The 576,716-nt window shown below is 42.8% G+C and overlaps 2 protein-coding genes, 1 long non-coding RNA gene and 2 pseudogenes across 9 annotated transcripts in view; 3 read left to right on the top strand and 2 right to left on the bottom strand.

Moving 5' to 3' along the window:
• The first annotated feature begins 73,100 nt into the window (after positions 1 to 73,100).
• Positions 73,101 to 311,202, top strand: REPS2 (RALBP1 associated Eps domain containing 2). Of its 5 annotated transcripts, none has more exons than XM_082609610.1 (18): positions 73,101 to 73,461; positions 142,763 to 142,886; positions 154,122 to 154,270; positions 156,862 to 156,988; positions 167,327 to 167,424; positions 184,836 to 184,974; positions 190,486 to 190,549; positions 192,162 to 192,304; positions 195,881 to 195,975; positions 201,164 to 201,233; positions 202,700 to 202,753; positions 207,163 to 207,208; positions 210,321 to 210,457; positions 241,840 to 241,901; positions 273,569 to 273,652; positions 274,712 to 274,857; positions 285,022 to 285,127; positions 305,698 to 311,202. In XM_082609610.1, the coding sequence occupies exons 1-18, from the start codon at positions 73,228 to 73,230 to the stop codon at positions 305,764 to 305,766; spliced, it is 1,947 nt and encodes a 648-aa protein (XP_082465736.1). In that variant the 5' UTR covers positions 73,101 to 73,227; the 3' UTR covers positions 305,767 to 311,202. The 5 variants fall into 5 exon arrangements, with proteins under 5 accessions (XP_082465736.1, XP_082465738.1, XP_082465737.1 ...); XM_082609612.1 differs by having other exon boundaries at positions 201,167 to 201,233; XM_082609611.1 differs by having other exon boundaries at positions 156,865 to 156,988.
• Positions 311,203 to 325,262: 14,060 nt separating this feature from the next.
• LOC309796132 (transcription initiation factor TFIID subunit 9-like) lies at positions 325,263 to 327,623 on the bottom strand (annotated as a pseudogene). Its single transcript has 2 exons — positions 326,724 to 327,623; positions 325,263 to 325,313 (listed from the first exon to the last, which is right to left on the bottom strand). The product of its transcript is annotated as a transcription initiation factor TFIID subunit 9-like (transcript).
• Positions 327,624 to 354,331: 26,708 nt separating this feature from the next.
• LOC309796035 lies at positions 354,332 to 499,018 on the top strand. Its single transcript, XR_014292408.1, has 3 exons — positions 354,332 to 354,472; positions 419,806 to 419,890; positions 498,936 to 499,018. It is a non-coding gene; the product is annotated as an uncharacterized lncRNA (long non-coding RNA).
• On the bottom strand, positions 466,970 to 489,576 carry LOC309796931 (poly(rC)-binding protein 2-like; annotated as a pseudogene). The gene is made up of 4 exons: positions 489,536 to 489,576; positions 484,174 to 484,369; positions 467,357 to 468,131; positions 466,970 to 467,321 (listed from the first exon to the last, which is right to left on the bottom strand). The product of its transcript is annotated as a poly(rC)-binding protein 2-like (transcript).
• A 6,813-nt stretch (positions 499,019 to 505,831) lies between the features above and the next one.
• NHS (NHS actin remodeling regulator) overlaps positions 505,832 to 576,716 on the top strand; it is a 348,600-nt gene continuing 277,715 nt past the window's right edge. Inside the window, exons 1-2 of the mRNA XM_082608892.1 lie at positions 505,832 to 506,115; positions 506,324 to 506,925. Coding sequence (XP_082465018.1) covers positions 506,397 to 506,925 — 529 coding nt within the window. The 5' untranslated portion in view covers positions 505,832 to 506,115; positions 506,324 to 506,396. The remainder of the gene's footprint in view (positions 506,116 to 506,323; positions 506,926 to 576,716) is intronic.

Here is a 576,716-nt window from a genome sequence, read left to right on the forward strand (position 1 = left end):
CCGTGTTCTAGAATAATTGTGTCGTATAGCTCTGCTTCAATGGGAACTTCCTCATGTGCACAGTAAGAGAAGGCTTGGCAGACGATTTCCAGTCTCCCATTAATATATTTTACTTATTTTCTGGTGGGTAGGCATGATTTCCAAAACCTATTAAATGTTTAAATGGTTGAAAGAAATCTTCCCAGACGATTTGACTTTAAAATCTTTATGCTGTCCACCTCACTGAGGGTCTGAGTAGAAAATACGGAGCAGATATTTTGGGAGTTTGTGAAAATACTCAGGCACTATCATGCACAATCCCAAAGTAACTGGTACAGCATATTTTGTTAGTTTGGGATTTTGTTGTTGTTAAATTGAATCTGTCATTTCTGTTTCTCTAAATTTTTTTGGTCTTTTTCTGGTCAGGTACTTTTTTGCGTCAAAAATGTAGTATCAGTTTTTCTCTCTTGAATTGCGAACTGTTCAGTTTTGGTTTTGCCTTTCACTCCACCTTCTTAGCTCTGGTCCTAATCTTCCACTTTCTCTGTGGTTGTCTTTTTGTCTCTCTTGCAGTCAGCTGAGTCCACTAATTGAATAAGGCACCAACAGGTGTGCGAACAAGGTGTGGGCTCTCTTAACCGAGAGATGCCCTGTTCAGGTACCTTTCTCTTAAGACTGCTTACCTCAAAGTTGCTATAGTGTTAACCACCACTTTCTTCATGCCGACCGTGTTTTACAGACTAGTACACTTGTATATAAACCAAAACAAGTTAGACCACACAGTGCTGGCCTTTAATATATGTGATGCACTCTGGTATTTTATTTAATTTTTAAAAGTATGCAGACGACCCCCTACATTGCTTTCACAATCACGCTAAGTCACAACTTGTGGTTTGAGACTGGACACTAGTATATTTTTTGAAGCCTCTAGCCAGGTCCTGACCACCTTTTACGTTTTTTTTAAATTTTATTGAAGTATAGTTGCTTTACAATGCTGTGTTAATTTCTGTTGTACACCAAAGTGACTCAGTTATACATATATATACATATTCTTTTTCATATTCTTTTCCATTATGGTTTATCACAGGATATTGAATATAGTTCCCTGTGCTATAGTAGGACCTTGTTTATCCATCCTGTGTACAATAGTTTGCATCTGCTAATCCCAACCTCCCAATACTTCCCTCCCCAGCCCCCGTCTTGGCCTCCACCTTGGCACCCACAAGTCTGTTCTCTATCTGACCACCCCTTATAAAATAGCAACACACCTCCTCCACAGGTAATCACTTTCTTTCCTCTTTCTTTTTTTTTTTTTCATAGCACTTATCACCACCTGACAAATGTTTGTTCATAGGCTTTTTCTCCTACACTAGAATATAAATCTATGGCAGGATCTTTGTTTTAGTGTAACACCAGCAACTGAACCAGAGCTTACCAGATGAGGAAGCTCAGGCAGACAGTGCCAAGGTCACATAGTGAGTGTTGGAGTTGGAATTTGAATTTAATCGATCTTCTATTAAGACAGCAAAAGTGTTTTGGAGAATGAATCACTTTGGACAAGAATGAATAGATGGAGAGAGACTAGTTAAGAGTTACTTGTGATAAACTAGGTAAAATAATTATGTTGTAAGGCTAATGGCACTGGGACTCTAAGGAAAATAAAAGAGGAGCTATGCTGCAAAGAAAAATCAACAAGACTTGATGAAGGGTGACTGGGAGGAAAGTGGCATCAAATACTTATTGACTACTTATTATATATTGGCCATTTTAAAGTTTCCAGCTGGCTGACCGGTGGAATTATTGACAAAGATATATGATACCATATACTATTAATTATAATAAATTATCTCATGATAAAACAAGACAGCAAAAGTGATCGTATCTGATAAAATGAACGAGAGAGGGAAATAATACCCGGACGTAGCTGTGGGTGATTCTGTGTTCATTAGCAACTGTGTCTCACTAGTTTTTGGCAAAAAGTCTTAGCCATTCAAAAAAAATGTTGCAGGACTCACTGTGTGCCAAGCGTTTTTCTGGGAACTGGAGATACCTGGGATGAACAAGACGTATACAGCTCTCCTGCCCTTTTATAAATCCCTTTATTGTTTGTTTTTCTTATTACAAAAGCAGAGCTCATTACAGAAAAACCTGAAAATTACACAAACAAAAGAAGAACATAAAGAATACCAATTTTGTTTCTGGCCAAATTGTTTTTATTCAAATCACTAGGAGTGGAAGAAAATACACGAAAACATTAATAGTCATTGGCCCTTGGTTACTGAAATTATGGATGATGGTTATTTTATTCTTTATATATTGCTCTACTTAAAATTTTTCTCCAGTGGACAGACATCAGTCTTATAAACAGAAAAAGAAACCCACACATTTTAGAAAAAATATAAAAAGCAATGGCAGATGAGTGATGCAAATGAAAAGTTGTCTTAGTGTGATAGAATTCTAAGTAATTTCTCTTAAAATATTTAATGCAACTGTGTGAGGGAGTTGGAGGAAAATTATAAAATTGAAAGCATGCTGTACTTGTTTGAACTTGTACTTTGTTTTCATTTACTATTGTGATATTAGGTAGAGTGAAGTAATTGTTTTATACTTATAAATGCGTTAATATTTAACCCTTGTGGAGCGTCCCTCTGGATTTCTGAAAGGCCACCTTTCCCCGCTGTGCTAGCCATTAACGTTAAGCTACACGAGCTCTGCATTGGTGACAGTGAATAAAGGAAATGACCTAGAGCAGAATCCCTGGGGCTTAGACTTAGAATCAATGGGACGAAGTAAATAAATATTTTTCAAATGAAAAATATTGAATAGGAAATTCCTCCTGGCCTTGGCCCAGTCCATAAGCAGAGATGAGAAGGCTTCACACATAGAACCTCCTTTTAGAAACCTTGCTCTAAGCATTTTACCCCAAGCACGTTGTTCTTTTTTTCTTTTTTTTGCGGTACGCAGGCCTCTCACTGCTGTGGCCTCTCCCGTTGCGGAGCACAGGCTCTGGACGCGCAGGCTCAGCAGCCATGGCTCACGGGCCCAGCCGCTCCGCGGCACATGGGATCCTCCCGGACCGGGGCACGAACCCGTGTCGCCTGCATCAGCAGGCAGACTCCCAACCGCTGCGCCACCAAGGAAGCCCACGTTGTTCTTCTATTCAAAATTTTAGTGTACTGTGCATTTTAATTTACAACTGAAGACCTCTTCTGAAGTTCACTGGAGTGAAAATTTGTAATTGCTGGCCATTGTCCATTCTTCCTTCTCCAGACTGAGCCCCTCTTCCTTCTTTAGACTTCTTGTAGTTTTGTAGGACTGTCCATCAGGATACTCTGCTCTCCACCAGCCAAAGTGTAGGTACTTAACCCCCGTTGGGCCCGTCAGCCATGCCCTTTCTGGAATGTGGATTCCCTAAACCCTTGCTGGTGAAGCACCCCAAGGTGCTGGCCACTGGTTCCTGCTTCCAAGATCTCTAGAATGGCTGCTTTTATTCTATGAGCTCCACATGCCCTACCATATATTCCCTTTTTGCTGAAGTTAGCCTGAGTCCATTTGTTGCTTACAACCAAAGAATGTCTGATGTTCACCTAACCCCTTCCCCCTCCAAGTCCTGAATTCAACCATAGATTCTCCTGAATAAGGACTATGGCCCTGTAGTTGGAGAGGAAATAGATAAGGTACTAAAAACTTTGCAAATGTGTATTTACAATTGTATGAAAGCTACAGGAAAACAGAAAGTTGTGCAAAGTGTTTCCAACAGCGGATTCAATACAGTGAATTGGGTACACAGCTGAAAGAAAGGACAAGATAACCTGGATATTTGTCACTGCTTCCTGTACCCCTAGAGCTGATATTAGTAACTGCAAGAAGCAGCTACCACACTTAGGGCTTGGGGAGCGAAAGGAAAGCAGTGGGGTTACCAGAACCTGGGAGCTTGGAGGAGAGGTCCTGCGCTGGCTGGTGCATGGGCCTCTGTTGGGGGCACTCCACACAGCCCCTGCTCAGACCCCCAAGAGGGCGTGGCTGGTGGGCACTGGTGCCTCTGTGGAGGCCTGGTATGGTGATGCTGGGAAGGCTGAAAGAAGCTGGAGGCTGGTGGTGGGGGGGTGAGTGGGGGCTGTTGATGGAAGCTGGCCACCAGAGGTCCCTTGTCCCTCCTTCCAATCTCCCATCAGAACCTCCCATTAACAGAACCTCATGGGAAGGCAACCAGCTTGGGAGTTTGGGAAAAACAGTTTGTAGAGTCCCCGCCCTGGTATCACAGGGCAGAGTTTAAAAGGGTCAGCTTATGGGGCTTCCCTGGTGGTCCAGCGGTTAAGACTGCGCTCCCAGTGCAGGGGGCCCGGGTTGGATCCCTGGTCAGGGAACTAGATCCCACATGCCACAAGAAAGATCCCGTGTGCCACACCAGAGACCCGGTGCAGCCAAATAAATAAATAAATATTAAAAAAGAAAAAAAAGGGTCAGCTTAGAGCTGAGACAGGTAAATAACCATGACAAAAGCATGCTTTGCCTTCAAAAGGATCTGTAGTGGTTTTTGAAAATAGAATTCCCTGGTAAATTGGAAATTTTCAGTATATCTGTGGCTGAATGTAAATTACATCATTATTGTACTTTATGCCGAAAGACCTAAAGGCACAAATTTAAAACCTGTAACATGTTCTCTGGCCCTTAGTGATGGCATATGGATGTATCAGTTGGAAACTTTGTCTCCTAATACATATTTATGAGGTGCAGAAGTTACAGCAAGATTGCTTCATTTGATTATTACAAATAGGAAACCAGCATTGATGTAAAGCTTTCTTAGTCATCAAGAGGTTCTGTAATTGTAAGGTAATTTACAAATTCCTTTTGAGACTTGCTTTTCAAAATATGTTAGAAGAAAAGCCAGAGAAATTCATTATATCGTTAAGAAAATGCTTCATAATCTCACTTAAGGGAAATTACTTATGCTTAAAACGTATAAATCAATTAACCTAACAGATTTTACTTGGAAAGTTTGCAAAATTACCAGTCTTCTAAGATTAATGAATAGGAGAAATTATTATACTGCTAGAAAACAAAATGTTAGATGAAAAATGCATCTGTGAATGTTCACAGCAGCTTTATTTGCAATAGCCAAGAACTGAAATCAGCCCAGATGTCCTTCCACTGGTGAATAGTTAAACAAGCTGTTCTACAATTCATACCACGGAATCATACTCAGCAATAAAAAGAAAGGAACTCTTCATACACACAACTTGGATGAATCTACAGGGAATTATGTTGAGCAAAAAAAGCCAATCCCAAAAGGTTACATACCTTATAATTCCAGTCACATAGCATTTTTGAAATGACAAAACTTTAGAAATCGAGGAGAGCTTAGTAGTGGCCAGAGGTTAGGGATTAGGGGTGAGGTTTAAGGAATGTGAGTGTGGTAATAAAACAGCAAAATGAGGAATCCTTGCGCTTGTGGTATTGGAATGGTTTAGTATCTTGACAGTGGTGGTGGATACATAAACCTATACAGGGATAAAATTGTGTAGCACAATGCACAAAGACACACACATACAAATGAGTACAGGTGTAACTGGGGAAATCTGACGATGAGTGGATTGTATCAGTAACAATATTCTGATTGTGATAATATACTATAGTTTTGCAAGATGTTACCTTTGGAGGAAACTGGGCACAGTGTATGAAGGCTGTCTCTATAATATTTCTTACAACTGCATGTGAATTCACAATTATCTCAAAATTTTTATTTACAAATTAAAATTAAAAATAGTGTGCAGCAACAATCAAAAAACCTTAGTGGTGGTTTCAGTCTTGTTCCACTTACTGAAATAATAGTTCCTGCACATGTGGGATTTTTCAAATTTTAAATTATAGACAATCTCAAACATACACAAAAGAAAATAGAATAGTGGAACGAACACCCATGTATACACCACCTAGCTTCAATAGTGATCAGCTCATGGTCAAATGTGTTTCATCTATCCCCCCGCCACTCCTACCATCCCTCATTTATTTTGATGGATATATCACATCTCATATGATTTCATTTGTAAATATTTCTATATGCATCTCTAAAATACAAGGGTTCCTTTTTATTATTTTTTTACATTGAGATTAACATTGGTTTATAACATATTTCATGTGTACAGAATTATATTTCTACTTCTCTACACCCTACAGCGTGCCCACCACCAAAAACTTAGTTTCCATCCGTCACCATACAGTTGACCCCCTTTACCTATTTTGTCCTTCCTCCCTTCCCCTCTGGTAACCACTACTCTGTTCTCTGTATCTACGTATTTGTTTTGGTTTGGTTTGTCCATTTATTTGTGTGTGTGTTTGTTTGTTTTTTATATTCCACATATGTGTGAAATCGTGGTATTTTTCTTTCTCAGTCTGACTTACTTCACTCAGCATGATACCTTCAAGGTCCATCCATGTCGCAAATGGCAAGATTTCACCTTTTTTATGGCTGATTAGTATTTCAGTGTGTGTGTGTGCACACACGTGTGTATATCTTTTTTCATTCATCCATTGATGGACACTTAGCTATTATAAATAATACTGAGATGAACATAGGGGTGCGTGTATCTTTTTGAATTAGTGTTTTCGTATTCTTTGGATAAATAGCCTGAAGTGGAATAGCTGGGGGAATTCCCTGGTGGCCTACTGGTTAGGATTCCAGGCTTTCACTACTGGGGCTCTGGTTCAATCCCTGGTCGGGGAGTTGAGATCCCATAAGCCAAACCACACGGCCAAAAAAAAAAAAAAAAAAAGCAGATTAGCTGTATTGTATCGTAGTTCTATTCTTAATTTTTGGGGTAACCTCCATGCTGTTTTCCATAGTGGCTACACCAGTTTACATTCTTTTTTTTTTTGAGTTTTTAAAAAATTTTTAATTTTTAAAAATTTTTGGCTGTGTTGGGTCTTCGTTGCTGTGCGTGGGCTTTCTCTAGTTGCGGTGAGCGGGGGCTACTCTTCGTTGCAGTGCGCGGGCTTCTCACTGTGGTGGCTTCTCTTGTTGCAGAGCATGGGCTCTAGGCATGTGGGCTTCAGTAGTTGTGGCACGCGGGCTCAGTAGTTGTGACTCACAAGCTTTTAGCGTGCAGGCTCAGTAGTTGTGGCGCACGGGCTTAGTTGCTCCGCAGCATGTGGGATCTGGCATGTGGGATCTTCTTGGACCAGGGCTCGAACCTGTGTCCCCTGCATTGGCAGGTGGATTCTTAACCACTGTGCCACCAGGGAAGCCCAGTTTACATTCTTATCAACAGTGTATGAAGATTCTAAGGGCTTCTTTTGCAAAAAATTCAAAATAACTGCAATACATTCTCACACGGAAAAAAGTTAGTTAACAATTCCTTGATATCAGTATCCAGATAGCATTTACATTTCCTGACTTGTTTCATAATGAGGTATAGTTTATGTACCATAAACTGCACCAATTTAAAGTATACAATTCATCAAGTTTTTACAGATGGTAACACCCATAAAAGCGCTACCACAATAAAAAAAAACAGAACATTTTAATTATCCCCCAAAGTTTCCCTGTGCCCCTTCCTCTGTCTCCGGCCACAGAAAAATCATTGATTTGCTTTCTGTCACTATAGATGAGTTTACAGAGAATGTGGTTTTGAAAAAACCCAACAAACCTAAATGGTACACGATTTTATAAAAATTAGAAAGAATTCTAGAGAATGAAGAAAAAATATGTGTGTATTCCTGTCTGATATATTTTGATGGTGAGTCCCTGAGACAGGAAGCAAGTTAAATTTAGAATACTGAATAATAACCGCTAACATTTATTGAGCTGTTAGTATGCAGTTAGTATGTGCCAGTTATTTTACCTCTATTATCTAATTTGTCTCATGATAACCCTCCGATTATTATCAATCCTATTATTATCAAACGCATTATACAATTGAGAAGACTGAGGCTCAGAGAGGTAACTTACCCATGATCTCACAGCTTGTAATTAAAGGAGCTTAGATTATAAATACTAGGTCCCTGACTCCAGTGCAATTCTCTTACCTTAAACACAGCTGTCATCAGTTTATCAGCAAAAAGAACTGACACGAGAAGAACACCTGGGTGTGTTGTGAAAAAGTCTTACCCTTTCTTTGACAAAGGAGCAAAGACAACTCAATGGACAAAGGATAGTCTGTTCAACAAATGCTGTGGGAAGAACAGGACAGCCACGTGCAAAAGACTGAATGGAAACACAGAACATACATCTTTTACAAAACTTAACCCAAAATGGAGAGTAGACCTAAATGTGAAACTATAAAATCCCTAGGGACTTTCCTGGTGGCACAGTGCTTGAGAATCCGCCTGCCGTTGCAGAGGACACGACTTTGAGCCCTGGTCCGGGAAGATCCCACATGCCTCAGAGCAACTAAGCCCGTGGGCCACAACTACTGAGCCTGCGCTCTAGAGCCTGCAAGCCACAACTACTGAAGCCCACATGCCTAGAGCCCATGCTCTGCAACAAGAGAAGCCACCGCAATGAGAAGCCTGTGCACCACACCAAGAGTAGTCCCCACTCGCCGCAACTAGATAAAGCCTGTGCGCAACAAAGACCCAACGCAGCCAAAAATAAATAAATAAATGAATATAAATTTATTTTTAAAAATCGCCAACTTAAAAATATATATATATATATTTAGATTGCTTAAAGTGGTGGCTTTAAAACTTTTCTTGGCTGCAATCCACAGCAACGTATACATCTTACATTATCTATCAATCTATCATCTTTCAGTCTATCATCTTTCCATCTTTCTATGATACTGAAACAAATTTCTCACAAAGTAGTACCTATCCTCACTGTGTGTAATGCACTCTGATGTGATCTATTCTGTTCTGTTCTCTTTCATTTTTAAAAAATGCTGATCATGATCCTCTAATTCGTTTCACTAATGGGCCAAGACCTATAGTTTAAAAAATGTGGCTTGGAAAGTTCCAGGTGAAATTTGCAGTGAATAGACCAAAGTGTCACATGTGATTATCAAAATGCATTAAAAGAGGGCTTTTACCACTTTACTTCTTAATACATATAAAAATTTTAAATTGACATACCACAGACTGTATTTCTGGAGATTGAGATTGATAGATCAAGCCTTTTTAAAAATATATTTATTTATTTGGCTGCACTGCATCTTAGATGCGGCATGGGGGATGTTCATTGCACGATCTTCATTGCAGCGGCATGCACTCTTAGCTGCGCCATGTGGACTCCTAGTTGCAGCATGCATGTGGGATCTAGTTCCCTGACAGGAATCGAACCTGGGCCCCCTGCGTTGGGAGCGTGGCCTCTTAACCACTGGACCACCAGGGAAGTCCCTAGATCAAGCCTTTTAATTTTACTTTTCAAATTGTTTGAAAGACTAGTTTTAACATGTGTAACTTTTATAGTAAAAAAGAACTCTAGCGTGATGTTAGCTATTTATCCTAAGGAGCCGATGTCATGTCATACTTCTAAAAGTTATGTTTTATAAAACATAGTGGAGGGACTTCCCTGGCGGTCCAGTGTTTAAGACTCCATGCTCCCAATGCAGGGGGCACAGGTTCGATTCCTGGTTGGGGAACTAAGATCCTGCATGCAGCACAGCACAGCAAATAAATAAATAAAAAAAATAAAATAAAATAAAAGTACTACTTAACAAAAAAGCAGTGGAAAATTGGACACAACAGGAACGTGCAATTACAGGGTATTAGTTCCATAAATTGTAGATTATCCATGTAGTGTACTACACAGCCATTAACAATGATGATTTAAGGTCTAGCTCAGTGGTTCTCAATCAGGGGCGATTTCGCCTCCCCGGGGACCTTTGGCAATGTCCAGAGACATTTTGGGTTGTTACACTGGGGGAGGGGAGGGCTCCTTGCATCTAGTGGGTAGAGGCCAGGGATGCTGCTGAACAGCCTACAGTGCACAGGACAGTCTCCACAGGAAAGAATGATCCCCAAATGGCAATAGTGCTAAGGGTGAGAAACCCTAGTTTAGCTAAATGATTATATTGTCATGGAAGCTTTACCTCCCTCATATCTGTAAATAATCTTTTTTAGTAGCATTTTATCTATCTCTCTCTCATACTTGGAATACAGTTATCTATGTTCATGTCTTATTTCCCTTCCTAGGTAGAAAGCTCCTTTTTACAGATAGGATACGTGCCTGATTCATCTCGGTATAACCAGCAACCAGACCACCTTGTGTCTTCTAACTGTTTAATAAATGTTTGTTGAGTTATTACATAAGAATACAGGGCTCCCTGGTGGCGCAGGGCTTCCCTGGTGGCGCAGTGGTTGAGAGTCCGCCTGCCGATGCAGGGGACGCGGGTTCGTGCGCTGGTCCGGGAGGATCCCATGTGCCGCGGAGCGGCTGGGCCCGTGAGCCATGGCCGCTGAGCCTGCACGTGTGGAGCCTGTGCTCCACAACGGGAGAGGTCACAACAGTGAGAGGCCCGCGTACCGCAAAAAAAAAAAAAAAAGAATACAGATCATGGCACTGTAAGTATTGAAATGGAATGATGTCCACAATATACTTTTTTTTTCTAATTTTATTGATTTGAGTACTCTCCCTGTTTTTCTTCATGAGTCTGGCTAATGGTTTATCAATTTTGTTTATCTTCTCAAAGAACCAGCTTTTAGTTTTGTTGACCTTTGCTATTGTTTTCTTTGCTTCGATTTCATTTACTTCTGCTCTGATCTTTATGATTTCTTTCCTTCTGCTAACTTTGGGTTTTGTTTGTTCTTTCTCTAGTTCCTTTAGGTGTAAGGTTAGATTGTTTATTTGAGATTTTTCTTGTTTCTTGAGGTAGGCTTGTATAGCTATAAGCTTCCCTCTTAGAACTGCTTTTGCTGCATCCCATGGGTTTTGGATCGCCGTGTTTTCATTGTCATTTGTCTCTAGGTATTTTTTGATTTCCTCTTTGATTTCCTCAGTGATCTCTTGGTTATTTAGTAACATATTGTTTAGCCTCCATGTGTTTTTGTTTTTTACGTTTTTTCCCTGTAGTTCATTTCTAATCTCATAGCACTGTGGTCAGAAAAGATGCTTGATATGATTTCAATTTTCTTAAATTTACTGAGGCTTGATTTGTGACCCAAGATGTGATCTATCCTGCAGAACGTTCTGTGTGCACTTGAGAAGAAAGTGTAATCTGCTGTTTTTGGATGGAATGCCCTATAAATATCAATTAAATCTATCTGGTCTATTGTGTCATTTAAAGCTTCTGTTTCCTTATTTATTTTCATTTTGGATGATCTGTCCATTGGTGTAAGTGAGGTGTTAAAGTCCCCCACTAATATTGTGTTACTGTCGATTTCCTCTTTTATAGCTGTTAGCAGTTGCCTTATGTATTGAGGTGCTCCTATGTTGGGTGCATATATATTTATAATTGTTGTATCTTCTTCTTGGATGGATCCCCTGGTCATTATGTAATGTCCTTCCCTGTATCTTGTAACATTCTTTATTTTAAAGTCTATTTTATCTGATATGAGTATTGCTACTCCTGCTTTCTTTTGATTTCCATTTGCATGGAATATCTTTTTCCATCCCCTCATTTTCAGAGTGAATGTGTCCCTAGCTCTGAAGTGGGTCTCTTGTAGACAGCATATATATGGGTCTTGTTTTCATATCCATTCAGCAAGCCTGTGTCTTTTTTTTTTTTTTTTTTGCAGTACGCGGGCCTCTCAATGTTGTGGCCTCTCCCGTTGCGGAGCACAGGCTCCGGATGCGCAGGCTCAGCAGCCATGGCTCACGGGCCCAGCCGCTCCGTGGCATATGGGATCCTCCCAGACCGGGGCACGAACCCGTATCCCCTGCATCAGCAGGCGGACTCTCAACCACTGCGCCACCAGGGAGGCCCAAGCCTGTGTCTTTTGGTTGTAGCATTTAATCCATTCACGTTTAGGGTAATTATTGATATGTATGTTCCTATGATCATTTTCTTAATTGTTTTGGGTTTGTTTTTGTAGGTCCTTTTCTTCTCTTGTGTTTCCCACTTAGAGAAGTTCCTTTAGCATTTGTTGTAAAGCTGGTTTGGTGGTGCTAAATTCACTTAGCTTTTGCTTGTCTGTAAAGCTTTTGATTTTTCCATCGAATCTGAATGAGACCCTTGCCGGGTAGAGTAATCTTGGTTGTAGGTTCTTTCCTTTCATCACTTTAAGTATATCATGCCACTTCCTTCTGCCTTGTAGAGTTTCTGCTGAGAGATCAGCTGTTAACCTTATGGGAGTTCCTTAGTATGTTATTTGTCGTTTTTCCTTTGCTGCTTTTAATAATTTTTCTTTGTCTTTAATTTTTGCCAATTTGATTACTATGTGTCTTGGCATGTTTCTCCTTGGGTTTATCCTGTATGGGACTCTCTGTGCTTCCTGGATTTGGGTGGCTATTTCCTTTCCCATATTAGGGAAGTTTTCGACTATAATCTCTTCAAGTATTTTCTCGGGTCCTTTTTCTCTCTCTTCTCCTTTTGGGACCCCTATAATGTGAATGTTGTTGCGTTTAATGTTGTCCCAGAGCTCTCTTAGGCTGTCTTCATTTCTTTTCATTCTTTTTTCTTTATTCTGTTCCACAGCAGTGAATTCCACCATTCTGTCTTCCAGGTCACTTATCTGTTCTTCTGCCTTAGTTATTCTGCTATTGATTCCTTCTAGTATAGTTTTCATTTCAGTTATTGTATTGTTCATCTCTGTTTGTTTGTTCTTTAATTCTTCTAGGTCTTTGTTAAACATTTCTTGCATCTTCTCGATCTTTGCCTCCATTCTTTTTCCGAGGTCCTGGATCATCTTCACTATCATTATTCTGAATTCTTTTTCTGGAAGGTTGCATATCTCCACTTCATTTAGTTGTTTTTCTGGGGGTTTTTCTTGTTCCTTCATCTGGTACATAGCCTTCTGCCTTTTCATCTTGTCTGTCTTTCTGCGAATGTGGTTTTTGATCCACAGGCTGCAGGATTGTAGTTTTTCTTGCTTCTGCTGTCTGCCCTCTGGTGGATGAGGCTATCTAAGAGGCTTCCACAATATACTTTACTGGAGAAAAAAAGCAGATTAGAAAACAATGTGAGTTATCTATAGATTCAGTGCAGTCCTTATTACAGTCCCAACTAACTTCTTTGCAGAAATTGATAAGCTGACCCTCAAATGCAGATGGAAGATCAAGGGGCCTGGAAAAGCCAAAACAGTCTTGAACAAAGGTGGAGGACTCACACTGTAGAACTCTTGGAAGAAAGGATAGGAGAAAATCTTTGAGACCGTGGGTTAGGCAGTGATTTCTGAGATATGACACCAAAAGAACAAGTGACCCAAAAAAAAAAAAAAAACCGCACAAAAAAACCCCTGATAAACTGGACTTCATCGAAATTGAAAACTTCTGGGGCTTCCCTGGTGGCGCAATGGTTAAGAATCCACCTGCCAATGCAGGGGACACCGGTTCAAGCCCTGTTCTGGGAAGATCCCACATGCTGCAGAGCAACTAAGCTTTTGCGCCACAACTACTGAGCCTGCACTCTAGAGCCCTCGAGCCACAACTACTGAGCCCGTGTGCCACAACTACTGAAGCCCATGCACCTAGAGCCCATGCTCCGCAAAAAGAGAAGCCACCGCAATGAGAAGCCCATGCACTGCAATGAAGAGTAGCCCCCGTTCGCTGCAACTAGAGAGAGCCTGCGCACAGCAACAAAGACCCACTGCAACCAAAAATAAATAAAATAAATAAATTTATTTTAAAAAGTATTTATTAAAGAATAATTTAAAACTTCTGTGCTGCTAATGATATATCAAGAAAGTGAAAGGACAACCCACAGAATGGGAGAAAATTTTTGGAACTCATATATCTCATAAGAGAATATATCCAGAATGCATAAAGAACTCTTACAACTCAATAATAAAAGATAACCAAATTTTAAAATGGGCTAAGGATATGAATAGACATTTTTCCAATGAAGATGTACAAATAGCCAATGCAAGGGAGGGAAAAAGATATTTTCTTCTACACTTCTAAGTTCTCAGCTTGGGCCCCTGTAACAAAAGATAGATTAACAAGAGAAAAGCATACAAATTTATTTAATATAAGTTCTATGTGACACAGGAGCTTTCATAAGGAAATGAAGACCTGAAGAAGTTGTTAAACCTGAATGCTTTTATGCTAGGTTTGATGAAGAGCAGAGAGTTGCAGAGAAATATAATAAGACAAAAAGGATATGAGCTAAGAATAGTAAACCGGGGTATTGCATGTCCTGAACCCTGCACCAATAAGTGCATGAAGAGGGAAATGTAAGTAAAATCACAGCAAGAAGCTGCTTTACACACACAATAATGGCTATAATGAAAAAGACAGACAATAACAAGTGTTGGTGAGGATGTGGAGAAACTGGAGCTCTCACACCTTGCTGGTGGGAATGTAAAATAAGGCAGCCGCTTTGGAAAACAGTTTGCAGTTCCTCAAAAAATTAAACATAGAGTCACCATATGACCCAGCAATTCTACCACTAGATATGTACCCAAGAGAAATGAAAACATATATTAACACAAAAAGTTGTACACAAACGTTCATTGCAGCATTATTCATAGTAGTCAAAAAGTAGGACTTACCTGGTGGTGCAGTGGTTAAGAATCTGCCTGCCAATGCAGGGGACACAGGTTTGAGCCCTGGGCGGGGAAGATCCCACATGCCGCAGAGCAACTAAGCCCATGCACCACAACTACTGAGCGTGCACTCTAGAGCCTACGAGCCACAACTACTGAAGCCTGTGCTCCACAACAAGAGAAGCCACCACAATGAGAAGCCTGCGCACCGCAATGAAGAGTAGCCCCCACTCACCACAACTAGAGAAAGCCCACGCGCAGCAACGAAGACCCAACACAGACAAAAATAAATAAAATAAATAAATTTATTTTTTTAAAAAGTAGAAACAACCCAAATGTCCATCAGCTGATGAATGGCTATATAAATGTGGTATATCCATTAAAATGGGATATTATTTGGCAATAAAGAGAAATGCAGTACAGATATATCCTACACCATGGATAAACCTTGAAAATATGCTAAGTGAAAGAAGCCAGGCATAAAATGCCATATATTGTAATAGTCTGTTTAAGTGAAATGTACAGAATAGGCAAATCCATTAGAGACACAAAGTAGGTTAGTGGTTGCCTAGGGTTGGGAAGTTTGGGGGGAAATGGGGAGTGACTGCTAATGGATCCAGGTTTCTTTTAGGGAGAATGTAAATGTTTTAAAAGTAGATTGTGGCAATAGTTGCACAAACCTGTAAATATACTAAAACCCAGTCATTTGTACACTTTAAATGGGTGAATTGTACAGTATGTGAATTTTGTCTCAATAAAGATATTTTTTTAAAAAAAGTAAAAGCACTATGTGTATTTGCTCCCTCAAATGTAGTTTGCTAAGATAAATGTGGAATGTTAGTGGGTCAGCTTGTACCTGGTTTCCAAAAACATTCATTGTGAAACCCCTGATTGATGAGTTGCAGCTGCACTAGGAAGGAGGTGATTTGGCACTTACTCTCAGAGACAAGGCACCGAGCGTACTGTACATGTAGATGCTGCATTGAAGGGGTGGCGGCCCTGAGTTGAAGTACTCAGCACCGGGTTCAACCCAATGCTTGCAACTGAGCATGCTCCGTGTGGTGGAGGGACCTGGAAGCCGTGCCTGACCACCCCAGAAAGGAGCTGCTTTTTGGCCACATGCATTGCATTGCTTATTGCATATCTTTTAAAGCTGTGTAAACTAGCGTGGGAGGGGGCGTTACCACAATGTGTAGTGCATTCTTCTATTTAGCTATGTTAGCTAGTGATTCTCTTTGGGTGACAAAATTCTGGGTGATCTTTATTTTCTTTATACTTATCTGTATTTTCTGATTTTTCTAATCTATAAGATTTTCTTTCTTTTTTAATAAAATGGTCTGAAAAACAGAAGTCTTTGCATTCGTGGACTAAGTCCTACTTGGTCATGTTGAATAATTCTGTTAACGTACTATTGAATTGTTTGCTATTATACTGTTTATAGTTTTTCATCTAGTGCTTTGGTCTTCTGTTTTTTTTCAAACTACAAGCATACCTCATTTTATTGCCCTTCACTTTATTGTGCTTCACGGATGTTGCATTTTCTACAAATTGAAGGTTTGTGGCAACCCTGCTTTGAGTAAGTCTATCGGCACCATTTTTTCCAACAACATTTGCTTACTTTGTGTGTCACATTTTGGTAATTCTGGCAATATTTTAACTTTTTAATTACTCTTGTTATATTTGTTATGGTGATTTGTGATCAGTGATTTTCTTAAAATAAATTTATTTATTTATTTATTTTTATTTTTGGCTGCATTGGGTCTTTGTTGCTGTGCGCAGGCTTTCTCTAGTTGCAGCAAGCTGGGGCTACTCTTTGTTGCAGAGCATGGGCTCTAGGTGTGCGGGCTTCAGTAGTTGTGGCACGTGAGCTCGCTCAGTAGTTGTGGCTTGTAGGCTCTAGTGCACAGGCTCAGTAGTTGTGGCGCATGGGCTTAGTTGCTCCGTGGCATGTGGGATCTTCTCTGACCAGGGCTCAAACCCGTGTCCCCTGCATTGGCAGGTGGATTCTTAACCACTGCACCACCAGGGAAGTCCCTGATCAGTGATCTTTGATATTAATATTACAAAAAGATTATGACTTGCTGAAGCCTCGGATGATGGTTAGCATTTTTTAGCAATAACATATTTTTAAATTAAGGTACGTACTTTTTTTTTTTAGACATAATGCTGTTGCACACTTAATAGACTACAGTATAGTGTAAACATAACTTTTATATGCACTGGGAAACCAAAAAAGTCACGTGACTCTCTTTACTGCGATATTCCCTTTATTGCAGTGGTTTGGAACTGAACCCGCAATATCTCCAAGATATGCCTGTAAACTCTTCAAGATTCAATTTCAGGGTTATACTGTCCTCATAAAATGAATTAGAGAGTTTGCATGCTGTTCTATAATCTGGAGCTTGTTAGTTGAGTAGTATAGGAATAATCTGTTATAGATTGCTGATTTATTATAAAAGGATATAACTCAGGAACAGCCAGATGGAAGAGATGCATAGGGCAAGGTATGGGAAGGGAATGGAGCTTCCACGCCCTCTCCAGGCACCACTGTCCCAGCACCTCCACCCAGAAGTTCTCTGATTTATTGTTGTTGTTGTTGGAAATGATATAGTAATGTTGTCTTAAGAAAAAAATAAACCTTTACGAAGAGTTTAGCTTTTTAGTTTTTTCCATACCAGGAGTGTCAGCGGTAAGGCTGGATGCTGGGCAGAAGAGTCAGTACCTGCCCAGGGCCCTCCCATTCTGTGTGCATCGGCTGGAGCATGTGCTCGGTTAGGGGCTGCTGAATTCTGGCACCAACTGATCCAGGAGAGGCCTCACCCCTCCACCCCTGGTCTCTGTTTTTACTGCGCAGGCGCATTGAACGGCCTGGCATAGCGAGTGGAGAGATGGGGAATAAATTTTTGGGATCAGACACCAAGCAGGCTGAGTTAAGGTGCCAGCTGCATAGGGGAGTGCCAGGAAGTGCCACGTGCCTGGCACCCAGAAACAGGCATCCCCTTCATCCAGTGGAAAGCTGGGTCTCAGGTTAGCTTCTCCACCCCCAATCCACAGTGGGGGAGTCATGGGTTCCAGCTTGGTTGTTGCCAGCTACCACTGAGAGTTCCTGGGATCATTCATCTAATAATCCCTGCTGTCTCTCCTCACTTTTAAGCAGTTACATAGTACTATCCTTTGTTTAAACGGGGAGTGTCTATCTCACAAGCCTAGGCTCATACTTTCTCAAATAGATTTTCCTTAGTAGTGTCGAGAGAATTCAAAATGCATATACTGTTTTATGTTACATTTCTTGCTAACGGTCAGATTACTAAAGATTTCTTTTAAAATGTTTATTTTATTTTATGGCCGCGCGGCCTGTGGGATCTTAGTTCCCCAACCAGAGATCGAACCCACATGCCCTGCATTGGAAGCGCGGAGTCTTAACCACTGGACCGCCACGGAAGTCCCTAAAAATTTTTTTAAATTGAAGTATAGTTGATTTACAATATTCTGTTAGAGATTACTAAAGATTTCTAAACTATCCCTTTTACAAATGTGCCGCTTCACCTCAGTAAAACACAGACTAGTTTCCATCTCTAGCCACAGGAGGGCGCACAAATACATCAATCAAGTGAAGTTTAGTATAAAACGTTTTGGGAAGATCCTTACTTGGGTTGAGAAAGAAAACAAAACACAACATGAGCAGTATAGTACTCTTGTTATTAGTGTAGACCAGCACTGTCCCATAGAACTTTCTGCGGTGATGTTAGTGTTCTGTATCTGTGCTGTCCAGTGGATCAACCACTAGCCACATGTGGATACTGAACTCCTCAAATGTGGCTAATGTGACTGAGGAAATGAATTTTTAATTTTAGTTAATTTAATTATAAATTTAAATAGCTACATGTGGCTAGTGGCTGCCATATTGGACCACACAAATCTAGAGGACTAAACTTTATAGGAATATGGTTTTTCTGAATGGCTTTGTGATTTTGGCATTTAAACAACTTTGACTCTAACAGCAATAACTTAAGAGGTAAAGGACACTAACAGTGATGTTCCCACCATTGGCCAGCTACTGTGCCAGGAACACTTATATACCCATCTCACTTGACCTTCACTAGGCACCTGAGAGATGGATATTAGTATGCCCATTTTATGAATGAAGAAGCAGACTCCAGAGAGAAGAATTAACTCGCCCAAAGTCATCGAGATAGTCATCAAGCCAGATATACCCATTTAATATTTTTTGAGAACCTGCAATGTGCCAATAAATATATCAGCTAGGCACTATTATAGACACTGGAAATCTATAATAGGAACCAATGCTTGATATGGGGGACTTTTTAGTAAATGCTATCATTCTGTCCTGTGTAGTGTTGACTTAAAAAAATGCACAACGTGAGAGTTGCGAGTTAAGTTTTGTTTTGTTTTTTAAACAAGTGCTATATTTTAATACATCCAACATAACTCTTCTGTGCACTTGCTTTATTTGTAATTCTAGTTTCAAAACAGAAATCTACTTTTAAAGCATAAATCAGAGTACAGAATTTAACATTTTTGCCCCCAATTTATTACAAATACATTGTATTCATTGTACGGTTATCACTTATTCATTTGTTTGTTCATTCATTTACATACTTATTCATTCATTTTACAAACATTTAGTCAGTTTTTTTTTTTTTTTTTGCGAGTTAAGTTTTATTTAGGGCAAAATGAGGACTGCAGCCCGGGAGAGAGACAGCGTTTCAGATAACTCTGAGAAACTGCTCCGAGGAGGTGAGGGGGGAGGCAGGATATACAGGAGTTTTGCAACAAAGTGCAGGTAGTCAGGAACGTCAAAAAATTATTGTTAATTAAAGAAAACCGGATATCTCACGTGAAGGAATTTAGTGCTTTTCTATGTATGGGAAGATGTAAGAGTCTGGGCTCACTGAAATCATTCCTTTGATATGCGCCTCAGCTCTCTGGGGCCGGTATCCTGTGCTTTCTCATCCCGAGTTCCCTCAGGGCTCACTGTGGGGAGTGGCTGCAGTCTGACGGCTGCTAGATGGCAGGTATTCTTTTCAGCCCCGAGTTTCCTCAGTGCTCACCGGCTCACGTTGGAGGGCTGCGATCGTTGATGACTGTGACATCCTTTGTTTACTGATTGGCAGGAAGTATTCCATTTATAAATATTCCATTTATCAGTAGCATTTTCTGATTTATCTGAGGATGATTTGTACATTTTTGCACATCATGTTCCTAGAGTTGGAAGACTAACCCTTAGTGCTATCTCGGATGTATGAAATTATCGCTGTGAGCTCTGATCTAGGCAGAGGGTAACTGGATTCCATTTCCAATTTTGTCACTAACTAGGCCTATGACCTTAAGTAGATGGTTTGCCCTTCCAGAGCTAGAATGTCTTCATTCCTTTTATTTATTTATTTATTAAATTGAAGTATGGTTGATTTACAATGTTGTGTTAACTTCTGGTGTACAGCAAAGTGACTGAGTTATACACACACACACACACACATATATATATATATATATATACATTCTTTTTTATATTCTTTTCCATTATGGTTTATCTCAGGATACTGAATATAGTTCCCTATGCTCTACAGTAGGACCTTGTTTAAATTTCCTCATTTCTTTTTTCTTTTTTTAAATAAATTTATTTATTTATACTTTTTACTTTTGGCTGTGTTGGGTCTTCGTTGCTGCACACGGGCTTTCTCCAGTTGTGGCGAGCGGGGGCTACTCTTTGTTGCGGTGCCCCCGCATTGGGCTTCTCATTGCAGTGGCTTCTCATTGCGGTGCTTCTCTTGTCGCAGAGCACAGGCTCTAGGCATGTGGGCTTCAGTAGTTGTGGCACGCAGGCTCAGTAGTTGTGGCTCGCGGGCTCTAGAGCACAGGCTCAGTAGTTGTGGTGCACAGACTTAGTTGCTCTGTGACATGTGGGATCAGGGCTCGAACCCATGTCCCCTGCATTGGCAGGAGGATTCTTAACCACTGCGCCACCAGGAAAGCCCTATTTTGTTCTTTTTTATGACTGAGTAGTATTCCATTGTATATATGTACCACATCTTCTTTATCCATTCACCTGTCAATGGACTTTTAGGTTGTTTCCATGTCCTGGCTATTGTGAATAGTTCTGCTATGAATATAGGGATGCATGTATCTTTTTGGATTATAGTTTTGTCTGGATGTTTGCCCAGGAGTGGTATTGCTGGATAATATGGTAATTCCATTTTTTCGTTAGTTTTCGAAGGAACCTTGTGGCTGTACCAACTTACATTCCCACCAGCAGTGTAGGAGGGTTCCCTTTTCTCCACACCCTCTCCAGCATTTGTTATTTGCAGAGCTTTTAATGATGACCATTCTGACCAGCATGAGGTGGTACCTCATTGTAGTTTTGATTTGCATTTCTCTAATAACTAGTGATGTTGAGCATCTTTTCATGCGCCTGTTGGCCATTTGTATTCTTTGTAGAAATGTCTATTTAGGTCTTCTTCCCATTTTTCGATTGGGTTGTTTGGTTTTTGTTGTTGTTGTTGAGTAATATGAGCTGTTTGCATATTTTGATAATTAAGCCCTTGGCGGTTGCATTGTTTGCAAATATTTTCTCCCATTCTGTAGGTCGTCTTTTCATTTTTTTATGGCTTCCTTTGCTGTGCAACAGCTTGTAAGTTTGACTAGGTCCCAGTTATTTATTTTTGTTTTTATTTCTATTGCCTTGGGAGACTTACCTAAGAAAACATTGGTATGATTTATGTCAGAGAATGTTTTGCCTATGATCTCTTGTAGGAGTTTTATGGTGTCATGTCTTATGTTTAAGTCTTTAAGCCATTTTGAGTTTATTTTTGTGTATGGTAAGAGGGTGTGTCCTAACTGCTTTGATGTACATGCGGCTGTAATACAAACTTAATAATACAACATTAGGTACAAAAGTGAATAATTCTTTGGAAGGAGAAAAGAAATCATAACAAAGTACAATTGTTAAAAAGCTGATAAATGCCAGAAACATCACAAAATCTGAAAAAAAATTATATAATATGATCGGAAGAACTTTCCACAGACTTGCTTCTGGCTTTATACATTTTAAACCATGTCCCTTGTCCACAGCCCACATACTTCTGGTGCCACGTGCCCTAAGACATGATCATATTGCCATATGCCCTCTGGCAGCAGACCGTAGGTGTGTTCCTGGGAGGCAATCCTATTAGGGGTGGCTATCAATGACCCACCCATTCATGGAAGTGATTGTAAACCATTGTACGTATACCTCTCTGAATCCTAGTGAAATGTGTCCACAACTCAGCTTCCCTTTAGCTGGCACCCCCAAATGCCTGTGGCCACCCCAGTGCCACTGAGCCCCAGGGGAAGTGTATCAGCCAAGGGTCATCAGAGAAGCAGAGCTGCCATGATTGACATAGAGTAAGGGACTCATAATAGGGTCTGATTATTGTGTGGGCTGCTGCCCCTGTGTCTGCTGTTGAGCCGGAAGTTGCTGTAGGTCAGCAGGACCAGCTGTGTGGAAGAAGGTCTAGCGGTGGAGTGTTACCTAGTGCCATCTAAGTGGGGATCAGATCAGTGACCTGAGTGCAAGCTGCCACACTGCCGGGCACCCTGAACTAACCTTCGGAGCTTCAAAAATCTGACAGCTGGTTCACATCTGCCTCCCACAAAATGTCTCTAGTGGCCAGTGCTAACCTGGAACCAGGCAGGGAAGGGAATGTGGTTGCAGCTTAGCTAAGCTGATGCGGGACAAAGCCACTACAGGAAGTATGAGGGAGGGGGCACTGAAGTGGAGAGAGCCGCTGTTTTGAACTAACTGAACCTTAAGCATTTTTCTTTTGCAAGTATCAACATATGGCCGTGTAAAAACGTTGTTAGGATCTTTCCTTAAGCTTTATTAGCTTCACAATAAACCCATCCTGTTAGTCAAGAGCATCAGTTCCAACTTACCTCTCAACCTTATATGTGGTCCTTTCCCTCTCTCTCTCTCTGTTTCTCTGACTCTGTCTGTCTCTCTCTCTCTCTCTCTCTCTCTCTCTCACACACACACACACACACACACAATTTGCTGAGCTCTTATGTACCAGGCATGTTCTAGGCACTGGGGATCCAAAATGAGCAAAACTGACAAACATGCCTACCCTATCTATTCCAGTGGGGGTGGAATAGATAAAACAAAGAAACACGTTTGTAAGTACGTGGTCCTAAGTGCTCTGGAGAAAAGTGAAGCAGAGGAGACAGGTGGGGTGTAGGGCTGAGTGGGCAGGAACTTTGGGTTTGCTCAGAGGAGGTCTCGCTGACCAGGTTGAGCAGAAATCTGCAGGAGGGGGGACTTCCCTGGTGGTCCAGCAGGTAAGACTCCGAGCTCCCAATGCAGGGGGCCAGGGTTCCATCCCTGGTCAGGGAACTAGATCCTGCATGCATGCCGCAAGTAAGAGTTTGCGTGGCATAACTAAGACCCAGTGCAGCCAAAAATAAATAAATAACAAATAAATATTAAAAAAATAATAAAGTAAGCTCTATCCTTGGTCTTTAAAAAAAAGAAAAAGAAAAAAGAAAGAAAGAAAATCTGCAGGAGGGGAGGGAGGGAGCCACATGGCTATCTGGGACACAATGTCCAGGCCCGGGAACTAGCACGAAGTCCCTGAGGCCAGAAAGGTGGAGGTGATGGCTTTGTCGTAGCAGAGCAGCTGAGCCGTGGCGGAGGCTGGGAGATGAGGTCAGAGAGATGAGTGGGGGCGGCTACTGCTCCGCCTGGTGAGCAATTAGCCTGTCACTCCTAGAGAGGAGGATCCACATGACGGCCCTTGGAGTTTTGAAGGCACGCCAGGTGTTTGTGTTAGGACAGATTCAGGGAGACCAACCCGGGGTCCCGCACAGTAATCCTGACCCACACGCTCTGCTCCCAGCACCAGTGACCTTTTCTCAACATCCCCTTTCCCACTTGCTTTTTTTTTTAAAATTATTTATTTATTTTTCGCTGCTTTGGGTCTTCATTGCTGCGTGCGGGCTTTCTCTAGTTGTGGCGAGCGGGGGCTACTCTTCCTTGCAGTGCGTGGCCTTCTTATTGTGGTGGCTTCTCCCGTTGCTGAGCACGGGCTCTAGGCACGCAGGCTTCAGTAGTTGTGGCACGTGGGCTCAGTAGTTGTGGCTCACGGGCTCTAGAGCACAGGCTCAGTAGTAGTGGTGCACAGGCTTAGTTGCTCTGCGGCATGTGGGATCTTCCTGGACCAGGGCTTGAACCCGTGTCCCCTGCATTGGCAGGTGGATTCTTAACCACTGCACCACCAGGGAAGTCCCTTCCCACTTGCTTTGCTTTTGCTGTTTTTATCCCTATCCACGTGGATTCCTCTTCTCATTGAGACTAAATTTGATGTCAGAATTTGGTTTCAGTTTTCTTTTTCAAATTTGATATCATAATTTTAAGTTTGCAGGATTGCCTGCTGAACCTCCCAAGGGATGACAGAGGACTTGCTTATGCAATTCAAAGGTGTTTTTTTAAATAAATTTATTTATTCATTTATTTTGGGCTACAATGGGTCTTCGTTGCTGTGCACAGGCTTTCTCTAGTTGCAGCAAGCAGGGGCTACTCTTCGTTGTGGTGCGCAGGCTTCTCATTGCAGTGGCTTCTCTTGTTGCGGAGCACAGGCTATAGGCGCATGGGCTTCAGTAGTTGTGGCATGCAGGCTCAGTAGTTGTGGCTCGGGAGCTCTAGAGCACAGGCTCAGTAGTTGTGGCACACAGGCTTAGTTGCTCCGCGGCATGTGGGATCTTCCCGGCCCAGGGTTCGAACCCGTGTCCCCTGAATTGGCAGGCGGATTCTTAACCACTGCGCCACCAGGGAAGTCCCTCAAAGGTGTTTTTGAAAAGCTACAGTCGGGGAATTCCCTGGTGGTCCAGTGGTTAGGACTCCAAGCTTTCACTGCAGAAAAGGGACAATTGGATCTCCCTATCAGGGGCTGGACCAGTGCTTTCATCCCCCTGAGAGTGAGTGTCTCCTTAACATTTTGTGCCCTAAGTGCCTCGCTCACCTCATCTTAGTCCCAGCCCTGCACGTCCCCCAAAATGACATTACAAGGGGGAAATTAGTAACTTGACAGTGGAGGAAATGGGCAGACACCAAGTGATCAAAGTTAACCTCACCAGTGATGGAACAAGCTGACTTCATGAGCCTCCTTATGTGGTACCCTGAGGGGGACACAGGATCTCTTACTTGGTGTCCCCACCTAAAACCACAAAACTCAGAGAGTTCCCTGGTGGCCTAGTGGTTAGTATCCTGGACTGTCACTACCATGGCCTGGGTTCAACCCCTGGTCGGGGAGCTGAGATCCTGCAAGCCTCGCAGCGTGGCCAAAAACAAAAACATGGAACTCAATTTAATCATGAGAAAACCGGACACAAACCCAGACTGAGGGATATTCCATAACACAAGTGGCCTGTATTCTTCACAGTTGTCAATGTCAAGAAAAGCAAAGGCGGCCATGGAACTATTTCAGATGAAAGGAGACAGGAGAGACATGACAACTAAAGGCCATGTGTAATACTCTTGGATTGGGTTTTGGAGCGGAAAAGAGTGTTAGAAAGGACATTATTGAGACAGTGGGAAAAATGTGATTATGAACTGTAGATTGGATAATAGTATTACATGGACATTAAATCCCCTGATTCTTGTGATTGATCTGTGGTTTTGTAAGAGAATGTTTATATTCTCTGGAAATACACTCTGAAGTATTTAGTGGGTAAAGGAACATGATAAATTTACTCTTATAAGCGTAAAAGCTATCCATCTATATCTATCTATTATCTATCTATCTATTCATCAAATGATAAAGCAAATGTGGCAAAATGTTAACAATTGATGAAATGGTATGAAGGGAATATATGGCATTTCTTTGTACTGTTTTTGCAACTTTTAGGTAAGATTGAAATTATTTCACAATAAAAGCTTTTTTTTTCATCTTAGGGTTCACTTTAATGAAGTGAATAGTGTTGCACATTCTATGGGTTTGGACAAAAGTATAATGACATATATCCATCATTATAATGTCATACAAAGAATTTTCACTACTCATAAAAACTTCTGTACTCTGTATTCATCTCCCCTCTCCCCCCAAATTCCTGGCAACCATTGATCTTTTTATTGTCTTCATAGTTTTGCTTTTCCAGAATGGCATATAGTTGGAATATATTTTTCTTTTTTTTCCTTGAAGAGAGAGGTTCAAAGCTTTTATGACTGTAAGACCACTCATGGCCCACACATGCGTGGACCAGACAGGCTCTAGGTGGCAAACTCCGCCACTAAATACCGTAGCTTTTCTTTCAAAATTGAGCCCTGTCCCACTGGTCCTGCCCAGCAGCCATGTGGAGGTACAGGGGGACGTGTTGGGTATTTGTTCATAGAAAGGCCACAAGCTTTGTGCCCCTTGTCACAATGAACCCAGATTCCTGCTGGGTGTGCTGTAAACAGAGGAGCCATTTCTTCAGGCCCCCTGCTCTGAGCACACCCCAAAAACTTTTTTAAAAAGGCAGCTACAGCCATAAAAAGAATGAAATTTGCCCCTTGCAGCAACATGGATGTACATACAGATTATAATACTGAGTGAAGTAAGTAAAAATGAGAAAGACAATATTATATGATGTAACTTATCTGTGGAATCTAAAAAAATACTAATGAATCTATATACAAAACAGAAAACAGACCCATAGACATAAAAAACAAACTTATGTTTACCAAAGAGGAAAAGGGGAAGGGGAGGGATAAACTAGGAGTTTGCGATTAGCAGCTACATACTACTATCTATAAAATAGATAAACAACAAGGTACTACTGTATAGCACAGGGAAGTACATTCAGTATCCTGTAAAAACCTATAATGGAAAATAATCTGAAAAAAATGTATATATATAACTGAATCACTTTGCTGTATACCTGAAACTAACACAATGTTGTAAATCAGCTATACTTCAATTTTTCAAAAAGGCAGCTACAATTCTAGACTTCTACATGGAGTCTAGAATGGAGATTGGGATCACTCTTTATAGCAGGCATCTCCTTTGCTTCCAAAATAAACATGAGGGCTATCAAATAGTCATCTTTCTGCAAAAACGGGGGGGGGGAGGATAAATCATTAACTTTTTCATGGCTTTGAATTTGCAGTTTCCATTTGCATCTTAAGTTCACTAGTTCCGTTAGAGTGGGCAATTAATAAGGTACAAATAGTTATGAGTTCAAATGGCTAACCTGCTTATCTTTAATTGCTTGAATGGACAGAAGTGCACAAGGAAAAATGATGTGACATAAGAATAGCATGTTATTAAAAAGTGAAGTGCCTCCATATACAGACATGTATTTTATGTTTTTTTTATAGCACTGCATAGAATTTGGCATAGGACTTTGGATACAGAAGTCATTTGGCAATTCTCAACCTTGGCTGCACAGTGGAATCATCTGGGGAATTTTTTTAAAATGCTTATGCTTGGGTCTTTCCCCCCAAATTTGGATTTAATTGGACTGTGGTGCAGCCTGAGAGCTTTAAAAGCACCTCAGGTGACTCTAATGTGTGACCAAGGAGAAGAACTGATCTAGAGTCCTTCTCTTTTTAAAGATAATCATAGTAACATCTTAAGAGAAGCCACAGAGCAGAGGTGACTCAGCTTGGGAAGGCGGCAACCTAGGAAGGCAACATGATCAGTAGAAGTCATCTCTCCCGTAGAATTTTCCTTTCATGCCACTTAATATTTTTATAGTGAATTATAGTTATTTATATTCATATTTTCTTCCTTGTTAGACTGTAGACTCGGGAAGCACAGGATTTTTTTAAACATGTTTATTGGAGTATAATTGCTTTACAATGGTGTGTTAGTTTCTGCTTTATAACAAAGTGAATCAGCTACACATATACATGTATCCCCATATCTCCTCCCTCTTGCATCTCCCTCCCTGCCACTCTCCCTATCCCACCTTCTAGGTGGTCACAAAGCACCGAGCTGATCTCCCTGTGCTATGCAGCTGCTTCCCACTATCTATCTATTTTACATTTGGTAGTGTGTATATATGTCGATGCCACTCTCTCACTTTGTCCCAGGTTACCCTTCCCCCACCCCGTGTCCTCAAGTTCATTCTCTAGTAGGTCTGCGTCTTTGTTCCCGTCTTGCCCCTAGGTTCTTCATGACCTTTTTTTTTTTTTTTTTTAGAGTCCATATATATGTGTTAGCATACGGTATTTGTCTTTCTCTTTCTGACTTACTTCACTCTGTATGACAGACTCTAGGTCCATCCACCTCACTACAAATAACTCAATTTTGTTTCTTTTTATGGCTGGGTAATATTCCATTGTATATATGTACCACATCTTCATTATCCATTCGTCTGTCGATGGACACTTAGGTTGCTTCCATGTCCTGGCTATTGTAAATAGAGCTGCCATGAACATTGTGGTACATGACTCTTTTTGCATTATGGTTTTCTCAGGGTATATGCCCAGTAGTGGGATTGCTGGATCGTATGGTGTTCTATTTCTAGTTTTTTAAGGAACCTCCATACTGTTCTCCATAGTGGCTGTATCAATTTACATTCCCACCAACAGTGCAAGAGGGTTCCCTTTTCTCCACACCCTCTCCAGCATTTATTGCTTGTAGATTTTTTGATGATGGCCATTCTGACTGGTGTGAGATGATATCTCATTGTAGTTTTGATTTGCATTTCTCTAATGATTAATGATGTTGAGCATCCTTTCATGTGTTTGTTCACAATCTGTATATCTTCTTTGGATAAATGTCTATTTAGGTCTTTGGCTCATTTTTGGATTGGGTTATTTGTTTTTTTGATATTGAGCTGCATGAGCTGCTTGTATATTTTGGAGATTAATCCTTTGTCAGTTGCTTCATTTGCAAATATTTTCTCCCATTCTGAGGGTTGTCTTTTGGTCTTGTTTATGGTTTCCCTGGCTGTGCAAAAGCTTTTAAGTTTCATTAGGTCCTATTTGTTTTTTTTCTTTTTATTTCCATTTCTCTAAGGGGTGGGTCAAAAAGGATCTTGCTGTGATTTATGTCATAGCGTGTTCTGCCTATGTTTTCCTCTAAGAGTTTGATAGTGTCTGGCCTTACATTTAGGTCTTTAATCCATTTTGAGTTTATATTTGTGTATGGTGTTATGAAGTCTTCTAGTTTCATTCTTTTACATGTAGCTGTCCAGTTTTCCCAGCACCACTTATCGAAGAGGCTGTCTTTTCTCCATTGTATATTCTTGCCTCCTTTATGAAAGATAAGGTGACCATATGTGCATGGGTTTATCTCTGGGCTTTCTGTCCTGTTCCATTGATCTATGTTTCTGTTTTTGTGCCAGTACTATACTGTCTTGATTACTGTAGCTTTGTAGTATAGTCTGGTGTCAGGGAGCCTGATTCCTCCAGCTCCGTTTTTCTTTCTCAAGATTGCTTTGGGGATTCGGGATCTTTTATGTTTCCATACAAATTGTGATATTTTTTGTTCTAGTTCTGTGAAAAATACCAGTGGTAGTTTGATAGAGATTGCATTGAATCTGTAGATTGCTTTGGGTAGTATAGTCATTTTCACAATATTGATTCTTACAATCCAAGAACATGGTATATCTCTCCGTCTATTTGTATCATCTTTAACTTCTTTCATCAGTGTCTTATAATTTTCTGCATACAGGTCTTTTGTCTCCTTAGGTAGGTTTATTCCTAGGTATTTTATTCTTTTTGTTGCAATGGTAAATGGGAGTGTTTTCTTAATTTCACTTTCAGACTTTTCATCATTAGTGTATAGGAATGCAAGAGATTTCTGTGCATTAATTTTGTATCCTGCTACTTTACCAAATTCATTGATTAGCTCTAGTAGTTTTCTGGTAGCATCTTTAGGATTCTCTATGTATAGTATCATGTCATCTGCAAACAGTGACAGCTTTACTTCTTCTTTTCCGATTTGGATTCCTTTTATTTATTTTTCTTCTCTGATTGCTGTGCCTAAAACTTCCAAAACTATGTTGAATAATAGTGGTGAGAGTGGGCAACCTTGTCTTGTTCCTGATCTTAGAGGAAATGGTTTCAGTTTTTCACCACTGAGGACGATGTTGGCTGTGGGTTTGTCATATATGGCCTTCGTTAGGTTGAGGTAAGTTCCCTCTATGCCTACTTTCTGGAGGGTTTTTATCATAAATGGGAGTTGAATATTGTTAAAACCTTTCTCTGCATCTATTGAAATGATCATATGGTGTTTCTCCTTCAATTTGTTAATACGGTGTATCACATTGATTGATTTGCATATATCAAAGAATCCTTGCATTCCTGGGATAAACCCAACTTGATCATGGTGTATGATCCTTTTTTTTTTCTGTTTGATCCTTTTAATGTGCTGTTGGATTCTGTTGGCTAGTATTTTGTTGAGGATTTTTGCATCGATGTTCATCAGTGATATTGGCCTGTAGTTTTCTTTCTTTGTGACATCTTTGTCTGGTTTTGGTGTCAGGGTGATGGTGGCCTCGTAGAATGAGTTTGGGAGTGTTCCTCCCTCTGCTATATTTTGGAAGAGTTTGAGAAGGATAGGTGTTAGCTCTTCTCTAAATGTTTGATAGAATTTGCCTGTGAAGCCATCTAGTCCTGGGCTTTTGTTTATTGGAAGATTTTTTTAAATTAATTAATTAATTAATTATTTTTGGCTGCGTTGGGTCTTTGTTGCTGCACGCGGGCTTTCTCTAGCTACGGTGACCAGGGGCTGCTCATCGTTGCGGTGCGTGGGCTTCTCATTGCCGTGGCTTCTCTTGTTGTGGAGCACGGGCTCTAGGCACCAAGGCTTCAGTAGTTGTGGCACACGGCCTTAGTAGTTGCGGCTCGCGGGCTCCAGAGTGGAGGCTCAGTAGTTGTGGCATACAGGCATAGTTGCTCCACAGCATGTGGGATCTTCCCGGACCAGGGCTCGAACCCGTGTGCCCTGCATTGGCAGGCAGATTCTTAACCACTGCGCCACCAGGGAAGCCCTATTGGAAGATTTTTAATCACACTTTCAATTTCATTACTTGTGATTGGTCTGTTCATATCTTCTATTTCTTCCTGGTTCAGTCTTGGAAGGTTATACCTTTCTAAGAATTTGTCCATTTCTTCCAGGTTGTCCATTTTATTGGCATATAGTTGCTTGTAGTAATCTCTTATAATCCTTTGTATTTGTGCAGTGTCAGTTGTTACTTCTCCTTTTTCATTTCTAATTCTATTGATTTGAGTCTTCTCCCTTTTTTTCTTGATGAGTCTGGCTAATGGTTTATCAATTTTGTTTATCTTCTCAAAGAACCAGCTTTTAGTTTTATTGATCTTTGCTATCGTTTCCTTCATTTCTTTTTCATTTATTTCTGATCTGATCTTTATGATTTCTTTCCTTCTGCTAACTTTGGGGGATTTTTTTTCTTCTTTCTCTAATTGTTTTAGGTGTAAGGTTAGGTTGTTTATTTGAGATGTTTCTTGTTTCTTAAGGTAGGATTGTATTGCTATAAACTTCCCTCTTAGAACTGCTTTTGCTACATCCCGTAGGTTGGGGGTGGTTGTGTTTTCATTGTCATTTGTCTCTAGTTATTTTTTGATTTCCTCTTTGATTTCTTCAGTGATCTCTTGGTTATTTAGTAGTGTATTGTTTAGCCTCCATGTGTTTGTATTTTTTAAAGATTTTTTCCTGTAATTGATATCTAGTCTCATAGTGTTGTGGTCCGAAAAGATACTTGATACAATTTCAGTTTTCTTAAATTTACCAAGGCTTGATTTGTGACCCAAGATATGATCTATCCTGGAGAATGTTCCATGAGCACTTGAGAAGAAAGTGTATTCTGTTGTTTTTGGATGGAATGTCCTATAAATATCAGTTAAGTCCATCTTGTTTAATGTATCATTTAAAGCTTGTGTTTCCTTATTTATTTTCATTTTGCATGATCTGTCCATTGGTGAAAGTGGGATGTTAAAGTCCCCTACTATGATTGTATTACTGTCTATTTCCCCTTTTATGGCTGTTAGTATTTGCCTTATGTATTGAGGTGCTCCTATGTTGGGTGCATAAATATTTACAATTGTTATATCTTTTTCTTGGATTGATCCCTTGATCACTATGTAGTGTCCTTCATTGTCTCTTGTAATAGTCTTTGTTTTAAAGTCTATTTTGTCTGATATGAGAATTGCTACTCCAGCTTTCTTTTGATTTCCATTTGCATGGAATATCTTTTTCCATCTCCTCACTTTCAGTCTGTATGTGTCCCTAGGTCTGAAGTGAGTCTCCTGTAGACAGCATATATATGGATCTTGTTTTTGTATCCATTCAGCCAGTCTATGTCTTTTGGTTGGAGCATTTAATCCATTTGCATTTAAGATAATTATCAATATGTATGTTCCTTTTACCATTTTCTTATTTGTTTTGGGTATGTTATTGTAGGTCTTTTCCTTCTCTTGTGTTTCCTGCCTAGAGAAGTTCCTTTAGCGTTTGTTGTAAAGCTGGTTTGGTGGTGCTGAATTCTCTTAGCTTTCGCTTGTCTGTAAAGGTTTTTATTTCTCCACTGAATCTGAATGAGATCCTTGCTGGGTAGAGTAATCTTGGTTGTAGGTTTTTCCCTTTCATCACTTTAAACATGTCCTGCCACTCCCTTCTGGCTTGCAGAGTTTCTGCTGAAAGGTCAGCTGTTAACCTTATGGGGATTCCCCTGTACGTTATTTGTTGTTTTTCCGTTACTGCTTTTAATATTTTTTCTTTGTATTTAATTCTTTTTTTAAATAAATTTATTTATTTATTTATTTATTTATGTTTGGCTGCTTTGGGTCTTCGTTGCTGCACGCAGGCTTTCGATAGTTGTGAAGAGCGCGGGCTACTCTTTGTTGTGGTGCACGGGCTTCTCATTGCAGTGGCTTCTCTTGTTGCAGAGCACAGGCTCTAGATGCACGGCCTTCAATAATTGTGGCACGTGGGCTCAGTAGGTGTGGCGCATGGGGTTAGTTGCTCCACGGCATGTGGGATCTTCCCTGACCAGGGCTTGAACCCGTGTCCCCTGCATTGGCAGGTGGATTCTTAACCACTGCACCACCAGGGAAGTCCCCTCTATTTAATTTTTGATAGTTTGATTAATATGTGTCTCGGCATGTTTCTCCTTCGATTTATCCTGTATGGAACTCTCTCTGCTTCCTGGACTTGATTAACTATTTCCTTTCCCATCTTGGGTAGTTTTCAACTATAATCTCTTCAAATATTTTCTCAGTCCCTTTCTTTTTCTCTTCTTCTTCTGGGACCCCTATAATTCGAATGTTGGTGCGTTTAATATTGTCCCAGAGGTCTCTGAGACTGTCCTCATTTCTTTTCATTCTTTTTTCTTTATTCTGCTCTGCAGTAGCTATTTCCACTATTTTATCTTCCAGGTCACTTATCCATTCTTCTACCTCAGTTATTCTGCTATTGATCCCTTCTAGAGAATTTTTAATTTCATTTATTGTGTTGTTCATCATTGTTTGTTTGCTCTTTAGTTCTTCTAGGTCCTTGTTAAAGTTTCTTGTATTTTCTCCATTCTATTTCCAAGATTTTGGATCATCTTTACTATCATTATTCTGAATTCTTTTTCAGGTAGACTGCCTATTTCCTCTTCATTTGTTAGGTCTGGTGGGTTTTTACCTTGCTCCTTCATCTGCTGTGTGTTTCTGTGTCTTCTCATTTTGCTTAACTTACTGTGTTTAGGGTCTCCTTTTCGCGGACTGCAGGTTCGTAGTTCCTGTTGTTTTTGGTGTCTGACCCATGTGGCTAAGGTTGGTTCAGTGGGCTGTGTAGGCTTCCTGGTGGAGGGGGCTTGTGCCTGTGCTGTGGTGGATGAGGCTGCATCTTGTCTTTCTGGTGGGCAGGTCCATGTCTGGTGGTGTGTTTTGGGGTGTCTGTGACCTTATTATGACTTTAGGCAGCCACTCTGCTAATGGGTGGGCTTGTGTTCCTGTTTTGCTAGTTGTTTTCATAGGGTGTCCAGCACTGTAGCTTGCTGGTCGTTGAGTGGAGCTGGGTCTTGGCATTGACATGGAGATCTCTGGGAGATTTTTGGTGTTTGATATTACGTGGAGCTGGGAGGTCTCTGGTGGACCAATGTCCTGAACTTGGCTCTCCCACCTCAGAGGCACAGCCCTGATGCCTGGCCAAGTGCCTGTTATCCACACGGCTCAGAATGAAAGTGAGAAGGAAAGAAAGAAAAAGATAAAATGAAATGAAATGAAATGAAATAAAATAAAAGTTATCAAAAAAATAAAAAATATTAAAACAAATTTTAAAAATAAAAAAAAAGAAAGAAGAGAGCAACGAAACCAAAAAACAAATCCACCGATGATAGCAAGTGCTAAAAACTATACTAAAAAAAAGAAAAAAACAAAACAAAACAGACAGACAGAACCCTAGGACAAATGGTAAAAGCAAAGCAATACAGGCAAAATCACACAGAAGCATACACATACACCCTCACAAAAAGAGAAAAAGGGGATAAAAAATATATATAGTTTCTCCCAAAGTCCACCTCCTCAATTTGGGATCATTTGTTGTCTATTCAGGTATTACAGAGATGCAGGGTACATCAAGTTGATTGTGGAGATTTAATCCGCTGCTCCTGAGGCTGCTGGGAGAGATTTCCTTTCTCCTCTTCGTTCGCACAGCTCCTGGGGTTCAGCTTTGGATTTGGCCCCACCTCTGCAGGTAGGTCGCCTGAGGGCGTCTGTTCTTCTCTCAGAGAGGACGGGGTTAAAGGAACAGCTGATTCTGTGGCTCTGGCTCACTCAGGCCGGGGGGAGGGAGGGGTGCGGATGCAGGGCGAGCCTGCAGCCGCACAGGCCGGCGTGACATTGCACCAGCCTGAGGTGCGCGATGTGTTCTCCCGGGTAAGTTGTCCCTGGATCCCGGGACCCTGGCAGTGGCGGGCTGCACAGGCTCCCGGGAGGGCAGGTGTGGAGAGTGACCTGTGCTCGCACACAGGCTTCTTGGAGGCAGCAGCAGCAGCCTTAGCATCTCATGCCCGTCTCTGGGGTCTGCGCTTATAGCTGCGACTCGTGCCCATCTCTGGAGCTCCTTTAAGCGGCACTCTTAATCCCCTCTCCTCGTGCACCAGGAAACAAAGAGGGAAGAAAAAGTCTCTTGTCTCTTCGGCAGGTCCAGACATTTTCCTGGACTCCCTCACGGCTAGCTGTGGTGCACTAGCCCCCTCCAGGCTGTGTTCACGCGGCCAACCCCAGTCCTCTCCCTGGGATCCTACTGAAGCCGGAGCCTCAGCTCCCAGCCCCCACCCACCCCGGCAGGTGAGCAGACAGGCCTCTCAGGCTGGTGAGTGCTGGTCGGCACCGAACCTCTGTGCGGGCATCTCTCCGCTGTGCCCTCCGCACCCCTGTTGCTGAGCTCTCCTCCGTGGCTCTGAACCTTCCCCCCTCCGCCACCCGCCGTCTCCGCCCGCAAATGGGCATCTAGTGTGTGGAAACCTTTCCTCCTTCACAGCTCCCTCCCACTGGTGCAGGTCCTGTCCCTATTCTTTGTCTCTGTTTTTTCTTTTTTCTTTTGCCCTGCCCAGGTACGTGGGGAGTTTCTTGCCTTTTGGGAGGTCTGAGGTCTTCTGCCAGCATTCAGTAGGTGTTCTGTAGGGGTTGTTCCACATGTAGATGTATCTCTGATATATCTGTGGGGAGTAAGGTGATCTCCACGTCTTACTCTTCTGCCGTCCTGAAGCCTTTGAAGCACAAGATTGATAATGACTGTGCAGTATAATGACTGTGTACAGTTGTCAAGATAAGATAACAGGACTGCTGCACTGAGCTCTTGGAAGGCCAGAGACTGGCCTTTAGCCCTTTCCCTATTGCTCACTAGCAATGGCAGTGTTCACATTTTTGCTGAAGAAATGCTGAAATATTTGGAATCTAGTACATTCTCACCCAATAAAACTATCAATATATGCGTAGAAATAAGACCAGAAGGAAACAAACCAAAATGTCAACAGAGGTTCATATGGTTATGAATGACTTTGATATATGCATATACGCATATGCATGCAAATGATTAGGGATGACTTTTTTCTGTATTTTACATCAATATGTATCAATTTGAAAATATTAAGAATAGAGCAACTTCCCTGGCGGTCCAGTGGTTAAGACTCTATACTTCCACTTCAGGGGGTGCCGGTTCGATCCCTGGTTGGGGAACTAAGATCCCGCATGCCATGTGGTATGGCCAAAACAAAAAAAAATTAAGAATAGAAACTAAACACATCAAATATTCATCAATCAATAAGCTCATCACAATTACTTGAAAGAAAAAGCAACACAAAAATTCATTGTTCATCTTTGGTGAACGTTAGAAAATCAAATGATTTTTTTTTTTTTTTTTTTTTTTTGCGGTATGCGGGCCTCTCACTGCCGTGGCCTCCCCCGTCGCGGAGCACAGGCTCCGGACGCGCGGGCCCAGCGGCCATGGCTCACGGGCCAAGCCGCTCCGCGGCATGTGGGATCTTCCCAGACCGGGCACGAACCTGTGTCCCCTGCATTGGCAGGCGGACTCTCAACCACTGCGCCACCAGGGAAACCCCAAATGATTATTTTTAAGGCTGGTAAATAAAAGGAAAGAACCAATCATTTATCCAGCTTTCTTCAGTGAACTGTACCTCAGAATACTGTATTTTGTCTCTTCATTCACCAGTTGGTGGACATTTGGGTTGTTTCCATGTTGGGCCTATTATGAATAATGCTGCTATGAACATTTGAATACAAGTCTGGGTATAGATGTGTTTTAATTCTTTCAGGTGCACACCAAGGAGTGGAATTGCTGGGTCATATGGTAAATTTATGTTTAACTTTAAATAAACTGCCAAACTATTTTCCAAAGTGGCTGCACCATTTTGCTTCCCCACCAGCAATCTATGAGGCAACCAGCTTCTCCATGTTCTCACCAACACTTATCGTTATCTATCTTTCTTTTCTCTTTTTTTTTTAAAGTATTTATTTATTCATTTATCCTGGCTGCCCCGGGTCTCAGCTGCGGCATGTGGGATCCTTCTTGTAGCATGCAGGATCTTTAGTTGCAGCATGAGAACTCTTAGTCACGGCATGCATGCAGGATCCAGTTCCCTGACCAGGGATCAAATCCAGGCCCCCTGCATTGGGAGCATGGAGTCCTACCCACTGGACCAGTAGAGAAGTCCCTCTATCTTTCTTTTTTAAATTTATTTATTTATTTATTTTTATTTTTGGCTGTGTTGGGTCTTCGTTTCTGTGCGAGGGCTTTCTCTAGTTGTGGCGAGCGGGGGCCTCTCTTCATCGCGGTGCGTGGGCTGCTCACTATCGTGGCCTCTCTTGTTGCAGAGCACAGGCTCCGGACGCGCAGGCTCAGTAGTTGTGGCTCACGGGCCCAGTTGCTCTGCGGAATGTGGGATCTTCCCAGACCAGGGCTCGAACCCGTGTTCCTGCATTGGCAGGCAGATTCTTAACCACTGTGCCACCAGGGAAGCCCTAGAATACTCTTTACATATGTTTTTTGCCATTTTGGTCTAAGGATATTTAATTTTTTTATTGTTAACAAAACAAATGAGTCTGTTGCTATTTGATAAAAGTGGATTTTTAAAAGCAATTTCCTTTGATTCTTTCTCTACAATGTATCTTTATTTTTATTTTTATTATTATTATTTTTTTTTTGCGGTACTCAGGCCTCTCACTGCTGTGGCCTCTCCTGTTGCAGAGCACAGGCTCCGGACGCGCAGGCCCAGAAGCCATAGCTCACAGGACCAGCTGCTCCGCAGCATGTCGGATCTTCCCGGACCGGGGCACGAACCCGTGTCCCCTGCATCGACAGGTGGACTCTCAACCACTGTGCCACCAGGGAAGCCCTACAGTGTATCTTTAGATCCATCTTTCATGGCCACCAGCCCAGTCTCAGCCACCATTATCTCTCACCTGACCTGAGCCACAGCCTCCTACTTGCTCTTCCACTGTCACCCTTAACCATTCCAATCTATTTCCCACAAACTATTAAGAAATATTTGATTATTTCTCTTCCCTACTTAACTCTTCAATATCTTCCCATTGTACCTGGAATAAAATCCAGACTCTTTACCGTAGTCTCTAAGGCCTTATCTAACTGGACTCCTGATAATCTCTCAAGCACATTTCATGCTCACTGTGCACCGAGACCATTCTGGTCTTCCTTCAGTCTGCTGAACTTGCCAATTCTTTGTTCCGCCTCAGAGCCTTTGAACTTATTGTTTCCTTTCTGTCTCTTCACACCTGAACCCCACCCTGCCTTTGGTCTCAACTTAAATGTCATTTTCCCAGGGAGACTTTTGCCAAGCACCCAATCTAAGTCGGCCCCCTCCCTACTTTTCTCTATTCTAACACCCTGTCTTCTTCCTAGTGCTTATCACGCTGTGTGAACTTTCTATGTATTTGTTTATTGACTTGGTTTGCCAGTATCCCTCCTTAGAATGTAAGCTCCAAAATACTGGGACCGTATGTGTCTGGTTCACCATCCTGTCCCTGGGAAATAGCATGGCACCTGTTCCATAGCAGATACTCAAGATGGGATGAAAACGGAAATGCAGCTTTTTTTCCCTCCATCTGGCAGACTGGGAATTGAGCAAAGAGAGTGAGGGAGGCTGTTTAAGGTGGCTGAGACAATGTCAGGATGCCTTGCCCATCCAGGCATCGGCAAGGCCCAGGACCTACAGGTGGGGAACAGGTCAGCTTGGGCTCATGTACTTTTAGTTCTTTTTTCCCTTGTGTGCTTGGGGGTGGGGTGAGGGTGCTGGACTAATGGGTTGTGAGAGGAGGTTGACCAGAATTATCTACGCATTCCCTTGTCTGCCAGATGAATCAAAGAAGCATGAAGATTGCTAAAATATTTGTGAGACATGTGGAACGTGGACTGTGGAGGAGCGTGGGTGGGGTCGGGGGACTGTGGTCGTCCCGCTGAGTGGCACTGTGGTTTGGACTGGGGTGGCGGCGGTAGAGATATGAGAAGAGATTGTATTTGAGATTGACAAGAAAGCTCTTGTAATGATGTACTATCCTTCTTGCTACTTCATTTGATTTTTCTTCTATGAACTAAGGAACCCCATCCACACTGCCCTGATATTCTATTTCCATTCTCTGATGTTTGCATATCCATGGGGCTCTAGAGCAAGTTTCTTAAAATCCCTAAGTCTTGGGATACTCATCTGTAAATAGGAACAATATTATGTGAATTCCCTGTTTATGGTGACGAAGATTCTTTGCTTGACCAAACTTTCGTCAGGCTCCTGAACCTTCTCCTAGGCCCATCTGTGCACTTCCTGGAAAATCCAGTTTTAGCAGAAACCCTGCTTTGTTAGTTTAACCAGAACCCCTCATCCTCTGTATCTGGTCCCCCTTGATATCTGATGGTTCCGCATCCCCCACCATCCCTCAGGTAATGTGTGATTATGCAGGCTTGTCTTCAGCAAAGAATCCTGTTAGGTGGGTTTAGCTAGAATTTCCCTTACCCCTGCTGTTTCCTCTTAGTCATTTTCTATCCACTGGCCCCCAGACTGCTCCTTGGCTATAGATTCCCAGTTGCCCATGCTGTATTCTGAATTAACCCCATTCTATACTGAGGTCTCTTTTCTCTATTGCAGTAGTCTATTTTTTAATAGAAATTTTATTTATTTATTTATTTATTTATTTATTTATGGCTGTGTTGGGTCTTCGTTGCTGCACGCAGGCTTTCTCTAGTTGCGGCGAGCGGAGTTTACTCTTCATTGTGGTGACTTCTCTTGTTGCAGAGTATGGGCTCTAGGCTCGCAGGCTTCAGTAGTTGTGGCACATGGGCTCAGTAGTTGTGGCTCACGGGCTCAGTAGTTGTGGCTCACGGGCTCAGTAGTTGTGGCTCACGGGCTCTAGAGCACAGGCTCAGTAGTTGTGGTGCACGGGCTTAGTTGCTCTGCGGCACGTGAGATCTTCCTGGACCAGGGCTCGAACCCGTGTCCTCTGAATTGGCAGGCAGATTCTTAACCACTGCGCCACCAGGGAAGTCCCCACTTACAGATTTCTAATTTTGCACCCACAAAACTTTAGTGTTTATTTGTAAACTTGCCTATTTCTTTTTGTAGACTCTTAAGATACCCAAATATAGAGACTATATCTTTCCTTTCTTTTCTTATTCTTTTTTTTTCTACTAAAGTACTGTTGATTTACAATGTCGTGTTAGTTTCAGGTGTACAGCACAGTGATTAGTTTTATATATATACATATATATTCTTTTTCAGATTCTTTTCCCTTATAGGTTATTACAAAATACTGAGTAGAGTTCCTGTGCTATACAGTAGGTCATTGTTGGTTATCTATTTTATAGAGACTATGTCTTTCTTGTATTTGTATCTCTAGAGTCTCTTAGCCAGCAATTATTGGATGGTGAATGTTTGGATAAGTTTTTTTAATGTACATTTTTAGAAGACATACAAGTAGATGAAAAGGTGCTCAACATCATTAATCATCTGGGAAATGCAAAGCAAAACCACTGTGAGTTGTCACCTCACACCTGTTAGAATGGCTATCATCAAAAAGACAAGAGATAACAAATGCGGGTGAGGAGGGACTTCCCTGGTGGCGCAGTGGTTAAGAATCCACCTGCCAGTGCAGGGGACATGGGTTTGAGCCCTGGTCCGGGAAGATCCCACGTGCCGCAGAGCAACTAACCCCGTGTGCCACAACTACTAAACCTGTGCTCTAGAGCTTGTGAGCCACATGTACTGAGCCCGCATGCCACAGCTACTGAAGCCCAAGCGCCTAGTGCCTGTGCTCTGCAACAACAGAAGCCACCGCAATGAGAAGCCTGTACACTGCAATGAAGAGCAGCTTCCACTTGCCGCAATTAGAGAAAGCCCGCATGCAGCAACGAAGGCCCAATGCAGCCAAAAATTAATTAATTAAAAAAAATGCTGGTGAGGACATGGAGAAAAGAGAACCCTTGTACACTGTTGGTGGGAATGGAAATTGGTGCAGCCGCTATGGAAAACAATATGGAGAAGGTTCCTCAAGAAATTAAAAATAGAACTACCGGGCTTTCCTGGTGGCACAGTGGTTGAGAGTCCGCCTGCTGATGCAGGGGACACAGGTTTGTGCCCCGGTCCGGGAAGATCCCACATGCCGCGGAGTGGCTGGGCCCGTGAGCCATGGCTGCTGAGCCTGTGCGTCCGGAGCCTGTGCTCTGCAATGGGAGAGGCCACAACAGTGAGAGGCCCACGTACCGCAAAAAAAAAAAAAAATAGAACTACCATGTGATCCAGCAATTCCACTCCTTAGTATATATCCAAAGAAAATGAAAACAGGTTATCAAAGAGATGTCTGCATTCCCATGTTCATTGCAGCATTATTCACAATAGTCAAGATGGAAACAATCTAAATTTCTGTCAATGAATGAATGAATAAAGAAGATGTGGTATATATACATAATGGAATAGTATTAAGCCAGGAGAAAGAAGAAATTCTGCCATGTGTGACAACATGGATGGATCTTGAGAGCATTATGCTAATGAAATAAGTGAGACAGAGAAAGACAAATACTGCATGGTAGCACATATGTGCAATCTAAAAAAAAGGTCAAACTCATAGAAACAGAGAGCAGAAAAGCAGTTGCCAGGGGCTTGGGGGTGAGGGAAATAGAGGTTGGTAAAAGGGTACAAAAAGAACAAAATGTACATCTTAAAATCACTCGTAAAGGGCTTCCCTGGTGGCGCAGTGGTTGAGAGTCCGCCTGCCAATGCAGGGGACACGGGTTCGTGCCCCGGTCTGGGAAGATCCCACATGCTGCGGAGCAGCTGGGCCCGTGAGCCATGGCCGCTGAGCCTGCGCATCTGGAGCCTGTGCTCCGCAACGGGAGAGGCCACAACAGTGAGAGGCCCACGTACCACAAAAAAAAAAAAAAAGAAAAAAAAGTCACTTGTAAAATCGGGCATTTTTTTCATGTATATAATTTACTACTTGCACATTTTTCTCATGTGATAATTTAATTACTAGTAAAATTAAGCATTTTTCATATATATATTTGCATTTTTTTCTCATGGGATAAAAGTTTATTTCAGTGAGTTATACACAATCATAGAATTCTGTGTATTGAGGCTAACTCAGGGTACCCTGGTGACTCAGTGGTTAAGAATCTGCCTGCCAATGCAGGGGACACGGGTTCGAGCCCTGGTCCGGGAAGATCCCACATGCCGTGGAGCAACTGAGCCCATACGCCACGGCTGTTGAGGCCCACATGCCTGGAGTCCGTGCTCTGCAGTGGGAGAAGCCACCGCAGTGAGGGGCCCCCGCTCGCTGCAGCTAGGGAGGGCCCGTGCACAGCAACGAAGACCCAATACAGCCACAGTAAATAAATAAAATAAATAAATTTATTAAAAAAACAAAGAGAGTAACTCAAACATGTTTTCAAATTGTATATATTTCATTTTATTTACTTCGTAAAATAACAAACTTGAAATTCTGAAAACTTCATAGCAAACTTTGTGGGGAAAAACCTGCTATTACTTATACTGAAAGCAAAAGTATATAGCTTTGTAGCCCTAACAGAGACAAAACTCAGCTTGATGTGACATATTAAATGTAAAAATAATTAGGTGGAAAACTTAAAACTTTGTCAACTTCCTTTAGAGTGGGTACCCACTAAGAGTTATAACAACACTTAAATTCGGAAAATCAGTCATCTCAAAAGGTTTTAACAGCTTAAATATTTTTCATACTTGTGTTCCTGAAAGAATGGAAATGAAGAGCCCAGGAAACAGTGTGATATTATTACTGGTTATAATGTCTATTTTTAATACTCTAAATTGCTTAGTTCTCATTTCTTTTTGCATTTCAGCTTGTGGTTGGCTTTGCAAGGCTAACATTTTCTTTGGTGACAGCCTTTAAAACAAACTAGAATTTGGTCACTAACTTCCTTATCCCATAGAACATTGAAGAATGTTTTTTAAAAGTCTTTTAAATTGAACTAAGGAGATAAAGCAATGCAATATTTTAGTAGGAGGTTGTGTTTTATTTTGTTATGTTGTTTCTTTGTTTATTTTTAACTTCTAGAACTACCTTAATGTTTTCCAGGATGCCCCCCAGCCCCCCCTCCACACACACGCGTGATGGTGGCTTTTTTTGTTTTTGGCCACGTGGCTTGCGGGATCCCAGTTCCCTGACTAGGGATTGAACCCGGGCCACAGCAGTGAAAGCGCCAAATCCTAACCACTAGACCACCAGGGAACTCCCAAAGGTGGCTCTTTTAACCATCCTTTTGTAACTGAGCAATTTATTGACACATTAATTAATTAATTAAAATTTAATTTTTATTTTATATTGAAGTATAGTTGCTTTACAATGTTGTGTTAGTTTCAGGTGTACAGCTAAGTGATTCAGTTATACATATACATATATCCGTTCTTTTTCAGACTCTTTTCCCATATAGATTATTACAGAATATTGAGTACCGTTCCCTGTGCTATCAGTGGGTCCTTGTTGATTATCTATATTATATAAAGTAGGGTGTATATGTTAATCCCAAACTCCCAATTTACCCCCCCTCCACGTTTCCCCTTTAATAACCGTAAGTTTGTTTTCGAAGTCTGTGAGTCTGTTTCTGTTTTGTAAATAAGTTCATTTGTATCATTTTTTTTAGATTCCACATATAAGTAATATCATATGATATTTGTCTTTGACTGACTTACTTCATTTAGTATGATAATCACTAGGTCCATCTGTGTTGCTGCAAATGGCATTATTTCATTGTTTTTTATCCATTCATCTGTTGATGGACATTTAGGCTGCTTCCATGTCTTGGTTATTATAAATAGAGTTGCAATGAACTTTGGGGTGCATGTATCTTTTCGAATTATGGTTTTCTTCTCCAGATAATTCCTATGCACATGAAAGTTTGAGAAGCATTGGTCTAGGTGACTCAGTATAATATGACAAAACTACTCAAGATAAAGAAAATTGCTTTTGTGAAACAGGAGCACATTGGCATCAGTACTCATAAGCACAGAAAATGACAAGCCCAAATGTAAGAGTAGCAGGCAAAAATCAGAAGTCTTTGATAGGTTGTAACGTTAGCATAGTGCAATAGATAGATAGGAAGAAAAGAGATTCTTTGGGGGGTCAGGTTGAAGTGGAATGAGACATAACTGATGACCGTTGTACCACACGCTACCATCACATTTATGATTACGGTTAGTAATATTAAGTTCCTTACAGCACATAAAAGTACCAGTTAATGAGCCTTCATTGGCAAAGATGGAATAATCAAGCATTCAAACTCATTAAGCCTTAAGATGAATATGGCGTTGCTAGTGATATCTAACATTAGATAAGTTAGATAAATTGGTGTAAACCTACCTCAGAAATCCAAAATTTCCTTTCTGTAAGATTTTGATCCTTATTGAAACACTTTGTAGTGGGTGAAAATAAAATTTTCTGTTCATTCTGTAATGAGAACCTACAGTTTATTTTATGCCAACCATTCTAAACCCTTTTTAAGACTCACTGATTTTGTATATATATATATTGCCTCAACCTCATTCTGAGGGAATAGAAATACTTATGATTTACAATATTCACCCAGCCAGTTATTTAAAAGCAAATAGATAGGTTTTTAAAAGCATAATTTATTTATAATAGGCCATGGCCTCCAGTTTTCGTGCTTGTGGTGGAACTGTTTATTTAGAGTACATACATAAACCCCAGAGTTGGAAATAAAATACTAGAGCCAGCATTTTACTTTAGGGAAGTCATACCAATTTATTATTTGAGCAAGGGTATTTGCTTTTTAGCAGTGAAATTGGACCAGTATAAAAAGCTATATTGGTGGGCTTCCCTGGTGGCGCAGTGGTTAAGAATCTGCCTGCCAATTCAGGGGACACGGGTTTGAGCCCTGGCCTGGGAAGATCCCACATGCCGCCGAGCAACTAAGCCCATGCGCCACAACTACTGAGCCTGCGCTCTAGAGCCCGTGAGCCACAACTACTGAAGCCCATGTGCCTAGAGCCTGTGCTCCGCAACAAGAGAAGCCACTGCAGTGAGAAGCCCGCACACCGCAACGAAGAGTAGCCCCCGCTCGCCACAACTAGAGAAAAGCCCACGCGCAGCAACAAAGACCCAATGCAGCCAAAAATAAGTAAATAGAATAAATAAATTTATTTTAAAAAAGCTATATTGGCTAAATCTACTGCTTGAATTGATCTGTTTCATCACAGAGCTCTTTCAGGCAGCAAACTGGATAATTGCTTCTTATTTGGGAAGGATAAAGCAGGCTGTAAAAAAGGCAGATCAAAGGCACTAAAAACAGACACTTCACAAAAGAAGATATAGAAATGTCCAATAAGCATATGAAAAGGTGCTTAACATCATTAGTCATCATGGAAATGGAATTAAAACCCAACTGAGATATCACTACAGTGTCTAAAATAAAGAAGACTGACAGCACCAACTGTTGGCAAGGATGTGGAGCAACTGGAATTTTCTTGAACTGCTGGTAGGAGTGTCAAATGGTATGACAACTTTGGAGAACTTTTTGTCAGTTCCTTATAAAGTTAAACATACATCTACTCTAGGACCCAAGAATCCCACTCTTAGGTATTTTCTCAAGATTGTTCAAAAAACTGTACAAAAATGTTCATAGCAAATTTATGTCTAGAGCCCCAAACTGGAAACAACTCAAATATCCATCAGCAGTAGAATGGATTATCAACTAACAGTATATTTATACAATGGAATACTACTGAGTAATAAAAAGGAAATAAATAAATAGGACACTTGCAACAACATGGACAGATCTCAAAACCATGTTGAATGAGGGGAATTCCCTGGCGGTCCAGTGGTTAGGACTCGGCACTTTCACTGCTGGGCCCGGGTTCAATTCCCTGATCAGGGAACTAAGATCCCTGAAGCTGCACAGCATGGCAAAAGAAAAAAGAAAAAAAAAAAGCAGTTGAATGAAAGAAGTTGTTCTATTGGATTCCATGTAAATAAAATTCTAGAACAAGCAAAACTAACCTAGGGTGATAAAAATTAGAAAGTGGTTGGAGGGGGATTGGGGATTGAATGGGGATTGACTAAAAAGAGGCAGAAGGAAATTTTCTGGGATGAAGGATATAGTCTATGTCTTCATTTGAGTGGTGGCTACATGGGTATGTAATTATCAAGACTGTGTACTTAAGATTGATATGTTTGGGAATTCCCTGGTGGTCCAGTGGTTAGGACACCATGTTTTCACTGCCAAGGGCCCAGGTTTGATCCCTGGTTGGGGAACTAAGATCCCACAAGCCGTGGGGTGCAGCAAAAAAAAAAAATTGACATGTTTTATTTTATGTCAATTAAAGTTCATTATGCTTCAACTTAAAACATAAAAGCCCTTCTCACTCTCATCCCATCCAAGAAAATGTCTGCCCAGACAACCTACAGTGCAAAAGTTTCTCCTTCAGGCTAAATCCTTCTAGGTGGTACTCACCAGCCCACACTGCAGCTCTAACTTGGTCCCTCTGTGTGGACTGATTACCTATCTGACCCTGATGATCCTGTAATTTAATTCCAATCTCACTCTGATATTTCAGTAAAGGCTGTCCTTCTTGCTTCAACTTTTATTTTTATTTCCTGTCTTAGCTTTTCCTTGATCCTTTGACTGTAAGCACTTGTTGGTAAGGCACAATATATGTGAAAAAAACATTGGTGTCTCTTTTGAGTCTTATTTCTTCTCTAATTGTTTTTTTAAGACAGCACAATGGTGTGTTTGGCTTTTCTAACTACCAAATCTGATGCAATGTAATTACTTAATTAGATCAGATTATTGTTTATATTAAAATATACTCAAAAATCTCCTGACAAGAGCTCACAGGTGAAATAAGCTGAAATCAACCAGTGCTTGTCTTAACTCATCCTTTGTGTATCCAGTCTCAATCACCAAGGCTGAGCTGACAGAGGAATGGCCCCTGTTAATGGAATAATCTAGGTCCCAGTTAAGCCCGAATATGAAGCCAAACATGAACAGCGGCACTTCCAAATCTCTCTTTCAACACTGCCATATGGCAGGAACACAGGTAGTGTCCTTAAGAGGTCTCTCTCAGTATACAACCCCCCTCCAGCTCCAGGGTCCAAAGCCTCTCCAAATGACAGGACTTTTCTTTCTTTTTTTTTGGCTGTGCCACGCGGCTTATGAGATCTTAGTTCCCCGACCAGGGATTGAACCCGGGCCCTCGGCAGTGAGAGCGTGGTGTCCTAACCACTGGACCGCCAGGGAATTCCCCAAATGACAGGACTTTTTAAAAACACTTTTTAAATTGAGGTATAACACATACACAGTTGTGTGATAACTAGTCTCATGCTCCTTTTCCAGTCAATACTACTCCCCAACCCAGAGGTAACCACTCTAGTGAGTTCTATAACCACCAGTTAGTTTTGCACATTCTTGAACTTCATTTAAATGGAATTAAACAGTATGTACTCCTCAGCATCTGGCTTCTTTCACTTATCATATTGTCTGTGAGATTTTGGTACATCAGGGACATTTAACTAAGGGACCCCCTGCTTACTTCTCTTTCTCCCCCCACTTGACTTAAATCTTCGTGGCAGCATGAATTGTGTCTATCGCCTTCATGTAGTATAGTGTCCACTATAATAGGGATATAGTATCTATTTGTTGGAAAAAAATAGAATAAATAAGAAGTCACAGTTTAACACTGAGAAACATACCCTTAAGAGTGGATTTTAGGTATTGGGTTGGCCAAAAATCTCGTTCGGATTTTTCGTAACAGCTTATGGAAAAACCCTAATGAACTTTTTGGCCAACCCAATACTGTGGTGAATCAGTGGAAGAGAAAAAGACTAATTTTTTCTGAAACTCCCCAAAGCATTATTTATAATCACTTGACTACAGCCATGTGGATAGAGATTTCATAAACTTTCTACTAGATTTTCAGTATTGTGTAGATAAGCTCAGAGTAAAGTGATAAAAGTCCTTACAGTAGGGCTCTTTAATCTGCGAGTTGTGAATGGGTTTTGTGAGGGCCTGAAACTGAGGAGAAAATTTTGTGTGCCATTAGATATATCACTCAGGACTCTTGGTTGCAAGTGACAGGAGCCCAAGTAGGACTAACTTAAATAACAAAGGGATTTTTTTTCTTTTGCGGTACGCGGGCCTCTCACTGTTGTGGCCTCTCCCGTTGTGGAGCACAGGCTCTGGATGCGCAGCCTCAGCGGCCATGGCTCACGGGCCCAGCCGCTCCGCGGCATGTGGGATCTTCCCAGACCGGGGCACGAACCCGTGTCCCCTGCATCGGCAGGTGGACTCTCAACCACTGCACCACCAGGGAAGCCCAACAAAGGGGATTTGATGACAGGGTCTTGGTTTGACTCATGGAGTCCAAGAGAGACATGCACAGCCATGCTCCAGAAGGGCAAAACCAGGGAAGCTCAGGGTCTGGGGCCACAATCCATGCCAGTACAGAGATACTTCATGCCCTCCTGGCTTGAAGGCATCTGACTGGCAGAACCCAAAGCACATCTGAAAGTCTAGCTTCAGGGGAATCTAGAAAATGTAGTTTTTAGCTTTCCAATTTCTACAGACCATTCCAATTCTACAGAACCCTAAAAGAATGTTGTAATAGATCATAGCATTTTTTTTCTTTAAGACCCCAGGCATGGCCTCAAAATCCTTCTCAACCTAGCACTGTGCTGACAATGGCACTGAGTTGGATCTACAGGTTGTCATCCATGTACCATAACATGTTGCTCCCAGACCTCTAATGCATAGCTCTTACTTCTGTTAAGGAAAAAATATGCAAAACTTAGGAATAGGCAAAACAATGGCTGCATCTCTTTTTAATGTTATATTGGAACACTGTTTATAGCATAATTTCCTATAATGGATAACATAACTGTCCGTCCCAGAAAAGCAGACCACAAACTTGCAACAAAAACTGCTTAAGCTCAAAGTGTTTTAACATCAACCCATTCAGATCCATGTGTTCCAAGGTTCAGCAACCTGTGTGGTTTACAAATTCTGACACATGTTTATTCCCTGCCTAGACCAGCCTTAGAACCATCTGATCCCAGCCCCAAAGCTCTATATGTATGTAGCTTCTCTAACTTCCTTCTTCTAAGTCACTACTAAGACTGTGAACTTGGGGCTCGCCCTTACTCAGCAAGTTTAATAAACTTGCTTCATCTGATCAAGGGGTGGCTTTAGTGGTCTTTGTGGGAGCTTTGACAAAGTCTGTACATGTCATATTGCTGTACAGTGTCAATGAGAAAGATAATACAATTTAGTAACAAGTTTGATGTCCTTTATTTATAGGAAAACAATCCAAGGATTGGGGGAGTACAGTGCCTCATGAGCAGTGGAGCACTGTTCCCAAGGGATTTGGGGCAAGAGTGGTTTTTATACAACATTAGAAGCAGCAGTGCAGAAACAGGGCATGGTTGGCTAGAAGGTCAGGGATTTCCTAATAAGGTTACCACATCCTGTTTTCTAGGATAAGATGAACTAGCTAAAGCTGAATTGGAGGATTGTGATTAGCGTATGTTAGGTTTCCTAGACAGTGAAGTGTTTTCCTCAAGTGTGGGCTGACTTAGGTTTAGATTTGTGATGTGTGCTGGGCCACTGGGGCAGCCTCCATTATGTGGGCCCTGATTCACATTTCCTTTATCAATAGAGAGCGAAGAGTGGGGGAAAAAGAAAAAACAAGAACATCCTCAAATACAACTTGAAGGTTCCAGTTAGCATAGACTTTGTGAAAATTAATAAAGGGAAACCTCACTTAAATGGAGTCAGGAGGCCAGAAGCGGGAGCTCTCATGCATGTATCAGTCGATATCAATACAGATGCCAACAGGAAGAGACATACTTTGCATCTCCAGCAATAAGTGACAGTACTTTACTACTATGCATAGGAGGAAGAAAGATTTTCTCCTTGCCTGGCAACAGCTCAGCCAATGAGAGACTGTCACAACTCAGTCAATGAAAACCCACTATACTTCAAACTTCCAGTTTCCTTTAATGGACTTGTTTATAACAGCCCCTCCCAATTTCCCCTTCCCTATCAAAGAGGTTTTTCTCCTTTGCCTTACCAGTCTTGCATGTGGTTCGCCATATTTGCATGTCCCAGACTGCAATTCTTTGCTGTTTCCAAATAAACCTAGTAAAATAACTGGCTGTTTTTTTGTTTTAGGTTAACAACTTCTTGGAATTAGTAATAAGTCAACAGGAGTATCCACCATCCTTGATTTGGGAACAGTCTGCTTACATTGGCAGTAGATCCAAACCATGGTTGGATGGTTGAAACTGCTATAGAAGGAAAACACTGGGGAAGTGTTGAATGCAATGTCTCTCCAAACAAACTGCCCTGTACCTGCCAAAAAGCATGGGGTGATTTTTCTGGTCCTATCTGTCTGCAGTATTTGATAATGTTGATCATTCCCTCCTTAAAATTCCTCTGTAGACTTCCATGACACTATGCTTTCTCAATTATCTTTCATCGTTTCTGATAATTCTTTCTCAGTCCTTGATGGGCAGGAAGATCAAGCAAGATAAGGACTAAGAAGTGACCATTGAGTTAGTAGTTATGATGTCATCCATAATTTTAACAAAAGCAGTGGAGTGGAGGAAACAAGACAGATTGCCAGGGACAGAGGAAAGAGAGTGACTTCGGGTCTCCATTTCAAAAAGCTTGGCGGTTTTGTTACGCTTTTGTTTGCTTATTGTTTTTGTTTGTTTGCTTGCTTCTTGCTCTCTCTTTTCTACTTTATTAATGCAGCTCTCTAAGCAGTTACTGTACATCTGCCACGCACGGGAGCTATTCCCAGTGCTGCTGAAATGCAGAGATGGCAAGAACCCTTCCTGTCTGCCAGGAACAGGTAGCTAAGCTTGATGAGAAGCGGAGCACAGTGGAAGTCACAGAAACTGTTGAATGCCCCAGGCATCCCTGGGTTGCCTGGAGAGGTTCCTTTTTAAAAATTTAAGAGGGGGCTTTCCTGGTGGTGCAGTGGTTGAGAGTCCGCCTGCCAATGCAGGGGACACGGATTCATGCCCCAGTCTGGGAAGATCCCACATGCCACAGAGCGGCTAGGCCCGTGAGCCATGGCTGCTGAGCCTGCGCGTCCGGAGCCTGTGCTCCACGACGGGAGAGGCCGCGACGGTGAGAGGCCCGCGTACCGCAAAAAAAAAAAAAAAAAAAAAAAAAAAAAAATTTAAGAGGCTTGAACATATTTACATAGGAAGATAAAAGCTAGAGATATGTTAATCTACTTTCAAGTTGGTACTTTATAAAACTGAACCTTACCACATTAAGCCAGAGGCATCCATTGTCTAGAAGACTTTAAAGATTATTACAGCAGGAATGCAAAGAGAAACTCATCTAGCTTTTAATCACCAAAATAGCCTCTGAAACCCAATTCAGAGATTGTGGTTCAGAATGAAACTGCGTATTCCTGTACAGTTTACTACCTATATTAACATGCCTTTACTATTCTAATGTCTTCATCAGCATGACTTAACTACCGCAGGAACTTTTGCCTAGGAAGATACAAATGTAAATACCTTAATTGTTCTATTCAGTAAAGGAAGTCAGACTAATCAACATCTCAATACATAGCATCAAACAACTCTTAGTTTTCTAAGACTTGATTGAAATACCTCGTTGTGTCCATCAATCCTAAAACTACTCTGTCATATCATACCAAGTTCTGATCCTTAATCCTCATCAAGCCCCCGGAACAAAACAGCAGCCTTAAACCAGAACTGCCAAAAAAACCTTGTAAATATCCCAGTTTTCCCTTCGTCCTTTGGAGATGCTATAAGACTGTCAAGGTAGTGATCTCCATGAATTCAGTAACCAATAAGCTCCGTTTTGCTCATCAGCAGTTTATTTTGGTGGTATCTGGGGAGAGCTGGTACTGGACACAGTGTAAAAGCCAATGCTTGTGATTTGCATGAGCCAAGGTTTTTGAGGAAAGATAAGGTGTTTGGAAATCAAAGGGTAGAAAACTTAAAGGAGTGAGTAATAAGGTTTATTCATAAACAGTGACTTTATTTTTTTAAAAAAATTTGTATTGGAGTATAGTTGATTCGCAATGTTGTGTTAGTTTCAGGTGCACAGCAAAGTGAATCAGTTACACATATACATATAGCCACTCTTTTTTAGATTCTTTTCCCATATGGGCAATTACAGAGTATTGAGTAGAGTTCCCTGTGCTATACAGTAGGTCCTTATTAGTAACCTATTTTATGTGTAATACTGTGTATATGCCAATCCCAATCTCCCAGTTTATCCCTCCCCCGCTTACCCCCTGGTAACCATAAATTTGTTTTCTACATCTGTGACTCTACTTCTGTTTTGTAGATAAGTTCATTTGCACCCTTTTTTCAGATTTCACACATAAGCGATATATAAACAGTGACTTTAAAAGAGAGAGGAGATAAGTCAGAAAGAGAAAGACAAATACCGTATGCTAACACATATATATGGAATTTAAGAAAAAAAAATGTCATGAAGAACCCAGGGGTAAGACAGGAATAAAGACACAGACCTACTAGAGAATGGACTTGAGGATATGGGGAGGGGGAAGGGTAAGCTGTGACAAAGCGAGAGAGTGGCATGGACATATAAACACTACCAAACGTAAAATAGATAGCTAGTGGGAAGCAGCCGCATGGCACAGGGAGATCAGCTCGGTGCTTTGTGACCACCTAGAGGGGTGGGATAGGGAGGGTGGGAAGGAGATGCAAGAGGGAGGAGATATGGGAACATATGTATATGTATAGCTGATTCACTTTGTTATACAGCAGAAACTAACACACCATTGTAAAGCAATTATACTCCAATAAAGGTGTTAAAAAAAAAAAAGAGAGAGAGAGAGGGGAGAAAGACATGAATGACCCCATATGAGGGTGGAATTAGGATTGCCCTGGTTTGGGAGATGGGCAGGCTGAGAGGTCTGACGAAGGAGAAAAAGGAAAGCCACAGTCTGAAGGGCCTAGGCAGAGCCAAGGAGCCTCAGGGGCACGCACGGTGGTTTTCTTGTTTGAGCGCCTTGACCCTGTCACAGCAGTGGCAAACCCATCTCTACTTTGTAACTGTCCACCTATTACATTTATGTACTAAGGCATGTTTTTGCACAATATGGTCAGAATCTCTGACGGGCCTGAATCTGCCTTTTTAAAAACCAGTGTCCTAAAAAAAAAATTTAAAAAAAGCCCAGTGTCCTGGGACTTCCCTGGTGGCACAGTGGTTAAGAATCCACCTGCCAATGAAGGGGACATGGGTTCGAGCCCTGGTCCGGGAAGATTCCACATGCCGCAGAACAACTAAGCCTGTGCGCCACAGTTACTGAGCCTGTGCTGTAGAGCCCGCGAGCCACGACTACTGAGCCCGCGTGCCACAACTACTGAAGCCCGCGTGCCTAGAGCCCGTGCTCCACAGCAAGAAAAGCCAACGCAATGAGAAGCCCACGCACCGCAACAAAGAGTAGCCCCCGCTCACCGCAACTAGAGAAAGCTCGCGCACAGCAACAAACCCCCAATGCAGCCAAAAAATAAACAAATAAATGAATAAAAATTAAAAAAAAAAAAACCCAGTGCCCTAAGGGAAAGGAGCTAGTACAGCAGAAAACGTTAAATACACACGTGAGATAATATTATTCATACTACTGTAATATGAAGAATGCTTGTAAGTATTCAAATTATGGCTTTTCAAAGAGATGTTTATTGCCTTATAAGAAAAATTACTGTAAACTTACATGTTAACTTTTTGTTCAGTAGAGATGTCCAGTAGAAATGAGAACCCCAAAGGTTATTGGTTTTATCGTCCTGTAGGATATTAATAGTTTTGTGGCTAAATAAACTTATTTCAGCATGTTTTTCCTGTTTGAGTATATAGATTTCAGTTTCTCAAATGATCTTTGAACCTGCTTTGCTATGCTGCAGGTTCCTTCATTAATAAATTAAGCAAATTTTTTACGCACATTTACTCTATATTTGGGAATGTGTAGGCATAGAATGACGATTTGGGCTCTGGCTGTTCCCCTGAAAGAATTCTCAGGATAAACAAGGTCCTACCGTAGAGCACAGGGAACTATATTCAGTATCCTGTGATAAACCATAATGGAAAAGAATATGAAAAAGAATATACAATATATATATGTCTAACTGAATCACTTTGCTCTACAGCAGAAATTAACACAACATTGTAAATCAACTATACTCCAATAAAATAAATTAAAAAAAATAAATTTCACCCATTCTGTTTTCGGCTCCACCCTGCATCCTACCTTGAGAAGGCCCTCACCCTCTAGTTCCTTAGCTTTACTGAGGATTCTGTGACATGGATAGTCATGCTTTTTACTGGTTTCCCACTTTTCAGGCACTTAGCTTTTTCTGCTTGATCATGTCATATGCCACTTGGCCATCCACTTTCCAGTTTTCAAAATTTTGTTATCATATCTTGTCTGCTGTCATCTTCTCTAGGGCTGTCTGTTTTTTTTTTCAAGCTTGTGCCTTCAAAAATTTCCTTTCAGTGTTTCTGGTGGCGTTTCAAGAGAGATCCAAGATATATGTATGAGGTCAATTTGCCTTGTTTAACTGGAAGTGCATGCAATTCTAAAATATACCCCAAAATACAGCAGTGATTTCTCCATTGTGGTGCTCCAAGGACAATGGTGCTTCAAGGACAAAGGATGACCCTGCCAGAAAAAGTGTCAGCGTTACACCCCCTACCGGACTCTTAATCCCCCTTCCTACCATGTTGCGATGGTTACAAAATTCCTGAGCCCACCTGGGCGACTCCCACAGGTCAACGGGACCTGTCCCAAATAAGGAAAGGCATATACCCTGTCCCACTCCCACCCTATAGAAGGAAGGTGTATGTGGCTCAACGAATCAGTACATGAAATTTTCACCTCGGACCATTCCTTTGTTTTCTGGCTATGAAAACTGATCAATTGCACATGTTCGGGCTCGACTCTCCCATACTACCAGGAATTCGGCCCGCTGTTCTGGCAGCGACCCTTCCCTCTAATAAATTCTATCTTCTTTACATTCTGCCTTGTGTCTGGAAATTAGCATATGTTCGGGCTTCTCCCAGACTACTAGGAAGTCGGCCCACTGTTCTGGCAGGGACCCTTCCCTCTAATAAATTCTATCTTCTTTACATTCTGCCTTGTGTCTGGAAATTCTTTTCCAACCTGCTTTCAGACTACGACATCCATCAAATGAAGAAACTCATCAAAGGTGGAGAGAGGGTGAAAGTCCTGGTGACTGAGCCATTTGTGCCTTAGTCTGATGTTTAAAAAGTCCAAAATTTTATACTGAACATTAGAAATCACAATATTTTGGATCTCGAGCGATAAGTTCAGACTATCCAATGTATTAAATGCATCACTGAATCGTGCTCTGGAAAGCAGCAAGCACTGGAATATTCAGAAATGTTATTTACTGGCATTATCCATTTCACGCTTATACGAGCACCTTTTTCTGGGTAGTTAACGCACTCTGGTATGAAAAAGTCATCTTATACATGTCACCTATTACTTTTCAGAGCACACTGAAAAAACCATGCCCTGAGTGGGAGCAGTTTAATTGGATTACTTCCACACTGAGTCAAGAGGTATATTGCTGACCTCTGACTGTCCTGAGTGAATAAAGGAGTGTGAAAAAACTGTCATTTTATTCACACACTGTAATTGGGGTCTATTATCACCTCCTTCTCTATCATCTATTCAATCTTTTCTTGGTCTGATTCCCTGATTTTCCTTTGGAAGATCAGCCCTTCTGGCATCTCAGACTCTTTGCCTTGGTGAGAGTGGAATTCATCCCCAGTTCCAGAGATGGATGGTGACTCAAGTGTGGCCAATCAAAGCATTGCATTCCTTTGACCAAAGACTGATTCATGGATGGGTATGTGACTCAGTTAGACCTAGTGAGATTCAAGTTGACGTTAGTTGGCGCTATTGGAAGACTGGCAACTTGAGACACTCTGTGGAGCCTGAGAATGAAGCTAATGGAGCAGAAGCCAGAGTGGAGAGATGGAGACAAAACAGCTTTTAATGATATCACTTGAGTGCCTGAATTAAGCTGTGTGAGTCATTAAATGCTCTCTGGTTTAAGGCACTTTTTTTCTTTCTTTTTCTTTTTCTTTTTTCTTTTAGCCTACACCCTTGGCAGTGAAGGCATGGAGTCCCAACCACTGAACCGCCAGGGGATTCCCTTAAGGCACTTTCAATTCTTTTTCTGTCACTTGCCACCAATCTGATTCACCTACCAAAGCCCTGTATCGCTGCTTGCATAGCTGGTGCTATCCCAGCACTGGTTCTCGCACTAATTTTTACCTAAATGAAGAATAGTTTTTATAACATGGGTATTCAGAAATAAACAAAAGAATATACTGAGCACTTCTCACTCATCTATGCTTGTTACATAGCCCAAGAGCAAGTTTACTGCGGCTGTAATGAGAAATATCTATTTACCTAAACATCATCATAAGTGCTTGATACAGAATGCCATTGAAGGACTTCCCTGGTGGCGCAATGGTTAAGAATCCGCCTGCCAATGCAGGGGACACGTGTTCAAGCCCTGGTCTGGGAAGATCCCACATGCTGCGGAGCAACTAAGCCCATGCACCACGACTACTGAGCCTGTGCTCTAGAAACCACGAACCACAACTACTGAGCCCGCATGCCACAACTATGAAGCCCATGTTCTCTAGAGCTCGTGCTCCGCAACAAGAGAAGCCACCACAGTGAGAAGCCTGTGCACCCGCAATGAAGAGTAGCCCCCGTACTAGTTTCTCTAGTAGCCGCAACTAGAGAAAGCCTGCGTGCAGCAAAGAAGACCCAACACAGCCAAAAATAAATAAATAAATAAATTTATTAACAACAACAAAAAAAGAATGCCATTGATATTAGGGGATACACAGCACCATCATTTGATCAGAGAATTTTGCCAACAGGCCATTCCTTTTTGCTTCCTAACATAACATTTCCATTAACATTGTGAGTGGTTTTACAAACTTCTTGGCAGTAGTACAACTTGAACCTTTAGCATCCTGGAAAGCACAATTTTTAGCTTATTCTGGAGAATCTCAGTTGGTTTACCAGAGAGGTCATTGTGCTCTGTTTATGAAAAGTATTCAAGGCTCTGGTGGCTTCCTGCCACTATTTGACAGTTTCAGAACAGGCAAAGTACAGGGAACTAGAGTCAAAACTTAATTTTCATAAAATTATTCTATTTCTTATTTCTGTTCTTGTTCTGTATGCCCATCACACTTAGAGATACTCTTGCCCCAGCAATACAGAGTCAGCTCTATATTAACAATTTCTTATGCACTATTTGCATTTACGAAGTTATTCTGCACTTCAGTATTTAGATAACTTTTTCTTAACTGCTTTTATGCTTCAGTAGACTGCTGATCAATTTTTCCAAATTGGGAATAAGATGAAGTACTACTGTTAAAACGAGACATGCAAATTGGACAAATGAAAGTAAGAATACGCAAGTGACATAAAAATCATTGTGTCTGGGCCTCCCTGGTGGCGCAGTGGTTGAGAGTCCGCCTGCCGATGCAGGGGATACGGGTTCGTGCCCCGGTCTGGGAGGATCCCATATGCCGCGGAGCGGCTGGGCCCGTGAGCCATGGCCGCTGGGCCTGCGCATCCGGAGCCTGTGCTCCGCAACGGGAGAGGCCACAACAGTGAGAGGCCCGCATACCGCAAAAAGAAAAAAAAAAAAAATCATTGTGTCTAAGATCAAATGCACCCTTAGCAAATGAATGTTAGCTGATTGATCGCGTGTTTATGGTGAATGCACAAACTTTAGGATTGTAATCATAATTGAAGTTTCTGTGAAAATCATATTTTATTTAAATTCAAATTTATTAAATGTATGTGGACACAGTTGTTTTATTTTTCCTCTGACTCTTGAACTGTGTGTGGATCCCTTTTGTGGACTCCGGGCATTACCAATAATCTGAGGACTGCACTCAGCTGACACTTCTCAGAGGATGCTTGTTAGAGGGTGACCAAGGAGTGGTTGAGGACAGGAATGCCTTGACAATAGGAGGGAGAACCATTAGCATCAACAGTATGATTTACCAAAGTATCAGCAGTCCACAGGTTGGGACTTTTAAGATCTACTCTCTTAGCAACTTTCAAGTACACAAGCACAATACAGTATTGCTTTTTGTTTTTTGGGTTTTTTAAAATTAATTTATTTGGCTGCGCCCGTCTTAGTTGCGGCATGCAGGCTCTAGTTCCCTGACCAAGGATCAAACCCTGGTCCCCTACATTGGGAGCGCAGAGTCTTTTTTTTTTTTTTTTTTTTTCTTTCCTTCCTTCTTTTTGCGGTATGCGGGCCTCTCACCGCCGCGGCCTCTCCCGTTGCGGAGCACAGGCTCCGGACGCGCAGGCCCAGCGGCCATGGCTCACGGGCCCAGCCGCTCCGCGGCACATGGGATCCTCCCAGACCGGGGCACGAACCCGCATCCCCTGCATCGGCAGGCGGACTCTCAACCACTGCGCCACCAGGGAGGCCCGGGAGCGCAGAGTCTTACCCACTGGATTGCTAGGGAAGTCCCCCCTTTTTTTGTTGTTTTTCTCAGCATTGTTAACTTTAGTCACCATGCTGTACATTACATCCCCAGAACTTATTCATCTGATAACTGAAAGCTTACCCTTTCACCAACATCTCCCCATTCCCCCCTCCCCTCAGCCCCTGGCAACCACCATTCTACTTTCTGTTTCTATGAGTTCAGTGTTTTTACATTCCATATATAAGTGAGATCATACAGTAATTGCCTTTCTCGGTCTGACTTATTTTATGGATGTCCTCAAGGTCCATCCATTTTGTAGCATATGTCAGGATTTCCTTCCTTTTTATGGCGGAATAATTTTCCATTGTATGCGTATATCACATTTTGTTTATCCATTCATCTGGTGGTGGAAATTTGGGTAAGATAATTACAGGCATACCTTGTTTTATTGTGCCTTGCAGATATTATGTTTTTTACAAATGGAAGGTTTGTGGCAACCCTGCATGGAGCAAGTCTATTGGCTCCATTGTCCAACAGCATTTGCTCACTTCGTGTCCCTGTGTCACATTTTGGTAATTCTGGCAATATTTTAAACTTTTTCATTATTATTATTGTATTTGTTATGGTGATCTGTGATCAGTGATCTTTGATGTTACTACTGTGACTCAGTGAAGGCTCAGATGATGGTTAGCATTTTTTAGCCATACAGTTATTGGTTTTTTGGGGGGTTTTCTGGCTGTTTGTCTTGCGGGATGGCAGTTCCCTGACCAAGGATCAAACCCAGGGCCATGGCAGTGAAAGCATTGAGTCCCAACCACTAGACCACGAGGGAACTCCCAGCAATACAGTTTTTAAAATTAAGGTATGTGCATTTTTTTAGACATAATGCTATTGCACACTTAATAGACTATAGTATAGTGTAAACATAACTTTTATATGCACTGGGAAATGAGAAAATTCATGTGACTTGCTTTTGATTTTTTGCAATATTCACTTTATTGTGGTGGTCTGGAACAGAACCTACATCTTGAAGGTATGCTTGTATTATTATTATTTTTTAATAAATTTATTTATTTAATTTATTTATTTTTGGCTGTGTTGGGTCTTTGTTTCTGTGCACAGGGTTTCTCTAGTTGCTGCGAGCGGGGACTACTCTTTGTTGAGATGCGCGGGCTTCTCATTTTGGTGGCTTCTCTTGTTGCAGAGCACGGGATCTAGGGACTCCGGCTTCAGTAGTTGGGGCACGCGGGCTCTAGAGCACAGGCTCAGTAGTTGTAGCACACGGTGCTTAGTTGCTCTGCAGCATGTAGGATCTTCCCGGACCGGGGATCGAACCCATGTCCCCTGCATTGGCAGACGGATTCTCAACCACTGAGCCACCAGGGAAGCCCTATTTTTTAAAATTTAGTTATTATCTTAAATATTTATACTCTGCCTCATTCTTATATAAATTAATCTGATGGAGAATTTTCACTTAGTTAAAAAAAGAAAGAAGAAAACAGCAAAACCTACTTAGAGTTAGCCTTACTAAGTACATTTTGGATGTATGGTCGCCAAAAAGAAAGTTTTTTGTTTGTTTTTTTTTTTTTTAAGAGTATCTGACCGTTGAAATTGGAACTCTTTTTTATTTTTATTTTTATTTATTTATGGCTGTGTTGGGTCTTCGTTTCTGTGCAAGGGCTTTCTCTAGTTGTGGCAAGCGGGGGCCACTCTTCATCGCGGTGCGCGAGCCTCTCACTATCGCAGCCTCTCTTGTTGCGGTGCACAGGCTCCAAATGCGCAGGCTCAGTAATTGTGGCTCACGGGCCTAGTTGCTCCGCGGCATGTGGGATCTTCCCAGACCAGGGATCGAACCCGTGTCCCCTGCATTAGCAGGCAGATTCTCAACCACTGCGCCACCAGGGAAGCCCAAAAAGAAAGTTTTGAATTAGCTTCACTACTTAAACCTGAACCTAACCATTTTCTGGGTTCAGGAAGCTCTTTTCTAATGAATTAGAGATATAAATATTCACTTATCTATAAATATATCTGTACTACAGAACCTTTATATGTCTCCTGTACTTTAAATAAACTAGATATATGAAAATTAGGGATGACCCAACAAAGAAATAGAGGTAATTTAATAAGATTATTCATAACAAGATTTATATATCTATATTTTTGGCCTTGCCCCGAGGCATGAGGAACTTCATGGCGTGAGGAACTTCCCCAACCAGGGATCAAACCCGTTTCCCCTGCATGTCCAATAAGATTTATTTTTAAGCCTCTCCTAAATTTGTTAAAATTTCACTTATCCTTATGGAAATCTGGTTTATATAGTTTTAGAAACATATCTGAAACATACCCACGGTGTCAGTGACACATGACTGAGTTATTAAACTGCTTTCCCCCACTGGGGACTTCTGTTGGGGCCTCTAAGCCAGGGTAAGAGGCAGGGAGAGGCAAGATTTAGATAGGGCACCACTTGAGACAGCTCAATTCCACTGTTCTCACCATTGACTTTTATTTTTTTAACATCTTTATTGGAGTATAATTGCTTTACAATGGTGTGTTAATTTCTGCTTTATAACAAAGTGAATCAGTTATACGTATACGTATATCCCCATATCCTCTCCCTCTTGCATCTCCCTCCCACCCCCCCCATCCCACCCCTCTAGGTGATCACAAAGTGCTGAGCTGATCTCCCTGTGCTATGCGGCTGACCACTGCCTCTTTACCTTTGCTTTTAACTGACATAGTCCAAAGTGATCATGGCATTTACACGATGTAATGAAGCAGCAAAAGAGTGGCAACACCCAGTGTGAAGTGTAGCCTGTTTGGGCCAGTGTGGATTGGTACAGGCTGGGGGTTAAATTCCAAGCATGATTTAGGCAAAGGCGAGGAACTAGATTGTTATCTTCCCCACTACACCCTGTTCTTCGTTTACCTCTACAAGGAAGTAATAGGCAATTGGTAGTAACATGCTACATATTTAAAAACATTTTTTTTATTGAGACATAATTCATGTGCCATAAAGCTCACCCTTTTAAAGTGTATAATTCAGTGGTTTTTAGTACATTCATAAGGTTGTGCAGACATCACTAGTAATTCCAGAACATTTTTATCCCACCAAAAGAAACCCATACCCACTAGCAGTAACTCCCCATTTCCCTCCAATGTCCTCCCACCCAGCCCTCGGCAGCCACTCCCGTCTCTGTAGATTTGCCTGTTCTGGACATTTTATATAAATAGAATGATACAGTATGTGGCTTTTGTGTCTGGCTTCTTTCATTTAGCATAATGTTTTCCAGGTTTATCCATGTTGTAGCGCGTGTCAGTACACTGTGTGCCTATACCACATTTTGTTTATCCATGCATCAGTTGGTAGACATTTGGGCTGTTTCTACTTTATGGATCTAATGAATCATGCTGCTATGAACATTTGTGTACAAGTTTGATGTGGATGTGTGTTTTTATTTCTCTTGGGTCTATACCTAGGTGTGGAATTGCTGGGTCACATGCTAACTCTATGTTTAATTTTTTGAGGAACTCCCAGACTGCTTTCCAAACTGGCTGTGCCATTTTACATTCCCACCAGTAGTGTACAAGGGTTCCAGGTTCTCTGCATCTTCACCAACAGTTGTTCTTGTCTCACTTTTTGATTATAGCCATCCTAGTGGGTCATGCTACATCTCTGATGAACTCGCATACACTTGGCTAAATATATATTTTAAGCCAATTGTTAAGGACAATCCCTGGCATTATAATAGGCTTGTAGAAGTTTTCTAATGGTGCTTTCCTAAAGGATCACACGTCTGTTGAGGCTTTGCTGGGGGGCATCTGGCTCTGGAAAGAATAGGTTTGTTGTTATTGTTGTTTTATTTTATTTATTTTAAAAATAAATTTATTTATTTATTTTTGGCTGTGTTGGGTCTTCGTTGCTGTGCGTGGGCTTTCTTCTAAGTTGCAGCGAGCGGGGGCCACTCTTCCTTGCGGTGCGCAGGCCTCTCATTGCGGTGGCTTCTCTTGTTGTGGAGCATGGGCTCTAGGTGCGCAGGCTTCAGTAGTTGTGGCACATGGGCTCAGTAGTTGTGGCTCGCAGGCTCTAGAGCACAGGCCCAGTAGTTGTGGCGCACGGGCTTAGTTGCTCCTCAGCATGTGGGATCTTCCCAGACCAGGGCTCCAACCTGTGTCCCCTGCATTGGCAGGCAGATTCTTAACCACTGAGCCACAGGGAAGCCCTATTTTGTTTTTTAAAGTATCCATTGGCTTGGGCTTCCCTGGTGGCGCAGTGGTTGAGAGTCTGCCTGCCAATGCAGGGAACACGGGTTCGTGCCGTGGTCTGGGAAGATCCCACATGCCGCGGAGCGGCTGGGCCCGTGAGCCATGGCCGCTGAGCCTGAGCGTCCGGAGCCTGTGCTCCACAACGGGAGAGGCCACAACAGTGAGAGGCCCGTGTACCGCAAAAAAAAAAAAAAATAAAAAAAAATAAAATATATATATATATACAGATATATATATATATATCTCCATTGGCTTAAATGAAACAGCTGGTTTAGGTCAAAATTGCGAATGAATTTCATGAACTCAAAAAAGTTTTCAATTTTTCTGTTGCACAAGGCCTCAGATGAAAGTCTCATTGTGAACTAAAGCCTTTTCTTATCAATGCAGGGACAGTACTCTGGTTCCAAAATGGAAATAATTACAGAGGTAATTATAAACTCTTTTATTTGTTTTAACCCATTCTTGTTATTTTCATCGTTACTGAGTTGGCACATTTAGTATTAATATGGAAATTTTTTGCAAACACATATTCCCCCAAGAGGTTCTGAAGCTAAAAAAAGAAAAAAAACCCCAGCTTATTAGTGGGTGCTCCTGTTCCTGGCTCCCATTTTAGTGAAGGGGTGGAATCTTGCGAAGATAATGCATCGCATTTGAAATAAACGTCCTCTTCAAAATGAACATACACTTCTATTTCTTTCAGTGCAAAAGGAAGGCAGGCATTGTTGGCCAGATGTGCTGAACTGTCTCATGCAGTCACATTCTAAAATAACAACAGCAAAAACATCTGAGCAGCTGACAGATACTTCACTATTTCCAGAGAGAAGGGCGTGACCTAATATTGTTATTTTGTTTAACATGTCTTTAATGTTAACGTTGGAAACCACTTAAATACAAGAGTCCAGGTGAGAGCTTACATATTGGAATGAAAATTGGGACTGCTAAGGGGTGCTGATAAGGGTTGATGTGTTTTTTAAAATATTTTATTTTGGAAAATTTCAAACTTAAAAAATTAGAGAGATTGATATAACCTCCCCATACCGATCATTCAGCTTAAACAGTTGTCAACATTTTCCAAGTTTTGTTTCAAACTAACCCCTCCCTGCTCTTTTCTTTCCTGCCAGAGTATTTTAATGCAAATTCAAAGTATCATGTCATTTCACCTGTAGATAATACAGAATGCATCTATAAGTGATAACGTTTTTTTTTCATAAACACTACGCCATTATGTCATCATCACACTTTAAAAGTAAACAATATCCTTTAATATCATCGAATACTCAGTCCATATTCAAATTTCCCTTATGGTTGACAGACTTTGTTTTTTTAATTTTTATTAAGGGAAATTTTAGACATACACAAACATAAAGAGAATAATAAAATGATCCACTTTCAGCAATTATCAACCCTAACTCAATTCATCTCTAATCACACATGCTCTCCCGCTTATAGTTTTATTTTTCTTTCAGATATATTTCTTTTTTTTAAAAAAATTGTGGTAACATTCATCTAACATAAAATTCACTATTTTCCACATTAAAAAAAATTATTTATTTGGCTGTGCCGGGTCTTAGTTGCGGCATGCGGGATCTTTAGCTGCGGCATGCAAACTCTTAGTTGCGGCATGTGGGATCTAGTTCCCTGACCAGGGATCCAACCCGGGCCCCTTACATTGGGAGCGTGGAGTCTTACCTGCTGGACCACCAGGGAAGTCCCCCACAATTTTAAATTGTACAGTTAAGTGGCATTTAGTAATTCACGATCTTGTGCAAACATCACCTCTACGTAATACCCCCAAAAAGGAAACTCCATACCCATTAAGCAGTCACTCCCCATTGCCCTCCCTCTTCCCAGTCCTGGTAAACACTCATCTGCTTTCAGTCTCTATGCATATGCCTATTTTGCAGACCTCATACAAATGGATACCCTTTATAATTTTGTGTGTGTGTGTGTGTGTAACATCTGTTTTACTCTGTGTCTAGTTTATCTGTCCTTATTGGTTGGTACTTGTTGTATGCACAAAGAGATATTCTCCTACATTATCTTTTAGGAGCTTTATTGTTTTCACTTTTTTTTTTTTTCTGCGGTATGTGGGCCTCTCACTGTTGTGGCCTCTCCCGATGCGGAGCACAGGCTCCGGACGCGCAGGCTCAGTGGCCATGGCTCATGGGCCCAGCCGCTCTGCGGCATGTGGGATCCTCCCGGACTGGGGCACGAACCCTTGTCCCCTGCAAAGGCAGGCGAACTCTCAACCACTGCGCCACCAGGGAAGCCCTACCCTTTATAATTTAGAAGTGTATCTAAAACATCATACAATTTCATCCCTAGATACTTCAGTATGTTTCTTTAAAAGGTAAGGACTTTTTCTTTCAATATAACCACATGACTATTATTAACACTTGAGAAAATTAGATAATAGGGACTTCCCTGGTGGTCCAGTGGTGAAGAGTCCACCTTACAATGCAGGGGACTCAGGTTTGACTCCTGGTTGTCGGGGAACTAGGATCCCATATGCCACGAGGCAACTGAGCCCGCGTGCCACAACTACTGAAGCCTGCGTGCCTAGAGCCTGTGCTCCGCAACAAGAGAAGCCACCACAGTGAGAAGCTCACGCACCTCAATGAAGAGTATCCCCCCGCTCGCCACAACTAGAGAAAGCCCGCGTGCAGCAACGAAGACCCAATGCAGCCAAAAAAAAAAAAAAAGACAGAAATTACTCTAATGAAAGGAGACTAAAGAGATGTGACAATTACATGCAATATGTGACCTTGGACTGGATCCTGGATGAGGAAAAAAGTTTTTTTCCCCTTTAAAGGACATTAGTGGGGAATTCCTTGGTGGTCCAGTGGTTAGCACTTGGCGCTTTCACTGCCAGGGGCCCAGGGTTCCATCCTGGTTGGGGAACAAAGATTCTGCATGTGGCATGGCCAAAAAGGAAAAAAAAAAAAAAAAAGGACGTTAGTGGGACAATTGGTGACTAGTGAATAAAGTTTATAGATTAGATGATATTTGATTTCCTGATTTTGGTAACTGTACATTGGTTATACAAGAGAGTACCATTGTTTTTAGTAAATGTACACTGAAGTATTCAGGGTAAAGGGACGTTATGTCTACAACTTATTCTGAAATGATTCAGAAAAATACATAGAAAAAGAGAGAAAGGGAATAAAGCAAATGTGGAAACATTTGGGGAATGTGGGTGAAATGTACACAGGAATTCTTTGTACTATTTTTGCAATTTTCTGTGAATCTGAAATTACTGCCACAAAAAGTTAAGAAAGTAAAATAATGCCTATGAATTTAAAAAATCCTGTCCTCGTTGTAAGATTATAAATAGATTGGCATCAATTTGAACTCAAAACCATATTAAAAAGCACTTTGCAAATTTGAGAGGGACTCTGAAGAACATGATAGTAGTTCAGAACCAGTACTGTGAAGAGTTGTGCATTCGGGGAGGCTTCCCTGGTAGCGCAGTGGTTACGAATCTGCCTGCCAATGCAGGGGACACGTGTTCGAGCCCTGATCCGGGAAGATCTCACATGCCGCAGAGCAACTAAGCCCGTGTGCCACAGCTACTGAGCCTGCGCTCCAGAGCCCGAGCCACAACTCCTGAAGCCCGGCACCTAGAGCCTGTGCTCTGCAACAAAGAGAAGCCACCGCAATGAGAAGCCCTCACACCGCAATGAAGAGTAGCCTCTGCTCACTGCAACTAGAGAAACCCCGCGCACAGCAACAAAGACCCAACACAGCCAAAAATAAATAAATAAATAAATAAATAACAATAAAAATTAAAAAAAAATTTATAAAAAAAGAGTTGTGCATTTGTTTAAAATGTGTCCATAAATTCTTTGACATACTTTCAAGAGCTGGACTTAGTGTCTTTTTTTTTTGGCAGCATTTGGGATCTTAGTTCCCTTAGTTCCCGACCAGGGATCAAACCTGTGTTCCCTGCAGTGAAAATGTCGAGTCCTAACCATTGGACCACCAGGGAATTCCCCAGTGACTTATTTCTAACAAATAGAATATGGCAGAAGTGGTGTGTCTCTTTTGATACTAGGTCATAAAAGACAGTGTGCCTGCAGAAGCACTTGGTCTTAGATCACTGGCTCTGGAGGAAGCCAGCTGCTGTGTCCAGAAGCCACTCAGACAGCCTTGTGGAGAGGCCCACATAAGAAGGAACTGAGACCTCTTGTCAACAGTCCTGTGAGTGTGCCATCTTGGAAATGGATCTTCCAGCCCCAGTCCAGCCTTCAGATGACTGCAGCCCTGGCTGATAGCTTCCTTGCAACCCCTGAGACACCCTGAGCCAGAACTACTCAGCTAAGTCACTCCTGAATTTCTGACTCTCAGAACTGTGAGATAATTAAATCTTTGTTGTTATACAGCAATAGATTATTAATACAATTCCGTATCTTAAGCACCTTGTAATCATGCTGCCTGTACAGCTGCGTAAATGTAAAATCAATACTTTCTACAAGATTCTGATGTAATTTGTAAATGAGAGGAGCATTTCCAAGACACAACAAAATCTACATTGTCATTTTGGAAACTATTATTGAGATTACGGTAATTGCTTAGAAGTCATCAGGAAACAGCTAAACTAAAATTTAAGTTTTTAGTGACTGGCTGGAACTCTTAAGACAAGAGAATGAAAAAAATGAGTAAAAATGTAAAAAGAGACATAAAGTTGAGAATGAAGTTATGTTGTGACGGTAGGTTTAAACTAGGAGGGGATTTAGTGGCAAAGGCAAACATAAGCTTCTGATAAGAGGAAATCTTGGAAGGATACATTGCCATTGTGTTCCTAGAACTTTCCAGGTAATTCTGACTCCTCTTGATTTAAATCAGTCATTTATTTGGCATGAGATGATTAAGATGTGCTCTTGGTCTTCAAAATACCATTTGGAAGCATCCTTGACTGTGAAAAAGGGTGTTTCAAGTTTATTGTCCATATTTAATTCCTTTGTTCCTATGGTTCTATATTTGAGAAGTAGTTTTTTTTTTTTTATCTTCAGAGAGAACTTATGCACCTGGAAGGGGAATCCTATGTACATGAAACTTATGGGTCACAGACGGATATCACTATGGACGTAAACAAGTTAACTGGAATCATGATTTATACCTGCACTCTCCTATGGGTTGTGATACCTCCAAAGGTGTAATAAACACATTTCTGGCCTGGCAAAGCTGATACTCAGATCCTAGATGCCCCAGTGGCCACAGGGACTTGGTCAAAGTAGAAAGGGTAGGAAACAAAAATGCAGAATGAGGCCACAATCTATATTCACCATAAAAGGATTCTGTTTGCAGTGCTGGGAAAGCAGTCTTTGTTTATTGAGTATAGGACTACATATACTCTACTGAGAGCACTTAAATATTTACAGATCGACTTGTGCTGCACATGCTTTTTCTATGAGATGTGAGTAGTATTACTTTCTGACGTAAAATCCCGGCTCAGGTTAGGTTCTCTGAGAGCAGAGACTGAAATGAGGATTCTTGTGTAAGTGCTTCACTGAGGGAGAAGGGGAGTGAAGGAAGGAGGAGGGTGGGGCTGAAGAAGGCTCTAAGCAAGGAAGTGGTCTCAGCTAGAGACTTACCTCTGCCTGATCCCACGGGGCTCTCTGGAGCATGATTTGTACCAGAGTTGGTCTCCCCTTGAGGCAAGTGACTGGCCTTTTATACTTCACAGTAGTCAGCCATTGGCTGTGGGCTGCTCAGTGCGGGGTGTGGAGGTGTAACTTCCCTGAAACAGCTCCACGTTGGGTGAGGACAAGTCTCCAAAGAAGGGAGCAGCTCTGAGCCATTAGCAGACAACACTCACGGATGGGTGCATTGCCTGGTGACAGGAATCTTGGCAGTGAACCTACAGTTTCTACAGTAGGTTTGAAATTTTTACATGACAATCGTGTCAGTCTGGCTAGATGTTCCCCAAACCTGTTTCTTCTTCCTGGGTACACAGCTTGACTACGTTTCCCAGACTCCCTTGCAGTTCGGTACAGCCACGTGACTCAGCTCTAACCAATAGAAAGCAGGGAGAAGGGATTTGTGCCACCTCTGGCCCTGGCCCCTAAGACCCCCTTGGCAAGCGGCCTTCCATGCTCTCTTTCTCTAGCTCTGCTGAGCTCCCCCTCCCTTTATTTTTATTTCTGCCAGATGCAGAGCATCTAGTGGCAGACTTTGAGTTCCCAGGGGATGGAGGAGCTACCAGATAGTGTCCCTGATGAACACGAAGTGATCCACACTGCCTCCACCGACCCTTGTTGGACTGTGGCACGAGCAAGAAACAAAACATGATTATGTTAACCCACTGAGATTTTCCAGGTTGTTTCAGTATTTAGCCTACCCTGACTCATCTAGTGAACCTTCCGTTTTCTTTTCTTTTTTTTTTTTTTTGGGCCACGCAGCATGCAGGATCTTAGTTTCCTGACCAGGGATTGAACTCGTGTTCCCTGAGTGGAAGCGCGGAGCCCTAACCACTAGACCGCCAGGGAATTCCCACAAACCCTTCATTAAAAAAAAAAAATTTATTTATTTGGGTGTGTCAGGTCTTAGTTGTGGTACACGGGATCTTTTTTTAGTTGCAGCATGCAGGATCTTTTAGTTGTAGCATGTGGGCTCTTAGTTGTGGCATGCAGGATCTAGTTCCCTTACCAGGGATCGAACCCGAGCCCCCTGCACTGGGAGCGCAGGGTCTTAACCACTGGACCACTGGGGAAGTCCTAAATCCTCCATTTTTAAGAAACATGAATAGCTTCTGAAAATTTGAATTTCAGAATTCTATCAATTTATTATCAGTAATAATCCTTGCTCAAATCTGTGTTGACTGAAGTGCTGGATAACTAAAGTAAGAATTTTTTTCTTATTCCTTTAAAACATAGAAGAAAGCTCTGACAGTCTGAGTATTATGGGTGATTAAAAAAAAAGCACCGTGAAAATATATGGCTAAGATAATTATCCAAAATCCTGTTCATGGAAACAAAGCAGGAAGCTGCTTTCCCAAGGTTAGACAGCTTGCTATTGTTAACCAGGAGTGAGAACTGTTGGCTCCAGTTTGTGTGACATAACTGTTGGACTTTCCCAGTGTGCACAGTTTTTTCACATTTCTGCTCAGCTATTCGGCCATTCCCAGGGCTACCAAAAGCTTCATTCCATGGAGAAAGGTGAACTGTCTGATGCCTTACATAAGAGGCCAGCCGGGCTGCTGAGAACAAGCTGTTTGTTGCTTGAGAAGAGCCACCTTCTCAATGTGTCAAGTTTTGTTTCAGAGGATGGAGTTGGTATAGGAAGGAAGCGGGCAAATTACCACACACAGACACACACACACAAACACACACATGGGTGTGTACAGGATATAATTTCACAGATATTCAAAATTGGTTTTTTGGGAGACAGTTACTTGTAAGATTCCATCATCATTAGTACTCAAACCCCTCTCTTTCTCTAGGATTGTAGAAAGAATTAGGTAAGGTTCATGTGGCCAACATCAGCTTCATTGTTGCTGGAGTTGGATTGGAGATTCCAATTGGGTTTGTGGCCACAATCAGGCTTCTTCTTACGCTCCCTACCCCCTTTCTTCCCTACGTCAGAGTGTCTACACAACAGACCATGTCCTTGAAAGTTGCAAGGAAGATGCTATCTTTTCCCATCAAGTCTTTCAAGTGAGAACAGTGAGTGGCCCCCAATAGGTGCACTTGCCATGTGGAATCAGGGGTAGAGTGGCGTCTCCTCTGAGGGCAGCACAATTCAGGGGTGGTGGTGGTGGAGAGAGCTTGAGAGAGAGCTTGAAAGAGCAAGAGAGATAGCAAGAGACAGACAGAGATACACACACACACACACACACACGGACAGAGACAGAAAAAGATAGAGACAGTGTTGGAATCGGGAATGATCAGTTTCTTCTCCCTCCATCACTCTTCCTTGGAGAAGAGTAAATGAGAGGAGTTGGGAGAAGCACCAGTGTTACTTCATCCATATTCCCTCCTGGGGAGTAGACAGGAAATTTTCTCACAATAAAATGAGGCCAGGGGAATAGGATTCCCTCTAACACTGTTAAAGATCTACCTTTCTACTCCAATAAAGATGTTAAAAAAAAAAGATCTACCTTTCTTCACTTCTAGAAAAAAGTTAAAATCAGCCGAACAAGTGATTGTTTAGTGTTTACATTGCTCAGTCCCTCAATAAGTACTTTCTAAAGTTCACCAATCTTTGAGATATAATCTAAGTATCTCAGTATCACTCATGACAATTCTGAAGCTCAGAGAAGCCAAATAGAATTCTCCCTACCAGGGATTGAACCCAGCCCCCTGCATTGGGAGCACGGAGTCTTACCCACTGGACCACCAGGGAAGTCCTAGTGTGTAGGTTTAGAACTGCAAAAAGGATAAAGAAATTCTCTTCTAAAATGTTGTTTACCTTCAGCCTTAAAGGGCTATGAGTGTTTCTAGTTTCTACATTCTTATCTGTGTTTATTTTGCAGTTTGATAACTATTTCTTCTATTCAGAAAACTGTTGTAGAAATAAAGAACAGTACTTGGCATTCCTTAGATACTAAAACATTTAAAAAATGCCATTTTTTCCTCCTGTGTCCTGGGTTAAAACATTGCTGCTGTTGAGTCACTTCTGGCTGTGCCTCTCATCCTTCATGGAGCAGCTTCCTTCTGGCTTCTCACAGCGCATCAGAGGCTGCCTCTCCCTCCTGGCCCCACCTGCATCCCTCACTCCTCACTTCCTGGGCGCCAAGTTTCTGGGACTCCTCCCTCTCCTGTCCTTTCACCTCCCCAACCCAGCCATTAGTCAACAACCATCTTGAGCCCCATCCGTCAAGCCTTCCTGGTTGAGCTCTGGCTCATAGATTTTCTCTTTTCTCTAAACTCCCACAGCAGTTAGCCTGGGGTACACAGTTTAGCACTTAATTATATATTGTCTTTTATTGTTTGTTTTTATTTGTTGTGTTAGTTTTGTCTTTTCCAGTGAGGCGGCAACACGTCTTTTTTTTTTTTTTTTTTTAAATCTCTCACAGTACTCCAGTAGGAACAGAGTTAATACTTCTTGGTCTACCCATAAGGGTTGACTGATGGATTGATAGGCACAGCTGTGAGACCTCCTACCCATCTCTGCAGTGCTTAATAAGTATCTGTCAAATTTATTAAACTGACTTGAGTAACAAAGATCAGCTCGGAATCTAGTATTCAGCTGGGCAAATCACACCATCTTTGCATCCATTTTCTCATCTGCAAAACGGAGATTAAAATGGGAAACCAGCCTACCTCAGAGAGGTACTATGAGGCTTAAATAGACATCGTAGTATGAACTATATGAATGTTAGGGACTGTTATATCTCACATTTCTTTTTGCAGGAGTCACAGGGAAAAGTGGGGTTTGGCGTTTATCACGGGGAATGGGTCCCTTTCTCACCTTTGTTAGAATGGTGGGCCATTCTCAGGGAAGTCTGACCACAAAGGGAAAGGTAGGGAAAGAATAAACATGATCTCTTGGCTTCCAGTTTTCCTGAGAAGGTTTTACAGTTGTGGAAAATACAGTGGTGGTGGGATTGTGAAGTGGAAATTCCCCAACTAAGTTAGTCTTTGCTGCTCCTTAACTTACCTATTCTTTTGGTACTCTTCTCTTCAAACCTACCGCTGTCTTAATTCTCTCCTGGCAGGTCTGAAGCAAAAAATGGTATAAGGAAATCTTAGTGATTTTGGGGATCCTCTTTCTCTATTTCATTTTTTTTCAGATTCCAAATGGGAAATATTACTCTGGCTATCATTTATGAATTGACATAATTTTTCTTTTTTCTTCTTATGTATCTCTCTTCACTTTTCCCCTTCCCCCCATCCTTACCTTCCTTTTTCTTTTCCTCTCTTCCTGTCCTTGGTCCTTATTTTAGTTGATCAAAATACCAAAGTATATTTGTTATCATCAGTGCTATTTCCTGAGATGGTTTTTGTTTTGTGTTTAATTAAAATAACACTATTTGGGGTGAAAGATATATCTCTATATCTCTATCTATCTAGTGTTCAGTGTTTAACCCTGGACTGATTTTTTTCGCTTGGGTTAGTGTTTCCCAGCCAGGCTTAATGCATATATACACGTGCAATTCTTCCCAGGGCCCTTTTCACTCCTATTACTCTAGTATTTAACACTAACCGATTTTATTCCTTTTTAAGGCTCAACTCCAGGTTTGAACCTTGCCTGAGAAAGTGACCTAACCCCGTCGCCACCTAGAACACTATAGGAGTCAATGGGACCCTGGTTCGTATGGAGATCTCTGCCCTCCAGCTTTTCAGGACATAAGGGGTACTGTCATGGAAAAAGCGAAGCCTAATTTCCCATGCCTCTTCCCTTTCTGGGAAGGGCAGGGCGTGTCGTGGGCACTACACTTGCTCCAGCGTCCTAGGGAGAAAACACCACAGCCTTTCCCGCCCCATGAAAAGCGCCATTCGCCAGGTGGGTCTAGATGTTCCCCTTCCCGGCCAGGGAGAAGGGCCAAAGATGCCCCTCTCGCGCAGGGTGGGCGCGGAACAGCGCTGGCTCCTGCCCTCTAGACTCTGCAGCGCGGGCTGAGCAAGTGACTGTCCGTGAGGCGGGCGGCCGGCGGAGTTACTCACCTGGCCCGGCGCGCACGGGGCGGGGCGGGGCGGGGCGGGGCCGGGGTGCGATCCTAGGCCGTGATTGGGCCGCGCCGCGCCTGTCTCCATGTGCCGCGCGGCGGAGGCACAACATTCAAGTCCGGGGGCGGGGCCGGCGCGCGCCGGGAGGAAGCGGCCGCGCGGCAGCTGCGGGGCGTCGGGGCGGCGGCGGCCAAGGCCGAGGCTGAAGCGGCGGAGGTTGTGGTGAAGGCGGCGGCGCCTCAACCGGGGACGGTGCTCCGCTAGGCTCCCTTTCAGGCTCCATGGAGGCGGCAGCAAGCGGGGGCTGCGGCTCTGGACCGCCGCTGCTGCTGAGCGAGGGCGAGCAGCAGTGCTACTCTGAGCTCTTCGCGCGCTGCGCCGGCGCCGCAGGCGGGGGCCCCGGGTCCGGGCCCCCTGAGGCCGCCAGGGCCGCCCCCGGCGCGGCCACCGCAGCCTCGGGCCCCGTGGCCGACCTGTTCCGGGCGTCGCAGCTGCCGGCCGAGACGCTGCACCAGGTAGGTCCCCGCGCCCCTGCCCCTGTGGGTCTATGGGGACCATTTCTACAGGGACAAGGGGGCGGGGTGGGGCGACAGGGCTGCCGACAGGCACCCGGAGGCCTTGGCCAGGTTGCGGAGAGGGGCTTCGCAGCCGGGAATGGCGGCGACGCCCTTGTCCCCCAGGGGACACCAGCCTCCTCCGCAGCTCAGCAGTGCTGGGTGCGCTCCTCATCTTCCTCCCCTGAGACTGACGGACACTCCCTCCCCTCCCCGGCCGTTTCTGGGGCTCTGCAGCCGCCCAGACCCAAAGTTTGCCTTGTTCTGGAAGTGGTGTTTGTTTTGGCTAGTGTCTGGTTTAACCTCTGCTCGAGGCTCCTGCCCTTCCCTCTCCTGGGTGGGTGGGCGCTTGCAGGATTGGAACTTGAAGGGTGTGTGTTTGTCTGTAGGGCCTGGGGCCCACCACTGAATGTTGTCTGCTTTATATACTACTTGTAATATATACATATCTACTATATATATTTGCCCACTAACATATTTCTGCATATTAGCATTAAACTGGAAAGCCTAACGACAAATTGCAGAACAGGGACACAGGGCTGCAAGAGGACGTCTGTCAAGGCAGAGACAAGCTCCCTATTTAGGGCTAGAGGTGGACCCCAGACGTCCACCGTGGGGGACAGTTGTAGTTTCCCATCTTATCATTATTTGGACTTGAAATAGAATTGCAAAGTAATTGTGTCATAGCTACATCCTTTTGGCTGCTCCATACCTGAAAAAGGAGGAGGCGGATGATGCGCAGTAGATGCTGTTCCTGTTTTGTGCTTTCCTTTTTTTTTTTTTTATAGAATTAATGACTATTAAAAAAAATTACTTTTGGCTGCGTTGGGTCTTCGTTGCTGCATGCGGGCTTTCTCTAGTTGCTGTGAGCGGGGGCTACTCTTCGTTGCAGAGCATCGGCTCTAGGCACTCGGGCTTCAGTAATTGTGGAGCATGGGCTTAGTTGTGGCTCACGGGCTCTAGAGCGCAGGCTCAGTAGTTGTGGCGCATGGGCTTAGTTGCTCCGCGGCATGTGGGATCTTCCCGGACCAGGGCTCGAACCTGTGTCCCCTGCATTGGCAGGCGGATTCTTTTTTTTTTTTTTTTTTTTTTTGTGGTACGCGGGCCTCTCACTGTTGTGGCCTCTCCCGTTGCGGAGCGCAGGCTCCGGACGCGCAGGCTCAGCGGCCATGGCTCACGGGCCCAGCCGCTCCGCAGCATGTGGGATCTTCTCGGACCGGGGCACGAACCCGTGTCCTCTGTATCGGCAGGCGGACTCTCAACCCCTGCGCCACCAGGGAATCCCCTGGTGATTCTTTTTTTTTTTTTCCCCCCTGGTGATTCTTAATATCAGGCCGCAAATGTGAAATGAACCTTTTCTTAAAAGCTGGAGTCAGTATGAACGTTAACATCAGTTGTATATTTCAAGTGGGGAGTGGTATTTTAAAATCCAGTTCCAAAGGAGTATTGAGGGTTTTATGGTTTACTTATAATATCATTGTGTGTGTAGACTTTTTTTTTTTAATCACTTAAGACTGCATTTTATACTTCTGGGGCATCCATACACTCTGTTTGTGAGCATAACTTTAGCCACCCTGTAATCTCTCACTTTTCAGAATTCAAGATTTTTGAAAATATAATTAGTATTCACAGACCTTAACATGGCTGTTTGTCCCTTAAGAAGTCCTTGCTATGGAGACAGTTCAGCCTCTAATGTTGAGCAGTTAAGCTAGACCAGGTAGAGGAAAAGTCAATATTTTAAAACACAAACCATAGCTATTACACGAGGCCCTCAGAATACTCCCAAGCATAATAAATTTATTAAATGCTGTTGCTATTTCTCAACTGAAAGAGGAGTAAGTGACTGAGGCCATACAGCAAGTAAGTGACAACTGGGCACCTGTTAAGGCTTATTTTGTTGTCAGTAATATATGGAGTGTGATAAGAGATGGTGGGCATATTAAATATGAACTATGTTGGTTGACTTCTCGTAAGGACTTGGGGAGGGGGCTTTCCTGGTGTTAGAACTCATGTTCCCTTGAGGTGTTTAAGATTTAAAAAGAACTCAAGGCGCAGTGCCATTGTATGGATGAGATTATATTCTTGATGTCTAGTCGAAACCTGCTTGCAAAAGATGCTGGCAAAAGGGGACATCCCTAGTATATTGCTTGTAGTAAATCTCTCAGAGCTTTAAAGCTCCCTTATTCAGCCCAGCAAAACAAAATATATTCTTCCCCATTAACTTAACACAATGCAGTAAACCAATATTCTTCGTACAGGTGAACATGAACATTAAAGGCATCCTGGACAGAGAAATGTAATCAGAAGAGATTCAAACAAAGCTGGCAGCCACCTAATTTTTACTGACCATTTTGGTGGTGTGTGGTGTGTGGTGTGGTGTGTGTGGGTGTGTGTACTCCCAGTACACATGTGCACTCCATTTATCCTGATTTGCACTACCCCATGAGTGTTTTAGCCTTTCTTTAAACAGATGTAGATGTTTTTAGCCTTTCTCTGTTAAACAGGAACCTGTAAATTTAATTAAGTGACCCAACAGGTAAAACTGCCCAAGTCATGGAGGCATTAACTAGCCCTGGTAGTTTCTATGGTAACAGATTTTTTTTCTTTTTAATAAGCATACAGTTAAGATTACCATAATGTTCCAGGAAGGTTGAAAATCTTACCTGAAGCAAATGTTCTATAAAAATACTTTACTTTATCTCCTCCTTGGAATAAAAATAAACCACTATACCTGTTACTTTGCTATGGAAGTGAGTTATCTTAGGGATTTTGTTTTCAGTTGAAATACATATATATATATTTTAATAGACTTTATCTTTTCAGAGCAGTTTTAGGTTCACAGCAAAATTGAGGGGAAGGTACACAGAGTTCCCATATACACCCTGCCCCACACATGCCCAGCCTCCCCCACTATCAACACCCCACCAGAGGGGTACATTTTTTACAATTGATGAACCTGCATTGGTATATCTTAATCCCCCAGAGTCCATAGTTTACATTATGGTTCATTCTTGGTGATGTACATTCTTTGGTTTTGGACAAATGTATAATGACATGTATCCACCATTGTAGTATCATACAGAGTAGTTTCACTGCCCTAAAAATCCTCTGTGCCCTACTTATTCATCCCTTGTTCTTACTCCCAAACCCTGGCAACTACTGATCTTTTTTACTGTTTGCAGAGTTTTGCCTTTTTCCAAAATGTATAGGTGGAATCACACAGTATGTAATCTTTTCAGATTGGCTTCTTTCATTTAGTAATATGCACTTAAGGTTCCTCCATGTCTTTTCATAGCTTGATGGCTTATTTCTTGTTAGTGCTGAATAATATTCCATTGTCTGGATGTACCACAGTTTATCCATTCACATACTGGAGGACATTTTGGTAGCTTTCAAGTTTTGGCATTTATGGATACAGTTGCTATAAGAATCTGTGTGCATTTAAGTTTTCAACCCCTTTGGGTAGATACCAGTAAGTGTGATTGTTGGATCATATGGTAGGAGTGAGTTTAGTTTTGTAAGAAACTGCCAAACTGTGTTCCAGAGTGGCTGTACCATTTGCAATCCCCCCAGGAATGAATGAGAGGCCGTCTTGCTCTATATCCTCATCAACATGTGGTGTTGTCAGTGTTCTAGATTTTCACCATTCTCATAGGTATATAGTGGTATCTCGTTGATGTAATTTGTAATTCCCTAGAGACATATGATATTTAGGATGTTTCCATATGCTTATTTTCTGTCTTGGATTATATTTTAGTGCATCATAATAGCTTATTTTGAAAGGCCTTTTGGTCTCTTTATAGAGAGGTGTTGATGTATTTTATTTTATTATTTTTTAATAAATTTTATTTATTTATTATTAATTAATTAATTTATGGCCGTGTTGGGTCTTCGTTGCTGCGCGTGGGCTTTCTGTAGTTGCGGCGAAGGGGAGCTACTCTTCGTTGTGGTGTGTGGGCTTTTCATCGTGCTGTCTTCTCCTGTTGCGGAGCATGGGCTCTAGGTGCACGGGCTCCACTAGTTGTGGCTCACGGGCTTAGTTGCTCCGCGGCATGTGCGATCTTCCCAGACCAGGGCTCGAACCCGTGTCCCCTCTGTTGGCAGGCAGATTCCCAACCACTGTGCCACCAGGGAAGTCGTGATTTATTTTAAAACAGGATTTTAGTACTAGCTAGAAAAATGTTAGAGTAAAACACTTAAATTAGAAAAAGTAAATATGGATGTCTGAGAAACAAGTAAATAGTTTTTGTTTAATACTTCAAGACAAAGAGCTATAAATGTTAGAGTGATTGGTTTCCCAGGTTGTGAAGTATTTCACTGGTATTGAAAGGCCAGCAGTTTACTAGAATGCATAGACTTGGGTTGGATGTGTATTTGAGGTATTTGAGTTTCTTTTGTGCATCAGGCACTGTTCTAGATGCTGAGGTTACCGCTGTGAATCAAACACAAATCCCTGTCCTCATAGAGCTTACATTCCAAAGCACATGTTTTATTTATTTATTTCTTTCTTGCTTGCTTGCCACGGGGCTTGTGGGATCTTAGTTCCCTGACCAGGGATCGAACCTGGGCCCTTGGCAGTGAAAGCGCTGAGTCCTAACCACTGGACCGCCAAGGAAGTCCCGCAGTGCAAATGTTTTTATTTTTTAGGGTTTGAGTAAGAAAATATAACAGCTAGAACAAAAGTATCTACCTTAAACTGGCAAGTTTTCTGCTTGATGTAATGAATTAACAAACTATATAGACTCCTTTATAATATCTGTCTTTCAGGATGGTGTCTTAGTCTTTGAGAATGCTGTGCATATTTCAAGTAGTCATTATAATTAGTTTTCATTTTTATATGGTTAACTGTTTTCAGATAATATTTTTTATTGAGATATAATTGACATATGATGTATTAGTTTCAGGTATATAACATAATGATTCGTTATTTGTATGTGTTGTGAAATGATCATCACAGTAAGTCTAGCTGATATCCATTAGCAAACATAGTTAACAAAAATTTCTTTCTTGTGATGAGAACTTTTATGATTTACTTTCAACATCTTTCAAATACATAATACAGTCTTACCAATTTTAGTCACCATGCTGTACATGACATCCCCAGGTCTTACTTATTTTATAACTGGAAGTTTTTTTTTTTTAATATTTATTTATTTTGGCTGTGCCAGGTCTTAGTTTCGGCATGCAGGATCCTTTGTTGCAGCATGCGGCATCTTCACCTGTGGCATGTGGACTTCTTATTTGGGGCATGCATGTGGGATCTAGTTCTCCGACCAGGGCCCCCTGCATTGGGAGGGTGGAGTCTTACCCACTGGACCACCAGGGAAGTCACATAACTGGAAGTTTGTGCCTTTTGACCACCTTCACCCATTTCACTCACCCCCACCTCTGGCAACTACCAATCTGTTCTCTGTATCTATGAGTTCCAGTTTTTTGTTGGTTTGTTTGTTTTTAGATTCCACATAAAAGTGAGATCGTACATACATTATTTGTCTTTCGCTGACTTGACAGTTAATTCTTAGACTTTAAGGGAAATAGTTATGAAACACTGTTGATTTCGTATTATCAGGGGAAATCATTGAATGGGAAAAAAGTCAGTAAGTAATGTCTGATTGTTTGAGTGGCTTTGATTGAGGAAAAGAAGTAAAACAAAGCTACGAGAAGTAGAGGATATTTTAAAAATTCCTGCGCACGGACTCACCTTTGGGAAGAAGTCATATTTAAGGGTTTTCTTGTAATTCTTTGAAGCAACTGTTTAATCGTTAAAAACAACTATAGGCAAAAGACAAAATTCTTGTGAGCTTTTTCCAGTTGTTGGATTATTAGCCAGAACTATTTTTTTTAATGCAAATGAAACAGTTTTCTGTTTTTACATCTTTATATCATATCCCTTTGTAGCATATGCTTTAGGGAGATAGAGGCCAGCATGCTAAAACGGTAATTTGGAATATGTGCTGTTTGAGATAAAGAGTGTTCTTTTTTTGTAAAAGAGAATGAATGCCAGCAGATAAAGGAAGTTCCAGAGCCATACCATTGTCTGGTTAAAAGGAGGACATTTGCATAATAGTACCTTGTTAACTCTTACAAAAAAAATTTCAGGTGTGTAAAACTAGAGGACTACCCAACAATAACTGTGTACCCACTACTCAGCATAAGAAGTAAAACAGCCCAGTTAGTGTGAAAGTTTCCTGTGACCCCTTCTCTGGTCCCATTCCCCTTCCTGCTCACCCCAGAGGTTACTACTGTCCTGAATTTGGTGTGCATGATTTGAAAAGTTTTTGTACTTTTATTATAGCTATATGTGTGTGTATATATATAGTGTGTACATACATGTATATATATATACACATGTGTCACTAAAATGATAAATTGTTTTGTATGGCTTTTCAACTCAGAAGGAGGAGTGTAGTACTCTGTAACCTTCCACAACTTGCTTTTCCTCTCATTGTTTTGTTTTTGAGGTTCGCCCTTGTTGACACAGGTAGCTGTAGTTCATTTATGTTTCTTTTAAAAAAATCTTCATTACCTACTCTTACAATGCCTCATTATTTATTTATTTATTAATAAATTTATTTTAATTTTAATTTTTTTTTGACTGCGTTGGGTCTTCGTTGCTGTGCGCGGGCATCTCGTTGCGCTGGCTTCTCTTTGTTGCGGAGCACGGGCTCTAGGCACACAGGCTTCAATAGTTGCAGCACGTGGGCTTCAGTAGTTGTGGCTCGCAGGTTCTAGAGCGCAGGGATCTTCCCAGATCAGGGCTTGAACCCGTGTCCCCTGCATTGGCAGGTAGATTCTTAACCACTGCGCCACCAGGGAAGTCCCAATGACTCATTATTTTATGGTGCTGTAGAGACCTTTATGCTTATGGAAAGTAGGTGGCATTTTTTTTTTATATATAGAATGTTACATGACTAGGGAACTGTTCTAAACATGTACAAACATTCAGAATGCCTTCATAGATAGAGAAAGCACACTGGTATTCTTGATAGTATTACAGGACAGTTAATTGATTAGGCTTTCATAGCCTTGCTTTTTTCTAATTTTTTTAAAAATGGAAACAAGCAAACAGATAGACTAATACATTAAACTCCTCTGCACTTGCCACCCCTGCTCAACAACCATCAATACTCCGTCACTTCCATTCCATCTGCATTCCTACCTTGTTCCTTGCCCCCTCTTTTATCCTGAAGCAAGTCTCAGACATCATATGATTCCATAGGGTTTATCTTTAAGGAGGGAACCTGGGGGTGGTCAGAGGGGATGGGAACATGCATGGGTTTAATACCTGTGGCCTATGGTTAAATGGCAAGAGTGAATGATGGTTTCATATCATTGAGCCGTTGCCAGTCTTTAAGGTAATGATGTTTGAGTACTGATTTAAAATAAATCAGCTGGGGAAACCAATAGGGAGATTGAAAAACAAAGTGAAGACTAGAAATACAAGATGGATTTGAACATTGTCCTAGTTTCCCACACATAACTGGGGAATGCTCTACTTTAAGTGTATAGAAAATTGGTTTTGAGGAAATCTAGAGGTTGTTTTTTTAAAGGCTGTGCCACATGGCTTACAAGATCTTAGTTCCCGATTGGGGACTGACACCCACCCCCTTCCCCGGCAGTGGAAGCATGGAGTCCTAACCACTGGACCGCCAGGGAATTCCCTTGAGTTGTTTTGCTAATTATTGGTAACTTTTAAAAGAGGGTTTGGTTCCTTTCCAGGTTTTTTCAAACTTTCTGTTTGTTTCCTATAGGCAAAGTGTCTAGTATTTTGTATTTATATTATTCTTTTCTTCAGTACACGTCTATTAGTGGGCAACTGTCTTAGTCCATTCTGGCTGCTATAACAACATACTACAGACTGGGTGGCTTATAGACAACAGACAATTATTTCTGACAGTTTTTGAGGCTGGAAGTCCAAGACTAAGGTGACAGCGTGGTTGCCTTCTGGTGAGGGTTCCCTTCTTGGTTCATAGCCCGTGACTTCTCACTGTGTCCTCACATGGTGGGAAAGGCTAGGGATCTCTCTGGAGCCTCTTTTATAAGGCACTAATCCCATTCATGAGGGCTCCACCCTCATGGCCTAAGCGCTTCCCAAAGGCCCCACTTTCTAATACTATCACACTGAGCATTAGGATTTCAACGTAGGAATTTTGGGAGGACATACATATTCAGACCATAGCAGCAACCAACCGACCTGGGTTGCTCAGAACTGAGTTGTTTCTTAGGGCATGGGACTTTCCATTTTCAAACCAAGATAGGCCTAGGCAAACTTGGATGGTAGGTCACCCCGTCTTTTGGTTACTGCACTAGTTATTTATTGCTCTGAAATGAATTTCCAGAAATGTAAATTGCAGCTTAATACAACACATATTTGTTACTAATTGTTTCTATGGCTTAACTGGGTCTTCAGCTCAGAGTTTCACAAAGCTGAAATCAAGGCATTGGCCAGGTGACATTCCTTTTTGCATCTGGGGACCTCTTCTAAGCTCACATGGTTGTTGGTAGAATTCAGTGCCTTGTGATTTTAGGACTGGAGCCCTCAGCTCCTAGAGGCCACCCGCAGTTCCCTGCCACATGGCCCTCTCCATAGGCAGTTCACAACATGACTGTTTGCTTCTTTAAGGCCAGCAGGAGATTCACTTTCTCCAGTCGCCTTAGATGAGCGACATCCCATCACCTTGCCATATATTCTATTGGTTCAAAGCAAGTCACAGGTTCTGCCTGCACTCGAGGGGAGAGGATTATAAAAAAGCACAGATACCAGGAAGTGAGAATTTTTGGAAGGGGGGTCACCTTAGGATCTTTCTACCACACTTGCCTTCCAGAGTTTTCTGAAGCAGAAAATTATTCTGGTTAGCTTTGGGGGTTCAGAATAGATAAGTTTTTGCTCAGCCACTCACGTCAAATTTCTTTATCTTTAAAAAAACATTTTCATGCATAATTCATTTTCTTATGCCAAGTAGGACTGGCAAATATCTTCTTAGGCATTATTTTCAATTTTATTCTTTAAACAATTTGTTTTTCCTCTTAACTAGTAGGAGGCGGGAAAAAAAGTGGAAAAGCAGATGTGAATGCTGTGCATGCTCACTCCTGCACAGAATAAAGCAGGCCTTTTTAACCTGGGTCCAGCTCTCAGGGGTCTTTGAATTTAGATGCGGGGAAAAAAATACAGCTTTCTTTTTACTGACCCCTAACTGATATTGAGCATTTCCTTCTATTATGCATTGTAGGCAACAAACCACAGTAGCATTAGCAATTCCTGTGACTTGATCACTTATAGAAATAGAACTTTTAAAATGATATTATAATTGTTGCAGGTATTTCAGTGATAATTTACAGTGGTTTAGACCAGTGGTCCCCAACCTTTTTGGCACCAGGGACTGTTTTTTTTGTTTTTTTGTTTTTTGTTTTTTGCAGTACACGGGCCTCTCACTGTTGTGGCCTCTCCCGTTGCGGAGCACAGGCTCCGGACGTGCAGGCTCAGCAGCCATGGATCACGGGCCCAGCCTCTCTGTGGCATGTGGGATCTTCCCAGACCGGGGCACAAACCCGTGTCCCCTGCATCGGTAGGCGGACTCTCAACCACTGCGCCACCAGGGAAGCCCCAGGGACTGGTTTTGTGGAAGACAATTTTTCCGGGGGTGGGGGGGGATGACTCAGGCAGAAATGCAAGTGACCGGGAGCAGCAGATGAAGTTTCACTTGCTTGCAGGCCACTCACGTGCTGTGTGGCCTGGTTCCTAATAGGAACCCGGGGGTTGGGGACCCCTGCTGTAGACACTGGCTAATCTTATCACTGTGTTAATAAACACATGTATTTCCACCACAAACTTGTTTTTTTAAATATTTGATAGCTGTAGTTCAGTATATTTTGTTTACAATCCTGTGTATTTTATTTTTGGTCGCGCCGCTCAGCTTGCAGCATCTTAGTTCCCCAACCAGGGATCGAACTTGGACCCTGTCAGTGAGAGTGCCGAGTCCTAACCACTGGACTGCCAGGCAATTCCCAATAATCCTATATATTTAAAAAAAAATTTTTGTTGGAGTATAGTTGCTTTACAATATTGTGTTAGTTTCTACTGTACAGCAAAGTGAATCAGCTCTACGTATACATATATCCCTTCTTTTTTGGATTTCCTTCCCATTTAGATCACCACAGAGCACTGAGTAGAGTTCCCTGTGCTATACAGTAATCCTGTGTATTTTAAGTGTTTACTTTTATGCATTTAAATTTATTCTGAGAAGAGGTCCATGCAGGCTGCCCAAGGGGGGTCCAAAGCACAAAAGTGGTTAAGAAGCCCTGCTTGGAAGAGTTGTGAGGTGTCTAGAAATTCCAGTTCTACGTAGCTAATTGCTTCCAAAGTCAGGATGGTAGCAGCAGTGTTGGCAAGTCTGGGTCAGGAATGAGATTCCATAAGGCTCTTGTTCCCCCCTCCTCCCCTGTCTGTCCTGTAAGGGGGAAGGAAGCCCAGATTGAATGGATGCTCAACTGCTTCCTCCAGAACCTCACCCTCAAGTCCCTGCCGCAGTTCCAGCTCTGAACCCTCTCTGCTGTTGACCTTTCTGTCTGGCCCTCTCAATCTCAATTCACTCCAGAGAGCCCCTCTGGAGCACGCGCCAGCTGGCTATTGGGCCTGTTTTATTTACCACTATTGTCTCTACTTCAGAGGCTGGCTAGAACATGGACTTATAGGAAAAAGTGATTTTTGCAGACTGGAGAAACTCAGCTATCCTCATAATTTAATTCAGGACCAGGAGAGGCTATTAATATTAGGCTAGTAGTAAACGTTTGCTTTGACTTAATTCATTTGTAACACTTTGCCCTCGGTTTACAGAAAAATATTTTTGTTCAGCCTCCTGGGGGTAATTAAGTGTTTCACCTGTGTTAATTTACTGACTAATTGAAGTAAATCCCATAAATGCCAGCAATTAAGAATTGTTTGTTTTTTTCAAAGCAGGCTTTCTTAAATGCATAATGTTTGCCCCTGATGCCTTCAAAAGAACATATTTAATACAGTGATCTCTTTGTTTCTCCCCTAGTTCAGGGTCAGCCTTGTGAAAAACAGATGATTATACATGAATAGCTTTTTGCCCCAGGAGATGTTTGATGTGCTTGCCTTTTGAGTTTGTTTTTTCTTTAGGCTCTCTTTTAAAATTATTTAAAAATGTTTTAACTCCTGTCCTTTGCATGTGCTCTGGTGGTTTTATGGTCTTATTACTGAGAGATGGCAATGGAAGTGAAGCAGTGAAATTAGCACGTGGATGTTTAGCTTCTTTTAACTTATTCTTTGTTCTAGATCAGGGTTTCTCCACCTCAGCACTATTGACACTTTGGGCCAGATCATACTTTACAGTGAAGCTGCCCTGTGCATTGTAGGATGTCTAGCAGCATCCCTGGGCTCTACTCACTAGATGCTAGTATCTGTCCCTTCCCCAGTTGTTACAACCAAAATGTTTCCAGGGACTTCCCTGGTGGTCCAGTGGCTAAGACTCCATGCTCCCGATGCAGGGGGCCTGGGTTCGATCCCTGGTCAGGGAACCAGATCCCACATGTTACGGGTAAGAGCCCGCATGCCACAACAAGAACAACAAAAAGATCCCGCATGCCGCAATGAAGATCCCATGTGCGCAATTAAGACCCGGCACAGCCAAATAAATAAATAAATAAATATTAAAAAAATAAAAAAAGAGAAGCAACCTTTAAAAAATAAACCACAAAAATGTTTTCAGACATTGCCAAATGTCCCTGGGGCAAAATCTACTCTGGTTGTAGATATATGGTGTCTACATATATACAATCATGGTAGCAGCTACCATTTATTAACTGATTACCATGTACTTGGACTTGTCCTGTAACTTGTAGAGTGCTCATGTCATTTAACTCTCACAACCAAGCCACGAGGTTAGGTATTATCATCCTCAGTTCGAAGAAAACAAAACAGAGGCGCAGAGGTTCAGTAACTTGCCCACAGTCACGTAGATAAGTGACTTCTGGTAGTCCTTTGAAGAATTATCTGGGTTGGAATTCAGTCTTTGTTTTTATTTTTAAATTAAAAAAAGTTTTAAAAATTCATTTTATTGAAATATAGTTAATTTACAGCGTCTTGTTATGGAATTCAGTCTTTGTTAAAGAGGCAAACTAAAAAAGAAAGGGGGGTTTCCTGATGACCTCTCAGTGGAGAGGCTGTTGCTTCCATGGCAGTTCTGCGTAAGTGTGGGAGTTCTCGCTTGAAGCGGTGATCCTGTGGGCACGTGTCTGAGTAGGGTTTGGACCATTTCTGAGGTGCTTCTGTGGTAGGGTGAAGCAGAACATGGGACAGTCTCGGGGCCAGGCCGATTCAACTTTGAGGCCAAGGAAGCCATCAGCAGTTGGGGTTCTCAGGGTCCCTCAGGCGTGGCGTGCCCAGAGGTTGACTGAGAGTGGGAGCGCGGAGGCATGGAGCGCAGCGGTGGCTGGCGGCCTCGGCCTCCCTGGTTCTGAGGGGCCAGGGGCGGGAATGTTGCTGTCAGGGCTGCGAAGGGTGCTTCGCCTGCAGGAACAGTGGTCTGGAAGGGCACGGTCATTGGCAGCCCCGTGGCCAGTAGGGGGTGGGGTGGGAGCTGAGGGACAAGTGACCGGCTCTGTCCCCTGCTGGCTGCCGTGCTGGAGGCCGGAGGTGTGGGAGCCTGCATGTGGAAGCTCACGGAGGCTGGCCTCCCACGCAGAGTGTGGGCCGAGGGGCTGGAGGGGCTCTGGGGGACGGATGGAGAAAGAGCCAGCTCAGGGTGCCAGCTGAGCTGGGACCCAGAGCCCTGGATCCTCGGGAGAAGGGGGCACAGCCGGTGTGGGGAGAGTGGGAGTCCGCTTGCGATGGGCTGGCCTGCTGCCCCGCCCTCCAGGAGGGCTGAGAGGGCTTCTTCTCACTTCTCCCGGGAGGCCTTGAGGCTATGGGGGTGTGTGCGAGTGGGTGCTTTTCGATCAGAGTGGGGCAGGCATTTCCACCGGTTGCAGTGTTTGTTCTTGTTCAGGGCACCGGGAAACATGCAGCCGTGGAGCCTCTGGGAGCTTCTGTGAGGACTGGCTGCACATGGTGGGAACGGCACCCTAGGGCTGGAGATGAGTTAGTTCAGGGGAGTGAAAGGTGTATTATAATATTTAGGGATATTAGTTTCGTGTTAGTTATTAGCCTCGTGTTAGTTTGGCTTTTTTCTTTCCCTGAAGGATAGGATTCCTGTAGGGATTCTTCCTCATCCCAAAATAGCTGTGTGTGTGTGTGTGTGTGTGTGTGTGTGTGTGCGTGTGTCTGTGTGCACGTGCGCTTGGACTCAGGATTTCTCTGTACATTGCTCAAACTCACCAAGGCCCTGTTGAGCAAACCAAGGCTGTTAAAAAACGTAGAATCCTCCTCATATACTGCAAAGTAAACTCAAATGCAAACAAATAGCTTGTTTTTTTTTTTTTTGCATTCTTCATGGGCTAGCATATCTTCTGGAAAACTTGTTGCCATGGCAATGGGATATTATCTATCTCAGTAGTGTACTACATAAAAATAGCCCTTTGTGTGGAGGATGATGTTGGTGACAGGTGGTTGGGTGAATGTTTAGCAGGGTGCTTTGTCAGCACTCCATTGTTTAAGGTTGTGAAATAGAAATGAGTATTGATTTGTTCTTCTCTCTCAAAATGCAGGTTAATCTGTAAAGGGCAGGTAGTGGTGCTCTGTATTGTGAATTATGTCTTTCTTTGCATGTCAGGTAAATATGATTGAAGCCACCTCTCATGGTGACAAGGAAATGGCTTCTCTTTTCTTTCTGTTGATGCTACACGGTGTGCAACACAGGATGGAGTGGGGGGCAAGTAGTATAATTCTCTCATTCTTCAACAAATGGTTCTTCCTAAGTGCCTTGTCCTTATAAATCCAAATGTAGCACGTGGTCAGGTGGACTAGATGAGTTCTGAGCTGTTGATCAAATACTCATTTCTTGCAGGTTCTTAAATGGAACAGATTCTTGATGAAAGTCAGTTTCCTCTGCTGGTTTTAGCATTGGTCTCATGTGTAGCCAAGGATGGACTCTTGACCCTAATCTTGAATTTTACTTTAAAAAAATCCTTTGGGCAATTTCTTAGTGGTAACTCTCAAACATTTGTCATCCTCTCACCTTCCTTCTAGAAATTTGTCTTATATGTAAATAACAGCTTCCTAGTGCTGAAATAAAGTTTACTCTAGTTTTGAGAATTTTAGACTCTCGAGAAATACCATGGCTTGGTGTTTTAGCCTTGAAAGTTATTGCTTTAATTCTGATATGCATTGTACTACTACAGAAATGGAATCATTACCTTTGTATTTTCTCTTGGAGTCAGTATGAATATGTTTTTGCTGATGATATCAGAAATAGTTGGTGAATGGCTTGCTGGGTACCCAGTACTATTCTTAGAACGTTTTTTGTGTATTAACTCACTTAATTCTCATAAACATTCTGAAAGGTTTTTGTCACTATTTTCCAGATGTGGCATACTTATTAGTATGCCTTTTGGTTTCTGGTGAGTAAGTACTGTGCTATGTAAGACTTGATTGCTCCTTCTTGCTTACCAGTGTGTTGAAGTGTTTCTGATACTGAAAGCATTCTTCTGCCAGGGGATGGCCAAACACAGCCCATGGGCCAAATCCATCCTGTTGCGTATATTTTTTTGTATGGCTTATGAGCTAAGAAGGGTTTGTAAATTTTTAAAGAGTTGGGAAAAAATAAAAATAATGTTTCATGACACATGCAAATTGCATGAAATTCAAATTTCAGTTTCTGTAAGCAAAGTTTCCTTGGCACACAGCCACACTCAGATGTTTATGTATTGTCCGTGGCCTGTACGCACTAGAATGGAGGGCTGAGTAGTTGTAACAGTGACTATATAGCCCATAGGACCTAGAGTATTTACCGAAGAAGTTTGCCAACCCCTACTGTTTATTCTTCTACATCTAAAATGGGAGATTGTATTGAATAATAAAAGCAGATGGGATTTATGTACAGGTTCTCTTTTGGTGTGTATTATACTTTCCCCTCTTCCACTTGTTACTGTTTTTACTAGCTTAGTTTCCTGTGCTATGGCATATCTCAAATATACTCGATTTCAGCTCTCTTTATATACCCATATTGGTTTTTATCATAACAGATATTCATAACCCTTCCCAAATCAGGGAGCGTAATGAATTTTATCATTTTACTAGTTAATATGTTTCCTTCGTTAGGTCAGTAATTGTAATTCCCCCAGCTCTATTTATTTCTAACTATATTGCTTTCTACTTTTGGGCTATCAGCCAACATAAACATTTGATACTTTAGTAATCCTGACTAAACCACCTGTGCTGATCGTGCTACTTCAATTTAGTAAATCCTCTGTATGATAAAGATTGTATCTTCTACATTCATCCTTTTGGATTTAACATACTCAACATAATCAACTTTGGAACTTTCGTGCAATTATTTTAAAGCAATATGTTTTCTCCTTTTTCTCTTGTTTCCCCAATTTTTAAATAACAGCTTTATTGAGATATAATTCACATACCATACAACTTACCCATTTAAAGTATACAATTCAGTTTTTAGAATATTCACTGTCTAGTTCCAGAATATTTTTTGTTGTTGTTGAAGTATAGTTGCTTTGCAATGGTGTGTTTCAGGTGTACAGCAGAGTGATTCAGTTATACGTATATTTATATACTTTTTCAAATTTTTTCCATTATAGACTATTAGAAGATACTGAATATAGTTCCCTGTGCTATACAGTAAATCCTTGTTATTTATCTATTTTATTTTATCTTTTATTTTTTGGCCGTGTCAGGCAGGTTGTGGGATCTTAGTTCCCCGACCAGAGATTAAACCTGGGCCCTTGGCAGCGAGAGCGTGGAGTCCTAACCACTGGACTGCCAGGGAATTCCCTATCTATTTTATATATAGTAGTGTGTATCTTTTAACTCCAAACTCCTAATTTATCCCTCCCTATCCCCTTTCCCCTTTGGTAACCATATGTTTGTTTTCTATGTCTGTGAATCTGTTTCTGTTTTGTAAATAAGTTCATTTGTATTATTTTTTAGATTCCACATATGTGATATCATAAATAAGTTCATTTATATTATTTTTTTAGATTCCACATATAAGTGATGTCATATGATATTTGTCTTTCTCTGACTGACTTATTTCACTTAGTATGATAATCTCTAGGTCCATCCATATTGCTGCAAATGGCATTATTTCATTCTTTTTTATGGTTGAGTAATATTCCATTGTATATATATACCACATCTTCTTTATCTATTCCTCTTTCTTTTTTTTTTTAAAGTTTTGTTTATTCCATTTCATTTGGTGGGAGGCTCTGTACCTCTGGATCTATACCTCATCTTACCAGGAGTCAGTGTTTTGTTATTTATTTATTTAGGCTGTGCTGGGTCTTAGTTGTGGCACGCAGACTTCTTAGTTGTGGCATGCGAACTCTTAGTCGCGGCATGCATGTGGGATCTAGTTCCCTGACCAGGGATTGAACCTGGGCCCCCTGCACTGGTAGTGTGGAGTCTTACCCTACTGGACCACTAGGGAAGTCCTCTATTCCTCTTTTGATGGACATCTAGGTTGCTTTCATGTATTGGCTATTGTAAATAGTGCTGCTATGAACATTGGGGTGCAGGTATCTTTTTGAATTAGAGTTTTCATCTTTTCTGTATATATGCCCAGGACTGGGATTGCTGGATCATATGGTAACTCTATTTTTCGTTTTTTAAGGAACCTCCATACTGTTTTCCATAGTGGCTGTACCAGTTTTTACATTACCACCAACAGTGTGGGAGGGTTCCCTTTTCTCCACACCCTGCTTCCAGGATGTTTTCACCATCCCAAAAAGAAACCCTGTACCCACTAACAGTCACCCCCAATCCCAATATATCTAGGCCACCAGTGTTTTCAATGTTCGTCTGTGTTGTAGCATGTACCAGTACTTATTATGGCCTGGTAATATTCTATTGTATGGACATACCACATTTTATTTATCCATTCATCAGTTGATGGACATTTGGGTTATTTCTCCTGTTTGGCTATTATGAATAATGCTGCTATGAACATTTTGGTACAAGTTTTTGTGTGGATGTATGCTTTCATTTCTCTTGGTTAATTACCTAGGAGTTGAATTGCTGGGTCACACAGTAACTCCATGTTCAGTCTTTTGAGAAACTGCCAGACTCTTTCCCAAAGTGCTGTACCATTTTACATTCCCACCAGCAATATACAGGGATTTCAATTTCTCTACATCCTTGCCAACATTTGTTATTGTCTGACTTTTTGATTATAGCCATCCTAGTGGATGAGAAATGGGATTTCATTGTGGTTTTAATTTGCATTCTACTGACGACTAATGATGTTGATGATACCAGGTGCTTATTGGCCATTTGTATATCTTCTTTAGAGAAATGTCTATTTAAGCCCTTTGCCCGTTTTTATTTATTTTTATTTTTATTTTTTTTCAAACCACCATTGTTTTGTTTATTTATTTATTTATGGCTATATGGGGTCTCCATTGCTGTGCACGGGCTTTCTCTAGTTGTGATGAGCGGGGGCTATTCCTCGTTGCGAAGTGCCGGTTCTCATTGCGGCGGCTTCTTGTTGCAGAGAACAGGCTCTAGGCGCATGGGCTTCAGTGGTTGTGGCACGCAGGCTCAGTGGCTCGTGGGCTCTATAGCACAGGCTCAGTAATTGGGGCTCACGGGCTTAGTTGCTCCGCGGCATGTGGGGTCTTCCCGGATCAGGGCTTGAACCTATGTCCCCCTGCAATGGCAGGCGGATTCTTAACCACTGCACCACCAGGGAAGTCCTCAGTTTTTAAGTTAGGTCATTTGTCTTTATAAAGAACTCTTACAACTCAGTATTTTATATATTCTAGATACAAGTCTCCTGTCAGATAAGTGACTTGCTAAACATTTCTCCCATTCTGTGGTTTATCTTTTTACTTTCTTGATGGTATCCTTTGAAGCATAAAATTTAAAAATTTTGATGAGGTTATTTACTTTTTGCTTTTGTTACTTCTGTTTTTGGTATCTTATTTAAGAAACCATTGCCTAATCCAAGATCATAAAGATTTTACCCCTATGTTTTCTTTTAAGAGTTTTATAGTTTTAGCTCTTTTACTTAGATCTTTGATCCCTTTTGAGTTAATTTTTGTATGTGGTGTGAGGTAGGGGTTCAACTCCCATTCTTTTTTTTTTTTTTTTTTTTTTTTTTTTTTTTTTTTTTTTTTTGCTGTACGCGGGCCTCTCACTGCCGTGGCCTCTCCCGTTGCGGAGCACAGGCTCCGGACACACAGGCTCCGCGGCCATGGCTCGCGGGCCCAGCCGCTCCGCGGCATGTGGGATCTTCCGGGACCGGGGCACGAACCCGTGTCCCCTGCATCGGCAGGCGGACTCCCAACCACTGCGCCACCAGGGAAGCCCTCAACTCCCATTCTTTTGGCTCTCCAGTTGTCCTAGTATCATTTGTTGCAAAGTTGTCCTAGCACCATTCTTTTCCCATGGAATGGTTTTGGAACCCTTGTCCAAAATCAATTGACCATAAGTATAAGGGTTTATGTTTGGACTGTCCATTCTATTCCATTGATCTGTATTTCTGTCATTATACCAGTACCACACTTTGTTGATTTGTTTTGTTTATTTATTTATTTATTTATTTATTTATTATTATTATTATGATTATTATTTTTTTTTGCGGTATGTGGGCCTCTCACTGTTGTGGCCTCTCCCGTTGTGGAGCACAGACTCCGGACGCGCAGGCTCAGCGGCCATGGCTCACGGGTCTAGCTGCTCCGCGGCATGTGGAATCTTCCCGCACCGGGGCACGAACCTGTGTCCCCTGCATCAGCAGGCGGCCTCTCAACCACTGCACCACCAGGGAAGCCCTGTTTTATTTATTTTTGAGGCACATGTTCCCGTTTCCCCCACCACTTAAACTTAGGACATTTCACAATTGGTGGTATCTTAAATTGCATCAAAACTTGCATACTGTGTGTTAGTGGCTTGGGAAAGGATACTAGAGTCTAGATTGGAGCACTGTTAACTCTTAGGAACTGAATGGGTAGGAGATGGGGATGGGGATAGTGAGAAAGGTGGTAAATTGGATGCTCCCTCAGTGTTTAGCAGCAAACTGAAAGCAAGAGTCAAAAATAGTCTAGCTTTGGACTTCCCTGGTGATGCAGTGGTTAAGAACCCACCTGCCAGTTCAGGGGACACAGGTTCAAGCCCTGGTCCGGGAAGATCCCACATGCTGCGGGGCAACTAAGCCCGTGTGCCCCAACTACTGAACCTGCGCTCTAGAGCCCGTGTGCCACAACTACTGAGCCCGTGCACCACAACTACTGAGCCCGCGTGCCACAACTACTGAAGCCTGCGCACCTAGAGCCTGTGCTCCGCAGCAAGAGAAGCCACCTCAATGAGAAGCCTGCGCACCACAACGAAGGGTAGCCCCTGCTCACCACAACTAGAGAAAGCCTGCGCACAGCAACGAACACCCAAAGCAGCCAAAAATAAATAAACAAACAAACAAATAAATAAATTTATTAAAAAAAATAGTCTAGCTTTACATAATTTCAAAGCCGAGTACTAATGGTTCCAGTTTCTTTTTGTGGATTCTTTTAAGAAATACTGCATCACTGAATGCTGTTGATGGCACAGAGGACAACACTGTGGAAAATAGGGACATTGACCACTCTTAGTCAAAGAGATTGACAAAAGTCCTATTCTGAATGTGAGGAAGTTTTAGGGAAACCTTGAACAATTAATTTTGCTTATTTTCCTTTTTGTGAATGTATGAGTAATAAATGAAAAATCTAAGTCTAAAATAACTCATTTAATAAGTCTAAGATAAATGCTAAGTGGTAAAGTATTGTATCATATCTTATTTGGCTGCGTTTTATTAGTGCTACCTGAAATATTGGTGTCTTAGGTTTGAAATACTGTTATATTCCTGCTTCTAGCTGTATTTACCACCTCAGAGGGAGTTGGGTCCTTTCCCAGAGTCAGTTCTATGAAATGACCTTTTTGTTTTCCGCTTCCTGCAGTCACTATATGTCCATCTGTTTTCTAGCCACTATGATTTTATTCTTCTTTCCCTTTCTCTTGGGCTTGTAGGTTTAAGCCTTTTTTTTTCTTTTTAAAAAAGTCTCGTATTATTATTCTAGTGGAGTTTTGAGTGAGAGTGGAAGTTAACATGTATGTTCAATCCAGTAGGAATATTCATTCAATCACCCAAGAGATGAGCTTACGGAAAATGACTTTTAGAAAAGTTGCAAAAAAATAGTACAGAGTTCCCTCTATTCCTCCCCCTGCTCCTTTAATGTTAACATCTTATATTTCATAGTACAATTATCAAGAGTAGGAAATTAACATTGCTACAGTATTATTAACCAAACTACAGACCTTAATTCAAATTTCATCAGTTTTTCCACTGGTGGTCTATTTCTATTCCAGGATACTATCGAGGATCCCATGTTGAATTTAATTGTTATTTCTCCTTAAGTCTCATCTAGTCTGTAACAGTTTCTTAATATTGTCTTTCATGACACTTTTGAAGAGTACTGATCAGTTATTTTGTAGAATGTCCCTCAGTCTTTTTGAATAAGATTGTACATTTCTGGCAAGGTTACTAGAAAAATGCTGATGCATCATTTTCATCCTTTCCATGATGAAGCATTGTATCATGGATTTCCTAATGTTAATATGCCTTATTACATGGTGACATTTAACAAGATCCCTTGTTTAAATTGGCGTCTTCACCAGTTTAGGGGAATATGTTTCCCCTTATACTTAAAGCATCTTGCGGGAGGTGTTTTGAGGCTGTGCACATATCTGATATCTCCTCAGACTTTTGCCCATTAATTTTTACCATTTATTGGTTGATCTATATCCATTAATTTCATATCATTTTCTAGAGTATTTGTGATAAACATTTGATTAAGTGAAAGTAGATCTGTGCCCTATAAGAAGGAAAGATCAGTTACAGAAAAGGCTATCATCTTGGTTAGTGTAACGCTAGCATCTGTGCACCCCAACTTTCAGGGGCTTAACACAACAGAAGCTTTCCTTCCTGGTGTCGCCATTTCTGGTTGTGGAGGTGGTTTTCTGCCATGCAGTGGCAAGGACCCCAGGCTAGACTTTTTATTTTGAAGTAATTTCAAATTGGCCGTAAAGATGTAAAAATAGTACCTAGAAATCTTGTACACTCTTTACCTAGATTTACTTAACATTTGCCACATGTGCCTTACTTTTTTCTGTCACGCCATATATGTATTTTATATCCATCCGTTCATCCATCCATCCATTTATCTATCATCTATCTATTCTAAACCATTTGCGTTTAGGTTGTATACATCATACTTTTATGCCTTAATAGTTTAAACTCATATATTTATCTATTTGTTTAGTTCTAGCATACACATAAAGAAGTTTCATAATGGCTAACTCACATTCCTGTGAGAAACACGTTCACTAACTAGATTATAGCGGACAGTTCTTTTTTTTTTTAGCCTTACTGTGAGTATCTAGTCAAGATATTGTTTTCAACAGTTTTCCCCTGAAGTATTAAATTCGAAAACTGTATACAAGGACATAAGTTATTCAAATTTAGGAAATTTAATTTTTTTAAGATTTTTTTGATGTGGACCATTTTTTTTAAAGTCTTTATTGAATTTGTTACAATACTGCTTCTGTTTTATGTTTTGGTTTTTTGGCCACGAGGCATGGGGGATCTTAGCTGCCCGACCAGGGATCGAACCTGCACCCCCTGCATTGGAAGGCGAAGTCTTAACCACTGGACCACCAGGGAAGTCCCAGGAAATTTAATATTGATACAGTACTTTTGTCTCAAGCCTATATTCCAATTTCATCACTTGTCCCCAAAATGTTATTTGTAGGCATCTTTCTGTTTTTTCCTGATACAGGATCCAACCCAGGATCACAAATTGAATTTATTCGTCATGGCTTTTTAGTCTCCTTTATCTGGAATAGTTCCTGTAAGCTTTTCTTTGTGACATTGACATTCTGAGCAGTGACATTTCATGACTTTGTCTTGTAGAATGTAGCACATTTGGGTTTGGCTGGTGGCTTCTCTTGTTTAGATGAAGATTGTGCATTTTTGTCTGGATACTGTACCAGTGACATGCCCTTCTCAGGTAATGAATGCATTGGGGACACATGATGTCTCATTGCCCTTCATCGGTGATTTAAATTTTAATCATTGTTTAAAGTATTGTCTAAGCCTGAATTGTTTTTAGGTATGAAGTATCTGAGTGATCAGAGTACTGTGAAGCCTCTCACAACAGTGTTTAGACTGAAAAATAATGATTGAAAAGTCTTTCAGGATCATTCAGATTGACATATACCTAACATGAAATCCAAACTGTTTTAACTTTTTTTGCTTGATTCATTTTCTACCACTGAAATGTTAATGCATGATTTAGCCATTCACAACTGTTGGATTTTCTCATATGCAGGCATTTTTTCCCTTAAAATTTTTGTACTGTAGTGAAATATATACAAAATATACCATTTAAACCATTTTAAGTGTCCATTTCAGTGCAAGAAGTATATTCGCAAAGTTGTGTAAACATCATTGCTATCCATTTCCAGAACTTTTTCATCATCCCAAACAGAAACTGTGTACTTAGTAAGCAATAACTCTCCATTGCCCCTCTCCCCCAGCTACTGGTAACCTTGTTTTATATGCCATAATAATGGTATTTTAGAGTAAACACCAGCTTCCCGTGTTACCTGGGGTAAGGTCACTTGACTTTTGCTCCCATACCAGAACTATGACAAAAATTTACTTGCCATGTAATGCAGGGCAATTTCTGAACTTTGCCATGAGTTACTATTTAGTAACTTCCAAAACCTGGTAAGGGAAGCAGTTTTATTGTGAAAGTTAACAGAAATAGTCATTAGTTTGATAATCTTTACGTCTGGGGTTGGGTATTTTAGATGGGATAAGGGCACGGAGAGGTAAAATTACTCCTCTAGGGTGGCAGACCAGAGTTTACATTGCCTCTTATGTTTTCCATCTTGACTGTCTACCAATTGGATATAGTCATTCTCATCATCCATGCTTTTGTACATGGCTTGGTATATATAGATACATATAAATTTGAATAAATTCTAGCAGTGTTAGACGCCCAGGGTTTATAAAGACACGTTCCCACTGTGGTCTTTGTGTGTCCCTATTCCCTGGTCTGTAAAGTGAATATAACAAAATTAACTTCTCTCCAAAGAGTGCTTTGGGACAAAACTGTAACACACTTTGCAGAGTAGAAAGGAGTACTTATTCTTCGTAACAGTCGTCAGTGTTCTTTGAGGGCTCACCCACTCCCAATCATTCTTCTAACCGTATTAGGAATATTTATAGAACTAATTTTAATAGCACCGTAGAATATAGGTAGCACAGCCAAGTGGCCTGGTTTCCTTGGCAAATTTGACAAGACCTTGCGACTGTTGGCAGATTCCTTGGTTCAGGTGGGCTGTAGATGGATGGGAGATTCCAGGGCTAGCCTGTGAATGTCCTGTTCTTGAGAGATTAGCACCTTGATCGGCTGCATAACCCATTATTAGTTAGGTGCCTGCCAAACAGTGCACAGGATTTTTCTGGGGGTTCACACAGAGAGGATTCCTAGAGGCAAGAGGTCATTCATGTGAAGAGTCGGCAGTTACTCTAGAGTGCGACTCCAGGCTTCCTGCTCTTGGGAGACCTTCACATTCACTTGAATGAGGTAGCCCCTCACCGTTAGTGCCCCTGGGCCTTAATGATTCCTATTGGGATGAATTGGCCAGAAGTCAGGTGACCCACTTGTGCTGAAACGAACTTTTGCCTGAGGATTGAGGATAAAGTGACTCTGCGCTCCTGAGCCAGCTACAAGGAAAGGAGCCTCGTTCACTTTCTACTAATCTGAAGAATGGTCAGGTGACCTCACCGTTACTTCTCTGCTGGTACCAAAACTCATGCAAGAAGTGATGACCATCTGTTGTGGTTCTGTGTTGCCACCTAAAAACCCACCCCAGAACTTAGTGGTTTACAGTGATAACCATTCTCACAGTTTTGTCGGTTGGGGATTTTGGAAGGTGTCAGCTGGGCAGATCGTTTCTGCTCTAGGTGGTGTTGGTTGGGTGGCTGGGACTGGGGGTTCCCCTCTCAACATGGCCTCTTTACTCTTAGGAATGGCCTCTCGGTGTCCGTGGCCAATCTCTTTCCCTGTGGTATTTCATCATCTGGGGATGAAATACCACACGACTTAGGCTTTTCACTCATAGTGGGCCCTGGATACTTGTGCTTCTTATAGGCGGTGATGAAGCAAAAGCCTCTATTTTTTTCTCTATTTTAAATTCAGTTAAATATTGGAAAACATATTTGGTACTGGGATTGTGATAGTTATCATTTTATTTTGTCATAACCCAATCAAGGTAGAAACCTGAAGGAAAGAAGGAACACTTCATTGCCTCTGCTCTTCCTGTGGATGATGGGTTGTCCAAATAGCAGGGGGTTCAACTTTTGCCTTGTTTTGGATTACTGAGCACCGTCCTTCAGAAGTGATTTCCTAATGTTCTCCTGGCCATCTGGCGTGAGCACAGAACCTTTTACTCAATAGAAGTAAGCTGATAATAATGACAAGTTGAAACATCTTGATAATAAATATATTTGTACAGCTTTTCTAATCCCAGGTTATTGAAATTCTGTCAGCCTTGGCTGGTATCCATGCTCTCTCTGTGCCCTTGTGTTTCCTTTTTTTCGTGAGTCACTCCTGCTGAGTGAGCACTGGAGCATGAGGAGGAAGAGCAGCGCCTCTGGGGTGTAGGATGGGTGACAGTAAAGCCTGGGTTCAGTCGCAGTCATCTCAGTTTTTGGTCAGAGGGGCACGGCGTCCTCGCCACCATTTTACGCATAAGGAAGATGAGGTATATAAAAAGATAAAATGGCTTTTCTTACTGGCAGCATCTGATTTTCTACCCTCTTCACACTAGTACCGATGGATAACACAAAACAGATGTGCCTTGGACAAGAGAAAAATAGTAGAGCTGGATCGTTTTATGATGCTATGTTTATTATTTGTAGCACTGGATCTTTAAAGTAGGAAAAGCAGTGTTGATGCTATCTAGAAATTTTGGACCTTTTAATAAATAACATGTGAGGGAAAATTGAAAGGTGAGAAACCCAGGGGTTCCCGGTTTCTGACTCCTTACCTTCTATGGCATAAGTTAATAAATGGTCAGTTTTTAATGCAATAAAAAAGGAAACTTCTGATAAGCTTCAGAGTGCTGTTTATATTGCATACAAAATGCTAAATTTACCAAGCGTTGTGAGCACATCCTAGTCGGGGTTTTGAGTGTCCATAAGCCATTCTCTAGAATTATTTTGAATGCACAGATTGCAGATTTCCCCCCATACCATATATGTATTACCTAGCACTGCCAGATTCTTTATAGGGTGTCAGATATGTGGGAGGATTTAAATGAATTCTCTTAAATGCTTCATGGGATAAGATGATCCAATGGGAACTGAATGTTTTCAATTAGGACGTTTCCATGGATACCATTAAGACTGCCAAAATTCATAGCCACAGGAGATTTTACTTGCTTCAATATTGATTAAGAAATCTGAGAACAATCTCAAGGAGTGTAGGAGGTAGGTGGAGGATAAATTCTGGGGGTAGTATATATAAAATTTGCTTTCTCTCCTGTGGTTAAGGGCTAGTCCAGATAAAATTCTAGGCATTCAGCCAAGTCTAACAACAGGATTTATGTCAAGAGAATGTCCAGAATAAAAGTGAACATGGCTGGCTTCTTTTATCCCAGGCGATACTATTTATTTATTTATTTATTTATTTATTTATTTATTTATGTATGTTCACTTTCTTGTGTGCTGGGTACAAGGCATTGGCAGTATTAAAAAAAATGACAAAAATCACAACCTTTGTTTCTATGTCATTTCTAAAGAAAACATTCTAAATGATGTTTCCAGACATCTTAAAATTTGCACCTGTCTGGGAAGAATTCACATCTTAGGTTATTATACGCATTTTAAAACATATATATATATATATATATATATATATATATATTTTTTTTTTTTTTTTTTTTTTGCGGTATGTGGGCCTCTCACTGCTGTGGCCCCTCCCGTCGCGGAGCACAGGCTCCGGACGCGCAGGCTCAGCGGCCATGGCTCACGGGCCCAGCCGCCCCGCGGCATGTGGGATCTTCCCGGACCGGGGCACGAACCCGCGTCCCCCGCATCGGCAGGCAGACTCTCAACCACTGCGCCAGCAGGGAAGCCCAAAACATAGATTCTTTACCTGGGTTCTCAGATCTCCAAGGGATCTGCGGATAGAATTCAAGGGGACCCTGACCTTGAATGGAGAAAAAGGAAAGTTTTATTTTGACTAACAATGGATATTTAGTATTTTCATGAATTAATGAATGCAGGCAACAAATCACAGTACTATTAGCCCCACCTGTGACTTTGTCATCAACAAATCAGTTCCATATTGCATCATAGCTGTTGCAGATATCTTGAAATATCATTTGTGCTGATCACTACTTCAAAATTTTGGCAGTTATTAGTTTCTGCTACTTCTTGATACTTGATGCCATAATAAAAGAGCATATATATTACCATATTACAAATTTCTATAATATTTTAATAACTGTCTTAATATAATTGGGTTCTTTTGTAGTCGTATATTTTATTTTTTGCATCTAAAAACATCATTCCTAAAATGGATCCAAAAGGCTTCACCAGACTGCCAAAAGGGTCCATGGCACAAAAAAATGAAGAACCTCTTTCTTAATAGAGTGTAGATTATATGAGTTATCATATCTTATTTTCTGACCATAATTTAAGAAAGCAGCTTCCTACTTAAGGGCTTTTCATCGAAAATCTTTTAAAACAAATGCAAGGTTAAAAGGGAATTGTTTTCTGTTGGCTCATATGTAGGCCCTGCAAACTACTTTGCAGTCACCTTTGACTTTCATTTGAGGATTTATCTTCGGGGGATAAGTTATTACCACGGACAGAAGTTTAAGAAGAAAAGGTTTTCTGGTCTTTGATGGGCTGCAGTGCAGTAGAACACTGTTAAATCCATGGGAGGGGAGAAAAGTTTCTGATTCAGTTTCAGAAACTTGTGGGTTGTATGACAAGTGCTGTCCTGTAAAAGAAAAAAAAATTTTTTTTTAATTAATTTATTTATTTTTGGCTGTGTTGGGTCTTTGTTGCTGCACGCGGGCTTTCTCTAGTTGCGACGAGCAGGGGCTACTCTTTGTTGTGGTGCATGGGCTTCTCATTGTGATGGCTTCTCTTGTTGCGGAGCATGGGCTCTAGGCACGTGGGCTTCAGTAGTTGTGGCACGTGGGCTCAGTAGTTGTGGCTCGCAGGCTCTAGAACTCAGGCTCAGTAGTTGTGGCGCATGGGCTTAGCTGCTCTGTGGCATGTTGGATCTTCTCGGACCAGGGCTCGAACCTGTGTCCCCTGTGTTGACAGGCCAATTCTCAACCACTGCACCACCAGAGAAGCCCAAAAGAAAATTTTTTTGTGTGTGAAATTTCAAATTCATTTTTATTCTCCATCAGGTTTGTGAATCTGGGTCCTCCACCTTTTGTGTCCAGATTACATTTTCTCCTTCTCCCTGTAGGGAAGCAGGTTTTCAGAGTGGGATCAAGCACTGTACCTGGGAACCTTGATTACCACCACCTGTCGGCAAAAATTGTATCATGTTTATTTTATAGTGATCTGGAAAAAAGAGATGGCAATGATAAAAAAAAAGTCAAACATTTCTATTCTGGCAAACTTGTTTTGGCTAATAATTTTATTACATATGAGTCACATACCACACAAATCACTCATTTAAAGTGTACAATACGGTGGTTTTTACTATATGCATAGGATTGTTCTACCATTACCACCATCAAATTTAAATAATTTTTATTACTCTCACTAAGAAACCCCATACCCTTTAGCAGCCCCCCACCCTAGACCTGGGCAACCACTAATCTACTTTCCGTCTATAGATTGTCCACTGTAGACATTTCATATAAATGGAATCATACAATATGTGGTCTTTTGTGTCTGGTTTCTTTGACTTCACAGAATGTTTTTAAGGTTCATCAATGTTTTAGCATGTATCAGTATTTCATTCCTTTTTCTGGCCAAGTAATATTCCACTTTGTGGATACACACACACACACACACACACACCACATTTTGTTTATCCATTCATCCATTGGTGAATACGGTGAGTCCTCTACATACGAACCTTCAAGTTGCGAACCTTCAAAGATTCGAACGTGTGTTCGCATGTCCAGTCACGTAAGTTAGTTCCCGTGTCTGGCATACATTGTTACATGCATGCATCCTCTAGAAATGGTTGTGCTTTCGTGCACTTTACTGTACAGTACTGTATAGAGTACAGTATCTTTATTTCAAGCCCAGGATGTCCAGAAGCAAGTGATTTTCTTATTTTGAGGAGGCATTGTTAGTTTTTGAGGCACAGGATCCGAACGTAGATCGGTACATGAAGGTTGCAGCAGCCGTTCAGAATGCAATCCAGTGCTACTGTGTCATCTATGATGAGAAAAAAAGAACTACTACCCAGACATCACTGGATCATTTTTTCAAGAGGGTAGATAGAATTGAATCCAGCAAGGAGCCAGAACCTGTGCCATCACAGTCAGGCATGAGTGAAATTGCAGGTTGCCCCCCGTCTCCTATTGCTGATGATCCTTCAGCTCTACCATCTCCCACCTCCTCTCCCTCCTCTAGTCAGTAACTCTTCTTGCCTGTTCACTCGATGCCAGCCCCTGTATGCCAGCTGTTGTACTGTACTACTGTACTTTTCAAGGTACTGTACTGTAAGATTTAAAATGTTTTCTTTATTATTTATTTATTTATTTATTTTTGCGATACGCGGGCCTCTCACTGTTGTGGCCTCTCCCATTGTGGAGCACAGGCTCCAGACGCACAGGCTCAGTGGCCATGGCTCATGGGCCCAGCCGCTCCGCGGCATGTGGGATCTTCCCGGACCGGGGCACGAACCCGTGTCCCCTGCATCGGCAGGCGGACTCTCAACCACTGCGCCACCAAGGAAGCCCTGTTTTCTTTATTTTTTGTGTTTGTTTTTTATGTATTATTTGTGTGAAAAGTATTATAAACCTGTTATGGTACAGTACTATTGATATACAGATGATTGTGTTAGTTGGGTACCTAGGCTAACTTTGTTGGATTTATGAATAAATTGGATTTACGAACATGCTCTTGGAATGGAACTTTTTCTTATGTAGGGGACTTACCATATTTGAGTTGTTTCCACTTTTTGGCTTTTAGGAATAATGCTGCTATGAACATTCATATATAGGTTTATATGTGGGCATTTGTCTTCAGTTCTTTTGGCTATATACTTAGGAGTAGAATCAAATATATTTTTAGGGCTTCCCCAGTGGCACAGTGGTTAAGAATCCACCTGCCAACGCAAGGGGCCCTGGATCAAGCCCTGGTCCACGAAGATCTCACATGCCGCGGAGCAACTGAGCCCATGCGCCACATCTACTGAGCCTGAGCTCTAGAGCCCGCAAGCCACAACTACTGAAGCCCGCACGCCTAGAGCGCATGCTCCACAACGAGAGAAGCCACTGCAGTGAGAGGCCTGTGCACCACAACGAAGAGTAGCCCCCACTCACCGCAACTAGAGAAAACCTGCACGCAGCAAGGAAGACCCAATGCGGTCAAAAATAAATAAAGTAATTAAAAAACATGTATTTAAAAAAATGAAAAACGAATTAGATATTACAGAATCTCTGAAGCACTTATAGAAAATGTTCACTTCCATAGAGAACAGTTTGAAAACCAGTGTTAAAGTGGAGAGAACGGGGCCTCCCTGGTGGCGCAGTGGTTGAGAGTCCGCCTGCCGATGCAGGGGATACGGGTTCGTGCCCCGGTCTGGGAGGATCCCATATGCCGCAGAGCGGCTGGGCCCGTGAGCCACGGCCACTGGGCCTGCGCATCCGGAGCCTGTGCTCCGCAACGGGAGAGGCCACAACAGTGAGAGGCCCGCATACCGCAAAAAGAAAAAAAAAAAAAAAGTGGAGAGAACGTTGATTTTTTTGTATGCGTGTTGAGTAAATATGGGTTGAATCTTGGTAGACTGTGGTGAGTTTTGTCAAGTTACCTGTGAATACCTTTCTTCGTGTATAAAATGTTAGTACCTCTGGATGTTTTAGGGGTCGATAGACTGCATAATTGCTTACAAAAGATCAGTGTCCCTTTCTTGATATCATCTTTGGCCATGAATTTGCTTTGGCCAGTGGCCTGTGAGGGGAGGTGATGTGTGCCTTCTTCCAGGCAGAAGCTTTAAGAGCTAGCATGTGGTTTGTCATGTCTCTTTTACCTTCTGCTATGACGACTGGTGATGTAGACACAGGATGACAATAACGTTGGGCAGAGAGAGTCCCAGTACTGAATAGACTTTGTAGCATGAGCAAGGAAAAAAATGTCAATTTAAGCCTTTAAGATTTGGTGACTGTTTGATACTTTAGCACACAGGTCCTCAAGTAAGAGGCATTTTTGCACTCCTCCCCCTGAGACATTTGGCAATGTCTGGCGATATTGGTTGGTTGTCAGAGCTGGGGAAGGTGCTGTTGGCATGTAGTGGGCAGATGCCGCCAAACACCCTTGAGTGCACAGGACAGCCCCCACAGCCAAGAATGATCTGGCCCACGATGTCAGTAGTGCCGAGGCTGAGAAACCTTGCTTTAGTGTAACCTAGTTTACCCAGATTAATGCAGGGGTGTTGAGAAAAGATTAAATGGATTAAATTATATAAAACACTCAGCACACAGGGTGGCCCCCTTGTTTTTGTAATTACGTGGTAGGCCCTGGCAATGGCTTCAAAGTCTTCCCTCGCATCCTTGGGAAAAGGGTTCTTTTCCAGCTTTCCTAGGGTTTAATAGTTTAGTTTAATTGAAGTTTTGTTCATAAATTGTCTCAATTTTAGCAGAATCATTTACCCCTTAAAATAGCGAGGGAACTAACATTAAATGCTTGTTTAGTACCAGGCTCTTTATATGTACAGTTGACCCTTGAGCAATGTGGGGTTCAGGGTGTTGGCCCTCCCCACAGTGGAAAATCACGTGTGAAGTCTGCCGAATCTGTAGTTCCCTTGTATCTGTGGTTACACATCCACAGATTTAGCCAACCACAGGTCATGCAGTACTGTAGTATTTACTATTAAAAAAGTCTTCGTTAAGTGGACCTGTGCAGTTCAAATGCATGTTGTTCAGGGAGCCACTGTATTTTGATTTTTTACAAATACTCTATGAAATTGATTTTCTCATCTCCATTTTGTTTTAGATGAAGAAATTGAGGTGTTGGAATTAAGTAATTTGACCAAGAATACACAGGTTGTAGGTGGTGGGCCTAAGAATTTGACCCAAATATGTTTGCCTGCAGAACCCTGTTCTTTCCACACTACCATACTACCTGTTTAGCATTGGCTTCAACCTAAAGAAAGGAAGGCGATTCCCAAGTGATAACAATTATGTGTTGTATTAGTTATCTCTTGCTGTGTAACAAATTACCTCAAATCTTAGCACTTTGAAACAATAGACATTTATTATCTCACACAGTTTCTGATAATCAGGAATCCAGGAGAAGCTAAGCTGTGTGTTTCTGGTTCAGGATCTCTCTTTTTGTAAAAAATTAATTAATTAATTAATTAATTATTTTTGGTTGCATTGGATCTTTGTTGCTGTGCGCGTGCTTTCTCTAGTTGCGGCGAGCAGGGGCTCCTCTTTGTTGTGGTGTGCGGGCTTCTCATTGTGGTGGCTTCTCTTATTGTGGAACACAGGCTCTAGGTGCACGGGCTTCAGTAGTTGTGGCACGTGGGCTCAGTAGTTGTGGCTTGCAGACTGTAGAGCGTAGGCTCAGTAGTTGTGGCTCACAGGCCCAGCCGCTCCGTTGCATGTGGGATCTTCCCGGACCAGGGCTCGAACCCGTGTCCCCTGCATTGGCAGGCGGATTCTTAACCACTGCACCACCAGGGAAGCCCCAGGATCTCTCTTGAGGTTGCAGTCAAGTGGTCACCCAGGGCTGCCATCATATGAAGGCCTGATTGGAGATGGAGCATCTGCTTCCATGATGGCTTATTCACATGGCTGTTGGCATGAGGCCTCAGTTCCTCACCACATGGGCCTCTCCTTAGGGCTGCCTGAGTGTATTTAGGACATGGCAGCTGGCTTCCCCTAGAGTGAGGGTCTGAGAGAGACAGCAAGAGAGAAGCCATAGCATCTTTTATGACCTTGTCTCAGAAGTCACATATCATCACTTGAGTTGGTCACACAGACAACCCTGATACAATGTGGGAAAGAGCTGTACAAAGGCATCATGAATACTAGTAGGTGGAGATTATTGGGGGCCATCTTGGAGGCTGGTTGCCACATATGTAGGATCCTTATATCCCATAGTTGCAAAATTATAAATTGCATTTCCTTTTCATATTCTAACATTTCAAACCAGAATCTCATACTTTAAAATACCCAAATCATTCACAACATAAATGAAAATATAAATTTGCCTTTATAAACATTTGTAAATGGGCAAAATCAAATACTTAATATAAAAGCTATGTTGCAAATACTTCATTTGGGAGATCTGTATTTCAGTGGGCTGAACTAGCAGAGGCCTCTTGAGTCCTGAGAAGTTTGGGCTGCTGGTGCTTTCTTTTCTTTCCTGGAAAATCACCCTCTACCAAACACTGAATTCTTCATTTTCTAAAGTCCTTCCAACATCCTTATGTTCTCATTGTTGGTTTGGTATACTTGAGTGACAGCCAAAGTATAAGATAAATGGTAGGTAAAAAGACTGGGCAGTTTCCATGGAGGCTTCTTGCAGGAGCTCTTCCTTTCTTCATCCAGCCATTGCTGGGAAGCATCCCTTTCCAGTTTATGTGTGGTGCCCATCAATTTGAGTGGCTCTTGGAAAGGGGGTTTGTTTAAACAGATTCAGAATTGAGTTTTTCTAGATATCTTTAAGGTTCAAATAGGTTTTCCTGAAACTTGAGGATGTTGATGGGTCCTTTTCCTGAAGCAGTTTAACTATACTTTTGTTTATTACACTTGGTTTGAGCTTTGGGAATTAAGGAAGGGCCTTGACTAGGTACAGAGCTATATGGATTTATTGTATTTAGCTGTGTGACCATGAAATCAAAAACATTTCCACCTCAGGAATCAACCCATTACTTTTAACCACTACTGATTGCATTGGCTTAGAGCTTCTTGCTTCCTTTAAGTATTTTCCTTTTTCTTTTAAAATTGTGTTCAGTTGGATGTGACCAGTTCTACATGGAGGCTGGCTAACTCACTTTTCGTTTTTGATTCCTACTGTCCCAGTGTCATGCTTCATTTATACAGTGATGCCTTTTCTAGACTTTATCTGTTGACTTGACATCCTATGCACCATATTTTCTTTTTTAGATATAGGAAGATTGAAAAAAAGATCAGTATTTGAAGAACACTTGAAAAAGTGAAGAGCGTTGTGAGAGACAGCTTTAATTTTAATTTTCACTGTAGCCAGAATAGGTGGCCACCTGATGGGCAGACCTGCCTTTCTTTGTACACTGCCCAGGATAGGTGCCCGGGTCAATCAAGGTTAGGCTGGTCTCCAATACTATTACTGACTCTTAGTGCCGGGGGCCTTACCATAATTAAAAGAGGTTATAATAAAAACGAGATATCAACAGTTGTCTGCATGGGTGGTAGCAGGGAGGTGGAGTAGTTGTCTAATATGTGAAAGTTGGAAAGCTGGAGGTTTCAGTAATTTAAGATATCCATTATTAATTTTAAGAATTTTCTGATTATTATAAATGCATGACAGGTACTATTTTCTGATCCTGAGGTTTTATGGGCAATCATTTTGAAAAGGGGCCAGAATGAGAATAAAAATTAATTATGAAAATCTATTTGAAAAACCGATTATGCTTTGATTCATCACAGACATTTTATGCAACTTATATGTTGGGACTAGCATTCTTTTTTTTGGGGGGGGGACTAGCATTCTTAAGAGCTGATTTTTACTTTGGCCTTTCTAAAGTGTGTCAGCTATATCAGTTCACAAGCATGTTTTCATCTGTGCATCACGTTATATTGGGACTTGGATGGAATGTAAATCTTTTATTGGCCTAAATCTGAGTCTAATCTTCTGCATGGCTTTGTTAGAAAATCAATTTCTTCTGCTCTGTCAAGATTTTTCAGGTCAGTGCTCTTTGGAAGTTTCCCAGTTCTCTTAGATTAAAATAGATTTTGTTTTTGTGCTACATATTGGTATTCTTTAGTAGGACGCTGGGATCTAGAAAGTGAGAAGTCAGAGCCTGACAAGATATCCATGAGTTCTTCTCTTTCAGTTAACTTGTTGACACACTGCACCTTTGAGGAGCCAAGGAGTTTGTGTTCTCTCAGAGACATCATTTGGGGAGCAATTGTAAGTGACACCTGTAAGTGAGGTGGTGTGCTTGACTTTAATGAGTTCCACTTGTTTACCTGCTCACTAGGCTACTAGAAGTGAATGGAAAAGAGAAGGACTAGTTCTGCCATGCTCAGTCCATTTCACTAGTGTGGGCCATTGGAGCTGGAAGGAGGGTGACTAACTCGGACTTTCTCAGTTTTAGCACTGAAAATCCTACATCCTGGGAACCCCTCAGGCCTAGGCAAACCAGGATGGTTGGTCTGGTCATCCTAGCAGTGAATAGCATGGCGATGGATGGTTTGGCACTGGTGAATACCGCTTGTAGATATTTTAAAGAGGGATTTATTATAGACACATAGCATCTTGCTGTTCAATGATGTTAGCAGGTGAGTGATTCTGCTTTGATTTGTCTGAAAAACAATAAAACGAGAGTAGATGGAGGTTCTTCTACCTTCTGAACCTAAGAGGATGTGTTTAGGGGATGTTATTAATACTTGTCTTTATCTTTTTTCCTGGACAATTCAAGGCTCTTTAACTCTACTTCTCCCACCTCCCAATGTATTTTTACCATATATTTTAGTATTATTTATGTATTTTTTAATTGAGGTAACACTGGTTTGTAACATCATATAAGCTTCAAGTATACAATATTATGTTTCTAATCATATACACTCTATAGCGTAGTCACACCAAAAGCTTAGTTTCCATCTGTCACCATACAGTTGACCCCTTTTACTCATTTAACTCCGCCCCTCCCTTCCCCTCTTGGAACCACTACTCTGTTCTCTGTACCTGTGTATTTGTTTTTGTTTGGTTTGGTTTGTTAATTTATTAGTTTTTTTTTAATATTTCACATATGAGTGAAATCATATGGTATTTGTCTTTCTCCATCTGACTTATTTCACTTACCATAATACCCTCAAGGTCCATCCATGTTGTTGCAGATGGCAAGATTTCATCATTTTTTATGGCTGAGTAGTATTCCATTGCATATATATACCACATCTTTATTCATCTGTTGATGGACACTTAGGTTGTTTCCATATCTTGGCTATTGTAATGATGTAAATAATGCTGTGATGAACATAGGGGTGCATGTATTTATATATATTGGATATTAACCCCTTATCTGATATCTGACATATCTTCTCCCATTCAGTAACTTGTCTTTTCATTTTGTTGATGGTTTCCTTTACTGTGCAGAAGCTTTTTAGTTTGATGTAGTCACATTTGTCTATTTTTGCTTTTGTTTCCCTTGCCTGCAGAGACATACCCAGAAAGATATTCCTAAGACTGAAGTCAAAGAGCATACTGCCTATGTTTTCTTCTAGGAGTTTTATGGTTTCAGGTCTTACATTCTTTAGTATTATATATTAAACTCTACAAGAGATTATTTTATGCAGGCATTGTTTGTTCAGCAATCTTTTTCTGTAGAGGGCCAGATGGTAATATTTTAGCTTCTGTGGGCCATATGGTCTCTGTTACAACTACCCAGCTCCACTGTTGTAGTGCCAAAGCAGCCATAGATAATATGTAATTGATTGTGCATGCCTATGTTCCAATAAGACTTTATTTACAGAAACAGGGAGTGGACCAGATTTGGCTTGCAGACCTTAGTTTGCCAACTACTAATTTATATTTATCTACATATTTACTACTTTATTTTTCTTCATTTCTTGTTACATCTCTGGAGGTTCTTTTGGGTTCATTTTCAAGGCAAGGATGTCTCCTCCTACCTCTGGTTTTCAACATTGCACTGGAAGTTCTAGCCAGTGCAGTTAGGCAAGAGAAGGAAATAAAAGGCATATGATCAGAAAGGAGGAAATAAAACTGCCCCTATTTGCAGAGGATGTTATTGTCTGTGTATAAGTCCCAAGGAATCTACAAAATAACTTCTAGAACTAATAAGTGGGTTCAGCAAGTTTGCACGATAAAGATAAAACATAAACAAATCAATTGTATTTCTATATATTAGCATTGAAATCACAATAACAGTTACAGTGGTACAGAAAATAAAGTGTAAGTCTAACAAAGCATGCACAGGACTTGTATCCTGAAACGTACACAGTGCTGATGATAGAAGTCAAAGAAGATCGAAATAAATAGACATGCCATGTTCATGGATTAGAAGACTCAATGTAGTAAGATGTAAGTTCTCCCCAAATTGATGTATAGGTTTAACATAATTCCTATAAAAATCCCAGCAAGTTTTTTTGTAGATACAGATATGGTTATTCTAAAATTTATATGGAATGGCAAAGGAATAGAATAGCTAAAACAATTTTGAAAAAGAAGAATAAAGTAGGAAGAATCAATCTGCCTGATATCAAGACTTATATAACTATAGTAGTCAAGACTGTGTGGTATTGGTGGCAGAATAGATACGTAGATCAGTGAACAGAACAAAGAACCTAGAAATAGGCCCTCAGAAATATACCCAATTGATTTTGACAAAAGTGTGAAAGTAATTAAATGGAGGAGGAAAGACTGCCTTTTCAACAAATGGTGCTGGATCAATTGAACATCAGTAGGCAAAAAAAAGAGAGAGAAAAAAAAGAAAAAAAAAGAACCTCTATCTAAATCTCACCTTATACAAAAAATAACTCAAAATGGATCACACGGTTAAATGTAAGACTTAAAGCTATAAATTTTTCAAAATAAATAGAAAATCTTCAGGACCTAGGACTAGGCAAAGAATTATTAGACTTGACACTGACAGTGTGATCCATAAAAGAAAAAAACATGATAAAATTGATACCATCAAATCCATTTTACGCTGGTAAAGATCTTGTCAAGAGACAAGCTGCAGGGGAGACCTTCAAGATGGTGGAGGACTAAGACATGGAGATCACCTTCCTCCCCACAAATACATCAGAAATACATCTACACGTGGAACAACTCGTACACAATACCTACTGAACGCTGGCAGAAGACCTCAGACCTCCCAAAAGGCGAGAAACTCCCCACGTACCTGGGTAGGGCAAAAGAAGAAAGAAAAAACAGAGACAAAAGGATAGGGACGGGACCTGCACCAGTGGGAGGGAGCCGTGAAGGAGGAAAGGTTTCTACACACAAGGAGCCCCTTCGCGGGTGGAGACTGCGGGTGGCGGAGGGGCGAAGCTTCGGAGCCGTGGAGGAGAGCGCAGCCACAGGGGTGCGGAGGGCAAAATGGAGAGATTCCTGCACAGAGGATCGGTGCCAACCAGCACTCACCAGCCCGAGAGGCTTGTCTGCTCACCCGCCGGGGTGGGCGGGGGCTGGGAGCTGAGGCTCGGGCTTCGGTCGGATCCCAGGGAGAGGACTGGGGTTGGCTGGGTGAACACAACCTGAAGGGGGCTAGTGCACCACGGCTAGCCAGGAGGGAGTCTGGGAAAATGTCTGGACCTGCCGAAGAGGCAAGAGATTTTTTCTTCCCTCTTTGTTTCCTGGTGCGCGAGGAGAGGGGATTCAGAGCACCGCGTAAAGGAGCTCCAGAGATGGGCGCGAGCCGCAGCTATCAGCGCGGACCCCAGAAATGGGCAGGAGACGCTAAGGCTGCTGCTGCTGCCGCCACCAAGAAGGCTGTGTGCAAGGCCAGGTCACTGTCCACACCTCCCCTCCTGGGAGCCTGTGCAGCCCGCCACTGCCAGGGTCCCGTGATCCAGGGACAACGTCCCCGGGAGAACGCATGGCGCGCCTCAGGCTGGTGCAACGTCATGCTGGCCTCTGCTGCTGCAGGCTCGCCCCGCACTCCGTACCCCTCCCTACCCCCGGCCTGAGTGAGCCAGAGTCCTCGAAGCAGCTGCTCCTTTAACCCTGTCCTGTTTCAGCGAGGAACAGACGCCCTCCGGCGACCTACACGCAGAGGCGGGGCCAAATCCAAAGCTAAGCCCCGGGAGCTGTGTGAATGAAGAAGAGAAAGGGAAATCTCTCCCAGCAGCCTCAGGAGCAGCAGATTAAATCTCCACGATCAACTTGATGTACCCTGCATCTGTGGAATACCTGAATAGACAACGAATCATCCCAAAACTGAGGCGGTGGACTTTGGGAGCAACTGTAGACTTGGGGTTTGCTTTCTGCACCTAATTTGTTTCTGGTTTTATGTTTATCTTAGTTTAGTATTTAGAGTTTATTATCATTGGTAGATTTGTTTACTGATTTAGTCGCTGTCTTTTATTTATATAGATTTTTTTTTCCTTTTTCTCTTTTTGTGAGTGTGTATGTGTATGCTTCTTTGTGTGATTTTGTCTGTATAACTTTGCTTTCAGCATTTGTCCTAGGGTTCTGTCTTTTTTTTTTCTTTTTTAAACTATAGTTTTTAGCAATTGTTACCATTGGTAGATTTATTTTTTAGCTTGGTTGCTCTCTTTCTTTTTTTTTTCTCTTTTTAAATTACTTTTTAATTTTGTATTTTTAATAATCTTTTTATTTTTTATTTTAATAACTTTCTTTTCTCTCCTTCCTTCCTTCCTTCCTTCCTTCCTTTCTTTCTTTCCTCCCCCCTTTCCTTCCTTCCTTCCTTCCTCCCTCACTCCATTCCTCCCTCACTCTCTCCCTCCCTCCCTCCCTTCCTTCCTTTCTCCCTTTTCTTCTGAGCCATGTGGCTGACAGGGTCTTGGTGCTCCGGCCAGGTGTCAGGCGTGTGCCTCTGAGGTGGGAGAGCTGAGTTCAGGACATTGGTCCACCAGAGACCTCCCAGCTCCATATAATATCAAACAGCGAATGCTCTCCCAGAGATCTCCATCTCAACACTAAGACCCAGCTCCACTCAGTGACCATCAAGCTACAGTGCTGGACACCCTATGCCAAACAACTAGCAAGACAGGAACACAACCCCACCCATTAGCAGAGAGGCTGCCTAAAATCATAATAAGGTCACAGGCACCCCAAAACACACCACCAGATGCGGTCCTGACCACCAGAAAGACAAGATCCAGCCTCATCCACCAGGACACAGGCACCAGTCCCCTCCACCAGGAAGTCTACACAACCCACTGAACCAACCTTAGCCACTGGGGGCAGACACCAAAAACAGTGGGAACTACGAACCTTCAGCCTGCAAAAAGGAGACCTCAAACACCGTAAGTTAAGCAAAATGAGAAGACAGAGAAACACACAGCAGATGAAGGAGCAAGGTAAAAACCCACCAGAGCAAACAAACAAAGAGGAAATAGGCAGTCTACCTGAAAAAGAATTCAGAGTAATGATAGTAAAGATGATCCAAAATCTTGGAAATAGAATGGAGAAAATACAAGAAACATTTAACAAGGACCTAGAAGAACTAAAGAGCAAACAAACACTGATGAACAACACAATAAATTAAATTAAAAATTTTCTAGAAGGAATCAATAGCAGAATAACTGAGGCAGAAGAACGGATAAGTGACCTGGAAGATAAAATAGTGGAAATAACTACCAGAAAGCAGGATAAGGAAAAAAAGAATGAAAAGAAATGAGGACAGTCTCAGAGACCTCTGGGACAATATTAAACGCACCAACATTCGAATTATAGGGGTCCCAGAAGAAGAAGAGAAAAAGAAAGGGACTGAGAAAATATTTGAAGAGATTATAGTTGAAAACTTCCCTAATATGAGAAAGGAAATAGTCAATCAGTCCAGGAAGCACAGAGAGTCCCATACAGGATAAATCCAAGGAGAAACACGCCAAGACACATACTAATCAAACTATCAAAAATTAAATACAAAGAAAAAGTATGAAAAGCAGGAACGAAAAGCAACAAATAACATACAGGGGAATCCCCACAAGGTTAACAGCGGATGTTTCAGCAGAAACTCTGCAAGCCAGAAGGGAGTGGCAGGACATATTTAAAGTGATGAAAGGGAAAAACCTACAACCAAGATTACTCTACCCAGCAAGGATCTCATTCAGAGTCCACGGAGAAATTAAAAACTTTACAGACAAGTGAAAGCTAAGAGAATTCAGCGCCACCAAATCAGCTTTACAAGAAATGCTAGAGGAACTTCTCTAGGAAGGAAACAAAAGAGAAGGAAAAGACCTACAATAACACACCCAAAACAATTAAGAAAATGGTAATAGGAACATACATATTGATAATTACCTTAAATGTAAATGGATTAAATGCTCCCACCAGAAGACATAGACTGGCTGAATGGATACAAAAATGAGATCCATATATATGCTGTCTACAAAAGACCCACTTCAGACCTAGGGACACATACAAACTGAAAGTGAGGGGATGGAAAAAGATATTCCCTGCAAATGAAAATCAAAAGAAAGCTGGAGTAGCACTGCTCATATCAGACAAAATAGACTTTAAAATAAAGACTGTTAAAAGAGACCAAGAAGGACACTACATAATGATCAAGGGATCAATCCAAGAAGAAGATATAACAATTGTAAATATTTATGCACCCAACACAGGAGCACCTCAATACATAAGGCAAATGCTAACAGCCATAACGGGAAATCGACAGTAACACATTCATAGTAGGGAACTTTAACACCCCACTTTCAGCAATGGGCAGACCATCCAAAATGAAAATAAATACGGCAATACAAACTTTAAATAATACATTAAACAAGATGGACTTAATTGATATTTATAGGACATTCCATCCAAAAACAACAGAATAAATTTTCTTCTCAAGTGCTAATGGAACATTCTCCAGAATGGATCATATCTGGGGTCACAAATCAAGCCTTGGTAAATTTAAGAAAATTGAAATCCTATCAAGTATCTTTTCTGACCACAGTGATATGAGACTAGATATCAATTACAGGAAAATATCTGTAAAAAACACAAACGCATGGAGGCTAAATAATACACTACTAAATAACCAAGAGATCACCGAAGAAATCAAAGTGGAAATTAAAAAATATGTAGAAACAATGACAATGAAAAGACATGAACCCAAAACCTATGGGATGCAGCAAAAGCAGTTCTAAGAGGGAAGTGTATAGCAATACAATCCTACCAAAAGAAACAAGAAACATCTCAAACAACCTAACCTTACACCTAAAACAATTAGAGAAAGAAGAATAAAAACCCCCAAAAGTTAGCAGAAGGAATGAAATCATAAAGATCAGATCAGAAATAAAAAGAAATGAAGAAAACAATAGCAAAGATGAATAAAACTAAAAGCTGGTTCTTTGAGAAGATAAACAAAACTGATAGACCATTAGCCAGACTCATCAAGAAGAAAAGGGAGAAGACTCAAATCAATAGAATTAGAAATGAAAAAGGAGAAGTTACAACAGATGCTGCAGAAATACAAAGCATCCTAAGAGACTACTACAAGCAACTCTATGCCAGTAAAGTGGACAACCTGGAAGAAGTGGACAAATTCTTAGAAAAGCACAACCTTCCGAGAGTGAACCAGGAAGCAATAGAAAATATAAACAGACCAGTCACAAGCACTGAAGTTGAAACTGTGATTAAAATCTTCCAACAAACAGAAGCCCACGACCAGATGGCTTCACAGGCGAGTTCTATCAAACATTTAGAGAAGATCTAACACCTGTCCTTCTCAAACTCTTCCAAAATATAGCAGAGGGAGGAACACTCCCGAACTCATTTTACGAGGCCACCATCAGCCTGATACCAAAACCAGACAAAGATGTCACAAAGAAAGAAAACTACAGGGCAATATCAGTGATGAACATAGATGCAAAAATCCTCAACAAAATACTAGCAAACAGAATCCAACAGAACATTAAAAGGATCGTACACCATGATCAAGTGGGGTTTATCCCAGGAATGCAGGGATTCTTCAGTATACGGAAATCAATCAATGTGATACACCATATTGACAAACTGAAGGAGAAAAAACATATGATCATCTCAATAGATGCAGAAAAAGCTTTTGACAAAATTCAACGTCTATTTACGATAAAAAACCCTCCAGACAGTAGGCATAGAGGGAATTTACCTCAACATAATAAAGGCCATATATGACAAACCCACCGCCAACATTGTTCTCAATGGTGAAAAACTGAAACCATTTCCTCTAAGATCAGGAACAAGACAAGGTTACCCACTCTCAGCAGTGTTATTCAACATAGTTTTGGAAGTTTTAGCCAGAGGAATCAGAGAAGAAAAAGAAATAAGAGGAATCCAATTCGGAAAAGAAGAAGTAAAGCTATCACTGTTTGCAAATGACATGATACTATACATAGAGAATCCTAAAGATGCTACCAGAAAACTACCAGAGCTAATCAATGAATTTGGTAAAGTAACAGGATACTAAATTAATGCACAGAAAACTCTTGCATTCCTATACACTAATGATGAAAAATCTGAAAGAGAAATTAAGGAAACACTCCCATTTACCATTGCAACAAAAAGAATAGAAAACCTAGGAATAAACCTACCTAAGTAGACAAAAGACCTGTATGCAGAAAACTGTAATAAGACACTGATGAAGGAAATTAAAGATGATACAAGCATATGGAAAGATATACCATGTTCTTGGACCTGAAGAATCAACATTGTGAAAATGACTATACTACCCAAAGCAATCTACAGATTCAGTGCAGTCCCTATCAAACTACCAATGGTATTTTTCACAGAACTAGAACAAAAAATTTCACAATTAGTATGGAAACAGAAAAGACCCTGAATAGCCAGAGCAATCTTGAGAACGAAAAATGGAGCTGGAGGAATCAGGATCCCAGTCTTCAGACTATACTACAAAGCTACAGTAATCAAGACAGTTTGGTACTGGCACAAAAACAGAAATATAGATCAATGGAACAGGAATGAAAGCCCAGAGATAAATGCATGCCCATATGGTCATCTTATTGTTGATAAAGGAGGCAAGAATATACAATGGAGAAAAGACAGCCTCTTCGGTAAGTGGTGCTGGGAAAACTGGACAGCTTCATGTAAAAGAATGAAATTAGAACACTCCCTAACACCATCCACAAAAATAAACTCAAAATGGATTAAAGACCTAAATGTAAGGCCAGAGTCTTAGAGGAACTCTTAGAGGAAAACACCGGCCAAACACTGTATGACATAAATCACAGCAAGATCCTTTTTGACCCACCTCCTAGAGAAATGGAAATAAAACCAAAAATAAACATATGGTACCTAATGAAACTTAAAAGCTTTTGCCCAGCGAAGGAAAACATAAGGAAGACGAAAAGACAACCCTCAGAATGGGAGAAAATATTTGCAAATGAAGCACCCGACAAAGGAGTAATCTCCAAAATTTACAAGCAGCTCATGTGGCTCAGTATCAAAAAAACAAACAACCCAATCCAAAAATGGGCAGAAGACCTAAATAGACATTCCTCCAAAGACGATATACAGAATGCCAACAAACATATGAAAGGATGCTCGACATCACTAATCATTAGGGAAATGCAAATCAAAGCTACAATGCGGTATCACCTCCCACTGGTCAGAATGGCCATCATCAAAAATCTACAAACAATAAATGCTGGAGAGGGTGTGGAGAAAGGGGAACCCTCTTGCACTGTTGGTGGGAATGTAAATTGATACAGCCACTATGGAGAACAGTATGGAGTTCCTTAAAAAACTACAAATAGAACTACCATATGACCCAGCAATCCCACTACTGGGCATATACCCTGAGAAAACCATAATTCAAAAAGAGTCATGTACCAAAATGTTCATTGCAGCTCTGTTTCCAATAGCCAGGACATGGAAGCAACCTAAGTGTCCATTGACAGATGAATGGATAAAGAAGATGTGGCACATATATACAATGGAATATTACTCAACCATAAAAAGAAATGAAATTGAGTTATTTGTAGTGAGTTGGAAGGACCTAGAGTCTGTCATACAGAGTGAAGTAAGTCAGAAAGAGAAAAACAAATACCGTATGCTAACACATATATTTGGAATCGTAAAAAAAATAAATGGTTATGAAGAACTTAGGGGCAGGACAGGAATAAAGATGCCGACATAGAGAATGGACTTGTGGACACGGGGAGTCTCAAGGGTAAGGTGAGATGAATGAGAGAGTGGCATGGACATATGTACAGTACCAAATGTACAAGAGATAGCTAGTGGGAAGCAGCCGCATAGCACAGAGAGGTCAGCTCGGTGCTTTGTGTCCACCTAGAGGGGTGGGATAGGGAGGGTGGGAGGGAGGGAGATGGAAGAAGGAAGCGATATGGGAACATATGTATATGTATAACTGATTCACTTTGTTATAAAGCAGAAACTAACACCATTGTAAAGCAATTATACTCCAATAAAGATGTTAAAAAAGAAAAGAGAGAAGCTGCAGAGTGGGAGAAAATATTTGCAAAGCAAATGTCTGGCAAAGTACTATCTGCAATATAGTAAAAATTCTCAAAACTCAACATTGAAAAAAGGAAACAGTCCAATTAGAAAATGGAAGAAAAATAAAAGGAAAATGGTCAAAAGACATGAAGAAATATATCAGTGAAGAGGATACACAAATGACAAATAAGCACAGGAAAAGTTGTTCAACATCATGAGCCATTGGAGAAGTGCAAATTAAAGCCAAATGTGATATCACTACATACCTATCACAGTAGGTGGATTAAAAAATAGTGACCTTACTAAATGCTGCAGAGAAATGGGATCCCTGATCCCTTGCTGATGGGAATGTACAATGATACAGCCCCTTTGGAAAATAGTTTGACAGTTTCTTAAAAACACTAAATATGTAACTACCATATGGGACCTAGTAATTATACTCCTGGGTATTTATCCCAGAGAAAGGAAGATTTATGTTCATACAAAAGCATGTACACAAATGTTTATAGCAGCTTCATTCCTAATAGCCCATAACTGGAAATGATACAGATGCCCTTCATTGGGTGAATGGTTAAAGAAACTGGTACATCCGTATCATGGAATACTACTCAGCAGTATAAAGGAATGAACTACTGATGTACACAACAACCTGTATGGATCTCCAGAGATTTATGCTGAGTGAACAAAGCCAGTCCTGAATGGTACATATTATTTGATTCCATTTATATAACTTATTTTAAATGACAAAATTATAGACATGGACAACAGATTAGTGGTTCTCAGGGGTTAAGGGGGCAGGGGTGGGAAGGAAATGATTGGCTGTAAAAGGGTAGCATGAAGGTCCTTGTGGTGATGGCAATGTTCTCTATCTTAACTGTGTCAAAGTCAGTGACCTGGTTGTGTTCTTTCATTATAGTTTTGTAAGATGTTACCGTTGTGGGGAACTGGGTAAAGGTTACACAGGGCCTCTGTGTATAATTTCTTACAACTGCATGTGAATCTATAATTATCCCAAAATAAAAAGTTTAATTTTAAAAAATGTATTTTAGGAAAAAAGGATCTGAAAGGATCAGAGTCAGAAGAATCATAAATACTAAATAATGTAGCACTTTTATATTTGGTGATGTTCTGAAGCCCTGGCCCAGTTTTGTTCTGAAATGGAGCCCTGGAGGGGTCCACGTGAGTCTCTGTACAAAGGTGTATGATTGACTTGTTTCCTGAAGTGCTGCTAATTTGAGATGCTATTCAGTGTATGCCCTTTGAGTACCTTTTGCCTCTGGTTTTCTGTTATACACAAACTGGTTTTTTTCATTTCAGTTCCAAGGTCATTTCCAATCACCATTAACTTTTATGATCTTGTTCCTGCAGTGGGTGCTCACCTAAGGACCAGAGTGTCTAGACACTGACTTGTTTTCCTGAGTAATTTTTCTCTTTGCCTGTGTGGTAGAGATTTTTTGCTGTTCCCTGATCCCTATCCCCTTCTTCTCTATGGTAGTAGAAACTCCATTTTTGAGCTGGGCACATGGCTGCCCAGAGTAGAGGTTGCACTGCTCAGATTTCATTGTAGCTCACTGTGGTTTTCTCACCAAGTACAAGCCTTCTGTTTTGATTAAGCTGTACATTAAATAGAGCTATCATTTTGCTGTAACAAACACTTAGTGAATAGGTGAAATCAAATACTTTATATAAAAGCTGTGTGTTGTGGGTGGAATTGTGTCCCCGTAGAAAGATACGTTGAGGTCCTAACCCCCAGTACCTTGGAATGTGACCTGATTTGGAAGTAGGTCTTTGCAGATGTAATGAAGTTAAGATGAGATCATACTGGAGAAGGGTGGACTCCTAATTCACCCAGGAGCAATGCCATGGGACGATGAAGATTGGAGTGATGTATTTACAAGCCAAGGAACCTCCTGGGGCTGCCAGAGGTTAGAAGAGAGGCATGGGACAGATTTTTCCTCAGAACCCTTGGAAGGAACGAACCCTGCTGATGCCTTGATTTTGGACTTCCAGCCTCCAGAATTGTAAGGCAACAAATTTCTGTTGTTTTAGGCCACCACTTTGTGGTATTTTGTCACAGCAGCCCTAGGGAAACCAGACACTGTTGTTTCAAAACTTCTTTTTGGTGTATTTAAGAAAAATGGGTTGGGGACTTCCCTGGCAGTCCAGTGGTTAGGACTCCGTGCTTTCACTGCGGAGGGCCTGTGTTCAATCCCAGGTCAGGGAACTAAGGTCCCACGTGCCGTGTGGCAAAGCCAAAAAAAAAGATAGCGTTGGGTATGCATAGGCTTCTTAATCTGAGTCCTGAGATGTTTGGACTGATTATGCCTTCTTTTTTCTGGAAAATCTCACTGTACCAAACACTGACATTGTTCATTGCTCCAAAGCCCTTCCATCTTCCTTACTTTTTTTTTTTTTTTTTGGCCGTGCTGCTCAGCATGTAGCATCTTACCCCCATCAGGGATTGAACTGCATGTCCGCTGCAGTGGGAGCGCAGGGTCTTAACCGCTGGACTGCCAGGGAACTCCCATCTCCCTTACATTTTTATTGCTGATTTGATGTGCTTGAATGTCAGCCAAAGTCTAAGGTAAATGGTTGATGCAAGGATTGCGTGGTTTCCATGGGGACTTCTTGCAGGAGCCCTCCCTTTCTCAGTTCAACAGTTGTCAGGGAAACATCTAATTTCAGTTTGTGGTTCTGCCAATTTGAGTGGCTCTTGGAAAAGGATATAGTTAAATCTTTTCAAATAAATTCAGAGCTTTTTAAGGTTCCCTTCAAGTTATAGTAAGTTTTTCTGTAACTTAGCATATTAACTAGTCCTCTGCCTGAAGTGATCAAAGTACCGATTTGTTCATATGCAGAAAATGTTGATTTTGAGCTTTGCCAGGGAGGAAAGCTGAGGTTCAGAGAAAGAAAGGCCCAGAGCCAGAGATCTGGTTGTCTGATGCCACATGATTCTAGTCCATAATCTTCAGCATGCCCTACAGTAAGAGAAATCCAAGGGGCCTGCCCTGTACAAAACTGTCCACAGGCTGCAGAGTTGGCAGGCTCAGCACTGTGTGTTTATTGCTTCTAGTTAGGTATTGTTGAATCAGTGGCTGGCATTGGTGGTGGTCAAAGGGAATGGTTGTGAGAGCACAGGTTCTAGATGTAAGCAGTTCTAATAAATCGGAATCCTTATTGTGACAGCTTCCCCATGGGGCTATGTATGAAACAGTCAGGTATGGTAGATTTCAAAATTCCCCCGATACTGTGCAGCTCCTTCCATCAAGAGCTGGAGCCTGTGTCTCCAGCCTTAGAGTCTTGCCTGGCCTTGTGACTTGGTTTGACCATAGTATACAGTGGAAGAGACCTTGGGTAAGTTCTGAACCTAGGCCTGAAGAAGGATTTCAGCTTCATTTCTTGCTCCTTTGGGAACTCTGCCACCATGTGAAAAAGCCCAGGCTCACCAGCTGGAGGGTGAGAGGCCATGTGGAGAATGGAGGCACCCAGTCAGCCCAAGGGTAACTGCGGAAGCATAAGCGAGTCCCACCTGAGTTCAGCAGAGTCTGGCTTAGATGAGTATCATTGCTCAGCTGAGCTCAGCCCACATTGCTGATCCCCAGAACTATGAACTAAATAAATGTTGTTTTAAAGTTTTGGGGTGGTTTGTTTTGCAGCAGTAAATGATCGATACAGCCAGGTGTGGATGCTCTGGACCAGTCAAGGCTTGCCTTTGACCTGTCCTCTGTAACACCCAGGATTCTTAGTAACACTGTCCCATTAGTAACAGAAATTACCTCTGGGTAATTTAGGCAGAAAGGGAGTTTATTGGCAAGATGTTGGGTAGCTCAGTCTTTCTTTCGGAAAACTGGAGAAACATCTTGAAATATGCACAGCTAAGGGGCAACAGTGCCAGAACAACAGGCACATTACAGCACAGAATTGGTCCGGTGAGGATGTTGGAACTGTAGCTGCTGAATATTGGATGCCTCCAGCCACAGCACACATTGCCTGCCCTGGACGTCGGGCATGAGGCTGGGCACCTTGCCGCCCCTGGGCACTGGGGTTGCTGCTGTTCCCAGAATACAATGATCTACTCTTCCTGCTGCCTCACATCACTCACTACTGATTCAAACACCTGTGTGTTGTATCTGGCCAAGCTTAAGTGCTGTGTCCATACCCTGATAGAGGAGAAATCACAAAAGTGGGTATCTGACATTTTTAGCTTATTGAGCTGGAGGCAGGTGGAAAATTTCATAAACATTGGCAAGGGGTTCTGATGCTGGGCAGCAAAAGAAAAGTGGCAAATGTTAATCAGTTTCTGTTCTGTACTCTGGTTAGCTTAGCTGGTTACAACACAGTTAGGATGGAATGTGCTTTGTGGTTCATTCCTTGGTTCATTTGAGAGAATATACTGAGTTCTGAGGCTGTACCCTTTACACCTGCTCCTTCTCTCACACGTGTGTCCATGGCCATTTGGAAGGCCAGGGAATCGTGGGACCTAATTTGTATTATCTGGCTGCCAAGGTGCAGATAGTGTGTATCTTTCAGTTGGTGAGCCCGATTCCATTCACTGCCATAGTGTGCTACCTAAGAGGACTGAATGGATGGTATCTTAGTGAACATAAGGGGTTGCCTATTCGCTCAGTGAATTTGGTTCACATGACATCTGTAATAGAAATTGTCGGGCGGCAAGATCTTTCAGTTCAGGTGGTTTCTCATTTTCCAGAATTTCTCTAATAACCTTTCTAAACCCTGAAGTACTTATCTGAAAAACCATTTATGTAGGATTAGTTTAAATGTTAGAAATGAAACATAAAAGAGAAAAGTATACTGCCTGGAGGGTGGGTAGTGGGTGTTTGAGGAATGTTCATCCTTTTTCCTCAGACTTCTTAGATACACACACCCCAATCTGATTATGTCTTACTTAGCTCAGGCTGCTGTAACAAAATACCACAAACTGAGTGGCTTATAAACAACAGAAATTTACTTCTCACATTTCTAGAGGCTGGAAGTCTGAGATCAGGGTGCTAACATGGCTGGGTTCTGGTGATGGCCCTCTTCTGGGTTGCAGACTGCTGACTGCTGGCTGTGTCTTCACATGGTGGGGAGCAGAGAGAGGAAGCAAGCTCTCTTGTGACTCTGTAAGGGCACAAGTTCCATTCTTGAGGGCTCCACCTTCATGACCTCATCTCATCCTAATCACCTTTCTTTTCTTGCTGCGTGGCTTGTGGGATCTTAGTTCCCTGACCAGGGACCAAACTTGTGCCGCCTGCAGTTCAAGAGTCTTGATCAGTGGACAGCCAGGGAAGTCCCCTTAATCACCTTTCAAAGGCCCCATCTCCTAATATCGTCACACTGGCGGGTAAGGTTTTAACATATGAATTTGGGGGGTTCACAGACATTCAGTCCATAACAGATTAGAAACCCTTTGAGGGCAGGGACTCTTCTTTCTGTGTCAAGTATCTCTAAGTTGTCAAATCTTTAGGCATGACTTGTGAAAGTGGAGCGGACTTGGGAAAGAATACCTTGGGAGGAATCAGGACCTAGGTCTCAGCTCATCCATTGTGGTGGGGGCACCTGTTTAGGGGGACGGGTGCATTGTATCAGGTCAGGCAATGCAGTCTGTCTGGGCTGATGAATTAGTGTCTCCATGTGATTGAAGGGAGGAGCTAGCAGATCCGCCTGGGTCATAGGGATTTCCCTCCTGGCAAGCACAGCTCATTGGCAGGAGATCTAAGAGCAGGGAAAGTTTGGGCATCAGGGAAGTGTCAGCAGGTAGCTGGGGGTGAGGTGCAGGACAAGGACAGACAGGTGAGAGCAAGGCCAGGCCTTCAGTGATGGGTGTCTGTCATGCTAGAGAGGGAAGAGGATGGACGTGTGTAGCTGGGGCATAGAAAGGGGATTTATTTGGTCATGGAAAGAGGTGGGTTTGGGCAATATAATGTAGCCACTGGGTCACAGTAGGAGCAATAGCAGGATAGGCTTGGGGCTGGGTTCCAGCTAGTTGGGCTGAAGCCCCTAAAAGCCATCTGGATTTGCCATGATGATGCAGGGGACTGAGTGTGCTGGTTGTCACAAGGCCATGCTGAGTGGAGGAGAACTGTCTTGAACAGGGAGGGGCCGTCTCCAGCTTTGATGCCCTGCAGTAGCCTGCTTTGACGGGGGTCAGCATCCTCAGAGGGGAGGTGAGTGGGGCGTTTGTTATTTTAACAGTTGGATAGGGTCTTCACTAGGAACTCGACAAAGAAACCCAATTAATGAAGTCAGGTTGCCTACCCCACCAGAAACTGCTGTTCTGGTGTAAGTTTAACTCTGCTGGAAGGTTCCAATCTGTGTGGGTTCATACTGGAGACTGAGAACTCTGGTGTGATCTGAGACTGAACTTGCACTTGTTCATTCCCTCTGAAGCATTTCAAGGATCTGTGTATAATAAATGGATGCTCCACTTACGTGAGATGTCCTGGCGTGCTCTGTTCATCTCGCTGAGGCACTAGTTTCTTTATTCCTTTCTCTCTCTCATTTTTTTGGCACTAGTTTCTTTAAAAAAGAAATGTGTGTATGAGTGTGTGTGTGCGCGTGTGTGTGCGCACAAGTATGTATAAAATAAAAGATACAAAATATAGAATGGACCGAAATCAACAAACTTATAAAAATACCAAATAACCTCAGCCTGTAACTTTATTTATGAAAAGCACTAAAAATGTCAGTTAACAAATTGAAAAGCGAACCCTTTGGCTGCTGAGGTAAGTCTGAGTTGCCAGAACCAGTAAAAGCTTTGTATGATCCTGGCAGCATGTGTGTTCACCTGAGATTTTCCTGCTTCCAGCAGTATGAAATACTGTGATGTGCAGAGGCTAGAAACCTAGGCCAGAATCCCCAAAGTTTCTTTTGTAATCTGACCTGTAATTGCATTTTAATTCAGTTCTAGTGTTAAGACTGCTTTTGTGTGTGTGTATGTTTCCTTCATCTCATCAATTACTGGCGTTTAAGAGAGTGCCTGGCGCACAGTCGGCCATCAGTGAAGATTAGTTCTTACTGGGGATTCTACTGTTCTCCTCCCCTAACCGTTCTCCTCCATCACAGTGACTCTCTTCTTGTGGTGTGGGGGGGTGTTTCCTTTGTACCTCCGTGGTTCACCCCCGGTGCGCTCTTCCCCTCTCCTCCGCCTTGAGCTGTTAGATCCCGGTTTCTCCCTGGGCAGGTGCCAGCCCCGAGGAACTCCTGACCCTGAGGAGCATGCCTGCATGTGTGCAGCTGGCTTGGGCAGCTTCCAGAGCTATGGCACTGGCTTGCCGAAGAAGGCCTAGATAACAAAAGTCATAATGAGAAATCATTGTTATCAAATCTCTTCACTACCAATAATCCTTCCTCATTCCAAAAGACGATCTAGGTGCATGATGAAAAAAATCTGTAGAATCACTCTGTCAAACCTATATATGCCAGTCCACCGTGCAAAAACCAAAGAAGCTAGCCTAAGTGTTGAATTTCTTTGAATTCCTGTCTTTAAGAGCCATATTAATATCATATTTGACTCCTTAGCATATTTTTGTCTTTTTTTTTTTTTGCGGTACGTGGGCCTCTCACTGTTGTGGCCTCTCCTGCTGCAGAGCACAGGCTCCGGTCGCGCAGGCCCAGCGGCCATGGCTCACGGGCCCAGCCGCTCCGTGGCGTGTGGGATCCTCCCAGACCCGGGAACGAACCCGCGTCCCCTGCATCGGCAGGCGGACTCTCAACCACTGCACCACCAGGGAAGCCCCATATTTTTGTCTTTTAATACAAAAATGTTCCTTCTCCGTCCCCTGTCCCCCCCCCGCCCCCGCCAACCAAACCAAACCAAACCAAAACAAAACAAACCGAACGAAAACAAAACAAGAGTACATTCAAAACCCTGGGAAGATATGTTGTACAGTTGGCCCTTGAACAACATGGAGATTAGGGGCGCTGATCCTCCAAAGTTGAAAATCCATATGTAGCTTGGAGTCTGCCCTCCATATACACGGTTCCTCCACATCTGTGGATTCAACCAGCTTCAGCTCTTGTAGTATTTACTATTGAAAAAAAAAATCCATGTTATAAGTGGACCTGTGCAGTTCAAACCTGTGTTCAAGGGTCAACTGTGTTTCTCTTTGCCTTTGCTTGCTTGAAATTTGGTGATTACAAAATGATTTACCTGAGCTCACGTCAGGTTCTTGCTATCCTTTAAAACTTAAAAATTTTGGGGGGGGATAGGTTGATATATTCACCTGTAAGTCACAATTCAGAGGTACAAAGCAACATGCATAGGGGTTCTATTAGTGAGTGAAGAGTTAAGTCAAAGTAGGCATATTTAATTCATTCCATAAGCCTTCCTAACGAGAAATCAATGGGATGTGTGCTGTGGGGAATACAAGGATGGTTTTTATAAAGAAATCCAGGACTTGCCCTCAAGAGACTTACAGCCTTGTTTTAGGGGGATGTAGCAGGTATCCTCAGAACCATAATACAAGTAGAAGTGGTAAGTGCCAGAGGGAGAGGTTCAAACCATAGTTTTAGCTTTCACCCATACAATTCCTTTTTTTAGAATTTTTGGATCTAGAGAAAGCTTTGTGTTCTATATAGTCTGACTGCTTCATTCCAGTAGATGACGCGGAAGACTGAGGGAGGTCAGGTGCCTTCTGCATGGTCACCCAGCTAGATAGAGCTACCTTTGACAAAGATGACTAGTTTTTATAAAGCAAGGTGGTATTAAAAAATACCTTGAGAGGGCTTCCCTGGTGGCACAGTGGTTGAGAGTCCGCCTGCCGATGCAGGGGACACAGGTTCGTGCCCCGGTCTGGGAAGATCCCACATGCCGCAGAGCGGCTGGGCCCGTGAGCCATGGCCGCTGGGCCTGTGTGTCCAGAGCCTGTGCTCCGCAACGGGAGAGGCCACAACTGTGAGAGGCCCGCGTACTGCAAAAAAAAAAAAAAAAAAAAACCTTGAGACAAATGACAATGGAAACACAACCGTACAAAATCTATGGGATGCAGCAAAAGCAGTCCTAAGAGGGAACTTCATAGCGACACAGACCTTCCTCAAAGAAACAAGAGAAATCTCAAATAAACAACCTAACCTACCACCTAGAAGAATTAGAAAAAGAACAACAAAAAACCCGTAAAGTCAGAAGGAGGGAAATAATAAGGATCAGAGAGGAAATAAATAAAATAGAGATCAAAAAAATGATAAAGCAAGCTGCTGCCTTGTCCTATGTTGACAACTTAGAGGAAAGAGCACTTTGTGTGTGTGAAATCTGTGCTTGTTGAGGGAGGACTTTTGTAGCTTTCTCCAGCTGGGCACATTGTTTTGAAATCGCCCTTCGAGCAGGTGACAGGTGAATGGTTTGGGGGTATGTCTATACTAGTTCTTGCTGACATGGATTTAGGCTTTGTCTCTTTTTTAAAAAAAATTATTTATTTTAATTTATTTTATTTTTGGCTGTGTTGGATCTTCGTTGCCGTACACAGGCTTTCTCTAGTTGTGGTGAGCAGGGGCTAATCTTTGTTGCTGTGCGTGGGCTTCTCACTGCAGTGGCTTCTCTTGTTGTGGAGCATGGGCTCCAGGTGCCCTGTCTCAGTAGTTGCAGCTCATGGGCTCAAGAGCGCAGGCTGAGTAGTTATGGCACATGGGCTTAGTTGCTCCGCAGCATGTGGGATCTTCCTGGACTAGGGCTGAAACCTGTGTCCGCTGCATTGGCAGGTGGATTCTTAACCACTGCACCACCAGGGAAGTCCAGGCTTTGTCTCTTTCTCTTTACAACTTTTCTGAATTCATTTTAAAAAATAGATCATACATTCACATGATTCAAAATTCAAAAGGTACAAAATGAAATACAGTAAACTCTTCCCTACCCCTGTACCCTAGCCAACCTATTCCCTTCCCTGGAAGCAGCTGCAGCTAAGCTTGTTGGCTTCAATTTCCAGAGATAGCATATGAATATATAAGTCAATGCATCTAGGTTCAACACCTCCCCCCCCCTTTTTTTTTTTGCAGTACGCGGGCCTCTCACTGCTGTGGCCTCTCCCGTTGCAGAGCACAGGCTCCGGACGCGCAGGCTCAGGGGCCATGGCTCACGGGCCCAGTCGCTCCGTGGCATGTGGGATCCTCCCGGACCGGGGCACGAACCCGTGTCCCCTGCATCGGCAGGCGGACTCTCAACCACTGCGCCACCAGGGAAGCCCTAGATTCAACCCCTTTTAAAAGAATACCTGCCATGCCCTACTGTGTGTCTTGCTTTTTTCTTTTCAGCAGTTTAACCTAATGATCTTTCCATATGAGTGCACAAAGAGCTTCCTCATTCTTTTTTAGTTGGTGGTTTTTGTGGCAAACAACTGAATCCACTCCACATGGTTAAGCCAAAAAGGTATTAGGATTTTTAGGTAACTTATGGAATCGTTTGGAGGGCTGGAAGAACAGGGGGCATCTAACTTTCCAGAAACAATGGCCAAGCCGTGCATAGTTCTAGTATTAGGTGGGAGCCCCCCGTGCTCCTGCCTGTACTGAGCAGCAGGTAGCAGGGATTTGACTGGACCGCAGTTGCTTCCACTGTCATCCTGAGCCAGGAAGGCAGCTTCCCCTGCAAAAGTAGAAGCTCTGAGCAGAGTCTCTTGTCTTACACTTCTTACTTCTCAAGCAAAGTCTTGTGTGGATATTGCCGTCATGGAGACCTGGTCACATGTTTGCAGTTTAGCCGCAGAGGAGCCTAGGAATTTGATTCTCAGCTTTCAAGCTGGGAGGTGAGATTTGTAATATGAGAAATTTCTCAGTGGAGAAAGCCTTTTTTTTTTTTTTGCAGTACGCGGGCCTCTCACTGCTGTGGCCTCTCCCGTTGCGGAGCACAGGCTCCGGACGCGCAGGCTCAGCGGCCATGGCTCACGGGCCCAGCTGCTTTGCGGCATGTGGGATCTTCCCGGACCGGGGCACGAACCCGTGTCCCCTGCATCGGCAGGCAGACTCTCAACCACTGTGCCCCCAGGGAAGCCCGAGAAAGCCTTTTTAAGACATGATGGGCAATCACAGATATGACAGATCTCTACTAGAGCTGCCTAGAATTCTATTGTGTGGATGAACCACGATTGATTAATATTTTAGATGATGGACCTCTGGTTGTTTTCAAATCTGTATCTTAGGTGATACATATTGAATGAACTTGTACGTATGTCATTTTGCTTGTATAAAGTGGAATGTAAATTCCTAGAGGTAGAATCGCTAGATCCAAAGTTTGATTATAATTATTTTTTTTATTGTAATTTTTATGGATGTTGCCAAATGGTCTCTATACTGTTCTGTGCTTCCATTGGCAGTGTATAAGTTCCTGGTTTTTCGCCCAGAGTCTTTTCCCTGTTCAGATTCCATCTGAGCCAGAGTGGCAGGTTGGGTCTTCCCTACTACTGGGGTGAGTTTTGACCTTGGGCCACAAATGTTGACAAGCTGGATCTGGGGTCATAACCTCTGCCATTCATTCATTCATTCATTCATTCATCTATCAATTAATTATCTTGGCTGGATTTGGTCTGCAATTTAGTATAGTCTCTCTGGTCCTAAATTAAATGGCATCTTGGGGGATCTGAAAGGTAATGGAGCTTCCAAAATTGATTTGCAACTTGGGAGTAGCTTACATGTTGGGAGATCTTGGATCATTATGTGTTCCAGATGCATAGGGATGTTTTCAAAGAATGGTTATGAAGATTTATAACACCTTCTCCTTTTAAAACTAAAAAGCAAATAAGTGAAATAAGACAGATGAAGACAAATACTGCATGGTATCATATATGGAATCTAAAAAAAGAAAAAAAAATGTTGACCTTATAGAAACAGAATGGAATGGTGGTTGCCAGGGGTTGTGGGGTGCAGGAAATAGGGAGAGTCACTGGTGAAAGGGTACAAACTTTCAGCCCTAAGATGAATAAGATACGAGGATCTACTGTATAACATGGTGACTGTAGTTGATAATGGTATTGTGTAAGTGAAATTTGTTTAGAGAGTAGAACTTAAGTGTTCTTACACACACAAAAAAGGTAAATATGAGAGGTGATGAATGTGTCAATTAACTCGATGGTAGGAGTCCTTTCACAGTCTATACGTACATTAAGTCATCACATTGTACACTTTACATATATGGCAATTTTATTTGTCAATTATACTACCTCAATAAGGGTGAAAAAAGCAAAATATCATTTTTAGCATGTGAATTATTGTATAGATTTTGCTGATATCTGAAAGTTGGCTCCAGTTGGTTGCTGTGGAAGTTTATAGTAATGTAGGAAGCCCTAGTTCAAAAGCTCCTGAAAATTTTAAACAAATGTATATAAATGGGTGGAAAATGCGGTGGGAGATACATGTGTGTTCTTTTCTTCTACTGGAACTGTTCACTGTTTAAGTTGGAATTTACTTAGTGTAGCTGATTAGTTTAGGAAAATACCTTTCTGCCTGGCTTTGAGCATATCTGCAGGATGTCGTGCATTGCTCTGGGAGGCAGTGTCTTATCAGGGCTTGCTAACCCTTTCTGTAAAGGGCCCGGTAGTAAATATTAGGCTTTGAGGGCCAAGAGGCAAAATTGAGGATATTGTATAGGTATTTATATGACAAGAGAGAAAGCAAACTTCCACAAAGTTTTTATTGACAGAATTCAAAATATGATAATTGAGTACAAGTTTTTTTTTTGCGGGGGGGATTAGTACAGATCTAGTAGTAAGAAGTATGGAATTTTTGTTTTGGGGATAACGTTTTACCTCACAGAGTTCAAAGTTAGTGTTCCGTGTCATCAAATTGACTGCAAATGTTCGTCTGTAAAAACCACTCTCAGCACATACAAGACCAGGCAGTGGGCCAGATTCGGCTCATGAGCATCAGTTTTCCAACCCCTGATGTAATGGAAAAACCTTTACATTTGGACCCAGGCACATGTAGGTCTGAGTACTGGCTCTGAACCTGTGACCTTGAACATCTCACTGAACTTTCTGAGTTGTGGCATTTATTTGTGCATAAACTGGAGGTAAGGACAGCCACCTCATGGAATAAATATCATCCCCATGTTTGTTACGATTTTTGTGTTAAGATTCCAGTTCTGTAGATGCTGATATAACTTAGCTAGACTTACTTGGAATTAGTATTGGGCAGAGTCAAAAGCTGATTTGTCAGGGGATAGAATTTTCAAATGGTCTCAATGTACTATGTGAAAATATGTTTTTGCAGTGGAGAGATCTAGCAGTCACCGTCTTAACCAAATGGCCAAACTTGGCAATTAGTGGTGGGATGTTTGGAAATTACGTACCCCTCACTGTTGTGTACCTCTTACTATATCACAGTACCACCTGTGTGGTGTTCTTGCCAGAAATGTTTGACTTGAATGTTATCCCAAGGAAACAGAAATCCAAAATGTGGAACATTCTGCAGGACAACTGGCCTGAACTCCTGAAAGGATTGAGTGTCAATGAAGAACGGAGGTGGCATTGTTTTAGATTAGGGAAAGACAGAGGAGACATAAGATAAAAATGTAATGCACGAACATTGATTAAATCCTGGATGGGAGAAGGGAAATTCAGTTCTATAGGCCATTTTTAAGACGATTGAGGACATGAGAGTGTGGACCATATGTTGTGTGATAATACTAATGGTGACTCCCTCAGATGTGGTGATGATGGGGGGATAGTGTAGGAGAATAGTCCTGTTTTGGTAGGTGAATAGTAAACTATTTAGAGGTGGGGGAGGGAGGAAAAAGAGGGAGGGAGGAAAAGGGAGTTGGGGGGGGATGAGAGAGAAAAGAGTAAGTCGTTTCATTCAGCACGGCTTACTTCCTGTCTTGGCACTGCGTGTGGTACTTTCAGTGGGGAGGTGCCCAGGATACTTTAATAAGTACTTTCAGGTATTAGTGGGCTTCCGTGTCTGAAATCACACGTGAGCCCTGAATGTCTGTCTTCTCTTTAACGGGATGAGGCTTTGGCTTAGGCATGTGCTGGGGCGCCTCATGTTGGGTGATCAGACCTGGGGGTTCATATTTTCTTGGGTGGCTCACCCAGGTCCCTCTGGACTGAAAGTCCCTCTTGATATTTAGAACGTTTACATGAGTGGGAAAGGAAAACCCAGGACAGTAGACCTGACTCTTCAGCTGTTTCCCGAGAGGCTGAGGTACAGCTTATACGCATGTACTTTAAATCCTCTTTATTTCTGGTTTCGAGGGGCCTCTGTGGAGGCTGGCGTCTCCTGGGGTATGCTAAGCAGAAGGAGGCTGGGGGCAGAAGGCCGTGATGAATCTTTAGCGCACTGAGTGGCTGGAGCACCACTGAGGGGTTCTAGATTGTGAGGCCAAGGGCCAGGGGTCGGGGGCGGAGGGCCAGGGGAAGGGGCCGAGGGCCAGGGGAAGGGGCCCAGGGCCAGGGGTAGGGGGCGGAGGGCCAGGGGAAGGGGGCCGAGGGCCAGGGGAAGGGGGCCGAGGGCCAGGGGAAGGGGCCGAGGGCCAGGGGTAGGGGGCGGAGGGCCAGGGGAAGGGGCCGAGGGCCAGGGGTAGGGGCCGAGGGCCAGGGGTAGGGGACGGAGGGCCAGGGGTAGGGGGCGGAGGGCCAGGGGTAGGGGCCGAGGGCCAGGGGAAGGGGCCGAGGGCCAGGGAAAGGGGGCGGAGGGCCAGGGGTAGGGGCCGAGGGCCAGGGGTAGGGGCCGAGGCCCAGGGGAAGGGGCCGAGGGCCAGGGAAAGGGGGCGGAGGGCCAGGGGTAGAGGCCGAGAGCCAGTGGTAGGGGACAGAGGGCCAGGGGTAGGGGGCGGAGGGCCAAGGGTAGAGGCCGAGGGCCAGGGGTAGGGGCCCAGGGCCAGGGGTAGGGGCCGAGGGCCAGGGGTAGGGGGCGGAGGGCCAGGGGTAGAGGCCGAGGGCCAGGGTTAGGGGCCGAGGGCCAGGGGTAGGGGGCGGAGGGCTCGGGGTACGGGGCGGAGGGCCAGGGGTAAGGGGCCGAGGGCCCGGGGAAGGGGGCCGAGGGCCAGGGGTAGGGGGCGGAGGGCTAGGGGTAGGGGGCCGAGGGCCAGGGCAGAGCGTGGTGCAGTCTGCTCCTCATTCTCTGACCCTGCCTGGTCCCTCCTAGCTGCGCAGGTAGGGGACAGAGCAGCTAATACTCTGTTATATTCCTGCAGGAGCTCTTCGGGCTCTGTGGTGTGAGATGACTAAAGCCCATTTAGCAGTCACTTGTAAAAGTAATTACAAGATGAGAGAAAGAAGAGCATTTTGGTACTATGGGCTGTGAAAGCCAATTAATTCAGCAAACATTCATTGAGCAACCGAATATGTAGTAAGCATTGTAAAGTATAAGTCCTGGGGGATACAAATGATAAAGATATACTCTTGCCTTGTGCTGGGCACTTGAGGGGTATGGGAAAGAGATGGGGTACACGGGAGACAATGACCAGAATAGTGATTTTGCTCTATTAAAAGGCTAGTGATGTGACAGAAAAGTAGTGAAAAGGACTATGGGAATACAGAATGGAATTGACTATGGTTTCAAAGATAAGGTTGGTCTTGAGGTGATTTGAAGAAAGAGTCTGGTGGGTAAAGACGTGGGGAGGGGGACTTTCCTGGTGGTCCAGTGGGTAAGACTGCGCTCCCAATGGAGGGGGCCTGGGTTTGATCCCTGGTCAGGGAACTAGATCCCACGTGCATGCCGCAACTAAGAGTCTGCATGCAGCAACTAAGAAGTCCGCATGCCACAACTCAGAAGTCCAAATGCCGCAACGAACATCTCATGTGCTGCAACTAAGACCCAGCGCAGCCAGAAGGAAGGAAGAAAGGGAGGGAGGAAAGAAAAGAAAGAAAGGAAAGAAACATTTAAAAACAAACAAACAAAAAAGAAGTGGGGAGACATCCAGCTTCCAGATGGGAGACATGCCAGGTGCCGAGAGGCCTGCATGGCTGTCCTGTGTTGAGAGGCCGGTTGGCATCTGGAGTGGCTGAAGCCTTGGATGCAGGAAGGGGAGGAGACAGGCTTGTTGGCAAGGTAGTTTGGGCTAGATGGGAGGGCCTGAAAACCATGGTCAGGGCTCTGGGTTTTACAAGAAAGGGCACGAGGAGCCCCGGAAGCCTGCTTGAGTTGGGGGGGGCGGTCTTGTTTTAATAAGATATCATGGAGGGAATGTGGAGGATGGTGTGTGAGGTCTCAGGAGTCTGGGGGCCGGACTTGAAGGAGTAGGTTTGTGAGCAGAGACTCTGAACTTGGGGAGCTGTGGTGGAGGGAGAGTAGAAAATAGGGGTCTGCTAATGTTCTTGGAGAATTCTTCCAACCCCTCACGCCAGAACTTTGAATTTTTAAATCTCTCTGAGGAAGTCTTTAAAAATACTTGAAGGAGGAAGCTTATTCAAACCTTCGAACAGTTTTGAAAATTTATTACATTTCAGCTCAGAAGGAAAGTATTATTTCAGGCAAACTGGAACGGGTGTGGACTGATTACTCAGCACAGCCACTTAATCTTTCAGAATTAGGTAGGAGGGAAGCTATTTTAGTGGCCTTCCATCTTCTTCCAGAACTTGGTCCAGGTTCCTCCCAAATGGTCAGTGAATTTTTCTGATGCGTGTCCAGCACCCCGACGGTTGAGCGTACATCTGTAGGCTGTGAGGAAGTTGATTTCATCCATTCCTTTTTTTTTCTTCCCATCTCTTGCCTTCCACCTGAGAAAACAAACATGAGTCCATAGGTTCTTGTTATGTGTTAGAACTTTGCACAATGTGTAACCTAAGATGGATCCAGCTGAGAGGGTTGCAGGTTTGCAGTTTAGACTAAAGAAGAGGAGTGGAGTCTTTTCATTTTTTCTTTATTTTGAGAAAATCTTGGCAACTGGGACTGTTTGAAGGAGCAGTTACATAAAATATCTCCTGCTAGTTGAGTATCTGGGATAAAGCACCACAATTTTTTCTTTAGATTGCATTAAAACATTTCTACCCACAATTTAGAACTTTTCCATGGAGAATTTAGACTTAGAACATTTTGAACCTCAATAAAGAAAAAAAAACTTACAGAATTAACCTGCATCTTGGACTGAGAAGTCTCAAGCTTACGAGATTCCATATGTAAGTTCCAAAGGCCTATAATTTATCATCCTTGCGGCTTGACTATTTCAGAAAGTTCTTGGCATGTCTCATGGAGATTTGGTGTACAAAGAGCAAGAAGAGTGGCCTATGGGCTTACCTCACTTATGTGTGTATATTCTACATTGGCTACAAAGCAGTGATTCTACCGGTATATGGGAGCAAAGGACAGATTCCAAGGTAAATGAGGCGGTTTACTAATGCCAGATCTGGGTGTTAGTCTTGAAGTATCATAGTGAATATTTTAGCAGCAATTTCAGTTACCTTTAGTTAAGAGCTTTTCTAGTTCTATGTGATAGTTATGGTAAAGGAAGTTTACCTTGATAATAAATTAACACTGACTGAAATATAGTTGTTAAATTGTTCATATCGCAAGGATTACAATTTCTTAATATTAAGGAATTACTCTGCAAGACTATATTGATGATGTTAGTTTTTTTTCATGTATAGGCAATCCTGTATCCAAAGATGTGTAATTTATTTATTCACAGTAAGGAATGTATTATAAAACTCAATTACTTGAGCTTCCCTGGTGGTGCAGTGGTTAAGTATCTGTCTGCCAATGCAGGGGACACAGCTTCGAGCCCTGGCTCGGGAAGATCCCACATGCCACGGAGCAACTAAGCCTGTGTGCCACAACTACTGAGCCTGCGCTCTAGAGCCCGCAGGCCACAACTACTGAAGCCTGCATGCCTAGAGCCTGTGCTGCGCAACAAGAGAAGCGATGACAGTGAGAACCCCGCGCACTGTAATGAAGAGTAGACCCCGCTTGCAGCTACTAGAGAAAGCGCGCACACAACAACGAAGACCCAATGCAGCCAGAAAAAAAAAAAAAACCTCACTTACTTTTTATTTGTGAGGGTTGCTTCATTCACTTGATGGAGAATTTTTTGGACTGTATCCTGTATGCCTATCCTTGCGCTAGGAGATAAATAGAAGTTACCCATTGCCCTTGGAGAGAAGACATTTTAATGGGAGCAGATAATTATAATATTTGATAAGTGCCGAAATAGACATTAAAAAGCTTGAATATGGAGAATTTCAAAATGTATACAAACATACACAGTAGGAGGATGAGCCCTCACAAACCTGTCACCCAACTTCAGGCATTTTCAACTCTTGGTAATGCTTGTTTCACCCATACTCTCCAGTTACTCCCTTTCCTCCTTTTATTTTGGAGCAAATCCAAGACAATAAGGTATCATGTGATAGACATTTATAGACATTTGAATAGTCAGAGAGTACACTGGGAAAAGAGACTATACCTGGTGACTTGAGAAGGAGCTACAGAGCAGTAACATTTGAGTTTAATCTAGTGGGGAATGAGGATGTTCTAGGTCGAGGTGAATGGGATGGAACCCAACAATTATTGAACACTGCTAAGCATCATATCAGGTTCATTTAGTACATTATTTAATTTTTTCCCTCATAGTCTTATGGGAGAGACAATATCTCTATTTTATCAATATATATGAGGAAACTAGATTTCAGCCTGACCAACCTTGACTTCAAGGCTGTTTAGTTTCCCATCTTCTGCGCCGTGTACCTTAGGCACAGAAATGTAAAAGGTCAGGATGTGCTTGGGAAAGCAGGAGAAGCTGAATGCAGCTACAGAATTGTGTGCATGTGTGTGTCCAGAGATGAAACTAGAGAAGCTGCTCAGGGCCAGGTTGTGAAGGAACTTTAATGCTGCGCTAAGAAGATAGGATTTTGTCCTGAGGTGGTGGGGATCCAGGCTGAGATGCCTTTAAGCATGAGAACAGTATTGTTAGCTTTTAAAAGGCAGGTATGCAGGCACTATGGAGGATGAACTGGAGTTGGAAGATGAGCTGAGGAGAGACTGGTTCGAGAAAATTATTTGTTCAACCACTATTTATTAAGCATAATCAACGTGGCAGGGAAAGGAACTGGTGAGTAAGACATACATCTCCCTGTTTCATGGAGCTTAGCCTAGTAGAGAATCAGTTACATGCAAATGGCCTATCGTGATGTGATTTTATAATAAGAAATATATATTTGGTCTTCAACCCAGTTCCTGGCACAGAGCTCCAAAAACCCTTGGGATTTCCTGTGATAAGAGCAATAAAGGTGTCTTGTTATGTTAACGAGGTGACTTTTGGAAAAGTCCCTAGGTAGCAAGGTTGGAGGCTGCTTCCAGGGGACCAGATGGTTAGAGGGTTGGAACTTTCAGTACTCCCCCCCAAGCCCCTCCCAAACTGGAAACCATACCGATGTCCAGTGGCAGGGGATAAATAATACTGAGTGACAACAAAAATGAGTGAACCGCAGTTTCACTCAACAGCTTGGAAGAATGTCACAAACAAGTTTAGAAACAAGCAAGACTAATCTGTAGTATTAGAAGTTAGGAAGATGACAGGTGGGTAGTGACTGAAAGGAGCTTCGAAGGGGGGCTTCTAGAGGCTTGTAAGTTTTGATTTCTTTCATTTTTTTGAAAAAATTATTTATTTATTTGGCTGCGCTGGGTCCTAGCTATGGCATGCGGGATCTTCATTTCGGCACGTGGGATCTAGTTCCCTGACCAGGGATTAAACCCAGGCCCGCTGCATTGGAGCGTGGAGTCTTAACCACTGGACCACCAGGGAAGTCCCTATTTCTTGATCTGGGTGCTCGTTATGTAGTTGTATTCAATTTGTGAAAACGCATCTAACTACATACCATACACTTATTTGTATGCTTTTCTGTTTGTATATTATGCTTTTCTATAGGGATATACTTCAATAAAAAGCTAAATATATAAATCATTGGAAAAAAGTTTAAGTTTCAAGAGCAACATTTCTTCTAGAAACAAATTCTGATAATAAGTATTGATGCCTCCTTGTACACCTTGAAAACTGACGCACTATTATATGAAAGTCACACTTTAAAAAAGAAACCTGTCCCTGTACAGTAATTTGTGTGAATTCTATTAAAAAATAAAATATGTCACGATGGCCAGGTGAGATATTAGGAAGGATTAAGGCATGGCAGAGGAGAAGATAGCCTTGATTTGGCAGATGGTTCTGTGATAGATGTGGATGTGGTTAGCGTCGAAGATAAGTTTCTGATTTGGGATATGGAATTGTTGATGCCAGCAACTGAGGCGAGGGCTGCTGGAAGATCTGCAGGTTCAAGGATATGTGGGGAGGGGCAAGTGAGTAGGGCTTATTTAATTTATGTTATGTCTAAGATGGCTTAGGGTGTCCACGTAGAGATGTCCAGTACGGTTTTGGAAAAGTGCATGAAGTATCTGAGTTCTTAGGTTTGGAGAGAGCGGTTTGGTGATCATTAGCATTTGGATGGTCACTGAAGCCTGGGGAAAGAATGAGATTACCAAAGAGCAGTGATTCTCAACCTTGGCTGCACATTAGAATTACCTTGAGAGCTTTACAAAAATACCCATGCCTGGGCCACACCACTGACCAATTAAAGCAGAATCTTTGGGGGTGGAGGCTAGGTCTCTTTATTTTTCAAAAGCTCCTCAGGTTATTCTAATTTGCAGCTAGAATGGGAACAAAATAAACAAGTAGACCAAAAAATTAGACAATGGCATGTTTATTGAATGGACACTATTGTGGGCACTACTACTTTAGCCTTCGTGAGGTAAGTACCTGTTTACACTTAAGGGGAGACTGAGGCACAAGAGATAAGCAACTTGCCTTAGGTTATACAGGTAGCCGGTTGGTGCTAGGGCCAGGATTCACACCTAAGTCATTTACTCCAAGAACTGTTCTCTTTACCATAACACCCTATTGCTTCTCCACTCAAGAATGAATCTGGGGCTTCCCTGGTGGCGCAGTGGTTGAGAGTCCGCTTGCCGATGCAGCGGACGCTGGTTCGTGCCCCGGTCCGGGAAGATCCCACATGCCGCGGAGCGGCTGGGCCCGTGAGCCATGGCCGCTGAGCCTGTGCGTCCGGAGCCTGTGCTCCGCAACGGGAGAGGCCACAACAGTAGAGGCCCGCGTACCGCCAAAAAAAAATTAAATAAATAAATAAGCTCTTAATAAATTATTAATATTATTTTTAAAATAAATATTGTCATACCATGTAGAACTGAAATTATACTCATAGGCTTATCTCTTAAAATAGCTGAAAAGAAGTTGAGAAAGATGGAAGGAACTGCAACATCTAGCTAGTCTTTGCTTAACAAACCTTCACTCTCCATCACCCACCAGCTCCGAACACTGATCAAAGAAATGGGTCCTTTTTCTGCCTACGGATCAGCTACATAATTTACATAGATGTGGATGTGAGGCACGAAGGGGTTAAGTAACTTGCCATAGATCACACATCTAGTAAAAGGCAGGGCCAACGTTCAGAGGGTGTTCTAAAGGTGCACGGTTCTTAGCATATGCTAAGCATTTGGTAACTGTTACGGGAGTGACTCAGCATATATAGCCACTGGATAAAGAGACATCAACATCTTTTTCTTACATGTTTTGTTACATGTGTTCAGTGGAGGGGGGGTTCCTTTGTTCTGTATTCTACTTTACTAATTCTCTCAAGTTGCCTTTCTTATAACCAGTGTTCAGAGTAAGGGAATGTGTGCCAGGACAGTGTAGTGGTTAAAAGTGTAGGTTCAGGGCTTCCCTGGTGGCGCAGTGGTTGAGAGTCCACCTGCCGATGCAGGGGATGCTGGTTCGTGCCCCGGTCCGGGAAGATCCCACATGCCGCGGAGCGGCTGGGCCCGTGAGCCGTGGCCGCTGAGCCTGCGCGTCCGGAGCCTGTGCTCTGCAACGGGAGAGGCCACAACAGTGAGAGGCCCACATACCGCAAAAAAAAAAAAAAAAAAAAAAAAAAAGAATGAATCTGGGAGGGTTGAGACTTTGGAATGGCAGTGTGAGAAACTCAGCAGATCCTCTTTCCAATGAAACAGCCTCTTAACTGGTAAAAACTGTAAAGGATAATCATTTAAAGTCTCTGGAAATTGACCTGAAGACATACAGCAAACGTAGAAACATTTATTCAAGAAAATCTCCTAAATCTTAGTAAGAACAGTGAGCCAGCAGCCTTTGAGCCACGACCTCTTCCTCTCCCCACCCCCACCAGTGCCACATGGTGGAGGCTCTGTTTTCGGTGCATCTAGCCGAGAAGACAGGACTCACTCCCCCCAACCCCAGCTCATAGTTTAGGGCTAGGAGAGGCGGACTGTGGGCTACTGAAGTACCAGAAGTACCACCAGGAGAAAGAGAGAGCGGGCCAGAAAAATATTTGAAGAAATAATAGCCAAAAACTACCCGAGTTTGATGACAAACACTAGTCTTCACATCCAAGGAGCCCAGCTCTGTCCTGACCCCTTCTGTGGCTGCCAGTCTCACTGTGACTGCAGGCTGGGGTTGCCTGCAGTACAGTGAAAATACCTGGAATGCGGGTGGGAGAGAATGGAAGTAAGGCCAGTTAAAATGCCACAAAGCTTGCTGTTCTTCCTGAGATTCAGCTGTTTTTCTTGAATAAACACTCCCCGGATTGCTGCAGACTTTTGGTTAATTTCCAGAGTTGTGTCCATTTTAGTTGGTTTCTCATTGCTCTGATGGAGGAGAGAATTTTTGGAGACCCTTATTCTGTTATTTTTTGTTGACATCCCAGTTGAATTTTAATAGGAATTTTCTTCAGATTACTTAGTGTCTGTTTATAGTTTGTTCTGAAAGTGTTTGTGAGGTTAATTATAGGAAATCTAAACTCTATCCATAAGACCAACTAAGAATAATAAAAAATGCACAGTGTATCTTTATAGCAGAATATTATGCAGTTGTTAAAGCGGTAATTTTAACTGTGCGCTAGAGAAAAATATTCAGGGGATGATGCTAAATGAAAAGCAAGTTGCGGGCCTCCCTGGTGGCGCAGTAGTTGAGAGTCCGCCTGCCGATGCAGGGGATACGGGTTCGTGCCCCGGTCTGGGAGGATCCCATATGCCGCAGAGCGGCTGGGCCCGTGAGCCATGGCCGCTGGGCCTGCGCATCCGGAGCCTGTGCTCCGCAACGGGAGAGGCCACAACGGTGAGAGGCCCGCATACCGCAAAAAGAAAAAAAAAAAAAAAAGCAAGTTGCAAAATAGTATGTGGTATTCTATTTTCATAAAGTTTGAATAAGCAACAAGAAAAACAGGTGTGTGCTATATATATATGCTGAGAACATTTCTAGAAGAAAGGTATAGTGTTTTCCTCTGGGGCACAGGGAGTGGGGGTGCTTCTTACTTCTTCACCCCCACTTACTATTATTTGAACTTTTGAGTATCTGTTACTTTGAAGTAACTTTAAAGAAGTCATTGAAGGGAATTCCCTGGTGGCGTGGTGGTTAAGAATCCGCCTGCCAATGCAGGGGACATGGGTTCGAGCCCTGGTCCCACATGCCGCGGAGCAACTAAGCCCATGCGCCACAACTACTGAGCCTGCGCTCTAGAGCCTGTGAGCCACAACTACTGAAGCCCACGCGCCTAGAGCTTGTGCTCCGCAGCAAGAGAAGCTACTGCGAGGAGAAGACTGCGCACTGCAACTAGAGAAAGCCCGAGCAAAGCAACAAAAACCCAGCGCAGCCCCCCCACAAAAAAAGTCATTGAATATTTAATTAAACTACCAATAGGGCATATCATGTTAGTTTAAGGTCTGCAAATGAAAGATTGCAATATCTTGATAATATTTGTGTGTATGTTACTTTTTTTCTCTGAAGTGTGCACTCAAGATGTAATTTTAATGTTTAGGAAATCATTTTGCTTGAGAACTTGAAAAATAATGAACTCAGGTTTCCCCGGTGGTGCAGTGGTTAAGAATCTGCCTACCAATGCAGGGGACATGGGTTCAATCCCTGGTCCGGGAAGATCCTATATGCCACGGAGCAACTAAGGCTGTGCACCACAACTACTGAGCCTGCTCTCGGGAGCCCGCAAGCCACAACTACTGAAGCTGCGTGCCTAGAGCCTGTGCTCTGCAACGAGAAGCCACCGCCAGGAGAAGACTACGCACCGCAACAAAGAGCAGCCCCCACTCACTGCAACTAGAGAAAGCCCATGTGTAGCAACGAAGACCCAACGCAGCCAAAAATAAATAAATTAAATAAATTAATTAATTTTAAAAATCATTAAAAAAATGAACTCACTTTTAATTTCGATCAACTAGGATAATCCACAAGTAGTGGTTATGACTAATCTGTTCTCTTTTCACCCCAGTGACTTCTAGACTTTAGACTTTGTATGTTACAATCCACCCCCTGAAAAAGTCACTGTTTTGTAAGAAGCTTAACAGCCATCTTTTTGTCACCTTTATTTTTATCTTTGAAAGAGGAGGAATAATCACCCAGTCCTGAAACATCATGCGTAGGTAGAATTGAATTATCCAAATTGAAAACCTCCCTGCAAACTGGAGGAAAAAGAATCCAACCAGCGTGTACCCGTAGGTTCTCCAGGGACTTTTTGATTAGTTACCCCATGAAATCCTTGAGATTTCATAATCTATTTTGTCTCATTTTGCTGTTATGAAATGGAGTTTTTAGCATCCCTTCTCTTGTCTGTTTTCAGATCACAGAACTCTGTGGTGTCAAGCGGGTTGGTTATTTTGGTCCAACACAGTTTTACGTTGCCCTGAAATTAATTGCTGCAGCACAGTCTGGCCTCCCCGTGCGGATAGAGAGTATTAAATGTGGTAAGTATCTCCCATTGATACATTTTATTATCCATGACAGGTTTCCTGTTTGTGAGAACTATTTTTAGTGGGTTTAAGGCCTGTTCTATAAGCATTTGTGGAATTTTTCCTTTCTTCTAACTCTTCTTTAAAGTAAAATAAAACTTACCAGGTATCTTAGTGTTTTTTTTTTTAATGAGAAAAAAATTCAGAGAGTGACCTGAGATTAGTTCCTTTTAACTCACTTGCAGTTAAAAATAGATTTCGTTCTTTAGCCGGCAGAAGTTGGGATGGGGATTCTAGAGCCTGTGGCAAAATAATAAGACCGTTTAATTTTCCACTCGAGGAATCTATAATGTCGTTTAAGGCTCTGTTAGGGCTGAGTAACTGGGAGAATTTGAGTGGAACTGCCCCTTCTGTCTCTCTTCTTTCCCTGCCAGGCACGTCAGGTATGATCATCTTTTAATCTCCCAATTCCCAAAGCACTATTTTCATGATTGTTAAGTACTCGGGGGCTACCAAAAGTTTTGCAGAATGAATTTATCTTCTCAAAGCTTTGATTTACCATTTTCTTACCTTGCTGTCCCTGCCCCCAACCCACAACATACTTGAGCACTTAAACCAAAAGTAAAGCCCCAAACTCTTAGCATCATTTGCACTGCTTCAGTACTGGTTTTACCAGGCTGTTTAAAGAAGGTGATTATTCAGTGGATGTGCTGAGGTCCTTTTTGAGTTCACTCTGATATGAATTACTTTCCTATGGCCACACAGCTATGCAGGAACTTTGTCCTTTTCCTCATTTTTTTTTTTTTTTTTTTTTTTTTGCGGTATGGACCCAGCTGCTCTGCGGCACGTGGGATCCTCCCGGACCGGGGCACGAACCCACGTCCCCTGCACCGGCAGGCGGACTCTCAACCACTGCGCCACCAGGGAAGCCCCTCCTTTTCCTCATTTTGAGATAAAAATCACTCAGCTGTTCCTACCTGTTCTCTGAAGTCCCTGGTGGACCTCGACGTGGGTTGAGGATTTATGGTTCGTCCATGACAACCTTGTAGGACAGCTGCAAATAGCAGAGAACATTCTGATCGCTTGACTATGGGAAATGAAGCCTTTTTACACTAACCATCAGGAGGCCGCAATCATCCTGCTAACATTTATTAAAGGCTTAGTGGGTGCCAGACACTGTCTCATTTAGTCCTCATGACATCTACCTAAATTAGATAATTGTGTCAGTTTCCATTGCCTTCGATAAGCTGTGATAACAAGTACCATTGAAATCTCAGTGCCTAATGGAATAAAGGCTCGCTTCCTGCTTTGCGGTGGGTCAGGTTGAGTAACTTGCCTAAGGATTGTAACGTTTTAACCAGGAGCTCAGCCTCCAGTTCCCATGCTCTTCATTGCTATGCAGAGTAGCCTCTTCTGGATGATTCTTTCTGTTTAGTAAGGTGCTGACTCTAATCTGTAATCCTGGATGTTTTCCGAATGGGAAAAAAAAATCTGACCCCCAAAGCATCCCTCAGTATTAGAAAATTTGGTTCCAAAATAGGTTTCATGATGAAGTATTATTTCAGTGGCTGGTTTGCTGTCTAACGGTCACTGCTATCATTCATTTGCTGTGATTAGTTCAAAGTTACAGCTCACTGAATTTCAATTTGTGGTAGGCAGTGATAGTTTCCATTCCATTGTAAACGGTCATTAAGCTTTATTGTAGTATCCCCCAACTTCATCTTCTGGAAGAGTTAAGAGCTGCTTTGTTGTATAAAAGAATAAACTTCTGACACCTTTGTTGCTTATATCTGGTTAGACTGAAGTCTTTTACCTGATTTGTGCTCAGATCTACAGCTTAATTTCCTGGAGGGAGGGGGTGGAAGGGATGGACTAAGTTATCACTTGTGTAAAGGATTAACCCTTTTCCCAAATACAAGGCTTTCTCCATTGTATTTTATAAATCCTGATGCTGCCTTTTACCTCTGAGGGTTTAAGTATACTCAGAGTTAATTCCGAATTTCCTTCCTTCATTTAAAGATTTATTAAATGATAGTTATTTGCAGTCAGCATATGTTGCATAAGGATGAGGGCAAGACTGGGCCAAACTTTGAGCTGCTACTTAGCATTTTCCGATTTGTTGCTTTAAATCCATTAGCTTAATGTTTGATGACACAAACCTTGAAGGCCAAAGAGAATGCTCTCTGAGAACCTAATCTGAAAGGCTACTACCTTTAAAAGGCCCTGTCACCCCCAAGCAGTTGTGAGTCTGCCCCTCCTTTTGTAAGAGTCATACCCTTATTTCATGAATGACATGTGCCTGTGTGTATGTGTGTGTTAACCTGTAACCCCTAGCCGTTCCCATTTTGCTGAATACCCCTACCATATGCAGTTGCTTAAGCCAGGAACTTAAAAGCCATTCTTTTTTTTTTTTGATATTTATTTTTTCTTATTTTTTGGCTGCACTGCACAGCATGTGGGTAGAAGCCCTTCTTTTTTTTTTTTTTTTTTTTTTTTTTTTTTTTTTTTTTTTTGCGGTACGTGGGCCTCTCACTGTTGTGGCCTCTCCCGTTGCGGAGCACAGGCTCCGGACGCGCAGGCTCAGCGGCCATGTCTCACGGGCCCAGTCGCTCCGCGGCATGTGGGATCTTCCCAGACCGGGGCACGAACCCGTGTCCCTTGCATCGGCAGGCGGACTCTCAACCACTGCGCCACCAGGGAAGCCCTAGCAGCCCTTCTTGATTCCCCCCTTTCCCTCATTCACAATATAATCCATCAAAATCCACTGCCCATTCCCTCCATGTCTCTGCCTCTGCTGGACCAGGCCACCTGCAGCCACACCTGAGCACCACGATGATTTTGTCATTGGTTTCTTGGCCTTCTCTCTTCTCTACTCCAGTCTCTTTTCCCACACAGCGGTAAGAGTGATCTTTTCAAAATAGCCACCAGATCATTTTATCCAGCTTCTTGAAACCCTCCCAGTGGTTGCTTGTTGTACATAGTGCTATGTTCGGAGTCCCTACACTGATCTCTAAGGCCCTGCATAACCTAGTCTCTGCCTACTTCTCCGTCCTCATCTCAAACCTCTTCTTCTTGCTTGCAGTCTGTCCCCCAGCCTCACTGGCCTTCTAGCCATTTCTGGGCCACCTCTTTTCCTGTTGTAGGAAAGACTATATGTTATGTCGACGTGTTGGGTTGCTAGCGGTCTGTTTTCCCCTCTCTCCTTCCCATGCTGGCTCCTCCTCCTTATTCTTCAGGATTCCGAGGCTGTCCCCACCATCCTATCTAAAGTATGTCCTGTCAGATTAATTCATCAACAAAGGAACCAGCATGTAGTAAAGCTGGTTCAAGAAAGTCAGAAGTATTTATAGTCATGGAAAGAAAGAATGCTGGAATAAGATTGCTAAATTACATATAAAATTGATTAATGCCCTACAGCACAATAAAACTGTAACTGGATTATTATACTGTTTTCTAAGATAAAATTCATTTGCATTGCTGTCAGACAAGAAGTATTTGTTAGCTAACAGTTTTCTGCAAGTTAATATCTACCCTTTCAGTATTGTAAAATGCCTAATCAAGAGTAAATAGTAACTTAAAAAGCACACATCCCTAGGGAATGAGGTACTCCTTGGATGGGCCCTAATGCTAGATAATGTGGCAGGCCCCTCCCTACTTTATTCTCTCTCACTGCCTGCTCCTTCATAGGACTTTTATCAGAGTTTGTAAATACTCCTTTACAGGTTTGACAAGTTTTTTGTCTGTCTTCCTCAGCAGTCTGCAAGTCCAAGGGGAAGGGAGGGGCATCTGGTAATCCCTGCACTGAGGGGCCTTGTGGGTACTCAGAGCATGTTTGTTTGAATGAATGAATGAATGACTGAATGATTGAATGAATGAAGACATAAATGCCTATGCATGGGGAGCGAGTCTTAATCAGCTGCCACTCTTTATTTTTTTTTTTTTTTTTTTTTTTTTTTTTTTTTTGCGGTATGCGGGCCTCTCACTGTTGTGGCCTCTCCCGTTGTGGAGCACAGGCTCTGGATGCGCAGGCCCAGCGGCCATGGCTCACGGGCCCAGCCGCTCCACGGCATATGGGATCCTCCCAGACCGGGGCACGAACCCGTATCCCCTGCATCGGCAGGCGGACTCTCAACCACTGCGCCACCAGGGAGGCCCCAGCTGCCACTCTTTAAACTCAAACATTTGGAATTCAGGTTCACCTGGAACTCCTGAGGGATGCCTACAGAAGTCATCTTTCTCAGGCTTTGATTCCCACCCTCGTCTGCACTTGAGAATCATCTAGGTAACTTTAAATGCAAAATAAAAAATACAAGTACCTGGGGCCACCTGCAGAAATTATCATTAAATTAGTCTCAGGGGTGTGGCCTGAGCGTGGGGGGTTTTCAGAGCTCCCCAGGTGATTCTTCTGTGGAGCCAGGGTTCAGAGTGACTTCTAAAGACAGCTGGGTGGAGTATTTTCAGGAGCTTTGCTTAAGCTCTGAGTACAGATTTGGTCACATCAGGGCCTGAACTGGGGGTAGGCAAGAGGCGCCCAGGGTGTATAACTAACTGTAGGGGATGCTCGCTCCCCGGGCCCTGCAAGTGCTGACACTGCCTTTCCAGGGCCCTGAGAGGGCTGGCCCCAGGCTTCTCTCTGGCCTCACCCTAGTGGGAGCTGGGGCAACACGTTTGGTGAAAGCTGACTTAGAAGGGCGGACGGCGGGTGTGAAGTTCAGGGCCAGCAGAGAATTCCTGCAGAGGAAACCACGTGTGAACATTTGCCCTGGGAGCTCCTGTACCTTCCTCCTTTCCGAAGACAGGCCAAGAGTGGGTGTGAGGACCGAGGGAAGGTGTAGCAGGGTCAAGAGTAGGATTTTGGGCCCCTTTGGCAGTGTGAAGCTTGTGGACCCCTTCTTGGGATAATGTTTTTTTTTTTTTTAATTTTTTATTGGAGTATAGTTGCTTTACAATGTTGTGTTAGTTCTGCTGTACAGCAAAGTGAATCAGGTATATGTATACATATATCCCCTCATTTTTGGATTTCCTTCCCATTTAGGTCACCACAGAGCAGTGAGTAGAGTTCCCTGTGCTATACAGCAGGTTCTCATTAGTTCTCTATTTTATACATAGTACTGTATCTATGTCAATCCCAATCCACCAATTCGTACCCCCCCCCACTTCCCCCCCTTGGTAGCCATACGTTTTTTTCTCTACATCTGTGTCTCTGTTTTGGAGTAATATTTTAAATGTGTACAACGATGTGGGATTATAAAGGAAACCAATTAAAACTGACCCTTGAACAACTGGAGGGTTAATCCATGTATAATTTATAGTCGGCCCTCCATATCCGCGGTTCCTCCACATCCATGGACCCAGCCAACCGCAGACCGTGTAGTTCTGTAGTATTTACTCTTGAAAAATATCTGCGTATAAGTGGACTCACAGTGTTCAAAGCTACGTTGTTCAAGGGTCAACTGTATTTTGAAATTAAAACTGAAATATTTAAAAAAGTTGTTATATAGCAATATACATGCTTCTTTATTAATGTATTAAATAAAAGATCTGTGATCCAAATAACTAGCATACTTTCAGAACAGTGATGAACATAAACAGTACTTCAGGATGTCCACAGCAACTGTAATGTGATATAAAAATATCTGATTTCGGCGGGTGACAAAGTTGCAAGCACTGCTAACGATATTACAGCAGTTAATTGCTTACATTCATAATTGAAAGAAATGCTAACTTATGGTTAGGGTAGGGAGAATAAAGATGTAATTTACTTTCTTATCCAACATGACAGACCCCTTGATTTTTTTCCACAGCCCCTTTAAAGGGGAGTCTCTGAACCCCAGTAGTGCAATAATGTGATTCATGTGGCTTCTAGGGCTGTGTTCCTCATTCCTGACCTGGTGGTAGTCTGGCACAGTCTATAGGTAAAGGAGAAAGAATTAGGACAAAGGAGTGAGTTATTTATAAAAGGAAATGTGTTCAATTTTAAGATAGTTTTTTTGGTTTCCTTTTGTTAAATGCTCTTTTATGAAATTGATAATGGATAATTGTAACTTACCATCACCCCTCCAAAAAAATTATAAGATCAGCCTTCCCACACCAGCCTTCACCTGCTCATCTAGCTATCTAGCTTCCCATTTCCAACTTAGCAACAAGTTTTTCCAAATTAACAGGTGGATAGTGCAGGTAGGCGATTATAAGGCTTTGATCAACCCAGGTTTGGGTTAGTAAGACCAACCTGATGTTTTTCCAAAGTAACTTAAGGAAAATGTGTGGGTTCGGCTTCACTTTGGAATTACTGAACATCGTTGTCATTAATTTTTGTTAACCTATAAGTAACTGGTATAAATGAATAGGCGACGAAAAGTAGTGGGAAGAGAAGGGAGCCCCAGGAGGCCAGGAGTGTTGTTAAGGCTGTAGCTCTGCCGCCATTTTGCTGCATGAGTAAGACAAGACCCACCCTCCCCTTCTTGGGCTCAGTTCCTCACCTGTAAGATGTGGATAATTCCAGTAGATTTTCTCTAGACCATTTCCCCCTCTGAAACGCCACAGTTTCAGCCTGAATGTTCAAACCTGCAATACAAAGACTATTTTAATTTTCAGGATGACAGTGTAGCCTAGTGGCTAAGAGTGTAGGCCCTAGCAGTAGACTACCTGATTTTGAATCCCTGCTCCATCACTCTTTATTTGTGTACCCTCAGGCAAGTTTCTTAATCTCTTTGAGCTGAAATGGCTCACGTGGAGAAAGGGGTGTACCAATAGTAGCTGCCTTGTAGTGTTTTTTGGCCAAGCATCTAAACTGTGCTGTCTCATATGGTAGTCACTAGCCACGTGCGGCTGGCTACTGAGCGTTAAAAATGTGTGTAGTGCGAGTGAGGAATTGAATTTTTAATTAAATTAATAATTAATTTAAATTATTTAAAATGTAAATTAAAAACTCAAGTAATGTAAAATATTTTTCTATTAAATGCAACTGTATTGTTTTAGTAAGACTACATTTTACTTGAACCACTGTATTGTGTAACACAGGGGTCAACAAACTTTCCCTGTAAAGGGCTAGGTAGTGGATATTTTAGGCTTTGTGAGCCATGTGGCCTTTGTTGCAAATATCCAACTCTGCTTCAGAACTGTGAAAGCAGAAGTGGACAATACGTAAACAAAAGAGTGTGGCTGTGTTCCAGTGAAACTATTTATGGACATTGAAATTTGTATTTCATAATTTTCATGTCCTGAAATATTTTTCTTTTGATGTTTTCCAAACATTCAAAAATGTAAAACCCATTCTTTTTTTTAATGGTAATACTATTTTTTAAAACTGAAGTATACCTTGATGTACAATATTATGTAAGTTACAGGTATACGGTATAGTGATTCACAATTTTTTAAGGTTATATTCCATTTATAGTTATTATAAAACATTGGCTATATTCCCTCTGTTGTACAATACATCCTTATAGCTTACTTTGTGCATAATAATAGGCAGCAGGTTGAATGTGGTCCATAGGTATATCCCCAAGATAAATGAATTCATGTCTGTCAAAAACCATCTATAAGAATGTTCACAGCAGCTATATTCCTAATGGCTCCAAACTGGAAACAACCCAAATGTTCATCACAGGAGACTGGATTTAAAAAATTTCAATATATTCATAAAAAATGGATTATTCCATAGCAATGAAAAAGAATGAATTATGTCTTTGGATGATTATGTGGTGCATTGGATGATTATCACAGACAAAGTGTTGGTCAGAGAAGGTGGTCACAAAGATTAATATTGTATGATACCATTTTGTGAAGTTCTATAATGGCAAAGGTAATCTGTGGATTTAGAAATTAGAGTAGGTTGCTAAGTGGGACAAGGCGAGGGGATTAACTAGAAAGGGATATGAAGGCAAATTCTATATGATGGAAATGTATCTTAATTTGAGTGTTTGCTGTGAGCTTACATATACATTTGTTAAAAGTCTTCAGGTGGTACACTTAAGCTTTATATAAATCATCCCTCCATACAAAATACTTACGTAATTTAAGAAGAAATCAGTTAGTTGTTAACATTTAACATTATAGTATTTCTTAGTCAAATCCAGATTTCTGGCCATAATGGTCCATATTCCTTCATAGCAACCATCAGCCAAACTGTGCTGTTCCAGTAGGGTAGCCAGTAGCCACTACTGTGGCGCCTGAGTGCCTGAAATGTGGTGTATCTGAATTGAGGTCTGTGGTACAGGTAAGTACACATGGGGTTTTGAAGCATTAGTCTGAAAAAAGAATGTAAACTATTATATTAATTATTATCTTGATCACATGCTGTAGTCTATAACATTGGGTTAAAATATACTAAATTAATTTCACCTGTATCTTTTGTGCTTTTTTCAACTTCAAAAATTTTAATTGTGACAAAATATATAGAACATAAAATTGACCATCTTCACCATTTTTAAGTGTACAGTTCAGTAGTGTTTAGTATATTCACGTTGTTGTGCGACCAATCTCCCCACCTTGCAAAATGGAAACTCCGCCCCCCCTTAAACAACTCCCCACTCCCCTTCACCCCGGGCCCCTGGCACCCACCATTCTACTTTCTGTTTCTATGAGTTTGACGATTGATCCCTCATGTAAGTGAAACGATGCAGTATTTGTAATTTTGTCACTGGCTTCTTTACTTAACATTTTTTTTGGTAATGTAGCTACTACACAATTTACAATAATATATGTGGCTGACATTATATTTCCAGTGGACAGCGTGGGAGGACACTGCACAGCAGCTGCCACTTTGTAATTTGCCATTTGTTACTGCATTTATGCTGCTTATGTTTCTTTTAATGGATTGAGGAGATTGAAGTATTTCTTATATTCATGGCTCCATCAAACATGGGAAAACAAAGGATTTTTTCCCTTAGAGGGTCACATGTATAAAAAAGGAGAGGCATAGTTTTCTTTGTGGAAGGGAAAAATAGTCATTTCTATTTAATATACAAAGCATTTCTGTGTTCAAAGAATACAACATAAGATGCCATTATGAAACAAATGATTGCTGTGCTCATTGTGTCCTTGGCCCCTATCAGTATTTCATTTGAACTCTTGATGTGTTTCCTGGTATTAATTCAGTTTGGGAGAAAAGATTCTAAACAACTACTACAAATAAATCTTCTCCTGTGATTACTTGACATAAATCACTGGATAGCAGGTACTTTACTGTTTAATTTTCTAATAAAGTTGCACTATTAAATTTGGTGTACACATGACTAGGAGACAACATTTAGGCTGAACATCGACAAACTAGAGTTTTACTTTTCACTTTTTAAAAGCTTGCAGCATTAAAAAAAAAAAAAGCTTGCAGCAGCTTAAGAAAAATAGCACCTTCATTAAACTTTTCAATGATAGGGATATCATTATATATGGTTACAATTCTGTTAAGTGAGAATTGTTTAAAACCTTGTAAACAAAGAAAGTACGAGAGAAATTCAGCTGTATTTTGTCTTTTGCTATCTGGGGGGAGGGAGGTTCTTTCCCAGGTGAACAGTTCTGGAGAAATGCCATAGCCAGGGAAGGAGAATGTGTGACGTGACGGTGTCCTAAAGGACAGCTGGGGGCTCTAGTGTAATAGTTGATATTCATCAGCTGGGTTTGTGTTCCATTGTTCCCAGAGTTATCTGTTGAACACCAGTGAAACGCTGGTCAGGGAGCTTACAAATGCCAAACATTTACTTCTTTTCTCCCTCAAATAGGGCTTGGAAGTAGCATCATCCTCTCATGGGCAGATTAGAGTGCAAGTTATTTTATGTGATCTCATTCCATGTTTTTTAGATCCTTTTTGCAGACTGAGCTGAAACAAATACCTTTCTGAGAAGAGAACCATAGGATTAGCTGATATTTGATTTACTAAGAATCTAGACTTTCTTTTTTCTTGCCTTTTTTCTTTTGAAGTCCATTCCTGCCTTGAGTGTTGGAGAGCTGCCATGGTTAGGGAAGAGTAAAATATTAAAAATGGTGGCCATCCTGTCTTTAGAGGAAAGTCTTGTTTTAATTTTCCAGATTGGTTATTCTATTTATGTCTCTTGGGCCCTTGACTGATTGATCACGCAGGGATTTGTCATATTGCCTACTTCTTTAAATCAAATGTGGACATAGCAACTAAAAATAAACATGATGTGGATATTAGAGAACCAGGGGCCTTCTTTGCCTGGGGAGCTGGGATACTGCTTGCTGTTGCTAAGAGGTTTTCTGGCTTTAGCACAGCTTCAATCATTGGAAGTGCAGCTGTGTTTTTGGAAGAGGGAGCTAAGGGAAGGCAGAGGCACACTGATGAGTATTACCCCGAACAATGGATCCAGATGCAAATCATTATGCCTAATCCAGAATATTATACCCATTTTTGGCATTCTTGTGCTGTGTTGTATGTGATTTGCTGTGCTGAGAACTCGAAGTGTGCCAAAGTATCATTTCTGTTTTCAGAATAGTTTTGTTAGAAATTTGAAAGCTAAGTAAATATACCAGACAGTTGGGTTTCAGCTCTTTGTGGCATAGAGTGTAGCTAATGGTTTTGACAGTAGAATCTGACTGAACGTTGGACTGATTGCTCTAACTTTATACCATTTTTCTTATTCCATTATGAAAAGACAACTGAAGATTGAGTGTGAAAATTCTTTAAGCAATGACATAAGGTGAGAAAGTGTTGTATGCAGTAAGTTTGTCCTGGGAATGAGGGGCCTTTCTGTAGGTCAGCAGCCCTGGCTGGTGAAGAGCCAGCTCTGCCACAGATGAGCTGTGTCTCCTTAGCTCCTTCTGGTCTGTTTCCACATCTATAAAAGGAGGCTAATGATCATCTTACTGTAGTGAGTTGTGAGGATTAAATGAGTTAATATCTGCAGGTCTTAATACAGTGTCTGGCATATAATAAGCACTATATACGTTCTGCCTGCTACTGTTTGTCACTTGATACTGATTTCTACGATGTCACATCCTTTATCTTGGTGCAGAACTGAAGGCTGAAGTGGGAGATCTGTCCAAAACCTGAATTTGTTCTGCGATGATTCAACAGCATTTAAAAATGTTGAGCCAGGATACCGTGTTAAACTGTAGCATTTTTCTATTATGACATTATTATAGGAGTCCTCATTGTGTTGAAATCAAATTTAATCTATATTTAGTGTTCTGGAATTTTTCCTCAAAAGTGACTCATCTTTTGGCCATTGAGTTCCGTTTTTTGCAGTTTTCAAATAAAGTCTCACTTGAGCTTCTCTGATTCTGCTCCTAAAGAACTGCCGCTGCCTCGCTTTATGATGTCAAAAACTGATGCTGAGATCCGGTTTGGGAACATGGCTGAGCTCCATGGAACTAAAGTTCAGATTCCATATTTAATCACAGAAAAAAATACCTTCAAAAGAATGGATGATGAGGATAAACAGGTAAATAGTCTGATCAGACATGTCTGTTTGCTTTTGACCATGAATCCTCTCACAGAGCAGTGCCTCTTAGCTGCTGTCAAGCTTCCAGTGAATTGCACCATCTGGGTTACAATTATAGACTTGGAAGTGAGCCAGTAAAGTTTCCTTGTAGCAAGAAGAGGCTGATGCATAGAAATTACCATGAGCCACCTATGGGCCGTTCAGAGCTTACTTTAATGTAGAATTGTGTCTCAAGTAAGGCTACTGATTTAACACACTTATTTGATGTCTCTAATCACCATTTCCAAATGGGTTCTTCGAAATGTAACTTCTAGGAGTTTTTAATAAGTCCTTTCTTCCAAAAAAACCTGGAGGAAAGGTTTCTCTGGTTAAATATGTTTGGAGAATGCTGCTTCATGGCCTATTCTTGGGGGAAAGGCTAAATACTCAGTCTTAGACGTTCACAGTGCACATTAGCACAGTAAAGGCCTTGAGAAGTCCTGCAATAAAGAGACCTGGAGATCGGCATGTATTAACTTCTTTCACCAGGGAATCCCTTCTTGGGGAGCATGTTTAGAGTGCCATGTTGGGAAATGCTGCCATTACATGTGTAGCCGGAACAAGAATAGGGTGGACGGACTTTTAAAATTAGACCACTATTTGCAATAGTCAGATAGTGACTGGTAGAGACCAAAGTGTAAATTCCAGATGAGTGAGCTTATCAAGAAGAGGTAAAATAGACTTACACATTAGTGAACCCTCAGGGCATCAAGGTACATCCCATACTTCCAATGAAGATAAGATACTGAATTATGCATAAAAGTCAAATTATATTCAATTATAGTATCTTCTATAAGGAAGAAAAATCTGTTATGTTTAGGAAGACCAATCAAAATTTTTTCAAATGCAAGACAATTAAAGGATTAAGTCGGAAAACTAATGTATATGGCTCACCCTGATAATGCTGGATATTTGAGGTATCGTTGCAGAAGTTTCATATTTAAGTTAGGTGTAGCATGTTCTGTTGCTTTCATAATTCTCATGTTTTAAACTCGTTCTTCAGGGATTGATTGATTGATTGATTTTATTTTATTTTTTTTAGGGATTTAGATATAAAGGTGTACAGGCGCATACCTTGGAGGTAGTGCGGGTTCGGTTCCAGACTGCCACAATAAAGCGAGTCACACGACTTTTTGGTTTCCCAGTACATACAGAAGTTACATTTACACTATACTGTAGTCTACTAAGTATGCAAGAGCATTAGGGCTAAAAAAAACCCCCAACGTATATACCTTAATTAAAATACTTTATTGCTAAAAACTGCTTTCATCTTAGCAAGTTACTACTGATCACAGATTACCTTAAAAATACAATAGTAATGAAAAAGTTTGAAATATTGTAAGAATTACCAAAATGTGACACAGAGACGTGAAGTGAGCAAATGCTATTGGAAAAATGGTGCCAATAGACTTGCTCGATGCAGTGTTGCCACAAACCTTCAATTTGTTAAAAAAAAAAAAGTAATACCTGTGAAGTGCAATAAAATGAGGTATGGCTGTATCAGAATCTTCAGCCAATACCCTTTGGCATGTTTTCCCACCAGCATTTGGAGAGGAATGAGGGTCCACTATCCCAGGATGGTTGGATGCCCTGGGAACTTTCCAGGCCCATCCCCTGGCTGCGCGATTGAGGACACATCCTTCCACTTCAGGCTGGGCTTATGCTAGGCCCACCCAGTCTGTGGGTGTGCGCTTACAATTCAAAGCAAATATTCTTTTCTTTTACTTGAAAAAGAGTACTTGATTATTATCTCAGATTGCATTATTATTATTTTTTGTGACTAAGAGCACCTATATAGTCTCTATATTGATGAAAAGTACTGTTTCCTTATTACTTGGGTGTTCCAAAGTTACCAGTCTATTGGTAGCATTAAAAGAAAAAAAAAAAGGAGGAAACCCAGTAGCCAAGTAAGAAGGTTGCTTGTCTTGCCTGGGGTCCTACATAAAGTTCACATTCGAGTTGAGATTTCAATTGTAGTTTATTAAAGCTCCATCCTAGTGTTTAGGAATAGGCTAGTTGGAGTGGTTTACCCATAATGAATTGTTTTGCAATTTCTCAGTATAAAAAAAAGCTGGCATTTTACTTTGGCCAGCCAGCTCCCAGAATATTTAGCATTAACCATTTAAAATATTAAAAAAATATCCACATTGTTGGAAGACTTGATAAGTGTAAATCCAGGAAATAGAAGCCTTTATTAATGAATGAAAATTGAATCTATTCACGAAGAGATCAAAATTGGGGAGTATGAATGTTATTTCATGTGATCAGTGTCTTTCGTTTCCCCAAGGAAAATATTATTGGAGTAACTGGAAGTGTTTCAGGCTTGTTTTAGTAATTTAGGTAACTGAGCTCCGGCGAGACTGTTCTCTGGGAGACTTTTGAATCCTCAGACACTGCTTTTTAACCAAGCTGCGTTTCTGAGAAAACATCTCCTCCATTTATTAAAGCAGCCTGCTTACTGGCAGTAGAGTTGAGTTATACTTCATAACTGCAGCTCAGAGCGCCAGGCTCCTTGAGTGATCGTCTCTGAACTCTGCTCTGGTTCTTTGAAGCAGGAAACGCAGTCTCCCACGATGTCACCCCTCGCCTCCCCTCCTTCTTCCCCGCCTCATTACCAGAGGGTGCCCTTGAGCCATGGCTACAGCAAACTGCGGAAAAGCACGGAGCAGATGCATCCAGGTAAGAGGCCAGCTGTCCCAGGCAGTGTCTTAGAGGCTCCTTCATCTATCGGGCAGCAACGCCACCAGCTGCTCAGTCTCCTGACTTAATTACCCTGGCTTTGGAGACAGGGCTCAATTTAATTTTATACTCTCAAGCAAGGTTCAAAAAAATATATAGGGGCCTCCCTGGTGGCGCAGTGGTTGAGAGTCCGCCTGCCGATGCAGGGGATACGGGTTCGTGCCCCGGTCTGGGAGGATCCCATATGCCGCGGAGCGGCTGGGCCCGTGAGCCATGGCCGCTGGGCCTGCGCGTCCGGAGCCTGTGCTCCGCAACGGGGGAGGCCACAACAGTGAGAGGCCCGCATACCGCAAAAAAAAAAAAAAAAAAAAAAAAAAAAATATATATATATATATATATATAAAATGAAATCTGTGTTAGTAATGCCTTGTTTTCTGTCCTACAAACTAGTTCATCTTTAGACTTGTAGATAATGATTCAATCCTTCATATACAAATTTTATTACACAGGAACATAGCACATGAAGGATTTGTATTATTTTGGAATTGTTATTCCTTTCTGCAAACCTACCAAACATATTTATATGATAACTGCTCTTATGAAACTACTTAAAAGATAGCACTCTGCAGAAGAGTTGATTCAACCTTTAAAGACTGAGCACATAAGTGAAAATATTTAGCTCTTGTGTTTGGGAATAAGAATAAGGGAAATGCCAGGGGAGGCATTGTGCTCAGGTGTGTGAAGTGCCCAGTTGTGGGGTTGCCTGCTTGCTCACATTTGCACTGTGCTGGCCATGTTGGTGATAGAATATGTTACTTGCTTCTGAGAATGACTTGCAGAGTTGACTCCCTAGGCTGCAATGCTTAAAGCTCCATAAATTCACTGCAGCATCTTGTCCTTGTGGGGCTCAGGTTCCTAGTTTAAGATATGACCAACTAAAGGTATTCTAGAATTGGATATCCGTAACTCCCCCCCTCCCCGCCTTTTTAAAAAATTCTGTGAGCTGTAACTGAAAGTGACCCAGTTTCTGTAGGTTTTTGCTGCATTGAAAATAGTGGTGACTTCTAGAGGGACACAGATAAAAAAAAAAACTGTGCTAGGCTGGACTAAAGAGAGACTATAATCTTGCCGAGAGAAGCAGGTGTAGCATGATGGAAAAATCTTTTGATTGGAATCAGAAGATGAGGGTTTATGTGACTAGCTATGTGACCTTGGGCAAGCCACTTACTGCTCTGAACCATGATTTTCCTCTCCTCTTTTAAAATGGAGTAATAGTATCCTATAGGGGTGTTGTGAGGATAAGCGAGAGCATGAGTATAAAATCTGATTGGAAATTGAATCCTATGCAAATGCAAGATAACGTTGTTGGGGGATAGGAAAGAAAAATCACTCCCCTGGAACCTGAGTGTCCCACTGATGTCTGAAACAAAACAGGGTTGCGAATTCTTCATTTTCCTTATAGTCTCTCCTGCCGAATTTCCCTATTTTTAGAAGTGGGTTTTTTTTCTTAATTTCATCTGGGTTTGGAAATTGGAGTCCTATGCCTAGCATGGTGCCTAGTTTTTGGATTTTAATTCACAGGTGAGTCGTATTTTGTTCTACCGAGTCACCAGGTTCTACTCTTTTTTCTGATATTCCTTAAAAAAACCTGTCTGTACCAGCTCTCTCTGCTTCATGCTCCATTTTCTCCTCATTCCATTCAAATTGGGCTTTCATTCCCCCAGTGGCAAGGAAATGACCTGCTTCTCTCCTTCGCTCTTTTAGCGGCGTTTGTCAAGGTTGTCCATGCTTTCATTCTTTCTTAGCCTTTTTTTAAAAAAAAAGTGAGGTAAAATTTACATATGATAAAATGCACACATTTAAAATCTTCAATTTGAGGGACTTCCCTGGCGGTCCGGTGGTTAAGACTTCGCCTTCCAGTGCAGGGGTGCGGGTTTGATCCCTGGTCAGGGAGCTAAGTTCCCATATGCCTTGGGGCCAAAACCAAAACCAAACAAAACAAAAAACCAAAAAAAACCACCCCAGAACATAAAACAGAAACAATATTGTAACAAATTCAATAAAGACTTTAAAAATGGTCCACATCAGGACTTCCCTGGTGGCGCAGTGGTTAAGAATCTGCCTGCCAATCCAGGGGACACGGGTTCGAGCCCTGGTCCGGGAAGATCCCACATGCTGCAGAGCAACTAAGCCCGGGTGCCACAACTACTGAGCCTGCGCTCTAGAGCCCGCGAGCCACAACTACTGAGCCTGTGGGCCACAGCTACTGAAACCCGTGTGCCTAGAGCCCATGCTCCGCAACAAGAGAAGCCACCGCAATGAGAAGCCTGCGCACTGCAACGAAGAGTAGCCCCCACTGGCCGCAACTAGAGAAAGCCCACGTATAGCAGGAAAAACCCAACACAGCCAAAAATTTTTTTAGAAAAAGGTCCATATCAAAAAAGTCTTTAAAATAAAATAAAATCTTCAATTTTAGTTTTAACAAATGGATATACTCATGTATCCACCACTTTGATCATGAATAAAATATTTCCCTACCATATGATCCAGCAATTCCACCCCTGAGTATATATCTGAAGAAAATGAAAGCACAAATTTGAAAAAATACATGGACCCCAGTGTTCATAGCAGCATTATTTACAATAGCCAAGGTATGGAAGCAACCTAAGTGTCCATCAACAGATGAATGAAGAAAGAAGATACACGTACATACATACACACAATAGAATATTACTCAGCCATAGAAAAGAATGAAATTCTGTCATTTGTAGCAACGTGGATGGACCTAAAAAGGGAATTACGCTTAGTGAAATAAGTCAGACAGAGAAAGACAAATACTATATGTCATCACTTATATGTGGTATCTAAAAAATAAAATCGATGAATAAATATAACAAAACAGAAACCTGGGCTTCCCTGGTGGCGCAGTGGTTGAGAGTCCGCCTGCTGATGCAGGGGACATGGGTTCGTGCCCCGGTCCAGGAAGATCCCACATGCCACGGAGCAGCTAGGCCCGTGAGCCATGGCTGCTGAGCCTGCATGTCTGGAGCCTGTGCTCCGCAACGGGAGAGGCCACAACAGTGAGAGGCCACAACAGTGAGAGGCCCGCGTACAGCAAAAATAAAACAAAACAAAACAGAAACCTACTCACAGATACAGAGAACAAACTAGTGGTTGCAGGGTGGGGGAGTAGGGGACTAAGAGGTACAAACTACTATGTAGGAAACACATAAGCTACAAGGATATATTGTACAGCACAGGGAAATACAGCTATTATTTTATAATAACTTTAAATGGAATATAATCTATAAAAATATTGAATCACTATGCTGAAATTAATACTGTAAATCAACTATACTTCAATAAAAAAAATAGTCTGCCTGACATTAAAACCAACATTTCCATCACCTCAGAGATGCCCCTTTCCAGTCACTCCCTCCCCGCCCGTGCCCCCGCAATGCAAGCATAGTTCTGATTTTTATCATCGTAGACTAGTTTTGCTTTTTCTAGAACCTCATATAATGGAATCATATTGAATGACCGTACTCTCGGGTATCTTTCCCTCAGCATAGTGGTTAAGATTCTCCATGGTGTAGTGTCTCAATAGTTTGTTCCTTTTTATTACCCAGTATTGTCCCATTGTATGAATGTATCATGGTGTGACGATCCATTCTTCTGTTGATGGACATTTAGGTTATTTCCAGGGTTTGGCTGTTATGAATAAGGATGCTATGAACATTCGTGTGTGTCTTTTTGTGACACTGTTGTCATTTTCCTGGCATCAAGAAGTGGAATTACTGCACCTTAGTGTGTAGGTGTATAAGAAACTGCCAAAGGGTTCACCAAGTGGCTGCACACTCCCACTGGCAACATATGAGAGTTCAGTGATTCTTGCCAGCAGTTGGTACTCTAGTTTCTTTCTTCAGTGTTTTTAATCTTAGCTATTCTATTACATGTGAAGTGACATCTCCTTGTGACATCTCTTTTCTTCTTGAAATATTGTTTTCTAAGTTTCTGTTGCCCCTTCTTACATCATAATCCTTAAACTTGGATTTATGCATTTTCAGAAAGCAGCTTTGCTGCTAGGACAATTTTCTAGGAATACATTTTTCTGGGGTTGTTCTCTGTCCAAGACTCTGCCATGATTCCTGGCTAATGGGGCGTATGTGTATGTTTTAAATCAGACTGAGCATCTTTGGACCGGTCTGTGATTCATAGCCTCTCTTCTGCCTCTCTTCTGGGCTCCTGCTAGCCTCCTTTGCTGGATGTATCTATAGCTTATGCTCACTGGGTAAGACTTACGTGTCAGGCATTGTTCAGAGTTCTTTATGTGCACTATTTTCTACTTACCACAACCCTCAGAGGCAGATACTGCCATCTGTATTTTATCTATATTTTAAAAGATGATGTTTAAATCGCAGTAATACTTCTCCTTCCCACTCAACCTGTTTCTGGTCTCCAGAGGCAACTACTTTCTTTCCTTTTCTAAAAAATGTTTATTTTTTTAACTGAAGTATAGTTGATTCACAATGTTTCAGTGTACAGCAAAGTGAATCAGTTATACATATTTATATATATTCTTTTTCGGATTCTTTTCCATTATAGGTTATCAAAAGATATTGAATATAGTTCCCTGTGCTATGCAGTGGGTCCTTGTTGTTTATCTGCTTTATATACAGTAGTGTGTATATGTTAATCCCAAATTCCAAATTTATTCCTCCCCTCCTTTCCCCTTTGGTAACCATAAGTTTGCTTTCTATGTCTGTGAGTCTATTTCTGTTTTGTAAACATTTATTTATTATTTATTTATTTTTTGGCCTCTCCACACAGCATGTGGCATCTTAATTCCTCAACCAGGGATTGAACTCATGCCCCCTTCAGTGGAAGTGCGGAGTGTTAACCACTGTACTCCCAGGGAAGTCCTATATCACTTTTTTAGATGCCACATATAAGTAATATATTTTTCTTTCTCTATCGACTTGCTTCACTTAATATGATAATCTCTAGGTCCATCCATGTTGCTGCAAATGGCATTATTTCATTCTTTTTTATGGGTAAATAATATTCCATTGTATGTATATGTGTGTATATATATATAGATATACACACCACATCTTTTTTTTATCCAGTCATCTGTTGATGGACATTTAGGTTGCTTCCATGTCTTGGCTGTTGTGAATAGTGCAGCTTTGAACATTGGGGTGCACATATCTTTTCAAATTAGACTTTTGTCCAGATATATGCCCAGTAGTGGGATTGCAGGAGCATATGGCAACTCTATTTTTAATTTTTTAAGGAACTTCCATACTGTTCTCCATAGTAGCTGTACCAATTTACATTCCCACCAACAGTGTAGGAGGGTTCCCTTTTCTCCACACCCTCTTCAGCATTTATTATTTGTAGACTTTCTGATGATGGCCATTCTGACCAGTGTGTGGTGATACCTCATTGTAGTTTTGACTTGAATTTCTCTAATAATTAGCGATATTGAGTATGTTTTCATGTGCCTGTTGGCCATCTGTTTGTCTTCTTTGGAAAAATGTCTATTTAGGTCTTCTGCCCATTTTTTTATTGGGTTGTTTGTTTTTTTGATATTGAGCTGTATGAGCTATTTGTATATTTTGGAAATTAAGCCCTTGTCAGTCACATTGTTTGCAGATATTTTCTCCCATTCCACAGGTTGTCTTTTCATTTTGTTTACGGTTTTGTTTGCTGTGCAAAAGCTTTTGAGTTTAATTAGGTCCCATTTTTTAATTTTTGTTTTTGTTTCCATTACTCTAGGAGACAGATCCAAAAATATATTGCTCTGATTTATGTCAAAGAGTGTCCTGCCTATGTTTTCCTTTAGGAGTTTTATAGTATCTGGTCTTATATTTAGGTCTTTAATCCATTTTGAGTTTATTTTTGTGTATGGTGTTAGAGAATGTTCTAATTTCATTCTTTTACAGGTAGCTGTCTACTTTCCCCAGCGCCACTTATTGAAGAGACTGTCTTTTCTCCACTGTATATTCTTGCCTCCTTTGTCATAGATTAATTGACCATAAGTGCATGGGTTTATTTCTGGGCTCTCTATCCTGTTCCATTGATCTATGTGTCTGTTTTTGTGCCAGTTCCATGCTGTTTTGATGAGTGTAGCTTTGTAGTATAGTCTGAAGTGAGGACATGTGATTCCTCTAGCTCCATTCTTTTTTTAAAAAATACATTTATTTGTTTATTTTTGGCTGCATTGGGTCTTCGTTGCTGCACGTGGGCTTTCTCTAGTTGCGGCGAGTGGGGGCTACTCTTCGTTGCGGTGCGTGGGCTTCTCATTGCGGTGGCTTCTCTTGTTGCAGAGCACAGGCTCTAGGTGCATGGGCTCAGTAGTTGCGGCACGAGGGCTCAGTAGCTGTGGCTTGCGGGCTCTAGAGCGCAAGCTCAGTAGTCGTGGCTCACGGGCTTAGTTGCTCCATGGCATACGGGATCTTCCCGGACCAGGGCTCGAATCCATGTCCCCTGCATTGGCAGGCAGATTCTTAACCACTGTGCCACCAGGAAAGCCCTTCAGCTCCATTCTTCTTTCTCAAGATTGTTTTGGCTGTTTGGGGTCTTTTGTGTTTCCATACAAATTAAAAAAAAATTTTGTTCTAGTTCTGTGAAAAATCCATTGGTAATTTGATAGGGATTGCATTGAATTTGTAGATTGCCTTGGGTAGTGTAGTCATTTTAACAGTATTGATTCTTTCAGTGCAAGAACATGGTATATATTTCCATTTGTTTGTGTCGTCTTCCGTTTTCTTTCATCGGTGTCTTATAGTTTTCTGAGTACAGGTCTTTTGCCTCCTTAGGTAGGTTTATTCCTAGGTATTTTATTCTTTTTGATGTGATAGTAAATGAGATTGTTTCCTTAATTTCTCTTTCTGATACTTCATTGTTAGTGTATAGATATGCAACAGATTTCTTCATATTAATTTTGTATCCTGCTACTTTACTGAATTCACTAATGTGCTCTTATAGTTTTCTGGTGGCAGCTTTAGGATTCTCTATGTATAGTATCAATTCATCTGCAAACAGTGGCAGTTTTACTTCTTCCTTTCCAATTTGGATTCCTTTTATTTCTTTTTGTTGTCTGATTGCTATGGCTAGGACTTCCAAAACTATGTTGAATAAAAGTGGTGAGAGTGGGCATCCTTGTCTTGTTCCTGATCTTAGAGGAAATGCTTTCATCTTTTCACCATTGAGTATGATGTTAGCTGTGCGTTTGTCTTATATGAGCTTTATTACGTTGAGGTATGTTCCTTCTAGGCAGAGGCAACTACTTTTGACTCTTTTTACCTGTTTCTTCTGATATCTAATGTCTTAAAATCAATGTCTGTTCTACTTTTTCTTACACATCTTATTCTGATGTGTAAATTCTAGGTATCTTCTCACTTAAGAGCATGGGCTGTGATGTCCGTCTCCTGGCCCTAAAGGTAGACTTAGTGGGCCTACATTTCTCATTTCTGTCCATTTCTAGCCTCTGTGACTATGGGTATTTTGCTTTTCTTAGCCTCAGTTTCCCTTATCTGTGACATGGAATAATCTCTGCCTCAGAGGTTTGTTCTGTGGATGAAACGAGGAATGTTATATAAACATCTCTTCCTAGCACAATTCATGGCACATTGTAGGTGCTCAGGTATTCCCTCGTATTTCCTTTTGTATTTCTAGAATCTGGCACCCGCTTTATTTTTATTATTTTATTTATTTATTTTTTTTGTGGTACGCGGGCCTCTCACTCTTGTGGCCTCTCCCGCTGCAGAGCACAGGCTCCGGACGCGCAGGCTCAGCGGCCATGGCTCACAGGCCTAGCCGCTCCACAGCATGTGGGATATTCCCGGACCGGGGCATGAACCCGTGTCCCCTGCATCGGCAGGAGGACTCTCAACCACTGTGCCAACAGGGAAGCCCCCGTTTTATTTTTGAAGCTCTTAAGCATTCTTGAAAGTCACCTTCTGGATATCATTCATTGGGTGACTGCAGATGGGGAGTCTTTATGGGGCAGTTAGTTGTGGTCTCTGTTTTAGTTTGACACTGAATCTCAGAGTGATGAAATCTTTAGGGTTCATTTTATACTCCTCCCCTTGGAGAAAGGGGGTACTTCTAGTTCCTTATTCAACCTCTTATAAGGGGATCTAAGAATTGTTTGTTTTGCATTGAGTTGCATGTTTCAGGCTTTATTTGGGAGGAAGGAGAGTAGAGGCAATGAGCCTTTTACCTTTTACCTTTTTACCTCCTGAGTTCAGCTTCAGTTGAGGAGCGAGGCAGGAGTCAGACTGATGGTGGCCTGAATATCAGCTTGGTACCACTAGAGCTGATTGGAGCACGTGTCTAAGATTTGTGACCAGAGGGCTTTAGACACTCATCTTTCCAGTCACAGGCGGGTGTGGACAACTCAGGCTTCCCACAGGAGTAGGAAGAGAAAATCTGCCATTGAGGCCAGGCTTCTCCAAAAATGACCCACCGTGCGGCTGAGTGTTCAAGCCTTATTGATAAGATGTGTTTGTCTCTTCCAAGGGAAGGAAGACCCTTGTCAGTGAGGGACTGGAGCCATGGGCCAGGCAGCCTCCCTCCACACGTGTCCCTCCTGAGCAGTAGAAGCTCCCTCCCTCTGAGGGGAGCCAGGGGCAGAGGTATGTGAGGTCAGCTTCCCAGGAGAAGCTCATGACCACTGGTATCCCAGCCGTGGTACAGTTTGCTGTGGTTCAAGCCTTCCGACAGGAGTTAAGTTTGATGTTCCATCAAAATGGGATGATTTTAAAAATCCTTCTTTGAGGGCAACACCTGCTTACCATGTGAGACTTATTTAAGATTTGGACTATGTACTCTCTGTGTATGTTTCTTTTGCAGGTTTTGTATTTTTAATACATTCTTAGCAGGGTCAGAAAATCCACGTCATGGTTTGCCAGGCAGTGATTTTGATGTTTTAATGTAATTTAATGTGTTATAATACTGTGTTCCAGTTCCTCGGAGGAAATACAAAGAACAGTTGTGAGCCAAGAGTGGTTTGTTGTTCTTAACGTGCTGTTATACCTTCTTTATTTTAAAAAGTTCAAAGTATGCTGAAGGTGTTGCCATAATAGGCTGCTCTGCTGTCTCTACCTAATTTTATTTATAAGAAGCTACAGAAAAAAGGCATTTTACTTGTTTATATACTTCCAAAAACCTGAACTGCTAACCCACAGAGATCAGAAATGGTTTCATCTTAAGTGATAATTTCTCCTTTCTGTTGGAGCTGAATGCTACCTGGTTACATTTAACTGTTTTCCTACCATATTGGCAAGGTCGTTATTAAGTGTTCTGGAAATAAAAGGAATGAAAAAATGCATTCATTTTGGTGGCTTAAAACCTTTTCTTAAAGGTAGCAAAATTATTTTTAGTTTGGTTATTAAGTGATAAAATAATAAATATAAAATGCATTTATTCCTTTTTGTAGTTTTCTCTACTTGGCTTTACATTCTTTACGTTAAGGAAAAGATGACAGTGGTATTTATTTTCAAAAATAAAACAAAATAGGGGCTTCCCTAGTGGCGCAGCGGTTAATAATCCGCCTGCCAATGCAGGGGACACGGGTTCGAGCCTTGGTCCGGGAAGATCCCACATGCCGCGGAGCAACTAAGCCCGTGTGCCACTACTACTGAGCCTGCACTCTAGGGCCTAGGAGCCACAACTAATGAGCCCACGTGCCTAGAGCCTGTGCTCCTCAACAAGAGAAGCCACCACAATGAGAAGCACACACACTGCCATGAAGAGTAGCCCCTGCTCGCCGCAACTAGAGAAAGCCCGCGCAAAGCAAGGAAGACCCAATGCAGTCAAATAAATAAATTAATAAAAAAGTATTTAAAAAAATAAAACAAAATAAATGACAATGTTGATTCTTAGTGTTCAAAATGCATATTTCTTTTCTTGCTTCTTTGGGGGTGTGGATGATGAATGAAGCCTTTTAAATAGCAGGGTATATATAGAATTTACCTTATATTTAGAATTTGAACACTTAAAACATGGCACTTTTCTAACTACTCTCATTATTTTTTATCCCAATTTAGGTTCACATCATTCCACCTTTCTAATTTATTCCTAATCTTAACCTGATATAAATATTTTCCTGCCTTATCATAAATTGGGTGACTGTCTTTCGATTGTTCAGTTAAATTGTACCCAGGGGCACCAAGGTTTGTTTGTCTTAGATTGCCCTGTCCCTGTAAACTCTAATTCTTTTGCTAATTCTTCCCTGAAAAGCAGACACTGTAGCAATTTGTGTGTGAAATCATAATTTTGGGGTGGAATCTTTGTCTACAATGCTAACTTTCCCTCCTGCTGTTTCAGCTCCTTATGAAGCTAGACAGCCCCTTGTCCAGCCTGAGGGACCCTCGTTGGGGGGCCCAGGAGCCAAACCCCTTCGGCATCAGGCTTCCCTTATCCGGGTAAGTGACGCCGCTGTGGGGTTATGCCAGTGGGAGACTTCGGGGGTATGGCTTTTTGATGGCCCTGTTTTTGTTTGTTTGTTTTGTTTTTGTAAGGAGGACATAAAACTGCCCCCTAATGCAAATATTGTACTTCTTGTTCTGTTGCTTGTGTATTTCCCTAAATCTTTTCTACTGTGTGTGTTTCTCCCCTTCTCAGTGTCTCTAGACTATCCAGGCTGGTTCTTAATCTTTGGTATGTCTAAAATGCCCTTCCGCCTTTATCTGCTTAATCAGTAGGCACCTCCTTCAGGAGGCCTCTACTTTTTCCAAAACAGCCTATCTTATCTCTGCCTTATTCTTTAATATTACTTATTCAGTGCATGGTTCGCTATTGCCCATTTTGTTTTGTGCCTCCAGTTACACTGCAAGCTTTGGAAGGCAGAGGTGGTTCTCCTGTATTTTCTCTCAGTGCCTAGTTCAATGCTGTTTGGAGAACAGTTATTTTACAAGTGGCAGCAACTAGTTTCCTGTTTGTAATCGATACAATATGGCAGAAGCACAAGTGATCTCCCAGTTTCTGCTGGCTACACCACAACTTAGCAAATTTCAGCTTCCCTTTCTCCAGTGTTTCCTTTGGATAAAGAGCTCTTATTTTTTTCCCCCATGTCTGCAACTGTTATCTTGTATAGTACCTCTGAGTCCTATGCTGGTGAAGTCATAGTCCCAAAAAAGGGTGTATGTGTATGTCAGCATGAGAAAAACCCTGAGAAAACTGGATTGGGTGTTTGATTCTAAAGACAAGAGGAAGTAGGGTGGTTTGTATAACATTTCAGTTGTCCAACTTAGGAAGAAGGATCATTTATGCTCAGAGAGTTCTCAAAATAGACGGGTGATGTCAGATAGTCCCATAAAGAAGTGGGTTGGTATTCTAGAAGAGAATAAACAAGGCAAAGGGAGGTTGAGGTGTTCACTTTATAGCCTCTGGGGATGGGTGGGGCTCTGTGTTAGGCGTGGTACAGAACTTAACTTCTGATGTAGAACTCTGTGTACAAAGAATTTTCTTAAAGGTGATAGATAAATATATATAGCCATATGCTGTGCATTGTGTATAATTCTTCCTCCAACTATCAGATCTAGGTATTGTTGTATCTCTTAGTGTAGATGAGGTAACTGGCCGAGAGAGGTCAAGTCATATGGGTCTAAGGTTTCATTCATAACTAGTAAGTGGCAGAGCCAGAATTCGAACCAGGCCTGCCCAATGTCAAAACCTGCTCTTTCAAATACTTTCCTATGTATGTTAGAGTCCCATGTTACAAGGAGACTAGGTTCTAGAGTTGCTGTATAAATAAACATAGGGTGTAGTAAAAATATTCCTGAACATCCCTTATTGGTACCACATTGGGGAGCCAAGATGCCATTCTCTCCTCGGTCCAGTAGAGCTCAGCTTTACCCCCAAGTTGGAACAGACAGTTGTTTCTTCAGCTGAGCTGCAGATGGAGTAGTTGGCTGCATTTAGAGGTCCTGTGGTACAAAAATACGTGTTTTTAAACATGAGAATCACACCCACTGTGGAGTGATGGTTACATTAGGAAAGGTATCGGAGGGACTGGGATTCATGTAAAAAATCTGTGAGGTGTGGCCATGCATGTTTCTGCAGAGTCTGTTCTAATGCTGTGGAGACCACATCCTGAACTGTTAGAATGACGGTCAAACAAGCAGTAAATCCCGAGCCTCGCCATGGTTGGATGGGGCTCACTGGGCCCTTTCTGCATAGCCACCTGGCTAAGATGGCCATGGGCTCTCACTTGGATTGGTGTCCTGGGACTTCTCTTCTAATCTCTAGGTCTGTTTTTCTGCTGGTAAACGTGCTTCTTGAGCGCTTCAAGCAACTAATGTTTATTAAATACCTATTAAGTGCCCGGTATTGTGTTGAGAATACAAAAATGAGGTATAACACATCCAGTCCCTGCCCTCATGGAGCTTATAGACTATTGGAGGAGATGGCCATTGATCAGACCATCACAAAGTAAATATATAATTATGATATGTGGTGAGTGGAAATTACAATGTGCTTTGAGGATGAAAAATGGCAGGAATTTAGGTCCTGGCCTTGGCAGCCAGGGACTGATCAACGAAGGCTTACAGAGGGGAGTCACTCTCGAGTTGAAAGGGAAAGGGTTGAACCATGTTAACCAGGTGGGGGGTGGGGCAGGGGAGAGCAGGCGAGAGGATAGAGGGAGCTGTGCATACAAAGATGTTTTCTATGAGCTTAGCACTTTATACACCTCTCTTGCAGTGCTCAGAGCTATCTTATGAGGTAATTCCTGTCATTATCCCATTTTTCAGATGACAAAACCTGAAGTATAAAGACCTTACTTAGTTTGCCTAAGGTCACAGCTAGGACCTGGTAGGGCTAGAGTTCAAACACTGGACATGATTTCCTGGCCTTTGTCTCAGGAACCGAATGGATGGTGATGTCATCTGTTAAGCCTAGAAGCCCTGAATGAAAAGCTCGTGTTGGGAGTATTGAGGCAAGATCATGAGATCAGTGTTGCATATTGGAATTTGAGCCTTAGAGACAGCCAAGAGGAGGTGTCGAGGAGTTGGTAGAATATATGGGGCTGGAGCTCTGGGGAGAGCTGGGGCTGGATAGAAGTATTTGGCAGCCATTGGCCATTAGAAGGACTCATGGGATTGTGCAGAAAAGCCAGACACGTTCTCACCCAGGTCCAGGCAGACTCTGCATGCCCTTGGGCAAGTTCCTTCTCTTTTCTGTAACACAAATGAGCTGGAATGGATTTAACAGACCATTGTAATACTCTGCAGCAGTCTGATTCCCTTAATGTTTGTTTGGTGTCAGTGGAGGTCCCCCCTCCTGTTTGGAGCATTGCCTTCTGTTTAAGATGAGAGCAAGGGGCCTTTTTTGGGACAGCAGTCTGTGGTTTTCATGGCTGATGTGTTTTTCTTTCTTCAGTTCTTAGGTTTCCTTCTTACTCCTTTCAACTTGGTTTGGCTGAACTCCATGTCCCAGACAGCAAAATGCCAACCTGAGTTAGCCATGTAGATGAGAGGATGTAAAGTGGAAGATTTTGGTGGTAGGGGATTAATAGGGATTGGGTGTGATGCTAGGCTGGGCCGGGCTCACTCATTCCCCATGTTGCCACGTGCATGGGCTGATGGCAGCCTCGCTCTCTCCTAGATTCCTCTGTGGCCTTGTATTCAAGTCCTTCCTGCCTGATTGGAAGAGGAGTGGCCTCTGGGAACGGGGGAAGGCTTTTAGGGACTCTGGGTCAGCAGTGTTGCAGCTCATGGGCTTGTCATTTCACAGGTGCTTATGTGGAATTCAGTCCCAGACATTGGAATGAACAGTCTTAATGTTTTCGGAATTTTGATTTTTTCGTTCAGGTTTTGGATGTTTTTCCCCTTGAAATTTCAGATACTGAGCACATCCTATGTTGGTGGGTGGTTGACAGTGGTGTGTAAAGAAATGGTAAATATTCTTTCCTGCTTCTCTGTCGTGGTGTGTTGATAGGTCATTTTGTGGTTTACTGTTCACAAGTGATCCTAACCATGTAGGTCACGTAGTCATTTGTGATATTGCTGGCGTGGGTTTAGAATTGACCCTCCTGCTCCCACTGTCCTCTCCTGGTTTGTCTCCTGCTTCTGTGACTGCCTCTTGCTAAGCTTTTTATTTCAGTTTCCCTCCTTCACCTGCCCCTTGTGTGTTGGGGATCCCTGGGTCTAGTTCTCACTCTGTTACTATTTAGCTACATGGAGCCTGATGGCCACATCGTATCACCTGCCAGATATCTTCACTCGAATGTCCCACTGTCACTTTTTTTTGTTTTTTAATATTTATTTATTTATTTATTTATTTATTTGGCTGCCCCAGGTCTTAGTTGCGGCACGTGGGATCTTTGTTGCCGCATGCAGAATCTTCGTTGTGGCATGTGGGATCCTTTTTTTTTTTTTTTTAAATGATAGTTGCGGCATGTGAACTCCTGGTTGCGGCATGCATGTGGGATCTAGTTCTCCGACCAGGGATTGAAATGGGCCCCCTGAATTGGGAGCACGGAGTCTCAGCCACTGGACCACCAGGGAAGTCCCCCCACTGTCACTTTAAACACGTCTTTTCCCACAAAAGCAGTTCTCACCCTCCCACCCCTGGCTCCACGCCCCTGGCACGTGGGCCAGCACACGGCTCGCTGTTTCTGATGCCCCTCCCATCCCGTCTGCCCATCGGCTACCGAGTACTAGCCATATCACTTTCTAAATACCTCTCTCCATTGTCCGTTTCTCTGCACTTCCTCAGGTCATGCTGCCCTCTGTCACCTAATCTACTCTGTCAGCCTCTGACTCTTTCTTCCTGCTTCCACCACTGGCCTCTTCAAATCCGTTATCCTCGTCTTGGACAAAAATCATCCTAAAAAACACGAATGTGATCCTCCTGCCCCCTTGATTGAAGCCTGTCCCTCTCTGCCCACTGCTCCCAGCAGATCACCCGCGGCTCTTGGGGTGCTGGTGTCGGGCCCCTGCGCACCCCAGTAGCCATAGCAGGCCCCGCAGAGCTGCCCAGTGTTTCCCGCACAGTCAGTGTTCTCTGCGTGGGAACCTTACTCTTCAGCCTTGGTCTTGCCTTCCGGGTTTCCTCCTTTGTCTCAATTCATCTATGCTTTTTTTCCATTGATAACAAGAAGTGTGAGAACTTTCTAATATTTCTTGTACCTGTGAGGTTTCCATTTTTTCATTCTTAAAAAGTAGTTCATTGCTCGTCCGCTCATTTATCTGTGAGGTTCAGCTGGAGGGATGGGCGTCTGATCTTTCTTGGTTTTCCATCCCAAAGGCAGCCAGTGTGGTCTGTTTGTTTTGTATTATCCCGGGAATGTTTTATGCGTATGTGAGCAAATACAAGTATTCTTATATATCTAATATATGCAGTATACCTTTACCTGGCTTTAGGGAGACTGGTTTGGGAAATGAAATATCCTTCCAGCCAGATCCCACTAAAAAATATCTTTTATTTTAAACCAAACACACTTACTTTTTAAACCCAAAACATACGTGCTGTGATTTTTTTTTCTCTTTATGGAAGGATGAACTTAACAGTCTTTTGGGGGCAAATTCTCAATACTTGCTGCTCTTCTTATTTCAAAGACAAAATAATGACAAACAGAATTTAGAGAACTTTATCACCGTGCCATTCTAATTGGGGGTTTGGCTATGTTTTCGGTGAAAGTTTTCTGATGAACAGGTATAGGAGGAGATGTTACACATTGGTAGCCAGCCACCATATAAATCTAAAAAGTCTGCAACTTGAAAAACATGTATTTAACTTAGTTGTATCCTTTTTCCCCTCATTCTCACTCAATCTCAATTTCTTGCCATGCCCCCCTACCCTGCCCCGTAGGTACTTATGGCCAGAGATGGGTACTGTCTGCTCCTTTGGTCCTTTTGGTGTGGTTCTAAATAGCAAAGACCGTGTCATGGGTGGTGAAAGAAATGAATACCCCCACGCTCTGTGTGTGGGTTGGTTTTTTTTTTTTCAGTAGGGCCTCAGGCCTTTCCCCCTTACTTTGGAATCTTTCCCCTCGCCCCTTTTCTGCGAGCTCTGACTTTGCCCCCTGTGAAGCTCCCCGCGTCTCCTCCAGCACCGGGCCACTTCCACTAGTCCTCAGGTTGCAGGCCGACTACGTGCCGTTCTCCCGAGTGGCTGGAGCCCAAATACCGCCTAGTGATGATCTCCCTCCTCACTAGGCGGCAGCCAAAGCGCTCGAAGATTTTGGTTGCTTGTTTCAGATTCTGCAGTAAACACCACGCTGTTATTTTATTGGATCATGGGCTGTGAGCTTTCAAACACTGTTGTTCTTTAGAGCAATTAAATTTTTTTTTAAAATGTAAAAAATTCAAAAGATACAAAAGGCTACAGAGAGAAAAGTATCCTTCCCACTCTTTCTCCCAGCCATCCAGTTCCCCATCCCAAGGCACTTGACATGACCCATTTCTTTTGTATCATTAGAGGATTATTTTATGCAAATACAAGTGAATATAGGTATTCTTATGTAATTATATATAATATATGCAAAATATATAGTTCCACTTTTTTTACATGTGTGGTAGCGTACTATACATCTGTTGTGCACTTTGCATTTTTTTCCTTATCAATAAGCTTTAATAACAGTCTGTAAGAGTACATAGAGTATGTCCTCATCTTTTCGGTTTTGTCGAATGCATAGTATTTCCTTGTGTACGTCTGCCAGAAACCATGTAACCAGTCCCCTCTGATCAATAGCTAGGACTTGCAATCACAGTGTTTGTATATATGTAGGAATAGTTCCTAGAAATGGAATAATAGGGTGAAATGGCTACACATTTTAAATTTTTGGTAGAGATTTTCAAATTGGAGGCGGTGCCCATTTACACACTTATTAACAAATGTATGAAAGTGTGTATTTTCTCATACCCATGCAAATGCAGTGTGCTAAGAAACTTAGGGATCTTGGCAAATCTGATAAGTGAAAAATGAAATCTTGGTGTAGTTTTAATTACCACTTCTTTTGTGTGGTCGAGAGGAGGTCCTGGGCCCCTGATGCCCTTAGAGGAGGTTAGGGACCCCACTTCTTTTTCGTTCTGGAGTGCCCCAGGCCCAGTGGCACTGATTTCTTGTTTCTACCTTTATGGCAGTAAAGTTGAAATAGCTTATGGCTAGAGATTAGGGCTGGGAAAATTTTCTGTTTTAGGGATGGTAAATGTCAACACAGAGTGTGTGTGTGTGTGTGTGTGTGTGTGTGTGTGTACCTCTCAGCATTGCTCAGACAACTAAATTCTCTTCCTCTGACTGAAATGGAAGGGTGAGGGGAAAGCTGGGAGGAGGAGGAGGGAGGGAGGGACACCAGGGAGGGAGGGAGAGGGTATATGTGTGTTTGTGTGTAACAGGAAGAACTGGTTGATAAAATTTGTTGGAATGCACGTGACTTGTTCTTGGTTTGACATCTTGTTTTACCAGATTCACTCCCTATTTGATTTGAAACCCTAGATGGAGTTTGGTCATCTCCTAAGGGGTGAAAGGTTGATGTGTTCTGCTTCCCCAAATCTACCTAGAACACACAGATATCCCAGTGGTCACTGTTATTACCACAAAGAGGTCCTATTTTTCATAGCATCCAGCCTCTTTTTCCTACTTATTTCCTTCATCTACTTATAATTCTTTTTCAGATTTTTTATCCCTTATTTTTGAAACGTTTTATTGAATGATACTGAAATTTACTTTTCTCAGTCTAAATCTTTTGTAGTTGTCGCTTATGGTATTCCCCAGGTGCTCCCCATGTACCTACACTTCTTAATGATTAAAGTGATGGCAGTCACCTGGTTTCTTCACTGGGAGACACTTCTACGTGAAAGGCAAAAATGTTCTGTGTTATGAGATGAGAATAGTGAAGAGATACTGGATCGTTGAAAGAAATGTGACTCTAGGATATAAGAGGAGGGTGTCTGGGATAGAGATTGAAGGATGTTTATGGGACAAAGATATTGATTGAGTAAATATCATGACTGATTGGGGTGCCGCCTTTAAGGCCTTTCAGAATCCATGCTTAGAGGCGGTGGGGAATGTAAGAATGGTAGGCTGGTACACATTAGGATTCTAGCATCCATGTGGTTAGACAGGTTGGTTAGATGATAGCAAATAAGCACATTTTATTTGTGGGGTCAGTGTTGCTTTTCCACCCCAGCTGTGAGCATTTCATTAAAGGCTTATGGTGTCCAGAACTTTCCTGCTAGTAGCTAGGGCCCACACTGATTTGGTAGACAGGGTGCCTCTGAATTAGCCTCTTGGATATAACTGAAAACACCCAGTTGAACTCCTGGTGTCAGAGAGTACTTTGTAAAGCTGGAAGGGAGTGTGGTGTTTGTTTCCTAGGACCCTTTGGTCTCATCAGATAGTGTGGTGTGAACAGGAAAGGCTCCCTTACAGGGGCACCATTTTACCCCTAAGCTCATCAGTATCCCCCGATCTCAGGGCAGCAGGCGGTGTCATGCTCCCGATCATGTGTCCCAGCAAGAGTCACTACCGACAGAGTGCTTCTCTGGACCCCGTGCTGTGCCGGCCTCTTCACTAGTCTGTGCCCTTTCGTCCTCCCAGCAGTCTTGATTGCAGGGTAGACTGCCTGCCAGATTGTGTTCTTGACTCATCCATTGGGAAGTACTTACTAAGTGGCCTCTGTGGGTCAGCCGCCATGCCAGCGTGCCCTGAGGATGACAAACATGGTCCCTGCTGTCGAGGAGCAGTCGAGCAGGGGAGATGGATGGGAATCACGTGATCCTGCCTCTGCATGTATAATGGAAAACTAACAATTGCCCTGAAGGCAAGAGAGCAGTTGGATAGCATATAACAGAGAAATCGGCCCTGGGGCTGGAAAGTGAAGGGAGGCTTCCCTGAAGAAGTGATGCTGGACTAAGCTGTGAAGGAGGACTTGGAGGGATGGTGCTGGGACGTGACGAGAGGGGTGTCTCACGCCCCAGGAAAAGTCTGGACAAAGGGCATGCTTCAGTGTTGAGACCAGAATCTACTCTGACTAGCTGAAGCAAATAGGGATTTATAATAAGGGGTGTGGAGAGCCTGCCAACTCTTTGGAAGGACTGAAAATTCAGACTGTGTTCTGAGATTGCAGGAGCAATTCCCAAACCCCACAGCAAAACTGGTGGCTAAGGAAGCCGCGCCTCTGCCGCGAGCAGAGCTGTGGAATGGGGCAACTGCTGCCCTAGCTTTCGCCCTGGTGCCCCACCTTCATGACTAAGGCTGGCAAAGTGAACGCTCTGTTCCCTGCCTCTTTCACCGTGCGACTCGGTTCTTCATCTGTTTTCTGTGGGCATGTTTAGTGGAACCTGACTCCAGTGTGGCATTCTAGCAGCAGAGGTGTTCAGAAGGTGTAGCCTTTATGTAGCCGTTGTCTGCAGTGCAGGGCGTTATGCTAAGAGGGGGTGGAGCCCGTGTCTAGTGAGCCCTTGTGCCCTGTGTAGCATGGAGTACTGGAAGAGGGCTGGTGTGGCTGGAGCCTGGAGTCGTGGGGAGGTGAGGCTGGAGAGGTAGGTGGGGAACTGTTGGCTCAGAAGTGAAGTAAGTGACCGTCCCAGATTTGAACCCAAACCTGTCTGCCTCCAGAACCTGCACTCTTTTTTTTTTTTTTTCTTTTTTCCGGTACGCGGGCCTCTCACTGTTGTGGCCTCTCCCGTTGCGGAGCACAGGCTCCGGATGTGCAGGCTCAGCGGCCATGGCTCATGGGCCCAGCCGCTCTGCGGCATGTGGGATCCTCCCGGTCCGGGGCACGAACCCCTGTCCCCTGCATCGGCAGGCAGACTCTCAACCACTGCGCCACCAGGGAAGCCCCAGAACCCGCACTCTTTTTTTTTTTTTTTGCGGTACGCGGGCCTCTCACTGTTGTGGCCTCTCTCATTGCAGAGCACAGGCTCCAGACGCGCAGGCTCAGCGGCCATGGCTCACGGGCCTAGCCGCTCCGCGGCATGTGGGATCTTCCCGGACCGGGGCACGAACCCGTGTCGCCTGCATCGGCAGACGGACTCTCAACCACTGCGCCACCAGGGAAGCCCCAGAACCCGCACTAATGTTGCGCCTCCAGTCTGTAGCCTCACTCTCTAAAGCATTCCGTGGATTCAGCCTGAGTTCTTGGTGCATCTGTTTCCCATCTGACCTCAGGCTGCCTTGAGTGTTAAGGGGAGGACAGTGGGGAAGAGACAGGCAGCTTTGACCTCATCAGCAAGGATGGGACTGGCACGTTAGTGTAATAGCACCGGAAGCCCGCAGCCTCATCCAATGCTCTTCTAACTGCTGATTTCTTGCTTTCTCCTGCTCTTCCCCTCTAAGCGGAGAGCAAAATCCTGACAATCGTAAAGGAAAAATGCCCTTCTGAGCAGGAGATCTTGGCTCCTGGTGGAAGAATTGGAGACAGTGATTACTCATAAGCATTTCTTTTGTTAATCAAAATAGTGTTAGTGCCACATACTAAAATAACAGCGCAGTGATTTAATATCTGTATTGTATGGCTCTCTACAGGATGCTTTCCTGATGCGAAAACATGCCAGATACTTATAAGCAAAAGTTATGTGAGAAATAAGATGGTGCTCTGTCTGTATGATTTAATAGTTCACTGGCCAAAATCTGCAACTAAACTAGATAATGGAGGGGGAAGTGGAAGTATGGGATATTTGTATCCTCAACTCAGATCCTCAGTCTGCAGAATTGCGACAGCGTTTTAGGCATTACAGTGAGGTTAGTTCTTAAAAGGAAATGGTGCTAAAGGGTGGATGGATGGTTAAGAGGGAGAACCACGGAGCTCGCTGAGTGAATATACACTCTGGACTCCGTTCGTGTTCTGACTCTACCATTTACTAGGTGTGTGGTCTTGGTTAAGTCACTTCCCTTCCCTAATCCTCAGTTTCCTGTTCTGCAAAATGGGACTAATGGGACCTACTTTGCAGGGTTGTTGTGAAGATGAAAGTAGATCCTGTGTATTAGGTGCTTACAGTGTCTGGCACGTAATGAATACATGTTATCTGACATTCTCTGATGTCTGTGGTGATCATCTAAAAAGTTGAGTTTATCATAATAAGCAGCAACTGTGCATTGCTCATTAGACTCAGAGATTCCTATAGTCTGGGCTTCAGCCTTCTAAGCTGTTGAGATTAGATCCCTAAGTAAGTTTGGCAGTATGTGATTAAAGGCATCTTTGTGAATTTATTTCCACGAAGAAACTGGTAAAGTTGAATTGCTTTGTTAGGATTTAATTGTAACTAACTTTGCTACAGGTAAAAACAGAAGTTATTTATTTCAACTTCCAGTGAATCTATAATATTTTAAAAGAAAAAGAAAAAAAAAGTTTTCTTCCCCGTCTGATTTTATAGGTAAGGGAGAGGGCCCAGCCTTTACACTGTTGGGTGACAGTTGTTTGGTAAGTGCATCTAAACTTCAGCTCCAGTCATTATAGGAGGGCTCAGGTTAACCATTCTGTCTATGAATCAGAATTGACAGCTTGTCCCATCATTTGTTTATTTTACTTGTTCACTTATTCGCCAAACGTCTTTTGAGTGTTTCCCATGTGATAGGCACTTTTCTAGGCTCTGGGGCATAGCTGTTATCAGAATAGACAAAATTTCCTGTCCTCATGGGCCTTAACGTTAGAATGAGAGTGAGGTGGGAAACAGTATAAATGAGGCTATAGAGTATGATACGGAACAGTCGAATGTGAAAAACAAAATCGCAGAGCTCCACCTCCTTCTTTAGCTCCTTTCTTCATTCCTCATTTCCCAGTTTTTCCCAGTTTTACCACAGCCCTCTTTTCTCTTTACTCTGTACTTCCTCCCTGAGAATCTCCTATCAAGCTCATATTAACCAAGCATAGAAAGACAGCTGTAAAGATGCATCCACATGCTGTCCCTGAAGATAGTCTTCGTGAGCAATCAAATTAGAAAGCTTTTTGGGCTCAGAGCGGTCTCAGGTCATTAGGTGGTCAGATTACAAAAGGAAGATGGCTTCATGCTTCGTCTTCAGTGCAGGAGTGGCTGCGCTGTTGGCTCTAGGCAGGTGTGCCTTTCCTTTGGGCCTTGCTTGAAGGGTAGGTTGGTTGGAGTAACAGCCGCTCTAACAAATACGCCCGCATTTTAATGACTTCCCACAGCAGGTCTGCTTCTCACTCATCTCACAGATTGGCAGGCAGCTTTCCCCCACGTGGTGATTCAGGCGACAGGGCTGCTTCTGTCCTGTGGCTGTGCCGCCCCTTCTCAGTGGGCTGATGGGGACAAGCATAGAGGAGGACCATGGGGTGCTAGCCCTGCCTGGCAGTGGTGCAGGTCACTTGCGCTCCCACTGCATTGGCTGAAACTCAGTTGCATGGCTGTGGCTAATTGCAGGAAGGGCTGGAAAATGTCATTACTGGCTGGGCAGCCACTCGGTGACACCCGTACACCAGGCATGTAGGGCGTGAGTGGTCAGAGGACAACCACCATAAGCCCACATAGAAGCACGGCTACCATTTGCTTCCCTGACTCTTCTTTTTTCTCTGCCCCATGACGGATCAATCCCGGGATCTTTCTGTAGGCGGCTTAATTGTCACGTGGGCTATGGTCTAGTCTTAGCAGCCTGTGAGCCAGTCTTCCCCTTTAGGGTGGTTGAGTCTTCTCATATCTTTGCTCATGAGATCATGCTTTGATCAGTGGTCGCAGTATGGTGTTCTTATTTCTAAAAGGTCGTTGGCAGGGGAGGTATCCTCACAGAGTCACTGTGGGCTTGCTAGGAGGTTTTCCTCCCCCAGACAGTTTATTTGCTAAGCCACCAAAAGGATGTTGTTCTAACAAAGATCATCGCACCCTCAGGTGAAATGGCTGGACTCTAAGGCAGCATTGACAGGAGGCCTCCAGGGTGGGGTTATATTCTAAACAGAAATGTTCTGTGGTTGAAACAATACACACCCCCTTCTTAAGTTCTCCCTGACAATGCCTCCTTGCAATTCATATTTTTCATCTATGTTTGATTTTAAGATACTTCAGGGGTAAATGTCACCTTTTGGGATTTTATTAATAGTATTACTTTTTAATGAGTCTTTTGAAGTCTCTTTCATTATAAACAGCCTGTATTCCCCAGAGATAACAAGTTGCAGTGCCAGATATCTGCATTTCACTTGAAACAAAACCAAGGGTTTGAATGTTTTAAATATAAGCAAATCTAATTCTCCTGTGTCTAGAGAAACTGTATAATGAACCATATGTATGAGGTTTAAGCACACAGATGCGGACGATTCTCTCTCTGTCTCTCTTTTTCTCTCTCTCTCTCCCTCCTTTTATATTTTCTTAAAAACACTGGTAGAGCTCAAAATTGGCACCAAGTAGCAAAAATCTCCACCCAGCCAAGCAAACCACTACAGCTGGAGTGGAACTGGGGCGCCTCTTGGGTGCACGTGGAGGTGGGGCTCTTCCTGGTTCCGGCTTCTCCTCGGAAGCCCAAGGCTCCATCGTTCCCCCGCCCCCATCTCTCAGTGCCTCCAGTCTTTGCAATTAGACATTCTCTCTTAGATGACCGATTTCAGGTCTTTGTTACGGTTCCCTTTTGGGTTCATTTGGAGGAGATGTCCCCCTAGCTGCTGCCAGAGAGGTCTCAAGCCACCATCCCGCTGCTGGAATGGGCCTTCATCTGGCGGGGGCCCTATGGCTTTTTTCTCTTACTCCCCTCATAGCCCTCCCTACCTCTGGGCCACCTTGACCTCTGGCCGGGGTTGCCGATATGGCCTTAATTGGTCTTCCGACCTCTAGTCTTCCCTTCCACTCTCCTCACTGAAGTGATCTTTCTGCAGCTCACAACTGATTATTTCATTGGCCTGTGTCATACTTACCTGTGGCTCCCGATTGTCTTCTAGATACAGTTTAAAGCCCTTAACCTGCTGCACCTGAACCTTCATGGTCTGGACCAGGGGTCCCCAACCCTTGAGCTGTGGACCGGTAGCGGTCCGAGGCCTGTTAGGAACCGGGCCGCACAGCAGGGGGTAAGTGGCGGGCTCGGGAGCGAAGCTTCGTCTGCCGCTCCCCACCGCTCCCCATCGCTCGCATTACCGCCTGAACCATCCTCTTCCCGCCCCACGCCCCCGGTCCGTGGAAAAAGTGTCTTCCACGAAACTGGTCCCTGTGCCAAAAAGGTTGAGGACCGCTGGTCTGGACCGTCTTGAGGCAACTCCACTCGCATCTCCTCTGCCCTGGCAGCCCATTCTATCTGTATGTAGCTCAACCAAGCTACTTTCAGGAGATGGCTATTTTCTGGCATTTTAAGGTGTCTTTGCAAATGCTGTTCCTTTTGCTTGCCTTGCCCTGCATGTTTTGTAGCATTGCTTCTCAGACTTGAGTGTGCTTTGTATCATCTAGAGGGCTTGTTAAATCCCAGATGCCTGAGCCTCACTCCCAGACTTGATGATTCACTAGGTGTGGGGTAGGGCCTGGGCTTCTGTATTTCTGACGAGTCCCCAGGTGGTGCGGATGCGGGCGGTCGGTGGACCGACTCCCAGCCGCGGAGCTCCGGGGTTCCCTGTCTCACCACAGCTCACACCTCACTGTTTTGCAATTGCCCGTCTTTCTCCCTCACTGGACTCTAGGCTTCCTGGGAAAAAGAATGTGTTTGACCATCAGAGTATCCCTAGTGACTAGTGTCTGGGATGTTGGTGGTGTTGAATAAGTGTCTGTGAATGAATGAATGAATGAATGAGCAGGTCAGTGTTTCTGCTGCAAAGTTCACATCGTTTGGCTTCTTGTAGTATAGATCAGCTTTCTTTTGGAATATTTCGGCTTCAGGGAATGTGGAATGTGATCCGCCCCTTCCACCTGTCTCTGAAATCACGCACTTAATGAATAAGGACCTTGAAACCTCTCCGTAGAGATCAGACCATGGGACCGACAGGGACGTCTGTTGATAGATCTCAAACTTTAAAATATGAAATGGGGACTTCCCTGGTGGTGCAGTCGATAAGACTCTGCGCTCCCAGTGCAGGGGGCCTGGGTTCCATCCCCGGTCAGGGAACTGGATCCCACATGCATGCTGCAACTAAGGAGCCTGCCTGCCGCAACTAAGACCTGGTGCAACCAAATAAATAAATATTTAAAAAAATCAAGTTAGTCTTTAAAAAAATAAAATAAAATATGAAATGGACTCATAGGCTTTCTTTCATTACGCGCAGCATAGAGTAGTGTTTTTGCATCTCTTTCAACATAAGACATACCCCTGAAGTTGTTAGAGCCCGTCAGTAAGTGGCCCCCAGCTGACTTTTGTAGTGTCTTTGCTGAGCCTGCTAGGGGCAGCGTGCAGAATGAAGGCTTAGATGATATGGTTCTCGCCCTCCAGATCGAAACCTGAATGAAGATATTTAACAAACAGCACTTTAAATGTTCAAACTGTGTGATACTTAGCATACTTATAATAAGGATTCATATTTTCTAAGATGCTCAAATCACTTGGTTTATCAAATCAATTCAAAACATGCAGTGAGAAGCAAGGGGAAAGAGACGGGGGTAGGTTAAGATTGTTTCGTGCAGGCTGGTAGAAGGGCCACGCCAGGTACGGGTTGCCTGGTGTTCACATGCCCTCTGTCATTGTTGGAAGGCACTTTAAAAAAATTTTTATTTATTTTTGACAGCATTGGGTCTTTGTCGCTGCGTGTGGGCTTTCTCTAGTTGTGGCGAGTGGGAGCTAGTCTGTTGTGGTGCGCGGGCTTCTCACTGCAGTGGCTTCTCGTGTTGCGGAGCTCGGGCTCTAGGTGTGCGGGCTTCAGTAGTTGTGGCACGTGGGCTCAGTAGTTGTGGCTTGCAGGCTCTAGAGCGCAGGCTCAGTAGTTGTGGCACACGGGCTTAGTTGCTCCGCGGCATATGGGATCTTCCCGGACCAGGGCTCGAACCCACGTCCCCTGCATTGGCAGGCGTATTCTCAACCACTGTGCCACCAGGGGAGCCCAGATGGGTAGGATTTGAGTGGGCTGGGATCAGAGGAAGGGTGGTCTGGGGAGAAGACGCAAACTTGACCCATGAGGAGAGAGCATGTGGGCTATCAGAAGCCTGCTATGAGTGACCAAGGAGGAGCCTGGATTATAAGGGCCCTAAAAGACAGGTGGAGGAGTGGGGTTTGTTTTATTGGGCAATAGGTCATCCTGAAAGCTTTTAAGCAGTGGAATCAGTCACTTTCTCCTGTCCATTTCCGATTCCTGCTGTCAGATTAGACTTGAGACCTGCTAAGAGACCACTCATGCCACTCAGGGGTCAAGTAATGTGGGAGAGGAAATAGGGTGAGCAGATGGTTATGAGATGACACTACCAGCAACGACTGGGTATGGCAGCTTCGGTTCCAGGTGGGAAGGAGAGTGCATTTTAGGGGAGTAGAAGCTTCCGTGTCAGCGCCAGGGAATGCAGCAGCCAATACCTAGCATGGAGATTTTGGCAACAGATTAAAAAAAAGTGGGCACTTATTTGCTGACTGCAGGGGTTCAGTGAAGGATATGGGCATGTCCCTTCAGCTCTCTGAGCCTCGGTTTCCTCATCTGGGAAAAGGATACTAATACCTGCTGTGTCTACCTCTCAAATGTTTGAGGTGCTCGGGTGAGATAGGGGTGTATGAAATGCTTTGTAAATTTCAAAACACTATGAATTTAAGGCATGAACTACTGGATAGTGACTTTCAGGGCATTTAAAAATGGTTTGATTTAGATTCAGTGGAAACTCATCTAGTATGCAAACTTCAAAGATGGCATCTCAAGGTCATATCACAGCTCAAACTTTTTACAGAGTTGTTTCTTCTCTGAATGGCATCAGAGGAGAGCCAAGTGTTCCTGGGAAGAGTTACTTCCAGAATGTGGTGTGTGTTTGTTGGGGAGGTTGAGGCAGGGGCAGAGATGGTCTGTTGTCTTTTCTGGGGATAGTGAGTAGAATACCCTCCTAATGATTAATTCCTTGGTAGTGTGTTCATTCAGAAGCAGGCACCTTGATGGGTATTAGTAGTAATACCTCTCCCCTTCTTTCCTAGTCTCCTTTTGTCTCAGACTCACCCTCCTTGTGTTCACCTTTTAGTTCCATGAAGGTGGCCCCTGGCAAGTAGCACCTTAGCCTTAGGGTAGATGGGAGGGATGCAACAAAGCCCTGTGCTGCTCCTTCCAGAATCACCATTTTTGCTTCTTTCCCCATTGCTTAGCAGAGCTCTTTTCTCCTGCACTACTACTCCGGTTCTCTGTATCCTTAAATTCTCAAATTTGGCTTGCATGCCCCCTAGTGGCAGGTCGGATGCACCCCTTGTTACCCTGTTTGTTGTGGTACCATGACAGCCCATCTTTGCGCTCAGCTCTATTACTAAGTAGAACCCCCAGTTCACAAATGTGGAAGGAGAGGTTTGGTGATCCTGACTTGCCACTCAGGTGGGACCTGGGGACGTGGGACTTGATTCGGAGCTTTTGATTCCCAGATTTATACAACGGGAATGCCTCAGAAAGAAAGATGGTGTGGTTATAGCTGTTCTAGATTTTTAAAAAATGGTTTAAAAAGAATCTAGATTATCTTACTATCTACTCAACTAATTTAAAAGGGTCAAAATGTGGTGAGTATTTGAAGAAAAGAGCGATTGTATTTTTTTCCCCTTCATCACATTGGAAAATCTTTCATCACTCACCCAAGTGTTCAATATTTCATGCTCAGTCCTGTTAACAACTTTGGGAAATACAAAAGAAAGGTATAAAGCATGATGTCTGACCTTCAGAAGTTTACATTCCCATTAAATTCTACTCACAAGGTGTTTAAATTCACCCCCTTGAGGAAAAAAATAATTATAATGCTTGGGTTTAATATTTCTACTTGGTTTCACAAAAGACAGATTCTGTGAGCATCTGCTTATTGATTTCTTTTTAAAGTCCTTTTCAGTGGAGAGAGAACTGCAGGATAACAACAGCAGTTACCCAGATGAACCCTGGAGGATAACGGAAGAGCAGCGAGAGTATTATGTCAACCAGTTCCGGTCCCTTCAGCCTGATCCGAGTTCCTTCATTTCAGGTAACAAAGTCTGGTGGGTGAGAACACGGGTCCCAGCTCACTGTCTCACATAAATAACAGCACCCATCTTGAGAAATAGTCCACACAAAATGAGTACAACAACCTTCTATGATTTTAGTTTGTTTTTCTCTGAGGTTGAATGTCTCATCAACTATAAACCATGCAGAAAAACACTTGGCAATGATATTGGGAAAGTTATGTTTCCATTTCAAAGGGGGGTTAAATGGGAATTTGGAGCATCCTGGTTCAGATCCTGTGCCTTATTAGCTGGAGCAGTTCCTGAAATGAGTGTCGCACCTTTAACTGCATACTCATTATGTCGATGTTACAGCAAGGACGTAGTGTAGCATCCCAAAGAGTTGCTGTCACAGGTCTCCTTATGTTATATACACCTTAGAGTTCAAGTTCATGTTTGTTTTCTTTGGCTGCAGTCTTTCTCCTCTGGTTTTTCTGAGAGAAAATATGGGAGGAAAATTGGCCAGCATTTTTATGTCCACATGTTAGTTCTTCTGAGTTATCTTCAGAAATACATATTCCTATTGAGTTCTCATGCAAAATTCAAGCTGAGAGGAACTGATTTAATTCCCATGTGCCTACATTTCACCCGGCTGAAGACTAAACAAACAGTGAAATAGTAGAGTCTGGAAGATAAATTCATAAAACTTTCTTTTTATACTTCAATTGTGAAGAATAACAATATGTCCTTGATAATTGTAACCTGACATATCACAGTGTGGACTAAGATTAATGTTCTCTAGTGAAATAAGGTACGTAGTTGAAATATACCTGTATAAACGCAGATATTTTCTGGTTGGTGGTAATGGCTTTGTTTGAAGGCGGAATATTGTAGATACAAAAAATTAACGTTGACAGCATGATTTTTAAAGAAAGCAGAAACCCAGATTGCATTTATTGACCACTTGCTATCTTTACCCACTGCTTAAGTGAGTTTTTTCACAATGTATGCAGATATTTAGCCAAATACAAGTAGGTAGCTGTTAGGAATGTTTTTATTTTCTTTTAACCTTTTCATTTTGCAGAATTTCAAATACAGACACAACTGAAGTGGCTAGTATAACAAACTCCTCTGTACCTGTCACTCATCTCTCACAATTTGGTTTTATTTATACCCTCTCTGAGCCTAGATGGTTTTGAAGCAATTACCAGACTATTTCATTTGAAAATATTTCAGGATGTATCTGTAAAGATAAGGCCTCTTTTAAAAACATAACCACAACTCATTAGCACATTTAAAAAAACCCCACAAATTACTTAATATCAAGTCTTGTTCAGATTTCCCCAATTGTCTCACAAATGCCTTTTTAAAAAGTTTAGTTTGATCAAGGTCAGGAGAGGTTCATACATTGCAATTAGTTGATGTCCCTTTATAGAAAGCATCTTTATTTAGATGTAATTTACATACTCTAAATTCACCCATTTAAAGTGTACAATTCAATGTTTTTAGTGTAGTATAGTCACAATCTAGATTTAGAGCACCTCCCCCCAATAAACTACCTACTTATTAGCATTTCTTCCCCATTCCTGCTCTCCCCACCCCCCAGCCCTAGGTTACCATTAAACTACTTTCTCTCTCTATAGAGTTGCCTGTTCTGGGCTGTTCATATAAATGAAATTGTATAATAAGTGTGTTTTGGTGTTTGACCTCTTTCACTTAGCATAATGTTTTTAAGGTTCATCCATGTTGCGGTATGTACCAGAGCTTCATTCCTTTTTATGGATGAATATCATTCCATTGTATGGATAGACCACATTTTATTTATCTGTTCATCAGTTAATTGACTTTTGGGTTGTTTTGGCTGTTAAGAATAATGCTGCTGTGAACATTTGTGTACAAGTTTTTGTGTAGATGTATGTTTTTATTTCTCTTGGATATATACCTAGGAGTGGAATTGCTGGATCATAGGATAACTCTGTATTTAACCATTTGAGGACTAGTCAGACTGTTTTCCAAAGTGGCTGCACCATTTTACATTGCCACCAGTAGTGTCTTACTCCACATCCTTGCCAACACTTGTTTTTATCTCTTGATTGTAGCCGTCCTAGTGGATGTGAAGTGGTATCTCTTTCTGGATGAAGAATGACATTGAGCATCTCTTCATGCTCTTACTGTCCATTTGTATATCTTCTTTGGAGAAATGCCTATTCAGATACTTTGCCATTTTTTTAAAAAAATCGTTGAGTGGAAAGAGTTCTCTGTGTATTCTAGACGCAGGTTCCTTATCAGACATATGATTTGTAAATATTTTTTTCCCAGTCTGTGGCTTGTCCTTTTATTTTCCTAATGGTATCTTGCAAAGCAAAAAAGTTTAATTTTGATGTTCAGTTTATTTTTTCTTTTGTTGCTTGTGCTTTTGGTGTCATATCTAAGAAACCATTGCTTAATCCAAGGTCATACTGGTTTTGTTTTATTATTATTATTATTGGCCGCGCGTGTGGCTTGTGGGATCTTAGTTCTCAGATCAGGGATTGAACCCGGGCCCTGGCAGTGAAAGCACAGAGTCCTAACCACTGGACTGCCAGGGAATTCCCTATGTTACAGTCTTATTTCTTACATTTAGTTATTTCGTCCATTTTGAGCTAATTTTTGCATATGATATGTGGTAGGGGTTCAAATTCATTCTTTTGCGTGTGAATATCTAGTTGTCCCAGCACCATTTGTTGAAAAAACTATTCTTTCCCCCATTTAATTGTTTTAGGTTCCTTGTCAGAATTCAACTGACTGTAAGTGTGAGGGTTTATTTCTTTACCAGTTCTATTTCACTGATTTCTATGTCTAGCCTAATGCCAATACCACACTGTCTTGATTTTTTTTTTTTTTTTTTTTTTTTTGTGGTACGCGGGCCTCTCACTGTTGTGGCCTCTCCCGTTGCGGAGCGCAGGCCCAGCGTCCATGGCTCACGGACCCAGCTGCTCTGCGGCATGTGGGATCTTCCCGGACCGGGTCACGAACCCGTGTCCCCTGCATTGGCAGGCGGACTCTCAACCACTGCGCCACCAGGGAAGCCCCTGTCTTGATTATTATAGTAAGTTTTTGAAATTGGATAGTGAGAGTTCTCCAGCTTTGTGCTTTTCAGTTTTATTTGTTTTGATTTCAATTTTTAGGGATTGTGTTCTTAAAATTTAATTTTTTACTTATATAAAATATTAACACAGTCCTAAAGTTGAGTCTACAAAACAAGCTACATTCAAAGAAGTCTAGTTCCTGCCCCTAGCTCCTCTACCCTGTTCCTTCCTTGTTCCTATAGGTAAACATCTTGTTTAATGGCTTATTTGTCTGTTTTTAAAAATAGAAGCAAATACGTGTATGCGCATATCTCTCTCTATGTGTGTGTGTGTTCTTATCTCCATATTGTCTTAGATAAGTGGTAGCATACTACTTATTCTTTCCTCCACCTTGCTTTTTTCATTTAACAATATATTCTGGTGATTACTCTAGTCGTATGTAGAGATATTTCTCGTTTCCCCTTATAGGTTGTGTGAATGTGCAATCATTTATTCAGCCAATTCTTTATTGGGATTACTTCTAGTCCTTTGCTATTACAAGTATTTCTCTTGTAAATAGCCTTCTGCATATGTCTTTTTATATTTTTGTTAGTGTATCCTTGGATAATTTGGAAGTGGGATTACTGGGTCAAATGTGATTTTGCAAAACACCCCTTCTTTGGGGTTGTGCCATTTTGTCACCCCACCAGCATTGTATGAGGTGCCTGTTTTCCCATAGTCTTGTTATCAAAACACATTTTTGAACTTTTGTATTTTTCCCATCTGATAGTCAAGAAATCATGTCTTTGTGTGGCCTTAACTTACAGATGTCTCACGAACAAGGTTGAACTTTTTTTTTTCAATATGATTAAGAGTCAGTTGCATCTATTTCTTTAAACTCTCATAGCTCAATCCATTTTTACAGTGGGTTACTGGTCTTTATTTTTTTTAAAAGAGCTGTATATATTGGGTGTATTAACATTCAGTCACTGATGGATCAATGCTGTGGGTAGCTGTAGTTTACTGGGCTGACAGACCCCTTGTAAGAAAACGTCTGGATTCATGGTTTTGATCTTTGACTGCTGACCGCTTTTAAGCCTCCCTTCTACCTCTTCTGCCCCACATGTGGCTCTCAGGTGGATCTGAAAATGGCTGGGCAGAGCAAGGAAAGGAGGCTTGTTTGGGGTTTCTTTGTTGCTTGGGGGTGGGGCTGGGGCGAGGGTTCCAGCTCCCCGTTTGACCTGTCAGCACCGAAGGAGGGAGCACTCGGGCTTGCTCAAGTGCTCCTTCTCTGACCTCGTTAGCCATCATCTTCCCTGTGGGCACCATCCAACCACTCTGGGACACCGTGGGCCGACAGTCTCTCTCTACTGTGTGAAGGCCAGGCCAGGTCTCTAGCTGTGGGTTTGAGCCTATTATACTTTGAAGAAAGGCGATCAGGAGGGAAAAAGAAGAATGAAATTAGGGGAGAATGCCTTTCTATGTATAAAATAGCTGGCAAATGGGCTTTCAAGACATTTCTGACAAATGTTTGACAAAGCAAGGAGGCTGCATGGATGGCCAACAGTCCTGTGTCAGCATTATTTCCAGGATGCTCTTGGGGAGAAGGCTCATTCGTTTATAGGGTACTTTGTCTTTGATCCTTCATCTATCAAAGGAAAATAAGTCTGCCTTAGGGTCTACTATAATCCTTTGTTTCAAGGCCAGTTAGAAGTCTCCTTATGGCTAAGGAAAGACTTTTGACTTTATCAGTTTAGAATAGAGTTTAGGGCTTTGATTTGAGTGTTCTTTGTATTAGACTTGAGGCTTTTGAATTGTGAAACTGTTTTGAGAGCAGAAAGCATAAAAATTTCAATCTCAATAAGGATTGGGTCTAAACATTTTAAGTGCAATTGGGACTTGAAGCTACATAACATGTAAAATTGAATGATTACCTGATTTCCATTGATATTGGTAAATTTGCAATGAATAAAGAAAGTAGCAAGAGGTTCCTGGATACGATTCTTGAAGAGCCACCAAGAGATCTTAAATCTCACTGAAACGCTTTCCCAAGATGTCTGTCTTATCTCTAGTATGATGAGATTAATGGTGTTAGTTTTTCTTCTTTTTGCTGTTTCCTACCATGATCCTGTATTACTTTTGCATCCGTTCATTAAAAGTGCTCGACAGATTTTTACTTTGATAATTTTGATAGTTATCTTTTGAGTTTTTAGTAAATTTTGCAGATTTTTGGAAATACGAAGAAGGAATTCATATAATTTTCATGTCATAATAAGTATTAGGTCGTTAGTTCTTTTGCCCTGTTCTAATTTACATACTCTTTTAAAAGCCGTTTGTATGTTGCTTTTTAGCCACACAATTCGTAGTTGCTTTGATGAATAATTGTTATATTTGTGGTTATATGGTAGGAATTGCTGAATGAAAGAAATGGTGATTCGTTTACATATAAATATAAAAGCTGCTCTAGATAAGTAATTCATGATTTATTTAAACAATGGCTCTTGACAGGTTCTGTGGCCAAGAACTTCTTCACCAAATCAAAGCTTTCCATTCCAGAACTCTCCTATATATGGTAAGTACAGTTAATGCCTCATAGTATCATACTGTTATCCATAGCCATCCCTTAGCTCCTACTTTTGCATTTTAAAAATCTAATCTTTTGAATTTTTTAAAATACAGACTAAGAGAATGAAAAGAACTTAGATTATTGTTGCTGTGAGGATTAAGTAAGTTATATGGAAAGCACAATGAATAGTGTCTGGCACATACTACGCACTGCTTTAGCTCTTACTTAAAAAGCAATTTCCTAATTATTATCCTCACCTAGATGCCTTTTCAGTCTAAGCAGTTGTGTGAGCATATGAGAATTTCCATCTTGTGTGTTTTATTTTCAGATTTTTCTACTTGATGTGGTGTAAGTGACCAGAGAACCTTGAAAAGCTATTCTTTATAATATTTTATGAGGCCGGGCGAACAGAAGTTCCACAGATATTTTGGAATTAAGTTAAATTTGACTCTTCTCGCTGCCTCTGAGCTTCGTAAATTTGGCTGGTGTTTATCAGCTGGGCCCTGGTTCAGACTTGCACATGTGGCGTGCCTGGTGCTCTGCTGCTGTGCCGGCTCCATCACCAGCTCCAGAAGGGCTGTGCTGGTTGGTCCAGATGGCTCTGTTTGCGTTTATGAAAATGCTCCGTACCTCTGTAAACTCCCAGCTGCGTGTGGGCTCTTCTTCCTCAAGACTGGGTGGGAGACCACCCTGTGATAAATATATAATTAAAGTATTGTATTTATGTAAAACTTTTTTTCATGAGGATTTACAAAAAAATTATAATAGAGTTTAAAATTGCTTGTCATGTTTTGTGCATCATATTGGAAAACTATTCCATTGGCACTTGTGAATGCCACTGTATCCTGAGCTGAATTTCGGTTTTTTGGCAATATATTCTAGCATTAAAAAAAAAAAAAAAGGCAAGCCCTATTAGGCTTTAAAGCTAGGAAAAAAGAGAAACTATCATTTTGTAAAGAATACAGTCTGTTTTGGCAGAATTCCCAGTCCTAACATTATCAGCATGAGGGTTTCTATCTTTTTGTTGAGACATATCCATGTAAGCTTTGTGGGATTCTCTCCACCCAGTGTTTGAAACAGTTCCCTGGCTCCTCACGTTGGGGAGCTGGTGCTTTCTGAATATTCAAGGGGGACAAGGATGTGAAGGGTCCAAAGGAAAGTTCCGGAGCTTACCTTCTGTGGTTTTTCTTTCAAATAGTAACCCCCTTTCTACTATGATTGTATATGCCTTCTCGCTCTGCATGTCCTAACACAAGCGTACTCGTCTCTGTACACCTAAGAGACTGGTTGAGCTTCTGGGGTCTTAGTTACTTTGGCAGACAGGCCTCTGCTTTTCAGTGGGAAACAAGGGCTGAAGCAAAGATAAGCCTTTTCAAGCCTCTCCCTTTCTTCTTTTCTATCTCATCTGATTCCAGCCTTCCCTAGTTGCTAGTTTTATCTGAAAACATAGTTCAACCAGTATTTACTGAGCTTACTTGTGTTTTCCCAGGAGGGAGTTCTCAAAGTTTTGATACAACATTCGCAGCTTGAAAAGTTCAAGGTTTTTCCTTAAAGCTGAGAAATGAAGTGCTTGTATCTGAGCCCTGTGTTAGGCGCTCATAACATCTGCTATCCTTAGGGAACTGAGCGATGCTGACTGCGATGGAGCCCTGAGCCTGCCGGAGTTCTGTGCTGCGTTTCATCTCATTGTGGCCCGGAAGAACGGCTACCCACTGCCTGAGGGCCTGCCTCCAACTCTGCAGCCGGAGTACCTGCAAGCAGGTAATGCCTCATCATAAATCCTAAACCTTAGGCGTTTCCTTCCAGACCTTGGAAGAGAGTTTTGTTCCTTAAGGTGTTGTCCAGACACTTTGAGGACTCCTTTGTATATACAGTTACTGTTCATTAACTGATATTAGACTCTCACAACTTATAATGTGAGTCATAGGGATGATCTAGCAAATGTGAGTCATCTTTTATCTCCATTCTAGTACTGTCTGGATGGATTTGAACCAAAGTCACTTAACCCTTTCATGAAAATTGTGGACCAGGCAACTACTGAATCCCCAGCTGATAAAAAATTAAGAGGAAGATCTTCCTGTAGAGCCAATGCTGACTTGCCATCTTTAGGCCCATCCTGGTATCCCCGAGTGGCCTTGGGCAACGGAATGGACTAGGAGTCTTGTACCTAATGAAAAAGTTTAAAAATTACATGCAGTGAAATGTATGAAAGGCTCCGATCTTAAATGTACACTCGATTTTTAAAATATGTATCCACCCATGTAACTGCAATCAGATATAGAACATTCTAGCATGCCAGAAAGTTAGAATAGAGCTCTCTTTGTCTTTCTCATTAATAAAACAGTTAATCCCCAAATCCTTTGGATAGGAAAGAGTCATGGTGAGTCCAACTTTTGTATTAACTTCTTTGGAAGATTGAAAAAATGAATAGTGTCTCTTGCCCTTTCAAAGGCAGTGGGCTGATTTCTGATGTGAATTCTGTTATTCACAGAAGTATAGCCTCCATCGAAGGGGTCCAGAAATAGCTGGTGCTTTCAACAGCCTTTCTCACTTTTTAGAGAGGGCCTCTAAAACATGAGAGCTTAGTCATTGATGATTATTGGCAGGAGGGAACCAGTGTCTAAAGAAAATGTGGTTAGTCCTGAACAGATCATAAATTTCGTGGTTAGATCTGGAAAGGACTTAGATTATCTTGTCTTGTCCCCTCCTCATAACGGCACTAGATTCAAAGTACCCAATGACTTATCTAAGTCCGTCTTCGGGTCTCTGACTCTTAAATAAAAAGTCTGTTGTTCTGTGTTCGGTAGTGATGGGGTGGAGGCTCAACCAAAAGGAAGAGACTAAGTATGTGGCTGGTGCCAGGGACCGGTGAACATGTTGGGGGAAGCATGACCCATTCTGGGATCTTGCCCAGAGGCCCTCAGAAAATGTACAAAGGGGGGGGTTCAGAGAGCAAAAGCTATTACTTGTTTCAGAGCTTGGTCTTTGCTAATAGCAGCTGCTTTCTGACTCCAGCGGGCCGTAACTCCAGCATGTTCCCCTTCCTTACAGGCTGGGGGAGACCCTCAGGGGTCCCTAGGAACTAGTTTGCAGTTGGGCAGCATGACACACTGCTGTGTTTCCTCTTTAGTGTGTCTCTCTGTGTCCCTGTCTCTGTCTCGCTCTCTCTCCTCCCTCTCTTTCCTGTTTGGGGTCTTGAGGAATGCTGTTTCTTTGTTCTTATGTGGTGTGGCTATGGAACCTAGGCTGGGTGTCATGACTCCTTATTTGAGGAGTCACTTTGTAGGTGTTCAGGTGTTTCACGGCCTGTTTCAAAAGTCACTGATGAAATTTTTAAAGGTCTGAAAGCCCTGAGCAAAAAGTGTATTGACAAAAGAGAAATAGCCTCTTGATTCCTTTACTGCTGCAAATGGCTGCTTTTACCTTGCTTACGCAGTACAGGGGAGTCTAAAAAATAGAGCCTCAGTCAAGAGCATCTCCCTTCATTTTGAATGAAGTCCCCTCTCATTTCTTAATGGCCTTTTATGGAGCATGCATTTATATAGAAACAACTGAAGAAGAATCCATCATATACCCTTCAATTAAACAAAAATTGCACATCATTTCCAGAGTTTGTGGGATTAATCTTAAATAATAATTAAATAGTTTTAACAGAAATCATGAGAGACCTCATAAAACCCCATCAAACTTAGTGATAGTATATTTTAGGCAAACCCTAAGGGTTTAGTAGTTAACTTTTAAATGGTTTATCACCCTTGTTTATTTTTGTATTTGGTTCAAGAAAATGGCCAGAACTCTTTGGGTCTTCTCTGTGCTTTTTCATTTTTTTTTTAGAAATTTATTTATTTTATTTATTTTATTTTTGGCTGTGTTGGGTCTTTGTTGCTGTGAGCGGGCTTTCTCTAGTTGAGGCGAACAGGCTTCTCATTGCGGTGGCTTCTCTTGTTGCGGAGCACGGGCTCTAGGCACGCGTGCTTCAGTAGTTGTGGCTCGCGGGCTCAGTAGTTGTGGCTTGCAGGCTCTAGCGTGCGGGCTCAGTAGTTGTGGTGCAAGGGCTTAGTTGCTCTGCGGCATGTGGGATCTTCCTGGACCAGGGCTCGAACCCATGTCCCCTGTGTTGGCAGGTGATTCTTAACCACTGTGCCACCAGGGAAGTCCCTGCCAATCCATTTTTAACATTTGATTCAAAAAAATGTTTTTAAACATGGCATTAAAATTTTGATTTCTTTTTTTTTTTTTTTTTTTGCACGGGCCTCTCACCATCGCGGCCTCTCCCGCTGAGGAGCACAGGCTCCAGACGCGCAGGCTCAGCAGCCGTGGCCCACGGGCCCAGCCGCTCCACGGCATGTGGGATCTTCCCGAACCGGGGCACGAACCTGTGTCTCCTGCATTGGCAGGCGGATTCCCAACCACTGTGCCACCAGGGAAGCCCTAAAATTTTGATTTCTTAATAGCTGGTCTTGACAAATTTGATTTGTAGCTTCTGTTTACTGTCTACCACAGTCTGCTTTTCCTCTTTGGAATATTGATAGTTTTCCTGGTTGTTGAGACATTTCTTTTTTACTTACTTTGTGACAAAAGTGGTGAAACAGAATCTGTTTCTAAGAAATAGTGTGAGTGTTCAGTGTTAGCTTACCAGGTAGCCTGGTTTTTCTTACGCTGATCCACTCAGCTACCCAGCTAACAGCTGCTGTCACTATACTATGTTGGAAGAAACCCATAATGTGATTATTTCATTGTTATAAATCAGGAAGAACTTGTGCTCTTATTTTTGTTATTCCTGCTAACCAAAAGAAATGAGTATTTCATAAAGCTTTCTTCGGCACATATCATTGTAAGATCTTGTCTATTTACTTCCAGTAGTAATAGCTAAAATGAAGTATTTCCTCAGTTAATGTTTATGGTATTCAAACTATCACCATAGTTACTGCCATTTTAAAATGCTGCTAGTAGCTTAGTTAAAACTGAAGTATTGTGATAGTGATGGTTAAGGTGGAAAATGACTTCTGTGTTACAACATGAAATGCTGACAGCATGGACCCTCCAGCAGGAGTGCTGGCAGTTCAAGTCCTTGCTCTTCATTTACTGGCTCTCTGACCTTGACTAAGGTGCTTACCTTCGCTGCTCCTTAGTTTTATTGCGTGTAAAGTGGGCATGGCAGAAGTACTAGCTTGTATATGTAAAGAACTTGAAATACTACCTCAGCGTGATTAGTGCCATCTCTAGTATATAGGAGCTGGCTGATTTTGTTGCTCTATTTACCAAGCACAGAAAAGCTGCTAGGAAACACCATGACTATAGTATATATTCTTATGCATTCTTTTTGTTTCTTCTTAGCCTTTCCTAAGCCCAAGTGGGAGTGTGCGTTATTTGATTCTTATTCTGAGTCAGTGCCAGCAAACCAACAACCCCGTGACTTGAATCGGATGGAGGTAAAAGATCTTCATGTGTTAATAAGTAAGGATGTGTGTACTATTAAATCCATTAGCTGATTGTTCTTTACAAACTCTGGAAAATTTGATTTCATAACGATTTCTCTTAATACTTAGTACTTACTTTGAAGCTCAGCATTTCAAATCTAGACACCAGATATATCTATAATTATCTTTTTTTCTCTTCTCCCTAAAACTAGATTTGGTGAAAAAGCAAAGTAGCCTCTTGACCTTTTAGAGGTGAAATTTAGGTATAGCCAAACTAAGCCAGAAAAATGTAAGCCAGGTTATTTACTTTAACCGAGCTTTAATTTTGAAGTAAGCATTGTAAAGTTCTATTTTTAGCAGCTGACTATTAACAAGGTGTAATGAATCAGAACAGTTTTGAGAGGAGGTTTGAGAACTGTATATGAGGGCCCCAGATCACATTGAAAGCTGCCTGATTTGGATGATCCTCAAGAGAAACCCGAAGAATTCCTATAACGTTGGGCCACTGATGCAGGGGCTTAACTGTGTGCTTTAGGCGTTCTTACGGTTATTGTTAATATCAGCACTTTCGTCACCATCACCACCATCATGATTGCTGTGATGACAACTTACGATATCTGCTGTTCCCACCCTGAAAAAAAGTCTGGAAATGTTTCATAAATGGAGGTTTGTTCATAGGCTCCTATTACAGTGCTCCGACGTTGCAAGATGATAGAAGTCAGAGGCAGGATACAGGGCCATTTAAAAAATTTCTTGTGATTGTGTGTGATTATTTATTCTTTCCCACAAGGCTCTCGTGCCTGTAGTGCATGTTGTGGATGCCATCCTCTGCTCCTCTCTGAGCGAATCAAGCCTGCTTCTGCTGCGCCCCCTCTGATAACGTCTCTCTTGGCCTCTCTACTGCGCTTTCTTTGAGTCGTAGTCTCCGTGTTCCTTTCCTCAGCAGATTTCTACTCGGAAGGAGATAAAGTGATTTCAGGTGGAGTGATAGATGTACATTCGAAGAGTTTTGGCTTTTTCAATTTCTTTTTCTGTAGAATGTGTATGATGGTGAAGCAAGTATGATTGTTAGTCACTTTTCCCGGCCCTCAGTGTACTCTGGGGTTGCTGACAGTGTACGGAGAAGTTTGTCTGTCAGGCCAGGACAGACATCTCTACAACTATCTTATGCAGTTGCCCTGTTTTATTTTTTGTTTGTTTGTTTTGTTTTGTCTTTTTGTTTTATTTAAAAAATTTTTTGCTATGGGTACCCCTGCTTGTGTAAAATTATGTTGTTGTTAGGTGATTTACTAAAAAAGTCATTATTCGCATTTTCTCTAGTTAAACATTTTGTTCCAACTTGCCATGGTATCAGATGGGCTTTGCTTTTCCAACAGAGATAAATAATGCTGTTTTTTTGGGGAGAAATTAATTCCTGACTCATGTTGCTGTTCTTCATGTACTCACTTATCATCTCTAAAAGGAAAGGAGCAAATATACAGGTGTCTGTGAAGCCTGGAAATGGAGATATTTTAAACACAGGAATGCATGCTTGGAGTTTATTTTATTTTATTATTATTTTTTTTGGCCATGCCATGTGGCTTGTGGGATCTTAGTTCCCCAACTAGCGATTGAACCTGGGCCCTCAGCAGTGAAAGCATGTAGTCCTAACCACTGGACTGCCAGGGAATTCCCCATGCTTGGGGTTTAGATAGATCTTGGTACCAGCCCTGTGAAGGATGACTCCATAAAGGTGTTTGTTGTGAATGGAGCTGTAGCTGAGTCAGGTCTTGAGAAGTTTGCTCAGCAGTACGTCTTTTTCTAAAGACAGCAGAGCTGTACCATGTACTTATTTCCATCAAGAATTAAAGATTATAATTTCAGGGACACTTGTCTTTAGCAGTGCTTCTTAGATTACTGGATTTGTTTCTTTTGTAAACAGGCTTATTGAGATATAATTCATATACCATATTCATCTAAAGTATACAATTTGTATAAAGTATACAGTGCTTTTTTGTATATTGACAGTTGTGCAACCATCACTATAGTCGAATTTTAGAACATCTTCATCACTCCAAAAAGAAAGCCTGTACCCATTAGCAGTCATCTACTGTTCCCCGCTTCCTCCAGCCTCTAGTAATCACTAACCTATTTTCTGTCTCTGAATTTGCCTATTCTGGACATTTCATATAAATAGAAATGTAAAATATGTGGTCTTTTGTGACAGGCTTCTTTCACTTAGTATAATGTTTGCTTTTGATCTTCCAGTTTTATTGAGATAGAGTTGACATACAGCACTGGATAAGTTTAAGGTGTACATACAGCAAAATGATTTGACTTACATACATCTTGAAATGATTACTGTGTTAAGTTTAGTGAACATCCATCATCTCACATAAATACGCGCCATTAAAGAATTAGGAAAAAAGTTTTTTTCTTGTGATGAGATCACTTTGTGTAATGTTTTAAAGTTCATTCACACTGTAGCATGTATCAGTGCTTCATTCCTTTTTATTGCTGAATAGTATTCCGTTGTATGGATACTAACACATTTTTTTGTTTGTCCATTCTTCAGCTGATGGACATTTGGGTTGTTTCCCCTTTTGGGCTGTTAGAAAAAATGCTGCTATGAATGTCCATGTACAAGTTTTTGTGTGCACACATGTTTTCAATTCTGTTGAGTATATATTGAGGAGTGGAATAATTGGATCATATTGTACCTTGTGTTTAACTTTTTGAGGAACTAACAAACTACTTTCCAGAGCAGCTGCACCATTTTACATTCCTCCACCAGCAGTGTATGTGGGTTCCAGTTTCCCCATACCCTTGTTAACATTGGTTATTATCTGTCTTTTTGATTTTAGCCACCCTAGTGGGAGTGAAGTGGTATCTCGTGGTTTTGATTTGAATTTCCTAATGACTACTGATATTGAGCATCTTTTTGCGTGCTAAGTAGCCATTTGTATGTCTTCTTTGGTGAAATATCTGTTCCTATCCCATGTCCATTTATAAACTGGGTTGTTTATTGAGTTGTAAGTGTTCTTTATATATTCTGGATATAAATCTCTTATTAAATGTATAATTTGCAAGTATTTTTCTTTGTTTTTCCCTCCCTTTCTTGATAGTATCCTTTGTAACACAAATGTTTTGTATTTTGATGAAGTTCAGTTTATCTAATTTTTTTCTTTTTTTGCTTGTGCTTTTGGTGTCATATCTAAGAAACCATTGCCTAATACAAGATCATGAAGGTTTATTCTTATGTTTTCTTCTAAGGGTTTTATAGTTTTAGGTCTTACATTTAGGTCTGTGATCCATTTTGAGTTAATTTTTATATATGCCGTGAAGAAGAGGTCCAACTTCATTCTTTATTTTTATATGGATATCGAGTTGTCCCAGCATCATTTATTGAATAGACAGTTTTCTCCCACTGAATTGTTTTGTACCCTTACTGAAAATCAGTTGACCACAAATTTAAGGGTTTATTTATGGATTCTCATTTCTATTCCATTGATCTATATGTCTGTCATTATGTGAGTACTACAGTGTTCTTGATTACTATAACTTTTTGTTAAGTTGTTCTCCTTTTTCAAGAATATTTTTGCTATTCTGGGTCCCTTACATTTTTTTTTTTTTTTTTTTTTTTTTTTTTTTTTTGCGGTACGCGGGCCTCTCACCGTTGTGACCTCTCCCCATTTGTGGCCTCTCCCGCTGCGGAGCACAGGCTCCAGACACACAGGCTCAGCGGCCATGGCTCACGGGCCCAGCCGCTGTGAGGCACGTGGGATCCTCCCGAACCGGGGCACGAACCCGCATCCCCTGCATCGGCAGACGGACTCGCAACCACTGCGCCACCAGGGAAGCCCCCTTACATTTTTATATGAAATTTACGACCAGCTGGTCAAATTCTGCAAAAAAGCAAGAAGGATTGCTTCAAATCTGTAGATGGATTTAGGGAATATTACCATCTTAACAATATTAAGTCCTCTGACCCATGAGCATGGGGTGTCTTTCCTTTTATTTAGATTTAAAAAATTTCTTTCAACAGTGTTCTTTTGGATTTCTTTTTATCTATATTTTCTACTCCTAAATTATTTTATTCTGCTATGGATCTGGATTACAATCCAGGTGGGACAAGAAAATGAAAGAAGGGCGCTGTTGAGATACATTCTCTGTTCTAAATTACATCTAGAAGCTTCATTGTAATGCCAAGAATGACTTGCCTGTGGATGGCTAAACCCTAGATCAGGTTACCACCAAGCAGTATTCTAACTCCATTCTTTGAAACAGTTTGAAAACAGAAGTACTGCTTATGTCTCTTGGGCTGTTCAGATTCTGAGAGGTAAACCAGTTAACCTTTTGGAGCACCGGCTAACTCCAGGAATTTACCCTACTTCTTTAAGTTTTAAAATTTATCTTTATTTGACTTTTTTAATATGTTTAAAATAAAAAGAATATCAAAAGGCATATAGTGACAAGTTCTCCTGTTATCCCTATCCCCACCTACCAATCACCCTTCAATTTTTATATATCTTTCTAGAATGTGTTTATATATATATCAACTATGAATATGTATTATCCTTTAATCTTATCAGAGGACAGAGTCCATGTTAATTGAGAGTGTAGAAGAAATTATAGTAAGTAGATTTTACATAGAATTTTAAGCTAATCAATACTTGATCAGTTTGGGTATTCATCTTCTTAGTGTAACTGAGGACTTCTCCCTTCAGTGAGTTAGCAGAAAATTTTGTTCTGCTCATCAGTAAAATTCTCTTATTCCATAACAAGGAGGCTGTTTGAATCAGGGTTGAACACCCTCTACATAAGAGATCCTGGCAAATACCCATGTGATGGGGCCACTTGTCAGAACCTCTCTCTGCTTGTGAGAAAGTACCTAGAGCACAGGTTTGTTTTTGACTGGTGTCGTGGGCAAATGCTCCACAACTCTGGCTGAGTCCCACACCAGATTGAGATATAATGTGTGGTCTATACATGTACCTCAATCTAAGTCATTATTTTTTCCCTCTGTGTATATAAATTTTTCAATACAAATTAACTTATACCTCACTAGAAACCTAAAAAGTAAAATAGTATTAAATGTCAGGGTTTATGGGAGGCAGAAATATTGACAAGACACATAGCTTTTAAAAACATTTGCATCAGATGTGCACATCACTTCATTTCTATTCCAACCCATATTATTAATTTACTTTTCTTTTCCAAGAAGCTATCTATTAAAGACATGGCCGACTTTCCTGTCCCTACCCAAGATGTGACTGGTGATGACAAACAAGGTATGAAAAGAATAAGTTTTCTCCCTTTAGGGACATTTTACCTATATATATTTTTAATCTACTTCTCTTGGAATGGCTGGCTTCTAGAGCATCTGAGGACTGTTCTCTGTATATGAACACATTTGGATGGATTAAGTAGTTCCAATTGCTGTCACAAAACTATAGTTCATAAAGTGGTAACAAGACCACGAGTGTCCAAAGCCCCTTCAGTTACGACCCCGTGCTCACTGCTGACCCTCAGGCTACCCCAACATCTTTTATTGGAATCTGATTGTACTAATTAGGAAATGACTAGAAGTGAACGGTTTGTGAGCATAACATCTTGTGTTGGCAGATGTGATCCCAGAATATCAATATACATGCACATTTGTACACGGGTCTAATCCTCGAGGAAGTTACCTTCTGGAGAGAGTTTCTACCCCTGGGCTTTATGCTCTGTGACCTTGTGGGTGTTGGGTTGTGATGATTTGCTTATCTAACTGGACGGGTGAGAGCAGTGCAGCACGGTGTTCCGTGTTACAGCTAGCATCAAGCACAGGGATGAGTTGGCCTGGGACTTATCTAGAAGAGCAGGAGGAACACCCCACCTCCTGCCATACTTCTATATAAGGCTTTATAATCTATCAGGTCCTTCCTCATGCACTGTATTATTCAGTCCTCACAAAGTGGAATGGAGGCTGGTATGTTTTATCACATAAAATATAGAGATGAGTAAACTAAAGTTCAGGCAGTATGAATTATTTGCTCAGTAAGAAAAAGAGCAGGGATAAGAACCAAGATTTTTGAATTCTCAAGCCAGTATTCCTTCTATTTTCTGATATTGATTCACTGCCCATGAATGAAAGGCTTATCAGAAGGGACTAAAAATCAGTGAAGCAATTTCAGGTTTTGTTATCATGACCTGCCATGGATGTAGCTTTGTATGGGAGTTAAACATGAAAAATGTTTCCCATTAGGAAACAGTAATTGCATGCTCTCTGTTTCAGTATTTGCTCAGGAGAGGCAGGCAGACCTAGATATTGTCTGTGGCAGCAAGTACTCTGATTACTGTCTTTACTAGTGGGTCTTAGCCTTGACTACCCATTGGAATAACCTGGCGAGCTCTAAAAATCCTGAATCCTGGCTCTCACTCTCAGAGAGATCCTTATGTCTTTGCTCTGGATGTCAGGAAAGAAACGGGGAAATTTGATACTTCCTGGTAATACTCCTCCCAGCCACTAGAGGCACTCTCTCTGGAACATTGAAAATACCTCTGTTCTTTGTAGGAGGAGAACCTGTTACCATAGTTTAGGAGACTTTTATTGTTTTAGTAAGTGCTATAGCAACTTATAGATGTTTGTAACACCGTTTTCATAAGTGATGACTAGGGATTCTTTGTTTTAATGTAATGTGTCTGAGACATAAAAATTTTTTTTTCTTTACTTTTCTCTCTCTTGTTCTTTGAAAACAAAACGAAACACTGCTAGCTTTGAAGAGTGCTACGGATGAAGCCTTACCAAAGGATATGTCCGAGGATTCAGGTAGGAGAAAACCAATTTAATATATTTTTAATGTAATTATTTCTTAAACAAACAAACCAAAACAACCCTGTAGTTTCAGTGAGAAAACTGGTACATCTGTGATAGTATATATATATATATATATATATATATATATACATATATATATATATATATATTTCTGTCCAAATATTTGTCTTGTGTTTTATTCTAAGGAAACCTTTTGGTTTCTTTTTTACTCCTCCCCTCTTCTCAGGTATGAGAAGAGGGTGATTTCTTTTTAAGTTCTGAATATAGGTTTTACTGAAAGGATTTCTCAGTTTGAATCGAGGGCCTCGTTGTCACTAAGTATAAAATTGAGAAGGCTTGGATTTGGGAAGATTTCAACAAGCCACTGTGATCTCTGTGTAGAGTAAGCTGATGGGGTGGATTAATGGGAGGCTCACAGGTGAAACTTTGCATTTCCAAAGCATAAATCTCAAACGCTTTCATTATGCTTCACCACCAGGAAGGCAGGTAAATGTGCTTACACATGGAGTGGATTCCAGGGAGAGAAATAAAAGTCATGTTTGCCCAGGTTCTTGGAGAGTCAGAACTGTGTCTGGGAACCATGGAGGTGGTCAGGCCTGTGGCCTCAGCTTTCTCGACAGAGCCATCACTGAACCAAGGTGGACCTAGCTGAGAACAAACTGGCTAGGGATGGCGTTACTGTTTGGAGCTCTGGTTATGAGCACGTGAAAGAAGTTGCTGCTTTCTCTTTTATTGTTATCTCTCTTAATATTTCATAAGTAAATCATGTTTGTTTTGTTTAACTAGCTATCATCCAGGCTTTATTTTTTTTTAAGTTGGAACAAAGGAATCAGTATACATCGAGGCTTATGCTACAGTACAGTATTTCCCAAACACTAAGTTCATTTAAGGTTTAAAAGAGAGAGGGGTAGAGGGAGAGAGAGGGATGGAGGGAGGGAGAATGAATATGAATGAGAATATATGATTGATTGCAGTGATGAGGCCTAAGAATCTGTATTTTTAGGCAGCCCCTCCCCCCCAGGGGGTTCTAATGTTCAGCCTGTTTTGGGAACCACTACCTCTAGAAAGCGACGTTAAGAAATAGAAAATTAAGATCATAGATCAACTATGACTCCAAAAGTGGTAGGAATTCTCAAGCCTAGTTTTGGCTTTTGGAACTGATTTTGGTTCCTTCATCATAGGCGGAAATGCTCTGTTTGCATAGGACAGATGCCTGAGGTAGATACTTTCCAACTCTAATTTCTGGAAATGAAGTGGATACATCCTAGTTTTTGTGAACTTCATGTTATGGTATCAGTAAAAGTTATTTAAATTTGGAGTGTTAAATTGTGCTTCTCCAACAGCCTTTTAGGCTGATAACTCTTCCTATTTTTTCCATGAGCATACGTGTTCTCTGGGGCATGAGCTTTAGATGTCATTTTCAACATTCCTTCATTGAATAGGGCATGGCGTCACCAGACATAACCTATCAGGGTGCGCGTGCCACAGTACGTGAAGTATATCTGAATTTGTTTCACATTCTGCCTGGGAGCATGCTATGTGGTTTCTGATTTGTTCTTCCCTTTGCTGCCCTTTCTGGAGTGGATATGAGGGAATCCCTCATCTGAAAACGTATTTAATACCCTCTTTTCCGGGGAATGTTTGGATTCCTAGCGGGAGACACAAGAGTTTCAAGGTGGTGGTTTCTAATTCTGGAAGGCTGTCCATGCCACGTGGGCAGTTCACCTCAGTTGAGTTGCCGCCTTCTGGAGAATTAAACTTTAGGCTTGCCCTCCTATCCTGTTTCTGTTTCCTGGAAAGATGACATGCCTGGAGTGTTCTAGGAAGTTCTGATTCTTCTTCCCTCTGCCCAGCTCAGTGAGAAGCTGTGATCCGCCTGTGGGCTTCTGCCTGGATTCTGACCCAACCTGCCCTTGCCATTTTTGTGGATATTCACATGCTCCAAATGCTGAGTCTGACTTTCAGGGGCTTGGAGGCTGATAGAAGACTTACCTAAAATCGTATTCTGCAGCTTTTTCTGATCTCGAACCTGTGGAAGCTTACCAGCCCTGCCTGGGATCTCATTTCCCTCTTTTGCTCTTCCTTCCACAGTGGGTGGTGATAACCATGATAGTAGTAATGGTGGTGAAGGAAATGTGGTGGCTTACAGATGGGATGGGACTGTGTCATCAGGGAACGCGGTATTCCTTGTTACATATTTTTCTCATAGACCCTTACCCTTTGAAGTGCTGAACATGTACATATTAGTGGAATCTGCTGGATTTCTTAGCTAACGGCACATTCTAGCCTAATTCAAAAGGCCATACTGCACCATGGCCATCTTTTTCTGTGTCTCCAGGTCCTGCCGAGGGCGTCGGGCCTGCTCGCCCTCACGCTGTAGTCTTCAGCCTGCTGTTGGTGATTCTCACAGCTGCCCAGTTGCTGGCTGCCACCGCTTGGTCTCTCCTTCCATTCCCTGCACCCACCTGCACCTCCTGTGCTATCCTAGAAGGAACTAAATTTCAAAACCAGATTTCTAAGCTTGAAAAATTAGGAACACCCTACAGCAGTAATATGTTGCAATTCTAGAATACATTTAGTCTTTAAAGCGCCTTCACTTTCTTATCTCTCTGAGTGAGAAAGGGGCCTCATTTTATTATCTTCATTCTGTAGGTGAGGAGACTGAGGCTCATGGAGGTCACAACTAGAGGCCAGGAGTAGCCCCTGGACCTCAGGACTCCTGGCCTGGTCTCCACGCCTCAGCCACACCCATCACGCCATCTGCCTGCCTGTCTATCTCTCACCAGCAGGGTTCCCCGCTCCTTCCACACCCATCCCTCCCCCTGGCACAAAGACAAAGATAGTGGCAGTGGACAAAGGAAGTAACGGTCACCGCGGTCTGGTTTGGGGAACAGTGTTTTAAAATGGCTGAGACTTCTGCCCACATATTTCTGGGAAGCAGTGGGGCCTGAGAGAAGCGGGCCGGAGCCAGCTGTGGGCGGCCTGCTTGGAAGGTGGCCCTCAGTCCCATGGTGAGTGGCCGTTGCACCGTCCGCCCAGCCCCCAGGTAGCCTGCTGTGCTGGAGGAGAGGCTTTCTCTTGGGCCGCCATCTTTTGCCGCCAGGGGGCTGGAGGAGGGGAGGTGGTTTTCCATCTTCGTGTGGGCGGACGAGACTGGGCAAGTCAGGCTCACACTGCTTGGGCTTCCCATGCTTCTCGGGGCTCCAGCAGCCTTTCAGTGGTTTGCAGTTAAAAGATGTCCGTGTCCGCACTCCAAGAAGCCAGAGCGCTTCAGTTGGGAGAAAAGCACGTCTTCTATAGCTGGCTGAAGCTAAGGGGAGGTGTGTTGCTAGTTTGCTCTGGGCCTTGTTAGCATTTCAGCTCCGCATTCTGCCCTGCTTATCCAACCCAAGGAGTTTAATGATCGTCAGAAATCCAGCATGCTTCATACCAAGGAGGGGTTTTATCTTTGGAGTAATGTAAAAGAGGATGGCATCATGCAGTGAGACATTTCCTTTCCGGAAAAATTTGTGCAAACAGTACACAAACTATATTCTCCTTGCTCCTAGTTAGTAGCACCTTTTCTTTGAATTTTTATGACATTTTATGATGAAAAATTTGCAATGTTTGCAAAACCTTAGCACAGCTAGTGGTTTCTAAAGTTGTCTTCCACAGAGGATTGAAAACGTAAAAAGAGGATTAATGTTTTTGTAAGTATTTCTCATTACTCCCAACAACTTATGATGGGAAAGTAGGCTCCGTGTGTTTGGTAGTGAGCAAGCTAGTTCATGATTTAAATTGGAGAAGGAAAAGTTGTATGGTTGACAAAATATTTTAATGATTTCACTTCATAATATTCTCTGTACGATTTGGGACACAAGAATATTTTCTTATAGGAAAAGCTGCATAGATCATTTCGACTTAACTGTGGGACTTTGATTTCTTGCGGTCATGCGGTCCTGGTGGTGTATTTTAAGAAAATCTTAAAATATGTAGCCCAATAGATTTCTTCCTAGCCTTCAGGGGAGACTGGTTCAAAATCTGTTATTACTAGGCTATCGTGATAGACCAAGAAACCCTCAAGTCTGAACCCATCATTGTATAAATAGATAACCTCTTGAGAGAGTTGTCTTTTAGGCCGGAATTGGTTCATTCATCATCTTCAATTTGAGAATGGCTTCATGGCTAATGCTCTGATGAAAGGAAAAATATGTTGGCTTTTCTTTCTTCTTAATTGTGCCTTTAGCTTTAGAAATAAAATTATGGAATCATGAAAATGTGGAAGTGGTCAAGTTTTCCACACGGATACCTGTACCTCCTGTTTACCTGTTGATGTGTTCTGTACTAGCCCAGGTGCTGCTTAAAACCTGTTTCACTGCAGACATGAAACCCAAGCAAACAACATCTAATCTTTATTTCAGCCACTCCTAAGGATTCCAACAGTCTCAAAGCAAGACCAAGATCCAGGTAGTGTTTGTTTAACTTCTGCTTGAATGCCCTTTGTGCCATGTCCCTGACTAGAAACAAACCTCCCAACCCAAAATCTTTTCCCTTCAATTTGAAGCTTAGGATGAGGGTGAGTTCACTCATCATGAGGGGCCTGACTGGAGCCCACAGTGCTGCTGGAGAGGCGCTTAGTTTCTGTGTTTGTTGGTGCTGGGAGAGGGGCTGCTGCTCTCCAGCCACCTGACACAAAGAAGGGGCAATGTGATGTGACCCGGTTGCTGCAGGATGATAACGAATAGGGGGAAAGTAGCTTTGGAAAGCAGGAAATACCGTTAAAAGGTAACTAACACTGAAATGTCCTATCATGACAAGGTGAACACCAAAAAATAGGAAGTCTGGGGGATAAAATCTAGAGTAGGGAACTACAGTGCTTCGGTGATTTCAGTGCGGCTCGAAACTTCAGGTAAGCAGTGTTTGTGGACTGTTTCATCCTCGTAGAGCCTCTTCTCAACTTCACAGTTTTTAAGTCAGTAGAGGTTAGTAGAAGAGGGAGAGCCAGTAAGGCAGTGCTGTGATTGACGTCAGACATCAGAAGGGAGGAACGAAGAGAAATACAGACTCTCATAGAAATACTAGAACCTCAAAGAGGGGAAATGGTGTTGAGACTGCTCTTTACCAGTAGACTGCAGTGGGAGACAGGATGCTACGTGTGTGTTTTCCAAGTTCTGCTTTGGCTCTTAGTGACTTTTTTCCTCCTTTGGCTGCTGGATGTATTCCTGAGAATGTGAATTTAAATCTGACCATATTTTGTATGCTTGCAATATTGCCAATTTAAGGAACTCTCGTCTCCTTGTAAGTCAAAGAGTTACCCCTTGTAGAAGGTACAGATATCTGTGTTCATATTTTTTAAAATAATAGGTACACTAATTCATTTTGGTAGGAAAGGAAGTTATAGTTCCTGTTTCTCTCTATGGCCACCACATTTACTCATCCTGATTTTGAAGGATGAATGGATCTTTTACAAGTTAGTCCATGCTGGCTTTAGGATGTAGGAATAGTAACATTTATCTGCCTTCATAGTAGGCAAACCCTTCTCTGAATGGCAGAAATTGAACCTCACAGTTTTTACTTCTTCTGGCTTCCTCTCAAAGCGAGTGAAATGACAAAATCTCAGTCACATATTCTATTATTAATATCTCTGCTAAATTTTATATACTATTCTTTTAGGGATTGGTCTCTTGGTGTAATTTGGATGTTTTTATTTTCACTACACCCAACTGGGTCCTTACTGAGACCGTGAGAATTAAATTATTTTAATCCTCCTTTTTAGAATACTAAAGCCATGTAGAAATGTAAGGGAAAAAAAAAAAGAAATGTAAGGGAAAGGGAAATCACCCTTCTAACACTGCTACATTCATCATTTTGTTGATTCCCTGCACATTTATGTTTTAATTGGTTGCAGTCATAGTTTTACTGTATCACTTATTGGATATTCATTTAACTTTCCATATAAAAATACAAATACACAGGTTATATATGGAAGTAAAATGGAATAAGATGTAGTATGAGATTGTGTGCTCAATTATATGTATGTGTGTATATATACACATGCACACACATGCCTTATACACGTACACATTATTTTCTCTTTCTTGAGTGAAAATGTCACTAGAGCTGTATCTGGCATAGAAAGTTCTTTCTAGCCAGGGTCTCTAATTTCCTTTTTTAATCAAGAGTTCCCATTTGAAAACTTTGTTGTCCTTTTCTTTGGATTCCCTTTTATTCTGGTTGAAAGGATCAGAGCACCCTTCCTGCTAGTTCCTGCCTGCCTTTGCCTTGCCTGTCTTGCCAGTTGTGTTACAGGGACCACCCCAGAGCATGTCACATGCCATTATGGTGGCTTTATTAAAGATTGCAACCTTGCATGACAAAAAACCTCTGGACTACCACAAAGAAACCTTGAGGAAGTTATTCAGGAAAATAAGAACTTGCTGTGTCAAAACCAGCTTTACCAAGAACTGAAGTTGCTTAATAGTAATGGATAGATTCTAATTTCCTAACTGCCACTGTAATAGCTAAATACCAAGACAGTTTTCTGAGTTTAATTTATCTGTAGGACACATCTCTGATCAAAGGTCATTTTCTTCTTTGACAGGAAGTTAGCTCAGAAGCTGAATAGAACAGACATAAGATGTACACATGAGCTTCTTAGAAAATCATATTGGGAATTCATCCACAAACTTATTCCTAAGCGATAGAGTAATGTACTGAGTTGAATTAATTTAGTAAATAAGTAGGGCTCTAATATATAGTCTAGCTGTGCCCCAAGTTTTCTTCCCTGGCTCATAGGCAGGCAGTCTCAGAACATTTTAAAGATATAATTTAGAAACTGAGACTGGAATGTGAATGAAACCTGTGTAACCTTCTAGCTATGTGACCTTTAGCAACTTACTTAGTTCCTTTTTCATTAAATGCCGTGAATTGGAGTTATAATCTCTGAAATTGCCTAGTTAGCTCCTACCTTGTTACAGATTGAGAGAGAAGGTTAAGAGGAGGCTTTTGCTTTGAAAATTTCCCCAAACCTGTATTTCTCATGGTAAGACAACCAAGGCCCCTCAACCTGACTGATGTGTGTTTTCCTCTCCTGAATTTCATTTGTGGCATATTCCGTTGAACATTTGATTCTTACTCTCAGCTTATCTGTCCCAGTTCCATATGTGCCTGTTATCACGTTTGCATGTAAACAGGAGAAGAGTTCTGCGGTCAGTTAATACCATGAAGCCCTTCTATTAAAGTATGGAAGTACCTAAGTGGAAGGGTTTACGTGTTATTCTTATTAACAATTCCAATCAAAATGGATTTGAATTTACAGAAAGCGTTCCCTCTGGGGTAAATTCAGGTCTAAGGTATAATAAGAGCAAAGAGGTTAAAAAAGGTTGTGACTCAGGGTTGGGGGTTGGGCGCTTGTTGCACCTGCTGTGATGTCCAGGGGGCAGCACCGTGCCTGGCTGCTCCGGGAACTCAGCAAGCCTTGGCAGTCGCTTTGTCTTTTGTGGGTATTTTCTGTTTCGGCCCAATTTCAGAGAGTAAAGTTTTGCTGTCTGCCTTCTGACTTTCCCTTATTTTGCTGCAGATCCTACTCTAGCACCTCCATAGAAGAGGCCATGAAGAGGGGCGAGGACCCTCCCACCCCACCACCGCGGCCACAGAAAACCCATTCCAGAGCCTCCTCCTTGGATCTGAATAAAGTCTTCCAGCCCAGTGTGCCAGGTGAAGTGCCCCTCTGCGCCCCAGCCCTTCCCTTTCCCGTTGGAGTCATTGGATGGGTGTCACTACAGAGGCCTCTGTGGGTCCAGAGAACGAGCAGACCTGGCCAAGACGGCCTTCACGTGGCTGGCACATAGATATCACATGTGTCTGGAGCCTTGCCCACACTTGCTATGGACCAGGAATTATGAAATTCTGTACCCAGAGGATGAAAATGCTTCCTCCCCAGACAGTGCACTGAGTGTGTGGCCAGGGTCTTGTTCTCTGCATCGTGGTAATTTGTGTCCAGGATTGCCATCTGTGATTTCTTCAGACGCTTATGCCGTTCTTCTGTGACAGGTCTCGGTGGTCAATGCCTGGCCAGAATTTTCTGCATTTTATCCTTCTGGTGAAGATCCTGTGTCCTCCAGGCTTAATGCTTAAGGGGGCTCTGCTTTCTAAATCTGACTGATGGTTAGGTGTTTAGTGTGGGCATCTGGGTCAAGGGCTCATTCAGTTGGGCTGCTCTGGGGCTTCTGGGGATGGGACTTGCTCAAGGCAGCTGCTGTACAGCTGGGCGGGAGGCGGGGAGTGTGGGGCGGCCTGTCTGCTCCCCTGGCTCCCTGTGAAGAGGAGCTGTCCTCCTGGGAGCCTGCGGAACTGCAGATGCGAGCCATGCCTTCACATGAGTGAAGGTGCTAGCGTACAGCTGCTGTCCCAAGTGTTATTTTGGGAGGCGCAAGGGCCTTTCCACTGACTAACGCAGGCAGGCTCTAAATACAATGATTTCCTGGAACTTTTTCTGTATGCCTGTGCATTTTAAATCAAGCCAACCTCAGATGCTAGTGATTTGCAGATGATTATCTTTTTTACTAAAGCAAGGAAAGAATCTCCTTGGCTCACACATGAGCATGACCCCTGTGTCCCGGCAGAGCTCAGCATGTTTTATTTGTTCTAATAAAGTACTCTCCTCATAGTAAAGTTATAGATTGTTTTTTAATATTACCAGAATCTGGAACTCTCTATGAAATTTGATTCTCTGCCATGAGTTCATCAGATAAAAATTTGTCTTGAATTTTCCCCCATACTTTGATCCAAATTCTGGCATAATTTCATAGTAACTGGTATTTGGGGTGGGAGTAGCCACGGATGATGATGCTATAAAAATTTCACGTGGCTGGTGGATGTTGACCTAGAAGATTTTTCTGTGGACACAAGAAGATTAAAACAATCTGGGCAACCATACGTTTTCCTTGCAAGGAGAGAGGCTGGAAACATGCCCCCCTCTCTCAGCCTGTATCTCTCTCCCCACGAGGAGCGCCAGCTATGCTGGAGAATGGACGGGCCGTGGCCTTTAACCACGTGGCACCCTAGAGTGGGAGAGAGAAGACTGAATGTGGAGTTCAGCTCAGCTGCTTATTAACTATCTGATTTTCAGCAAGTGGCTTAATCTTTTCTGCATCTCAGATTCCTAATCTCGAAAACAGGACCAACCCTCCAGAGAATTAGAGGGTGTTGATGAGGTAGTAGATGTCATTCTAGTAGTGCCATGTTTGGCCCCTAGGCACTCACTCCCACGGAAGACCGATGGGGAGAGGGGGGTCTGAGGAAAGCCCCTGACGCCCTGACCCCCAGTGGGACAGTTCTCTGCCTTGATCCTCGCAGTCCCCGGGACGGCTCGCAGAGGTCCCGAGCTGTGGCCACCTGTGGCAGTAGCCCCTCATTAACACACCTTGTCTGGGCCCGCTGCTCTCCTGCCCTGTCGTGCTCGCCTCACACCCAAATCAAATGCCTGCTCCCAAGTCCCAGCGGTAGGGGCTGCTTTCAGGAGAGCCTGAATTCAGCCGGTTTCTCTTTACATCTCCGATGTTGATAGGACTTCAAGGGAAAAGTATTTTCATTTGATAAATGCCAGGGAATAGCTAGGTGGGTGACATCTGTGTTCATAGCTTAATTCCATTGTCTTTCCAGTACAGGTTTACACAAATGAAATTTTAACGAACAGTTTAAATTGATCACATGAGAAACAGAGCATGTCTGCATTATGAAAAGCAGGTGGTACCATTTCATCTACTTAATTTGTTTGCCTGTGGGTTAATTCTCACACGAAAGTACAAGGGTCTGTGTGAAGTATGTAGAATTTTAGTGGATTGCATATTGCTAGAAATTACTTATTAAAATTCTGACAAGCTAGGAAAGCACGAGGTAGAGTCTAAACCAGTCACCATAGCACCCTCAGTGAGAACCGTGGTGGCCACGTAGTCACCCCTCTGCTACACCTGTCGTTATGTGTCACTCTAGCTAAGCTGGGTCACACTGTGCTTGCTGTCCTATATCCTGAGCTTCCTGATTAACCCTCTTTCATAATATGGAGCTGTGTCATTTCTTCGTGCCTGGGTGACGTGGTTGATTGCGCCCTGTGGGGCTTTCTGTGTCCTCGTCTCCCCCCATCTCCTCCTCCTGTCTCTTCCTCATAGTGTCCTCTCATGCTCACATGCTGCTCCCCTCTCCTCCCCTTCCCTCTCTGCTTCTCTCCTCTCCGCCCGCCCCCACGGAGGCATGGACCTCTCTTTCCCAGGCTCCGCCACCAACCTCTCTCTGCCCTCATGTCATAAACAAGGTAGAGGTTATTAATGACTTCGTATCTATATCTTTGTTTCCTTGTCTACTTATTTTCTTGGGCCGAAGTCGGAGATGCTGAGTCAGAGGCCATATACCTTTGAAGTGTAGACACAGGTTGCCAAACTGTGCTGTCAAAAACTTGTACCTTATGTACTTATCCCACTGGTAACGTCGCCTGAGAGTGTTTCCTCACACCCTCACCAGCACTGGGTAATGTTCATCTTTTTAATCGTTACATATCTGATAGACAAATGTTTGCATTTCCTTGATTCCTAGTGAGCCTGAACATCTTTTCCTGTGTCGTTATTGGACGTTAATATTTCTTCTTTTGTGAATTGCTCGTGTGGAGGTGCACTTAGCTTCCGGTGCTCCTGCTCTTTGCCCAACCACAGAAACCACTTGTCTCCTCTTCATTTTTCCTATGAGGGTCTGGACCTGTCTTATCTCAAGCCCTTGGGAATGTGAAGGTGGCCTGGGGGAAGCTAAGCTAACCTGCTCCTTCATGCGGTCCATGTTCTTCCAGCCCCCAGTACCCCATCTTTTAGCCAACTTTATCACTTAAGATAGACTCTACTACCTAGGCCATCCTGTTTATAACAATAGAAGAACGAGGAAAGGTAAAGAAAACAGGGAAAGATAATGTGCGATGAAATAAGATATGAACTGAGTTGAAAAGGAAAGATAAAGTGAAGCTAATGTTTTTAAAAATGAGAATCACAGGATTTTGAAAACGAGAGTGAATGAGGCTAAGTTGCTGAGTCAGAGTAGCCTAAAGTGGAGCGATAGTGTGGAGAAGAAGTAGGATGGAGAGAAGGTGCAAAGAAGCAAGAATGAAAGAGGAAAAGGTGAGATGGTTGTTATATAGAGGTGATGATGTTTATACAGAGGGAGAAGCAAATAGGATAAGAGCCCGAAGAGACCAAGCGGGGGAGAGCCCACAGACTCGATATAGGATTCAGACAGCATTCAAAGGACTCTTGGGAAGGAAGGAATAGCTCAGAAGTGGGTGGCATTAATGCCTTCAAATTTATGATAGGTAACATAATACGGGGAAGAATAATGAAGGATTGTTTTAGATTGTAAATCTATAAAAATGAACCAGGCCAACTCTGGCAGTGTGGGACAGTTGGCTTTAACCTTGATATCTGCAAAGAGGGTGTGAACATGTGATTTGCAGGAGTCTAGTCTATCCCAGGGCTCGAGATAGGTAGGTGCTGGCATTACACCTAAAGCGTGTGTTTTCATAGGGAGAAGTTGACATAATAGGATCTCTGTGTGGAAAAGGGAGCTCACCTTTGTCATAGCTGATTCAGGCCGTGGAGCCATCCTTTCACAGTCCCATATAGCTGCTCTGTTGGAGAGAAAAAAAGGTGCAAGAAGGTCTAAGGCAATGATGATGCAAGCATACAAAATGTAGAGGCAGTCAAACCTGGGACTTGCTCAGTGAGGTTTAGATTTTATAGCTCTATACTTACAGCCACGTAACATGTTTTATTACTGAAATTCCTGTAAGAAAAATCAGACAGTGAAGACGTTACTTTTTAGATCCTAACCTCTTTTTCCTCACTGAAACAGTTGTTTTCATAAGGCTTTTTTCCCTTCCTCGTAAAAGGGTTTCTTCTGTTTCACTGTGTGGGGTGGGAACTCCCTTCCTCCCACTCTTGACACTGCCTTGCCTCCTCCAAAGCCATGGGTTTGCAGCCTGAGGTTTCCATAGTGACAGTCAGCTGCCTCAGTGCTACACACAGCCCTGTCCAGCCACTGAGCCTCCGCCTGGCAGAAAGGGCAGAGATTACGGGGGGGAGACGTAGCCATCCCTTTAGAGATTCAAACCAAGAATCTTCATCATGTCCGCACAAATCTAACAGGGGCAACTTAGTCCCTTGGATAGAGCTAGCTGCCAGGCAGTGGGAAAGGAAGTCCCTGGCAGGACTGCCACTTCCCAGTGCCACCCTGCTTACTTTAAGAAAGGAGAGTGCATTTCGGTGGACAGCTCTTTCCACCACATCCCGTATGGCCGAGGACACTGAGAGCCACGTGTTAAAACCATTACGATGGCCAAACAAAACACATCCATGGGTAGTATCTGCCCATGGGTAGATAATGTCCTCTCTCTGCTTTAGACACACTGATAATAAAAGTTCACTCCATGGTTAAGAAATTATGGTACATCCATACCATGGAATCTTATGAAGCTGTTAAAAAGAATAAGGTACGTGTACTAAGTGGAGAGCTATCTGAGACGAGTGAGAAAGGCATTGGTGCATGATACGTATGTTCTTCATTGTATAGCCAGTTTTTCGGAAGGATACTTGAAAAAGTGGTAACAGTGGTTGCCTCTGGGGAAGAGAATAGGATGACTGGGGCCCAGGCATAAGAGAGAAACTTACTTTTCATCGAATATCCATTTGTATCTCTTCAGTTTTGCCTCATGTACAGATATTACCGACTACAAAAAATTTACTTTTCACTCTATAGTTGTAATGACCAGATGGCACCTGAGAGTACCAGAGGTGGCCTTCCCAGATGAGTTTATCTGTCTCAAACCTGCCTACCAATCTGTATCCAGGGTATTTTTACAACCGATCTGCTGCCACCTCCTAGAATGGAGCTGAAATGACAGAGCATTCCAGAGCATTCTTTAAGGATCCCTCCTCAGTGGCCCTCCGACACTGAGGAATAGTTTTGGAGGACGTCCCATAGCCTCCATTGTGAGATGTATGGATGGGCAGAGGGTTGTGATAAGGGCTCTGTCTTAATTTGGTGGTGGTGGGGGTGTGTTTATTGAGTGATGAGCTGAGAACAGTTTGTCCTGGGTTTTCTACAGATGAATATTTCTTTCTGCAACTTAATTAATTAATTAATTAATTAATTTGTTGGGCTTCTTTGGGTCTTTGTTGCTGCACGCAGGCTTTCTCTACTTGCGGCGAGCGGGAGCTACTCCTCCTTGTGGTGCGCGGGCTTCTCATTGCGGTGGCTTCTCTTGTTGCGGAGCACAGGCTCTAGGCGCGTGGGTTTCAGTAGTTGTGGTGCACGGGCTCAGTAGTTGTGGCTCACGGGCTCTAGAGTGCAGGCTCAGTAGTTGTGGCACATGGGCTTAGTTGCTCCGAGGCATGTGGGATCTTCCTGGACCAGGGCTAGAACCCGTGTCCCCTGCATTGGCAGGTGGATTCTTAACCACTGCGCCACCAGGGAAGCCCTGTTTCTGTAACCTTAGAAAAGGTAAACCTCTTGGGAATAAGAGATGGTCTCAGGACCATACTTGCCTTTCAGGTTTTTTAAAGGATGAATTTGGCCACACACACGGCTATGACCTTACAGATTTCCTTATTGTATCATTGCTGTGAGACCTACTTGTTCCCTTTTAAAATCTAGTAGGATTTTGAAATCTAGTGGAATTATGGGATTCCTGCCCCATGCCCAGACTTTGGGGTCCACAGTACATATAGCCAGCCAAGGGTTCAGTTTGTTCAGTTTTTTTTTTAAATGAAAGCTTTATTGAGGTATAATCCACATTCTATAAAATTCACCCTTTTAAAGTGTACAATTCAGTGGCTTTTAGTGTATTCACAGTGTTGTACAGCCGTCAGTATTGTCCAATTTCAGAACATTCTCACCACCCCCAAAAGACACCCCATACCTGTTAGCAGTCATTCTCCACACCACGCTCCTCTCCCCAGAGCCATGGGCAATCACTAACCTACTTTCTGTGTCTATAAATTTGTCTGTTCTGGACAAATATATATATATGTATATGTATATATATATATATATATATATATATATACATATACATATATATATAGTCTTTTGTGATGGGCTTCTTTCACTTAGCATCATGTTTGCAAGGTTTATCCATGTTGTAGAATGAACCAGCACTTCATTCCTTTTATGGATGAATAAATAACATTACATTTTATGGATGTGGCACATTTTATTCATCCATTTATCAGTTGATGGACATTTCGGTTGTTTCTACCTTTTGACTATTATGAATAATATGGCTGTGAACTTTCATGTACAAGTTTTTGTGTAAAAAAGCATATGTTTTCCTTTTTCTTGGGCATATACGGGAGTGGAATTTCTGGGTTATATGTTAACTCTTTGTTGAACATTTTGAGGAACTACTGAACTGTTTTCCAAAGCAGCTGTACCAGTTTGCCATCTCAGTAGCTATGTATGAGGATTGCAATTTCTTCATATCCTTGAAACCTTTGTTATCGTCTGTCCTTTTTATTTTAGCCATCCTAGTAGGTCTGAAGTGATATCTTATCATGGTTTTCATTTGCAATTTCTAATGACTAATGATATTGAACATCTTTTCCTGTGCTTATTGGCTACATTTATGTCATCTTTGGAGAAATGTCTATTTAGAATCTTTGCCCATTTTTAAATTGGGTTATTTGTCTTTTTTTGTTGAGTTGTGAGGGTTCCTTATATATTCTGGATACAAGTCCCTTTTCAGATAGATGATTTACAAATATTTTCTCTCATTTTGTGGGTTGTTCTTTCAAGCTTTTTGATGGTGTCCTTTTTAGTGCAAGAGTTCTTAATTTTGATGACATCCACTTTATCTATTTTTTCTTTTGTCATTTGTGCTTTTGGTGTCATATCTAAGAAACCATTGCCTAAGGCTTCCCTGGTGGTGCAGTGGTTAAGAACCCGCCTGCCAATGCAGTGGACATGGGTTCGAGCCCTGACGTGGAAGGATCCCACATGCCGCGGAGCACCTGGGCCCGTGTGCCACGACTACTGAGCCTGTGCTCTAGAGCCTGCGAGCCACAACAACTGAACCCGTGTGCCACAGCTACTGAAACCCGCACACCTAGAGCCTGTGCTCCACGGCAATGAGAAGCCTGTGCACTACAACGAAGAGTAGCCCCCGCCCGCCGCAACTAGAGAAAGCCCACGCACAGCAACAAAGGCCCAATGCAACCAAAAATAATAAATAAAATAAATAAATTAAACAAAAAAAGAAGATACCATTGCCTAACTCAAGGTCACAAAAATTTACTCCCCTTTTCTTTTTTTTTTTTTTTTTTTCTTTTTGCGGTACGCGGGCCTCTCACTGCTGTGGCCTCTCCCATCGCGGAGCACAGGCTCTGGACGCGCAGGCTCAGCGGCCATGGCTCACGGGCCCAGCCGCTCCGCGGCATGTGGGATCTTCCCGGACCGGGGCACGAACCCGTGTCCCCTGCATCAGCAGGCGGACTCTAAACCACTGCGCCACCAGGGAAGCCCAATTGAGGTTAATTGACAAATAAAAATCATATATATTTATGGTGTACACATGGTGTTTTTGATTTTAACAATATTAAGTCTTCCAGTCTTAATGGAAGAATGTATTTTCATTTGTTTAAGTATTTCAAGAATGTTTTGTAATTTTCGGCATACAAATGTGCACTTCTTCAAATTCTTACAGTCACCCCGACTCTGTATCCTCAGTTTCTGCATCCACCGATTCAACCAATTGTGGATTGAAAATATTAGGGAAAAAAATTCCAGAAAATTCCAAACAACAAAGTTTGTCTTTGTTGTGCACCAGCAACTGTTTGTATTAGGTAGTATACGTAATCTAGAGCTGATTTAAAGTATATGGGAGGATGTGCATAGGTTATATGCAAGTATTACATCATTTTATATCAGGGACTTGCGCATCCTTGGATTTTTGTATCCACAGGGGGTCCTGGACCCAATCCCCCAGGGATACTGAGGAACGACTATATTTTATTTATTTTGATTTTATTCTAAAGGAAATTGTTTTCTTAATTTCATTTTTGCAATCTTCATTGCTAGTGTATAGAAATATAATTGTTTTTTGTATATTGATCTTATATCCTGTGACTTTGTTGAACCTGTCTATTTGTTGTCTGGACACATCTTATCCTTAACTTAGATAATGAGGTAGGGAACATACTCATTATTGGACTTCTAACTGTTTATCTAATCCTGCATCTTTCCACAAGTCAGGGAGGAAATCCCTTTTCGTGTTTGGGAAACATGGAAAGAATCATTACTGAATGCTTGCAACCAGTTTTACTTGTTCTCTCATTTGTGAAACCAATTGATCTAGTCCCATTTATTGAATAGTATATTCTTTACCCATCAGTATGCAATGTCCACTCTGTCCTAAGCGAAGTTTCCCGATTTGCAAGTGTTGTTTCTGGGCTCTTTACTCCATTAACACCAAGTACTAGGTATCATAGTGATAACGGCTGATATGAATTCGAGACTTACTTTGTACAAAGGACACGTTTAAAGTACTTTATATGCATTATTTCTTATCCTTACAACAATCCTAATGAGGTAGATGCTGTTTTGTCCTTATTTTAGAGATGCAGAAACTGAGGTACAGAGGTTAATTTGGCCCAGGTCATGGAGCTAGTTGATGGTGGAGCTAACGCTTGAACTCATGCAGTCCAGTGCTGGAGCCTATGCTCTGCTGCCTCAAGAAGGGGCCAGTATTTCTCTTCTCTCTACCCTACTTGCCTCTCCCAACTTGCCTATTTGGCCAGATATTTACTAGGCACGTCTATCTCTGTTCAGGTGCCTCTGCTGCAGATTGAGTTCTTAAGAGAGGGTAGAAGGCAGAATGCTATTATTCCTCTTGGTTGCAGCCCTCACCCTGCTTCACCAGTCAGCTGAGGACTGGGATTCTTCTCCAGACCTGGGCAGTTGGCTGCTACTGCAGTCACTTGTCTGTGAACGGCCAGGGAATGCCTTCCAATTTTCTAGACCTAAATCCTTGCTTTCAGGCCTGGTCTTGTTTGTGGAGGGGTCTATCGTGAGAAGTAACACACTCAGAATTCATTAAGTTTTCCCCTTGGGCTTCTCAGTGGTTGATAGATAAAAGGTGTTGGCTTTTATAAAAGGTATATAGTGTCACTTTGTCATGAGATTTGAAGTCTGGAAGTTCATTGAAACATAGAGAAGTAGATGTGACTGGGCTCTTGGGCTCGGTGAACATTTTTGGAGGTAAAAATGCAGTCCAGGTGCTTCAGGTTTGTCTGTGCCAGTGTTCAGTGTGTTCATCCAGACTCAGGCCAGTCTCAGCTGTGGTTGCAGTGTACTGTCTGTCTTTGGCTTCTTTTTGCCTTTTCCTGTTCCTTTCTCTATTTTTAGAAGTTTCTTCTTTTCCAGTAAGTTATGTGAGAGTTTCTATAGTAGCACAGTGTATGCTTTGTATCTGTAAAAGACAAAAAGCTGGAGGTTTACAGAGGCCTACTGAGGTGAGGGTACAGCTGGTCCTGCCGTTGGGCAGGGTGCTTTCTCTTTTAGATCCACCGTCCAGTTTTACAGCCCTCCCTGCTGGCTGAGTGCTTTAACTAGGGCGTGTGGGGAGGAACAGGACTGGAATCTCTGGAGGATGGGGTGGGAAATATTAGTATAACCTTTATTTTTAAAATGTTTGTAAAACTCGTTTGAGTAATAGAAAAATACTTTCTCGTGTATAAAATTCATACATTACAGATGGGTCCCTTAACCTCATCCCCACCAAGCCCAGTGTCCTCCCCTGGGAATGTATTTCTCTGACATTTTCTAGTACACTTATTAATGTATATGTGTACCTATGACATCATTTTTGTTTTTTGTATTTAAAATAATTGGCGTCACGCTGTGCATGTTTTCCCCCAATGCTTTTTCATACTATATTATTTCTTGGAGATATATCCATATCAGTACTGGTAATTTTGTCATTCTTTTTATATGTGTTCTACACACTGGCTACTCTGTTAAGAACCGTATTGTGGAAAATTTCAAATGTGTGTAAAAGTAGAGAACCCCTATCCCCAGATTATTTTGAAGCAAATCCCAGATAGTGTATAGTTTTATACATAAATACTTCATATGTATCTCTAACAGATAAGGCCTTTTAAAAAAATGACTAAGCCTTTATCATATGTAACAAAATTAGCAAGAATCCCTCAGTATCATCTAATATCTAGCCAGCATTCAGATTCCCTGAATTGTCTCAAATATGTCTTTTTTTATAGTGGCTTGTTCCAGTCAGGATCCAAACAAGGGCAACATGCATATTGTACTTGTTTTGCCATCTGTTAAGTCTCTTTTTATTGATAGGGTCCTTTTTAAACCCCTCCCTTGCTATTCATTCATTCATAAGAAAATCATCCACCCCGTAGATGTTTCCACGTTCTGTATTTGACTTGTTCTCTGTTCTTCCATCCCTGTATTTCCTGTAAACGAGTAGATAGATCTAGACTTCATTAGAATCGGATTCTACTTTTGGCAAGAAGACGTCCAAGTGATAACTGTGTACTTTGTACTGCATCACGTTAGGAGGTTCTCAATGTCTAATGCCTCTGTTTTTGTCATGTTTGATTGATCGGTGGGTTCACGTAGTATTAGCCTGATTCATCCATTATGATAAAGATCCCCAGCAGCCTTTCAAATAATGGTTTTATCAGGTATTGATCACCATTGCCTGCATCTAGCGGCGTGTTAGTAAATGTTTAACAACTGGCCATTATCAGTTTTTATGGAGTAAACATTCCTGCCATGGCCAATTTCACTCTTACTGATGGGTCGCTGAATGTGGGGTTTGGACACATCTGCACAGTTGGCTCTCTAGGATGATCTGTGGATGTGTTGGGGAGGGGTGTGCAGACTGTTAAGCTAACCTCTGAAGGGTGGATATGATTTTTGGAGTCAAATTCTGTTCATTTTTCTTTGGTATCTGCCTTGGTTCCGTTTTTATTACCACTTGCCTGGGAGGCTACTTAAGTAGTCTCCAGTCTGGTTTGCTTGCTTCATTCTTTACTTCATAGAGCAACAGTATTAATTGTTTTGAGCACAACTATGATGTGTCACCTCCCTCCTCAAAACCCTTCAGGACCTTCTGTGTAAACACTAGATTCCTTTGTTTTGACAACTGGACCTGAAGCCATTAGAGTACATGAATTCAGTAAGGGACATAGTACCATGACCTGGCATACCCAGGGAGGAGTGTATTTCAGGAATAAGTGGAGACTGGAAGTCTAAAAGTCTGCTGACTGGCCAAGGAGAATGGAGACTAGGGGCGAAGGAGTTTGTAGGAAGTCAGAGCAGGCCATTGGCATGGTAGGGTTAATTCGGATTGCAAAAGGTTGTGGAGTGATTAAGAAACTTTGGTGTGAAGTAGTTATCACAAATTCATTTTGAAATGTTTAAGACTAAAAGTTGGTTTGACTATATGTCATATTTTAAAAATTCATCATGGAAAAGAGACAATTCCAATAGACTCTGTCTCCAGGTTGCCTGTCTGCCTGCCTTCCTTCTCGCCTACCTTCCTTCCTTCCAACACACACACCTGTGCGTGCGTGCACATGCTCGTGTGTGCACACACACAAGGCTGGTGATTTAAGGAGTTTACTAGTAAAATGATTAGGAGAAATATATTTATGTAAGTGTAATATGAGAAATGAAATTTGTCTTTCACTGAAGTTAAATCTTATGTGTTTTTGTCATTTAACTCTGTCTGTATCTCCATTTGAGAGCTAACTAACCCTTGTCACATATCCCATGGTGCAGGAACAAGGAGTTATTGGTAAACACTGGCAAATAAATTCTAGAATCATAGAAAGTCAGTGCTAAAAGAGAACTTGAGTTCTCTTGTCATCTTGGCCAACTCTCACATATTACAGGCTAGGAGACTGAGATCCAGAGAATGTAATTGTTTTGTTCTCCAGCAGAATCCTTTGAAGATGGGAAATCTTTGTTCAGATCTTTGTTGCAGCAGATTTGGTATCAGAGAAAGCAATCTATATTGATTTAATTTGGGGGGCATGCCTTACTATTTTTCTATGGGTAATAACACTAATTAATACCTAAAGTTAAATAATATATTAAAGAATAAATTTGTTGCCCTCTATATGCAAGAAACTAATATCATTTTCCTGTGTTTCCTTCTACGTGATGTACAGTGTTGGACAGATTTCCCTGAGGTACTTCAGGGAGACAGGAAAGGAAGTTTTGCCTTCATAAGTACTTGGAGATGTTAGGAATATATCTGTTCTTTTAATGATTAAAAAATTAAGTTATTATCAAAAACCTTATGCGTGTGTGTGTGAGAGAGAAAAGGAATAGAATGTTGAACCCGTAGCTTCAATAATTATCACTGTTTCACCCATCTTGTTTCACCTGTATTCACATATGATTAATTATACTTTTTCTCCATGTGTAGCTTTAAAAAAACATATTGAATAAACAACAAGATCCTACTGCATAGCACAGGGAACTATATTCAATATCTTGTAATAACCTATAATGGGAAAGAATCTGAAAAACAATATATATCTGTATCTTTATAAAAAAAAGTGAATCACTTTGCTGTACACTGGAAACTAACACAACATTGTAAACCAACTTCAATTTAAAGAAAACAACTATTGAGGTATGATTTGCAGACCATAAAGTTCATCCATTTTAAGTGAACAACTCAATGATCTCTAGTAAATATATGAAATTTTGCTAGTCACCATATTCCAGTTTTAGAACATTTTTAGCACCGCAGTAACATCCCTTCATGCCTTAGAGTTAATCTCAATGCCCAGCCGCAGACAACTACTAAACTACTTTCTGTTTCTGTAGATTTGCCTTTTCTGGACATTTCATAATAAATAGAATCATACAATATGGGATTTTTTGTGTCTGGCTTCCTTTACTTTGTATAATGTTTTTGAGGTTCATCCATGTTGTAGCATGTATCAGTATTTCATTTCTTTTTATTGCTGAATAGTATTTCATTGTATGGCTACACTATTTTGTCTATCCATTCTTCAGTTCAGTGGACATCTGAGTTGATTTTCCTTTTTGCCTATTATGAGTAATGATGTCAGGACTTAAATGCATGAAAATCTTTGTGTGAACATGTTGTCATTTCTTTTGGCAAGATACCTAGGAGTGGAATTGCTGGGTGTATGGTACATTTATATTTAACTTTTTTTTTTTTGGCCTCTCCGAGTAGCATGTGGGATCTTAGTTCCCCAACCAGGGATCGAACCCACTCCCCCTGCATTGGAAGCGCAGAGTCTTAACCACTGGACCGCCAAGGAAGTCCCTAAATTTAACTTTTAAAGAAACTGCCAAACTAGTTTCTAAAGTTCATGTACCATTTTACATTCCCACCAGCAGTGCTTACTATTTCTTAACATATTCACCAACACTTATTATCTTTTTTGTTATAGCTATCCTAGTAAGTATGACATAATATTTCATTGTGGTTTTTATTTGCATTTCCTTGATGACTAATGATATTGAGTATCTTTTCAGGTGCTTATTAGTGATTCCTGTATCTTCTTTGGTGAAATATCTACTCAAATCATTTGCTCACTTTTAAATTGGGTGTTTGTCTTCTTATTGTTGAGTTGTATATTCTGGAATTCTTTGTATATTCTGGATACAAGTCTTTTATCAGACATGTGACTTGCAAACATTTTCCCCCAGTCTGTGCCTTGTCTTTTCATTTTCTTAACCGTGTCTTTTGAAGCAGAAAAGTTTTGAATTTTGATGAAATGCAAGTTATGAATTCTTTCCTGATTGGATCGTGCTTTTGCTGTCACAGCTAAGAAATCTTTGCTCAACACAAGGTCTTGAAGATCTTTTCCTGTTTGCTTCTAAAGGTGTTATAATTTTAGCTCTTACATTCACATCTCTAATCCATTTTGATTTAATTTTTGTGTATAGTGTGAGGTAAGGGTCTAAGTTCCTCTGTTTATATGTGGTTATCCACTTGTCCCAGTGCTATTTGTTGAAAAAATACTCTCCTTTCCCTATTGAATTGCCTTGGCATCTTGGTCGAAAATCACTTGATTGTAAATATAAGGGTTTATTTCGCAACCCTCCATTCTGTTTCATTGATCTGTATGTCTGTATGCCATTAGTACACTGAATATTTTATAAAGCAGGGCAGTTACATGTAGGCTTGTGAAGAGGCATTCATATGAATCAGAAGGCTAAATATTTGCTGCAGTGGCACATTTTTAGGTAGTGTTTAGCATCTTACTTAAATGAGTTTGTGGTGTGTCGCATATGCAGAAGCATCCTTTAGTTTCAGTATTCTTGCTTTATAGCCTTCTGACATACTTATTCTCTGGGTATAAGAGAATAATGGGTATAACCCCTTTGCAGCTGCTTATTTCCCATCTCAGTGCCCTCTTCTGCTGTTTACCACTACTTGTCCTGTAGGTTCAAAATGTGATACTCATTGCTGCATCACAGTAGCCTTGTGACCTTGATGATGTCATTTTACTGCCCCAGGCTTTAATTTTCTCATCTGTAAAGTGAAAGAATGGAATTTGATTTCATTACTTTTCCAAACGCAGTCATCAGTATTTTCCTTCTTGAACAGTTCCAAGGCATATGTAAGTACATCTCTTTTAACTGGTGAAAAAATTATTCTGCTTAACAGAGAATTTAATGATCTTTTATTTTTTTAGGGTAAGTTGGTCATTATCAGGGGATCAAGGCAGGTATTGTTGGAAAGGTACTCCTGGCACACACTTCATCATATATATATATATAGGTGTATATGACATAGTGAACCCATCACTATGTGTAACTGGGTGATCAGGGGGCAGGCATAGGCTCACACATGCTTTTGTGATTAGAAAGGAGAGAAAGAAAGAACAATTTCTTTTACAAAGAAATAGCCATTTTTATAAACTTGCCAAGAAGAAGAATGATCCTTACTGATGAAATCCTTGAAGCTTTGCATATGGCCAACTCACTACTTGATTGATACTTAAAAGTGTAGTTCCCACAGGCAGACTTCTTTCAACATTTTCCATCCTTTAAGGGTTTTTTTTTTCCTTTGGCATTTGAATGCTTTTATTTTTTTCATAAAATATTCCTAGTTTGGGGGAATGGGAGCCCTTTTCCACAGCTGAAGTTATTCCAAGTTTTATTCCCCCAAAGATTCGGCTTTCTGTTCCTTGAAGCTTTCGGTTGCTACATCTGCTGCTTTATTTCCACTCAGTAAACTGGAACATGTTTTCATTTAGTCATTGATTTGGGGCTTTGTAAAAATCTGAAGGAAATTAGTAAATAGGCAGTAATATAAATGAATAATATTTTGTTGGGAAATTTCTAAGCATAATGAAGTAAGGGGATAAAAAATTTTAGAGGTTAGTGTTTTGGATAAAGATACTAAGAAGCTGAGATTCAGCAGATCAGTGTCAGAAGATGCATATCTTTCAATAAATTTAATAAACACTGGAAATTATTACTGTGTTTTTTGAATTTAGGATTAAATGGTAGTTTCTTTCATGAAGTTTTTAATCTATTTTTCAAGATATGGATATTTATTACCTTTTCCCTGATTACACTTATAAAAAATTTTAAAATCAGGTATAGTTGATTTACAATGTTGTATTACTTTCAGGTGTACAACATAGTGATTCGATATTTTTGTAGATTATACTCCACTTAAAGTTATTATAAAATATTGGTTGTATTCCCTGTGCTGTATATTACATCCTTGTATCTAATTTATTTTATACCTAGTAGTCTATATCTCTTAATCCCCTTCCCCTATCATGCCCTTCCCTTCAGCCCTCTCCCCACTGGTAACCACTAATTTGTTCTCTGTATCTATGATTCTGTTTCTGTTTTGTTATATTCATTCACTTATTTCATTTTTTAGGTTCCACATACAAGTGAAAACATGCAGTGCTGGCCTTTCTCTGACTTAACTGAGCATAGTACCCTCCAGGTTCATCCATGGTGCTGCAAATGGCAACATTTTGTTCTTTTTTATGGCTAAGTACTATTCCATTTTGTACATATACATACCACATCTTCTTTATCCGTTTATCTGTTGATAGACACTTATTTGACAAAGGCTTACTGATATCTGGTGTCCCATCTTATTAACTGTTAAGACTTTAGGAATAAACCTGTAATTGCTTCACAGGTATGGTTGCTTTTAATGTATGCAGAAAATGTGTTCTCCTCCCCTCTTTTCTCTCCTTCTCTTCCTTTATGGGAAAGCAGGTGGTACTATTAACAGGTACATTGTCATCTTTTGCATGTGTACACGAGATTATTCAGCTGAAGTACATTTCCAATTTCACTTTGCATGAGGGTGTACTTTTTTAAAAAATTGATTAAAGCATGCTGGATAAAATATTTGAATCTAATTTAAGGTCATGAATGGACTGAAAATATTATAAGAAAGATTTTTCACTAAATTAAATTCCAGTTATTCACCCACTGTGTGCTTACTAAACACAAGGTAGTGTGCTTAGGTGCCACGGGAGACCAAAAGATGAATTAGACATAATTCCATTTCCATTAAAGGAAATGAACACAGAATCATAAACACGTGGAAGAAATTGCTCAGCAACAACCAAACAAAGAGAGATGCATGAGCTAATGCCATTTTGGGGGGAAAGAGTAGCAGCTAAGGGAAAAACTGAGGCTTGGGGGTGCACTCTCGGCTCAGCCTACCTCCTTCCAGGAGCCGTGTGTATGAGTAGGCAGATCTTAAGATTTCTTTCTTTTTAAATATTTATTTATTTATTTAGCTGTGCCATGTCTTAGTTGCAGCATGGGGGACCTTTGTTGCCCTGTGTGGGATCTTCGTTGCAGCATGTGGGATCTTTTAGTCTTGAGATTTCTTACTGATGCTCCAAATCTGAAGTGAAGTGAAGTGGAATGAGTGGGAACTGTTAGTTTTCCCTTCTCTTGATTGAGGGTCAGTGGACATGACTTCTGGAAAGAGAGGGAAGAAGCTGCAAAAGTGAGTAATCGCAGCTGATATCCTGATACCATGGCATTGACGGCCAGGGCTCCATGGTGAACTGACGGGACGAACTGAAGTCTGGGAAGTTCCTCCGAGGCCATTGATTTACCTCAAGACTTGGGAGAATGCACTCTGCTACAGAGTTTTTAATGTTGCTTATTTTGGTATTTCCTTCATATTTCAAAATAAGATATTTGTATAACCTCTTGTTGACTTTACAATTTTAGTCATCATTTACTGTCTTCCCTCCCCTGTCACCTTTCCCCTCTTCCACCCCACCAATATAGTATTATTATCATTTTGGTTAGATTAATATTAAGTGTTTATATTATTACTATGGCTATGTAGTCATATAGAAAATTTTTCACTTTTCCTACTGCACAGATTTTTGTTTGCTTTGGAGTGAATAATCATCTTGTTTCTTTTTAGTGTACTTGCCCCTGAATCAACTGTAGACTCCCTCAGTTTTCTAAGGTTACTCTTATGAAATTCTGAAACATCAGGTATTAGTTTCATCTTTTTGAGGAAATCTAAAATGATTGTTTTCTATTCCTGGTATGTAGTTTTCATCATGGCTTCTCCTATACTGTCATCCAAGGATCCCCTTCCTATTTCTCCCATGTTGGATCTCCTTTATCCTGTACCTCATGTCTTACTCTTTCTTGGTTTACTCTTGTCTTGGTAGAGCACATCCTTGAGTAGCTTTCTTGGAAAGGGTACATGGTGCTCAATTTGAGACCTTGAATGTCTAAAAATATCTTTAATTGAACCATCATGCAGGCTGCTAGTTCGGGTATATAATCATAGGTTGGAAATCAGATTTCTTCAGAATTTTGATGGTATTGCTCCAATGAATTCTAGCTTCCAGTGGTATAATAAGAAATCTAAAACCATTTGGACATCTGATCCTTTGTATGTAGGCTTCCCTCCTCTCCCACCCCCTGGTGGAAAATAGTAGAATCTTCTAACTCCAGTTTTTTGAAATTTCATGTTGATGTGCCGTGCCATGGGTCTGTTTTCTTCCACCATCCTGGGTACTCAGTGGGCTCTTTTATTTTATTTTATTTTTTCAAAAACAGTGACTTTTTTAAAAAAATTAATTTATTTATTTTTGGCTGCATTTGGTCTTCGTTGCTGTGCACGGGCTTTCTCTAGTTGTGGCGAGTGGGGGCTACTCTTTGTTGTGGTGCGCGGGCTTCTCATTGCAGTGGCTTCTCTAGCAAGGGCTCTAGGCATGTGGGCTTCAGTCGTTGTGGCTCGTGGGCTCAGTAGTTGTGGCTCACAGGCTCTAGAGCGCAGGCTCAGTAGTTGTGGCGCACGGGCTTAGGTGCTCTGCAGCATGTGGGATCTTCCCAGACCAGGGCTTGAACCCATGTCCCCTGCATTGGCAGACAGGTTCTTAACTGCGCCACCTGAGAAGTCCTCCTGTGAGCTCTTTTAATTTAGAAACTCATATTCTTCATTTCTGGGAAATTTTCTTGAACTAGTTAATTGATTTATTACTATTTTCTCTATTTCTTTTTGTGGAACTTTTGTTTGGATATTTCCCTACTCTCTCTGAGATTTCCTTAGACTTTGAACCTTTCTATTAAGCTTTTCCTCTTCTGCTGTCATGTTTTTAATTTCCAAGCTCTCTTTTTAATTTTTTGAATATTCTATTTTCAGTAACATCCTATTATTTCATCTTTGCAAATAACATTTTTTATCTCTTATTGAGGCTTTCCCTGTTGACTGTATTAAAAATTTCATCCCTCACTCCTACCCCATTATCTGTCTTACCAATGAAATATAAGCTTCATGAGGCTAAGGCTTTTTTTCCTGTTTATTTTTTTCCCACTGATATTTTCCCAGCACCTTAAACAGTGCCTGGGACATAGTAAATGTCTAAATATTTCTGGATTAAACCGAATAATCATTCTGATGATATTAATAACATTAAAATTTTTTTCCTTGTATAGATCTAATCTATTTCTTTGAGGCCAATTGTTTTCTATTTTTATTGCTCTGTCTTAGGTTAGAAAATTTTCTGCAGATATCTGGTGGTAGTTCATCACCTGCTTATATTTAAGAATGGGGGCTAAAAAGCTGATTGGAATTCATGAGTAAATGGATGGGGCTTGCCATGTGTGGGCTTCATGGTAGAATGATCTGGCTGGACCATCTTCTTGGAGATCTCTTGATGTTGATATCTAGATCTTCCATCTTGGCTGGTCCAATTCCCTGGAGCACAGTCTTCTAGTCTCTGGGTAAAATAGTCTGGGAGCAGATAGGGAGAGGGCTGGAGGTGTCTCAGCATCCAGAGTCCTACATTTACTGTTTTCAGTGTGGCCCCTGTGCCTTCATCTGGGCCTTGTGCCCTCCCTGGAGAAGAAAATATTTCTAGCATTTTTCTGGAGTGGGAGAAAGGCTGAAACTGTGCAGAATGTGTGAGAAAAATCTCAGAATCTAACTGCTCCTGAACTCCTTCAATCAGCTTTTTAAAAATGTAGGAATGGAGCATAATAGTATAGTTCTTTCTTATGTTAGTTCAAATAAATATTTGTTGGTCACTTACTATATTCTGAGTTATCCAGGTGAATTAGAGGCAGAAGGGACCACAGGAGCAGGGATCCTGAAGCCCAAAACAGCATGAGGTGTAGCTGGAACCAGATCTTCAAGGGTCTTGCCGAGGTACACCCTTCTCCTGAAGGGTGGGAAATAGGATCCCCTATCAGTTAACTTTCTTTACTTTTCATTACTTTCCTCATTTTACCCCTACTTCTTGAAGAGTTTGGTGTCACCAGTTCTTGAGAACTGGGGGCTTCTCTGGTCCAAATTGGTTACTCTCTGCCTTCTCTACTGCTCATTCAGCTATCAGTCACTCATCCTTTTTCCCAATTCCAAATTTAAACAATTTAAACAAGAAAATTTTAACAGTTCTCATCACTGTTCTGTTGATGAGGTAAGAGTGAGATTAGTTGCAAACATTCAAACTACTATATTTACTCAAAAGTCGTATTTATAGGACATTTAACAAAATATCAGGACAGCAGAAACTAGGAATCCTACACATTATCAAACCAAGATTTTAGTTTAAAGTGGTCCCGGGTTGATAGTGCCTTTAGGTTTCTGGCAGAAGTAATAGAAGAAGAACCCACTTCCTCTTAGGCCCCGAAGTATTCCTGTAGGTAACATTTAGAATTAAAGGTTGCATTCAGAGTTAAAGGTTGCCAAGCACTCTAGGAAGTGGAACACAATGAGAGAGAGCCCACAGAAGCAACAAAACAGTAGGAAATACAAACCCCTCAGATTTTGGAATTATCAGACACAGACTGTTAGGTAATATGTTTAGTATATTGAAAGAAAAGCAGATGAAGCAAATGAATAAGTAGCCAATCAATTATAAAAATGAAAAAGCCATTTTGAAAAAAGACCAAATAGAACTCCTAGAAATGAAAAATTTAGTAATTGAAATAAAATGAAAGACTGGCTTAACAGGACATTAAGTATAGTTGAAGAGGGAACTGGTTAATTGGACAGCAGATAATAGAAAATTATCCAGGATACCTCGTGGTTAGACAAAGAGCTTCAGAAGGAGAGGTGAGAGAAAATGGTGGAAAGACTATTTGAGGAATCACAGTTTCCCAAAGTTAACGGGATGCCACATGGTTCAGAAATTCTGACAACGCTTAGCAGCTTATGAAAGAAAAAGTAGGTGAAGAAATACACATGCAGATGCAAGGTAAGATTGGTACTGCAGGGTACCAAAAACAAAGAATAGAAATTAAAAGCAACCAGAGAGAAGACAGACCACCTACCAAAAAACAATGATTCTATTGACATCTGACTTTTCAACAGCAATAATGGAAGCCAGAAGACAGTGAAATGTTATTTTCAATGTGCTGGGAGAAAATAGCTATCAGTCTAGAATTCTGTACTCAGTGAAATCACCTTTCAAGAATGAGGGCAAAATAAAGAGTTTTTAGTTAAAATAACTAAGCTTGCTACTAACAGGCTCTCAATAAAGGAAATTCTAAAGGATGAACTTCAGACACAAGGTATTATCATAAAAGAAATTGTAATGGAAATCAGGAAAATTTAAAAACTGAATGGTATCACATATCAAAACCTATGGGAGTATATTAAAGAGATACTTGGAAGAAAATTTATAACCCTAAATGTTTACGTTAGAAAAGAAGAAAAGCTGGAAGTTAATGAGCCAAGCAACCAATTTAAGCTAGAAAAAGAACAATAGGATAAGCCCAAAGAAAGTAAATGGAAGGAGATGAGCAGACACGAATTGAACAGAAGACAAGCATATAATTTAGAGGCTCAGAAAAGTTAAAAGTTGGCTTTCTGAAAAGAGTACTAAAACTTGACAAATGTCAGGTGAGATTGATGAAGGAAAACTAGAGTGATGAAAAACGGTATTAGGAATGGAAAAAGAAAATTACATATGCAGAGATTAAGATGATAAGGGGGGTTTGAACACCTTTATGGCATTTAATATGAAAATTTATTAGAGAAAATGAATAAATGTCTAGAAAAATATCATTTATCAAAACTGACTTAAGAATTAGAAAGTCCGAGTAATCCTGTAACAGTTAAAGAAGTGAAATCATTAAAAGTCTCGTTTCAAAGAAAACTGAGGCCCGGATGGCTCTGCTGTCATGTTTTACCTCACATTCAACAACAACAACAATTTTCGATCTCATACAACGTATTCCAGAGCGTAGACAGGGGGAACACTCTCCAGCTGAATCAAGCATATCAGAGGACCATATGAGAAAGGAAACTGACTTGTCAGTCGAACTCATGAATATAGTTGCAAAAATCCTAAACAAAGTATTAGCCAACTAAATCTAGCAGAAAGAAAAAAACCTGACCAAGTTGGGATTATCCTAGGTCTGCAAGAGTGTTTTAATATTAAGAAATTCATAGTGTAATTTACCATATTAATAAATCATAAGGAAAAAAATCATACCATCACCTCAACAGATGGAGATGTGGCTTTGGTTAAAATTTGACAATGAATTATCATGAAAAAAAGTCTCAAAATAAGTGGGAATTTTTGTAATCCATTAAGGGGTATCTACAACAAACCTACAGCAAATGCCATACTTAATGGTGAAATAGTGAAAGCCTTAGCTTTGAGATCAAGAGAAGACAAGAATGCTCATGTCACCATTATTTGACTCTATAGTAGGTGTTGTAGCCAGGTAAGGAAGAAATAGATAAAGGTACTGAAAAGAGGAAAGAAAACTGCTGTTAATATTTATGATGTAATTTTATCCCAACGTATATTCACAACATACCCTTACATCATCTTTTACAAAAATAGCCCATTTGTTTCAAAAATAATAGTAAAAATTAAATTAATCAGACGTGAATCTGGAGGCAGGTTCTGTTTCTAGTAACTTGCAGGGCTGTCAGCAGGGACAGTGAGTCACAGAGTTCACCTGGTTTGTTTTCTGTCTCTCAGGGATCACTGTCTTTTGTTGCCTGATTTTCTGGTGTCTTGAGAACTGTTTGTTTTATATAAAAAACATCTATATGTTTGTTTCTGGCTGTTAAAAAGGGGAGGGTGAATGTGGCCTCTGTTACTCCATCTTGGCTGGAATCAGAAGTTATTTAATTAAATGGCTTATTGCTTCTTAGTCCTCTTTTGTTAATGAAGGTTTTTTTTTTGTTTTTGTTTTGTTTTGTTTTGTTTTGCGGTACGCGGGCCTCTCACTGTTGTGGCCTCTCCCGTTGCGGAGCACAGGCTCCAGACGCACAGGCTCAGCGGCCATGGCTCACAGGCCCAGCCGCTCCGCGGCATGTGGGATCTTCCCGGACCGGGGCACGAACCCGTGTCCCCTGCATCGGCAGGCGGACTCTCAACCACTGTGCCACCAGGGAAGCCCCTGAAGGGTTGTTTTAACATACACTTCATTCTGGTGCAAGACCTCTCCTTTAAAAGCAAGCATAAATTTTGTGTTTTGTTGGTTTTTTCATTTTACTTTTGAAGTAACCCGTAATTTAAAGGCCCAATCCATGAGGACCTATAGAGTGGGGGCCCTGAGGTGGATAATTCCTGAGGCTTTTGTCATTCTCTGTTGCTACATGCTTTGTTACCGAAGGCTGTTCAAGGTCTCACCACCTCTGGAGTTTTGACTCACTGATGTGTTTCATAAATGTTAATGAAAGACAGATTGAGAGAAATCACTGATGGGCCCACATGGTTGTACCACATCCATGCACTGGCTCAGGAGGAAAATCTCTATGAAATTACTGAGTTACCTTTGTGGAAAGCCCCGAACTCCACCTTCTAGCTTGTCTGATCTAGCTGGGTCAAATCAAAAGTGATATGTAAAAATGTTTATGTTCTTGGCACATTGCTATGATTTATTTTATTTTTTTTAATCTGAATAATTATTTTCTTAACATCTTTATTGGAGAATAATTGCTTTACAATGCTGTGTTAGTTTCTGCTGTATAGCAATCAGCTACATGTATACATATATCCCCATCCCTCCCTCTTGCATCTCCCTCCCACCCTCCCTATCCCGCCCCTCTAGGTGGTCACAGAACACTGAGCTGATCTCCCTGTGTGATGCAGCTGCTTGCCACTAGCTATAAGTTTTACATTTGGTAGTGTATATATGTCCATGCCACTCTCTCACTTTGTCCCAGCTTACCCTTCCCCCTCCCTGTGTCCTCAAGTCCATTCCCTATGTCTGCATCTTTATTCCTGTCCTGCCCCTAGGTTCTTCAGAACCTTTTTGTTTTTTTAGATTCCATATATATGTGTTAGCATATGGTATTTGTTTTTCTCTTTCTGACTTACTTCACTCTGTATGACAGACTCTAGGTCCATCCACCTCACTACAAATAACTCAATTTCATTTCTTTTTATGGCTGAGTAATATTCCATTGTATATATGTGCCACATCTTCTTTATCCATTCGTCTGTTGATGGACGCTTAGGTAGCTTCCATGTCCTGGCTATTGTAAATAGAGCTGCAATGAACATTGTGGTACATGACTCTTTTTGAATTATGGTTTTCTCAGGGTATATGCCCAGTAGTGGGATAGCTGGGTCGTATGGTAGTTCTATTTTTAGTTTTCTAAGGAAGTTCCATACTGTTCTCCATAATGGCTGTATTAATTTACATTCTCACCAACAGTGCAAGAGGGTTCCCTTTTCTCCACGTCCTCTCCAGCATTTATTGTTTCTAGATTTTTTGATGATGGCCATTCTGACTGGTGTGAGGTGATATCTCATTGTAGTTTTGACTTGCATTTCTCTAATGATTAATGATGTTGAGCATTCTTTCACGTGTTTGTTGGTAATCTGTATATCTTCTTTAGAGACATGTCTATTTAGGTCTTCTGCCCATTTTTGGATTGGGTTGTTTGTTTTTTTGATATTGAGCTGCATGAGCTGCTTGTATATTTTGGAGATTAATGCTTTGTCAGTTGGTTCGTTTGCATATATTTTCTTCTATTCTGAGGGTTGTCTTTTCATCTTGTTTATGGTTTCCTTTGCTGTGCAAAAGCTTTTAAGTTTCATTAGGCCCCATTTGTTTATTTTTGTTTTTATTTCCATTTCTCTAGGAGGTGGGTCAAAAAGGACCTTGCTGTGATTTATGTGATGGAGTGTTCTGCCTATGTTTTCCTCTAAGAGTTTTATAGTGTCTGGGCTTACATTTAGGTCTTTAATCCATTTTGAGTTTATTTTTGTGTATGGTGTTAGGAAGTGTTCTAATTTCATTCTTCTACATATAGTTGTCCAGTTTTCCCAGCACCACTTATTGAAGAGGCTGTCTTTTCTCCACTGTATATTCTTGCCTCCTTTATCAAAGATAAGGTGACCATATGTGTGTGGGTTTATCTCTGGGCTTTCTATCCTGTTCCATTGATCTATATTTCTGTTTTTGTGCCAGTACCCTACTGTCCTGATTACTGTAGCTTTGTAGTATAGTCTGAAGTCTGGGAGCCTGATTCCTCCAGCTCCGTTTTTCTTTCTCAAGACTGCTTTGGCTATTTGGGGTCTTTTGTATTTCCATACAAATTGTGAAATTTTTTGTTCTAGTTCTGTGAAAAATGCCACTGGTAATTTGATAGGGACTGCATTGAATCTGTAGATTGCTTTGGGTAGTGTAGTCATTTTCACAATGTTGATTCTTCCAATCCGAGAACATGGTGTATCTCTCCATCTGTTTGTATCGTCTTTAATGTCTTTTCATCAGTGTCTTATAGTTTCCTGCATACGGATCTTTTGTCTCCTTAGGTAGGCTTATTCCTAGGTATTTTATTCTTTTTGTTGCACTGGTAAAGGGTGTGTTTCCTTAATTTCTCTTTCAGATTTTTCATCATTAGTGTATCGGAATGAAAGTGATTTCTGTGTATTAATTTTGTATCCTGTGACTTTAACAGATCCATTGATTAGCTCTAGTAGTTTTCTGGTAGCATCTTTAGGATTCTTTATGTGTAAGTGTCATGCCATCTGCAAACAGTGACAGTTTTACTTCTTCTTTTCCGATTTGGATTCCTTTTATTTCTTTTTCTTCTCTGACTGCTGTGGCTAAAACTTCCAAAACTATGTTGAATAATAGTGGTGACAGTGGGCAACCTTGTCTTGTTCCTCATCTTAGTGGAAATGGTTTCAGCTTCTCACCATTGAGAATTTTGTTGGCTGTGGGTTTGTCATATATGGCCTTTATGTTTTATTTTTTATTTTTTTGCGGTATGTGGGCCTCTCACTGTTGTGGCCCTTCCCGTTGCGGAGCACAGGCTCTGGATGCGCAGGCTCAGCGGCTGTGGCTCACGGGCCCAGCTGCTCCGCGGCATGTGGGATCTTCCCGGACCGGGGCACGAACCCGTGTCCCCCGGATCGGCAGGTGGACTCTCAACCACTGCGCCACCAGGGAAGCCCTGGCCTTTATTATGTTGAGGTAGGTTCCCTCTATGCCTACTTTCTGGAGCATTTTTATCGTAAATGGGTGTTGAATTTTGTCAAAAGTTTTTTCTGCATCTACTGAGATGATCATATGATTTTTATCCTTCTATTTGTTAATATGGTATATTATTGATTGATTTGCGTATATTGAAAAATCCTTGCATTCCTGGGATAAACCCCACTTGATCATGGTGTATGATCCTTTTAATGTTCTGTTGGATTCTGTTTGCTAGTATTTTGTTGAGGATTTTTGCATCTATGTTCATCAGTGGTTTTGGCCTGTAGTTTTCTTTCTTTGTGACATCTTTGTCTGGTTTTGGTGTCAGGGTGATGGTGACCTCATAGAATGAGTTTGGGATTTTTCCTCCCTCTGTTATATTTTGGAAGAGTTTGAGAAGGATAGGTGTGAGCTCTTCTCTAGATGTTTGATGGAATTCGCCTTTGAAGCCGTCTGGTCCTGGGCTTTTGTTTGCTGGAAGATTTTTTTTTTTTTTTTTTTTTTTTTTGCGGTATGCAGGCCTCTCACTGTTGTGGCCTCTCCCGTTGCGGAGCACAGGCTCCGGACGCGCAGGATCGGCGGCCATGGCTCACGGGCCAAGCCGCTCCGCGGCATGTGGGATCTTCCCAGACTAGGGCACGAACCCGTGTCCCCTGCATCAGCAGGCGGACTCTCAACCACTGCGCCACCAGGGAAGCCCCTGGAAGATTTTTAATCACAGTTTCAACTTCAGTGATTGTGATTAGTCTGTTTATATTTCCTCTTTCTTCCTGGTTCAGTCTCGGAAGATTGTGCTTTTCTAAGAAGTTGTCCATTTCTTCCTCGTTGTCCTTTTTATTGGCATATTGTTGCTTGTAGTAATCTCTCATGATTCTTTGTATTTTTGCAGTGTCAGTTGTTACTTCTCCTTTTTCATTTCTAACTCTGTTGATTTAAGTCTTCTCCCTTTTTGTCTTGATGAGTCTGGCTAATGGTTTATCAATTTTGTTTATCTTCTCAAAGAACCAGCTTTTAGTTTTATTGATCTTTGCTGTTTTCTTCATTTCTTTTTCATTTATTTCTGATCTGATCTTTATGATTTCTTTCCTTCTGCTAACTTTGGGGTTTTTTGTTCTTCTTTCTCTAATTGCTTTAGGTGTACGGTTAGGTTGTTTATTTGAGATGTTTCTTGTTTCTTGAGGTGGGATTGTATTACTCTAAACTTCCCTTTAGAACTGCTTTTGTTGCATCCCATAGGTTTTGGGTCATCATGTTATCACTGTCATTTTTTGTAGGTTTTTTTGATTTCCTCTTTGATTTCTTCAGTGATCTCTTGGTTATTTAGTAGTGTGTTGTTTAGCGTCCATGTGTTTGTGTTTTTTACAGATTTTTTTCCTGTAATTGATATCTAGTCTCATAGCATTGTGGTCTGAAAAGATATTTGATAGGATTTCAATTTTTTTAAATTTACCAAGGCTTGATTTGTGACCCAAGATGTGATCTATCGTGGAGAATGTTCCATGAGCACTTGAAAGTGTAGTCTGTTGTTTTTGGATGGAATGTCCTATAAATATCAATTAAATCTATGTTGTCTATTGTGTCATTTAAAGCTTGTGTTTCCTTATTTCTTTTCATTTTGCATGATCTGTCCATTGGTGAAAGTGGGGTGTTAAAGTCCCCTACTATGATTGTGTTACTGTCGATTTCCCCGTTTATGGCTGTTAGCATTTGCTTTGTGTATTGAGGTGCTCCTATGTTGGGTGCATGAACATTTACAGTTGTTATATCTTCTTCTTGGATTGATCTCTTGATCATTATGTAGTGTCCTTCTTTGTCTCTTGTAATAGTCTTTATTTTAAAGTCTATTTTGTCTGATATGAGTATTGGTACTCCAGGTTTCTTTTGTTTTCCATTTGCATGGAATATCTTTTTCCATTCCCTCACTTTCAGTCTGTATGTGTCCCTAGGTCTGAAGTGGGTGTCTTGTAGACAACATATATACAGGTCTTGTTTTTGTATCCATTCAGCCAGTCTTTGTCTTTTGGTTGGAGCATTGAATCCATTTACATTTAAGGTGATTATTGATATGTATGTTCCTATTACGATTTTCTTAATTGTTTTGGGTTTGTTATTGTAGGTCTTTTCCTTCTCTTGTGTTTCCTGCCTAGAGAAGTTCCTTTAGCATTTGTTGTATAGCTGGTTTGGTGGTGCTGAATTCTGTTAGCTGTTGCTTGTGTGTAAAGGTTTTAATTTCTCTGTCGAATCTGAATGAGATCCTTGCTGGGTAGAGTAATCTTGGTTGTAGGTTTTTCCCTTTCATCACTTTAAATATGTCCTGCCACTCCCTCCTGGCTTGCAGAGTTTCTGCTGAAAAATCAGCTGTTAACCTTAAGGGGATTCCCTTGTATTTTATTTGTTGTTTTTCCCTTGCTGTTTTTAATATTTTTTCTTTGTACTTAATAAAAATAAATGTATTTGCTTATTTATTTTTGGCTCTGTTGGGTCCTCGTTGCTGTTTTTGGGCTTCCTCTAGTTGTGGTGAGCAGGGGCTACTCTTCTTTTCGGTGCATGGGATTGTCATTGTCGTGGCTTCTCTTTTTGCAGAGCACGGGCTCTACGTACACAGTCTTCAGTAGTTGTGTACGGGCTTATTTGCTCCGCGGCATGTGGGATCTTCCTGGGCTAGGGCTTGAACCCGTGTTCCTTGCATTGGCAGGCAGATTCTTAACCACTGTGCCACCTGGGGAGCCCATGTATTTAATTTTTGATCATTTGATTAATATGTTTGTTGGCATGTTTCCTCTTGGATTTATCCTGTATGGGACTCTCTGTGCTTCCTGGATTTGATTGGCCATTTCCTTTCCCATATTAGGGATGTTTTCAAGTATAATCTCTTCAAATATTTTCTCAGTGCCTTTCCTTTTCTCTCCTTATTCTGGGACCCCTATAATTCGAACGTTGGTGCGTTTATTGTTGCCCCACAGGTCTCTGAGACTCTCCTCAATTCTTTTCATCCTTTTTTCTTTATTCTGCTCTGTGGTAGTTTTTTCCACTATTTTATCTTCCAGGTCACTTATCCGTTCTTCTGCCTCAATTATTCTGCTTTTGATTCCTTCTAGAGAATTTTTAATTTCATTTATTGTGTTGTTCATCAGTGTTTGTTTGCTCTTTAGTTCTTCTAGGTCCTTGTTAAATGTTTCTTGTATTTTCTTCATTTTGTTTCCAAGATTTTGGGTCATCTTTACTATCATTGCTCTGAATTCTTTGTCAGGTAGACTGCCTATTTCCTGTTCATTTGTTTGGTCTGATGGGTATTTACCTTGCTCCTTCATCTGCTGTGTGTTTCTCTGTCTTCTCATTTTGCTTAACTTTCTGTGTTTGGGGTCTCCTTTTCGCAGGCTGCACGTTCGTAGTTCCTATTGTTTTTGGTGTCTGCCCCCAGTGGTTGAGGTTGCTTCTGTGGGTTGTGTAGGCTTCCTGGTGGAGGAGACTAGTGCCTGTGTTCTGGTGGGTGGGGCTGGATCTTGTCTTTCTGTTGGGCAGGGCTGCATCTGGTGGTGTGTTTTGGGGTGTCTGTGAACTTAGTACGATTTTAGGCAGCCTCTCTGCTAATGGGTGGGGTTGTGTTCCTGTCTTGCTAGTTGTTTGGCATGGGGCATCCAGCAGTGGAGCTTGCTGGCCATTGGGTGGAGCTGGGTCTTAGCGTTGAGACAAAGATCTCTGGGAGAGCTCTTGCTGATTGATATTACATGGGGCTGGGAGGTCTGGTGGACCCGTGTCCTGAACTTGGCTCTCCTACCTTGGAGCCTCAAGCCTCACAGCAGGCTGGAGCACCAAGACCATGTCAGCCACATGGTGGATCGTTTAAGGAGCCCCGCCTGGGCACCTGGAGTGTAGTGGGTGTGCGGTGAACCGCAGCCCAAGATCTACACGGCCAGTGGAATCCCAATCCGCCTAGGAAACGCAGAGCTGAGCTCCTATCCTGGCAGCAGGAGAAAGGGTATGATTTATTTTTAAGGCATAGAAAGTTGTCCAAATATTAGCCCACATATTACAGATTTGGAGATAAACTGCATATAGTTATATAGAGCACGGTGTGCTTTTCTAAGGAGTTTGTAAGGGATGTGGTGTAACTTGGCCAGTGTGTGATGATAAACTTATTTCTTGCGTGTGATCATGAGCCTTATTTATAATTCGATAGCAGATGTTTGTTTTCATTGTAAAATTACAACTCAGACATTCTTGGCTTAACTCCAGCTTTCTCTGTCTGTCACAAAATTTTTTTTAAAAGTTAGAATGAAACTTTCTTTCAGAAGATGCTTCAGATGGGGCCAGATTATTTTAGAAACAGATTTAATTATCCCTGATAATAAGGATCAGAGGGCGAAAAGGAAATTGAGATCTTTGAAGAATCCCTAAATATCATTTTAGTCCATCATTTTCAGCCTCTCCTACTGCTATCAGACCCACTCACTTACAGGGCAGCAGTGCTGCCTTGTTGGGATTCTGGATTTCTGGCTCCCAACTCAAGCTAATGAGCAGTGTAATGGCTGAGAGCTTGGGAGAAATAGGAGAGGAGCCAAAGGGCCTAGAGTATTTGAAACTAAATAATTAACATCAGATTAATTGGGGATTGACTGTCCTTCCCGTGCTGGGTTCCAGTCTTTTGATCAAAGGGTGTCATTTCCGTACTGTTTTACACTGTCTTAATCACAACAGCCTATATAAGTATTTGGATCTTGGATAGGAGGAAAATGAAGAAGGGATTGGAAATAGCATGTACTCTTTTTTTTTTTTTTGTGGTACGCGGGCCTCTCACTGCTGTGGCCTCTCCCGTTCCAGAGCACAGGCTCCGGACGCGCAGGCTCAGCGGCCATAGCTCACGGGCCCAGCCGCTCCGTGGCATGTGGGATCTTCCCGGACTGGGACACGAACCCGTGTCCCCTGCATCAGCAGGCAGACTCTCAACCACTGTGCCACCAGGGAAGCCCCATGTACTCTTTTTTTTTAAGAAAAAAAAAAAACCTCAGATAGATTTTAAAAATTTAAACTTGTTAAATGCGATAGCCCTTCCCAGTTAACAAGTGGAAGAGTGCTGGGTGTTGTTTTCGGTGGTCCTTAACAGTGTGTATTTTTCTTTTCAGCTTCTAAGTCAGGATTGTTACCTCCACCACCCGCGCTTCCTCCGAGACCTTGTCCATCGCAGGTAGGAGATGACGTTGATTTCTGAGAACTGTCAGTAGGCAGTTGTCCTCCCACTGTGGTTCCTTTGCGAGGGTTGATCGATCACCACAGAACTGGCTGGTCAGGTTCCCAAGATGATGTCTGGACTGGACCGGGAGAGCAGAGTGGGGTTGAATTTCTTCCTATCCAGCCAGCCCCCAGCCTCATGTGGAAAAGGGACAGTTTCCTCAATAAGCAACCAAGCAAATGTGTGAAACAGTTCAGTCTTGGCTTTTGAGGGTTGCATGTGGTTTTCATTACAGAGAGAGGAGCAGAAGGGGTGCCTCTCCGATTGGTGCTGGGGAACGTGGCTTTTCTGTGTAGTATGTGCAGTCTGAGTGCCTATATTTTCCTCAGTGTTTTAGGAGCTGTGTTAATTCTGCATAAACTAAAAATAAATGGTCCTCAGCATGGAGTTAGTGCGCCCACATTGCTTTTTTTAGGATGGTATTTTCCTTTGGGATGAAAAGCTGAATCAGCAGCATTGGGAGACTGTATCACCCCAATCTGTTTCACCTGTGAATGAATTCTGCCTTACTGACATGTGCTACTATGGCCTTATACATGAACACTCTTTGTAGAGTTGAAAATGAGAAGCAAACAGCAAATCTGTGGAATGTGGTAAAGAGTGCTACAGATCCTTCCTTTCATTAATTGCTGCTGAAGAAGCTATCTTTAAAGACCCTCTCTGACTTTGGGCAGGAAATGTTGAGAAATTTCTCTATAAACAGACCCAGTTTCTACCTCATTGCTCTGGGTAGTTCAGAGCATATGTTTCCATATGGTGCATCTCAGGACTCGCTGAGTCACTGAAACCACTTTAAACATTGGCTTGTCCTTCTTTTAGAGAATTAGATGGTCTTTAGTGTCCACTCAACCTCGAGATGCAAATACCATGAGACATGGGCTTCCTTCTTCAGTTTGAAGGGTAATTAAAAGCCCTCTTCCTCCTGACCCACATATAAATAAGTGAGAACCGTTTTTTCAGTATTTCAGCGTTAGCTTTACGAGAGATTAATTAACCAGTCAACAAGTGTTTACTGAGTCCCTGTATTTACTACGGCCAAGCTTTAGTTCTATCCTTGCCCTTCCTTGGCTGTGATTTCTACTCATGTAAATCATTAGCTGTGTTTATTGAGCATCTATAATAGAGCACACATTTGTGCTAAGTGCTTTCAGTGCATTATTGAATCTTCACAAAAACCCTATGAAGTAGGTATAAATATTAACCTTAAAAAAACACAAAGAAAAACAGATGAGGAAGTTGAAGCATACAGGGGTTAAGCAAGTTACCCAAGGTGACATAGCTAGTAAACAGTAGAGCCAGGGTCCATCTCCTGAAGGTTCCTCCCCCTTCCCATTGTTTGAGTCAAAGTATCCGTGTGTACAGGAAGACAGGGCTCCATTGCGCTGGCAATTGAGGCATTCACCACGTCCCCCAGGAGGACCTAGATGAGCTGATGCTCCTGATTTACACCAACAGCAAGCCTGTCACAACAACATTAGTGGGCATTCCGGAGGTGCTTATCTACCAGCTGCTGGTTTCAGACCAGGACTTGGGAGCCACCTGGATGAATGCTTGGAACACTTGTCTGAAAGGGCTTTTGTGACCAACCTCCTTATGTTTCTCCTGCTGCACAAGTGACAGTAGTTAGTTCCTGGTTGTGAACCGTGCTGCCGCTATCAGCAGTCCTTATCTGAGCTGCTCTAGGTGGGCTTCCTGCCTGCTCTGGGGCTTGGTGACTGAGGAGCTGGTGGGGGCCTGGGAATTCTGAAGTCACTGTTAACGAAAGAGACTGCTTGTTTGTCTATCAGATTTCCCATCACAGCGTAAACAGTGCGCCTAGCACTCAGCCCAAGCTTCCAGCTCAGCTGCCTAACTATGGAGTTTTTAGACTATAGAAACAGGTGTGTACGAAAAGCAGGCAGAAGAGCCCTCCACCACTTCGCTCCCCTACACTCCTCCCCTCGCCCACTGTACGTGGGACACACACGGTCAACAGAGGAAGTCCTGGCTGATCCACACATGGTGGCGTTTAGTCTTTGTGGCATGTCAAATCCCTACTGTTGGCCCCAGGAGAAAGTCACCTAACCATCTGTATGGGGCACCTATATGTTTCAGTCTTTCCCAAACTACTTTGATGAAGCATTCTCCTGGGAGATATTAATAGGGCTGTGTGGTAAGACAGATTTGTTGCCTCTGTACCTGCTCTGGGAGATTTGCAGTGCACGCCAGCTCATTAAGGGCTTTGAAGTCCTACAGTAAAGCAACCTGGTCAATTTTTTTTTTTTTTTTTTTTTTTTTTTTTGTGGTACGCAGGCCTCTCACTGCTGTGGCCTCTCCCGCTGTGGAGCACAGGCTCCGGACGCGCAGGCTCAGCGGCCATGGCTCACGGGCCCAGCCACTCCGCGGCATGTGGGATCTTCCCAGACCGGGGCACAAACCCGTGTCCCCTGCATCGGCAGGCAGACTCTCAACCGCTGCGCCCCCAGGGAAGCCCCAACCTGGTCAATTTTGTTAAAGCTGGCAGCTTTCTAGCTTGTGACCACTCATCCCTTTATTTATAAAATACTGTTAATTTCCTGAGGGCGTAGCAGTTAGGACACATGATTATACACCAGCCTTAAGGTATTGGTAAGAACATTTCCAAACACCTTTAATTTGTCATCGCATCTGTATATTATGTGATTAAAGTTAAATTTTTATATCTTATGCCAATAGGTTTCCCTGGAAGAGATGAAAATGAAAAAGAAAGTTTACCACACAGTAGCTTGGGATTTCAAATTGTTGTGTTTTCGGTTTGTTGTGTTTTCTTCGTTGCTTCCTCATGAGAGAGGAAGAAGGAACAGAAAAGCAACAAATTTTATTATAGAGAACTTAAATACTCTGAGTTATTCTTTTGCTATGTTAAAATTTTTTGACTGTTTCTTGGTATATATGGACAATCAAGGTGACTTAGGAAAAAAATATATATATACTTAACTACAGAGACTTCTTTTGTAGGGCTTAAACTGTAGTACTTAGGGGAGAAACCAGGAAGCCTGGTATAATTAAAATCATTGTATTTATTAGTAGCTTTGAGAAGAGATTAAGATAAAAAGTTTTTGGATTTAACATTTTCATATTATATAACTTGATAAACGGGCAAGACTAGATTATATTAAAGCAAACATTTTATTCCCCCAAGAGGAACACTATTTAAAAACTATGTGGCCAATCAGTAATGCACTATCAGTTTTTAAGTATGTAAGAGAGTTTGTACATTTGCAGATACGTGCACAAAGATATATATATATATGTTTATATATATATACAGATAGATAGATAGATACATACATACATACACCAAAAGTCTGTCTCTACTTTTATCAAGTGAGAGGTGAGATTTAGGTTTTCAGCATAAAATGAAGCCTCACTGGCCCTTACTTAGACCAGGCACCACCATGATATGAACATCTGGATTAAGTTATACAAATGGGGCCCTGGAGTTAGGAAAAGGAATAAATTCAAAGAAACTGATCTTATTTTTCATGCTATATAGGTAAGATCAAGAAGGACCAAGTGAGTATATAAAGAATCAAATATTTTTGTCCCACATTTTCCTGTGGACAGGCCAGAGAGCAGGGTGTAGTATTTTGGCTCAGGCTAGAGGCCAGAGGTGACACTTTTTTTTTTTAAAAGACTGATTCATAGTGTAAATGATTAAAAAGCAATTAGAGGTAACTGTTTCATATGGAGCAGTGTTAAAAGGAGAGTTAGTTAAACTTATTAGCTCATTGTTTGTGTGCATATGAACTGAGTAAAATGCCACTCACAGGGTTGGTGCTTGTCCTGTAGGTCTGTTTTCTGCTCGGGGCCTGTGTGGTACTTCAATAGCCAAATCCCTTTAATAGTGTTGATCTCGGGCCAGATTTCTTATAGCAGTTGTGATAGAGCCACAGCTTCAGTGTAATTATCTTTAATAAAGAGAAGATTTTTTTTTGGTCCAAAGGATAATCTTTTCAGTTTTGTATTAGCACCACATGTGATGAATTGCGGCTCCCTGTAGACTCATGTGCTCCAAATTTTCCTACTTACACCCCTGATTTCTCACTTTATAACGGCAAGTCCTCTTCGCGAGCAATGCAGTGAGCACTACAGTAGCACTGTGGGATGAAAGTGCTATGGAGGAAGCATTTTAGCAATACTTCTAAGCTCAGAGAGACCAAGAGGGCTTCATGCAAGGGCCAAGGTTACCAGTGAAATGAGTTTTACAGAAACAAAAGAACTTTTCTTTTTAATGGCTGAGGGGTTCAGAACATTACTCCAGAGAAAAAGCAAATGCAAAGAAACAGGTGTACAAGAGATCCCTGTGTGTTGGAGGAGCTGCCCACCATTTGGAAAGCTAGGAGATTTTAGAGGAGAGATTTCATGTTTGGAGGTGGCAGTGAAGAGCAGCCAGACTGCTCACTTGAGTCCCGGTGGTACCAGAGCTGTGGGAGAGGAAAGGCCCCCTGATGAGAGAGTTCTGTCTGGGAAGCAGCTGCTGAGGGGACAGCACAGGGTGTCACTCAGCCCAGCAGCGCTCACCCTTGCAGACACCAGCATCGTTTGGGGGAGCTTGCAACCTACTGAGGCCTGGGCGCTGGGAGTTTTTAGAAGCTCCCCAGGTGATTCTGAAGTGCAGTCAGGATTGAGAAGCACTGGATTAAGGTGAGAGGAAGGAATGTTCAAAGAAGAAGTTGAGAATATAGGGGATCTGTTGATGCTCCACCCCGAGTTCTTAAAGGGCACAGTGGGAGGCTTTCTCAAGCTGGGGAGGGTGGGAGACGCGAAGTCCGATTAGAGGATATATCCAGACCCTGTGGGGACAGGGACCCCGATCACAATGAATGGCCTGGGGGTCCCGGGCTTCTGGTGATAACTGATTTCAGCAGGGTCAGGGGGCATGATGGGAAGGTCTTGCTGGAATGACTAGTCACTGTGTGCCTCCAGTCCTGTGTGTACTGTTGTGAAGGACTAGCCATGAACACAGATGGCCTTGAAAGGAATCCATAGTCCATTCAGCTAATGTGTCATCTGACTTTGCCATCTGGCTAGGATCAGGTCTCTAAGGCAATACTGAATCCAGTAGGAATATGCTGGGCATGCTGCTTTACTTCAAAGCCAGACTTCTTAGATACAACTTGATATAAAATACTCTCTTCATTTAATTTGCAAGGGAAGACTGAGGCTCACTTAAACTCAAATGGCAGCTTGTAGGCCCTGAAGTTCTGAAGTATTTGATACTCCATGCTTTTTTTAAAAAAAAGAATACATTGTCCTTGTAAATGAGTATCTTTTCATTTCAAGACTGTTTTCCTTAAGTTAATATAGTTGATGATACAAAATAGTAAATTCTCCTGGGAGAAATTAAAGAGTTTTAGAGCTCTCTCTCTTTTTTGGCATTACTAGTGATTATGTAAGTCTCTTACAGGGTTATGTAATATGTTTTTAAAATGTAAATTTGATTAAAGTATAACATGCATACTGAATCCATTTTAAATGCATACTAAATCCATTTTTAGAAGAGTAAAATGAAGTATTATCTCACTGGCAATTTTCAAATATCTATAAGAAAGCAGCAAGGAACATTTTTGAAATGTAAACAATATAGAAATGTTACCGCTTCTAAAACTTTGTGACTTTTTTCTTTATCAAATTAAAACCCAGTGGGCATATATCACATATCATGAGTTCTTTTGCTATAATGTATTCAGATGATCTCATGTAATGTACATTAGTTACTAAATCACCTTAATATATTGGTTATGTAGATGAAGCATATTTGTAAGCTTTCCAAGGTATATACGGCATCCTGATTTTCACTCATCAAAATATAAATTTAGTATATATCAAGAGGTAGTCTTCTATGTATTTATGTATTAGAAACTCAGTAATTATTTTGAAGAGAATTTACAAGCATATATCACCTAAGATGCCATCTTCATTTTCTTCCAAAGTGTTACTCTCTTCTGTCCTACAGTGCATGCTGAAGATTAGCTGAAAATCACAGTATGTTAGTGAGTGTTTCAGTGATTAAGGAAAGAAGATCTAGGTCCAGGATTTATCTTCATCTGCGACGATGAAAGAATGTAATGAAAGCTGTACAGCATTATAGAAATGTGTCTGTCTGTGGTCTTATTCTTAGCCTTACTATAATGAAGCTCTATGGCTTTATGGGAAGTAAGCAAATTCATCTGACGGACCTACTATCTCTTCTAGAAAATGAGAAGATTAGACTAGATAGATCGTTTTAGTGCTTAAAGTTTCTGATTATGTGTTGTATTCCTCTTTCCAAGAAAAATTTTGTTGCAAGTATAGATGAAACATCACAAAACACAATTGAGGACAAGATGGCTTAGACTAATTTCTCCCTGCTCTCCCACTGCTAAGTACAATTAAAAACCCTAGGCATAATATGGCAGAAAGAGGATTTCAAAAGATGTAAAGAGGAAAGCAGGCTGACTAGGGCCTCAGGACCTGAGGAATAGCATAGTAGTGAGTCCCCTGAGTTTTAACAAATCTTTCATATATCCTGGACTGGACACTGGAGGATCCTGCAACCCAGAACCACTGACAGATGCAAACAAAAAAATATACTCCCCAGCCAAAGCACTGGGAAGGCGGTAGCTAAGCTGGATATAAACCTTTTTAACAATACTTGCTGTACCCCAGGTAAACACCATGGATGCTCCCTCCTCTGATGTCAGCAGAGACCTACTGGAGAGGCTGGTATTTTGCTCCTCATGTGGTAGCAGTAGACAGCCCAGAGTGGTGCTTTCCTAGTCAGCAAACATGGCTTCAGCAGAGACCAAAGGGGGAATCTGGTCTCTCAAGTGTGACTGATGGCAGCAGATGGCCTGGGGAGGCACTTTACACCCCCACAGACAGTGTCACTGGAGACTGAAAGATTCCCAGATAAGCAAAACCTGAAGGAATTGGTCATTAGTAGACTTGCCCTATAAGAAATGCTAAAGGATGTCCTCCAGGCTGAAATGAAAGGATATTAGACAGTGTCTTGAGGCTCTAAAAAGAAATGAAGAAAGGTAAAGGTAGCTACATATATAAGTATAAAAGCCAGTAGTGTTGCATTGTTAATTTGTAACTCCTTTGTTTTTCTATATGATTTAAAAGGGAAAGGCTTAAAACAATCATTTAAAGTCTGTGTTAATGGGCACACATGCATAGAGATGTAATTTGTCACAATAGTAATATAAGGAGGCAGCAGGGCTATGTAGGAGCAGAGGTTTGTATACTATTGATATGAAGTTGGTATTAATTCAAACTTGTTATAAAGTTAAGATATTAACTAATTCCTAGGGTAACTACTAAGGAAAAAACAAGAAAAATATGGAAAAAATGAGAAGGTAATAAAAATGTTACACTAAAAAAAAATCAGTTAATCACAAAAGAAGATAGTGATGGAGTAATTGAGAAGAAAACAGGTATAAGACCTGGAAAACAAACAGCAAATGGCAAAAGTAAATCTTTCCTTATTAGTAATTACTTTAAATTATATGGATTAAAATCTCCAATTAAAAGGCAGAGACAGGACTTCCCTGGTGGTCCAGTGGTTAAGACTTCACCTTCCACTGCAGGGGGTGTGGGTTTGATCCCTGGTCAGGGAGCTAAGATCCCACATGCCTCATGGCCCAAAACCAAAACATAAAAAACAGAAGCAGTATTGTAACAAATTCAATAAAAATACATTAAAAGAAAATATATATATTAAAAAAAGGCAGGGACAGACAGAATGCATTAAAAACTATCCAAATATGTGCTGTCTACAATAGACTTCACTTTAGATCCAGTGATACAAATAGATTGAAAGTGGAAGGATGGAAAAAGATACTACATGCAAATAGGAACCAAAAGAGAGCTGGGGTGGCTATACTAATATCAGACCAAAATAAACTTAAAGACAAAAATTGTTACAGGAGACTTAGAGTGACATTATGTGTTGATAAATGGGTCAATCCATTAATGTGATAAAAAATTATAAACATATACACACATAACAACAGAGCCCCAAAATATATGAAGCAAAACCAGCAGAACTGAAGGGAATAATAGCCAGTTCTACAGTAATAGAGACTTTAATATATCACTTTCGTTAATGGATTGACAACTAGACAGAAGACCAATAAGGAAATAGATACCTAATAGACATCTATAGAACACTCTACTCAACAACAGCAGCCTACACATTTTGTCTCAAGTGCACATGGAACATTCTCCAGGATAGAAAATATGTTAGGCTACAAAACAAAACTCAGTACATTTAAAAAGACTGAAATCATACAAAGTATCTTCTCTGACCACAGTGGAATGAAACTAGAAATCAGTAACAGAAGTAAAACTGGAAGATTCAGTAATATGTGGAAATTAGATGACATACTCTTAAAAAACCAAGTGGCCTTAAGGGATACACAAAACAACTAGATGTACAAATGCAGAGTTGTTAAAATGCATTTGAAATTAAGAGATGGGCAACTTAAAGCAATCATATATATCATATGATATTTATAGCATATTTTATATATTGCTATATAAAAACTTCATGGTAACCACAAACCAAAAATCTATAATAGATGTACACACATAAAATAAAAAGGAATCCAAATATAACACTAAATATAGTCATCAAATCACAAGAGAACAAAAGAAGAAAGGAACAAAAAGACCTAAAAGAACACCAAACAACTAACAAAATAACAATAAGAATATACATATGAATAATTACCTTAAACGTGAATGAACTAAATGCTCCAATCAAAAGACATAGTGTACCTGATTGGATATAGAAACAAGACCCATGTACATGCTGTCTACAAGATACGCACTGTAGAGCTAAGGACACACACAGACTGAAACTGAGGGGATGGAAAAAGATATTTCATGCAAATGAAAATGACAAGAAAGCAGGGGTAGCAACACTCATATCAGCCAAAATAGACTTTAAAACAAAGGCTATGAAAAAAGACAAAGAAGGGCATTTTATATGACAAAGGGATCAATACAAGAGGAGGATATTATACTTGTTAATATATATGTACCCAATACAGGAGCACCTAAGTATATAAAGGAAATATTAACAGACATAAAGAGAGAGACTGACAATAATACAATAATAGTATGAGACCTTAACACCCCACGTATATCAATGGACAGATCAGATGGAAAATCATTAAGGCAACAGTGGTCTTAAATGACTTAATAGACCAGTTGGACTTAATAGTAAGGACATTGCATCGGAAAAGAGCAGAATACACATTCTTTTCAAGTGCACATGGAATGTTCTCCAGGATAGATCACAAGCTAGGGCACAAAGGAAGTTTCAACAAATTTAAGAGGATAGAAATTATATCAAGCATTTTTTCCAACCACAGTGGTATGAAACTAGAAATCAATTACAGGAAAAAACCAGGAAAAGCACAAACACGTGGAGAGTAAACAGCACACTCCTAAAAAACCAATGGGACAATGAGGAAATCAAAGAGGAAATGAGAAAATACCATGAGACAAATGAAAATAGAAACACAGCTTTCTACAATCTGTGGGATGCAGCAAAAGTAGTTCTAGAAGGGACGTTATAGGGATACATGCCTTCCTCAAGAAACAAGAAAAACTCAAACAACTTAACTTAAGCGTTCTAAAGGAATTAGAAAGAGAAGAACAAACAAAGCCCAAAATGAGCAGAAGGAAGGAAATAATAAGGATCAGAGAGGAAATAAATAGACCCCAAAAAAAAAGAAAATAGAAAAGATGAAACCAAGACCTGTTTTTTGAAATGATAAACAAAATTGATAAGCCTTTAGCCAGGCTCATCAAGAAGGAAAGAGAGGGCTTCCCTGGTGGCACAGTGGTTGAGAGTCCGCCTGCCGATGCAGGGGACGCGGATTTGTGCCCCGGTCCGGGAGGATCCCACATGCCGTGGAGCAGCTGGGCCCATGGGCCATGGCCGCTGAGCCTGTGCGTCCGGAGGCTGTGCTCTGCAATGGGAGAGGCCACAACAGTGAGAGGCCCGCGTACCGCCAAAAAAAAAAAAAAGAAGGAAAGAGAGAGGACCCAAATGAACAACATAAGAGATGAAAGAGGAGAAATAACAACCAATACTACAGAAATACAAAAAATCATAAGAGAATACTATAGACAGTTATATGCCAACAAATTGGACAACCTAGAAGAAATGAACAAATTTCTAGAAACATAAAACTTGCCAAAAATGAATCAAGAAGAGACAGACAATTTGAACAGGCCTGTTACTAGTAGTGAAATTGAATTTGTAATAAAAAAAGCTCCCAGCAAACAAAAGCCCAGGACCAGATGACTTCAAAGGAGAATTCTCCCAAACATAAGAAGAGCTACTACCTATCCTCAAACTATTCCAAAAAATTTAAGAGGACAGAACAACACTCCCAAATTCATTCTATGAGGCCACCATTACCCTGATACCAAAACCAGACAAAGACACTACAAAAAAGAAAATTACTGACCAACATCTTTGATAAATATAGATGCAAAAATTCTCAACAAAATATTAGCAAACTCAATCCAACAATACATAAAAAGGATCATACACCATGATCAACTGGTATTTATTCCAGGGATGCAAGGATGGTTCAGTATTCACAAATCAATGTAATATACACCATCTTAACAAAAGGAAGGATCACTATCATGTAATCATCTCGATAGATGCATAAAAAACCTTTGACAGAATTCAATATCCATTCATGATAAAAAAACTGTCATCATAGTTGGTATAGAGGGAACACATCTCAACATAATAAAGGCTCTTTATGACAAACCCACAGCTAATAACATCATACTCAGTGGTGAAAAGCTGAAAGCATTTCCTCTAAGATAAGGAACAAGACAAGGATGCCCACTCTCCACCACTTCTATTTAACAATGTATTGGAAGTTCTGACAGCAACAATCAGAGAAGAAAAAGAAATATCAATAAAAAGCATCCAAAGTAGAAGGGAAGAAGTAAAACTCACTATTTGAAGATGACATGATACTATACATAGAAAACCCTAAAGTCTCCACCTCAAAACTATTAGAACTAATTAATGAATTCAGTAAAGTTGCAGGATACAAGATTAATATACAGAAATCTGTTAATTTTCTATACACTAATAATGAACTATCGGAAAGCGAGAGCAAAGAAAAAAAACACCAAAAAACAAAACCAAAAAGCAGTTGCCCCAAAAAGAACAAAATACCTAGGAATCAATTTAACCTAGAAAGTGAAAGACCTATACTCTGAAAACTATAAAACATTGATGAAAGAAATTGAAGATGATACAAAGAAATGGAAAGATATCCTATATTCTTGTATTGTTAGAATTAATATTGTTAAAATGTCTATACTACCCAAAGCAATCTACAGATTTTTTAAAAATTTTTTATTTTATTTATTTATTTTTGGCTGCATTGGGTCTTCGTTGCTGTGCGCGGGCTTTCTCTAGTTGGGGCAAGTGGGGGCTACTCTTCGTTGCGGTGCCTGGGCTTCTCATTATAGTGGCTTCTCTTGTTGCAGAGTACAGGCTCTAGGCACATGGGCTTCAATAGTTGTGGCACGCGGGCTCAGTAGTTGTGGCTCACGGGCTGTAGAGCACAGGCTCAGTAGTTGTGGCACACGGGCTTAGTTGCTCTGCAGCATGTGGGATCTTCCTGGACCAGGGCTTGAACCCGTGTCCCCTGAATTGGCAGGAGGATTCTTATCCACTGCGCCACCAGGGAAGCCCCAATCTACAGATTTAATGCAATTCCTATTAAAATACCCATGACATTTTCCACAGTAGAACAAAGAATCCTAAAATTCATATGGAACCACAAAAGACCTCAAATTGCTAAAGCAATTTTGAGAAAAAGAGAACGAAGCTGGAGGTATCACTCTCCCTAACTTTAGACTATACTGCAAAGCTACAGTAAGCAGAACAGCATGGTACTGGCACACAAACAGACACGTAGATCAGTGGAACAGAACAGAGAACCCAGAAATAAACCCATGCACTTATGGCCAATTAATTTACATCAAAGGAGGCAAGAATATACAATGGAGAAAAGACAGTCTCTTCAATAAGTGGTGTTGGGAGAACTGGACAGTTACATGTAAAAGAATGAAATTAGAACATTTTCTCACACTATGTACAAAAATAAACTTAAAATGGATTAAAGACCTAACTGCAAGACCTGAAAGCGTAAAACTAGAACACTTTGACAAAAGTGGAAGCAATACATTTTTGGATCTGTCTACTAAGACAAAAGAAATAAAAGCAAACATAAACAAATGGGACCTAATTAAAGTTAAAAGCTCTTGTACAGCAAAGGAAGTCATCTGCAAAACAAAAAGACAACCTAATGAATGGGAGAAAATACTTTACAAATGATATGACCAACAAGGGACTAATATCCAAGATAAATAAACAGCTCATACAACTCAATATTTTTAAAAAAGCAACCTGGCTAAAAAAATGGATAGAAGACTTGAATAGATGTTTTTCCAAAGAAGACCTGCAGATGGCCAACAGGCACATGAAGAGATGGCCAGTGTTGCTAATTATTAGAGAAATGCAAATCAAAACCATGATGAGACATCACTTCACACCTGTCAGAATGGCTGTCATCAAAATGACCATAAATAACAAATGTTGGCTAGGATGTGGCGAAAAGGGGACTCTTGTACATTGTCAGTGGGCATGTAAATTGGTGCAGGTACTGTGAAAAACAGTATGGCGGTTCCTTAAGAAACTAAAAATAGAACTACCTTATGATCCAGCAATTCCACTCCTGGGTGTACATCCAAAAAAAAATGAGAACAGTGATTTGGAAAGATACATGCACCCAATGTTCATAGCAGCATTATTTATAATTTCCAAGGTGTGAAAGCAACCTAAGTATCTGTCAACAATGAATGGATAAAGAAGTGGTGTGTATATATAAAATGGAATATTACCCATCCATAAAAAGGAATGAAATTCTGCCATTTATAGCAATATGGATGGACTTAGAGAATATTATGCTTAGTGAAATAAGTCAGGCAGGCAAAGACAAATACTGAGTGTTACCACTTACGTGTCGAATCTGAAAGGTAAACAAATGTATATAGTAAAATAGAAATAGACTCACAGATAAAGAAAACAAATTAGTGGATACCAGTGGGGAGGGGCAAGATAGGCATATGAGATTAATAGGTACAAACTACTATGTATAAAATAGGTTAACAGGGCTTCCCTGGTGGCTCAGTGGTTGAGAGTCCGCCTGCCGATGCAGGGGACACGGGTTCGTGCCCCGGTCTGGGAAGATCCCACATGCCGCGGAGCGGCTGGGGCCGTGAGCCATGGCCGTTGAGTCTGCGCGTCCGGAGCCTGTGCTCCGCAACGGGAGAGGCCACAACAGTGAGAGGCCCACATACCGCAAAAAAATAAATAAATAAATAAAATAAAATAAAATAGGTTAACAACAAGGGTTAGGGTTAGGGTACAGCACAGGGAATTATAGCCATTATTTTATAATAACTTTAAATGGAGTATAGTCTGTAAAAATGCTGAATCACTGTGCTGTACACCTTAAACTAATATAATATTGTATATCAACTATACTTCAATTAAAAAAAATAGAGGAGGGCTTCCTTGGTGGCACAGTGGTTGAGAGTCCGCCTGCCAATGCAGGGAACACGGGTTCGAGCCCCGGTCCGGGAGGATCCCACATGCCGCGGAGCGGCTGGGCCCGTGAGCCACAATTACTGAGCCTGCGCATCTGGAGCCTGTGCTCCACAACAAGAGAGGCCACGATAGTGAGAGCTCCGTGCACAGCGATGAAGAGTGGCCCTCGCTTGCCACAACTGGGGAAGGCCCTCGCGCAGAAACAGAGACCCAACACAGCCAAAAATAAATAAATAAATTTTTTAAAAAAAGAGGAGGAGCTAGCTAAACCCAAAGCTAGCAGAAGGAAAGAAATAATAAAGAATAGAGTGGAGATAAATAGAGAATCGGAAAACAAGAGGGAAATCATTGAAACCCAAAGTTGGGTTTCTTAGATGATCAACAAAATTGACAAACCTGTAGCTTGACTGACACAACTCCTCTTGTGTTGTCCTCTAGTTAAAATAAAAGGCTGTGTTTTAAATTAAAATTAGATTCTGATAAATTTATCTCTCACTGTAGATAACATTGTTTTGAATTTATCAAGGCTGAAATTCAAGTAGATTATTCTGCTTTGTGTAAGACCTTTTTTCATATATTGATTTTGGCAGTACATTTTACTCTATGGTACCTAGTTGTAGAATTGTTTCATAGTTTACTCAAAAAGCTAATCATATTTCCAGGTTGGTGTAGCATGAAGAAACAGTTGTGGTTTAGACCAATCTGTTGATAGAATTTTGAGAGCTCTCCAAGTCCTCTTATAAGGATTTATTAAAGGAATTTGAAAAGTACTATTTTCATACAGCTGGCACTGAATGAGAAATTCAAAAGGCAAAGGAAATGGCCGTAGTGAGAAGTTCAAGGAGAAGAGAAAGTGATGAAATACTGGCATTGGAATAGAGGAGGAAAGATTAAGTATAAATCCCCTCCTTTTAAAAGGAGCACTCAAAGTTTGCCAGCTATCAACAAATGCCATTAGAATTTTCCCCAAGAACTTGTTCAAAAGAAAGGAAAAGTTCTATGATGACACTTATTTTAGTATTATTGATAAAAATTAAAACAATACAGACAACACAAATGTCCAAGAAGAAGGCTCTGGTTAAGAGTACTGTATGTGTATCCACCCAATAGAGTATTAGACATCCCATTAGAATGTTTACAGGGAAAATAGTAGAAAAGATCCAAATACAGAAATGTTTACTGATTGTACCACATAAAAGTATTCAGTAGGCCTTTGATAGTAAGATATTCTACTCTCTGAGAGTGATCTTGAAGGTCCATAGAACACACTGATTGGCCCCTTTGCTGTGGTCAGAGTTGAAATTCCTTTTCCTTTGTTGCTGGCCAGTGTTCGCTCCTCATTGGACCTTTGAACTTTGAAGTTAACTCCTCAGTGAATTTCCACTAACTCTTTTTAGGGGTCTAAAGGGGTCACTTAAGTAATTCATCTATAACTTAGCTATCTCATCTTATGATAAATTGTTTATATAAGTACATTCTCTATTTTGGGGAGACTCTTTGTGAGAGGTAGGTTTGTGAATTTGGGTATCCTTCAAGGTCTCTATACATTTTAATCATAAATGTCACATATCTACTGTTGAGCATTTGGAAGTGGACTGCAGTAACTGGTAGCAGTTTAAATAGCTGTTTTGGTGGGGAAATCAGGCAGTTTTTCTTTTAAAGATTTCCTCTTTCAATTAAAGATTGGGAGAAAGGGAAAAAATGCTCTCTATTATGACAACTAGAATAAAAAAAAGTCAAAGCTCTATCAGAATAAAATGGCCTTTGGAAGCTACTTTTAAGAGACCATGCTCTCAGAACTTGTGATGAGGCATATAATATTGCATAATCGTATAGTTAGGATAACTCCAGCAATTGTGAGGTTCACATAAACCTTTTACTGAAATACATAACGTAGTAGTTTTTTTTCATCCATGTTCTATGGATGGTAAACTTATTGCCCTTTCTCTTAAGTGGTAATTTTGCTGCATGTATGAATAGAATTCTAGGTTGAAGGTTATTTTCCCTCAGCATTTTGAATGTATTACATCCTTCTCTTCTGGCATTTATTTTTGTTGCTGCTGAGTATTCTGTGAATCTATTTCGGGTTCCTTTGGAGTGACTATCTTTTCTCTGTGGTGGCTTTTAAAACTTCATTTTTGATGTTCGGTTGCAATTTCACTGTGATGTGCCTAGGCATAGATTTAAATTTATTCTAGATGATGATTGGTATGCACTTTCCATCTGGGAAATCATGTCTTTAATTTTAGAACACTCTTAGTCATATCTCTGCAGGTTTTGATTCTCTACTTATTTCTTCTATTTTCTTCTCAAACTCATTAGCTATGCTTCTATGTCTGTCAACACATCTTTTATTTCTAGTAATGGCACTTTCATCTTTTTATGTCATGATCTCTCTGGGTTGGCTGTGGATGAAATCTTTGACTTCCAAATTTATAACTGTTTATGATTCCAGGTTTTATAGTCCATTCTTTTTTATGTCAACCTGTTCTTGTTTCACTTTTCCCAATTTCTGTTTCATAGTTCTCTGTTCTTTTTCAGGATGCATTCCCTACTTTTAACTTGGTGGGTTCTAAACAAAATTATTTTAAAGTTATTTTCAACTTGTTCTGTCTTCATTTTTGTCAGGAGTAAATTCATCTTATTTTTGGGAGGCTGTTCTTATTGCTGGCTTTTTTCCTTCCATGCTTTTTGGAAATTTGCTTAGCAGTCTTATTTGGCATCAGAGTTTCAATTTCATTCTCAGTTCTCCGAGCTTCTCTCTTCCTAGCAGTTCAGTGGTGTCCCTGCCAACCATACCCCACTGCCCTGCGCCCATGGGCCTCTAGTCTGGGGCCAATTCTTCTCCTTGAGGTTCAGCCCTTCCGTCTGGTACAGATGTAAGTGATCATGAAGATGTCACCAGATGGTGGCTGAGCCCAAGACCAGGCTAAAGTGCTGTATCTGTTTCTGCTTCCTTTACTTAGGAGGCAGCCCCGAGCACCTTCACAGGCTTCTTCGTGGCTTTGCAGGTTTATAGGTAGTGAAGTGTCACCTTAGCCTCTGGCTTTAGGGAATGAGCTTGATGTGGGACCCCTGCCTCATGTGGGGCATTTAAATCCCTGTTATTCTGCTGGGTATGAACTCTCAGCTGCCTCCACCTACTGCTGAACCCTCAGCCTGGTCTACCACTTGGCGTTTTTTTCGCTGTTTTGGATTTTATTGTTTTTATACAGCAGGTGCTTATTAGTTATCTATCTATTTTATGCATATGACTGCCACTTTGTGATTTGGCCCCACAGGGATCTTTGTCTTGCTGCTGAGTGTGTCTCAGTCTTTCGAATTTTAACACTTCTGTGCTCATGCTCTCCTTTGTCATTGCATAGCATTTTACAGAACAGGAAGTTGAAGTTCAGAAAGCGGAAGTGAACTACTTGGGACCTCTTCGGTAGTAAGTGACAGAACCAGCTTTTGTAGAACAGGAGAGCTGGGAAAGGTTTCTGGGCTGGTGCTAGAAATTTAATGATAAACCTTGAGACAGAGAGAGAGAGAAATCATTCATCGCACATCATAAAAATTAACTATAGATCTGCTAAGCACAAGTTAATACGGATTTTCAGTCTCTGTGCCCATTTTCTAAATATGAAGTATCGATATTTCCTAATATTAAGCTAAAACGTTTATTTTTTAAAGTGCCTTCCCCAGTGCAGACTTAACGTTCAGCTTTGCCAAAATAGGTTGCACAATTTGGTCACTGGGCCATATTTGGTATAGCAGAAGGCCAAGTGTAATCCATATCCTGCTTTCAAACAGGGAAAAAAAGGCAGAAGTTTAACATCATAAATAATTATTATTTATGAATTTCAAAATTGATTTTAAAAGTATACAAACCGTTGAGGCTTTGTGATTATTTATTTTATAAATTTATCATGTACTTAAGTATAGTGTTTATGTGCCAGATGCTCTTCTAAGTCCTTTATAAATATTAACTTATTTAATCCTAGCAACCATGTGGAGTAGGTTCTGTTGTTATCCTCACTTTGCAGGTAAGCAAACTGAGGCACAGAGAACTAGAAATTTGGCCAAAGTCACCCACAGCAAGTTAAAGCTGTGATTCTGATCCTGACTATCTAGGCTCAGAGTGCCGGCTCCACCTACCATGCTCTGCTCTGCTATGCAACCACGTCTCACAGTTATTTTCTTAACCTCTCTCTTCGTTTATTTATTTATTTATTTATTTATTTATGCACGCGTGGGCTTCAGTAGTTGTGGCACGCGGGCTCAGTAGTTGTGGCTCACGGGCTCTAGAGCGCAGGCTCAGTAGTTGTGGCGCACGGGCTTAGTTGCTCCACGGCATGTGGGATCTTCCTGGACCAGGGCACGAACCCTTGTCCCTTGCGTTGGCAGGCGGATTCTTAACCACTGTGCCACCAGGGAAACCCACCTCTTTTTTCTTAACAACGGAGTTGACACATTATCACCAATACATTTTATGTTCTGAAACCTCTTAATAAGTTAGCTTTATCCTACCACTGGTAACTTGTTTTCTTTCCTAGGTTTCCCCCTCCTTATTACATTTCGCTTGTAATGTTATTGTGTAAAGCTTACTGTGCTAGCATCACTCCTCTGGAAGACGCCTTAAGTTCATCTAATGAATTCATCAGGTGTTAATGAAATCTGCTTACGAGAGGCCCACACTTTGCTGACAGCTGTGGGAGCACAAAGGTTGTGATGTGCTCCTTCTCCTCCAGCTCCTTTCCCCTTCCCCACCCTCAGAAAGCGGCCACGCCTAACATCTTCCATCCTGTAGTCTCTCATGGTGTATGTATGTAACTGTGTCATTTTCCATGTGTCTCATCTAAACCCATTTTCTCATGCTCTCTGCTCAAGGATTGTAGGCAATAGCTGGACACCATATTTCCTATAACTAACAAGATAGCCCGGTGTTTCCCCTGGGAGTCAACTACGGCTGGTTTCTAGATTCCTGAACAGAGGAATCCTTATTTCTCTTCTCTGACACCCCCACACAGTGACAAAAAGCAGGAAGCGCCCCTAAGTGTCAGGGGAGAAGCAGGATGGGATGGGAGGGTGCCCCCCTGTGCCGTGGTGTCACTAGGAGAGGATGGTGGAGGATGTCCAGAGGGTGGGCCCAGGGAGGCAGCCTGACAGAGTAGTTAAGAACATGGGCTTGAGGTACAAATCCTCTCTCTGCCTCTTACTGGCTGTGTGTCTTTGGACACATTTACTTAGCCTCTCCGTGTCTCCGTTTCATCATCTGTGAATAAGGATAGTTGTAGTGTCTACTCTCATAGGGTTGTGATAATTAAGCAAGTTAATATCTGTAAAGCACTTAGGATGGTGCCTGGCATATGGTCAGCTCTCACCAACAATGAGCTATTATAATTATCAGTACAGGCCCAGCGAACCAGAGGTGGAGTCTAGTTGGCAAACAGAAGAACAGACTCAGGACAGTCAGAACTTCATGATCACGAGCCCAGAATGAGTGCCGGACTGGCTTACTAAACTCCTTGTGTTTGAACCACCTTCTTTCCCTTCTGTGACCTTTCACGGCTGGCCTTCTGCCTACATCAGGGGTCAAGAAACTACAGTCTATAGGCCAGATCCACATGTCACCTGTTTCTGTAAATAGTGGAAATGAAAAGAAAAAGAATCAACAGAAAGACAGTCCCCCCATCAGCCTTTTCACCCACCATCTCCTAACACAAGGATTGCAATGCCTGTGTCTATAGTTTGCGGCTTTGCCTTGAGGACCTTTTTCTGATCAAGATGCTCTGTCTTTCCGACTTTACTAGTAAAACCTCGAGCAAATATCATTTATTCACCTAGCAGCTTCCAAGGCTTGCTGTGGGTGGTCCTTCTCAACTCTGTGTTTCTCAAGCATAATTAGAAAAAACCAACTAAGGCCTTGCCTTTAAGGTGAGGAAGAGGGAAAGAAGCTTGTCCTGGGAAAACAGGATAAAGGAGTTGTTTCTTCCTGTCTCCCTCCTGAATACCCCGCTCTGCTCAGCAAGTTCTGTAGGTATCCCTTACTTGTGTGCTGGTAAATCTTCTCTCTGAAAAAAGAAAAAGTCCCTATTTGTAGCTGTTGCCAACCTCTGGTTGTAAATATTCCCACCATGGTTGATCGCAGGTGCAGTTGGGAAGGGATGTGCATCATCATTGGCTCATTGGTACCAGCGTGCCCTGTGGTAGACAGCTTTATTTTGTCACTGAATCTTTGTGTCAGTATTCTCTGTGCCAGGGGAAAGGTTTTTTGTTGTTTTGTGGGGTTTTTTTCATTTGTTTTTAAATCTAGGGCACTGTTCCAGCCCAGTCCTAAACTGTGCTGATAGAAATGGGGCCATGTTTTTCAAGTCAACTTGAAATGAATCTTCCTTCTTGTTTACATTTAACTTGTGCCACTAGGTGGCACTTTAAGGACATTACAGGAAATTGGCTTTACTAGGTTTATTTTTTAACTTTTTATTCAAGTATAATATGCGTATTGAAGAGTACACATTGAGTGTTCAACTCAGTGAATTATCACAAGCTCAATACACGTGTGTTATTGGCACTCAGATCAAGAAGCAGAATATTACTGGTGCCTAGAAAGCCCCTGTTATGCTATTTTTCAGTTCCTATCCCTTATTCTTAGGGTTCCCACTATTCTGACTCGCAGCAGCATAGGTGAGTTTTACTTGTTTCCTGCCTTACATTAAGTGGAACCATGTAGTATATACTCTTGTGTCTGGCCTCTTTTGCTTACACGCTGTTTGTGTGATCCATCCAGATTGTTGTATGCGGTTGTAGATCATTGCTGTATAGTATTCCATTGTGTATGCAAATATATCACTGTTTTCTTTCTTTTTTTTGTGGGGGGCTGTGTCGGGTCTTTGTTGCTGTGCCAGGCTTTCTCTAGTTGTGGCGAGTGGGGGCTTCTCTTCGTTAAGGTGCATGGGCTTCTCATTGTGGTGGCTTCTGTTGTTGTGGAGCCATGGGCTCAAGGCGTGTGGGCTTCAGTAGTTGTGGCGCGTGCAGGCTCAGTAGTTGTGGCGCACGGGCTTAGTTGCTCCAGTGCCTGTGGGATCTTCCCGGACCGGGGCTCGAACCTGTGTCCCCTGCATTGGCAGGTGGATTCTTAACCACTGAGCCACCAGGGAAGTTCTGTATCACTGTTTTCTACTGTTGATGGATATTTGGGTAGTTTTCAAATTTTGGCAGTTATAAATAATGCTGCTATGCATATTCATGTACGAGTTTCTGAGTGGATGTATGTTTTCATTTCTCTTGGGTCTACCCCTAGGAGTAGAATTTCTGGGTTATATGGTAAGCATATGTTCAGCTTTAGTGGATGCTGCCAAATGGTTTTATAAAGTGTACTGATTTATACTCCATCAACAGTGTCCTCATTTCACTTCCACATCCTCATCAATACTGAATTTATTTTATGGCTGGTTCCTAACTCTTACATAATTTTTACAGCTCCCTCTCTAGCCAGCTATGTCTAATTGAGTTTCTTCTAAAGCCACTTTTCTCTGATGGACCTTGCTCATGCAGGAAGGGCCGTGTCATCCCAAAAGGGGACATTTATCACAGTCTAAGTATGAGCTATCAGCAGTTAGAAGAAACGTTATTGAAACACTCCATCACTAATACAGAGCAATGGGAATGGGAAAGGAATTCAAAATTATAAGTGTGGTAAAACATCTAGTGAAGCTAGGACTTTGAGGCGCTTTGAAATTTTGATATTGTATTGTTGCCAGTCTGTGTATGTCAGGTGTGAGGGACCAGCAAAAGATTTTTAAAGGCCTCGTAACCAGATGGCTTTGAATTTTGATGGTGGTGGGTACCTGTTTTAGCAAGAGTCTGTTTGGTGTGGCAAGGGGCGTTCATATAGCATCTTTCTTCAACCCTACAGTGGGGAAAATGGGTCTCAAGAGAATCTTGCTGTATATCACCTTATCTGTGAGGCCTGTGTTGTTGACTCTTTGGGCCATGTTATAATATGGCTTTACATATGGGATGAATAGAAGGTGGGGCTCAGACTTGGTTCTATTACTAGAAAAGAACCAAAATCTAGTTATGGTCAAATATTTTTCTTTTAGACCAAACTGCAGTGCCCATAGTCCTCTAGTTGTAACAGCAAGTCTGTTTCATGGATGTTGTCCATAATCCAGTAGGTTCCAGGAATTCCTGAGTGATTATGCTTTGTGACTTGTGTATCCAGGGGCTAGTTGTCCATTATAGTTGCTGATTATCCACTTCCATTGAAATTGTCCCTGAGCTCCTCTGTCAGTGTTCCCCTGGGTGTCCCTGATGTTGGACTGGCCTGCTGTAAGGGACACCAGAGATACTCAGTGCAAGCTGCCTGAGATGTTTGTACTGAGGCAGCCACGAAATCTGCTTTTATTTGTAAAAATGTCTTCCCTCCAGTATTGGTAGCAGTAATATCCAGTGGCACAAATTTGGATTGTGGACAGCCTGCTCTATGGGATCTGCTTATTATCTAAACTAGAGTCAGCACTCTCCCAGTCAAGGTTTTCGTCTTTTGGCAAGAGGGGAAAAGTCCCTCATGTTGAGTTAGCTTCTACTTACAGAAATAGATCCTGTGTCTGGGAAACCGATTATGATAGTAGCTGCCATTAGTGAATAGCGACTGTTATTGTGCTTAGCACCCTAGACAGATGTTCCACTTAATCTTCACAATGCTAGGAGTTAGATGGATTATCCCCTCTTGCAGATGATGAAATTGTGGTCAGAGAGGTTAAGCCCATGCCCAAGCAAGTGCCAAGCCTGGATTTGACTCCAAAGCCTGTGCCCTGTACCTGCTGTGCTCTGTGGCCCCAGTTGCCATGGAATGAAGTTTTTGACTTGTCTACTGGAATATGAAACAGTGTTGGATTCATTACTAGTTCATTGTATACATTGATCAGAGGACCTGCTGTTTGCTGGTCTTTAGCTTCGGCACTGGGAAAGCGAGAGTGAAACAAGACCCAGCTCCTGCCCTCCAGGTGCTTATACTTTAGCTCCATTTCTGTCTCTCATAAGTGACTTGGGTCATGGATTTTGGTAATTGTTCTTACAGAGAACTCAGTCCTCTGGATTTTCTCTCTGAGACTGACTGTGGAATGATGGGGTTTGTTGTGGCCACTGTGCTGCTGGCTGTTGGTTCTGCATCTTCTATGCCTGGGTTTGACCACAGGGCTTTCTGGCGTGTCCTTAACCAGCAGAGATTGGGGTCAGGTTAAAGTCAAGCACCAAATGACACTGAGACTACCACTAAGATGCTGGAGATCCCCTAGATACAGTAGCAGGATTATCTGCTCATCTGCCTAGAAATTAGCCTTGACCTTTGTGATTCTGTCTTGGGATCTGCCTGGATTCTTGGGAGGTAAATGAAGCTTGAGTTTCTTTTTCTAATCTGTCAGTAGCATGAATATGTGATTCTTTGCTTGTTGCAAATTCGACTTTTATTTATTTTTTAAAAACACATTCATGTTTCTTTTTTTTAAAGTTTTTTTTGATGTTGACCATTTAAAAAAAATAAATTTATTTACTTTTGGCTGCATTGGGTCTTCGTTGCTGCACGCCGGCTTTCTCTAGTTGCGGCAAGTGGGGGCTACTTTCGTTGCAGTGTGCGGGCTTCTCATTGTGGTGGCTTCTCTTGTGGAGGAGCACGGGCTCTAGGCACGTGGGCTTCAGTAGTTGTGGCGCGTGCAGGCTCAGTAGTTGTGGCGCACGGGCTTGGTTGCTCTGCGGCCTGTGGGATCTTCCTGGACCAGGGCTCGAACCTGTGTCCCGTGCATTGGCAGGTGGATTCCTAACCACTGCACCACCAGGGAAGCCCAATGTTGACCATTTTTAAAGTCCTTATTGGATTTGTTACAGTATTGCTTCTGTTTTATGTTTTGTTTTTTTGGCTGTGAGGTGTGTCGGATCCCAGCTTCCCCGACCAGGGATTGAACCCACACCCCCTGCATTGGAAGGTGAAGTGCCAACCACTGGACTGCCAGGGAAGTCCCTTGACTTTTTTTTTTTTTTTTTTTCTTTTTGCGGTATGCGGGCCTCTCACTGTTGTGGCCTCTCCCGTTGCGGAGCGCAGGCTCCGGATGCGCAGGCCCAGCGGCCATGGCTCACGGGCCCAGCCGCTCCGCGGCATATGGGATCCTCCCAGACCGGGGCACGAACCCGTATCCCCTGCATTGGCAGGCGGACTCTCAACCACTGCGCCACCAGGGAGGCCCAGTCCCTTGACTTTTAAATAAAAGTCTTACTGGTAAAAATTTTGCACAGATTCCAATATGTATTTATTTATTTATGAAACCATATTGGATATACCACCTATTGCCTCCATGGTAAATGGAGAAGAAAACAATTAAGAAGCCTGGTTAGTTTTTGCTGGAGCACCTGTGGCCTTTTCCAGACTAGGACCTTGGAGACTTGGTCTTCTCATTTCTTAAATGAAGAGTTTGAGCCATCAGTGGTCCCTAGCTGGTCTGGGCTGGCTACATAAAAATCACTCAGGGAGCTTGTTAAAATAGAAGTTCTAATGTTCCAGCCCTAGGAGATTCTAATTAGAGAAGCCTGGGGTAGTATCTAAAAGTCTGTAATTTATAAAGATTCCCCAGATAATTCTCTTGTGAAGCTATATTTGGGAACCACTGGGCTAGAAGTTCTAGAATAAATAGAATTGAGTTGAGAAGAAACTTATGGTGTGTTTGAAGATTCAGGTAATACTTATGTGCCTGGAGTGGGTTCCCGATCGGCAAACTAACACAGTTATGATGCAGAGGTAAATTGGGGCCAAATGATGGAAGATCTCTTTTTTTTAAAATTTTTTTCCTATTTCTTTATTTTAATTAATTAATTAATTAATTTACTTTTTGCTGCGTTCGGTCTTTGTTGCTGCACGCGGGCTTTCTCTAGTTGCGGCGAGTGGGGGCCACTGTTCGTTGCGGTGCGTGGGCTTCTCATTGCAGTGCCTTCTCTTTGTTGCAGAGCATGGGCTCTAGGCACGTGGGCTTCAGTAGTTGTCACACACGGGCTCAGTAGTTGGGGCTCGCAGGCCCTAGAGCGCAGGCTCAGTAGTTGTGGCACATGGGCTTAGTTGCTGCACAGCATGTGGGATCTTCCCGGACCAGGGCTTGAACCCATGTCCCCTGCATTGGCAGGTGGGTTCTTAACCACTGAGCCACCAGGGAAGCCCGATGGAAGATCTTTAACTGGCTGAGGGATTGTGTTGTGTGCCACAGGCCTTAGGGACCCATCAAGGGGCCTTGAGAAAAAGTGTTTTGATGAGAAGGCGCTTTACAAGATGAGTTCCTCAGTGGTATGCAGGGTGGATTAGACCAGGGGAAAAACCGAAGGCTGGAGAAAGACGCATTGAAGTTTCTGCAGTGGCCCAGGTTGGGGGGGTGGGTGTGATGAGCACCTGGGCTCAGATGGGAGCCGCAGGGCCTTTGTGAGCTCACCTGCCTGGGTGGGACTGGAACCTGAGACGTGTTGTTTTTAAGCTACTTCAGAAAAAAATCCATAAGCTATCAGTGTTCTGTTCATGTGTTTTAACTACCATAAGGAATGATTTTTATTGTGTTTGTGTCCAGGGGGTTTTAGAGGAGTGCAGGAAATAAATTCTTGCAGAGAAGTAGTTGGCAGCAGCAGCGAGAGCTGCTACCGCAGGGAAGCGGAGAGGCAGGGAGGGAGCCCTTCTTGCCCAGCAACAACAACCCGTCCTCACCCTGCCTCACACGCTTGGCCAAGGCTAGAGGCAGAGGGATGTACGTTTGACTTGAATGGAGTTTGCCATTCAGATCAGATGGAATGGTTTTCCTTTATTCCTCTAGAACCCAGTCTGTAGGTCAGTGTTTCCCCAAGTGTGTTCCACAGAACATTAGTTTTGCTGGATGGTAATGTGAATTACATGAGAATAAGGAGTCGAAGCCAAATACGTTTGTGAACTGCTGGGTTAAACAAAGGCAGTGGCTTCCTTTACCTCACAGGAGTTCAGGGTGTGTGGCGTGCTGTGCGCTCTCTGGATTTCTAAGAGGGAGAGACTGCAGTGTTTCCTAAGCTTATGTGTAGAATCTTCTCCCCTCCAGGTCAGGGACTGGCAAACTATGACCCACACACCGAATCTATCCTGCCACCTGTTTGTGTAAATAAAGTTTATTGGGATGTAGCCACGCCCATTCCTTGTATTGTCTGTACCTGGTTTTGCACTCAGCAGCAGAGTTGCAGGTTGGCAGCAGAGACCTGGAGACCCAGACTGAATGACCGGGACAACTGAAAGTATTTACTGTCTGGCTCTTTTCAGAAAAAGTTTGCCAGTCCCTCCTCTAAGAAATTCGTGGAACTGGCGTTCCCTTGGAATCCTTATTGGGTGGGTTGTTCTAGCACTGGTTTGTGATGAGTCTGCTTAATTTTATTCAGCTACTGTGCTGCCATGTTTCTTTGCTCTTGCTTTAAACTATTTCCTGTCTCAACCATTTGCCCATTGTCTAAGATGGAAGCCAGGACTCCGTGTATCACTGTTCTTTCACTTCCCGCACTCCACCAATCTCCAAGGAGGTATCCAGTTTCCAGTCTAAATAGCTCTCATATCTGCCTAACCTCACTCTCACCAGACTGGTCTGAATGAGCATCGTCTCTTGTCTTGTTTTCTTCTTTAGCCTTCTAATTGAGTTCCCTTCCCCCAGTATGGGTCGCTTCCAATTTGTTTTACTCACTGGGTCCAGAATGATCCTTCTAAAACACAAATCTAGTCAGCTCACTTCCCTACCTGAAATCCTTCATTGGCCCCTTTAGCCCTGGGGATAAGCTCCAAATCCTCAGTATGGATGTACCAACCAAGGTGTAGTCAGGCAAACAGAAACTGCTCTAGGTGTTTCACACTGGAAGAGATTTCATTCACGGAATTAGGTGCTTACAGAAAGAATTAGATGTGCTAGAGGAGCAGAGGTGAGTGAAGGCTACCGCTGTCAGGTTTACCACAACTTACTGGAAATGCAGATATTCCAAGAACTGAAGGAAACAGCTGGAGATGCTCAGGCTGCCTGCAGCATGGAAGTCATGATTTGCAGGGAAATGCCCAAGGCCACAGCAAGATCTTCTGACTGCTGAAGCCCATGCTTTTCTGCCCACCGCTGCCAGAGGAGCAGTAATATGGCTTGTTTTCTCTCACCTCCTTGGTTTCATGTGAGTGACTGTCAGTGGCAGTAAGGAACTGTGTTGAAAGGAGATTCCATAAATGTAGTTCCCAGGTTCTGACCCACTGCAGTGTAGGGAAGAGCATAGACGTGGGGAATGGTACTGAGTGGCTGATAAATAGTCCAGGATGACAATCTGTAAGACCATGTGTGCTCCAATCCACTGCCCTTCTCCAACTTCAGCTCTCCCATTGTTCTCCACTGTTCACACTTATTCCACCCTACTAGACCCCAAGTTCCAGACTTACTAGAGTGTATTTTTTTAGAGGCCTAAAACTACGAACATTTATTATCTCATAGTTTCTGTGAGTTAGAGACTTAGGAGCAACTAATCTGGGTGGTTCTGGCTCAGGGTCTCTCATTAGGCCAGAGTCAAGATATCAAGTGGGACTGGTGTCATCTGAAGGCTGGATGGGGGCTGAAGGATCTGCTTCTAAGATGGTGCATTCACATGGCTGTTGGTAGGAGGCCTCAGTTCCTTCTTATGTAGGCCTCTCCACAAGGCTGTCTGAGTGGCTTCAGGACATGGCAGCTGGCTTCCTCCAGAACAAGTGATTCAAGAGACAGCCCAAGGAGAAACATACTAGAGTGCTTTAGCTCCCCTCTTCTGGGAGCACATTATCTGGTGCCTCAGGTCCGGTTGCCTAGAGGCAGAACCTGAGCTGAGGATTCTTGGAAAGTGACACATCAGATGTATAATATAATTATCTGTATAATTGAATAACTGAATGATCCCTTCTTCTGGTGGAGAACCCAAATGCTTAGCCTCCCTGGACCTATGTCCCTTTCTGGGAAGCCAACTGAGCAGAGCCCATGTTGTCCCATCAAAACCCCACAGCAGTTCTCAGCATCCTGAGTGGCAGCACCTTCCAAGTCCATGTGACCTGTCCAGGTTTTTTATTGCAAAATTAGAATGAAAATATGTTTCTCATTTCTGGATAGGAGAGTATTAAAATGACAGTTATATTTTTAAAAGGGACCTTAGCTCAAGTTTCAATGAGCTCTTGGCTAAAAGTGCCTTCTCCTGGCTTGTCACGTCCCGGCTAGGTATGTGTTGTTACACATGGAGCCATGAGGGAAGGACTGATATTCCAATATAATTGTAATCCACATATTTATTTCTGTCATAAAGTTCAGGCATTGGATTTCGCTTCAGACAACAAGAACTTTTGGACAAGGACATATTGTCCATATTGATAGCAGAGTTGTTCCCCCATTTCTCTAATACACAGAGAAGAAAGGGAGCCACTGAGGTCCCCCTGTTTTCATGGGTTTTCATTCTCCCAGAGTTGTTAACTTAGAAAAGTCTGAAGAAATAGCAATGAAATCTCCCAGTTTGTTCTGCTTGCCAGCTGCTAAGTCTTATGTGAGCTTCATACTGTTTTCATGAAGGGAAGTGGAATAGTTTATTGGGAAGAGGGGCTTTTGTGTGTCTAAGTCTCATCTTCAGGTTTTTTAAATTTCTTTTTTTTTTTTAAGCACAAAGCTAGTTTTCTTTTTCCATCTCTTTTCCTGGGATAAGTTCTGGCTGGGGTGAGGCTCTGCCTTTCCAGGTCCTTCCAGATTCTTGTGTTCTAGGCCCCTCCTGAGATTTGCTCTATTTGCTCTTTTGAATGTTAATAGGTGGACCCATTTAGAATGGATCCTGGAGCAGTAGAAAGTGGTGGGGAGGTCTTGAGTTTCCTCCTAAGGAGACTGATGGTTAGATCAGCCTGACTTAACACTGCAGAGTTGTTTGTTATTAGTCATAGAGCTAGAAAACCCAGGCCCTTGAATACAATTTCAGGAAGGTAAATTTTATTTTTTTTAATAAATTTATTTATTTATTTTTGGCTGCGTTGGGTGTCCGTTGCTGCGCTCGGGCTTTTCTCTAATTGAGGCGAGCGGGGGCTACTCTTCATTGCGGTGCGCAGTCTTCTCATTGCAGTGGCTTCTCATGTTGCAGAGCACGGGCTCTAGGCACGTGGGCTTTAGTAGTTGTGGCACGCAGGCTTCAGTAGTTGTGGCTCGTGGGCTCTAGAGCACAGGCTCAGTAGTTGTGGCGCATGGGCTTAGTTGCTCCGTGGCATGTGGGATCTTCCCAGACCAGGGCTCGAACCCTTGTCCCCTGCATTGGCAGGCAGATTCTTAACCACTGCACCACCAGGGAAGCCCAGGAAGGTACATTTTAAAATGGAAAACAGTTTTCAGGCCTCACAACTGCTCCTCATCCTTCCCAAGCCCCACCCCATTGTTGCTGGTGATTTAGAGATGTTTACAAGAAAAGGAAGTCAGTGATAAAGACACTCTCCTGCTTTTGTTGTGCTCAGAATCCTCATTTTTGTTGAAAAGAGGATGAAATTTATCATTTCCCTCAATATTTCCACAAGAAGGAGACTTCACTCATCTCCCCAGGAAAGGGAGCGTTAGGACCGACACTTATCTCCACCTGCCTGATGATACGGAGGGGAACTGACCAACTGAAAGGTGGGGTGACTGGTCTGTCACTTCTCTCCTCTCTGCCTGGCCGCTGGGCCATGTGGGCGCACACCTGTGGTCCCTGTGGAGACCGGGCGGGCCGTAGCAGGGCAGGCCGTGGATTGGCAGTGGAAGGCGAGTGCGGGCCTCAGGTCCAGGTCCTGTTCTTCAGCACAGGTCACGGGCAGCCCTGCACTAGGTGCTTGTCAGGTCCTTGCTCAGCCATTCAGAAAGCTGACATTGGACTAGCGCATCTTGGAGTGTGATGCCATCTGTCCGAACCCCTGAGAAGGTGGGGGAGCCTGACCGTGAATGGCTCTTGACCGACTTCACTTGGATGCTTCCGGGTAGTTCAAACTCAGTGTGTCCCAAAGCGGGCTCCCCTTCCCACCTGCCTCTCCCTCGGTTCCTGTTGCGGGGATTGGCCTCCGTGCTCTCATGGTAACCCAGCCTGCCCTCCTGGGTGTCAGAGCCTGGGAGGCCCCTCAATCCTCCTTTCTCGCCACCCCTGTGCAGGGCCCCTCTGCACCCAGCTTGCAGCCGGGATGTCACCTCTGCCTGAGTCTTGGTGACCCACAAGGCCGGCTGCTGTTGTAGCCCCCGCACACCCTCGCTGTAGTCCTTATTCCCCTGAAGCCTGTTTGCCCGCTTGTTCTCTGCCTTTCCCACTAGACTGCGAGGTCCACGGCTTGTTCATCCTTGAACACCGCTGCTACTACAGGGGCTGCCTGTCGTGGCTGTTGGATAGATATTTCTTGAGTGAATAACACTCAGGCCCAAGAGTGCTGGAGGCTGTATAGCATAGTGGTTACAGCCCAGCTTTGGAACCTGAGGCCTGGGTTTGGACTCTGCTCTTTGTGTGATCTTGGGTGAGTCCCTTACCTTCTGGGTCCTTAATTTCTTCCCAACTTCCTAAGACTGTGATGATGAAATGCAGTAATCCATGCAGAACACCTAGAGCAAATGTGACACATAGCAAGTGTTCGGTGGTTCGTAGTACACATCTATTAATAACAACAGCAGTAACAGTAATAATACAGTTACCCTTAATGGAAAGGAGAAGGCTATAAGAAAAACTCGGAACTAGAAAGCACGCATGTTGAGTGCCTGCAGCGTGGGTTTCAAAGAGGCGGGGAGTTGCTTGGGCACCAAGGATTCCAGCGCGGGCAGTGGAAGTGTAGGAGCCGCCGGGCTTACTGTGGGGAAGCGTGGACAGGGAGGGAAACGTGGAGCAGGAGAGCCGAAAACAGGACCTTGAAAAAGCGCACACATGAGGGACAAGAGGGGCCAGAGCAGGAAGAGAGGATGATTCCAAGTAGGAGACTGCGACTCATCAGGGGCCAGGGACAGGAGCTTTACAAACACAGCTGAGGGTGCTGAGCTGGGCTGCTGGTCTCTGAAGACTAGAGGCAGCTGGAACGTGCTGGGTGGGGCGGTGGGCGGGGAGGAGTAGGGTCAGAGTAAGGACGAAGCCAGGCCCCGCCAGGGTTTGGAGAGGGCTGCTTAGCTACGAGGTAGGTGCCCTCAGGCCTGAAGGTTGTATGCTGCAGCGTGTGTTTCTGTGATGCGGATTAGCTTGTGGGTCAGTAGAGGACTGATAATGTGGAGGTCACGTTGGGTCACATGTTAACATTTTGCATCGCTGGCTAATAGTGGCTGAAAGCCAAGGACTCAGCAGCGCTGAATGTAGCAAGCCCGCGAGATAGGAAGCTGAGCAGGGCACCCGCGCTCCCTGGGCTCTGCGCCGGGCTGTGTGGCCCCGCTGTCTTGCAGGCCTTTGGGGCCATTCCTCCCCCGTCTTTGTGCTTTCATTCACGGACTCCATACCACTCAGCCCCCAGAATCCCTCTGTTTACCCCTTCCATCATGCTTACCCCTCATCTTTTTTTAAGGTAAAGAGTCATATCTACTAGAGTGTTGATCAGAAATTTAATATTTAAAAAACTTTCAGTGCTTTTCATTGTAATTATTGTTTTTGTTAGTGCTCGGGTTGAAATTTTAACTTCTTTCCCCACCCTATTTTTCTCATACGCTTTGTTATTTTTAGTTTGTGCTTTCGAAGCATTAGTTTTTAGCAATACATACATCCAATTACAGAAGACATTCCTGTGACTTCTTCTCCTAAGATTGAACAGTGCTGGGAGGAGGGATGGGAGGGAACAGCAGGGTCTACAGAAGCTTTTCTCACGGTCGGCAGCCCCGACCGTCCCTGGCTCTATCTCCTTAGTAACTCTTTTCCGGAGCTCTCTTCATCACACATTTAGGTGGTTATGTTTTTGCATTTTTTTCCTTTCTGTGATCTTTTGCTACAGTCTGAACAAGCATCTGAGGCCGAGTTACACCCCCAGCTGAACAGAGCCCCCTCCCAAGCTGCGGAAAGTAGTCCAACAAAGAAGGTAAGGCCAGCGTGAGGGTGTTACTGTGATGGCCTTGAGACCCCTCCCTCCCCTGGGCTGCTTGCCTCTGTTAGCAGACATACCGTTTTAAAGTTTTCATGCCCTGACATGAATGTTTATGGTCCAGATTTCCTAGAATCTGTGTTCTTCGTGAAGATTAGGGTCCTGATGATTCCTGGGCTCCACCTTGATGTTTCTGACAGTTTGTACTTCCCTCTTCAACCTCCCAGCTAAATATGGTGGCCTTGCTTTTGGCAAGACCAAGAGGTGCAGTGGGGGGCCCTGTACCCTGCTAAGCCTCGAGGAGCACCCTGGGGGCTGGGGTGGTCTCTCCTTCCTAGTCTTTTTGCCACGGTCTCCCCTTGCCCACCCATGTCACCAGGTCTTGGGCCATTTGCTCGCTCACTCACCGTGCTCTCCCATTCGTCTTCTCCCACTCCTTTCTCCTTGCCCATTTTCTCAGGCCCTCCTCCCATCACAGAGCACGTGGGCCTGGGCTTGGGAGCACAGGTGAGGCAGGGCCTCCAAGGAAGCAGGCCAACTGTCTCCTTCCAAAAGACACAGTGGCTCGTCAGCTTGGCTTGACGTAGGAGCTGGGGGTAGGAGAATGATGAGCATATGACGAAGACCTCTACAAACTTTAAAACTTAGAACAGATTCAGAACAGATTCCCAAAAGCCCCAAAGTGAGGCAAGAGTGAATTTTGTCTTCAGTAAGGAAAGGCCCCGTGGTGTGAGATGCACACAGCATTTAAAAAAGAAAACAGGGGAGGGAGAGAGGGCATCTGAGTCCTGTGTCCTTCCAGGTGACAAAAGAGGTAATAGGCTGCAAGCATGAAAAAAAAAAAAAAAGAAAGAGAAAGAAGGAAAGGCCCCTGGAATCTGATGCCCGGGTCTCTCCAGGTCTTGCCAAGCCACGAATCAGCCACTTGTCCTGAGGTGTGGAGTTTGAATAGAGCACACGACTGACCTTGGGGATAGGCCGAGAGGAACATGGGGCATTGACATCATGGGTGGCATTTAATTGTTTAACTTTTGGGTTTTTTTTTTAAATCCACAGGACATACCGTATTCTCAGCCCCCATCAAAGCCCATCCGTAGAAAATTCCGACCTGAAAATCAAGCTACAGAAAGTCAAGAGCCTACTACTGCTGTAGGCGGGCCAGCTTCTGTAGCAACCGTGAAACCCCATCCAACAGTTCAAAAGTAAGTAGAACAGATAAATGAGCGAAAGGTCGGAAACTTTATTTTAAATCTGCATATACATATGTAAATGTAAACGTACATTTACACTCATCACCGTGGACAGGTGTGATTTTAATGGTTATAGTCTTACCTTACTCATTTCTATGATGGGATTATAGTCTCCCGGTCACATAGAAAGAGGCTTTCTAAGTGATAGGGCTTAGCTTGACCCCAGGGACCAGCAAGTCCCAGGCTGGGATGTGCTTTGGGTTGGTTTGATTTCCTTCCCCTCCTTCCCTCCTCTTCCTTTCCTTCCTACCGCTCTTCTTTGTTCTGGCCTGTGTTTTCCTGGGAAGAAGACAGTAATATAAATGGCAGTTTCCCTCTTTGCCTGTCTTATCTCATGTTCCCCGGTACACGTGGCCAGCTTCAAGACTCTCAGACCCGACTTTGAGTAGAAGTGGTGTGTGATTCCTTTCTATCCCCATGAAGAGGTTCTGTTGTTGAGCATCTCAGCACAGAATGGTCACATGCAGAGCTGCTAAGATATCTGTCTGTATGATCAGCTGGATGGAGGGTGGGGACACCTGTGGACATGGCCCGGGACTGAGAAGACCATCCTTCTCCAGGCTTTGGCTTTAAGAAGAGCCATCACTTGCCTCAGTGAAATTGAGCCAGGTGTCCAGGGCAGAAAACTGCTGCTGCATGTTACTTCAAGTGAGCCTGACTAGTCACTAACACAAATGCTTGGGATACGTCATGGCACCGCTCCAGGGGCCCTGTGGGTCTCAGGGGCTGCTTCAGAGTTACTCCTGCTTACACTGTTATGGGAAGAAAAGCAACAGGTTCTGTGGGTGCAGCTTGCCTTTGAAGCCAATCCCCATTCTGAATCTGTGCAGCACTCTTCTTCAGGTAATGGCTTTTGTTTTTTTCCAAATAGACAGTTCCCTGGTAGTATTAGTGCATAAAGGAAGTGTATTTTGTCCTTAATAGTCACTGAGAGCTTTGGCCATCTTCCAGCCACCTTCCAGCCTAGAGGACGGATCTCTATCAGGGACACAGACAGCTAAACTTGCTACCATGTTCTCCCCAGCTTTCCACTGTAATCTGCACTTCACATCAATGCTAGTCACTCAGTGGTGGCTACGACATCCTCCAAAGTGGATGGCAGGGCCGCTGGTGGGATTTACGCAGAGATCTTTTTTTTTCATCTTTTATTTTTAAATATATAAATGTATTTATTTAGTTTTGGCTGCGTTGGGTCTTCGTCGCTGCGCGCGGGCTTTCTCTAGTTGCGGCGAACGGGGGCTACTCTTTGTTGCAGTGCACGGGCTTCTCATTGCAGTGGCTTCTCTTGTTGTGGAGCACGGGCTCTAGGCATGCAGGCTTCAGTAGTTGTGGCACGCAGGCTCAGTAGTCGTGGTGCACGGGCTTAGTTGCTCCGCGGCATGTGGGATCTTCCTGGACCAGGGCTCGAGCCCGTGTCCCCTGCATTGGCAGGCGGATTCTTAACCACTGCGCCACCAGGGAAGTCCTCTTCATCTTTTTTAAAAGGCAACTTTATTTAGATACATTTCATATAGCATACAATTCACTCTTTTAAGTGTATACTTCAGTGGTTTTTAGCATATTTACGAAGTTGTGCAACCATCATAACAGTCTAATTTTAGAACATTTTCATCACCTCCAAAAGAGATTCCGTGCCCATTAGCAGTCACTTTCCATTCTCCCCTCCCTCACGCCCCAGGCAACCACTCTCTACTTTCCGTCTTCATAGATGTGCCTGCTCTGGCCATTTCATTTAAATGGAATCATACAACATGTGGTCTTTTGTGACTGGCTTCTTTCACCTAGCATCATGTTTTTAAGGTTCATCCATGTTGTATAGTAAGTCAGAACTTAATTTTTTTAAATTGCTGAATAATGTTCCATTATATGGATATACCACATTTTATTCATCCGTTCATCAGTTGATGGACATTTGGGTTGTTTCCACTTTTCAGCTAATAAGAATAATGATGCTGTGAATATTTGTGTACAAACTTTTGTGTGGACTTACCTTTTCATTTGTCTTAAGTATTTATGCCTAAGAGTAGAATTGCTGGGTCATATGGTAACTCTATGTTTAACAGTTTGGGGACCTGCCAAACTGTTTTCCACAGTGGCTAAAGCATTTTACAATCCTGCCAGTAAAGTATGAGGGTTCCAAATTTTCCTCCTCTTTGCCAACACTTGTTATTTGATTTTTAGGGTTTTTATCATAGCCATCTTAGTGGCTGTGAAGTGGTATCTCGTTGTGGTTTTGATTTTTATTTCCTTAATGAATAGTGATGTTGAGCATATTTTCATTTGCTTATTGGCCATGTGTATAACTTCTTTGGAGAAATGTCTTCTCAGGTTTTTGCCCATTTTTAGTTGGATTATTTATCTTTTTATTTTTAAGTTATGAGTTTTTTATATACTCTGGATACAAGTCCCTTGTCCGATGTATGATTTGCAAAACTTTTCTCCCATCCTGTGCATTGTCTTTTGACTTTCTTTTTTTTTTTTTTTTTTTTCTTTTTGCGGTACGCGGGCCTCTCATTGTTGTGGCCTCTCCCGTTGCGGAGCACAGGCTCCGGATGCGCAGGCCCAGCGGCCATGGCTCACGGGCCCAGCCGCTCCGCGGCATATGGGATCCTCCCAGACCGGGGCACGAACCCGTATCCCCTGCATCGGCAGGCGGACTCCCAACCACTGCGCCACCAGGGAGGCCCCTTTTGACTTTCTTGATCGTGCTATTTGCAGCACAATATTTTTAAGTTTGATCAAGTCCAATTTATCTAATTTTTTTTCTTTTGTTACTTGTGCTTTTGCTGTCGTACCTAAGAAACCATTGCCCAGTGGCATAGGGAGGGTGGGAGGGAGACGCAAGAGGGAGGGGATATGGGGTTATATGTATACATATAGCTGATTCACTTTGTCATACAGCAGAAACTAACGCAACACTGTAAAGCAATTATACTCCAATAAAGATGTTAAAAAATAATTTACCATAGAAACCACTGCCCAAATCAAGTTCATGAAGATTTGTTCCTGTGTTCGCATCTAAAAGCTTTATAGTTTTAGCTCTTACATTGAGCCCTGTGGTCTATTTTAACTTCATTTTTGTGTATTATGTGATGAAGGGGTCCAGCTTCATTCTTTCGCATATGGATTTCCGGTTGTCCCAGCAGCATGTGTTGAAAGGAGATATTTTCTTTTATCTGCCTGTTCAGTCACTGCCCCTCACCATGATACTCTTTCACTAGTTAGGCGACCATGTGGGGTCAGGCTGAGAGAGGCTAGCACCCACCAGCAACACAGGTAGTGCCGCAAATGACAGGGAACTTTATAAGACTTGCTTCAGGTCCCAGACCAGTTGACTTCGGAGTGATAAGGAGCACCTCAGCATTCATAATTGTTGAAAACCTGGAGGGAGGACAGCCAGACACATGATGGTTAGTCTGTGTGGCCCTTTCTCAACTAGGGTTCTGGGAGAGAATTAAGCTCTGATGCCCTTAGACATCCATTGTATGTAGTAAGTTAATCTCTTTCCAATGCATTTAGAGTGGTTGTTACTATATACCGTCTTTGGGAAAACCAAGAAAAGAGTCACAAATCAAGTTGCAAAATGGTCTTCAGCCTTTGGGGAAATTAACGTTAGAACTGATCTAGTAATAAGAAACAAATTCTGCTTCAGCTGTCATCATTGTCTGCTCCATTTAGGGGAGAGGAACTAATAAAATATTCTCTCCAAGTGAGCTCCTGAGTCCAGGTTACAAGTAATAAACAGCTCTCCCATTGTGTCGTCATTAATGAGCTACCCGTAAGGACAGAAGTGGGTTTTTCTTAGAAATAATTTAGCTTGATTTTTTCCCCCATATCTAATGTATCTGCTAAGGATGGATTTTGGGAAAATAGAATTGTTTGAACAGTTTAGAACTAGACGATGTTGTGTGGCAATACTGTCACGGAATCTGTGCCAGCCTCTGTGGCCTTTGCTCTTCTCTGGAACCCCAGGAATTGTCCTGGGCCGCCCCAGGGCATTGCAAGGAGCTTGTGTGGCAGTGTCTGCTTGTCTATATGACGTTCTCAGTGTGTCTGGGATTCTGTTTCCCTTCCCTCCTCATGTTTGGCAACACTGGAATATCTTTGGGGTTGATGATTGGCATCTCTAATGAAAACCTACCATTTCCAAGAAGAGAAGAGGCAGTATAAACTCACTTCTTAAAAGCTGTACTCAGAATTCCGTGGGAGAAATCAGGGCCCGGGGTGAAGGCTAAGAAGACTTTTCTCATCTAGAGACCCCAGTTTATATTCCTTCAAACATTGGTTCAGCTGCTTGAATATAAACCAGGTAACAGTCACTCACATAACATAGAAATGAACTACTTTCTTATGTAAAAGTCTGAGTTGGTGAGTGGTCCAGAAGAGTACCTGCCCAGAACCCAGGTACCTTCTGTCGTCTTGTTTTAGATCCCTGTGAGGGTTGCCTTTATCCATAGGGTCGGAGGTGGCTCACCTCTAACATGTTCGTGTTCCAGGTCCCAGGAAGGGGGAAGGAACAAATGGAGAGAAAACAGATTACTTTTAAGGGCATGACTCAGAAGTGGCATACATCACTTCTCTCGGATCCCTTTCACCCAGACTTAGGCATGTGGCCTCATCTACTTGCAAGGGAGACATGGAAATGCAACTAGTTTCTAGTTGCATGGCCATGTGCCTAGCTCAGCCTGAGGAGATGCTACTGAAAACAGGAAGGCATGAGAATAGGATTGGAGGACAGTCTGCCACAGAACCTTCAGTGGATGAGCCTCACAGTACACAGTTCTAAACTGAGAGATCGCCTGACGTACAACAGCAGGCGAAATAAACACCTTGCTGTTACTCCCTTATCTTCCTCCTTGGAAACCAGGCCACTTAGAGCCCACCTTGGAACAGTGAGTAATGAAGTTAGGAGAACCTGGAGAGACAAACTCTAGAAGCAAGTCTTAAGAGGTGAGGCAAGTTAGACATCTTTACTGAACCCTTGAGAGGTTTTTGGGGCCGGCTCCTGTCTGTGTGTTACTTAGGGCTCATTTGGTTGTAAAACATAAAGAGCAACTTGAGCTAGCAAAACCCTGTTCATTATTATAAGAATACAGGGGTGACTCATGGAAACCAGGGGCAGGGTTGGGTTGGAAGAGAGGACTGTATACCTGTTGGCTCTCCTCCTGATTCTTCTCTATTTTCTGTCATTTTTATCTGTGAAGACTTTTCAACCACCTTCAGCTCCAGATGTTACATTCTCACTGTGCAGGGCCCAGCCTAAACCAGACTCTTAACCAGGACCCATATATCCCTGGGAGAGAGAATCTGGTTAGCTTAGCACAGGCCAGCATCTGTTCAAGTGTGAAAACAGAGCTGAGCATTTCTTAAGACTAATAGGACTGTCTGCCTGGGGCCCATCCCTGTGGAGGGAGGGGGAAGGGGATGGAGACAGTTCCCAGAGGAGGGGAAACCGTTATAAGCTGGCACACTTAGCGTGGTATTTGTTTAAGTAGGGGCATCCAGTTCTGATCAACATGTATTTCCATAAAACTTTTGGACTTCCCTGGTGGTGCAGTGGTTAAGAATCCGCCTGCCAATGCAGGGGATACAGGTTCGAGACCTGGTCTGGGAAGATCCCACATGCCTCGGAGCAACTAAGCCCGTGTGCCGCAACTACTGAGCCTGCACTCTAGAGCCCGCGAGCCACAACTACTGAGCCCACGTGCCACAATACTGAAGCCTGCGCTCCTAGAGCCCGTGCTCTGCAACAAGAGAAGCCACCGCAATGAGAAGCCCGCACGCCACAACGAAGAGTAGCTCCCACTCGCCGCAACTAGGGAAAGCCAGCATGCAGCAATGAAGACCCAACGCAGCCAAAAATAAAATATAAATAAATAAATTTATAAAAAAAAACAAACCTTTTTGTTTTGTAATAATTATAGATTGATAGGAAATTCAAAAATAGTACAAAGAAGTCCTGTGTATCTTTCACCTAGTTTCTCTCAATGATTGCATTTAACCTAACTATAGTATAATATCAAAACTAGGAAATTGATGTTGGGACAGTGTATATGTATAGTTCTTTGCCATTTTATCACATGTGTGTGTCTTGTAACCACCACTGTAATCAAGGTACAGGAGTCACCCTTACCCCATCTTCTTCTTTACTCCTTACCCGTGGTGATCATTGATCAGTTTCCCATCTCTATAACTTTGTCATTTTCTGAATGTTATATTCATAGAATCACACAGCATGTGACCTTCTGAGTTTGGCTTGTTTTCACTCGGCATAATGCCCTTGACATCTGTCCAAGTTGTTGTATAAATCAATACTGCTAAGCAGTATTCTATGCTATGGGTGTACCACAGTTTGTTTAGCCATTCATCTATTGAGAGACATTTTGTTTGTGTCTAGTTGTCGAGTATTACAGATAAAGCTGCTGTGAGCATCTGTGTACGGGTTCTTGTGTATACGTAAGTTTTCATTTCTCTGGGCTAAATGTCCAAAAGTGTGATTGTTGGGTTGTGTGCTAAGTGTATATTTAGTTTTTAAAGAAACTGCCAAGTTGTTTTCCAAAATGGCTGTACCATTTTATCTTCCCACCAGCACTGTATGAGGTTCAGTGTCTCCACATCCTCACCAGCATTTGGTATTGTCACTGTTTTTTAAATTTAGCTGTTCTAATACGTGTGTAGTGGTATCCCACTGTGGTATTAATTTGCATTTCCCTAATGGCTAGAACATCTTTTCATGTGTGTATTTGCCATCATGTGTCCTCTTTGGTGACATGTCTCTTCATCTCCTTTGCCCATTTTCTAATTGAAATGTTTTTTAATGTTGAGTTTTGAGAGTTCTTTATATATTCTAAATACAAATCAGTGTGGTTTGCAGTGTTTTCTCTCAGTCTGGGGCTTGTTTTTTCATCCTCTTAAAAGAGTCTTTTGCAGAGCAGAAGTTTAAAAATTTTAAGGAAGTCCAACTTACTTATTTCTTTTCCTTTTATGGATTGTGCTTTTCTTGTCACCTCTAAAATCTCTTCACTAAGCTCTAGGTCCTGAAGATTTTTTCTCTTACGTTTTCTTCTAAAAGTTTTATAATTTTACACTTTACATTTAAGTTGGTGATCCATTTTGTGTTAATTTTTTTTTTAATTTTTTATTTATTTATTTTTGGCTGCATTGGGTCCTCGTTGCCGCGCGCGGGCTTTCTCTAGTTGCGGCGAGCGGGGACTACTCTGCGTTGCGGTGAGCGGGCTTCTCGTTGCAGAGCACGGGTTCTAGGCGCGTGGGCTTCAGTAGTTGTGGCTCGCGGACTCTAGAGCGCAGGCTCAGTAGTTGTGGGGCACGGGCCTAGCTGCTCCACGGCATGTGGGATCCTCCCGGACCAGGGCTCGAACCCGTGTCCCCTACATTGGCAGGCGGATTCCCAACCACTGCGCCACCAGGGAAGCCCCATTGTGTTAATTTTTATATAAGGTGTGAGATTTGGGTCAAGGTTCATTTTTTGGCCTATGGATATTGAATTGCTTCAGCACTTTTGTTGAAAAGGCTGTTCTTTCTCCATTGACTTGCTTTTGCACGTCTGTCAAAAATAAGTTGGTTGTACTAGTGTGAGTCTATTTCTGGGTTCTTTATTCTGTTCCATTGATCTATGTGTCTTTCCCTCTGCCAATACCACACAAGATAGTAACGAAGATTAGTATCTTCACTACTTCACCACTTGATACTATAGCTATATGTCTTCTGTTTTTCCCACTTATAATTATTTTTCAAAATTGTTTAGCTATTCTGATTCCTTTGAGTTTCCATTTGATTTTAGAATAATTTTGTCTTGAGCTACAAAAATCCTACTGGGATTTCTATAGGAATTATGTTAAACCTTTATGTCAATCTGGGGAGAGTTGACATCTTTTACTATGTTGAGTTTTCCAATCCATGAACATTTATTTCTCTATTTATTTAGATCTTATTTTATTTTTTTCATCAGTGTTGTATAGTTCTCAGCATGTAAATTACGTATATGTTGTGATATATCTAAGAATTTCAGCTTGAGTCTTTATAAATGAAGTTGTATTTTTGATTTTGAGTTTCAGGTGTTCATTGTTAGTATATCAAAATACTATTGATTTTTGTAGATTAATCTATCTTGCAAATTCACTTCTGTCCTTACGGAAATCACTTGTTAATTCTAGGAGTTTTTTTATAGATTCCTTGGAACTTTCTACATGGACCATCGTGTCATCTGCAAATAGGGACAGTTTCGTTTCTTTCTTTTCAATATGTGTACCTTTTGTTTCCTTTTCTTGTATAATTGGGCTGGCTAGGACTTCCAGCACTATGTTGAAAATAGTGATGAGAGTAGAAATTTTTGCCTTGTTCCTAAGCTTAGGGGGAACCATTCAGTTTTTCATTAAGTATGGTGTTAGCTATAGTTTTTTTGGTAGAGGTTCTTTATCAAGTTGAGGAAGTTCACCTCTATTAATAGCTTTCTGAGAGTTTTTATTATAAATTGGTGTTGCGTTTTATCAGGTGCTTTTTCTACATTAGTTGATATGATCATGTGATTTTTTTCTTTCACCTGTTAAGATGGTGAATTATATTGATTGTTCTTTGAGTATTGAATCAGTCTTGTATCCCTGGAATAAACTCCTCTTGGTCATGATATATAATTGTTTTTTATATTGCTGAATTCTGTTTGCTAATATTTTATTAAAGATTTTACATCTGTATTCAGGAGGGATATTGTGTCTAATTTTCTGTCTTGTTAGGCTGCCCCTTTCCAAGTCCTTTGGCTAGAGAGAGCAGAATTTGGGGGAGGCTTTATATTGTCTGCTCTCATTGGCATTGATGGGATGCATGAAGTGAAAAAGAAAACCCAGGGAATTCGTGGCTATTCTTTCCCTGGGTACTGAGTTTCCTAGCTGGTTTGCCTTCTTCACTCCACTTCACTTCACTTTGCAGAGTCATCTTATATTATTCTGTATATTATGTCCAGGGTTTTAACTGTATTTAGTGGAAGGAATAGAGAGAAGTGTGCCTACTCCGTCTCATCCTGAAACCAGAAATCCAATCTATATCTTGTAAAAAATAGATTTTGAAGCGTCTTCCCTGCCTATTTATGGGTAAAAAAAAATTAATCTTTCAACTTGTTGGGGAGGGAGCATGCCTTCTACAGGTGAGCAGAGTGGCTAGCATAGTGTATATTCATAGTGAACAGTCACCAGATCTCTCTAGTGGTCACAGTGCATTCTCGTTCAGTCGCTCTGGCCTAGAACCCTTCTCCCAGTGATTACAAATATGTTTGTTTTTCTAGGGGAACCTAGATTGCCCTTTTGCTCTGAGGATTCAGTATTTCTTGCTGTGGGATATAAGGATGTAGGTTCTACAACCACATTGACAGTTTTGAGGGGGAAAGAGGGTGTTAAGAAAAATTAGGGCCAGACAGGCAGTGTAAGCAGAGACTGTAATGGGCCGGGTGGGATGTGTGGTCCCCTTAGTTATACCTGTTCTGTGAATTTACTCTTGACTTAATTTGGAAAGACTGGTATTAAAACATTTTTGTGTTTTTCTCAAGTGCCACAGAATGTATGTTGGTGTATGCACATGCACACACGTGCTCACACACATACACACTCAGGCATTCATGCCAAATAATAAAGAAATAAAAGAGAGGTATGTAGGCTGGCTAAGTTAATGTAGGATTTTTTGCTAAAGGGAATATTCTTCTGTTCTTTTCCTTCACACTTGTCCACGGGGCCACTTGCAGTTCTTTTAAACACCATTAATGATTGCACAAAAAGGGCATTTCAGTTAATGTCATTTGTCAGGAAGAAATAGTTATTAAAATGTCTTTGGATAAATGGAACGAAGAGTGTTTGAAAAGGCCCAATTCACAGCTTTTCTTCAAGTTATAAAATGGAAATTACTTCAGGTGTAAATAATTCATGCCAACAAATTTGTTTCCTTTGGTGTGTGCCTGCCTGCCTGCCTGTGTGAATATCTGATTTTATTTTTGGAGCCCTGTGACATTAGCCCCTTGTTAGTTTAGCACTTACTGTGAATCGGAGAGTTCTGACCCACAAGGATCCAGACCTCTAGGTTTTATTTCAGTGAACTGTTTGTACTTTTTTGTAGACAGTCTTCCAAACAGAAGAAGGCTATTCAAACTGCTATCCGCAAAAATAAAGAGGCAAATGCAGTGCTGGCCCGGTTGAACAGTGAACTCCAGCAGCAGCTCAAGGTAAGGAGCTTCCTGAATTTGGATTACCAGGCTTTGTGTCTGTCTGTTGTGTTTTGTTTTGACAAACATTGGCTGAGCATCTGGTTCCATTCCTGTTGGTAAGACTTGCTCTTTGCTCTCAAACTCCTTTTGGAAGGCAGAGTTGCTGTATTTAAGTTTCATGGGTTGGTTCTTGTATGCTTAGAGGAAGACTCGTAGCTTTAATACGCAGGCTGCATATTGTGTGCTAGTTAAAAAGACAGAGAAGCTATTACAAAGGCTCTTTGGAGCATTCTTTATTATCCAAGCCTTCTGGGTAAACCCCTCATTTGTTTAGATCCTCCATGAATGATGCTATACGTATTTCAATGGAAGAGGGTGGCCCTGATCCTCTCGAAGGCTAACTCCTGCCCTGGGATCTTGGAAATGGTTCCATATCAGCTTCTCAAGGACATTACCCCATCCTCATCGGCTGTTTCTCTTCACCATTGATCTCCCCTATATTAGTTTCCCAGGGTTGTCCTAACAAAGCGCTACAAACTTGGTGGCTTAAAATACTAGCAACTTATTCTCTCCCAGCTCTGGAGGCTAGAAGTCTGAATCACGGTGTCAGCAGAGCTATGCTATCTCTGAAGGCTCTAGGGGGGAATTCTTCCTTTCTTCTTCCGGGTTCTGGTGGTGGCTGGCAGTCCTTGGCTGGTAGATGCATCACTCCAGTTTCTGCCTCTGCTGTCACATGGCGTTTTCTCTGTGTCTCTCTGTGTCTGTGTCCGAATTCCTCTTTTTATCATGCCCTCTCTTTATAAGGATACCGGTCATTGGGTTAGGGCTCACCCTAATCTAGCACAGTCTCATTTCTAACTAGATTATATCCACAAAGAGCCTATTTCCATAGAAGGTCACATTTACAGGTACGGGGGGTTGGGAGTTAAACATATATTTTCGGGGCAGCCACGACACCCCCTGATTCTCTACTGGATCATTGCCACCCACACATAAACATGCTCTGGTGTTCAGTGTAGTGACGCCACATTCTCCCTCAGCTGCTGCCCCGTCTCTCTGGTCTCCTTTTCACAGCCAAGTGTCTTAAGAGTTGTTTTCATTTATTGTCTCTCATTTCTCACCAACAGTTTTCTCTCCCTCCGCTTCGTTGTGGCTTTCATTCTCCTCCACTTACACCCCTCTTACAGCCAAATTCCTTGGGCCTGTTTTAACATTATTTGGATTTTCAGAAAAATCTATGCCATTGACCGTTGACCATTCCTTCCTCTGAAATGTCTTTTCTAACTGGTTTCTGGGATATCATACTTTCCTTGTCCTTTTACTTCACTGGTGATTCCTCTTTAGCAACCTCTGCTGTCCCTTCCTTTTTTATTTTCTCTTTCGTTACTACCCCGCTTCACCCTAATTTTTTTTTTTTTTTTTGGCTGTGCCATGTGGCTTGTGGGATCTCAGTTCCCAGATCAGGGATTGAACCCAGGCCATGACAGTCAAAGCCCGGAATCCTAACCACTAGGCCACCAGGGAGCTCCCCCTAATATTTTATTATGAACATTTTCAAGCATACTAGAAAGTTGAAAGAATCATACAGTGAATATTTTCATAGCCACCACTTCAGTTCTACCATTCACATCTCGTCATACTTGTTTTATCACATGTTTTTCTATCCCTCTTATCTATCCTTCAGTCCATCTTATTTTTAACATGTTTTCAAGTAAATTGCAGACATCTGTATGCGTCCCCTAAATATTTTAACATGCATGTCATTAACTAGAGTTCAATATTTTTACAAGTTTTTCTCATGTTGTAAATTTTACATACAATGAGTGTACAAATCTTAAGTGTACACTTGCTGACTTTTTAACAAATGCATCTACTTATGGATCTCAACCCCCTATCAAAGATATAGCACATTACCATCTCCCCAGAAAGCTCCCTCATGCTCCTTCCCAGTTAATTTCTGCCCCACTCACATAGAGGTAACCACTATTCTAAACTTCTTAGGCCATACTGTTGCCTATTCTATAACTTTATGTAAATGGTGTCCTCTGACATGCACTTTTATGGAAAGCTTCTTTCACTTAGTATTATGTTTTTGAGATTCATTTTCATTGTTGTATGTCTCAGTAATCTGTTCCTTTTTATTGCTGAGTGGAATTCTATTGAGTGAATATGCTGCAATTTGGTTATCAATTTTCCTATTAGTGGACACCAGAAATGGTTCTAGTTTTTGCTGTTTTGAATAAAACTACATTCTTGGATAAGTCTTCGTGTGGGAATATGTTCTCGTTTCTCTTGGGTAAATTTCTAGGATTAGGATTAGTAGGTAATATGGTGATTGTGTGTGATTAGTTTTAATAGAAACTGCTAGAGCTTTTCCCAAAGTGGTTGTAGCGTTTAGTACTCCCACCACTACTGTGCGAGAGTTCTGGTTGTTCCTTATCCTCGCCAACACTTGGTGTTATTGTTTTAATTTTTAGCAAGTCCTGTGGTGAGATAGTTTTTATTTTACATCTCCTTAGCGCTTTTCTATGTGATTATTTACTTTTCATATATTTTATTTTATGAAGTGTCTTTTCTAAATATTTGGCCATTTAAGCCTTTTTCGTGGAGTTGTAGGTAGATGCTTTTTATATATCTTGGTTACCAGTCCTTTGTCAAGGTATATATTTTATGAATGTTTTCTTCTAGGCTTTGTTTTGCCTATTAATTTTTTTAACTGAATCTTTTCATGAACAGAACTTTTTAATTTTGATAAAGTCTGATTTATCATTTTTTCCTCTTATGGTTTATTAACTTTCTTCCTATATAGGGAAACTTTGCCTACATCTGAATTATGAAGATATTCTCCTATGTTTTCTTCTAAAGACTTTATTGTTATAACTTTTACATTTAGATCTATGATAACATTTGTTTTTTTTAACCTACTTTATTGAGATACGATTGTACATACCTCAGTAAAGCTGTACATATTTAATGTATGCAACATGATGAGTTTGGAGATAATTATACATCCATGAGTCTGTCACAGTTTATGCCATAAAACTGCCCATCACCTCTAAAAATTCCCTCTCACCCTCATTATTATTATTTATTTTTATTGAAGTATTGTTGCTATAGTTGCTGTACAATATTATGTAAGTTGTAGGTGTACAATGTATTGATTCAGGATTTTTAAAGGTTATACTCCATTTATAGTCATTATAAAATATTGGCTATATTCCCTGTGTTGTACAATATATCCCTGTAGCTTATTTTATACCTATTAATTTGTACCTCTTAATCTCCTACCCCTATAATGCCCCTTTCCCCTTTTCTCTCCCCACTGGTAACCATTAGTTTGTTCTTTATATCTGTGAGTCTGCTTCCTTTTTGTTATATTCACAAGTTTGTTGACTTTTTTTTAGATTCCACATATAAGTGAGATCATACAGTATTTGTCTTTCTCTATCTGACTTATTTCACTTAGCATAATGCCCCAAGTCCATCCATGTTGCTGCAAATGGCAAAATTTCATTCTGTTTTATCACTCACATAATTATCATTTCTTTTATGTGGTGAGAACATTTAAGATTTACTTTCTTAGCAATTTTTAAGTACGTAATACAGTATTGTTAACTATAGTCACCATGCTATACATTAGATCCCCAGAACTTATTCATCTTATGATTGGAAGTATGTACCCTTGCCCAACATCTCCCCATTTCCTGCACGCCCCTCCCCCCAGCCTCTGGCAACCACCATTCTACTCTGTTTCTATGAATTTGGCCTTTTTTAGATTGCACCTATAAGTGATATCACATGGTATTTGCCTTTCTCTGTGTGACTTATTTCACTTAGCATAGTGCCCACAATGTCTATCCGTGTCACAATGGCAGAATTTCCTTCTTTCTTACAGCTGAATAATACCCTATTGTATGTATGTACCACATCTTCTTTATCCATTTGTCTGTAGATGGAAACTTAAGTTGTTTCCATATCTTAGCTATTGTATTAATGCATAATGCTGCAGTGAACATGGGAGTACACATATCCCTTTGAGGTCCTGATTTCATTTCCTTTGGATACTCAAAAGTGGGATTGGTAGATTATATGATGGTTCTTTTTTTTTTTAATTTTGAGAAACGTCCATACTATTTTCTGTAGTTGCTGGATCAATTTACATTCCAACCAACATTGCACAGGCATTTCCTTTTCTCCACATCCTTGCCAACACTTATATCTTATCTTTTTGATGATAGCCATTCTAACAGGTGTGAGGTGATATCTCATTGTGGTTTTGACTTGCATTTCCCTGATGATTAGTGATGTTGAGCACATTTTCATGTAGCTGTCGGCCATTTGTTTTAGAATGTTGTGTTTCCATTTTTATTTGTTTCAAGATATTTCTTTGATTCCCCTTTTGACTTCTTCTTTGACTCATTGGTTGTTCAGGAGTGTTTTGTTTAATTTCCACATATTTCTGAATTTTCTAGTTTTCTTCCTGTTACTGATTTCTAGTTTAATAACTTTGCAGTTGCAAAAGGTACTTGGTATGATTTTGATATTCTTAAGTCTGCTAAGACTTATCTTGTAACCTATCATATGATATATCCTTGAGAGTATTTCATGTGTGCTTGAGAAGAATATGTATTCTGCTTCTGTTGGCTGGAATGTTCTGTATATGTCTGTTAGGTCCATTTGATATAAAGTATAGTTCAAGTCTAACATTTCCTTGTTGATTTTCTGTCTGGATGATATACCCACTGTTGAAAGTAAGGTACTGAAGTCCCCTACTATTATTGTATTGTTGTCTATTTCTTCCTTCAGATCTTTTAGTATTTGATTAATATATTTAGGTGCTCTGATGTTGCCTGCATGTATATTTATGGTTGTTATATTTTCTTTATGAATTAATCCCTTTAACATTACATAATGACATTCTTTGTCTCTTGTTATAGTTTTTGGCCTAAAGTCTATTTTGTCTGGTAAAAGAATAGCTACCCTGTTCTCTTTTGGTATCTACTTGCATGGAATATCTTTTTCATCCCTTCATTCTTTCTTATGTGTGACTGTAAAACTGAAATGAGTCTCCTGTAGGCAGCATATAGTTCAGTCTTGTTTTTTAAATCCATCCAGCTGCTCTATGCCTTTGGATTGGAGAATTTAATTCACTTACATTTAAAGTGAATGTTGACAGGTAAGGATTTACGAATACCATGTTACTATTTTCTGGCTATTTTGTAGTTCTCTTGTTCTTTTCTTCCTCTCTTACTGCCTGCCTTTGTGAATTGATGATTTTCCATAATGGTATGCTTTGATTGTCTTCTCTTTATCTTCTGTGAATCTACTCTAGGTTTTTGAATTTGCTTTGTTGTTATCATGAGGCTTACGTAAAATATCTTGTAGATATAACAGTCCATTATATGCTGATAACAACTTAACTTGGACTGTGTATAAAAACTCTATCCTTTTACTTCCCCCTTTTTGTTTTTGATATCATCATTTACTTCTTTTCATATTTTGTATTCATTAACAAGTTATTGTAGCTATAGTTATTTTTAATATTCTTTTCCTTTAACCTTTATACTAGATTTAAGTGGTTAATGCACTACCATATTACAGTATTAGAGTATCCTGAATTTGACTATATACTTAACTTTACCCCAATATATTGTATGTTTTCATGTCACTAATTAGTGTCCTTTCATTTAGCTTGAAGAACTCCTTTCTACATTTCTTGTAAGGCATGTCTAGTGGTGATGAACTCCCTCAGCTTCTGTTTGCCTGGGAAAGTCTTTATCTCTCCTTCATTTCTGAAGTATAGCTTGGCTGAATAGCATCTTCTTTTTTTTTTTTTTTGCAGTACGCGGGCCTCTCACTGCTGTGGCCTCTCCCGCTGCGGAGCACAGGCCCCGGATGCGCAGGCTCAGCGGCCATGGCTCACGGGCCCAGCCGCTCCGCGGCATGCGGGATCCTCCCGGACTGGGGCACGAACCCGCGTCCCCTGCATCGGCAGGTGGACTCCCAACCACTGCGCCACCAGGGAAGCCCCTGAATAGCATATTCTTGATTGGCAGTTTTTTTCTTTTTCTTAGCACTTTGGATTATCATCGCACTCTCTCAAAAGGTGCCTGCTGAGAAATCCACTGATAGCCTTATGAGAGGTCCCTTTTAAGTTACAAGCTTCTTTTCTATTGCTGCTTTTAAGACTTTTCTCTTTGTCTTTGATTTTTGACAAATTTATTATAATGAGTCTTAAAGAGGAACTCTTTTTTAAAAAAAATAAATTTATTTATTTTATTTATTTATTTTTGGCTGCATTGGGTCTTTGTTGCTGCGCGGGCTTTCTCTAGTTTTGGCGAGCAGAGGCTACTCTTCGTTGCAGTGCCCACGGGCTTCTCATTGCGGTGGCTTCTCTTGTTGTGGGACACGGGCTCTAGAACACAGGCTCAGTAGTTGTGGCGCACGGGCTTAGCTGCTCCGCGGCATGTGGGATCTTCCCAGACCAGGGCTCGAACCTGTGTCCCCTGCATTGGCAGGTGGATTCTTAGCCACTGTGCCACCAGGAAAGCCCAAGAGGAACTCTTAAGTTGAGTTTGTTTAATGATCTGTGAGCTTCATGAACTTGGATATCCATATGTCTCCCGAGATTCGGGAAGTTCTCAGCCATTATTTCTTCAAATAAGCTTTCTGCCCTCTTCTCTCTCTCTTCAACTTCAGGAACTCTCATAATTCACAAACTGTTTCTTTTGATGACATCCCATAGATCACGTACCTTTCTTCATTCTTTTAAATTCTTTTTTCTTTGTTCTTCTCTGACTGGATAGTTTCAAAATCCCTGTCTTCTATCTCAGATTCTTTCTTCTGCTTGATCCATTCAGATGTCGATGTTCTGTATTATATTTTTAATTGCATTCATTGCATTCTTCAGCTCCAGAATTTCTGTATAGTTCTTTTTTATGATTTCTATCTCTTTGTTAAACTTCTCATTTTATTCGTGTAGTGTAGTTTTCCTGAATTAATTGACTTCTCTTTCTGTGTTTTCTTGCAGCACATTGAGTTTCCTTAAAATAGCCATTTAAAATTCTTTATTGGGAAAATCATAGATCTTCATGTCTTTGGGATTGGTTACTGGAAGATTATTTTAATTCTTTGGTGGCATCACGTTTCCTTGAAGTTTTGTGTTGCTGTCTTCACATTTGAAGTAGCAGTCACCTCGTCCAATCTTTACTAACTGCCTTCAGGAGAGAAATACTTTCTATCAGCCCTATTAGAGATTCTGAGAAGTTCTTGGATCTTCTGTGGGTACACTTGCTCAACATTTCTTGTTCCTTCTTGTGGCAGAATTCTTAAGCTTGTATGCCTTATTCTGATCCTGCACAACACGAGGCCAACTGCTAACAGCTTCCTTTTTGTTTCCCAAAGATGGCACTACCGCTCAAATTTGTGGTCTCTCATGGTCCACAGATTTGGGCCAGCAAGGCTTTCTGTATGTGCTCAGTCAGTCATGCTGCTGTCATCAGGAATGTGAACAGGAGGCTTGCCACAAGTTGGTGGTGTGTGTAAGTCCCATGGAGTGCTGAGAGTGCCCCATGGCCAGTTGGAGGATCCCCAGGGGCTTATGGGTGGGCTTCTTGATGGAGTCCTGGGACACATTTAGTAAGATCCATGTTCCTTTAATCCTCTTTTGAGAGTCCTGTTTGCCACTCTCCAGCCTCTTCCCCCTCCCCACCCCCCAGTCATGCAGTTCACAATTCAGTGCTCTGGATGGGGCGAGACAGGAATGAGCCTCTTTGACAGTGTCCCACACAGCCAGGGAAACTGGGTGCTCACGCATGCACTCTTCCTTCACCCATGAGAGAAATCATAGGCCAAGATCTTTTTTAGTCCTAAGCTGTGCTGCTTTGTGAGAAGGTGATGTGAGTAGTCAAACAATTCTTCTTACCCTCCCCAGTGCATCTAGACTTGTATTATTTTTCTCTAGCATTGTGCTGGAACTTCTCTGCTTGAAACTTGAACTTCCACAAAGGCTGTTTCATCTGTGGGTGATTTTCTAAAACAGTGTTTTCCAGGGTCTCCTGGACTGTGGCCGAGAGGGGCTAGAGCTGCTTCATGGGCCCCTGCTGGGTCCAGAGCCGGAACTGAGGTCTATGTGCCTATTACCCGATGCGTGGCTGGATGAGACTCCTCCTGGGTCCCTTGGTGTATGATGCTGGATCGCTTGGTGTATGGTGCTGGATCCCAAAGCTCCCAAAAAGGCACTTTGTCTGTGAATAGAGGCCAAATTGTTATTGGCGGGGGATATGGACGAAGGATGTCTTACTCAGCCGTGCTGCTGACATCACCCCTGGTAGTTCTATTTTTAATTTTTTAAATGAACTTCCATAGTGTTTTCCACAGTGGCTGCACCAATATCTATGATACTTTTTTTTTTTTTTTTTTTTTTTTGCGGTACCCAGGCTTCTCACTGTTGTGGCCTCTCCCGTTGCGGAGCCCAGGCTCCGGACGCGCAGGCTCAGCGGCCATGGCTCATGGGCCAAGCCACTCCGCAGCATGTGGGATCATCCCGGACCGTGGCACGAACCTGTGTCCCCTGCATCGGCAGGCGGACTCTCAACCACTGCACCACCAGGGAAGCCCTATGATACATTTTGAATTAAATTTTATATATGCTGTGAGATTAGGGTCAAGGTTCATTTTTTTCCATACCAGTATCTCATTAATCTAGAGCCATTTGAAGAAAAGGGTTTCTTTTCCTCCTTGGATTACTCTGGTGCCTTTGTCAAAAATCTAATGACTATATAAGTGTGATTTATTTATGGGTTCTTATTCCATTCTATTAACCTATTTGTTGATCTTTTTTTTTAACATCTTTATTGGAGTATAATTGCTTTACAATAGTGTGTCAGTTTCTGCTTTATAACAAAGTTAATCAGCTGTACATATACATATATCCCCATATCTCCTCCCTCTTGTGTCTCCCTCCCTCCTACCCTCCCTATCCCACCCCTCTAGGTGGTCACAAAGCCCCGAGCTGATCTCCCTGTGCTATGCAGCTGCTTCCCACTAGCTATCTATTTTACAGTTGGTAGTATATATAAGTCCATGGCACTCTCTCAGTTCGCCTCAGCTTACCCTTCCCGCTCCCCGCATCCTCAAGTCCATTCTCTAAGTCTGAGTCTTTATTCCTGTCCTGCCCCTAGGTTCTTCAGAACCATTTTGGGTTTTTTTAGATTTTATATATATGTGTTAGCAGACGGTATTTATTTTTCTCTTTCTGACGTACTTCACTCTGTATGACAGTCTCTCCGTCCATCCACTTCACTACAGCTAACTTAATTTGGTTTCTTTTTATGGCTGAGTACTATTCCATTGTATACATGTGCCACATCTTCTTTATCCATTCATCTGTTGATGGACACTTAGGTTGCTTCCATGTCCTGACTACTGTAAATAGAGTTGCAATGAACATTGTGGTACATGACTCCTTTTGAATTATGCTTTTCTCAGGGTATATGCCCAGTAGTGGGATTGCTGGGTCGCATGGTAGTTCTATTTTTAGTTTTATAAGGAACCTCCGTACTGTTCTCCATAGTGGCTGTATCAATTTACATTCCCACCAACAGTGCGGCAGGGTTCCCTTTTCTCCACACCCTCTCCAGCATTTATTGTTTGTAGATTTTTTGAAGATGGCCATTCTAACTGGTGTGAGGTGATACCTCCTTGTAGTTTTGATTTGCGTTTCTCTAATGATTAGTGATGTTGAGCATCCTTTCATTTGTTTGTTGGCAATCTGTATATCTTCTTTGGAGAAATGTCTATTTAGGTCTTCTGCCCATTTTTGGATTGGGTTGTTTGTTTTTTTCATATTGAGCTGCATGAGCTGCTTGTAAATTTTGGAGATTAATCCTTTGTCCGTTGCTTCATTTGCAAATATTTTCTCCCATTCTGAGGGTTGCCTTTTCCTCTTGTTTGTGGTTTCCTTTGCTGTGCAAAAGCTTTGAAGTTTCATTAGGTCCCATTTGTTTATTTTTGTCTTTATTTCCATTTCTCTAGGAGGTGAGTCAAAAAGGACCTTGCTGTGATTTATGTCATGGAGTGTTCTGCCTGTGTTTTCCTCTAAGAGTTTGATAGTGTCTGGCCTTACATTTAGGTCTTTAATCCATTTTGAGTTTATTTTTGGGTATGGTGTTAGGAAGTGTTCTAATTTCATTCTTCTACATGTAGCTGTTCAGTTTTCCCAGCACCACTTATTGAAGAGGCTGTCTTTTCTCCATTGTATATTCTTGCCTCCTTTATCAAAGGTAAGGTGACCATATGGGCGTGGGTTTATCTCTGGGCTTTCTGTCCTGTTCCATTGATCTATGTTTCTGTTTTTGTGCCAGTACCCTACTGTCTTGATTACTGTAGCTTTGTTGTATAGTCTGAAGTCCGGGAGCCTGATTCCTCCAGCTCCGTTTTTCTTTCTCAAGACTGCTTTGGCTCTTCGGGGTCTTTTGTTTCCATACAAATTGTGAAATTTTTTGTTCTAGTTCTGTGGAAAATGCCACTGGTAGTTTGATAGGGACTGCATTGAATCTGTAGATTGCTTTAGGTAGTAGAGTCATTTTCACAATGTTGATTCTTCCCATCTGAGAACATGGTATATCTCTCCATCTCTTTGTGTCTTCTTTAATGTCTTTTCATCAGTGTCTTACAGTTTTCTGCATACAGGTCTTTTGTGTCCTTAGGTAGGTTTATTCCTCGGTATTTTATTCTTTTTGTTGCACTGGTAAAGGGGAGTGTTTCCTTAATTTCTCTTTCAGATTTTTCATCATTAGTGTATAGGAATGAAAGAGATTTCTGTGTATTAATTTTGTATCCTGGGACTTTAACAGATTGATTGATTAGCTCTAGTAGTTTTCTGGTAGCATCTTTAGGATTCTTTATGTATAAGTGTCATGCCATCTGCAAACACTGACAGTTTTACTTCTTCTTTTCCGATTTGGATTCCTTTTATTTCTTTTTCTTCTCTGATTGCTGTAGCTAAAACTTCCAAAACTACGTTGAATAATAGTGGTGACAGTGGGCAACCTTGTCTTGTTCCTGATCTTAGAGGAAATGGTTTCAGTTTTTCACCATTGAGAACGATGTTGGCTGTGGGTTTGTCATATATGGCCTTTATTATGTTGAGGTAAGTTCCCTCTGTGCCTACTTTCTGGAGGGTTTTTATCATAAATGGGTGTTGAATTTTGTCAGAAGTTTTTCTGGCATCTATTCAGATTATCATATGGTTTTTATCCTTCAATTTGTTAATACGGTGTATCACATGGATTGATTTGTGTATATTGAAGAATCCTTGCATTCCTGGGATAAACCCCACTTGATCATGGTGTATGATCCTTTTAATGTTCTGTTGGATTCTGTTTGCTAGTATTTTGTTGAGGATTTTTGCATCTATGTTCATCAGTGATATTGGCCTGTAGTTTTCTTGCATTGTGACATCTTGTCTGGTTTTGGTATCAGGGTGATGGTGGCCTCATAGAGTGAGTTTGGGAGTGTTCCTCCCTCTGCTATACTTTGGAAGAGTTTGAGAAGGGTAGGTGTGAGCTCTTCTCTAAATGTTTGATAGAATTTGCCTGTGAAGCCATCTGGTCCTGGGCTTTTGTTTGCTGGAAGAGTTTTAATCACAGTTTCAACTTCAGTGCTTGTGATTGGTCTGTTTATATTTTCTATTTCTTCCTGGTTCAGTCTCCGAAGGTTGTGCTTTTCTAAGAATTTGTCCATTTCTTCCAGGTTGTCCATTTTATTGGCATAGAGGTGCTTGTAGTAGTCTCTCAGGATGCTTTGAATTTCTGCGGTGTCTGTTGTAACTTCTCCTTTTTCATTTCTAATTTTATTGTTTGAGTCCTCTCCTTCTTTTTCTTGATGAGTCTGGCTAATAGTTTATCAATTTTGTTTATCTTTTCAAAGAACCAGCTTTTACTTTTTTTGATCTTTGCAATTGTTTTCTTTATTTCTGATTCATTTATTTCTGCTCTGATCTTTATGATTTCTTTCCTTCTACTAACTTTGGGTTTTGTTTGTTCTTCTTTTTCTAGTTCTTTTAGGTGTAAAGTTAGATTGTTTATTTGAGATGTTTGTTGTTTCTTGAGGTAGGATTGTATTGCTATAAAGTTCCCTCTTAGAACTGCTTTAGCTGCATCCCATAGGTTTTAGATCATCGTGTTTCAACCGTCATTGGTCTCTAGATATTTTTTGATTTCCTCTTTGCTTTCTTCAGTGATCTCTTAGTTATTTAGCAGTGTATTGTTTAGCCTCCATGTGTTTGTATTTTTTACAGATTTATTCCCGTAATTGATATCTAGTCTCGTAGTGTTGTGGTCAGAAAAGATACTTGATAGGATTTCAATTTTCTTAAATTTACCAAGGCTTGATTTGTGACCCACGATATGATCTGTCCTAGAGAATGTTCCATGAGCAGTTGAGAAGAAAGTGTATTCTGTTGTTTTTGGATGGACTGTCCTATAAACATCAATTAAGTCCATCTTGTTTAATGTATCATTTAAAGCTTGTGTTGCCGTGTTTATTTTCATTTTGGATGATCTGTCCATTGGTGAAAGTGGGGTGTTAAAGTCCCCTACTATGATTGTGTTACTGTTGATTTCCCCTTTTATGGCTGTTAGCATTTGCTTTATATATTGAGGTGCTCCTATGCTGGGTGCATGAGTATTTACAATTGTTATATCTTCTTCTTGGATTGATCCCTTGCTCATTATGTAATGTCCTTCTTTGTGTCTTGTAATATTCTTTATTTTAAAGTCCGTTTTGTCTGATACAAGTATTGCTACTCCAGTTTTCTTTTGATTTCTATTTGCATGGAATATCTTTTTCCATCCCCTCACTTTCAGTCTGTATGTGTCCCTAGGTCTGAAGTGGGTCTCTTGTAGACAACATATATACAGGTCTTCTTTTTGTACCCATTGAGCCAGTCTATGTCTTTTCGTTGGAGCATTGAACCCGTTTACATTTAAGGTAATTATTGGTATGTATGTTCCTATTACCATTTTCTTAATTGTTTTGGGTTTGTTACTGTAGGTGTTTTCCTTCTCTTGTGTTTCCTGCCTAGAGAAGTTCCTTTAGCATTTGTTGTAAAGCTGGTTTGGTGGTGCTGAATTCTCTTAGCTTTTGCTTGTCTGTAAAGGTTTTAATTTCTCCATGGAATGTGAATGAGATCCTTGCTGGGTAGAGTAATCTTGGTTGTAGGTTTTTCCCTTTCATCACTTTAAATATGTCCTCCACTCCGTTCTGGCTTGCAGAGTTTCTGCTGAAAGATCAGCTGTTAACCTTATGGGGATTCCCTTGTATGTTATTTATTGTTTTTCCCTTGCTGCTTTTATTATTTTTTCTGTGTATTTAATTTTTGATAGTTTGATTAATATGTGTCTTGGCGTGTTTCTCCTTGGGTTTATCCTGTATGGGGCTCTCTGTGCTTCCTGGACTTGATTAACTATTTCCTTTCCCATCTTAGGGAAGTTTTCAACTATAATCTCTTCAAATATTTTCTCAGTCCCTTTCTTTTTCTCTTCGTCTTCTGGGACCCCTGTAATTCGAATGTTGGTGCGTTTAATGTTGTCCCAGAGGTCTCTGATACTGTCCTCAATTCTTTTCATTCTTTTTTCTTTATTCTCCTCTTTGGTAGTTATTTCCACTATTTTATGTTCTAGGTCACTTCTCCGTTCTTCTGCCTCAGTTATTCTGCTATTGATTCCTTCTAGAGAATTTTTAATTCCATTTATTGTGTTGTTCATCATTGTTTGTTTGCTCTTTAGTTCTTCTAGGTCCTTGTTAAACGTTTCTTGTATTTTCTCCATTCTGTTTCTAAGATTTTGGATCATCTTTACTCTCATTACTCTGAGTTCTTTTTCAGGTAAACTGCCTATTTCCTGTTCATTCATTTGGTCTGCTGGGTTTTTACCTTGCTCCTTCATCTGCTGTGTGTTTCTCTGTCTTCTCATTTTGATTAACTTACTGTATTTGGGGTCTCCTTTTTGCAGGCTGTAGATTTGTAGTTCCTGTTGTTTTTGGTGTCTGCCCCCTGTGGCTAAGGTTGGTTCAGTGGATTGTGTAGGCTTCCTGGTGGAGGCGACTAGTGCCTGTGTTGTGGTGGATGAGGCTGGATCTTTTCTTTCTGGTGGGCAGGACCGCATCGGTCGTGTGTTTTGGGGCGTCTGTGACCTTTCTATGATTTTAGGCAGCCTCTCTGCTAATGGGTGGGTTTGTGTTCCTCTCTTGCTAGTTGTTTGGCATAGGGTGTCCAACACTGTAGCTTGCTGGTCGTTGAGTGGAGCTGGGTCTTAGCATTGAGATGGAGATCTCTGGGAGAGCTTTTGCTGTTTGATATTACGTGGAGCCAGGAGGTCTCTGGTGGACCAGTGTCCTGAACTCGGCTCTCCCACCTCAGAGGCACAGGCCTGACACCTGGCCGGAGCACCAAGCCCCTATCAGCCACACAGCCTTTGCTTTCTTCTGCCAGTTTTCCCTAGGATCCTGCAGGCTCTGGAGCGAGTGGGATGTCGCAGCTGGTCTTATCCTGGCCACCAGAAGCTCATGAAGAGGTGGAAAAATAGTTTGCCATCTTCTTTTTTTAGTGAGTGCTTGGCCGAGAACCCTTTTTTTCCTAGGGCACCTTGTAAATGGAAAAGCTTATCCGGGTTAAAAGTTCTTGCTGTGGCTGCTGTAATTCACGATTATCTTGCATAAGGTTAACCCGCTTTTCGGCCTTAAAACAAAATTTATTCACCTGATGCCTCACACTGGGCCCAGTCCAGCTTCAGTCTGGCCCCTATTTGTTGATCTTTATATTGGTACTACACGGTCTTGATTTCTGTAAGTGTTGAAATCAGGTAGTATAAATTTTTGAAGATTCTCTCTCTAATTGTTCAGATTTTAGAAAACACTCCTCTCAGTGGTTCTGAGTGTGTAAGTATTACATGTCTTTTGTTAAATTTGTTCCCCTTTTTTTGGTGGCACTATTGCAAATTGAACTGTTCCTTAAAATTTCATTTTCTAATTGAGTTTATGAAGGCCACAGAATATAAGGTCATAGAGAAGGCAGTTATATTCCTATATACAAGCAATGAACAACTGATCACAGAAATTTGAAAAACAATAACATTCATAATAGCTCGCCCCCTCCCCCAAATGAAATACTTAAGTATAAATTCATCGTAAAACACAGGATCTGTATACTGAAAACTACAAAGTGGTGTTAAAAGAAATCCAAGAAGACCTAAATAAAGGGAGAGACATATGCTGTTTGTGGATTGAAAGGCTCAACATAGTAGTGATACTATTTTTCTCCAAAGTGATCTATAGATTCATTGCAACCAATCAGAATCCCAACAGGATGTTTTGTAGATATAGACCAGCCTATCCTGTAATTTATATGTAAGGGCCAAGGAACTAGAACAGCTAAAGCAAATTTGGAAAAGAAGAACAAAGGTAGAGGAATCACTTTTAGTATCAAGCTTCTGTAATCAAGACAGTGTGCAATTGATGATAGATCAGTGGAGAGGGATCAGGAGTCCTGAAGTAGACCACATGAATATAGGCATTTGATCTTTGACAAAGGTACAAAATCAATTCATTGAGGAAAGGATGGTCTTTTCAAGAAATTGTTTTGTAACAGTTGGTCATCCATCTGTAAAAAAATGAACCTTGATCGAAGACCTCACTCCTGATACAAAGATTAACTTGAAATGGATCATAGATACAAATGTAGAACATAAAGGTATAAAACCTGTAGAAGAAGACGTAGAAAAAAGTTATTGTGACCTGGGGTTGGAAATGATGCCAAAAGCATAATCTATAACAAAAAATCAATAAATTGGACTTTATCAAAACTGAAACTTTTACTCTCCTAAAAACACTGTCAAGAGAATTAAGAGACAAGCTACAGACTAGGAGAGAATATTTGCAACCCACGTATTTGACAAAGGACTAGTGTCCAGATTATATAAAGAAGTCAGTAATAAGAACTCTCAAAGTTCAACCAACTCAATTTAAAAATGGGCAAAGGACGTGAACAGACACTTCACCAAAGAGGATATAAGGATGGCAAGTAAACATGTGAGAAGATATTCAGCATTGTTAGCCATTAGGTAAATGCAAATTGAAACCATGATCACAGACCAGTATACACAGTGATAGAATTGCCAAAACAGAAAATCGTGACAACATCAAGTGCTGGCAACTGGAACCCTCGTGAATTGGTGGTGGGAATGCCAAATGATACCCCACTCTGAGTAACTGTTTGGCATTTTCTTATGAAGTTATATATACATTTAACCTTGTGACCCAGCAGTTCCACTCCTGGGTATCTACCTTAGTGAAATGAAAAATTTATGTTCACTCAAAAATCTGTACACAAATGTTCATAGAAGTTTTATATGATAGTGGAAACGTGAAAAAAACTCAAGTGTCCTTCAAAGGAAGAATGGATAAATGGAGTACGATGAAATAGTACTCATCAGGCAAAAGGAATGATACACGCAGCAATTTGAATGAAACTCAAAGGTGTTATGCTGCGTGAGACAAGCCAGTGTCAAAATGTTATGTACTGCATGACTCCTTTTATTTGACATTCTTGAAAAGGCAAAACTATAGTGCTGGAAAACAGACCACTGGTTGTCAAGGGTTATGCATGAGGTGAAGGTTTGTATATCATTGAGTAGTACCAGGGAGCTTTTTGGTTGTTGGAACTGTATTGTACCCTCTTTGTGGTGGTAGTTTCACAAATCTATATGTGTTAGCATTTGTAGAACTGTACAATAAAAGAAAAAAGTCAATTTTACCATATGATAATAAAAAAAATTTTGTAAAATGTCACACTTCATTCTGTTTTTTGGATCTTTGTATGTGACCTCATTTTTGTTTTGCATTTTGCTTTTGCCTCCCCCTGCCCCCACCTTTGCTTTGGCGTAGGTCACTATTATCCATTGGTCTCTATATTTGGTAGGCCCTTTTAATTGGGAAGCCCATATTCCTCAGTTCTGGGAGTTTTCTTGATTTTTATTGACCTCCCTCCCCCCATTTTCTCTGTTCTCCCTTCCTGATATTTTTCAGACACTGGACTTCTTAGTTTGGCTTTCTAATTTTTCTTTTCTAGTTTCTTTCTTTTCTCTTCTTCCTTTTGTCTATATGTGGAGACATACTTATTTTTAAACTCTAAATCTCCTGTGTTTAATAACCAAGAGTTCATTTTTTTTGTTGTTCTCTGATTCTTTTCAATGGCATCCTATTCTTGTTTCATTGTTGTAGTATCTTCTCTTAATGCTAGTTTTTCTTCTTCCTCAATACTTGCTTTTTTTGTTGTTGTATATACTTCTAATTAGATACTTTCCTTCAATAGCTGATGGTCCTTCTCTGCTTATATTTAGGAGGAGGATGAGAATGCATATTGCAAGTTCATAGCCTGTTGTGGGGCTTGTCAACTTTGAGCTTCATCCTCCCCCAGTTTGCCTGAGCTATAGAGTTGGGGAACCCCCAAAGACAGTGTCATTTGCTGTTTCCTCTTGGTCTGGTTGGAGTCCCCAGGGAGGAGACTCTTGTGGTCTCCTGCATGGAGGGAAGACCTGGTTCATTGGAGGAGAGGGCTCTGGTTCTCAGCATTCAGGGCATTCATTTAATCCCCCTATTTCCAGTCCAATTTCTAGTCCTTAATTGCATCTCTGTATTGCTAATCCAGAGGCCATCTATTTTACCTTTCAAAGAAATAAATCTTCAGTGTTCTACCATAGTGGCAGGAAGGATTCGGGGATCTAATTACTTCTGAAGCAGACTTTGAAGCAAAACTTATTTAAGCCAATCGTCTTCCCCTCTTTCACTCCCACTTTCATAGGTATCTGGTGCTGCCAATTTGAGTCTTTCAGGGAGTCTTATATGTAAAATCAGATTGGTTCTTGTTTTATCCCCATGCTTAGCTTGCAGTTCACTTTTCTTTACTTGATCTGTAGAAGTGAAAAAGTTCTAGGTCTAGTGAACAGAAGTCTGAAGAATCATCAAGCAGAGCTCTAGTCATGGCTTCTCAGTCAGTTCCCAGACTAAGTCAGTTTACAGGTACAGAACCCTTGAATAAAGGCGCCTCTGAGTCACCTTTAGGAAGGACCCTACTCTGCAGCCAGAAGTTTATATTGTTAATCTTTCTCTCAGCCTTTCCCAAAGTGTGTGACTGTGCAGTGGGGAAAAGGGACTCATCAGATTTTAGGGGGGATTACTGGACACAGGCTCTGAACTGATACTTATTCCAGGAGACCCAAAACATCACTATGATCCACCAGTTAGAGTAGGAGCTTATGGAGGTCAGGTGATCAGTGGAGTTGTAGCTCAGGTCCTTGTCACAGTGGGTTCAGTTTATCCCTGAATCCACCCTGTGGTTATCTTCTCCAGTTCCATGATGCGTAATTGGAAGAGACGTATTCAGCACCTAGGAGAATCCCCACATTTATTTTTCTTGGATTTGCTAATTCATTCAGCATTCATCAGTTTGCCTTCCAGCTTACCAATTTTATTGTTATCACCTCTTCCCTTTGGTCTTTCCTGTCCTTGTGTGTCTATGACCATGCACACTCCCCCCTCCCAGTTAAAGAAATTGTTTTAGTAGAGTTGCAGTAGGGAATGAGTTTGGGACGTATGTTCAGTTCTGTCTTTTCCTGCAGCCTCCATCTATTGTGTTGGCCAAAAAGTTTGGGTTTTTCTGAAAGATGCTGTGGAAAAACAGAACGAACTTTTTGGCCAACCCAATATATTATTTTGCTGCGTGATGTTACATAATCCTATGGCTTTGAAGGCCATCCAACCTCATAAATTTATGCCTCAAGCCCTACTTCTCTTTCTTCTAAGCTCTAGACATGTATTTACAATGGCTTATTCAACTTTTCTCCTAATATATCTGATACACATCTCAGATGCTTCATTCCCAACCCTCTCCTTGAAATGCCCATTTCTCATCCAATCTTCTTGTTCTCAATTAATACCACACTACCAGCCGCCCACTTGCTCAATCTCAAATTCCTTTCCTTCTTTCCTATATCACCTTCATCAACATCTCCTGTTAGTTCTAGATTTAAATTATGTCCAGAATCCATCTCCTTCTCTCTATCTTTATGGCTGCTATGTGATCTCAGCCATTTTCATTTCTCACCTGGTTCCATGTAGTAACCTCCCAACTGCTCCCTCCTTCCACTCTTGTCCTGCTACAATCCACTGTCTACGCAGTAGCCAGCGTGAAAATTCTGAATTCTAAGTTAGGCCGAATGCCTTTCCTGATTCAAAGTCCTCGTTGCAGTACACTTTGAATGGCACCCACACTCCTTATTCTGTCCACAAGGTACCTGCCTAACTCTGACTTTAGCTCCTGCCAAGGTCTTCATTGTCCCCTCTGCTCTGGTCACACAGGCCTTTTGGTTCATCAAACACACCAAGCTTGTTCCCTCCTTTGGGGCCTTAGCGGTTGCCGTTTTATCTCCCTGAATATCCTTTGCCTATATCTTCATGTGGCTCACCTCTCACTTCATTCAAGTCTCTGCTCAGTGGCATCCGCTTTGAGAAGCCTTCCTGGACCACCCTCTCCACCTTTCTCCCAGGTCCCCCACATTACTCTCTATTACATCATCTTATTTATTTCCTTCTGAAAGTATCTTGGGTTTTTTTTGTTGTTGTTTTTTTCTTCTGACTTTCTTGTCTTTCTCTAGCCATTTGAGTATGAGCCCTGTGAGGGCATTGGTTTGATCTATCTTGTTCCTTGGTGGTATCATCACACCCAGAGCAGAATCGGGCCCATAGTAGATAGATACTCAAAGACTGTTGGATGGTAGGTAGGAGGGTGGGTGAATAAATGTTTGTTGAGTTCCACGCTACTATTAGCATGTTGTTTCTTCTGGGATGTCTCAGAATTGAGCCTTTATACAGAATTCCTTCCCACCTTGACTGATGCTACTTCAGAGTGCCTTTACGTGTCCCCATCTCTCCCTGCCAGTAGGTCTGTTTTAGGGCTCAAACTTTGAATTCCCAAATAGCAGATTGTGGATCCTGTTTTCTACCTTTAGCCAAGAAGTCACACCTTCAGCCATATTTTATGCAGGAGCCTGGATGACACTTTGGTGGAAGCACGACCAGTGCCCTTTCTCATCCCTCAGTCCTGATCCAGTATGGCGCTGGAGTGGAAACAAGAGATTGCAACTAGAGATGTAGTCCTGATGGCTCGCCTCTCAGTATTAGGAGTCTGCTTTTGCTTTTGTGCTCCCTTCCAATCAGTTTTTAATTTTTAACATCATTCTGTGCCAGCCACTGTTAAAACTGAGGGTGAGATTTAGGCGTGGGGGGTGGGGAGGGTTGGTCAATCAGTTTCATTTCATCATCTTAAGAAAGGAGTCGAGAGACTGCAAATTGTGAAGCCTCCTGTGTCCGGTCACCAGCTTTAAACATGATGCTTCCCAGTCCACTTGTCTTTGAGTCATATGGCACCTAAATGCTTGTGCGTCCAGTCATAAGTTTCTTTTCAGTACCTGATGAAGTAGGGATGAACCCAGGAAATGACCCCTCTCTTCTCTTTGTTTTGTACAACTCAGGAGGTTCATCAAGAACGGATTGCATTGGAAAACCAGCTGGAACAACTTCGTCCAGTCACTGTGTTGTGACCCCCAAGATTCAAGTAACAATGGGTGACCTTTCCTGCCAAGATCTTTCCTTTGAACGTTTCAACGCAACTACTTGTCATAGATGTCTGAGACTGTGTCAAAAGCTCTTAGCGGCGGAATATAATCCATATCACCTTTTCTCTTGTGCTTCACGTGTACGTTTTACTGTGGTGGAAAAAATACAACTGATTATCACACTTGAAATTGTAACTATCAGTGGAATTTACCTCCCATTCTTAAGTACTTCCTCAAGGTGTTAGATGTTGCTCCTTACCCAAAACCAATCTTCTAGCAAATAAAAACAATTTAGAGCATTACTTATTTAAAGAATTTATGACTTGTACAAAACCTTGTAATCCAGTACCTTCAGGATGCTTGTTTTATTTTCGTATGTATATCATATACAGCAGATTGGTTTCCTGAATAATTGTGATTCCAACTGGATAGTCTTTGGCATGATGATAATAAAAACAAAAAGTAGAAGAAAACAAAAGCATTAGCTTTAGACTGGCGCTGTGCCCTCCACCACTATATGCCAAAAATTGCTTCTCTAGTGCCATCTTGATATTATATCTAGCTATAAATAATACATGACTATTGTTTTCTGTTGAATGGCAAAGACTTATTCAGTCTTTACACCTCTGTAAAGTAGTAGTTTTGTCCATGATCTATTTAACTTGGCCCAGCTAAGCCGTCAACCCAGACAACTCAGCCCTTTCATGTAGATTTTTGGGCAAGAGCAATCTGCCTGAACTGCCTTGCCCGATCAAATTAAATAAATAGTTGCCAGATCTCTACTTTTATCCTGCATGGGTTAACATATCTGTAAATGCATGAATTTGGAAACCACCCATCAAATGTGAACGGCTGATGAGACTGTTTGGACTGATAAATATTTGTTGTTTGAACCCAGGTATTCAAACTAGGGAAGAAGGGGCAATGGTTGTTACCAGTAATCCAACAATCTCTGGTAGTTATTTTTGTCTTTGTTATTTTAACCTGGATCGTGAGTGTATTGGGTATGAAGAAATAATGAAAGAAAGCCTATCCTCACACTGGATATATGACTATTTTGTTCTCTGTGAAGTGTACCCTTGGGAAGGGATTGGTTTATGTGCAGTTCAGAGGCGCCCAACCGACTCCAGTGTAAGTGATGTAAAACAGTAAGCTCAAATTGCAGAAGCCAGTACTCTATAGAAATTTACATAGCCTCTGCTTCTCCTGTAAGCTCAAGTTGAAAGTGGGAATTGATCGACCCTCCCAGGTATCCGGCCTCTCCAGCTTTATTTAACATCACTTCAGGAGATGGATGGCAAGACATGTGGTCTCTTGTGCATTTTGCTAATTTACCGATTTTTAGGATAGCGGGGTGGGGTGTGCTAGGGTCCTTTCTGAAGTGGTTTAGGATAGGTTTGCGGTACGCGGGACTAAGCCTTTGATTTCAATAGAGTTGACTGCTTTTAGAAGAAGTAGGCTTTTATTTTTAATGCTTTCTTACTCCATTAAGCTTTATCAGTAGCTTAATGGCAGAAGAGAAACGCTCAAACGATGATGTTTTTCCAAAAAAAAACCAAATTGTTGATTCTGTTCTGTGCATATTAAAGGATTCTGAATTGCTTGGATTTTGAAAATCGCAGGACTTGAACTATTTCTCTCGTCTCCCTTTCCTTCCCTTTTGGCTGCCTTTTTTGTCCCTGTGGGAGGGGTTTAGAGTCAGTTTAAACCCTTCCTAAGATTATGAATGGGTGAGTGCACATTTTTTAAGTAACCTCTTTTCACTTGTTCTGAGATCTGGGGGCTGCAACACATTTTGTCAACTGTGTCCTTGTCACAGACGTTTCATTATCATGTTTGCCTTTTGTTCCATTCAATCCAGGAAAGACTAGCATATGCACTTTATCTCATAGTCTTCCAGGACATATGCACACACTCCAGATAGCACTTCATATCCATTAAGCAGACATATAAACTAAAGAATGTTAGTCTATGTTATGCATTTTTAAAATATTGACATGTTTTTCTCCCATCAAGCCAAGGCCAGAGTGAGCCAAATTAGGAGGTTGGGGTTTTGTTTAGTTAGCTTGGTTTTCATTAAAGGAAAAAACTTGCATTGGACAATCGAAGCCTCATGCGTTGCACCGTCTAACCAGTAATTTAACGTAGGCATTGCATTAAAGCCCATACCAATAATATCTCCACCCCACCTTCTTGACTGGACTTAAGAGTGACCACAGTTTCTTAGTTGCCTAGAAGTGGATTTTTAAAAAAACAATTACACGCCCCCCCCACACACAACATGATATTACCTAACTAGTGCTCATCCTGCTTCTCTGTTTTCGTAGGATGTATACTTTTATTTAATTCAGGATTATAACTCCTGATAATGTTTCTGTGAGCGTTTAATATGATTTATAGGAAGGCTGGGCTATTGATATCACCATTATACCTCTTCTATAAAGCTACTCAAGCATAAGACCTTGTTGGGCAGAAATCTCTGGGCAGAGTGTTGATGTTGCCCCCATCCACGGGGGTTTACTAACCTTATTGTTAAGTGGTCTTCGTCCATGGGAGTCCCACAGTCCCAAGGGTGAAAACATGGTAGGAGTAGATCACCAGCTCATTGGGTACCTCCGTGTCTCTGGTATGTGGCTTATTGCTCTGGCCACCTCCCTATCCAGCAGCAGGAAGCAGACCCAAAAGGTAGATTTCTGGAATGGAGGAGTGTGTTGGAATCAAGGCAGACATTTGCCTTAGTTGGAGGGATCTGACTGCTTTATAAATATTAGAGAAGTGCTTTGGGTCTGGTTGGGAGAAGGAGGCAGCTTAGCTGGGAGCTGTGCCCAGTTTCTTCTCATTGCACGGTAGGATGTCAGAGATGAGAGGACCCCTTCCCATATCCTGCGTTTGCTTGTGGGGAGACCAAGGCCCTAAGAAACCACAGTTCCTAGTCCAAGAATCCATAGAAGGAGGGAGCTGGTGGCAGAGTTGGGATTTTATGGATTGTCAGTTGAGTCCTCTCGCCACTAGCATTACTAAAAATAGAACGGTTTTTTTCTGTGTACCATGTTGAATTTTATTTACTTAATTTTTCAGTCTTAAAATATGAAAACATGTCTTAGTGAGTTTTAGATCTAGATAATTCTCTTGGATTGAAGCAAAAAATAAAATCTGAAGAGAAAGAATATGATTGAAGTATTTGTTCTTCAGAACACCTCATCTTTCATGATGCAGTAAATTACCCTGAGTTTCTTGGCAGAACTTTTGACAGCTGTTGCTTTGAATGGATTCCATTCCTGTATTCCTTATGGGAGTTTGTTTTTAAAATAGACTACTGTGATTGAAATGAACTCAATATGTAGTAAGTTATAGTTTTCTTCAATATATCTTGGGTTACTTGGGTTGCAAATGTTCAGTTTCAGCACAGTTTAGGGTGAGTAATCAAAAACATGGATTTTTCTTTGATTTCCTAGTGTCTGAACTATCATGAAGCATTCTTCTCTTCACATGTGACTTGATTCTAGTCTGTTTCTAAATGATATTTGTCCATTTCTTAGATGAGCTCACAACCATGGTAATGATAGATGTGCTCTTAGAAGATCACTAAGAAAATAATCTGGAATGGATGTTTTTCTTGAAATTAAGACAGACATTTGCAAATGTAGTAGTTGGAAAGATCTCAGTTTCATTATAACACCTTAGAGCTAAAAACATTTGTTCAGCACAGGCTAGAATCACACCTCCTGACGAGATATCACTAAGGGAATTTGATTTTTTTAAATATTAAAAAAAAGAATTACAGATATCATAGCACCCAGATCTTCCCATATTGCTGAGAAGTAGGACTCAGTAGGTTGTGGTTTGAACATCATGAATGTGAACAGAATGAAATCTCTGTTGAGAGGTCTTTTTCTTCTCTAGTTAAAGAGAACATTCTAGTAACTTCGGTTTCTCTTTCCGACTGGTTTACTCTGTTTCAAGTGTACTCTTTTCAAACTGATTTCAAAGGATCACTTGAATTTACACTTTAGTTATGGGTGCTTTGTTACAGTTTTTTGACTCAGTGTGGTTCAAATTCCTAGTGAGAGGTGGGGGGATGTGGGCTTTTGCAGTCCTGAAGTGGCATATTCTGCTTCCCCTTCAGCCCAGGCTAAGGGAGGCTGCCCACCAACGCCCACAGATTAGTCATCGACGGCAGTTTATGAGAGTCTTACTCTAGGAGCCTCCCCACTTTGCTGTTTGCAGTGAGAAATGTAGCTGGTTATGTGACCCTCCCAAGAGCAACTGTAAGAACAGCAGACCAAGAGGGCCAGACATGAAGAGCAATACAAACTGATTCTCCCCAAAATAGACTTTCAGAGGTTGCCTTACTAAGTGTTCCCTGAAACAGCCAGTCTGTGAATGTGGGGAGACATCCCAGGCGCACGGTCACTTTTAGGCTTGTCTCGTTATTTTCTATATTTACTGACGCATATGATTGATAAAGGAACCTTTTCCCAAAGGCAGTACAGCGTTTCAATGGACAGGATTTGTTCTAGTGACAGAAGTCTTGCTCTGCTCTCAGCACTTGAGGAGTGTTTAGTTTTCGTGTTTTGGGGGTTCTACTGCCCTGCTCTAAGCTAAGTTCATGACTGTGGGAGGTTGGAGAAAGTGGTTTATGATTCTGAAGACCAGAGGACACTGGAACTTAAGCAGGCCAGAACTGGAATTTGAGGGCTGCAGTAGGGAAACTTCTGGTCCCAGTTCTGTTATAAAGCACTATGTCGGACATCAGGACTGGATCCTAAAGCTGCTTCAGGGAGCCCTGAACTGGGAATGGGACAGGTGGCGCAGGGGCCGCCTTGTATGGAGATTGGATCAACCGAGTTGTGTTGGTTTTATTTTGTTTTAAGGTAACTTGTGTGAGGGCTTCAGCTGCAGCCAGCCTGGGAGCTGGGGTGTACCCGTACCTTTAGCCATTCTTTTTGTCTTCAGTACAAATCCGATATTCAAGTGAGCCAGAGGTGGGAAGAGCCATTTTACTTACTCCTTGTAGCTGTGGGCCTGGAGAGATAATGAGTTGATGGTCTATTTTAACCTCGAAAGTAAAAATGTATATTTTTTCACTACAGTTACATTGAACAGTAAAATGAGGAACAGCAAAGTATATATTTGATGCCTTCTGTCTTTTCATGATAACGTGCTAACAAGTTGTGTTAGTATTTTACTCAGCCAGAGTCTCATTCATGCGCTAAGCATTGGGAACTGTATGTATATTGATCTTAAACATAAATAAATACAGGGTGTCCTATATTCGGATTGTGACTTGTCGACTCATGCTAACCTTACTGCCTCTCTTTCACACTTGTTGGAAAGTCTGTGGGGAACATAGTAGGTTGAGAATCTCCAACTCTGGAAAATGTACATGCTGTGAAACTGGGGTGCTATGTGAAAAAATAAATGTCTGATAGCCAAGTGTGGCTCTGGTGGAGTCTTGGTGTCAGTCAGTATATTGTGGTCTGCATTTGGTCTCGTGCATTTAATGCAAGTGACGTGAAAAGGATTTGGAGGTCTTCCCAGTTAAATCAAAGTCTGAGATCTGGCTATTTTCACCTCCTGGTGATCTGAGCTGGGTCCTTAAATATCTGTGCACAGTTGACACTCGGCATTCATGGGATATCATGGCCAGCTCACAGTGCATTTTAAAGATCCACCGAACTGAAAACTTGGATTAATCTAGGGTCAGGTTTTTTGCCTCATCTTCTTGGCACTCTTTTTTTTTTTTTTTTTTTTTTTTTGCGGTACGTGGGCCTCTCACTGTTGTGGCCTCTCCTGTTGCGGAGCACAGGCTCCGGACGCGCAGGCTCAGTGGCCATGGCTCATGGGCCCAGCTGCTCCGCGACATGTGGGATCCTCCCGGACCGGGGCACGAACCCGTGTCCCCTGCATTGGCAGGCGGACTCTCAACCACTGTACCACCAGGGAAGCCCTCTTCTTGGCATTCTTTGTGCTCAGAAATGTTTCCATCATAGTGTCCTTACCTAGCGTGCAAGGGAAGGGGAGGGATCAGGAAGGGTTGGCTTTAAATCCCCACCAGGTAACTTGGCACCCCAGTTGCAGTTTCTTATTTTTAACACTTGGGTAATTTTAGGAACCACCAGTCTCCTTTCAGGTGGGAGTTTTATTCCATACTGTGAATGCAAATTGGCCACACATAGGATATTTCCAATCTAGTTCCAAATGCCAAACTAACTCTGGAAGAATCGTCCATGATTTGGCTCATAAGCTTGGCCACTGGAGACCACCAGGCCCTGACCGTTCCCAGGGATCTGAGATCATCTAGGCAAGTGGTTCCCAAGTCTGGTCCCCAGACCATCATCAGGGAACTTAACTCAAAATGCAAATTCTTGGGACCCACCCCAGACCCACTGAATTAGGAACCCTGGGAATGAGCCCAGCAATCTTGCTGTTAACAAGCCCTCTAGGGGACAGTGATTGCTCACTAAAATTGAACTACTGATCTTGCTAACCACATTTTACAGTCAGGGACACTGGTGCAGAGAGGCAAAGGTGACTCATCTAGGGTCTCCGCTAATTCTGAGCCAAGGGTAAAAATGTTCCCAGGGCCGACTTTCTGCTGTGCTACAGTGTCCATTCATAAGTTTGTTCCCTCTCCTGACCTTCCTTCCACAGATATTTACTGTGGCCCTACTCTATCAAACACTATGTTAAGAGCTCGAGATGAGACCTATAGGACACAATCCCTTCCCTCAAGGAACTCACAGAGACCAGATGACTTGCAAGGCAGTGTGGGGCAGGCGCTATGATGTATTAGTCAGTGCCAGCTAACTGCTATCTATAACGAAGAGCCCTGAGAGTTCAGTGGCTTGACGCAATGAAAGTTTCTCACTCACTGTGTAGTCCAGAGTGGATGTTCATAGTTGTGACATTTTTCTTTGTGGTTATGTAGGGGCCCAGACCCCTTCTATGTGTGCTTCCGTCTTCCTCTAGGGCTAGAGAGTTTTCTCCTTTTAGCCAGTGTGTGGAAGAAACAGAGAACTGTAGAGAGGATACAATTTCTCTTCACACATCACTTCTATGCATATTTCATTTCCTGGAACTCGGTCGTGTGACAAGAGTTAACTGCAAGGGTGACTGGGACATGTAGTCTAGCTGTGAGCTCAGGAGAAGTAAGTTGCGGTGAACACAGCATCCGCCAGAAGGCACAAAGCCAGGTAGCTCTGAGAACACACAGGAGGGGCATCTAATTCAGACTGTGGCAATCCAGGAAGGCTTCATGGAAGTCTTAAAAGAGAGAGCGTTAAGCAAGAAAAAGAGGGTGTTCCAGGAAGAGGGAGCTGTGTGTGCTAAGGCAAGGCTGGAAAAGAGCATGCCGCCTTCTGGGAACTGCAGAAGAGTCTCCTCTGGATGGAATGAGGGGAGGAAGTGGTCAGAGTCAGGCACAAGGCCAGAAGAGAAGGCCTTGCATGTCCCAGGAAGGCATAAAGCACCCAGCCATTGCAGCCCCCTTTGAGATTTAAGCACAGTGAATGAAGTCACTTCACTGATATTCAAGGAGTGGTTTGTGTTCTCCCAATTTTTTTTTCGCAACCTCCTCCTGAAATGCTTCACTGGAAGATTGTAAACTAGTGTTTCTGGCATGAACCAAGCCTGCTAGTTTGATTTGTTACATTTCTGTCATGTGTTTGGACAAAGGGCCAAAGCCCAGAACACAAGGGCCTAAGCCCTGGTAGGCAGGAGTCCTACCGGATGACATGAGACTTTATCCATCCTCAACTCTTTCTTTGGGGGCAGGGGGAGATATCAGGGGCTCTGAGGTGACCGAGAGGTGCAAGGTCCCCCTCTCCCCATTTTCTTTGGCAAGAAGGCTTATCAAAGTACAGAAATGAAGAGTTTGGAAATGAAGCTGAAATATCCAATTCCATTTGAATAAGAATTCTCAGTTGAGTTTATTTAACAATTTTGAAAAATCCGTGAGCCTGGGGGGGAAATGCTCCAAGTATAGCATCTCAATGGCAAAATGCAACTTCAGAGAGCCCTGCCATATTGTTTTGTAAATATAAGGTGTTCTGGAAGAGCCAACTTTAGTGTTTGCAGGTATTGGAGTGGTTTTCCCCTCCCTGCATTTTTCTTTCAAACACTGAATAAAAAGTATCTTTGAGAATAAGATTGTAACCCAGATATACATTCCTCTATTTGCCCTGAAATCCTCTTAGCAGATTTGGTAGGAAAAAGGAATTGGCACAGAAGCTGTATAAAATTTTCAAGGTTCACCTGTGAGTATCCTGTAGCATTGTAAGCAAAAGCAACATCAGCAGAGGACATAAATATTGTATATGTGTGTGTGTGTGTGTAAAATATTTATGTTCTCTGCTGATGTTGCTTATGCTTATGATATATAAATATAAATATGTATATTAAAAAAGAATAACAACAGTAATCATTTAGAACATCAACCAAGAGAATCGGGGGCGGGGGGAGGGGTGTTTTATCACTGATAAATGTCTAAACAATTTTGGAAGTGCTGGTGCACGCTGATTAATAAAAGCAGGCTGTTAGTCAAATTTATTAATGTTTTTAAATTTTCTACCGAAAATGTACCCCTTATTCTTGTACCTGCGCTCCCATCCTTGGTACATCACTGGGGAACAGGGTACAGGCCTCCACCCCTGCATTAGACTTCATCAATGCTATGAGGCTGAAGGAAAGCCAAGGGGAAAAAAGATAATGCTTGGGGAATGAAGTAAAGGGACAGCAAAGCAAGTTAAAGACAGATACAGAGAATTGTGATGCAGGACCTTTGAAATGCAAATGAAATTGGCTTGAACCTCAACCCACGTGTGCTGAGAGCCTGCATCTTTATCTTTCTGGAGATTCTGAGAGGCAGAGGTAATGGTGGAGGAGCTGATGTTTTTATCCTAGTCACTCGGAATGGGAAAGGGGCAGAATTTATACACTGTTTAGAGAGATGGGAGCTTTTAAATAGTTTATATCTAGGGCCACACATTGCACAACTCTAGGGGACATTGTTCTTATATTTTACACAGAAGATGCCCCTTGGAGTTTGTGAAGCCGCTGTCCTGCTCACAGCTCTCCGTGGCACCATCCACTCTTTCTTTGTCAGTCTTCCTCTCCCTCTTTGTAGATCTCTTGTTCTGCTTGTTGAGGGAAGGTGGGTGGATGGGAACTGCGGGGGTCCTGCCTGTGTTCCTAACCCAGGGCCCGTACCCCCTACACATCTCCCTCCCTTTTTCCTGTTTGTGCTCTGGGTCTAGGCCAGCAGTTCTCAACTGGGTGCGATTCTGCCTCTGCTCCCAGGGAACGTTTGGCAACGTCTAGGAACGTTTTTGGTTGTCTCAACTTGGGAGACCATCTAGTGGGATCCAGGGATGCTGCTGAGCATCCTTCAGTGCCCAGGACAGCCCCACCACCAAGAATGATCTGGCCCGCAGTGTCAGTAGTGTCCATGTTGAGAAACCTGCTCTGGAGGAGCCCCTCGGCTCCATCTCCCCCAATTATCCAGAGCTATGCAGCCTTCTCACCATCACCAGGAACGCCTCTTCACATGGCCAGAGCTACGGCAACAGGCTCTGCTAAACTAGTCCATTCGTTCAAATAGCCCAGGATCCAAGCAGCAAGGTAAATGAGTGAAGCAAGTCCAGAGTAAGATGAGAGATGTCACTGGCCCATCTTCCTCAGTGGTGGGGAGCGGTAGGTGGGGCCTGTCACAGATTGGAGCTTGCACACCGTGTCTAGAAAGGCAGCTCTAGACTACTGCCATACAGGCTTCTGTGTTGCTAGATTTCTGATTCCTTGAGAGAGGCTCAATATCTCATCTCTCTTAACCCCCAGAAAGTCCCTTTTGTGTTATTTTTCATTGAGGCTTAACATTGATACATACATACATGCACCAATGTTAAGTGTCCATCCCAATGAACAGTCAAGATAATCTTGAAGAAGAACAGATTGGAAGACTTACAGTACTAGGTTTCAAGACTTACTAGAAAGTCACAGTAACTGAGAATGTGGCATTGTTGCACATGTTAGACAAATAGAGCAATGGTATGGAATAGAGAGGCCAGAAACATCCACACATATATGATCCCTTGATTTACAATAAAGACACCATCATAATCCAGTAGCGGGTGGTGGGGAAATGGTGTTTTCAGTAAATGGCGCTGGAGCAATTGGATATCCACATGGCAAAAAATGAACCTGGATCCCTACCATGCCCCCAAATTATTTCAGTATGGGTCTTAGATCTAAATGTGAAAGGTAAAACAATAAAGCTGTTAGAAGAAAGCATAGGATAATATCTTCATGAATTTCATAAAGAGTTTTTTTTTAAACAGGGCATACAAAGCACTCGCCATAAAGGAAAAGACTGATAAATTGGATTTCATTGAAATTAGGAACTTCTGTTTATCAAAATTCCCAACTAAGAGAGTTCTGGCACACTGCAGAACAGTAGAACTTATTTGCAATACATCTGTCAAAGGATTCTTGCCTATTTTTTTTAATGTGTTGGCCACTATTTCCAATTTAAAACACTGAGGGGGAAAAAATCCCCACTGTGCAGGCTAACATTCTGCAGGCCAAACAAAACATGTCTGCGAGCCAGCTCGGTCCCTGCGTGGCCAGTTTGCACCCTCACCTTTAGCAGCATAGGAGAATGGTAGAAGCTTTCACATTTCCGTATTTTCTGATTCTTTCCTTGCCAGCCTCTGTAAGGGGAAGAAACAATGAAGAGATCTATTTCTCAATAATAAGAATTTTTCCCTTGATGACAGAATGGCTGATAATGAATTTAGCTTCTAAGTAGCACTTCCCTCCCTCTGATAGACACAATAATTAAAAACAATATTTAAAATATGATTTGATCAAGTTTTTTAAAAAATTGAAGTATAGTTGACTTACAATGTTGTGTTAGTTTCAGGTGTACAGCAAAGTGATTCAGATATATATATATATATATATGTATATATATATATTTTTTTTCTGTCTCAGATTCTTTTCCATTATAGGTTATTACAAGGTATTGAACATAGTTCCCTGTGCTATACAGTAGGATCTTGTTGTTTGTCTATTTTATATATAGTAGTGTGTATCTGTTATTCTCAGACTTCTAATTTATCCCTCCTTCCCCTTCCCTTTGGTAGCCATAAGTTTGATCAAGTATTTTTAATTGGCCTCCACTGTGTGTTCAGCCTGCTGGGCTCTGTGAAGTCCACAGCTGATCCGTTTTTCACTCTGCTCTCTAACTCTAAATTTTCTCAGCATCCCTGGAAGTCAGCTTCAACCTGCAGTGAGGCAGAAGACGTGGAGAAATAGAGCTTAAACTTTTAATATTTTGAGCTCATTAATGTCCAACTTCCTTACTTTCGACCTCCTTCCCTAACTCTGGTTTCAGCCTCCTCCTTTTATTCTTCTCCCAAGCACCACTCTTCCTTAATTCTCTGATGGTCCAGTTGGAGACAGTGGCATCGGGTGGGAGGATAATTTCCTATTGTCACCTCTTCTGATCCCACTATTAGAATGAATAAGAAGAGGTAGCCTGAAGAATGGCATTCTGACAGCATAGCATACTGGTTAAAAGCATGAGATCGGGAGTTTGCCTGGACTCAGATCCTGGCTCCATCTCTTTTATTTATTCATTTACATTCTTTTTAAAAAAATATTGTTTTCCATTACAGTTAATCATAGGATATTTTCTTTAAATTTTTCTTTTATTTAAAAATTTTACTTATTTTTGGCTGCATTGGGTCTTCATTGCTGTGTGCGGGCTTTCTCTAGTTGTGGTGAGCGGGGGCTACTCTTTGTTTCAGTGTGCGGGCTTCTCATTGCAGTGGCTTCTATTTTGTTGTGGAGCACGGGCTCTAGGCACATGGGCTTCAGTAGTTGTGGCATACAGGTTCAGTAGTTGTGTCTCGCGGGCTCTAGAGCGCAGGCTCAGTAATTGTGGTGCACGGGCTTAGTTGCTCTGCGGCATGTGAGATCTTCCCGGACCAGGGCTCGAACCCGTGTCCCCTTGCACTGGCAGGTGGATTCTTAACTACTGCACCACCAGGGAAGTCCCTACCATAGGATACTGAATATAGTTCTCTGTGCTACATGGTAGGCCCTTGTTGTTTATCCCTTCTGTATATAAAAGCTTCCATCTGCTAACCCCAACCTCCCACTCCGTCCGTCCTCCAACCCCAACCCCCTCCCCCTTGGCAACCACAAGTCTGTCCTCTATGTCTGTGAGTCTGTTTCTGTTTCATAGATAGGTTCATTTGTGTCATACTTTAGATTCCACATATAAGTGATATCATATGGTATTTGTCTTTCTCTTTCTGACTTACTTCACTTAGTATGATAATCTCTAGGTCCATCCATGTTGCTGCAAATGGCATTATTTCATTCTTTTTATGGCTGAATAGTATTCCATTGTATGTACATACCACATCTTCTTTATCCATTCATCTGTCAATGGACATTTAGGTTATTTCCATGTCTTGGCTATTGGGAATAGTGCTGCTATGGACATAGGGGTGCATGTATCTTTTTGAATTATAGTTTATCTGGATATATGCCCAGGAGTGGGATTGCTGGATTGTATGGTAGTTCTATTTTTTGTTTTCTGAGGAACTTCCATACTGTTTTCCACAGTGGCTGCACCAATTTACGTTCCCACCAACAGGGCAAGAGAGTTCCCTTTTCTCCACACCCTCTCCAGCATTTGTTGTTTGTAGACTTTTTAATGATGACCATTCTGACTGGTGTGAGGTGGTACCTCATTGTAGTTTTATTATTTTTTTAAATATTTATTTATTTATTTATTTTTGGCTGCACTGGGTCTTCGTTGCTGTGCACGGGCTTTCTCTAGTTGTGGCGAGTGGGGGCTACTCTTCATTGCGGTGCTCAGGCTTCTCGTCACAGTGGCTTCTGTTGTTGTGGAGCACGGGCTTTAAGGTGCGAGGCTTCAGTAGTTGCAGCACTTTGGGCTCAATAGTTGTGGCTCGTGGGCTCTGGATCACAGGCTCAGTAGTTGTGGTGCACTCGGGTAGTGGCTCCGCGGCATGTGGGATCTTCCTGTACCAGGGCTCGAATCCGAGTCCCCTGCATTGGCAGGCAGATTCTTAACCACTGCGCCACCAGGGAAGCCCTCATTGTAGTTTTGCTGTGCATTTCTCTAATAATTAGCAGTGTTGAGCATCTTTTCATGTCTGGCTCTGTCTCTTAATAACTGTGATGTTAAGTAAGTTACTTGCTTCTCTGTGCCTCACTTCCTCATCCATAAGTTACCAATAATAGTGCCTATATGTTAATATAATTATAAAGCACTTAGAATAGTGCCTAGTAAGCATTAGACATGTGTTTGTTAAATTAAAAATTGACAGTTGGTGGTTGTCAGGCCTTGGCATTGTGTCCAGTGTTGGGAAGTAGAAGACACAGGAGCTCCTATCTCAGAGATCATCTCAGAGCCCCAAAGCCCTGGTTTCAAGATAGGCAAACAGCTTGGCCAAACTGCTCCCCCTTCTTCAAACTGGCCAAAATGTGACCACTGGGTCATTTGACGACATTCTTCTTGTGGAGCCTGGTAATGGCTGAAATCCAAAGCCAATTGGAAGATGATTAAGGTCATTCTGTGGAGTATTCTCTCTCCTAAAATTTAAAACTAGAATTATTATGCAGATGAGGAAGTTTTTAACCCTGAGAAGTGAAGTAACTTACTTAGGACATGGCAGCATGATAGAGAAAAGCCTAGATTTCCTTGAACAGACTGTTCATAGAAATACGGATATTAAAGGATGCTGGTGGAGCCTCAGAAGGATTAAGGACAATTACAGAGAAAGCCTAAATCACCTTAGAGAAAGCCTAAATACCATAGAGAAACTTAGTAGAAATCTGAACTGGGAGGCCATGAGGAATGGATGCATGTGGAATGGATGGGAGCCATGGGGACCACCAGAGGGTGGATTGTGCTAAGCAGAATTTTGGCCCCAAGGATCCTAGCCCTCTGGTATTACTCCTGTAGTTATGTTACATGGTAAAGGGGACTTTGCCGATGTAATTATGGTTGCTAATCAGCTGACTTTAAAGTAGGGGACTTATCCAACAGGCCCAATATGGTCACATAAGCTCTTAAATGCAGAAGAGGAAGGCAGCAGAGATGCAGCAGCAGAGGAGGACAGAGAGATGTGAAGCATGAGAAGGACTTGCAGGTGGAAGGGGCAATGTGATGAGGGACGCAGGCGGCCAAAGAAATTGAGAGAGGCTTCTAGCCTACAGCCAACAAGGAAACAAGGACATCAGCCCTGTAGTCACAAGGAACTGATTCTGCCAACACCTTGAATGTGCATGGAAGCAGATTCATCCCCAGAGCCTCCAGAAAGGAGTACAGCCCTGCCAATACCTTGATTTTGTTTTTGAGAAACTCTAAGCAGAAGACTCACTTGAGCCATGCTGTACCCAGATATCTGACTTCCAGAAGTGTAATATAATAAATTCATGTTGTTTGAAAACACTAAATTTGTCAGAATTTGTTACAGCAGTGGTAGGAAACTAATACTAAGTCCTTATTCTACCAAGAATTTCCTGGGTTTGGAGTAGGAAGGGATAGGGGAGAGGCCAAAACATAAAAAGCCCTTTCTGACCTCTCCCAGCACTCATAGTTTTTATGAGACTGTCTTGAAAAGTTTAGAAAAAGGTCATAGAGGTACAATGGGTTCTTCTAGTGAGTTTCTAGAGGAGATTCTGTTCCTATCTACATCAGTCCTGCAGGGTTATTATTTACTCCCCAGTTCATGAGCCTGGCCATGAAAGCAGCATTTCTTAGCACAGTTATAAATAGATGCTGTACCAATGACGTTAGGAAAGTGAGCTTCAGGTAGCTGGACTGTGTGGGGTGAGAGTTAGGAGTCCCTGGAGACTCCCACGTCTTCCAGAGGAGGACCCTAGGGCCAAGTACTGGCTCCTGGGCCCCAGATGTCCACAACACAGAACAGAAAGAGCAAGAGCAAGAGATCTGGGATCAGAAGGCCTGGGCCGGAGGTTTGATGATCACTTCCAGGCTGTGGCTGTGTGACATTCACTTCTCCTAACTTCTCCTTGGCTTCCTATCATAAAGTGGAGACGAGAAGACCCACCTTAAGGAACTGTAGCCCCAATTAAATAACATGATGCATGTGGAAGCATTTTGTGAGCTGTACAGCATCACATAAGTCACGGTTGGGATTTGTGACAACTGTGATACTGACACAAAACTTAAGTCAACAGACATCAGTTGAGTTCTTCATACACAATATCTTGGAGAGTACAGAAGAGACCCTGCCATGGCTCCTGCTGATGGCAGATGTGGCTGCCGACATGGGACCCTCCCACAGCCGTATCTCCAGTATCCCAGAGGATCGCTACCTTCTTCATGGCTCCAGTGTGGGGCAGAGGCAGGAAGTGGAAAGCTGCCTCCTACCTCTTTTCCACTTCCACCCAAGGTGGTTTTCTTGGGAGAGCTGGGGGAAGATGAGGTAATACTACGTTGAGGGATTCGTGGCATTTTGATTTCTGAGTGATTTTTCAGGTTAAAACCATTTCTCCAGGAGCATGGTATGAGGAGCTGTGCACCTGTGCATGCGTGTACACGTATAGTGGTGGGCCTGGGAAGAGGCCCCCACAGCATATACGGAAACACTGAAATTAATTGACGTGAGATTGGGACTAAAAAGAGAGAGATCCATTCTGTTGAAGGTCAGGTTCCTCCTGATTGGGGAATCTCAAGTGCCTGTGGACTGCAGATAGGATCTGGACGTGATGCACCTGGGTTCTGTCCTACCTTGGTCTCTGTTTCTGGGAGGGCTGGAATGGTTAGGTTCTGTAAGTGGTTACGTTCACAGGGCTTGACTTTTATAACAGCAGGAGTGGTACGTCTGGTTTCTGCAGGTAAATAGAAAAAGAATGTTTTCAAAAGCTGAGTTGCCGGAAAATGATTATGGGAGTATCTGGAATCATTCAGGGAAATTTCCAGAAGCCTGCCAGCTTCCAGGCAGCAAATATAAATAAAAGAGAAAAAAATGAAAGCATGTGGCAAATATCCCATCCCTAGGACGTCTTAATAGTGGAATTTATTATCTTACAAAATAAAAAGTCCTAAGCAAGAGTGGTTTTGTGGCAGATCAACTAAATGGTTTGACAACCTATCCAGAACTCAGGTTCCTTCCATCTTTTTGCTCTGCCGTCTTTAGAAGGTTGTAATTCCTCAGACTTGTCTCTTCCTGACCACAGGGTGGCTTTAGCAGTCCCAACCACTTTATTCTTAACAGTAAGGTGGGAAAAGCTATTTTCTCTCATGTGTCTATTATATTTTAGACTTTAAAAAATTGACATAAAGTTCACATAACATAAAATTCACCATTTTAAAGTGAAGAATTCAGTGGCAGTACATTCACAATGTTCTCCAACCACCACCTTTATCTAGTTACAAAACATTCTCGTCACCCAAAAAGGAAACTCCATACTCTATTTTATTTATTTATTTATTTATTTATTTTTTTGCGGTACGCGGGCCTCTCACTGTTGTGGCCTCTCCCGTTGCAGAGCACAGGCTCCAGATGCGCAGGCTCAGCGGCCACGGCTCACGGGCCTAGCCGCTCCGTGGCATGTGGAATCTTCCCAGACTGGGGCACGAACCCATGTCCCCTGTATCGGCAGGCGGACTCTCAACCACTGCACCAGCAGGGAAGCCCGAAACCCCATACTTTAAATGGGGTTTAATTGAGCAGTCATAGCCCATTCCCCCTCCCCCAACCCCAGGCAACCACTAAGCTGCTTTCTGCCTCCGTGGATTTGCCTATTCTGGACATTTCACGTAGATGGAATCATACAGTATGTGACCTTTCTTTCACTTAACACAGTGTTTTCAAGGTTCATCTGTACTGTAGCATGTATCAGGACTTCGTTCTTTTTTATGGCTGAGTAATATTCCATTGTATACCTGGTAGACCACAATTTGTTTATCTAGTCATTCATTAATGGGCATTTGGGTTGTTTCCATATTTTGCATATTATCAATACTGCTGATATGAATTATTTGTGAATGAGTTTTTGTGTGGACAAGTATTTGTATTTGGTGGCAGGGGGTACATGCTTAGGAGTAGAGTTGCTAGGTCCTGATAATTCTGTTTCCCTTTTGAGGGCCCGCCAAAGGGTTTTCCACAGCAACTGTACCATTTTCATTCCCTCCGGCAGTGTATGAGGGTTTCAGTTTGTCCACAACCTTACCAACACTTATTTAGCCTGTTTTTTGGGAAAGCCTAGTGCATATAAAGTGGTACCTCATTGTGGTTTTGATTTGCATCTCCCTAATAACTAATTATATTGAGCATCTTTTTTATGGGTTTGTTGGCCATTTCGTTTGCCTATTTTAAAGCTTCCCTCCAGAACTCACATGATGCTCACATTTTATTTCTCTGGGCCAAGAAGAGATTCTTCCCCCTTCCCTGTATGTTATTTGTGGAGCATTCATATCTGGTGCCCCTGATACAGTTGCAGGTGTAAAGTAAATGCCGGATGAATGGATAGGCACACAAAAAGCCACTGCCCGCCCGTCTCTCCTGTTGTTCTTTGCTGATAGAAACCCAGTTTGGTTCAGGTAATGGGTAGCCATGTGATTCATGGGAGGCTAAACCATTGAGACACTGGTTGGCTCAGTGTATACACACTCCAATGATGAACTCAGGGAGGAAGAATGAAGTCAATAACAGGGCTGGTTTAGCTTTATATTTTTAAAATAAAAAAGTACCGTCATACCTTTTGACCTAATAATTGTACTTTGAAGCATATGTCACAAGCAGGTAACCAAAATGAGAGAAAAAGTGGCATGGAGATAATCATAGTCTAAGAAGCAAACTTTTTATAATCCCATTCCCCTTGCCAATGATTGGTTTAGGGTGGACATATGGCCAGTCCGTCCCATGGGATGTCAAGACAGGTCTGCTAGGGAGACTTCTTGGAAAGGTTTCCTCACAAGCCAAAAACAGACACTTTTGAATGTTAGTGTGTGATGGTTGTAACTGCTGCAGACACCTTGCGACCATGAAGACACAAACCTGAGGACAAACCCAACATGCTAAGGATGGTGAACAAGAAGATGGGAAGGATGCTGATGGAATCATTGAGCCATTAATTGACCTTCTCTGAAACTACACTACCTTTGAACTTCTTATGTGAGACAAGAAGTCTCCCTACGTTTAAGCCAGTTTGACTCACTTGTAGTCAAAAGCTTCCTGAGACACACAGTATGAACTGGATGGCTCTTGTCTCTCTAGTTTTCATCCAGAAATTGAAAGCTTAGGTTATAATAGCTGGCCTCCTGATTTCCAGCCAAGTTTTCACTTGTTCAAATAAGTGTCAAGATGTGGTGGCTTTGTGATGTGTCGACTTGGCTAAAAGCTGGTACTACATTTCTCAGAGTTCCCTTCCTTGTATGTTTCTAGTTAGAGTTGGTCACAGGAGACATTTGCAGGAGGTTTGCAAAGGGGAAGTGAAGCAGTTGCCATGTTCGCTTTCAGAAGCTCAGCATGGGTCAGGCCCTGTTAACAGTGAGTGCACATTTTCCTGGATCTCCTGCTCTTGTTTCCAGAGCAGCAGTCAGGCTCACAATTCAGTTACCGCGGGATCTCTTTCCTCAGCTTCTCCAAATCCTGGGTCAGATGTCAGTGTGGCTTCATGGCAGGAGCATCAGCTTCTCTTGCTCGTCACCCAAAGCAGCGCGGCTGGAGGCTTGGAGATCAATGCAAGTCCCAGTTTGTTCCTTGCCAGTTCCAGTGGCCCCTATTCTCTCCTACCTCATGCCTACCTGACCCCGGGCTCTGTACCAGACACAAAAGAAGCAACCAAACCGAGACCGTTTCACCTCTTCCCATAATTGCTCAAGGTCAAATCTCTATAATAAATTCCTACTCTACGTTACTCCTCATGGTTCTGTTTCTCTGACTGAACCCTGTCTGATACACAGAGTCAAGTTTTCCTGATCCCAGGTTTTAGCTTTAGCATTTACATCCTATTCATAGCAGTGAAAGAAGTTTAAACGAATGGAGGTAAGCTCTCTAATATAGACTCAATTATTCCTGCTGGCTTAAAAGAAGACATGAAATCGTGGTTTCATCATGGCATAGGATCGCATCTCTAGATTGGATATGGATGGTGGGCCACCGGTTTGCACCAGCTGACCTGGGTGTTTTAGAATCCATCCATCACTTACCTAGGTATTTTTGAGTATTCAGATGACATGCTGAATTTCTCCATTTTATGTGAATTTTGGGGTTTATTGCCCAAGAAAGGCTATACTCCTCAGTCTCCATCCTTACTGTATTAATTATCTATCTCCATCAAAATGCTGTGTAACAAATCACTGTGAAACTCGGTGGCTTAACATATTAACTAAAATTTTAATGTGTCTGAGGGTTGGTGATTTAAGCTGGGCTCAGCTGGGCAGTATCTCTGGTCTTGCCTGGGCTCACTCACATCATCTGGCGATTAGCTGGCTGTCGGCTGGTCCGTGATGGCCTTGGCTAAAATGAGTGAGGTTACTCAGCTCTGTTCCACACGTCCCTTATCGACCAGCAGGCCATCCTGCGCATGTTCTCATGGTGTTGGCAGAAGGCAGGAGCGAGCCAGTCCAATCATGGAAGCTCTTTTCAAGCCTCTGCTTGTGTCTTGTTCATCTCTATCTGGGTGTCCTAAAGTAAGCCACATGGCTGAGCCCCAAGGCACAGCAGAACACTACAAAGTTACTTTGCAAAGAGAATATTGAAACAGGGAAGGGTAAAGAATCGGGGCAATTTTTGCAGTCTATCACAGTTACCGACATTCTCCCCTCAGAGGTGTTAAGTAACCACGTCAGCTGCTGCTATTTCCAGAACCATTTCATTTCCAGTATCTAGATTTCTCAAGGCTTGTAATTGCCACGTTAATGCGTGATGCAAATTGTTCACTGTCAAAACCACTGTGTTCAAGCCTTGAGCTCAGCACCCCCTCTCATTAGGATAAGTAATTGCCTTAAAAAGCTGCAGTTTTGTGCAATGAGCTTGCTTTCGTCTTTTCTTCTCAGGTATCTTATGAAAACAAATGAGTAAGGGATCACAAAAACAAAAACTCCAGGGGTGAAGGGTTGCTGACAAATAGACAAATATATACTGTTAGGCTGAGAATAAACTGAGTGATGGCCAACATTGCCTGAGTTCTCCATCAGAAATGGTGAGGAGCAAATCAACTCTAAGTCAGTTGCATATATTATTGCTTATTTTTAATAACACTGGTTTTATAGACAGTAATTATAAACATATTGTAGGCTGAAAAAACCACAAATATGGGGCTTCCCTGGTGGCGCAGTGGTTAAGAATCTGCCTGCCAATGCAGGGGGCACAGGTTCAAGTCCTGGTCCAGGAAGATCCCACATGCCGTGGAGCAACTAAGCCCGTGCGCCACAACTACTGAGGCTGTGCTCTAGAGCCTGCGAGCCACAACTACTGAGCCCGTGTGGCACAACTACTGAAGCCCGCGTGCCTAGAACCCATGCTCCGCAACAAGAGAAGCCACCTCAATGAGAAGCCTGAGCACCGCAATGAAGAGTAGATCCCCACATGCCGCAGCTAGAGAAAGCCCGCGCGCAGCAACGAAGACACAACACAGCCAAAAATAAAAATAAATAAAATAAATAAATTTTTTAAAAAAACCCACAAATTTTAGGTTCTTTTTTCTTTTTTTTCCCCAAACTGATGAATTACAACTTATTTTTTACACTTAAAAGCTGACGAAAAACCATTTCTAATCCTATTAAAGTCCAACACAACATCTCAGATGAAAAATATGGTAACCATATTTACTCATTAAATACTGTCTTTTTAAAACACAACTTGGAAACAGCCAGCACACATGTTTAATCTCAGTGCAATGGATTCAAAACCAAGTATACATATTACATGCATCAAGGGTAGATTGCAAATTATCATAGTCATGTCATAATCTTCTTCATATTTTCTTTTCAATGCGTTTGATGATTCGTTGGCAGTATTTGTGATGACACCATGTTAGTGGTAATGAAAATGATTTTGAACCTAATTTCATGAAGGAGTAATTAGAACATTCTGAACTACTGATGTTGCAGGAATTGATGTTTTTACAGCTGGAGATTTTGAAGTGGGCATCTGTACTGTAAACCTTTGAGGTTGACTGGAATCCCTACTTTAGTTGACATAGACATGGTTTGTTGGGTTGGTGGGCCAAGTGGGAAAGTACTTGGTCTGCTAGTAACTGAACCAATACTTAACTGTGGAACTGTTATTCTTCCCGTAGAAGTAGGTACTTTTTGTGGTAAAGACTTACTTAAATCTATAATTTGGAGCAGTCAAACAATATCTATCAGGTGGCAGTCTATGGCCTGAATATAGCTTCATCAATGGCAAAGGGATTTGATTTCTTTGCCTAACAATATCTAATAAAAAATCTATTGTGGGGAGGAGAGGTAAATGACTGGTCAGCACGACACTGGATTGTCAGTCGCACATCATCTGCATCAACAGTAGCTTTCTTAGCATGACTTGAATAAATTTTTGCATCGTATAGAATTGTGGTTACATAGCGGAAGGCAAACTCCAACATCTGATTTATAACTCTTGGCTCATATTCTGTAATCCCCATATCCTTTAGGATTTGTGCCGTCATCTGTGTATCTTTCGGCATGCTCTTGGGAGAAGCCATCTTGCCAGACTCCATGACATACGGTGATCAGACTTCTCAAACTAAATCACCCACAGTAACATATTTCAGCCCTGATCTTGATGGAAGTTCTTTGCCTAGTGTGGTTTTCCCAATCCCTGTTGTACTGGTGAGCAGGATGTTCCGAAGCAACATGGTCCTCACTGCGCTTGCTCAGGACGCCTCTGCACGTGCACCCTGCACGTGACAGGGAGGGGCCAAATTTTAGGCTCTTGAAGTTCTTGGTAGCTTTGCTATTTAAGAAGACTATGTTTGTTAGCAAGATTTCTAAGAGATGCTCATTATTCACTAAAGGTGCCCACTACATATTTGTCTTAGTTTGGGTACCCCCAGAAGCCAGTCCTGAGACAAGGATTCAAGTGCAAGTAGTTTATTTGGAAGTAAAGCAAATGCCAACAGGGAAGTGAGGAAGTGAGACAGGTATAGGAAGGTAGCCAATAAAGGATACATTATCAAGTCAGGTACTTCTGTAGGCAATTGGAGAGCATAATCTTGTTGTAGAACTCTGGAAAATGGTGTGGAACACGCATTTCAGTTACTCCACCCAAGGGATGAGGAAGCTGGGATATTTATATACCAATCAGTTCCCAGCAGTCACTGGTTGAAGGCAGTTCCTCTGGGGCCATTAATTTCCTGGCACTTCTGGCCTGACATATGGCAGGCAAACTAGGCTTCAGTAGCTAGAGAAATCCATCAGGCAAATGCAGTTGCTGGCTGTTGCAAGTGGGAAGTGGTAAGGGTGTGGGCATAAGGACAGACCACCAAAAGAGCCTGGATATGCTCTGGTACCTGAGCTATAGGTATTGGAACACTTCCTCTGCCTACAGAAGGTTACCTTCTCTAGTTGAGTGAAGCACCAAATTAACTTTTCACTGGAGAATAACATGCATTAGATTAATACATTTTCCAGTGATATTAAGGTATACTTGACATACAAGAAACTGCACATATGTAAAGTGTACAATTGGATGAATTTGACATATGCATACACATCAATGAATCTTGCCTGCAGCAGGTATTGCTGTGGTGTTCTAAGGGTGATTTTCTCTTTCTCTCGTTCTTTCTGCATATGCAATTAATTGAAATTCTTCTGTATGGAATATTTGCTTCTTCATCCCCATTTATTATTCAATCATTTTCTCCCTTTATTCATTTCTTAAAATTAACTTTTATTGGAGTATAGTTGCTTTACAATGTTGTGTTAAGACCCCGAATAGCCAAAGTAATCTTGAGAAAGAAAAACGGAGCAGGAGGAATCAGGCTCCCGGACTTCAGACTATACTACAAAGCTACAGTAATCAAGACAGTATGGTACTGGCACAAAAACAGAAATATAGATCAATGGAACAGGATAGAAAGCCCAGAGATAAACCCACGCACATATGGTCACCTTATCTTTGATAAAGGAGGCAAGAATATACAATGGAGAAAAGACAGCCTCTTCAATAAGTGGTGCTGGGAAAACTGGACAGCTACATATAAAAGAATGAAATTAGAACACTCCCTAACACCGTATACAAAAATAAACTCAAAATGGATTAAAGACCTACATGTAAGGTCAGACACTATAAAACTCTTAGAGGAAAGCATGGACAGAACACTCCTTGACATAAATCGCAGCAAGATCTTTTTTGACCCACCTCCTAGAGTAATGGAAATAAAAACAAAAATAAGCAAATGGGACCTAATGAAACTTAAAAGCTTTTGCACAGCAAAGGAAACCATACACAAGACAAAAAGACAACCCTCAGAATGGGAGAAAATATTTGCAAATGAAGCAACTGACAATGGCTTAATCTGAAAAATATACAAGCAGCTCATGCAGCTCAATATCAAAAAAACAAACAACCCAATCCAAAAATGGGCAGAAGACCTAAATAGACATTTCTCCAAAGAAGACATACAGGTGGCCAACAAACACATGAAAAGATGCTCAACATCACTAATTATTAGCGAAATGCAAATCAATCATTTATTTATTTCAGTATGGACTCATGGATATTATTTATTGGGTTAAAATCCAATGCTATCATTAGTTATTTTGTTGTTCAAATTGTTTTATCTTTGGCAATTGGAAGTTAAGATGTTAATTATAATCCCCAGGGCAGTCGCTAAGAAAATAGCTAAAAAATATAATAAAAGAAATAAAAAGAGAATTAAAATGGTACACTAAATATATGTATTTAACACAAGAGAAGGCAGTAATGGAGGAATATAGGAACAAAAAAACATAACTCATGTATTCGGAAAACAAATAACAAAATGGTAGATGTAGATCCTATATTATAAAATATAAGTGGATTAAACAATCAAAAGGCAGAGATTGGCAGAAAGGATATTTGAAAAATGATCCATGATATGCTGTCTACAACAGGCATACTTCATCTTTTTGAGGCAAATATTTTTATTAAACATTAATATTATTAGTAAACTAATAATAATTTTACTGCTGCTATAATTGATATCACTACTTTTCCCAATTTTAGCAACTTGTGCAAGATCACAGCTATTTATTGGAGACAACAGGACTTTGAATAGAGCAGAATATATTTTTGTGTGTGTGTCATGTTTATCTGAGTCAACTTTCAGTTGATTTAACAGCTGGTATTGCCTTCTATCACCTTATCAATCTGCAAAGCTGAGTTTTCCATTTCCATTTTTCTTTTTTTATTGAGGTATAGTTCATTTATAATATTATTTAAGTTTCAGGTGTACAACATAGTGGTTCACAATTTTTAGAGGGTATATTCCATTTATAGTTATTATAAAATATTGGCTATATTCCCTGTGCTGTACAATATATCCTTGTAACTTATTTATCTTATACTCCTTAGTAGTTTACACCTATTAATCCCCTACCCCTATCTTGTCCCTCCCCTCTTCCTTCTCCCCACTGGTAACCACTATTTGTTCTCTATATATGTGTCTGCCTCTTTTTTGTTAAGTTCACTAGTTCGTTTTATTTTTTTGGTTCCATATATATGTGATATTATATAGTATTTGTCTTTCTCTGTCTGACTTATTTCACTTAGCATAATATCCTCCAAGCCCATCCATGTTGTTGCAAATGGCAAAATTTCATGCTGTTTAATGGCTGAGTAGTATTCCATTGTATATATATACCACATCTTCTTTATTCATTCATCTCTTCCTTTTTTTAAACTTTAAAAAAATTTTTTTAACATATTTATTGGAGTATAATTGCTTTACGATGGTGTGTTCGTTTCTGCTGTATAACAAAGTGAATCAGCTATACATATACATATATCCCCATATTCCCTCCCTCTTGTGTCTCCCTCCCACCCTCCCTATCCCACCCCTTTGCTTTGTGGTCACAAAGCACCGAGCTGATCTTCCTGGGCTATGCGGCTGCTTCCCACTAGCTATCTGTTTTACATTTGGTAGTGTATATATCTCCATACCACTCTCTCACTTCGTCCCAGCTTACCCTTCCCCATCCCTGTGTCCTCAAGTCCATTCTATACGTCTGTGTCTTTATTCCTGTCCTGCCCCTAGGTTCTTCAGAACTTTTTTTTTCTTTAGATTTCATATATATGTGTTAACATACGGTATTTGTTTTTCTCTTTCTGACTTACTTCACTCTGTATGACAGACTCTAGGTCCATCCAGCTCACTACAAATAACTCAATTTCGTTTCTTTTTATGGCTGAGTAATATTCCATTGTATATATGTGCCACTTCTTTATCCATTCGTCTGTCGATGGACACTTAGGTTGCTTCCATGTCCTGGCTATTGTAAAAGGTGCTGCAATGAACATTGTGGTACATGATTCTTTTTGAATTTTGGTTTTCTCAGGGTACATGCCCAGTAGTGGGATTGCTGGGTCGTATGGTAGTTCTATTTTTCAGTTTTTTAAATAACCTCCATCGTGGTTGTATCAATTTACATTCCCACCAACAGTGCAAGAGGGTTCCCTTTTCTCCACACCCTCTCCAGCATTTATTGTTTGTAGATTTTTTGATGATGGCCATTCTGACTGGTGTGAGGTGATACCTCATTGTAGTTTTGATTTGCATTTCTCTAATGTTTACTGATGTTGAGCATCCTTTCATGTGTTTGTTGCCAATCTGTATATCTTCTTTGGGGAAATGTCTATTTAGGCCTTCTGCCCATTTTTGGATTGGGTTGTTTGTTTTTCTTGATATTGAGCTGCATGAGCTGCTTGTATATTTTGGAGATAAATCCTTTGTCAGTTGCTTCGTTTGCAAATACTTTCTCCCATCCTGAGGGTTCTCTTTTCCTCTTGTTTATGTTTTCCTTTGCTGTGCAAAAGCTTTTAAGTTTCATTAGGTCTCATTTGTTTATTTTTGTTTTTATTTCCATTTCTCTAGGAGGTGGGTCAAAAAGGATCTTGCTGTGATTTATGTCATAGAGTGTTATGTCTATGTTTTCCTCTAAGAGTTTTATAGTGTCTGGGCTTACGTATAGGTCTTTAATCCATTTTGATCTTATTTTTGTATCTGGTGTTAGGGAGTGTTCTAATTTCATTCTTTTACATGTAGCTGTCCAGTTTTCCCAGCACCACTTATTGAAGAGGCTGTCTTTTCTCCACTGTATATTCTTGCCTCCTTTATCAAAGATAAGGTGACCATATGCGTGTGGGTTTATCTCTGGGCTTTCTATCCTGTTCCATTGATCTATATTTCTGTTTTTGTGTCAGTACCATACTGTCTTGATTACTGTAGCTTTGTAGTATAGTCTGAAGTCCAGGAGCCTGATTCCTCCAGCTCCGTTTTTCTTTCTCAAGATTACTTTGGCTATTCAGGGTCTTTTGTGTTTCCATACAAATTGTGAAATTTTTTGTTCTAGTTCTGTGAAAAATGCCACTAGTAGTTTGATAGGGACTGCATTGAATCTGTAGATTGCTTTGGGTAGTATAGTCGTTTTCACAATGTTGATTCTTCCAATCCGAGAATATGGTATATCTCTCCATCTGTTTGTATTGTCTTTAATGTCAGTATATTATAGTTTTCTGCATACAGGTCTTTTGTCTACCTAGGTAGGTTTATTCCTAGGTATTTTATTCTTTTCGTTGCACTGGTAAAGGGGAGTGTTTCCGTAACTTCTCTTTCAGATTTTTATCATTAGTGTATAGGAATGCAAGAGATTTCTGTGCATTAATTTTGTATCCTGCGACTTTACCACATTAATTGATTAGCTCTAGTAGTTTTCTGGTAGCATCTTTAGGATTCTCTATGTCTAGTATCATGTCATCTGCAAAGAGTGACAGTTTTACTTCTTCTTTTCTGATTTGGATTCCTTTTATTTCATTTTCTTGTCTGATTGCTGTGGCTAATACTTCCAAAACTATGTTGAACAATAGTGGTGATAGTGGGCAGCCTTGTCTTGTTCCTGATCTTAGTGGCAATGGTTTCAGTTTCTCACCATTGAGAATTTTGTTGGCTGTGGTTTTGTCATATATGGCCTTTATTATGTTGAGGTAAGTTCCCTCCATGCCTAATTTCTGGAGGGTTTTTATCATAAATGGGTGTTGAATTTTCTCAAAAGCTTTTTCTGCATCTATTGAGATGATCATATGGTTTTTATCCTTCAATTTGTTAATATGGTTTTTCACATTGATTGATTTGTGTATATTAAAGAATCCTTGCATTCCTGAGATAAACCCCACTTGATCATGGTGTATGATCCTTTTAATGTTCTGTTGGATTCTGTTTGCTAGTATTTTGTTGAGGATTTTTGCATCTATGTTCATCAGTGATATTGGCCTGTAGTTTCTTTCTTTGTGACCTCTTTGTCTGCTTTTGGTATCATGGTGATGGTGGCCTCGTAGAGTGAGTTTGGGAGTGTTCCTCCCTCTGCTATACTTTGGAAGAGTTTGAGAAGGATAGGTGTTAGCTCTTCTCTAAATGTTGATAGAATTCGCCTGTGAAGCCATCTGGTCCTGGGCTTTTGTTTGCTGAAAGATTTTTAATCAGTTTCAACTTCAATGCTTGTGATTGGTCTGTTTATATTTTCTGTTTCTTCCTAGTTCAGTCTCAGAAGATGGTGCTTTTCTAAGAATGTGTCCATTTCTTCCAGGTTGTCCATTTTATTGGCATCTAGTTACTTGTAGTAATCTCTCATGATCCTTTGTATTTCTGCAGTGTCAGTTGTTAGTTCTCCTTTTTCATTTCTAATTCTGTTGACTTGAGTCTTCTCCCTGTTTTTCTTGATGAGTCTGGCTAATGGTTGATCAATTCTGTTTATCTTCTCAAAGAACCATCTTTTAGTTTTATTGATCTCTGCTATTGTTTCCTTCATTTCTTTTTCATTTATTTCTGATCTGATTTTTATGATTTCTTTCCTTCTGCTAACTTTGGGGTTTTATTGTTCTTCTTTCTCAAATTGCTTTAGGTGTAAGGTTAGGTTGTTTATTTGAGATGTTTCTTGTTTCTTGAGGTAGGATTGTATTGCTATAGAGTTACCTCGTAGAACCACTTATGCTGCATCCCATAGGTTTTGCGTTGTCATGTTTTCATTGTCATTTGTTTCTAGGTATTTTTTGACTTCCTCTTTGATTTCTTCCATGATCTCTTGGTTATTTAACAGTGTATTGTTTAGCCTCCATGTGTTTGCATTTTTTACAAATTTCTTCCTGTAATTGATATCTAGTCTCATAGCAGTGTGGTCCAAAAGGATACTTGATAGGATTTCAATTTTCTTAAATTTACCCAGGCTTGATTTGTGACACACGATATGATCTATCCTGGAGAATGTTCCATGAGCACTTGAGAAGAAAGTGTATTCTGTTGTTTTTGGATGGAATGTCCTATAAATATCAATTAAGTCCACCTTGTTTAATGTGTCATTTAAAGCTTGTGTTTCCTTATTTATTTGCATTTTGGATGATCTGTCCATTGGTGAAAGGGGGGGGGGTTAAAGTCCCCTACTGTGATTGTGTTACTGTCGATTTCCCCTTTTATGGCTGTTAGCATTTGCCTTATGTATTGAGGTGCTCCTATGTTGGGTGCATAAATATTTACAATTGCTGTATCTTCTTCTTGGATTGGTCCCTTGATCATTACGTAGTGTCCTTCTTGTGTCTGTAACATTCTTTATTTTAAAATCTATTTTGTCTGATATGAGTATTGCTACTCCAGGTTTCTTTTGATTTCCATTTGCATGGAATATCTTTTTCCATCCCCTCACTTTCAGTCTGTATGTGTCCCTAGGTCTGAAGTGGGTCTCTTGTAGACAACATATATACAGGTCTTGTTTTTGCATCCATTCAGCCAGTCTATGTCTTTTGGTTGGAGCATTTAATCGATTTACATTTAAGGTAATTATTGGTATGTATGTTCCTATTACCATTTTCTTAATTGTTTTGGGTTTGTTATTGTAGGTCTTTTCCTTCTCTTGTGTTTCCTGCCTAGAGAAGTTCCTTCAGCATTTGTTGTAAAGCTGGTTTGGTGGTACTGAATTCTCTTAGCTTTTGCTTGTCTGTAAAGGTTTTAATGTCTCCGTGGAATGTGAATGAGATCCTTGCTGGGTAGAGTAATCTTGGTTGTAAGTTTTTCCCTTTCATCACTTTAAATATGTCCTGCCATTCCCTTCTGGCTTGCAGAGTTTCTGCTGAAAGATCAGCTGTTAACCTTATGGGGATTCCCTTGTATGTTATTTGTTGCTTTTCCCTTGCTGCTTTTAATATATTTTCTTTGTATTTAATTTTTGATAGTTTGATCAATATGTGTCTTGGCGTGTTTCTCCTTGGGTTTATCCTGTATGGGACTCTCTGTGCTTCCTGGACTTGATTAACTATTTCCTTTCCCATCTTAGGGAAGTTTTCAACTATAATCTCTTCAAATATTTTCTCAGTCCCTTTTTTTTTTTCTCTTCTTCTTCTTGGACCCCTGTAATTCGAATGTTGGTGCCTTTAATGTTGTCCCAGATGTTTCTGAGAGTGTCCTCAATTCTTTTCATTCTTTTTTCTTTATTCTGCTCTGTGGTAGTTATTTCCAGTATTTTATCTTCCAGGTCACTTCTCCGTTCTTCTGCCTCAGTTATTCTGCTATTGATTCCTTCTAGAGAATCTTTAATTTCATTTATTGTGTTGTTCATCATTGTTTGTTTGCTCTTTAGTTCTTCTGTGTCCTTGTTAAATGTTTCTTGTATTTTCTCCATTCTATTTCCAAGATTTTGGATCATCTTTACTATCATTACTCTGAATTCTTTTTCAGGTAGACTGCCTATGTCTTTCTCATTTGTTTGGTGTGGTGGGTTTTTACTTTGCTCTTTCATCTGCTGTGTGTTTCTCTGTCTTCTCATTTTGTTTAACTTACTGTGTTTGGGGTCTCCTTTTCGCAGGCTGTAGGTTCATAGTTCCCATTGTTTTTGGTGTCTGCTGCCAGTGGGTAAGGTTGATTCAGTGGGTTGTGTTGACTTCCTGATGGAGTGGTCTGGTGCCTGTGTTCTGGTGGATGAGGCTGCATCTTGTCTTTTTGGTGGGCATGACTGCATCCGGTGGTGTGTTTTGGGGTGTCTGTGAGCTTATTATGATTTTAGGCAGCCTCTCTGCTAGTGGGTGGGGTTGTACTCCTGTCTTGCTAGTTGTTTGGCATGGAGCATCTAGCACTGGAGCTTGCTGGTCGTTGAGTGTAGCTGGGTCTTAGTGTTGAGACAGAGGTCTCTGGGAGACCTCTCACCGATTGATATTACTTGGGGCCAGGAGGTCTCTGGTGGTCCAGTGTCCTGAACTTGGCTCTCCCACGTCAGAGGATCATGTGTGACACCCGGCCGGAACAGCAAGACCCTGTCAGCCACACAGAGATCCCAGAGGGGAGTCACTGCATGCTATGCAGGGCCACAGAGGAAGGTCCAGGGTTTGGTCAGTTGGCAAAGACAGGAGTCAGAGGAAACTCTAGGCTAGAGCCTTAATGGGGTTTCTGAACTTGAGTTTACTGGGGAATAGCAGAGGAACTGCCATTCTGGAAGGCTCAGTGTTGCAAGTTTCAGGCCAGTCTGTGGAGAGTTCAGGATGAGCTGTATTTATGGGGAAGGAACACACCTATTCATTCATCTCTTGATGGACACTCACTGCTATGAACATTGGGGTGCATGTATCTTTTTGAATTATTATTTTTGTTTTTTTGGAAAAATACCCAGGAGTGGATTTGCTGGGATGTATGGTAGTTCTGTTTTTAGTTTTTTGAGAAATCTCCATACTGTTTTCCAGTGTGGATGCACCAATTTACATTCCCACCGACAGTGTAGGAGGGTTCCCTTTTCTCCACATCCTTGCCAACATTTGTAATTTGTGGTCTTTTTGATGATAGCCATTTTGACAGATGTGAGGTGATATCTCATTGCAGTTTTAATTTGCATTTCTGTGATGATGAACGGTGATGAGCCTCTTTTCTTGTGCCTGTTGGCCATCTGTATGTCTTCTTTCGAAGAACGTCTATTCAGGTGTTCTGCCCATTTTTTATTAGGGTTGTTTGTTTTCTTTTTTTTGATGTTGAGTTGTATGAGCTGTGTATATATTTTGCTTATTTTTTTTTTTTTTTTTTTTTTTTTTTTTTTTGCTGTACGCGGGCCTCTCACTGCTGTGGCCTCTCCCGTTGCGGAGCACAGGCTCCGGACACACAGGCTCCGCGGCCATGGCTCGCGGACCCAGCCGCTCCACGGCATGTGGGATCTTCCGGGATCGGGGCACGAACCCATGTCCCCTGCATCGGCAGGCGGACTCTCAACCACTGCGCCACCAGGGAAGCCCTATTTTGCTTATTGATCATATCCTTTGCAAATATTTTCTCCCATTCAGTAGGTTGTCTTTTTGTTTTGTTTATAGTTTCCTTTATTGTGCAAAAGCTTTTAAGTTTAATTAGGTCCCATTTGTTTATTTTTGCTTTTATTTCAAGAGGCACACTTTAGATCCAAAGACACAAATTGGCTGAAAGTAAAAGAAAAAGATAACATGAAAATGTAAGCTAAAAGCATTAGAGTGTCTATAGTAATATCAGACAAAATACACTTTATTACAAACATTGGTACTAGAGACAAAGAAGGATATTTTATAATGATAAAAGAGTCAATTCATCAGGAAAATAGAACAATTATAAATATATGTGCATGTAACAACAGACTCCCAAAAATCATGAAACAAAAGCTGACTGGATTGAAGGGAGAAATAGACAAAACTTCTGGAATGCAACTGAAGCAGTTCTTACAGAGAATTTTATAGGTATAAATGCCTATATTAAAAAACGAATGATCTCAAGTAAAGAACCTAATTTTCTACCTTAAGAAATTAGAAAAAGAAGAACTAACTAAACACAAAGCAAGCAGAAGGGAGGAAATGACAAAGATTAGAGTGGAAATTAATGAAATAGAAAATAGAAAAATAATAGAGAAATATCAATGAAACCAAAAGCTGGGTCTTTGAAAAGACCAACAAAATTGACCAACCTTTATCTAGATTGAGCAAGAAAAAAAGAGAAGACTCAAATTACTAAAGTGAGTAATGAATGTGAGGACATTACTACTGACCCTATGAAAATAACAAGGATTAGAAGGGAATAATATGAACAATTATATGCCAACAAATTGGATAACCTAGGTGACATGGGTAAATTCCCAGAAAGATACAAGTACTGAAACTGTTTCAAGCAGAAATAGAATATCTAAATATAAGTAAAGACATTGAATCAGTAATCAAAGAACTTCCCATGTAAGTCCCGTGACCAGATGACTTTGCTCATGAATTCTGCTAAGTGTTTAAGGAAGAAGTAACGCCAAGCTGTTGCAAACTCTTCCAAAAAATAGAAAGGAGGGAATTCTTAACAACTCATTCCATGTGGTCAGTATTACCCTCATACCAAAACCAAAGATGTTACAAGAAAAGAAACTATAGACCAGTATCCATTATGATTATAGATGCATAAATACTCTCCAAAACACTGGGAAACCAAATCCAAATATAAAAAGGACTTTACACTATGACCAAGTGATATTTATCCCATGTATGCAAGATGGTGTCAATGTATGAATATCAATCAATGTAATACATCATATTAATAAAGAACAAGAACCCCATAATCACTTCAATAGACAAAGAAAAAGCATTTGACAAAGTCCAAGACCTTTTCATTATATAAAAAAACACTCAACAAACTAGGAATAGAAGGGAACTTCCTTAACTTGGTATAGGGCATCTATGAAAAGCCCACAGCTAACACCGTACTTGTGACTGAAAGCTTTCTCCCTAAGGACAGGAACAAGATGGGTGTCCCCTTCTTGCTACTTCTATTCAACACTTAACTGGACGTTATTGCCAGGGCAGTCGGGCAAGTAAAAGAAATAAAAGGTATCTAGATTGGAAAAGAAGAAGTAAAACTATCTCTATTTGCAGATGACATGATCTTGTATATAGAAAATCCTGAGGAATTCTCACACACACAAACACACACACACACACACACAATTAGGGCTAATCAACAGGTCAGCAAAATTGCAGGACACAAGATCAATATTAAAAAATCAATTGTATTTCTATACACTAGCAATGAAGAATCCGAAAATAAAATGAAATAATTCCATTTACAAAAGAAATAAAAAGAATAAAATGCTTAGGAGTAAGCTGAACAAAAGATGTGTAAGACTTGTAGCCTAGGAAGTACAAAACATCACTGAAAGAAGTTAAAGAAGACAAATAAATGGAACGGCATCTCATGTTCATGGATTGAAAGACTTAATGTTGTTAAGGTTACAATATCGATCTATAGATTGAGCACAGTCCCTATAAAAATCTTAGCTGCTTTGTTTTTAAAGCTAAAATTGACAAGCTTCTCCTAAAATTCACATGGAAACTCAAAATACCCAGAACAGCTAAAACAATGTTGAAAAAGAAAAACAAAGTTGGAAGACTCACACTTTCCAGTTGCAAACTTATAATACTTCAGAGCAACAGTAATCAACATGGTGTGGTACTGGTATGAGAATAGACATATAGATCAATGGAGTAGAACTGAGATTCCAAAAATAAACCCTTACATTTATGATCCATTGATTTTCTGCAAGGATGCCAAGACAATTCAATAAGGTATGAATAGCCTTTCCAATAAATGGTGATGGGACAACTAGATATCCATATGCAAAAGAATGAAGTTGGACCACTACCTCACATCATATGCCAAATTTAACCTAAAAATGGACCAAAAACCTGAATGCAAAAGCTAAAACTATAAAACTCTTAGAAGAAAGTATACACATAAATAAATCTTCATATTCTTGAATTAGACAATAGTTTCTTAGCTATGATAGCAAAAACATAAGTGATGAAAGAAAAAAATAGATAATTTTGACTTCATCAAACTAAAAACTTTTGTGCTTCAAAGGACACTATCAAGAAAGTGAAAAGACAACTCACAAAATAGGACAAAATATTTACAAATCATTTATCTGATAATAGACCAGTAAACAGAATATGTAAAGAGCTCTTACAACTCAACAATAAAAATCAGGGCCTCCCTGGTGGCGCAGTGGTTGAGAGTCCGCCTGCCGATGCAGGGGATACGGGTTCGTGCCCCGGTCTGGGAGGATCCCATATGCCGCGGAGCGGCTGGGCCCGTGAGCCATGGCCGCTAAGCCTGTGCGTCCGGAGCCTGTGCTCCGCAACGGGAGAGGCCACAACAGTGAGAGGCCCACGTACAGCAAAAAAAAAAAAAAAAAAAAAAACAATAAAAATCAAATAACACAATTTTTAAATGGGTGAAGTCTTTGAATAGATTTTTCTCTAAATAGGATATACAAATGGCCAACAAACACGTGAAAAAATGTTCGACACCATTAGTCATTAGGGAAATACAAGTCAAAACCATAATGAGATACCACTTCATACACACTAGGTTGGTAATAGGAAAGAAAAAGCAAAAAATAACAAATTTTGCAGTAATGTGGAGAAATTAGAACCCTTATACAAAGCTGTTAAGATTGTAAAATGGTGCAGTTCCTTTGGAAAACAATTTGGCAGTTCCTCAACAAGTTAAACAGAGAGTTACCATGTGACCTAGCAATTCTACTTCTACACATATACCCGAGAGAACTGAAAATATATGTCCATGCAAAAACTTGTACACAAATGTTCATAGCAACATTATTTATAGTAGCCCCAAAGTGGAACCACCCCAAATATCCATCAATCAAAGAATAGATAAACAAAATATGGTGTGTCTATACATATCCATAAAAGGAATGAAGTATTGACAAACAGGCTACAACATGGATGAACCTTGCAACATTATGCTAAGTAAAAGGAGTCAGACACAAACTGCCACGTATTTTTTTAAATTGAAGTATAGTTGATTTACAGTGTTGTGTTAGTTTCTGGTATACAGCAAAGTGATTGAGTTATATATGTAAAAAGAATATATATATCCTTTTTCATATTCTTTTCCATTATGGTTTATTACAGGATATTAAATATAGTTCCCTGTGCTATACAGTAGGACCTTGTTGTTTATCTATTTTATATGTAATAGTTTGTATCTACTAATCCCAAACTCCTAATTTATCCCTCCCCACCCCCTTTTCACTTTGGTAACCATAAGTTTGTTCTCTATGTCTGAGTCTGCTTCTGTTTCGTAGATAAGTTCATTTGTGTCGTATTTTAGATTCCACATGTAAGTGATATCATATGGTATTTGTCTTTCCCTGTCTGACTTGCTTCATTTAGTATGATAATCTCTAGGGCCATCCATGTTGCTGCAAATCAAAATGCCACATATTGCATGAGTCTCTTTATATGAAAGGTACACAGTAGGCAAATCCATAGAGGCAGAATGTAGATTAGCGGTTGCCAGGGGTTGGAAGGAGAGGCAAATAGGGAGTGACTGTTAATGGGTATGGGGTTTCTCTTTGGGGTGATAAAATATTCTGGAATTAGATAGTAGTGATGGTTGCAGAACTTGGTGAACATTACTAAAAATCACTAAATCATACACTTTAAAAGGGTGAATTTTATGGTATGTGAGTTATATCTCAATAAAAATTAAATAATAAAAGTAACGTGCCTTTTATTCTCCACTTTAAACCTTCTCCTGGTCCCCCTTCTGTTAGCTTGATTGTGGATTCCTTATTTTGAATGACCACCAGGTGGACGGTTTGATAGATAGTACGAATTGCCCGCTCATTTCCATTCCAACCCTCTATAGCGTGCCTTACTGCATGCTGGGGATTTGAAAGCTAAAGTCATTTCTCATTTTCTTTTATAGCTTGGATTCCTTATGTGTCCTAGGTTTTGCCGTGAAGATAACCTCCCTGCGAGATTTGTTAAGTGGAAATGAGGTGGACACCATGCTTCTCATGGCACACACAGTTGTAGAGTTTTGTTTCTCTGCAGCAGCATTTACAGTGGTCCCTGTATGAAGCCCTGGGTGTTGAGGGACAGATCATGGGGCTTTTGTTTTGTTGAGGCTGTATGGTAATTGAGCAGGAGGTAACAAACTTTTTCCTTTTTAAAAATTTTTATTTTATATTAGAGTATAGTTGATTTACAGTGTTGTGTTAGTTTCAGGTGTACAGCAAAGTGATTCAGTTATACATGTACATATATCTATTCTTTTTCAAATTCTTTTCCCATTTAAGTTATTACAGAATACTGAGTAGAGTTCCCCACACTATATAGTAGGTCCCCGTTGACCATCTATTCTAAGTACAGCAATGTGTATATGTCAAGCCCAAACCCCCATTTTATCCCTCCCCACCACCTTTCCCCTTTGGTAACCATAAGTTTATTTTCTAAATCTGTGAGTCTGTTTCTGTTTTGTAAATAAGTTCGTTTTTATCATTTTTTTACATTCCACGTATAAGCAATATCATAAGATATTTGAATAAAATTTTTCTATAGAATGCCAGATAGTAAATATTTGTGGCTTTGAGGGCCATGTGGTCTCTGTTGCAACTATTCAACTCAGCCATTGTAGCATGAAAACCAGCATATACTATACATAAATGAATGAGCATGGCAGTTTTCCAATAAAACTTTATTTACAGAAATTTGGCCCATGGGCCATAGTTTGCTCACCCCCTGTCCTAGAGCAATAATTGTGGTGATGGTAGTTTTATGATATTTTATTAGCTTTTTTGTTGCAGCAGAGGTAGTATTTCCTTCATCAGGTCAGTGCTATGGTATGTTCTAAACAGTTGACTATCTTTTAGTAGTTGCTTTAGGGATTGCAAAATGCATGCTTAAGTTTTCACAGTTTATTTAGAATCAGTGTTTTCCTACTTCGACGAAAATGTAGAAACCTTATGACCATATGGATCCCTCTCTCCTTCCCCCTTATACTATAGTTTTTTTTTTTTTTTTTTTTTTTTTTTTTGCGGTACGCGGGCCTCTCACTGTTGTGGCCTCTCCCATTGCGGAGCACAGGCTCCGGACGCACAGGCTCAACGGCCATGGCTCACGGGTCCAGCCGCTCCGCGGCATGTGGGATCCTCCCGGACTGGGGCACGAACCCATGTCCCCTGCATCGGCAGGCGGATTCTCAACCACTGCGCCACCAGGGAAGCCCTATACTATAGTTTTATATATTACATCTACATATGTTGAGATCCCCATCATACAGTGTTATGTATTTTGCTTTCAACCTTCACGCATGCTTTAAAGAACTATGATTTGCCTATATTTTTACCATTTTTGTCTCCAGTTAACTTGTGCTCTTTCGTCTAGCTTCTTGAACGTATGGAATACAGTTATAATAACTGTTTTAATGAGTTTGTCTACTAATTCAATCATTTCTCCCTTCTCGGTCAGTTTCAATTGATTGATTTTCCTGCTTCTTTGCTTTCCTGATATTTTTTAAAAGTAGATTCCAGACATTGTGAATTTCACCTTGTTGGGGGTTGGATATTTTTTGCATTCTTCTAAATTGCTTTCCCTTTTTCTGGGATGTGGTTAAATTACTTAGAAACAGTTTGATTCTTTTGGGTCTAGCTTTTAAGATTTGCTAGGCAGGACTGGGTAGCCTTTAGTTTAAAGCTCATTATTTCCCACTTTTGAGTCAACAGACTTCTGAGTACTGTACCTGATGCCCCGTGAATTCTGAGACTTTCCACTCTGGTTGGTGGGAATGGCTGCTGTATCCTGCCTTGTATGAGTTCTAGGTCATCTTGTTCCTGATTTTCCCTCTACCTACTCTTCACTCTCTTGAAAATATCCTCAACTCCATGTCCTCATTGTCCTTTAATTGTACTCGCCTGACAGAACCCCACCCTGGGTCAGTCTGGCGCTCAGACTCATTCAGTCTGTAGCTGCGCCCATGGGAAAAAGTTCAGACAATGACATGTACAAAGTTAGATTGTCCAAGTTAACTGGAGCCTCAAAACTGTTATATAGTCATTCTCTGTGTCCTTAGATCTCTCTCCCATTTTCTGCCAGAGTTATTTTCAAACTTCTCCATTTTCTTGAGCACTGCCCTCCACCAAGACACACACACGCACATGCACACACCACCTGCATTGAATTTGCAGGAAATAAACTTGTCATCATTTTCCTAGAGAAAACAGAAGGCATCAGATGGGAACTTCCTCAGCTTCTGACCACCAAACTTACTAACAGCCCTGATTTACTCCACCCAAAGACAGATCCGGTGAGTCAGTCAGACTGTGGAGAAGCCTTTGGCAATGCCTTTTAAAAACAAACTCTGCACATTTAAGTGAGAGATGGACAAACCAGTGGGAGAAACTAAGGGAACCTGGACCTTTGCCCACTGCCACCAACAGAACCAGATTGGATCCCGGCTGCCTCGCCTGGGACGGGCTCAGCGATGAAGTGCCTATTTGTTTGCTGGTTAGAAATTGTTCTCAACGCCTGGGAATCTTGTTCTCCCCTTGTGCATTTAAAGTGAGCCCAACATTTTCATGTGGCTCTTTCTCTCCAAGTTCTGTTTCAAGGGATGTCGCTCTCTCTCGACCCCTGAGGGGATTCTGGTTCTGACCCAACCTGCACCCTTCTGAGTTGCTTGAGGGAGGAGTGGAGTGTGTTTTCGAACAGAGTCTGCTTTGGAAAGTTCCTTGCAGTCTGCCGTTTGCAATGCCCTGGCCTCGTGTCAGAAGGTCGTGCTAGGGAGATTGTTACTCATCACTCACCGACCTCCACGCTTGGGCAGGGGGCCGGTATGGAGGGAGGCGAGGTTGGGTGGAAGAGAGGAAAGAGAGCAGCCTGGGTGCCTGTTTGCTCATGGTGATGAGAAGGTTATGCCCTGGCCTTATTCTCCAAGAGAAATGATGCATTGCTTTATGCAGGTAACCTGATCCCTCCCCACTAAAGTGTGTTTAGACGCTGAGGTATAGGTGAACAAAAGAGATGTTCTTTTTTTTTTCTCCCATATGCTCCACTGATTCTTTTTTTGCATTTTAATTTTTTAAAAATTTTATTGGAGTACAGTTGATTTACAATATTGTGTTAGTTCCTGCTGTACAGCAAAGTGATTCCGTTATACGTATACATATATCCACTCCAGAAGAGGTGTTCTTGCATTTACTAAAAGAAAGACGGAGAGCAAGCAAGCTGTGACTTCGTCTAATGCTCTATTTCTAAAATTCCTTTAAGCCTTCCTGATTGTTATACATGTTGTTTTCCAAGACCGCACCGGCTTCCAGCGCAGGAGGAAGGTTAAATAATTGCCAAGCTCTCTGTTGCCGCTCTGATTCTCGCCCCTGGCATGGGTGATGATGGCAGTGGAGGATTTGGAAGTGGCTGGTGGGAAGAGAGGTGGGGAGGTGTTGTTTTCTTTGCCACCCACAGCGTCCCTGAATGTATTTCTCCTTTGATACCGGAGGGTTTGTGTCATCAGCAAAGCCCAGAAGAGAGATAACCAGAGTGGCTAAGACACAGAGAGCTCGGTCTTCTCTGTGAGTCCAGTGACCATGGGCTACTCCCCGGGAAGCGTATTTGTTTCCTGGCTACTAATCCACAGCCTGCTCTACTGGGGGAGAATAATAAATGAGCCCAGAATGTTCTTTCGGGTTTTAGCTCATTAACTTAAAAGGCTGAGGTATAATTTCCCTGAGAGTTTTACAGGCGTGAACATCTGCTCACAGGAGCCTGCAACATCTGCAGCCCTTGTAGGCATTCTTCGCAAAGGACCATGAAGTTTATAGAAAAATGAATCCACCCAGACACAGAGGGGACCTGGCAGAGCCACCTTTCTGGCTGAGAAGCTGGTTATTTTGTCCTGGGGCGTGGGCAGCAGAACGCTGCGAGCCCGTCCCCGAGGACGTGTGGAAGAAGACGGGGTCCCCCGGCCCCCACCCCGCCCCAGTCACGTGTCCACCCAGCCACACTTCCGGGGCCCCTGCTGCACGCGGGGCGCTTTCTCATTTGTGTTGTCGCCTTAACCTCTCACAGTGACTCTGTCGGCAGCCGTGATCTCTCTCCCCAGCAATGTTAACCTATGTAGACAGACAATTTTAGGAACACATACTGATCTGGGAAATCGCAAGCCCCGAACATAAGTTTCTTGTCTGTACTCACAATCATGTGGGGAGGAAGAAGAGTTAAATAGAGGCAGCAGCGTGAAGAAGGAGCCCTGGACTGGGAACGGGGGACCTCCCTTCTGGTCTCAAGCTCTAGGGCCTTCCTACGTCCCTTGATTTCTTTGGGCCTCCTGTTTCTCATTTCTTTCTTCTTCTTCTTTTTTTGGCCATGCATTTGACGGGATCTTAGTTCCCTGACTAGGGATCGAACCCGTGCTCCCTGCAGTGGAAGCGTGGAGTCTTAACCACTGGACAGCCAGGGAAGCCCCCTGTTTCTCATTTATATAGTGAAGAAGTTGAGCTCAATCTTCTCTGTCTCTTCTGGCTCTCATGCTAAATAAATCAGGAATGACTTCAGTCATGTAACATGAGCGTATAGGAGGAAGGTGAGAAGGAACTACATCAAAATGTTTTTAGCGGATACCTTTGGGTGGTAGGATTGTGAAGGGGTGGTAGCTCTATTCTTTGGGGTTTTTTTTGTTTTTGGCTCTTCTAACTCTTCTGTAATGTGCATGTATCATATTTATGGTCAGAAGTGTGTTGTAGAGATATTGAACAATTTGGTGAAAATGGCGCCTCCTTTTTTTTTTTTTTTTTTTTTTTGTGGTACGCGGGCCTCTCACTGCTGTGGCCTCTCCCGTTGCGGAGCACAGACTCCGGATGCGCAGGCTCAGCAGCCATGGCTCACGGGCCCAGCCGCTCCGCGGCATGTGAGATCTTCCCGGACCGGGGCACGAACCCGTGTCCCCCGCATCGGCAGGCGGACTCTCAACCACTGCGCCACCAGGGAAGCCCTGGCGCCTCCTTTTATTGCATCATCTCCTTCTTCAGCTCAGCCTCTGTTATGGCCTCCAGACCAATACACCGCCTCCATTGAGGCTTCCCTGCATAACCGTCGTCTCCCCAGATTACGCCCATGGCACTGCCTTAGACATGCTTACTTTTAGACTTTATGGTGTATGTGTGGTTTATGTACCCAATTAAATTTTTTTCAATATAGGGGACTGTGGATCTTCTGCTGGGTTTTGTTTTTTTTACAACCCTTGTAGCACTGCACATGGTAGGTACCTATGGTTACTTGTTGAAGGAGTGTGTCTGAGTGAAAGATGACAATGTCTTGGATCTAGGAAGTTTCTTCTCTTACTCAGCCAGCAAAACTGATAGGGCTTTGCGCTAGGGGCCAGCACAGGGGTCTAAAAAGTTCTATCCAATGTGGCCACTGTCCTTAGGAGCTTGTAGTCCAGCAGGAGAGATTATACACATATGTGAATGTCTGCAATTAAAAACAGTGTATAATTGGTGCCATAGGATGATGGGAATTTTAGAGCACAGGATCCCTGAGGAGGGAGAAATCCCATCCAAGCAGACATTAGAGAAATCATACCTAACCTCTTTGGTACCTCACAAAACACTCCCTGGTCTCTGATTTCAGACACAGCTGTAGTGGATTGTTCCAGGCAAGCTCAGGGTCTCAGGCTGAGAGCATCCCACTTGGAGCCTGCACGTGTATCTTTCTCCCTCGGGTCTTTCCTCTCCTGCTGTGGAGCTGGCTCAGTCCACATGCAAGAGCAGCCTGAAAGTGCAGAGAAGATACTGCTCCCCGGAATCACCCTCAACCAATAAAAATGGGAGCTGCTGGATAAAAGCTCCACCTCCACTTTGAAGGATGGACAGTTCTGAGAGGCATCCCGTAGCTGAGCGGATCCCTGTGGAATCAGCTCCCATGCCCATAGCAGTGATCTCAGTAAAGCATCCTTATATTGGCTTTTCCTGCATCTTTGTTCTACTCCTCACACTTCTTCACTCGATATCTGTACTCAAGCCCTTGTCTCAGACTGTTTGGGGGAGAGCCTAAACTAAGGCAGAAGCCACCGTGGAATAGGAGGCATTTGAGCTGGAATGGTCCACAGGCAAAGACAAAGAGGAGGGGGAGGTTTTAGGTAGATGGCACATTGTGTGGAAGGCATGGAGAGTACAGTACCTATCTGGTGGAGTCGTTTTGAAGTTTCTTCAATCGAGAGGTGGAATCTATTGTCCACTCTTTGAATCTGCACTGGCCTTGTGAATGGCTTTGTCCAATAAAGTGCTGCAAAAGTGAGTGACTTGGGAGTGTGGGCCTTAGGTGGCTCTGCCCAGTCTGCTCTCATTCTTCCAAGCCCGCCGCTGCTGTGTCTACAAGCCTGGACTAGGCTGCAGGAGGATGAGAGACCACATGAAGCAAAGGCAAGCCGGCTCAGCTGAGAAACCCTCTGGACCCAAAGTCCCAGCCAACCTGGCAGCTGACCACAGACACATGAGTGAGCATTGCTGGACCAGAAGAATCTCTCAGCTGAGCTCAACCCAAACAGTCAGTCTGAGGAATTGTGAGCTAAATAAATGGTGGTTGTTTTAAGCCACTAAGTTTTGAATGGTTTGCTTTGCAACACAAGCTAACCGATATGTCTGGCGGAAAATTGAGTCATCCTGATTGGCTAGAACATGGTCTTCATGAATTGAATTGGAGCCAAGTTGGGGTAGGCTTTTTAAAATTTTTTTAAACTTATTTTTGCCGTATTGGGTCTTTGTTGCTGAGTGCAAGCTTTCTCTAGTTGTGGCGAGTGGGGGCTACTCTTTGCTGAGATGTGCAGGCTTCTAGTTGTGGTGGTTTCTCTTGTTGCAGAGCACAGGCTCTAGGCGTGCAGGCTTCAATAGTTGTGGCACGCAGGCTTAGTTGCTCTGCAGCATGTGGGATCTTCCCAGACCAGGGAATCGAACCCGTGTCCCCCGCATTGGCAGGCGGATTCTCAACCACTGTGCCACCAGGGAAGTCCCTGGGGTAGGCTTTGAATGCCACCCTAAAGAGTTTGAAAGTAATTCACTGGGCAGAGAGGTGCTGTGGAATAGATGGTTGGCTGATGACCAAACATTTGTGTTCCACACTGCATAGTGTAGAGTTGTCGCTGGGAACAGACTGCCCAGCCAGGAACCATGTTTTCCCAGCTGTCTTTTCACATGACTAGTTCTCTCCAGTGGGATGTGAGTGGTAGGGGTATGTGTTACCTCCAGGCTGAGATGGCTAGGTATGAAGTATGAGATCCTCCATGCTCTCTCTATGCCCCACCTGGCAGCTGGTGATATCAGCTCAGCCTCGAACACACAGGATGGTAGAACCTCAACATGGATACAACCTGGATTCCTGAGTCTCCCTTTAGAGGAGAACCACTCAGCAGAGTGGACCTTGCATGAGCAAGAAATAAACTTTTATCATGTTCTACTTTACTTTATCACATTAAACTTTTAGGTCATTGAGATTTGAGGGTTGTTTGTTACAGCATCTGGCATTACTCACCCAGACTAATGTAGGCACCATTGCAAGCTTTTGAGTGGGGGTATTGGAACCCTCAAAGCAGTGATTTGGGGATGCTGGCTTTAGCAGCCAAATGCAGGGTAAAAAGGCTCCTGCAGTATTCTGGGTCTAAGGAGACAATTATCTGGATGTGGCCTTGGCCATAAGAGCAAAAAGGATAGCACCAAAGTAGATAGTCCTTTCAAGTTAGACAGCTTCCTTCCAGGGGAGGAAACTAGTTAAATCGTGGACATTCCCACATACACAGAAAAATACTTATGCCTAAATTGGTTTCCACCTGTTTGGTTGTGAATTAGAAAATGGGTCCTGGTATTTTAGGATTGGAATCTGAAAAGGCCAGTTTTTCAAAAATAAACACATCTGAAGTTTTTTTTAAAAGGATGATGATGATGATGATGATGATGATGATGATGATGATGATAAAGCTTGACCCACCGGAGAGGCACTATTCTTCCTCTAAGCCTGGGGATAAGTGGCACCTTCCTCCCCATGTGCTACTGAGCTCCTAATCTAAACAAGATGGATGCCACTGTTACACTGCTTAGTTCCTTGTGAGTGTGCAGACAGGTCCTCCTGAGGAAATGTGAGGATCCTTTAGGAGTTTTCCTGGGGAAGATTTAGATGGATTTCATTTTTTACCCTGTTCCCCCTGGGAATAGTTCCATGCCTGTCCCTGGAAGTGTTTTGGAGCCACATGCTTCTGAGGGAGACTCATCCCTTAGAATTGCTCCTTGGGACCACAAGCCATCCTTAGCATCTCCTAGCTGTGGCGCTGCTACCAGCAGCTTGGTTCCCTTGTGCTGTCAGTGGCTTGGCCTAGCCTCTGCCCACCAGTCTCTGCCAGACACCCAAGGCCAGGTCTGTCCCAGGCAATGAAAACTTTGTAGGACATCCCTGACTCCATCTGCCTGTCTGGCTGGCCATTTGCCTATTGCCTGTGGCCGCACAACCAGACACCTGGCCTGTAGGTCCGTGATGTTGGCCCCTCCCCTGCTCCAGCCTGTTTGTCAAGTCTCCTTGGCCTGGTCTGCCCCAGCCAACCCAGATTTTGACACTATCCCAAGGGCAGCTGTAGCTCTTCAGCTGTGCTTCAGGGTGGCCTTGGAGTGCTTCCACCTCCCACCTAGTGCCCAGAGGCCCCTGGAATGTTGAGAGAGAGCGTTGACCTAAAGTTGGCTCACCTCACACCATAACTAACCAGTTTAACGTAGCATGCAATCAACCTCAAACCAGTTTGACTCAGATTCTTAAAGGGCCAGTTCACCCCATGTCACCCAGCAGAACGTAACGCTAATTGTATTTAAGAACCTCTTTCTACCATTGAAGTGGTCAAAATGTGTCTTCAGCAACCCACAACATAACATCTACTTTAGGTCTTTCAAGGGTTGTGATATTCCTTTTAATATCGGAGTTAATATGCCATCATTATAATTCCTGTGTTTATCTTTTGCACTTGTTTTAAAAGCTGAACCTAAGAACAAGACGAGGACTGAAATATTGGCCACCCCTACAATGGCAGGTTGGTTAATAATAATAATGATGATGGTAAACACTAACAAACATTTATTGAGCACTTACTATATACCCGGCTCATTTAAAAATAAATTGTATACACTGACTTATAGAATCTCCATGATATCCTTACCTTATGAGGCAGACATTATTATTCTCTCATTTTACAGATGAGAGTAAAGAATTCGCCCAGCTTCAGAAAGCACAGCAATTGGGTAGTCAGGCCTGGCATCCAGGTCATGTGGTACTAGACTCAGTACTGTTAGCTCTAGGTTATCCTGCATCTCTCTGTGTGGCAGACAGACTCTCTGTGGCTAGTCTTCCTCTGTTAATTCAATCTGGAAGCACTGATGGTGGAATCTTTTTTCAATAACTGAAAAAAATAATTGGGAGTTATTTATTGACTGATATTTTGTTTAATTACCCCAAGAAATGTCAACTCTTCAAAGTAGAAAAATTAAAATAACTTTCTAGAATTCTGGAGTATAAAATTCAACCACAATTTTACCACCCTGACATAACCACTGTTAACACTCGGATATTTTATTCAGTATTTTTATTTTCAGTGTTTTCTAGTGTTATACTAATAATGCAAGTAACTTTAGAAGAAACAGAGAATCGAAAAGAAGGAAATAAAAGTCACCCCAAGTTCTACTATATTTGCTTTCCAGATTGTGTGTGTGTGTGTGAGGGTATTGGATCATATTGCTTTATAATCTGAGTTTATAATTTAGTTATATTTTGTAAATGTCTTTCATGTAAGAGAATGTTCTCCCATGACACCTCTATTAGTCTCTATTTCAGTGTAACAAATTACTACATATTGAGTGGCTTAAAATAACACACATTTATTATCTCACAGTTTCCATGGGTCAAGAGCCCAGGCCTGGCTTAGCTTGAGCCTCTGTTTGAGGTCTCACAAGGCTACAGTCATGGTGTAGGCCAGCCGTATTCTCATCTGGAGGCTTGGTGAGGAAGAATCCACATCCCAGCTCATTCAGGTTGGTGGCAGATTTCATTCTCTTGAGGCTGTATGTCTGAGGGCCCTGCTTCTTTCTGGCTATTGGCTAGGGGCTGCTCTTAGGTCCTAGAGGCCACCCGTGGTTCCCCACCATGTGGCTCTCTCCTTAGGCAGCTCACAGCATGGCAGTTGTTTCTTCCAGGCCAGCAAGAGAGTCTCTCCAGTGTGTGCTAACAAGATCAGTATTCTATCTATGTGTATATCCACATCTACATCTCTCTCTCTCTATCACTATTATAATCTAACCACACCAGTGACATCTCATCACCTTTGCCATTTTATTTATTAATTCATTGATTGGGCTGCATTGGGTCTTCCTTGCTGCGTGCAGGCTTTCTCTAGTTGAGGTGAGTGGGGGCAACTCTTCATTGCAGTGCACGGGCTTCTCATTGCCGTGGCTTCTCTTGTTGCTGAGCATGGGCTCTAGGCGCGTGGCCTTCAGTAGTTGCAGCACGTGGGCTCAGTAGTTGCAGCATGCTGGCCCTAGAGCGTGTGGGCTTCAGTAGTTGTGGCGTGCGGGCTCTAGGATGTGCAAACTTCAGTAGTTGTGGCATGCGGGCTCAGTAGTTGTGGCGCACGGGCTTAGTTTTTCCGCGGCGTGTGGGATCTTCCTGGACCAGGGATCGAACCCGTGTCCCCTGCGTTGGCAGGTGGATTCTCAACCTCTGCACCACCAGGGAAAGTCTACCTTTGCCATATTCTATTGGTTAGAATTTGCAGGTCCTGCCCACAGTCAAGGGGAGGGGATTATGCAGGGTGTGAACATGAAACTACCCTAGAATCTGTTTGCTGCACACCTTTTTTTTTTTTGGTTAAATTTTATTTTATTTTATTCTTGTTAAAGATTTTTTAACTCATTAATCAGTGAATATGGAATAACCAGGAATATGGTATAACCAGTTCAAAAGAAAATCCAAAGAACAGACATTTATAGATCAAGAATATTGGCATGAATGTGTCAATGGAGACAAAACCAGCCTCTTCCACAGTGGGGGAGGTCAGCCACTTGAACCTCTGTGGGACAGGACAGGGCAGGATTTGCATGTCTCTAAGCAAGAGATATTTCCCATCGCTATCAGTTATACAATTTAAAGAGTTGTAAAATAGCTCCTGTGGAATCAGAGTCAGATAACATGGAAGGGCGTGCCACACACCATTTAAAACTGAGCCATGCGAGTTCAGTTTTTTTGATGTGCTATCATTTATTTAATGAATCCATTATATTCGAACATTAGTGTTTCCATTTTGTCATTATAAAAACTGCAGTGATCACCCTTGTGGTTAAATTTTTTCAAAGACATCCTTAATTATTTCCTTTGCATGACTTACGAGACTTGCTTGGTCAAAAAGTTCACACATTTTAAAGGCAATTGCTAGGGCTGCTAAATTGCTCCCTAGAGCAATTCCCCTCAGGGGTGTAGGAAGGTACAGGAGGCTATTTTAGTGAACTTAGCCGAGTTCATATTATTTGTAAAGTGGTAGAATCGTGCTGGGCACAGCGGAAGGCCATATGTAGATATAAAGTAAAATAAATAAAGAAAATCGAGTTGTTTCATCCTCACAACAACCCTGTGAGGTAGGTTAATGATTTGTTCATTTTATAGAAGAGGAAGATGAGACCAGAAGGGTTGAAGAGAAAGATGACTGAATTAAATACCCAAAGGCCTGGGCCGTGTCCCAGCTCCTTCAGTTACCAAGCATATGACTTTAAGCAAATGATTTTTCCTGTCTGAGTTTATTGTCTGCTCTGTCAAATGGGGCCAACATCAAGGGAGCTAATGCCTGGGCGAGAACTTGGAGGCTGTAGCCCAGTGATTCTTGCCCTTGGCCGCTTAGTGGAATCACCTGGGGAGCTTAAAAAAACCCCAGCTGCCTGGGCCCCAGCCCCGGAAACGCTGGCGTCAGCAGCCTGCGCAGCGGGCGTTTTTTAAAGCTCCCAGGTGATTCCACTATGCAGGCAGGGCCGAGACCCACGACTAGAGCCGCCGCCACTTGCAAGGCATTATTTGTGTCTGCGGCCGAAGAAGCAACAGTCAGCTCCTGCTTGCTGCTCCGAGCTGTCAGGAAATGGCCCACTAGGGTCGGGCTGGAATCAAAACTCTGTCTTAAACTTCAGAGTCAACTCAGTCTGCTAAGTTAGTTTGGGAAGCCATCAATTACCTGCTGTTTTACCCTCCGGTGTGGGTCCCTGGGCAGCGGGGCGTCTGCATCAGCCATGCTGGCAGGGCTGCTTTCCGGTAGAGCCTGCTGCTGCTGCTGCTGTTTTTCTAGAAGCCAGAGCAGATCTTCAGCTCCCTGCTGCCTGTCACTCACAGCTGCCCGACTGAGGCCGAGGGACCAGACGCCTGGCTGTCCGCCACTGGAGCTGGGTAGCAGATTTGCTGAGGTGTCTTTGGGGCCAGGCCAGCCTTCCAGCTCACTGTGAGGACTGGGGATGAATTTCTCGGAGCAGCCAAACGCAGCTTGAAATGAACGTGATCCATCAGTGGAATGAAAGCCTTGGTCCGGTTGCCCCAGCATGACAGAGCAGACCAGTACCAGGCCCTGTCTTTCTCCTGCACCTGATAAATTGCAAGAGGTATGTGTTTCGGCGATTTCATCGAGGTCAGACACCACCCAGTGATTATGGGGAAAACTGGGAGTGTTGAGAAGTTTCCAGAGAAAGACAAGAGAATGGAAACTCATATTTAAGGGGGGCACTGTGTGGACAGTAGATGTGTCGTCTCATTCAATCTGAGCATTACAACCACCACAGAAACGGGATGTGGTTCTCTGTAGCTTACAGGTGAGGAGATTGTGCCTCAGAGGTGAAGTGTCCTTGCGAGGTCACACAACTAGCCAGTGACCAAGCCGGATTCATGTCTTGTCTTGTCAGCCTGCACAGCACTTGGTCTGTGTACACGATTTCTCAGACCGGGAAGGGGACTTTTGGATCCAGGTAGCTAGTTTTCTGTTGGTTTGTTTGCTTCTTGTGAGGATTATTGTCTGTGGGGCCCATCCTTGGCCCAGTTGTGAAACATCAAAGGTTGCTTTTCTCATGGTTCAGCTTCCCTGCTGAATTAATGGAGGTAATGTCAGCTGCTGTAACAAAGAAACCCGTCAATCTCAGGGGCTTAACGCAGGCGACATTGGTGTGTGGCTCACACAAAGCCCAGCTGGCCATGGGGGGAGGGAGTTCGGCTCCACGCGGTCATGCAGGGACCCAGATGCCTTCCACCTGTGGCTCTGCCCTCCCGGGCTTCGCTGTTGCCTGCGAAATCGTCTGCCTTTGGAAGGCAGGTTGGGGAGGGGAGCGCAGGGGCTCCTGGAGGAGGTTCTGTGGGCCAGACGAGGCCGAGTCGTCCATGTTTCTGTCCACATTCCGTTAGCCAGAACTCAGTCACTTGTCAATGCCTAATGCAAGGGAGGCTGGGAAATGTATCCTGCTGTGTGCCAGTGAAGACAGGAAAGGGATTTGGCGAACACGTCGCAGCCTTGCCCATAGCCCTACATGCCCCTGGGGATCTCTTCCTCCCTGAGCCCTCTCCCTCTTGAGCCTCCCTATGCCCTCTCCAGAACCCATCTTGTGCTTCGTGTCCGCTCTCCTCGGGTTGACAAGGACCTTCTCCCAAGTTTCTGCCTAGGATGCAGAGATTGGGGCAGGAGCGTCAAGGGTTCCTGGCCACGGCTTTGCTGAAGGTCTTCACGAGGCACCTGGGCCACAGTCCGTGGGCCTCTCACCAGGTACGTGGCTCGCCTTCCTGCCAGCCCTTCCGAGGAGGGAGCCAGTAACGTAGGTTGCCGACCCTTGGCTTAACTCTTCATTTGTCTAATGATGATGAATGTTGGCGTCTCTGAATCCGAAAATCCTGGCTGGTTTTCCTGCAGGGTCTCCTCCTCGATGTGTTTTCTTTTTCCTCAGCTCTGCTAGCTTTGGACCCCAGGGGGAAGATGAGTTTTGCAGTGATGGACGGTAAGGATTTTTCTCACCTGCCAGTTCTGACATCCCGAGTCAGCAGGGTCTGTGCAGCCAAGATACGTGATTTAGAGGCGCTCCATTCAGATGAGAAACATTCCCTTAGCGTGTTCATGATCCTCTGTGGTCAAGGACGCCTCTTAACAGAATTTCCTTCAGAACAAGCATGGGCAGGAAAGGCTCCATGTGGAGTGACAGTTCTTTGGTCGTCGCCCCTCCGCGGGAGAAGTGCTCCCACACCCTTTCCCGTTGTAACCCCAGGATGAGTGCTTAGCACTCAAACCTTTGTGCTGTCACCCTGACACCTGGCAGAACCACTCGGGCTAGCCCAAGCAAAGTTGACCAAGGAAGCTACTTTCCATGGCTTCTAGGAGACCTGTTAGCATTTGAGCAGAGAAGGTCTTGGCCCAGAAAGTTTGGTGAGCTTGCAATACCTGGCCAAGGTTGGGGAGACACAGGGCCGTTGGTGAGGGGAGCCAGGCCCTGTCACACTGTGGCTTGCAGCCTGGAGAAGGAACAGTGTTGGCCCGGGTGCCTGTCACCAGGTGGCGCGGACAAAGGTCAGAGGCTTTAAGCAGTCAGCTCCCCCTGCCCGGCCCTCACCGAAATCAAGCCCGTGGGAACGGCAGCCACCCCCAGTCATACTCGCCTTTTGTCTTAGGATGGGTTCCCTAAAGCACACCCTGGCCTGAGGCTTCATGGGACGGGCACTGTATTTAAAGACTGGGAGGGGAGGGGGAAGTGGGGCTGGGGAGGGAAGGGGGCCCGGCAAGGGCGAGGCAACTGGCAAAGCCCATGGGGGTAACTGACTCATGCCTGCAAAGGTGCTCTGGAGTTTGTGTCCGCGTTAAGGGACAAGAGGTGTTTACACCCTATACCCATCAGTACGTCACCAATACACTGTCTCTGGGCAGCTCATTGTCGATGATCAGAGCAGCCCGCCAAACGAGACACAGATACTGGTGATTGGGTGGGAAAGCGCACCAGGTGCCATGTGCCAAAATGGGGAATAGCTGTGAGGGTGTGTGGGTGGATGAGTGACATCACCGACTCTGTGCCCAGTTGGAGGCTGCTTTTCCCTCGTGGAACAGCCATTAATAGCAACTTTAGCCTAAGAGCACAGAGTGAGTTTGGCCTGGGTTGGGGAGATGCTTTGTTGTAGGTGTGGGGCTTTCCAAGCCCCTCTCTGTATAGGGCAGCGGCCCGGCATGTGGAGCCAGGCCATTAGAAACTTAGAAGCATTTTCAAAGGAAACTTCAACTTAATTCACATTCCTTTCCCTGTGGGAAAGGGACTGGAATCTCAGATCTGACACTTCACAGTCTTTTAAGCTGAGCTAGCACTCTGGGGGTGGGAATCTCTGTGTGTGTGTGTGTGTGCGTGCGTGCGTGCGCGCGCGCGTGCATCAGTAATCCACGTTGACGGTGTCTGGGCTGGCACTCCTCTCCACCCAGCCCCGTCTGCAGAGCCATTCGCCTCTTGGACCCAAGCCCTGCAGTGTCCCTCCTCAGAGCTCTCGTAATGATTTGCAAGCATTTCTGTCGTTGCCTGAACCACATTATTTTACAAAGATTTGTTTATATGTCTGTGTTTTTTTAAAATGAAGAATAGTTGATTTACAACGTCATGTTAATTTCTGCAGTACAGCAAAATGATTCAGTTATACATATATATATATATATATATATACATTCTCTTTTATATTCTTTCCCATCATGGTTGATCACAGGATATTGAATAGTTCCCTGTGCTCTGCAGTAGGACCTTGTTGTCTATCCATCCTGTACATAATAGTTTGCATCTGCTAATCCCAATCTCCCACTCCATCCCTCCCCCAATCCCCTCCCCCTTGGCAACCACAAGTCTGTCCTCTCTGTCTGCAAGACTGTTTCTGTTTCGTAAATAAGTTCATTTGTGTCATATTTTAGATTCCACATATAAGTGATGCCATATGGTATTTGTCTTTCTCTTTCTGACTTACTTCGGTTGGTATGAAAACCTCTAGGTCTGTCCATGTTGCTGAAGATGGTATTGTTTCGTTTTTACTTATGGCTGAGTAGTATTCCACTGTATATATGTACGATATCTTTATCCAGTCATCTGTCAATGGACATTTAGGTTGTTTCCACATCTTGGCTATTGTAAATAGTGCTGCTGTGAACATAAAAGTATATGTATCTTTTTGAGTTATAGTTTTGTCCAGATATATGCCCAGGAGTGGGATTGCTGGATCATATGGCAACTCTTACATGTCTCTTGTAATCAGTACACTGAGCACCTTGAGGGCAGAGTCTACATCTTATATTTGTCCAAGCTCTAGCCCCCAACTTGATGTCTGGATGTAGGGTAGGTGCTGAATGAATGAATTGTGTGGGAGAACTGAAGAGTTACCCAAGGAAAAAGCCAAGGTCATGAGGCCAGAACCATGACTGAAAGGGAGACAAAAGGATGGCGAGAACTGGAATCAGTAAATCCATGAGACCAGGATGTGGAACAATAGGAAGCCTCACCCACTGCTTGTGGGAGAATGGCTGAATCTAGACTTTAGTATTACCAAGTAGACCTGCCCATGTGCACGTCCTACAAAGCAGCAGTCCCGTTCCACAGCGTATGCCCTAGGGAAACTCTTGCACACATGCACTAGGAGGTGTGTGCAAGAACGTTCATGGACACACAACAGCTCCAAACTGGAAAAAACCCATGTGTCTGTCAACAACAGAATGGATGAATGAGTTGTGGTAGCATAGTGCATATAATGGCATACTATACAGCAGTGAAAATGAGGGAACTACAGCTACCTACATCAACATGGCTGAATCTCAAAAATTAGATGTTGCTGGGAAGAAGTAAGTCACAGAGGGAGTCATGCAGAATGATTCCATTTGCCTGAAGTTCAACAAAGGGGAAATGAAAAAATTAAGAATAACTGCACAGATGATTAAAAAATAGAAAGCAAACCAAGAGGGAGATTAGTACACAATTAAGGATAACAGTTACCTCTGGTGGGGGTGGACAGGATAGTTCAATTATAGATGGACATGGGGGTGCAGGGGCTTCTGGGGGAAGATAAAGTTTGAATTCTTGGCTGTGTGATGGTACATAGGTGATCAGTTCATTGCTCCTCTGTGGACTGTACATATGTTTTATACATTCTTTTGTACATGCACATTTTTATTGATACTTTATTTTAAAAAAAATAAAAGAGGGTTCTGAAGCATCTCTCCTCTCAAAAATTTCACACAAAAAGAAACACTTCCAAATTACGAATGGCGCCATGAAAAGCAAGGGATATTCTACAAGAGCGCTCAGCTGCTAAGAGGTCAAGCTACTCATTTCTCTAAGAGTTACTGGGAATTTCTCCCCTTTTAGAAGCTCAGTGTGGAAGCATGGGTGGGAGGGGAGATTGGGACAAAACAGTATTGTTTCCATGAGCGCGTTCACCTTTCCTTCTGGTAAACCATGGGTTGGCAAACTGGCCTGCAGGCCAAATCCTGCCAGCCATCTGTTCCTGTAGATAAAGTTTTATTGAAACACAGCCCTGCTCACCCATTTACACATGGTCTATGGCTGCTTTCATGCTGCAATGACAGTATTGAGTAGTTGCCACAGATACTGTACGTGGCCCACAAAGCTGAAAGTATTTACTGTCAGGCCATTGAGGAAGAACATTGCCCACAATGCAGGCAGCAGGTCCCTGAGTCCACGGTGTGTGAGGCAGCGGTGCTCAGGCATTACCGTATATAGGAATTACCAGGGGGCGGGGCCTGCGCTTCTGCATTTCTAACAAGCTCCCAGGTGATGATGATGATGCCCCTGGTCCAGGGACACACCTCCTGCCTGTCCTTCATTCCAGAAGCATTTGTTGAGTGTCTTCAATGTGCCAGGCCCTGGGGACACAGAACTGAGACCAAGGCAGCACCTGAGTTTGGAAATTTCGTTTAAAAGGGGAGGCAGAGGGGCTTCCCTGGTGGCACAATTGTTGGGAATCTGCCTGCCAATGCAGGGACACGGGTTCAAGCCCTGACCCGGGAGGATCCCATAGGCCCTGGAGCGGCTGCGCCCGTGCGCCAAAACTACTGAGTCTGTGTGCCACAGCTGCTGAAGCCTGTGCGCCTGGAGCCCGTGCTCCGCAGCAAGAGAAGCCACTGCAATGAGAAGCCCGCGCACCACAACGGGGAGTAACCCCTGCTCACCGCAACTAGAGAAAGCCTGCGCGCAGCAACAAAGACCCAACGCAGCCATACATACATACATACATACATACATAAGTAAGTAAGTAAATAAATAAATAAGTAAATAAATAAGTAAATAAATAAATAAGGCAGAAACCCTCGAAAGGAACTTAATTCTGTATTAGCAGCCAGGACAAAATGTAGCCCAGAGGAGGGAGGCATCTCTTCCTGGAGTTGTCAGGGATTGCTTCCTTGAGGAGGTGGCATTTGAGTGGGGCTTGAAGGAGAAACCATGCAGTTGAAGCAAAGCAGTCGAAGTGAAAGGAAAAGCAGGTGAGGCCATGATCATGGGGGCAGAACTGGCATGTTCTAGAATGTCGAGTTCAGTTGGTGTTGGTTGAGCCGCTGGAACTCACTGACCATCTCTGAACCTCATGGTAACCTCAGCGGGGTTCCTCGCCTTCCCTCCAGCAAACCTTTCCTGAGAACTACGAGAAGAGGCTCGCTCTCTGCCCTTTGCCCTCTCTCCGATGACAGAGGTGCTCTTGAGCCCTGAAAAGCACCAAGTTCCTGCTGCGGGGCGGGGGGAATAGTAGAGGAGCAGGACGAGCTGGAGGACCCGGGCCTGAGGCTGCAGCGGGGAAGCGAGGGCCCCCAGCTCCGCCCCAGAAGCCATGGAGAGCCAGGGTGGACCTCTTCTCCACGTGTTCTCCACTCCCGGGGCCTCCCGCTGCGGCAGGTCACGGTCCCAAAACGTCAAGGTCAGGAAGCACATGGAAGACCCTTTGGCCCACCCTCGTCATGGTGCACATGGCAGGATCAAACACCTGCGCAGGGGCTGTGTCGAAAAGTTATTATTTGATCCTTAATGAGTCTGCTAAGGCCCCACCTGCTTGTTGGTGGGGAAAAACGTACATGAAATGTCCAATCTGGTTTTGATGTAGTCAGTTGTGATCATGTAAATGGGTCTTTGAGGAGATATTCAGACTTTGAATTGGTGAAAACTTTGGCTCTCAGAGCGCTTTCCCAACTCCGGGAGGAAAGGGACTTGGGCAGGTTCCTTAGCCTCTTGTGGACACTAGACCGATGTCTTTTTTGCTGGTGCAACTTGGGCTCGGACCATTCTCTAGGGGTGGTCAAGGCCTGTGGCCCTCCTGGGATGACTAGGCCTCCCCGGGGCTCCTGCTGGCTGCAGCCCCCTGGGTACCTGTGGACGCCTCTGTGCAGCCCCCTGCAGGGTGACCTTGTCCTGCCAAGGTAGGCTTGTAGTGGGCCCTCTTGCTCTTAACTTAGGTGTCATACCCTCCTGGGAACGAAGGCAGCTTGGGGAGACCAGAGACCCCTGTGCTCAATGCCATTACCTCCCAGTTGACTTTAAGGTGACTGTTTGAGGTTGGTCTGAGCCCCTCTTGTTTCCCAGTGTGGCTACTGCACGTTCCAGAAAGGGGCGCTCAGGACACACCCCTGTGACTGCTTGCTCACCTCACACTCTCCTACTTTTCACAAATTCGTAGGCTGGGAAAGGGGTAGGCTTTTATTTCCGTTTTGTCATGTTTCCTTCTTCCTGACTCCAGCTATGCCTTCATAGCAGACAAAGGTCTCCCCTTTTCCACCGTACTAAAAACCCAGAATCAGAGTCATCCAAGTTCATTTGCTGACTGGCTCCAAGAGGTGACAAAGGATTCTGGAAAATCTTTCCTGAAGACCATCTCTTGGCTTGCAAGCCCCTTGCCTGCTGCATATTTCAATTTTGAATGTCAAAAGCCAAATATCTCTTTGGTCTTTCTCACCACATTCCCTCTATAGGAAAATAATCTCTCACCCTGCCCCACCCCATCTCCCAGTAGATAGAGGCCTTGGGCTGACCAGGGCAAGGTCATGTCCTTGAAGAGGCACAGGAAAAAATGTGCCCTAAAATTGTGGGGGAAAAAATTGTCCTGGTGGTCTATACGAGAGGCAGCTGAAGGTCATAAAGGTTATCTGTAGGACCCTCATTTCCCAGCTACTGGGAGCTTTGGCTGATAACTCATAGCTGCTCCTGTCTCTGCAAGCTCTGCCCCTCCCTTACTTAAACCTCTCCCCCAAACCCCCACGACCTTGATCAATCACTGACTGGCATGGGGGTAGAAAAGCCTTCTGGAATTCTGACCTACTTGGTGGTGCTATTTGTGATCCAGAGCTCCTCATAGGATCAGGCTGAAGGCAGTCTCCAGTAGAGACCACATTGTTGCTTAGCTTTCCTCCCCCGCATCCTATCCTGCTCCCCCCACCCAATCACTTGCACAGAAATCCTCATCTCAGGTTCTGCTTCTAGGGAACGTGACCTAAGACCCATTTTCTATTGCTGCCTTAAAAATTACCACAAACTTGGTGACTTAAGACAATTTTAGTAACTTACAGTTCTGTGGGTCAGAAGTCTGACATAAGTTTCCTTGGGCTAAAATCAAGGTGTTGGCAGGGCTGCATTCCTTTCTGAAAGCTCTAGGAAAAAATCAATTTCTTTGATTTTTCTTTCTTTTTTTTTTTTTTTTTTTTTTAGCTTCTAGAGGCTGCCACATTCCTTGACTTGGGGCCCTCTTCCATCACCTTCAGCATCACATCTCTCTGACCATTCTTCCATCCTCACATATCTGTCTCTCCATCGTTGGAAAAGATTTTCTACTTTAAGGGCTCATGTGATGCTGTCGGGCTCACTTGGACAATTCAGGATAATCTTCCCATCTCAAAATCCTTTGAGTAATCTTAATCACATCTGCAAAGTTCCTTTTGCCATGTAATGTAACATATTCATGGGTTCCAGGGATTAGTGCATAGACGTCTGTTGTGTGTTGAATTATGTCTCCCCCAAATAGGTTGAAGTCCTAACCCCAGTACCTGTGAATGTGACCTTATTTGGAGATAGGGTCTTTGCAGATGATCAAATTAAGATGAGGTCATTAGGGTGCGTGCTCATCTGATATGACTGTGTCCTTACGAAAAGGGGAAATTTGGACACAGACACATGCACACACACAGGGAGAACAACCATATGAACACGAAGGCAGAAATCAGGGTGATGCATCTACAAGCCAAGGAACATCAGAGATTGCAAGCAAATGTTTTCTCCCATTCAGTAGGTTGTCTTTTCATTATGTTTATGGTTTCCTTTGCTATGCAAAAGGTTATAAGTTTAATTTGTTTATTTTTGCTTTTACTTCCTTTACTTTAGGAAGTAGATCAAAAAAAGTATTGCTGCAATTTATGTCAAAGAGTGTTCTGCCTGTATTTTCCTCTAGGAGTTTTATAGTATCCAGTCTTACATTTAGATCTCGAATCAATTTTGAGTTCTTTTTTTATATGGTGTTAGAGAATGTTCTAATTTCATTCTTTTACATGTAGCTGTCCACTTTCCCCAGCACCACTTATTGAAGAGACTGCCTTTTCTCCATTGTGTATTCTTGCCTCCTTTGTTGTGCATTATTTGACCATAAGTACATGAGTTTACTTCTGGGCTCTCTATCCTGTTCCACTGATCTATGTGTTTATTTTTGTGCCAGTACCATACTGTTTTGATGACTGTAGCTTTGTAGTATAGTCTGAAGTCAGGGATTCTTCTTTCTCAGGATTGTTTTGGCTATTCAGGGTCTTTTGTATTTCCATACATATTTTAAAATTATTTGTTCTAGTTCTATGAAAAATGCCATTGGTATTTTGATAGAGTTTGCATTGAATCTGTAGATTGCCTTGGGTAGTATGGTCATTTTAACAATATTGAGTCTTCCAATCCAAGAACATGGTGTATCTTTCCATCTGTTTGTGTCATCTTCAATTTCTTTCATCAGTGTCTTACAGTTTTCTGAGTACAGCTCTTTTGCCTCCTTAGGTAGGTTTATTCCTAGGTATGTTATTCTTTTTTGTGCAGTGATAAATGGAATTATTTCTTTAATTTCTCTTTCTGCTAGTTCATTGTTTGTGTACATAAATGCAACATATTTCTGTATATTAATTTTGTATTCTGAAACTTTACCAAATTCATTGACGAGCTCTAGCAGCATTCTGGTAGCATCTTTAGGATTTTCTATGTATAGTACCATGTCATCTGCAAACAGTGACAATTTTACTTCTTCTTCTGTTTGGATTCCTTTTGGATTCCTTGTATTTATTTCTTTTTTAATGTTTTTTTAATAGAAGTATTTACAATGTTCTGTTAACTTCTGCTGTACAGCAAAGTGTCTCAGTTATACACATATATACATTCTTTTTTATATTGTTTTCCATTATGGTTTATCCCAGGACATTGGGTATAATCCCCTGTGCTATACAGTAGGACCTTGTCATTTATCCATTCTATATGTAATAGTTTGCATCTACTAAGCCCAAGCTCCCATTCCATTCCTCCCCCACCCCCACCCTGGCAACCACAAGTCCGTTCTCTACGTCTGTGAGTCTGTTTCTGATTCGTAGATAGGTTCATTTCTGACATATTTTAGACTCCACATATAAGTGATATTATATGATATTTGTCTTTCTCTTTCTGATGTACTTCACTTAGTATGATAATCTCTTGTTGCATCCATGTTGCTGCAAATGACATTATTCTTTTTTATGGCTGAGTAGTATTCCATTGTATATATGTATCACATCTTCTTTCTCCATTCATCTGTCGATGGATATTTAGGTTGTTTCCATGTCTGGGGTATTGCGAAGAGTGCTGCTATGAACATAGGTGTGCATGTATCTTTTAGAATTATAGTTTTGTCCAGATGTATGCCCAGGAGTGGGATCGCTGGATCATATGGTAATTCCATTTTTAGTTTTCTGAGGAACCTCCATACTGTTTTCCATAGTGGCTACACCAACTTACATTCCGACCAGCAGTGTAGGAGGGTTCCCTTTTCTCCACACCCTCTCCAACATTTGTTATTTGTAGACTAATTCAAAAAGATACGTGCACCCCAATGTTCATGGCAGCATTATATACAATTGCCAACATATATATATATGATGGAATATTAATCAGGCATAAAAAAGAAGGAAAATTTGCCATTTGCAGCAACATGGATGGACTCAGAGGGCATTATGCTAAGTGAAATAAGTCAGAGAAAGACAAATACTGTATGATATCACATGTGGAATCTAAAAAATACAACAAGATAGTGAATATAACAAAAAAGAATCAGACTCACAGTTGTAGAGAACAAGCTAGTGGTTACCAGTGGGGAGAGTGAGGGGAAAGACATTATAGGGGTGGCGGGGTGGTAGGTACAAACTGTTGGGTGTAAGGTAGGCTCAAAGATGTATTGGGCAGCACAGGGAATATAGCCAATATTTTGTTACAACTGTAAATGGAAAGTAAGCTTTAAAAAATGTATAGTTTTTTTTTAATTAAAAAAAGAAAGAAAAAAAGATTGACAGATAACCACCAGAGGCTAGGAGAGAGTCCTGGAACAGATTCTTCCTCACAGCCCTAGCAACCTAATGTATATTTGGGGTTGCTAATATCCTACCTGTGCTACCAGGCCCACGAATTTGGAAACAAGTAGAAGGCATCCTGGAATCAAGTAGTGTCCTACCTGCAGCTCACATGACTCTGAAAGGATATCATGAGTTGGGGAGAAGTTGCCATAGACGTTGGCCTAGAGTGTGTCTGCTGTCAGGGACTGGTCTCAATCCCACAAGCCTAATCCTCCTGAGTGAAGGAGGAACAGAGATTTGGAACTCCATTAAGGGGTTAGTGGCCAAGCTGTGGGGATGGGGTAGGAGGATGGAAGGTGAGGATGGGGATTGATGGTTCTTTGAGACAAATCGTTCATAGCTTAGTTAAATACTAACCCCCCCCCCAAAATAGATGAAGCCTCAGAACAAGGCTGTGGTTTATGTTTGGGGTAAATAAATGAGGCATCTAAGTGGAAGAAATAAAGAAGGTCAAAGACCCAAGGACAATTTTTTAAACATAATTTAATATTCTGAAATGCACTCATGCCTCACACTGCACAGTAACACACTTACCTCTCGGGCTTTGACTGTGTAACCATGTCCTTTTGTGTGGTAAGTAGCTTTTCCTGCTCCAGCTGACCTTTTGTTCTTTTCATCTCCTGGTCTGAACTGCTCCACTCTGTCCAAGCAAAAATGTAAAAAGAAGAAAAACAGAACAAAAAGCAGAACTGAGTTATTTTACTTTCTTGCTCAGGATAGTATGAATGTATTGAGGCTGAATGAAAGCTCCCTTCTGGGATAGGTGGTAAATGATGAATGGGAGCAGCAGTGCTAGACAGACATCCTCTGGAAGGCGCTTGGTTGCCAAAACCATTAGGAAGTCCCTGTGGCTCCTTAGCCACCATGTCTTAACCTTGTATGCTATAGGCAGAAAGGCATTTCACTGCAGACAGGGGCTTTTGAAGTCATTGGATGATCCTGGTAGGTTATTACCATAAGGTTTAGTGCACACTTGGCCCCTGTGTTCAGTCTTTCCTTGACTTGATTGCATACCCCAAATTTAACCCTCAGGAGATGGCTCCACCCAAATGCCACTAAAACACAGCATCACCTTATGAAATAAAAAACAGACCAAGGTTTTAGTCTTAGTTCCATTACTTATTAGCAGTGTGATCTTTGTCTGGTAGGACTGTATTTTCCAAAGATGCTGCAGCAATATCTTCCATCCCACATGCTCTTCCAAAACCTTGCCCCTCCATCACCACCATCAGAAGATCAGAAGGTGGAGTCTAATTCCCCTACACTTGGATCTGGGTGGACTTGTGACTATTTCCACAAGTAGAATGTGGTAAAAGTGATACTGCATGACTTCTGAGGTTAGGTTATAAAAAGGTAATGCAATTTCTGCCTGGTTCTTTTTGACACACTCATGCTTATAAGCCAGCCACCATGCTGTGAGGAAGCCCAAGTAGCCTGTGGAGTGGTGGTCCAAGTGGAGAGGAATTAAGGCCCCTGACCCATAGTCCTGACTGAGTTCCTAATCAACAGCTGACAACTGCTTACTAGTTTTGTGAATGAGCCATCTTGAAAGTAGATCTCCCAGCCCACAGTTGAACTGACCCAACTGATACCACTGAGAACAGAGGTGATCCATCCCTTCTGACTCCTTGCTGAATTGAAGATGATTTGAGGTCAAAAGGAAATTATTGTTATTTTTTAAGCCACTAAGTTTTGGGATGGTTTGTTGCACAGTAATAGGTAACTGCAACATTTGGGACCCAAAAGACCTACATTTCAGAATATATTCTATAGACACACAATCATCGGTATATAAGTAGATCTATAAAGATGTACTTGTGTCTTGCCTGTAGGGGAAAAAAACTCTTGAAGCAGCCAGAACACCAGTCAACAGAAAAATTGTTGCATAAATTGTGTATCCTATTCACAGTGTGTAGGCTGTGCAGTTTTTACAAAGAATTATTTAGATCTATGTTAGTTGCCTTAGAAGGATGTCTGTGATGTATTGGTTTTTTTCCTGTTTTAAAAAAATTTTTTATTGGAGTATAGTTGGTTTACAATGTTGTGTTAGTTTCAGGTATACAGCAAAGTGAATCAGTTATACATACATATATATATATATATATATATATATATATATATATATATATATATATATATATATATATATATATATATATATCTCCACACGTTTTTAGATTCTTTTCCCATATAGGTCATTACAGAGTATTGAGTAGAGTTCCCTGTGCTATACAGTAGGTCCTTATTATCTATTTTACATATAGTAGTATATATATGTCAACCCCAATCTTCCAATTTACCCCTCCCCCCCTCCCTCCCCGGGTAACCATAAGTGTGTTTTCTACATCTGTGACTCTATTTCTGTTTCATAAATAGTTCATTTGTAACTTTTTTTTAGATTTCACATATAAGTGATATCATATGATATTTGTCTTTCCCTGTCTGACTTCACTCAATATGACAATCTCTAGGTCCATCCATGTTGCTGCAAATGGCATTATTTCATTTTTTTAATGGCTGAGTAGTATTCCATTGTATATATGTACCACATCTTCTTTATCCACTCCTCTGTCAATAGACATTTAGGTTGCTTCCATGTCTTGGCTATTGTAAATAGAGCTGCAATGAACATTGTGGTACATGACTCTTTTTGAATTATGGTTTTCTCTGGATATACGCCCAGGAGTGGGAATGCTGGATCATATGGTAGCTCTATTTTTAGTTTTTAAGGAACCTCCATACTGTTCTCCATATGGTTATACCAATTTACATTCCCACCAACAGTGTAGGAGGGTTCCCTTTTCTCCACATCCTCTCCAGCATTTACTGTTTGTAGATTTTTTCATGATGGCCATTCTGATCGGTGGGAGGTGATACTTCATTGTAGTTTTGATTTGCATTCCTCTAATAATTAGTGATGTTGAGCATCTTTTCATGTGCTTTTTGTGTTTTTTTTTCGTTTTTACTAGTTTTTTTTTTATTAGTTTCTGCTTTATAACAAAGTGAATCAGTCATACATATACATCTGTTCCCACATCCCTTCCCTCATGCATCTCCCTCCCTCCCACCCTCCCCATCCCACCCCTCCAGGCGGTCACAAAGCACCGAGCTGATCTCCCTGTGCTCTGCGGCTGCTTCCCACTATCTATCTACCTTACGTTTGGTAGTGTATATATGTCCATGCCTCTCTTTCGCTTTGTCACAGCTTACCCTTCCCCCTCCCCATATCCTCAAGTCCATTCTCAAGTAGGTCTGTGTCTTTATTCCCGTTTTACCCCTAGGTTCTTCATGACATTTTTTTTTAATTCCATATATATGTGTTAGCATACGGTATTTGTCTTTCTCTTTCTGACTTACTTCACTCTGTATGACAGACTCTAGGTCTATCCACCTCATTACAAATAGCTCAGTTTCGTTTCTTTTTATGGCTGAGTAATATTCCATTGTATATATGTGCCACATCTTCTTTATCCATTCATCCGATGATGGACACTTAGGTTGTTTCCAGCTCCGGGCTATTGTGAATAGAGCTGCAATGAACATTTTGGTACATGTCTCTTTTTGAATTATGGTTTTCTCAGGGTATTTCATGTACTTTTTGGCCATCTGTATGTCTTTGGAGAAATGTTTATTTAGATATTCTGCCCATTTTTGGATTAGGTTGTTTGTTTTTTTGATATTGAGCTGCATGAGCTGTTTGTATATTTTGGAGATTAATCCCTTGTTGGTCGATTTGTTTGCATATATTTTCTCTCATTCTGTAGGTTGTCTTTTCGTTTTGTTTATGGTTTCCTTCACTGTGAAAAAGCCTTTAAATTTAATTAGGTTCCATTTGTTTATTTCTGTTTTTATTTTCATTACTCTAGGAGATGGCTCGAAAAAGATACTGCTGCGATTTATGTCAGAGAGTGTTCTGCCTATGTTTTCCTCTAAGAGTTTTATAGTGTCCGGTCTTACATTTAGGTCTCTAATCCATTTTGAGTTTATTTTTGTGTATGGTGTTAGGGAGTGTTCTAATTTCATTCTTTTACATGTAGCTGTCCAGTTTTCCCAGCACCACTTATTGAAGAGACTGCCTTTTCTCCATTGTATATTCTTGCCTCCTTTGTCAAAGATTAGTTGACCATAGGTGCGTGGGTTTATCTCTGGGCTTTCTATCCTCTTCCATTGATCTGTATTTCTGTTTTTGTGCCAGTACCATACTATTTTGATTACTTTAGTGTTGTAGTATAGTCTGAAGCCAGGGAGCCTGATTCCTGCAGCTCCATTTTTCTTTCTCAAGATTGCTTTGTGATGTATTGTTAAGAGAGGCAATTTGCAGAATACTTTATAATATGATCCATTTTTTGTAAAAGTTAATAGCAGTTAACATCCTCTATACATGTGTCTATATGTCTATAGGAGTATGGAGAAATGTGTAGAAAGATGCACACCATGTTGATAATGTTGGTTACTTCAGCAAGATGGAGGTGGGGCAGGCAGGGACCATGGTCATGATGGTGATCCTGAGGAGAAGAGGGTCTTGGGGTAAAAATATTAACTTTATACACCTTTGGATTACAGTGGGCCCATGTTGTCTTCGAAAGAAAAGAAATGCAATAAAGGAAAAGAAACTTCCTAGTAAGTTTAAGAAAGGAAAGAAGGAAGGGCATGGGCTTGAACTCTGATGGATCTAGTCTTGAATCCTGGATCTGCCGTGTATAAGTAACCTAGAGCCATCCATCTGACCTCCTTGGGTTTCTGTTTCTTTACCTGTAAAGGAAGAGTAGCACCTACCTTGCAGAGTGGTTGTGAGGATGAAATAAGAACATCATTTTCTGTGAATAATCCCAATGGAAACGCAGCTCCACATCTCCAGTCTTGGCTAACATCCCATTTGAAGAAAGACAGTCTGGCAGACACAAAAGAAATGAATACTTAAGGCTTTTGTCCTATCTTTCTCCAGGAAATATCAAAAGGGAATTGGCGGCAAGTGAAATGTTACAAAACTTCATCAAAATCCTCTGTCCTATCACTTCCCCTCTGTAACCTCCACACAGATGATGGTGACCGTGATGATTCATTGATCCTTGACGATGTGCCAGGAACAAGTGTTTTACATGTATTATCACATCCCAAGGTCAAAAATAGTTAAGCAGCAGTGCGCCAGAATTGTTATCCACGCAGTCTGGCTGCAGAACCATTCTCAGCCATGTTATCTCTCAGTGACGCACCAAAATTCACTCTTTCTCTACCTCTCAAGTCCTCATTACTGCCAAGTTTCCCCTCACTCTTCTCCCATTCATACTTCTTCCTTGTCTCAAAATATGCTGCTGTCATTCTAGGCTAGAGGTGGCCCCTGGATGTCTCTTTGTGCCCTTCTCTCACCGTGCTCCTCTTCTGTGAGAGATGATTGTGGAGTTGGTGAATGAAATTTGACTTCTCAGGCTGGGGTACGCTGCAAAAAATGGCTGAAAATTCTTCCCTTCCCTGCGTCCCCACTCCTGCAACGTTTGTGGAGCTTGTCTGGTCACGTGACTTGACTGGGGCCCCGGGATGATAGCAATCGTGATGTAAGAAGACACTTCAAAGGTGCCCGTGTACTGGGGATTGCGTCCATCATATGAACAGAGACCAGGTTGGGGAGAACCAAGGTGCCTCACCTATCAACTGGTTGATGATGTTGATGAGGCACCAGCCAGCCCAGCTCACAGCTGAGGCTGGTGTAGGGCAGAAAAGCTGGCCAGCTGAGTCTAATGCAAATTACCTTCCTGAAGAATCATGGACTGAGTTGTTGTTGATCCACAGTCAGCTTTGTGCGAAGCATTCCGGGCATAATAGGTGCTCAATAAATATGAGTGTCCTTCTTCCCCTTCTCCTTCCCCCATAATCACTCTTTCTCTTCATCTGATGAAAGTAGGGCCATTCAGGTAAAGCTACAAAGTACACTGGCTCAGGTGGACCTGGGACTTTTTGTTCATGGTGGGTATCATCTCCTGGGCCAGCACAGGTCATGCTTCAATTGACTGACTCTTGCCAACTGTGGCAGAGCATATTTTCCCCAAATGTCCATAAATTTCCAGTCCCACGTGTTCTTCCAGAACCTTCCCACTCCCCCATCCAGAGGTGGAGTCTAAGTTCCTTCCCCTTGAACATTTGGTGGGCCTTTCTGACAGCCTCAACTAGTAGACTACAGTATTCTTTGTGACAAGTATGTGACTTCCAAGGCTGGGTCATAAAAGGCAGTACAGTGTCTGCCTGGCACATGTGTGCTCTCTCTCCCTCCTTCCCTCCCTCCCCATGCCCCGCCTCCCCTGCTCCCCCTCTCCACCCCTCTACAGGCACTGTTGGCATCCTGAGCTACCATATAGGAAGTCTGACTACCCTGTGGCTGCCATGTTGCAGAAGCCACAAGGAGCCCCAGCTGGTCACATCCTCCCAACCCAGGCACTAGACATTTGACCTAATAAGCCTGCAAGATGGCCTCAGTCCCAGTCCCTTTCTAAGTGCAACCTCAGGACTAGCTCTCCATCCACCTCTTTTGGAGCAACAGGCAAATTTTCCACGACCGTGTCTGGCATAGTCAGCATGCAGTGTGCTGCTGATGTGGTTGCTCTTACCTACACAATCCACAATTGAGAACTCAATGCTGGTGCTTCCCTAGCGGACAGTGAGCATGAAAACCAGGCGTGAGTGGACAACCTATAGTCAGAACTCACAGACACAGAAAGTTAGGAAGCGAATGCTGGATTAGGGAAAATCTGAAATGTGATTTTTTGGGTTAATTTTTAAATGAAATGTTATTCTGCACCTTTCAAATAGTTATGCCAGCAAAGACATGTAGCTCTGTGACTGGCATCCTAAAGGCCCCTACTATGCACCAGAGCCTATTCTAAGCACTTTCTGTGTGTTAGATAATTTAAATAATTTAATCATCACATCACTACCATATGGGAAATGCTATTATTGCCTTATTGTTAAAAACATTCCAAAGATCACGCAAGTAATAAATAGCAGAGTTAGAATTTTGACTGGGCAGACTGGCTCCAGAGTCCTTGATTTTTTAATCACTGAACTATACTGTTTCTCAATAATTGTCAAACACATGTTTCCAAATTAACTTCTAAGAAAACTAACATTTTAAGGAAATAGTTTATAAGTGAATGTTGATATCTTGGGAGATGATAGTGGAGATTCTGGTTTAAAAGGTTCAGAATGATTTCTGAATAGAAAAAAAAAATTAATTCTGTTCACAAAATTGTGAATATAAGAATTATGAACCAAATACTCCATTCTGTGTACAACCAGATGTTGGATTTAGGTTTCATCCACTTTTAAGTATAGGGAAAACCTCATGCACCTATTAATAATTAACAATAAAAACTGGTATAAAATATGAGTAAATTAAACACTTATTAAAAACTCTTCAGTAAAATTTTTGGAGTAAGCATATGGAGAGTAAAGCAATACCAATGACCTAAAGTTTATTAGACATTTGGCTCAAATAACAAACTTTGGTTTCAAGCCAGCATATGTGCTGTAAGGATACTTTCCTTCCAAAATAGTTCGAGAATCTGACCCATCCTCTGACCACCACTGATAGCTCCCTCGTCTAAGCCAGCGTCTTGGCTCGCCTGGATTTTGCGGTAGCCTTCTGCTCTTGGCACCTTATGAGCCGTCCTCTACACCCACACTGCAGCCAGAGAGACCTTTCAAAGATGGGACTCAGATGGTGTCTCTCTTCTGTTTAAAACCCTCCCGTGGCTTGCTGCTGTGCTTTGCCCACCTTTCTGACTCCCCTTGGCCCTGTTCTCCCACTCTGCCTGGGCTCCAGCCACACTGGCCTTGGTTCCCTTTCTTGAAAACACACCTTCGAGGTTGTGCTGACAGCTTCATCTCCCCTCAGGTCTTTTTTTTTTTTTTTTTTGAGTTTTTGTCCATATTTTAAAATTGAAGTATAGTTGATTTACAATGTTGTGTTAATTACTGCTGTACAGCATAGTGATTCAGTTATACATATATATGCATCTTTTTAACATTCTTTTTCCATTATGTTTTATCACAGGATATTGAATATAGTTCTCCATGCTATACAGTAGGACCTTGTTGTTTATCCACTCTATATATAAAAGCTCATATCTGCTAACCCCAACCTCCCATTCCACCCCTCCCCCAACCCCCTCCCCCTTGGCAACCACCAATCTGTACTCTATGCCCGTGATTCTGTTTCTCTTTCATAGATATGTTCATTTGTGTCTTTTTTTTTTTTTTTTTTTTTCAGTACGCGGGCCTCTCACTGCTGTGGCCTCTCCCATTGCGGAGCACAGGCTCCGGACCCGCAGGCTCAGCAGCCATGGCTCACGGGCCCAGCCGCTCCGCGGCATGTGGGATCTTCCCGGACCAGGGCACGAACCCGTGTTCCCTGCATTGGCAGGCAGACCCTCAACCACTGCGCCACCAGGGAAGCCCTTTGTGTCATGTTTTAGATTCCACATATAAGTGATATCATATGGGATTTGTCTTTCTCTTTCTGATTTACTTCATTTTGTATGATAATCTCTAGTTCCATCCTTGTTGCTGCAAATGGCATTATTTTATTCTTTTTTATGGCGGAGTAGTATTCCATTGTATATATGTACCATATCTTCTTTATCCAATCAACTGTTGATGGATATTTAGGTTGTTTCCATGTCTTGGCTATTGGGAATAGTGCTGCTATGAAAATAGGGGTGCATGTATCTTTTAGAATTATAGCTCTGTCCAGATATATGCCCAGAAGTGGGATTGCTGGATCATATGATAATTCTGTTTTTTGTTTTCAGAGGAACCTCCATAGTGTTTTCCACAGTGGCTGCACCAGCTTACATTCACACCAACAGTGTAGGAGGGTTCCCTTTTCTCCACACCCTCTCCAGCATTTGTTATTTGTAGACTTTTTAATGATAGCCATTCTGACCAGTGTGCGGTGGTACCTCACTGTAGTTTTGATTTGCATTTCTCTAATAATTAGCGATGTTGAGCATCTTTTCATGTGCTTGTTGGCCATATGTCTGTCTTCTTTGGAGGAATGTCTATTTAGGTCTTCTGCCCATTTTTGGATAAGGTTGTTTGTTTTTTTGTTGTTGAGTTGTATGCTGTTAGTATATTTTGGAAATTAAGCCCTTGTCGGTTGCGTCATTTGCAAATATTTTCTCCCATTCCATAGGTTGTCTTTTCGTTTTGTTTATGGTTTCCTTTGCTGTGCAAAAGCTTGTAAGTTTGATTAGGTCCCATTTGTTTATTTTTGTGCCCTCAGATCTTCACCTCGCTCACTCCTTCCCCTCCTTTGGGTCTTAGCAAAAATGTCACCTCTTTAGAGAGGTCTTCCCTTGACTCACTTTCCAAATTTGTCACCCATGGTCCTTCTCCATCACACAACCCTGTTTGCTTCCTTTATTGTTCGTGTCACAATTTGTATTATATTGATCGTTTTAAAAATTTGTGTCCTTCCTGGCTTACTGTCTCCCCCTTTAGCAATATTATTATGGAACAAACTAGCCCAAAACTCAGTGACGTAAAGCATTGCTTATTTAATTGCTCATGAGTTTCTAAGCTGCCAATATGGTCTAAGCTCAGCTGGGTTGTTCTTCTGCTTGTGCTGGACTTGGCTGATCTGGGCCAGGCCTCTCATGCTTCTGCTGTCAGCTGCTGGGTCGGCAGGGACTGGTTGGTTTATAAGGTGGGAAGGCAGGGGCACTGGGCCTTTCTGCACATGCTCTCTCATCCTCCAGCAGGTTAGCGCAGGCTTGTTCACATGGCGGTCAGAGCATTCCAAGAGCTTGAGAGTGGAAGTTTCAAGGCTTCTTCAGGTCTAAGCCAGGCATTGACACGGTGTCACTTCTGTTCCATTCCACGGGTGAAACAAGTCACAAGGCCAGCCTGGATTCAAGGGGTGCGGAAATGGACCCCACCTCTTGATGAGGGGAGCTGCCAAGTATGGCAGCCTTTATTGCATGTGACCATGCCCCCACTGGCTCACAGTTCCTTGAGACTGGGGCCTTGGCCCTGCTCCATGGACTGGTGTTTGGAAAGTACTGCTCAACAGGACTGTGCTAGCTCCTGGTCAATCCCGTATTCAGCCCTCCCTTTGGTTTAAGTTATTCAAGATGTGGCCATTCTGCCTTTCACATTAACCCACTCCGGAATGCAACCACCAACTGAGAAACTGGCGCATTAGAGAAAAATTACCCCAGCCGGAATGACAGGAGGAGAGGGGGTAACATGAGAAACTTCAAATGAAAGAGTGAGGCCGAAAATCTGTCAAGTTCTGTAAGATAAAAATCTTCTCGAAAGGGCACATCTGCCAAGACTGCACTTTCACAGGCAACCTTGCTGCAAACGGGGTCAGCGCAGAGCTAGTGTCCTCCCTGGCATCCAGGCCTGGGGAGGGAGGGGAGGGATTTTGATGAGAACTCAGTTGCATCCCCCAAAGCCCCTGCTTTGTAGCCCATCTTAAAAAAATAATAAAAAAGAAAGAAAGGAAAGCAACCTCCTAAGTTGGCAAGTGATGCTGGCAAGGGCAGCCTGATCCCTGCTGTGGACTTGGAATTAGGCTCCATGGACTTTCCCCTGCTCTCACCTGCAAGGTTTCAAAGTAGACACCACTGAAATACATCCCGAGTTTCAGAAGTAAGTCATTTAATGAGTCAGCCCATCCGGAAGTATTTAGAGCTGACCTCGTATATTTGCAGCGCTGTGCTGCGTATCCTGGGGACACCAAGAAGTGGGAGGTTCTGCCTTCAGAGAACTTACTAGGGTCACACAGGCCCCGAAGGCACCGACAGTGGCCCGGTCTGCTGGTCGCACTCCCCACAGCTGGGGTCACGAGGCTGTTCTCCAGGGAGGATTTGGCATGCACAGCTCCACGTCTATCACAACTGTAATTTATTGAGTAATGCAGACGTGCAGGCATTCTGCCGAGTGCTTTGTGCGATCACGTGGTTGAATTTTGATGACCACCCTCTCTTGATGGGGATACTATTAGTATCACCATTTTATCAATGGAAACTGCAGCCCAAAGTTACATCACTAATTAGTGGCCAAACCAAGATTTCAACCCACGTTTGTCTAACTCCAAGCTGGAACACCATCTAGGCTGCCCCATCTCAGATTCTCAGTGGTAAACATAAACGGTAACATTTATTCCTGCCACGTGCCAGGCTTTAAATGTATTATTTTACTTAATCCCCACCATAGCCTTAGGAGATAGTTATTATTTCCATGTCACAGATCAGGAAACCGAGGCAGAGAGAGACAAAGCTCTTGCCCAGGGTCACAAGGCAGGTCAGGGTGGCCCTGGATTTCCTCATAATTTCATGAGCTGATGGTGACCCTCCTGTACGTTCTTGTTCTGGGTGCTGATCTGGTTCAGTGGTAGGGGAACTGCCACCCGTCCACCCACAAGTACCTTCAAGACTCACTCAAATGGGAATCCTGGCTCTTTCCAAGAAACCTTCCCACTGACCCTGATCCCATTCAGAGTGGGCCTGTTGTCAATTCCATTCCGCTTGCTGCCCTCAGTCCCCTCCCGGCTGGAATTCTTACAAGGCTTCCCCTTCGCTCCTTCCTTGTTGGAGGATGGCTCTGCGGAAACCCCTTTCTTCCCCTCCCCCATCCGTCATGGTCTCCCTTCCTAGGTGGGCCGCGGAGCCCAGGGCACACAGCCAGCGAGGGGGCAGGAGACTTTAGAATCTGGCCCTCCTTGGAAGCTCCTGAGCAACTGACGTCCTGTCGGCTTTATTTCAGGCAACGAAAGCAGACTGCAGAAGAAGGGGGCCAAAGTCACCCAGCCCGTCACACTTCTGCACATAACACCCAGCTTCTACCTAGACGATTCCTGCTGGAGAGGCTCCAGAAATGACTGCAACGGACCCTCTCATTCTAGGCAGGATGGGACCGACGCTCAGAGCTAGTACAAGGTCACAGAGCTCTTTAGTGACAGAGCCAGGCCTAGCGCACTGATCCCGAAGTCACTGTTCTTTCCAAGCACCATACAGCAGGGTTTCCAGCCTTCATCTTTCAGGATCATCTTCACTATTTTTGCCACGTCCGCGCGCCATCTGTGCCGTTGATTGCTTAAGATTTTCTTTAAATTGCCTAATGTTTTAAACAAATCAGATGAATTGAAAAGGGAAGCTTCAAATTCCTAGTTTGTTCTGTTTTTACATTTTGCTAATCAATATATCAAATATAAAATGAAATCATTTGGCACCCCGCTGGCAGTGTGCCTTTCATCTTTTGGAAAACAGGGCCTTCGAGGTAACCGCGAGGAGGAGCTCTTGAGTTCAAGTTTCTCCTGTGTCGCTTACAGTCTGCAACGCCACAGGCAAATCTCATCACCTTTCTGAGTCTCTGTTTCCTCATCTGTGAAATGAGAGTGACTGCATTCCTGGCAGAGTTGTTTCTGAGACTCAAACAGGAGAATATACCCCAAAGGGCTTTACTTGAGCAAACGAGCTAAATCCATGAATGTTTTCATTATCACTCTGCTTATGAGATTTATTATTTTCCCGTTTACAGTAGAAATATTTCTTTAGTTGCTCATCTTCAGGGAGCTGTGGAGGTCTCCACATGCCAGTTCCATCCTTTTCCTGAAAGAGTGCCTTTGGCCAAATCTCTTACTGTCCTGTGGGACTCTGCTCGTCCATGGTCCCCACAGACAGCCCCAGGCAGATGATGAACGAAGGTTTATTTCCACACAGCTTGGTGAAATGACTTTCCTAAATGGCGTTTAGGTCTCCACAGTCAGAGAGGAAAATCTAGGAAAGGCTGGGCTGGTCTAGCTCTGGACAGGGAAGGGAGAATGCTGACTTATAGCTGAGAAGTCTGGTCTGACTTGCTGGTTATGAGTGACAGGAGGAGCCCTGCTCAGTGCTTCCGGGTCAGGGGGGCAGGGAATGGGTGGCTTTGTCAGTTTGCAACCCTTACTCACTAGAACCAGGGGTAAATTTCACCACAGATAAGAAAAAAATAGGAAATTAGTTATCTAGTGTCTGCATTTAAAAATCTCACGGATTTAAAATTGGTTGGATGTGTATGTGTGTGTGTGTGTGTGTGTATGCACTTGCCCATCTATAGTACTTATGTGCCAGGCACTACTCTAGAATTTTACAAATATTAACTCATTTAATCCTCAACAACCTATGAAGCAGGCACTGTTAGTCTCCTCATTTTATATATGAGGAAACTGAGGCACAGAGATGTTAAGTGGCTTATCCAAGGTCACACAGCTAGTATTGGGCAGATCTGGCATTTGAACCTGAACAGTCTGTCTCCAGAACCCCTTCCCTTAATGATTATAGTATGTTATGAAATGTAAACATACTGAAGATCAGATTTCTAACATCTTACAAGGCTTAGTTTTAAAGATTCCTGCTGCTTGGAGCCTCACCTGGAGCCTCCCCTAAGCTCATACAAGAGAAACCTCTTAATTCCATGTGTACTTTCTCTGTACCACTCTAAAGGGGCATACCACTTTCTACCTTGCATTAGAATGATTTTTATATCTTATCTTTGTGTGTGTGTGTGTGTAAGTGTATGCCTTGACAGTCATTAGTGCTCTTCGCCAAATATTTCTGGCTCTCCACTTTTGGGCATATGGTAGAATGGCATTTCCTAGCCCCCTTCTAGTGGAGTGTGGTCATTTGACTTCTTCTGGTCAATGACTCGTGAGCAGAATGTATGAGTCACTTCTGGGCTGAATCTTCTGTGAACAAATTTCTGGAATTCTCCTTTGCTCTGGCACAGTCACAGATAACATTTAAGACAGTGGCTGGTCTATCTGCCTGGGTCCCTGAGAGGCCATGAAGGGCAGAGTCCTCCTGTCAACCAGGAATGGGTATATACTATGAGCAAGATTTTACAACTTTTCCATTGTAAGAGGTATTTGTTGTTGAGGCACCAGGGCTATTTTTTACTACAGCAAAACCTAACCTATCCTGACTGCTATAATTTAGTGGTCCCCATTTTTACTTATTAGTGTGCAATATGAGAGAGAGGCAACATCTTACGAACTGCGAAGTTTGGCTTTTGGAAGGGAAACATTTTAACCAGCCATGGGATTGACCTTAAAATGCATATGTAAAATGCTTCCAGGTTGGAAAGGAAGAAATAAACTTGTTTCTATTTACAGACAACATCATTATCTATGTAGAAAATCCCAAAGAATCTACCAAAAAAGCTCCTAGAACTAATGAGTAAGTTTAGCAAGGTCACAGAATACAAGGCAAATATACAATAAGCGATGGTATTAACAAAACAATTGGAATTCAAAAATTTTAAAAAGTGCTATTTACAACAGCAACAAAAAATGCGAAACATTTAAGTGTAAGTGTAACAAAGCACATAGGATGTATGCTGAAAGCTATAATGCACTGAAGAAGTAAGTCAAAGAAGATCTAGGGGCTTCCCTAGTGGTGCAGTGGTTAAGAATCCGCCTGCCAATGCAGGGGACATGCGTTCGGGCCCTGATCTGGGAAGATCCCACATGCCATGGAGCAACTAAGCCCATGTGCCGCAACTACTGAGCCTGCTCTCTAGAGCCTGCGAGCCACAACTACTGAAGCCTGCATGCCTAGAGCCCATGCTCTGCAACAAGAGAAGCCATTGCAATGAGAAGGCTGCGCACTGAAATGAAGAGTAGCCCCTGCTCACCGCAGCTAGAGAAAGCCCACACACAGCAACGAAGACCCAATGCAGCCAGAATTAAATAAATAAATAAATAAATAAAACAAGATGTAAATAAATGGGAAGAGATAGCATGTTCGTGGATTGGGAAACTCAATGTTGTTTAGATGTCAGTTCTCCATAAATTGATCTATCGATTCAATGCAATCCTAATCAAAACCCCAGCATGATTTTTTGGCGTAGATATTGATAAGCTGATTCTAAAATTTACATGGAAAAGCAAACAGACTGGATTAACCAAAGCAATTTTGAAAAAGAACAAAGTCAGTGGACTCTATGATTTCAAGACTTACTATAAAGCTACATTAATTAAGACAGTGTGGTATTAGTGAAAGGACAGAAACACAGAACTGTGGAATAAAACAAAGTCCAGAAGTTAACCAACTCAAATACAGTCAGCTGAGTTTCATCAGAGTTGCAGACACAAGTCAATGTAGAAAAAATCGTTTTCTCAATAAATAGTACTAGAACAATTGGACATATGTACGCAAAAAGATGAACCTCTATCCAACTTCACAACTTATACCAAAATTAACTCAAAATGGATCATATATACAAATATAAAACATAAAAATAAAGCTGTAAAGTTTCTAGGAACACATAGGAGGAAAACTTTTTGACCCAAGGAGTTCTTAGATATGACATGAAAATGATGATCCATAAAAGAAAAAATTGATAAATTAGACATTATCAAAATTAAAAACTTCTGCTCTTTGAAAGATACTCTTAACAGAATGAAAAGACAAGCCATAGACTAGGAGAAAATATTTGCAAATCACACTTCTGACAAAGCACTGGTGTCCAGAATATAGAAAGATTTCCCCAAATTCAGCATTATTGCAAATAAACATCCCATTTAAAAAATGGGCAAAGGATTTGAACAGACACATCACCAAGGAAGGTATGAGGATGGCAAATAAGCATATGGAAAAATGCTCACCTTCATTCGTCACTAAGGAAACGCAAGTTAAAACTGCAGTGTACTACTATTTCACACTTATTACAGTGGCTAACATTTTTTAAAGGTGAAAATACCAATAGCCAAAGCAGTCTTGAGGGAAAAAAATGGAGCTGGAGGAATCAGACTCCCTGACTTCAGACTATACTACAAAGCTACAGTAATCAAGGCAATATGCTACTGGCACAAAAACAGAAACATAGGTCAATGGAACAGGATAGAAAGCCCCAGATATAAACCCAGGCACCTATGGTCAACTAATCTATGACAAAGGAGGCAAGGATATACAATGGAGAAAAGGCAGTCTCTTCAATAAGTGGTGCTGGGAAAACTGGACAGCTACATGTAAAAGAATGAAATTAGAACACTTCCTAACACCATACACAAAAATAAACTCAAAATGGATTAAAGACCTAACTGTAATACCGGACACTATAAAACTCTTCGAGGAAAACATGGGAAGAACACTCTTTGATATAAATCACAGCAAGATCTTTTTTGATCCACCTCCTAGAGTAATGGAAATAAAAACAAAAATAAACAAGTGGGACCTAATGAAACTTAAAAGCTTTTGCAAAGCAAAGGAAACTACAAACAAGATGAAAAGACAACCTTCAGAATGGGAGAAAATATTTGCAAACTAATCAATGAACAAAGGATTAATCTCCAAAATATATAAACAGCTCATGCAGCTCAAAATTAAAGAAACAAACAACCCAATCCAAAGATGGGCAGAAGACCTAAATAGACATTTCTCCAAAGAAGACATACAGATGGCCAAGAAGCACATGAAAAGCTGCTCAACATCACTAATTATTAGAGAAATGCAAATCAAAACTACAATGAGGTATCACACCGGTTAGAATGGGCATCATCAGAAAATCTACAAACAACAAATGATGGAGAGGGTGTGGAGAAAAGGGAACCCTCTTGCACTGTTGGTGGGAATTTAAATTGATACAACCACTATGGAGAAAAGTATGGAGGTTCCTTAAAAAACTAAAAATAGAATTACCATATGACCCAGCAATCCCACTACTGGGCATATACCCAGAGAAAACAATAATTCAAAAAGACACATGCACCCCAATGTTCATTGCAGCACTATTTACAATAGCCAGGTCATGGAAGCAACCTAAATGCCCATGGACAGATGAATGGATAAGGAAGATGTGGTACATATATATAATGGAATATTACTCAGCCATAAAAAGGAACGAAATTGGGTCATTTGTAGAGACGTGGATGAATCTAGACTGTCATACAGAGTGAAGTAAGTCAGAAAGAGAAAAACAAATATCGTATATTAACGCATGTATGTGGAACCTACAAAAATGGTACAGGTGAACCGGTTTGCAGGGCAGAAATAGAGACACAGATATAGAGAACAAACGTATGGACACCAAGGGGGGAAAGTCGCGGGGGTAGTGGTTGTGGTGGGATGAATTGGGCAGTTGGGATTGACATGGATACACTAATATGTATAAAATGGATAACTAATAAGAACCTGCTCTCTAAAAAAATAAATAAAATTCAAAAGTTCAAAAAAAGTTAAAAAAAAGTGAAAATACCAAATGTTGGTGAGGATGTAGAACAAGTGGTACGCTCGTGCATTGCAAGTGAGAAAGCAAAATAGTACTAGCACTTCGGAATATAGTTTGTTGATGTCTTATCAAGTCAAACCTACACTTACCGGCAGTCCCGCTTGTAGGTATTTTCCCAAGAAATGAAAACACATGTTCACATTAAAACCTATATGTGAATGTTTGTAGCAGCTTTATTCATAATTGCCCAAAACTAAGAATAACCCAGGTGTCCTTTAGTGGGTGGTTAAACTGTATTCCATCCATACCATGGAATAATACTCAGTAATAAAACGGAATGAACTATTGATACACACAACAACATGGCTGATTCTCAGAGGCCTTATGCTGAGTGAAAGAAGTCAAACCCAAAGGCTCCATGGGACTTCCCTGGTGGTCCAGTGGTAAAGAATCTGCCTTCCAGTGCAGGGGACGTGTGTTTGATCCCTGGTCAGGGAACTAAGATCCCACGTGCTGTGGGACAACTAAGCCCGCACGCCACTACTACTGAGCTTGTGTGCCTTAACTAGAGAGCCCGTGTGCCACAAACTACAGAGCCCATGTGCTCTGGACCCCACACACCACAACTAGAGAAGAGAAATCCTGCACGCCACAACTAGAGAGAAGCCTGCGCGCTGCAACAAAGGGCACCCGCACCGCAATAGAAGATCCCGTATGCCACAATTAAGACCCGATGCAGCAATAAATAAATAAATAAATCTTTAAAAAAAAACAAAACAAAGAATTACCAAATATTTGAAAACAAAAACAAAAACAAAAGGCTCCGTACTGTATGATTCCATTTATGTGACATTGTGGAAAAGGTAAAACTGTAGGGACCATAGGGCTGGAGAAGGGATCAGCATTGCCAGTGTTGGGTGGGACAAGGGGTTGATTACAAAGAGGCACCTCGAGGGAATTTTTAGGTGTGATAGAACTGTTCTGTGTCTTAATAGTAGTGGTGGTTACACAACCATATGCATTTGTTGAAACGTATACAACTATATACTACAAAGAGTAAATTTTACTGCATGCCAATTAGATCAATAAAAAGAATAAATGCTTATATTGTGTGAGGTTGGCACACCCTGCTGATTTTTCTTAACTCTCTATCTCTCGTTTTGAATATTTAAATCCCTCTGGAATCAGTGCCTGTCAGAAGTAGATTACTCTGTGTGTGTGTGTGTGTGTGTGTGTGTGTGTGTGTGTGTGTGTGTCTGTCCCCAGCTCAAGTTTCCAAGGGAGCGGAAATCATCCATGCTCAAATAATTCCTCCATCTCCGCCTCAGCATGAGTCACCATTTTGTTCACTGGAGACAGGAAAAGACTCTGGAGGCATTTTAGCATGAAGTGCTTATCCTGCCTCCGACTGCTGTGCCAATCTCTCATCTGCTTTCCCACTAATTATACCCTACTGTTGTATCAGTTTGGCTTCCTCAAATAATCCACTGGGTGGAGTGGTCAACTGGCTCTGTGACACATCCCCATGTCCACCAGATCCATAGATGAGGAAGAGGAAGGCAGGAAAGAAGGGTGGCCTGGTCCAGTGTCCCCTGAGGTGAATGGGGAGCAACTCTCCCTTGTATTTTTTTTAACTTTAAAAATTTTGGCAATAATATTTATATAGGAAAGGGCAGATCTTGTGTTTTGCTTGATGAATTTTTACCTGTGTATATACTCAAGCAACCACCCCCCAGATCAAGATGAGGCACCCTATATGGCTCCCCATGCCCCTGTTCAGTCAGTAACCATCTCCCATTCCCTCTAGAGGTAACCACTCTTCTAACTTATGTCGGCATAGGTGAATTTTGCCTGTTCTTGAACTTCATGTAAATGGTATCACACAGTATGTACTCTTGAGTTCAGCCTCTGTAAGGTTCATCCCGGTTGTAAATCTCAGTAATTTTTTTTGCTCTTTAGTATTCTATTGCATGAACATTCAGTATTTATTTATCCATTGTCCAACTGATGGACATTTGTTTATTATGAATAAATCTGCCGTGAACATTTTGGTACATGTCTTTTGGTGGACTTGAGCATTCATTTCTCTTGAATTGATGCCTAGAAGTCGATTGCTGGGCTGTAAGAGATGCATATTATAGCTTTAGTAGACATTGCCAAACAGTTTTCCAAAGGAATCATCCCATTTGGTGTTCCTGTCAGCAGTGTATGAGAGCTCCTGTTGCCTTGCCCCTTGTCAGCACTTGGTATTGTCCGTGTTTTTAGTTTTAGCCATTGTGGTGGGTGTGTGGTGGTCTCTCACTGTGATTTTCACTTCCCCCTTGAAATGTACATATGCCCCCTGACTGTTGCCACAATTTCAGAACTTCTGATTGGTTTCAGGGGTATGGAGTGGGCATGGCAATTGTAGGCCATGGGCTGATGGGAGAAGCACTTTAAATAGGAGAGAGGGCTTAGGAATTGAAGTCCCAGCATTGAAGTCACAAAGGAGATAACATCCATGTGCCTATTTTCCCAAAGGCTGTCCCATCAGAGAGCTGGCTCATTATTGACAGGCATACTCATTCATCCAGGAGACTTGCTTCAGTTATGACAGGCACAGTGTGTCCCTCCCCTGGGCGGACGGGCTGCTCTGAGGCTTTTTCTGAAACTACGTGAGCTGGCATGGCATTTCCCAGTCGTTTTCAAAATAACAGTGTGTCAGCTTAACTACCACTCCCCTGATACCTTTGTCAATTGGCAGAGAAAGTGGGAAAAGAGCACAAGAAACAGTTGAATCTTGATCAAGATGGGGGAAACCAAATCTCACCTTCATCTTTTTATTTGGTTTGTTGATGAGCCCCTGAGCACAGGCTCCTCTAAAACAGAAATCCATCGAGCTGGTGAGATACCAGGCATTTCACTGCCCATTTCCCCAGGCCTGTTCTGATTTATGGTGGGAAAATAATGAAGAAACCTGGGGTTGCATAAACAGCCCTAAGTGCTCTCACTCTGAGCTCATTTTAGCCAGCCCGAGCCCCGATACCCAAGCTAGCCCAAGGGAAGAACCATCAAATCAACTGGCAAATAGCACTCATGGGCTTGGCACTTGAAGACCTGATTATGAATTCTGACTATGTCACTTACCATTAGTGTGACCTTGGCATGTTAATTGGCATAATGGAGCCTCAATTTCTTAATATATATTATAAATGCAGATACTAATATTTATTTCACAAGGGTTTTGGGGGTAAAAATTAGTTGGGACAGCAGATACAGAAGTGCCTAACATATATAGTAGGTGCTCAATAAATATTACTAATGTAATAACCCCAATTGGAAACAGCACAGGTTTCAACAGGTGAATGGTTAACTAAACCATGCTATGTCTATCCCCTGGAAAACCACTAAGCAGAAGAGAGGAAGGAACTACTGATAGACACAAAACTTAGATAAATCTGCAGAGTATTATGCTGAGAGAAAAAACCCCTAAAAGGTTACATAATGTGTGATTCCATTTATGTAACAGTTTTGAAATGACAACATTTTAGAAATGGTGAACAGATTAGTGGTTGCCAGGAGTTAGGGGTGGGGTTGGGAGGTGAGAGAGATGTGGGTGTGGTTATAAAAGGGCACCATGAAGGAATTTTGTGGTATCTTTTTTTTTAATTGAAGTATAGTTGTTTTACAAATTATGTTAGTTTCAGGTATACAGCAAGTAATTCAGTTTTATATATATGTGTATATATATACTATTTTTCATATTCTTTTCCATTATAGGTTATTACAAGATATAGAATATAGTTACTTGTGCTATATAGTAAATCCTTGTTGTTTATTTTATATACGGTAGTGTGTATTTGTTAATCCCATATTCCTAATTTATCCTTTCCCCCTTTCCCTTTGGTAACTATGAGTTTGTTTTCTATGTCTGTGAGTCTGTTTCTGTTTTGTCAGTAAGTTCATTTGTATTATTTGTTTTAGATTCTGCATTTAAGTGGTATTGTATAATATTTATCTTTGACTTACTTCACTTAGTATGATAATCTCTAGGTCCATCCATGTTGCTGCAAATGGCATTATTTCATTCTTTTTTATGACTGAGTACTATTCCATTGTGTGTGTGTGTGTGTGTGTGTGTGTGTATATATATATATATATATATATATATATATATACACCACATCTCCTTTATCCATTCCTCTGGTCATGGACACTTAGGTTGCTTCTATGTCTTGGCTGTTGTAAATAGTGCTGCTGTGAACGTTGGGGTACATGTATCTTTTCAAATTAGTGTTTTCATCTCTTCTGAATATATGCCCAGGAGTGGGATTGCTGGGTCATATGGTAGTTCTATTTGTAGTTTTTTTTTTTTTTTTTTTAAAGGGCCGCCCCTCCCCCCAGCCACACAGTTCTGCAGGCTTGTTTCAGGACTACAATTAGAAGGGGCTCTTAGGATTTTTTATTTATTTATTTATTTATTTATTTATTTATTTATTTATGGCTGTGTTGGGTCTTCGTTTCTGTGCGAGGGCTTTCTCTAGTTGTGGCAAGCGGGGGCCACTCTTCATCGCGGTGCGCAGGCCTCTCACTATCGTGGCCTCTCCTGTTGCGGAGCACAGGCTCCAGACGCGCAGGCTCAGTAATTGTGGCTCACGGGGCTAATTGCTCCGCGGCATGTGGGCTCCTCCCAGACCAGGGCTCAAACCCGTGTCCTCTGCATTGGCAGGCAGATTCTCAACCACTGCGCCACCAGGGAAGCCCCTATTTGTAGTTTTTTAAGGAACCTCCATACTGTTCTCCATAGTGGTTGCACCAATTTACGTTCTCACCAGCAGTGCAAGAGGGTTCCCTTTTCTCCACACCCTCTCCAGCATTTATTGTTTGTAGATTTTTTGATCATGGTTATTCTTTTTTTAATAATTAGTTTTTATTGGAGTACAGTTGCTTTACAATGTTGTGTTAGTTTCTACTGAGTAGCAAAGTGAATCAGCTGTAAGTTTACATATATCCCCTCATTTTTGGATTTCCTTCCCGTTTAGGTCACCACAGAGCACTGAGTAGAGTTACCTGAGCTATACCGTAGGTTCTCATTAGTTATCTATTTTATACATAGTATCAATAGTGTATATATCAATCCCAATTTCCCAATTCATCCCACCTCCCCTTCCCCCCTTGGTGTCCATATGTTTGTTCTCTACGTCTGTGTCTCTATTTCTGTTTTGCAGATAAGTTCATCTGCACCATTTTTCTAGATTCCACATATAAGAGGTATTATACAATATTTCTATATTTGTTTTTCTCTGACTTACTTCACTCTGTATGACAGTCTCTAGATCCATCCACATCTCTACAAATTACCCAATTTCATTCCTTTTTATGTCTGAGTAATATTCCATTGTATATATGTACCACATCTTCTTTATCCATTCCTCTGTTGATGGACATTTAGGTTGCTTCCATTTCCTGGCTATTGTAAATAGTGCTGCTATGAACATTGGGGTGCATGTGTCTTTTTGAATTATGGTTTTCTCTGGTTATATGCCCAGTAATGGGATTGCTGGATCATATGGTAGTTCTATTTTTAGTTTTTTAAGGAACCTCCATACTGTTCTCCATAGCGGCTGTATCAATTTACATTCCCACCAACAGTGCAAGAGGGTTCCCTTTTCTCCACACCCTCTCCAGCATTTGTTGTTTGTAGATTTTTTTTTTTTTCGGTACGTGGGCCTCTCACTGTTGTGGCCTCTCCCGTTGTGGAGCACAGGCTCCAGACGCTCAGGCTCAGCGGCCATGGCTCACGGGCCCAGCCGCTCCGCGGCATGTGGGATCTTCCCGGACTGGGGCAGGAACCCGTGTCCCCTGCATCGGCAGGCGGACTCTCAACCACTGCACCACCAGGGAAGCCCCGTTTGTAGATTTTCTGCTGATGGCCATTCTGTCTGGTGTGTGGTGATACCTCATTGTTTTGACTTGCATTTCTCTAATAATTAGTGATGTTGAGCATCTTTTCATGTGCCTGTTGGCCATCTGTGTATCTTCTTTGGAGAAATGTCTATTTAGGTCTTCTGCTCTTTTTCTTATTGGGTTGTTTGTCGGTTTTTTGAGATTGAGTTGTATAAGCTGTTTGTATATTGTGGTATCTTGACTGTGGTGGTGGATTCATGAGCCTGTACATGTGATAAAGTTGCATAGAACTAAACACACACACACACACACACACACACACACACACACAGAAGTGCTAGTAAAACTGGGGGAATCCAGTTAAGATTTGTGGATTGTATCAATGTTAATGTCCTGGTTGTGATATTATACTATAGTTTTATACGATGTTACCATTGGGGGAAACTGGATAAAGAGTTCACAGGATATCTCTGTATTTTACCTTATGACTTCATGTAAATCTACAATTATCTCAATTAAAATTTCACCTAAAATACTACTGATCTCTTAGTATTACCTGCCATGGATTATAAGAAGCACTATTTAATAACTTAAGAAGAAAGAAGAAATGCACTGCCTCATTAAATCTATATATAGATTGCAGGATAAATCCTGACTTGAGGAATTATTAAAATATGTGAGGGAGGGAGAAATGATAACTTAAATCAAGGAAATATGATAGTTTCTAGCAGCTTCTCTACCCTTCCCCCAACTTCCATCTTCTATTTCTCTTTCTTCTTCCTGTTCTCTCTTCAGATACCCAAAACTGTCATTAAGCCTAATTCCCAAAGGAAGGAAAACTTCTGGAAAAAGTCACACTAAGGTGTTGCTGACTTTTAATCAGTTTGTTGCTTCTCCCTCATCTCTGCCCACCCTCCATCCCAACTCGTCTTTAAGCCCTAGTATAGAGACTTGTATATAGTGCTCTTTAAATATTTGGTAAAGCTCATAAGAAAATTTTAAAGGAGGATTGCTGATTAGGGTAATTCCTAGGTTAGAGAAATAACTCTCTAATGGTGAAATGTTCCACACCTTGGCACCTGGTTGGGGAAGGCAGTTAGGGATGGGGACCTTTCCTGGTTCTGTTCAAATAGCCCAACAGAACCTCCTGCCCACTCTAATCTCATCCACACACAAAACTCATCTTTTCCCAAATGTATGTTTTCAGGTTTAAAAAAAAACTCCCCCCAAAAGTGTAAGGGTGTGTACACATTGAGAAATCAACTTGTCATTAACCCAAATGTGACTGCTGGTGGGTGTTCTAGATCTATCAGATGATGATTGCTGATGAGAACTTTGTCTTCTAAATTCATGATCTTGCTGCTTCTGTCCTGGGAAAACACTTTTCAAATGTTGTACCTGGTGTATTGGAGGTAATATTTAAAGATTTCTCCCTCTGGCTTCAAAATTCCTCCATGGATAATGATAATTAAGTTGAATTCAGATTTATGCAAAATGCAATAAAATAACTCAATGTTTTAATTATCAGCAAACCAATTTTCATTTTCTTAGAGTAGATATAATTTAAAATAAAAGCCAATATACCACAACTTTTCATGACGTTACTCTTCTACTTAGCTTAGATAGTAGGAGACTATTTTAAAATATTGTCCAAATGTGTTTTCCGTGTTTGGTAGGTAGGTTTTATTTAAAAAAAGAAAGAAAAGGGCTTCCCTGGTGGCACAGTGGTTGAGAATCCGCCTGCCGATGCAGGGGACACGGGTTCGTGCCCCGGTCCAGGAAGATCCCACATGCCGCGGAGCGGCTGGGCCCATGAGCCATGGCCGCCGAGCCTGCGTGTCCAGAGCCTGTGCTCTGCAACGGGAGAGGCCACAACAGTGAGAGGCCCGTGTACCGCAAAAAAAAAAAAAAAGAGAAAGAGAAAAAGAATCACTTGCTGTTTTGTCATGAAGATTATACCAAGAGATGGAGGCTTACTGTCCTGGGAAGAGGTGGGTATGGCATAGGGCACATGATCATTGCTTAGCTTGACATTTCAACTAGATTCTTAAAAGCCCTTCGTAGGACAATAATCTTGAAAGGCAGACTAACAAGGGAAAGCAAAGGCTTTTCTCAGGATTCCCAAAGTTGGGCTCTTATAAAATAGAAATCGGAGCTTAGAAGGTTGACCATGGAAAAGGCATAGAGTAGGAAGGATGAGGACCCAGTGTAAGGAAGGGGGGCCACCACATGCAGGAGAGGAAACACCCTTCCAGTTCTGAGAGGTGAAGCTGGAAGAAGCAAATGTCCCCCCACCCCTGCCATCTCCCCAACCTTCTCACCCTCCAAATCAGGCATGGAGGCTGAAGGAAGGGGTGGTAGAAACATCCACCTAAGCTTGGGAGAACCTGAAAGCACTGGGGTAAGTGACCACCTCACCAGGCACATCCTGAATTACTACGAGCATCTCAGGAACCTGCGACAGCATTGGATTGCATCCTCCTGGATGAGGAAGAAGTGAAGTGACATCAGCCTCACAGCCTTGTGTACTCGCACCCAGAAGGCAGGAGGGAGTTCCTGGCCTCCTGACTTGGGCATGGAAGCATTGAGAGGGCAGAGGTACTCGAGAAGGCCTGAGGAGACCTCGCAGAATTTGGGGACCTTCCAGTGGAGGCAGTGGCAAGGACCACCGTCATCAGCAGGGCAGGAGGTGCTGGCACAATGACCAAAGACCAGCCAGCCCTCAGTGGAGACCAGGGCAGGATGCCAAGTGATCAGGTGAGCCAAGCTACCCCACCCCCCTCAAGAAGAGCAGGAGGACCAGGCCATCTTTCCCCAACCATAAAAATGCACCTAGTCACCATATCAGAAAAAAAAGAGGAGGAGGAATCCTTGATAGGGAGGCAAAATTCTGAAGAACTAAGTAACTACCCGAAAGAAGCAATGAAAGCAAGAGGAAACTGAGATGTCTATAATCAGCTCCATCAATGGAGACAGGTTGCTCCAGAGCAAGAAATAAAGTTAGATTTCTGTACACCCCAGTTTGTGAGTTTCAAATATTGATAGCGGTACACTTTTAATAGTATAATTTATTCAAAGAAGAAGAGGCATACGAGTTGTGACAAACGCATGGGAGTGAAGAAGAGGGCTTCAGTTTGAGGGCTACTTCTCAGTTTCCTGTCTGGGTGGCCGGTTAGTGCTGCCAAAACAGGAAATGAGGACGAGTGCGGATTGGCAGAAGGAGATGGGGTGGCAGTGGGCTCGGGACCATGGTTAGAGATGCTGCTGGGATAACGAGTTGGAGACGCTGGGAGGCAGGGGGCCTTCTTGCACTCTGCCCGCCTGATACGACCACCCACTCTTTCTGGGGTGTGAGCTGGCCTCAGGAATGTTGACACACTGAGCCTGTTGTGCCTACAAATCTGTGCTTCACATTCCTCAGGTAGGCTCCCTTCCAGTGAAAGCTTTGCATTTCTTAAAAGAAACCAGTTCAGTTTCCCCCAGCTCTATTTATGAAGGCTTTCCCACTCCCCAGCCTGGTTGTCATGGTCATCTATTGATGCATAATAAATTACCCCCGAACTCAGTGACATCAAACAACCACTTATTATGCTCATGGGTTCTGTGGTTCGGTGGGTCAGGAATTTGGACTGGGCGCAGCAGGAATGGTTTATGTCTGTTACACAGTGGGGCCCCAGAGGGTGTTGATGACCTGACAGCTGGGGGCTAGAATCGTCTGCAGGCTTGTTCACTAACGTGTCTGGGACCTTAGCTGAGGTTCTTGGCCAGAACACCTACACATGACTTCTCTGGGTAGCTTGGGCTTCCTCACAGTATGGTAGCTCAGTTTCAAGGATGAGTATCCCAAGAAAGAGAGAAGCAGATAGAAGATATATTGCCTTTTCTAATCTAGTCTTGGAAGTCACACGTCACTTCTACTGCATTCTATTTGTTGAGGCAGTTACAAAGACCCACCCAGGTTGAAGGGGAGGGAGAATAGATTCCACCTCTGGAGGGGGGGAATGGCAAGTTTCTGGAAAAGCATATGGAACTGGAAATATGGTTAAGGCCATTTTTGGAAAATATCATCTGCCTCAGAGGTCTATTCCCTTTCTCAGTACAAGACTAGAAGCCATTAGACACCGTTCAACCCATTTCCTCTCCATCTCCTCGTTTTACTGGGGTCTTATTCCACATTCTTCCCCTTTCCATCCTCTTTCAAAATGAGTGTTCCTCTTAACCTTCAGGACTCACTTCCCCGTACATCCTCTTGATCCACCTCTCCTCACCCCAGCCTGCCCCAGTTACTCTCCTGTAATAAAACCCGCTTGCATATGCAGGTGTCACCTGGTCCTCTTCACACCCCTCTGTGGGAATTGGGGCTTGGGAAACTGATGGAAAAACTGCTGATGATCTGGCTACTATTATTGCTGTAAGAAACTGTCCTTCGTCTCTGATCCAGGAGTCTGTGTTTTCTACCGGCATCCAGAAAACTGTGGCAGGCTAGCTTGTTAGATTGCAAGCAGGGTAAGCTCTTACCCTTTACAGTTCTTGACACCTGCTTTGTGCCAAACACTCCACATACAATATGGCTAATCTTCACAATAACCCTGTGGTCTAGGTGTCAATAGCCCCCATTTTCTAGATGAGGAAACAGATTCTAAGAGGCTTAGAAACTCACTCAAGTAAGTGGCAGTGTTGGATTTGAACTCGGGACAGTCAGTTTCCAAAGCTGTGCTTCTCACAGTTCTGTAGGAATTCTGTGGCCATAGCTTCTCTTTGCTTCAGAGAAAGAGTGAATCTTGGTTACTTAATCACTGGCTAGTGTCCCAAACATTATTCACCTACTGTAGAGGTGAACAAAGCCATTCCAAGAATTGTCTTCTACTTGACTTGTGAAGTCTTTGGAAATTCAGGACTACTTGAAAGAAAAATCTGTCTTCACTATATTTTATTTCTTGTGGCTTTTAACATGTATTTTCTGTTATTACAAAGCTCCACGTGGAATTTGAGAATCTGGCAGTTGGTAACTTTCTCAAGGAAGAGAAACATTGAGACATTTGTTCTTGGAAAAAATAAATCCATGTATGTGACATGTATACCCACACATGTATACAATGGAGCAATCTATTCAGGATTTATTTTTATTCAGAGGACTGCTGTTATGCAAATACACACAGACCCACTCTATGCCTTAAAGACATTTGGTATATGGAGAACCAGGGGTGGCAGGAAGGAGGAGGGAACAGAAAGAAAGAGTCAGGATTGCGGAGACACATAGCAAATCTACCTTCCCTAGGCTCTTAGATGTCTTTGGAATAAATGTTATATGGAGATTCGAAAGCACATTGAATATTTTAACTCTCCCTTTCGAAGTAGAGCTCCAAATGCTGGGGAATGGCTGCTCTGCCTTCCTGAGGTCCACATGCCTGTAATTCCACAGTAGCATCCGAGCCCCTTTGTTTAAGAAATTGAGTCAAAATAACAACAACATCTGAAGTCCTCTAGATCACAAACCCAGTTTTAAAGCCCTTCTAGAATGATTTCCCCCCTGTCATTGGTGATGCCAGCTCAGGTTAACGGTGATGGCATATCTTGCTGTCTGCTACTCCACACTCTGGATGGACTATGGGCGGCTTCCACGGCCCAGGTGTCAGGAAAATAAAAGGAAGATCAGGGGCCTATTGGCCTCATACCTAAGCCTTGAATGCAGAAACAACTGCTGATGCCGCCATGTGCTTTCCCATCCCCCTCCAGCCCACTGACTCAGGTCTGACTTCACCGGGTTCACCAGAGCCCCCTGGTTTAATTAGCATAACTGTGGCTGTGAGAGCACATGGCAAAGATTAGGGTTTCCATGACCTCACTGATTCTGGAGAACACTGATATTTGAGAAAATATATGTATTCTTTCCTTCTGGGATTAAGAATAAATCTAGTAACACATACAGGACGCCCCCTCTGAGCCTTCTCTTACCATTCCCCCAGCGTCCAAGTACAGATCCTCTTATTCCCTTTTCCACAAGCAAGTTCAAGAATGCGTTTAAATGAATTGAGGGTTGAGAGGTACCGAGATAGGCTGCTTATCAACACTCTACCCACTAGGTGTGGTCCATTGTCTCCTGCATCCCCCTTTTTGGAAATGACTGTACGAGGCCTAGCCTATAGTGTGTAGGACGTACATCCCCTTTTCCCGACAACCACATTTGCACAAGTAGGTCATTTTTTCCCTGTATAATTCTCCTCTTGGTGAGCTGCTGTCATAGGAAGCAGCAAAAGGAGCTCCTTCCTAGCAGACTTTGGGGGTTCCCTATCCATAACCCTTGAACTCTGTCATTTCAGAGTGCTCCACCAATTTCCACGTGGCAGCATCTACATCTCTGTGCTGGATGGCTTTTTCTGGAACAGTGGGGGCCACCATGCTCCTGTGTGTGGCAGGCTTGAGGTGCCAAGGAATTAACACCCCTGAGAGCAGCCTTCAACCAATAACTCTTGGCTGTTGGGGTATAAATACCTCAGCTCCCTTTCCCCGCATGTGGGATAAATTTGAGACTTGTGTTTTATACCATTTCCCAAGCTTCTTCATGGGATTCATTTCTAATTATCTATTGTAGGTAGATGACTTGATAATGTACTCCTTATTGGATGCCTTCTCCTTTCTGAATCACTTTTCCACTCTCCTATTCGCTTTGCCCAAACCTCCCAAATAGACTATTTGCACTGAATTCTTTGGGGGAACCCAAACTAAGATACCCTCTAAACCTTATATAAGACCATTAAAGAAGCTTCCATTAACCCACTAGCTGTAAGGGTAAGGAAGCATGAGTCCATGAGTCCGATAGCCTTTAGAGGCTCTGACAGAGAGGGGAGACTTTGGCAAAGAAGTTCCATGTGAGCAAATGCATTCACTTGTAGCTTTCCACTGGTCCATTATCCTCAAAACAAGCCAAGCAGCCCTGGTTGAGTTTGGGAGTTTTTGAATGCTTGCTCATCGGTCAGTTTTCTTCACCCACTTTCATCTCTCCCAGTGGATAAGATCAAGATTATTTCTGTGATGAGAATAGTCCACTACCTTTATAGATAAGGGATATGGGTTTCAATCCCAACTCTCCCATTTGTGGCATAATTGGGATGTTTTAAAATTCTTTTGAACTTTAGTTTACTTATTTCTAACTTCAGGGCAAAAATACATATTAGGTAATTCATTCAACAAATATTTTTTGTGTTAGCTCCCTGAGGATACAGTCATGAATAGTTACAGTTTCTTCTCTCATGATACTCAGAGCATAGATATTGTGGGTTCTGGAATCAGGCAGCTTGCCTTCAAATTCTACTTCCAACTAGCTCCATGACCTCCCGAAACCTGTTTTTCTTTGTAAAGTGGGACCAATTTTCTCACAGAGTTGTGAGAAGTAATATCTATGATCCAGGTAAAGCACATAGCACATTATTCCCAGTAGGTAGAAAATGTTCAATTAGTGGGTAAGTCATAAGAAGATTACAATAGTTAATATTTACTACATGCCCGGCACTGCTTAAACATTTTAAATTCATACACTCATTTAGGTCACCCAAGAGCCCTTAGACTGCTTAAACATTTTAAATACATACACTCATTTAGGTCACCCAAGAACCCTTAGACTGCTTAAACATTTTAAATACATACACTCATTTAGGTCACCCAAGAACCCTTAGACACTATTCTTTGCCATTTTTACCATCCCCATTTTACAAATAAGGAAGTGCAGGAAGGCCAGGTGGTTTGTCAAAAGTCACACAGCTGATAGACGGAGCCAGGATTTGAACCCAGCTGGTCTGGATGCAGGACCCACACTCTTATCCTTCCACGTTCACTTCTCAGGGTATGGTTCTTGGAGGAGCTTGTTAGAAATGCAGAATCTTGGGCCACCCCAGACCTACTGAATCAGAATCTACAGTCTAACGAGATGCTCAGGCAACTCACATGCACGTTACCATTGGAGAAGGACTGCTTGACCCCATGCCAAGTGCACTTTGATGAGTTAAGGGCTTCTGTGGTGGAGCTATGTCTCAGATGCTAAAGTCCAGGAAGGCCAGAACTGAAGAAAATTAAGTGAAATGCAGTATGCCTTTTCTTAAAGTCTTTGGTATATACGTGCTCAATATACATACACACGTGTGCATACACCCCGCCCCCAAACATGCCGCCATTGTGAACATGAACATAAACATGTAGGAGTGACTCGTGAAGGTCTAGCTTTCTCCCTGACCACAGCTGCCACCACAGGTGCCACCAGCACTCTCTGTATGTTTCATGGGCCACTAGACGTTATTGCAGACAGACAGTCCCTTCTCTCTCACCTTGCCGGTTCAGGAAAGAATTTGCATAGGCATAATTAGTTTGTTTTGTTTCCTTCCCGTCTTCGTTGTCATGGTTGCTCAGTTCATTTGCATCTTCAAGCTTCTTTCCTATTAACCTGAGAACCACTCAGAGAGTCTCCTTCAAGGGGAAGGGGAATCATACGTGAAGGGTGAGGTAGAGTCCTAGTCCTCAGGGTCTGGGGGATGGTTTTAGATGAAGGCACCTCCAAAGTAGAAACGATTTCTAAGATCCAGCCTGCAACCACAGTTCATCTGGAGACCTCTTCTTCCAATCCGGGGTTGAAGCTCCGTGTCTTGTCTATGTGCAGAGTATAGATTCTGAGGCAGAAAAGAAGTCATCGTTGTACAGTAACTCAGCACAGAGACCCTAAGGTGAAGGGGCACTTCCCAAGGCAATTCCATTCTTCCAGTTGCTCAGGGGGAAAAAAGAGTTTAGCTCATTAAGCCTTTACCCCTGATGAGGTCAGTCACAAAAGAAACTCCAGGTTCCTCAGTCGTGCCTCACTTACTTACCCTAAGCCCCAGATGACTTTGTGTATCCCTGGTTCAGCCATCTACTGTACCCAAACCACTCAGAAATTTAATGGCTTAAAATACCAACCATTTTATTATTGTACACGATTTAATGGGTTGACTGGTCCAAGCTGGATGGCTCTTTTGTTGCAGAAGAAAGGGGAGCGAGAGAATGGTCACATCCCAGGTCTCATATGGGCTGCCAACTGAGGGTTCTTGGCTTCACTGAGGAAAGAATTCAAGAGGGAGCCAAAGTAGACTGAAAGCAGATTTATTCAGGGAGATACACACTCCATAGACAGAGTGTGGTCTGTCTTGGAAGGCGAGAGAGAGGCCTTGGGTCGCAGGGTGGTTAGTTTTTATGGGCTGGGTAATTTCATATGCTAACGAGTAGGAGGAATATTCTATTTGGGGGAAGGGGCGGCGAGGTGGGGTTTCTAGGAATTGGTCCACAGCCCACTTTTTGGCCTTTTATGATCAGCCTCGAACTGTCATGGCGCCTGTGTGTGTGTCATTTAGCATATGCTAATGTATTACAGTGAGCATATAATGAGGCCCAAGGTATACGGGATGTTGAATCTTCCACCATCTTGGGCCTAGTAGGTTCAAATCAGTTTTTTTTAATCAAATTTTATTTTTTTTAATTGAGGTATAATTAATTTATAATGTGTTAGTTTCAAGTGTACAGCAAAGTGATTCAGTTATATATATATACATATATATATTCTATTCTTTTCCATTATATTATAGATTATTACAAGATATTGAATATAGTTCCCTGTGCTATATTTGTGGAATCTAAAAAAATGATACAAATGAACTTATAGACAAGACAGAAATAGACTCACAGACATAGAAAACAAACTTATGGTTACCAAAGGGGATAGTGGGGCATGGAGGGAGATAAATTAGGAGTTTGGGGCTAAGCAGTTTTTGGCGTGTCCCGTTTTTCTCAATGGCTGTGTCATTCTTTTAATGGTTGTGCCCTGCCCTCTTTCTTCCTGTCTCACTTCTGCTCATGATGTCAGCTGGAGCAGCAGTCATCTGGGGGCTTGACTGGACTGGCATAGCCAATATGGCTTGCTCACATGGCTAGCAGTTGAGGTAGGCTTTGACAGAAAGCTCCAGTGGGCAGTTGACCAGAGTTCCTTGGCTCCCTTCCATGTAGCATCTCCATCTGGCTTGGACTTCTCACAGCACAGTAGCTGAGTCACAGAAGGGAGTAGTCCTAGGAAAGCAGTACTCTTTGGGCCAAGGGACAGCAATTCAAGGGGAGAGGAAATAGGCTCTCCACCTCTCGATGAGCAGAGGGGGAAGGCAGGACTCATTGGGGTATCCTTGTAGACTAGCTTACATACCCCACTTCCTGACCTTTTTGTCCACCCTTCCCCAACTCCTTAAACTTTTCTACTGTGCCATCTGGATTCTTGGTCAGTCGTCAGTAAAATTCCTTCTGTCCTAAACCTTTTCTCTGAATATTTCCTTTATCTTCTTGCTCACCCTGAAACCTGACTTTGTCTTGAGAACACAGCTTTTCCTGCCATCTTCTCAGTGGTGGCTGTTTTCTCTCACGTTCCTCATATCCCTGGACTGGAAGGCGGGATGGGTACCTTTCCTTGCTATTTATTTCTAGTTTCCCAGACCATTCTCTCTTCTTCCTCACTAATAGCACCTGTGTCTCCATCTTTGAATGTCAGGTTATCAGACTGTACCACCCACCTCTCCTCCTGGTTGCAGTCATTTGCCAACCCTGTGTCATTCTCCTTCTTTCTTCTAAGATTTTACATCCTCCTCTCTGTCACTTTCGCTGATACTGCTCCTGCCCTGATTCTTGGGGACTTCCATACCATGTCAATAACCTTTCCAATAGTCTGCCTCTCTGTACTTTGACTTTCCTTCTTGCAGTGATTTTGTTTCTCCCCTCCTCAGCCACACTCTCCCGTAGTCATACACTGGAATTATGTCCAATTCCTTCATCTCCCTCACAATCTCTGTTCTCCTAAGGCATCAGTCCAAGCAGCCGTTTTGATTCTATAAAAAGTAGAGCTGGGGCATTACAAAATTATACACAGTACCCTTAATGTGGGATGGCTTTAGCCAGTTTATTTAAGAGCTGCTGCATGGAGATGAGCAGTACCCACCAATATCATGTTCAGTACTGGAATGAAGAAACCTGCTAAATCCACAGGGACATAACATAGTGTGGGGCACGATGCAGTGGCACTCATGGGGGCATTTAGAGGCTCAAGGGCTGGGTTTGAGATCCAGATTTGTTTCTTGGGTGCTGTGGTTTATCGGGCAATTCACTTCATTCCTACGAGCATCAGTTTCCTTATATAAAATGACGATAAGACATTCCACTGAGTCTACCTCCTAGGATTGTTTTGAGGATTAACTAAAATATATATGTGATATTCTCGTAAATTGTAAGGGTGTGGAGAATGGACAGGAGGGGCTAGTAATTGAGGTGAACAAGGCTGATAGCTTGTAGTAGTGGAGAGGTGTGGAAGGGTGGGAGCGAGATGTAGGAGGGAGCTCAACAGGATGGAGGTAATGCTTGAGCCTTCAGTGAGAGGGAGGAGTGAAGGATGCCAAGAACAACTAACTGGCTTCAGCCCTGTATCCCTGGATGAATGATGGTGCAACTCACTGAGATAGGGAATAGATCAGCAACAAGGATGAGGTTTGTTTTGGACGCTTAGGAGTTTGATTTGGAAGTGCTTGGTTTGGGATGCCCTTGAGCACCCACGAGGAGGTGTCAAATAGGCCATTGGTAGAGGTCTGGGATGGAGAAGAAATGTGTGAGCCATCATCATACACATGTCTGAGGCATAGGCATGGATGAGACTTTTTAGGGAGAGTGGGAACAGGAGATGGTCAAGGGCCAAGGATTGAGGAACCCCAGAATCTAACAGCTTGGTGGAAGAGGACCAACCTTGCCAGCAGACAGAGAGCCCAGAAAAGAAGCAAGAAGACCAGCAGGGTGTTATTTCATTGAAGCCAAGAGAAGTGAAGGTTTTGAAAAGTAGTGAGTGGTCCATGGTGGCTACAGCTTTTGTGAGGTCAAGTCAGAGGAAAACAGAAAAATGTCTCCTGGATGTAATGACATTATCTAGTAAATTCCTCAGAAGTGTGGGACTGCCTATGCCCATGTATTTTTTTTCTTAGTTTTTGAAATGAAGAAACTGAGTTACAGTAGCAGAAAAAAACTGAACCAGGGTGAAATCACAGAAACCTGAACTGGGTAGGGCCAGTTCCTGGTTTGGAGCTTCACTGTCCTGGTACCTGTGACCGCAGGCTGAGTTCATGACCCTCCTCTTCTTTCTCAAGGTCCAAATGACTTACAGGAAGTGCAGGACTCTATACATAGTTGGCACCCAAGAAATATTTGTTGATTGATTACATGAACAATGCAGACATTTCTTCCTGACATGTATTCATCTTCCCCACAGGAATCAGCAGTTCTTACCCATGTACTGCCTCAAGGTCCTGAGTCATAATCAAACAAAACTTCTGTCCTGTTCACTGAAGTGTGCTTTTTAAAAAACCACAATAGCTCTTATGTTCTCACATGCCCGAGAGATTATTTTCCTATTGTGTGCTCTTGGTCATTTCCTTCTTATGTGCAGAAATGTTTGAGAATGGTTCTTTGCCTAGACAAAATGAAAAGTTTGTTTGTTTGTTTGTTTTTAATGGAAGAAGATGTTTTCGCTTTTTAATGGAAGAAGGTGGGAGACACAGTAAGCAGGGAACCGGATGTTTGAGCTCCCAGCCTGGCTATGAAAAATCATCATGAACTAGCTTCCTGCCAGTTGCCCTTTCTTTTTGAAAAATGGGCTCAGGGCAGTTGCTGCAACTGAAGGCAACAAAGAGAAGTTATGAAAAGAAAACGAAGCTCTGTGCGCATGCGTGTGCATGTATGTGTGTGTGTGTGAATAATTTGGTGCTTTAAGAATGAATGTGTGTGAATAATTTAGTACTTTAAGAATGAAGCACATCCACCAGCATTTTCACTCCTACACTCAACAGAACTGCGTACGCATGTGGACGGGTTGTGTACTAGAATGTTCATAGCATCACTATTGCCAAGAGCCCCAAACTGAATGCTTGTTCTGTCAGTTAGCTTCTGCTGTGTAACAAACAACTACAAAACTTAGCAGTTAAAACAACAACCCGTGATTCTGCAGGTCAGCAATTTGGACTGGGCCCTCCTGGGTGGTTTTTCTTATCTGGGCTAACCGGGATCAGCTGAGTCTGGCCCAGATCAGAGAACTGTCCCGAAGAATGTAAACTAAATACTGGTTGTTGTTATACGTCACTACATTTTGGGTGGTTTGCTAGACAGCAATAGATCAGTGATACAAAGCTACCTCAGTTCATAGTCTAAAAGGGCATAGGCAAGTTTCTCAAGTTCTTGGAATAAAAGATCTAGCAATGATTTCCCCCTAATTTTCCATTCTCCTTTGCTTAAAGATAGACTCATGTTCTTGGAAACAGAGCAGAGGCGGTAACTGCTGAAATTGTCCTTAGTGAATTTAGTTATAGGCTGCTCTAAAATCAAATTGTTTTCTTAAATGCAGTGCCCTGCCAATTTGAACAACCACCTGGAGCTTTATAAACTCCTTTAAATCAGGGTTTCTCAACCTCAGTACTGCTGGCATCTTGGACCAGATAATTCTTTGTTGTTCTTTGCATAAGATGATGTTGAGCAGCATCCCTGGTCTCTACTCACAAGACACCAGTAGTCTCCCTTTCTCCAGTTGTGACAACAGAATGTCTCCAGACACTACCAAGTGGCCCCTGGGGGCACAGTGGCTTCTGGTTGAAAACCACTGCTCTAGAAAAACTGTTCAGGGAACATCAACTCAGGAGTCACTCTGAAAACTGAGGAGGGTGATGATGAATGGGTGCCAGCGAAGCAAGTGAAGAGACAGACGAGGGATGCACGTTTACCCCGCCCCCACCTTGTGCGTTGCTTATGTAGCTCAAAGTCTCACAACAACCTGTGAAGAAGCTGCCATCACCTCTGTACAGATGAGGAGGTAACATCTGGCTATGAAGGTAAATCTCATGATCCAATCCAGGGCTGTCTGACTCCAGTACCCGTGAGCTTTCCACCAGGAATCCAGGGCCGCCTCCCACTGTGGCCAGGAAAAGGCAGAGATGCCGAGCAGCAGTGATGGCTGCCAGTCCCAAGGAGGGGACACTGGCTCTTCTCTTATGAGCTCAAAGCCAGTACCCGAGGTCCGTGGGGAGGACGAGGTGCAGGCAGGGTTGCAAAGCAGGGTGCCACTGACCATCAAAACTCTGGGTCACGGAATGTTCTCTAGGCCTGGGTGTACGATGTGGAAGACTTACCAGCGTAGGAGAGGAAGCGTGTGGGCAACTGAAACCCACCAATAACTCCCACACCTCATTTAACTCTCTAGTTCTCATTATAAGATTTTTTAGTCTTTAAAAAATTAACATATTTGGGGCTTCCCTGGTGGCGCAGTGTTTGAGAGTCCGCCTGCTGATGCAGGGGACACGGGTTCATGCCCCGGTCCGGGAAGATCCCACATGCCGTGGAGCGGCTGGGCCCGTGAGCCATGGCCACTGAGCCTGCGCGTCCGGAGCCTGTGCTCCGCAATGGGAGAGGCCACAACAGTGAGAGGCCCGCATACCGCAAAAAAAAAAAAAAAAATTAACATATTTTAACAGCAAGGCATGCACATAGTACAAAATTTAAAAGATGCCAAAAGTAAACAATAAAGGGTAAGTTTCCCTCTTATCTTTATCCTCCAGATCCTTATTTCCCATTCCGGAAGGCAACCACTGTTGCATTTTTGGTATATCCTTCCAGAGATACTCTATATGTAGTCAAGCATATATATGTATCTTTTCCATCATGGCAGCATGGTATATACATTATTGAGGACCACAACACATGCACTCTCTATCGATCTATATCTATCTATCTATCTTGGAGCACCTTTCATATTAGTACATGAAGATCTGCCTCGTTCTTTTTAATAGTTGCCTAGTATTCCATATTAGGAATATGGCACAATTTGGTAAATCAGTCTTTTAGGGATGGACATTTAGATTGTTTCCACTCTGTTGCTGTTACAAATAAAGCTGCGATGAACAGCTCTGTATACCCATTGTACCCCACATATGTAACTCTGTCTGTTCACTTGGTTTTATTTCATAACCTTTCATTTTCCCCTTCTGCCTGCAGTGTCAGTGTACTGAGATCAGTATAACTTCAGAAGCCAGGGAAGGAAATAGAGTATCTGAACAAAATATCAAGTATACAGTTAACCTTGATAAATCAAGCCTCAGAACTAAAAATAGAAAAGAGGTTGATCACAGGTGTAAGTTAAACGTTACGTCAGCTGGCTTCTCAGGCCCCAGATATCTCATCTAGAAACTGCTAGAGCAGGATGGGACCTCCGACATTCTTTAGTGCATCCCTCCCCCGTGTTTTTACATATAAGGACATTGGGATCCTGAGATGCTTGTAAATAGTCGAGCTTAGTTAGATTGAAATGTAGGTCTTCCAAGTTCCAATTCTGTGCTTCTTGAAACACACTATTACAATGTCTTTCCCAACCCCAACAGTTTTGAAACTGAGAATAAAATTATTATTTACAACCCAAACTGACTGTATCCAGCTCTGCCTTCTAAAGTGGTGGCATACATAATTCACAGCAATAAAGAATGGAATCTCTGCTCCCTTTCATCAGAGAGTCTGCGAAGTGAGGCACAGGCAAGGATGGATGGTTCACTACCTTTGCCAGTGGAGTGTTTGGCCCATTTTGTAGTAGAACATAGAACAATGATGTACGGAAGTGGCTGCCCACCCAGTAGAGGTGTCGAGAGCTCAATTACTTTGCATAATATTGTGAGAGGAATGGGGTTTTGGGGGCGACCCTGAGATGATGATCCCCAAACTGGGTAAGCAAGGAATTTTAGAAGACAAGCAGCCGGGCTAAATAACATGGAGAGGTGGCCTAAATATTTTAGAAAGACAAACCTGATAGTCAGTTCTATGTTGTTTCACGTTGTTGTGGCGTAGACGCAATGCTTAAGTAAAGTCAGCTTCACACATAAACGTGTCCGGTGAATGGGTCGAGGATCGTTTCTTCAGCTCTCTCAGGTCAGGGTGCTGGTTTAGCATTGTGTGATTCTCTTGTTGCTTTTCTTCCTCAAGTTCACATGAAGTTTGCCATAGCTCTAGTCAAATCAGTCTTTGAAATACTTTAAAATTCAGGGAAGGAAGACGGGGATGGGAGAAAAGTGTTCTCCTTGTAAAGTGGAGAAAAATCTTTCCCAGACCCCCATCCCCTCTACCCCCAGGAGACTTTCCCTCTCTTTGACCAGAACTTACTCTCATTTCCATCCTTAGCTGCGAGGTGGGCTAAGAAGTAAGTACCCTAGTCTCTCACTTTGCAACTTTCATTCATTCTTGAAAGCCCTGCCACTGAGTGGAAAGCTATTCATTTTTTAAAAAAATTCCATTAATTTCTGAGGGAAAAATGATAACCTGGTCTGTCCCAATCAAAGATACCCTGATAATTTTCACAGGTAAGAAAATATATTGAGTGAACAGTGAAAGCAAGTTTTCATAAGAAATGGAGAACAATTTGAAAGTAAATAACTGCAGTTTGTACACAAACTATAATGTAGAAAAAGTAGACTTGATAGGAATGGTGGTGGAGAGACTGGAGCAGTCATTCTTTGGAAGGTGGATTCTTTTGTCTCCACCATTGTCTCGCCATCTTTCCAGCTTTTAGAGAGGGAGTTCTTGGTTACTTTGTTCTCTCAGTGCTCTCGGTGCACTTCAATATAAAGTTACAGCCTAGAAATTACCTTTAGGACAAAATAAAAGGTAAACACGAGAGTGCTTTGAAGCTTGTGAAATTGCACACGCACGAAGACTGAAGAGATGGAGATGACACCTCTTCATCCCTCTCGTTTGGTATCCATACGCAAAGCAGAACATTTGGGGCTCATTCAAACATGAGGCTCAATCCAAATTCATTCCATATGATAGGCTCTGACAAGTAAATGCATGTTCAGTAAAATTGGTGAGTGGGACTCAGGCTGAGACCTCGATGATGTCATATCACTTCTTATAGCATATTTGTTTAGTGTGTTTTGAGGTGGAAAAAGTCAGTCTATTGGGGAAAAAAGGGAGTCATTGTTCACAAAGTGGTACAACTTTTCAAGAGCCGTTACGGCAAAAAGTCATAAAGTGAACAGTCGTTATGTGAGGTAGATCAGTACCTGGAAAGGGGGGGATGGAATTATCATGATTGGTTTCTCATTTATCATAGTCGCCCTTTAGGCCTGGGTATGTTGCCAACCCAAACCAAATTAGAGTGAGTGTCTTCTCACTGAGAAGGGTGGGGTGTGGCGGTGGGATAGGCCCCTAAGCATGTCTGCCACAAGATGTCCCTTCCACATTGCTTGGAAAATGGGCACTGTGCAAGGAGTTAACTGAGGTTGGTAATATGACTTACATATAATTTTAATCCCGGAGTTAATAGGTCATTATGGTTCTTAGAAATATTTCACTGGCGAGTAATTGATGGCCAGTTTCTGGTGCACAGTCCTCTGTATCTGAGAGACAGGCAATAGCCACCGTCCACGCTGCAGAAATGGAGCATTTGGCACTTGCACTGAAATCTGAAGATCTATTTGCAGCATTGCCCATTCTGCTTACCAGCCTTGGTGACGGCTTCAGCGACCATCTCTTGGTGTCATTTGTCATGGGTATGAAGCATATCCCAAACCACTTTCCACATGATCAAACTTGGAATTTTCTTTTCCTTTCTGACTTTGAAATTGAGTTATCGATTCAGTGGACCTTTACTGAACATCCATTGTGGGTTAGACACTTTTCTCAGTCCTGTGGAATATTTAGAGACAAATCAGAGATGACCCTTCTCTCAAAGAGCTTACAGTCTAGCAGGGTGATAAGACATGAATAATAATGGTAGAAGGTATAAAATATTATCTGTACCATAAAAGTGGGACAGATAGATGTTTCTGGGAAAAAATTAGGACTCTCTATCGTATCCTTAACTTTTTTCATCTCTTGACCTAGTAATTCAAATATATTTAACTTAGTGATCCTTGGACCCCTAGGAAATCCACATGTGAGGTTCAGATAAATTTCCAGAAAGTGTATGCAAAAGTGTGGTTATATGTTTGATTGTATTATTCTGGGAAGAGGATCCTTAATTTTGTCTAATTCTTAAATAAAAGCATTATTTAATTCACTACAATACTCCCACTTCTAGAAACACATCTTAAGGAAATAAACATGTAGACAAAGATTTATTATTAAGGATGTTTATCACAGCATTATGTATAGTAGTATAAAACTGGAAACTACACAAATACGGAACAACTGAGCATTAGTCAATTACAGTACATCTGCACAATAGAATTTATGTTCCTGTTGAAATGAGACATCAAAAAGTTAACGACATGAAAATATGTTCATGATAAAATGTTAGGTTAAAAAAAACTATATCCACGGTATGCTCTCAATTATGTTTTAAAAAAATCATTGAAAAGGCTAAAGGGATAACACAGGAAAATGTTAACAATGATTATCTCTGTGTGTTGTGGGATTGAGTGATTTTTTTTCTTTAATCTTTTCCATATTTCTCAACTCTTCTACGACAAGCATGAATCACTTCACAAATCAGAAAAAAAAACGAAAGTTGTATCAGAACTAGTAGAGATGAAGTATCATGGCAGTTCTGCAGTGAGGTCTCTTTTATTTGGGATATCAGAGATGCCTCTTAGAGGAGGTGGCCTTCAAGCATAGCTTCGAATCATGGCCACGGTCTTGACCTTCTGAGGGGCTGGGAGAGGGCAATGCAGGGGAGTGGTCGAAGAAGTCAAGAGTTGAAGGAGACAGCTCCATGTAAAAGTTGAGGTGTGGTGGTGACCTAATCACTCTCCCTAGAAGTCCTGGAGCAGGGAGGGCTGGCCCGCTTTCAGGCAAAGAGCAGTTCTGGAGTGTGGGCTGACTCCCAAGGCCTCTCAGGACCCCTGAGATATAGCCTGTAATGTCCAGGGACCCTTCCCATTCCATGATAGAGAGTTCAACATGGGGTTACACTGGATAAATGATGGAAGGATAGGAGTAATCAAAAATTTGACAGGGGGACTTTTTTGGAGAGATTAGCCAAAAATTCTGAGAGTCCGATTGTAAGCCTCAGGGAAGAATGGTGAGAAAGCCACACACACACACACACATACACACACACATCTGTGACTTAAATGGTTTTGAAGCCAGATGTCTTAGTGTGAAGCTATACTTTTTAATCCCTTGTATACCCAGAGGAAAATAAAAGCTAGTAACAGATTGATTAATGCCATACGGTGTAAGATTACACTGCATAATGTTTATTTATACAATTTACTATTCTACATTAGCTTTAACAAGACAGTATCTTTTAAGGAACTGATTATGCACTTTGACCCATTAATTCATTTGGGGAATGACACTTAAGAAATTAACTCAAAAAGAGGGAAAGTAGATATTTGTGTAAAGTAACTTGTTATAGCAGAGGAAAAAATATTAGAAATCCACTTGCGTAAGAACTCAAAGGTGCTTAAATATATTAAATAAAAGAAATATATTACTACCATGAAAATGATCAGTTTATGGGTTTTGAGAGTTATATGGCTACATCAGTAAAGTCAGGAAAAAAGAGCACAAAACTAGTATGTATAGACTGATTGCATTTTGTTACAATATATCCATACAATATGGGGTTGCAGTCTTCAGAACAGTGGATGTTGTAAGGTTAAGAGGACTTGGCAGTCTGTGCTGAATGGTTTTATTTTGACAAGTATTCATCCCCATTTCTTTATATGGTCTCCCTTCTACTGAAGGGCTAGAAGCCTAGTAGCTACATCTCCTAGAAACACTTGCCAGCCAGCTTTCAGAATAGAGTCCTCCAATGATAGGGACCTTTGCAAGATTTGGAAAGCAGAAGAGAAGCAGAAGTCATTAGAATTGCAATAGGAATTGTGTGGGCTTTGCCAGACAATAGATGTGAGGTTTTCCAGCAGCTTCTAGATATTCTCTTGTAAATTACCCATTTCAGTGTGCCTTGTCGCGGAGACCATGAATGGCAGCTTTCTACAATTTTTGCAAGTTCCTGATTTCTCTCTTTTTTTTAAAAAAATTATTTATTTATTTATGGCTGCGTTGGGTCTCTTGCTGCGCACGGGCTTTCTCTAGCTGCGGTGAGCTAGGGCTACTCTTCGTTGTAGTGTGCGGGCTTCTCATTGTGGTGGCTTCTCTTGTTGTGGAGCATGGGCTCTAGGGTGCACAGGCTTAGTTGCTCTGAGGCATGTGGGATCTTCCCGGACCAGGGCTGGAACCCGTGTCTCCTGCATTGGCAGGCGGATTCTTAACCACTGCGCCACCAGGGAAGTCCAAGTTCCTGATTTCTTGAAAGCTAGGGACAGCTTTTCCTTACTGTCATTTCCTGAGCCCTTCCAATGGTTTTGTAAGCATTTAATTATTTTTTAACTTTTTATCTTATATTGGAGTATAGCTGATTAACAATGTGATAGTTTCAGGTGTACAGCAAAGTGACTCAGCCATACATACACATGTATCCATTCTCTCCCAGCCTCCCCTCCCATCTAGGCTGCCACATAACATAGAGCAGAGTTCCCTGTGCTACACAGTAGGTCCTTGTTGGTTATCCTTTTTAAATATAGCAGTGTGTACATGTCAATCCCAAACTCCCTAACTATCCCTTCCCTCCACCCTTCCCCCCAGTAACCATACGTTCATTCTCTAAGTTTGTGAGTCCGTTTCTGTTTTGTAAATACATTCACTTGTATCATTTCTTTTTAGATTCTGCATATAAGCAATATCATACGATATTTCTCTTTCTCTGACTTACTTCACTCAGTCTGACAATCTCTAGGTCCATCCATGTTGCTGCAAATGTCATTATTTCATTCCTTTTTATGGCTGAGTAATATTCCATTGTATATATGTACCACATCTTCTTTATCCATTTCTCTGTCGATGGGCATTTAGTTTCCATGTCCTGGCTATTGTAAATAGTGCTGCAGTGAACATTGGGGTGCATGTATCCTCTTGGACCATGTTTTTCTCTGGATGTATGCCCAGGAATGGGATTGCAGGGTCATATGGTAGCTCTGTTTTTAGTTTTTTAAGGAACCTCCATACTGTTCTCCATAGTGGCTGTACCAATTTACATTCCCACCAACAGTGTAGGAGGGTTCCCTTCTCTTCACACCCTCTCCAGCATTTATTGTTTGTGGATTTTTTGATGATGGCCATTTTGTAAATTTTGGAGACTAATCCCTTGTTGGTCACATCATTTGCAAATATTTTCTTCCAGTCTGTGGGTTGTCTTTTCATTTTGTTTATGTTTTCCTTTGCTGTGCAAAAGCTTTTGAGTTTAATTAGGTCCCATTTGTTTATCTGAGTTTTTGTTTTCATTACTCTGGGAGAGAGGTCAGAAAAGATATTGCTGTGATTTATGTCAGAGTGTTCTGCCTATGTTTTCCTCTAGGAGTTTTATAGTGTCCGGTCTCACATTTAGGTCTTTAATCCATTTTGAGATTCTTTTTGTGTATGGTGTTAAAGAATGATCTAATTTCATTTTTTTACATGTAGCTGTCCAGTTTTCCCAGCACCATTGTTGAAGAGACTGTCTTTCCACCATTGTATAGTCTTGCCTCCTTTGTCATAGCTTGATTGACCGTAGGTGCATGTGTTTATTTCTGGGCTTTCTATCCTGTTCTATTGATCTACAGTTCTATTTTTGTTCCAGTACCATACTGTTTTGATGACTATAGCTTTGTGGTATAGTCTGAAGTCAGGGAGCCTGATTCCTCCAGCTCCACTTTTCTTTCTCAGGATTTGTAAGCATTTAATTTTATGCATTAAATCTTTTTCTTCTCAGAGTACCTAGAGTGGTTTCTGATTTCCTGACCAAACCCTGACCGATATATGATATAGGTTCTTTATAATCCCTCTGTTTGCTTTCTATGATGAAGTTGATTAAACAGTTGAAATATATGTTCAACCATTATGTTATTATGTCCTTGTAGGTTAAATATATTTAAAAAATATATATAGTATTCCTACCTAGATAAATTATACGATACCTCTTCCACTCACACCACCATTGTTTTTGTAACCTTTGGCATATGCTCCTTACACAGAATAACAGAGTGGATCGACATATGTTGTCATAAAAGGAAGAAAGTGAAAAGAAAACCTTATCATTTCTAAATACTTATTATTTAGCTTGAAAATATAATGTGTGTGTTTGTGTGTGCGTGTATTCTATAGGGGATTATATGGATCAGCTTACAGATTGATGTGAAAACTTTCTATTTCTCTCAGATGACTAAGTCAAGGTTGGGACTATTTATTTATTTGATAGACATTATCAACACTGCTTTCACATACAAAAAAAGAGGTGCCCAGACTCTGCACTAGCATGCGTAGTTATCACAAGAATGCAGTATGTATGTGTATATACATAATTTCTCTGTGTATATACATACATATCAGATATACATATGTGTGTGATTTTGTTCTTGTAGAGGTATGGAAATGTAATTGAAACAATACCCTCTGGCAACTTGAAGCACTTCACATCTTTTCCTTTGTCTCCTTCAAACCGTTTCATTTTTCCAGAGGAAAAACATGAAACACGGAGTCCAACCAAGCCTGTTACACTGCCAGCCAGAGACGAAAGAGATTCCTTGCATGGGCTGCTGTCTCAAACGGCAACAAGGCTCTGGGAGATGATTTGCAAAAGTGGCCACAGTAACTCTGTCCTCTCTTGCATGCATCCCCTCCCTTTGCAGTGTGACTTTGTAACAATTCCCATCCAGGTATGGAGCCTACTTTTCCACCCCTTGAATCTGGACTTGACCTTGTGACTTACTTTAACCCGTGGGGTATTCGAAAAACATGGTGGAAGAAGAAACTTGAGAAGTGCTTCTGCACTGGGCTCGTCTTCTCTTGATGCTCCTAGGAACCCTGAGAACTCTGTCATCTGAATAAACTGGGGCTGGCCTGCCGAAGATGTATGGCCCAGCTACCCAAGTGGTCCCAACCAACAGCCAGCACCAACCACCAGACATGTGAATAAGGCCACCCTAGACCGACCAGCCTCCAGTCAGTCCTCTAGCTGATGGCAGCTATATGCATAAGTCCAGATGAGACCACCAGGAGAACTGTCCAGCAAAACCCAGGCCAAATCACTGACCCACAGAATAGTAAGCTAATACGTGATTGTTATTTTAAGCTATCAACTTTGAGTGGTAAGAGTTAGGCCAGGTATAAAGTTGTGAGCCTGGGTCAGAACTGGAGACCTCATTTCCTGTCTTCCCTCTACCAAGTAAAATAAAAAACAAAACCAAAAAACCATGGTGAAGGTAGCCAACTGCAAAAATTTATGACCTCTGCCTTAGAGGAAGGCAAGGAGATAAGCCATGTTGAAGACTCCTTTTCTTTCCATGCTAATTAGAAAATTTTGACAAATGAGTAGTTCATCACCCGATTACCATCAAAACTCAATGAAGTGAAAATGATTTTGATTCATGGAGAAATTGAAGGAAATTAAAATGAACCAGAATCGGCATTCTCTCTTCATCCAGACCACCACAGTTTTGCCTGACAAGAGTCCATCAGTCGGCCTTGCCCTAGACTCTTGGGACTTGCCCTCCAACCTGACTCTCTTCAAGTTTAGCCATCCTTGGATCCATGATAGCCCAGGATCATGGTTTTGCTTTGTCCACCAAGTTCTGTTTCTCTGCCTGTGATAAGTAAACTAGAGACAGAAGAGAAAGGGAACACACTCCATGGTAATATTCCCTCCCCAAATAATATTCCTCCCCTCACCTATCATGTAGCTTTTTTCACCAGCCCATCTTGAGAGTTAAGCAGCCAAAGATTCAAACAGGTCTCACTTTTACAAGCCAGTGGTCACTTTCTTGGAATAAGCACAGTGGTCTTCCCAAATGATGGATCAGTCATCTGTGTCATTCAAAAAGGGGGAAGGGGAGCTTTCCTGGTGGCGCAGTGGTTAAGAATCCACCTGCCAATGCAGAGGACACAGGTTCAATCCCTGGTCCAGGAAGATCCCACATGCCGCGGAGCAGCTAAGCCCGTGCGCCACAACTACTGAACCTGTACTCTAGAGCCTGCGAGCCACAACTACTGAGCCCATGAGCCCATGTACCACAACTACTGAAGCCTGCATGCCTCGAGCCCGTGCTCCGCAACAAGAGAAGCCACCGCAATGAGAAGCCCGCTCACGGCAACGAAGAGTAGCCCCTGCTTGCTGCAACTAGAGAAAACCCGCGCGCGGCAATGAAGACCCAACACGGCCAAAAATAAATAAATGAATAAATTTATTTATTTTAAAAAAGGAGGGGGAGGGGGCCATGCCTGATGCCCAGTGAGAGGAAGGAGGCAGGGCTACCTTCCCCTGGGGCCTGACTCTGAGCCATTATCACCTGGTCATCAGCGTGAGATCCATGGTCAAGGTTGATGATCATATTCCAGTTTTTCTCTTCTCATAAGACCCACACGTTTTCCTGATCTTCTAGAAGGCAGGAAGCTGAGGTTTTATTTTGAATTCTGCAGGTTTGACTAGTACTGGTCCAACTCCAGAGGTGACAGTGAAGACACCATGGGGAGTTCCTAAAGGCTGAGAGCTGATTCAGGAACATAATTCAAAGCGGACCAGTCATTTATGATGCCCTCAAAGTAGCAGGTCTTAGAGACATATTTCTTCTCCCTCTACCCCTCCATCAGGTGGATTTGGAAGTTCACCTACAAGCAAATTTGTCTCTGGAGATATAAGTCAAGGGATGAATGCAACGTATACAGGCATTGGGTAGATTTCCTTCAAGATACCTCATTAAGGATTCCCCTCACAAAGGAACTTCAGAGTGTATTAAATAGCTGGAGACAAGCTTGGGGATGAGCTTGGGCAGGGATAAAGGGGGAAAATGGAAATATATTGCCTGTGACATTGCTTGTGTTCTTGCTTGGAATTCTAATCTAGCTCTTGTGTAAGTATTTAATTCTTACTGTGCCTATGCTCTCTTTCTTCCTCCTAAGAAAACTGTGGCTTCCTTGACGTTAGCAAACTCAGTCCTTTGCTTCTCTGAATCCTTCATATTACTGAGCACAGCATAAGCTAGATGGCAGGCTCTGTAAAGGCAGGTGATATATCTGTCTTGTTTACGGTCATATCTCATACCTAATAGAGTATCTGGCACATAGTAGGTGCTCAATAAATAATGAATGAATGCGTAATTGTAGCATCGGATACCTTATAACATCTGTTGAACGAAAGAGTGAACTGATGAATACATGTATGAGAATAAATAAAGTCTTGACATTTGCCGCTGGTACATTTGAAAAGCCTAGGGGTATGCATGTGATTGGAATACAGCCCCCAGGAGGAAGGGCTACTAAGAGCATACATGTGTTTGCATCTTCCATGTACAGAAGCCGATGATTTTCACTACCTTGATTTTCATTGATTCCTGAGACTTGAGTCACCTGGCTTTTAAAAATTGCTTCATTCATTTTCGATTCATTTCACTCCTTTGCTCAGCTTCTCTGCTTTAGGGTTTCATTTCCCACTAACGGGGCTTGCTGTCTCTCGGCTCCACGTGACACTACTCTGAAGACCTTGGAACAGTTTCCATGGTTACTTCTTCTGGAATTTTCCCTTTGGAAACCTTGTGTTCTTTCCTTACCTTTAACTTCCCTCTCAGAAATTTAAATACACACCTTAGGGTTCTTGGGAGTGTTCACACTCTCCCTAGAGACACCTCAAACCACAGAGGAGAGAATCAAGGCCTGCATACTGCCTTTCTTCTCTCCTGTGTGGAAAGGGGGTTGATGATTTGATGCTGAAATGCCCCGAAGCCCAGAGATCCAGAAATTTCCCACGAAAAACACACAGAAGACCCCCCAGGTTGCCAAAGCCACCATCTCCTTATTTCAGTTGGGTTCATATCCGTGAAATGATCATCGCCACCATCATGGAAGCCTTTTCTTTCTTCTTTTCTCTTTTCTTTTTTTAATGAGTGTTCCTGCTAAACTGATTGCTGGTGTGTCTCGCCTTGAAGCGCCTTATGCGTGTTTGTGACCAAGAAGAAACTCAGAAAAGAGTAAGGGCCAGTGGAGATGGGAGACAAAGGCGACTGATTTTCTTTTAGAGGAACTTCAAAAGCTAAACAGATTCTGAATTACATTTTGCTCTGTGGAATCTTCCAGCCTTTCTTCTCCTGGGATTATTATCTAAGATCTAGACAGTGGGAGACTGCTAGGGAATCAAGTTCTGAACCAGACTCGTGTTGGGTGCACCTGGGATACACCTGTGGCTCCCAGGGGACTTAAATGTACCAGTCATGCAATCAGTAATGTAAAAATGCCCCCGGGGGAGCAGCCTCCTCTTTTCCGGCTCCCCTCCCCTGCACCTGTCTCTCCCGTATCCTCTCTGTGCTCTCATCTCCATCCCCCCTCCCCCGGAGCCCCTCATTCTTTCCTCAAACAGCTTCCAGCAAAGTCTCTTTCCAGCTTCCAAAGGCCCAGACATCAAAATGAGAAGCCGCCATTCCTGGCTGTTTCCCACGAAGTGCAGTGCACGGGGCTGTCCTTCAGATCCCGCGCTGCGTGTGTTTCTATCTGGGAGGGATGCTTGGTTCTGGTTAGAGCACAAGGCAGCCAGGCCTTTCACTCAAAAATGAGGGGGGCTCTACTTGATCTCCTCGTGGAGTTCCTGCCTTCACAGATCTTTACACTGTGATCAGTCCTCATCTGAGGCCTGTCCCGGTACCGTGAGCCCATCCGCTGGGCCACTCAAAAGCCCCGAGAGTGGTGGCAGCCGCGGTGGGGTGGGAATCTGGTAGCGCACTGATAGGCATTACAGTGTAGTTGCTCCAAGTGCAGACTCTGAAGCCGGACTCCGTGGGTTCACAACCCGGCCTCACCACTTACGAGCTCAGTGATCTTGGGCGAGCTGCTTCACCTCTCTGTGTCTCTGTCTCCTCACCTGTGAACTGGGGATGATGGTAATCCTGGTGCCTGGCTGTTCTGAGTCTCAAACGAGTGAACCATGTAAAGCACTTAGAATAGTGTGTGGCACCTAGTAAGCACCCAAAAGTGTGGTCTGTTGTTATTATCCACGTCAAGTCTGCTTTTCCTTGTGGGCTGAGGACTGGCTCAAGTCCCGGTCCTGCCACTTTGGGGCACTATAGTCTTAGAGCAACTTACATGGCCTGTGTGAGCCTCAGTTTCCCCAGGACAGTTGGGAAGGTTAAGTGGCTTACTGGGCATGCAAACACCTGAACATAATAATCACGTTTTCTTTCGTGCTCTTTATGACTGAGTCTGGGTGATATTTGGCATCTTCTTTCTCTTCTGTTTTTTCTCTCACATTTTTTTCTTTCCTTTGTTTTTTGATTCCCTTTCTCCTTCTCTGACACTCAATTCCTGTTCTTCTCTCCTACTTAATCTAATATAATTCTCATTTTCTTAAATCGTGCCAAGCATGGGGGAAAAAATGGGCCTGAGTAACCCTTAAAAAGCACTTTCTAGCCTCACCTTTCCAGGCCTTCCTTTGGTGGGAGATAGAGTGACGGAAGGGAGGAGCCCGGTAGTTATTCTGGGGCCCAGATAATTCCAGCTAGGCCTAGGGCAGTGAGGACCCAGCGTACGGATCCTGTTTCCCATCTGCTCACTGGCCGCCCATCCTGCTCAGCCTGGCTTGCCGACCACCGCTTGTGGGGCTGTCACGGAGCCTCCCCGTGGTCTGGAACATGGTCTTACAGCAGGTCTGGTCTTCTTCCCTGCTGTGTCCACCATGCACGGCCACAAGGGATGCTGGTACCCGGGAAAAAGAGCCATTGTATTCCCTCCTGTATCAGTTGGCTTTTGCTGCATAACAAACCATCCCCAAACTTACTGCCTTAAAACAGTAAGCTATTTACTCAGCTTACAGGGTTGGTGGTTTGGGCTGGGCTCAGCGGGGTGGTACTACTGCTGTCTCGACAGGACTCACTCATGTGCCTGCAGTCAGCTGCCACCCAGATATGTGTTCTGCTTCTGAGGATTGACTGACTGTAGGCTGGGATGGTGGGGGTGACTGGATCGTGTGTTTCTCATCATCCATCAGGCTAACTCAGGCTATTTCATATGGAGGTGGTGGCAGGGACTCCAATAAGGGTGAAAAAGAAGGAAATTCCCAGTATTCGAGTATTTTTCAAGTCTCTGTTTCTGTCATAATTGCTATTGTTCCTTTGGCCAAGGCAAGTCACATGGCCAAATTCAAAGTTAGTATTGGAGATGACTACCCAAGGGGTGGATGGATATAGAGACATATAGAGAAAAAAAATGGGGGCCATTACTGTAATAGTCTCCCACATCTCCTGAGAATGCGAGGCATGGCAGCTAGCTCCAAAATCTCCTTCACATATTTTTTCCCATAGGGCCTAAGGGCCCTCATGAAAATAAGGACATCTGGTGTGACATCTGAGAATTCACAAATTGGATATGAACATTGGTTCCTCAAAATGCTACATTAGCCCTCTGTCAGATTGCCTTCAAATGCAAGTATATGCTTCTTTAAGAAAATCCAGGCTTTGAAAACACCTACATTAGCAGTGGCTCTTAACTCCTTTTTTTTTTTTTTGGAGTTAGGAGGGTAGTTATAAACTCCTTTCAGAATCTGCTGAAAGCTTAGTTATCTTCTCCTCAGAGAAATTCACATTTACACATAGACACAGAATGTTGCTTCTAATTTCATGGGATTCACGGATTCCCTGAAGCCAAACCCCAATTTAAGGAATCACTCATCACAGGGAGAATATATACTTTTAAAGGAGAATTCCTCTGAACCCAAAAGGATTTGCCATAGGCTTGCTTATTTAAAGGAAATCTTATTGTTGAAAGTGATTCATAAGCTACCACAACCTCAGGTTTATCGAGAACACTTCCAAAAACATTATCTAATTTAGTTCACCTGCTCTTCAACATAGGAAAAATTCAGTTTCCACCCGACTTTTTAGGAGTTATATTAACTAAAGGCCAGATGGGCTCATTTAGATGTGCTCCTGGTCTGTTCAGGCTGATTCTTACAGACATTACACGCATAATGACACTATGCTAGAGAACGTGGCCAAGCCCAGTGCAAATATATGGGCCATTAAGAACATTTGTGAGCAGATCATCTGTGTATTAAAATCATTCTCTCGTAAGTATTTTTTTAAAACTAACTTCTAAAGCCTAAGGACTTTATCATATCATTTCAGTGTGGTTTTGGTTGCAAGCAACAGATAACTCAACTGAAGTGGACTTACACAGTCCTATAGGATGTCTCTAGGGTTGGTGTCATCAGTGGCTCAACAATATGTTGGCCCTAGTTCACTTTTTTTATTTTCTCTTGTATTTTCTTCATGGTTCTGAGAGGATTGTGGCAATTCTGGGTGTTATGTACAGTTAACAATGTCCAGAAGCAGAAGAAAAAAGATCCCTTTTCACAAGCAAGGCAAACCTTGCCCTGGGCATTCCCCAGTTCTCCTTAGCCAGCATTGCTCAACTGGACAGTGTCTAAATCGGTCACTTGCAAGGGAAAGGCTAAGCCCTGATTGGCTTAGACCCAAAAGTACTTCTTTGGTCTTGACCTCTCTGAAGGACATGCCTTTTTCTGGAAGGTTAAAAAAATATATCAGTGTGTTCTTGGTAAGAAGAAGAGGATCAAATGGCCATTGGTCGAGCAATCCACGGTGTCTGCCTCAGTGCTCTTTTCCTTAATACTCATTTTGAATGGTAACCTGACCTTTCATGGGGCAAGAAAGATGGAGATACTTTTGCTAACGTAAGTCATGGGAGAAGGGACTTCTGAAATAGCACAAAGGCTGGTTTCTGAACAATTGGGAAAGAAGTTGATGGTCGCCAGAGAGCGGGAAACAAAGAATAAAGGCTCAAACATGAGGGAACTGAGCAAAAGACAGTGAGAAGAAGAGGGTAGTCATATAGGTTGGGGGGGGAGAGGAACGTAGTGCAGAAAAGAGATTAAGAATGATGCATCAGTGAATAAAATAGATAATCAACAAGGACCTACTGTACAGCATAGGGGACTCTACTCAATACTCTGTAATGACCTAAATGGGAAAAGGATCTAAAAAAGAATGGATGTATGTATTTGTATGACTGAGTCACTTCGCTGTACACCTAACACAACATTGTAAATCAACTATACTCCAATATAAAAATTAAATTAAAAAGAATGTTGCATCAGGATTAAAGCAGAACATGATGACAGAGGAGGAGGATGGCAAGCGCCTCGCACGTTGTATTCGGCAAAATGGCAGAAGAGAGTCTCTGAAGGGGGATGGGATGGCGAAGGGGCAGGGGAGCAGGGCCGTGCCTGGCACAGGCTGGCTGCTGAGAGCAGACGCTGTGACGCACTGCTTAGGGCCCACGGTCCCGTCGGGGCGCTCTGGCGCCCTTCCACCTGCCTGCGTCCGCATCTCCGTGCACGCATGGAGCGGCCCTCAACAAATGACTCTCAGGGATTGGTCCACAAACACACCAGTTCCCTCAGTCCTTGTTTGGGGTAATTGTGAGCTGAGGGTCTCACACTGTTTCCCAGGGCTTTCCTTCAGGATGAGGTCCCAGCAGGCCACCGTGGTAGCCAGCTTAGCAATGCGCCCTGTATTGGCCGCCCTCCCTTCCTGGCTTTACTTCCCCTGGTTCCCTGCCAGTCTTGTCTGCGCCTCCCAAATCAACTAGTGCCACCCAGAGCTTGGTATCGTGGACTACTTTATACACATGGTTTTGTCCAATCACCCCAGCAATCCTAAGGGTATAGTGTCAGCTCCCATTGACGGATGAGGTAACAGACTCAGGCAAGTCAAGTGATCCTCTCAAGTTTATTCAGCTGGGAAATGGCAGAGCTCAGACTGAAATCCCGGTCTGTCTGGTGAAAGCCCGTGCTCTTTTCCTGGTAACAGTTTGTATCTTGGTGCTACTGAACAAGAAAATGCAAAGATGGGAGAGTTTGTCAAAGGTGTCTCAAAGGATCCCCAGCAGAGTTGAGGCTCAGTTGCCCAGAGCTGTAACCCATTTGTTAATGAGCTCTTTTATTGCATTTTGTCCTTTCCCTGTGTCGCTATCGGAAGTTGCTTAATTTTCTTAAGCCTGTGAAATTAGGAGCACATCTTCATCGTACGGAGGTTATGAGGATTAAATCAGCTGCTATGTTTAGAGTGGTCTGTACATAATAAACGTTCATTAGGAACATGGTGGTTGTTAAATTACTGATTCCTTCTTTTCCGCCTTTAGGCTCCATCCCTGCAGTTCCAGTTCGTCCACTAGGTGGCAGAATATCAACATTCATCATCCATGGGAGGCCTGCCTCTTAGAAAGAGTAAGTAAAATACGTAAATTAGAGACCCCGAGGGACAATGGTCAGTGTGACTTGAGAAGGGCAATCCTATGATTAAAACCCAATCCAAATAAAGAAAGCAGTGCCCTGAAATTCCAGCCTCGGTCAGATCGGTGTCTGATTCAAAGCTTTGAAAGGTAGAGACTGTTGGATGAATTCCCAAAGCAACACGGGGAACCTGTATGAGAGAAGCAGGTGGAGTCTGTTTGCAAGAAATGACTGGGTGCTACTTTCCCATGCCTGGGGTAATCCTAAGTCATGGGAGATGGCTAGGAGGTGGAGGAATGGCAAGGAGCCAGGGAAAAAAACCAAACAATCACCTGAACAAAGTAGACCTTGATAAGAGTCAGCGTGATCCTCCAGTCAGCTTTGGGACAGAATCTTTCAGGATTATTTGGAATTCTTTTTGGTAAGATGTTTGCAGCATTGGACAGACCATACCAGCTGGGGGTTAATCAACTGTCTGGTTAAAGGATGGGGAGAGGGGACTTCCCCGGTGGTCCAGTGGTTAAGACTCTGCCCTTCCAATGCAGGGGGCATGGGTTCGATCCCTGGTTGGGGAACTAGGATCCCACATGCCGTGTGGCGCGGCCAAAAAGAAAAAATAAAATAAATACAAAAATTTTTTAAAGGGATGGGGAGAATGGGGTAATTATCCGCTGGCTTCAGTCCCTCATTGGTCGTGGGTTTACCCGGTGGCATCAACTACAGTAGGCTTGCAAGGAGTTAAGGTGCAGGCATTTGAGGCTATTGGCCTGTCGGAAACCGTCTACCACATCTGCTGATGAATTCAGGTGGACAAACGAGATACGGCATGAGGTCCTCCGCAATGACTGCCCCAGCGGTGCGTCTCAGATTTTAGTGGAGATACAAATCACCCGGGGTCGTGTTAAAACACAGATTCTGGGGCTTCCCTGGTGGTGCAGTGGTTGAGAGTCCGCCTGCCGATGCAGGGGACACGCGTTCGTGCCCCGGTCCGGGAGGATCCCACATGCCGCAGAGCGCCTGGGCCTGTGAGCCATGGCCGCTGGGCCTGCGCGTCCGGAGCCTGTGCTCCGCAACGGGAGAGGCCACAGCAGTGAGAGGCCCGCGTACTGGAAAAAAAACAAACAAACACAGATTCTGATTCTGTAGGTCTTAGGTGGAGCCTGAGATTCTGCATTTTTAACAAGCTCCCAGAGGACGCTGATGCTGCTTGTCCATAGATCACATTTTGAGAAGCAGAGGCTACACTGTCCTTTAAACAAGTCATGCCATTTCTTTCATCCTCCCACATCACTGTTAACCCCAAACCACACTGGAGGCCCCAAGATGCCTGAGCCTTGCTCTTCCCGTCTCTGGACCTCAGTGTCTTCATCTTCAAAATGGGGCACTTGGGTGAGATAAGCTAACTGGGGTGGTGGATGTTGGGGGCAGAGGGGAGGAGTTCTGAAAGAGCATTTCAATATTTAGAAAACTTTGAGATTTAAAAAAAAATAAAACTACCGAAAAAGCAAAGTAGGAACAGATCTTCTGGATGGGGCAAGATCCACAAAATCCAACTCCATGTTCCTAAAAGATTCATATCTTCTGGGAGTGGGGGACAGTATTGTAATTTCCTGAACGGTGGCCTAGAGAGTTTTGTTTTTATATAAAAGGGGGTATTGGGGGCTTCCCTGGTGGCGCAGTGGTTGAGAGTCCAACTGCCGATGCAGGGGACACGGGTTCGTGCCCCAGTCTGGGAAGATCCCACATGCCACGGAGCGGCTGGGCCTGTGAGCCATGGCCGCTGAGCCTGCGCGTCTGGAGCCTGTGCTCCGCAACGGGAGAGGCCACAACAGTGAAAGGCCTGTGTACCGCAAAAAAAAAAAAAAAAAAAGTGGGTATTGGTTCCAAAAGGCTGACAAACACTGGATTTGATGATCTGTGAGACCTCATCCAGGTCTACTATCTTTCAGCTGAATTTTACATTAATCTCTTCTATTATAATATCAATTTTCTGATTTGTGTCTGTCTTCCCTACTGGCCTAGAAGCTTCTCTAGCCAGGGACTCATCTCCATCTCTCTCAACCTCTCTAGTGCCTGGCACCCAGCTGATGCTTAGTAAATCCTTGAACGCATGGGTAAATCTGTAGATTCCTTCCAGGTCTAAAAAAACTGTGACAGCATGAGGTTGAACCACACACTGGCTTTTGGAAAGGGGTCTTTTAAGAGATTTTTTTGGGGGGCCTATATGGTACTATTTCCTTTGAAGCTTTATGGTAATAGAATTCTAGCCACAAACAACCCTTTGTCCAGTATTTAATAACTCTATTAATTAATGTGAGCTCCTCCAGAGAAAATACCATTTAGTGACATCCCAATGATGATCCTTTGGCTGGGGAATTGTTTGAACATGGTTCTTTGGAGTAAGAAACATCTGCCCTGGTTTGCCATGGAAGAGGAGTCTGTGTGGTACATTTGGATAGGCTCTGCCTGATTGAGCTTGCCAGGGACGGGGCGGAGGCACCAGTAATTACATGTCTTGCATTATGAGTTGGAAATAGATACACAGAGCAAATGTTCTGGCCCACAAAGCCTCAAAAAGCGAGGAAAGCAACATCAACTTGAAGTTCATTTTCAAAATTCCCAGCATTGCAGAGCAGGGGCAGACATACAAGTTTTCCTCTTTTTCACGTGGCACTTAAGACACAGAAGAGTGAACCGACAGAGGATCTGGAAATCTACTTGTAAATTAAAAAAAAAAAAACCCACAGTGGCAAAAAGGATATAGAAAGTGACAACGTTAACATGATTTTCACTGGAGGTATTAATTAGTAACTCCCTCGGGCCCTTGATATCCTTGAAACGGGTCAGCACCCTTGCTTGACTTATACAAATTTGATTGCACTCAGTTAGAAATTGTTTTTCTCTAGGTGGGTCTTAGTTATACAGTGCCCAAAGAGACCTTCCGAAAAGGGAGAAAAGTAGTAGAAGCAGCGAGCAGAAAGAGTGCCCCAAACGGGCAATGAGTGGGAGCCCTGTAGAGGAGCCCTGCCCCAGGTTCAAATGAGGAATTCTAGTGCTTATAGGACAGGGAGGCCACCTTAGCAGCCGCCCATTAAGATAAAATCTGGTAGCGTTTGGGCAACAGCAAGCTCAAGAAAAACCATCAGTGGGATGCAGGTGCCCAGTGGCTAAATATCTGGGGCAGAAATCGTTAGACTCCATTTCCCAGCCTCCCTTGCGGTTATGTGCGGCCATGTGACTGAGTCCTAGCTAACAGAATATGAGGCGCTCCGTTCCCTGGCCTATAAATGCTGCCCACACACAACCCTTTATGTCCTGTCCCCTTCTAGTTTGATACAGATAGAAAGGGTGACTTTAGATGCTGTGTGTTGACTATGACAGAGCCACAGGTTGGAAGGGGCATGGGTCACCACTGCTTGGAGGAGCACTGCCTGTCAACCAGGACTCCATGTGAGTGAGAAATAAACCTCTGTTGTGTAAAAAGGCATTGAGATATGGGGGTTTATCTGTTACAGTAGCTTTCATTACCTTAGTTACAATATCTAATCTTTGGCTGTATTAGTAGAGGGATTGTAGGAAAAACAAAGGAGGGTGTCACTTTGCTGCTCTTTCTGGGACATGACCGTGTAAGAGGGATTTCGTCAAACTGGAACATGTACATAAATGAGAGAGCAGAGAAGAGAGGTGGAAAGAACCTGTGCATCAAGCTGCTGATCACCCTATGCTGGAAAGCTCCTTAGCTCTGGATTTCACTTTTAGTTGGGGTTCTCTATCATGTATAGCTTAAAACATCTTAGTTGATACAGTGCTTCTGAGGAGGTTTGGGAATACAAGTTGAATACTGCCTTGTCATCAGGAATGTCAGAGGGGAATTCTAACCTGGGCAGCAGGTGGACCTCTCAGGGTAACATCCAACCCCAAGAGTTATAAACTCTGGTGAAGGAGGTACAGCCAGTCCATTTAAATTAAAATATAGGCTTCCTGACAAGGGTCTGGAAATACGTTTTGTAACAGACTTACGTTGGCTTTTGGCTGCCACACATCCTACCGTCTCCCTTTCTGTTGGCCCCCATCTCTCTTTGTGTGAGTTCTCCCATGATAGACACTTTTTTGTCCATAGAAGATTTGGACCTCCTTTTGCAGAGTGTAGAAGTGTTGATTGTAAGCATCAGCCTACCAGAAACTGCGTTTTCCATGCCTCCTTACATGTAGTTGAGGCCACAGGACTGGTTCTCACCAGTGGAATGGAAGCAGTAGTACTGTACGTGACGTCTGCTCAAGAAGCTGACCTTCATTGTTTCGATCTGTTCTCCAGCTGAATGCAAAGGACTCTGAGGCTCAAGAGGAGTGGGGAGCCACAACATGGAAGGAGAAGCCTGGGTCATGAATAATCCTGGGAAGGCTGACTGCCAACCAGGAATGTCTGTGTTGGACAGTTACATGCCTGGTGAATACACTTCTGTTGTGTTAAGCCATTAAACCCTGGGGTTTGTGACAGCTGTCAGTACTGCCCAACTAATATATCCCCATCGGGCATGGTTTTAGTAGGAGGGCAATAGCCATCTCATCCTTCTGCTGATGCTCCAATTATAGAAGGCAAAGGGGACAGCTCCTCCTTCTATCTGCCCCCGGTACACTAAGGTTTAAATAAACGGTTAGACACTTGATCCTGGGATACTGAATCTTAAACAAGGGGCACAAAGATGTAGGGAAAGTTCAGAATCACATACACAGCAGTGGGAGCAGAAACAAAGAAAACACCGTGCTTGTAGCACTTGGGCTTCAGCTATGGTTTCTGTTAACTTCACAAGCAACCTTGGGTCCTGCTGGTTGTCCCAAGCCTTCTCCTCCAGCTTCTCATGGGTTCTGTTAGCCCTTGACAGCCTGTGAGTTAATTCCTCCATTTGCCTAAGATAATCTGGGTTTCTTCTTTTGCTTGCAGTCACATGGTGGAGGGTTGTAATTTTTTTCCTAGAAGAGGCCCATCTCAAACTTATGCATTTTGTTTAGTTCTGCCTTTTGTAAGTGAAGTCTTTCCCTTACAAAATTCTGTATTTATCTCGGCATTTGCCTCTGCTTTACTCTCTTAGATTCACGATCTAATGGCAGTTGAGGCTGGCTCCACTCAGTTTCCTCCTTTTTGTTGACTGCCTGTCCAGATAATCAAGTAGTTAAGTATGTTTTCCTTTGTTTGAGGGTTCGGTCTCTCTCCTAGCTTTTAGCAATTATTTTCCTCACTTACAGATTGTCCTTACTGTTGCATTTTTGTGGTATTTCCACTTGTTAATGATTTCTAGCATTAAACCGTGCCATCCAATGAGCAATCTGTAACATTTTGTGGTGAGTGGCAGAGCTGGTGGAGACAGCACTGGATTTCTAGTCCCAAGACTCGTTTCTGTTTCTTACAAGGTATGCGACCTTGGGCAAATCATTGAACTTGTCTCTCCCTGAGACTTGTTTTTTCTAAGTGATGAGAATGAGAAGAATATGTGAAAATCTCAGGGTCAGTTACAATGACAGCAGTTAATTAAAGGCTACGTGGCTTAAGAAGTACAGTTGGAGGGAAGGTAGGAGAGTCCGAAGTCAGGAGGTCCACAGCCCTGCCTGGGAAGCCGGGCTGTGAGGGCGGTGAGTCAGGCAGGGGCTCTTCATTAGTGCTTGCAGGCCACCATGAGCTGATGGCAACCACCCAATTCCTTTTTCTTTTTCAGCCAGTTTTGTACTTTTGGTTTGTTCTCAAATACAGTCCTTGAAGAGAATCCAAACAGGGCAGTGGCCCAGCTTCAACATTTTATCCAATCCTCACACATCGTGAATGCAAGGCAGATTTGACACCCCACAGCGACTTTTTACATAATGGAGTGTAATTTCTCAATGAGCAATTCTTCTGCACCTCTGATCAAATATCTGTTTATATTTGCGACTTAACTTCATTAGGAACTTCACCTCCACCTCCCAAGGACTCTACTGGGGACCAAATTTGGTGACCCCCAATGCTGGGCCTCAGTTTCCTCACCTGTAAAATGGGGTGGCTCAACTGGTGCTCCCAGAGCCGCTCTCCAGTCCCAGCCCACGACGATGCTGGAAGATAGTCTTGTGACCCCTACCTCGAGTGTCTGCTTAGGTTCTTGATGGAGTTAGCTTTCCTTCCAAAAAGTAAAAGACCATGTCTGGCTGGAGTTTTTCCCTTGGTGAGAGCCTCCTCCTTCACCAGGGTGGAACTTGTTGTCATGGTAACCTGCAGCCAAAGGCTCTGAGGTCGGCACTAAATCCAGGTAAATGGTCTCACATCCGTGGCTACAGAAGGTCAGAACAAAGTATTTCTCCAAACCTGATGATTCACTAACTCGGAACAAAGTATTTAGCTGCTCTGATACCTTTTCACAAAAATTTCGCTTTTTTTCTTAGAGGTCACTTGACAAAATAAGAGAGGACTGGAGCCCATTTGGTTCAATTTGCTAATCTTTTCAAATATTCTTGCAGAGGGATGCATTTATCTTAGGCCATTTTTGACTTGGAAAAAATTATCTTCTAAAACATATTCTGTGAGTGCTTGAAGTTGAGCCAAGGAAAGAAGATGACAGGGAACACGAACTTAAGTAATCATATTCAGATAATAATAATCAAATCTTATTTGATAACACTCAAATCAATATTCTGTGCAATATCATCTCCTAGCACGCCTACATACACATAGCTGCACACACACACACCCCTTACCTACCTTCCCACATAATCAGATGAAACTTGAAGAAAAGAGTAACATCCCACACAGAGCTTGGAAAATGCTGGACTAAGTCCGCCTTTTTGATTACTGCACAGAAGTCCAAGGCCAAGTAGGGAAGCAGTTGGTTCAGGACGACGTGGTACCAGAGGGGAAGTGGAAGTGGAGGGTTATCGGAGTGCCTGAGCCAAACAAGTTCATTTCCCATGGAGCCTCTAAAAATAAGGAGGTTTAGAATGTAGGCATCCCAGCCCTTTAGGTGCCACTGGGGCCCCTGGGATGCAGGCAAGCTCTTCATCTGATGCTTGGAATAAAAGGCGTGTTGCCAACTGGGACAAAGCAAGAAGGATCCACGCACACAAGAGACGGTGGCTGGGCTGTCAGGCTGTATTTGCATCTGCCTCAGCTGTTCTGAAAAGATCCTCCGTTAGCGAATCACTAAGATCCCCCACACAATAGAGGGATGGAGTGGCGACGCGCACTGTGCTAAGCAACAGATTGGCCATGTGGGAGTGGGGCCTTTCATCTCGGCTCCGTTACCGATAACTACCCCTGAGTTCGCCCCTAATGGCCTCGGCTTCCTTGGCTCCTGGGGTGGGAGGATGAAGAGTCTGGGCCATCCCATCAAGCTGGTCTGAGACAATAAGTCACCCTGTGACTCATCCCCGCTCCGTGTCCCATCCGAGCCCCGGGCATCTCTCCCTGGGGTCTCAGCACTTGCCTTCCTCTCTTACCTCCCAAGAGCCGATTGCTCACCCTCACTCAAACCAGAGAGAGCCTCTCAAAATACAAGTGAAACTGAGTCACGCTTCTTCTCAAAACCCTCTGACGGCTTCCCAGTATTTTCATTATGACCTTCCAGGCCCTCCGCACTCTGCCTCGCACTCTGTTACTCCTCCAGCTTCCTCTCCTGTGCCTTCGCCCCTCTTGTACTTTGCTCCAGACATACTGGCCTCCTTGCTCAAGCATGTCATTTCTGTTTCCATCTCCGAGTTTCCGTCCGCACTTGCTGTTCCCTCTTCCTGGGACGACCTTTCACGAGTTCCCGGCATTATTTGTTGCTTCGCCTCATTCAGATCTTTTGTCACATGTCGTCTCCCCAGCGAGGCCTCCCCTGATCACCTTATTTGAAATTGTGACTGCTCTGTGCTAGTCAGCTGTTGCCGGGATTTGGCCACAGAGTAAGCCACACTTAAACTCAGTGGCTTGCAACGAGCTCTTATTTCCATACTCCTGGGTTCAACTGAGACGGGATTGCTCTGGGATGGGCTTGTCAGCTCTGCTGTAGGCTGCAGAGAGTGGGGTTCAGATCTGCTCTTTGTGTGCTTGTGTTGAGGCCCATAATGAAGGGGCAGTGGCTCCCAAGGCATGTTCTTCTCCTGATCTCTCGTCAGGGTCCAAGAGCCAATTCATGATCTCAGCTCGTTTCACACTCCACAAATATTCTATTGGTCAAAGGAAATCACATGACCAAGCCCAACATTAATAAGTTAGGGAAGTATACTCTGCCCACAGTGGGAGGGGGGAAAGAGAGAGAATATTTGCTGAACCATCATCCAAACCATCTCTCCCTCCCCACCCCCCCATACACACACACACACACACACACACACACACCAGCCCTGCCTGTACTCCTTATGTCATGTTCCCTGCTTTTTCTCTTTAGGGCTTATCATCACCCTATATATAACATATTTTATTTATCTATTTGGTTTATTGTTTCTCTCGTTGGCTAAAATACCAACTTTTTGAGAGCACAGAGTTTTGTTTGTTTTGTTTACTGCTGTATCATCAGCACCTTGAACAGTGCCTGGAACATAGTGGGTGCTGAATCAGTACTTTCTGAATGACACAATAAATCAGTCCACCTATTACTGGGAAGACTCAGTAAGAAAGTTCAGAAATGAATTCTAGGATCTTGCAGCCTTTGGAACAGGGACATAATCTCTGCAAAAGACTGGTCTTATATCTATATTTATCACACCACCACTGCTCCCATCAGGAACTCATTATATCACTACCACCATCATCACTGTTACCATCAACATCACCGTCACCATCATAATCTCCATTAACATCACCACCATCACTGTCACCATCATCTCCACTACCATTACTGTCACCACTTTTACCACATCAGCATCAACGTCACCACTGTCTCTACCACACTGTCACTGTCACACACCATCATCAGCTCTACTGTATCACCATTATCACCACCTCCTCCACACACCACCAGCCCACCGTCACCACACCGCCATCTCTGCTTCCATTACCATCCCATCCCTACCGCCTCATCACTCTCCTCTCCATCATCGCTGTCACTATCGCTGTGACTATCATCTCCATTAGATGAGGGTGACTGACTGTGATACTGGTTGCACACAGGTCTCAATAAACTAATGGCAGTACAGGGAGCAGAAGGAAAATGACTTCGTCCTGGTGGGCTAGCTGCCGTCACAACACCTCAATCTGAGAAGATTATTCAAGAACCCCAGAGGAAATCTAAAGCAGTTATACAACCAATATTTATGACAGCTTCAGAAGGGCTTCCCACTCTTTTGGAGGTCTGCAGAAACGATCAAACCTCAAATCTCACCTCCTAAGAGGCCCTGACATTGTCTCTAGCTCTTCTTCCTCTTTTCCTCTTGGAGGAAAAAAAGGTTTGTTTACAAAGTCATTTCTTTCACCACTTAATTATAAGTCGGTTACTTCTTGTTGCATAATAAAAGACTACGTGACTTCTTGATTGCTTGTTTCCATCCTGAAACAAAATCTTTTTCTGAATTGCTGCTGCTTCTCTAGTTCTTTGTAAACACTGAGTGACAAAAATGTGTGGGTGCGGGAAGGCCCCCAAATACCAGGGGTAAGATGAAAGTCCATCAAATCTCCACTCCAGATCAATTCTCTCTGCTTGCAGAGCAAGGCAGTGTAGTCTTTCTTCCACATCTACTTGTGTTCTTTTAAACATTCCTCTTTAAGGCCAGATTTCACCTTCATTTTATCTGGTCTGTGACTCTGAAATAATTTGCTAAAGCCTCCACTTTATTTATTTTTGCTGAAGGCATCAAATGCATTGATTTGAAATACGGAAATATTCAAGATATTCTACAAAAAGGTCTTCCTCCTAAAATAGTGTACCATGGGTTGGGGAAGGGTCTATTGAGGATGGTGTGAGGAAGGAAAATGTTGTTTAATTCTTTTTTTTTTTTTTTTTTTGCGGTACGCGGGCCTCTCACTGTTGTGGCCTCTCCTGCTGCGGAGCACAGGCTCCGGACGCGCAGGCTCAGCGGCCATGGCTCACGGGCCCAGCCGCTCCGTGGCATGTGGGATCTTCCCGGACCGGGGCACAAACCCGTGTCTCCCACATCGGCAGGCGGACTCCCAACCACCGCGCCACCAGGGAAGCCCTGTTTAATTCTTAAAAGCAATTTTTCTTTTTCTTTTTGTATCACCTTTGATTCTGTTTATATTGCTGAGTTTTATTATTATGTTGGTATTATGAATATGCATTTTGGAATAGACTGAATTTATTTATTTATTTATTTATTTATTTATTTATTTATTTTATTGGGGGTGTAGTTGGTTTAGAAAGCAATTTTTCTTTGAAGGGGAGAAATTGCCACTGTTTGGCTTTAGTCCCAAAGCTGCTATTATGATGAAACACCAAGAGTACAGTTTATCATATCCTGATGGCAACGCATCTGATTTTGATTCTATCAAATACAAAGAAAAAACTGTATTGCTGGGGAAGGGGATGGTTGAAAGAGGAATGTTAGAGCCTCCTGAGAAGGCTTTCTTTTTTTGTGTGGGCTTGAGAGAATGTTACACAGACAGAGGGAAAAATAGATGAAATGGCCTACATGACTAATAAGGAGACGTTTGCACAGTGATGCCCAGCCGATTGTGTGACTGACGTCCGGTGTCTGCCGCGGGCATTTGATGCGACAAGATGGTGGACCGGTCCAGGGTAGGGGTGAAGGGATTTAGCCGCCCTAGCGATCAAGTCAAAACCAGCAGGTCAAATCTGTGTTTGGTAGTTCCCATCATGTCCTTAGTCCTCTCAGTGATTCTCATCTCTAGTTGGATTGGGGCTGGACTAGTCTGGGAAGACTCCAGGCTGAGCTCTGCCCAGCGGGGGCCACCTCCTCCATAGGAATCCAAAAGCCATCCCCAGCTAAGAGGAGCTCCAGGTGGTGGAAAACCTGAGCTGCGGCAACTTTGTGCATGAAGCCAGGTGAGCAGCTGGTCTGTGCCGGGGTGCCTCTGCCAAGCTGTTTTGCTGTGTGAGGCTGGGATTTGAGCTTGGGATGTGCTCAGTTGTGAAAAGATATTGGAAGCAGTCGCTTCCCTTAAAGGGATTTGGTTTCAACTACACAGTGTTCAGCTTACAGTTACTTTGGACCCAAGGAGGGAATTTTCATCTGTTTGGATCATAACAGGATCTCCGAGTAGGGATGTGGAGGCGTTTGTAGCCGAGCGGGAAGGAGGGGGACCGGAGAACAGAGTAGTGTCTTGTGAGTGAGACTGGGGCACTCTCTCCTTATCCGCCAGGCCTCTTTAGTGAAGACTCAGCCCAGAAGTAGATCTGGGCTCCCACAGGTATTCAGTGTTTTATGGCTCAGGCCTGAGAAGGACACATCTGTAACAGAGGTTAGAGGGCATTGCCTGCCCTGTTCCCCGCGAAGCCGACTCTGACAGAGAAATCAGTCGGCAGAGTTTATTAAGGGTGCTCTTAGGATTAACACCTGGGAAAGAAGAGAAACTAGCTGGATGAGGCAGGGGATAACTTGAGCTACAGCACAGTCGCCACAAAGGCCTCTGTTGATCCTGTGGGGAGCTCTGGAGCGGGGATGACCTTTGCAGAGTTGTCTGGGGTTAGGGCAAGGGCCCAGGTCTTCATATCTCTGCATGGACCCCCGGTAAGGGGCGCATCGTTGTTGAGGCGGCTCTCTTCCATCAAGTGGCGATTGCTGGGTGGCCAGCACTCCAGTCAGCGCAGGGAGTGAGTACTTCAATCCTGAAGGGAGGGCTGGGAAGGCACAGCCTGGCCCCCACGGCGCTGACCTAGAAACAGAGCCAAAGAATTTTCTCTAGAAGTGAGCCAGCGACAGGTGACATACTAATCTACTGCTTCTTAGTATTGATTCTAGCCAATTAAAGAAAAATCTTCAGTGTTGACTGGGGTCCAGGCACTGTGTGGATACACAGATGAGCAAGACAAGATTCTTGCCTTTGAGGGACCCATGGTTTGGTAGAAAGACAGATGTATCAGAAATTAACCAGCACTCGACATGATTATACAGGCATTGAATAGGTAAAATCGGGTGCAGAGGGGGCTGTCAGCTTAATGAATGTGTGATAATGCAAGTTTTGCACAGTATTAGCCTACTGAGTGCACAGCATCAAAGAAACACGTTATAATTTAGAAAAACAACCATTTCATGAAGTTTCCTTTATCCCATTCATTATGCAGGAGAGGTTTTCTCCTACTGAGTGGCAATGCAGTTGTTGATAATGTCAGAGAAGCCAAACTATTTCCAAAAACATTTAGACTTTCTTTTGGATAAATAAATGTTTGTTGAGTGAAATCTTTAAAAAAGGAAGGAAGAAGGAAGATGGATGACAACAACAGGAGGAATAAAAACAGAACATGTCGGGACTTCTCTGGTGGTCCTGTGGTTAACACTCTGCGCTCCCACTGCAGGGGGTATGGGTTTGATCCCTGGTCAGGGAACTAAGATCCCACATGCCACACAGTGTGGCCAAAAAACAAAACAAAGCAAAAAAAAACCCAGAATACGTCATAGCCACTGTAGTGGAAATGGGACTAAAACTCATGTTTTCTGTCCTTTGTTCAGCATTCTTTTCCCCCCTTTTCCCAGCACTGAATATATCAATAGTTTTCCCCTACAGTAGCCTTCCTTACATTAATTGACGTTCTTTTTGCTGCAATACCTTCTCTATGCTTGATTAGACAAAGCCTCCTAATGATCATGGATTCGAGCCCCTCTAAGAGCCTGTCAGCCTTGCTTTGTTCTCTGGCTGCAGAGTGGCATTCTTTTTGAGGTAGGCTACTGGACCCACTGCAGAACAAGATGAGATAGGACGAATAGATCAGTACAGACAGATTAACAAGACTAAGGTGGGAATTATAAATATTTATCAGCTGTGCGTCATGGCAACCAGCCAGTCAGTCTGGGAACAATTGATACAGCCAAAGCTGTTGCAGACAGGCTGAATACTAGCCTGTTCAGGATTATTAAAAAATTGCAAGTGCTTAGCTTTTAAAAATAATTTCTGTTTATAAACAACATTGCAGTTGTTGTTGTTACCATTGAACCACTTGTTTTTCTACTTTATTGAGCCACTAAATTATAGCATTGACCAGAAATTTATTAAGAGTGAACCCCTAGAGCAAGGATTAATGTGTTTCAGCTATGGGCAAGAGGTCTGGAGAAGATGCTAAAATTATTGTTGGGACTTCCAATGAGCCTTCAAGAGCTGCAAATCTGAAGCCTGTGTTTATTTCCTTGTTCCTTTGTCTCTATAAAATGAAACCAACAGTGTTTCTTGATTATACCTTACATTCATCAAAATGACACTCCTATGGATTCACAAATAAGCTTATTTTTATTCTTTAAAAGATGTTATAAATTTAAAGAAATAGAGACAAACTTAAGAATAATGTAACAAATACCTGTGGTCTCACCTTCCACAATTACAAATCCTAACATTTAGTAATTTTTTCCTTCAGATTTGAAGTAAAGTTGGTTTCCTCTTGCTAATTCCATGCTTCTCCCTCCCTCCTCCAGGCAACCAACACAGATTTCTTATGTCTCCTTCAGGCCCGGGGGTTCTCAACCCTGGATGCACATTTGGGATCACCTGGGAATCTTTTAGGAACCCCTGGTGCCTGGATCTCATGCCAGACAGATAAAATCAGAAAAGGGGGGAAGGGTAAGAAGGGGAGAACTCAAGCATCAGTTAGTTTTTTTTCCCCAAGTCAGAGTGATTCTTATTTGCTACTTCAGTATGATTTTCCAGATTCCTAAGCATGTTATTGTATATATTTTGAAACCCCTATTTAATGTAGATATGGACAGGTCTTAGTTTTCTTTCTTCAAACTAGGGAGTGCTAGGTGACAAAGGGAAGGACTATAGCTTACCTTCTTTTAACATAGCCTGCATCAGTAGCTTTTAAAGCTCCCAAGTTGATTCCACTGTGCAGACACGACTGAGAACCAAACCACTGTCTAGCTCGCGTTTGTATGTTTTTTTGGTACATGTGTATCTATCTATGAACAATGCATTTTATTGCTTATATGTGTCTGTGTATTTTAGAAGATTATGTTAACAGACTCATAGTGTAACATTCTGAACTCTTGTTTAATTTAACATTAGGTGTTTAAAAAATTACATTGAAATCATTTTAGATTTAAGGCTGAACACTAGCCTGTTCAGGATTATCAAAAAATTGCATTATTTTTTTCAATAGAGAAATTGCAAAAATGGTGTGAATTTCCCATATACCCTCAACCCAGCTTCTCCTGCTGTTAACATCTTGCATAACCATAGTTGCAAATTCCATTGAAATCAGGAAATTGATATTGATATTGATAAATACTATTAATTAGTCTATAGGCTTTATTTGGATTTTGCCAGTTTTCCCACTGATGTCTTTTTCTGGTCTAGGATCCAATCCAGGATCCTACATAACATTTAGTTGTCTCTTTAATCTCCTGCAATCTGTGACAGTTCCTCAGTTTTTCCATGTCTTTCATGACTTTTGCATTTTTGAAGAGTGCTAGTCAGTTACTTTGTAGAATGTCCTTCAATTTGGATGTGTCTGATGTTTTTTCATTTTTTAAAAAATTGAGGTTATGCATTTTAGGCAAGAGTTCAACAGAAATGATGTGTCTGTTGTATCAGGGGTTCATGATGTCAGTGTCTCATTACTAGCGATGTTAACCTTGATCACTTGATTAAGGTGGGGTCTGCAGGGTTTCTCCACTGTAAAGTTACTGTTTTCACCCTTGTAGTTAAAAAGTGTCATGTGAGGAGAGACACTGAGATGATGTAAATATCTTGCTTCTCGTGATACTTCTGCACACTAATTTTATCATCCATATTAGTCTGCTAGGGCTGCCATAACAAAATACCACAGACTGAGGGGCTTAAACAACAGGAATTTATTTTCTCACAGTCCTAGAAGCTGGAAGTTCAAGATCAAGGTGACAGCAAGATGGGTTTCTCTCGAGGCCTCTCTCCCTGGCTTGCAGATGGCCGCCCTCTCACTGTGTCCTCACATGGCCTTTTCTCTCTGTGTGTGCATCCCACGTGTCTCTTTCTCTTCTTGTAAGGATACCAGTTATATTGGATTAGGGCGTCATTCTTATGACCTCATTTAACCTTAATTACCTCCTTAAAGGCCCTGCCTCCAAACACAGTCACATTGGGCTTAGGGCTTCAATATACGAATTTTGAGGGAACACAAGTCAGTCCATAATAGGATTCATCATCAATGATTCTTACCTGCAACAAGTATTACTGTGGTCTTTGCCAAGTAGTGTTTTTCAGTTTCCAACATGTCTTCTACATTTATTGATCGGAGTTCTACTGCAAGGCGGAGCTGCTATTTTACTTATTTATTTATGTATTTATTTATATCAGTATAGATATTTTTTCCTGTAGGTTATAATCCATTACTGTCATTATTTTATTGGTCAGATTGTCCCAGATTTGACCACTGGAAGTTCCTTTGAGTTGGTTCCATGTCCTTTCAACATGCCCCATCATTTTCTGAGCACTTCATTACTTTCTGGCACCACCAGGTATGCCAGGCTTACCTTATATTTTCCCTGCCCCAGCTCTGAAATCACCATTTCTCTAGGGAGCTCTGGTTCCTTTTATTGGAAAATGGTATTTAGAAACCAAGATGTGGGGCTTAGGTATGCTTGTTGCTTCTGGGGCGTCATTAATTCCTTGTGCTCTCAGTAAATGGGGGTAGGGAATATATGCACGCATGCCCACACGTGTACCACACGCCTATACATATTTCTCTGCATCTCATTATGTACGTGTATTAAAAAACATGTGTTCATATTGATATTTCCTCCAGTCCAACACTACAGAGCTCGTTCTAGCTTTCCTCTTGTCCTTATTTGTAATTCCTTTCCCTAACAGTGAGAAACCTGTTTCTCATTATCCATGATAAATTTATGTACTTGCTCAGTCCTAGTACACACATAAAGTAGTTTCAGAATTGCTAAACTAAACCCCCATGAAAAACAATTTACTAACTAGAGAATAATATGCAGTTCTTTATGTCTTTAACCTTCAGGTATATAATCAAGCTACTGTTGAAAAATTTTATGTAGGTTAGTTAGTCAGTAGTTAGTCAGTGTGGTTATATTGTTCACTTGTAACAACTTAGACTCGTTTGTTGCTGGTTGCATACCATCTTGAGCTCTCTTCACAGCCTGGTTTTAATCATTTTTTTACAGTAATCAAAGCATTAACAAAGTTCTAAAAGCCAGAACTAAACAAATATGTGTGCTCATAAAAATGTCACTTCCCTCTCATCTCTACTATGCTGTTCCCATTCCCCCATTTTTCCCACTTTGTTCCCCCTCGTCCCCTATAGTTACCCAGTATCCTCAGTTTCTAGTTTATCCTTTCTCTATTTCTTCTGCACAGTTGAGCAGATACACGTGTATTTTCTCATTCCTCTTCTTTCTCACATGAAAGGGAGCATACTGTGGGTACTCTTTGGCACTGTGCTTTTTTTCCCCCACTTACCATTACGTCTTGGAATTCATTCCATATCAGTTCACAGATATCTTCCTCATTCTCTTTTTTACATCTGCATATAGTACTCCATTGGGTATATGCCTCATTTATTTCTTCAACCACTCTCCCATGTATCAGCATTTAGGTAGTTTCCAATATTTTGTAATTACAAATAACCATATGCATATGTATTCTTGTATTTGGGAATTTTTTTTCCAGAAGAGATATTGCTGGGTCAAAAGCAACCTTGCATATATAATTTGGTACATACTGCTAAACTTCCCTCCAGAAGAGTTGTACCAGTTTGCAGTCCCACTAATAATGTATGAGAGTGCCTGTTTCCTCACAGCCATGTCTATATAATTTGTTGTCATACTGTTAAAGTTTTACCAATCTGATAGGTGAGAGATCATATCCTAGTATTGCTGTATTTTGTATTTCTCTATGAATGAGTTTGAACCTTTTTCTTATGTTTAAGGGCCATTTTTACAACTTCATTGTGAATTGCCTGTTCATGTATTTTTCTGATTTTTCCATCAGGTTTTTTGTCCTTTTTCCTTCAATTTTTTTTTCAGTGATTAAAAAATGTTAATGGTGGTATTATATATATCTGTGTGTGTGTATGTATGTATATATTTATATATACTTATATTTAAATATATATATACAACACAACACTTGCCATTTTATCCATTTTTAAGTGTACAATTGATTGACATTAATATATGAATATATTCATATTGTTCTGTAACCATCACCAATATCTATTTCCAGAAATTTTCCATCATCCCAAACAGAAACTCTATAACCATTAAGCATTAACTCCTCATTAGTTCCTTCCCCCAGTCCCTTATCCTCCCATTTTCAAGAGGTTTTTTTTGTTTTTGTTTTTGTTTTTGTTTTTGTTTTTGTTTTTGTGGTATGTGGGCCTCTCACTGTTGTGGCCTCTCCCATTGCGGAGCACAGGCTCCAGACGGGCAGGCTCAGCGGCCATGGCTCACGGGCCCAGCCGCTCCGCGGCATGTGGGATCTTCCCGGACCAGGGCATGAACCCGTGTCCCCTGCATCAGCAAGCATACTCTCAACCACTGCGCCACCAGGGAAGCCCCAAGAGTTTTGATATATTAGGAATAGTAATGCCTTTTCTATGATACCTTTAAGAATTTTTCTCTCCATTTGTCAGTTGTCTTTTGACTTTATTTAGAGTGTTTTTGGCTGTGCAAAATTTTGTTTTTAAGTAATCACATTTGTCAACCTTTTCTTTTACTGCCTCTGGATTTTGAGGCATCGTTAAGAAGCCTTTCCCTACACCCAGATTTTAGAGGCAGTCACTTATCTTTTCTTCCAGTACGGTTGTGGCTTTTATTTATTTTTTTTTAATATTTAGATACCTGATCCATTTGGAGTTTATGCTTGTGGATAGTGTGAGGTATGGATCTCATTTGATCTTTTTCCTTATGGCTAGCCAGTTGTCCCAACACTATTTATTACTTGCGTCTGCTTTCTCTCCTGATTTATGATACCACCTCATTCACATAACAAGATCCTATAAATGCTGGATTGTGACTAAAATTGCATTGATTTTACATACATATTACTAATTTATAAAGTAATTTGGGAAGAAGCAAATGGTTTTCTAGACTTAAAGAAATTTTTTATTGAAAAGGGCTCCAGAAGTCATGTAGGTCAACCTTCAATGGCTTCTCACCATTATCGAGATTAATTAACCTCTCACCTTAGCCCAATGAATTCCTAATGAGCTGATCTGTGCCTGCCTTTCTAGGTATTTTCCCCACCTCCTTCCTCTGGTACCCTACACTGCATCCTGCTGACCCTCCTGCGTTTTCTCTTCCCCTTAATGCCTGGGTCATGTGTCCGGGCCCTCACCTGTGCTATTACATGTGCCCAGAAAGCCATCCCCTCTTTATCGCTGAGTGGCTTAGCATTCAAATCTCATGTCACTGCCTTTAGGAAGCCTTCCCCTACCTTTCCATCTGAGCCAGAACCTCCCCTCCTGCACTCTTGCAGTGTCCAGGGACACTAGAGTCACGGCCTCATTGTACCATATTAGAGTCGTGTGGGTTTCTTTGTCTGTCTGTCCCGCTAGAATATGATTCCATTGAGGCCAAGGACAGTGTCTTAATCTTGTTTTTTATATCTGTAGATACAAACAACTCTTGGTAAATATACAGCAGTACATCTAGGCTTGGCTTGAATTCTTCAAATAACAGTTTGCTGCCCCAAAAGGCAACCTGTTCCATTTTTACATTATTCGAAAGTTCTTGCTCACAGCAAGCTGAACTCTACCTTCCTATAATTTCTACCCTCTCATCCTTGTTGTGTTCTCAGGACGCAAATCTCTCATTAAAGGGCAGTGGCCTGCTCCCAGAGCTGGGCCTTGGCCGGGGATACAGCTATAACTGGCGCCTCTTCTTGAAACAACTCAGTGCTGCTTGTTTGGGGTATGAATTCTTCCCTGAAGATTTGATTTAAAGTAAGAAAAGTCTGAGTTTCCCAGAAAGTGCTGCAGTTTGTTATGCTATTTTAATGTGTTCCCACAAGCTGCTTCCCTGAAAGGCTTCTGCTTACTTAATTCAAGCAAAGGGCTCACATTCAGCGTGTTATTTGTCATCTCACTGATGACAGTTGCCCTTTCTCTCCATCTTTTCATGGGGACTCAATGGATTTAGTTGGAGTCTTTGTTCTCCGGTCTTCTGGGCGTTCTGTGGTGCTGACTTGCTAGCAGTTCTGGGCACCACTGGGCACATTGCTACCCAGTGCCCCCCAGCCTTTGGCTTCAAAGGCCTGGCCTAGAGCTGCCCATGAGTTCCAGTATCACGTCGACAAAGTTCTGTGGAAATGCCACCCCTACCGCAGACGAGAGTTTCTCAAAGGGCAGTATGAATTAGAATCTCCCAGTGAGTTTGTTAAAAGTGCAGATTTCCTGAGTCCATACTCCTCATCTCCCAGATCAAAATCTCTGAGGATCAGGCTGTATGGTGTGCTTTTTAAATTCAAGCCTCTCTGGATGATTCTCATACAAGCTAACGTGAAGAACTGCTGCCCTAGGTGTCGGCAAAATAATCACCGTGCACACCATCACTCATCTGTTCTGCATAGTCCTTGACCTCTAAGCAGATTCACACCTTGGTCAATGGCCCATCTACTGCTTTTCCTTTTCCCATCAGATATAAGCTTGGGGAGGGCAAGGATTCTACGGTTTTTTTTCATTGTATGGCCAGGGCCCAACACAATACATGGCACGTAGTAGGTGTTCAGTGAGTAGCTGTTGAAAGAAAGCGCAGGGAACAAACATTCTGTTGTCCCTTCCACTGCATTGATCCTTGAAATATGGGGAGAGGCTGTGGTGTCAGTGAAGGGAGAGGCATGGGCAGCAGAGGAGAGCACTGACATGCACAGGCACGTGCCCCTTGTGGTGGACGCAGAGCTCTGCAGAAAGCTGTACATGCAGGCAGCTCCTTCATTAGTGAGAAGTTCTGTACGTGCAGGGTCTTTAGGCCATTCTCTCCGACTATGACAGACAGGGCAGCTGGAGTCTGAAGAGACGGGGAGGGACTTCCCTGGCGGCGCAGTGGTTGGGAGTCCACCTGCCGGTGCAGGGGACACGGGTTCAAGCCCTGGTCCAGGAAGATCCCACATGAAGTGGAGCAACTAAGCCCATGCGCCACAACTACGGAGCCTGTGCTCTGGAGCCCGCGAGCCACAACGACTGAGCCCGTGCACCACAACTGTGGAAGCCCGCACGCCTAGAGCCCGTGTTCCGCAACAAGAGAAGCCACCGCAATGAGAAGGCTGCGCACCGCAGGGAAGAGTGGCCCCCACTCGCTGCATCTAGAGAAAGCCCGTGCGTAGCAGCAAAGACCCAACACAGCCAAAAATAAATAAATAAATAAAATTTTTTAAAAAGAGAGAGAGGGAGACAGGTACACGAATATGAATTCCTCCCTCCACACCAACGTCAAAGGCTGTGGAGTTTGGGGAAGGGGGGAAGGGCAAGAAATGGCAAAGGCTCGTATTGTTGCATCTCTACCCAGCGACTCATAAATGAAAGCCTCAAGGACTATTAGTAAGTTTGACTGTGACAGAAACCTTGGGAAGCTAGTTTGTAGACTTGCTATGAGTCAGACAGCCTAGGTTTATGTTCAGATTCGTACTGGCTTATTTTCTTTTTACTCAGTTTCTTTATTGGTAAATGGGACTAAGTTAAATATATAATTCCTGTGCTAGTTAAGATAACGCTAACTGCCGTGACAGAAACCTCCTCATACTTCAGTGGCTTAACCCAATTGGAGTTTATTACTTGATCGTATAAAGTCCAAATGGATATTTTCAGTCGGTGGGTGGCTCTCCTCCATGTGGTGTTTCAGGGACCCAGGTTCTTACTGTATTGTGGCTCCACATCCCCTAAGGCCTTGCAGCCCTTTGCTGGAGCCTGTGCATGCATTCAGTAGACAAAGGAAAAAGAAGTGAGAAGACACACCATCTCCTAAACTGCTTTGGCATGAAAGTGACACATGCCACTTTCTCCTCCCATTTCATGGGGGTGAACTAGTCACATGGCTAGTCTAGGAGCAAAGGAGTATGGGAAATATAGTCTAGCTATGTACTCAAGAAGAAAATGGCTTGCATTACAAGTCATCACAAAACGTAGTGGTTTAAAACCACCATCCTTTATTTAGTTCATAATTCTGTGGGGCAGCAATGTGGACTGGGATCTGCTAAGCAGTTCTGCTGATCTCAGTCAGACTTGCCTGGTCAGCTGACTCGTGCAGATGAGGTCAGCTGCTGTGTTGGCTGGGGGCTGGTTGGTCTAGGATGTCTCTAGCTAGGAAAGCATGGCTTTACTCCATTTGTGGGTTACCCTTCAGTAGACCAGGCCAGGTTTGTTTACACGGCAGCTGGGCTGAGTCCCAAGAGCAACAGCAGATGTCCATAAAGTCTGAGGCCTAGGCTCAGAACTCACACACAGTATAGTTTCTGTCCTGTTATATTGGCCAATACTTGGAATCCAGAAGCGGAGATACAGAAGCTGCAAAGAATTGCGGCTACTGTTGTAACCTGTCGCCAAAGGGAAATATATTTGGTTAAACAGTTTGTCTGTAACATGCTTAACAGAATACCTGACATTATAGGAAGTATCCAATAAACTTATCTATCACTGTTATTATGATCATTTATTGAATACCTACTAGGTGGCAGGCTCTGTACTGTACTAGATGATTTACTTACATTGTCTTATTTCATCACCACAACTATCCCACTTTATAGATGAGGGAACTGAGGCTCGAAGAGATGAAGAAAGCTATTGAAGGTCATTCAACTAGTAAGCGACGGTGCCCAAGCTTATTCTCCATACTGCCTTGGGTCTTGGCTTTCCACCCCAAATTGTTGAAGGAGAAACTAAACTTGAATGTGGGATGATATTAAATCTCTACGAAAGTCTGGGAAATGATATGGAAAGAAGGACCCTGGCCAGATGACCTGAAATATGAGGGTGAAGTCAGGAGGCAGTTTGGGCAGATGACCCTCAAGTTGGTCACAGATCATCACAAGGACAAAGCAGTGATGATTATTGTCACTCACCTGCTGTCATCTGCTGCCTGGCTCTTTCATCTGTCACTAAGGTTGAGAGATTCCTTCCTGACCAAATGAAACCATGTTACTGTTAGAAGATCTTGGGTCGGGGGGAAGGAAGTAGAAGGGAAGTGGGTAGAGGAGAGAGAGAAATTTAGCCTCAGAATAGAGAGTCCCAGAGCAGAAGAGGAGTTTGAAATGCTCTTGGCCAGATATTCCCATTCCCTTTTGAGAATGAAGACACTGGTAAGATAGCACTTCATTGATCCTAGAGACAAGGCTTGGCGAGCGTATGACTTAACAGATATTTTTCAGCAACCTCACAGCCTCCCAGGAGAGTGCAGCCCAAAGGTTGGGAACCAGTGGTGGTCTAGTTCAGAAAAGCAGGTAGGTTTAATTTTGAGAGCCAATTTTGTTAATTTGGTAGTGGTCACTGGAAGCCCTGTGTTGAGATGGATTCTGAGAACATGTCTAGGTGTTACAGGAAAGATTGTGCCGACTGATGATTGATGTCTCTCGGTCGCCTGGACAGAGATGTTGGTGTCATTCATGCTAACGTTTTGCCATCTGCCATCCAGTCATGTCCTCATAAGAGGAGACTGCAGCACAGAAAGATGATGTGTTTTTCTCCATCTTACACAGTTAGTTAATAGCAGAAGCAGGTCTAATTCCTTGGTCTCTCAATTAGTGCTTCAGGCATGATGTATTTTTTTAGTTTTCTTTCCACATTTGCCCCTATTTTTACCAGGAAGTCTGCTTCTGTGCCAGATGCGGTAGAGTTTCCTTCCTTCCTTTACGAAAACAAAACTAAACTAAACAAAGCTTATTTAGGGATTTGCCTGGTGAATTCAGTTGATTGTTGAGACAAGGGTTTCAGTTCTGGTCTATCTCCACATGCATTCTCCTGTTCAAACGCATTCTTGCCCAAGCATTAGATGTCAAAATCAGAGGACTGGTTTATTGTTGAACTAAAATCTGGTACAATTCAAGACGACCGAGTGAACGCCTTCCCCCTCCTTTTCTCTTCTTCAACCTCCAAGGTCTCTCACTCCCTTTCTCTTTTAATACTTTTCTGGCATCTGAGATTAATTAATTTCTGCGTACTCATCTGCACGCCCACACACAACCCCATGAAACTCCAGGGTCCCATAAAACCTCATTTCACCAGGGCCTTGGGCTCCACCGGGCTATTTTTTTTTTTTTTTTCTGAGAAGACTAACGCACAGAGAGGGAATAACTTGAAGTTTTCAGAGTGCTGAAGCCGGAAGCCAGTTTTCCAGAATCCAGCGGGCCACGTGGCCAACTCTCTGAGTGGCCACCTCTCTGAGTGGCCACCTCACGCCAACGGCTTGTTCTAGTGAACTCTTTTGTTTAGTCGACGGGGGCTCGTTTTGTCTTCGTTTTCAGGAATATTCAATCTGCTCCCACCCCAGCTCCCTCCTCCTGTAGCTGCGCGAGCCTGGGGAGAAGAGAAGGGTGGAGGGCAGGAACAGCACAAGAAGACTGGAGAAAGAACATGAATAATTTTTCTTAGCGTATCCTCTATTAATTATATAATCAAAAGGCTCTGTATTCAGAATATATATATATATACTTTTTTTTTTTTTTTTTTTTTTTTTTTTTGCGGTACGCGGGCCTCTCACTGCTGTGGCCTCTCCCGCTGTGGAGCACAGGCTCCGGACGCGCAGGCTCAGCAGCCATGGCTCACGGGCCCAGCCGCTCCGCAGCATGTGGGATCTTCCCAGACCGGGGCACGAACCCGTGTCCCCTGCATCGGCAGGCGGACTCTCAACCACTGCGCCACCAGGGAAGCCCTCAGAATATAGTTTTGAATAAGGCTCTATTAATGAAGGATATTAATAAAGAGCATATTTTTATGACTCCTTTCCTCTCATGAGTTAGAGTAGGAATAGGCTTTCCCTGAGCGCCTTAATCTTTTCTCTCTCTCTCTCTCTGCCCTTCAGCCCTGGTGGTATTTCTTCATCTTCCTTCAGTTCCCTCCAAACACCAAGTCTTTCCTGCCTCAACCTTTGCATTTGCTGTCCTCTGTGCCTTGCCCCCTCTGCCCCCTCTTAGCATCCCCATCTCCCTGGCATCTTTTAAGCTCAGCTTAAATGGGCCCTCTCAGTGAGGCTTTACCCGACCACCTAATAATCTAACAGCGCTCCTTCAGCCCGTGTATCAGTTAGCTTTTGCCATGTGACCATCCCCAAATTGAGTGGCTTAAAACAACCATTCATTTAACTCACATCTACAGACATATGAGAGTGCCAAGCAGAAATCAGCTGAGCTGGCCCAGATCAGAATTACCTGGTCATGGACTTCCCTGGTGGCGCAGTGGTTGAGAGTCCGCCTGCCGATGCAGGGGACGCAGGTTCGTGCCCCGGTCTGGGAAGATCCCACATGCCGCGGAGCGGCTGGGCCCGTGAGCCATGGCCGCTGAGCCTGCGCATCCAGAGCCTGTGCTCTGCAACGGGAGAGGCCACAACACTGAGAGGCCCGCGTACTGAGAAAAAAAAAAAAAAAGAATTACCTGGTCAACCCACAGAATTGTGAGTTAAACAAAATATTTATTGTTTTAAGCCACCTTGGTTTGGGGTGGTTTGTTACACAGCAAAAGCTAACCAGTACATGGGCCTGGATTAAGACCCCAGACCCAATCAGGGAACACTACTGGTCCTCTATGTTTCCGTCTTATAGCAGACAGTAATAATGCCCTACCCTTAACCCTTCATGCCTTACCATTTCTATCCGTATGGATCTGAATTCCAGCTGCCAACTAATGCATTTCTTTGCTTGAGGGCTTTCTCTGTCTGCCAGATCCCACCTTGCCTGTGCACATAGTAGAGCAGTGGTTCTGGAGAATTAGCACCCCTATGAACAGCCTTCAGCCAGGGACTGATGGGAGTTGGTGTATAAATGCCCCACCTTCCTCATCATTTGGGTGGGATCATCCCTTACTCTCTCCCACAGTTCCCCAGTGGGATGGAGCTCTAGGACTTGGTAAAGAGCTTGCATCATCTCCCTGCTCTTGTCTTTTTCAACCACAGCCTGACCCAGAAGCACACAACCCAGGGATGAGCCTAGGGTGCCCATTTCAGTCTGTCCCAGGTGAAGATGCACATTTGCATCCAACTGATCTGGCATGATGGTTTTGATGGGTGGGGCAAGAGATTTTGCTAGTTATCAGAGATGGAATGAAGGTGAAGGCTAGATGAAGCCAAGAGACATGAGTGAAGAATGAGTTTGGAAAACATCTGCTTTGTGCATTTTGTGGCAAGGAAGAAAAGCTACAAATTTAATGTATCCATTTCCCTTTAATAGTCTTTTTTCTCCTAATACTAGCACGTGTGCGTGCATGTGTGTGTGTGTGTTTGAGGTATAATTTACATGTAGTGAAATACACAGTTCTTCAATATACTGTTCAGTGAGCTTTGACAAATGTACACAGGCAGCCCTGACCTCACAAATCAAGGTACAGAGCATTTCAATCAGCGTGGGATGTTCCCTTGTGCCCCTTTACAGTCAGTCCCCACCCCCCAGCAGAGGCAATCATTGCTGGGATTTCTGTCATCGTATATTAGTCTTACTTCTGGAACTTCACACAAGTGAAGTCATACAGTGTGTGTTCTTCTATGCCTTGCTCTTTTCACTCAATACAATGCTTTTGAGATCATCCATGTTGTTGTGTATAGCAGCAGTTCATTCCTTTTTTAAAAATAGATGTAAAACAACATTTACTATTCAACACATTTTCTGGAGGTCAGAAATTGAGGAGGACCTAGTGGTTCCAACTCAGAGTGTCTCATGAGTGTCTCTCATGAATGTCTCTCCTGAGGATTTGCTTCCAATCTCACTCACATGACTGTTGGCACGAGGCTTCAGTTCTTTGCTATGTGGGACTCTCCTTTGGGCTGCTCATAGCACGATTTCTCCCAGGTCAAGTGACAGGCCAACAGGAAGCCATAGATTTTTATAACCTAATCCTGGAACTGACATACCATCATTCGTGCAGTAGTCTGTTGTTCATACAGAACAACTCTAGTCTGGTACAACATAGGAGGGAACTATGTACAGTGTAATACCAGGAGGCAGTTTCATTGGGAACCATCTTGAAAACTGACTACCATATTTGTCTTACTTTGTTCCATGCCATCTTGTAATAGCTGGCCTTTAGAACAGTGATATGGCCAGTTCATTCCTTTTTTTTTTTATTGCTGGATCATGTTCCTTTGTATGACTATACCATAATTTATTTACCAGTTCTCATCATGTTGGATATTTGCATTATTTCCTGTTTTTATCTGTTATGAATAAGCAACCATGAACCTTCCCAGAAAAGTGTTCTTACAGGCATGTATTGTCATGTCTCTTGAGTAAACATCTAGGAGTGAAATTGTTGGCTCACAGAGTGGGTGTGCAGCCTTTGCCCTGGCCGCCTCTGTGGCTGGCTTGTTTCCCCAGCCCTCTGTCTGGCCTGCCTTCCTGCCCCTCTGGTGGGTCTAGTGGAATGAAGCTCCAGCAAGCATTCTGTGGAGGGGCCTCAGGTACTTCCCTCCAAGTTTCCGAGCAGGGAGTGGGGGTAAGGGCAGGAGGGAGCATGGGGCTAGAAGTTGAGCACGAGTGGTTCACAGACCAGGGTCCATTCTTGGTTCTTCCTTTAATAAGTTCCAGGCAAGTAATTTTCTGAACTTTGGTTTTCTCATTGGTTGCTCTTCAGGATTCCTTCCAAATGGTTCTATATCTGTCTTGTGAGTACATAGTAGCTGCTCAGTTAGAATCTGTTTCCCTAGGCAGGACAGAGACAAATACTAAATTCTTTCTATTCCTCCTGACTTCAAAAACATGAAAATTGTCTCTATTTCACTGATTTTTCTGCCTCCTAATAAGGGTTGATGTTCAGGATGATCTTTTGTTTTTTGTGACGTGGAAAGATGATAGGGACACAGATGGGGGAGGGGGATACAAGAGAGCTGAGACTAGAAGAAGGGGGAGGCTGCAGAAGAAGAGCAAAGAGCAAAAGGGGAAGACAGGCCTGAGAGGAGTAGGGGGGTTTGCGTGTGTTTGTGTGTGTGTGCAGCGTAAGAGCAAGAGAAAGAATGAGAGACATACACACAGAGGATGATAGTTGTCATAGGGAATAAGCTTTGGGGAGAAAAAAAGCTGTTCTGAAGCAATTTGGCTGAGTCATGTGCAATGTCATCACATCCTCTGCACATACACCACCCCCCAAAAAAATTTTTTTCAGGGAAAGCAGCCATCATTCTACAGTCTTTTCAGAGTTGCATATATATTTTGGGGTTTTTTTTATTCATTAGTGTTTAAGACGGGCCTCATGGTGACCTCAAGACCAGAGGAGAATCTCCCAAAGGGGTCCTACAAGATTGAGGTTGAATGAATGAAAATATTAGTTAGGGTAAAAGGCTAAGTTGTTGTAACAGAGACTTAACAACACAGTAGCCTACAGAACCAAGAGGTTTATTTGTCTTTCAGATAACAATTCAGAGGGGCATGGTTCAGCTAAGTGAAGCAGCTCTGTTCCCCAGTCAGTCAGAAACCCGAGTTCCTTCTGTTGTGTGGCTCTGCTATCCCCTGGGGTATTGTTGTTATCTATGTGGTTGAAGCTAGATTTCGGGGAGTTCCCAGTGGTGGGAGGGAGAAAGATAACACAGAGGAGACATGTCTACTGTCTTAAATCCCAGTTCTGGAGGTGGCATTGCTTCCTTTCACATCCTACTGGCCAGAATTCAATCACATGATCAAGCCTCATAGCAAGGGAGACTGGGAAATGTAGTCAAGCTGTGTGCCCAGTAAGAAGGGGAAAGTTGGACTGTAATGGGCAACTGGCAACCTTCATCCCAAAGAGCAAGCTCTCAAATCCCCCAAAAAGCTACCTGGGGGACTGTTCCACTCATGCGTTGAGGGAAGAACAACATTCTTTAGACTACTCTGGCCTACCCCACCTCTGCACTGTGTGTGTGCGCTCACACCGTGCTTTGGGCAAGAGGGTTATTTGCTAGTTCTTGAGCAGCTGGCTGATACCAAGTTAAACTGTATTTCAGGAGCTGAGTAAAGCAGGAGGGGAGTGAGCTGAAGGGCCCTGTTCCTTCCCTCTCATGTTTATCTCACAGTGGGGAGCTGAGACTGAAGTCTCAAATCTCTCTCTTTCCCTGGAAAATCCTCCCATGCCAGATGTGCCCTTCGCCACCTACCTCTGTTACCCAACAATCTTTTCTCTGCCTTCCTCCCTCTCAGACCCCAACAGTGTTGACTGCCTGTGACAGTATGTAATTGAACACAGAGCATCTTCCCTCCATTCTGATTAGTCAACCTTTACCTTGGATGTAGTTGAATCAACCCTTAAAAAGATGCAGCTAAGGTCTCCGGGCTACAGATTCCTCCTGAGGTGTTAAGCGGTGTGTGCTTGGGTGTTCCTTCAGGGTGACACCAATGCCAGTTCTGTTAACTGAGTGCTTCCTCTCCTCTCGCTTACTTCCTCCCTCTCCCCCTCTCCTCTTTCATGGCTTTGGCACTGCCATTTTTCTTTCCTTCAGGCCCACCATGACCCGGGAGCCAAATCCACCCTGTCAACAGGTTCCCTGGCATGGCTTCTTATATTTGGCTTGTAACCAGACTCTGGGGGCGTCTCCATAGCAGTCAATAGCTGATTAGGGCAACAGAGAATTTTCTCTTCAAGAGAAAGAGCTGGAGTTTAATTTTTCTCAGGGCAAAATGGCTCATCTCAAAATAAATTATATTCTCTAGCTGCTAGAAGAGCTGTTGAACAAAACACATTCTCCAGCAAGTGAGAAGAATGACAACCCACAGATCTGAAATGAGAAGAGAATTAAAAAAACCAAACAAAAACAAACAGGTGTGGTAGATTATATAAATGATAGCCCCCAGTACTTCCCCTGCCCCTGACATGGCAGCTCTTTGCATCAAGAGGTAGAATCTATTTCTTCTTCCCTTGAGTCTAGACTGGCCATGTGACCTGCTCTGGCCAATGGGAAATTAGCAAACAGGAAGCAAGCCAAGGCTTAAAACGTGCTTGTGCTTTGGGGCTTTCTCTGTTGTGGCTCCCAGGACCCTGAGACCCAAGATTGCCTGCCAGATGGCGAGAGACATGTGGTTGCCCCTGTTGCCCCAGCCAGTAGCTTCCAAATACTAGACACGTGAGTGTGGCCATCCTAGATCACCCAGCCTCTAGGTAACTCCCAGGTTGTCTCGTTGGCTGCAGGCAAGTGAGAAATCTCAGCCCAGACCAGAAGAACTACCTGCACAAACCCCAGAATCATGATCTATATAAATGGTGGTTGTTTTAAGCCACTAAGTTTTGGGGTGTTTTGTTATGTAGCAAAAGCTAACTGATACAACCAAGTCACCAGCATGCGTACGTGTGTGTATGTACATGTGTGTGTATGTACATGTGTGTGTGTTTGTGCCTGTGTGTACCTATATGTATGTCTCTTACATCTTCCCCCCCCACATGCATAACAGAGGCTCCCAACATACTCTGAAATCAGTGTAGTCCAGGTAAGGCCTTTACTCAGCTGCTCTGTAGGAGCTCCAAGCTCAGTAAGTAAACATGTAGAGAAGGACTAAGTGCTCAATACGCTCATCCCTCTCCTGTCCCAGGCTCCTGAACTTTGATCCTAGCCAGGCAGAGACCTGGCTAATCAGAAGGAAGGGGGTACCTAGAATGGGCCACGCTGCTCATTTCCCTGGGGACACTGCTTCTCTCAGCAGGCGAGATGAAGGAAGGTATGTGCGTGTACCTAAGTATTTCTGATTTTAAGGAAGTGGATGATAACTAGTTGTGCTTTCCTCCTTCTCGTCGTGGGGCTGAGATGCCAGTATCTCACAACCTCCTTCACCATGCCTCACACCTCATAAGGATTGGTCGCTGCTGATGGCTTTCTTGAGACAACTTCCCTAGGAGTGTTCTTATATATCAGATGGGGATATTGGTTCCTAAAACCACAGGTGTAGCATTTCTGGGGGAGTCTTCTTTGGTTAGACAAAGCCCTCATGAGATTCTGTCTTTAATATTAGTTTTCTGTATTTGAGGAGGCACAGTTTGGCCTCATTACTACTCGTCCTGTATCAAATGTGTTGGTTTTATTTTGGAAGAGACTGTAGTAAACCTAGTTCTTATGGCTCTAAAGTGGCTGGCAATAGGAATCCTTTCCTTCGCATTTCCCTCTGTCCTACGTCTTTCTTTTTTTCTCATTTCTATACTTGTTTCAGCTGTGAAAATCAGTTTTCATATTTATTGAGGCACAATTTATATACAATAAAAGTCACCTCTTTAAAGTGCATACTTTGTTAATATTTAGGAAATATATAGAGTCTTAGCTCTCACTATGATCCAGTTTTAGGATATTTCTATTACCCTATATTTCTGTTACCTTGTGCCCATTTGCAGTCAGTCCCCATTCCCTCCCTCAGCCCAAGACAACCACTAATCTACTTTCTGTCTCTATAGATTTGCCTGTTCTGGACATTTCATATACATGGAATCATAAAATATATGTTAGAGCTATTTTTGATAAAGACTTAGAATAGTTGTTTTCTAAAGGCATAAGAATATTCACAAGAGCTGCTCTTCCTTTGAAAAGTTGATCCATGAATAGGAACAAGATGCCCTATCTTGTTTTGGGTTCCCTCGAAGAACATGCCAAGGCAAGGACTTCGGGGCAGGTAGTTTATTTGAGAGATGATCCCAAGAAGCAGAACTGAGGGAGTAGGAAGAATGAGACACAGAGGGGGAAAAAATAACAACAAAGTTAGAAGCTTGCAGTGAGAAGATTACCACTGTGGACAAGCAGGGTTCAGTTCCACTGAGGACTGCCTGAGGAACCATGTGGAATGTGCTTCTGGGCAAGCTGGGGTATTTATCTACCATATTAGTTATCTAATGCTTTGTGACAAGTTACCCTAAATTTAGCAGTTTAAAGCAACAATGAACATTTATTAGCTCTTACACGTTTAAGGGTCAGGAATTTGAGGCTGACTTAGCTGGATGGTCTGGCATGGGGTCTCTCGTAAGATATTGGTCAGGATATAGTCATCTGAAGGCTTCACTGGGACTGGAGAATCCACTTCCAAGATGGCTCCCTAACCCAGCTGACAGCACAGTGCTGGCTGTTGGCAGGAGGCCTCAGTTCCTCACCACATGGCCTTCTCCAAAAGGCTACTTGAGTGTCCTCATGACATGGCCGCCAGCTTCCCCCAGAGTGAGTGATCCAAGAGAGAGCAAGATGGAAGCCTAAATGCCTTTTATGATCTAGCCCGAAAAGTCACACATCATCATTTCCTCTGTATTATATTGCTTACAAAGGTTAGCCATATTCACTGTGGGAGAGAACTACACAAGGGCATGAATAGTGGGAGGCAAGGATCATTGGGGCCATCTTGGAGCCTGGCTGTCACATCCATTGTCTCTCGTCCCTCTTTGGCTGAGGGTTGCCCTGTGTGGGTTGAGCAGGCTCAAGGACGGGCAGGTGAAGCCTCAGGCAGAGGGTTTATATGTGTTTGTGGTAAGAAGCTACCAGCCTACTGGGAAGTATCTATGTGGCTGTAGGTGAACTCAGAGGTGGGCCTAGGGACTAAGGGACAGAGCCTCACTAGCATCTGCCACATGCACCAAGGCTGTCATTAATGTCATGGTTGTGCAGGTCCACCCTTAGTAATGAAAACAGGAATCTTCCACAGCTCAGACTTACAGGGACAATGAAATGATAGGTTGTTGGTGAGGTATTTATACCTTTGGGACACCCTCTAGGTGACCACTGGACCAATGAGCTTTGGGCTTTTAGGACCCCATGATCCCTGAAGAAGGAGCTTCCAGAACAACAAAGCCAGCCTGCTCCTTGTATTGCTGAAGAGTATAAAATCACAGGACAGCCCTGGGCAGAAGGTCCGGCCACATTCGTGAAATATGGGAAGGGAGCTGGAATCAAAGGCAGGAGTCAAGATTTAGAGCCTCCGTGTGGTGAAGTTTTTTCTCAGGGTAACCCAGAATAGGAGGAAATGATGACAGCTCAATGCCCGGCAGCACTGCCAAGTGTGGGATTTAAAGCACTGACATCAGTGGGCTCTGACCCTCAGGCCACCTCATTCTGCTCCCCTATAAAGGAGCAACAGTAGGATGAGAATGGGGGCAGGTAGGAACAGAGTCACCGAGGGAGGGGAGGGGAGTGGACCTGTGAACTGAGGCCCCTGACTGCATGGCCAAAGCTTAGAGGACCCATACGACCCGGCTGGCCCAGGACAATCCTAGTTTAACCTGCTGTTCTGGAATAATTATTAACAGCACCTCCTTTTACTCCCACAAGCATCCAGGTCCAAATAGCAAATTACATGGTCATCCCCCCACCCCCGACCACAGCACACTGTACTGTCCCACACATAACCTTCCTCACATGGAATCGTAAATGTTGAACATCTGTCTTGTCTACTCACCTGTAATTTCGGGGAGGACGGGGACCACGTGTGACTTTGACACCGCTGGAGCTGAAGCATCAGCATTTGCGAGGTGCTCAGTGTATGCTGACCTATGGAATGAATGAATGAGTGAGTGAATGAACGACTGCGCTGTTGAAAGAATACACTGGCTCTGCTTGAAAAGGTGTGGTATGGTTGGAACAACCAAAGGGGAAGGAAAGGGCAAGTCTTTAAGTCTCTAATTCCAAAGGAAGCCATAGGAGGCTGGTTTCCAAACCCCAGGTCAAAGCTCTATTCAAATGGATTCCCTTCATTTAGTTGCAGGGCTCTGGGGCCAGATGGTGTGTGCTCACAGAGCTGCGGCTGCTGCGAGTACGGGGCTGTCAAACGTTCTGAAAAGCCCCGCGTGTGAATCAACAGGCTTGGCATCTCTGCTCTCCCTGGCTCTGCTCTGTCAGCAAGTGGTCTGCCAGCCAGGAAATTGTCCTCTCGGCAGCATGGTGACCATAATGTACATTTTCTTCAGTATTTCCTTTTTAGGCAGAGGGAGCCAAGCATTTTGCCCCTAGACAAGGACCATTTATGGACTCCTCAGTCACATTTGCCGAGAGCCGCTGGGACTGCCACGTGATCTTCAGCGTAAACCTTAGCCCATCTCCCGGAGCCAAGAGCACAGGCTCAGCGCTCGGCAGAGCAGGAAAAATGAAACCCGAAAGCTGAAGCCAGACTTCTGCACAGACTGTTATATGGTGGCTCATTTAGAAGGGAGACTTCAGCATCTCCAGGGGTGGGGCTTGATTTATCATCCCCAGCTTGGCCAAAGACACTAAAAATGCCTTTGCACTTGGGTCTTAAATTCCTTAACAGAAGGTTCTATTATTATTTTTCTTTTGGAGCTTAGAAATAGAGTGAGGATTGGGTTGCGAAAAAGTTCATTCAGGTTTTCCCCTAACATCTTATGGCAAAACCCGAACGAACGTTTGGGCCAACCCTGATACCTGGCTTCTTTTTGTCCATCTGCCATTAGGTCATTGTAGAGCTGCTTGACTTTTGAATTTTTTTGGTGTGTCTTTTTCTTCTAAGATGGGAATTACTATTCTGACCATATCATTTTAAGGCTGAGGCCCTGCAGACTATTCTTAGGAATATTTACATTTTCCCATTCCGGTTCTTTCCAAGCACAATTCCAAAACATACCCTCTTTAAAAATGCCCCCCAAAATAGAACCCTTCTTAGCAAATGGTTCCGTATTTGTCTAGCACCTACTAGAATACATGGGATTACAGTGCCGTAACGCAGCCTAAGACAGTAGATGATAAGTAGGATGGACAGAATTTACGTAGGCAGGTGGGAGAAAGGGCCTTCCAGGAAGGGGAGCAACGTTAGCAAAGTCCCAGACCAGGGACTGGCAACTTGTGGTCACTGGGCCAAACCTGGACTGCTGTTTTTTGTAAATAAAGTTTTATTGGAACACAGCCATGCTTGTTCACTTACCTGTTGTCTATGGCTGCTTTCATGCTATAATGGTAGAGTTGAGAGATTGTGAACAGAGACTGTACGGCCCCCAAAGACTAAAATATTTACCATCTGGCCCTTTATAGAAAATGTTTGCTGAGTGCTGACATGGTGAAGTGGGGCTCATTTTTCCTTCCTGGAATGGGTATTCAGAAAAATGTGAGTTTGAACAGAAGGGATGGAGCTTCAAAACCCTTTGGTAGGAAATAGGGAGCTGGCTCATGGGACATGGAAATCTCTGTTCTCACCCGACAGCAAACTCTACCTCAGACCCAGATATTGAGAATCAGTGGAATGGAAACTGCTTAAATGTATTGACTACATCTATCCTTCCATCTGTCTGTCCATCCATCCATCCATCCATCTTATTGAGTATACACTTATTAATTTTTACAGAATCATATCATTACTCAAATAAAGCATAACCATTGTAGGGAAAAAATTTTTTTAAAATATAGAAGAGACCCCCACCCCCCAAAAAAGGAGAAAACCAACCATAATCCCACCAACTATAGATAACCATGGTTACATTTTGGTATGTGTCCTTCTTATCTTTTTTCCTACCTGGAAAAGGAAGTGTTTATTGAGTGCCTACTACATGCCAGGCAGTATGCTAAGCACTGAGGATACAAGATGGTGGAAGCTTGGTCTTGACCTCAAGGTTGGAGAGCAGTGACCCAAAGCACTGCGGTATGGGGTGAGAGGTGCAATAATAGCTGCCTGAAGAGATACGAGAAAAGCAGGGCAGAAGGAGGGACCGCCTCTTCCTGGACTGTTATATTCAAGGAAAGTCTTAGAGGGTGCCTGGGAGTCTGCCACAGGAGCAAGAATATTCCAGACAGAGAGGAAAGTAACTGATGTTTCCCATGTGCCTATTAGGTACTTAGGAGCCTTATTGAGAATATCTCATGTAATCATCACAACAGCTCTGGGAGGTAGATATTATCATTCCCATTTTACAGATGAGGAAATTGAGACTCTGAGAGGCTAAGGCATTTGCCGAAGCCCATGCAGATAGCTCGAGGTGGAGGCAGGATTTAAACTCAGGTCTGTTGCCCATGCTCTCCCCACTTGATCATGCAGCCTCCCCAGGATAACCAAGTCGTGGTGTCCACCTTCATTGATTTTTATTTAGCAAATATTTATTAAGCATCCACTATGTACCAGGTAAAGAATATTTGAGGACTGTGGCCTCAAAAAGTCCTATAGGATCTCTCATCGTGTGTGGGTGTGGGTGGAGGGGGGTGCGTTGGAGAAGTCTATGTGCAAAGTCAGGTTATGCTTTGGTTTCAGACAGAACTTGAAACTGATCTAGACCCCAAACATATATGTTGAATTTCTTCCCTCTTCGGTTGTAAGACTCTGGGCCCCTTCTTGGAAGAGGTGGGCCAATCATGTTGCATTGTTTGCCCGCTAGAGAGGCCATACTAACTGGATGATTTAAATACACCAAAGATGAAGGTTGCCATTCATTTGTTAGGTCAGTCAACCAATCACCAGTGCTCTGGTGGGGCTGGGCGATATGTATGGAGTAGGGAAGGAAGCAGGAAAGTAACCCCTTCCCGAGTTGCAGCTGTCCAGGGAAATGGCTATCTCATGGTGGATGGAAGACAAAGGCCTGGCTTGACAGTCTGCTGTAGGAGTTCTCAGGAAGGGGCCTCACAGTGGGCAGAATGGATTAGAAGAGGCTTACTGGAGCAGCCGCATCTCCAGCACCTCTTATTGCGGCTGGCTGGCTAGCAAGCAGCTCCATGTGAGCACTAGGAGAGGTTCAGATCTCCCCTCAAAACCCAGGAGGTGCTTTAACTTCCAAATTCCGCTGGGAGGGGTGCGTGAGGATTGGAGGGTGGGGATGCATCTCATTCCCCCTTTCTCCGGAACACACACAGAGCCGCCCGTGGTGTTAGGGAGCCGCACCATGAGATACGGCATGGCCATAGATACAGTTATGAAGGAGTCACTTCCAAAGGCTTCACCCTGAAACCTTACCGTCTACATTGTGTGCACACCATTTATTGCCACCACTGCTGGGAAAGGCAGCTGTTAGTGTAACGCCGGGAGGAGGAGGCAGTCTCAGGAGCCGAAAATGGTAAGATTTATTGTGGGAATAAAACCCTGGGCAGATTGCCTCTTGTTAAATACGTGTGTTGGGCCCAGTGTCAAAGCAGTTCACTGCAGGCAAACACAGGGGTCTTGCTGGAAGATTCTCTTAACTGCTCTGTGCCTCTGTTTCTCTCTTTGTAGGATGGCATATTAAATGGTTGTTAAGAAAGGATTGGTGAGTGGGCAGATATTTGATTCTTTTTTAGGTTCCTTTGTCCAACTGTCCCTTGACTGCTTTGCTCATGACTGCTTCACCCAGGTGACCTCCAAAATGGTGATGATGTTTGCCTCACAGCTGCTCCCCAGCCCCTACCTGCTGATGGTCTGTGACTGCTGCCCAAAGGATGCTTCTCATCACCATTCACCAGAGCTCTCTCGAGGGCCTCCTATGGGCCAGGTCCTGGGCTGGGGACATGGTAATGGATGAGGGACCTGACCTTTCCCTCCAGAGGTCTCGCTGAGCTTGACCTTGGGATCTTTTTATATCTAGGAAGTCTGGGAGGTTGTGCAACCAGCCAAGTTCATCTTGGTGCTCAACAGGTTGAGGGTCCATCAAAACCACTTCCTGCCTTTTATTTTGGGGAAGATTTCAAGCCTAGGGTTCCAGCCTAACTAGAGATCCTAGGGTTCTCTCCTGGCTTCTTGTTAATTACCTCTACCACCCACAAGTGCTCTAAATTGGAGAAAATGACACAAACTAACTAGACCGGCGCTGTCCAATAGGACTTTCTGCAGTGATGGAAATGTTTCGATCTTTGCTGTTCAGTAGGGTAGGCAGTAGCCACAGGTGGGTACTGAGCCCTTGAAAGGTGGCCAGTCAGAACTGCGATGTGCTATAAGTGGAAAACTTCAAAGCTGTAGAACCAGAAATGCAAAATGTCTCAGTGTTCATTTTTCTGTTGATTATGGTAAAACTCTAATAGTTTGAGCATATTGGGTTGAATAAAGTATGCTCTTGAAATCAATTTCACCTGTTCATTTTACTTTTTTTTTTTTTTTTTTTTTTTTGCGGTACGCGGGCCTCTCACTGTTGTGGCCTCTCCCGTTGCGGAGCACAGGCTCTGGACGCGCAGGCTCAGCAGCCATGGCTCACGGGCCCAGCCGCCCTGCGGCATGTGGGATCCTCCCGGACCGGGTCACGAACCCGTGTCCCCTGCATTGGCAGGCAGACTCTCAACCACTGTGCCACCAGGGAAGCCCCATTTTACTTTTTAAAGGTGCTACTGACATTAAAAAAAAAGTACATAGGTGGCTTGCATTATATTTTTATTGGACAGTGCTTTTCTAAACCTTGGTTTTCTTATCTGGAGAATGGGCGGATAGGCCAGAGATCAGTAAGGTGCACTCATCTCAAAGATGTTGTGATTTCCGCCCCCGCACCTGACTCATTGTGTGAATTGACTACCCAGCCACGTGGACCATGGTCAAGGTTAATGTAGCAGGTGCTATCAAGCCCCACTCACATCCCCTCAGCACGTACCATTCTAGTACATGCTGAAGGCATCCTACTTCAAGCACCCATAGCTCTTCCTCTTACGGTTCTCTATCGACCTGCAGGAGGGAGGCCAACGATGCCTCCAGGAATTGCCCTCGGCCGGCGATGGATGGGAGTTGGAGGATAAATACCCCAGTTTCCATGCCCCTCAGGTGGCACACTAAGGCGTGTTCTACACTGTTTCCCAGAGTTCCCCAGCAGGACTGAGCCTCAGCACCCACAGTGGTATCCTGCTCAAGAATCCTCCCTTTATTGGCTTCCTTCCCTTCCCTGTCTCACTTCCCCATTCACCTACAGGTACTTTCTAGGATCCCTTCCTATGTAAACTACTTCACTCCCATCCTCTTCTGAGTCTGCGCCTGGATAAATGCAGAGGAGCCTTTCAGTGGTTTTTCCTGTTTTATCAGCTCATCAGAATCTCTGGCACATTAACCAGTAAGTAGATGCTTAATGTTGTTCTTCAGTTAGTCCTGTCCCACAGAACTGCAGACATAACTACCTGGCGCCCTCTCCTTGCCCTCCCAAACACACTACCTCACATGAATTGGCACTTTCAGCTACATTTTGCCTACATTAATGATTTCTATTTTAATACTAGTTTGCAACCTCGGTTTTCATCAGACGGAGTTCCTGGTTTCATTTTCTTCTAATTGCAGTAAGATGCCCCAAGACATCTTAGGCATGATGGGTCCTGGGTGGGTGTAAATTGTTTGCTGCTGTTGAAGACACTCTGGGAGGGAACCTTCTAGGATCTGACAGGAAGTTGTTACAGATGTCAGAAACCCAAAGCCAAAAAGTAAAAATAAGCTCGTTAGTAAACTGATCAGGGTCTGGTATTTCAGAAATAAGAGCACCTTTAGGATGAGCAAAATCTGAAATCTCTGGAGGTGGTCCAGAGATACAGCACATATATGGCTTAGGAGCATTCCGGAAGTTAGAAGATGGATTATGGCCATTTAAGGAATCATTTTCTTATGTCACATCAGGAATTAGAATCCTAGAAGAGCAGGAGGGGATCTTAGGATTTCTCTTATCCACCCTCCACCCTCTAATTTTATGAATGAGAAACACTGAGGCCCAGAGAAATGAAGCGATGTGTCTCTAGACACACAGATAGTGAGCTGAATCTCAAAACAAGTCCAGCGCTTTTTCTACAACCCTGGAGCACCACCCCTAGTCTTTGTACAGAAAGAAAAGCCAGTGATTCCAGACCAACCACCACTGCTCTCACCTCTGGACTGGAGAGTTAGGATAATGAAGGGAAAGACTAGAATCCTCAGAGCTGTCTCTTGGCTGTACAACATGACGGGAACCACGTTGGGTAACTCCCCAAGAGGGGTCACCCAACGTCTAGCTAGAGGGCTGGCATGTGAAATGCACTGCCCTAAAAATTAATCCAACCTGCTGAAGCAGCATGAGAATGGGAAGAGTATTCTTGGCACACCTCATGACGTTGGGCTGTGTGCTAGGGCCCCAGGGATCTGAATCAGTCGTAAGCTTGGGCTGTGCTCTGAAGCTGTTTATAATTGAAACAGTGGAGACAAGACAGACAATGAACTAATTCAAAATAGAGAAATGTGATTCTCAAGTTTCTTCCACCAAATATCTGGTTGCAGCCTGGCATGTGTCTTGTACCCCCTCCCATCCCTGGAATGCTACAATAATTCCATGAGTATGAATTGTATCTTATTACAACACTCATAAGTTCTTTAGGGACAGAGATCATATTTTTATTCATTCATGCATCCATGCACGCATGCATTCATGCATTTACAGTAAATCCCCTACGTACGAACCTTCAAGTCGCGAACTTTCAAAGATGCGAACATGTGTAAATTAGTAAATGCGTAAATTTACATGCGTAAATTAGTTCAAGTGTCTGGCGTACATTGTCACGTGCATGCATCCTCTACAAATGGTTGTGCTTTTGTGTACTTTACTGTGTTTGTTTTTTTATGTATTATTTGTGTGAAAAGTATTGTAAACCTATTACAGTATAGTACAGTACTCTACAGCCGACTGTGTTAGTTGGGTACCAAGGCTAACTTTGTTGGACTTACGAACAAATTGGACTTACAAATTCGCTCTCGGAATGGAACTTGTTCGTATGTAGGGGACTTACTGTATTCAACAAATTTATTGAATGCCTACTATGAGTCACTAGGGATGGGAGGGAGTGCAAGGTGAAGCAGAGGAGGAGCTAAAGATGTCCCAACCCCTCCAGTGCCTCCCCATGTCACTCAGAATACAAGCCCAGGTCTTTATAACCATCCTTAAAATCTGTCCTGATTCCCAAATCCTTTCCCACCCCTCTGGCATCTTGATATATCCATAGTCTGGTTGGAAGAATAGAAGGCTGTTATGTGAGGTTAGAAGGGGTGACTAGTTTTCATTAATTTAATTTCATTTGATGTAATTGATTTATTCATGCATTCACTTATTTGACACACATTTATTGATTATCACCTCCGTGTCAGGGCCTGTGCTAAACACTGGGTTATTGGTGGTAGATGATGTTTCAGTTCTCACGAACCTTATACTGTAGTCTGTAGAGAGGAACCCGAGCAATAAACAGATTGGCAACTATCTAAGCAATCATACCTGGTGATAAGCTCTCTGAAGAAAAAGCAAGACATAGGGACAAGAATAATGGGAGAAACCTAATTTGTATTGAGAGTCAGGAAAGGCATCCCTGGGGGAAGTAGCCTTTAAATTGAGGCCCTAAAGAGAAAGATTAGTTAGACAGGGGTAGAGGTGAGAGCGGAGGTTTTTCAGCAGAGGTTCTGAAGATTGCCAGGGAGGTTCTGAACTTGGCACACTGATATGCCTCTGCTCTACCCTTGTGCTTCGGATCCACTCTGCATGAGGCATCCTTGTGGACCACTCTGCCCTTAAGAAACCAGCAGAGGCAGGTGTGTGGAAGCGGGGAGGTTGAAATACAAGGAGAGTCTCTGAAGATTGAGCCACCTCAACACACAAGGGTTCTGGGAGGAGAATTATAGAGAGTGATCACATGAGGCTGACCATCTCCCCACCACACACACACACACACACACACACACACACACACACACCCTCATACTCGGACACACTTGGTTGGCCACAAGTAAGTAGGGTTTACCCCCATTTCTATCAGTGACAAAATGTGCAAATCAGGAAAATTTCTCTTTGTTCTCTTCCTCAGCTTCCCTAGGATTTCACCCCACAAAACTGACCTCTGTTCTCTGCACACTGAACTTAGAATCAGAAGGCTCTCCCACTTGTTACTTGAGCGTGAATTACTTGAAGCTTAAATTTCCTTGTCTGTAGCATGAGGACACTGGATTTGCCCTATCTCTTCACAACAACTTTTATGCAAAGGCTTTAGGAAATATAAAGCACTATACAATATTTTTTAATTTAATAGACTTTTTAATTATGTGTATATATTTTTTTAGTAAATTTATTTATTTTTTTATTTTTGGCTGTGTTGGGTTTTCATTGCTGCGCGTGGGCTTTCTCTAGTTGCAGTGAGTGGGGGCTGCTCTTCGTTGTGGTGCGCGGGCTTCTCATTGCAGTGGCTTCTCTTGTAGCGGAGCACGGGCTCTAGGCACATGGGTTTCAGTAGTTGTGGCACGCGGGCTCAGTAGTTGTGGCTCGCGGGCTCTAGAACGCAGGCTCAGTAGTTGTGGTGCACGAGTTTAGTTGCTCCGCGGCATGTGAGTTGTTCCCAGACCAGGGCTCGAACCCGTGTCCCCTGCATTGGCAGGAGGATTCTTTTTTTTTTTTTTTTTTTTTTTTTAGTGGTACGCGGGCCTCTCACTGTTGTGGCCTCTCCCGTTGCGGAGCACAGGCTCCAGACGTGCAGGCTCAGCGGCCATGACTGATGGGCCCAGCCGCTCCACGGCATGTGGGATCTTCCCGGACCGGGGCATGAACCGGTGTCCTCTGCATTGGCAGGCGGACTCTCAACCACTGCGCCACCAGGGAAGCCCTGGCAGGAGGATTCTTAACCACTGCGCCACCAGGGAAGTCCCTATGTATATATTTTTAATTGAAGTATAGTTGATGTACAGTAGATTTTATTTTTAAAAGCAGTTTTAGGTTCACAGCAAGACTGAGTAGAAAGTACAGAGGTTTCCCATATGATCCCTGCTCCCCGCCACCACACACACAGCTTCCTCCTCCTATCAGTGCCCCCCGCCAGAGTGGTACATCTGTTATGTTGATGAGCCTACACTGATATATCATTGTCACTCAGAATCCATAGTTTGCATTAGGTTTCATTCTTGGTGTTGTACATTGTGTGGGTTTTGAGCATTGTAAGACATAATAGTAATAATTGTGCTGGTTATTCTTCACCCCCACCCCCCAAGATGCACCCTCCACCCTCTTTGCCTGGTTCTGTGCCCCTAGAGGCAGACTACATCACCCAGATTCCCTGGCAGCTGACTTCTGATGGGGTTCTGCCAATGGGCGGGCCCAGCAAGAGATCAGAAGACAGGAGGAGAGGGAGGCTGAAATATTGCTTCCCTGGCTCTTGCCTGTTTCAGCGCTCCATCTCTGGCAAGAACTGGGTCCCCCCATGACCACAGAATCTGACCTGTGGCCCCTTGGCCCCAGCTCTCACTGCAATCCAGTGATGCCATGTCCTCCCTTTGTCCCCTTCAGCACATGGTAATGGCACCTTTTCATAGTCTCTGGACTTTAACATCTCTCGTTGTTTCCCTTAACCTGCCCACAAAGTAGTCCCTTCACTGGAATCTCTTCATTTGAATCATTTGGGCTGAGTTCTGTTTCTTGTTGGAATTCTCATTCATATAATCATGACGGCAAAAGTGGCAGTAACAACTCAACCACAACTTTATTATGTGTTTGCCATGTGACGGTTTCTATGTTAATTCCTTCAAAAACATTGGCTGGATTAAAGGTTAATTTTCAGAACCTTTTTTTTTTTGTCACAGCTTACCCTTCCCCCTCCCCATATCCTCATGTCCATTCTCTAGTAGGTCTGTGTCTTTATTCCCCTCTTGCCCCTAGGTTCATCATGACCTTTTTTTTAGATTCCATATATATGTGTTAGCATATGGTATTTGTTTTTCTCTTTCTGACTTACTTCACTCTGTATAACCTAGGGGCAGGACAGGAATAAAGATGCAGACAGACGTAGAGAATGGACTTGAGGACACGGGGAGGGGGAAGGGTAAGCTGGGAAGAAGTGAGAGAGTGGCATGGACATATACACACTACCAAACGTAAAATAGATAGCTAGTGGGAAGCAGCTGCATAGCACAGGGAGATCAGCTCGGTGCTTTGTGACCACCTAGAAGGGTGGGATAGGGAGGGTAGGAGGGAGACACCAGAGGGAGCAGATATGGGGATATATATATATGTATAGCTGATTCACTTTGTTATACAGCAGAAACTAACACACCATTGTAAAGCAATTATAGTCCAATAAAGATATTTTTTTTAAAAATGAAGGTTAATTTTCAAGAAAACCTCATCTATGACTTTCGTACAGATGTAAAGTGAACACATGTTGACTGACAGAGACTCTCTCCTCAACCTAACTCTAGTTAGGCTCCTCTAAGTCCTCAAGGCCCCAACTTTGGGCGCTGTCCTTTGTCTGCTTATTCAAGAATCTCAGTGAGTCAGTTTAGCCACAGTCCTCCACTGTTGGAATGCCACCGCTCTTGTATCCGATCATATTTCTCATCCCCTCTCCCTTGGTATCGTATGACCCTGGCCTGCCTTCAGCAAGAGTCCTATCAAATCAGTTTAGCCAGAATCTCCCTCATCCCTGATCCTCTTAGTAGTTTTCCATCCAGTGACCCCCCTGGCCCCACCTCTGGCTCTAAACCTTCACTTGTCCTTGTTTTTGGAGTTGAGTCTGATCTCTCTCCCCCTGTGCAAAACCTCATTGTACTAATCCCCCTGGATAAAGTCTGCCTTACTGTCTTTAATAAGTGTCACGGAATTTTTTCTTTAGTACGACAGAGACTCTTTCCTTGACCATACTTGAGACAGGCTCCTTTGAGGTCTCTTTTTAACTAGGCCTCGTCTTTGGGCCTTGTCGTTGGCCTGCTTAGTCCAGTTTTAGCAAGAATCCTGCTAAATCAGGTTAGTGAGAATCACTCCATTCCTGATATCTGATCACCCTTGATATCTGATCAAATTCCCCATCGTCCATCCTTGATACCTCATCAGCCTGGCCTGCCTTCACCAAGAATCCTCCTATACTTGATGTTTCCTGTTAGTAGTTTTAGACCCACTGCTTCCTTCACTCTGCTCATTGGCTATAAATCCCCAGCTGTCTTTGCCATATTCTGAGTTGAGCCTGACCTCTCTCCACTGTTGTAATAGTCCTGACACCTATTGAAATAGTGTTGAATAAAGTCTTCCTTACCATTTTAACAACTATCAGAATAACTTTTTCTTCAACGATATTAAATATTTAATTTAATTCATTAATGAGGGAACTGGTAGGATGGTAGAACCTGTTCAAGAACAGACACATTTATGGATTAGGAATATTGAAATGAATATACAAACACAGGCAAATTTGACCTCTTCCATGGGGCGGCGGCACATCAAATCGAACCTCTAATGGACAGAATTTGCATGTCTATAGACAAGAACAATTTTGCAAATCCAGAGTTGTAAAATGGCTCAATGGCAACTGAGAAAGGTGTGCTCTAGCCTACTGCCCATGGGCCAAATGCAGCCCACCGCCTGCCTTTGTAAATAAAGTTTTATGGGAACACGGCCACGCGCATTCATTTGTGTATTTCCTATGGTTGCTTCCGTGCTCCAGTGGCAGAACTGAGTAGTTGCAGCAGTGGCCAGGTAGCCCACAGAACCTTAAATCTTTACTCTCTGACTGTTTACAGGAAAGGTTACTTGACCTCCCTGCTATGGAGACTGTATTGTTTTCCATTGGAGCTGATAAGGAATATATCAGTATGGACTCCATTTTACAAGTGAAAAAACTAATACCAGTTAAGTGACACAACCCGAACTCTAACCTAGGTCAGCCTGATTCCATCCTTAATGCTAGGATCAGCAAGCAATTTAGCTGACCCTAATAACGAAGAACACCTTAGAAATTATTTCATCTTTAGGAAAGAAGATGTCTTCAGAAAGGTATGTGTGTGGAGGCATGCGTGTGTGCGCGTGTTTGTGTGTGTGTGTGTGTAGTGGGGGACACAGTTAAGAAAAGAGTGACTGCTTTGATAACTGCTTGGCCTAATTTTACTTTTATTCCTTGGTGTAAAACTGCTTTCACAAGAGCACATGAATTAAATTGCAGCAGCCTTGTACAAGGCAGGACACGGGTTGTACATCCCTGAACGAGGATCTGAACCAGAAACTGAAAATTCGGAAACAGTCTTGTACTGTTTTTCTTTGGGATGTTTGCTGTTTCTGAAGCTAGCCGGCGTCAGAGTCCTCCACAGTCAGTGCAAGTTAACAGCTGTGGTCGCCTTCTTCAATAGTCAGCTCCTCCCTCCCTCCCCGTTTATTACATTTTTCTTCTAGTTTAAAGCTGTTGAAAGTGCTAGTCTCTGAAAGGGATTAAGTGGGTTAATTAGCATTAAAAAGGCCCTTGATTTAGTCGGTATTTAAAATCTCGAAACACTGCCTCTGCTGGCCACCCCTCCCCCCATTTTGTGAATGGGAAAATGGGCTGGAAAAACTCCAGCTATAAGGAGAATGTCTGAGCCTCAACCCAGCCCAGCCGGCTCCCCAGTCCAATTCGGAAATCATCTCTTTCGTATCAGGTTGCACGTGAAATCTTTGTCAAATCTTTTTCGGTACGCGCTCCTAAATAATACTTCCCAGAGTATGACTAATAGTCAAAAGACGCAGTGGGTGAATTTCAATGGCTGAACCGCTGGGGAGAAAATGAATGGACTGTTAATAGGATCGCTCTGGAATAATAGCTAAATTATTAAACTGTAGTGTGGTGGGTGTCCCTTCCTCTGTGTGGCAGATTAGATGGGAAGGTGCCACTGTGAACGTCTCAGGAATATTACATTGCACAGCTCTGTGAAGGGATTTAAACCTTTTCTATAGCCTTCTCTCCTTCACCAGAGTTCGTGTCTATTTCTCTTTTTCTTTAGCTTTTATTAGTAGGGGGTGGAGCAGACAGTGTTGGTTTTCTGCCACACCCCCTCGGTACCCACCTCTACGCCGAAGGCTCTTTACTACAAACACCTGCAAGCCTCGGCCAGCAGGACCTTTTTGAGCCCTGGGAGCATGTGGGTCCCCCCTCAGGGAAAACCCAGAGTTCCTGAGAACTAATCCCTCCATGGGCACCCTCGTGTAATGATGGGTGTGAATTGGTGGATAAAAACCCAGCCTCCTAACCCCTCCATTGGAGCAACGATGGATAGAGGGCAACCGGGGGCTCTGGGAGTTCCCCAGCAGGACTGCGCTCCAGTGACCCCAGTGTTTGATAACGTTTCCCTTTATTGGCTGCCTCTCCTTCCTGTCTCACTTCCTCTACTGCTGTTTCCTGGAATCACCACACAAAGAAACGATTTGCACTCAAATCCTTGTCTTAGGTCCTGCTTCTAGGGTAACCCACACCAAGACAGAGAGTCAGTAGAAAGGTTTTTCCTCACCAGTTATCCTGCAGCAAAGGCGACACTTTATAATTCCTTTTCACAGAAGCACTTCACCATGTCCCCTGCTCTGACTGGAGGGTGGCATGTTGCACTGGGAAAGCCGTGAACTTTGGGGTGAGATTCAATCTGGAGTTCAAATCCCCCCTTTGCCATTGACTGGCCATTTGACCTGTGTGACCTTGCTGAAGTGATTTTGCCTCAGCGAAGCTTCATTTGCCCACTTATTTTGAGGGCAAAAAATAGCTCCCTCCAGAATTGCTGAGAGAATTAAGGACGTAATGTAGGTCCACGGCTTAGTACAATGCTTAGCGTATAGGAGTAAACCAATAGATGGCCGTTCTTTGACCTCCAAAAGGCTGCTCCACAGTCACTACCAAGAGAATGTAATGTCCTTGTCCTTGAAGCTTTTGTCATGGGAGAATAGAGCAAACAGATACCCAGTCCATCTTTTCATTAGTTTTTGAGAACTTTTCTGACATCATGGACTAAACTGCATTGTATTAATATTCTAGTCTTCTAGTTCTATGACAAACAAAAAAAGGCATGAGCACAAAACCCCAAAGTAAAACAAAACAGGGAGAAGCTTATAAAACTAAATATGGAACTCAGCTCTAACAGCTGAATGGAGAAAGGAATTCGAATAATTTAAAAATCACAAGTGGATGTAAAGTGTAAAGAAATGGAAACTTACAGACTATTTAAAACCTGGAATTGCTGACTGTTCAGAAACGACACAGATGGATCAAGAGTGGTGAACAGCCAGAAAGGATTGTAGATGGATCTGCATTGCTTTAGCGGCTCCCTGTGCCACCTGTCTCTGAGGACAGCCAGACAATTTGATATGGAACCAGGCTAACGCTGGCAGCAGATCCAGTGATGGTAACCAGCCTAACAGTAGATCCGTCCACTGGGCTTGCAATGATGAACTATGCCCCAGACGTCTGGTGGCCCTTATTGATTTGGGCATCCTAATGCCCCATTGTGCAGCCAATTAAAATGCTTGAAATGTGAGTTCATGAGTAGTCTCAGTAGATACATCCAAACCTGCCCAATAGCCTTTCATCTCTGGAGAGTGGATTCGATGTCACTGAATCCAGGGTTGCCATGCATCATAGGAAAACAAGACTGTTGCATTGCCGGCCTCCAGAGGGAGTTCCTCTAGGTCATGGTTGAGGCACGTGGATGGGTGGAGAGTGGGGGTGAGGAAAGCCCACACCGTTGCTGCCTGTGTGGTACGTGTCCTGACCACCTGCAAAGATGACCAGAGAGCTGGATGGCCTGTGGGGTCAGGGTGACTCCAACATGACTGGACAGGCTTGTTGGACACACTCAATGATGGCTTGCCCAACGCCAGCAGTTATAATGGCCTGCTCAGTTGAGTCGGGAGGCTTCTTCTCTGCCACCTGGCCCTGAGCCCCTGTACTCTCTCGTCATAGTTCCTTGATCCCGAAACCTCCTTTCCCAATGAGAGAGCCACACTGCTAGCAAAGGAGCACCAGGCTCAGGGTGACCAGGGTCTGCTGGCAGCTGTGCTTTTCTGCTGACGTCCTCTTCCAGTGCACCTGTGATCATAGCAAAGGCTTTAAAGATGGCATTCATGGGTCCAGCCAAAGTGATGATTCTCTCAGCACGGTTCCCTTTGGAGATGTTGATATGTACACCACTCTCCCCACACATCTTCTTAACTGATTCTCTGTTCTTTCTGATGATACTGCCAACTTCCTTTCCATGCATAAAGAGCTATATGGTGAAAGTGACATTCAATCCACTTGCAGTCATACCCTCCATCCGCCCCTGTTGCCTTCTTGACAACCCCTCTTGTTCCTCCTCTGGCCTTCTACCCTTCCCCTTCCCACCCACTCCCCTTTTCTTCTCCAGCCTACAGTTTTTGGCTTTGACCACTACCAGTGACCAATGACTTGACCATTTCAAGTCTAGCTCCTTGGAATACCGCTGGACATAGAGACAGATATTATTACAGGTGTCACACAAAGCACTAAGCATAAAAGGGAAACAACTGATACATTTGATTACGTTTAAATGAAGAACTTTTGTTCAACAAAAGACCCCATTAGGAAAGAGAGAAAACAAGCCGAAGAGCAAGAGAATACATCTGCAACTCCTGTACCCAACAGAGGACTTCTATCTAGAATAGATAAAGAGCTCCTATCCATTAAGAAAGACATAGAAACTCTGTAAAGAAATGAGCAAAAGGCTTGAACATGAGCTGCACAAAAGAGGCTATACAGATGACCAGTAAACATAATGAAATGTGCTCAACCTCCTTACTGAACAGAGAAATGCAAATTCAAAACTCCACTGCCCATTGAGTAGATTGGCAAAAATGAAAACATCTGACATTACCAACTATAACCTAGGATGTGGAGCAACTGGAACTCTCGTACACTGATGATAGGAGTGTCAATTGGTACCCTTTCCCTCAATTTGGGAAAGAGTTTGACATCTGTTGAAGTTGAAGATACTTACACCCACTGCCCCTCCAATGCATACTGTGTAATTCCATTTTTATAGCTTTCAAAAATAGACAGAACAAGTGTATCATTTAGGTATTATACTAGGTGGCAAAAGAATAAAACACTGCAAGGAAGTTATTACCATAAAGTCCAGGAAACTGTTCCCTCTAGAGAGGAAGGAGGAAATTGTAATGGCCCAGGAATGCACAGGGGTCTAGTGGAGGTGTTGACAATGATCTACTTCTTGAGCAGGATGGTAGTTAAAAGAGTATTTGGTCTACAGTAATTCATTATGCTGCATGTTTTTGCTTCATGTACTTCTCCACATGTGTGCTGTATTTCACTGTAAGAAAGTTTTAAAAAAAAACTTTCTCAGAGTGTTTTCTGAGAAACATTGCGTAATGAGGTCTTAATATATGTTACTCACAAAAAGGATTCTATGGTCAAATACATCTCAGCACTGGAATAAGTGAAGACAAACAGGTCTTTAATATGCCAAGGTACATTGTGAAATTCCAAGAAGGATCAAGAGTATACAATAATTTATATGACCATGGAACCCTTTTCCTAAGGGAGATTGTACAGAGCATATACTTAGGAAAAGTAGATGGAAAAAAATCATAGAGCAAGTTTCAGTTTCATGAGCCAGTTGGCCTGATCCAACCAAAGGCTTCAGGAGCTTTATGCAAAGCGTGAAATGCAAAATAGCAAACAAATGAAGTTTTAGGTGGCGCTGAACTGGAGGCTCTCACTATTGCTAAAATCCTCATAATTTCAAGGTCAGATCCCAAACGCTGAAGGGGTTAGCCCATCCCCATCCCCCTCCTCTGTAGTTACGTTTGTTCCAGTTTTCATAGTCACCATGATGTAACTGTGTGTCTGTGGATGGATGGACCAAGTGGTATTTGCTCACTTGTTTTTATGTCGATGTCCATCACAGCTGTTTATAAACAAAATCATTCTGATGGAATCCAACTTCTGCCCCAATGCTGGTGCTACAACCCTGCTCTCACTGGGACACTGGGTCAGTTAGTTTTCACTGTGTAACAAACCACCCCACAGAGACCTAGTGGCTTAAAACAACAACCACAATTTTGTGCTCTGGAAATTTGGACTGGGCTCAGATGGATGAGCCTTCTGCTGGTCTCAACTAGGTGTCACTCACATGTGTCTGCAGGCAACTGCTGGGTCAGCTAGGATGTTGGCTGGCTGTTAGCTGAGGCAGCCATTTGAGTTCCAGCCATGGTTTTCTCTTATTCATCAGGCAGCCCTAGATGGGCTTGTTCACGTGGCAGCTATAACAAGAGTCCTAAGAATAGCAAGAGAGGGATAGCCCCACTGTGCACGTGTTTTTCAAGTCTTTGCTAGCATCACATTTGTTACTGTGCTGTCAGTCACACAATCACATGGCCAAGTCTAGAGTCAGAGTAGAAGGAGACTACCCAAGTGTATGGATACAGAGAGACTTGAACAAACTGGGAGCCATTGCTACATCAATCTGCCACAGGTATTTTGGGCATCATAGCCGTTCATTATCAAAACTATCTCTAAAACTGCACTGACTTAACGGTACCTCTGATACCAGTCGAATTCACTACTGAGTTGTATTTTTAAAAACAGACGTGTTCATCAGCCTATTAAAGGAGTGATCCAAATAGGAAAGCTTGATTAAAATAGAGATCGATTACATTTTCAAAGATATGATGAAATGTAAACGGTTTCCCCTAAGGAAAGTATGCAAGATGATTATTCAAGGAGAAATTTAATTACAACCTAAAAAACACGGGGATTCGCGCAGATACAGATTATCGGTAGATTGTATTTGTTACAGAAACACAAAAACGATGACCTTTCCTTTAGTTTCACTTGTTTTTATTTAACAAACTCTGTTCCTTGGCTTTTTTCAACATGACTGTTTAATTGTTGCAGACTTCAAATTATTATCTAAGCCTGCACATATTAATCCTGTATGTTGGAAGAAAAGAAGCCTGTCATGTGGGGTAATTATGGCTGCAGGGGGCAATAATGAATAGGCAGAATAGACCCAGGCCTGCTTTCTGTTGTCCTCAAGCATTGACAATCGATGGCTATGGCCACGCTGAGTTGGGAAAGGATCACATCTCTAAGTCACAACAGTATTTGGGGGTAATTTCTCAGGAAATGACAAGGATCATTAGGTAACTCCAGATGGTATTACCAGTCTTGATTCCATTTGACCACCTGAGGCCACCATCTTGTAGTGATTTTACACTATCAAGACCACAAGAAAGGTTTGTCACCAAGAATTTTGGACTCTCAGTTCTGTCTTCCATGGCAGAGATCTCCTATTTCTTTGCTTTGGATGACATTGAAGTCTATGGATAATTTAGAATGTGATGAAATCATAGTTTCTAAACTTTTTATTGCTAAGTTGAGATGATGATGGTGATAGAGAGTAGCAGCTCTTGCCAAGTTCTTGACAAGAATCGTATCACTTACTCTTCACAATGCCCTCGTATCTCTATTTGACACCAGGAGATTAACTAACTTGCCCAAGGACCCACAACTTGTAAATGGTGGCAACATAATTTGAACCCAGGTCTAATCTGACTCTGAAGTTCTGCTTTTAACGAGTCAGCCACACACACACACACACACACACCCCTTCTGAGAGCTTGCTAGGTATGTCTGAGCCTCCTCCTCCTCCTCACCTATACTTCTGTTGAGCATTCGCTGTTTGTAGAGTGTACAGAACTGTGCTAGAAATGCAGTATAAAAAATGCCTCTTGTACAGTAGAATATGGGATAAACAACCTTATAAGTAGCTTTCTCTTGGCGGTGGCCTTGGTGGAGAGGGAAAGCAGAAATCATAAGAACCTTGTCAACTGACAAACCTGTTTTTAGGTAGAGGTTTCACACCGTCCACCTCCCTCAACAAATCCCTCTCAGAGAGTTGATAGCAAGCCACACGATGGAACCATTTGACAAGCTAGCACATCTTCACCACCACATCCACCCTCGCACTTTATTGCTTGATGAAATTGTTTGAAGTTAGGAAACCCAAGAGAGACAAGGGAGCATGCTGGATATATCATAGCTGTAACTTTCAGATACCAAATCATTAAGAAATGACCTTGCACATTTACATACGGTTTTGCCTCTGTCTTATGCCAGTTAAAGGCACAGACTCAGGAAACAGACTGCTTGGGATCAACCACAGATCTGCCATTTTACTAGCTGTGTGACCTTGCACAAGTTCCTAAACCTCTCTGAGCCTCACTTTCCTCAGCCGGAAAAAGGAAATGATAATAGTGTTCTTTGCAAAAGAATACTATTTTGCAAAAGAATGCAAAACATGTAGTGCCTTGGCACATAGCAAGTGCTATTTAAATGTTAGCTATTAATACTATTACTCTGTTAAACAGCTTAAATCAGGTATAGGGTTTCATTTTTTTAATTTAAAAATTTTAAAAAGTAATTAAAAAAATTTTTATGTTCTTGGTGGCAGCCAATTATTTTATTTATAAAGATTCATTTAGCATTCAGCGGTTGTACGCTAGGTATATTTTGGAATAAGTTTGTCACTTAGATATTGATTTATGTACATTAAGATCATTCAAACGGCTAATGATTTTCTTTTATTTTTTCTATTTTTTCCTTCAATTTTTTTATTGAAGTATAGTTGATGTACAATATTATGTAAGTTACAGGTATACAACCTAGTAATCACAAATTTAAAGATTATATTCCATTTATAGTTACTACAAAATACTGGTTATATTCTCTGCTGTACAGTACATCCTTGTAGCTTACTTATTTCATACATAATAGTTTGTACCTCCAAATCCCCCACCCCCATATGGCCCCTTCCCCCTTCCCTCTCCCCACTGGTAACCACTAGTTTGTTCTCTCTTTCTGTGAGTCTGTTTCTTTTTTGTTATATTCACTAGTTTCTTTTATTTCTTAGATTCCACATATAAGTGATATCATACAGTATTTATCTTTCTCTGACTTATGTCACTTAGCATAATGCCCTCCATGTACATTCATGTTGTTGCACATGGCAAAATTTCATTCTTTTTTATGGCTGAGTAATATTCCATTGTATATATGCCACATCTTCTTTATCCATTCTCCTGTTGATGGACATTTAGGTTGCTTCCATATCTTGGCAATTGTATATAACACTGCTATGAACATTGGGGTGCATGTATCTTTTCGAATTAGCGTTTTCATTTTTTTCGGATATATACCCAAGAGTGGAATTGCTGGGTCATATGGTAGTTCTATTTTTAGTTTCTTGAGAAGCCTCCATTCTGTTTTCCACAGTAGTTGCACCAATTTACATTCCTACCAACAGTGCACGCCTACCAACAGAGGCTTCCCTTTTCTCCACATCCTCACCAACATTTGTTATTTGTGTTCTTTTTGATGGTAGCCATTCTGACAGGTGTGAGGTAATACCTCATTGTGGTTTTGATTTTCATTTCCCTGATGATTAACTGTGTCAAGCATCTTTTCATATGACTCTTGGCCATCTGCATTTCCTCTTTGGAAAAATGTCTATTCAGTTCTTCTGCCCGTTTTAAAACTAGGTTGTTTGTTTTTTTGATGTTGAGTTGTATGAGCTGCTTATATATTTTGGATATTAACCCTTTATCAGTCATATCATCAGAAAATATTTTCTCTCATTCAGTAGGTTGTCTTTTTGTTTTGCCAATGGTTTCCTTTGCTGTGCAAAAGCTTTTAAGTTTAATTCAGTTCCATTTGTTTATTTTTGCTTTTATTTCCTTTGCTTTGGGAAACATATCCAAAAAAATATTGCTATAATTTATGTCAAACAGTATTCTGCATGTGTTTTCCTCTAGGAGTTTTATAGTATCTGGTCTTACATTTAGATCTTGGATCCATTTTGAATTTATCTTTGTATATGGTGTTAGAGAATGTTCTAATTGCATTCTCTTACATGTAGCTGTCCAGTTTTCCCAGCACCACTTATTGAAGAGACTGTCTTTTCTCCATTGTATTGGTAGATTCTTGCCTCCTTTGTTGTAGATTAATGGACCATAGGAGCCTGGGTTTATTTCTGGGCTTTATATCCTCTTCCAATAATCTATGTGTCTGTTTTTGTGGCAGTGCCATACTGTTTTTTTTTTTTGTCTCTTATAACATTCTTTATTTTTATTTTATTTATCTTTTTGCTTTATAACAAATTTAATCAGTTATACATATACATATGTTCCCATATCCCCTCCCTTTTGCGTCTCCCTCCCACCCTCCCTATCCCACCCCTCCAGGTGGTCACAAAGCACCGAGCTGATCTCCTTGTGCTATGCAGCTGCTTCCCGCTAGCTATCTACCTTACGTTTGGTAGTGTATATATGTCCATGCCGCTCTTTCACTTTGTCACAGCTTACCCTTCCCCCTCCCCATATCCTCAAGTCCATTCTCCAGTAGGTCTGTGTCTTTATTCCTGTCTTACCCCTATGTTCTTCATGACAATTTTTTTTCTTAAATTCCATATATATGTGTCAGCATACAGTATTTGTCTTTCTCTTTCTGACTTACTTCACTCTGTATGACAGGCTCTAGGTCCATCCACCTCATTACAAATAGCTCAATTTCGTTTCTTTTTATGGCTGAGTAATATTCCATTGTATATATGTGCCACATCTTCTTTACTGCCATACTGTTTTGATGACTGTAGCTTTGTAGTGTAGTCTGAAGTCAGAGAGCATGATTCCTCCAGCTCTGTTCTTCTTTCTCAAGATTGTTTAGGCTATTCAGGGTCTTTTGTATTTCCGTACAACTTTTAAAATTATTTCTTCTAGTTTTTTGAAAAACGCCATTGGTATTTTGTTAGGGATTGCATTGAATCTATAGATTGCCTTGGGTAGTGTGGTCATTTTAATAATATTAATTCTTCCAGTCCATGCATATGGTACATCTTCCAACAGTTTGTGTCTTCTTCAATTTCTTTCATCACTGTCTTATAGTTTTCTGAGTACAGGCCTTTTACCTCCTTAGATTTATTCCTAGGTATTTTATTCTTTTTGATGTGATGGTAAATGGGATTGTTTCTTTAATTTCTCTTTCTGGTAGTTCATTGTTGGCATATAGAAATGCAACAGATGTCTGGGTATTAATTTTGTATCCTGCGACTTAATCAAATTCATTGATATGCTCTAGTACTTTTCTGGTAGTGTCTTTAGGATTTTCTATGTATAGTATCCTGTCATCTGCAAACAGTGACAGTTTTACTTCTTCCTTTCCAATTTGGATTGCTTTTATCAGCAATATGCTATTAAACAACCAATGTGTCACTAAAGAAATCAAAGAGGAAATCAGAAAATATCTGGAGACAAATGAAAACAAAAACACAAAGATCCAAAATCTGTGGGACGCAGCAAAAGCAGTTCTAAGAGGGAAGTTTATAGCGATACAAGTTTACCTCAGGAAACAAGAAAAATCTCAAATAAACAACCTAACCTTACACCTAAAGGAATTAAAAAAGAAACGGAACAAACAAAGCCTAAAGTTAGTAGAATGAAAGAAATCATAAAGATCAGAGCAGAAATAAATGAAATAGAGTCTAAAAAGACAAAAGTAAAGATCAATGAAACTACAAGCTGGTTCTTTGAAAAGGTAAACAAAATTGATAAACCTTTACCCAGACTCCTCAAGAAAAAAAGGGAGAGGGCCCAAATCAATAAAATCAGAAATGAAAAAGGAGAAGTTACAACCAACACCACAGAAATACAAAGGACCCTAAGAGACTACTATGAACAAGTATATGCCAATAAAATAGACAACGACGAAGAAATGGACAAATTCTTAGAAATGTACAATCCCCCAAGACGGAACCAGGAAGATATAGAAAATATGAACAGACCAATTACCAGTAATGAAATTAAATTAGTAATTTAAAAACTCCCAAGAAACAAAAGTCCAGGTCCAGATGGCTTCACAGGTGAAATCTACCAAACATTCAGAGAAGTTAACACCTATCCTTCTGAAACTATTCCAAAAAATTGCAGAGGAAGAAATGCTTCCAAATTAATTATCCGAGGCCAACATCACCCTGATACCCAAACCAGACAAAGATATCACAAAAAATGAAAATTACAGGCCAGTATCACTGATGAACTTTGATGCAAAACTCCTCAGCAAAATATTAGCAACCTGAATCCAACAATACCCTAAAAGGATCATATACCATGATCAAGTGGGATTTATCCCAGGGATGCAAGGAATTTTCAATATCTACAAATCAGTCAGTGTGGTACACCACATTAACAAGTTGAAGCACAAAAACTGTATGGTCATCTCCATAGATGCAGAAAAAGCTTTTAACAAAATTCAACATCCATTTATGATGATAAAAAAAAAACTCTCCAGAAACTGGGCATAGAGGGAACATACCTCAACATAATAAAGACCAAATATGACAAACCCACAGCTAACATCATACTCAATGGTGAAAATCTGAAAGCATTTCCTCTAATATCAGGAATAAGACGAGGATGCCCACTCGCGACACTTTTTTAAAAATATAATTTTTTTATTTATTTTATTTTTGGCTGCGTTGGGTCTTCATTGCTGTGTGTGGCCTTTCTCTAGCTGTGGGAGGGGCTACTCTTCGTTGCAGTGCGTGGGCTTCTCATTGCGGTGGCTTCTCTTGTTGTGGAGCATGGGCTCTAGGCGTGCAGGCTTCAGTAGTTGTGGCTTGCGGGCTCTTGAGTGCAGGCTCAGTAGTTGTGGCGCAAGGGCTTAGTTGCTCTGCGGCATGTGGGATCTTCCCAGAGCAGGGCTCTAACCCATGTCCCCTGCATTGGCAGGCAGATTCTTAACCACTGAGCCACCAGGGAAGCCCCTTGACACTTTTATTCAACATAGTAGTATTGGAAGTTCTAGCCATAACAATGAGACAAGAAAAAGAAATTTAAAACTTTTAAATAGAAAAGGCATTTTTTTCTGATTTTAAGAGTAATGCATGTTCATTGTAAAAGTATAGAAAATACAGTCATAAAAAATTGCCTTAAAATTTTCAGTGTTCAATATTTAAATATAGCAAACCAGAACTTAGTGGCTTGAAACAATAATCAATTTTTACTTCATAATTCTGTGGGCTGGCAGGTTGGGCTTAGCGTATCTATGTAGTCTTTTGGAGGCTTGGTTGGGGCTGGATGGTGGAGCATGACCTCACTCACAGCCTGCAGTTGGCAGGCTGTTGGCCATGGCACCTCAGATTTCCTCCACATGACCTATTCATGTGATATTCACCTGCTGGAGAATAAACAGACTGTTCTCCTATTCACATGGTGGTTTCAGGGTTCCAAGTGCAGCAACAAGAGTCTAAGCACAAGAGCCTAAGCATTTTTCAGGCCTCTGCTAGTACCATATCTGCTGATGTCCCATTGGCCAAACAAGCTACATGGCTAAGTAAGCACAAATTCAAGGGGTCAGGACAGAGATTTCGCCTTTTGATCTGAGGAGAGCCAAAGTCACATTCCAAAGGTACAGGCATGCAGAGATAGGAGAAATTTATGGCTATTTTTAGCAATTCACCACAGATAAATACTGTTAAAATTACATATATATAAAATACATGTATGTGTATGTGTGTATTATACATTTACATGTGTTTCACACATACAAATACATGGAAAAATATATGCCCAAACAAAAGTGATCTTATTAAACATTTTGTACCTTTTTTCCCCCCATTGATTACTTCCTAAGGTCATTTTAATGTCCTCATTTTAAGATGTGCATAATATTACATTGTATAGACTTACCATGAAATATTTAACCAAAGTCTCTTGTACGACTTTTAGGTTGTTTCCAGTTTTGCAGTAAACTGAATATGTGGAGTTTTCTACGTTTTTCTCATTAGTTCCTTGGTGTACATATTTTGACCTCTGACATATTGTAAGAATACTCTACTGAAAGATTGCATAGAGAGATAATATTCAAAATACTCAACAACATTGTAGATCCTGACCTTAGCATGGAGCAGGGTCCTGAAGGTAATCCTTTAATTGCTAGATTCGGAGGTCCAGGTCCCAAGGGAGAGGGCCATGCAGGTGGGGTAGCGGGTGCTACTCAAGGTGGTTAGTGGTGGGATAACTGTTATTTACCTTTACAACCATCCTAAATATCAGCCACAGAGAAGTGTGTGGGAATGTCTGTTTCCCATCACCTCTCCAGCTATCGATGTCGTCTGTCTTTTTAATCTTTGCCAATCTGACCCATGATAACAACAAAAATAATACCATCTTTCATATTGAATTTTCCTAATCACAAGTGAGGGCACTTTTTTATGTCTCATCACCATTTGTATTGGGTTGTTATCGTTGCTTTTAATGAATCACCTGTTTACGTCATCGGTCCATTTTTCTTTGAAATGTTACTCTTTTAATCAGAAAGCTAATATTTATTGATGCCTTACAATGTGTCACTATTCTAAGCCCTTAATAGGCATTATCTATTTTAATATTCATCATGACCCTATGAAGTTATTATTATTCCCATTTTAGAGATGTAAAAATAGAGGCAGAGGTGCAGTAATGTGTCCACCAGGATCTTGTTTGTAAGTGCTGAAGCCAGAATTCAAAACCAAGCAGGCAGATCCCATAACTCAGGTTCTTAATCATTCTTATCTATTCTACTGCTCCTGCAGTATTTACTTATAAGAGCTTTTTACATAGGGATATTAATTTTTTAATACATATTGTACATTTTTCCTAGTTTGTCCTTCTACTTTTTACTTTCCTTATTGTGGTGTTTGCTATACAGAAATTTAAAAATCTTATGGACGTGCTTTTCTGTATGAATTTTTCAGCTTGATAGAGGTTTAATTGAGAAATAAAGTTGTAATATATTTAAAGTGTACAAAGTGATGATTTGATATATGTATACATTGTGAAAGGATTCTGACTATTGAGTTAATTAACACGTTCATCACCTCACGTATTTACCTTTTCTTTGGTGAGAACACTTAAGTTCTACTCTCAGCAAATTTCAGTTATACCATACGGTATTATCAACTAGTTACCATGTTATACATTAGATCCTTAGAGCTTCTTCATCTTATAACTGATAGTTGTATACAGTTTAGGAATATTTAATATGGTCAAATATCTCATGCTTTTTTCTTAGTGGATTTTGTCTGTAATATCATTCTCAGATGTTTCCTATCTAAAGGATATAAAAATATTCACATATATTTTCTTCTATATAGAGCTTCAAAATTGCCTGTATTAACAAAATATACATGCTTAGGCCCCAACTCAGACCTGTTGAATCAGAATTTGTACAATGAGAACTAGATGTTTATGCTTTTAAAAAGATACACAAAATTACAGTCCAGAGGACTGCAAATACACACATTTATCTCTTTTTATTTCCCTAAACACATGACATTGAAGAAATAATAAATTAAGAATATATCCACAAAATCAATTCCAGATGGGTTAAAAAGTTAGTTGTGAAATCCCAAACTTCACTTTTAGAACAACACATAGGAGAATATCTGTATTAGTCAGAGTTCTCTAGAGAAATGGAACCAGTAGGATGTGTGTGTGTGTGTGTATATGTAAATACTCTATTGGTGTATGTGTGTGAAATATATACGTGTGTGTGTGTATGTGTATGTATAAGAGAGAGAGAGATTGATTGATTTAGTTATTTTAAGGAATTGACTGACACAATTCTAGGGGTGGGACTGGGAAGTCTAAAATCCCCAGGGCAGGCCAGCAGGCTGGGAATTCTGGCAAGAATCTGTGTTACAGTCTTGAATCTGAAGATGGTTTGGAGACCAAATTCCTTCTTCCTTGAGGAAGCTCAGTCTTTTAAGGCTTTCAGCTGATTGGATAAGGCCCATGCACGCTATGGATGGTAATCTCCTTTATCAAAGTCTACTCATGTAGATGTCAAATCACATTTGTAAAATACCTTCACAGCAATATCTAGACTGGCGTTTGACCAAATAACCGGACACCATAGCCTAGCCAAGTTGAAAAATTAACCATCACAATAGCTTTATGACCCTGTGGTAGGGAAGGATTTTTAAACAAGACACACACATACACACAGGCCTTGATAAATGGTTTGAACAGGGGAAAAATGTTGGGTTTTGCTACCTGTGACTTTCTTCCCCTTCATGTGAGATGCCCCCAAGCAGAGCAGAATCCATATGAGATAATATGCTTCATGGGATTATTACAACTTGCTTCCCTGCCAAAGAGCTCTTTTCTTTCTTTCACTTCTGTGATCCCAGGTAAACACCAAGAGACACAGTACAAGAACATAAAAGAGACAGGTGTGTTTTAATTTAGGTTCCATAAACCTAGATATTATCTGTGGTACCACAATATCCCAAGCCAAAATGCCAAACACTGATGGATTATTGTGACCCTAATTTAAAACAAGCCTGATGTATTTTTTAAAATGCGACCCCAAAACACAGCTCAGCAGACGTGATGTGGAATGTATTATATGCCTAACCAAAAAACAAAACACTACTCGCTACAGTGGACTTGAAAATTATCTTGCTATTAATAGATCTCCCGGATGGTATGATCTCTTGGATTTGATATGTTCAGATTTTGGCAGCTGCTGAGGACTGAAAACAAGGCATTCCATGCATTATTACTTAATAAAGAAACTAGGCCATGAAGTAGCCCTTTGGTCATTTTTTAAAAAAGATTTTGAAGAGCCCAGTTCCATCTTTAATAAGTCCTTGTCGCCAAGTATGTTTGCCACAGCAGCAATGTGATTAGCAGACTCCTTCTCCAGATCTGTGTGAAATTGAGAGCAACTTGGGGTACCCTGTTACTTTCAGCTCTCCATCTGGCACAGACGCCTCAAACACTGTACACCTGCAACAAATATTTGCTGAATCAAGAAGCATCCCTCTCTTTCCTTTTTATTTTGAGGGCCTGACACTGAGCTACTGATTCAAATGTTTAGATTGAGGACCTTGGCGAACATATCTGTTGGACAGAGAACACCATCTTCAAGAGTTTAAGATAACACTGGGGGCTTCCCTGGTGGCGCGGTGGTTAAGAATCCGCCTGCCAATGCAGGGGACACGGGTTCGAGCCCTGGTCCGGGAAGATCCCACATGCTGCGGAGCTACTAAGCCCGTGCGCCACAACTACTGAGCCCACATGCCTAGAGCCCGTGCTCCACAACAAGAGAAACCACCACAATGAGAAGCCCGCCCACAGCAACGAAGAGTAGCCCCCGCTCGCTGCAACTAGAGAAAGCCTGCACGCAGCAATGAAGACCCAACGCAGCCAAAAATAAATAAATAAATAAATTTAAGATAACACTGATCTCTTCTGATATGCTGAAAATATTTTAAAATGTTTAATTGGGTATTGCTGCCCACTCGTCTCTTTAAAAACAAAGTTTAAAAAAAGAGATTACAAGCAAAGAACAAACAAGGAGAAGAAGCTTTAGAGGATTTTAGGGTTTGGGTTTTTTATTTCAAGAAATACTTGTTTTAGGTTGGATTCCCCAGTAGTAGACACTGAAATGAAGGTTCATAAAAACCAGTAAGGAAATGGAACTGGAAAGGGAAGAACTCCAAGGAGGGGTGATACATCAAGCAAAGTCCCCAGGAGGGAAACCTCGCTCAGTCCTGGTCTGGGGATAGTGTAATTCCTCATCAGGGGATGAGGGAGCTGGAGTAGTTATAGGCCCCCAGCCCCCGCCATGATAATCAGTGGATCAGAACTCACTGCACCATAGATTCCCAGGCACTTCTGTACCTCCTTGCATAGACAAAGTGGGTTCTAGCAGCCAGAGGACTTTCCTCCAATAAAGAGATGCAGGCTCCAGCTGGAGGGGGGTGGCGAGTGACAGATGTGCATGAAGATGGTGAAGGCCTCTAAGGGGACATGTGCCGACCTCTGACAGCATCTGCCTCACTGTTAAACAAGGGATAGTTTGTCAAGGTCTCTCCACAAACTCAGAGCAGGCCTAGGGATGAAGGGAAGGAGGGGTACTGTGTCCCTGATGTAAGGTTTGCGGCAAGTCACCATCTTTTCTCCAGTGTCTCCCCTGGATGAGTCAGTAGGAAAGAGGTTAAAGAGGAGTTTGGTTTGAAGACAGAGAGCTCTGTGGTCCTTTCCTCATGGGGCAACCCCACCAATAGATCCCAAAGGCCGGGAGGTGGTGGACAGCGAGCAGGTCTGGAGAACAGAGCAAAAGTCAATCCTGAAGGGGATACTTGGGTCAAAGACAGGAAAATGGGCTCAAGCCAGGGCTTCACTGGGGAGAAGAAGGAAAAGGGGATTGGGGAAAATGCTGGCACTGGAATAACCATTCTTTTAATTATAATATGATTATAAAGTTATATTTAACAGCATATATAATAATGTAATATATGAGTTATTTAAATAACTGTAATACATATTGAATGCACTATCCACATTTCAAGTACTCAATAGCCACATGGGGCTAGCAGCTACTGTATTAGACAGTGTAGCTCTAGAATGTTCCATCATCACAGAAAGTTCTATTGGACAATGCTTACTAGAGCTTACTGAATGGATCAAGGGTCAAGATGTAATGGGCCTCATTCTCATCTCAAACTCTCATTTTCTTTCTTCCCATATTCAGCTTATAAATGTTGCCACTGGGACTTTCCTGAAAATTTTGCAGTAGCTAGTTAAAGGACAGTCATATAAAGATAATTTTTAAACTTGCTGTGTGGAGTTACCTTTGTTAAATGACTTTTGCCTCCTTGGGTCAAACCTGAGTTTTTAGCAGTTAAATGTTAACTCAGATTTAGTATATGCTGAGCTTCCAATGAGCTATTACCACAACCCAACAGTCATCTTCTTCGATTGCTGCTTTCCCTGACCTACTTGTTTGTGTACATTTTAATCTTTACAAGGAAAAGGAACAAAATATGATCTTAAGAGGCAGGAGGCAAGAAGCCACACAGGAGTAGAAAAAGTGGGAGACTGTAACTTGCTCACTCTCTCTTCTGTTCCAGTTTCCACATGGCCAGGGCAGGACAGTTCTGCTTAGCTGCTGGGACAAACTCTTATGAGATCCAGTGACCCAGTCCAATTTGGGCACAGTATTTCCAACAGCATGGGACTGGCTGCTGCTTTTGTTACTATCCAGGAGCACTTTTAAGGTGCAGATTGCCTCCTGGGCCACCAGTCAGAAGTCCACGTTTGAGGAGATCCCGTGTTTTCTTTGATCACCTTTTCTTCCAAAGTTGAGTTCCAGAGTATCTTAATCGGGGCACCCCCAGAAGAAGACCCTGACACAAGGATTCAAGTGCAAGTACTTTGTTTATGGGGTAACTCCAGGAAACACCAGTAGTGTGTGGTGGGGAAGAGGAAGGAAAAAAGAAGGAAGCCTATTAAGATATCCTGTTAAGCAAGTTTCCCAGTGAGAGCTCTGGGAGCCACTGCTTCAGAATTATCCCACTGAAGGGTGAGAAAGCTGGGGCATTTATCCATCATTTCTCATCAGTCATTGGTTGAGGGATGGTGGGGGAGAGGCAGTACAGGGCCTACTGCGTGCATGAGCCGAGAACGCCGTCAGACAAAGAAATAGAGATGCAGGCACGCAGACTGACGTGCAGGGAAATGCCAGCGTGGAAGGATATGGGTGGGGCATTTACAGAGTCTGCTGCACACACTGTAGTTTTAAATGGACAAAATAGACCTAAGACTCTTAATGTCCAGCCCATCCACGTCCTTGTAGGGCTGATCTACTGGCGCAGAGGAGATAATCAATCACTGCCAAATGGAAAAACAAAAGGATCTTTAATGGGCAACTTGACCTCTGGTCAGAACATCCCAGACAGTGGAGAGTGAGGACAGAGCCTTTGGTATTAAATGCCTGTGAATGGAAAGGGCGGGGAAGCAGCGTTCAGGCCTTCGCACTTAGGACGAGGAATAAGTTCTTTTAACCGCTTGTCAGAGCCTACATGCGTGGCTCATGCATTCTGGAATTTCTGAGAGAGCCTCACCAAGTGCTTTCTGCTGAGGCTGATGAAGCCAAGCTGGGGCATCTGCATGCCAGGAATATATGGTTGCATATGTGCCACTGTTTATCTGTTTGCAAAATATGCCATATGTTGACAGCCTGACATATGTTGAGCTATATGGAAGACTAGTCAGAGAGAAAGAAGAGCCAGAGTGTAAGAAAGAGAGGGAGAAGGAGAAATAGGAAAGTGAAAACAAACCCTGGTGACTTTGGCTAGATGGTGAATTCCTTGAGCATGCGGGGTATATCTCGATCACCTTTAATCCCTAGTGCCTGCAGTTTTGCTGGGCACGTAGTAGATGCTTAGTTAGTGCATCCTGAGGATGAAAAGAGCTCATGCAAGGTGCCTAGAACCATGTCTTCTATCATATATGATGCATGGTAGGTGTAGATTGAATTCACCCATGAGAGGATGTTTAGAGCTAGAAAGACTCTTAGAGTTTCATTCTATCACGCTTTTACACATAAAACTGAATCTTGGAGGAGCATGAGAATGATGACAGCCACAGTAGCCTCTGGGCCTGGGTGTTGGAGCTGGTGCTTGTGTCCCGAGGTGTCACCGCCATCTTCTTTGCTGCACTGCTCTTGCTGCTGGTGTCTGGACCCCACGTGTTCCTGCTGTAGCCACCTCTGGTGCCCTTGGGCTTCTCACTGCAAGCCAAGGCCCTGTGCAGCTGGTAAGCTTTTGGGCTGGTGACATACAAAACGATAAAACTCCTGGAAGAAAACGAAGAGAAAAGGCTTCATGACATTGGATTTGGCAATGATTTCTTGGATATGACACCAAAAGCACAGGCAAGAAAAGCCAAAATAGATAAACCGGACAACATAAAACTTAAAAACTTTTGTTCATCAAAGGACACAATCAACAAAGTGGAAAGGCAACCTGCAGAATGAGAAAAAATATTGCAAATCCTATATTTGATAAGGGGTTAATATCTAGAATATACAAAGAACTCGTACAACCCCCCCAAAAAAACAAAAAAATCAAGTAACCCAATTAAAAAATGGGCAAAGGACTTGAATAGACATTTCTTCAAAGATGATATACAGATGGCCAACAAGCATATGAAAAGATGTTCAACATCACTAATCATCAGACAAATGCATATCTAAACCACAATGAGACATCACCTCACACCCGTTAGGACAACTACTATCTAAACACCAGAAAATACAGGTGTTGGTGGGGATGTGGAAAAGTTGGAACCCTTGTGCGCTGTTATCAGGAACGTAAAGCAATGTAACCGCTAAGGAAACACAATGGAGGTTCCTCCAAAAATTAAAAATAGAACCACCATATGATCCAGAAATTGCACTTCTGGATATATCTCCAAAAGAATCGAAACCAGAGCCTCAAAGAGATACCAGTGTCCAACGTTCTCCATTCCTAAATGACGAAACCGAATCCAGAGGTCTCGTGAGCCAATGAATAGAAAATCAGGAGGAGAACACCCAGAGTGCTGACTCCATCCCAACTCTCCTTCCATTCTTGGCTTCAGTTTCGTACAGGCCCACATGCCGGCCCACCTGCAGCCTATCTGCCTTGTCTCCTCCCGTCCATCCTTCCAGTCCCTTGGTCTCCTGTCATCCCTAATGCCCACTGTGCTCCAGCTAAGCTTCTACATCCACTCTTCCCAGGCATAACCTTGCCTCCATTTCCTCTGGGCCTTTGTCCCCTTTGTTTCCCTTTGCCTCCCTTCCCTCCTAATCTAGCTATCAAAATCCCAACCATCTTCTGGGTCAATCCAAATGGCACTTCGGCATGCATCCTTCCCTAGAATACAAGACTGGAAAGAATTTCTCCATCCCCTGTATTTCTATGGCATTCTGTATTCCAGTCAGACCATCTATTAGTTCTGCTTTGTATGATCATTGTTTATGCTCATTTTTCTCTATAAAATTATAATCCACTTGCATGCAGACATTCTTTCATCTTTGACCCTCCTCAGTGCCTATCACAGAAGCTTCAACATAGTAATAATAATCAGTAGCAATTATTGAGTGTTTACTATATGTTAAACACCATGTGAATTGGTCATTTACTTCTCCCAGTAACCCTATGAAGCAAATACCATCATTAGTCTCATTTTACACATGAGGACCCTGAAACACAGAGAGGTTAAGAAACTTGCCTGAGATAACACAGCCGGGGAGTCAGTCTCAGGGGTGCTGATGCCAAAGTTCAAGCTCTTACCTACAGTACTACACTTCCTTCTAAGGACCATCTGAGGATTTGGATTTATTTCACTGTTATCAAATACTGAAAAGATAATTTTTATTTAAAAAATAATTCAATATTGAAATCTATAAGAATAGTTGTCCTGCCAGAAAGAAAGCACAAAATAAAAGGTTAAGATTGCCCAGATTTTCCTCAGTCAAATGTTAAATGAGCTTCATCAAATTATTTAAATGTTTAAAAATCTTCCCTCTATCTAAAGAGCAAAGTGTAAGCCCTCATCCCTGCCACCCAAATGATTTTATGAAGTGTTGTGTTGATTATGAAACCTTTAAAATCCAAGGAAGGATAGACAAAAACATGAGTCATTATTAGTTGGCTTAAATTTTGTGAGACCTCTTGTGGCTTCAGAAGGGCAGGAATCAGGTCAGGAGTCTGCCATTCTTGGGTGGATGTAGGCTTATTATGCTTTAGTATTATCACCTCAAGTGGGATATAGCCAACGACAGCAGTGTCAGCTCTGTGGGAGCCTAAAGGTTAGTATAGGGCTCCTTTTCCTCCCCAAAACCCTGAATCACTAGCTAGTTGAAGAGATCTTAAGGGCAAGGATACATAACCAACCCCTCCTCAGAACAGGGCCTTCTGAAGCATTTGGCCTGAGAAAAAGAAACCTGAGGAGTTACATCACAGTTGGCTAGAGTTACTATTATACTTTGCTTGGAAAACTGACAAGGTGATGGGTTGGCAGGTGGGATACAGATTTGGGTTTACCTGAGAAGCTGTGTGGTGAAGTGCTGAAGCAGCAGACTGAACCCAGACCATCCAGCCATTTAGTAGTTTGGTGACATTAGCTAAGCTATCTAGACTGTCTACGCTGCACTTTCCTCCTGTGTCAAATAGGGAGAACGATCCTCATCTTAAAAGGTTGTTATCATGACTTCATAGCACAGCTCAGATGCCCAAACTTGAGTCACGTACAAATATCACTGTATCCATCAGGGCGACTTCGACAAAGCTTAGTAAAGGGATCTGTTACAAATGTGTGGGCAGGGTTCAAGGAAACCAGCTAAGGGATAGTGCAAGGATCCAAGACTAGCAGTTGTGGGGAGGGTTATCATGCCAGGCCCGAAGGGGGCAAGAGAAGCAAGCATGGGCAGAACTGGGGAGCATATAGAAAAGGCTGCAAGACCGGGGCCCAAGCAAACTGCAGCAACGCCCGCTGGGGAGGAAGCCGGGGACCGAACTAGTACACCAGCCTCACTCTTCTGCTCCCCCATCTCCTGCTGGGGCTCCCCATTGGCTGAACCCAGCCAGAAGCAAGGGCGCCCATGATATGACCAGCCTCCAGGGAGGAGGAGCGAGGAGAGTGGGTGGATAGGGAGGGGCCAATGGAACCAATGCCACTCACCGCCTCTATTAGCATTTTCCCATTTCCCCCTTTAACACAAACCCCCTTTTATTAACTGAAATATAGTTACTTTAAAAAGGCAACTTTTAGGGTTTGTCCTAAGCAGAGATATCTGTGAAACCACAGACTGAATGTGCTGGGTTTTCTCTGTAATAGATACTTTGGGAAGCTCTGCCTCAGTTCAGCATTTGGAACATAGTAAATACTCAATAAGTGATCATCTCTGTTGCTAGAAGTCACAGATGAACGCGCAGGGGAGCACATTGTGTGCATTGAAACTAACTTTTTTTTTTTTTTGGCTGCATTGGGTCTTTGGTGCTGCATGCGGCTTTCTCTAGTTGTGGTGAGCGGGGGCTACTCTTCGTTGTGGTGCGTGAGCTTCTCATTGCGGTGGCTTCTCTTGTTGTGGAGCACGGGCTCTAGGCATGTGGGCTCGGTAGTTGTGGCTTGCGGGCTCTAGAGCGCAGGCTCAGTAGCTGTAGTGTACAGGCTTAGTTGCTCCGCGGCATGTGGGATCTTCCCGGACCAAGGCTCAAACCCGTGTCCCCTGCATTGGCAGGTGGATTCTTAACCACTGCGCCACCAGGGAAGCTCCTGAAACTAACTTTTAAAAACATATGTTACTATCAACAATGCGATCTTTTTCCCAATATATTTGCTAACTGGAGATTGCTAATTTATAGAAAAGATGATAGAAATGAGTTTTGTGTATATGTTTTATAAACGGCCCATGTTAATGAATTTGATTATTTGGCCCATTGGTTTTTCATTAGATTCTTTGGTTTCTCAGGGCAAACAAGTAAATCATCTGGGAATGTTGATATGTTTTTCCTTCCAAACTTGTTGCTGTTTAAGGTCTTATCATAGTGGCTAGAACCTACAGGGCAGTGTTCAAGGACAATGAACAACAATGAACAACAATGGTGATATCAGGACTTCTTTGTTTCTTCCTTGCTTTAATGGAAACACTTGTAGCTCTTTTGTTCATTTATTTGGTAACATTCAACATGATGTTGGCTGTTGGTTTATGAGAGAGATTCTTTATCTTGTTAAGGAAGTGTCCTTATATTCTTGGTTGACTAAATTATTGTCAGGAATGGGCATTATGTCTTATCAAATGCTTCTTACATGTCTATTGAGACCTTACAATCCTGGAATAAATCCTGCTAGATTAAGATGTATAATTCTTTTAGTATATTACTCTTTTTTTTCCTAGAAGAGCTCCATCTTGATGAGACAAAAGGACGGTGTATGTGCCTAAAGTCATTTTCAGGATTTTGAGGAACTAAAAAAAGTGCATAAAATTAAAATGCAAATTACTTATTCTGATAAAGGAAAAATATGTAAAATTGTATATTATACATACAATAATGTTTAAAATAACATTGTATGAGAAGTAACTGTTGTTGTAGGCTCCCAGCAAAATGGGAACATTCCTCAACAGCCCGTAGGCCACTGAGTCTCTCTTTTACCTCCAGCACCTTAGCAGTTTCTCGAAGAATATAGAGACTGAAAAGTTGGAAGATTCTGGATATTGGAAGTTGAATATTCAAGATAGAATTCCAAGCTAAGGTGAACTGGGGTCTTGCAGATCTGCCTATGTAACTGAAACTAGATGCAACTTGAGACTTTTCTCTTTTGTCTTTACTTAGGGTAGGTAAATTTAGCCCAGTATGAGCAAGGACAACTAACTAAGCAAGTGACAAGCCAAAATATAAGTAAGAAAATTAAGCATATGTTGTAACAGTTGTATGTGGGATGGGGGGTGGGGGGGACGTGCATAAATCCCAGCCACCCTCCTGTCCACCTCAGCTCAGTGCTATGTTCACAAGAAACACCACTCCAACAACCCAAACTAACTGAAAAGCTATTTAAATTTTTCGTGTCATATCAACAAAACGTAAAGAAGGAATAGCATTTGTAGCACACAGCCAAGTTCCTCTTCACTTATCTTTCTCCCCAAAGCTCCATTTCCTTACAGCCCCAAATTTGTCCCTCTTTTTCCCGGTGTCTCTCTCCCAGCATCCCTCGGCTTTCTCTGCAACTCAGTCTGACCTGGCGTTTGTCCTCTTTCCCCTCCTAGATCCATTCTTTTTTCTGCCCTTCTCATTGTGAAGCAGTCAAGTTCTTTTTGGTTCAGTGCCTCGCCCATTGCCCCAATCTGCACATTAAGGCCCAAGAACTATCAGGCAAAGGCAGGCCTCTTAGCAGGCAGGATTTTTATTGTGTTTTGTTTTATTTTTCTCTCACACATACAGAAACAAAATTCCAAGGCTGTCCCCAAAGCTCTGCTTACCGGGGACTTGAATTTTCCTCCCCCAGTGAACGTTTCACCATGTTCTACTTTGCCAGTCTAATCTCCCCACTCCCACCAATTCAGTGACAGAACTAATAAACAACGAAGAGGTCGAGAGCAGGGAGACAAAGAGAGTCCTGGGTAGTCCAGGACCTGGGAAAGGAACTCTGTGAGTAACGGGGGGTTGGGTCTGTTGGCAAAATTATGGTCACAAAAAGTGCCGTCTCTTCTACTTGGCCTGGTTCCTCTGAAGCTGAAGTTTCCCCAAAAGTATTATTAAGGCCTCAAGAAAGAGGAACAAGGCGGCATTAAGCTGTCTTTCTGCTTCTTAAAGCTGGAGGTTTTTCAAGGGCCGAGGTGCAGGGAGATAGAGGAGGAGGGTCCTCCCTGCCTTGGGCGTGCGGCCCTTGCCCTCTGCCACCCCCTCAGTCTCTAAAGCCCCCTCCAGCAGAGTGAGGAGCCTGTTTTTAAAGACCAGGCCTACTCTGAGTGAATAACGACTTCGCTTTTTCTCCACCCGGTGCCAATCAGTGACTCATCAGCCATTTTCTAAATGACTATGTTTTCATTCCCCAGTTTCCTTCGTGCTGCGGTATTAGAGAAGATTAAGTGCAGCCCCTAGCTGCCTCCCTCTGCTTTTCTACGTCTTGTTTGAAAGATGGTAATGCCCCCCAAATAGAAGCATTTCATTGAATGCCGATCATTTAGTGACAAATGAAAACACACACACACACACACACCCTGCGATGTTAGCGAAAGCTCCGTCCATCTTCCAGGAGGACATTGGGTGAAAAGAGAAGGAAGTGGAGTCTTGGACTATGAAAAATGCGATATCTCAACTGGACCCCATTCCCTGCCCCCCCCCACGTCACCCCCTATTTCCAGGCCGAGGCCCTTTATCACAGACCCCGACTACACGTTGTACAGCCACCTTCTGCTCCATGCTATTCTCTGCCCAATGTTTGTTTTCCTTTATGAGCCCTTCTGCTCTGTCCCTCCAGCCTGGCACCTTTTCTTGCCCCGACAGTACCCTAGGTAGTTCCCTGTGGTCCTGTCAGCAGCCCCGGGGGAACTTGACTTCTTTGCCAGCCTTTTCTCTTCCTACTCCTACCCCTGCGTGTGGCTCTTTTCAAAATGAGGCTTGTCTTTTGCCCCAAGAGCGGAGAGAGGGTTTGATGGTGCATATAAACCCATCATCATTTCTGAGATAAAGTCAGCCTATCCTGCTGCTGATGGGCCTGTGGTCTTATCTTTACACACACACACACCAGAAGAACCCAATACAGGTTTCCCCACTCTCTGAAAGTAGGGTGTTCTACAAAAACTTTCATAAGCAAAAAATGGCGTAAAGCAAAGAAGCGATTACCTTAGGACACATCTTGCTAAGGGATGCACAAAATAAATCGAGATACAGCACAGGTGCTCACAGACACAGGTGAAAGCCATGGCGGCTGGATGCTGAGATGCTGAGCGCAGTTCCCGGGCAGGAGCTTGGCGGGGCCACTCTCGCCGCTCAGGATGGGCGCTGCCTCTGTAACAGCTGCTTGCAAAACAAACGCTGAGTGCTATTTTCGATTTTCACCTTTCTTCGTAAAAGTGAGAATCCTCTTTGGATTTCTTTTGGTTAGGGAAAACAGGTATTGATGTAGGTCTTTTGTAAAAGCAAAGCGGCATAAGGCGAATGTGCCAAAAGTGGGGGGGCAGGGCGGGGTGGTGGCCGTGGGGATGCCTGTCCTCATCCTTAGCTGTTCCTCCTCACCCGGGCCAGATGTCTGCTGTTTGCCGTCTCCAGCCTTCTCCGGCCTTCTCCGGCCTTCTTCGGCCTGCTCTGTGGATTATGTCAACAGGGTTCCCTTGTGCAGAGACTTCCAGTTGGGTTTAAATTATGGGGAGTTCTGGAAGTAGATCAGAAGGTCGGAGGACAGTGAGGTCCAGACATTTATTCTGCTCAGTTGCCTCTTTGGGCTGACTCTGTCCCTTGATCTAAGGCCACTGCTTCTTTCAGGGAAGCCTGCGTGACTCTCTTCTTCTGGAAACCTCTCTCCCCTCACCTCTGTAGGCCTAGGGGTGGTAACAGCTCTGCTGCCTGTTGCCCCGAGTTCCCGCATTTTCCCGCATTTTCCTACCCACTGCCACTGGTCGCTTCCAATGTGTAATTAGTCCCTCTGTAAAAGAACCCTCTTCAAATCATCCTCATTTGCATATGCCATCTGTTTCCTGTTGGGACCCTGACTGGCCCTATCTTCCTCTCCTCTCCATCCCCACCCCACCTCTTGGCTCTGTTTTGCTCTGATTTTTCTCTTGCAGTGTCTTCTGCACTCCTCAGGCAGTGGTCTGAGTGTATGGCACACGAACATCAGTTGCCCAACATATACTTGCTGGGAAGAAAGGCTAAGGATTGATGTGGAGCTGGATCATTGACTCTGTCCTCAAACCCTCCACATTACAATCTACTTGTTCTGGGCCTGCGGGACTTCTTACTCCGTGAAACATTCTGGGATCATTTAAGGCCACGGGATATCTATAGCAACTGAATCTCAATCATCATAATCATCATAATCACCATCATGGCTGCCAATTGCTGATTGCCAACTCTGAACCAGGCACTGTGCCTGGTGTTTTGCCTCTGTACATCAAATGGAAGTTTCCATCTCAGTCTTCAGGGTTGCTTCCCCACCGTATTTGGGAAAGGGATGGATTGAATCCCAGCGCCCTCTCAAGCTGTCCACCGGCGTCACTCCACTTCTCTGCGTCGTGTGTTACTCCCGACTCCACCAGGGGGCGCTGCAAACGTCAGTGGGGGTGGAGGTCCGGCGCTCGGCAGGACCTTCCCCTTGGTAAGTTGCTGTTCCCTCTGCAAGGATCTTTGGGAGCTTTAGGAAGTAATTGGACGGCCCGGCTCTCACCTTCCTCCCTTGCACAGCCACACCCTTATGCGGGTCTGTCAGTCTGTGTTCAAGGTTTGAGGAGCATCAGAGGGGAAAAACCATATGTGAAGGAAAGACTGTGAAACCTCGGAAACCCGCGAGGACTTTAAGCTTTCACAAGGGGACTCTTGGAGGCAGACCCCGGTTCCTGAGCTTGCTCCCTTGCGCTCAAGTCGGCTCCTTTCTGTGGAATACCCTCCTTCTACCTCTCCCTCTCGCCTTTTGGAAATGTTTATCCACTGGAGCTGTTCTCACACCAGGATACATTCCTTTTCCCCCAGTGGGACCTTTTCCCCCGTGTGAATCAGTCACCAGTGGTGTTCTGTCCACTGTTCCTCCAGATCTGCCTCCCAGGTGAGGGGGACATACATGCGTTTACTCTTCAGATTATCCAGCAGTAGCTGTGGATCTTGTCTCTCTCTCTCTCTTTCTCCACCCCCCCCCACTCTTTCCCCCTGGGCCTGTGGCAACAGGCTCTTTAGTGGCCTCCCCTTTAGCTATATGAAAACCCAGCCCAGGTACTGAAATGACCACTGTGAGAGCCATTTCATTTCTTAGCCAAGGTCCCCCGTCTGCCCTGACCTCTGTCTGAGATGGGGGTTGGTTTCATTGCCCCAGTTTCATGGGCTTTGGCTCTAGACCCTCACAACCTTCTGGGGTGGCTAAGGTTCTTTTCCCACATTCTGCCCCAGTGAATGACCCCTCAGTCTTGGGACCCGGGAATTGGCCTTCTTCCCTTTTTCTCTCTCATCCCTATATCATATCCATCACCAAGTCCTGGAGATGTTATCTCCTTGACTTTTTCTGGAACCTATCTACCTCTCTCCATCCCCCCCTTCTCCACCCCACTCCCCACTGCCTCCATGTTGGCCGCCAGTCCCTCTCATTTTCCTCTCATCCTTTATCTGACATTGCTATTTAATTTTCACTACTTGTATATGGTCACGCCTCCCCCAACTAAACTGTAAGCTCCACGAGGGCAGGGAGTCTGTCCATCGAGTCTGTACCCCTGATGCCTTGCACAGTGCCTGGCAGGTAGTAGGCACTCTATACTTATTTGCCACATGAATGAATAAATTGTTAAGTCCAATTCACTTATCTTGGAAACTGGAGAGATAAGGTCCCTAGCACTGTCTTGCATACAACAAGCTGTCAAGGAATACCTATTGGATAAATGAATATTTCTTTTGCTCAAGGCTACAGAGCTAATTAGTGGCAGGATTTAAATCAAATCTCCTCACTCCAGTTGATTCTTAGCCGTGGTTGAATATTAGAACCATCTGGGGAGTTTAAAAAATTCTGATGCCCAGGCTGCACCCTAGACCAATTAAACCAGACCTTCTTGGTGGGGTTGGTGATAGGAAGCCAGGTATCAATCCTTTTTAAAGCTTTCCAGGTGATTCCAATGTGCAGACAAGGTTGAGAACCACATTAAATCTTGAAGTAGGCCCAAGGTAACCCCCTAGTGCTCATACTGCATCTAATAGAAAATTATTGAGAAAAATAAAAAAACCTTACTGAATTCATATGTGCAGAAATAGTGGCAGCTGTGGGAGGAGGGGAGCACGTCCTCGTGTTGGGTTGGGACCACCCCATGGTAAGAACCAGCACGTGTTCATTTTCAGAAGTATCCCCTGAAGGCAGAGAAATGGTTGTGTAAGGTGGGTGGAGGCACTGGAAGAAAGTAAGTAATGGGAATGTATTTGGGACTGGTTACTGGAAAGCCATTGCCTAATGATCCTCTTAGACCACAGAAGAGTAACTCCAGAGGTTTAGGGAGGATTCTTTGGTTTGCATCATTTGAAATGGACAAACCTCCAGTTGTGTTTACCAAGGAAACCATTTTAGACAGTGATGGAGAAAAGGCTATAGGAGTCATTTGCTTCTCCATGCATTTGCTTCATGCTGGAGACTGCAGTACTTGGTGGTTCATTTCATCCCCAAATCGCCAAGCCCCTTGGTTGAGGCTTGGTTTCGGAACTGCCATATGTAAAGATAGGAATTATGGCTTGAAAGAGAAGCAAGAAAAGAAAGGATGAGTAGCTTGCCCAGGGAATGTCATTGAAATCACTGAGAGAGAGTGCTGTGCTAAAAGAGATTCTGAGTCCCAGGCTCCACCATTTGGATGCTACCCTAACCATGGGGGGCTAACTTCATACCATTTGAACTCTTTACAAGGACAACTTCTTAAATCCATTATAGGATGTCTTAAAATGTGAGGAAAGAGGAAAGTAAACCACCCTTCAGTAGCACAGGATTGGATTTGCTTTTGTCTATTTGCAACATATATAATAAATAGATGTCAACATTAATATACAAAGAACTCATATAAAGTACTTAAGTTAGGTATTCTAACTCAATATAGTGTTTAATCAAAATACTATCTTTAAAATAGATCAGTACCTGTATTTACAAAGAATTGCCCAGGGGGTATTTTGCAGAGCCATGGCGGTGCATGGGCAGACCTGTCAGTTAGTTCTAGGTTTTAGCCACTCAGTTGACATTTGTGGGAGAAAGAGACTAAGGAGGAAGAAAGGTCATACAGATTTAATAAGGCTTAATAAGATGGGCTTATTAATAAGCTTTAATAAGATGGAATCCTGTGTTTTTGGTGGGAAAAACCACACCAGTTGTTGTAAAGCTGATGAGTTAGTTGGTCCAAATGGAAACTTGATTTGGGTATCTTTTCTTATCTTCCAGATCACAGTTTTCTCTGGTTATCTTCACTGTACGCATTGCTCTGTGCTTGTGGTCTAGACACTGTCTCCAATGTGCATTTCATGTATTTTAACATGGAAGATAATCAAGCAGCATGCAGGAGCTTGGCTTGGATTAATATTGAGCATCAGTGGTTGGAAACGTGTGATCTTAGAATTGAAAGGGTCATTTAGTTCATTTTCTTCCCTCTAGGTATTTGAATGTTTAAACACCAAGATGTTGAGTTTGGAGACGTTCTAAAATATCTCTAGGGCTGGAGAATCCATAAACTCAGTTCAGGGTTTCTCCAGTCAAGAGACTTGTATTGTTTGGTTCATTTCACAGCCTAGTGTACTTTTTTCCTTGAGTAAGTCTAGTATTCTTGTTTCAAAAAATACAGTACGACAAGACACGTTCTAGGGCTACCTAAGTACTGTTATCTTACTACCTACTAATATAATGGCAGATAAATAAAGGTCCCCAGGCATGCTACAGCTCCCAATTCAACTTATGACAGGACAATCATAGTTATTCAGAGCATATGCAACTCCAGAGAGCAACTATTTCAGCATTTCCATTTTATGGACACTTGAACCCCTTTGAAAGTGACCTGCCATCTTTTCAGTCCCTTAAAATGTTAAAAAATCATTTTATCTTTTTTATATAGTGGATGATAAAATATCTGATTTTAAGCAAATACTGTTTAATTTTGGATTAACAGATAATTAAAAGTTATACTAGGAAATTTATTTTAAAGCAATTTTAACACTATTCAAAATCTATAAAGATAAATTTTGATATTTTTCTATTTAACAAGTGACACAATTTTATTTACCCTAAGTTGCTTATATAAGAATGTCAACAAATTCATTTTAAATTGATATATTGTTTCATATGTGGTTTTAGACTGAATGTATATTAAAGTTTAGTGAAAATTTAATGGTCAAGCATCAAAATAGACAAAAACTATTTTCATGACATGATTTTAATAATTCTTTCATTTTGTGCTTTTTATTTGTGACATATTTGTTGGGGTTTTTTTTTTTGCTTTTTTACTTTTGGCTGCACCGCACAGCATGTGGGACCTCAGTTTCCCTACCAGGGATTGAACCTGTGCCCCCTGAATTGGAAGCATGGAGTCTTAACCACTGAACTGCCAGGGCAGTCCCAGGGGGGTTTTAAAAATAATATTGGAGGTGAGGTCTTTGGGAAGTGATTAGGTTTACATGAAGTCATGAGGGTGGAGCCCCCATGAGGGGATTAGTGTCCTTATAGGAAGAGAAGGAGACCAAAGCCCTTTCTCTCCACCATGTGAGGACACAGCAAAAAGGCAGCCTACAAGCCAGGAGAAGGGTCCTCACCAGAACCCAACCATGCAGGCACCCTTTCAGACTCCCAACCTCCAGAACTGTGAGAAATAAATTACTATTGTTTAAGTCTCCCCGTCTATAGGATTTTGTTATGGCAGCCTGAGCAGACTAAAACATAATATGAAAGTTTTGGTGCTATTATTTATGAGTATAACAAATCACAGTGTGCATACTGTTTATTCTCAATAAATGCAAATGCAAAATGGATATAATCATCATGATGCTTTATTATTTTTTGAGGTACCAGCAACATCCTGATGTGTGCATAAGATTTGGATCAGTTGAATACTGGTCTAGAGGAAATTTTCATAACTTTTCTTGTTTTTATACTTCTCATGAAATTCTATTTCAACATTAAGAAGCTTTATGCATCTTTTCTTATCTGGTGGTCAATTGAAGGTGAAACTTAAATGGTTTGCTATTGTTAGAACAATTAGGATGTTGTACTGGTCAGAACCAACATGGTGGCTAGCTGTATTTAGCTGAATAATAATAAACTGAGTTATAAGTCAGCCCCTCTAATATCTGTGAACCTTAATTCAAACAAGAAAGTTTTCAGACAGTTTGTTCAAATGGGGGAAATGAAAACATTATACTCTTTATTAATTAAAGAAAACTGGAGGCAGACCCTGTCTTAGGTGGGGTTCTCAACAGCAGAGCCTGAGGTGGAGAGTGTTTGGTGCAGATGATGTAGTGAGGGAGAGCAGAGTTGAGGTGTGAGGGAAGCAGGGTTGGCAGGGGAAGGAGCTAAGCAAAGATGTGGATTCAGGACAAGGCAGCCTCAGCCTGATCCTACAAAGAGCTCTGGGGTGTGGATACTGGCACAGAGTGTGTTCCACACTGTACCAATGAGTCATTGGCCATGGGCTGCCCTTCTGGAGGGATGTAACTTCCCCGGTAGCTCTGGTGAGATACAGGAAATCCTCTGGAGCAGATTGCAGGCAACATCCACAGCAGTGTGGGGCTGAGTGCTCCAGCCAGGTGAGGGAATTCTGGAAGGAACTCAGCATCATCTGCTACAGACATCACTTCTTTTTATTATTTTAAGTATATGAACCCAGTAGAGTCATCTTCTTTCCTTCCAGTTTTATTGAGGTATAATTGACATATAGCACTGTATATGTTTAAGGTGTACAGCATCATAATTTGACTGACATCCATCATGAAATGATTATCACAATAAGTTTAGTGAACATCCATCATCTCATATAGCTACAAAATTAAAGAAATAGAAAAAACGTTTTTTTCTTGTGATGAGAACTCTTAGGATTTACTCTCTTAACTTTCATATATAACATACAGCAGTGTTAATTATATTTGTCAGGTTGTACATCACATCCCTAGTACTTCTTTATCTTAGAACTGGACTAGAACCACCTTTTGAATACATAAACTTTTGTTATTGGACAATGATTATTTAATGCTGTTTAACTGGAAGGGAAACACCTTGAGGGCAGGTCTTTGTTTTGTTTCATTCGAAGATGATTCCTTGGTTCCTAGAAGAGTCACAGACACGTAGTAGGTACAGTATTTTGAATGACACCTGTGGAATGAATGAATGAGGAAGATCCTGAGCCCTGGTATTCTGAATGTTAGAGCAATGCTTTGTAAGGAAGTGGTAATCCAATCGGTCAGAACTGCATCTGACCATGTGTAGTAGCTGACCCGAATACAGGGTTATTTTTTTCACAATACAAGAACTCTGGAGTGTGGGAGGCCAGGTCTGGGGCAGCACTCTGCTCCATCATTTACATTCCAAGAGCCTTATCCCTTTGCTTTCATCCTCATGTATGTCACAGTCGCAGGACAGCCCTTCTCTGTCACCCTCGAGTCCATTCTCCAGGGCCAAAGAAGAAGGAGGAAGCCTATCCAGAGCTGCATCATCTGGCCAATCCTGAATGCAAGGGAGTCTAGGATGGGTAGGAGATTGGCTTGGGCCATTGCCACCCAGAACAAAATTGAGATTCTGTTAGAAAAGGAGAAGGGGTTGGTGGGGAGGCTGATGACAGTGTCTGTCACTGTAGCAAAACTGAGCAAGGCTGTGAGTGGTTAAAAATGAACACTTTCTCAAGAGCAAATAAAGGCAAAATTCAAATAAAAATGGAAAATAATTTAAAAACCTCAAATCCCTTTTTTCTCTTTTGCTCCTTCCCCATCCTTTTATTTTGACTTTCCTAGTAACCAGGGCTGAAGTTCTTCCCAAAGTCCATAGGAAATACTTGAAACATGTTTCAAAACAAATCAAAATGAGCCTATAATCCAGGCACTCTTGCTTACCACTTTTTTTTTTTCCCAACAGAATTCTTGGACAACTGTTTTATTTTTGTCTTGGTGGCCTGATATTCTGTCTGTACACTAGTGAGTGTGGATAATGATCACCTTTAAAATTCTTCTTTTTCTTTTAAGGAGGAAATTCGGACTGCTGCAGTGTTTCTGCTGCTGTTGCCGTTACTATAGGAGACTCCTAGGAGCTGCCGTTTCTTATGGTGAGTCTTGTGTTTCTCCACGGAGAAGCTTTCATTATTTCCAGATTCTTATTGAACCCACTATGAGACCACTGAGACAGGATGAGAAATAAAAATGTCTACTTTGTTCACTGGGCTGTTATTCCTGGATCTTTACAATTGAGGTGGAGAAAGAAAACACCTCCGGAAAAATAATTTAAGAGGCATGGCTGGTCGGTTGTCTCCTGTTTGATCCCAGGAGCCCTGTAGTTCACGCACAAATATGAAAAGGGCCACGGAAGTAAATTTCAGTGACATTTTTGATTTAAAAATCTCCCGCTGACAAAATCACCTTTCCCACCAAGGGTCATTTTGGTTCACAATTTAAAGGCTGGCCTGTCCAGTGAAGTACCTTTGTGCCAGGAATTCTGGATTTTTCCTTACAGGGTTCCTTCTCTGAGTGGTCGTGCTGGGTTTGAATTAGTGCAGTGACCTTTTTGAGCCTTTGTGTTCCCCATTCATAAAAAAATTGGCTGTACTTTTTGGTTATATTGATGTGGAGGCACCAAGTCAAATATCCTGACCCCAAAATACCTACCTCACGCCAGCAGCATCATTTTGCCAGGCAAGACACCATTTCTGCAAGTAGATTTATAAGCCAGTTTTATCTGAAGGGTGTAACAGTTCCTTCCAAAGAGCCAGGTTCTCGCCCATCATTGCTAATTGGCTAGATATTGGGGCTTTTTGTTTGTTTGTTGTAGCCCGTCGAATGCAGTATCATATATTATTATCTCGATGAGCTTCCTATGGGGATGTTAACTTGTTCTACACCCACATAAAATACTTTATGCTCTGGTTTTCGTATTAGATTTACCAACATGTCACTGCTGTACCATTACCATTTAACAGCCTGGGAGGCAGAAAGACCACACTATTATACAAGTCTTGGCAAAGCCAACCCCGATGTAGGGAAATCATTAAGCTTCAGGAAGTTTTAACTTGCTTGCACCCAGTTTCTTATCATTTATACAAGGTTCGTATTCTTCCCTGACCCCCTGATCTCGTAAAGGAAATAGAGGGGAAAATGGGGAGGGGGAGGCGAGGAAGAGACACAAATCAGGCTGAGCCATAGCCATTTCCAGGGCCTGCACTTAACATCGGTGATTAATCAAACTAATGGGGAGTTCTAATTCGGTGCTCTGCTACCCCTAAGCCCTGTAATTGTGGTGTCTCTGAACCCAAAGGAAACATGTTGCGCTCTGCGTGCCCAGGCACATAGCTTTTAAATCTTCATAACTCTGTAATTACTCCAGTGCTTTCCTTCAAATCTGGCTTCATTTCACTTCCTTAATGAGCACGACGATCTTGATAAAGTTTGAAGTTTGCTGCCTCTGCCGTTCACAAGGACTCAATCCCAGACTGATAATGTGAGTTGTAGATTTCACTCCCTCAAGTTCCTCTCAAAAAGAGCTGATTTATTTCAGGACCACCACAGTCCAAAGCACTTCCTCTGGGTCAAGGCCAGCACTGGGTGTTTTCATCACAGAAGGGTGCTTGGAGAACAAATTCTGAACAGTTAAAAAAAAAAAAAAGGAGGTGCAGGGAGTGGGGAGGCGGGAAGCTTATGAACCCTTGGGGAATGGCTGTTTCACTTTATTAGCGCCATGTGCTCCAGAGACTGTGGTTCATTTTACCCAATCGAAGACTTTGCTTTATAGTAAATATATTAAAAATCCACTTCCTCTTTCTAAACCGAGCCCTGCCAAAGAGTGAACATTTCATGTCAGCTTAAAAAAAAAAACAAAACATAATTTCCACATTCTTTCTCCTACCAACTGGTTTGCAGGATTTGGAAAAGATTTGTTGGAAATGCCCTTTAATGATACTAGTCAAAAGCTCATCTTCTCTTGCAGCTGGTTGGAGGGTCTCAGTTTTGGCCACCCTGTTTTGCTTTGAACCATGTGGTGTTGCTTGGTCTCAGCTTCAGTCTTTCCGCTTCTAAGCTGTAAGAAGCAGCTCTGAAACCCATGTTGCTTTTAGAATCCCTGCTCCAGTCTGTATTCCCCCCAGACAGTGTTAATCGCTCCGGGATTCTGGGCAGCACTTAATTCCTATCTCTATTACAGCTTGCCGGCATTGCCCCACCATTGTTTGTTTACATGTCTATCTACCCTACTAGACTCCACCCTTTGAAAGCGATGTTTGTGTCTTCTTTCCTTTTATATCCCTGGCAGCAAACAGAGGCATGAGCACCCAATAAATGTTTGCACTCGGTAAATAAAGCTTCCGGTAAATGTTTGTTGCATAACCAGAGGAACGAATAAGTGAATGAAACTCCCTTGTTGTTTGCTCCATCTGCTTTAACTCTGTCCGTTATTTTGATGTATTTGCAGTTCTGACTAGATCCAGATTTGGCATGTTTAAAATTATATTCAGTTGTAAAATGTGAGGCTAGGATTTTTGAAGATAAGAAAGAAGTCAAAATCTCTCCCATTGGAAACAATGTGAGTAATCAACAGTTCTTTGCAGGGAAGATAAAAAGGCTGGTTGGAACAATCTTTGGATTTGCTGTCTTTGGCATTTTGGGAAAACCATTTAATAGCATCATTGTTTTTCTCCCCATGTTTCCCTGCCAGTAAAATGCAGAGAAAAACCTCTGTCCTGCATACTTAATAGACTAGATGAGGATTTTTGAGGAAGAAAAGCACAAACTAAAACAAAGGAAACCCTTTTGTAGTGGTATATAGTCTTTCCCCCCACCCCCCCCCGGAAACTATACACTTGATAGTTGTCAACAGGCAGGTACCTGAACTTATTTGTATGGTGGCTTCCCATTTTGATATTTAGTGAATTTTTTCCCCTGGTGGTTCCTGGGAACATGGGTACACAAGACCAAATTTAAGGTTCTTGAACTAGAAGAACTTGGACTTTTGAGTTTCAAAAACTAAGCCATGAAGGCTTTGGACATAACGTTCATGCTGCGAACCACAGATCTGGGAGAAAGCATGCTCCCCCCCCGCCAACAGTATGGCATAGAAGCATGGGCTGCCGGCTTCCTCCTGGGCCCCAGCACAGCTAAAGGAGAGAGGGAGCCGGTGAATCTCAGAGCTCAGCAACTAACGTAACACTGGGGAGAACCTCCCTGGGAGCACTGCTGTGGAGGAGAGAGGGGCCAGTAACATCTTCTGCAGCCTTTCTGTTGGTTGTGCGTGTGTCTTCTTCCCATATGTTTCACGGCTCTCTCATCTGCAGCTTTTATTTTGCCCTCAAGGTGTTTCTCTGTGCTCTAACTTTATTTGAGGGTACAGTTTGAGTATAGGATAATGATGAGCTCCAAAAAGCGTTCTGCTTGAATGTGAACCATATGACTCTCCAGTCGTTTCCCAAGAATGGCAACCTCTCCTTTCTTCTCCAGCCCTTGCTACAGACTCTGAAATCTGTGCTTCTGCCTGTAGCAAGTGTAAGGCACCTCCATTACAAGATATTTCCACGTTATGTTCTATGGTTTACATTCATTCACTTTCAAATGGTTGCTTTTTTCCTTATGTAAACTTGATAGGTTTTTCTATCTGCGAAATGGTTTGGGTAACTTGGGTTGGGATGGGAGGCTCATCATTTTGCCCAATGAAATTACTGAAAATGTTTTTTATTTAACAGCTTCTTACTTAGCGGCAGGGCTTTTCGGAGCGAATTAAAGTGATTCAGTGAGGAATAGGTGCGATTGGGTGAAGGAAGGGAGACTCCAGCCACTGTAATTACACGATTATGCTAACAAGCCCATGTGTCTCCTGGAATTTCTTGGACAAAAGAAATATTTTTCAAGTATAAATAATGGTGGTGCAGTGTCTATGCTGGAATATTTGAAACAGAACAGACATTTTTGGTGAAGGATCTTTCAGGAATCTCTTGCTTTGTTGCTTGTGAGGTTCCAGAGGCTGCTTGACGAGGGTTCTGTGCTAGCCGGAGCCTAGCCAGGCTGAGGGTGGAGTGGCTGTGTGGCTTCTCAATGCCAGTCCTTTCCTTCAACAAAGACCTTGTCCCCGCTGGGCTGCAGCAGGCAGGAGTGTAATTGTGGGGCGTGGTGACACAGGATACTTCGTTCGTTTTACAATGGCAAAGGGTATATACTGACCGAACATTCGAGTTTATGGGAGAATTGTGCTGGCCTTTGAGCTGCATGAATGACTGCCTGGAATTAGGCAGTGGGGTCATTTTTAAATGCTGCCTTTCTTTTCCCTTTTGGCTGTAAGCTCATGGTGATAAATATGTGTACATGTCGGGGGTGGGTATGTGATCTCGAGAGATCAACACACACATAAGTAGATGTAACAGTCTAGCTTCAGACGTCAACCTCGATTTCATCAGAGCTTTTTGTGGGAAAACTCGGAGTCAAATGGGGCAATCCGAGATTTGAGTAAGAGCGACACAGCTCCTGGATGTATGGAAAATTCATTAGCACGAAGAATATTCGGGCACCCCATCACCATGACCTGATTCAAATGTTTCGGGTCTATAAAGTAGCAGCCAAACTGAAGCTGTGGGCGTGGGGTGAGGGTGGAGCTTGAAGTGGGAGGGGCACAGTGAGGCCCCCAGGTGGTCTGAAGCTGCCCTTGCAAGGCTAGCGCAGTTTTTTAGCGTCTCGGATGTTTAACGATCACTTCTCTAAAAGTGCCTTTATTCACACCTTCCAGTGGGCCGAGAAACACATCAGCCCACCGTGTTAATGCATATTTTAATTAGTATTAGTTTTATTTTTGGTGACTTTGAAAGGAAAGCTGTCCTTCAAAGTCATCAAACATAAAATACTGAAGTGACCTTGGAGAGGTCCCTGCCGGCTACCAAAGAGGGCCCAGGGGCAGTGAGAACGAAGGAGATCAAACGCCACAATCAAAGCTTTTTATTTTGCCCACATGGCTTTATGAGCACATGACCAGGAGGCCAGGAGATTACAAAGAGTTTCTCTTTTTACACCGCTGAACTGTACTTTGAATCGTTTTGAGATCTTGACTTGAGTCTCTGCTGGCCATTTTGGGGCAGACACCAAGGTAGCTAGCGTGTTCTAGAACTTAACTACCCCCTGGAATCCTACCCCTCCTGGGCCCAGAGGAGGGCTCCCCGTCCCATGGAATTTTCCCGTCCCCCCCTTCAATCACCTCTGTCTGGTGGAGAGGACCCCTGGATGCTGGGGCTAGGGCAGTGCCGGGGGAGGGGCAGTGAGCAGTGGGGCAGACTTGCCACAAGGGCCCCTAACTGGAGGCCTTTAAATACCCTTCATTGTTCTTCCTGCCTCAGTGTGTTTAGGAAGGAACGCGTGGCTTGGCTATCTAGCAGGACTCATGTTCAGAATTGTGAACATATTAAAAAAGTCAAGCTAGATTTGAAAACAGCCAGCTCTAAGCTCTTTAGATTTGTGAGATGAAAAAACAACTCCCAAAAGACCCTTTCCCAAAATATTCTTTTTTTTTCCCACTTTTTATTTGGAAACAAACCCAAATTTCAAGTTGCAAGAAATGTATGATGAATCCCAATATGCCCTTTACCTAGACTCACTGTTTGCTTATTTTGTCCTATTTTCTTTTGTCTCCCTCTTTGTCCAGATACATTATTATCATCATTCTTCTTGTTGCTACTGAAACACTTATGTGTACCTTGCAGACATCATGACCTTTTATCCCCAAATCCCCAGCCTGGATCTTTTATGAACAAGGACACTCCCTCCCCCAAAATGTTATTTTTTGAGGTAGAATAGGAGAGGGGCGTCTGTTGAAGCCTTTATAACTGAAGTATGGGCCAGTCCAGAGTGCCGAGTGTCGGGCCCCACCACTGGTCTGCAGGGCTTTATTGTTGCCATAAAACATATTTTTTCCATGTTCTCTTTAGACACATGAAATGAAGTCTGCATTCCCAAGATCTGGCTTGTGGCTTTAAAATAAAAAATATTTTTACAGTATTCTTTTTGGAGGGATGAAAGCATGCATTTTATTAACATTTCTCAAACTCTTTTTTAGGTTTTAGGCTGACAGCATCCAGCCTTCGACTGTTGCAATCGAAATAGTGTACATGCCTTTTTAGAACTTATACCTTTCAGTTAACCAAAGGGGAAAATCTTCCTTTATTCTGTGAATCATCAGCTCTCTGACGGAGAACTTTAACATTCCCGTGTCTGATCAGCAGGGCAGGGTGACAGGGAGGTAATATGGCTTATCCTACCTAACGCGTCAATGAGTTTTGCAAGCAGTTTTCTGGGGGTTTTGCTCATGGGTGGTTTGGGTCTCATTCATGATGTACTATAGAGACCTGGCCCAGCGCAGCGGCCGAGGGATGCCCGGGAAGGGGTATAAATAGCGTCCTGCCCACTCTGGCCACCCCAAGATGCGCCCACGCCCCCTCACCCTCCCCAGCTGTGTCACAGCGCTCACAGAGCCCAGGGCACTCTAAGGGGCAGCCCAGTTTTCCCAGCTAAGAACCCAAAGGACTTGCTCAGAGCTGGAATTCGGCGAAGCAACTTGCACCAACACGTCAACACGCATCCCCAATACCCCACCCTCCTGCCTCTGCACTCGCCACCCACACCGGCAACCCCAACTTGAGGACTCCCCGCCCTCACCGCGCTGACAGTCTCAATCCTCACCCCTCGGATGCGAGGAAGTGTCTTTGCATCAGAACAAGGCTGGAGAGGCGAGGCCACCAGTGACTCCCAGCGGCCGCACAGGGCGCTGCGTCCCGCTCGCCCGGGCCTTTCCCCCCACCCCTCCCCTCCCCTGCCCTGCGTCCGCCCCGCCGCCTCCTGCGCCTGGGCTGGAGGCGGATTCCTCTCTCCGGGTTTTCAAAGCGCCTTTCCGAAACCTCCTCCCAGCCCAGAGAGGGAGAGAGATCCCGGGCGCAATTGCTCCCCGGAGCGGCCGAGGGGCGCGCGGGGAGAGGCCTGCGCCGGGGTACTTTCAAACTGAGGCGCGCGCACACACACCCACCCACCCACCCAGACACACACGCGCGCGGGTGCGCGCGCGGGTGCACACACACACACACACACACACACACACACGCCCATTTATATAGGCGGTGGCGGCGGCAGCGGCCGGGGCGGCGGCGGCGAGCGCAGGAATGATGGAGCTGAGCCAGCCGACCCGGGTTGGAAGCAAGTGAGGAGAGCCAAGGCGCGCCCCGGGATTTCTGTGCCCCGCGCTTGTCATCCTCCTCAGGGAACGGTGCACGCGGAGGAGGAGCGGCTGGACTGATTTGCTAGGGGGAGGGCGGGGACGAGGAGGAGGCCAGGTGAGCGAGGAGCCCCCTGCGTATCCGGACTCCCAGAACGCGCCTTTGCCCGACTCCTAACCCCTCTCCACCCAGGTGGGTGCGCCCGTTTCCCCGCTCGCCCGGGGCGCTTTGAGGAGACCAGAAAGTCGCGGCCCGGCTGCGCGGGATGCCTTTCGCCAAGCGGATCGTGGAGCCGCAGTGGCTGTGCCGGCAGCGACGCCCGGCGCCTGAACCGGCGGAGGACGCGAACAGAGGCAGCGCTGAACCGCCGCCGCCGCCCCTGCAGCTGCCCGGCCGACGGGACGAGGCCGTGGCGCCGGGGCCGGAGGATCCTCCCCGCGCGCCACGCGCGCTGCCCGCGCCGACCGACCAGGCGCTGCCGCCGCACGGAGAGGCGCCCGCGGCGGGCGAGGAGAGCGCGGCAGGGGTCTTGGAGGCGGCGTCAGCGGCCGGCGAGGCGTCCTCGGCGGCGGCCGCGGCCGTGTTGCTCATGCTGGACCTGTGCGCGGTCAGCAACGCGGCGCTGGCCCGCGTCCTCCGGCAGCTCTCGGACGTGGCCCGGCACGCGTGCAGCCTCTTCCAGGAGCTCGAGAGCGACATCCAGCTCACTCACCGTCGCGTCTGGGCGCTGCAGGGCAAGCTCGGCGGCGTGCAGCGCGTGCTCGGCACGCTGGACCCCAAGCAGGAGGCAGTGCGTGAGTACCCGCGCCGTCCGCCCGCCCGGCGCTCCGCGTCGGCGCCGCACCCTCGCGCCCTCCGCGGTCGCCGCAATCCCGGCGCCGCGCCTGCTGCAGCTTTGCACCTTACGCTTGCCTCCCCTGAGACCCACCCCAGGCAGGGACGCAGACGCGGAGGGGAGAAAGTTAAAGGGGCAGTCTCGGGACTCGAAGGCAGCCGTGGGCTGAGAGGGAGCATTTATGGGGACACAGGAGACAGAGGGGCCTGTCATTCACCTCTGGGGCTCGATTTCTCCGTGCCTCCCCGGCGGGGCTGGAGGTTGGTGCAAGTTCTGTGGTTTCCAGCAGCCCATCCCGGAGCCATGTAGTCCCCCCCACCCCCACCCCAGTGCGTGCTTGGGCCGCTCGAGGAGCAGTGAGTGTCCTCTTAGGGCTTCTGCAACGCCGTGGCGGTTTTGTCCCTCTTACTGTGACCTCACGGGCTGCACCAAGCCCCGAACTTGTGCCTTGCGTTTGTGTGCGACGTAGCGTGGCGCCATTCGCCTCCCGGAGTGAACTCCGAAGCGCTCTGCTCCAGCCTTCTGGCCTGGGAGAGGCGTGGATGGAGGAGTGTCCCGGGCCCCGGGGAGATCGATGAGACCCCCTGGGCATCTCTTCTGCCCTGAACAGAACAGGGTTCCTGCTAAATGGCTCTCTGTGCCATCTGCCCTCCGAGAATCTCGGAGGGGTTCCGCCCCCCTCCCTTTCCCCCAACGTGGACTGTCGCCCAAATTCAGCCGTGTGTACAAGACCCCTGGGCACCTTTGCTGCCCGTTAACTTCACTCTTGCGACATCCCAGGGCTCCCAGTAAATGTCATTCTGGCGCTCAGGAGAGTCCCCTGGCGCACGGTTGGCTAAATCGGGAGGCGTTGGAGTCATTTAGGAACAAGCGGACGGTGGGCGGGGGCCGTAAGCCAGCACGCCGGTCCTTTGGCGCCTAGTCCAGCGGCTGCGACGCTTGCAGCGAAGGTGATGTCAGCGGCTCTGACTTACATAAGAAGCTTCCCCGGTTGCTGCAGCAGCTGCGCCGGTGGCGGTGGCCGCGGAGCGCGCGGGGGGGGGGGGGGCGCGGGGCGCCCTCACGGCATCCTTCCCCGGGGACTTCCGGGCACCTCAGTCCCGCAACCCAGCACAGCCTCCTAACCGACCCCCCCGCCCCGTTCGCACACTACCCCTACCCCCCAAAAAAACCCCTCTGAACCCCGCCCCGGGAATTCGCTGCTTTTCTGCAATAACAATAATAATAAGCGTAATGAATAAATGATGTGCGCGATCGGTTTTCGCAGCTATAAAAGACCCGGAGTTGGGTTAATGACTGGTTGTTTAAAAGGGCAATTCCGGGGATGAGTTCTGGAAAGAATTAGGACTGCCGTAGGCCAAGTCGTATTTTACTTTGGGGACTTGAAATGAGCGCTTTAATCCTGCCTCCTTTTTACCTCAAACCACACAGCAGGGACCGGCCCTTCACTTTCAACAGCGCTGATATCTGGGGAGTGTGGTCAGGGTGAGTGGTGATTTCACTTCAAAAGAAGTGGAGGGAAGTTTTGCAGACTGTTGAGTGGTGCATACATTTCCCGTATGTGTGTGTGTGTGTGTGTGTGTGTGTGTGTGTGACCCACTGCACCTTAAATTAGATTTCTCACAAGTGAAACTCAGCGATGGAGCAGAATGAGTTCTCTTCTCCCCTTTTTCTTTAGAAGCAGGAGTGGGTAGTTATGTACCCAGAATTCAATATAATCCTTTTCACTGTTTGGAGTACAAACTAATGGTGAATGGAGAAAAGAAGGGATTTTTGGTGTGTGCATACGATTGATGAACATATAGTCTATTTGTGCATATTTATACATGAATAAATAAATGAAGATGGGGCTCATATAATACAAGGGATAGACTTAAAATCTATTATTTTTACATTTTTCTAAAACGGTATCTCCATGCTTTGTGCACACACCTCTCCACTTGTCCAGATAAATTTAGGATGGCATTGTTCCTGTTTGATGTCATAAAAGGCATTACGTTTGGGAGGAAAAGCACAGTATTATGTGTCTTAATTTGGGCTTCCCAGTGTGCAGAGACGGAGGCAAGGATTTCTGTGCAAGGAGTTTATTTGAGAGGGGATCCCAGGAAGCACAGGGAGGCAGTGGGGAGGTGGGCAACTGGGGTTCAATCCATCACACACCTCAGAAGTGTCCCACTGAGGAGTGAGGAAGCTACAGTATTTCTCCACCAACTTCCATCCCTCACTGATGGAGAGCACCCGGAGTATGAACTCCCTGGCTCCTGGGGCCTGCCCCCGGTGTGGGCTCAGCAGGCTCCCGGGGCCAGGTAGAGAGATGCCAAAAGCCTATGGTGTGTACGGGAATGTCTGCAGGGGTTGCCTGGGGAGGGGAGAGGGGCTGTGTGTGGGTGGAGTACCAGTGGCATCTGCTACCTCATGCATCTCCCTTTAGCATTGCTCAAGGCCTAGGGGAGTTTCAAAAGGAGAGGGAGCCTGGAAGTGACCGAAGTTCTCTTTTCTCTCCCTTTGAATGTGTCTGGGTACCTCTATACCCCCTGTATAGCCTTCCCACCCGGGTCACCATTCTCCATGCTGCTTCATCCTTGGACAGCTGCTTCCTGTTGCCTTGAGACAGGCTGGAGTGGTTTTTGCAGGGGTGACATCATCTGACACACACTTGAGCAAAGTCACTCCGGAGGCAAGTCCGGAGCTGGTAGACCAGTTAGACAGTGTGAGTGGTGACCATGGCTGAGACTAGGGTGACAGTGAACAGTGCTTGGATTCTGAATTCATTTTGGAAATAGAATTGACGGGACTTACCAATTGGTTTGGGTACAGGGTATAAGAGCAAATAATAATACTAATTATGGATGACTCCCAGTGTTGTTGTTGTTTTTGGCTTAAACAGCTCATAGAAGGTCCATTTCCAGAAATGGGTAAGGTTCGTGGAAGAGTGGATCTTTTATCTTTGGGGGCGGGGATGGAATCAATGCTTTTCTGTTTGTGCCATGTTAACTTGAGCTGCTTGTGTCTTAGACAATTAGACGTGTGAGTTCAGAACTCAAGAGAGAGGTCCAGGCTGGAGATGTAGATGTGAGATGTAAGGGTAGAGACGATATGCGAAGCCCTGGAGCTCGGGACCATGTAGAGAGTAAAGAAAATGGGACCATGACTTAGCCTAGGGCAGTCCAACTTCGGAATTTTAGTAGAGGAGAAGAAAGACTGAGAAAGAGCAGTGAGCAAGCTAGAAGGGAAATCAGGAGAGCATGGTATGATGGAAGCCAGGAGAAGGTGTCTCAGGAATGGAGGAGGAATCATTTTGGTCAAATGCTTCTGAGAGGAAGATGAGCGCTGAGGCAAGGCCATTGAGCTTGGTACGTTGTTAGCAATGAGTGGCCCTGCTAAGTGCTGTTTAAGTGGAGGGGTGGAGAGGAAGGCCACATAAGAGGGGACGAAGAGTGAACAGGTATGGTATGGTCTTTTAATTGTAGCTACTCTGTGGGTAGCTAATAAAAATCTCATTGTGGTTTTAATTTGCATTTTGCTGATGGCTTGTGAGATTGAACACCTTTTCATATAGATTTTTGACCACTTGAATATTCTCTTTTGTGAATTACCTGTTTGAGGCCTTTACTCACTTTTCAGTAAGGTTCTTTGTATGTTTTTTTCTTGTCTTGTAGGAGTTCTTTATATATTATGTATATGAGTTATTTGTGAGCTATAGATATTGCAATTACCTTCTCTGTTGTGTGCCTTTTCACTCAGTGTTACCTCTTGGTGAGCAGAAGTTCTTATTTTTATGTAGTCCAGTTTATGGATCCTTTTCTTTATCGTTAGTGGTCTTTGTGCTCTGTTCTGTTTGTTCTTAAATTCTTCACTGACCCCAAGGTCATGAGGATATTCTTTTATGTTCTAGAAGGTTTTTTTGTTTTGCCTTTGTCATTTAGATCCATGATTCACATGGAATTGATATTTACAAATAGTATGAGGTAGGAGTCAAGATGCATTTTTTTCCATGTGGATGCACAATTAATCCATTGCCATGTCCTGAAAAGACCATCGTTTTCCCATTTCACTGCAGTAACACATCTGTCATCTAGCGAGTAGATTTATTTTATTTTTAGTTAACATTTATTCAGTTCTGCTCTATGTCAGGCCCTATGCTAAGATTTTATATGAATCATCTTATTTAATCTTCACAGTGACTCTATGAGAGTTATTTTCCTACTATTTTACTGAGGATTAGCAACTTGCTCTGGGTAGCAACAGCTAGAAAGTGCTGGAGCCTAGAATTAGGGTCCAGGTCTGAGTGCACAAACTGTATTCCCAAACATTAGTCTTTTCTCCCACACGTTGCTGCACAAATCCAGGGGAATTACAGTATTAAAATCAAGGCCCTTCTCGATACGCTTCTGTCCACTTGACATGTCCCTCCCTGCCTTCCCCACATTCCACCCCAGTCCAGTCACACTGAACTACTGGCTGTCCCCCAACTTGCCAGGCTTTCTCATTCTTTAGGCCAATGTGTATACTACTCTTTTCTTCTGGAACATTTCACTGGCTCATTTCTGCTCTTTCTTTGATAATCAGTGGACACGTCATCTTCTCTGTGAAGTGGAATCTGATTCCTTGCCTGCCACCTCCCGCCTCCGAGTTTTCTAGAACTCTGTGCTAACCTTTATCTTAGCTTTTCTCCTTCTGTACAGCAGACCGTGTTGGCGCCCTGCTAGATTCCTTCAGCCCTCACCTCTCATTCTGATGGCTGCTTACTGCCAACTCCTGTGACTCTGCCTAGGGCTTTTTCTTTTTTCTGACTGATGGACCGCGCTGGGCCTTGCACACAGGGAAAGCCAGAAGTGCCAGCGAATCATTGCCTCTGAAGTAGTACTCAATCAATGATGGACGGGACGTTGGTGGCCAGTGGCCTCACTTCCTTGCACCTTGGATGAGAGAGCTCTGAGGCACGTTCTACACCATCTCTCAGAGTTCCCCAGAGGACTGAGCTGCAGTTGCCCACAGTGGTGACTTATTTGAAAACACACTGTGTATTCACTATCTTCTTTTCTCCGTCTCACTTCTCAGTTACCTATGGGTGCTTCCTGGGGTCGCCTCCCACAAAAACTTCTTGCACTTGAACTTGCACTTGTACTCATCAGGTCTGGGAGAACCCATGTCAAAACAACCTGTTTAATCTTTGAACTGTGAGGACAAAGACCTAGGGCTGGGAGTGTGGTAGAGGTGATGCTTCTCATTCTTTTTCCCTAAATTCCTTCCCCGAGGGTTATTAGATTCGTCACATGGTCAGGCCCTCCAGACGCTCTGTGCTGGGTCTGGAAATAACTTACTACCCTTTAGTGGGCTCACAGTCTAACCTCTCATTGGCGTAGGAGGAGATCGTCAGTGCTTCAGAGGTGAGAAGAGGCTCGAAAGGAGCTCAGGTCCACGATGACCAAGACACACCCCCTCAGTTCCACACCGTTTCCTCGGCCAGCCTTTGAGAGCCCTGCCTATCGTCCTGTGGAATGGGCCAGTGATGATGGCCCCGAGAGATCCACACTCCCTGTGTGAGATGCGTAATTTCAGCCAGAGCAGACCCAGGAGCTGCTAAACCCATAAGTAGACTAGGAAGTTACACATGGGGTGAATCGATCATTTGGGGTCAATACAGCAGTGCTAATTGGGGGTTCAGCCTGCTTTTGGAAGGATGATCCTTTTGTTCCCCATTCTGTTCATACTACTGCTCACAAAAACCCTTTGCAGTCTGCTTAATGTGTTTTTCTGGGGGGATGTTTTCGTAACTCTGGTTAGGTGTCTTTTCCTCCTGGCTCTACTCATTGAGTTTTTCTGAGGCATTATGATACCCGAATAGCTCCATTGAAAGCTGCTTTTAAACCCATCACGGAGCTACTGAGAAAAATGCAATCTTTCAAGTGTTAATAATTCATGGGTGTAATTTCCTCATAACCAGTAACAGCAGCACATTTCTTTCTAGAATTTTCTTGTTGTACTGGATTGGGTATTTATTTATTTATTTATTTATTATTTATTTATTTAGCGGTGCCGGGTCTTAGTTGCAGCGTGCGGACTCTTAGTTGCAGCATGCGGACTCTTAGTTGCAGCATGCGGACTCTTAGTTGTGGCGTGCAGGATCTAGTTCCCTGACCAGGGATCAAACCCGGGCCCCCTGCATGGGGAGCGTGGAGTCTTAACCACTTGGGCGACCAGGGAAGTCCCTGGATTGGGCTTTTAAATCAAAACTATCAAACTACTTTACCTAGGAAATCCTTGAGGTTCTGTTGGGCTGATATTGCTAAGATGGTAACAATAAAGATACCTTTCTTCCTGTTTGTGGAGGCATTTTCCACACAATGCCATCAGGAAAGTGTAAATTCCACATAAGTGCTCAGAAACATCTTCAGTCTCAGGGCTTCTGGTCTACAGTGGGCATCACCTTTAAGTTCCAATCACGTATGACATCTTTCCTGTTGTCCCATGTTAGCGCAAACGTCTTAAAGATCCATTGACTTCATATAATGCTTTGAATTTTTCTTTTGTGGCTGCATCCGTGCCTTGCGGGATTTTAGTTCCCTGACCAGGGATCGAACCCTGGCCCCCTGTAGTGGAAGCGCAGAGTCCTAACCACTGGACTGCCAGGTAATTCTCAATGCTTTGAAATTTTAGAACAAAGACAATTTTAAATGCAGTTGGAATTTTGTTTTGATAGTTCAGTTGAATTTCTTTTTACTCTAGTAAAAATCGTGAACCAAAAGATTTTGTGGGACACTCAGTTAAAAATGATCATGGGAAGCGTATCCCAAGACCAAACCATCAATCACAAAAATTCCTGCAAGTTCTTTTCGCATCAAGAATTCCTCATGAATCACGTCTTGATAGTAAGTGAAAACAAAAGATAATGAGGTGAGAATGGTTTCTGAATGTAAGCCTCTCATTCTAAGGTCTAAATTTGTTGAAATAAGGTTTTGGAGAGCACTCTTAACCAGACTGTAAGCCCACAAAGGGCAGAGACCCTGTCTAGCTCATCTTTGTAAATGACTAAGACAGGCAGGGTCAATTTTCGTTTCTGACGCTAATGTCTGTCCCTCAGCCTGTTAATGAACATGAGAAGGTCTGAGTGTCCTGAAATAGGAATCTGAGGACCTGGGCATCCGTGTGCTGAAAAATTACTTAATTGTGAATCGTCCAAGTCCTTCAAAGTGAAATTAACCAAGAACAAAATGAAGTTAACAAGCGTTGGGCAGTCTTGGGATCTTAGAGTTGGGAAAGACCCTAGCGTCCCTCAAATCCAACCTCCCACTCAGGGTGGGACTCTTTTTAAAGATGTCCCAAGTGGAAGCCCATCTAGTTTCTGAGATTCCTAGGAGTGGCCACCCACAGCCCAACTTTATTGCTGGTTAGTTCCCATTCTCAAATAATCCTTATCTACACTGAGACTAAATCTGTCTTTTGGCAATGCCTGCCTTTCAGTCCTAATCTGCTGTCTGGAGCCATATGGAATCTGCTTATAATCTCTTTTCCAGGACATCTTTAAGTGTCTGCAGGTGACTGTTATTGTCCCTTCTAAGCTTTCTTCATCCCAGGTGAAACAACTTCACTTCCTTCAACCAGGAATCTTAATGCCACATTTCCTATCCCCTTCCACTCTGGTTGCCGTCTGCCACAGGAATGTACCCATTCCTTTCTCCATCTGCATGCCCCCCTAGGACTAAGGGGGCCCTCGTTGCCTTAACCTTTGGCACCACACCACTGGTGCATGATTGCTCTTGTAGCCCAACAAAGCCCTTTCCTTTATGGTGGCGGTTCTTTTACATGAGGCTTCCTGTCTTCCATTTGTGTAGTTGGTATTTTGAACTTAAATTTCACAAGACTCCCCCATTGTCTCTGTTAAATTGAATCTTGCTTGCTTTGCTCTTTCATTTCCAATCAGTGGTGATGGTTTAAATTTTTGATTCAGTGTGTCAGCTACCGCCCACAGCGTTTTGCTCTTTGCAGACATCCTAAACACGATGCTACCCCATCACCCACATCTTTGATAAAATTATTGTTCCGATGTACTCAAGGCCAGAGCCCACTGGCAGGCGGTGCTAACAACATCCCTCCAAGCTGACGTCTATTAATCACTGTTCCTTGGGTACCATTGTTGCAGCAGCCCCGAACGCTCCCCCCACCTTCCCATTCAAACCACATTTCTCCACCTTGCCCACAAGATCTATCATCGTGAGTGATTGTCAAATGGTTTGCTGAAATCAAGATACCATATGTCTGTAGCATTTCTTTGATCTCCCAGTCTAATAACTCTACTCAAAAGGGAAATGAGGTTAGTCTGGCTCAAACTGGACTCACAGCCATCAGAGGGGCTATTTAAATTTTCTTGTGTATAAAGGATAAAGAATTTATTTGGGGGAAGCTGCTTTGGTGTTAGCCGTGGAAGGACTGTAAAGCTGGACGGCAAGGGAACTCTCTGGGTCCTAGAGTCCGTTTCTCTGGCTCCAAAGTGCCTGGTTTGTCCAAGGCAGAGAATCCAAGTGCTTGTCCCTGCCTTTCTCTGAGGATACGTGGTGAGAACTTTATGTCCTTGTGCTCTGTTCCGTCAAGAAAGGTTTGGAATTTACAACCTTCGGAGTTTGCTTCGTCTCAGTTTGAGTGAGGTTGTCAGGTGTCTGGTTTATCTAATTGTCGAGGGGAAGCTAGTCCGTGGTTAAGAGTATGGATGCTGAAGTTAGACCACGTGCTTCAAATCCTGGGTCCTTGGTCTTCATCTACTATGGGATGGAGATAAAAACAGTACCTGCTACATCAGTTTGTTGACAGGGCCAAAGGAGTCAAGTGTTCAGGCACTTAGAGCTGTGCCTGGCACATGGTGAGCCCCTGGTAATTATGGCTGTTATTTTATTGGTACTATAATTGGATCATGCAGAGTGGGAGGCCTGTGTTAATTTTTTCCAAGCAGGTGTAAACCTGTGCCTGAATCTGTGAAATGCTGGGTCAGGGGGAAGGAGACAGCTGACCAAGCAGTTCTCTGTCCCTCTGTGTGGTCAGACGGCTATTAAGATCTCTATGTTGTTTGTGGCCTCTTTTTGTTATGCAGAGAGGTATCAAAATAAAATGACCAATGATCTTAGCATCCAGAGTCATTCATTTATTGTATTCCAGGCACTCTTCTAGGCTCTTGAGTTTCACCAGTGAACAATAGTTCCAAACAGTTTACAGAGGAGAGAGAGAAACCATAAACAACAAACCTAGTATTACTTTTACGGAGATTACAAAGCACGTTAACAGGTGTTAAGTGTTATAGGCGATGAGGGCCGTCCAGAGGACTGGAGGGAGGTTGCCGTTTTCAGTGGGGCGCTCAGGTGGGCCTCACTAAGGAAATGGCATTTGAGTGAAGATTGGGAAAAGGTGAGGGAGTTAATGATTAATGAGGTAGTGAGCTGGAGGACGCGTTTCAGCAGAGGAAACCGGAGATCCTGCAAAGGCCCTGAGGTGAGAGCATGCCTGGTGTGATGGAGAGCTGGTAAGGAGGCCAGGGTGGTGGATTTGGGGCATGCAAGGAGGAGAGTGGGGGGGGAGGAGGCCGGGAGGGGGGCTGGAAGGCGGCTCGGTGGTGTAGAGTGTAGTAGGCCATCGTGAGTGAGGACTCTGCCCTTTGCTCTGAGTGAAGTGGGGATTCACTGGACGGTTTCAAGGCTAGCAGTAACATGATTGACTTAGAGCTTAAAAGGACCACTTTGGGGCTTCCCTGGTGGCGCAGTGGTTGGGAGTCCGCCTGCCGATGCAGGGGACACGGGTTCTTGCCCCGGTCCGGGAAGATCCCACATGCCGCGGAGCGGCTGGGCCCGTGAGCCATGGCCGGTGAGCCTGCGCGTCCGGAGCCTGTGCTCCGCAACGGGAGACGCCACAACAGTGAGAGGCCCGCGTACCACAACAAACAAACAAAAAAACAAAAAAAAAAGGATCACTTTGGCTACTGGGTCAAGAAGAGACTGTGGGAGAGGCAGGGGTACAAGCAGACAGACCAAGTCGGAGGCTGTCCTGGTGAGAGACAGTGGTAGTTTGGTGGAAGTAATGAGAAGCGGTTGGATCCAGCTTAGAGCTGTTGGCATCTTTTGTTTCATGTTCAGGGCGGGGCACCTCGGCCCACACAGAAGGGCATAAAGTTGAAAAGGAAAGGACCCCCCACCCCCCACCCCTTACTCTGCCGGACTTGCTCCAAGGGAAGCCATGTTATATATAACGTGTCGTGCTCCTGCTAGGAGGAGCAAAAGCAAATTCTCACATGTGTCTATGCGTTTTGCAAAGGCACTTCTGAATGTCGAGGCAGGCACTTCTCTTAGAGTCTTGTTGATTAATCTTATTTTGCTGTCTTGGAACAATTGAAAAGGTGTCCTAAGGAATAGTCTTTTTTTTTTTTTTTTTTTTTTTTTTCGGTACGCGGGCCTCTCACTGTTGTGGCCCCTCCCGCTGCGGAGCACAGGCTCCGGACGCGCAGGCTCACCGGCCATGGCTCACAGGCCCAGCCGCTCCGCGGCATGTGGGATCTTCCCGGACCGGGGCAAGAACCCGTGTCCCCTGCATCGGCAGGCCCACTGCGCCACCAGGGAAGCCCACGAATAGTCTTTTTACAACAGAAACTGGCACCAGGGAAGCCCAGGAATAGTCTTTTTACAACAGAAACTAACACAGCATTGTAAAGCAGTTATACTCCAATAAAGATGTTAAAAAAAGTCAGTGTATAATTTGCAGTGAAATGTACAGCTCTGAGGTGTGTAGTTTGGTGAGTTTTAACAACTGTATTCACCTGTGTGACCCACCCTCCTATTAAGATGGAGACTGTTCCCTCTCTTCAGATAGATAGTACTCTTCTGAGGTTAGAAAACAGTATGTGAACTCTGGTTCCCTCACACCAGCCCCTGTCAGGCCTGTTGTATGAATATGGGCATGGAAGATAAGAATTCCACAGAAACCTCTGGACCATCCAGTAGGATCAGACTAAGAACTAGCGATTCCATGTTTGAGATTTGCAAGGGAGCAAACTTCCAGTTATAACATAAGAGTCCTGGGGATGTAATGCACAGCATGGTGAGTATAGTCAATAATAACGTATATTTGAAAGTTGCTAAGAGTGTAGATCTTCAAAGTTCTCATCACAAGAAAAAAGATTGTAACCATGTAAGATGGTGGATGTTGACTAGGCTTCTTGTAGCAATCATTTCACAATATATGCCAATATTGAACCATTATGTTGTACACCTGAAACTAATATAATGTATGGCAGTTGTATCCCAATTAAAAAAAGACAAAGAAGAAAAAAAAAAGATTTCTAACCCAGATTGGGACAGTGGAGTTTCCTCACTTTGGTCTGATGGCGCTGACTGTTTATGACATCTTGGTGCCGAGCTCTAGGGAGAGCACCGCTTGACACAGGGATAAGAATCTGGCCTCAGAGGCCCCAGGGGTAACTTAGAAGTAGGAGTTTTTCTAAGATAAAGCTAAAATAACATTAAAAAAGAGATGGGGAAAAAAGAACTTATTACTCTTAAGCAAATTTTTAAGTGGCAGGGAATGCTGATTTGTAACTGTTTTTAGCTGATGTTTGAAGCCTGGCTGGAGGATGAAGAAAGTTGTTTAAAATGTGATTTCTAATTATCATATCTAAGTGCATTTAGATTTGTGGAATAAGAAGCCCTACTCTGGAGTTCAGCTACTCTTGATTTTTACTATTAGACAACTGAGGGAGGAAAGAAGTAGGAGTTATGAGGAAGGATGACAGCCAGTGAGACAGTGTTCATTAGAATATAATATCAATATTTATGTTTCTCTCCAAAGTGCGTCTGGACTCTCTTCCTCGAGCCTGGATTTATATATATATTTTTAACATCTTTATTGGAGTATAATTGCTTTACAATGGTGTGTTCGTTTCTGTTGTATAACAAAGTGAATCAGCTATACGTATACATATGTCCCCATATCCCCTCCCTCTTGCGTCTCCCTCCCTATCCCACCCTCCCTATCCCACCCTCCCTATCCCACCCTCCCTATCCCACCCTCCCTATCCCACCCCTGTAGGTGGTCACAAAGCACCGAGCTGATCTCCCTGTGCTCTGCAGCTGCTTCCCACTATGGATTTATATTTTAATAATACGAGTAAAGCTGTATTTTCCGTGTGAATTTCGCATCAAAGTTCCGCTGCCTCAGCCAGCCCCCTCCTCGTCCCTGAAGTGCTCCCATTTACAAGATGGCACATGTTTATTGAGACTTTGATTCTAGGGATGAACTTTGGGGGCGGGGAGAGTGCAGCATGACTAAATACCACAGAAATCCTTTTCCATGTGAGAGTCATGGGGCTTTCTGCTTCATAAATAGAAGAGAAGGATGCTTCAGAGTTTGGGGCAGTGTTGGGGGAAAGTGGGCAAACCAAGAAGAGACACTGTGAGGGATGTCGTGGAAGGTTTTCGGAGAGTTTCACTTGGGTTAAATGCCTTCAGTGTGAGAGAAGAGATTTTACAACCTTGCTCAGGTATCAGATGTCACTAGTGCTCATCTGGCAAAGTTTGAGCTTTCGCTAATTAAAACTAATCCAGTTGCACGAAGGAAAATATATTGCATAAGGTTGCTGCTTGTGTGGCTTTATTTTAACCCTTTCTCTGTAGCCTAAGACCGGAGAATCTCAGGCTGGTGTTAGGGTGGGAGGTGATAGTGAGAAATGAGATTCACTTACACACTCATTTGATGTGTAATCAAATGAGTGGTGTAGCCTATTAAGAGTATTGGCTGGTCAAGGTCAATTTGAAGCCCTTTTCGGTTTTCTTGATTGATTTGCAGATTCACAGTTTTTAACAGCTGTTGAGTGAGAAGGGAAATTAAAAAAAAAAAAAACCCAAACCAAAGAGACACCCTCCTTTACTTCTCAGGCTGGACTTTCTTTCCAAGTTGCTCTGTACACTTTTCTGTGGCCTATTCATCTTGGTTGGATCAAGCCCTCTTTAGGAAGCTTGGGTTCAAGTTTTGTACCCTGAGGGTCTGGGATTTTTTGTCGTAATCACAGGCTGTGTTCCTAATCCCAGTTGCCCTTCTAGTGAAAGGCCTTTGATTCTCTCAGATCTGATACTTGCCAGCTATGCAACCTTGGACAAATTTGTAGCCTTTTTGTCTTAGTTTCCTTATCTGTGAAATGGGGATAGTGTTAGGACTCACCACAGAGAATGGTTGTGAAGACTGAGCGAATCAGTCCATAGACAGGTCCAGCAGTGTGTGACATATACACAGAATACATAGTAAGTGCTAGTGAATGCCTGTATGCCATCAATGCTACTTTTTTGTTGTTGTTTTATCATTATTAGTATCAGGGGGCTTGGGTAAAGGAAACAGATGTGAAAATGGATAAAACCCAGCCCCTGTCGCTCCTCAACCAGCATAAATATTCTGGCTGGCTGGATGCAGGGTGCAAATGAGAGCAGAAGGATCTCAGCCCGCTTTCTGGCTTGGCTAGCCTACCTAACTCATGTCATGGGATACTGCAAGAACAATTTAGCATCGGCTGCCATTACACCTTCATTGTTTTGGGGGACGTGGACTTCTGCTGATGGCGGGGGAGGCCTGGCTGAGGACGTGTACCATTGTGGAAGTGGTGCTGAGCGCAGACACCCATGCCCTCACTTTCTGGGACTGTCTGTATCGTGTCCGGTAATGACTTGCTTTGCCCTTTTCCCCCTGGGCAACACAGCTAGACTACATTTCCCAGCCTCCCTTGCAATTAGGTGGGACCATGTAACTGAGTTCTGTCCAGTGGAATGTGAGAGGAATAATTGCTCTCCTCTGGGATGGACATATAAAAGCTCCTACCTGATCCTCTGCAGTTTATTTCCTCCCCACTGTGCTGGTTGCATGCAGAGGATTCAGCAGAGGACTCCAAGGCCCTAAAGGATGGTAGAGCCACCAGACAGAAGGAGCCTGGGTCCCAGAATCACCACATAAAAGGCTGTCTGCCACCACCTGATTGGCTGTCACATAAGGGAGAAGTAAACTTTCCTTGTGAGATTTAGGGGATATTTGTTACAGCAGTTAGCTGACCCTGATTAATGTAGAGATACAGCGCAGGGAGAAAAACCGACTGGTTTTCCTGAAAATGAACAGATGATGAAAGTACTCCAAAGTACTTTCACGGAATAAAAGGGACTCTAAATATAGTCTTTTTTTTTTTCTTTCCCTGAGAGACAAAGAGTTTCTATGTGTGCCCAGAGCAGTGTAACAGCTTTCCTCAAGTAAGCAAATGGAAATAAAGACTTGTTAACAGAGTTCTAGTTTCTAGAGGAATGTTGCTACCTGGAACCAAAAGAATTCATTCATATTCATTCTCTTTCTCTCCCACCATGTAAAAATGATACACATATATTTGTAAAACTTTAAGAGCTAATTGTAACACAAAGCAATGTGCACAAGTTATAAATGTACGGCTCAGTGAATCTTTATGCATTGAACATACCTCTTTAACCAGCACCTGGAATAAGAAACAGCATTCACAGCCCTCTGGAAATCCTGCCAGTTCCTTTCCAAGCATGCCCCCCGCTCCCCACCTAGTTGGCCATTATCCTGACTTCTAACAGTCTGTTTTGGTCTGTTGTGTCATCATCCAGTATGTGCTTTTTTACATATGGATTTTTTTGTCTGCTCAAGATTATATTTGTGTGACCCATCTATGTTGTATGTAAGTGTAGTTCATTTATTTTCATTGCTGTATAATATTCCTTTGTATGACTATACCGTGATTTATTTGTCCATTCTGTTGTTGAGGGGCATTTGGATAGTTTCCTGTTTGGGTTATTCTGAATAATGCTGCTATGAACATTCTAGTTCCTATCTTTTGGTGAATGTACCTATACTTTTCTTTTGAGTGAAAACTCCCTGCCTTGTAGTTTTACAAAACTCTCTTCTTCAGTAAGATGTTTCAAGGCTCTGACAGTGACTGTTCTTATTCCTTGCCGTCTCTTGGCTTCTAGGCTAAACAAAAGTTTCGTTCTCCTTTTCTGGAATGTAAAGATTATGCCTGATCTGTAATGGCAAAGTTTGGGTGTCTAAAATGAAGGAAATGTGATTTACTTCAAAGGACCTTTTTTCTGCTTCTTTTTATATTAAAGCATAGCCATGGAGCCTTTTGATTCTCAGACGAGGGCTGTTCACAAAGCTGTGTTTCAGATCACTTGGAAACTCCTTGTAATCAGAGTTTGACATTGGAATCTTTACTGGTGCTGCTTCAGCTCTTCCTCTGTGAGAAGGAGAATCCTTTTGGATTTTCAGATTGCTTCCTTCCCTTGGGGAGGGCATGGAGGAAGAAGAGTGATGAGTCCTCTAATCCCTTGGAGGGATTAGCTTTAGAGCTGTCGGGAGTTGCCTCCTCTATTTGCCCCTGTCAAGATTTTATGCAAAATCTAGGCAAAGCAGAGCATTTCCTCAGAAGGGCAAGAGGCAACGAAGAGGGGAAAGCCTTTCCGTCCCCCTGAGAGGGTTTATTCTTGTGGCTCTGCTTTCAGGGCCTTGGATATCTGATCCACAAAGTAGCAACCCGGACTAGACGGAACTTTGTGGATTCTGGGGGTTGAAAAGGCCTCAAGCAAGTTCTAAAAAGCCACCCACTGGACTTTCTTTCAAACCTCCGATACAGGCTCAGCTTCCCAGACTCCATTGCTGAGTCTAGAAGTCCTGGACTCAAGGAGTAGTTTAACCCCCTTAACCCCACCCCAGCCCCCCAGGCTTCCTCACTCTTTGGTTTGAAGTGACCAAGACTGGAGAATTGAGGCCCGACTGTTTGAGTCTGAGCCTTCTCCTTCAAGCCTCCTGGGAATATCCGAAACATCTTGGGGGCTCCAGCAGCCCTACGGCCGCCTGGTGTTTTGATGGAACGTTTGGTTCCTTTGGGTGTGAAAGTGTGTGAAGCCTTTACAGTTAAGTCTGAAAAATGGCTGTGAAAGGGCCCCGGGGAACCCTGCTGCCGAGTGACACATAGCTGGGCCTTTGAAAGGGGGGGGGGGTTATGATAAATTTGAACATGGTTTTCAACTTGACTATACTTTGCTGTATTCCTTTTCCCAGCTAGAGGATAAGTGAGCTGATTTTTTCCATGGGGGAACTGCTTTGGACCATTAGCCCAGATTTTCTTCAAATGCAGAGGAGACTGTAACTGACTTTCGGCTTTTAAAAGCTGGAGGCCTGGTGAGATGGCTCTGTGAGGTCAGGAGTTGCAGCTGGGGCCAGGATATGTGCTTCTCTAGGAACCAGGTGTGAAATGCAAAAGAGCTTTATGCAGAATAAGAGGCCTTTAAAAATCCTGATTTACTCTGAGGACCTGGGTCACTCTTGCTTAAATCCACTGCTTGTCTCGAGTTGCCCTTCTCTTCTGGGGGGCACAGCCGAAACCAGGGCCTACAATTTCTTCTTCACCCCTGAAATTTTTTCTGTGGCCAGCCCTGCCCCTAGTTTTTAGAAAATGGCTGAATTTTTGTCTGAGCTGACTGTCATCAAGGAGATTCTTCTGGACGTGTTCAGGCGGACATCAAGCAAATTCGCGGGCACACTCACGTTTCCTTAACATTTGTTGTGTGACTGCTTTCTGCTAGCACATGTTATTCATGTTATTTCACAAGCCCCTCAAAACGCTGTGATGGAAATGTGATTTTTTTTGTAGATGAGGAAACGGAGGCTCTCCTGGTGGCTCTAAGAGCACACCGCTTAAAAGGGCCTCAGCCAGGATCCAGACATGGCTCTCTGTCTTCAGCTTTGCTCCTCTCTTTACCCTGCCCAGCTCCTTATCGCCACTGAGATAGCCTTCTGCCTCCAGTTTATGATGGGGAAGCAGAGGCATAAAAAAAAAAAAAGACATACAGACGATGTCCAGGTGGGACCTTGGATGCTCAGAAGGGCTGGGATTGGGACGTCTGGACAGAAAGGTTCACGAATCAAGGAGTACCAGCCATGCATCTGATGGCAGGCATATGGCTTTGTTGGATGTTAACACATGTGATGGGGCCAGGCAGTGGCTACGTGTCTGGCTGTAACTAATTAGTTGTTTGATGGTAACTTCGTAGATTGGGTAAAATAAGGTATTGGCTGTAGCAGGAGTCATCTTCTATATCAAGGCCTTTACTACCTAGACCCAAAAGATTCACCTCCTGGATACACAGGATTCTTTCCTAGCTCAGTGGTTGCCTATTTGTATTCTGTAGTGTTGCTTGAAGGCAGGTGTAAATTAACTGTGAGTGACCTCAATTCAGATAACTAATCAAGCCAAAAGAAAATAAATTGCCATTTTTTTCATTTATTTAAGTAGGCCAAAATGAAATACTGATAATGGTCAGGTTTGGGGTGGGAATGAGGATGGGGTGGGTATAAGGGTACTTTCAGACGTTGCTGATGGAAGTGTGAATTGGTATAATTTCCAGACACTGCTGACAGAAGTGTGGAATTGGTGTAAATTTTCTAGTAAGCAGTTGGCCTTTATGAAATTACAATATACAAAATATACAAAATATACAAAATATACAAAAAAACTGTATGCCAGAGATGTCACTTCAGAATTTAACCTGAGAAAATAAGTATATAAGTAAAAGAATGTATAGATGCCTCAGTGTTGCTTATAATTAAGAATTATTGGAAATACATTAAATGATTAGCAATAGAAAATTGATCAAACAACATTCCTATACATTAGTACAGCAAACAACATTACTACATGCTGGAATGGTGAAATAGTCTACTGCCATTAAAATGATACAAATAGATATTTATTAACTCAAAATTGTGTTTATGTTATATTCCAAAGTTAAAAACTCTTACTACTAAAAAGTATGCAGATTATTGCATGTTTATTAAGAAGATGTAAGAATATAGGGAAAAAATGTCTGGAAGGATATATACCAAATCAGTACTTGTAAAACATGTTTTGATCATGATCCACAGTGAGAAATATGTTTTACATTTGTGATCCAGTAGATGCCTGTAGCTGAGACGATAGTTTTAGCAACAATACTACTTTTCTCTATGTAATGCGTTCTGATATATTTATTTTTTCCTTTCTTTACTATATTATTCTATCCTTCAATCCTGTATTCTACTTTATTCCAATTCTATTCCTCTTCTCCTTTTTTCTGTTTCATTTTTTAAGATGCTGGTCATGACCCACTAAGTTGATATCATGATTTCCTAATGGGCCACAAGCCATAGTTTGAAAAACACTGCTCTGGAATGTTAACAGTGGTGATCTCTGGCAGGTGGGATTATACTAGATAACTTTTTTTCTTTTTGAGAAGGGAGGTCCTTTTTGCTTTTCCATGTTACTTATGTAATACAAAGGCTAATGAAAATTTTAAATGGACAACGATTCCATTGAAAAATTGATACCCTGCAACTTTTAAGGAATGTACTGATTGTATAAAATAAGATGCCTACTCTACACCATGATTATTGGGCGTGCAGAGTGTTCTGGGGACCTTAAAGAACTTTATGGCAGGACAAATATATCCATTGAGGCACAGAGTTTAAATAATAGAATAACAAGACAATGAAACATGGCCTTATCTCTTCAAACTCAAAAGGTCACCAGGCATCCCCGCTTACTGTTTTACCCCAGTGATGTTGCATCAGTTCTCTGGGATTTATTTCTATTTCTGTTCCAGATTGCACTTTGTTATGCTCATTCCCTGCCTTAAAAGAAGTAGATATTAAATTCATCAGACTACTTTCTGGCCAGATTATCTTGGCTTACAGCACTGTCAAACTTAGCCTCCTTCAAAGCTAAAGATGATTTTAAATAGAAAGTAGTCATTAAGAACTTAGAGCAGGAAGCAGAAGCTTTAAAGGAGGACAGGAAGAATCCCTGGCCTCAGTCAATGCACTTCCCTGTGGGCTTCCTGCTCTCAACACACAGCTGGAAATCTGCAGACCCACCTGCATCATGGCCACCCAACGAAAGTGGGTAGCATACGAAGTGAGCTTTCTCTGGGAAAACAGTGGACAAGTGGGGCAGAGATTTCTGCAGAAGGTTCTCTTTATGTAGGGCACAAGTAAATCTTTGGGCATGTGTGCCAACTGCCAAGTGGGGGAGGGTGATCCATACGGTTGGGGCTGGGGAGAGGCTGGCTGACATTTTCGGAGTTGGGGCATGAGAGATGCTTCCTGACCTTGAAAGGAATTGATAGGAAATCTGAGAAAATAACTGGGGTTGCTTTCCAAGAGGTACTAATTCAGTTACTGTTGTTTCAGACTGTGCCGAGAGTAATCTGACAATGCTAAAAAGGTTATTTGGAGCCGTGGACTTCCACTAAGGGAGAAGGCTAAAATTCATTCTGTCTCTGAAAGATTGTGAATAACATGTCAAAGTTATTCATGTACTCATTTATTTATTCATTTATTATCCGATGAATTATCCAATCATGTAGTCATTTGTTCATTCATTCATTCTTCCATCCATCCGTCCATATATCCACTCATCTACCAATCCATTTATCTAAGCATCCACTTACATGGCCAGATGCTTTGTACTGTGGGGCAAGCGGCAAGCATGGGGGTAGGGAAGGAACTCTAAAAGGGGGAAGAGCAGTCTCTGTAGTTGAGTTGCTCACAGTCTGGCAGAGCAGACAGACAAGTAAACAACTAATTACCACATAGTGTGGGCAGTGCTACCAGAGGGGCCAACCTGGCTTGATTCATGCAAAACTAAGTCTCCCCTTCAGGCCTGGAATCACGGAATGTTAGCCCGAGATAAGCCTTAGAAAAACTGAATGGCACAATGCTTTCCAGACTTTATCCTCAGAGTTCTGTGGTGCCACTTCAGGGAGTGGAGGTGGGAGAAAGAGGGGGGAGTTAGAGGAAAGCTGAACAGATGGGGCTTAGCTTCTTTGAGAACCAGAGCAGGTCCTTTTTTTTTTTTTTATCTGTTTCATATATTGAGGTTCCTTGTAGAGTATCATTTGAGGAAGGGCCTTGTCTGCTTAATGATGTTTGCAAAACACTGGACCAGTCCACCATCTTTCCTTGTGTCTCTGGTTTAGAAATTGAGGCCCCAAAGGGTGGAGTGACTAATCCAAGGTTTTAAAATTGGTTAGTTAACAATCCAGGAATAGACCTGGTCTTCTAATTTATGTGGGCATAAATACATTACTTCAGTTAGCTTTTGCTTTGTAACAGATAACCCCCCGAACTTAGTAGCTTAAAACAACCACTATTTAGGCCGTAATTCTATGAGTTAGCAATTTGGGCTAGACTCAGCTGGGATCGTTTTTCTGGTCTCAGCTGAGCTCACTCATGTAGGTGATGAGCTGCTGATCCACTGGCAAGTCACGGTAGAACAGGCCAGTCTAAGATGGCCTTCCGTCCAAAGGATGGCTGGGAATTGGCTGGGGTAAGCAGGTAACTGAGTCCGGAATCTCTCATGATGAGGATTCCAGCAGGGAAATATCCATAACCTCTTGAGGCCTAGGCTTAGGGCTGGTCAAAGCAAACCACAGGACCAACTCAGACCTAGGAGGTGGAGAAAGAGACTCTACTTCTTCATTGGATAATTGTAAGAGTTGTGGTTACAGGAAGGGAAGAATCATTGCCCTTGTTGCTATCTACCACAAGAATACTGAGTTATTACCATGTCTTCTCTTCTTAATTTGGGCATTGGAAAAATGTGTGTTTGAAAATACTATCTAGTTCCAAAGCCATCTTTATAAGAAGACCATCGTCATGACTCTTTCTATATACTATGAGGCCTCTTGCTTACTTGGGTGTTTGAGACAGGTGGTATTTACTGCTTGTAGTAAGGGACGTTGTACCTTAAGAACATCCCTACCTTAATCCCAGTCACAGTCTTTGCATCAACAGCCCTTTCCATGGAAAGGACCCTTCAGCTCTTGGTTACTGTGATTCTCATCATTTCCATAAATATTTATTGAGTGACTTCTATGTAGCAGACACATGACTAGATATTGAGGATATAAATATGTCTAAGGTGGGCCCCTAACCTCAGGTAACTCACAGTCTGGAAGGGAAGGAGGAAGGGTAAACAGATTATTATAGTGAAATATGATGGGGAAGAGGGCTGGAAGTTGAATTTCTTTTTAGTGGTCATTATTACCTTTGTAATTAGAAGGTGCAGCCACACGGTCATCTAAGTAGGTGCAGAAAAAAACATTCAAGAAAATTCAGCACCCTTGCTTGACAAAAACATTTAACAAACTAGGAATAGAAGGAAACTTCCTCAACCTGATAAAGTACATCTATGAAAACTGACAGCAGGCATCATACTCTGTAGTGCAAATTTGAATGATTTTCCTCCTAAGATGAGACACAGGACAACACTGTCCATTCTTGCCATTTCTATTTAACATTATACTGGAGATTCTAGCCAGAGCAATTAGGAAAGAAAAAAAAGGCATTCAGATTGGAAAGGTAGAAGTAAAAGTATCTCTATTTACAGATGACGTGATCTTGTATAAAGAAATTCCTAAGGAATCCATACACACACACACACACACACACAACCATTAGAACTAATAAATGAGTTTAGTAAGCTTTGAGGATACGAGATCAATATACAAAAATAAGTTGTATTCTATACATTAGCAAGGACCAATTAGACAAGGACAAGAAATTAAGAGAACAATTCCTTTTACATAGCATCAAAAAGAATAAGATACTTAGGAATAAATTTTACAGAAGTGCAAGACTTGTACACTAGAAAGTATGAAACATCATTAAAGAAAATTAAGGAAGACCTAAATAAATGAAAAAAACATTCCATGTTAATGGATCAGAAGACTTAATACTATTAAGATGGCAGTATTCCCTGATTGATATACCGATTGGTTTCAATCCATATTAAAATCCTCGCTGATTTTTTTTTGCAGAAATTGATAAGTTGATTCTAAAATTCATATGGAAATGCAAGGTACCCAACATAGCCAAAACAATGTCGAAAAAGAACAAAGTTGGAGGACTCACACTTCCCAGTTTCCAAATTTATAACAAAACAACAGTAATCAAGACAGTGTGGTAGTGGTGTAAGGGTAGACCTATAGATGAATGGAATAGAATCAAGAGTCCAGAAATAAATCCTTACATTTATGGTCATTAGATTTTTGACAAGGGTGTTAAGATAATTCAGTGTGGGAAATGATCATCTTTATAACAGGTGGCTCTGGGACAACTGAATATCCATGTGCAAAATAAGTTGAACCCCTCCCTCCCCCACATTATTACAACAGAAATTAACTCAAAATGGATCACAGACTTAAATTTAAGAGTTAAAACTATAAAACTCTTAGAAGAAAACATAGGAGTAAATCTTCATGACCTTGGATTAGGCAGTGATTTCTTAGATATGACACTAGTAGCAGAAGTGACAAAAGAAAAAAAATAGATAAATAGCACTTCATCAAAAGTAAAAACTTTTGGCCCTCAAGGGACACCATCAAAAACTGAAGAGTCAACCCACAAAATGGGAGAAAATATTTGCAAATCACATATCTGAGAAGAGACTTTGTATTAGTTTCCTAGGGCTGCTGTAACTAACTACCACAAACTGGGTGGATTATGACAACAGAAATTTATTCTTTCACAGTTTATGAAGCTAGAAGTCCAAAATCATGGTGTCAGCAGGGCTATACTCACTCTGAAGGCTCTAAGGATGAATCGTTGTTTGCCTCTCTCCTGGCTTCCGGTGGTTGTCAGCAACACTTGGTGTTCCCTGGCTTGTAGACACATGATTCCGTTCTGTCTCCCTCTTCACGTGGCACTCTCCTCTCTGTGTGTCTCAGTGTCCCTGTGTCTTCATATGGCCTTCTTATAAGGATACCAGTCATTGGAGTTAGGGCTAACCCTAATCCAGTATGACCTCATCTTTACTTGATTCCATCTGCAAAGAATGTATTTCACTTTCATCGGTACCGGGGGTTAGGACTTCAACATATTTGTGGGGGGGGAAGCACAATTCAACCCACAACAGACTTGTATCTAGAATTATAAAACAATCTTAAAACTCAACAGAAAAAGACAATTTAATTTGTAAAATGGGTAAAGGATTTGAATAGACATTTCTCCAAAGAAGACATAAAAGTCGGCATAAGCACACAAAAAGATGCTTGATACCGATCAAAACCATGAGATATCATTTCATACCCATTAGGGTGGCTAAAATAAAAAAGACAATAATGTGTTGATGAGGATGTGGAAAATTGGAACCCTTATTATACATTGCTGGTGGGAAGGTTCAATAGTGCAGTAGCTTTGGAGAACAGTTTTGGCAGCTCCTGAAGATGTTAGACATAGTTACATTATGACCCAGCAATGCTCCTCCTACGTGTGTATATACCCAAGAGAACTGAGAACATATGTTCAAACAAAAACATGCATATGAATGATCCTTGCCGTGTTATTTGTAGTAGTGAAAAGCTCAAAATAGCCCAAACGTCCATCAACTGATAAATGGCTAAAGAAAATGTGGTATATCCATGCAACGGATTATTGTTTGGCAATAAAGGTGGTAAAAGATAATACAAATGATTGACACATGCTACAACATGGATAAACCATGGATAAACCTTGAACACATTATGTTAAGTGAAAGAAGCCAGTCATACAAGAACACGTACTGTATGGTCCCGATGATATGAAATGTCCAGAACAGGCAAATTTATTGAGACATAAAGCAGGTTAGTGGTTGCCTAGTGCTGGGGGATGGAGAGAATAGAAAGTGACTGCTCATGAGTTGAGGGTTTCTCTTAGGGGTGGTGAAAATGTTCTAAAATTAGATAGTGGTGGTGGTTTCAGAACTCTGTGAATATGCTCAAAACCATTGAATTGTACATTTTAAAGGGTGAATTTTGTTGTGTGTAAGTTATATCTCAATAAAGCCGTTAAAATCACTGACATAGAAAATGACAGCAGCATCATATGCTATCACTTATATGTGGAATCTTTTTTTAAAAAGTGGTACAAATGAACTTGTCTACAAAACGGAAACAGACTCACAGACGTAGAAAACAAACTTACGGTTACCAAAGGGGATAGTGGGGGAGGGGGAGGATAAATTAGGAGTTTGGAGTTAGCAGATACAAACTACTATATATAAAATAAACAAATAGGTCCTACTGTACAGCACAGGGAACTATATTCAACATCCTGTAATAAATGATAATGGAAAAGAATAAGAAAAAGAGACATACATATATATTACATAATGGATAACTGACTCACTTTGCTGGGCACCTGAAACTAACAACATTGTAAACCAACTATACTTCAATTTAAAAAAAAAGGTGTAGTTCTTTGTGAGGGGTAGCGGATGTTAGGAAACTGGAGGAAAATGGTAACGATTTGGAATCCTCACTCAGAAGAATGGGGGAAAGAGCTGTGTGAGTTATGCCAGGTCAGCTACAGCAACCAGCCGCCCCCAGCTTTCAGTGAGAGAGCACAAGAAAAGTTTCTTTCATCCAGTTGTCTGATCCTAGTCAGGTCACCATCCTTGGTGGGGATTCTTCTCCAAGGGGTGCCTCAGGGACCTAGCTTCTGTCCATCTTTTGTCTCTGCCCTCGTTGAGAACTTGGGCGCCCTCTTCTTTCAGCTGCTGGCTGGGGAAAGGAGAGTGGAGGGTTGAGAGTTTTGTGATCTAGGCCTGGCTGACGAGCTGGAAGTTCTCTTCCACTCACATTGCACGGGCCAGAACTGGGTCCCATGACCACACCTCCCTGCGGTGGGAGGGGGGGGGAGATTGGCGCATACCATCCGCTCGTGTGTCCGAGAAGAAAAAGGAAACAGGTGTGCTGACCAGCTAGCCGGCCTCCGTCACAAGGGCTGACCAAGGGCAAGGAGAAAGGTGGCAGGCTCAGAGCCCAGCTGGAGGTGGCATGGGTTTGTGGGTCACCACTGAGAGTAGGCCTGCCTCGTTTCCCCCCGCCCCCCCCGCTCTTCTTGGTGGTACAGTCCCAGGTCGAAAGTACTGCTACGGGGCACATTCCTGCTGGTGCTTGTAGCCCCGCTTCCATTAGTAACGCCTGGGGAAGGATGTAAAGACCAGGGCAACCTGGAGCATTTTAGCATCTCACCAATGGAATGACAAAGCCACATTGTCGGTCAGAGGGGAGCAAGAGATGAATGTGGGAAATAAACTGCTGTGTCTTTGCACTTGGACATGGGATGAATAAAAATAAGAATCTGTCCCCTTTTAAGATTGTGCTTTAAATAGAAATCTGCCCCAGGCCCTTCGTGATCTTTTTCTTCTTGGCTTGCTCGGAGTGTCCTTCACTCCCAGCCACATCTGCTCCTTTGTGGCCGAGGGACTTGAGCTCTGCTTGGGAACCAGGTGGCCTGAGTGGATCCCTGCGATGGAAGCTCCCTCCTCCAAGTACGTTATGTTTTCAGGGCTGCCATGACAGGCCGGCTATTTTAGTGACATCCCTGTAGTGATTGTCCCTGCCCTTCTAGATAAGTGCTGCCTGTCTTTCTGACAGCCTGTTTGTTTGTGTCTGGCTGCTAAGGCCATAGTGAAAGTCACCTTTACTGGCCTGTCCTTGTTTTCAGTGGCACTTGTCTCTTGGTGTAATGCTGGATGTTTAACGAGCTTTGTTTATGGAGAGTGTAAGATGGGATAGGACTGCCTCTTCTTTTGTGGCATCAGCCCCCGTGGGCTTTGCTGAAAGGCATGCTGGGACCTTGAGGACAGGCTGGCAGGAAGAGGGGAAGGGGGAGCACCAGGGCCAGGGAGAGGGATTCTGCTGAGATTGGGCCCTTAGAGAAGACGGCCAACTGTCCACATCACAGTGGCCGAGGTTTGGGGTCATGGTGGGTGGGGTCTGGGCTGACGTCAGTGCCGAAGGGTCTGGTGCATGGAAGAGGTTTCCGGTTGGTCACTGTGTTTGCCTGTCTTGTCCTCCCCTAATCCGTTGTCTATACTCCTGCAGAGTGCAAGGCACAAATCCAGTCGCATCACTCCCCGGTTCACCTTCTTCCATGGCTTCTTATGGCTCTTCCTGATAGCATCTAAATGAATTGGTTTTCGAGATCATATGAGTCTGGTCCCAGTTCTAAGATTGTTCAGGCTCCTCTTATATGCAGAGCTCTCTAGCTCCTCCAGCTTCGTCTGGTCCTGGCCTTCGTGCCCCTTTCTCCTAGTTGCCTTGTTGACTAACTCCTTCACTGAGCCAGCAGCCACTGCACTGTGTCTCCCTCTCCACGCCAGGTATCTCGCTCTGTTGTAATTTCCTGTTTGTTTTTGTGCTCCTCCACAAAACCGAAAACTTCCTAGGCTCAGGGACCATGTCTCATTCCCCATCGTACTCCCAAGTGTTTTAATCAAGGTGGGCTAATTTCTGTAACACAGAACCCCAAACATCTAAGTGACTAATTTCTTGCCCACATGCCAATTCACTGTGGGTGTTCAGTAGATGGCCTTCCACACAGTTACTCAGAAATCTAGGCCCCTTTCTTGTTGTAGCTCTCTCATCCCCTAGGGCTGTTCTCTTTTTCCAAGTCGGCCTCTGACAGGCAAATGGGAGAAGGGACAATAGAGATCATGTGAGTGTTCTTATGGGTCATGCTCGGAAGTTGGGTATTTCTACCCCTATTCCATTGGCCAGAACTCAGTCACATGACCACATATAATTGCAGGGGGTGCTGGGAAATGGCATCCAGCAGTGAGCAGGCTGAGTGAGCAAGCAGCTGGTCTCTGACACCCCAGTGCTTGCCCCGCGCATGGTGGGAACTGAGTAAATCTTTGTTGAATTTGTTGAACGGGTGAACATTGTATGCTAGGCTCCATCTTGATTCTTAGGTGATTTAATTTACTCATCAGGAGGGACATGTGATAACAGATCGCAGAGAAAGAGCCCAGTGGATTCCAGGGGCCCGAGCACCGTGGAAGTGTTACAGACAGTGGCAGAGGGAAGGACAGTGTAGTCTGGGAATCTGGCACCCAGACAGCGAGGTGCTACCCTTCCAAGTCCTCCAGGGGGACAGATTTTTATTAATACTAAAAGTTATTTTCTCAGAGGGGACGAAAGAGGAGATAACAGAGAGGAGGAGTGAGGACTGCTTCTTTAATTTTGTAGAAGGCAATGGTGTCAGCTTTTTTCACACGTTGCTCCTAGCTGTATATGGAGGAAGAGCGTGGCATGCCCATGCATGTGCCCAGCTGCCTCTCTCTCTCCTGCCCCGGGGGGGAGCAGGTGTGTAACACATGTGACGTGGCCTTTCTCTCTTGCACGGTCAGAACATCCCTGAGGCCATGCTCCCTTCTGACTGAAGTGTCCACCTGGGCTTCTCCTACGACCCAGCCCCCTATGGGTGCAAAACCTCATTCCCCACGCGGACAGGAAGATGCAGGAGAGCCGCGTGGTGATAGCTACCGGTGACCAACAATTTAGTTTGCAAATCAACCTCCAAAGACTCGCCTTCTGGATGGGCTGGGATATAATAACTCCTTGCCCGCGGGTGGCTCTAGAATCTTCCAAAGCACTTTCCCACACCTTATCTCATTTCACCCTCATCACAACATGGTGAGGTCAGAAAAGCCAAGGGTGATTATGTCTACTTTACAGATGAGCAAACTGAGGCTCACATACCTCGGCTGACTTTCTCAAGCCCATGAGGCTGCTCTTCCATGCTGGCCATTTCCACCTCGGGCCCCATTGCTCAAATCTGCAAACTGTGTTCCAGAAGATTCCCTCACAGCTTGCGATTCAGGAGACTGGAAAATATGTCTGATGGCCGACCTTCCCTCTCAACACTGCCCGTGTATTTTCCTGTCTAAACAAGCGGGTCTGCAAGAAGCTACCACACGATCCTCCCCGGTGTTTAGATCCTGTGTGCTGTGGATTGTGACCTCCCTCCGAGTGCTGGCAGAGAAAACCAAAGACAGCTAAAACCATTTCCTAGTTACCGCGCCCCACATCCCAGTTAATTAAAACAGGGGCTAGGTGGGGTTGTACCTTGGGACTCTTTCTTATTGAAACAAAACCGAACCAAATGCCCAGAGCTGGATGTTTCCATAACTGTCCACGCGCACACTTGCTGGCAGGCACAAGTGTTGTATTCCCAGGACTCTTTAGCACTCTCTCCCGACCTCACTCAGACGGAAAGCCGACATTAACCTTGCTATCCTATCTAATTAAAGGTGAAGGCTATAGTTTGCGCAAGTCTGTCATAATCTGGTTTCTGGGTTTTGCCAGCACAGAGGAGGAGGGAAAAGCTGAAGGCTGGCTATAATGTGGGAGGATGCAAGAAGGAGCAGACGGGGTCAGGATGAGTTCCTTACCCCACAGAACCTAAAGCAGAATTTCCACCATCAGAATCCTTACAGCGCAAAGAAGGTATCTTGGTGGAGGAAAGGATGGCTGATGTCAGTTCCTAAACCTCCCTCCCTCTGGCCCACTGGCTCAGGTATACCTGGGAAACCCCCATCTTCTGGCATGGTCTCCCATGCATTGTCTTCTCAGGCGCAGAGCATGACCGCCGTCTAATAGAATCTATGTTGGTATCTGTCTCAGCAAATCCCTTTCCATGTTAAAAGATTAATGTTGTAAATCCAGAGTTAGTGGGAGATTGTGATGTTTCCTCTTCTGCCATCAGAGACTTGTTTATTACCACTATTTTCTGTTTTCCTTTTTTGCTCTCCCCTCACATCCCGATAAACCATATTTTGAAGCCATCCTCCAATTTCTCACTTTTCCTAATAGTAATAAAAAGCCCAAACAATTTGAATGGCATCTGTGCTTCGTCTAAAAGAGAAGTTACAGGTCTGTATGATCTGGCCTAAGGTCCCTTGTGTGAGGTTGACATGAAGAAGTAATGCTTGATCCGTAAAATTTGAGGAAAGGCTCTGAATAGCAGGCTCTCTCTGAGGAACACTGATATTGCTTTTTGAAGGGATTATTTTGCCACTGTTCAGGTAGGAATTCAAACCTGCTTCTGTCACTCTTCCTGACAGCCTCATGGTGCGCTTACTTCAGATACTGTGCTATGTGCTACGCAATGACCACTTGCTTTGAATTGTATATTAAGACATGTTATCATAGAAGCTTTTCTGCAAGCCGAACATTTGCCTAATGGAGCTGAGGATGGGGCTGTTACTAGTTCATCTTTTGCGAGCACCTGCTGTTTACAGGGTGCCATACCGGTCAGATGCCTTCCTTTCGAGATATTCCAGGGTAAGTCAGCCAGTCCGAGACCAGCTCAGGGAGAAGATGGTGAGATTCTGAAGACCATGTGGTGAGAAGGCCATGGGGTGTTTGTCCCCCAACCTACCCACGGGTTATTGATTCTGCTCATGGTTGAGCAGTATGTGCACTTCCATGAAGAACAATGAGTTGATCAATAATTATGTATTACCTGGTTCAACTCCTAGCACGATGTTTAATAGCTCGTGGTAGGTGCTCAGCAAGTGTTTGTGGGGTTGAAGTACAGTAATATGTTTGCTCAATGTATTTTCCATTAGATTTTGAGTTCTTTGGCGTCAGGGCCCATGTATCATTGGCATTTGTGTCCCCAGCTCCACACCCAGTGCCTGACACATAATGAATATTTATTGTGCTTCCACAGAACACCTATCTGTCTGTTAGGGATTGTTCAAATCTTCCCTTCCTTATGATGAGCCCTTTTTCATCCTAGTGTCTTAGTCCTGAGAGAAATTCCTTTCATGTGATCACCAACTCATCTCATCGTATGCCCATATGACTAGTCCCAATGTGTATTAGTCAGCTCAGGCTGCCATAACAAAGCACCACAGACAGGGTGGCCTAAACAACAGAAATTTATTTCTCATAGTAATGGAGGCTGGAAGTCCAAAGTCAAGGTCCTGGTCTATTCAGTTTCTGGTGAGAGCTCTCTTCCTGGCTTGCAGGTGGCCCCATTTTCACGTGGTGGAGAGAGAGAAAGAGCTCTCTGGTGTCTCTTCTCATAAAGACACTAATTCTCTTGGATCAGGGCCCCATTCTTATGACCTTATTTAACTTCAGTTACCTCTTTGGAGGCCCCATCTCCAAACGGAGTCACACTGGGAGATTAGGACTTCAAAATACAAATTTGGGGTGGGCACAAGCATTCAGTTGATAACACAATGTACTTGTTGCCTAATGTAACATCTGGAATTTCCTGGTCAAGAAAAGGGTGATGAAAAATAAATGCAGTACTAGACTGTTCCTGTAAATAAGCATAGTACCATGCATGAGATGTCTAAAAGGAGTCAGGTAGGAGCACTTAATGAAAGTCTGTGGTTGATTGAACCTAATTTTACCACGCCCTTGTCTTTTCCTTTCATTATGAATTTTTTTTTGAATCCACGGGAATTTTCCTGAACATGTCTATTACAGAAAGATACTCATGTTTTGGAGACAGGGTAGCAGTAGTCAAAGGAAGTGGAATAGGAAAGTCAGGATAAGCTGGGTTATGCTGTGATGATAAACATCCCCCAAATCCCAGCGGCTCACCATAACAAATGTTTGTTTCTCCTTCCCACTCCATGTCTAAGGTGTGTCAACAGGGGTGCTCTGCTAGTTGTAATTGTTCTGGGATCCAGGCTGACGGAGGTTCCATTTTGACACGTGTCACAAAGGGGAACGTAGTAAGTGGCATACTGCCTCTTTAAGGTTTCCCCTTCATGCTTATCCTTGATTGGCTAAAGTCAGCCACATGGCCACATCCAACTGCAAAGAGATTAATGAAATGAAGGAGGAGGAAAGCTAAAGTGTTTGGTGCTTCAAAAAAGCTTTATCCTTATGATGGGGTAATAATGATGCTTAGGTAAATGTGGATAGAACTTGAACAGAATTTGTGGCACAAATGAGAAGTTTTTAAATTCTTAAAAAAAAAATCTGTTTGCAAAAGAGCTCTCACAGCTAGGATTTCTTGCCTAGCTGAGCATTTCTGTGCCTGGAATGAGATCCAGAGAATGAAACCATTTTTCATTGAGATCATGAGAGTTGCCTTTCAAGTGTCCATAGAGTATAAATAACAATAGCCTCAAAGAAACAATTAAAAGCTCTCCAGGTGGCTTATCTCAGATACACTGAGAAATGAAAACCCCCAAACATGCCAAAACATTAAAAAAAATGGCCATGTCTGAGGGTGGTCTCCTTGTAATGATAAAGCTTTCTCCCCATCCTTCCTGAAAGTGATACCAGCGTGATGTTAGCAGAGTATCGCTGTCTGGAAGGGCATGGCTGAATCTGGTGGGATTACGTTTGAGCTGCATAAACACAGGTTGAATTAAGCGTGGTGAGTTGATGATGGGAAGCGGAGAGAGTCAAGACCTTCCGTTGAGATAATAACTAGTTCATTATCTACCCAGATAAAGGTCGTACAGGCTTTCAGCAACAGCATGGAAAGGAGACTAGACTGACCTTTCTGACAGCAACTCTCTGCTCCATTTTTTAAAAAACAGACCTTAGAACACCAGTGAGTAAGGAAATTATTGTTCCTTCTGACACCCTTCCTTCCCCTTCCCTAGCCTCCCCAGTACACGGGCCTTTCACGCCCAATAATTTTGGAGTGGCTGCCTTTGTTTAAACTACTTATAATGGAAAATTCCTGGAAAAATCTCAAATAAGCCCATGAATAAATGTTATTAGCTTACATGTCCTGCTTTTTTTTTTTTTTTTTTTTTTTTTTTTTTTTTGCGGTACGCGGGCCTCTCACTGTCGTGGCCTCTCCCGTTGCGGAGCACAGGCTCCGGATGCGCAGGCCCAGCGGCCATGGCTCTCGGGCCCAGCCGCTCTGCGGCATGTGGGATCCTCCCGGACCGGGGCACGAACCCGTGTCCCCTGCATCGGCAGGCGGACTCTCAACCACTGTGCCACCAGGGAAGCCCCATCTCCCGCATTTTTACACATTCTTTCCCACCTCTTCCTCACTCCTCAATTTTGTCTTTACATCAAAAGGCAAAAATGCTGTCACTCAGTCAAAGGAAACTTCTGCCTCTTGTCCTGTATCTTCCAATTGTCCTTCAAAGAGCCCATTATGGATCGTTGGAAGGAGCCAGCCTGCCGTATTGTCTTTGTGTGAAACTTAGCAAGCATTGTGGTGTGGATGGGGTACTTCCACTCGGCACGAGAAACGATAGTTCCAAGGGCCTTTCAAGACATTAAGGATATTTTGGCACCCTAAGTTAAGCAACAGCACCTTAAACTTTTCCCAGGAGATGGTGCTTTTGGCTAAGTGTCCTAAAAGTGTTACCACAAAGCCAAAGATTCCGATGAGATTTCAAGTGAATGATTTTCCCCTTATTCATTTTGCATAATCGTTTTAATATGCAGTCGTTTTAATATGTTCTGTAATGGACTGGCAAACCCTGGGCAATGTATTTTCTTTCCATTACCTTAGAAACCTTGTCAGTAAAATGAAGACTAGTAATACCGATTTCTTACATGACAATCATTTTTCTTTGTGAGAGGAGTTGCTTCAGTAAGAGGAATGGCCTGTGTTGAATGCCAGATCATAATGAGGCCTCCTGGCTCCAATAAATTACATTTGCTCTAGGTTGACTATCTATGCAATGAGGTCATGTACCCTTGATCCAAATCATGAATGTGACAGTCTGCATCTACGTACAGAATAACCCAATCATTGCTACCCTACAAAATTTCATCACTGTCTCTGTCATCTGTAGGGCATGGGTTTGACGGAGGATGACAGGAATGATGTGTATTTTGCTCAGCCCTTAGCCTCAGACAGTCAAAGCCTTACATTTAGATTTTTTTTAAAGATAATTTCATATCACCTAGGGATAATTAATGGGTTCCGTGTGAGAAATGAAATCAGAATTGTTAAATTTAGAAATAGAGGGGAAAATGGAATATTCCTTGAAATAGATTCAGATAGTATAGAATAAGTCATGACCAGATTCTGTAACCGTTTCCTCTCCCTGGCTGCCTGCCCCATGTTTATATTCGGCCCAAACGCACTTTTAAACACACAACACGAGAAAAAAGAACGTGAGCGATAAGAACAAGTAATTTTGGGGGGAAATAGGATAATCTCATCTGGTAAGGGGTAAGTGGATGTTATACCCAGCAAAGATATGTGTGAGAAATGTATTTCACAATGGTATTAGAATTACACGGAGCTTCATACTTTTTGGTGACAGGTGGTTTTAGTTGGCTGTTCAGCGGTCCCTGATTGTTACACCTCTTCCTGAATTTTGCACTGAGATAGAATGAAATGATAGTGAATGATAGTAAATGTAGTTATGGAGTTGTGTGTGTCTGTCCATATGAAATAATAGGAAAAATCCTGTGCATGTATGAAGCTCTTGAAACACATTTGAGTAATATTTGTGTAGCTCCATTTCAATGATATTTATACACTTAAATAATGTATTTATAGTACATATTATATGTTAAAGTAATGTACATCTATTATAGCATCATATCAAGAACATAGCTCAAAAACATTTCCAAAGAAATTAAGGTTCAAAATAAAGGTAGTAATTATACTAAGTCTCAAAAGTTTCTCTTATCCGAATTCTTAGCCTGTCATGATACTTAACAACAGTTTCCAGTAATTTGGGGGAAAAAAGGTCTAGAGCTTGTTGAATCAGACCTGAACAATGAGTACAGGCTGACATATGTGTGAGTGAGAAGGTATTCGTTGTCTTCATCGGGATTGGCAAACTTTCTCTGTCAAGATTTAGATAGTAAATTTTTTAAGTTTGCAGGCTATACAGTCTCTGTTGCAACTTCTCAACTTTGTCATTGTAACTCAAGAGCAGCCATAGACAATATGTGAGTGAGTGAGCACGGCTGTGTCCCAATAAAACTTTATTTATAAAAACAGATGATGGGCCAGTTTGGCTGGTGGCCTGAAGTTTGTCAGTCCCCGATCTTCAACTAGGAAGCTTTTTAAGTATAGCCTAATTGAAAAGCAATGTGTAGATGGCACCTAGTTGAATATGAGAATACCTGTATATTTAGTGCATGCATGTGCACCCAAATGGGTGTGTGTGCGAGCGATGCACACACACAAGAACACACAAGAATAAGATGGAGTATTTAGAGGCCTTTTTAAGATCAGTCTAGAAGAATCCCTGTATATGTAATTTTGTCTTACAGTAAATAAACATGCCCCATTTTCTAAATAAATATTCTGATTCTCTCTGGGATTGTGGCTACCTTATCCATCTAAAGTTCATGCAGTGTTGTCATTGTTTTCTCCTCTCAAGTGCATTGCATCATGATTATAGGGGCTGCTTAATTAATACTCTTTAGTGGTGATGATGTTATTCACATGGGCTTTTTTTTTTTAATGTGGGCTATGCAAGTCGCCTTTGTTATGAGTCATTCTCTGTTGATGTCATTATACAGTTTTCGAGGAGGCATTAATTGAAACGAAACCACAGGTTTGGTCAGATTGATCAGTCTTTTCAGACTCTGTTCAAAATACTTTTCTTCCTTCCCAGAAAAAACAACAACAACAAAAAAAAAACCTGTAGTCATTTGCCCAGAAATGGGAGAGGACAGTGCTTTCCTACATGATCATTCTGTTGTTTGCTTTGAGAAGTGGATTTATTGGGATGATAAAGCTGGCTTGTACTACCAACTCACCTGTTTGTCCTCAGGGGAACTATCACTCTTTATTAATCCTTTTACACTGGAAACGTTGAAATGATAGACAGTTTCAAAAGTTGGACTAAAAAAAGCTGATAAGCATTGAAAAAAAATGCCTCTTCTACTTCAGATACGTGCTGGATCAGCATCCGGGAGCGTCTCCTTATGAGAGACAGGCAGTCAGATGTACTGTGCCTTTTTATAGCTGGGTCTGCCTTGTATTTGTGAAGCTCTGTCTTTAAAGAGATTCAGGCAGCGGGTCTTACTTTCTAACTCTTGGACTAAACATATCTTTCTTTCTCTTTTTTTTTGCCAAAGAAATAACTGATTTGTTTTCCTAAATAGGAAGAATTTAAGTTAAAAGGATGATTTTCACTCATGAAATGACAGGGCAGATAAGTTTAGAAGTTCAAATAAGAAATGCAGATATCATTTACATTTCATTTCTAGGAAATGACCTTTTATTTTCCTAAAGAATTTTCTTGAGATCCCCTCCCTACAAGAGGGGGTATTCTGCCCCCCTGCCCACCTTCAGCCATAACAGATACCATCTGAGTTTTCTAAGGCAGCACAAAGCACACACAAATTGTCAAAAAAAAATAAACGAAAAGAAGAGAAGAGTTAATGTAGACCTTTTTGAGGCACCCCTCAAAAAAACCGTCAAAAGGCATATGGAAACAGAATAACCCCTTCATCATGGGAGGGAGCTCATTTTAGCAAAATCTAAATGAAATCCAGTCAGACACTTCTTAACATGGGCAAGCCTGAGGAAACACTCTCGTAATTTTTTTTATTGATCTCCTTATTTCCTTTTGACGCGCCTCACATCTCCACCGAAAGCCTGGAAAGCCACGCCAAATGACATTGGCTCATCCTTTTTTATTATTAGTTTTTATTGGAGTATAGTTGCTTTACAATGCTGTGTTAGTTTCTCCTGTACAGCAAAATGAATCAGCTATATGTATACATATATGCCCTCTTATTTGTTTTCTTAAAAAATTAATTAATTAATTATATTATTTATTTTTGGCTACGTAGGGTCTTCATTGCTGTGCACAGGCTTTCTCTAGCTGCGGCGAGTGGCGGCTACTCTTTGTTGCGGTGTGCGGGCTTCTCTTGTTGTGGAGCTCGGGCTCTAGGTGCGTGGGCTCAGTAGTTGTGGCTCGTGGGCTCTAGAGCGCAGGCTCAGTAGTTGTGGCACACGGGCTTAGTTGCTCCACGGCACGTGGGATCTTCCCAGACCGGGGATCGAACCCACGTCCCCTTCATTGGCAGGCGGATTCTCAACCACTGTGCCACCAGGGAAGTCCATCCCGTCTTATTTGGATTTCCTTCCCATTTAGGTCACCACAGTGCCTTAAGTAGAGTTCCCTGTGCTATACAGTAGGTTCTCATTTGTTACCTATTTTATACATAGTATCAATATGTATTGATATGTGTATGTGTCCATCCCAATCTCCCAATTCCTCCCGCCCTCTCCGTTTCCCACATCCTTTTTAAATGTTAGCACCCCTTGGGGCCCGGGCTACTACTTCTGGGCATTTTCTCCACCAGGTTTTATTAGCGGGGACTGGCCCAGACAGTGTCCAGATGAGAATTTGTTTTCCCTTACTGCCTTCTGTGCCAAACCACCCACGTTCTCTTACCCTTAGTCCGCTTCTTTGTAAAATGAGCTAATCCTTAGCATAAGGCGGTTGCAAGCAAAGATGTAAAAGTCACCTGAGGGGGGAAGGAGAGAAGTGAATCCGTGTGGCTCCGGGTGCAGCGGTGCCTCCGTAAATCCCCTCAGCACGTGCAGTTACGGATGTTAGTGTGACGGTTCAGTCCTTTCATCATCGGCCGTGGTGTGCTTTCTTGTGCTTTCTGTTCTTAAAAATATGTGTGCTTTCAAGTTTTTCATTTCATAACGTTTTCTCCCCTCGGTGAAATAATTGGGTAATATGTGGAAAAGGGTGCCTCTTCTTAGCAGGGCCTGTTGGCTCCAAGAGTTTCCTCGCTGTGTGCTCATTAGCAGCAGCAAGGAAATGGCACCCTTGCAGCTTTCGCGAACGGGATCAACTGGGACCCGAGAGGTGGGCGACTGAGCGGCCGGGGCCTCAGCAGTTTTAGCAGAAGGGAAAAAGGGAAATAAGGACTTGTGTAGCCTCCGATGTTTTCGTGCATCCACTCTGCAAAGCAGGTGAGGATAATGAATTCCACTTTAAGATGGGCAACGCAGAGGGAAAGACAGACAGATGTACACACGCACAGTGAGGCTGAAGAAAGAGATGAGAGATTCAGGGTGGAGCAGCAGGGCCCTCAGTCATGGGTCTTTGGAGTCATCTTTAATCTTCGTCCTTCCAGGAAAGGGGGGTAGAAAGGCAGAAGAGAAAATGGTGAATGTTACTCAGCCGTAAAAAAGAATGAAATATTGCCATTTGCAGCAACATGGCTGGACCTAGAGATTATTATGCTTAGTGAAGTAAGCCAGACAGAGAAAGACAAATATCATATAATATCACTTATATGTGGAATCTAAAGAAATGGTATGAAAGAACTTATTTACAAAACAGAAATAGATTCACAGGCATAGAAAACAAACTTACGGTTACCAAAGGGGAAAGAGGGAGGAGGGATAAATTAGGAGTTTGGGATTAACAGATACAAACTACTATATATAAAACAGATAATCAACAAGGATCTACCGTATAGCACAGGGAACTCTACTCAGTATCTTGTAATAACCTCTAACGAAAAAGAATCTGAGAAAGAATATATATATATATATATATGTATATACATGTATAAGTGAATCACTTGCTGTACACCTGAAACTAACAGAGCATTGTAAATTAACTATACTTCAGTTAGAGAAATGGTTATTAAAAAAGAAAAGAAATCGGCACAGCAGCAGTTCTCTGTTGCCCTTGGCAACACTGCAGGAGGTGGGGGGGGACTGGCGTCTTGGGAGCAGGCCTGCCCTACCCTGGGGAGGTCATGGGACATCACAGAGGAGTGGACACCTCTCTGGAGAGGGCTAAGCAGTGTAGTGATCACAAGACTGCGCCGGGAACAAGCAAACCTTCCTTGCTGGACACTGCGGCTCCACCTGGTTCCTTCTAGCACCTTCTGAACATGGTCCCTGGGGCAGTCTATAGTCCCCTTATGGACCCTGTAGGACTCCCCCCCCCCGCCCCAGTTCAGTGTATCAATTCATCAAAGTAAAATCTGGCCAAGAATAAGAGTGGGGAATGAAACAATCCCCCAGACTCCTCTCTCCTCCCCCTTCCTGAGTCTCCATGGTGTCGGATGGCTGGTTGCAACCATTTACTTCTGATTGAGCGCTCTGATTTCTTTAGTCTCTTATCTCCTCCTCCCCCACCCCATTCACCCCAGTCCCCTCTGCCCTCCTCTCCCCACAGAGTTGGTAAGAAAGAGCCAGCCTTGAATTCAAACATAATTGCTCGGTAGGGGGGACTTCCTTGAAAAAACCTCAAATTTTTGGGCTGCAACAGTGGAAATCTGTTTGAACCCTTGAACTTCCTTTATTGTCGAAATGACCACCTACAGAAACATGCTGGGGGAAAGTAGCAGAAACACAGTGGTCCCTTTTATGGGAAAAACAGTAGCTGGAATTATTTCACTTTTGCAAGAATTCTGTAATGAGGAGGCATTTCTGAAGGGGAGTGTGGAGCAAACATTCCACAAGTTGGAGATGTCTGGGCTGCGATTGGGATATTGTAATAATCGATGCTTCTGGGTCTTGGAAACAAGAGTCTTCATTCTTTTTTGACCATGAGTACAAAAGCTGGTAACTGTGGCATTTCTGTCTACTTTTGTTGCCATTTGCGGGGCTCTGCTCTGGATACTGGGGATTTTCAGACACACAGCCACAGTAGGGAGGAGAAGGGTTTTTGCCTCTTATGAAGTAAAATTGGCCCGCTATGACTGTCCTGTAGTTTCCAACGAACAGATTGCGTGAGCTCTTCGGTTCACCCAGGCACTAGGATATCTTCCATTTATGGAGGCCCTTTCACTGGGTGTGCTGGGGAGGGCTCGTGGGTGGACACACACTGATAAATCTGGGAAGATGTTGCTTTATGTCTCTCTCTCCCTTCATCCTCCTCATCTCATCTCCAATGTTATCATTTTTTTAAAAAAATCTTTGGCCACACTGTGCAGCATGCCGGATTACGGGATCTTAGTTCCCTGACCAGGGATCGAACCCGTGCCCCCTACATTGGGAGCATGGAGTCTCAACCACTGGACCACCAGGGAAGTCCCTCCAATGTTATCATCTTAAAACAGAAAGAGCCTGTCATTTCTCTGCTTAAGAAACGCCTATAGCCCCCACCTTTAAAGATAAAGGCGAGACTCCTTAGCAGGGCATAGGTCTGACCCCAGCCCACTTTTCCAGCTCATCCCTTTGAACTCTGCCACGTCCCCGGAGCTCCAACCCGCACACACAGTGTGCATCCCTGCACCCGCCGTGTCTGTTTCACTTCCCTGCCTAGGCTGTTCCCACTGCTTCTGTGCCCTTTCTTCTCCTTTTCACTGGAAACAACTCCTACTCAGACTTCAAGCCCCAAGCCAAATGTCACTTCCTCTCTTAAGTCTTCCCTAATTTCAGCATCTGTTCTCTCCCTCCATTTTGCTGCCAAAATACTCTCATATTTTACAGATATTCCTCTGGACAGTATTTACCACATGGGGCCATAATTATCTGTGACATGCCTGTTGCAGTCCGTTGCCAGCCTGGTGAGGGCGGGCAACAGGTCTTCTTTCTTCTGCTTTGGATTCTCGGGGCCCAGCGTGGTCCCTGACATCCAGTGGGCGTTCAGTAAATATTTACTGAATGAATGAATGGGGCCCATGAGGAAAATGTGGAAGTGCGCGTGTGTTTGTGTTTGTGTGTGTGTATGAGAGAGAGAGAGAGAGAGGTTACTGCGATTATTGTTGTCATCTAATTACAAGATTACAAGAGTCATAGTTTTCTTGAAATGAGCATTGAAAGAGGGGATGTTTCCTTCAAGAAATAGCAAGAAAATTACATCTACCGTCTTTATCAGCCTTCTGGACAGACACCCAGTATTGATAGGAGATGACACAATGCTTCTGTACTTTACTGAGATTTGTGGGTCTGTGTGAATTTCAGAAGACACACACATACACAAACTCTCGGTTTAAAAAACACACAAATTGACTTTTTTCTCATTGCGTTATTACATACCAGGGGTCAGCAAACTTTTTCTGTAAAGGGCCAGATAGTAAATATTTTAGGCTTTGCGAGACATGTAGTCTTTTTTATAACTACTCAAGTTGGCCTTGTAGAGAGAAAGCAGCCATAGACAATACATAACGTACAAAACATAATGTAAAAAAAAAGATTTTTAAATCCACATACAAAGTCTCTGCTTTTGAATAGTGAATATTCAGCAGTGACTTTATCTTAAAATTATTTTTTCCTGCAACTTTTTGGGACTACATAAACCACATGAAGGGAGATACAGTGGGAGCAAATGCCCTGAGAATGGGTGATCAGATAATTGGAATCAGTTTTGTTTTCATGTCAACCACAAATATTTATGATGAAATTCTTCAAACTGCCACAAGTAAAATAAAATGCAATACAAAATCCAAGTTTTTGGCAATAAGTTTACTTACTTACGCCCTCCACGGTTCATTTTCTCATTTGCAATGGTTAAACATTGCCTTATCTGAGAAAGATGAATTTTTCCAGAGAAGATTACTGTTTCTTTTTGGCATTGTGTTGATCAGAACATTTAGAATTGGGCATCAAAAATATGTTTGTAGAAGTTACAGCATGGTCAGGGTATTTGCATATTTGGTAACAGGGCTGCAGAGTATTCCGTGAACCACTCTAGCGATGTGCATTTGGTTGAGGAATAAGGGACCATGGGTTTTGTGCGTCAATGTCATGCCTTTGGTTAATTTTGCAATTTCTTGTTTTGTCAGCTGTGGCCTTTCTTTGCAGCCACATTCACAGATGCCTCATTTTAGGCAACTCGGGTCCGGATCATGTGTGCCACCTGAGAGCACGGGGACAGCAGTCTGGAAATGGCAAGTCCCACAGAAGCGTGGGCTTTGATGTTACTATTTATCATGGGGCTGCTCGCATCTCCACTTAAGTGTGGAGCTTGTTGACTTCACTGCAGAATATTTGCAAGGTTGTATCCTGTTCTTGTACGTCGAGAGCTTCTGACAACACTAGGCAGTAAGAAATCAATGCAAAAGGAAGAGATAAATGACAAGGATCTTAGTTCCTTGATGAATGAATGTGTTAATACCTAAATGTTATGAGAAAGCCAGATGGTGCATTCAGAGAATTCATTCCTTCTCTGAGTACTAGAGTCTTTTCACTATTGCTCATTTTTAAAAAAGGGTTGGAGGTGTAGCGATGACCTCTTCATCACCCTAGCAGGGGCTGGCCCTTCCCTGCTCCTCCCTTCCAGGGTGCTCTGGCCTCCCCAGGACATGCCTGCTCTGCCCAGGGCCCCTACCTGCCTGGCCCAGGCTGGTCTGTGTCATTTCACTCCCAGGAGTCCTAGTTTCTTCTGCTGGGCCTGCCTGGAGCCTGTCCTCAGAGGCCTCAAATCCAGTGTTTCAGGACACCAGAGTTTCTTTCCTCTCACGCTTGGCTGCCCTCAATCCAATGCCAAGGAGGCTGGGAAGTTCCCTCAACTTCTTCCATGTTCACGCCAACTTTGTAGAAAGAAACATCTCTACCCTCTGAGGATTTCTTAATCCTCAAATCTCTGTGTGGCCTTGAAGCCTATGATACATTTTCTTGAAGGCCTGGGCCAAGGGCTCTTGCCAGTGCATTTTGCCAGGGCTTACCTTCGTGATGATATTCATCCAGCCCATATAATAGTAAGTGAAGGAAAGAGATTGCAAGTCGGAGAATGATTAAGGAAAACTAGAAGGAGGAGGAGGAGGGAAAGAAAGAGCAAATCTGTCGGCAAGAGGCAAATAGAAGAAAACACTGATGTTCAGGCTGGTGACTGGTAAACATAAATTTCACAGCTAAAGCTCTCGGAGCAGAGACCTCTCCTTCTGGCTCATGTACATGTATTTGTGGATAGGACCACAAATAAGTGGGACTATTCTGTTGTAAATATTTTTGTTGCAGTTTTATATTAGCGACTTCATGGTTCAGCATACATCTTTCCTTTGATGAATATATCTTAAAGGCAGCAAGCTTTGGTATAGACTTCTAAAAACAGAATTTTCTCTTTTTAGTGTGGAGCCTGGAAATCTAAAGAGCATGGTCCTTCTTCTGGGCAGATCTTTTGTTTAAAATCTATAATGACTTGTCATCAGCAGCAGGAACATTTTCAAACTGGATTCTGAACTATTATCTTTGGTTTGCATTAAAATTCTCGATTGAGACTTTTTTCTTTTTCAAGCGGAACCTCTGAACTTGGATATAAACTTCCACAATCCAGCACATTTCTCAGAATAGTAACACTTAAAGAAAGCTTTTGGCTAGCTATCATTTCTGGCTTGAAGTGAGAGCAAAAAAGTAGACACAGTGCACAGGTATGAAACATGAGAAGACAATAACTGTTGTCTTTAACGTCTGTGGGAAACCTGGGTGGTATTTGCTCTGGGCCGCTTATGCTTATGTAATGTTACTTAAACTTGGTTTGATGCTTCAGGAACCATCTATGTGTCCATGTGTGGGCATGTGTGATAGAAAGAATATCTCTAGATTTAGTGTATAAACGATAATTGGTTAGAAGGTGAGAAACCATTAGTTATGACTACGATCCGCCCAGCCCAGGGTTCTGCCATCGACTACCTTTAAGGCATGTGCCATGAAAAGCTAAAATTGTTCCCTGAATGTCACTTTTAAAGGTGAGGCATGGGCTTCCCTGGTGGTGCAGTGGTTGAGAGTCTGCCTGCCAATGCAGGGGACGTGGGTTCGTGCCCCGGTCCGGGAGGATCCCACATGCCGCGGAGCGGCCGGGCCCGTGAGCCATGGCTGCTGAGCCTGCGCGTCCGGAGCCTGTGCTCCGCAACGGGAGAGGCCACAACAGTGAGAGGCCCGCGTACCGCAAAAAAAAAAAAAAAAAAAAAGGTGAGGCGTATGATACCTTCTTTCCTAGTTCTGCATTATTTAAGTGTCCTGCTTATACACACTTTAGAATAAGTGATTCTGCACATTGTTCCTAATACTTCTAAATGTGGCGAGCAATCTGTGTTCGCTTTATTTAGGTAGTTTATGGATTTACAGATTTCCATTGTATTAACCTTGGCTTTCTTCAACAAATCTGATAGCTGAATGGTAGCTGTAGACTATTTCTTTAACATCTCGGTGTCATAGTATTCTATCTCAGTATGCGATCTGCTCATTCCTTCACTTTTGTAAAATATGGTTCTATTTTAATTCTTAAAATTGACAGGTGTTAACTAAGGACCTACTATGAACCTGGCTCTGAGAAATGTTGTAAGTAGATGTCTATGAAAACAATTTGGGAAGCTAAAAATAATTTTCCAAAGTATATAATCCATTTGATAGCACTTTGTTCATTCGTCCACCCACTAACCTGACGTTCATCTTCTCATCCCTCTCCCTGCTCTTCCATCCACTCATGCATCCATGCATCCATGCATCCATGCCCACATTCCTTCATCCTTCCTCTCCCCATCCATTCATCCCCCCATCCCTTTATCCCTCCTTCCCCCATCTGTTCATCATCCCATCCATCAATCATTCACCAGACAGATGATGAAGGCTGATGATGGTTTTGCACATGTCTTGGTATTTTAAATACAAAGTTGACAAAATAGTCCCTGTCCTCTGGAAGCTCAAAATCTGAGTGGGGAGACAGGATAAATAAAATAATTCTTTATAAAGATTTTAAACTAGTGGAAAAGCATTCTTCAAACGCACAGAGGCCTAATCACAATAAATGTATATTGGGCATTCTTTAATAGTTATTGTTTTAAAAGACAGTACTAAGGTGGACTTTGGTAACTGAATATTCTCTTCTTGTCCTCTCTGACTTCTTATATACAGGTAGAGCATTTTTATAATCTCTAAGGTATGCTTTTAAAATGGAGATAAGAATTATAGAGGCAGGTGTTACATGGTGTTAAGGGGCTACTGGAATGTGGGCATTGATTAGGGGGACATAGCTGAGAAGTTACTGGTTTTAAAAAGACCATCTTTTTTTCAGTAGCAGGAAACCAGTGATCTTTTTGTTTGTTTCTTGGGAGGGAGAGGGCACAGACAGTTTCTTAATTATGAAATGCAATTGCTTAGATTTTAAGTAGTAATATATTTGTTATGAGCTGCCCCAGGCAGCCGCATCAAAGGCTGTGTGTGTGTGTGTGTGTGTGTGTGTGTGTGTGTGTGTGTGTGTGGTGGCGGCGGCGGCGGCGGCTCATTGTTTGAATGGGAAATAAGTTAGTGTGTTCTTTCTGGCTGAGAGAGTCATTTTTTTCCCCTGCTTTGTTTTCTAGTGATCATGTCTATATTTGCATTTTAATTAAGAAAGACAACTCTTGCGGCTGAAATTTGGCTGAAAGCTGTGCATATTTATCATTGGAAAGAACCTTGTTAACATAAGTCTACCTGTTTAAAACCATAGTTTTAAACTTTTATACTGTGGCTGAGTTTTGTACTTTGTGTTTTTAATTAATGTTTTCCTTTTTAAACAGATCTTAAGTGTACAGCTTGATAAATTTTTGTGTGTTCACACACATCTGACCACCAACCAGATCCATATGTAGAACATTTCCAGTGTTCCAAAAAGTTCCCTTGTGCCCATTTCAGTCACGAGTCATATCCCACCTTTTGTGACAATAACCGCTATTCTGACCTCTCTCATAGATTCATTTTGCTTATTTTTGAAATTCATAAAAATGGAGTCATACAGTATATATCTTTTGTGTCGGGGCTTCTTTTGATCAATATTACGCCTCTGTAATTCATCTATGTTGTTGTGTATTGAAGAGCTGTTCTTTTGGGGGGAGGGGCGGATTGCTGTGTTGTATTTTTATATAATGACTGACTTTTGACAGCTTCCCTGGGTGTGTTATCTCAAAACCATACTGAGATTGAGCTAAGATGTTCTATTTCTTTTTCCATTTATATTTGGTTGTTTGCCCCCCTCCCTTATGATGTAATTATGGCCCACGATCGGCAATCAATTAACGAATTTTCTTTACACCTACTATGTATCCAGCATCACTGGGGATAAAAGAAGTATATGCCGTGATCCCTACCATCAATTATCTCATAGTTTATTGAAAGTAGATAAACTATATGCTTGCATTCACAGACAGAATGATCAAGGTTTCTGCCTCGGTTCTAAGAAAGTGCAATTGCTACCTGTGTGGCTCTTAGTTGGGTTTGTCCGATTTCTTTATTTTGTTGTGACAGCAGGGGTTGGTCCCAGTGATAGAGGTGGCTAATGGTTTAGCCCATGAAGCTGTCGGTTTTTATTGAAATCCCACTTACTGTGTGCTCAGCATGTGCTTCACCGAGATGGTTCTCTTCTAATCCAGTTTCTCATCCTCAGCACTATTGGCACTGGAGGCTGGCTCATTCTTTGCAGTCGGGGCCGTCCTGTGCACTGTAGGCTAATCAGCAGCATCCCTAACCTCTGCCCACTAGACGCCAGTTGCATCCATGCCACGCTCCCATGACAGCCATGACAACCAAAGATGTCTCCGGACATTGCCAGGTGACCCCTAGGGGCATAATCACCCTCAGTTGAAAACCACTGACCTCAACATACTGCTGCTTCTTCCTCCATTTTAGTTCATATGCCTTTTTGGATACTTCGCTATTCTAATCGGAAGGACCTACGAGGGGTATTGGAGGAATGGGGAGGGTGGTCTCCACGTTCTCCGTTTGTCACGTACCTGGACGTGCGAAGCACGCAGAGTTCACTTCTAGGGCTGGAGAATAATGTGAAAAAAAGCACGACGGTAGAAATTGGTAAGCTTGGATGGTAGCTGTCGAGAGGGCAAACGGTGAAACTTAAAAGCGGCAATTCTGAAGACTGTGCTGGCAGTCTGAATCTCCAGGAGATTTTTAGAGCTTTTGAAAATTCAAGAACTTCTGAGACCACCACAGTTTGGAATTCTGCCTTGAGTAATAGGCCTGGGGTAGACATCAAGTTCCTATACTGCATTTAATTATGAGGTTTTGACCAGGGTTCCAACTGGCTTTTGCAGCTGAGGTTTGGTCAGAGAAAGTCTGGTCCTCACATAGGAGAAAACTTGGATAATAAAAGCACCAAGCTGATGGCTTTTCATGTATTTGTTAAGAACCTGCCTTGGGTCCAGGACGGATTTAAGGTGGCTGTCCATCAGTGCATATGCCGTCTTCAGCATTGGTTGAAAATTCCCACCAGGGTGGCGATATAGAGAGAGGAACATCAGAGTCTTGGCTCAGAAGACAACTGGAGAGGCATCTGCTCTCCATCCTCCTCCATCTAACCTTCCAAAAGGACCTGCCCTAACCAGACAGTTCAGTGAAATCCTGAATTAATTATGGACTTGGAAGGGTTAGCCTGAGAGTCTTGTCTCTCTTGCCTCTGGCTCTCTGTCTGCTCGGCTCCCTTCTGGTTGGGAGCCGTTGGCAGCCATCAGGTTGGGGATGAGATACCTTGGCAGGCCTGGGTGGGCATCAAAGACACTGGGAAGCAGCCCAGGCCAGTTTCTGGCAATTTTGTCTGTCACCGGGTTTTATGCCCGTGTTCAAAATACTCCATTTCCCCATCTGTGAAATGGAGATAATCCTTCCTCACCTTGCAGGGCTGTTGGGAGGATTAATTAGCTAATGTTCCCCAAGTGCTTTGAAGATGAAAAAGCCTGTGGAAATGCTAAGTAGTCTTAAGGAAAGGCAGAGAGTGCCTGTTGGAAGTGCCCTTGTTTTCCCCATTCTCTTTTCAGCGGTTGCGTCTCTCTTGACTTTTAAGTGTGTTTCGTGGCACAAAGTGCTGCCTGGTGGGCAGGACGGGGTGCTGATCACTAGAGAACAAAGACAGTGCCGCTCTGTTTTATGCCTTCATTCTAATTTGGCTTATCAGTTGGCATGCCTTCTGAAGATCTTTCGCTCAGAATGTTGTAATCATCAAGTTCTGGTGGTTATCCAAGGTGAGCTTAATCTCCTTTGGGGTGGAGGGTTCTCTCAAAATGGAGGTCAGTTTTGAAGTTATGAAAGGCGAGAAGACTGCCAGGGAGAGAGAAGCTGAGAGGAAAATGCTCTGTGTTCTCCTCCTCACTTTTACAAACAGCACTAGGACTTCCACTGTCCCAGCGGCAGCTTGCTTCTCCAGGCTGTCATGCCTTCTGATGATGTCTTTCAAGAGGTGAATTTCTCCTTCCTAGCCCAGACTTAGAAGAGGGATTCCATGCGGGTGCCCAGACCATGAGTAGGATTGATTGGTCATGACTGTTGCAGCTCATCAATTCGTCCTTTGCTGCCCTGAGGTTTGCGTATCTGGGTGGAGCTCACGGTGACGGGGCTGTGTTGAGAAGTACGTCTCCTCCTCTTGGACTGGTGGCTTCTTTAGATCTTGCAACTTTCCGAGGGTCTTTTCTAGGCATGTTATTGTTTGTGATAACTCCCTTGAGCCTAAAAGAAGAAAAGTAGTCGTAGTAGCTGTACTTGATTTGAATATTGTCATCTTAAAAATTCGATCTCATTCTTCTGAGAGGTTTCTGTGGTCGTTGCTTTTGAAGACCACCTTGCTTTAGAGAATGAGTATGCTCCTGAAATGCTGAGGGCAAACCAGATTTTAGTTAATCAGGTTATCTTAGGGGTCCCACAGGAGTTTGTCAGTTAACTGGTGCTTAGAGGGAATCCTTGTATAAGGCAAAGTATCTTGTATATTCTGTATCTTTCAGGAACTTAGATCTGTTGACTTTGTCATGGGTGTGTGGGGAGATGAGACTAAAGACCAATAGGCAACATATGGCTGGATCTCCCCCCGAGTGACCCTCTGGAAAGGGTTGCAGGTATGTCATTTTGGTGGGGTGGATCATAGGGTCAAGAAACCAGGGAGAAAGCTGAGAGACTGGCATTTATAGGTCTTTCTCTTTAAATCAGGTCTGCTTATGATCTGTCTGGTATTTATTCTCCTCCATTTCTAAAACCGAGGCCCCAGATTCCCTTCTCTTCAACGGCTTCTTGGCAACCTTCCAAGTAATGGCAGAGTTCGTTCTGATTGGTGTCCGGTGAGTGTAGCTCAACTGTGATGGAGCTCAACCTGTCAAACTCGCAGAAAAATGTCCATTACGTATTCCATCTGTTGCTTAAACATGCTCCCTAAGAGCTATTTCCATTTGTTAGCTGTCAGAACCATGTAGAGGAATTGCTCCAGACCCTCGGACGTCATCAGCCACCTTTGTTTATACACCGTTGTTTTTTCTCCATTAGCCAATCAATGTTTGGCAAAGGGGACGCACAGGCTAAGAACTTTGCCTGATGAGTTGCTAACCCCAGCCTTGGAGCCCTTCTCAACGAAAGGAAGTTGAGAGGAATTTGGTTTTTCATGTTTTCCTGCCTACTTATGAGACCTGTGGAGGGCTGCCCAAACTGAGTGCAAGGACCTCCATTGACATTGGCACATATGGAGGTCTGAGCTCATGCATCACCTTGGAAACTGGATCCCACTGCTGCTGGGAAAGGAATGCTTGGTTGCCCAGACCATTAAGATAGGTAATGTTGAATCCACCTCTCAATGATCCTGCCTGGAGTCATCAGAGATGCAAGTGACTTTTCAGGACTTTGATTCTCTCTGGGTCCCTTGGACACTGGAACTGGAGGCTTTGGGGTTCAATGAGTGAGGGGGTATGGTGCTAGAATTTTTCTTAAAACCTGGAATGTTTTTTTCCTTGTGAGGCGAAAGGTCATTCCATCTTCCAATCCCAGTCATTTGGACTTCTCAGAAATTCCAGTGGCGAGCCGGCGTCAGCTTGTGCCAGCCCTGGAGAGCTGATTGCAGACATCTCTCCCCAACTTGTGTTCAATGACAACACATTGGTAGCTTGAAATCTGCCACGGAGGGAGTGTTTATACCGCAGAAATAGACACATGGTGTAAGTCAGGGTTCCCCACCACCCAGCCTGGTTGTTAAAAGTCTACCAGCGCAAACAGGAAGTTATCCTCACTCCTAACATCCCCTCAGCCTCAGTTATGGGACTGGTTAGCTTAGAGGGAAGACATTCCCTTTGCTCTGGTTTCATTGTGTGTACCTGCTGTGTACAGGCAGACCGCCCCTTGTTCTCTCATCTACAATACTCAGCCTGAGAGAGAGGATGGCAGGGTGAGGCTGTGTGGCAGAAGATCACCAGGGTGATGATTCTGCTCCTTTCACTAATAAGCTGCATGATAGGTCATTATACCTCTCTAGTCCTCAGCTTCCTCTTCACTGTAATAAAAATAACTTGAATCATTAGATGGTCGCTCAGTTTCCTTTTAGCTCTGACATTCGGCGATTCAATGAGGGCTTAGCTGCTGGGAAATGGCATGTCTTTTAAAGGCTCGGGACCCTTCACAGCTCTCGTGTTTTCTTGCCAGATTTTGGGCTCCCAATCATTTCACTTCTATCTAGACTTCTACCTCCATCATGAATGAATGGGGGCTGCTCCAGGTGAGAATATCGGTAATAGTTCCTTTTCTCTGGAGGTGTCAAAGCACTTTCAAGGCAGCAGCCCTCTCCGAGGAAGGCTGCATGAGTGTGCGTGTTTTGCAAGGGGTCTATGATGGTAGTGAACTGAGGGTCTGGAATTAGTGACTTCTCTTCTCTTGATCAGAAAAGAGGCTACTTCTTGGTCTTAAAGAAGTTCCAGTTTTGAGAGTAATCGGCTGTCTCTAACCCCCGATAATGTGGCCTGGCTGACTTGCCAGCAGAGCTCTGTATATTTTCCATCTCCCTGAAGTGGAAATACGCTCGAATAGGTTTTTGCTAGTCCAGAAGATTTTGGAACACATGTTTAAATAAAGCTTTCTCTTCAGATTTCTTTAAAAAGAGTGGTGTGGGTTTGTATGGGGGATTGAGGGTAGAGTTATTGCGGGGGGTGTCTGGAAGGAGAAGGGGGACTGATGGGGAAGTTGGGACTGACTACAGATTTGGGCAGCTTTGCGATTTTGCCAAGAATCTTGTCAAGACATGTAGGCCCATATTTCAGCACTTGTAGAGATATACATCCATGGGACGAGCCTTCTCTGCCCAAATGTGCGCATTGACACGTGCCAATTCATACCAGCTGTTATTGTGATTGTGTTTATGAGGCCATTCACTCTTTAAAAATTTTTTTTATTGAAGTATAGTTGATTTACAGTGTTGTTAGTTTCATGTGTACAGCAAAGTGAAAGAGATTCAGTTATACATATATAATATATACATATATATATTATTTTTCAGATTCTTTTCCATTATAGGTTATTACAAAGTATTGAATATAGTTCCCTGTGCTATACGGTAGGGCCTTGTTGGTTATCTATTTTATATATAGTAGTGTGTATTTGTTAATTCCAAACTCCTAATTTATCCCTTCCCTGTCCCTTTCCCATTTGGCAACCATAAGTTTGCTTTCTATGTCTGTGAGTCTGTTTCTGTTTTGTAAATAAGTTCATTTGTATCATGTTTTTGGATTCCACATATAAGTGATATCATATGATATTTGTCTTTCTCTGTCTGATTTGCTTCGCTTAGTATGATCATCTGCAGGTCCATCCATGTTGCTGCAAATGGCATTATTTCATTCTTCTTTATGGCTGAGTAATATTCCATAGTATATATGTACCACATCTCCTTTATCCATTCCTCTGTCAACAGGTACTTAGGTTGCTTCCATGTCTTGGCTATTGTGAATAGTGCTACTTTGAACATTAGGGTGCATGTATCTTTTCGAATTAGAGTTTTCGTCTTTTCCAGACATTTGCCCAGGAGGCCACGTACTCTTGAATCAGGAATCCTGAGTGCTTTACTGACTGTTTGCAAGGTTGGTTACCCACCCTGCCATCCCAGCAAGGCTGTTTGCATTCAGCAGCTGCAGCCGTGATTCCCACACCTGAAGGTTTGGGCCACTGAGTCTGCCACCAGAAACATAAGCTACATGAAGGGCTAGCAAAGCAGTAAATTCCTCTGGGATTCAACTTCAGAGGAAAAGTAGAGTTCTTCCCTGCACAGACAACAGAGGCTGGATGCAGACCTCTTATCCTCAGACTGCCAACAGTGGCCCAAATCAGAGGTCCTCAAACTTTTCTTATAGGAGTATTTCCTCAATATATTTTAAAAAATCAAGCACCCCTTGTACATTTTATATGTGATATCTGAATTTTTAGATAAGTTGAATTCATTGCAAAAAGTGTATCTCCCAGCACATTTTATATTCTCACGGTTCAAAGTGTGATTCATGGACCAGTAACATCAGCATCCTCTGGGAATTTGCTAGAAATGCAAAATCTTGAGTCCTTCCTTAGACCCGCTAAATCAGAATCGGCATTTTAATAAGATTTCCAGGTGATTTATATGCACATTAAAGAAGCACGGATGTATGTCATATACGTGCTTTAAGTACATCTTCATCAAAACCTTTCAATTTATGAAGAAAGGTCTGTTATATGCCCTAATTGGAGAAGCCATTTCTTTTTGTCCAACCAGTCAGCCAAACTAGACTTGCTTTCAGTCAGTAAAAAGAATTGACTTTCTTTGTTGATTCACGTGAATGTGTTAATAGGTGTGCTTGGCCAATCTTCTCCCTTCTGAGTTCTGATTCTAGGATGGGTGGGTGGCTGCATTGGCTAGATAAATATGTAAGGCACAAAGCTCTGCTGTGCATTTGTCACCTGAATAAAATACGGCACTGTAGTCTTCAGTATTTCTTATTGAAGCTTCCTTTGCTTGACTCTTGGGATTGTCCCTCTAAACTGATGCTATCTTAAATTATTCTCTTTGTTTGGGTACTAGGAGATTTTTACTCCCTGGGATAATGCACCCTGGTAAGGTTGAGGATAGGTGGGCAATACACATTTCTTTAGGAAACGGGGAGGGCGAGCTGTGAAGGAGAAACAGGAGACCACAGATCTGGCAGGTCAGCTTTAGGGAGGCAAACAAATGGAAGCTGAAAATCTGGATACCCAATATACTGCCAGAAAATCTTTGGGGACCCCAGTGGTAGGTGAACCTCAGTTTAGATATACTGAATTGGAGAATATTGATACCCCTGTGGAACTTACTGGATTCAAACCTTTTAATCTCCCTTCCGCCCTTGAATTCGTGTGTGTGTGTGCACGCACGCATGTGCACACGCACATATGCACACATGTACAAGTATGTTAAACAAAAGAAATTTAGCCCCAGTTCACCAGGACCAAAGCTTCTGCCTTTTCTCTCATCTGCTCTTGCATCCCAACTTCAATTGAATTGACCAAATATTTAACACCAGCTGGGCATCAGGCACTGCACCATGCACTGGGGATGTAGAGGTGACCAACGTATACACGGGGACAGTCATCATTTAATAACCAGTATGGAAACAGTTGTGGGAATCATACAGAGATTTTCATAGGATTCCGAAAGAAGGGATGGCAAGAAACTCCCATCGTTAACCTAGCAGCTCGACCTCCTTATTGCGGGAGGTTCCTCAAGAAGGGATAATGAAGTGTCTTAGAGAAAAGATGCATCTCCCTCCTGTGTGTGTGTGTGTGTGTGTGTGTGTGCGCGCGCGCGTGCGTTCACACACGTGTGCCTTGTAGCTCAAATGCATCAGACCTGCGATGTTATCCTAATGCTTTAATGTTTCATTCCCTTTGATTTGGTGCACGGTAACATCAAGTGTTTCTGCGGGCAATTCCAAGGCATCCGAGGAGCCTTGCTGGGAATCAAAATCCAGTAAGACCTTCAGAGAAATTGGAGAAGGGGAACTTTATTGGTTTTTTAGGCCAGTCTTATAATTTCATTCTGTTTTCCGTCTGAGACAAACATGCACAGAATCTTTTATCACCCGTTAGGCATGTGTCCTGCCAATCACAAGATTTAAGATGCGAAAAAGAAGCAAATGCTTGATTGGGAAGACAGCAGGGCCATTAGGGCCCTGGGGCTGTACCTGCACTGGGCCGTCAGACAAACCCAGGATCCAGGTGTCAGAAGAGAAACGCTACAGAGGCTCTAATGCCCTCCTTGAGCTGTGACCCACGGTAACTTGTCAACTCGGGTCCTGGGGTCAGGTTGTTGCTGAGCTGCTGTTAGAATTAATAATTGTAAAATGGCCCTTTTAGTTTTCTACCTAAGGTGAGAGTATTTGGGTGCTTGTAGGGAGAATGTTCTCTGGGTGGCAACACAGAACTTCCCGCCAGTATTGTTCGGGGGGCCCTTGGCCCCAGGCCCCTCCCCACCGTGCCTGTCACTGCAGCCCAGCCTGTGGCACTTGTTGCCTTCTGCCCTCCCCCCTTTGGTTAACTTGGCCGAGGGCTGGGGAGCTCATGAAGGAAGCTCAGGGCTGTAAGGGGGTGGACATTTGGGCATCGTTAAATACCTAGAGACCAGAAGCGGTTCCTGCCGGCTCGCTCTCTTTCTTTTTCTTTGTCTTTAATTTGATAATTTAACTTTTTAAAAATATCATTTCAAACTTACAGAAAAGTTGCAAGAATAATACAAAGGGCCCTTTCCTGACACTGACATTGACTTTTATAGCATGGACATTTTTGACAAGTTCAGGCCAGTTCATAGAATTTTCCTTATTTGGAGTTTGCCTGATATTTTGGCATGAAATTCAGTTCACTCATTTAAAGCATACAGTTCAGGGGTTTTTAGTAGATTCATGGTTGTGCCACCATCGCTACAATCTATTTTAGACAACTGTCATTGTCCCCCAAAGAAACCCTGTACCCATTGGGAGTCACTCCCCAGTTGCCCCTCCCCCCAGCCCCTGGCAATCACTAATCTCTCTCTGTCTCTATAGATTTGCGTGTTCTGGACATTTCACATAAATGGAATCACATAATATGTGACGTTTTATGTCTGGCTTCTTTGACTTAGCATGATGTTTTCAGGGTTCATCCATGTTGTAGCCTGTGTCAGTATTTCATTCCTTTTTATAGCTGACTAACATTCCACTGTATGGATCCATCACATTTTGCTTATCCAGTCATCTGCTGGGTTGTGTTCTTGGCACTTTTTTTTTTTTTTGCGGTACGCGGGCCTCTCACTGCTGTGGCCTCTCCCGTTGCGGAGCACAGGCTCCGGACGCGCAGGCTCAGGGGCCACGGCTCACGGGCCCAGCCGCTCCGCGGCATGTGGGATCCTCCCGGACCGGGGCACGAACCCGTGTCCCCCGCATCAGCAGGCGGACTCTCAACCACTGCGCCACCAGGGAAGCCCTCTTGGCACTTTTTGACCATTATGAATAATGCTACTGTAGCCATTTGTGTACAAGGTTTTGTGTGAGCACATATTTTCATTTCTTTTTGGTCTTTGTCTACAAGCGGACTTGCTGGGTCATATGGTAGCACCAAATGACTCCTGGAGGAACACGTTGTACAGTTTTGACCTGTTTTTGTCCACTGAGGCTTGAAGGTAGGAAAGGGAAGGGTAAGTTGTTACATATAGGGTAGACATTGGTGGATCTCGGCCAGGCCCAGCCTGGCTGTGCTCATCTTCAGCTCATCTTCCTCAGCCCCTCATGACCTTGTTTTCCAGAGTCTAACAACCCTCCTGGGTCTGTGACCCTGGCCAGAGCTAGGGATTTTTTTATTTTTAACCTCTCTTGAGGGACGCCTGTGAAACACGACCCCCTGGAGTGCTTGATGGACTGTCAGCCCCGTATCTGTGGGGAACACAAACCAGCTAGCTGTTCAGCTCCATTAGCTCCCGTCTTATCTCGAAGTGCCTTTGGTAGGTCCCCCCCGAACAATGGCCCAAGTGATAGCCTTGCAGTTGCCAGCCCCCTTTAATTGGGTCCTTCGTTTCATAGCCTGTTATTTGCGTGGTGTCTGGGCCTTGACTGGAGGGCCACGCTTTCTCTTAAACTCAACAGTTTAGTAAGATGTTTGATGGAATCCAGTGATTCATCTATTCCATGAAGAATGGGAGGAGTGTGTGTGTGTGTGTGTGTGTGTGTGTGTGTGTGTGTGTGTGTGTGTAGTGGTGAGGGGGCACACGGTGCACCAAAGAGAAATCACCTTTAAAACAGAATCAGATCAGGCTGGAAACACTTCTGCTTTCCATACAGGACCCCCTTCCAAGGGCCTTTCATGACTAAAATGACAGAAGTGTCTGGTAGTGTAGTTTCACTGATAAATGGCCCCCCCGGCATGGATATCCATGGCACTGGCCATGCCAAGTGAGACCTTCATCACTTAACGTTCTGGGGCACATAGAACAATTTTCTTGTGCTTTGTTGAATCGTCCTGAATTTGGGGTGGAATGCCTTCCCTGACTTGCGCCACTGGCAGGTTTACACAAGTTTCATTTATGTGTTTTCATCCCGTGCGTAGCCCTGGCTCAGATCATGGCAAAGACTGGGCTTGAAATTCTTTGCCCTGGAATTCCAGACCATTCATGATTTAGGGTGTGGTGGATAAGAGTGAAGGCCATGGAGTAGACTGCCTGGGGCTAATCCGGCTCTGGGTGACCCTGAGCAAGTAATTTAACCTCTTGGAGCCCAATTTCTTCCTCGGTAAAATGTGAATAAAACTACCTACCTCATGCAGTAGCCGGGTGGATTAAATAGGTTGACAGATGTAAGACGCTTAGAATGTGCTCAGTTGCCTCTGTTGTTGTTATTCTCTGCTCCATCCACTGATGGCTACTGGCCCAGCTCAGGTACCACCTCCTCTATGGAGCTGCGCCTGCGCGTGTGTCTGTCTGGCTCTCTGCTGCGTGCGCAGCACCAAACATGGTGCCTGGCGTATAATAAATGCTCAGTAAATATTTGTTGACTGAATGAATGCGTGCCTTTTCCTCTCTGGGAGCAAGCCACTGCTCCTTGAGGCTTTGCTACCCCTTTGTCTCTACCTCCTTTTATGGCGTTTTACACATGTAACCTTTATTGGAGTTAATTGTGCTCTAAATGTAACTCCCTTATCCAGATGGTCAGCCCTTAGAGAGTGGAGCCTGGGTCAATCATTTTGGTATTTCCTGTGAGGCCTTGCTTGGAGGGCAATAAATATTTGGTAAATAATTAATCCCTTTTGGAAGTGATGATCTTAAGCCATTAAATTGCTTGGTGTTTTTTGTTTTTTTTTTTTTTTTACTGGATGCAAACACAGAAATGTAAGCATACAGAGAGGGTATCTCTCCAACAATTTCATGGCATGTGGCTTGCTTTCTTTTTTTTGCTAAAGGAAGTGATAAAGGTAAAAGTTAAAGAGGTGGGTGACAGTGGGAGCCAGACTCGTAATAAATAAAAATGTGAGTTCGGTTCAAAGAACAGGTTGATGTTAAAGTTTTATTAGAGTTTAACAATTTTAGAAAATATATAGGTTTCATTCTGCTTTGAACTCCTGCAACTGTTGCGTTTAAAAAAAATAAAAGCACATAAAAATCCTTTGGTTCTATCTGAAAAGTAATGGATTATTTGCATCGGGTTCTGGATTTTGAAGCTAATCACCGTTGCTGTGCTTCTTTGGTTCATGGTCGGGAATGCTGTGGTTATCTGGTTGGGAGCCAAGGCCTGTCTCTTCTTGGGCATAGCTGGTTCGAGAGAACAGAAGTGGTGCAGAATAGGGCAGAGTTGGTCCCCATGCAGGCCGGGGTCCTTCCCGGATTCCCAGAGGACAGGTGATAGGTCAAAGGGAGGTGGTTGCCAGTGGTACCTGAGGATACCTCCCCATTTTATTTAGGGTCAGGTAACGCTTGGCCAGGTTGGAAGGAAGGTAGAGAAGTGAGTTACCCTGAACCAGACCCCACATGTTCTGCGGAAAGAAGCCTGTACATCAGAACAGCAGTAAGTCACACGAGTTTTCTTCACTTTGACCTTTGAATGTATTCATTCCATGTACCCTGAAGTTTTGGTAAACTGGTGAAAAAAATTTTAAAGTACAGTCAACCTTTGATCAACACGAGTTTGAACTGCACTTATACGTGGAAGGTTTTTCGGTAGTAAATACGACAGTGCTACATGATTTGTGGTTGGTGGAATCTGCAGATGCGGAACCTCAGATACAGAGGAACTGCAGACGGAGAGGGCCGAGTGTCAGTTACACGTGGATTTCTGATCATGGGTGCTGTCGGCGCCCCAATCCCCGGTGCTGTTCAAGGGTCAGCTGTGTGCTTCCCACGGTCAGCTACCTGATGTAACACCCTCGAACCTCAGTGACTTATCCCGGTAAATGTTTGTCACTCACACTGCAGTCATTCAAGGCCCCAGGCTCCTTCCGTCTTGTGGCTCCACCCTTCCTAAGGGCCTCAGAGTCCTCCACTGGATCCCCAAATTCCGCCAGCGGTCAAGAGATGAGAGAGAGCGAGTGTGGGCAAAGTGAAGGCAGTTTTTATGGGCTGGGCCTGGCAGTGGCATTGCTCACTGCTCCCCACACCCCAGTGGCCAGCCCCAGTTCCTGAGCACACCTAGCCACAGGGAGGCTGGGACACGTGGTCTAGTAGTGAGCCCAGAGGAAAGGGAAATGGTTTGGTAAAAAACTAGTCAGTCTCTGCCACCAAAACCAAACTGGAAACTTCCCCTCTCAGTTGCCCTAAAGGGGGTCAGGGTATCTCACTGTGGTTTGGAAGATGCTTGATTTAAAATTTGCTCCCAGTGTGTCCTAGGGAAGGGGGCCAGCAGTGACTCAACCAAGGGCAATCGTTCATTCAGTTTTCTGTTAAGCATCTACCCGGGGTCGGGCATCTTCTTGGGCCCAGGGGCCATGATGGTGAACAATACCAGAATTGGTCCCTGTCCTCTTAGAGCTGGCACCCGTCAGATGGCAGGCAACTGAACGTGCAAATTCTACACAGTATGAGGACTGTACAGGGGAAAGTTGGGGTGCTATGGGAGCACATAGCTAGAGACCTAGGCCAGTCTGGGAGAGCTAGAGAAGTTTCCAGGAAAAGATAACATTTACGCCGAGACCCAAAGGAGGGGGTACTAAGACTTAGCTGGCTGAAGGAAGGCAGGGCAGGGTGTGTGGGTGAGGGTGTGCCAGGCAGAGGGAATATAGCTCAGTGGTCTCAGCGTTCACTGTACTTTGGAGCTATTTGTGGTAGATTTGGCCAATTAACTCAGAATCTTGGGGGCAGTGTAGATCCAAGCAGTTTTTTTTCTTCTGAAGAAGGTCCCAGATGATTCTGATGCACAGCCAAGGCCAATAACCACTAGAATCGCAGCTTCAAAGAGCGGCCAGGAGGAGAGTGCCCACCTGCCCGGCCTGTGTGTGTCTTTGTGTGTGTGTGTGTGTGTGTGAGAGAGAGAGAGAGAGAGAGAGAGAGAGAGAGAGACTGAAAGCTTTTTAGAGTGAAGTTGCTTCCATGCTGAGGTTCGGGGTCAGTGGGGAGCAGGGTAGAGGGGGGAAATGCTTAGCTTAGGAGAAGCTACTTCCCAGGAGCTGTTTGCTTGGGGTGTAGGGAGGGATCACTTCTCCCCAGAGCTCTTGCGGGGCTCCACCGACACCAAGACTCGCCCCGCAGGGCCTAATGAACTCACCGCCTTTGGTGGTTTGGGGGAAGGCAGGGCCAGAGGAAGGATGGAGTATCTAAAAATCGGCCTCTCTCTCTCTGATTTCTTAAGCAGAGAAGGGCCAAAGTCAGGCCTTTCCCGCCGCCGGCTGGAGCCTGTGTTCCCTGGGGGCCGGGGGTGCAGGTGCAGCCCCGGAATTGTGGGCCCACCATTCAGCAAGCTGTCCAGCCTGCGGGCAAGGGCTCCTTTAGAAGGAACCCGTTGGGATTTATCTGGTCAGCATGGGGTCCTGCACATAGTGGAGGGGTTCACAGGCTACTGTTGCTAGCCCCCTCTCGGGCCTGCCAGTCTGCTTCCTCAGAAATGAGGCGAACACAGAGGCCCTGGGCCCTAGGCCTGCATGTTCAGCAGGCCTCATGCCTTCCCCAGGATGCACCGTTCTGCTCATGTATTTGGAAGCCCCTGGAACATCCTTGGTAGCAAATACGCACCTGCTCACCCATGAAGAGTTACCTTAACATGAAAAGCAAAACTGTGTTCCTTTTTGGAAAGCATAAAGCCTTAACCTTACAATTTTATCATCCAAACTACAGAATTGGAGGCATAAAAATGTTGGGGCCAGGTATGGAATCAGAGTCAGAACTGTGTCTCTCAGAAGGCTGTGAGGTCTGAGGGGATTCATCCCAAATACAGAGGTGAGCTTGTTTAAGAATAAAACTGAAGGCAAAGTTTAGACCCATTGTGCCCTCTCATGGTGTCCTGTTGGGCACACATTTTTCCAGGCATCCTGGATGCTGGGTGTGGGGAAAAGGTTTGGAAATGGTCTATGTCTGGATACTTACATTGTGGATATATATGAATATCTAGAAACTGCCTTAAAATAAAATTATAGTGATTATATACTACAGCCATTTGGCCAGAAGATTTCAGGGAAACATTTAGGCTAAAAAAATTAAGCCCCTCTCCCCCATCAGTTTCCACTGTGGGTGATCAACCACTACGGCAATATGGCGCCTGGCTTGGACTTTCTCAGATATTGGAATGTGACACCCAGCTGACCGCCCGGGTCACCATTGCCAGACAGCAAGAATGAGCCGTGGCGGACAGGAAAACCTGCTAGAATCCAAGACGTCCAGCAGAGTCAACTTGGGTTCTCTGCCAGAAACAACCCCCTTCTCCAACTCAAGGGCTCTTACGTCTCAGTTCTCCCACTTGACACATGGAAAAACAGAAGAGCTGAGAGGTCAACGACCCGGTCCAAGGTCAGACAACTGTTGAGTGGCAAAGCCAGGACTAGAAACCTGGTCTCCTGAAGCTCAGAGATAACTCATTACCTTAACAGGGATGGCAGTCAAGTTTTCAAATGCATGCCTGTCTTCATCATTTGATAGCGGTTGTGGAAACACTGTGTTGAGAAGGATTCTGAGGCTCGGTATTCACTGACTAAGAAGAAGTGCCCTGAGTCATTAGCTTGGTCTCCCTCGGGTATAGTTGAGAGGAGTTGCTGCACTTTCTGTTTGTCTCCAGCTGTTAAACCATGCTGTGTTTTTATTTTTAGAGTAGGTTCTAGAGCTCCTGTTGCCTCCCCTCTTCTGGTAGTGTAAGCCAAGCTTCTTCAGGGTAACCTGACAGCTACGGTTGCCGGCCCCGCAGGCAAGCCCTGGGGGAGGGCAGCAGAGGCTTCTCAGCCTACCGGGGCACTCTCTCTTGACGCTTCTGAATGAGGCCCAACAGAACTCATGGCCTTAGAATGTTCCAGTCGGCGTCTCTACTGTACCTTTCAGGGAGTGGAAAATGAAATCAAAACAGTGCTCTCAGCCACCCTGCTGAGACAGTGCTGACAACAGTCCAAGGCAGTGACACTGTGGACGATGGCTGTCGAGTACACGAGATTGCATATTGGTAAGGCTAGTGCCTCTGAAACCTTAACATGCGTGCGGGCCATCTGGGATCTTACTTCAAATGCAGACTCTGACTCAGTAGATCTGGGCTGAGGGCCTGGGATTCTGCATGTCTAAGGAGCTCCCAGGTGATGGTGATGCTCCTGGTCTGTGGACCCCACTTTGAGAAGCAAGAGTTCAGAGGACCATAGGCCAGCACTGCCCTGTAAGTTTGGAGCAGCCAGAAACTGCATGCCCGGTTCGCTGGATTGGTGTTTCCTGCAGTGGAGACCTGCTGTAGATGAATGGACCAATACTGAAGCACAGCTCAGACAAGCCAGGTTCTCGTCCTGGCAAAGTACTGAGGGAGAGTGAGCAAGTCCCTTCTATCCCTCGGCCTTGGCATCTCTCCCATCGTTAAAGAAAATGGCAGCTTAGGGTATCACTCTTGCTCTTCCCAGACTGGTCCTCAGCCCAGCATCACTGGGTTGCCTCAGACCTCCTGCACCTGAAGCTGCATTTTAAGAAGATCGCCAGGGGATTCACTTGCATGTTAACATTGGAGGAGTGCTGGTCTAAGACTCCTTCCAGCCAGATGATTCCGTTTATTTGTTAGGTTCTAACTCTAGCTGTGCGGACAGAAATCTTAGAAATCAGTCACTCCATTTACACAATAGATAGGCCTTCATCAAGAAATATCCTCTTTTAGTTCAACATTCTCCTTGGCGATATACAGAGAAGGTCAAACCAGTAAAATGTATTCCAAAGCAGCATTTGCCTGAACTCAATCAAGCGAGACGGGAGAGTGTTGAGAATCCCCGTGGAGTTGGAAACGAGGTGCTGGATGCCATATGCATCATTAGGGGCGGCGCTGATCGACAACAGACTTTGTGGCTTAGATTCTGCAGCTCTTTTAGACTTACGTTCCCTGGAGTAACGGCTTCCACTGCCAACACACCTCTCAGAGCCTCGATGAATTGCAGCATGGTCTCCCTATCTTTCCCGGACCTAGCACCAGCTGGGTGCTAGTTTTTCAGGGCAGGATTTTTCAGAGTGCGTTGTGACCCATTGATGGGTCATGAATTCAAACCAATGGGTTGTAACTGGCACGGAAAAAAGGTGGAATCGAATCGGAAATAGAATCAGGCACATTAGAAAAGATCAGAATATGTTCCCCGTGGTTCAGAGGAGTCACTATTTCATCAAACTTGTTTCAATGACAAGGTGACATAGTTTACTTTGACACGCAGTTACCTTGTCATTGAAACAAGTTCGATGAAATTAAACTCACTGTGGATCACGGTCAACCTAGGGATGGGCTTGCTGGTTGGAGACTGTGTGTATCTTTGGCTTTGGTAGACCTTGCCAAATTCCTCTTCTAAGTATACCAGTTCCCACTTCTGTGAGTTTTGAAGTCAAAAAGCTCAAGAAAAAAAGGACCCCAAGGTCAGAGGGAAGCTGGAGGATGAATAAGAAAAAATGCTGACAGTTTCCACGTCCCAGCTCGTCTTGCCTGCTTTTCCAACCCTAGGCAGACATTGTGGGGGGGGGGGGTTTGACCTTGTAAATTTGCTTCTCATCTTAAAAAAGAAAAAAAGTTTAGAAGGAAATTCCTCGTCTTCCTGTCTCTCTTGCCTCAGTTCAGGAAGAGGCGAGCTAGAAGGAGGTAATAAATAAGCAACCCCCTTCCTTTTTGGAATCCAGTAATAACAAGTCTGACGAGAGCTGTGTCTAACCTTTGCTCTGGAACTGCCATGCTCAGGTTTTCACAGTTGGACAAAGATTTCTCTGGTCATCAGCAATGGCGCCATGGTTGTTGCTTGTTTAGAAGTGAAGCAGGGATTTGGGGAGTCTGGTCAGTTCCCTCTCCAGTCCTGAACCCCTGCGGGAAGGCCAAGCCCTCTGTGAATGGATTGCTGGCTGACTTGCACACTGTTTTCCTGGAAATGTGTACCTGTGTATTCTCTCCCCCCCCCGCCTCCTCCCCCCAGCGCTGCACAAACAAGACCTCAAGTTGCAAAGAAGGCAGGTTTAGAGGGGAGGGAACCGGGGAGGGAACCCCTGAGCCCTTGACCTGGCCCCTCGTCCATGCCAGTCCCTACCATTCACCATCTCAATTGATCCTTACAACACCCCATTCTGTAGATGAGGAAACTGAGGCTCAGAGGTGACTTGCCCAGGTCATTCTAGGATATAACTCCTAGCCTCATAGAGCACTTTCTGTACACCAGGCATTGTTCTAAGCAGCGGACACAGTTCCTCTTTAAATCCTCATCCCAGTGAGGGTAGGTACCATTTTTATCCCAACTTTACAGGTGAGGAAACCGAGAGACCGAAAGGTTAAATAACTGGCCTGAAATTGCACAGCCAGTTAGTACAAAAGCCCAGATCTGAGCCCAGAAAGTCTGGCTTTAGTACTGAGTACTTAACTCCTTACGGTGTCCTCTCTCTGCAATTGTGATGACATCAAGCCTCCCAAAGCGAGCATTTTACTGAGTTACAGCCTGACACATCATCTAGTCTTTTGGTACTTAACATTTTCCATGTGTTGAATGGGGGTCATCAATGACTTGGCTGTACTACCCTCTTCTGTATCATGGGTATGCCCCTCTCTCCCTTCCTTCCAGCATTTACCAATAGGTACGGGAGGTGGTCTCTACCCATGGGTATTTGGGATAAGCACAAGGGAAGCAGTGTGGTCAAGCATGTGCAGTTAAGGGCAGAAAAGAGTGGAGGGCACAGAAATCAGAGAAGGAGGAGCTGGATGAGGCTTGGAGATAGCCTTGTAGATTTCTCTAGCAAATCTCAGTTCACTTAAACCAGTGGGCATCCAACTTGAGCGTGCATGAGAATCATCTGCAGGACTTGTTAAAACACAGATAACTGGACTCCCACTCCCCCCATCCCAAAAGCAAATTTCTGATTGAGTAGGCAGGAGTGAGGCCTGAGGTTTTGCATTGCTAGCAAGTTCCTGCTGCTGTTTAGGGACCACACCTGGGAAATCACTGACTGAAACAATAGGTAAGATTTTGAAAAGTGCATGAAATAGGAAATGAGTGTGATCTGTGTATTAGTCAGAGTAGGTTAACTCTCCTAACAAACAAGCCCTAAAGTCTCCTCGGGGTAATGCGGTAAAGCGTTATTTCTTGTTTTGTAACAGTCTGGTGTGGGCTTGTTGGGGAGTATTCTGCTCCATGCAGGCACTCAGGGCCCCAGGCTCCTTCGCTCTGTGGCTCTGCCACTCCCTGGGGACTTGCAGTCCTGCATTGGAGCATCTGAATCTAGCCAGCAGCTGAGAGAAGAGAAAATGGAGAATTGTGCAGAAGGCTTTTATGTGCCAGGCCTAAAGGAGAAACATGTCACTTCTGCCCACGTGCCATTGGCCAGAACTCACACAGTTCTGCTTTACTGCAAGGCAGCCTGGGAAATGTGTCTCAGCCGAGTGCCTGGGTAGAAAAGGGAACAGAGAATGAATATACAGCAGTCTTTGCCACAGCCTATTTGAGGATCCTCAAGGAACTTGATTTGACTGGAAAGGAACTTTCATGGTGAGAGAATAAATGAATGTTTCGTGCTCTTCCAAGGAAATATGCTACAGACAGTTCAGATCATTTAGCATCATTATAGTGGAGCTGCAGAATGGGAAAAGTAATCACCAGATTCAGGCCCAGATGCTCTTCATTGAAAAACTGTTATATAACTTCTCTGTACCTGTTTTTTTTCTTACAAAAATTGGGATGAGAGATATGAAAGTCGCTAGCCCAGTGCGAAGCACATAACAACAGAGAGTAGTTATTTCCGTGTTTCCTGCGCTTAGATGGACAGACGGACCCCATCTGTGTGGCACTGGGCACCCCTTCACATGGACAGCTGTGGGATTCAGCTTTTACAGAACATAGGCACAAGCCCCATCTCAGCAGCTGGGCGGCTGTCCTGAAGGCTGCAGTGTGATGCCTCAGACATAGCCCAGGGAATCAGGCCCCAGGGCGCAGCCCAGGCCTGCGTCCACAGCGAGATTCATTTCATACTTGGCTTTTGGAGTTGCACTGCCTGGAATCTTTGTGCCTCGGCTTTCTCCTGTGTGAAAAGGGGCTAATCATATTACCCACCTCCTATGGCTGTTGTGACGATGGGATGAGAAAAAGCTAAGGACTCTGTTGAGGAGTAGGGGATAAAGATTCATGAATTGCCTCGTCCGCCATTTCTCCCTCTTGGCGTCATTCGCTGAGGCCAGTATGGAGGTTCTTGGGGCATATAAACCCCTTAGCTTTTGTTTGATCTTAGGGTGGCCATCCTCGGCCTGGCAGAGTCCTGCCCACTCCCCACAAGTTGAGTGCCTTTCAGTTATTCAGAGAGGGCCCTGAACTGTCGATGGACATGAACTCAGTCTGCGGGAGGAGGTGGTGAGGAAGTCTCTGAGCTCTTCCTCCGGGCTGCGCCTGCCTGTTTGATCAGTGGACCCAGCAGCAGAGAGGAAAGTCTCCTGGGCTCCTCGAGGGCAGTACTGATGCCCGAAGGTCCCCCCGACATCCCGGCACCAGTGCAAGTCTCCTTCACTTCACCTTGCTGTTGGCTTCCCTCAGGTCTGGGCCCTTTAAAGGCCTTTCTCTCCCCCTTGTTCAAACGGTGCAATTGTGGGTGATTGAAACCACATTTTTATATGTGTCAAAATCAGTTCAGCCCTTCGAAAGAAATCATAGTATAAATTGGATCATATATCCTAAGTGGATGCCACCAGCTAATTCGTTTGTTCGACTGTTCAGCTACATAGGATTAAGTGAGTGTTTACTCTTAAGCAGTCCCATGTGGGTCTCATTAATGCAGACTCTGGTCTGGCTTGTGCCTTATATCTTGTCAAATCGGGGGGCATAGGGAAGGCCCTCGCAAACCACCAAACGGCAGGGAGCCCTCACTTCTCGAGCAGCCTCTAGTGATTAATGGGTCGGGAGCCGGGACGGGGCTGGCTGCCGTTCTCTGACTTGACGTTCCAGACACTTGGTGTCCTCCACTTCTGTTGGCCTCTCTCTAAAGCAGAGGAGGGCAGAAGCCTCCCACACATCTGCTTTAGGCCAAAGGGATGCAGACTTGGAATCCCATTGTGTGTACGTGGGCCTAAGGGGCTAGAAAAGATCTTTGGAGGAGCATTCCCTCCGCCTTTCTGAAATGCACACTCAGTAAGTTGCTTGCAGCCTCAGAGGCTGTGGTCTGTACCCTCGCAGGTCCAAGTGGAGATCAGGAGCGGAGAGCACCAGCAGCAGTGCATTCTCGGGCCCCACCCCAGATCTACTGAATCGGAACCTGACTTTTCCTATGCGATGGAGACACATTAAGGTTTAATATGTGCTGCTCTAAACCGTTGCTCTCAACCTTAGCTGCACATTGGATTCATCTGGAGGGTTTTAAGTGTTAATGCCTGCATCCCATCCCCCGCCCCCAGAGACTTAAAGGTCATTGCTTTGGAGTCGGGCCTGGGCATCGGGATTTTTAAAAGTTCCCTGGGCGATCGTAACGCACAGCCAAGGTCAGGAAGCACTACCCTAAGGGCTGTGCCTCAGTCCCCCAGTGTTTAGGGGAGATTGCAATTCCCCAAATCCTCCCAGCTGCCTGGACACTGAGTGTGAGAATGTTGGGAACCGATGCTGAGAAGCGTTCAGGAACCTGTAGGCATTATTTTCTTCCAGAACTGTCTTGTTGGCAGTCCTTGGGTTTTTTGCAACATGACAGCAAAAGCTTCATTTGTTCGTGTGTGTGTGTGTGTGTGTTCATCCCTGTTTCATTTATTTATTGTGATTTTGTACAGCCAGCCAGTGGGAACCCAAGTGTGGAGAAGAACGAGTTTGGAAACACTCCCTTCCTGGTACCTGTACTGGAATCCAGATTCATACAGTGTGTGTGTGAAATTTCGGACGTGCGTGTTGTTGGCTGGTCCTGGCGTAGGTCAGAGCCCCAAGGGCACAGCAGGCATGTCATTTGGCCACCAGCTCTGTCTTTTATAAGGGGGTAGGTCAGGTGTTTTTAAACAGGACTCCTGGCCTGGGCGGCCCACATGAGCTGGCAGAGGTTCATCCCTCCCAGCTTCTCCCCACTAAGTACAGCTAGAAACACTGCAAGACACTAAATCATGCTCTGAGGACTCACTGAGCCCAAGGGTAACTCCAGCCCTAACTCCTGACATCACAGTGTTGTTTTCGTGTTTTAGGTAAATGAATCATTCAGTTTCTGCGCTTTTGTGTCTGGCTTCTTCCGCTCAGTATTGTGTTTGTGAGATTCACCGTGTGCGGTTGTAGATTGTAGTAGGGAAGAATTTCGACCAACTATTGATCTTGGACTCTCGGCAGAGTTAGGACTTGAGTAAAACTAAATGTAGCAGCGTTTAAATTTTTTTTTCTTAGTATAGAAGCCTAAGACCTGCAAAATGAACCAAATTTTAAAAGATCAACAAAATAAAATAATAAAAGTAATCTCTACACCTGTCACCCAAAGAGAATCACTCTTAATGTTCTAGTGTGTATCCTTCAGGTTTTCTTCGACATATTTTAATAAAATGGGCTTATAATCTACGTATAGCTTTGTTAACTGATTTTTTTTTCACTTACTAGAACAAGGATATCTTTGTGTGTCACCAAATATTCTTCTGTAACATCCTCTTTAATGGTTCCATCGTTTTTCTTTGTATAGCAAAATTAGGCTTAATATATTAAAAAAAATTGTTTTGGCGTGAGGTTTATGAGCTGCCTTAAACAGCTTTTATTGTCCTAAGAAATGTAATCAGTAAGTCACATTGCCAACTCTTTTGAAGGAAAGCAGGCTTTAATTTGTGTCTTAATGATGTGTTTGCCCCAAGCTTTCGGGTGCCAGTTGGTGTCTGCTGGGTGGCGAGAAGCTGGGTGGGCAGAGTTGCAAAATGAGAAGGTCTCCACGTGTTTCTGAAATGAAGGCCAGCATTAGGTGTCTAATGCCCTGATCTCTGGTTATTTTCAGAAAGTAAAGAGCTAAGGGGTGATTTTTCATTAACTCACCTTTAGGTTGGGATTAGGAATTTTCTCATCCCGGCCTGCCAAAAAGTCAGACTGCGTCCCTAGGCATTAGGGTCACAAGATTCTCATTTTGAAGGCACACCCTTTTAATTTTATGAAATTATTCACCTCTGTTTACTAGCACCTGTGGACATTGGTTGCCCTCTTTCCTTTTTTTTTTTTTTTTTTTTTTTTTTTTGCGGTACGCGGGCCTCTCACTGTTGTGGCCTCTCCCGTTGCGGAGCACAGGCTCCGGACGCGCAGGCCCAGCGGCCATGGCTCACGGGCCCAGCCGCTCCACGGCATGTGGGATCTTCCTGGACCGGGGCACGAACCCATGTCCCCTGCATCGACAGGCGGACTCTCAACCACTGCGCCACCAGGGAAGCCCTCCTTTTTACTTTTTAAAGTGATTAAATGGTAATCAGATCCCTAATTCTTATGCACTCTTCTAAACTGAGGCCCAGACAGGTGGACATTTTTATTGGAGATGCTATTAGAATGTTTATAAACCACGGAACTACTTTGGGGAACTTAAAAGCACTTTGAGCCAATAAGCTCATTAATGATGAGGAAAAGGAAATAAAATTTCATTGTCTTTATACACATGCTGTGGCTAAAGTCCAAGTCAGTTTGGCTCCTGTCAACGCTCAGAGAACAGATAGACACAGTATTAGCAAGATTTTGAGTCGACAATACAATTGGGACTGTGGTCACACGCACACGGTGTGGGGCTGGGGATGTGTAAGAGAGAGAGAGAGAATGAGAAGGTTTTAGTCCTTTCTTCATTAATCATAAAACAAGAAGAAACTGCTAGTTCTGAAATTCTTCGAGGCCCTTCCTTATGTGTGTCCTAAAGAGGTATAACTCTTTCTGATTAGAAAGGCCTTTTAAAATTTCATCAATAAATACCCGGCCTTCCTGGGATTTCAGGAGTCTTTAAGCTCCATCACTGTCCCATCACTCCGACCCCCTCCCCCTCCCCCTTGTTGAACTGACCTTTAAGGTTGGGTTTTGAGTTGCTTCCTCCTGACCTTCTTGGGCAGTAAGTATAACAGTATATTTTCATTCCATGCTCACCTCCTGGGTGAGATGCCTGAGAGAAATACGTTACGGGAGATTTGTAATAATACTAGAAAATGTTGGACTTCCCTAGTGGCGCAGTGGTTAGGAATCCGCCTGCCAGTGCAGGGGACACAGGTTCGAGCCCTGGTCCGGGAAGATCCCACATGCCGCGGAGCAGCTAAGCCCGTGCGCCACAACTACTGAGCCTGTACTCTAGAGCCCACGAGCCACAGCTACTGAAGCCCGCGTGCCTAGAGTCCACGCTCCACAACAAGAGAAGCCACTGCAATGGGAAGCCCGTGCACTGCAACAAAGAGTAGCCCTCACTCACCTCAACTAGAGAAAAGCCCGCGCAAAGCAACGAAGACCTAACGCAGCCATCAATAAATAAATAAACAAATTTATTTTTAAAAAAGAAAAGAAAATGTTTTAGTAGGAAGGTTTCTTACTTTGTTCATAGCACCTCTCAAAGTTTTCATTGCTGTCTAGAAAAAAAATCTTTACAGCTGTTAAATGTTCCTTGATGCTGCCGAATGCCACTTACCCATCTCTCTCCAGCCCCGGGGCTTTGGGACATTTTGTAGGTCGTATGGAGTTCTAGAGGTGGATGGAATTTCTAAGATGATATCCTGGGATGACTGGATTTTAGATCTAGTGTTTGCTCTCGTGCGAATGAGAATAACCCACTTCCCTTTCTCCTCTTACGAATACCCGCTCTGGTTTGGGGCCAGGAGTCTTGTCTCCCGCCAGTATTTTAGGGCCATTTTGTGAATTCCAGCTCACACAGTGTCATCTCAGCACTAGTGAACCCAGCATGCATTCAGGGAGTGAGACGTTTGCGTTCCCCAGACCTGCTTATGGCAAATATGTTCCTTTATGAATGAGGTTCCTCTCCCTGTTTTACACTTTGTTTACTTTGATCTTTTGCCTCTGGATTTTAATGAGCAGGAGCTTTCTAGGAAGGTTGGGAGAATTTTTGTCATCTGTATCCTGAGATGAGGGGAGTTGAAGGTGCATATTCGTGTGCATGCACATGCATGCCTGTGTGCAAATCTGTATGTGTGGATATGTGTGCATGCACGCACCTGTCTGTACACCTGTGTGCAGGTGTTTGTGTACATTGCACCTTCGTTAGTCTATTCTGTACCCTTCAGATGTCTCTGAAGGCATGAAGGATATTGTCTAATAATAATAAGAAGAAGAATCAGAATAGCTCATCTTTATGAAGTACCACGTTTCAAGCACTGTTCTAGGCATTTAATCCTTACAGTGCCTGATGAAGTAGGTACTGTTGCTATCCCCATTTTTCGGGTGAGGACACTGAGGCACAGAGAAGTGAAGAAACTTACCTGAGGTCACACAGCTAGGAAGTGGCCAAGCCAGCTTCAAACCCAGGCTGGCTGTCCCCAGCTCTTAACTTGCATGCTCGACTGAAAAGGAGGTCCCCAGGAGAAGCGACGCCTCCTCACCTTTCCCCAGATAAAGTGGAATTGTGTTATGCTGCAGCTCAGCACCTGCTGGCTGTGGATGACGTCCTCCAGAGCAATACCAGCAGTGGATTTGGACACCTGGGAGGCCTAGGACAGTGTGTTGATGCATTGGAGTCAGTGGACCTGAGAGGAGCTTTCGGGATGTCATCCTCTCGAG

Source organism: Mesoplodon mirus, assembly GCF_964341445.2.
Source record: "Mesoplodon mirus genome assembly, chromosome: X".
NCBI classification, from domain to species: Eukaryota; Metazoa; Chordata; class Mammalia; order Artiodactyla; family Ziphiidae; genus Mesoplodon; species Mesoplodon mirus.

Coding starts and splice junctions, on each gene's coding strand:
- REPS2 (XM_082609610.1), top strand. CDS start 73,228: ATGGAGGCGGCAGCAAGCGGGGGCTGCGGCTCTGGACCGCCGCTGCTG. Junction 184,975..190,485: donor TCCGAGTTCCTTCATTTCAG/GTAACAAAGTCT, acceptor GGCTCTTGACAG/GTTCTGTGGCCAAGAACTTC. Junction 241,902..273,568: donor CGAGACCTTGTCCATCGCAG/GTAGGAGATGAC, acceptor CTTTTGCTACAG/TCTGAACAAGCATCTGAGGC.